Consider the following 487,587-nt stretch of genomic DNA (forward strand, 5'->3'; position numbering starts at 1 on the left):
TGCCTTTCTCCTAACATTATTACTGTGGGGCTTCAGATTTAAACAAGAATTGAGGGAATACAAACATTCAGACCAGAGCATGGCATGACCTTAAACTATCCTTGCATTCCTGAGATTCTTCCATATCACATAAAATAACATACCAGGTTAACAAAGCATGAAATTCATGTAATTAAACTTCTATTAACAGCTACTTCCATACTTAGGAACTTCACTATTTTGAGAAATAGCTTGAAGGATAATTTTAATTCTTTGTTTATGAGCACTAACTGTTTAACATGTTGGGAATGTAAGATCAAAAAATTTTAAATGTGCTATAACATTGAAGAGAGTTGTCAAAAAAAGAGAAGATTATATGCTTTTAACATCATATTTCTGCATGACTTTTGGCAAGCATCTGAGTGTATCTGTTTGCAACACTAAAGGAAATCAAATGATTAAATAGAATGAGTCAAATAAATGGTGTGAACCAAATAACTGAACGACAGGATTCTTCATTTTTTCAAAACTATTTAAATGCTTACATAGTAAAATGCATGCAAAGTCTTTGTAAGAAGGAGATTTGTATTTCTAAAATGTATTAAAATAAACTGTTCATTGTCTAAATTACAGAGCTACATTTACTAATCCCTTTAGAATTTTTCATCTATATTTGTAAAGCTAAATATAATTCCTGGTAGATATATTCAGCAAAAAACAATTGACATCCTTGAGTGTTTTATTTCATGAGAAATTTATATTGTTATTTCTCAGAGAACAATTATCACTTTGAATTATCTAATTTGAATTATCTAATTTATCTGTACAGAACCATTGAAACAACAGTTTAGTAACTCTGGTTATAAGATCTGAATTCTTGAACAAAATGTATATCTATTTGGTAAGCCCCAAACATATTTATCTCTGACTTTAAAAGGCTCTATACATTTCCCTCAACTTTTTGTTTTGAAAATTAAACATACAGACAGTAAAGCTTAAAGATCAGTACAATGAACACATATGCTGCTAACCAAACTATAAACATCATGTCACATCTTCTTTGCTTTTCCTCTAATTTTTGTGATGAACTATTTGAGAGAAAGTTGCAAACACTGTGACACATAAACTCTCTACTTCAGCATAATATTCTATGACTGTGACAGTCACCTATGTTTTTCTATTAAGAAAATCAATATTAATGCAGTTCTATCTAAAATACAGTCTCTGACTTATGATGCTTCCAGTCAATCATTTTCCAACTTTATGATACTGCAAAAATTATATGCTTTCACAGTGGAAACTGTATTTTGAATTTTGGTCTTTTCCAAAGCAAGTGACATGTGATAACAATAATCTTTCCCTATGCTGGGCAACAGTGGCAAACTATAGCCCCCAATCAACCAGGGATCATGAAGGAAAAGATCAAATATTCTATAGTTTACTGTGTTGCCAATGTTTTTAGGACACTGGATTTTGGTTTCCTTATCCCGCCATGCCTACTAAATGTTTATCTGTGTGTATTCTTGTGATATTCAATATTTTATTAAAAAATAAGCATCATTTTAGATAATTTTGCCCAACCATAGGCTATTATAATTGTTCTGAGCATGAATAGGTACATTAGGTTAAGCTATAATGTTTAGCAGTTTAGGTGTATTAAATGCATGTTTTGCATATAATGTTTTCAGTTTATGATAGATTTAGTAGGATGTAATTCCTGGAATGCCCTACATTCTGGATTTATCTGCTTGTTTACTCATGATTAAATTCAGTTTACACATTTTGACACAAATATTACAGAAAGGATGTTCCATGCTCTTTGTTGCATCAATCAAGAAGCATTTTCAGTGGGGACGCTAAATTTGACTACTTGAAGTTCTGATCTTAAACATGTGTGTGTGTTTCATATTTAGTAAGTTATCTGTTGGATGATACTTTAGTGTCATACCAATATCTTGTACTTCAAAAGTATTTCACAACATATTGTTAATATTCATTGGTAATCATCTCCTGAATCAATTACTACAGACATTACCCATTTTGGTACAATAAAATACTTTTTAATATCCAAGAACAATCTATATGCTATGTATATTGCTATATTCTTTATATATCCTCTTCATGCTTTGTAATAAATCATCACATGATAAAACCCAAAACGTACCATATCAGCATCATAAACAACAGAAGCTTTAAAATATTTTGTTATTTTTTATTTGACATTATTATAAATTTCCTTATGAATTTCTTTAGTTCAAAGTGAGCTAGGTACAAATTCTTTTGACATGCTAATAATGAATTCTTTCAAACTGTGGCACAGAAAAAATAGTACACCCTTTTGCCTTTCTAAGTGCATCTCCCACCTAGGAGAAGCCATTTTCCCCTTTCTATTTCAGTAGCTTCATCCAGAACATCATTGTTTACATGACTATTTAATTAAACCAATTATCACAAAGTGATCCCAATTTCTTCATTAAAGTCCTTTCCTTTACTTAGTAGTACTCAGAATTTACATCCACTTGACAATTAGAGCTCCAAAACAGTTACTAAAGCCTTTTATATCTGGTTTTCATTAGTTCATATTAAACGATTCATTGGCTTGATTTTCACTTCAGTGAGCCCTCTCATAAAATCTGGTTAGACATCTTGGTGATATAGCATGTGAAAGGAAATGAATTAATACATCAGCAAAAACACTGCCAAGATGACTATCCTAACACATTTTATTATCCCATGGATAAACTCGTCACTCACATGAGAGATATATCAAAATGAGAAGAGTGAGGGCTTCCAGCAGTTTTAAAGGTAGAGGGACAAAAATGAAGAACAGGTTCAGCCTTCATTTATGCAGGTAGGTGTGTAGTCAGCAAGTCTCTCTGGAGAGGTATTATTCAGTGGGCAGTCTCCCAATATTACAGCAGTTCCCATTAATGTCCTTGCAATTAAGGTTTTTATGACATTTTACTTTTTGAAGTCATAATTTAAGATTGGTACATAGATGGTATGTGTTTGTGTGTGAGGGAAGGAGAGAGATTTATTTTGACTTGCAGAAATGCTGAGTGAAAATTCAGCTTTACTGTGGAATAAGATTATGTCTATATGCACATTTTGAGTGCTCACATATGTGTGCTTATGTGTATATATTGGAAACATGCCTTTTATATCTGAAAGTATAAATATAAACATTTTAAAATTTAGTTATATAAAGATATATTTTCTTAAGTGTTATTCATGGGAACTTAGAGAATGTACAAAAACCATATATTTTTTTTAATTTAAAGAAGATGGGAAGATAGAATGCATGCCTTTCTAGAACTAAGTAAATCATTTCTTAAAAATAAAGGCAGTCTATTATAAATATGATTTAAAAGCCTTTGCTGATAATTGGCTGTGTCTGACAATATGTCTGGGTGTAACAGGAAGCAGTGAGACCATAGAAACTCAGACCCAAAAAAACATCACTCCAATACTGTGGCCACATCCATTCTTCTCTGGATTTAAAAAGAAAAAGAAAAAAAAAAAAAGAATCTGCTCTGGGACAGGTAGGTCTCTGAGTTATCAAAAATACACTTAGGCAAAATTTACATGTCCTGAGAGCGAATATGTTTTCACAAACACCAAAAAACTATGAACATTTATAAGAATGCGGATACAAAGAATTATGCACTAACTCACCAAAGGTAAATTGCTTTCACATTTTATGGAACCAGACTGGATGAACATCAAAAGATGCAGGGATAAAGAAAGTGTGGATATATACACAAGAAAGTTTTAGTTAGCCCCAAGGAAGAATGAAATTATGGCATTTGCTGGTAAATGTATAGAACTGGAGAATATTAAACTAAGTGAAATAAGCTGGACCCAGAAAGTCAAGGGTCAAGTGTTTTCTCTCATATGCAGAAGCAATACCAAAATAAGGCGGGGGGAAAGAAGTGGGGAAATCCTGTGAAAACAGAAGAGAGCTAAATGGAGTAGAGGAAGAGGATTCAGGAGGGAGAGAGGAGGAGCAGGAAAAGGGAGGAACAGTAGAATGAAACAGACCAAACTTTCTTGTACACATATGTGAATATTCCACAGTGAATTTCACCCTTATGTATATCCATAGTGCACTAATTTTAAAAAATTATAAATAAATAGAAGAAAGATCAAAAGAGTACAGAGGAAAGGGACCAGGACAAAGCAGGAGAGGGAAAGGGGAAGTACTGAGAACTGAAATGGAGCAAATTATATTCCATACTTGCATAATTATGACAAAACGAATCCCAATATTATGTGTAACTATAATGCACTAATAAAAACTAAATAAAAAAATACATGAGCACAGGGGTACATGCCTGTAATCCCAGCAGCATGGGAACTGAGGCAGGAGGATCCTGAGTTCAAAAGCCTGGCTTAGCAAAAGCTAGGTGCTAAGCAACAGAGTGAGACCCTGTCTCTAAATAAAAATAGTGCTGGGGATGAGGCTCATTAGACAAGTGCCCCTAAGTTCGACCTTCAGGACCCTCCCAAAATAAATAAGAAAATAAATAACCCAGAATAACAGTTTTTATGTCTGTAACTAAATATGGCCTAACAGCAAAAATAACAGAAAAAAACTTCATTATATTGTGATGTGAAAGAATCTAACTCTCTTCCTAAGACTAAATATAAATTCATAGTCAGAAGCACTTGATACAAAACCAATCTTTTCACTCATAAATGTTAAAATCTTTACTACTGTTTGATTATCATCTCTAGAATATAAGATTTTTGTGTTTTTTTTTACATGATCACCAGGCTAGTCAAATGGTTAAGTATTTAATAAATATTTGTTGAATTAACATTTGTTGTTTTTTTTTCTTATTATTGAAAATCTATTTTGTTCCTTGAACATTGAGCAAGAACATTCATCAGACTTCTCTAGATGCTCTTCACTCCCTCTAATCTCTCCTCATTAATACTCCCATGAACTCCAAATTCTCTATAGTTGTGGGTTTAAAAATGCATCTTCAACCTTAAATACTTCCATCAGTTCCGATTTCCCCCTTAGTTAGCTGAATTCTAACTAACACAGAATACCTCTCTGTTTTTCATAAATTTAAAATTTGATATAACCATAAAGAGCTCTTAACTTAGAATCAGAAAATTTAATATCAAGTTCTGCTTTACTGGCTACAAATTATGTTATCTGAATCTCTGACCTTTTGTTTCTTAATCTGTAAAGTGGAGATAAAAAAATAATTAACTCTCTAAATTTATTTTTCAACTAATTTATTTTTATTGGTGTATTATAATTATGCATAGTAGTGGGATCTATTCACATATGCATATAACATAATTTGATCAATCTCATTCCCTCCTATCTTGTTTTCCCTCTTCTTCTCCCTTCTTCTGATCTGTTTGCTCTACTCTACTGACCTTCCTTTTATGATCACTATTATTTTAATTAGTGTTTTATATGAATATATAGGATGTATTGTGGTATATTTGTACTTGAAAATAACATAATTTGGTAGATATTCCCCAGTACTTCTCTAGGCCTTCCCATCCTTCCTCTTTCTTGATTCCCTTCCTCTACTCTATTGGTGTTCTATTTAGTGAGAGCCCCTTTATAAAAAAAAAAAAAAAATCCCCCTCCCCCTCTATAGTTTTCACATATGAAAGAAGACATTGAGCCTTTGACTTTTTGGGTCTATTCATTTAGCATGATTTCCACCAGTTCTATTCATTCAACAGCAAGTGATATAATGACATTCTTTTTTATGGCTGAGTAAAGCTCCATTGTGTATATATGCCACATTTTCTTTATCCATTCTTCTGTTGATGGGCACCAAGGCTAGTTCCATAATTTGGGTATTGTTAATTCCACTGCAATAAACATTGGCATGTATGTATACCTATGTATGTATGTATGTTAAATTTACATCTTTTGGATAAATATCAAGGGTGAGATAGATGGTTAATATTGTAGTTCCATTCCTAGTCTTTTGAAGAAACTTGAGGTATAATAACAAAAACAGCATGGTTATGACATAAAAACAGACATAAAGACCAATAGAATAAAATAAAAGATACAGAGACAAACCCATGTAGATACGGTCATCTGATCCTTGACAAAGGTCCCAAACATATACATTGGAGAAAAGATAGCCTTTTCCACAAATGTTGCCAGAAAACTGGATATCCATATGTACAAGAATGAGATTGTATCCCTATCTCTCACCTTGCACAAAAATCAACTCAAAGTGGACCAAAGATCTAGGAATTACACCTGAAACAATGCACCTGCTAGAAGAAAACATAGGAACAACATTCCAACATATTGCCACATCCCAACATCCTTAATAGGACTACTACAGTTCAAAAAATAAAACCAAGAATCAATAAGTGGGATGGTATCGAACTGAAAAGTTTCTGCACAGCAAAGAAGATAATTAAGAACATGAAGAGAAAACCTATAGAACGGAAGAAGATCTTTGATATTTACTCTTCTAACAGGAAAATTAATATCAAAAAAAGAAACTACCAAACAAATATCCAATCAAATCAGGGGCAAATGATTTAAACAGACATTTCTCAAAAGAAGAAATACAAATGGCTAAAAAATGTACGAAAAAGTGTTCAACATCCTTAGCCATCAGGGAAATGCAAATCAAATCTACATCTCACCACAGTTGGAATGGTGATCTTCAGGAATGCAGGTAACACTAATTTCTGACAAAGATATGGGGGGAAAGTTACACTTATACATTGCCAATGGGACTGCGAATTAATATGACCACTTTGGAAAGCAGTGAGAATGTAACTCCCTAAATTTATAACAAACAAGAAATTGAAACCATGTGAAAAGCTTATCATATACCCTAAAGCATTGTATAAACATAAAGATTGTCATTGTCATCATTATTCCTTATGCCAAACCTGTGCCACTTTCCCCATTGATTCACAAGATCAGACTTCTTGCTTGGCTTTCTTGAGAATAGTTGGAAGATATTTTGGGGGGTACCAGAGATTGAACTCAGGGGCACCCAACCACTGAGCCACATCCCCAGACTTATTTTGTATTTTATTTAGAGACAGGGTCTCACTGAGTTGTTTAGCACCTCACTTTTGCTGAAGCTAGCTTTCAACTCGTGATCCTCCTGCCTCAGACTCCCAAGTCACTGGGGATGTGCCACCATGCCTAGCTGGGAGACCTTTAATAGTCTCCTAATTTATACTTTGCCCTCATTTTCTCTTTAATCCAGAGAGTTGCTTGTCACTTTTCCCAAAGCACAACTCAAATTATGTTACTCCTTTATGCAGAATCCTTTTATGTCACCCCTTTATTCCATTGTCCAAACTACCTTGTCTTGAATTTAAAACTACAGTTCACTTTTCTTATATCATTCCTTTGCTCCTTCTTCATATTCATTATTCTCTTGTTAACTTTTGTATATAAACAAACTTTCTTTTTCAAATCCCTTTGCACATTGTTTCTCTCACCTCAAATGCTATCCCTCCTCAAGGTATTCAAGTCCCATTTTTCAAAGCCCAATATGCTTGATGTGTTAATTCTGTTCCCCTGAGAAACAAATGCCAAGATAGAATAAACTACAGAAGAGATATTTTTGGCAGGAAACACAAAAGAAGCAAAACAAGTAAAAACTAAAGATAATGAAGAAGACAAGGACAGAATTCTGAAGACAGGAAACAGAGAAGGAAGGAGGATCAGGTTAAATATCATATTGCAGCAGAATTTAGTGAAAGTTTCAACCAGGCCAATGTGAATCACCAATTTCAAGTCCCCTAATTTGAATATCTCCAAAGAATTTGCCCAAATTAGTTGAATCCTTACTGTTAAAATCTGAATACATGCCCTCCCTTTCATATCTTGAAATCCTAACTCCAAAGAAGATGGTATTAGGAAGTGGAAACTGCTGATTAGGTAACTCCACCCTAACAAATGGGATTAGTGCTTTCAAAATAGAAGCTGGAGAGAGCAACTCCATTCTATGTGAAGACTCAACTAGAAGATGTGGCCTTTGATCTAGAATGTAGGTCCTTGTCAGTCTCCAAATCTGTTGGCACCTTGATCCTGGACTTTCCATCCTCCAGAACTGTGAGAAATAAATGCTGTCACTTGAAAATCACCAGTATGTAGTATTTATTAAGGCCCTACGTATGGACTAAGACACATACTGTCATTGGCAGTTTCAAGTTGATGGGAAGGATGGTCTTAATTGCAAAACAGTTGTGAACCCAGAGGATCCATTGCTGGGACTCTGAGTCAACTATTCTCTCCTCAACCAGAAATCCAAGTGGTATATTTTCATGGCCTCCCTACTTGGCAACCTCCATGATGCTTTCGCTTCTCTTGCTACTCAATCGTTATAGTATATTACCTTGAAGCTCTCAAGAAACTTTGTACTTTCAACCTCATATTTAGTTACATATGCAATAGTTTTCTCCTAGATTACAAACTCTTTGGGGAGATAATTTCTTTTTAATTTCAATTTTTTCTAATGTATAGAGTGTGCTTTTAAACACAGCGGTGGGCTGAGTAGTCATGAGGGAGATGCTTTGAGGAACTAATATTGCTGTGGAAAGAAAATAGGGAAGATCGTATTTTGGTTTTCTATTGGTGTGTAACAAACTTCTCTGAAAGATATGACTAGAATAAAAGAAACTGATAATCATGATTCTGTTTGTTGGTGGATTGACGATATGTCCCCTTTCTTCATGTGACATCAGATAGTCTCCTTAGTAGAATAAGTGATCCAAGTGGTTTCATTTAGTTGGTTGTTACCTGAGGCTGTCAGTCAGAAATTCTTTTCTATTCATGTGGACCATTCCCTCCTGGTTGCCTGGCCTTCCATCATTTCACGGTAGTTGGGATCCAAGAAGGAAGTGCAAAGAGAACAGATTCATGTCTGGTGTTGATGTTGCTTTGGTTCAAAGCTAGTCCCATGGCTATGTCCAGAACTGACATGGGAGTGAATGCAGCACATGGGCATGTGGAAGGTTCAGCCTCCCACACAATATTTAGATAATATATGGGAACGTGGTTCATCAGAATTAGATTTCTGTAATAATAGTAGTAATATTATACAGAAAAAAAGAAAAAAAGGTTTTGAAATTTTTTGAAAGAGGTTAGATAATATTATCTTGAAAGCTACTACTTTTTAAAATTATATTAACATTTTTTTCATTATATGACTAATTTTACAGAGCATTGACATAAGTCTCAGTCAAATGAGATTAAGCAAACTGTATTTGAGAGGTATCCGGAGTTGACATGTAGCTTGGCAAATTCCCAAAACACACATGGTTTGCTACTTTAGAATCTAATACTTAAATAAAAGTGTGCACAAAAACTCTTATTTGGGCTGATTTTATTGAAAATTTGAGAAATAGAAATCATTTTTTTAAAATGACAAGTAGGAAGAGAAAATATAAAAGAGGTATTAACACTAGCAATTTTTGGGTTGTAGTGCCTTAGCTTCATTTTATTTCTCTAAGAGCACTCAGTCAAATACAGCAACTGTATAATTAACCAAATACCAAAAGTTTATCTTGATAATAGATAATTGATAATAGATCAAGATAAACTTTTGAGAAATTATCCAAGTATTTAATATCAGCAGAGTTTTAAGCTACAGGGAATTGCCCTAGGGGGATTCACTGTACCCTCAGGTCGTCTGGAGTTAGTAATGAAGGGCCCTTGGGCTATTTTCTAAATTTGGAAACATAAGACACATAAATTGAACAGATAAAGTAAATCATCTAGATATTTTTCTTTTGCCTGGAGTTATATCATTCCCGTTTAATAGTTTGGTTCTCAGTTAGGAATTTGCTTATGTCTTCAATTACTATGAAATGGGAAATATTTTGACGTCCAAATAGAGACTGTGCCCTCACAGCAAAGAGTAGCTTTTAATTTATAGCAAACAATCAGTAGTAATTGTTTAATAAACAAATGAGTGCAAATTAATCTGGTTATTTGGTACAAAAGATATCTCCAAACACGTGATTCATGAGGGGAAAAATACAACTGAAGTCTCTTACTGACAACATAGAGATTCCCTTATCATCTAGATACTACAATACTCCAACCAATATCACTGGAAAGGTGACTAAACATCAGTAAAATGTATGATTAAATAGCATTCTTCAACATTTCTAAAGGATGACATTCCTTATATACCCCCAAAGAAGTGACTTTATGCCCACTGATGGACCCTAAATCCTAATTTGGGTACCACTAGAAAATGGAGAGATATAGTTCTTATAGTAGACATGATTTTATAAATCACGTTTCATGTACTGTTATTGTAGAAGTTGAGATAAACTATTTCTCACACTGTTACTTTTGCATTAATTATGGCCTATGTTATCTCTCCCAATTATCGCTACTAACACAGAATTGTACCCCTGCTACCTCTACATATGATGATTTGACTGTTGAAAATATTTTAGAAATGAGAATATGCTTATTTTTCCTCAAGAACATTGTTATCAATATAATTCCTTATATTTTAAAATATCCATTTCTAAGACATTGATAGTGATTTTGAGGTAATATTTCATATTACCCCTGCAAAAGAGGTCACAAACCAGTGCTGATATAACCTAAAGAAGTAGTCTGATGAGTAGTCCATAAGTCATTTATAGAGCTGAATAAGGAACAACACTGCTGTTCCTAATTCTATACTGATTCATAAATTCCAGAGATTTAATGTACTTTAAAACATCACACCTGTTTATTTATTTTACAGATTTTAACTAATGTATTAATTCAAAATATATACATTAGAAGTATTATATCACACACTAATAACAAAATCAAAAATCTATAGCCAGTAAATACCACTGTGAAATCAAAAGGTGCTTTACTGAACTCATAAATTTTAATTCTGAGATGATTTACAATATACATAATATATGTTTTCCTCAAGTGAACTGTATCTGCATAGAAAAATTTAACCAAAACATTCCTTCTGATATCTAAAAGGAAAATAAAATATTTAATTATTTAAATGCATTTTTATGTTTATCCTGTATGGACTAAGAGCCTCAAACAACTTTCAGCAACATAATATACAGCAATATATTTTAAAACCATAATTATGTACATTTTTAAGAGCTGACAGCCATGTATAAAGTACATTTCAAAAGACAGCATAATAATATATTTTGTCTTAAATGTATGAGAATATACTACTCATTTTATAATTTTATGTGCAATTTTTCAAGATTCACAAAAAATAATTAAAATTCAGAAGTACTTCATTGACATATCTTGAAATACATTAGCCATTTTTGCAAAAATCAGTGTGAAAGTGTTTGTAGGATGAGGTATAAACTCATCTCATAAACAAATCCGTCCATTCAATGTGTAATAGTAACTCTAATGGAACATGGTCAAATATAATTAGATCCTCTTAACAGCATAATCCCTGAATAATCCTTCTTTGCCATTTCTTTCAAATTATTAAAGCTTTTGAAAGATTACATATTATAATGGATTACTTTCAAGTTCTGAGTCTTATCTTTGATATTAAGACTTTAAATATTATTAGAAAGGAAAACTAAATGAAAATCGTTTCTTATCTCAGAAGGATAGTTATCAACTAGATAAGATAGAGTTTTACAATGAAGGATAATTGTTTTTATGTCAACTAGGATTCTATAACTTGATTAGCTGCTAGAGTACAGCACAGTTTAAAATAAATATGCATATTGAAAGGAAAGACAGTATTTGTGAATATGAATATATTTGTGAATTACTACAAACTGATTTAATGGAACCACTAATAACATCAAAAGAAGTAAATTTCATTTGAACAAGAGGAACTCCAGGTCCAAATGTAATGGCATAAACTCCTTTTACCTTAGTCTTTCCCCTAAGTGCAAGTAAAACTCCGGATAAAATACAACAATCCACCAAAGTAGAGTAGGAATGTGGAAAGAAGGCAGACCCTGAGATGTGAGGAATGTCACAGCAGTGAATTCATATCTTTTTGCTTCTAATATATTCCAGAATAGGGGTTAGAGAAGTCAAGAACTCAGAAATGCCAATTAGCACAGACAAAAAGACCCAAGACAGAACAGCTCTCTTTAACCAAAGAACTAGGAATAGCATGGCCTAGAAGAATAGAATCTTTCCTCAGCTAGTACTACTCAGCTAGCACCACCACCTTCCTCCTCCTAGAAAGATTACTGAATAACCTACATGAGAAATTAACCAAATTTAAATGGCAGAAGGTTTGAGAGCTGAGTTAGTGTGTGGAACACTACCAGGTTTTCAGATGACTACCATACAAAGAAGAGCAGAATTGCAATGAAAAGACTATGAAAACTAAATTAGTTACCACAAAAGTAGGCCAGAACTTGTATGCTCATGCTAAACAAAGATAACACAGAAGATTCATATAGGAATACAGACTCTAATAACCAAAATACCAAAAATACCCAGGGTATATTTGAAAATCACTTGTCAAATCAATAATCAAGACAATCACAACTAGAATTTTTTAAAAAGATGATTAATAGTCACCAATCCCAAAGTTAATCAGTTCTTAGATTTACCTAACAAGGATTTCAGTGCCACCATCTAAAATATTTTAATAAGCAATTATAAGCAATGCTGAAATAAGGGAGAAAATAGAAAATTTCAAAATCAAAAAAGTAGCAATTTATTAGTTCTAGAAATTTTCTAATGGAGTTTTTTGGATCCCCTAAATATAGAATCATATCATTGGCAAATAGTGACAGCTTGAGTTCTTCTTTTCCTATTTGTATCATTTAATTTCTTTGGTCTCTCTAATTGCTCTGGCTAGTGTTTCAAGGATGATGTTGAATAGAAGTGGTGAAAGAGAGCATCCCTGCCTTGTTCCAGTTTTTAAAGGGAATGTTTTTAGTTTTTCTCCATTTAGAATGATGTTGGCCATGGACTTAGAATAGATAGCCTTTACAATGTTGAGGTATGTTCCTACTATCCCTATTTTTTCTAGTGTTTTAAGCATGTAGGGGTGCTAAATTTTATCAAATGCTTTCTCAGTATCTATTGAAATAATCATATAATTCTTAACTTTAAATCTATTGATGTGATGAATTACATATATTGATTTCTGGATGTTGAACCAACCTTGCATCCCTGGGATAAACCCCACTTGATCATGTTGCACTATTTTTTTAATGTTTTTGTATGTGATTTAAATGAGTCCAGCAAAGTAGCAGGATATAAAATCAATATGCATAAATATAATGCATTTCTATTCATAAGTGATGACTCCTCTGAAAGGGAAATTTGGAAAACTACTCCATTCACAATAGTCTCAAAAAAAAAAAAAAAATACTTGGGACTTAATCTAACAAAAGAGGTGAAAGACCTCTACAATAAAAACTACAAAATACTAAAGAAATAAACTGAAGAAAACCTTGGAAGATGGAAAGATCTCCCATGTTCTTGGATAGACACAATTAATATTGCCAAAATGGCCATACTTCCAAAGGGCACTATACAGATTCAATGCAATTCCAATTAAAAACCCAATGACATTCTTCATAGAAATAGAGAAAGCAATCATGAACTTCATCTGGAAGAATAAGAGATCTCAAATAGCCAAAACAATCCTGAGCAGAAAAAGTGAAGCAGCAGTTATCACAATCCAGAACTTAAACTATACTACAGAGCAATAATAACAAAAACAGCATGGTATTGGCACCAAAATAGACAGGCAGACCAATGGTACAGAATAGAACACACAGAGACAAAACCAGATAAATACAGATACCTCATACTAGCAAAAGGAGCCAAAAACATACAATGGAGAAAAGATAACTGTTATGGGGCACAACTTAGAATAGACCAATCACCACCACTGAGAAGTCCAAATTTGAGAGTCTTTATTAAGCCAGCTGGTTGACTGTCTCACACAATGCCCCAAAATATCTCTATTGGGAGAACAGCCCCAACCACAGGGTTGTAGGGGTACTTATACCAAAAATTACATTAATCATAATTGTCTGTTGCTATGATTCAAAATTACACATTAACATCATGAGATCATCAACAGAGGGGGAAGTGGGTCAAAATGACCCTTACCTAGATACAAACTAAAGAATGGTTACTAATATCCACACAATCATGGTTCACATGGTATATTGTTTAGGAGCAAGAGGAATCAAAAGAGAACAATTCTTTACTACATAGGAGTTGCCATTGTAAATTATTAAACATGTCACACCAAGTAACTTATGATGGGCACAGAGGTGGGGTGTTCCCATGGGAGAAGCTTATTTCCTACATAACACAGAGTCTCAGAGCAAAATGGAGTCTGTTTAGTCATTTCCCTTAGAGTCTGGCCTATAACATTCTCATGGAGTCACATCTGTCAGTCCATCACAATAACCTGTTCAACAAATAGTGCTGGGAAAACTGGAAATCCACATGCAGTAAAATGAAATTAAACCTCTATCTCTCACCCTGCACAAAACTCAACTCAAAATGGATCAAGGACTTAGGAATTAGACCAGAAACCCTGCACCAAATAGAAGACAAAGTAGGCCCAACTCTTCATCATGTTGGCTTAGGATCAGACTTCCTTAAAAAGACTCCCAAAGCACAAGAAATCAAAGCAAGAATCAATAAATGGGATGGACTCAAACTAAAAAACTTTTTCTCATCAAAGGATTTAATCAAGAATGTGAAGAGAGCCTACAGAGTGGGAGGAAATCTTTTCTACATGCACTTCAGGTAGAGCACTTATCTCCAAAATTTATAAAGATCTTAGAAAACTTTACACCAAAAATACAAAGAACCCAATCAATAAATGGGACAAGGAACTGAACAGACACTTTACAGAAGAAGACATACAGGCAATTAATAAATATATGAAAAAGTGTTCAACATCTCTAGTAATTAGAGAAATTCAAATTAAAACAACTCTAAGATTTCATCTTACTCCATTTAGAATGGCTATTATCAAGAACACAATAATAGAAGTTGGCATGGATGTGGGGAAAAAGGCACATTTTACGTTGCTGGTGGAGTTGCAAATTAGTACAGCCACTCTGGAAAGTAGTGTGGAGAATCCTCAGAAAACTTGAAATGGACCCACCTTTTGACCCAGTTATACCACTCTTCAGTTTATACCCAAAGAACTTAAAATCAGCATACTATAGTCACATCAATGTTTATAGCAGCTCAATTCACAGTAGCTAGATTGTGGAACCAATCTAGATGCCCTTTCAACAGATGAATGGATAAAGAAACTGTGGTATATATACACAATGGAATATTCTTCAGTCATAAAGAAGAAGAATATTATGGCACTTGCAGATAAATAGATGTAATTAGACAATATCATGCTAAGTGAAATAAGCCAATCCCAAAATATCAAAGACTGAATGTTTTCCCTGATAAGTGGATGATATATAATGCAGCAGGGTGAGAGAGAAATGGAGGAACTTTAGATTGCATAGAAGGAAATAGGAGGGAGTGGGGGTATGAAAAATGGTGGAATGAGACAGACATCATTATCCTATGTACATGTATGCTTACACGAACAGTGTGAATCTACATAATGCATAACCATAGAAATGAAAAGATGTACCCCATTTGTGTACAATGAATCAAAATGCAATCTGTAAAAATAAAAAGCAATTTAAAAAATAAATTAATTAAAATTATTGTTAAAAGTAGAAATTAATAAAAAATGAACTAAATGAAAATTATACAATGGAAAAACACAAAACTAACATAAAATTCTTACTTGATATGCTCAGTGGCAGAAAAGAGATAAAGGTCAAAAGAATTAATACATCTGAAGACTAATCAATAAAAATCACTCCATCGGAAGAGCAGAAAGAAAATACAATGAAAATAAAATATGATCAAGCCTCAAGTATAAGTAGACAACACAAAAATCTACATTGTATGTCACTGGAGTCCCAGGAAGACAGGAGAAAAAGTGTCAAACTACAAAAAAAAAAAAATTCAACGAAGTGATAGTCAAAAATTTCTCACCGGGCATGGTAGCATATGCTTATAATCACAGCAGCCCTGAAGGCTGAGACCAGAGAATCCACAAGTTTAAAGTCAGCCTCTGCAAATTAGCAAGGCCCTAAGCAACTTAGCAAGACCCTCTCTCAAAACAAAAATAAAAAGAACCAGGGACGTGACTCAGTGGTTCAGTGGTTAAGCGCCCTTGGATTCAATCCCTGGTACAAAAATAAAAATAAAACTCTCAAATTTGTCAAGAAAAATCAATGTATATATTAAGAAGATTAATAAATCTCAAACTCAATAAACTCTAAGGAATCCTCATAGTATTCATTAGGTTTTTTTGTTTTGTTTTGTTTTGTTTTGTTTTTGGTGCTGGGGATTGAACCCAGGGCCTTATGCTTGCAAGCATGCTACCTGCTGTGCTATATCCCCAGCCCCTCATTAGGTTTTTATTACTGTAACAAAAATGTCTGACCAGAACAACTATCTGAGGAAAAGTTTATTTTGGACTCACATTTTCAGAGGTTTAGTCCATGATGGAGAATTCCATCGCTCTGGGCCTGAGGTGAGGTAGAATATTATGGCAGAAAGGCATGGACAGCTGCTCACCTCTTGGTAGCAAAGAAGTAGAGAGGAGTAGGAGCCAGGGGGACAAGATACAATATAATCTCCAAGAAAACAGTTACAGTGACCTACTTCTTCCAGCCACACCATTCCTGCCTACAGTTGCCAAACACTACAGCAGTACTTTCAAATTATTAATCCATCAAATGGATTAACCTACTGATTAGGCTACCATGAGGTGATTTCATGCGTCAACACAGGAACTTTTCTGGGATACATCGTATCCAAACCATAACATTCTGCCCCTGGCCTCCAAAAGTTTATTTTCATCTCCCAATGCAAAATGCATTTAGCCCATCTCTAAGAGTTCCCAGTTTCCAGCATTGCCCAAAAGTCCAAGTTCAATATCTCATCTGAGACTCGAGGAAAACTTGGCAGTGAGCCTCCGTAAAAAAGTCAAGAAATGCACTCCACACTTACGATACATAATAGTACAGAGTAAGTCTTTCTACAGGTGACAAATATGGGGATAGGATGAAAAGATGGGACCAAAACAAGGCCAAAACCGAGGTATGGAAACAAGTCCTAAAGGTCCATGTCCAGCATCTGGTGGTGATATGTATCGTCAAAGGTCTTCTATAATCCCTCCCCTATCACTTTGCCATTTGCAGCCCACATGCTTCTTTCTTAGGCTGGCCCTGTCCACAGCCAGTCACTTTTCACAGCCCACATTCCAAGTTACTGACATCACTTAAGTATGGAGGTCTTCTCTGCAGCTCTTTTTTCCTTCTCACATCTTCATGCACTACTCTCTCAGGTACTTCCCACAGATACTCTTACCTTGCTACACTTTGCTGAAGTTTTTTGGATTCCTCTGAAATCCATGATTCTCTAACTCTAAAATCCTGCATTCCTACTGAACTAGCAGTACATGGATAGTCTTCTGCCAGCTCAAGCAGTAGCTGAGCCTTTTTGGACTACTGCAGAAACCTCTGAGTGCCTGGGTGTTTAAGAATCATGAAACAAACTGTAGGGAAACAACTTCCTAGGTACCCTTGAGTGAGCCCGGTTCTCCCATGATATTGTCATAAAGAACTTTTTACACTGTTACACCTTGAGTCTTCAATGGATGTAGTCCTGCTAATCCCTGAGATGCTGTGGAGGCATCTTCCCTATTATCTCTATACAATGTACTTAGCTTCTCTTTAGTGGTGGTAATTTCTTCAACGATTACATCTTCCTTGGCCACAATTTTATGTGTGCTTCTTCTCTATTCAAACTGCAAATCCTTCCTCTCTGCTTTTTCCTTCTGATTCTTATAGTAAACCTGGCTAAACCTTACCAGCAATATGCATGCCACATCCTGAATGCTGTGTTGCCTTAAAATTTTCTGTACCAGATTTATTAGCCATTACCTTTAAATTCAGCCTCATGGAAATTCTCAGTATGTGGGGAAAATGTAGACAAGTTTATTTTCAGAATGTAACATGAATGCCTTCTAGTTCAGCTTCCAATAGAGTCCTTGTACCCCCATGAAACCTTATAAGCACAGTCTTCACTGTCCACAATTCTATCAGCATTTCTGGTCTTCTGAACTCTCACCAAAATCACCCACTAAACTTTACTTAGAACATTAAAAGTCTTTTCAAGCCTGTATCTCCAAACTTTGCCAAAGTCCTCCCATAAACCAATTCCAAAGGCTTCAGAATCACACAATCAGATTAATCACAGCAATGACCCTACTCTCAGATCTAATTTCTGTGTTCATCAATTTTTTGTTGCTGTGACCAAAATACCTGATTAAGAAAATTTATATAAGGAAAAGTTTATTTTGGCTCATAGTTTCAGAGATAAATTCTACGTTTGGCTAATTCCATTACACTAGACCTAAAGGGCATGATGGAGGAACACTGATCCACTCACAGTAACCAAGAAAGAGAGAGGGGGAAAATGCTTCAGAGAAGATGATACCTTACCTGCTTACCTATTTCTGCATTAACACAGGATCACTGGGGAGATACATCAGTATGAGATAGTTTGTATGAGATATCTCCTATCACTATGAGATAGTATGGTAGTATGGTAGTTTTTTTAAATTATTCATATATCAAATGTATTAATACACTGATTAAATTGTGACTATCATAATCTAATCCTGTATTGACATTGGAGATTTAGGGGGACCCATCATCTCAAGTTCATAACACTCACCAGGAAAAATCATAATCAAACTTTGAGAACTAAAGACAAAGGAACAATCTTGAAAACAATTACAGCAATATGACAAATTATCAAGAAAGGAACAGTGGTTCATATGAGAGTGGACATTTTGTCTAAAACCATGGAAGTTAGAAGAAATTGGTAAATCACTGATTGGAAAGAACTTCCACACAGAACAAATAAATTTTTGCATACCTTAGGAAAGAAGGGTAAATAAGACATTTTCAGAGGAAGGAAAACTAAATAATTTATGGTCAGAAGACCAATTGTTGAAGAATGACTAATGGAAGGCCTCTAATAAAAAAGAAAATGAAAACAGAAGAGAAACAGGCAGCAAGAACAAAACATGAGTTAAAATAAGGATAAGTATAAGAGACAAGTTTCAGTTGGGTGAAATGCTGCAAATCTGTATCCCAGTATATATGGAGGGTGAGACAGGAGGATCACAAGTTTGAAGCCAGCCTCAGCCACAACTTAGTGAGACTCTCAGCAAATTTGAAAGACATGTTTCAAAATAAAAAGTGTGTTAAAGCACTCCAGTAAAAATTAATTAATTAGTTAATTAATTAATAGTTTCATGGTTAGTTTTTAAAATTAAAAACTATACCTGAACTTCCCAGGAGACTATCCAATATTGAAATGTGACTGCTGAACATTTTAAATGTGACTACTTTGAATGGAGTTGTACTTTAAGTTTAAAATATACACTCCTTCACGATTTAGTACAAAAATGTAAAGCACCTCATTAACAGCTTTGTGGATTATATTTTGAGATGATAATATGTTGAACATATCATCTTAAATAAAATATGGATTGGAAATGAAAATTCCCTTCATCTATTTCTTTTTCCATTTTTTAGTGTGAATATGAAATACTTTCCATGTGGCTTCCTTTTGTGGCTTGCATTATATGTCTATTGGGCAGTGCTAACATAGAGGAGAGGATTCCACATTCACATTCTTTTATGACAATTTATTAGAAGATGATTTGCATTAAAAAAACATAAAACTTTGGATCAAGTTTAATATTAACTTTTGTTAAAATATTTTTTTGTATTTAAATAACTTGATACTAAATTTTAGAAGTTTAGTTTTAGGAGGGCATGCTAGGAGACAATTCACAAGGCAGGAGAGTCATCCTAATTACATGTTTTATTCAGAAGAAGAAGTTACCAACTAAATAGAGACCATACATTGTTTGTTTGTTTCACCTTTTGGTAAACATTCAGTATTTAAAATGTTAGGAAACGTTTAAAAGAATGGGACTTCAATCTATAGCTTTTAGTCATTAAAGGAAAAAAGGTGTGAAAATCAGAAAGTTGTTTCAAACCAAGAGAAAGGAAAAAGATATAGACAAATGGAAAAAGGGCAACAAACAAATTATAAAATGATATGTTAAATATAAATTATACAAATAATGGGGAAAACCCATCTTTTAAAAGAGCATATCAAATAGGACAAATGAACAATAATCGTGAAAAAACATTTCTCTGTCACTTAAATAAATACAAATACACAGATTAATGATGCATTATTTTTATCTATTAAATTGAAAAATGCATGTTCGAGGCTATCAAAAGTGGATTTAAACAGTACTGTTAAATGGAAAAACTTAGACAACCTTAAATTTAACTGAGTTTATTTGAGTAAAAATAAATAAAGTTTTTTTCACAAATCAGGCAGCATACAGAACAGAACACACTCAAAAAGTTCTCTGCCTGCTTTGGTCAAGCAGTACTTTTGGACAGGAGAAGAAAAGAAGGAAGGAAGGAAGGAAGGAAAGGAGAGCGGGAGGGAGGGAGGAAGAAAGAATGAAAAACCTATTATTCACTAAAGTTCAGTTGCTATAACTGCCTAAAACTCAGCTATTTATTACATGAATATATTCATAAGTTAGTTTGTATTTAGGATGAATAACTCCATATTGTTTTGGCCTTCTGGGCCCAGTATGGGAACCCAATGCAAATCAAAAGTCTCCTGTAAATTTTATTTACTAATACTCTTGAGAATATGAATTGTTGCACACCTTTAGAAAGGAAATTTGATACAAATATGTTCCTAACAATGTGGTGAATAGTACTTAAAAATTATAATCTATATGGATGCCCAACAATAGAAAATGATTAAGTAATTGATAGTACATCTATATTATTGAATGTTATATAGAAATTAAAATCATGTTTTCAGAAAATATATAGTAAGAAGGAAAGTGCTGAGAATTTAATAATTGAATAAATTGTGATACATAATTGAATCATAAAATTGCTAAGAAAACTACATATTATATCAATTTGGGTAAGTAGTGTTTGTTTTTAAAGCTAATGTAATAAAATGCTACAACAGAAATATTTTATTATAGTTTCTGCTGAAGATAGAAAAATAGATGCTACATTCCAAAATGAAGGATAACACCATTGTTACGGGCCAGGCTGTATGGGCAATGACCAAACAGACTCCCTTTCACCCTGAGATTCCATATTATGCAAGAAATGCTTCTCCCCTGAGAAAACTTCTCCTCTGCCATCCTGATCTTGCTTAGCACATCTTGATTAGAAATGCAAATGTTTCTGTTCTTCTTATACAATGTAAAATTGTTCTCTTTTTGGTTTCCATTTGTCTTGGACAATGTATCCTGTCAGAGAATGATTGTGTAGACATTAGTAACCATTACTTAACTTGTACTCAAGTAGGATCATTTTGACCCACTTCCCCTTCTGCTTATGATTTTAGATCTCATGATGTTTGTTTGTGGTTTTAAATTATAATAACAGCCACTCATAATTAATGTACTGACATGCTTTACTAATGGTGTAAAAGGCATACTCTAACCTTGGAGGGGGTCGAAGGGTGTGTAGACTTGCAGTCTGCCCCTGTGTCCTGCCAGCTGGTAAATCCAGACCACCAGCTGGTGAACAAAGATGGTTCTATCTCCTGCTTTAAGTTCAACTCAGTGATTTATTGCAATCTCGCCATAACACCATCATGTAGAATTCACAAAAGGAGGTTATGAATAATCTTTGTTTTTACCCCTCTTATCAGCATCAAGAGGAGAAGTAGAGGATCAGAAGAGATTTTTGATGAGTCTTTGGTGGGCTGGTGAGCAAAAATTCCACCATTCTCCATAAGGAAGAATGAATGAACTTCTCCCTACTCCTCAACTAAAGAGAGGACAATATAAGGAAGCTATTCAGGGAGCTCCATTTGTGTCATCTGCAGTTGGTGCACAAAGTGAGCCAGTGTCACAATGAGCTTGATGAGTCTGCTTCTGGAATCAGACTGTCTCAGGATCATCCAGACAAAGGATATGGGAATTTTATAGGTGAGAAGACATGAATCTCATGTGAAAGACAGCCTGATGAATTTGCATTATCTCTTATCCAGGAGTTCTGCTCAGAGATGCAAAGGAATGCCAGTAGTGAAAGGTTCTGTACAAACAGAGCACTGAGAATCAAGGAAAGAAAGATTGCAAGAAGGTGAGGCCATTACCTGCCCAAGGGAATAGCAGGTGAAGACTCCCATCGGGAATAGGGTCAGGCAGATCAGACTCCAAAGAACCTATGAGAGTATTCCATGAGGGAAAAGTTAGCTTTAAATACCCAGCTTCTCAAATAACACATTCCAGCTCTAAACTGTGTCAGGCAAATATCTAACTCCTTTCCCCCTCCCCTTTTCCTCTCTCCTTAGGGGTTAGACTCTATGATTGACAAGATGAAGAAGAACAAAGATACAGGTCAGAGAAAAACCAGAAAACACCCCTCTTTCCCACTGCAGCTGGCTATCCTACAACAGACACAGTTGGGAAATACGGGTGTATCTTGTGCTTTGAATGAGGTTAAAATGTTGAATATTACAGAGGAATGAAAATATTAATGACTGCTTTGGAGAAGATTTTATGTGAAAGTGACTAGATAAGCCTGGGGACTTGCCCTAAATTTCTTCCAGGGAAAGAACTAGGACTAGAGAAAGAATTAGTCAACAGAATAAATGGAAAGAGACAGGAGGAAACAAGAATAAATAGACTTTGTGATTATATCCCACAAGACATGCTCCATCACATGATGACTATATTGGGAACAAAGAGGAGAGAATTGAAGTCAATCCATCCTTAAGGATTACTAGTGAATTTTATTTTTCTTTTCTCTCTTTTTGATTTTTATAAAAGCAGTGAGATTTCATTTTTTAGTCACTTAACCAAAATTTCTTAGGGTCTTCCATCATATGAAATGCCTCATTTTAGTTAAATATGCAAACCTCTCTAGCAAAGATTAAACAGTTCTTATTTAAAAACTATTGCATTACTAGAAAAGTAATGAGAAGCATTTGCAAGTAATTGTTTCTTAACACCCCAATATGATACATTAAAGACCATTTTTAATTGTTATATTTTTGAAAAATTTTAAGTTCCATTTAACCACAAATTGATAATTTACAATGGATTAATAGGGTATATAATTGATTTGAGAATTTTAGAGCTGGGCACTGGAGAAGAGAGGTTACCAGCACATGTACAGAGCTAATACTTCATGAATGTTCTCATTCATGTTTTCTAACTTAAAGATTATTTCTACATACAATGTTTTACATATTCCTTGCTTCTTTTGACTTATAAAATTATCACATATTATACTATACTATAGTACTATAGAAATATGTATCATTTATAATATCATCTACTGTCTTTCAGAGAAATTTTTTCAGTACATTTTCCTATAGGAAATCTTTAAAACCTTTTGTTGTCCTTACATATATTTGAGTGCATGTGGTTGATAATAAGAATGACTTAATTCAAGACTTTAACTGTAATTTTTCTCCTTTGTAAAAATGTCCAATCTCCTTCAAAGAAGTGTTGAGATTTAATTAATCACTTGACTCTTTGAGGATTTAAATGCTAGATCAGTGTGAAGATTTTTCTGTTACAGTTTCTCCTGTCACCAGAAATACAGAACAGGGAATTAACTTTTACTTTGCCCTCACAGATAAAGAAAAAACCTTTTAAATGTAAATAAATATTAAGAGAGATAATCTGAAATGTTGGTGACAATAATTATGTGATTTTGGTGATGCAGATATGCAATCAAATGTCATAAGAGAAAAGGTGCAGAGAAATTATCTTCTTTATGCCATTTTCATGAATCAGATGTAATCTGGTAGTTAAGACAGAGAATTATTATAAACAAACTAGCAAAAAACTTGACTTATATTATAAGCTGATATGTGTCATATCAGATATATAAGACATAAGTATGTAAGACATATATTACAAGTTGATATGTATTATGTGCAGATACATGTGTGTGCATTTGTGTGCATGTGTACATACATGGGGCAGGGAGGACCTAGAATGTAGTGATAAGAATTCCCAGATGATTCTAAGACTCTCATCCCTTGTATTCAAGTTATGTATATATTCCTCTTGAACGAGGGCAAGACCTCTGAGTATGATGGAATGTCCCTTCTTTAATTTGGTTACATTACCTAAAACATTGCCATGGCAGACTGAAAAGACAGAGTCTTCACTGACTCTAAATAAGTGAGTTGTCACGTTATGAGAAGGCCAAGCAGCTAGGATGGGAGGACAGTCTCCAGGATCAGAGTGGCCCCAGAGCTTCATTCCTGCAAGTTCTAGGTAAGTGCATTTCCTTGTTGTTGTCATTGTTGTTTTCCCTGTTTCTAGAGGTCACTCACATTCTTTGGCTAACAGTCCTTTTCTTTATCTTCAAAGCTAACAAGTGTAGATCAAGTCCTTCTGACATTAAATCACTCACCTCATCTGACAACCTCCTCTATATTTAAAAACCCTTGTTACTGCACTGGAGCCAATCCAATAATCCAAGGAAACCTCACTATTTTGAGGTCAGATGATTAGCAACTTTAGTTCCACCTGCTACTTTAATTTCTCTTTGCTATGTAATATCACATATTCATAAATGCCAGAGATTAGGGTTTGGTGTCCTTGGGGAGCCACTATTCTGGCTAGCAAACAAAAATAGATATAAGGATAACAAAAAAAAAATGGTAACACAGACATTTCAATTTTAGAGGTTTATTCTATTTTTTTTTCTTTTTTTTCTTTTTATTTATTTATTTTTTTTATTGGGGATTCAACCCAGGGGCATTTTCACACTAAGCCATATCCCAGTTCATTTCATTTTTTTATTTTGAGACAAGGTCTTGCTTATTTGCGTAGGGCCTCACAAATTTGCAATCCTCCTGCCCCAGCCCCATGAGTTGCTGGGATTACTAGCATGCAGCATCACACCCAACCTATTCTAAAAACATAATTAAACTGCCAGGATGAATATTTAGAAAATTTTCTAAGCATTGAAACATTATAAAACTATACTTTCTTCATTCTTTTCTCTGTCATTTCTGCCATGTTGCATAATTTTTCAAAATAAGGAATTCAATATCATAATTAAAAATATTGCTATATTTTTAAAAAGCATCAAATATATTCAAAATTCAAAGAGTAATTCATAACATTCCTTTAATTGTTGTATACCTTATGAATAGAACCAAAAGCCTCTCCTTATTACTCAAGATAATCAGGTATATTGGCAGGTTCATATTTTATTAAAACCTTCCTTTCTTTTCATTGAAAATTGATCAGTGTTATAATGATATAACAAGATTATCACTTAGCTGACTGAATGAAAAGTCAAATATAATATTAATGTGGATCCTTTGAGATAAAATATTTATGAGTAAAGAGAAGGAATAAAGTGTATTATCTTGCTTTATTTTTCCAAGCACCCCTTCCAATTAGAAAGAAATGCAGGTAAATCCTACATAAAATTAACACTAATGATATTCATTATTTACCACACTATAAATCCATTGTTTGCAGAATTTGGAGGAAATTCTGCTTTATTTAATATTATTGAATACATTTTCATTGTCTCCTGGAAAAATTGTTTTGTTCGTCTGTTTACCAGTTTATGCTCACAGTATATTATTCTCTACCTCAGAGAATGTTCCATAATAAACATGTTCATGAATTAAGCAGAGAAATTCCTTTATGAAAATAACTTGTTTGGGAACTTTTAGCTTTAAATAAGGAAAAATGAATATTATCTCAAGGAAAAAAAAAAAACATACTATCAGTTCACCTAATTCATGTGTTCTCAGGCACAGGCAAACAAGATGCATCAGTCTTTGGTGGATATTTAATGCATAATATCTAAAATATTTTAGACAAATGAAATTGACTTAAGATTGTATTCGCCAAACTTGGTGAAGAGGGGGAGAAAAACTTATATGAGATTCATTCATTATAATTTAAAATATATACATACTATCTTAGGGGAAGACAAATATATACTCTAAGACTGATGTCATCATTATACTCAATGTTCTATTTTGACATCTCTGAAAAATGTGACATTTTTAGTTAGTTTGCATATTTAATCTCTTTTATGTTTATTTTTAATACAATATGTCTTTTGTTATAATAATGCATATTTGGAATTCAAAACTACCTAACAGACTACATACATCAAAGGGCCTTAAATCTATAGTATGGCCAGACTAAATAATGTTATGGAGTTATAGTTCTCAGAGAAATTATAGTCATAGCCTCTGTTTTGTTCAACAATTACCAGGTTTCGAATAGCATATTGAGGAAGGCAAAGTCGGTAAGCAAGATTGCTACAGATATTCCCCCATCAGTGTGGATGAATTTATCAGTGCAGTAAGGGACAAATATTCTTTCAATATTCTCCTGATACAATCAACATACAAATATTAGTATCATTTCTATATGCTGATAATGAACTATCTGAAAAAGAAATCAAGAAAGCAATCCAATTTGCAATAGTATATTTTAAAAAATACTGTTTGGGAGTAAGTATAACCATAGAAGTAAAGGATCTGCAAACAGATAAGTCACAAAACATAGACAAACAAAATTGAAGAAGGTACAAATACATGGGAAAAAAAATCCATGTTCATGGATTAATATTGCAAACAGGTTCACACCTCCCATAGCAATCTTATATATTCAATGCAATCCCTATCAAATTTCCAATGATATTTTTCACAAAATTAGTTCTATAATTCATGTGGAACCATAAAAGACCTCAAATAACTGAGCAAAAAGAACAAAGCTTGAAGCATCCCATTACTTGATCTCAAAATCTACCTCAAAGTTATAGTTATCAAGAGTATAATAATAGCCTAAAAAAAAGGACATGGACCAATAGAACAGAATAGAGATCCCCCAAAAAATTCAAACACATACAGAAAACTAAATTTGATAAGAACACTAATAACATATCATAAAAAGAGAAAGTTTCTTCAACAAAATTGTGTTGGGAATAATGAATAACCACATGTAAAAGGAAGAAATTGAACCTTTTGTATGTGTGTGTACTAGGGATTGAACCCAGAGCCTTGTGCATGCAAGGTAAGCACTCTCCCAACTGAGCTACATCTCTAACTGAAATTGAACCTTTTTAATGATCATACAAAAAACTAACTCAAAATGGAATTGACAAAAGACTGGAAATTATAAAACTCTTGGGAGAAAATATAGGGGAAAACTCCTTAACATTGCTATTGGCAATGATTTGTTGGATAGAATACCAAAAATAGAGTCAACAAAAGCTAAACTAAGCAAGTACAAATAAATAAAATTTTAAAACTTCTGTATAGCAAAGGAAATATATAGCAAGATGGAAAGACAGCCTATGGATTGGGAAAAATATTTTTGAACCATATATCTGACAAGATGTTAATATCCAAAATATATAAGGAACTCACATAGCTTAACAGGAAAAAAAAAAAAAAAAAAAACCTCAATTAAAAAAATACACACACACACACAAAAAACCCAGAATGAACATTTCTTCAAAGAAGATAGTTAGGTTACTTCCTAGGTCTATAATCATATTGGTGTTTATAAAGATCGGCCACAATTTGTGCAATACAGAGAGACAACTCAATCTCAACCATATATATATCTGCAGCAAAATGAGCATGGAGAGAGAAGCACTGGGTAGGGTAGAAAACATCATTTATTGACCAAAACAACAAATATTTCTTGTGTAATTCTTAGATGCCATTGACTATTATAGAACTGAGCTATTCAATACTGTAGCCATGAGTCAAGTCCTGTTAAATTTAAATTTACTTAAAATGAAACAAATAAAGATTTACTTTCTCTGTAGTACTCTTTGTGTTTAAAGAGTTAAATACTTGTATGTAGCTTGGTTGTGAGCTGTAGAAGATCCTGAGATTAAATAGTACAAAGTGTGAGAAAATCTACATGTTCTCAATAAATCTAAGTTCAGGGGCTAATACAGGGTCACATTAAGGACACATAATTGGAAGCCACCTGTTTGCTAAATAAAGTTCTACTAAAGTTATATACAATCAGAGCACACTTTGATTCAGAGGGTGTTGCTAGGCATGGTAGCAAGCACCTGTAATCCTCAGCAATCCGGGAGGTTGGGACAAGAGGATTCCAAGTTCAAGGCCAACTTCAGCAATTTAGTGAGAACCTGTCCCAAATTTTAAAAACTGAAAGAACTGAGGATGCAGCTCTGTATTAAAGCACCCCTGGGTTTAATCCCTAGTACTCACCACCCCCTGCTCCCACGTGCGTGCGCACACACACACACACACACACACACACACACACACATACAAAAGAGAAGGGGTTATAGTTTATATCCAGAATTTCTCCCCAAATTTTCACATATTGAAAGCTTGGTCGCCTTCCAGCAATGTTCAGAGGTGGGGGATTGGGGAAGTGATTGGATTATGAGGGTGCTAAACTTATCAATGGATTTGTCCATTGGTGAGTTCATTGCTAAATAGACGATTGTGAGGTGATATAAACTATAGGAGGTGGGACCTAGCTGAAGGGAGTGGGTCCTTGGGGTTGTGCCCTTGGGAATGTATCTTATCCTAGGCCCCAATCTCTATTTGCCTTCTGTCTGCCATGATGTGAGCAGCTTTCCTTCACCACACCCTTCCTGACATGATGGTTTGTCTTACCACAGGCCCAGAACCACATGTACCAAGGGACCATGGACTAAAACCTCTGAAACCGTGAACCAAAATAAATATTGTCATTTTCTCAGATATTCTGTCACAGTGACAAAAAAAAAAAAAAAAAAAAAAAAAAAAAAACTAAGAAAATTGGTACCAAGTAAGGCATCATTTCTATGACTATCCCTGACTGTGGTTCAGATGCCTTAGGAACAGGTTGAGTAAAGGATTTGGAAAGGTTCGGAGATGCAGACTGGAGAAGCACTAAGATATTTGTAAGCTTAATGAACAATTACATGAGCAAAGAAGACCAGAATGCTGACAGGAATATGAAGAATAAAGCCTGTGCTGATCAAGTTTCAGGTGGGAATGAGGACTCTATTGGGAATTGGGCTAGAGTCCACACAGGTTACATTCTGGAAAAGATCTCATCTACAAATTATCCATGTTCTGAGACTTTCTGTGAGGCTGAAATTAAAGGGATGGACTAATTTATCTGGAGAAAGAATTTTAGGGCAGCACAGCATTTAGGTAGTGACCTGTATATTACTGGCAGCTCTTAGCCAGACTTACCATGAAAACAAGAAGCAAAAAGCAGAACAGAAAGATGTGGAACACCCACAGTTTGACCAGAAAAAAACATGTAAAATTAAGGCCAAGGAAGCATGCATTAGTGCCACTAAAAGGAAACCAAGTCCTTTATACCTCAACCACAGAAAACAAGCCTTAATGGCATCTCAGGAATTGGCTAGACCCTACCCATCACAGGTTCAAGGATAAAGAGGCATAACTTTGTTTGAAAGACTTTGAGAAGAGAAGGTGGCACAGGGCCACCTATGAGTTTGTTTCCCCAGGAATCATTTTCCTATGTTCACCTATCTGGGTGCTCATAGGACTCTGAAGATATGCATTAAGGGGATCCCTGGCTACTCTTTGAGCTGGTGGTAGACATTAGGATCATCTACAAAAATGCCGGTTTTGCAAGCATGTAGAATGCAGGAGTTACAGGGTTACAGAGGCTTCACGAAGATTTCAAAGGGTGACCAGGTAATGTGTGGCAGGTCAAAATCCTCGTAGCGTGAAAAGACAATGTCTGAAACTATGAGTGAAGCCAAAACCCGCAATGGAGACCCCAGGAAGTTAGAGAGGTTAGGAATATGGAACATCCGCCAGGGAAAGTTGCAGGCAGTGAGCACAGCCAACTCAAGAGATTGGCCACCTGGGCTGCTACCAGCAAAATCACATGAATGTGGCTTCCTAAGCCCGTTGGAGTTAACATCTTGCCACCACATGCCCTTGATGCTGGATGTAGAACTACAGGACATAATGTCTGCCCTGCTGGATTTCCATCTTGCATTGGTCCTATCCCTTCTCTATATACTCCTGTATATACTGTGCCCTTGTATGTTGGAAACATGCTTTTATTATTTTTGCAGGAGCTCACAGCTAAATGTTTTCTTGGTCTGAGAGGAGACTTTGGGCTTGGACTTTTGGGCAGTGTTGGGACTACAGAGACTTTGGGGACTCTTGGAGATGAACTGAATCCATTTTGCATTGTGAGATGGACATGAGCCTTTGGGGGCCAGGGGTGGAATATGGAATATTATGATTTATATCTGAAATGTTCCCACAAATGCTCATGTGTTAAAAACTCGGACCCTTCCAGCAATGTTCAGGGATGGGAAAGTGATTGTATAATGAGGATGCTAACCTCATCAATAGATCAATCTGCTGATGAGTTCATAGATGAATCCACTATTGACAGGTGAAGGAAACTGTTGGAGATAGGATTTAATTGAATGGAGTGGCATGTGCCCTTAGGGACTACATCTTGTCCCTGTCCCCGCCCCCTCTCTGCCTATCTTTCTTTCATTCTTTGCCTCTCTGCTTTCCATCACCATGAGATGAGCAGCTCTATTCCACCATACTCTCTCATCCATGATGCCTCACCATAGACCCACAGCAAAGGAGTAAGCCAACAATGGACTGAAATCTTTCCTCTTTTAATTTTTTTCTCAGGTATTTTGTCATAGTGATTAAAATGTGACTAGCACAGGAGATAAATATCAAATGGAATATTTTATGATGAAGGTTGTATTAACCATGGACCTGATTTAGTTTCCAGAAGCAGAAGAGGTCAAGGTTACTGCAGAAGCATTCAATGTTGGTGATACAAGCTCTAGATGAGCAAAAATGATATCATTCTTTCAAGTGTTTGGACAGTGATCTGAAGTACTTACCCTCAAAGCCTATTTCTCTGATCCACCCACAGATTCTGTGAGCTACTTAAAATATTTTATGATGTCACGATTATTCGTGAGTCACCTAGACTTGATTTCTATTGTCTTTAATAAAGATTTTTGACTGACATTGTGCATTTTTACAGGTAGAGGATCCAGCAGTTCCAGTGATGCTAAACAAGGTCATTAATTGAAAAAATGGGAAGAGCTACAATTTGAAGAACAGCCCTTTTGAGAAAATCACGGTTGCAATTTTCTTCCAATTATATTAGGTTTTAAATTTTTGAATGGGAAACATTTAGGAAAAGGGCCTGTAGAGACATAACAGCAAATTATAATGAAAAGATTAATACGGGTATGTCATCTTAATTTTTTTATCAAATGACTTTATTCTTTAATCATGAAGCATATTAAAAATGTGAATAATTTTATTTTATACTCACATTCTTATTCATCATGAAGCTCTTGCCTATGTTGTATAATTAACACTTTGTCTTAGATTTGAACCTAAGCAGAGTTCAGAATCCAATGAACAGTAGCAACATGAGTTACCAATACATTCAACATTTTATATATAATTACAGGAAAATGAAATAAATTCTTGATCTTTACATCTCTGGTCATTTATACGTGAGTTTGAATCAGATGATGATACCTTTGTCTAAGGAGCTACAGGAACTTGACAGGCATTATCTAATTCATTTTCTCACTTATCTTGGTGTGATATTACCTTCCTCATTTTAACATTGGTGTAACCATAGAAAAGGAAAATTAAACATTAATTCTAAGTCTTTCTCTAACTATCTATCACACACACACACACACACACACACACAGAGACACACACACAAAGTCAGAAATCATGTCTACTTCTTTTAAATCTGAGCTCATGAGGAAAAGAACAAATAATAAAATGAAGCGCTTCATCAGCATGATCCTCCTCTAGTATAAGTATAAATGATGGTTGGAATGAAAACTGTCTGCTCTGAAAAACCTGAATTTCATTCTGCTAGATTGTTAATTTGCTGAATACTATTAGTGTGACAGTCAATCTGACCAGACTAGATGATGCTTAACTAAAATATCTAGTAAAAGCATTACACTGGGAACGTCTGTGAGGGCATTAATGGAAAACATTAGAATTTTAATGCTTAGATTAAGGATGGTCACTTTCCCCAAATTAGAAAGACATCATCATATCTGTTGAGGACCTCAATAGAACAAAAGGTAAATTTTCTCTTTTCCTGAGGCGGGACAGCCATCTTCTCCTACCTTTGACTCCCTGGTCCACAGGCCTTTGTACTTAAAGGAAATTACACCACCAGTTTTCCTGGTTCTCCACATTTCAGATGGTATATCATGGGACTTAGCCTCCATAATCACAAGACACAATTTCAATAATAGTTCCCCCCCATCTCTGTCTCTGAGTAGATGATGATGATAGATGATAGCGACAGACAGATATAGATATAGACAGATGCCAGATAGATGTTTGATAGATAGATAGATAGATAAGTAGATAGTTAGATGCTAGATAGAAAGAAAGATAGATGATAGATAGATCCTGCTAGTACTGTTTCTCTGGAGAAACTTAATACAATGAGACTTCAGAATATGTTTATTTCCCAGTTAATTTGAAACTCTTGTTGTCATAAATTGCTATTGAGTTTACTCATTGTTGTGGCCTATAATTTCTCTTTCCATCCATCCATGAAGAAAACAATTCAATATAGAGTTCAACAAGGTTAGACAGGTATGGTTTCCTGTCTTCTTGCTTATACTAATAGAAGAGATAGCTAATACAAAATTTAAAGTCTTTTTAAGAATGTATGAAAGTACATGGGAACTGAACTGTACTCAGGAACTGGGATGCAATTAGTTCTTCCTTCTTTAAATCTACATGCGATTCTAAGCAAGTAGCAGTTCATTTTTGTTTTCCCTTGGATTATCACAGATAAAAAGCTAAAGCTACCCTACCCAGCATTATATTGGGATAAAAATAAGATAGGAAAATGTGTTTGTTTGTTTACATTTTTCTGGCTATGATGTTTCAGTTAAAATTAATGTGGAAAATTTAGCATGAAATTTCAGGAAGGTGATGTGCGTGATTAAAGAAATTGGACTGCAGAAAGAAAAGTGAAGGGCAAGACGTGGAGGGGTTGATGGTAGAAACTGATGATTTCAGCAATTTTAGTCTGACCTCAAGGGGGAGCAAAGAGAGCTGCCTAGTGTCCAGAATTGGGCTGAAGTTCTTCAGTGTCTACTAAATGACAGCCAGGCAAATCCCCTGCATCAAAAGGAGGCAAACACAACAGACCAGAAATAAAGCCTCAGACCCCAGGGTTTGGGGGTCATGCACAGTACCTTGTTGGCAGGGAGTGTAGAAAAGGGAGGAACAGAATAGCAGACATCAAAAACTTGTTTGCAGTAAGTGGAGTTCAAAGATGTTTTATTCTTAATTCTTCTTTTTCTCTATTTACAACATGGATAAAATTCTACATGATTGACAATACTAAGAAAGAAATGTGTGAATTAATCCTTTAAAAATTTCACATAGTTATTTTTTGAAATATTAGTATTTTTCTTTTCTTTTTCAGAGATGGTCAATATGTAATACTGAGAAGTCTACTGTGAAAAAATTAAATTGAGATACACAGATGACCCCAGAACTTTAAGGAATGGCAGTGAATGTACTCCTTTTAAGGAGATAAAGGTCATGTCAATTAAGTATTTTAAAGACCCTTTTACCATGCAACTCTCTGTCTCCTGATGCAGTTTAGTTTCCTAACTATTTCAAATAGCCTCTGGGTTCCACTGAACATCAACAGAAGGATCTCATTTATCACATCCTAATCCAAATCATAATTCATGTTTTCAGTCTTATAACCTCTTCTCCAGCTCATCTTCATGGACAAAGGATTTCTCCCCTTGAGGCTATTCCATCTAGTGATCACTCTCCACCACTTATGACTCTCCACCATCAATCATACCAATAATGGAGGGCAACTAGTCACTAAGCACTTTGTTTCTACTCATGATTGTTCATGGAAGCTTCATGCCTATTCTAAAGTTTTACAGGTCAGCATCAATGATTTGCTCTTTACAAGGCCCAATAACCATTTTGAGATGGTAAAATCTGGCAATGTTTGCCCAAAGAACTACATCTTAGTAATTAAACATACAGATATTCATCTTTTTGGGTAGAGGGCAGGTACTGTGGATTTCATCCAGGAATAATTTACCACTTAGATACATGCCCAGTCCTTTTAATTATTTTATTTCATTCATTTCATTTTGAGACAGGGTTTCATTAAGTTGTTAGGTCCTATATAAGTTGCTGAGACTGGCCCCAAACTTGTGATCTTCCTGTCTTAGCCTCCCAAACTCTTGGGATTATGGGTGTGTACCACCACACCCAGCAAAGATCCATCCTGATACAAGATCAGTCTTCTATTTTTCATTCACTCTCTTTTTTTCTGACACAGATGCCTATATTTATCTGCATAGACATAATCAGAGCAGTAAGATGAGGATGAACACTTTCCTACTCATTCAGTGAAGTGTTTCCATGATAGGAAACCCAGGCAACAAATGAAAACAAACAAACAAAAATTACGTAAAAGCAATATCCCCTATAAAAACAGACAGAATAATATTCAACAAAATATTGGAAAACAAATCCTGAATCACAAAAATGAATTATGTCAATGACCAAGTGGAATTTGAAATTCCAGAAATGCGTGGTTGGTTTAACACAAAGAATCAATCAATATAATATGTTATATTAATAGACAAAAAGAGCAACCTGTATGATAATCTCAGTAGACAGAGGATATGTGTTATTAAAAATTATAAACAATAATCATACTTTTTCATGATTAAAATATTCAACAAACTACAAAGAACTGTATAAATGTAATAAGATGTATGAAAACTCCAAAGCTATTATCACATAATAGGAAATGATTAAATACTTTTCTAGTAAGATCAGGAAAAATAAACCTGATCTTACCACTTCCGTTCTATATTGTCCTAAAATTTCTAGCCATGACAATTGGGTATATAAAAGTTATAAAAAAAACATACATATTGGAAAGGATGAAGTAAGACTATATCTATTTACAGATGACATGGTCTTGTATATAGAAAATTGAAAAATTCCTAAAGAATTTACTTAAAAAATTCATTAGAATAAATGAGTTTAACAAAGTTGCAGGAGGACCCAAAATTAACATACAAAAAGTAATAAGGATTATGAAAATAAAATTAAGAAACAATTTCATTTATAAAATATCAAAATAGAATAAAATACTTGAGAACAAGTTTTTTTCCTCCAAATTATGTACAATCACAAGAGTGGAATCCTAATTGGAATGGGCTGTACTCCATGTATGTATAACACAAAATTTTAAAAAAAGAAATAGGAAAAAAAGAATACGTTTTTCCTTAAAGTGTAAGACTTGTATACTTAAATCCACAAACATGGTTAAAATTAGAAAAAGAAAGAATATTTAAATATAAAAGAAATTTCATGTTGATGGATCAGAATATTTTATGTTGTTAAGACGGTAATACTTCCCAAATTAATACAAAAATATAACAAAATATGTATTGAATTTTTAGTGAACTTTTTGGAAAAATTGACAAGTTCGTGCTCAAATATACATGGAAATGCATAATAGCCAAAATAATATTGAATTAGTAAAACCAATATAGAGGACTCACACATTTTAATTTCAAGTCTTACGGCAAAACTACAGTAATTAAGACAGGCGGATACATAGATCATACATATAAATATATACCAAGATAACAAAATAGAGTCTAGAAATAAACCCTTACATTTATGATAAATTGACTTTTGAGAAGGGTGATAACATAATTCTTTGGGGGAAAGATAAACTATTTAATAAATAGTGTTAAGAACCATTATGTATCCCAGTGTAAAAGAATAAAGTTGGAATCCTCTTTTACACACACACACACACAAAATGAAGTAGAAAATGCATCATCTACCTAAATGTGAGCACTAAAACTGTGTCACTCTTAGAAGAAAGGAGTGAATATTGGTGACCCTGGATTAAGGAAACCCTTTTATCTGACAATTGAAAGCGTAGGTGATAGAAAAATAAATAAATAAATTGGACTTCATGAAAATTAGCCCGGCACAGTGGCACAAACCTGTAATCCTAATGTCTCAGGAGGCTGAGGCAGGAGGATTGCAAGTTCAAAGATAGCCTCGGCAATTTAGTTAGGCCCTAACCAACTTAATGAGACCTTGTTCCAAAATTAAAATTTCTTTTAAAAGGGCTGGAATGTGGCTCAGTGGTGAAACAACCCTGGATTCAATCCCTGATACAAACAAATTAAAAAATGAAAAAAAATTCTAAAAATTAAAACTTAAAAATGTCTGGGCTTCAAAGGTCACTATCAAGGGAGTGAAAATACTGACTACAAAATGAGAGGAGACATTTGCAAATAATTTTTTTGATAATAGACTTGTTTTCAGAATACATATTAACACAACTGGCAACTCAAAAATAAAAAGACAACTCATGGGTCGCAGTCGCAGAGCGATCTCGCGGGTGAGCCAGGCCACCTACATTGCAGAGGTAGGCATCAGGCAGCTACCCTGCCCAGCCAGCAGGCCAAGGACAGTCATCATAACTGAACGACCCCGCCTGACTCCTGCACCTAGTTGGTGCCATTACTGGTTGGTCACAGTCGCAGAGCGAGCTGACGGGCGAGTCAGGCCGCTTGCATCACGGAAGTAGCAGGCCGGCACCCAACCCACCTGCCTTGCAGAACAGGGAGGCAGGTAGCCAACTCACCCAACCACCAGGCCAAAGACAGACGCCATCACTGAACAATCCCGCCCTAATACCACGCCAGAGGTTTGTCGCCATCACAGAGTTAGCCAGAGGCTTCTTTACAGGTTGGTGCAGGCATTTTGGATTATTCCTGAGGGTGCGGCCCCTCAGGAATCATCATCATCATCAACTCCCTTCCTGAGACACCTACAGGAGGCTAGAGGACATTTGACAAGACCCAGGAGCCAAGAAGAGGAGGTATTGAGAAACTTGGGATCAGCTCAGAGTCACTGGGAATATACTCCACCTGAAGGCCACCACCCCTAGAAGGCCAGCTTCCTAGTGGAGCACCACATAATCAAGTTCCTCCAAGACTTCAGGCTACTGAAAACTAAGAGGTGAGTTATTGGAAATCTACAGAGACAATATTAGTCAATAGAGAAAATCTGCAAAATCCCAGAATTTCACTATTAGAGAGGTAGATACCTGAATGATATGAGAAAAAAAGGGAAGAAAATGTCCCAAACAAACCTAGATGGTATAGCAATAAAATCCAATGACAGCATGGCAGAAGAAATGTCAGAAAAGGAGTTCAGAATGACATAATCAAAACAATCAGGGAAGCAAATGAGGAGATGAAAGAGCAAATGCAGGCATTGAAGGATGAGATGAAAGGGCAAATGCAGGCATTGAATGATCACACCAATTGACAGTTAAAAGAGCAAATACAGGAAGCAAAAGGTCATTACAATAAAGAGTTAGAGATATTGAAGAAAAAAACCAAACAGAAATCCTTGAAATGAAGGAAACAATAAACCAAATTAAGAACTCCATAAAAAGCATAACCAATAGGATAGAACACCTGCAAGACAGAACCTCAGATATCGAAGAAAAAATATTTAATCTTGAAAACAAGGTAGACTAAATAGAGAAGACAGTAAGAAATCATAAACAGAATCTACAAGAATTATGGGATATCATGAAAAGGCCAAATTTAAGAATTATTGGGATTGTGGAAGGCTTAGAGAAACAAACCAAAGAAACGAACAATCTAGTCAATGAAATAATATCAGAAAATTTCCCAAATCTGAAGAATGAAATGGAAAAACAAGTACAAGAGGCTTATAGGACTCCAAACACAAATTTACAATAGACCCACACCAAGGCACATTATAATGAAAATACCTAACATACAAAATAAAGACAGAATTTTAAAGGCTGCAAGAGAAAAGAATCAAATTACATTCAGGGGGAAAACAATAAGAATATCAGCAGATTTTTCAACCCAGACCCTAAAAGCTAGAAGGGCCTGCAACATTTTTCAAGCTCTGAAAGAAAATGGATGCCAACCAAAAATCTTATACCCAGCAAAACTTACCTTCAGATTTGACAACAAAATAAAATCCTTCCATGATAAACAAAAGCTAAAAGAATTTATGAAAAGAAAGCCAGCATTACAGAACATTCTCAGCAAAATATTCCATGAGGAAGAGATGAAAAACAGTGATGTAAATCAGCAAAGGGAGGAACTACTCTAAAGAAACAACCAAATAAAGAAGAAATTAAGTCGTGTCAAAAAAAAAAAAAAAAAAAAAAAAGAGCCAAATGACTGGGAAAACAAATCATATCTCAATAATAACCCTGAATATTAATGGCCTGATCTTATCATCAATCAAATACATAGACTGGCAGATTGGATTAAAAAGAAAGATCCAACAATTTGCTGCCTGCAAGAGACTCATCTCATAGAAAGAGATACCCACAGACTAAAGGTGAAAGGATGGGGAAAAACATACCATGCACATGGACACAGAAAAAAGCCAGAGTATCCATCCTCCTATCAGATAATGTGGACTTCAAGCCAAAGTTACTCAGAAGGAATAAAGAAGGACATTTCATACTGCTTAAGGGAAGCATAAATCAGCAAGACATAACAATCATAAATATCTATGTCCCAAACAGTGACTCATCCATGTCCGTCAAACAAATCCTTCTCAACTCCAGAAATCAAATAGACCACAACACAATAATACTAGGTGATTTTAACACACCTCTCTCACCACTGAACAGATCCTCCAAACAAAAATTGAACAAAGAAACTATAGATCTCAAAAACATAATCAATAATTTAGACTTAACAGACATTTATAGAAAATACCATCCAACCAAGAGCACTTTCTTCTCAGCAGTGCATGGATCCTTCTCTAAAATAGACCATATATTATGCCACAAAGCTAATGTTAGCAAGTACAAGAAGATAGAGATACTACCTTGTATTCTATCAGATCATAATGGATCGAAATTAGAAATAAATGACAGAGTAAAAAACAGAAACTAACACCTGGAGATTAAATAATACACTATTTTAAGATGAATGGATAACAGAAGATATCAGGAAGGAAATTTAAAAATTCTAGGAGGTAAATGAGAACAAAGTAACAACATATCAAAATCTCTGGGACACTATGAAAGCAGTTCTTGGAGAAAAATTTATTTCATGGAGCGCATTCAATGAAAGAAGAAAAAATCAACACATAAACAACCTAACACTATGGCTCAAAGCCCTAGAAAAAGAAGAACAGAGCATCACCAAAAGTAGTAGAAGACAGGAAATAGTTAAAATCAGAGCTGAAATCAATGAAATTGAAACAAAAGAAACAATCAAAAAAAATTGACAAAGTAAATAGTTGGTTCTTCGAAAAAATAAACAAAATTGATAAACCCTTAGCCACACTAACAAAGAGAAGAAGAGAGAAAATGCAAATTACTAAAATTTGAATTGAACAAGGAAATATCACAACAGACACGATTTAAATACAAAACATAATTAGAAGCTATTTTGAAAATCTATACTCCAAAAAAATAGAAAATCTCGAAGCCATCAACAGGTTTCTAGAGATATATGAATTACCTAAACTGAACGAGGAGGACATACACAATTTAAATAAATCAATTGCAAGTAATGAAATAGAAGAAGTCATCAAAAGCCTACCAACAAAGAAAAATCCGGGACCAGATGGGTTCTCAGCCTAGCTTTACAAAATCTTTAAAGAAGAACTCATTCCAATACTTCTCAAACTATTCCATGAAATAGAAAAGGAGGGATCCCTCTCAAACTCATTCTATGAAACCAATCACCCTGATACCTAAACCAGACAGAGACACATCGAGGAAAGAAAATTTCAGACCAATATCCTTAATGAACATTGATGCAAAAATTCTCAACAAAATCTTAGCAAATCACATACAAAAATATATTTAAAAGATAGTGCACCACAATCAAGTGGGTTTTATCCCAGGAATGCAAGGTTGGTTCAACATCCGGAAATCAACAAATGTCATTCACCATATCAATAGACTTAAAGTCAAGAATCACATGATTATTTTGATAGATGCAGAAAAAGCATTTGATAAAATACAGCATCCCTTCATGCTCAAAACACTGGAAAAAATAGGGATAATGAGAACATTTCTTAACATTGTAAAGGCCATCTATGCTAAGCCCATGATCAATATCATTCTAAATGGTGAAAAACTGAAAGCATTCCCCCTAAAAACTGGAACAAGGCAGAGATGCCCTCTTTCACCACTTCTATTCAACATTGCCCTTGAAACTCTAACCAGAGCAATTAGACAGACCAAGGAAATTAAAGGGATACGAATAGGAAAAGAAGAACTCAAACTATCCCTATTTGCTGATGACATGATTAAATATTTAGAGGAACCAGAAAATTCCACCAGAAAACTTTTAGAATTCATAGTTGAATTCAGTAAAGTAGCAGGATATAAGATTAAATCCAATGCATTTTTATACATAAGTGATGAATCTTCAGAAAGAGAAGTTAGGAAAGCTACCCCATTCACAATAGCTTCGAACAAAATAAAATACTTGGAATCAATCTAACGAAAGAGGTGAAAGAACTCTACAATGAGAACTACAGAACACTGAAGAAAGAAATTAAAGAAAACCTTAGAAGATGGAAAGATCTCCCATGTTCTTGGATAGGAAGAATTAATATTGTCAAAATGGCCATACTACCAAAAGTGCTATACAGATTCAATGCAATTCCAATTAAAATCCCAATGATGTACCTTACAGAAATAGAACAAGCAATCATGAAATTCATCTGGAAGAATAAGAAACCCAGAATAGCTAAAGCAATCCTTAGCAGGAAGAGTGAAGCAGGAGTATCACAATACCAGATCTTCAACTATACTACAAAGCAATAGTAACAAAAACGGTATGGTATTGGCACCAAAATAGACAGGTAGATCAATGGTACAGAATAGAGGACGTGGACACAAACCCAAATAAATACAATTTTCTCATACTAGATAAAGGTACCAAAAATATGCAATGGAGAAAAGATAGCCTCTTCAACAAATGGTGCTGGGAAAACTGGAAAACCATATGCAACAGAATGAAACTAAACTCCTATCTCTCACCTTGCACAAAAATCAACTCACAATGGATCAAGGACCTCGGAATCAGACCAGAGACCCTTCATCTTATAGAAGAAAAAGTAGATCCAAATCTTCAACTTGTTGGCTTAGGATCAGACTTCCTTAACAGGACTCCCATAGCACAAGAAATAAAAGCAAGAATCAATACTGGGATAGATTCAAACTAAATAACTTTCTCTCAGCAAAGGAAACTATCAGCAATGTGAAGAGAGAGCCTACAGAGTGGGTGAAAATCTTTGCCACTCATACTTCAGATAGAGCACTAATTTCCAGAATATATAGAGAACTCAAAAAACTCTACACAAAGAATACAAATAACCCAATCAACAAATGGGCTAAGGATATGAACAGACACTTCACAGAAGAAGATCTACAAGCAATCAACAAACATATGAAAAAAGTTCACCATCTTTAGTAATAAGAGAAATGCAAATCAAAACTAATCTAAGATTCTATCTCACCACAATTAGAATGGTGATTATCAAGAATACAAGCAACGATAGGTGTTGGCAAGAATGTGGGGAAAAAGGTACACTCATACATTGCTGGTGGGGTTGCAAATTAGTGCAGCCACTCTGGAAAGCAGTGTGGAAATTCCTTAGAAAACTTGGAATGGAACCACCATTTGACCCAACTGTCCCACTCCTTGACCTATACCCAAAGGACTTAAAATCAGCGTACTACAGAGATACAGCCACATCAATGTTCATAGCTGCTTAATTCAATAGCCACATTGTGGAACCAATCTAGATGCCCCTCAATTGATGAATGAATAAAGAAACTGTGGTATATACATACCATGGAATATTACTCAGCCATAAAGAATAATAAAATTATGGCATTTACAGGCAAATGGATGCAGTTAGAGGATATCATGCTAAGTGAGATAAGCCAATCTCAAAAAGCGAAAGGACTAATGATCTCACTGATAAGCGGATGATGACACATATAGGGGGTGGGAAGGGGGCAAGAATAGAGGAAGGAGGGACCTCTATAGAGGGATAAGAGGGGTGGGAAGGGTGGGGGGGAGAAAAAAAATAAAAGAATGAATCAAAAACTATTACCCTAGGTAAATGTATGATTACACAAATGGTATGTCTCTACTCCATGTACAAACAGAGAAACAAGATGTATCCCATTTGTTTACAATAAAAATGAATTTAAAAAAAAGACAACTCATTGGACTGGGGTTGTGGCTCAGTTGTAGAGCACTTGCCTAGCACATATGAGGCACTGCATTCTATTCTCAGCACCACATGTAAATAAATGAATAAAATAAAGGTATATCAACATCTAAAAAATATTTTCAAAAAGACAATTCACTGGATAAATTTGCAAAGGATTTAAAAGACCTTTCTCTAAGTAAGTCAAACAAATGACCAATAAAACATAACATGTCCAACATAATTAACCATTGCAAAATGCAAATATAAACCACATAAATTTTGTTTCACAGTCCTTGTGATAACTATAATGAAAAAAGATAATAACAAATATTGGCAAAGATATGGAAAGATTAAAACCCTGCATCACTAGTGTATATGTTAAATATATGTATCATAGTCACTTTTGAAACTTTTTCAAGGCCCTTAAAACTATGACCCAGCAATTTCACTTTATTATACAGCCAAGTGGACTAAAAATGTATATCCAAACAAAAATGTGTAATATTCATAACAGCAGTATCCATAATATCCCAGTAGTGGAAACAAGCTAAATGTCCATCAGCTGATAAGTATATGTCCTGTGAGATCAAAGTCAGTCTTGGCAAAAGTGAGGCACTAAGTAACTCAGTGAGACCAGTCTCTAAATAAAATACAAAATAGGTCTGGGGATATGGCTCAGTGGTCAAGTGTCCCTGAGTTCAATCCCTGTAACAAAACCCCCCTGCAAAAAAAGTGATGTATCCATACAATGGAATATTATTAAGCAAAAAAAAAAAAAAGAAGACTTGAGACAGGTTACATGGATAAGCCTTAAAAACTTTATACCAAATGAAAGAAGCCAATCAGAAAATAACTGATCTTATATCATTCAATTTATATGATATTTCTAGAAAAGACAAATCTATAGAAAGGAGATTAGCCATTGCCTAGGTCTGAGAGAGGAGCTGGCAGTAGGAATGAAATTTTTGAACCTTGATTACTAATTGGCTTCTTTCTGGGGTGATGAAAATATTCCAGAATTGATAGTGATGTTGGTTATACAACTTTAAAATCCAATAAGTCGTATACCTTAAGTGAGTGAGTTGTATATGTGGTATGGGAAACAAAGCTACTAAAAAGGAAAAAAAAAAAAAAAAAATCACAGGAGCTTTTACAGCAAGATTAATGATATATAACAGAATATCCACAGAATGAAAAAAAAAGGGTGGTACTAATTGCAACTGTCAAAAGATACTTGAGGTAGCAGCAACCATGTAAGAAAACACAAAAAGAAGGCAGAGAACTTTCCAATGGCCTGTAGTGTCAGAGACTCCTTGAAATAAATTGTTATCAAGTACTCATGCCCAGATAAAGAAGCCTTCAATCTGCATGTCAAGATTCATACAACTGAGACTGAAAGAGGCCATATTCTCTCCAACTCATAGGCAAAGGAGACTTTGGACAGTGTGGTTAGTCCACAGCAGTCTGTGCATTGTAAACTGTAAATACAAACCAACTGGCTTCCAGGACTTAGTCATTCTGAAAAGAAACCACTGGAATGAGAAACTAAATTGAAACGGAAGGAAGGAATGCAGCAAAGTAAAAAGAAATTCCAAGCAGAAGTAGAGAGAGGCTCAGATGACACAGATCTCAAGAGTGCACAAGCCCATATTATTGGATATCTAGTATTAATAACAGAGGAAGAAGCCCTGGAGATGTGAAGGTCAGAAAACATGCTGTGAGTCATATATACCCTTCTACAAGACAGAAAACACTATGGTTGTGTAGTTATTTACCTAGTATCCCTCAGTTCTTTTTTACTCTGCTCTATGAGTTGGGGCTGGGACTCTGAAAACTATTTGTCAGTTGGCATCATGTTAGCTTCTGTCAAAAGTAGAAGGTATTAAAATAGAATTTTAAGTCACAACCAAAGAACTAGAGAGCTTCTGTTCTATGGCAGACCTGAAGGAATCACTTATTCCTTATAGCTGCAGAGTCTATCCTGCTAAAGTTAAGACCCAACATTTAATTGTGCAGCTTAAAGAAGTATGATGTAAGTTTAACTTAAAGATTCACAAACAAAATGTGTGAGCATTAATTAGGAAAGATTGGGATCCAGAGATTTGGATTGAAAACCATTTAAAAATAATCCCTCCTGGTTTTCTCAGGCATCTTCTTTGCCAGAAAAGGCTTCTCCTCTTACAATGTCTCAATAAATTAGCCCTCCTCTGTTTGAAGACTATATAATAAACTTATCTGAGGCCACAATATATTTAAAGAGATGTTATATACCTAACGACCAACCTAAACCACCCAATGTTATCTCTAGATAGACCTATATTAATGTCAGATCTTAGCAGGTTTGAAGGAAGTTGATTTACAGTCCAAAATAATTGCAATGTTTTGTTAATTTATATTGCCAGAAATTTTGGGAAATATATGTGAGGGTGAATTCTAGGATGTTGAACCACAGAAGACAGAATATAATTTTTGATCATGCCAAATGATTGGCACAGATGTATTTTTTAGACTCTGGACTTAATGTGGTGGCTCCTATAACTACAAATAACTCAAATAGTTGACTTTAAACCAACACATGGACTTAAAAATGGCCTATATTTGCTGGATGTGGTGGCACATACCTGTAATCTCAGTGGCTCCAGAGGCTGAGGCAGGAGGACACAAGTTCTAAGCCAGCCTCAGCAACTTAGTAAGGCCCTAAGCAACTTAGTGAGATCCTGTCTCAAAATAAAACAATAAAAAGGGCTGGCAATGAAGCTCAGTGTTCAGGTATGCCTGGGTTCAATCCCTAGTACCTCCCCTCCTCCCAAAAGTGGCCTTTATTTAATATGGTTGATATACTAGATTTTCTTCAGTGAAATGTAGAGGGAGAGAGCTGAAGGTTTAGGAAGGCACAGGTATAGAAGTAGATTTATTATATGCAATTTACATATTTAATGCTCAATTCTTTGAAAAGACCCTGAGGACAAATCTTTCAATGGTGTATTAAGAAATATATTAGCCATGGTGGAGGTTTCCCCAGAGTAAGCAGTACAAAAAAAAACAAGGCTAAGCCACATGTCTTTTATGACTTATCCTCAGAAGTCACATATCATCCCTTCCACAGTATGTTATTGGTAATACTGATTAACCTAATTTAGTACAAGGAAGAAATGTACCAGGGAATGAACACCAAGAAGCAAAGATCTTTGTGGGTATAAAAATTTTTTAAAGACTTTGGAAATTAATTACTATATCTTCCTTGTGAATTTGATTTTCAAAAAGTAAAAACACTCTAAATAACCATGATAAAAATTTCTGTCATCAAAATGTCTTAGAATATGAAACTACAAGTTTTAATACTTACATATTCCAATTTGTTATTGAATCCTAACGTAACAAATGAGAGAAACTATTTAAATTAAATACAAATTTGACTGTGTATACCTAGTTTAATATACCCTAAACACAAAAAGAACTGAAAAAGCAATTTAAAAATATTTTTAATGTGGTAGTGATGTTAGTGCTGGTAGCATTTTCCTGAAATGGTTATGTGTTTATTATATTTAGAAAAGAAGCAAATGAGTAATTATACTATGCCATTGGGATTTTCAGCATTGTTGACAAGAGATACAGATGTAAGATCAATGAAGTCATATTACAATTCTAATTCAATTAACTCTACATTTGAATTCAAGGAATCCACATGAACTCTTTAAGTATTATAAATACATGCCTGAGCTCTTCCATGGATAAAACTCAGAAATTACAAATGAGCCTAGTTGCATGACTAGTCTCCAAATGTCAGTTTCCACACAAAGAAACAAGGGACCCCTCAAAGAGTGACTGAATGCAGTTCTGGGCAAGATGAATCTGGAACATCCTGTCAACCAGAAAGTAAAAGAATCTAGCAAAAACTTCTGGGGTTTATTCAGAAAGACTCAGTAGCCAATGAAATAAAAGGCATGAAATATTAACTCTTTGGACTCTTAAGATTCTTTTTAAAAACAGAAAGAAACAGAGGAGGAGAAAAAGAAAGAAGAATTAAAAAACCTCCTCCTCATTTGGAAGGTGTAATTCATTATTCATTATTTTGCAAATTGGTTAATAGGGAAAAGAATTATGCATGTATTCATCTTTTCCTATACCAACTGCATCCCAGAGGAATCAAATATTTCTTGAAAAGTGTCTATTGTTAATCATGTTCTAGCTAACACGTGTAAGAGATATAATTATAGCACCACTATTTTGCAGTTCTTAGTGAATTAATAGGTTTAGTTAACACACTTGGAAAAATAAGCACCCATGCTTCCTGATAGTGATACACAAAATTGCATCTAAAGTATTTTTTTGACAAAGAATCTAACTAGAATATGATCAAGTTGATTGATCTAACTTCCATGTTTCTGGAAATAAAAGAATCAGAGGAACATGTTCTAAAATTCCACAACAAAATTAAAATTGTCATGCAATCTAAACACAAGGGGCTCATTTTCTTCAAAAAATAAATTTCAGGGGGAAAAGAGAAAAAGGATTAATTTCTTAAATTAATTGACTTAACATCAGTCAATTCCTATGCATAAATTTTTTTTGCTCTTGATTCAAACACTTTTATGAGGCAACAAGCACTCTTTGAACATGAACCATAGGATTTACCAGGGTTAAGAAGTAACACTTTAGTGTAATAATGGAATCACAGAATAAAGTTCTATGTTTTTAAAAAAGATTTCACCTTTTAGATGTATTTATTGAATAGTCACAGACAAAATAATTTGAGGACTGGGAATTGCTTCAAAATGAAGTTGAGGAGGGAAAGCATGGACATAAATGAAATAAAATTGGCCCTGAGTTGATAATTGTTAAGTTTGAGTTAACAGATATGTGACACTGAATTATATTTTTTTCTTTACTTTTATGTGTATCTGGAGTGTTTAATAATAAAAATTTTAATTAAAATACGAAGCACACATATTTTAGATTTTTGCTAAAGGTCATTAGAAGTGTGACTGTTAACACACTGATGGTGATATTATCATGACGTAGATAGTCTCACATTAGTATATATTTTAGACTTGGCAATTCTTATGATTAGAGTACCTTCTACTTGATCTGTTTGGTTCCTGGCACTTTGGACACCAGTGATCTTATAGATTAGCACATGGCTTTGTGCCCAGACTCTAAGACATGACGCTAGAGCTAACAATAAAAATAATGACTAAGCACTGTCTATTATTTACTTTTAGTTAGATGCTCAAAGGTTTTGAATTCTACAATTAACCAAATTACATTTGGCTGCAGATAGTCACTTAATTTTATAGCCTATTGACTTTGATAGTCATAAGAGAGCATGGATTGTTGTGAGGAGGTTTGGCATACATTGGGATAAAGTGATTAGGTTAGTGGCTTATTATCCCAGTTCTCCGCATAGGGCCTGGCACACAGCAAGTAATGAATAAATTTCAATTTATTTTTAAAGAAAGGAAGAGGGAAAGTCACTGAGGGAGAAAGATAAGGAAAGGGAAGGAGAGAAATGAAATGAAACTACAATAATGTGTGTAGAAAGAACCACAAAACTTTGTGGCATATAGGCTTTGATGCTCAAGCAACTACAATACTTTCTAGGTAGATCTGCTAAACTTTGCTGCACTTTCTGGCATTGGGTTTATCGAGGCAGGTCTCAAATGAGACAAGTGGAGTAAACAGGCTCTGCTGCTTGTCTCTCACAGGCAAACATGCTATACCAAGCATGCCCTCATGGTAATGGCAGCAGCAGAAGACAGAGGGTTGGCCCCATGGTTCAAGCTCCTTCCAGGTTCTGATTGGTTGTGCTTGCTGCATCCTACTGACCCAGGCAAGCCACATGGGCAATCCCAAAACATTGCTCAATTATATTACAACATATAAAGAGTGGGAAAAATTTGAGGCCAAATTTTGCCATCTACACAAAAGAAAAAAATTATTTTGAATATATGGCAGGGCAATAGAAGCTCTGAATATTGCTTTTCTCTCTCTTTTTCCAACTCCTATAAAGCCTATTGGAATGATACTGCCAGTTAGCTGAATCAACACTTGGCTTTGATTTTTAAGTTCAGTTGGAGCTTTTGTATTATCCTTTCACTAATTCAAATACTTATTGAACTCCACCTTGTTGTAAACGTCTGTAGAAAGCATTTCCATTTGCACATGGAAACTACTTGAAAAATAGTAACATAGAAATTATGGTTACAACATCTCTAGTAATTAGAGAAATGCAAATTAAAACAACTTTAAGATTTCAACTTACTCCAATTAGAATGGCTATTATCAAGAACACAAATAATAATAGATGTTGCGTAGATGTGGGGAAAAAGGCACATTTTACATTGCTGGTGGAGTTGCAAATTGGTGCAGCCACTCCGGAAAGCAGTGTGGAAAATCCTCAGAAAACTTGGAATGGACCCACCTTTTGATCCTGTTATTCCACTCCTCAGTTTATACCCAAAGGACTTAAAATCAGCATACTACAGTAACACAGTCACATCAATGTTTATAGCAGCAGCTCAATTCACAATAGCTAGATTGTGGAACCAACCTAGATGCCCTTCAATGGATGAATAGATAAAGAAACTGGTATAGATACACAATGGAATATTACTCAGTCATAAAGAAGAATAATATTATGGTATTTTCAGGTAAATGGGTGGAGTTGGAGAATATTATGCTAAGTGAAATAAGCCAATTCCAAAAAACCAAAGGTTGAATGTTTTCCCTGATAAGTGGATGATGATATATAATGGGGGTGGGAGGTAGGAAATGAGAGAAGAATGGAGGAACATTAGATTATGTAGAAGGAAATGAGAGGGAGGGGGTATGAAAAATGGTGGAATGAGACAGACATCATTACCCAATGTACATGTATGATTACACAAATGGTATGAGTCTACATCGTGTACAACCATAGAAACAAAATGATGCATCCCCATTTGTGTACCTTGAATCAAAATGCAGCCTGTAAAAAGTTAAAAAATCAATAAATAATAAAAAAAGAAATATGGTTACAGAATCGTTGTCTACCTAACACTATTCCTTATTTGTCTCATTATTCATATACAAGAGTTGTACTGGGCAAAATAGTAACCTATTTCTCCACTCTTGATGTTTTCTAGATGGTGAAAGGGGCCCAATGGCTTCTCTATCCACATTCTGACATTATGTCAGGTAGAATGATGTTTTTAACTAAGCATGAAAAGAAAACCTGTGCATGTGCAATGTTATCCCTCTGTTTCTCTTTCTCATGGGATAAAAAGACTTAAACCAAGAACATTGTGCTGTACTGAGTCTCTAGGAAGTTCCTGTCACTGTGGGAAGAATCCCACCTAATTTGGGGTCGAATATTAAGAAACCCACTTGTCTTTGGATATAAACCACCAATAGTCACTGGGTCAGTAAAAGAAGTTTGGTTTCTATCGACTTGGTTCTGGTTCAGAAGTTGTATGTGGACAGTGGAAAAAATTTGGCTCCCTGCTTCGAAAACGCCTCCTATAAGCTGTTTTATTATTCTCCAGTGACATATTGTACTTGTTAATAGTGTTAATGGTCATATGAATTTGATGCAATTCAAAGACAATATGGGGTGGGAGGGGTTAGTGTTAGGGTTAGAGTTAGGGTTAGGGAGGGGGGCAAGAATGGAGGAAGGAAGGACTGTATAGAGGGAAAAGAGGGGTGGGAGGGGTGGCGGAAAGGGAAAAAATAACAGAATGAACCAAACAACATTACCCTATGTAAATTTATGATTACACAAATGGTACGCCTTTATTCCATGTACAAACAGAGAAACAACATGTATCCCATTTGTTTACAATAAAAAAAAATACAATATGTAACCTACACTACTCACTCTGAGGCTTCATCAAAAGTTTTTCCAGGATAGCAATGTATACACAATGCTAAACACTTTACTAAAAGTGAAAAATAAGATCAATTGTCTGATCTATAAAATTATTAACATCCAGAACCTTGAATTATGTAAAGGATTACTTTTCTTATATTTCTCCTTCAATGACAAGCTTTGTCTGTGGAGTTTAATTCAAAGTGACTTTCAAACTGAAATTTTCAATAACCTCCACTTCCAATAATGTGCTTCTTTTTATTTCCCAAATGATCTACTAACTTTAGTTTTGTATAATGTATTTTATACAACTATTTTCCCAATCCAGTTGCATAATATGTAAAAAATTCAAAGATGGCTAGCTGATCTTGCAAATAAAGATGCTAAATATGAAAATATAAGCAGTATTAGCCCTGCCCCATACTTGAACATAACCAATAATTTGTAGAATTCAATATTATTTACTCTTATTTACTAACAATTGATATTTAAATTCATTTTCAACCATAGGAAAAGTGTTTGGGGGCTGGGGATGTAGCACAGTGATAGAGTGCTTGCCTAATATGTGTGAGGTCCTGGGGTTCAATCCCTAGCACAGCAAAGCACAGAAAAAAGAAACATATTTCCTTGCGTGGATTATAAAGATTTTGTTTGGGGGTAATAAAACTATCATAATTGGGTCAAAAGATTAATTATTTGCTTTCATACAAGTGATAATGTGAATTAAACATTATTTATAAGTAAAACTTTACCTCTTCATGACCTTATTGAAACTTTCATGGTAAACAAGGGCACATGAAAGATAAGAAAGATCTAGCAATGTTATGCTTCACAAACTATCTCCATAGAAATACAGAGTTCATTTCTTCTTGTTTAGAAAGTGTTTGGATAGGGTTTGCTACTGATTTGAAATTTAAATAAAATTTTGCTCATGAATGAGAGGATTTTGTTAGTCATGCATGTATTGTTTTTCTTTTTTTTTTTCTAATATGACCTCTATTTCCAAATGAAAGACTCCTTCTTCTTCAAAAGCAGATGGACTCCATGAGGGGGAAAAAACTTCTATAGCTTTGAAAGACAACCATTTGCCTTCAGTGCTTATTTCAATAATTTTTGATGCAAAAGCCAAGATGCCTCAAAAACAATTTTCCTGGTTTTATTTGTATCAAGTTCACCATTTTGGAAATGTGCTAGGTATATGAATTTACTGCAAGGATTGTGGCTTTTCATGCAATCCTAAACATGGCTCTTAATTTAAACATACTGAAAGATGTGAAAGTGTAGATAAAAGTAAAGTAAAAGTAATATAATAGTCTATGGTTGTGCCACATGACCGAGTAGCAAAACAAATATCTATATAGTACTTTTATTCTTTTCATATTATCTCCTTTATAGTAAGAACTTTATTGATGCCTTTGATTAGCCTCACTTCAGCATAAAATGAGACATAGCTTATTTTACTCTATCTGAAAAAAATTTTCAAAGGCCAACTCAAATCCAGTATGTAAATAGCTGTTACTTAGGCACTAGAGATGCTTTTCGTTGTCATCAAAATTAAAACCTTCATATAGCACAAGGAAATAGACTCATTCATTTTGTAAAATTACACTCTTTCACTTTGCCTAGCAAGCCTGGAGGTTAGCAATAATAACTGTGGATTTGATGTTAACATTTGTTTTTGTTCATTGAAAATTATATTTATGCAGCAAAGATTTAACATTTTAATCAGTGGTGTTTTTAGATTGCTTTCTTCTTCAATTCACGGTTATTATTGTACTCAGATATTTTTTATAGCTCAGATAAATCAAAAGATAAGCATAATATAAAAAGCTTAGTTGAGTTTTACCATAAAACAAATATAAGTATACACATACATGTGTATATAGAGTTTGTGCACAATAGGTAAAACGGTAAAACAAAAATCACTTCCTAAAATATTTTATTGTTCTTTTAATCAATCATTGAACATACATTAAGTGCCAACTCATTAAGTGCTAGCTATAGGAGTAAGTCTATGAGAAGCAAAACAAAAATATAAAGGCATATCTTGAACATCTTACAGGTTTGGTTCCAGACCACTGCCCTAAAGCAAATATCACAGTAAAGAAAGTCACAAAAATTTTGGGGTTTCCCAGTATGTATAAAAATTGCTTTTATTATATTGTAGTATACTAAGTGTGTAGTATCCTTTTGCCTAAAAAATGTCTATAGCTCAGCTTTAAAATACTTTACTGCTAAAATATGCTATAAATTATATGATATTTTAATGATTCATAACTTTTTGTTGGTAAAGAATCTTACCTCGAGGTTGATGGTTACTGATCAGGATGATATATGCAGAAGGTTGGGGTGGCTGTGTCAATTTGCTAAAATAATGCAACAAAGAAGTTTGTGACTAACTCTTCCTTTCACGAAAGATTCCCCTGTAGCATGCAGTGCTGCTTGATAGCACTTTATCACAGTACAAATTCCTTCCTATTTGGAGTTAATTGTTTCAAACCCCACAACTGCTTTATCAGCTAAGTTTAGGTAATATGGTAAATTTGTTGTTATCATTTAAACATTGTTCACAGCATCTTTACCAGGAGTAGATTCCATCTCTAGAGGACACTTTCTTTGCTCATCCATTAGAAAGAACTCATCCATTAAAATTCCATCATGAGACTGCAACAAATCAGTCAATTCTCCAGGTTCTAGTTCAATTGCAGGTCTCTTGTTATTTCCACCATATCTGCAGTAATTTCCTCCACTGATTTGTCAAATTCATACATGAGATTTGGAATCAACATTTTCTGAACTTCTGTTAATGTTGACATTTTTACCTCCTGCCAAGAATTACAAATGTTTCTAATGGCATCTAGAATGGTGAGTCCTTTCCTGAAGGTGTTCAATTTCCTTTGTCCAGACCCATCAGAGAAATCAGTACGGTAGCAATAACCTTACAAAATGCCGTCTTCATTAACCCCTAGCAAGAGAATCAGCCTTTGAAAACAGGCCTTGACTTCTCTCTAGCTACAAAAGTCTTCTAAGGTAAGGCCCTTTTCATCGACAATGAAAATCTGTTATGAAGTGTGACCACCCTCATCAATTATCTTAACTAAATCCTCTGGATAACTTGTTACAGACTCTATATCAGCCCTTGCTTCTTCACCTTGTACCTTGATATTATGAAGACGGCTTTTTTTCTTAAACTTCATAAGCCAACCTCTGTGAGATTCAAACTTTTCTTCTGAAACTTTGTCACTTCTCTTGGTCTTCAAAGAGTTGAAGGGAGTTAGAGACTTGCTCTGAATTAGCTTTGGTTTAAGGGACTGTTGTAGCTGGTTTGATGTTCTAACCCGATCACTAAAACTATCTCCATCTCAGCAAGAAGACTATTTTGCTTTCTTATCTTTCTTGTGTTCACCACACTGATTGGACTTTTAATTTCTTGCAAGAACATTTTCTTCGCATTCCAAATTTGGTCACTGCTTGGCACAAGAGGCCTAGTTTGGGGTCTGTATCTGCTTTCAACATGCTTACTTCACTAAGTTTGATTTCTCTAGCTTTTGATTTAAAGCGAGAGACATGTAACTTCCTTTTACTTGAACACATACAGGCTGTCGTAGGGTTCTTAAATGACATAATTTGAATATCATTGTGTCTCAGGGAGTAGGGAGGCCTGAGGAGACAGACAGAAATGGAGGCTCAATCAGTCCATGAGTCTGTCAGAACATACACAACATTAATCAATTCGGTTCACTGGCTTACATGTTTTGTGACACCCCAAAAACAATTTCTATATGAATATCAAATATCACTGATTTAGAGTTCACCATAACATATAATAATAAAAAGCTTTGAAATATGGGGAGAACATGACATAGAGACAAGGAATGAGCACATACTGTTGGTAAAGTGGCATCAATAGACTTGCTGGATGAGGGATTGTACAAAACTTCAATTTGTAAAAACTGCAATATCTGAAAAGCACAATAAAAATGATGTATGTCTGTACTAGTGTTATGGTATAGACATGAGGTATCCCCCCGCCCCCCAGAAGCTCATGTGTGAGAAAATGCAAGAAAATTTAGAGGTGAAATGATTGGGTTATGACAACTTTAAGCTAATTGTTGCATTAATTCACAGATACTGATTAACTGGGCCATAATTATAGGCAGGTGGGGAGTGGCTAGAGGAGGTGGATCACTGGACGTGTGCCCCTAGGGTTTATATGTGAGCAGAGCTCTCTCTGTTTCCTGATCCTCATGCCCTGAGGTGCTTTCCTCCTCCACACCTTTCTGCCATCACGTTCTACCTCACCTCTGGCCCAGAGCAATGGAACCTGCTGTCCTTGTACTGAGACCTCTGAAACCGTGAGGACCAAATAAATTTTTCCACCTCTAAAATTGTTCTTGTGAGGTCTTTAATCACAGCAGTCAAAAAAACTGACTAACACAACCATCGTACTTGAACTTTGTAATTATTTTCAGACACAGATATATGTACTATTATTACAATTTTACAGGTGAACATACTAATGTTCAGCATTGTTGAGAAATTTTCCCAGGTAATACAAATGAAAAGTGACAGAATACATCTGGACTCATGTTTTTTGACATTTATCATGGATGCCTCTTTTTTCACTTGGTGGTTTATTTGGAGGAGTTTATTAGCTCCTCCACTGGACTCTTTATCTCCTTGAGTTATGGGATTGTGTTTATACATTTTTATCACCCTTACATTATCTGGAACTCACTAGGTGTGTACTCCCAATAATATGTGAGTAGTCTTAGCTAAAAAGTCAGTAGGTCTTTCCAGACAATTCTATTTAAAATTGTAACTCCACCAGACCCCACCTCAGTTTTCCTGATTTTCAATCCTGCTTACTTTACTCATGCTACTTATGAAGATTTGACTCACAAATATTTTACTGGTTTACTATTGTCTTTCTTCCTATGCTAAAACCCTATGAAATAAAGTATTTTGTCTGCTTTATCACAGCTGAGACAAAATAGTGCCTGGAACATAATAGACATTTAGTAATAATTTATTGAATGAGTGAATTAATAAATAATCTACTAATGGAATGCAAAATATATATCACATAAAAAACTACTTGGAAGATATTGTACAAATCCAGATGTGTAGTATTATGACTAAGATGCTGATAGTATAAAAAGAGAGTAGATAATGAATCTAAGAAATACATAAAGGATAATCAAGGTAGGCCTTGCTTACCAAATAGATAAGCATTAGATGGCCTCTTTTACATGTGCAAAGACTCATATCACTTCAACTGTGTTCCTAGTAACTTATCATTAGAAAAAATTAGATTCCAAGTTCATCTCACTTTATCCCAAGGAGAAAACTGATTTGGAGGTAGAGAGCAGTAAATAAATTTATAATGTATCCACTGCAATTTTTTTCCATTGCAACATTTTAAAGGTAAAATTTAATGGAAAACTTTGGTTAATTTTGGTTTGCACCAAATCAATTGCAAACTAATAGCTCCTCCTGATTAGATTTTATAATACACAAGCCATTCAACAACTCCTCTCTAATCTAATATCAATATGTTGTATGTAGAACTATAGAACAGCAAAGTTTAACCTTGAACAATATTGTTGCTGGGTAATGAGAAAATAAAATGATAAACTATAAAATACAGTTAAATTCCATATCAAGGGTTGATGAGCTTCTGCCTTTTGTACTTACAATACATCTATTAAATGTTAAAGATTGATCTTTAGAGCTAGCGTAGTATAAAGGTTTTTCTAGTACTTAAGAATGTTACAAGGGGAAAAAGCTCATTTTAGCATGATTGTAAATGAAATACAAAGGTCATATAAGACTACAAATTTGAAATATAACATAGTAGAACACTAACTTTTAAGATTTTCCTCTTATTCATAAAATTTGACTTGAAGGAGTAGCTAACACATTACTATTCCAATTCTCAGTGTTATGCTATAAGCAAATAGCCATGAAAGAAATATGTCTCCAAAAATATTTGTAGATAAAGTTAAGCATACATTTAATTTCTATAGCCTTGTCTTAAGAAAATAAACAAATAAATCAATTATCAACAATGAAATGGTGATATGTGATTTTCATAATTTTGCAAAACCCTTGGGCAATTATTAACACAAATAACTGTAAAACCAACTAAAAATAAAGTTGAGTGCTAAGATATTACTTTTTTACCCAAATTCTTTTGGATCTCAGATTTTTGTTGCTTTATTAAAATAGCACAGGAAAAATGAGGCTTGGCATTTCATCAATTACTTATAACTTAAATATTTTTCCCTACATTTACCACAGCCCTATTGACTAACTTCCAGGTCTTGGTACCATTAGAGAATGAACAATCATCCCAGAGCCAAGGTGTCACTTCATTCCAAGGCCTTTCAAAATAGGCACAGCTATGATTTTTGTGCTGTTAAATAAGAGCACGAGTTGATATATAAGTGTCAGTGTTTTCTAGCCCAAGTCTAGTTCATTCTGTGACTTCTTTCACTTGAACCTGAAGCTTCGTGGTGGTATGATGCACCTTTGAGCTTCTGTTCTACCTACACTGCACCCATGATACAGCACCACAACATCTACACTTATCCTTATCCCTGATCTGGCTGCCAGCTGCCAACCTGGTTGTTGCCAACTTCACATTTATTCCACGATCCTCTTCAAGTCTTGGCTCTTATTTCACTGAGAAAATAGAAGCAACATAGGGTTTCTACCTACTTGTACCATGACAGTTCTTACTCCAGTTCTATGTCTCCTTTGATGAAGGATGAGTTCCCCATGTGCCCCACAAAGGCCATTCCCTCTAATCTTCTGGATGCCAGGCTCTCAAAATACAGCATTCCAGTCATTTTCTTCTTTCTCTTCTGCTTTTTAAAATTATTCCTTCACTCCTCATTCCCATCAGCATACAAATATGCTAAAATCTCTCCCTTTAAAAATAGTCCCCTTGAAATTATGCATTTTCAAGTTATTATCCAATTTCTTTTATGTCTTCTATACCATAATATTGCTCTTTAAAGTGATTTACCCAAGAGAATATTTACTTACATACTGTCTCCTCCTATTCTCTGTTGAACCCATTCCACCCCCAACTTCCCCACCAAAGGTCACTGATGGACACTACATTGCTAAATGCAATATGCATTTTACCACACATCAGCAGCATTTTTTGAAACTGGTCATGTCTTCTTGATACCTTCTCTTCACTTGGTTTCTAACACTATGTCTCCCTTAGTTCCCCCAGTACTTTACTAGATGTTCACTCTCAGTGTCCCTGGCTTATTCTACCACTTTTTCTACACCTGGCACCCACAGCTCAGATGTTAGGCATCTTTTTTAAGCACACTAACTCCCTAGGGGGGATCATTTCATTGCATGCCTTTAAATACAATCTATAAAACAACTCCAAACATGTACTTGCAGCCCAAGACTTCCCTCTGACTTATATGTTCATCCCTCTCTTCTACATCTCCACTGGGATATCTAATAGTTATCTCAAAATTAACAAGTCTAGAAGCCAACTTCCTGCTTATGCTCACCAAACCTTACCTCTTATAATTTTCTCCATCTCAGCAAATGTCAACTTCATTGTTCCATTAGTTCCAGAAAAAACTCTGAAGTCATTTCTGACCCTCCCTTTCTCTCACACCTTGTATGCAATCCAGCATCAAAACATTCAAGTGATAGCTTCAAAATAAAATATGTTCTTAAAATAACCATGTCTAACTGCCTCTACTGCTACTGCCCTCATCCTGACTATCACCATTTCTAAGGTTGTTGAAATGGTCTTCTAACTGAAATCTCAGTGTTTATCCTTACACCTCCAACCTACTCTCCACATAGATAAATCATAACAATCTTTTAAAATCTGAGTTATCTAATTGCAATCCTATACTAAAAGACAATGTCTTCAATGTCCTAGAAATCTAGGACCTTCAGCCTCTCTGCCTCACCTTCTCCACTCTCTGCTCACTTGCACTGACATTCTAGCCATCTTTGAATGGACCAAGTTTGACCCTTTAAACCCTGGCTTCTGCAATTTTTTCTGCCTGAAATGTTCTTGTCCCAATATCCAGTTTCATGCTAGCTTCCTAGCTCTAGTTATTTCATCAGCCAGACTTTCCTTAAATCCCATGTAACTTAGCAACATAACCATTTTGACTCTTCCCAGTTCCCTTACTCCATTACACTTACTGCCACAGCATTTACACCACCTACCATACAACATCACTCACACTAGAGAGATGGGTCCAGGTGGAAACATTATTTTGTGTATTGTTTCATCGTCATACCCACAACAGGACCTGGGTCAAGTGTTAGATTCTCAAGACGTGGCAAATAGTAAATGTTCAATGAATGTTTGCTGAATGGTTATTGCTCTTCACAGCCAAAAAGACAGTTCTATACTTGTTAAATGCAGTTAACTTTTTCTTTTTTTCAGGCATGTTAATCAAAACAACAGAAAATTCAGTGGAGGACCACACAGTTCTTTGTTTCTGGTAAACGTGCCTTTGCTAATTGCTTACTTGGTTTTTATCCCCTTCCCTTCACACTTTGGCTGACTTGTCTCATGTTTGCCAACATGAATTTAGAAACTGTCCATTACATTAGTAATCTTCTATAAGTTTCAGAGTAAATTGTTGCAAATAATTGCCACCAGGACCTTAGATGCCAAAACCATCATAACAAACATTTCATCCTTAAGTCCAAAGGAGGCCTTCAACTCTGCTCTGATTAAAAGAGAAGATAAAATACAAAGTCGTGTCTGCTGACTATTTAAAAGTCACAAGTGAAACTTCATACCTTGACTTATGCAAGTCACCTTGAAAAGTTTAAATTCCCAGTACAGAGGCCAAGCACAGTAGAGCTTATTTCACCTACACTTAGGTAAGTAGTCTCTTCAGAATTTAGTTCACCATTTTAATGCACCCTTCTGGCTGCTAACAAATGAATCAGTAGGCATTGGCAACATGGAGATTGGATGGATGTATCCAGGAGCAGGGTTCAGCAATCTTTTCCTACAAAGAGCTGGATAGTAAATACTTCAGACTTATTGCTGCCTACTATCTCAACCATATATTCTTTAAAAAAAAAAAAAAAAAAAAAACTTTTAAAAATGTGAAAAGCTCCAGGACTGTACAAAAGCAGGCACATACCAGATTTGTCCCATTGACCATAATTGCCAACCCCCATTTTAGAGTTCAGCAACTTTTAGAACAAGTGAAATAGGTCAAATGTAACATTTCTAGAACCCAAGAGAGGAAAGTCCTATAAAGATGGTGTATTTAGTAAGATAAGAAAAATTAACAAGCCAGTGAAGAATGTCTTAGGCAACTAGCAATCAGTATCAGACAGCATGAATAGAAATTATACACATAGAACACAGTAAGTGACATAGAATTTTATTTCAAGCATTCTTATAAGAGGTAGTGTAGGGGGCTGGGGATATAACTCAGTTGGTAGAGTGCTTGCCTCACATGTACAAGGCCCTGGGTTCAATCCCCAACACCACCAAAAAAAAAAAAGAGATAGTGTATGAATTTCTGGTGGGTGGAATATGGACATGATACAATTCAGAAAAATAAAGAAGACATGAGAACTAGCTTTATAAGACTGAATCTTATTGCTATCCTTGGCACACACAGATTTTCTTGCTGAGAAGAACTCAAATTAAGTAGTTTACCAGGTTTGTAGCTATTGTTTACTTGGTGTTTATATTTTTTAATCAAAGAGCTGGTACATGGCAGCTACTCTTCTATATACTGTAGGTGTAGCAAAAGACAGAGTCAAGAAGGTTCCTAGAATCATGGAACTTTAATTCAAATCAGGAAATGGAGATAGTAAACAAGATCAAAAAAGTAAACACAATAATTTCAAACAGCAATCATGTATAGATGTTGTAACTTTATGAATAACTAAATTGAAAGTAACAATCAAGTCTTTACTCACTAGCTTCCAATAGTGCAAGAGACTAAAAGAAGCCTGTTCATCTGTGTTCCATTTCCCCCTCTGATTGGCACACAGATGGATGGAATGCACATGAGAGAATCATCTCTCAAGACCTAAACACAAGGCTCCTGTCTCTTAATGGATACACAGGCTGGAGCAAGGGAGAAGGGAAGGCTAGGATAGAAACTTACTGAGTCAAAGCATATGAGGTCAGCCAAGGTCCCTGATAGATAAGCAGGCCTCCAAATGAAGGAGCCTGGCTCAGGCATACAGATATGCATATGTGAACAGGGGCTTGGTTGACTCAGGGAGGTGGTGGGGAGATGGTGATGAATCCTTGACTAATGTTCCCCCAAAAGACCTGTAATGTACTAGTTGTGGAATAAGAAAACACTCCCCACACCCTTCTACCCCAAAACCCCCACACACAACTCACAGACAAGACCTGTCAGGCATAACTTTGCAGTTGTGCCTGAAGATCACTCACAGGATTTGGACCTAGAACGGGACTCTCACTTGGCATGACTATATGCATATGTAACTGGGAAGGTTTCACAGAAAAGGTAGCCTGCTGAGCTGGCACCCGAATTACAAGAGGAAGGTTGCCACACAGTTGTAGGACTAGCATTCCAGCCAAAAGAAGGGCAACTGTGAAAGGAAGCAGCAAGAAGCTTGAGAGAGGAAGAGAGGGAAGGTCTGTGTGTCTGGAGCATCATAAACAAGGACAGGCTGTTATGAGCTGAGGCATCTCATCTCCTAAGCCCCTGCTGTGTTCCAGGCACTTTGCTGGGAGCAAGAGATATTGCCTGAAATAAAACATAGTCTCTGCCAGCACTGCACACCCATTCAGACTCAGGTAGAGTCATTGCAATTATAAACAGAAGACAATAAAGAACAAACATTTATTGAGCTCCACTATATCAGAGACTGTGGCAGGAGCATTATAATATTGAGTCCTCAAAGCAACCTTGTGGATTAGGATTTATAATGCATGTTTTCTACCTATAGAGCACATAAGTTTCAGATAATTTCAGTGTGAGAAAATTGTCAAGTACAGGTTGAGTGTCCTTAACCAAAATTCTTAGGCCTGGAAGTATTTTGGATTGGGGAGTTTTTCAGATTTTGGAAGAGTTGTGTATACATAATGAGATATCTTGGGGATGGGACCCAAGTCTAAACATGAAATTAATTCCTGTTTCACATGCACCATAGACACACCAACTGGAGGTAATTTTATATAGTTATTTAATAATTTTGTGCATGAAACAAAATCCCATGGTGTGTGTGTTAGTCAGTTTTCCATCACTGTGACCAAAGATGTAACATAAACAACTTAAAGCAGGAGAAGTTTATTTTGGCTCACAACTTTAGAGGTTTGATTCCATGGTCAACTGGTGCCATTGCTTTGGGCCAGAGTTGAAGCAAAACATCATGGCAGAGGCGGATGGTGGAGAAAAGCTGCTCAGCTCATGGAAGCCACGAAGAAGAGAGAGTGAGGAAGTTACCAAGGACAAGATACTATCACCAAGAGCACACCCCTACATTCTCCAAACATGCCCCACCACCTGCCTACAGTTTCTACCTCCTCCCAGTAATACATTCAAATTATTAATACATCAAATGGATTAAGCCACTGCTGAGATCCTCAAAATCCAATCATTTCCCAAAAGCCCACCCCCCCTGCACATATTGGGGACCAAGTATAGCCTATGTTTTCCCTTCTATACCATAAGTGACTGGAGACCTAATGACTGTTACACGAATCAGGGCTCAAGACTAGAGAAGTCCCAGTGCTGGCAGCTGCTGAGAAGGTCAACAAGCAGAGCATTATTCCAACACAACTCACAACATCCCAGAAACTGCCTCAGCTCCTGACGCCTGACCCATATAACTGGGCCATATGCCTTAAGCTTTGCCTCAATTCAATTTTATGTCCACATGGTTTTAGAAACACCACTCTAGTTATATCTTGAATTAGAACACAGTCCTTTTGAAAAATTGATAGCTCATTAAAAAGCAAAAGCAATAGAACTTGACAGAATGAGCAAAAACCCGAGTTAAGAGCTCTAAGGAAGAGCTATGTCTTCCTCAGAGATTTATTTCATCTTCTCTTTAATTTTGGTACTAATTGATTATGACTATGAATGTGTTGAGTTACAGCAAAAAGAAACATGAGTCTTAGTATTCCTATCTTTGAAATGGGGCTAATACTTATCCATGTTATAAAGTCTGGGTAGAAGAAAGACTTGTGTCTTGTATAACTACAGAGGAGTCTAATGTACAGTAACTACAGTCTTTTTCACTGTCTGAATATTTTGCTCATTGTGCAAAACATTTCCCAAGGCTCAAATGGAATGTCCCTATTATATCCTACATTTGTTATAACATTTTCTCACTTACATATTATCTTCCAGGTCTACAAAGAGAGTGATTAATATTTTAAAGCAGGAGAACCATACTGATGTTATAGACTGTCATTCCAAGCAGGGAATTTTAATGCAATTGTGCATTGTGGAGTGGAGACCTCGGGTTAATGTCTACTGTCTTTCACTTTCAATTTAAACAGTAGATTAAGGATGATTTGCTCTTTTTGAACATGACAGAGACCTTTTGAGATGAAATGTCTTTAAGCCAATTTGATTGCTAAAGTTGTTGGGCCAAAATCCCTCAGGGTAAACATTATGGTGACTGCTGAGAAATACCTCTCAAGTTCTGAGAAATGACTGCTTTTCAACTGCAGCAGTGACAAATAGGAATACCAAAACAAAGCTCAGCACATTCCCATCCTTTACCAATGTAGCTCTGCACACCAAGAGAATGTTTTCCTTAGCGAAGGAGATTAGAGTGTCTCTCCATTCACTATAGATATTTCTTTTATTCATGGGTGCATCCATGATTCCTTTTTCTTTCCTGAAAATGTCCTTATACATCCTTATCCACTGCAGTTTTTATGGCTGCACCATCCAACACAGTCTGTCCTCAACTCAATTCAATGCTGCCACCGCTGTCAAGCATTTCTCCTGCAAGTGTAGGCAATTAACCCGTCTTTTGTATTATGTTCTTCCCAATTCTGTCAGCAGGGTGAACCCATATAAACCCCAGGAAAAAAAATAAATAAAGACCAGATGTTATGAAGTGAACATATTTTTTGTGCTAGAAAACCACAGGAAAAAAAAATCTAGCCATTCATATGCAGATTTGTTGTCACCGTTTCAGAACTTTGCATATGCTAAGTGCTCAAAATATGATTTTTTAATATTTTGTTTGGTTTTAAAGGAGTATGGATGAGTGATACGTTTCTATCAAAGTTTCTTCCTGGATAAGTTTTAATAAATCAAAGCAAACACATTTGCTAGAAAGATCCATGGGGTTTTAGTTATTATAAGCATAATATGTTCAGTAACTAAATCATGTACATTTCATAATCTAAAATCCTTTAGGAGCCTCAAGTTTCAGCACATTCCCACTATAGAAGAGTCTTCAAACAAAAATATTGACAATGTTTAAAACAGCAGAAAAGAGAAAACATTAGAGGGAATACTCTAAAGACATTATAACGAAGTGGGAGAAAGCTAAGTTCACATACTCTCTAAAGTAGGATGATCTCATCTAATCTTTTTCAACTTGGTCAGTGAGAAGTGGGAAAGTTCCACAGAACTTGATTACAAAAGAAGTAGTAAGAAAAAACAAAACCATGTCATGAATTTGTGTCCCATCTTAATTTCCTTCTTAGAGTAAGTTTAATATATTGTGTTCATTGAAACATGAACATAACAAAATGAAGTAAGTTTTATAACTGCTCTTATATCTGTTTAATTTTAAGGGATAATTCATTTTAAAGAAACGTAGATGAAGAGCTCTTGTTAGAGGAAAACTGGGTTTTAAAAAATAGGCAATGGACTGGCCCAGCAGTTTGCTAGGCTGAGGCAGGAGGATCTCAAGTTTGAAGCCAGTCTTGGCAAAATTGAGGCACTAAGCAACTCAGTGAGACCCTGTCTCTAAATAAAATATAAAATAGGACTGGGGATGTGACTCAGTGGTCAAGTGCCCCTGAGTTTAATTCCCAATAAATCCCCCCCAATAGGCAATGGTTTCAAAGCAACAGATGACATTATTTCTCTTAATTCAAGTGCATAGGCAGGTGAACATCTTTTGCTCCTCCTGCTTCTAGTCACAGAAGCATTAACTGTGTTACAAACAAGCTAGGGTGTTAAGCAATGCAGCTTGTAACTGGAGAATGCACGAAGGGTTACTTCTTGGCCACCTCTGCCTGGACTCTCTTCCTACTGGCTTACTACTGTATCTCCTCAGAGTGACCTTTTTTCATCCCAGTTTCTTTTGATGAGAAAAGTAGATAATTCAGAGCAACAATGGCTGACACTCAAAATCTCACACTTAACTTAATCTTAAAGAGGATTTTTATTTGAAAAACTGACAATAATTTACATTACAATACCATATATCATCTTGCATATCACAACACTTCAAAGTCAGAAAAAAATCTCTAAATTGTCTTTGCTACAAATCTCTGCATTCATTTTCTCTTTCCCTCCTATCCTTAACCCCTAACTTGATGACTGAATTCCTGAAGGATGCAGAAGGCACACACAGCTGGGCCTAAGAAAGTTGTATGCATATATGGGTTGTGTGTTAAACTGTTTACTCTGGTGTGTGGGAAGAAGAGGGAGATTTTGTTGCTCGATAAAGAGCAAGGATAACAGAGAAATAGGAATTGAGAATAATAAACGTTAAAGGCCTCAACAGCTGACATTTAAAATGTTTACAAACCACAAAATTTCCATTAACATAAGCAGTGTTATTATAAAGCAATAAGACACAACATAAAGAGACACACATACACAAATAAACTCTCTGTACTTCCTGTATCAGAATAAATGACATTAGATGACCTCTAAGATTCTTATAGAAAAATTTTATTTAAGTTTTAGTTCTTACACACTGTGGATATTGGTAGAGCTCAGAAAATGCATAAAGCATGAGCACATTTTCCTTTTAAATTACAACTAATTTCTTCCACAGAACATTCTGTTCCAATGTTTCCTAATAGCATAGTCGACCCCTATAAAATATCTATTTATATTAAAATATTAAGCTCTAATAATATGTTTAAACTTTTTTCTTAGTTCTCAACAAAATACATTAGTTCAATGCAGACTCCTTGATTTTTCTAATCACGTTTGCTAATCTGCAAAATTCAGTAATTTGCAATGGATCTCCCAGTCATTAGTGTCAATTAGGGAGGCTCTCCCTTGTACCAGATGGCACTGAGGGAACAGAACAAGAGAGTGGGAATAAAATGTGTTTTCTAAAATCTTCCTACACACCACTTTAAACAAAAACTGTGTGGTTTTTAAAGAAAAAATATTGCAAGAGTTGAGAACATAACATCTTGTACTTAGGAGCCATTGTAAGCCCAGGGAACCACAATGAAAAAATTCACTAGAGGCTGGGTATAGAGAGCTCAGATAGTATAGTATTGATTTCCCTTTGTATATGAAACAAAATGGCAGCCCATGCAGGCAAGAGCCACCCTGCCTCAACATAGCCTATGCTTAATTCTAAAACCTTATCTTTTACAAATAAGAATTCTCCTTTCCCATCCTATCAATTTGGAATCTGCTTCCTAAAACAGCAAGAAAATATTTTTGAAATAGTCTTAGTTTTTAAAAGGTCTGCTATTTCACTAACTGTGAGATCTCAATAACCAAGCATTATTAACCATCATTAAACTGTCTATCACAGTTATGGGTACATTGCAGGCTATCAGTAGATGATAAATGAATGAATGAACAGCATCTGTCTTCCTAGCCACAGTGCTTCTAAATCCTATCGACCCCATCTTAGGTTAGGTTTCCTCTAGAAAAAAAGGTGAAGATAATGATTTGAATGTAATAGTTTATTTGGGAAATAATCCCAGGAAGCATAAGTACTGGAGTGAAGAAGTGAGATGGGAAAGAACGCTTATGTGAAGTATGTCACTAAGTAGATTGCCACGGTGCAATGTGCAGCTAGGGCTCAGTCTTGCTAGGAGCTAATAGAAATCTCCACAAGGCAAGCCACTTACTTGTCCAACCAAGGGAGCAAGAAAGCTAGATATTTATCTGCCAAATGCTGTCGATGATTGGTTAGTCTGCTCTTGAAATTGTTACCGAGATATTTCCAAGTTGCCTCACAAAAAAAAAAGATCTGAGGAAGACAACCATAGAAACATAAGTTAGAAACCATTGATGTTTACAGACAGAATGGGAAGTGCTAAGGAGATATGGGTAAAGTATCCACAGTAACAGTACCCTCTCACATATCAACAGAAGTTGTAGCTTCCACACTACTATGACAAAAATGACATAGACCTAAATTGTGCCAGACCAAGCCAGTTACTATTATTTTGGAACAAATTACCTATAGATGCAAATCTGCTTGCAAGTACATACAGCATCGTTTTGTGGCTTAATAAGCAAAACTTAAATTCATAGCTTCTTAATTTGTTTCCCATTAAAACCAGTTGAATCAAGTCAATGTATAAATATCAAAACAGGTCAAAATATTTAAAAGATCTTTCATTATCATAATCTTCTGGTAAAAATCTGTGGAACCAATGCGAAAACAGGCCACCTCACAGCAACTCTTACAGGAACATCACATTCATTGACTAATCTATCTGATACTGGTAACCCTTTCGTAGCTCTTTTTAATCACACCACATCAGATACTCTCAGCCAATTCTTAGGACCCATTCCCCCAACAGACTTAGGTAGAATTGAGTTTGTTAGTATTCAAAAGTGAGAAATCAACTCCACCTAACGTCATATAACTGACTTTCCGTTCTCATCAAAATCATTTATTAGTACATCACTGTAATAACTTGATTTTCCTCCAGAATTATCTCATATATCTTCATACTTCTTCTTCCTGTTGAGAAAGTTTAGCACTCTCAGTATGAAATGACTTATGTGCCATGGTTTGAAAGAGGAACATGCACCAAGTAGGAGGTTTTGGAAGAAAGAAATAATCTGAGACGGTTCCTTAGTACATGACTACACTTGAAGTCCACCAGACCCATATGGCCCCAGCAATCTGTGCCTCTGCCCACATAGGAACTCCTGATGTGCTTCTGACTGTAGTTGAATGTTTCCTGAAAAACACATATTTTAGGAGATTTGTTAAAGTCTAAATAGTAAGAACAATCACAGGAGGGCCTATTAGCATAATCACCAATGGACAGAACATTATGAAGGATGCTGATGAACTTGAAATCTGACCAAAATCCATGTCACTACTTTGCAAGTCACTCACTTTGCTAATTGCCATCACGGTTATCTTACGAATGTTCATTTTAAAGACTTTTCTAGTCTTCACCCATTAGTCAAGGTAAATTTTGAAATTATTCTTTTCTTACTTTCTCTGGCTCTATTCTCAATTTAAAAGTTCATTTTGTCAGGGAAAAAAATGAAGTCTTAAAAAGGTTAACAAGTTTTCCTAAGACAGAACCAGGATGCCCACTCATGCCAAACTCTGGAGCTTAAGCCATTGTCACTTGTGGTGTGTTTGCAGTGGCAAGTTGAAAATGCCTAATATAGATAAAGCAGGAGGTTTGTGATGGAAGTGATAAGCAACTAGAGAGAAACTCATCCATAACTGGGAAAAAAGGAAGGATCACAGGAGAAAAAAACAGAAAAATAAGGGAGGAGTTAGTGAGTTGTGTAATAAATTTATATTTATATGATAATACTTTTATCTTAATTCTATCAATGCATTTTACATGTGTAAATTATCCAACACTCATTACCAGTATTTGTAGACACTGACTATATTACAGGTACTATTATAAGTACCATATATAGCAAAATAAAGCCCTGGGCTTCACAGGTTTTTCCATTATAGTGAGGCAAAGTAACAATAAGCAAAGGAATAAAGAGCTAATATAAAATTATGTGATGAAGAAATGATCATGGTCAGGAGTGAATTATTAAGTTAGTGCACCTACTTCATTGTCCTGGTTCTAGTTCAAGCACTTAGTTCATTGTTGAATTAATGAACTAGATGCTATTTCAGATAGACAGGCTCACTGAAGAAATAACATTTGAATATCACTTGGTTATTATTGTTCTTCCAAACACTGCTTCTGGGAGACAGAAAGAAAAGAGGGCATTCTCATTTTCCAAAGAGGAATTAAAGTCCCAGCTCAGTGAAATGACTTGCCTACTTGTGTCATTATAAAACCTGGGATGAAGTAGAGAACTCCAGAGATTCAATTAGCTGTTACTAATAATGGTGTTCATTTATTTGTTTGTTTTATATCCATGATCTCATTTGCCCTTATTAGCTAGACAGGACTTATATCATCATCTCATTTTTGTAACTGACAAGTAAACAGGAGAAAAGTTAAGAAACTTACCTTAAAGTCAGAGTAACAGAGTTCAGTCTTCAAACCTTTGGTCCTATGTTCTTACCACACACTCCAGTACCTTCCAACAAGTCAATAGGCTTCTAGAAAATATTGATTACACTTTCTCCTATAGTAATTTAAAGTAGTGGTTATATTTCAACAAGTGTCATATACCATCTACTCAGGTTTCTTAAAAAACAAAGGCATTGCTATATTTCAAATGAATATATGAACAAATTTCTTACTCCTTTGTTGTGTTCATCATTCATGAATATTTATTGATTTTTCTATAGTCTTAGGTTTTTAGAAATTATGGATCCATGTAAGAATCTGAAGGAGTGCCCATGAACAGTCTCCCTAAATAAACACATAAAATTTCAGTATGTTCACAGCCACTCTGATACATATTTTTTAATTCAGGAGGGTCTGTGGATGTCTAATTTATGAACTTTTGATAAGAGTTAATGCAATTGTTGACCCACATCCCCCAAGAAAGCAAATAAGTCATGTCTCCTTAGATACATCTTCTGAGTTCTTAAATGAATGAAATGTCTGTCAGAAGATTAATGGAAAGGGGACAGAGTGCACATAATCAAAAGTGGAGTGACACAAGACCTGAGTCACACAGATCTGTCTTTATTTAGTGAGCTTTATGCCCTTGAACTTGATGCTTAATGTGTTTGACTTAGTTTCCTCATCAATGAAATCTAGAAATAATCACCCTTCATTTTAAATTAGATAACATATGTTAAGTATTAAGGACACCATCCATACCTCTGTAAATACTTCCTCACTGATCATTATTTTGCTTATTGTTATTGTTGCCATGGTTCTATTACTATAAATGGGCAATTGATTTATACTTATTTTATCATGTGATAGAATTTTGACAACAGCTCCTGTTTGAGATGAGAAGTTATTATCAACAGAAACTTCCAAATTTGACCGGAAGGAAAACTAAAGAAATGATTAGGAGATGAACCACTATATGTTATACAAGATGTTTTGCAAGAACAGAATGTTATTTGATTGAAATAAGGTATAATTAAACACAAAATAGTAGCTGATGTTTCAGAATCTTTATTTAATAGTTTAAAATTTCATTCTGTGAGCAAAACACACTTATAAGGATGAGATTTTAATTGGACATATTTAACATTAGCAGTATTATGTCTCTGTATTTTAAACTACTATACAATGATAAAAAGATTAGCAGAAAGAACACCCCCAAATGCTTTCCACTGCTTCTGGGAATAGGCTCGACAACATCTGAACAAAGATAGCTGAGTTTTTACCACCTCATTGATATGTTTGGATTTATCTGCAAGAAAGATGAGACAGTCAGTGTTTATACATTTGGATATGTTTGTTTTAAATATTTACATTATGCAAACTGCTTAAGCATTTTGGAGATGTTTTGCGAATTCCTCATAAAGTTTTAGTTCAAGTGAAATTTGTTGAACATATCAGCATAAGTGAAACCATTTGTTGACCGGACCGAACCTTATGTTATCAGGATGATGGGAAGAAGTGTGTGGGTACAGACACTTGTTCTGGCTGCCTTCATTTTTTTCACCAGTGAAATGAGATGTAGTGGTGCTCTTCTAATCAGAACTGCCCTCTCAGTACTTCTGAAGAGAAGCCCATACTCATTCCAGTCCCTTTGAATCTCATGGTCACCGTGTTAGACACTGAATTGTCCAAATACACACTAATTCTCTCCATTTTAATAATGGAGCCCTGGTTGTAGCTGGGAAGCCCTTTGTGAAACTAGATATATCCACTCAATGTTTGGCTGATAAGACATAAAGAGAAGTCTTTATGGAACTTCTAGAAAATCACCTTACAGAAAGGGTGTACTTGCCTCCTATGCCATTTTTCTTCTGCCTGGGATATGGATCTGTGGGGAGAATTTGTATGGCCATCTCATTGGTTCAGATAGGGACATACGAGGGAAATCAGGGCAGTAAAATATATGGAACCTAGGGCTCTGATGAGTATGGAGCTTCTGCACCAGTTTAAACTTCCTACCCCAAGATACAAAAGAACTAAATCTTAATCTTGTGCTGTTCTATAATTTACAACTGAAAAAATCCCAACTCCTATTTTTACTAGCCTGTTTTTAAACAAATTTTCTTGCCTCAAACATGAAACCTGGTTTTCATATCCCTGCTTGCTACTCTTTTATTCACTTATTCAAAAGAAACCTTATGTATGTGCTGGTTACTGAACTAGCTTCTGGAGATTGATCAAGAAACAGAAGAGATGTGATTATGGAGGGTATAGTCTAGCAGAGGAGACAAGCATTAAGCAAAAAAATGTGTAATTAGAAATCTTAGTGTAAAACACAAAGTGATATGATGAAAGTCTTAATTTGGATAGAGGTTCAAATCAGAACATTCTAGAAATGATATTAATTGAAACCACAGGATGCACAAAGTTACCAAAAGAGAGTTGGAGGAGAAGAACATGTGAAAATAACATCAGCCAGACAAGAGTTTAATTCATTGCAGCAACTGGAAAAGAGTCTGTATGACTGGAGGTTAGAAGGTAGGATAAGGAGAGTCAAGAGATGCTACGATCAGGGCTACCTTGGAATACAGTATTTCCTATACCATCTTCAACACCTGCTGATACTTCTCTATTTCTTCTAACATCTAGTTATCACTACTCACCTTTCCTGATCTCTCTAGTTGAGTGTTTCCACTCTGTATCCGTCTTATCCTTATTTGAGGTCTACTACAGAATTAAAGTTTTCCTTGTGCAACTTTTCATACAATCTCCAAGGAAAACATGATGTTGTCTCATGCTAACACAAGCCCAAGAAATTTGTTGAGATTGCCTCAAGTCCTCTGATTCTTTCCTGGAGGTACATGTACTCTTGACACTCATTTCCCAGATGTCCCCTTTCTATTAGGATCTTTCAAGAGGCTGCCAACTCCTGGGTTACAACTAAAAAAACAAAAACAAAAAAACAAAAAAACAAAAAAACAAAAACAAAAACAAAAAAACCTTCAGACACCTTCACTACTCTCCAAATCCCTGGAAGGGTTATTGGAGGTTTTATTGCTTGGTGCCACCACTTCCTAGGTTTTTAGCCCAGAAGAGTCATCATAGACCCATATTCTAGGACCCTACCTTACTTGCTTTCTGTGTCTTCTTCACTGTGCCACTTCTTTCTGTGCCTAGGCTACTCTAATTTCCAAGTGAAGTTAGACATGCTCTCCATGTTTGCCCTTTAAAACACCACACACTTTTGTTTCAATACGTCTGGGTGCCCAATCATTTAAAATTCAAAAATATCACAAATCTTGGCTCAATAGGCTAATTGACTTCCCTATGAGTTTAAAAATCAACTTAGTTATTCAAAGGGATAAAATTTGAATCATTATTCCCTGTATTCTGTGAAATCATTCCCCTGAAGCAATATTTGACTCTTGGGGAACAGGAGCATCTCCTGGGAATAAATGAATTGAATGAGGAAATGACCAGATTTATAATAACTCAAATTTTAATCTCACCACAAATCTTCTTTAAAAAACAATCATTCTACTTATGTTATCATTCACTCTTTCTAAATGTGTCCACACTTTGAGAGAGGTAGTCTTTTGATATGGTTAGAGGCCTACAGCTTTTGTATTTCAGCCAGCCTGCATTTAAGTCTCAGCTCTCCCACTTACCAGCTGAGAGTTTCTGGGCATATTAATTAGCTTCAATAAACTCCAGTGTCTTTATATGTGATATTAATTGTACCAAAATTCAAAGGATTGTTGTGGGATTAAATTATGTAATCCATATTAAGCACTTATAATAGCACTTTGAAATGTAACTTGGAAGAGATCAAACCAGTTTAATTATTATTAGCCAAAATAATATTCTTAGGGTTTCAGAGCAAATGAGACCACATGGATGATCTAATCCAACACTGTCAATTTGTAGAGGAAAATAACAGTTTTCCAATGAACATACAGAGCCAGGCCTCTCTCATTCTCCTGGCTCTAGTAGTTGGTTCTCCTGCTTTCAACTACACCACACCAATGCCTCACATAGTTGATAATTATGAAGTCTGATTCTATTTGAGTGATTACACTTATTAGTAACAAGCACTACTTAAATATGTGTAAAAGGATCATTTTGATTTTGAACATTGATGTTGGAAAAATGCAAGAAATGACTAGACTAAAATACTCAGGTCTTTGAGCCCTCTTTTTCTATATCCATAGGAAGATGAACTTAAAAGATACTGAGGGCAAATAAATAAATGATTGCCATTGCATTTCTCACTGAGGTTTTGGAATTAATTCCCTCTCTATTTAAATGAAAATGTTTCTCAAACTCTATTTTTATATCATCAGGAATCTAGGAATTCTTTGAATTTCAAAAATACTTTTGTTTTGATGATAGTCTAAGAATTAATACAAGTATGCTCTGGGTTAATCTTATAATGAAATAGGACTTGCCTTTAGAATTTGTACATATAAGGAACTCAAATAAATGAACACCAAAAAAAAACCAATTAAAAAATGAACTTAAGAACTAAACAGAAACTTATCAAAAGAACACATACAAGTGGTCAACAAATACATGAAAAATGACTTGCTATCATTTATCATCTGAGAAATGCAATTCAAAAATCACAATGTAATTATCACCTCCACCTAATTAGAATGGCCATCATCAAAAAATAAGAAATAATAATGCTGGTGAGAGTGCAGAGGAAAGGAACTTAGACACTGCTGGGAATGTAAGTTAGTATGGTCATTATGGAAAACAGTATGGAGATTCTAAAAATACAACTACCATATGACCAAGCAGTTCCATTACCAGGTGTATATTAAAAGAAGTTAAAATCTTTATTCCAAAAATATGCTTGCACTTCCTTGTTTATTGCAGCACTATTCATAAGAGTAAAAATATGGAACCAAACCAGATGCCCTTCAGCAGATGAATATATAAAGAAAACATGGCATATTTACACAGTGAGATACTATTCAGCCATAAAAAGAATGAAATTCTGCCATTTGCAGTAATATGGATGAAAGTGAAGAACATTATATTCAACGAAACAAGTCAGATGTTGAAAGACAAATACCACACGTTTTTCACTCATTTTAGGAGTCCAATAAGTCAATCTTGTAGAAGTACGAACAGAATAGTGGACACTAGATATGGGGAATGGCAAGAGGGAAGGAGTTCAGAAAGAGATTAAAAGAAATTTTTAGGTAGTTGAAAGGGTTTGGGGGAGGTCGAATGTAGAAGAAAGGTTGGTAACACAATAAATGCACTATGTATGCATGTATAGAATTATCACAGTGAATCTCATCAATTTAAACAAATCATATGTGTTAATCATTATACTTTAAAATAAAGAATACAATAGAGTTTAAAAAAGAATTTTAAATTCTGCTTATCTAAGAGCATGGGAGGTCTTTCCATCTTCTAAGGTCTTCTTCAGTTTCTTTCTTTAGCGTTCTGTAGTTTTTATGGTAGAGGTCTTTCACCTCTTGTTAGATTGATTTCCAAGGTTTTTTTTTTTTTTGAGGCTACTATGAATGGGGTAGTTTTCTTAATTTGTTTTTCAGTGGATTCATTACTGATATATAAGAACACATTTGATTGGTGGGTATTGATTTTATATACTTCTACTTGCTGAATTCATTCACTAGTTCTAAAATTTTGGGGGGAAAATTTTTTTTGGATCTTCTAAATATAGAATCATGTCATTAGCAAATAGTGATAGTTTGAGTTCTTCCTTATGTATTGGTATACTTTTAACTTCTTTCTTCTAATTGCTCTAGCTAGAGTTTCAAGGAGTATGTTGAATAAAAGTGGTGAAAGAGAGCATCCTTGTCTTGTTCCATCTTTTAGAGGGAATGCTTTCACTTTTTCTCCATATAGAATTATTTAAGCTTTGGGTTTAGAATATATGGTTTTTATGATGTTGAGGTATGTTCCTACTATCTCTAGATTTTCTAGTGTTTTGAATATGAAGGGGTACCGTATTTTGTCAAATGCTTTTTCTGCATCTATTGAGATGATCATATGAGTCTTGTTTTTAAGCCTATTGATATGATGAATTCCATTTGATATGATGTATTTCCATACGTTAAACCAACTCTGCATCCCTGGGATGAACCCCACTAGATCATGGTGAACTAACTTTTTAATATGTTTTTGTATGCAAATTGCAAGAATTATTGAGAATTTTTGTGTCAGTGTTCATAAGGGATATTGGTCTGCAGTTTTCTTTCCTTGATGTGTCTTTGTATGGTTTTGGTATCAGGATGATATTAACCTCATAGAATGATTTTGGATGGGTTCCCTCCTTTTATGTTTCATGGAATAATTTGTGTTAATTCTTCTTTGAAGGTCTTGTAGAACTTGGCTGAGAATCCATCTTGTTCTGGGCTTTTCTTAACTGGTAGGTTTTTGATGGAGTTTTCTATTTCATTACTTGAAATTATTCTGCTTAAATCATGCATGGCCTCCTGATTCAGTTTAGGTAAGTCATATGTCTCTAGAAATTTGTTGATGTCTTCAATATTTTCTATTTTATTAGAGCATAAATTTTCAAAATAGTTTCTAATTATATCCTGTATTTTAGTTGTGTCCATTGTGATATTTCCTTTTTCATCATGTATTTTAGTAATTTGGGTTGTCTCCCGTGCTCCTGGATAGGCAGAATTAACATTGTTAAAATGGTCATACTACCAAAAGTGTTATACAAATTTAATGCAATTTCTATTACAAGTCCAATGACATCCTTCATAGAACTAGAAAAAGTAATCATGAAATTCATTTGGAAAAGTGAGAGACCCAGAATAGCCAAAGCAAACCTTATCAAGAAAAGTGAAGCAAGAGGCATCACATTACCAGAACTCAAGTTATACTACAGAGCTATAGTAATAAAAATAGCATGGTATTGGTACCCAAACAGACACATAGACCAACAGTACAAAATAGAAGACACAGTCAAACCCACATCAATACAGTTGTCTTATACTAGACAAAGGCACCAAAAACACTCACTGGAGATAAGAAATGGTGCTAGGAAAAATGGAAAGACAAATGTAACAAAATGAAATTAAACCTTTACCTCTCACCCTGCACAAAACTCAAAGTGGATCGGAAGACTTAGGCACTAGGATAGAGACCCTGAGACTACTAGAAGAAAAAGTAGGCCCAAATCATCACCAGGTCAACCTAAGATCTGACTTCCTTAACAAGACCCCTGAAGCACAAGAAGTTAAATCAAGAATCAATAAATGGGATGATTTCTTCGCAGCAAAAGAAACAATCAATAATGTGAAGAGAGAACCTACAGATTGAGAGAAAATCCTTACCACATGCACATTAGATAAAACATTAATCTCCAGGATATATAAGGAACTCAAAAAGTTAACACCAAAAAAAAAAAAAAAAAAAAAAATCAATAAATGAGCTAAGGAACTGAACAGACATTTTACAGAAGAAATACAATTGATCAACAAATATATGAAAAAGTGTTCAACATCTTTAGCAATTAGAGAAATGCAAATCGAAACTACTCTAAGATTTCATTTCACTCTAATCAGAATGGCAATTATCAAGAATACAAGCAACAATAAATGTTGGTGAGAATGTGGGGGGAAAGGTATACATTTCTGATGGAAATGCAAACTGGTGCAACCATGTGGAAAGCAGTGTGGAGATTCCTCAGAAAACTTGGAATGGAACTACCATTTGACCCAGTTATCCCACTCCTCGGTTTATATTCAAAGGATTTAAAATCAGCATACTACAGTGATGTAACCATACCAATGTTTAAACACCTCAACTCACAATAGCTAAACTATAGAACCAACCTGGGTGTCCTTCAACAGATGAATGGATAAAGTAAATGTGGTATATAGATATGACGGAATATTACTCAACTTTAAAGAAGAATGGCATTTGCTGGTAAATGAATGGAGTTGGAAAATATCATGCTAAGCAAAATAAGCCAAACCCAAAAAAACCAAAGGATAAATGTTCTCTCTGATATGCCGATGCTAACTCACAATGGAGAAGTGGCACTAGGGAAGAATACGGTTACTTTATATTAGATAGAGGGGAGTGAAGAAAGGGGAAGGGGTATAGGAGTAGGAAGGATAGTTGAGTGAAAAATATACTATTATCTCATGTATGTATATGACCGATGTGATCCTATAACATGTACAATCAGAAAAAATGAGAAATTATACTCCATTTACGTATGACTTATCAAAATGCATAAATGCATTCTACTGTCATGTATAACTAATTAGAACAAATAAAAAGAATTTTTAAAAGAATTTTTATATGTAATTCATAGGAAAAGGTTGATGCCAAGAAACCACACTGACACTGTTAATGCATATATTTTGATTACGTATTTAATTTTAATATGCCTGTCAGAAGTAAAATTTGAATGACTGAAAAATTATAACAATCATCCTTCATTCATTGTGTATATTTTGTTTGTATCAAATGGAAAATATTGTATTATGTTTGTATGCTAATGGGAATTATTCCTTAATAGGAAAAATTTGATGAAATGGAAAAGAGATGATTTATTTTCAGGAGCAAAAGTTTTTGAATAGAGGAAAATGAGTGAGACTAAGTGCATAATATGATGCCTTGTTTAGGAATATTAGGTGCCTGGTAACAGGAGGGAAGATAAAGTATTTTGATACATATATGTGGATTTGGAAAATCTGGTGACAGAAAAGTAAACAAGTTTTCCTCTCATTGCTTGACTATTTTCAGTGAAATAAAAAAGCAATGCCATTAGCCTATTCCACTTTGATACTGTGAGAATGAATTGACTAGAAAATAGAGAACAAAGTTTGACCATATTCACAAAAATATTTCCATAATAGGTAGAAGAACTTACTGATGGAAAAGAAAAAGTATATGAATAAAAATACAACCAGGCTGTCAGCATTGAAATGTAAAATGTTTGTAAATGTGATAGTTTAAAATAATATTGAAATAAAGGATGGGTGTAGAACAACAAAAACACCCAAATGGACACTAGTCTTACAAAGATTCTCTGTTGCAAGTTGATGATGTACTTGAGGAAGTGGGGAACAGTAAAGTAATCCACTAAATACTCAGACAACTGACAGTATAGGAAGTGGCAGAAAAGCTAAGCCAGGAAATATAGACAAATGCCTCTAGACATACACAAGGCATAAGAAGAAAATTGATGTTTGAAATGGTTGGCAGCAAGTGAAGGTCCTGATGTAATTGATATCCACGAGATGTTTACTCAGTTTCAGAACAGAGAATACCAAAACAGTTAAACGTTTGTTGGGTGGAAACGAAAAGTATGGCTCTAACCATGTAAAGAAAATTTTAGAAAAATAAAGCACATAAGATAAGAGTAAACATTTGGGCACTTCCAGGGACTACTGGCCTTGTGGATACAGTTTGTGATAAAAGGTTTCTTTAAATAAATTTAAACCTGGAATCACTGGAGCCACTTTTTGATAGTATATTCATGCTCAAGAATGACGAGAAAATAGCAAAACCTATGTACACTTTATTTTGGAGCTTATTTACAAAATTTTATAGAGGATGCCAATTCCAAGTTATCCTAGTAGATGAGTAAAAAGTAAAAGAGAATAGAGACTGGTTGCTTTACTTTATTTGATAAACTAGATGTAAGTAAAGCATAAAAACTGAATTTCCTGCCAAACTTTTGAGAAAACCATAAGTATAAATTGTATAAACCATAAGTAATGTACATGTCCATGCTTATACAAACAGCTACTTTCAGAAAACCAGAGAGTGTTTGCCATGAAGTACCCTGACCCTCAGAAATTTTCCAGAAAAAGCAATAGAGCACATGCAATTAAATTAGCCTTACTTCCATGGCAGGAAAGTTATAGGCATAATGCTATTTTCAGAAATGCAGTCTTTTGAGATCAAGACAACATTAGCTCTCACTAATCTACTAGAGTTCTTTGGGAAGGACAAATAAATGGTTAGACAAGGAAGAACTAGTGGCTAATTATTTTTGACAGGAGAAATTTTCAAGATGTTATTAAGTCTCTATAATAGGATCAAATTTTGTTAGCAAGGCAAGCAATGAAGTGTATTTAAAAAAAAAAATTCTGTATAAAGTAGGCAGTTGAATCCAGATTCTAATTTGTTTCACCCTACCTCCAACTCATCCAGATCCCAGAAAAATTTATCAATACATTTTAAAAACAGGAAGGCTCACATGAAAATATTATTAGGTACTACTTACATCCAAAAAAATTAAAGAGAAAGAACCAACATATGTAACGCAATTAGATCTAAACCATCTTGTGATTCCTTTGCTTGGGAATGCAAGGAAGCAAATAATGGAGATTCTGAGCCCTCTGGCTTGAAAACATAAGAACTGCATTGAGAGAAGGGCATAGTGCAATTTGGATCCACCCCTCTCCATTCACAGTTCCCATTGACATTCTGCAGGGTGTGCTGTACAGGCAAGGCATACACCGTCTCAGCAAGGGAAGGCCATTAAGTCCAGAGCAAGCAGTACTTCCACATGACATATGAGTGAAGCCAACATCAGTAAGGACGCCAGATACCATCATGCCACACATTTGTAAAAGAGAAAAGAAAGGGGAAGGGGGAGACCAGGCCAGGCAAAGAAGAAGAGTAGAGGTCTTTGATCTTTCAGCAAAAATTCACTCAACATGAAGTCTCCTGAAATGACACATGCAGACTGAGCTCTCTTCCTACTGTGGTCTGACTCCAAGATCTCAACTAGTAACACAAGCTTACATCAATCAACTCCCCAGACTCTCCCCAGTCCAGAATTTTAAAACTTAAGAAAACAAATAAAAAGAGTAAATTTAATAAACATACATGCCAAAAATAAAGCACAAATAAAGCATAAAATGTACAGGTGACAATCGGTGACTCATATTCAAGAGTGACCTAGATGGAAAAGCAGGTCTAGGAATAACATCCACAGAACTGACTTGGGGTATGTGGAGTTTCAAGTGCCTATAACACACTGGAAGGAAGTGTGCATGTGGTGGGCTGCCTCTGTGATGTCCCTTGTGTTACCTCTCCTGGTTCATGCCTGTATAATCACCTCATCTGGGGGGCACAGAATCCATGACTCACTTCTAATGAATAGGATACAGTCAAAGCAATGGCTGGACACCTCTAAGATTAGGTTATAGCAAGACTATGACTGTCTTTTCATTTGCTCTTCTCTTATCCTCTCAGATAGAAGCCAGCAGCTTTATTGTGAGCTCCCCAGCAGAGAGGCCTATAGGGCAAGAAACTAAGTCTGTGCCTGGCAAGTTGCAGATCCCTACGAACAGTGATGGAAACTCTCAGAAGCAAGTCCTCCAACGGTTGAGCCTTAAACAGACTGCAGTCAAGAACTAAACTCTAAACTACATTTCCTTTTTTATTTTTTATTTTGAAACAAGGTCTCACTAGGTTGTCCTGGCTGGTCTTGAACTTGCCATCCTCCAGTCTTGGTCTCCAAAATAGCTGGGGATTACAGGTGTGTACCACAGCCTTATTTGTAGTTTTAAGTCATTAAGTTTGGGGGTAATTTGATACACAGCAATAGATTAGTAATGTAATAAAGTAATTGGATCTGTAGTTTGGAGTTTAATATAGAGCCCTGTTTGGAGCCTTATTTGGAATTTTAAGCATATCAATGAGTAAGTGATAGTTTAAGTCATGGTTAAGAAAGATAACTCAGGAAAAAGCAAAGAATTAGAAAAGGATCAAACAAGAGAACTCTTGTGTTAAGTATATCAACTTACCTGCTAATAGCTTTCAAAAAAAACCCCAAAAACCTTTATCTTTCTAAGATGCTCTTGTTTTGAAATCAATTTGCCCCTTATATGAATACACAGTGATAATCTTTTAAAGCCATGTCAATTCCACATAATTAGGGACTCTCTTGGATTGAAAATGTACTTATTCATATGTGCATAATGAACACAATATACTAGTTTTGCTTTGCAGACCAACTCTAAAATGGAAAATTGCTAACTTATTGAGACAGCTTTATTCAAGGTCACAGTGTTCCCCAAAAGCCTCTGAGTTGTTTGTAGCTGAGGCTGCTTTCTGAGAAAAGACCAAATGTCAGCAACAGACAGTTAAACAAAGAGTTTTGCTTGTTTTGTTTCATTTTGTGTTTTCAGATCATGTATCATGCTGTTTTTGGAAAACAATAAAGAATAATTGGAGAAACAAATTGAAGCTAAAATTAAATCATTTGATTTTTTTTCTTAAGTCATGTAGGAACAGTAAACCTCACACTATGATAGGATTTTAGAGATCAACATTTCCATCATTTCCACGCTGGCATCAGCAGTCTATGTCTGCCTATACCTCTTGACATTTAAATTCCAGAAATACCATAGAAACCACCTCTATGGAAAGATAAATGCTATTCATATAATTTGTTTACATTATTATGTCAATATGACTGACTACATTGTAACAATAATTTGAGAAAAATCTTAGGTAATGCTGATTGTCTAAATGTTTTTGGCAACTTTTAAATTTCCTGGACTATTTGTTTTTTTCAGATTAGAAAAGAGACTTTATTTTGGGAAAATTGATAAATAATTGGAATTACAAAGACAGCTAGATTGGATAGTCATAAATAGCAAGCACTAAGTTTAAAAGCAGTGACCCATAGGGTCAAAAATAGGGTATAATATTCCTATGAATGAAATAGAGATATAAATTATATGTTATAATCTTATAAAACCTAGAGTTTGTTGATAAGTTTAAACTATTAAAGCTAAGATGTTATTACTCCTTTTGCTCTCTGATTTTAGGGATGTTCTTGGGTTACCAAGAAGTGAAAATGAGAAACAATGCACAAAATTACAATCAGATTCAAATTATCCCAGACAAACATCCTATAATTTCCACAGACAATTTCCAATGGCTCCTCCTTTGCTTCCTAATCAACATGCACATGGATGTGCTGCTTCCCTCCATTTAACTCCTCATGTCAACTCTCTGCCACTCTGTTCTGCTCTGTGCACAAGGAGGACAAGATTCAAGTGCTGCTTAAATGACATTGCCTTTTCTTCCAGCTTGTTTTTTGGTCTGGCCAACCACAAGCAGGAGACTGGAGAACAAGAACAGACAGAGGTCAAGGAATCTATTCCTCTAGCTACTTCCTCATCAGCATACAGGTTGGTACTGATGGGTTTCCTCTATCAAAGGCACCTTTTCTAGAGCCTCAACTTTCTTCAGATGTCTCCTTCCTATTTCTCCTCTTCCCTTTTCCAGCCCTGGATGGTGGTGCTATGTACCCACAATTTTTATAAAGTCATTTCATTAAATTCTCATTATTTCTGAGGGTGCTGTTTTTAGAGACATTACATATTTATATAAAATCACCAAAAGAGCCAATCATATTATTTAATTAAATGAATAAATATATTTACTATATTCATATTTAATGTGAATATATAAGTAAAAATATTGATTTTTTTCTCATGTACTTTCTTTCTTGCTCTATAAGTTCAAGAAATAAAAAATTAGGAGGAAGAAAAGGTCTTCCTGCTCAGGGAACTCAAACTTATCTTCCAGAACTTATTGCCAGTCGCCAATCCATTTTAGTAGCAGCATGAGATAAAATCACATTCTCTTTCTTCCCCCAAAAATGTACTCTAGAAAGGCAACATCCCAATTTTATCTGTCAATTGATATGCAATCTACATTTAAAATATTTGCATCTGCAACAGAATAACTCCATTCTTCACAATTTACCAAGATAATACAAACATTGCTATTTCCTAGGGTATCTGTTTGATTCCTGCCCATTGCCTGATGTTCCAGGTGGTCATGGAAACAGAGCATAAAGGGAGTACAGATCCACCCCTTCTCTCTTCTTATACTACCCCATGCTTTCTCCTGTGAGTCTATTAACACAGGAGCCAGAACTCTATGTTCTCCATCAAATAAAATCTTCATTCTTCACAGCAACTTCTAAAACTTCTGCACAATGTCAAATTTGAAAGTTGGTCTTTTTTTCAGAAAGGTCTCTTTTCTACATCTCTAGTTGGCATTTAAGAACCTCAAACTATGCTACGAACTGCAATGTAAAAGCTTTTTCCTACAAAATGTAAAATGCCAAAGTGATATTTACAGAACTGTAAATATCTTCTTCATTGAATTTAGAACTATCATATGTAAGGGCAAGAAGTCACTCTGTGGAAGTACTAAAGAAAGTTAGAACAAAGTCAGATGGGTAAATTTTCAGTCACAGTTCATCGTCACCACTGCAGGTATCTCTGCTATGAAAAGTCAAATAAGAAACAGGGGTGCCATGGCAAGAACTAAGTAATTTTTCTTCCTTTACTACATGGACACTTGGCCTTGAGATCAAAGTTTATCAGAATTTTGTGACAGTGCATTTCAAAAAAAAGGTGTAATCCCAGTTACTCTGGAGGGTGAGCTGAGAGAATCACTTGAGATCAGCCTAGGCAACATTGAGACTGTCTCAAAACAAAGAAAGTACAATTCAAAACATGAAGGATTATAAGACTTCTCTGGGTCTCCTTATCTGTAAAATGAAGATAATGTTATCCTATACAGCTCCTGAGAAGATACTCTGCCTTCTCCAAAGGATAACTCATTAAGTGTTGGTTCTCTTCTCCACCACAATTTAATAAAAGAGATGAGACTTATACACAAAGCAAATTAGGTGGACTCTACTGAATTAGATAAAAGGTTGATAAATTCCTATGGAAAATGAGGTAATTATGTCAAATGCCATGTTTGGGTAGTGCTAGGTAATGGGAATAAAAGGTAGGAAAGCAGAATTAGACAATTATGTCACATATTTGAAAGAGAGCAAGATATATTTAAGAAATGAAAATAGTATTTTTCCAGCAGAGTAGACTACTTTAAGAGATTGTAAGACAAAAGCCTAGACATTGGTTTATAATAAGTTACAAACAGTCTTACAGTTTTAAGAGCCTGTAAAAATACTGAACCAGCTTTGCTCAATGGCAATACTAAAGCCAATGAGGATTAACTAAGGCACAATTATTACTAAGGGTTGCTTTGTTTGTTTGTTCATTTGTTCGTTTTCTTTCATCTGAAAGATTAGAGATGGGTTTTGGAAAAACTTCCTCTGGAGATTGTGTACAGGTTGGATTAGGAGAAGGGCAGCTAGGGAAAGGCGATCAGGGGAGTGCTGAGGACTATACAGGTGAGACATGAGCCAGAATGATTACCAAAGAACTAGAAAATGGAGATGAAATGGGAGAAACACATCAGAGGTATAAAGGAAAGCTCACAACTGGCTGAATGGTAATCTCAAAAAAGAACCAGTAAAAGATTTTTTTTAGATCTCACACTGAAATAACTAGGAGAATACCGATATTGTCACAAAAGAAAGGAATACTTTTGAGAAAAGATGCTGAGTTTCGGTTCTCACAGAGTTCAAAGTGTGACAATATCATAGTGGTCAAATATAGTAGGTAGAATTTAAAAAATGAATCTGAAATACAGGAGATCCCTGAAACTGAAAAATACAAAGAATGAAGAAAGGTGAAGATATGACATTAGATGAGATCATAAGTTAATGAGAAAGATGTCTGATGGCACGGACTTTAGAAACACCTATATTTAGTGGGTAAGTAAAGCTATTTGAAAAGATAACTAAAAAGCTCACAAGAAGAGAAAGGATATCAGGACTGTGAGAAAGTATTGCACAGCATTAAAGAAATCAAATAGACTCAGCTTCTGATCCTGTCTCTGCTTCCTCATCTAAATAAAGGGAATAATATTGGTACATATCCCATAAATTTGTGTGAGATTAAATCCAATAATGATAAATAATATGCTTTGGAAAAAGTTACTGTTCAATAAATTTGGTAATAAAATAAGCATAAATGAATAAGGGGTTTTTTTTCCAAAAAAAAGTGAAAGTGATGTTATTATTATACTCCCCATTTTACAGACCTGAAAAAGCCAGGAATGTTAAACACGTTACTCAAAGAGGCAAAAAAGATGGCTCCAGGCTCTGTCTAACCGTAGATTGCTTACTACCTGGTAATTACTGGTCTTTAGTAAAGCAATTTGAACTCAAATTCCTTGGAAATAATTCTTATTTAAGGTCTATTCAAGAGTATATATTCCAACTTGCTTTAGGAAATTTTTGTTTGCTTACTCAAAGTGGCTTTTGCTCAAAAACCTGGAAATTGTATCTTAAAATACCATCTATCAAACATAAGTTCATATTATTAATGAATTAATTTATTAATATTAACACACACTTGGTGTCTAAAATGTTGTCTATACTCACACATTTTACTTTTAAACTTATTTCATGATATGTTCCAGGGTTCATATGAAAGTGGAAAAAATTGTGTTGCTTTCAGTTTGAGAAACATTTATATTCAGGACTTCCATTATGAGATTACATTGGGAAATGAATTAACCTAATTCCATTGGCTCTCTCTCTTGATTAGACACTTACTTTGCTGAGATGTAAAAATATTCCCAACAAAGCAAATACATCAACCATCCAAAAGAATAAACTTTCTTGATTATGTTGAGTATTACCCCCAAAAGTCAAATAGGGAAAAAGAATACTATATTAGTCAGGGTTCCCTAGAGAAAGAGAACCAATAGACTGTACCTATATGAGGGGATTTATCAGGTCGGCTTACATGATCAGAGGTTGAATAGTCTCACAATAGCCATGTATAGGCAGAAGAGCTGGGGAAATCAGTAGCTGCTCATTCCAAGAAGCTGGACAGCTCAGGACAAGAGGGACCAATAATGCAACCCCAGTCTGAGGCTGAAGGACTGGAAGCTTCAAGGAGTCACTAATGTGAGTCCATATTCAGTAACCGAAAACTTGAAATCTGATATCCATAGACAATGGCAGCCACAAAAACACACCAGCTCCTGAAGAATAGAGCTTCCTTTCAGTACAACTTTGCCCTTCTTCCTCTTTTTCTTCAATCCAGACCCCCACTCTACTGGACAGTGCTGCCCACATTCAGGACAGGTCACCACACTTCAGTTCCTTGACTCACATGCCAATCATCTCTGGAAACACCCTCCCAGACACACCTAGCAGTGTGCTTTACCAATTTTCTAGACTTCTCTAAATCCAGTCAAGTTGACAAAGAAGATTAACCATCAAAAATACTGAAGATGAATGTATGTAAATCCACACATCCATATGTATCCACCTATAAATTGATTAAGTTACTATTCTTAAATTCTCTAAGAATAATATGTTCTTCAAAATCTAATAAATACTAGCCAATATGTTTTGTTACAAAAGACACAACTAAATCATAAGTGAAGGTACAGAAAAAGATCTAGCAGCAAGTATTAGGATAAAGTTGATATCAAATAAAAGAGGCTTTAAGGCAAAAAGAACTTCAAGAAGTATTGATCACTACATAAAAATAGTAGTTTCACATTACTAGGAATCAAGCCATTCTAGATGCATATCCTTAGTAGCAGCTTCAAAATTAAAAATTTAACTATTAAAAGTGAAGATTTTAGTACATTTCTCCCAGTGACTGATAGATTAAGCAAACACCAACAACAAAATACGATGAAATTAAAGTCATTTGCATCAACTTGAATGAATTTCAGATGCATAATGAGAAGTAAAAAGCACATTATACAGAATGTAGACTCCTGATTAATAGCACTGAAGAGGAAGAGGATGAATGCTAATGAGATGGGGTTGGGGTCCTGGCAGTTAAAGCATTTTAAAATTAGATTTGTTGATGATTGCATAACTTGTGAATAACCTAAAAACCACAGAATTGCAGACTTTGAATGGGTGAGTTTTATATGTGAATTATATCTCAATAAAGCAGTTTTGAAAAAAATGTTACCATGACTGTGCAGATTGTGATATCATTTCTATACATTCAAAAATGTACTGTTGATGGCAGTAAAAACATGCACAATATAATAATAAATGCGAGGTCCAACTCATACTGCCATCATCCCTGGGTATAAACCAAGAGAGTTTTGTGGAAACAGGGCACATAGGTAGATGTCACAGTAATGCTCTATTTTTCTGGTTGGGTGCTTCCATAACTTTATTATTACACTTTAAAACTTTGTATTTGTTACATTTCTCCCATGTGTATAGACTATTTCATAATTTTAAAACACTGGAAACATAAACTGGTTTCAGATCAATTCTAATCATTTGCCTATTGAACTTTAGTCTAAATATAGTTAATGTTAATATTTCTCAACACAACTTCCCATGTTATTTCACTTTATCCTCACAGCTATGTTGTGGTTCTAATACTATCTCTTTTTACAAATGAGGAAGTAAAAGAAAACAAAAGAAATGTATATTTCTTTGTACAGTCATTGAATGAACCTATACATTTCTGTTGCAGGCAGAACTAATACCCATTCAAGTGCATTTTTCAATACAACCAACAACTCATGCTTTGTCTTGTTTGTTTCTTTAATTTTCCCTTCTAGTAAAACTCTGTGGCGATACTAAAAATAATTAACAAAAGCAACCACTAACTGAAACCATGCTTGGAACCAAGATATCTACTTCTATTATCTCATTCAATCCTTAAATAACTCTGTAACATAAGTAACTGATACCCTGCTTTTACAGGTAAGGAAATGGATTTAAAAAGGAAATGTTTACCTATTTGAAGTCATAAACCTACTAACTAATGGAGAGTTTATTCTAAAACACAGGGTTTTTATGGCATCAAAATCAATATTTTCCACTGACATAATAATATACAAAAATATTGCAATTAGGATGATATAAGAAGTTACATAATTTCTATAAATACATTATATGCATGTAATCAACCTTACCTAACAATAATAGTTTATTTTTTTAATTTGTTCTTTTTAGATACACATGACAGTAGAGTGTATTTTGACATATTATATATACATAGATTATAACTTATTCTAATTAGGATCCCATTCTGTGGTTGTACACGATGTGGAGTTTCACTGGTCATGTATTCATACACAAACGTAGGAAAGTTATGACATCTGCTAGTAAATGGATGGAACTGGAGACTATCATGCCAAGTGAAATAAGCCAGTCTCAAAAACCAAAGGCCAAATATTCTGATATGCGGATGCTAACACACAATGTGGGAGGGGGATGAGAATAGAAGATAAGTGGATTAGACAAAGGGGTTGAGAGGAGGATGAGTATAGGAAAGACAGTAGAATTAACTGAACATAACTTTCCAAATACTGTTTCTTTAGAATTCTGTCTCCTATTTCCTGCCTTCAAGCAAATATAAATTAGGCACTAAAAAGAACACTGCCCATATCCAATATTTCCTGATAGGAAAGAATATAGTTTCTAAATTTTTAATTTTATAGGTTTTTTTTTTTTTTTTTTTTTTTTTTTTTGGCAGTGCTGGGGATTGAACCCAGGGCCTTATACTTGTGAGGCAAACACTCTACCAACTGAGCTATATCCCCAGTCCCCTAAATTTCACTTTTAATCTCCAATTCCTAGAACAAATGTGTCTCCACTTGGGATTAAATTAATTCATTTTAAGTTGTGGACAAATTACTGTCCTCAAGGAAATGTCACTAATTAGAATATGAGATGTGGGGGCTAGAAAAGGAACAGGTGATAGACTTCCACAATAAGATAGAACTATTTGGTCCAGGTCACCAAAGTGAACCAAGGCTCGACTTAAGTCACAGAATTTAGAAATCAACTTTTTAAAAATTTGTTTTATTTTGAGCCACAAAGGTATACTTTTTGATATTTGGCTGCTTCCTAGCATTTACTACTATAATGAGAGAATTTGTTACCTAACCTTTCTAAGAACCATTAATATTTATCACATTGCTGAATATAAAGTTCAAGCCTGGACAAATCAAATTTGAATGTTTAAGATTTCAATAGCTTTTTGCTAAATTGTTCTTTTCAAATTGGTGAGGTAAAACATATGTGCTTTTCAAAAATATGTGGAGGTATGGATGAATAGAGAATGGGTGGATTGTTTTCAAAGAACACATTCTCCCACCTTCTTAAGTTCTCTTGTGCCCCAACCAGGAATTTTGGCTGTTCCTTTCCATATTGAGAACAAAGTGATGTATTATGGCCTATTACATGTATGGTTTGTATTCAACAAAACTTTGAGTCTCAGATTTTGCAATTATCCTGAGATTTTATGCTGATTTCAGAATCATTGAACTTATTTAATCATTCTGATATAATCAAATGATAAAGAAAATATATGACTACATGAAAATTCAAATACTTTTTTCAGAAATTAAAAAAAAAAAACTCCAAATGGAATTTTGGTATATTCTGGTCTATTATATTCACAAAGATGTTAAATTTGGGGGGGGGGGATTTTATTCCATTAATATCTACCTTATACAAAAAAATAACTACTTTGGTAAAATGCCCAGAAAGCATTTATGTGTATTTGATCTATTATAAAGTGTATATCCTCAGTTTCATATTGTTTTTTCCAAATATATTTAATCTTTTTATAATTAAATACATTTTAGTTATATTTGAGTAGCTTAGAATATGAAATGTAGACATATTAAAGGATTAATAATGAATAGGTATTAATCTTAGAGTTCATTATATTAGGAAAGATAAAATGTACAAATTTGAAAACAAATTATATTAAGTCCTTTCAAATACATTCATTTATATTTGTAGAAAATAAATACCTTTATGAAAACTAATTGTTGGACTAGAAGAGAAAAGGACCAGGCTGCTGACATGAGGCAAGACTTAAGGATAAACCTGTAGGATTGTCTGAGACAGAAAGAAAGGACACCATCACGTGACAAGCTTTTGTCATTTGATCATACTCCCTGCCAGGACTTATTGACAGAGACCTGGAGAAAAGACTCATTTGTACAGAAAAATTCAAAGATTTTTTGCACACATTTTCTTGAATTGGATACTTGAGTACCAGAGAATCCTATTTACTTCCATTACCCCCATGATGTGCAGTAAAAAGAACAGAGGAGTTTATTGATTTGATTTGACCTGAAAGGCTGCATGATGTACAAGCTAAAGCAGAGAAGATCATTGGCCCTGAAGATATGCAAATGTAATCTCAAGTTTTTATAAATTTAGGAGTAGACTTTTCACTCTTTTGCAAAGTGAGAAGGAACTTGGAGTTCCTAGTGAATCCTTAAATTTTTCTATTCTACCAAAGGCCAGTGCTGGAGGAAATATAACTCTGCAGGAGGTTTTCACAGGTTTTGACTCCTGAAACAAACTGATCAATTGCAATGGAGTTTCTTGAGGAAGATATAAATTTGGGTTCATATGTACTGAGTGGATTGCAAGGTAAACTTTAGAACTGTGAAAACCTCAAATGTGTCATATGCTGCTTTGGAAAAGGAATCAATGAAAGGCAGCTGGAAGATCAAAATGAAGGACATCTTGAAAGACATCTACCTTTGGTTACATCATGGAAGTGTGAAGAAATTTAACCCTCTGAGAGAGATATAAAACTCAAAAATGGTAAGAGTTTGGTGGAGAGATGACGGTTGCGAAAGAAAAGAAAGAAGTCAAATCAAAGCCAGGGAAAAGATTTTTAAAAGATTATAGGATCTTAAAATTAAATCTACTAAACACTGAAGTACCTCATTGCATTAATGTGACCCATAGAATCATGCATCCTTCCTTTGGAATTTAAGAGCTCTTAACCAACAAAACTTGCAGAGACTAGGAATCAAAAACTTCCATGCTCAGGTTATGAGGTATAATAATGAGAACTGTTCTCCTATGTACCCCTGCTCCCCAAGACACTTATCCCTTAAGGAACAGAATGGATTGGTCACTGATTTAAGTATAAACTGTATGTACTCTACAGAATTTAACTGTGTTGTTTCAGAATACTCTCTCCCATTTGGTGTAATCAAGTATTATTGAGAAAACATCTTATACAACTGATACTTTTTGACATTTTATGTTTACTTGAGTATTCATTTTTGGTGAAAAATGTATTTAATTAGTACTCTTTCAATGTAATTATACCTGATTCTTAAAGTCTTTATATCCTTATGATTGATTGCAACTCCAGATCATGATAGAAAAAGAAAACACAAATATGGAGCTTGAAAAAGATTGATGCTGAAAAGGAAAAAAAAAAAAAGAAAATCTTCCCAGAGTTGTTCTTTTAGATTGTGAAAATGCCAACATTAAATAAAATTAAATAGAATTCTGCCAAAGATAATATATAAAATCCACAAATGAGATATAAATATTTAATGATGCTTTAGTTAGTAATTAAAAGAATACACATTAACATTATATGATTATCATCTAATTCTCATATGAAAAAGTCAGTTGAAATGAATGATATAATTACTGATCAAAGCATTAAAAAAAGAGAGATTTCACATATCAAATCCAGAATTCAGGACCAACACAAGCAACTCTGAATTGCCTATTACAATGTGAAGAAAATTTTGCTCATAAAGTTAGTGAATTACCGAAGAAAAACAAAGATCATTGGCTATATTTATTGGATGATAATTCTGGAAAATGGTAATCATCATTTTGAGAACAGAGAATATTTCTAAAAAACATAATTTGAATTTGATGCTTCTTTTTTTTTTAAGATATCTTTATCAGGAAAACAAGAATATAATTAATGAAATAAGTCAGTACTATTTACCATGGTTAATGAAAACATAGTGCTTGATACTACATATTAATTAAATTTGGCTTTAAAAGAGAAATTTAAAATTTGGAATGGAAGGTTGTATATTAAAATAAATTACTGTTAAACCAAATTGTATAAACCAAAATGTCTTTGAAATTAATATTTTTAAGTAATAGAAATTCAACAGTCTTAAGAAATTATTTTCTTAGGATGAGAAATTAATGTTTCAAGTATTTTATTTTTCTTCCATCCTTTAGAGGGTCCAATTAATAGGGTTTTGTGAAAAGTTCTTATCTATATTTGTAAGTACCTTTTATGATAGAAACTTTGAAGAATAAAATACTTAATAATCCTAGCTATTTGTGTTAATTGCATATAGCCAATTTTACTATATATATAACCAATTATATGTAGTCAATTTAATTGCATGTAAATCTTTTGAATATTATTTTTCAGAAACTTGGTTTTAATTTTTACAACATGTTATAGTCTTCTATTTTATCAGATGAAAAAAAAACTTTAGGCACTTACATATTACACCTAATAGTCTAAATGCTAGTATCTTGGTTGTCTATGAAAACATAGAGAATAGAGAAATTTTAGACCTTCTTTTATTAAACAAATTACAAATAAGACTAATGTTTAAATATATTATTGTTAAGAGAATCTTATATTTTCATATTTATTACGATGTTCCAATTGACTATTTTTTAACATTCCATTCTTGTAAATCTCAAAATAAAAGCTTATGTATTTAATTTTATTCACCTCAAATTAAATTTATTTATTCTTTTTTTATTTTCTATTTTTTTTATTATTATTATTGTATACAAATGGGATACATGTTGTTTCTCTATTTGTACATGGAGTCAAGGCATACCATTTGTGTAATCATACGCTTACATAAGGCAATGATGTTTGATTCATTATTTTTTTGTCCCTCCCCCCCACCCCTCCTACCCCTCTTTTCCCTCTATACAGTCCTTCTTTCCTTCAATCTTACCACACTCCTTATCCCTAACCCTAAACCTAACCCTAAACCTAATGTTTACACCTCCCACCCCCCATTATATGTCCTCATCCGCTTATCAGCGAGATCATTCGTCCTTTAGTTTTTTGACATTGGCTTATCTCACTTAGCATGATATTCTCCAATTTCATCCATTTGCCTGTAAATGCCATAATTTTATCATTCTTCATTGCAGAGTAATATTCCATTGTATATATATGCCACAGTTTCTTTATCTATTCATCAACTGAAGGGCATCTAGGTTGGTTCCACAATCTGGCTTTGGTGAATTGAGCAGCAATGAACATTGATGTGGCTGTATCTCTGTAGTATGCTGATTTTAAGTCATTTGGGTATAGGCCAAGGAGTGGGATAGCTGGGTCAAATGGTGGTTCCATTCCAAGCTTTCTGGGGAATCTCCATACTGCTTTCCAGAGTGGCTGCTCTAATTTGCAACCCCACCAGCAATGTATGAGTGTTCCTTTTTACCACATCCTCTCCAACACCTATTGTTGCTTATGTTCTTGATAATCGCCATTCTAATTGGGGTGAGATGAAATCTTAGGGTAGTTTTGATTTGCATTTCCCTTATTACTAGGGATGTTGAACATTTTTTCATATATCTGTTGATTGCTTGTACATCTTCATCTTTGAAGTGTCTGTTCATTTCCTTAGCCCATTTGTTGATTGGATTATTTGTATTCTTGGTGTAGAGTTTTTTGAGTTCTTTATAGATTCTGGAAATTAGCTCTCTATCTGAAGTATGGTTGGCAAAGATATTCTCCCACTCTGTAGGCTCTCTCTTCACATTGCTGATAGTTTCCTTTGCTGAGAGAAAGCTTTTTAGTTTGAATCTATCCCAGTTATTGATTCTTGCTTTTATTTCTTGTGCTATGGGAGTCCTGTTAAGGAAGTCTGATCCTAAGCCAACAAGTTGAAGATTTGGACCTACTTTTTCTTCTATAAGATGCAGGGTCTCTGGTCTGATTCCGAGGTCCTTGATCCATTTTGAGTTGAGTTTTGTGTAGGGTGAGAGATAGGGGTTTAATTTCATTCTGTTGCATATGAATTTCCACTTTTCCCAGCACCATTTGTTGAAGAGGCTATCTTTTCTCCATTGCATATTTTTGGCCCCTTTGTCTAGAATGAGAAAATTGTATTTATTTGGGTTTGTGTCCATGTCCTCTATTCTGTACCATTGATCTACCTGTCTATTTTGGTACCAATACCATGCGGTTTTTGTTACTATTGCTTTGTAGTAGAGTTGAAGATCTGGTATTGCAATACCCCCTGCTTCGTTCTTGCTACTTAGGATTGCTTTAGCTATTCTAGGTTTTTTATTCTTCCAGATGAATTTCATAATTGCTTGCTCTATTTCTGCAAGGTACATCATTGGGATTTTAATTGGAATTGAATTGAATCTGTATAGCACTTTTGGTAGTATGGCCATTTTGACAATATTAATTCTGCCTATTCAAGAACATGGGAAATCTTTCCATCTTCTAAGGTTTTCTTTAATTTCTTTCTTTAGTGTTCTGTAGTTCTCATTGTAGAGGTCTTTCACCTCTTTTGTGAGATTGATTCCCAAGTATTTTATTTTTTTCGATGCTATTGTGAATGGGGTAGTTTTCCTAATTTCTCTTTCTGAAGATTCATCACTTATGTATAAAAATGCATTGGATTTATGAGCATTGATCTTGTAACCTGCTACTTTACTGAATTCACTTATGAGTTCTAAAAGTTTTCTGGTGGATTTTCCAGGTTCCTCTAAATATATAATCATGTCATCAGCGAACAGGGATAGTTTGAGTTCTTTTTTCCAATTCGTATCCACTTAATTTCTTTGGTTTGTCTAATTGCTCTGGCTAGAGTCTCAAGGACGATGTTGAATAGAAGTGGTGAAAGAGGGCATCCCTGCCTTGTTCCAGTTTTTAGGGGGAACGCTTTCAGTTTTTCACCATTTAGAATGATACTGGCCACGGGCTTAGCGTAGATGGCCTTTATAATGTTAAGGAATGTTCCCACTACCCCAATTTTTTTCTAGTGTTTTGAGCATGAAGGGGTGCTGTATTTTATTGAATGCTTTTTCTGCATCTATTGAAATAATCATGTGATTCTTAACTTTAAGTCTGTTGATATGGTGAATGACATTTATTGATTTCCGAATGTTGAACCAACCTTGCATCCCTGGGATAAAACCCACTTGATCGTGGTGCACTATCTTTTTAATATATATTTGTATGCGATTTGCTAAAATTTTGTTGAGAATTTTTGCGTCGGTGTTCATTAAGGATATTTGTCTGAAATTTTCTTTCCTCGATGTGTCTCTGTCTGGTTTAGGTATCAGGGTGATATTGGCTTCATAGAACGAGTTTGGGAGGGTTCCCTCCTCTTCTATTTCATGGAATACTTTGAGGAGTATTGGAATGAGCTCTTCTTTAAAGGTTTTGTAGAACTCGGCTGAGAACCCATCTGGTCCCAGACTTTTCTTTGTTGGTAGGCTTTTGATGACCTCTTCTATTTCATTACTTGAAATTGGTTTATTTAAGTTGTGAATGTCCTCCTCGTTCAGTTTAGGTAATTCATATGTCTCTAGAAATTTGTTGATGTCTTCGAGGTTTTCTGTTTTGTTGGAGTATAGATTTTCAAAATAGCTTCTAATTATGTTTTGTATTTCATTCGTGTCTGTTGTGATGTTTCCTTGTTCATTCCGAATTTTAGTAATTTGAGTTTTCTCCCTCTTTCTCTTTGTTAGTGTGGTAAGGGTTTATCAATTTTATTTATTTTTTCAAAGAACCAACTGTTTATTTTGTTAATTTTTCCAATTGTTTCTTTTGTTTCAATTTCATTGATTTCGGCTCTGATTTTAACTATTTCCTGTCTTCTACTACTTTTGGTATTGGTCTGCTCTTCTTTTTCTAGGGCTTTGAGCTGTAGTGTTAAGTCATTTATTTGTTGATTTCTACTTCTTTTGTTGAATGCGCCCCATGAAATAAATCTTCCTCTAAGTACTGCTTTCATAGTGTCCCAGAGATTTTGTTTGATGTGTCTTTGTTCTCGTTTACTTCTAAGAATTTTTTTATTTCCCTCCTGATGTCTTCTGTTATCCATTCATCATATAATAGTGTATTATTTAATCTCCAGGTATTGGAGAAATTTCTGTTTTTTATTCTGTCATTTATTTCTAATTTCAATCCATTATGATCTGATAGAGTACAAGGTAGTATCTCTATCTTCTTGTATTTGCTAACAGTAGCTTTGTGGCATAAAATATGGCCTATTTTAGAGAAGGATCCATGTGCTGCTGAGAAGAAAGTGTATTCGTTCTTTGTTGGATGGTATATTCTATATATGTCGGTTAAGTCTAAATTGTTGATTGTGTTATTGAGATCTATGGTTTCTTTATTCAATTTTTGTTTGGACGATCTATCCAGTGGTGAGAGAGGTGTGTTAAAATCGCCTAGTATTATTGTGTTGTGGTCTATTTGATTTCTGGAATTGAGAAGGATTTGTTTGACGTACATGGATGAGCCAATGTTCGGGGCATAGATATTTATGATTGTTATGTCTTGCTGATTTATGCTTCCCTTAAGCAGCTTGTAATGTCCTTCTTTATCCCTTCTGACCAGTTTTAGTTATCTGAAATGAGGATGGATACTCCAGCTTTCTTGCTGTGTCCGTGTGCATGGTATGTTTTTCCCCATCCTTTCACCTTTAGTCTATGGCTATCTCTTTCTATGAGATGAGTCTCTTGCAGGCAGCATATTGTTGGATTTTTCTTTTTAATCCAATCTTCCAGTCTATGTCTTTTGATTGATGAGTTCAGGCCATTAACATTCAGGGTTATTATTGTGATATGATTTGTATTCCCAGTCATTTGACTCATTTTTGTTTTTTGACATGATTTGGTTTCTCCTTTATTTGGCTATTCCTCTAGGCCAGTGCCTCCTGTTGCTGATCTGCATCGTTGTTTTTCATCTCTTCCTCATGGAATATTTTGCTGAGAATGTTCTGTAATGCTGGCTTTCTTTTTGTAAATTCCTTTAGCTTTTGTTTATCATGGAAGGATCTTATTTCATCGTCAAATTTGAAGGTAAGTTTTGCTGGGTATAAGATTCTTGGTTGGCATCCATTTTCTTTCAGGGCTTGGTAAATGTTGTTCCAGGCCCTTCTAGCTTTTAGGGTCTGGATTGAAAAATCTGCTGATATTCTTATTGGTTTCCCTCTGAATGTAATTTGATTCTTTTCTCTCGTAGCCTTTAAAATTCTGTCTTTATTTTGTATGTTAGGTATTTTCATTATAATGTGCCTTGGTGTGGATCTGTTGTAATTTTGTATATTTGGAGTCCTATAAGCCTCTTGTACTTGGTTTTCCATTTCATTCTTCAGATTTGGGAATTTTTCTGATATTATTTCATTGAATAGATTGTTCATTCCTTTGGTTTGTTTCTCTAAGCCTTCCTCAATCCCAATAATTCTTAAATTTGGCCTTTTCGTGATATCCCATAATTCTTGTAGATTCTGTTCATGATTTCTTACCATCTTCTCTGTTTGTCCAACTTTGTTTTCAAGATTAAATAATTTGTCTTCAATGTCTGAGGTTCTGTCTTCCAGGTGTTCTATCCTATTGGTTATGCTTTCTATGGAGTTTTTAACTTGGTTTATTGTTTCCTTCATGTCATGTATTTCAGTTTGTTTTTTTTCAGTATCTCTAACTCTTTATTGAAATGATCTCTTGTTTCCCGTATTTGGTCTTTTAACTGTTGATTGGTCATTTAATGCCTGCATTTGCTCTTTCATCTCCTCCTTCAATGCCTGCATTTGCTCTTTCATCTCCTCATTTGCTTCCCTGATTGTTTTAATTATGTACATTCTGAACTCCCTTTCTGACATTTCTTCTGCTGTGCTGTCATTGGGTTTTATTGATGTAGTATCTAGGTTTGTTTGGGACATTTTCTTCCCTTGTTTTCTCATATTGGTCAGATGTCAGTGGGAATCTGAGATATTGCAGATTTCCTCTATTGGCTTATAGTGTCGCGGTAGATTTCCAGTGTATCACCTCACAGCCTTCAGTAGCCTGAAGTCTTGGAGGAACTTGATAATGCAGTGCTTCCGAAGAAAGCTGCCCCTAGCCCCCTACTGGTTCCAGGGCTTGGAGCTGGCTCTGTGCGGAAAGGCTCTCACTGGGGGCCTGCACCGTGCAGCTGGCCATGTGGGGGGAGCCCACCGCCGGAGTGTGGAAGGCTACCTTGGGAAGACTCTAGCTGCCCTACCCTGCTCTGATAAGCCACCCCTATCTGTGCCTGCCGCCCAGGCCAAGTTTCGCCCAGTGGGGGAGACTCACCCCGTGACTCTATTTTTGTCCAAGTCTCTCAATGCCTCCCCTTTTTAAGTCCTGGGTTCTGGAGCGACTGGAGATGCAGTCACCCTCTAGGCCGCCATCTTGGATCGCCCCGTAGAAAGAGCCTGCGGCCGGAGTGGGCAGAGCCGCCTGAAGAGGTCTCTGGCTGCCCTGCCCTGATCCCAGAGGCTGCTTGCAGATTGAAGCTCTCCATTGGCTCGGGGACTTGTGGCTGGCTCTATGTAGAAAGGCTCTCAGTGGGCGGTCTGTTCCGAGAAGCTAGCCTTGAACGGTGCCTCCCACCGCAGGGGGCCAGGCTGCTTGGGTAAGTCTCTGGCTGCCCTGTCCTGGTCCCTGAAGCCGTTTGCGGGCCGGAGTCTGAATTTGATGTTTCAAATTTATTATTATAATTTTCCTTTCTACTTTTCTGGCAGAATATTTATATTTATATTATTTATATTTTATGCCAAAATTCTTTCAGACACTAAATTATCAAAAGGGACTTTTTAAAAATGTGGCAAATACACATAACCTAAAATTTACCATTTTATCAACTTTTAAGTGTATAGTTCAGTGGCATTAAGTAAATACAACCACCACCAGTATCTGTCTACTTTTAGAATTTTTTCACCATCCCAAACTGAAACTCTGTAGTCATTAAGTAATAACTGCCTTTTTCCCCTTCACATGAAGAAATCAGCTTTTATACTCCAAATTCAAGAGCAAAGTATTCTGTTTCTCAATTGCATTTTTCACAACCAACCTTCAGTCAATTTTAGACATTGTGTTTAGAAATACATAAATTTGCAAATAAAAATATAAAACAGGAAATATCACTTGCACCAAAACACACACATACACACACACACTCTAACTAGAATCAGGCAGGAGAGAGCAAATAAAGAACAAGACATCACAAAAAGGCAGGGGAGGTAGTACTTCGGATTAGACAAAGGGAATTAAGAGAAGAGAGGGTGAATGGAAATAGGAAAGACAATAGAATGAATTGGACATAACTTTCCAATGTTCATTTGTGAATACACTACCATTGTAACTCCACATCATGTACAACCACAAGAATAGAAAGTTATACTCCATGCATGTATAATATGTTAAAATACATTCTACTGTCCTGTATAACTATACAGAACAAAATTTTTAAAAGGAAAAAAAAAGAATAAGACATCAATATTATTTAATACCCTCTAGTAAATACCAATATACAACATGTGTCTTATGAAACAAGAATTTACTGAGGAATAAACAGTTACCAGTTTCCAGGTTTCATTGCTATATCTGGGTACTTACATCAGTGCCAAATTAAGATTTTATATCCAAGTCATATTTTGAAAACTACGTGTATTTAATCCTTGTAAAAACTGTTTCATCAGGACAAAATTCTCTACAAAATAGTCTCTACAGCTTTAAAAGGCATTAAGGAGAACATTCAATATTCAGAAACTAGAGTGAAAAAAATAAAAAGTCATTTTCATTTGGAAACAGGGAATTCTCTTGTTCAAATTATGAAAGCCCCTCTCCTAAGAGCCTGCAGTTGTGAGCAGTATGGGGTCTGGCAGGCCTAGCAGTCTCACCCACGTGGACTGCATCCTCCATTTTCTCCTTTCCCTTGGGCAGAGGACATGCCTTCAACAATTAAATATTATATCTGCTAGTTAAAAATCCCCCAACTCAAGGATTCTTGGTATTTACATTTGCTGTAAAAATAACTGATCTTTGAATAATAAACCAGAGTTATTCATTGTTAGTTGTTTTCGTTTTTGCATTTTAGGGACAATTCCTCCTATCTGGGAGAAGGTTTTTTTGTTTTTTTGTTTGTTTGTTTTTTTGTTTTTTGTTTTTTTATATTTAGGCCTTTGTTCCCTTTTGTGAAGAGTGAGAAAAGGGATTTCTTTTAACTTATAAGTAAAAAATGTAACCAGCATTATTTGGATTGTGTGTTTTTTTTCTTTTCCTTTTGCTTTTTAGAAGTCATTTCCATTTCAATTTTGTGGAAGAAAGTTAACATAAAATGCAGACAGTAGTGACCCAGTGAGGTAGGATGTCAACCACAGATAAAAAGGCAAATATATTTAAAAGGCTATATGCCCACCTCAATGAGTTAATAGGTGAAGGATTTGAGATCTTGGGTTTTTTTTCTCCTGAGAACATTGTTTGTTACTCTAAAAGAAAAGAAAAATGATACCCCAATTTTCCTTTTTGTAGAGAATGCAAAGTATAAAGTTGGTTTTGAAATGCATTGTATTATTAAAGGTTGCAAAAATATGTGGCATGAAGAACTACCAGTCCTTAGTCCAGAGATTTTTTTACCTCAGGTAAGGTTTTCTGAGGTGAAGATGTGAATCAGCTCTAAGGTAACATGTAACCAATACTGAACATTGAATTTGAGATAAGTAATGTGGCTTTTATACTTCAAGAAAAAGAAAAAGTTGTTTATTTGTACTATTGATGTTTGTCCTCAAGCAATTCACTCTGAACATCTACCAGATAAAGAAGGAAAAATTTATATGCAAGAACCTTTATTCAGAGCTCTTTTTAATAGGATTATAATTTTGTAATGCAAATGTACAGTGTAATTAAGACTTTGGCAATTTGATTTTTGTAGAACTGGGTGACATTTAAAGGCTTATATGGAAATTGTTTCATGAACATTTTCTGGATAAGAATTTTAATGTTGTAACACTGGACACATTTTTTTCCCCAGAGATTCTTAGTATGACTTCAGTTTTATTCTCTAAGTACCTCTAAGAAACTGAGGTTAGGTCCAGGTTTAATTGGAAAGACTTTAATAGCTTAGAGACCTGACACTCACCTGGCAAAATTATCTTAATTTTGTATAAAACAGAGTTTTCTTAAGACCTGCTTTGACTAGTAATATTTGATGCTTAGACATGAGTAGGTAACCTTTTGTTCCTGTGTTTCAATAGCCAAACTACAGACCTTTTCACTATTTAAGGAAAAAAGACAGGAACAACCAAAAGAAATATCATAAGGATGTCACCAGGGGAAAGGAATAGTGTCATGGTGATGCTAAAATATTCAGGTTTTCAAGATGGAAAATAAGCATCTCTAGATAAGGACAACTATTGCCATGCACAGAATAGCTCACAAGGAAAGAGTATGGTTCAATTGGCCATCTGAGCTGTGTGACCTTATGTTTGGGAACAAGGTTAGGAACTTCCTTTTCTTTTCATATATCTGGAACTTGACTTCACTGGGGTTGACAGGGAAGACCATGAGGACCTGCACTATTCTGGGCCACTTTCCAGATTCATAACCCATGGTCAAGAAGAAGGGAAAAGGAACAAGAAAAAGGGAAAAAGCACTTTCACCACACTATTCCCATGAAGGTTCTACTCATCTATTTTATTTCTAAATCACATTAATCCTCACAAAGCCAATAAAAGGTTGAATAATGCACAAGAAATGCTCCTTTATGGCATAAGTAAAGGATGCCTCAAACTCTGGGCAGCACCGTAATTTACATACACACACACATACACACACACACACACACACACACATACACACACACTGTGGATCCTCTTCCAGCACTGAAATGTTAGCTTTAGCAGGATAACTTACATGTGTGTGATGCCTTAATTGACCAACCATACTGAAGCAATAATTTTAAAAAAGAGTTTTCTCCAGCTGATTTGTAAATATCAAAACAAGTTCAAGTTCATCACTTAAGGAATTTTCCTTTTTTTTTTTTTTTTTTTTTTTTTAACAGTCTACCAACACAGCCTAAGAGTAGCAGGTCTCTGTGGCCTCACCCAGTCACCAGCAAAATTCACATCTGAAGAGACCAGCCATGTCCAGGTTTTGTTTCACCTACACCTTGACTTTACAGTCCTGCACTATCCTCCCTTAAATTATACCACTTTTTCTATGTGAGCTTTTGAAACCAGATTTGCAGTATCATAAAAGAGCAAGAAAAAGGTAGAACATTTTTCCTATCTCAGATAGAAATAGGAAAAATGAGACTATTTTGTTATGTATGGATGTGAGGTGCTCCCCAAATGCAAGAAAGTTTGGAGGAGAAAAGATTGGATTATAGCTTTAACCTAATCAGTGAATTAATCCCTGATGGGATTAACTGGGTGGTAACAGGCAGGCAGGGTGAGGCTGGAGGAAGTGGTTCATTGGGGCGTGGCTATGGGGCATATATTTTTTATCTGAAGCATGGAGTACCACTCCTTCTCCCTCCTCCTCCCCCTCTCCTCCCCCACCCCCTGGAGCCCTGAGGAATGGAGCCTGCTGTTTATGAATTGAGACCTCTGAAACTGTGAGCTCCTAAATAACCTTTACTCCTGTACAGTTGTTCTGGTTGGGTTTTTCAGTTGCAGCAATGAAAAAACTGACTAAAACATATATAAAACTAAGAATCCAGGTTTTAGAGTAACTCCTCTAGCAAAGGAGCGATATATTGAACATTAGAAAATAAAAGCACAGTAATGTTAATTCTATAACATGCAGAAATTGTTATATGATCATTATGGTAGTTATTTGGAATATATTGAGTCTATCCAAAGCTGTGAATGTGTGTGTGTGTGTGTGTGTGTGTGCATGTGTGTGCATGTGTGTACATGATATATATGCTTGCATGTGTGTATGTATTTTCTGGAACATATATATTATATACATGATATATATGTAATATGTATAAATAATTTCTAATGTTTTTATTCAAAAGTTTATGTTAGAATAAAATATAACTGTTCAATAAATGTTATTTTTTCCTGCCAAATGTAAGGCACTGTTCTATTGGCAATATAGCAGTGTACAGGAAGACATAAAATCACTGTCCCTATCAAATTAGCATTCTATTATAGGTTTTAGTCTGTAATTTCAATCAATGTTTATCCTCTAAATTATGAATGGTAAATAGAAGTAGAAGAGAAAACAATTCAGGGGTGTGTTTAAAACTTTTGTGGTATCATCTCTTCATTTTAAATTGGGGAGTACAAATGCACAAATATCAGGACATACGAGAAACATCTCATATTGAAGGCACTCAACTCAGCCTGGTTCAGAGCACTAATCAGCTGCAGATCATTGTCAATACCCAAGTCTCTTAAGTTTAAAGTTTTGGGGACAATAGCCCCTAGCAAGGCTCTTCAGAAAGCTTTTCAGAGTCGATTTTGACTCAGTGTACATGTTCACCTCTAATGCTCTCAAGCAGCTTTCTACTAACCTCACGACAGCTGTCACTCTTTATAATCAGGCCTCAATTTTATGTATATGAAAAGACAACCACCAAAGGAGGAAATTCAATTTTTTAACCAAGATACAAGCTAGATCTCACTTTAGAGAACTAAACAAAATCCCACTAAAATCAATTCTGGGTGTTGGCCATAGACAAGGGAACTGAGGTTCTCATTTGCCACTAAATCTGTATATGTCAACCCTGCAGCTCTTCACCTCCCTGCCTTGGTTACCACTGGGAGCAAAGGTGGGACTTCATGATAATCATTTGGGGGTTTCCTCATTTTTTTTTAAAAAAGGAGGCAATGAAACATGGACTTTATGATAACCCCTTGATTTCAAGTAGGGATTAGGTACTCACCACAGGTGAATCTGAAGATGCCATTTCAAGTGACTTTCACCATTGACTTTGTGAGCTTTGGAGTTTTGTTACTACTCTTTGGCTCCTGCAGTGAAAGGACATCCCAAGGTGGAGTGAAGACAAGAAATCCAGGAATTTGCAAAGGTCAAAGCCTTCAATAACACACTTTCATGAATTTAGGAAGCCCCCAGGCTTTCCAAAGTCAAGCTTTGTGGGACAGATGTTTTATGCTGCAGGTATGAGCTGGTAACAACAGCAAAGTTAGTGAAATTAGAGCCACAAAATAATATGACAGGTCACACTGACTGAATTTTATTTAAACCCAGTCAGCTACAAATTCTATTTTCAGTGATACACATAGAGTATTTTTCAGAATATCCTGATTTAATATTTAATATTAGTCTTACCTTTAATTTTTTTGTTTCACTTTCTTTAGAAAGGATGAAATTGATCACTACACATTCACATACACACTCACACATACAGAAAACTTACAAAATGAAAATAATGTCACTGCTGAGCCATTTTTCCCCTAAATCAAATATACCCAATATCTTTTCCTCAAGCTCTTTCAAATATTTTATTACTCAAATATTTTCAACAAGTGACTCTTTAAAATTTCTATTTGGAAATACTCTGACAGTAGAAATTGTCTACAGAGAAATACATTTCATAGATGAGTTAGAATCTGCTGTTTGCTCAAATGTTATAAAAACTGAATATCCTCCATTTTACCTTAATTTTTACTCCTTGTTAATTCTGCATAATATTGATAGCACTCCTCTTCTACCTGTCACTCAGACTGAGACTTCAGGGATTTCAGGGTGGGGTCTAGCTTCTTTCTCCTCTCTTCTTTCCATTTTCCCCAAACTTCCATTTGTATCCTATTAATGAATAGTATGTAAAATCTCCTGCCTCCACTCTGCATTCCTTCCCAGACTTCATCCTGCCCCCAGCTCCGTGGAATTCTACAGACTGATTTACAATCATTTCTCATCCTCTTGTCTCTGCGCTATTCCCTCTGCTTGTTACTGAGGGAGAACTTAGTCCTTTAATCCAAACAGCTTATCCTTTTTTAGCAGCAAAATTCCTGGTTAATTCCTCTACATTTTTTATCTCGAAGATAGGTTTCGGGTCCTCTGACTCAGGAGTTAAATGGGAAGTCTTGGGGCTTCACCTTCAACTGACTTGACAATGGCACCAGTGTCTGCTTCTTAATGTGCTGTAGTTTGGACGCAGAATTTCTTCACAGGTTAATGTGCTGGTGGCTTGGTCCCCAATGCAACAAAGTTCAGAGGTAGGGCTCTGAAGAAGATTGGATAATGAGAGCTTTGACCTCATCAATAGACTAATCCATGTATGGATTTATAACTGAATGAACTATTGGGAAGTGATGGAAACTGTGAAAGGTGGTACCTATTGAAGGGAATGGGTCTTTCGGGACATGCCCTTGGAACTATATCTTGTCCCTGGTCATTTTCCCTTTTTCTTTGTTCCCTGGCTGCTCTGAGGTAAGTAACTGTTCCACCACAAGCTTCCCACTATAATGCTTTACCTCACTGCAAGAAATGGGGCCAAGCAACTTAGGACTAAAACCTCTGAAACCATGTGCCAAAATAATTTTTTCCTCCTTTAACTTGTTTTCCTTCAGTATTTTGTCACAGCAATGAAAATATGACTAACAAAATATTAAGTCATAATCCAGTCCACCCTCCCAATGATAACTCACCCCCATCCTGACATGAGCTAAGTGCATCTCTGGAGGCTCCTTATGTTCTGGAACCAGACTGTCTGGGATTGAAATCGTGGATTTTGATTCGTGGATTAGCTGCTCCCTAGATATGAGACCCTAGGCAAGATTATCTGCATCTCTCTGCCTCAGTTTCCTTATATTTAAAAAGGAAAAAAGAAGAGAACCTTCCAAATATAATGGTGAGCACTCAGCTAACATAACTGAGCTAACTTTGCCTATCATCTAGAATACACTAAACAAACATCAGTTATTATTTATTTGAAAGAGAAATGAATTAGAAACCCCTCAAGATTTTATTTCAGTCCAATCCTTCAGTTCCTCTTTAATGCAGTGAGACATTGTTTAGCTTCCAGCTTCTATGGAACACCCCTAAACTCAAATATTATCCATCACTTCCGCATATTGCAATGTTCCTGCTCTCAGAAATCCTCTGTATATTTCCAATCTCTCTCTCTTAATACTTAGTCCTCATTTAGGAATACATATTCCAAAATATATATATATGTATGTATTACATATATATGTAAATATAAATGTAAATATACATAATATGTACATATATATAAAATCCCTCTAACATATTATAATTGTCCTAAAATTGCCCTTACATTGATCATTTGTCTGCTCAATTAGATTTCAAACTCTCTATTCACTCATCTTTACTAGCTAGTGCAGGGTTCTATTTCTAACACTAATATAATAATCCATTTTAAAAACCCTTCCTTACTACCTACAAATCTCCACAATGACACATAAGGTGAATATCAGTACCTTTGTACTGATGAACAAACAGAAACACTGAAATAATTCACACAAACAGGACTTAAATCTGAGATTTCTAGGCCCTCACTTATTTCCTCTCCTGCAGAGAATTTACCACAGTACTTAGGAAGCACTTCTAGAGTAAAGGAGTGATTAATCTGAATGCTGTCATAAAGTAACATGATTTTCTCTCGGACAAGTCTGGAGAATTAAATTTTAAAAGTTTTTGTGCTTGTAGGAGTATAAGTTTTAAACTCTAACTGACTTGAGGTCAGTTCGTGGCTCCAACAATTACTGATGCATGAGCTTGGGCAAGTAATCTAATCTGTTTAAAGCTCAGTTTCCTCTGTTATAAAAAAGGATTCTATCAATCTCAGAATAATTTTTAGGGATTAATCGAATGAACATATATAAAGCATACAAACTGGTGCTCAACTCTCTAAAGGAACTCAAGGAATATATGAAAAAGAATTCATGGGAGATTGACAGGTGGACTTCTGTTTGAGTTGAATAATAAAACAAAAATAAGAAGTCCTAAAGGGACAGGAATGGGACAGTGTGGAGGGCAGGGAGTGTGGGAGAATTTGACATAATCAAATCCCAGTTTTGCTTTTGTATTAAAAATTTTTTAACAAAATTTAGCATTTATTTCAATATTTTTAAGCATATAAAGTTTAACAAAACCTAATGATTCATTATACATTTTTGGTTCTGTAGAGTTGTCATAGCAAAATACTATTTTGTTTATCTTATTTATTTATATATTCATCCTTTCAGTATCCTCAGACAGCTTGTCTCCAAAAGGCAACCAGTTTCACGTCACAGTTCAGACCAACAGGTCTCATCTCACTTCCTGAAAGTACAGGATATGGAGATTTGGTTTCAGTATGACTAGTTATTCTGAAGAAAGGAAACCAAAACAACAAATTAAAAGTCACAGGAAAACAAATACTAATCTCCTAAGCAAATATAAACTTACTTCTGTGTATCCTCTAATGACATTTTTCTGTACTGGATTCATTCTAACATTATGAGTCACTAACTTGGTAAAATACTAGAAAACAAATTTCAAAGTCACATAATCTCATAATGTTTCCCTGCCAGACTCACATTTTATTTCTTAATTATTTCTGTGTACAATATACACTGGAGAAATGATGGCAGGACTAGATAATCAGAAGAATGAATGCTCTGGTGTCTTCTGTGGCTTCCTATGCAATGAGGCAAGTGGACTTTTGCATGCATACCATGAAAAGGACTTCATATCTGAGCAACCATCACAGTGAACTGACAGGTATAGATAACTTTTAACATGTTTTATTTCAATTGCTAGAAATGTTATTACTTAGATATCTTTCACTATGTAGAGCTTGGGCCTCACACACTTGGGTGAACAGTTCTATGCATCTTCACTTTTGCAAGTGTCCTAAAGCATCTCTAAATTGGAAAAGAAATTACCTTCTACAAGAGCAATATGCCACTCAAAAAGGCATAATATTTGATACAAGTTGTTGGTCATCTAAAATTTCATATTAAATCTTGCTCTTATCTGAATGTTAATACTGCTTCACCAAACAAACATGGACTTACTACCCATAAAGGGAAATTTCTTTTTCATTTTTTTTTTCCAATGTACTATAGCAACCCTGCTATTCTGAGGACTGAGCTCAAATTTATAATATAATATTCTTATCTACTTTCATCGTACTGCAATATATCTTTTCATGTGGATAAGACTTATAGGAATATAAAGTCTCTCTCTTTGTTGTAATATTTAGAAAAAGGTATTTGGATAGCTTTCTCTATTCTAAAAGTTTAATGCAAGTGTCAAATTTAATTAAAGTAAGTATGCACAAGTAAAAGTCGTAGAAAATCAAGCTGAAAATATATTGAGCTCAGATCTTATATTAGAAATGTTATCTTCAGTGCTTGCTTCTGCAGCACATATACTAAAATTGGAATGATACAAAGAAGATTAACATGACCCCTGCACAGGCATGACTTGCAAATTTGTGAAGTTTTCTGTATTTTTGTGTATGTAGAAAGTATCAATCAAAAATGAATAAACAGGAGCTGGAATTGTGGCTCAGTGGTAGAGCACTTGTCTAGCATGGGTTCAATTCTCAGCATGGCATATAAATAAATAAAATAAAAGTTCATTGACAACTAAAATATATTTTTTAAAAAAATTTATGAACAGGGGCTGGGGTTGTGGCTCAGTGGTAGAGCGCTTACCTAGCATATGTGAGGCACTGGGTTCAATCCTCAGCACCACATAAAATAAATAAGTAAATAAAGTTATCGTGTCCATCTACAACTAAAAAAAATTTCTTTTAAGTGAATTAAAATGTGAAAGGAAGATCAGTAGAGTAGAGGAAGGACAATAGGGGGAAAGAAAAGCAAAAGGAAAGAGTGGAACCAGGACAAAATGGAGTAAATCAGATTCCGCACATGTATGATTTTTGTCAAAATGAACCCAACTACTATGTAAACTCTAATGCTCTAATAAAAAAAAAGTTATCTTCAACTTAAGACAGAGGTCCTGAAAACAATTTTTCTGTACTTTTTAAAAAAATTTTTACAGGCTGCATTTTGATTCATGGGGTACAACTTTTCATTTCTATGGTTGTACACGATGTAGATTCATGGTGGAATGAGACAGACATCATTACCCTATGTACATGTATGATTACACAAATGGTGTGAATCTACATCATGTACAATTTTTAATAACTACTTGTTTTCCTGTGATTTTCTTTTTAAAAGTGTAATATTGACAAAAAATCAGATCAGATCAACTGAGTATATTTGTCAATTAATGTGTAGATATGCACATAGGTATATATGTATGTATTTGACAAGCATCATATATTTACTTCTAATACACTACCTGACATATAGGAGAGTTTCAATAATATTAAATAATTGAATATTAATAATATTAAATAATTCAATAATATTAAATAATATTAATAATATTAAATAATATTAAATAATTGAAGTAATTAGAATTAGATCATTAGAATGTGGGAATATCCACATGCTAATAGCAATGCTTTTATTAAATAAAAACATTCAATTATAAAGATAAATTGGGTCCTTAAAAATGTCCTAAAAATTCTACCTTAGTGAACACAAATATTTTTTAGAATTATTTTAAGTGGAAAATATGCAATTCAAATATTCAGACAAACCCATAGAGTGAAGCCTAAATAACTAAACATAACCTGGTGAATATTTTATGTAATGTACAATGCATGCTTTTTTATCTTAATATTATTGCTTCTTTTAAATTGTTCTAACCTAGCCAATTCCTATGTGGAAAAATATTAATAATCCAGGAAATGGTCTGTTGTGAGTAGCATGATTTTTAAAAGCCTAACATTTACATGTAAGAATTTTTTGTTTTTTACTTAGACATTTTGGTGTTATTTAAACATAATTTAATGGTTAATGAAAATAAAATGTGCATTTATTTAGTATAAGGTTTCTTCTCACAGATTAATGCTCTTAGACACTTATCTACTTTCATCCCTTCTAGGACATTATTAGTAGTCAGATTTCACAATCTCACACTACTCTTTATCCACCAAACCTCTGTCAGTGCTGCTACTTCATTGCCATGTTCTAAGCCATACCATTGTCTTTTTTTGTTACAAAAAGCAGAATGAACTACTTCAAATCAATATATTCCCCAAAGTTACTTTCTATAATTCCTTTATTACCTTTGTTGTTGTTATTAAATCAACCAGGATACTTCATTTAATTGACATATTGTGAATGACTTCTAAAAATGGTTCTATTATTGGGCATGTATTTGAATGGGCTCTTTTTCTTTTCATAGAGTCATTGAAATAACTAGGAACAAAAATCATAAATTTGATATATTGGTTCACTGGAGATTTAATTTTCTGTGGATCCCTGCATTTACATTTGATTAAGGTTTAAGAGCTCAAAGTATTATTCTTGACAACATGTTAAATGTTTGAGGTATGGATGTATAATGGAATAATGCAATAAATGTCTTGTGTCCATATTGATTTTTTAGATGAATCTGCTTTGAAACTTCTGGCACCCAGCAGCCCAATATCATTTAACTATGGTAACCTCTGAGGTTTTTAGGAGAGTGTGGCACTTTCCCAATCAGGTGCAATCCCCAGTAGACCTGTAGTGGCTGAGGAGAATTGATCCTTATCCTCTCATGCTGTAAGATCATTTTAAGGTATCAAGCTCTTAAGGGCTGCACTTCCTGAATAGCCAGGCAATGCCAACAAGTGGAGACAGTTCTAAAATGTCTGGTAATACTTTCAGAAAAGCACTTGGAAGTGCTCCTCAAGAATTAGAAAATGGCTAGGCCATGTAACTCCAAAACATAATAAATAGCAAGCAGATTTCACACCTTTTCATTAGATTTATTAATATGATGTTGCTATGATATTCCTTAGAGAGTTGGACAATCTAATAAAACAATGAAGGGATTCTCTGTTCAATGAAGATAACTGTAGGATCAAGAAAATGTGAAGAACCAAGGATGTATTTATTGTGCCCAGGAGATGCTGCAGGATTAGTATAAAAACATGATGATAGCACAAATGGGCTGTAAAGAGCATGGCAGCTGACAGGAGATAAGGGAGTGGTATCTTTCAGGATCACCTTCATTTCCAAATCCCTCTACTTTCCTTGCCCACCTTAATATCGGTTAAAGGAGAAGCTCCTTCAATATCCCTCAGATCTGTCCATCTCAAATCAGATTCTTGAATCTTTCTGGATAGCTTCCAGGTACCTATGGATAGAGAGAAAGAATATAAAGAAGAGTGGGTAAAGAGAGAAAGGAAGGAAGGAAAAAAAAATGAGTGAATGAACAAACAAAGGAGTCTTCAATGAGTAATTCTGGTGACAGAACTAAGACCAAATCTATTATAATGGAGTTTTGCTCTGCATTCACCCTCTTTTTATTTCTGTCATCTCTGGATCACTTTTCTATCAAGGAGCAATTCTCTCAAATAAAAATTAACAAACATCTGTGGTGAGGACCTTTTTATTTCTCTTTATTCCTTTGATTTAGGATACATAGGTGATTTTAAATTCCTCTTGAGAGCATGTTTTCATTTTTCCACTACTTTTTTGCCTTAGAGATAATGGTAGAAAATTATCGGGAAGAAGTAGAACATTTTTCATTTACATACACTGCAAATGTATTCATGTCAGTTTGGCAAAACTCTAGTTTCATCATCCTGAATTGGATTTCACTGACATTCCATCCAGAATGCTTTCACATTGTGACTCATATATTGCTGTTTTACCTTCATTTTCTTATTAAAGAGCTTCATCCAAATACTCAGGTCTCTGGTGTGTCCCCACTTGTCCAGGTCCTAGAACCACAGTAATGAGCCAGGAAACCCTGCTCTTGGGTACTTAAGAGATCATTCAGTGACATAGAGTGATCCAAAATATAAATATCCACTTCATAGAAAGTCTTCTCAATAAAACACCTAAATCAAGAATCATTTAATTACATATTTCTGCTTTTTTTTTTTTTTTAGCACCATAAATAAGCAATGGAGAAAAATAATCCTGGTTCATTTTCCTGAAATAAGGGAAATTATTTTTATAAACTTCTAAACTTTGTTTCTAATACAAATACACTTTTGTTTGTTTGCTTCTAATTTTACAGCTGGTGAAAGATCTGTAATGTTAATTGGGTTATTTGTCAATTGTCAGCATTTCATTTTTTTAAATTTAAATTTGGTTCTCAGCATTCATTTTTCATATCATTTAATAATACAGAGTGCACCCTTTTAAACTATGTGCCCTACATACAAAACCATCTAGCATAAATAATATCTGAAACCTGGAGTAATGTTAAATTCTTCAACTAATAGGATTGAACTCTGTGAAAACAATCTGTTGGCCAACAAAAATGAGTTTGTTTTGGACAATCGTGAACCAAATAAAGAACTTTTAAGAGTACAAACTTTATCTGTATGATCAGCAATGGAAATCAATAGTAACTTTTAAAATTCATATTTGCCCTTGGCCTAAATTTTATTGGATCAAGTGGCATTTTAGAAGGAAAATATATTCTATATCCCTTTCACACCACTTTGCAACTGCTAACAGATTTTAAAGTATCAAGTGACCCAAAGAAAAAGCATTACACCTATGAGGGACTCAAAAGCAATTTAGTAAAATGTTATTGAAGTCTCTGAGGCTGTTAAAGACCAAACCCATGGAAGTTTATTTTCCATTTTTACTGACCGTAGTTTTACACAGAACAATGGTCCTTTTATTTCGTGGTATTTTCTCAATCCATTGCTCTAAATTCTGGGCTCAGCACAAGCAAGCTGAGGGAGAAAAGCAGAGCTACAATTATCACCTGTGATCCTTTCTGTCACAGCCACTTTCCTAGCTGCCATCATGGCTCACACTGGCATTGACCTCTTCCTCATCTCTGGGAGCTGCAGAGAGCAAAGAAGAAATTTTCCCTAAACTGCTCTTTTTCTCCTAAGATCCATAACTTGTGAAGCCTTCAAACCTAGGTGTCCTGATCATAAAAGAGCTCAATCACAATCTAGGGCCCACAGAAGTTTCCTGGAGCTTCTGTGTTGCTGCTCTTCTGTTTTTCAGAGGAGTACAAAACACTAGCTAGCAGTTGTTTCATACTAGAAATCATAGTCTAGCTAGTGAATTTTATCTGATGTAACATAAATTCATAGCTATGCTGTTTATATCTTGCTGAATAAGGAACTATATTGAAAATAATTGGGGTGAGGAAAAGTTTTCTTGTTTTCTTCTTTTATGTTCACTTTTTACTATACTTTGCTATACTTTGTAGATATACAGCCTCGTATTGTTTCATTTATGTTGTCTCTCTAGGTGCATTATAATTCCTTAGACCAGAGAAGATATTTCCTAATTTACAAAAGCCTCCCTCATGCCAAACACTGAATAAAATGTGACAAAGTCTTCCTGAAATAAGTAACTTATTAATTAATTAATGATCACTCTCTTGGAAAGATACAAATTCTATCCTATAAATTCATAAATTTACTTCAAAACTATCAAGACAAATTTTAAATAAATACACAGTTTTCAATGTGAAATAGGAGTTGAATTATTCTGCAATAGAAAAACATATCCTACATTTATAGTATCATACATAAGCATACACTGCATGTATATAACATACATCAAAAACACATATGCAATTACCCTGGAATGCTGTCAACCAAGTTATGAAGTCATGTGGCTTAAAATGAACTCAATCCTCTGTAAATTGTCAATGAAGTGTTATAACTTAGAACTAGAATATCCCTCAAAGTCTCCTGTGTTAAAGGTCTGGTCCCCAGTGTAGAAATATTCAGAGGAGGGGACTTGGGGAAGTGACTGGATCGGGAGGACTCTGACCCCATCAGTTGATTAATCAGGGTACTTGAATGGATTAGTGGGAGATGATAGAAACTGTAGGCAGGTAAGGCATGGTTGAAGAAAATAAGTCACCAGGGACGTGGCTTTGGTGACTGTATCTTGTCCTTGGTCCCTTCCTCACTCACTCTCTCTGCTTCCTGGATGCCATGAGCCGAGCCCCTTTCCTCCACACCCTTCTGCCATGATGTTCTGCTTCACCACAGGACCAAAGCAATGGCACTGACTGACCCTGGACAGACACCTCTGAAACTGTGAGCCAAAAGGAAGCCTTCCTCCTTCAATTTATTTCTGTAAGGTAGTTTGGTTACATGGATGAAAAGCTGACTAACACAAGCAGTGTTTTTTAAAAAAAGAACATTTTTACATAGTCTTCTATCTAATCTTACATTCCTAAGCAGTATTTAAAAACTTAGCATTAAAGTCTCTAAGAATATAGTTATATATCCAATGTGTTATGGTTCAGATGTGTGTGAGGTGTCCTCCAAAAGCTTGTGACACAATGCAAGAAAGTTTAGATGTGAAATGATTGGATTATGAGAGCCTTAACCTAATCAGTGAAATAATCCTTTGGTAGGGTTTAAATGGTAACTGTAGGCAGGTAGGGTTTGACTGGAAGAGGTGGGTCCCTGGGAGTTGTTTTGAGGGTATATGTTTTGTCTTTGTGGAGCAGAGCTCTCTCTCTCTCTCTCTCTCTCTCTCCTTCCTGGCACCATGCTCCCAGTTACTTTCCTCTGTCACACTTCCACCATGATATTCTGCCTCGTGTCAGACTCCAAGAAATGGAAAGATTGAGACCTCTGAAACTGCGAGTCCCCAGATAAACATTTCCTCCTCTAATTGTTCTTGTCATGTCTTTTGGTCAGAGAAATGAAAAAGCTGACTAAAACGCAATGAAATTGACTATTTAATCTAATCCTTAGAGATGATGGCATAACTCTCCAGGTAAAATATAAACTAGCAGGAGTCTTTATTTATTTTCACTTAGGAGGGGGAAAACAAGTCTTTCTGTTTTGTTTGCTATGTAATCCAAACACCTGGAATAATGCTTGATATTAATAACACCTCAATAAATATTTGTCAAGTAAATGAGTGAATAACTTACAATCATGTTAAAAAAGGCAATGTATATTTGATGGAATAATCTAGGTGAAGGGAGAAGGGATAAGGAGTATAGCAGGAAGAGAGAACAGGATGTGCACAGCCCTATTGCAGAAGATGAGTGTTGTCTCGATCCTGAAAATCCTGACTGACTAAATACAGAAAATGGGTGAAAGAGATAGCTTTGGAGATATAAATGGACATATTATAAAAATTTTTCCAGGCCACTTTAAGAATGTGGTCTTTATCCTTAAAAGAATGAGAAGAATTTTAGGCAGGGTGCAAGAATAAGCTGATTTGGGGAAAATTATACTTGTTCAGCTGAGAAAGTTTTGAAGTACAGCATAAGTGGATACAAAAAGCCCAGTTCACAGGCTCTGTGGTTCTCCAGGTGAGAGATTGTGTGGGCTGGACAAAGTGGTAATGATGTTTACTATAAAACTAACAAAATTTATAACTTGGATATATAGTCACAAAGTGTACTGTACCTTCTCCATGTCAATTTTTAAGTTTGCAATTGCTCATTTGTTTAAATGACTATTGAATGATGTCTGTCCCTACTACTAATCTATGACCACCATGAAAGTGACACCTTGGGTAACTTGGCTGCCCATTCTACATCAGGGTTTAATACTGCACCTGAGACATACTAAACACTTCAAAAGCTCTTGACTGCAAGTGCCTTCAAAATTAGCTGTCTTATCATTATAAATAAAAGAGGGATTTGCTAAATAATCTATGTCCAAATATTGAATTTTAAAAGAAATTCAGAAGTTCTATAAAAAACAATAAAGTAAAATTACAGGAAACTTAGAGTTTAATAAGTTTTACAGTATTTCTAAAAGATAGTTGATTTAAGTAGCCCTACCATAAGTAGTCCACTATCTTATAATGTAATTTATCCCATTGCCAAAAAACTGGGTTTAAAAGCAATTCTGACAATAAGACAAAATCTGTGTTATTTTCACTTCCACTATTCATTTAAAGTCTGGAACAATATAGAAGAAATATAATGCCTTTATTATTTTAAAGCTATTTGAATATTTAAAGATGGTTCTCCTAGATCTACTCTTTCAAGGCTAAATTATTTCAGTTCTTCTATATGACACTCTTTCCCTAGTATGCCTTCCTCTAGCTGCTTTCTAGTTTTCAAATGTTCCTAAAATGTGTACCTGTATTTGGGAAGCACTACACAATGCCACACTTGTGTGTGTGTGTAAGACAAAGGTTCTTACATGCTACAATTGTGATTTGATTTGTTTTGTGTGCAATGGATATATTGCTTCCCAAGATCTGAGTATCAGTTTTAAACAGAATAAATCTGAAACTGACCCAGGGTAAGTCACAAACTTAAGTTGGGGACCTCCTGATTCACATCCATGCTTTCTACTTGCACGATTATGTGAAATGCAATATTTTCACAGTAAAAACATGATGATCAGAAAAATAAATGATCCTTGCCATAATATATTTCCATTGCTAAAAATCAATTATGGGTCCATATATGCCTAATTTCTAGATAAGATTGCAAAGCATTTAAGTGCAAATAACTTATTTTTTAAATGAGTCTGGTTTCCACAGAGAAACACAGATAATGTTGCCATTGCAACTCAAGTTCTCTTTATAAAATATGACTCATCCAGGAAATGCACATCTGTTTTCTGAAAAACAATTTCAAATTAAGAACCTTGTCAATTTTAATTAGGATAATAACACAAACCACACTGGTATGGTTATTTTCTCTTATCTAATAAACTCTTCAGTAAAGATCTAAAAATGTATTTAAAACACATAAAACAAAATCATATCCAATTATTAAGGGCAGCTGCTATTTTCATCTGCTTACAATTTTCAACCCAGATATAAACAATTTGTTTTAGCTATTATATCTGATGTACTGAAGTCTAATTACTATAGGATAATTGAGTAGGTTGTTAATTGTGGAACCTAAATGAATCCAACTCCATTATAAGCTATAAGATGTATTATTAAATGATAATTACTGCTATAGACATTATAGTAGCATAATAAAATAATTTGAGAAAATGTTTAAAAATCTCAAATTTTGACATGTGTTACTTTACATTCCATGTTGTTGGATCTTCTAATAATAGATAAAATATTGCCTACATGAGTTATTAAAAATAACTGATATGGATAAATACAGAAAAATGAATTTGTATGAGAAAAATACATGCCATAATATATCATAAAACTAACATTTATTTTATAATTAACATTTTTATTGAGTACCTAATATAGATAAGTAATACATTATCCTACGAAGGAATTTAAGTTGGAAACAATTTGTTTGTAATATACATCTTTATAACAATAACTTTTAATTATATACATATACTGTATTTTAAAATAGTATATAATGTATGTTAATAACTTTTAATAACCTACATATACAATATTTTAAAATAGTATATATATCTATATATCTGTTCATGTGTGTAAACACTTTTTGAACTGGAACACATTTAGATAACTATATTTTCAGTTTTCTATAGGCTGAGCAGTTATTAACTTTTCAATAGATAAACATTGAATGTAATTAAATTCAGATTCCTATTCACTGCAGACTTTTTTGCCCCATAACAATTCCATGTGTCGAAACAACAATTATTAGTTTATATAGTAAATAAGTCTCAGCTAAAATTCTAGAAAAAAATGTCATCTGGACAGCCACCTAAAAATGGGACCAAAAGGTCACGTGAGGTTCCCTATATTTACATTAAAATTCATTTCTGTTCTAATTTTTATTAGTTGAATAAATTTCCTTCTAATGTGGATAAGAGGCATTCTATGACTATACCAGAGCTAGTTCAATGCTCTTTAAAGTTGTGCTTTGATACCCTCAAACAAATTTTGAAGACTGTAAACCCTTCACAGAATTTTTAGTTGGCATCTAATTTTTCATAAATCTGTATTGCAAATTATGTAATTTCTAATATCTTATAATTATTGATGTTTTAAAATAAAAATCTTACATCATTTAAAAATGTAGTCAGTGGAATTTACGGATGAATGATAGCAATTTTATACTTGTCTTTATCCATGTAAAAACATGCAGGAAAATCTCTTCAACAGTTAGAAACTTAACATTATGACTTTTCTTCTCAAATTTACACATCCATTTCACTCATGTAGACAGTTTTATTCAGATATAATAAATTATTAGGTCTTCATCTTTTAGTGATCCCCCATCATATTTTCTGCAATATAATATGCAAGTAGATTGAAATTTAATTTTTAAAAAAATGTTCCTCTGATTACAAGGCTCTTAAGTGCTAAAAATTTCTCTCAACTGAGATATAATTACAACGATTAGTTGTAAAAACTTGAGTAAAACAACAGGAATATATTACATGTTTTGTAATAATTACTGTAAAGAACAAATTTTTATTAGAAATGCATCTCTTAATGAGATAGATGCAGTCTTATTCCCCCAATTAGTTTGTGTATCCAGGGATGAATATTATTTATTGCCAGAATAAGATAGGGTTCACCATCAATTTTATTCCATTTGATCTATCATCAAATAGCAAATCAATTAGATACTCCTTCAATTTTGTTGAAAGCAAAGGATTAGAAACCATCTGACTTGCAAATGGATTTGGTATTGTTATTAGATTCATTTACTTCCTCACAACAGGCCCTTACATTTGGAGTTGTCATTTTTTTGTGTGTGCTGAAAATAGCACTTCTACTCCAAGACAATTCAACAATGACTGCAACACAGTAGAAGGGAAGGGAAGTGTGTCTTTCTTCAGTGAAGTAAGAGAAGGACAATTATAAAAGGTAAGTGGGAAAGGAAACCGGTCTTAATTTTTCAGGTATGCTTCCTCAGGTTTATGGGCACTGTTTTTTATTACTTAGGGAAATTAGAGGACCTCTGATGTAGTCCAGTGTTCCATTAGCAAAATAGTCCATTTCTAAAACAACCTTGAAAGATACTGAGAGCGATTGCTAGTCTTCCATGTCCACATTAGTCAAAGCCAAGTTTCATTGTTATCTGAGATTCTCTCAGCTTGAAGAAGAGGCAAGGTGTGGAGAAAGGGATTCTTTTATCACTCCTTAAGACCCAGACCTTCCACAGAGCTATTCTGAATTTCCAACTTCTCATTGTTCTAGAAAGTGTAAGACTGAACATAATATGAATATATGTGGCACCATCTCGAAGACTTTCTGCCTCAAATGATTTAACCAGACCTTCATTCTAGAGAAGTATTCTATACTTCTAAGGCAGGATATAAGGATTCCACCCACCTCTTCCCCACCACTCTCCCCAAACACAAATATTTATTATTATTCAATGTCAGGAGTATCTATTTCTGCAGTCACTGGAGATTTAAATTCATTGGTTGGATTTATTTTGTTTTACTTGAAACATTGATAATAGTTGTGATATTTATTTATATGGGTCGCTTTTTAACATTTTGTCCTCACTTACCTAGGGAAAAACTGACCCTATATCTATGACATTCCCTTGACATAATCTACATAACAATTGTCCAAAAAAAATTGGTGTTACTTTGATAAAAGTTTTCTTAAAGATTCATGCTTGTTTCCTAGTGAATTATAACTTACATTAAATCTCACAAATCCTCTTACCTAGAAGTTTTCCATAGATTGGTGTAAGATTAGCAAAATGAAATGTATAGGATTTACCCATTTTTCTTTCTGGAAAATATCATCAATTTTCCAGTCTTATATCATCTTGACCTAGAATTTATATTTTTATCCACCAGGTATTAAAATACTTCATATATTTTATTGGTATATATATATTCTTCTTTCCTGGGGTTTAATTTGTCTTTGCATAGACATTGCTAATGTAAGACATCAAGATGTTCTTATCATCTGACTTGTTTTTAATATTTTAAAATAAGTAACTGTTCTACCCTCTGCATTTTAAAAACATTTTTGACACAAAAATGAGTAAGCAAAACATTCATTTTCTTAAATTAATCAATATGTGTTGCATTTCTATACTAATTACAATATTAGAACTTTTTGTTTTCAAAAATATATATATGAATATGGCATTTTAAATATTGAACATCATCCACTTAAGCAGACTCTCAAGCATGGATGATTAATGTGTGGCCTATAACACTCCATTCATATGAGCATTTAAATCACTAGTGTCTGTTCTCCTCAAGGTATTCCATTGAGGTTGCTATTATCTGAGTATGTAATTTCCCTTAGGGTAGGCTTTACCCTCTAATATGGTCTTTATCATAATGATATTAGAATTTTTTTCTTAGTCTCAATATTTATATGTATTGTTAAGATTCAAACAACATCCTAAAATGTTCTTTTCTGAATGAGATTTTTTTATAGTAGCACTCACAAAGTGAATATTTCACTCCAATAATTTCCATTATATAGAAATAGCAAATTATTTCCAACATTCTATTTAACAATTCCAAATATTTAATAATTCACGAAAAACTACCTAATAATGAATTAAGAATTTACTCTGATATTTTTAAAATGATTTCATTTTCATTTAGTCATTCAAGTAGTTAGTAGGTGCCTACTATATGTCAGGCACAATAAAAAGCACTGGGGAATCAGTGGAGAATAAGAAAGACCCCTGCTTTCATGGAACTTACTTATTTAGTGAGAAGACAGAGAATTCTAGTACTAGTATCATAAAAGGAAAAAAAAAAAAAAAGCAGGAAAATATGGTGAAAAGTAGAGATGAGGGTGGGAGCTCCTGTAGGGAGATGATCATGGAAGACCTCTTCAGAACGCTGGGACCAAGAAGTCATGGTGAATGAAAGCACTGCCAAGCTGGGCGTGGTGGTGCACACCTGTAATCCCAGTGGCCTGGGAGGCTGAGGCTGGAGGATTGCAAGTTCAAAGTCAGTCTCAGTAAAAAGCGGGGTGCTAAGCAATTCAGTGAGACCCAGTCTCTAAATAAAATATGAAATAGACTAGGGATATGACTCACTGGTCAAGTGCCCCTGAGTTCAATTCCCAGTACCCACCCCAAAAAAGAAATAGAAAGAAAGAAAGTACTGTCAAGTTGAAACATCTTTGATCTACAGAACTGCCATCCTTTCAAATACCTTAGTTTAATTTTTACAAATTGTCCTGCCCTGCACTTCTTGAGGAGGATACAAACCATTTCTTCTCCATTTTTTTCTTATCTACCCCCTTTCTTCAACCAGATCTTCAATTTTATCCTAGAATTGTGCATTCTATATGCACAATTGTAGCTTTATATATTAATATTTATCTTGGGAGATTATAAATATGACAAAAAAATGACAAAAGTCAGTATCAATAATTAAGCTAACATTGCCTACCTAGTCGCTGGATATGGAAATGCTCCCTAGTAAAAGAAAGGTCCAAAAAAAGAACTGTCCCTTTCACAATAAAGATGCATGAAATATAAAGGGCCAAAATTAACACTAGGTCCAAGTGATCTGAAAAGCAGATCTATACAAATAGGGTGAGTTGGGGGATATTAACCTTCTCTTCCTATGTGTGAGTCTCAATTTGATGGATGTCAGGATTCATATACAGATGGCTTCCTGGTTTGACTAATTTATTTTTACTTTATGATGATATAAAAGCAATACATATTCAATATAAGCTATAGAATACCCATACAACCATTCTATTTTTCACTTTCAGTGCAGTTGTTATTAAATTACATGAGACATTCAGTACTTTATTATAAAATAATCTTTACACTAGATGATTTTGGCCAATGTGAGTGAATTAATCTACTTGCTCAGTAGATTAAGTGAATTCAGTGCATTTTTTACTTAAAACAATTTCAACTTACAATGGATTTCTTGGTCCATAACACTATCATAAGTCTAGGAGTGCCTGTATTTCCAAGTTATCACTCAAAACAAGTGCTGTTGCTTTTGTGGAAGGACCCTACTCTGAGAGAAACTGTGCCTAGCACCTGAGAATATGAAGTTCAAAAGCCATGGAAACTATTCTCCAAGTCTTTATGCTAAAGATGTGGGTGCCTGCAGGCAGTCACATGCACAGGCCAGGGTGCGAGCCTCTTTCCCTCTTGGAGGTCTCAGTGATTACTTCATAGACAACAACTAAGCCAATTTGGCAGGATTTTGTAAAAGGAGGACGTTTAACAAGTGGACATTAACAAATTTTCTGAAGTTCATGTGAGATAAAAAGGTGTCTTAAGTAGTAAATCAGTAAACTGTCTAGGACTGAGAGGAACAGATAACCTAAAGAAGAGAGAATGGGGTCAACTACTGCTTCAGCCCTCACAGTAGGACCATTGATTGTGGAAGACACAGTTTTGCAACTGGAGATTTGTAAAGAAGATACAAATTTGGCTTAAAGTCCTTTGCACCTAAACTTCAAGTAAAGGAAATGCCCCAGGTGTTCCTATGTGTGTCAGGAGCAAAGATGACATCAAATGAAACCATCCAAGACCCAGAAGGGCATGCAGTCAAGTGAGTTGTCTTCAAAGTCAAAGCAGCACCACTCAGAAGAAGTAGATTCTTGTAACTTCAAAGCATAACTATTTAGCTGCTGTTTATATTATATTTTGTACTTCCTTATGATGTTACAAAGCTACTTTTGAAAATGTCATGTTGTCTCAGCAGCTTCGAGGAAAACTGGCTGGGGTCCACACCTAGATGAGTATATTAAACCTGGGAGACAGTATAGACAGCAAAATGAGGAAAGACCTGGAAAGGAAGTAGTTTGGCTGTATGTGGGGGCTGGGAGTAAGGAGTGGGAAGTTCAGGACTAGGTATTAAGAAGTGGTCCCAAATTGTCACCCTGCCCTCTGCTCATTAGTGAGAGCGTCATTATGGAGAATTATTAAACCTTGGTATCTTGACCCTTCTTCTATGAGGTAAACAGAATCAAGAGAGAACTGGATTTAAGATGGCACGAAAAGAGCCTACTGTTTCAAGATCCTACACAGCAGGCCAGCAAGTGTGTGACCAGGCATACACACTGTTTCCAGCCCAGAGGCTCTGGCTCTTGGCCCTTTTCAGTCAGGAAAGCAAGGATTTACATATTTACCCAATCATTAATTTTTTATTCATTTTATATTCATGGGCCACCTTCTAAGCTGGTGCTACATGGCAATGGCCAGAGACCACTGAGTTGCTGTGATGATGGTATAGGCAAAGGTCAAGTCCTGTGGGGAGTTCCACTCCTACCTCTAGCAGGAAGGGGAGCCTCAGCAGCTCTGGGCTACTTCAGCATGCAGATGTGAGGCCTACCAGCAGAGAACCCTTCAATAGGAAAACTTCAGACAAAGTAGGTTGGACAGGAAATGCTCTATCACTCAAGATGCTGTTAACAGATTTTGAAAACACTTCTTCAACCACTGAAGTCTGAGTATAGACACTTAAAGTTAAAACTTGGCACAAGAGAAAAGAGTAAACTAAAAGGGAGATTGCAAGGTGATTGATAACATAAAAGAACTATTAGTAGGAAGATCCCATTTAATTTACACTTACTATATTCCATGCACCCTGTTAGGTCATTTTATGTCCATCAACAGTGATGCTTTGAAACAACTCTATTTATTCACATTTATTATTCCCTTCCTAAAGGTAAGTAAATGATGTAAGGTATTGGTTCCAGGAGCCTCCACGAATACTAAAATTCACTGATGCTCAAGGCATTTCTCTCAAACAGCTTAGTACTCACATGGAGCCTATGTACATCTCTAGATTACTTATAATACCTGATACAATGTAAATGCTACAGAAATGGCTGTTAGACTCTTATTATTTAGGGAATAGTGAAAGAATATCTTCACATGACTTTAATACAGATGCTTCTTTCATTCAAATGTTTTCAATCTGTGGCTAGTTGGATTCATGGATGAAGAATCAGAGGGGGCTGACTGTGTGTTATGTACAAATTGTGTGTGTTTGTGTGTGTGTGTGTGTTGCATGCATGTATGCATGTACCATCTACTCCAGAATTGCCTGAAAAATACTAGAAAACTAGTCACAGAGAAGTATTGGTTTGAATTCCAAAGGAGTTTGTTAGCGTTCTTTTATTCTCATTCTCTCTCCCTCCCTCTCCCTCCCTCTCTCTCACGGTGCTCTTTCTCTTACTCTCTCTCCTCCTCCTCCCTCTCCCTAAACAAACACACACCCCACATTCTACCACACATGTATTAATCTTAGAAATCAGAGCAGGTTGTCTTATAAGGAAAACACAAAATGCAGACACTATTGTTAGCTAAGTGACATTTGGTCTGGTGACTTGGTGTACCTGTGGCAATAAACTAGGTTTTACCATCCCCAGGATTGTCATTGAATTCCAGCAGGATTCTCACTTGCTTACTGCTTTTCTCCCTTCACATTTCCCTCTAGGAAACGCTTGAGTTCAGAATTGGGCTGGAAGGACTCTGACATCCACTATCATATCAAAGCAGAACATAAAACACAATCTTTTTGTGTACAGAAAATGTATTTAATTCTGACAACTTCCTCTTTTTAGAGATCCCAAATCCATCTGATTATAGCACTATTTAAATAAAGCAAATGGAATTGTTTGCCCACCCTCCCAAGGATGGAAATCTTGAGTGCTTTCGGGGAAACACAACTAACTTCATTTTAGTGTGGTAAAGTTTATTTACTGCCCAGGGGAAACCAAGGTAACTTCCTGGCACTTCTGCCTGGAATCCCTCACTTCTTGGAATTAAATATTACCTGAAATTCATACTGGATTATTCAGACATCTGCAAATAAATTTTTTCCTCTCTTTCTTTAGGTTAACAAGAGGATCTTAAATTTTATCATGCATAAGAATCACTGGAAAAGTTTATATGCACAAAACACAGAGTGTTCTTCATGGTTAATTTAAAGGATTTTCAAAGGTAATTTCAGTTGTAATTGTTTTAATTGTTCTGACACACATTCACATAGCATTATAATTTTAGCAACCACATTCACATGTAATATGTGTAGTATATATGTGTGTGTATATTTATATATAGAAATAAAAATTATCTTTGAATGACCACGTGGGACCTGTAAGTCAGTGTCACTACAACAAATGAAAATAATGTAGTATTTGAACTAATCAAAAGGTTTTAAATGAGTCAACTTTAAGATATTATTGGGATGTTCAGGCTTTTAAAATTATGCTACAAAATGCAAAGAAATGTAATCAGACAAGTTTCTACCAGGCAAAGAGCTCATTTTTTACTCTGCAGCTCGAATCAGCGTCTACATGACATTTATATATCTTTAAGCTCTAAATCAGTGCTGCACAGTGGGGGCGAAGCGAGAGGATATCAGAATCACCCAGGAAGCCTTTTCAAACTACACCAGCCCTCCTCTAACCGTGGTCCCTCCTCCCCCTGCGATCCTGCCTAAGATGTGTCTCTGAACTTGAGGAACACCATCTGTTCACTTACAAATAGGCATTTTTATCTCCAAAAGGGCAGGTTTCTGCACATGAGCCTCTCACATGTATGGTGGGGGGAGGGGAAACCCTGAAACACACATCAGTGACATCATCTTTCAACTGAATGCTGACATGTTAAAAAATGGATATGTCTATAATATTTTGAGTGATATATTCAGTTGGTTAGCCCCTGGTTCTAATGAAGTATAAATTGCTACTTTAAATACTCATATAGGTCAAAAAGCTTCATTCTGGGGTTTTCTGCATATTCACGCTTCATTCTGGGAGATTTTCATAAATAGAAGCTTTTGTAGAATTAAGCAAAAGGGACTTAGCTCCAACCAAATACTGCTATTAGAAAAGCATGGGGAGAGCATCATAAGGAACACTGAGAGTCGGCACTTATGATCCTAGGACCACCATGTCACACTGCCTTTAGAGCTTTCCCCTTTCAAAAATATTGTTCTATTTTTCACAGAACTGACCTCCTAGGCTTCCTTTACTATAAGTGTTATCTTGAATTTGTGAACATAAGGTATAAACATAAATACACATGCTGCTCACATTTTATGTTATAATCACATAATTGTATCATTTTATTCTAGCATGCCTTTGCCAATTTATTTGGAATATTGAATACATTGAGTATTTTTAAATTAAATTTTCATAAATTACTCTCATTTTTGGAAAATAAAAATATTTGTATAAGTGGATGTGACACATTAAATTGGTGGGATTAAAATATGAAAATGATACTAATATTTGATATAACAAGCATTTACATCTGTAAGAGATTTCTGAACAGTTTTTTATAGATACTTCTGAACTCTAATAATATTAACATTTTAAGTAGTTAATATTTCTTAATGTTTACTTTATCCCAAGCATGATTATCCATACATTGTATAAATGAATTTGTTTGCCTCATATAAAAACATTACCATTCCAATTTACATACAGGAAAAGAGTATGAACAGCTTGTGAAAGTTTCTACACAGAGCAGGAATTAGAACCCAGGCACTTTTGTTTCAGAATCCAAGTTCAGAAACACCTGGTGAGAGTCAGGGTGCATTGGTGTTCTATGGTCCATTCTCATGTGGAGTCCTGTGTGCTCAAAAGAACACGATTCTCACCACAAACACTTGACTTCTGCCCAGTGGTATCATGGAAGTTAGCGTGATGTCCAAATCCCCCTTGTATCTTTTTGCATTAACCACATTGTGTGTATCTCTCTGATGCAAAGTTTCCATCAAAGATTTAGAATGCTGAATAGCCCTTCATTCTAATTTTTTTTCCCCCCATGGAAGTCCATCATCATGTAATCTTGCTATCTCCTCTTCTTAACCTATAAAATTTCCCTTAACTTGGCTGGAAGTTTTCATACTCTTCTCTCACTTAAGTGCACTACAAACTGCTTGTTCACTCTTGCTTTCTTAAGTGCTTTTCAACCCACTAGCTGGAGTCAGAGTGAGATTTGGATATAGAGGGTTTTCACTTTTCCATATTACATTCTTTAAATCAGCAAGTTTAATGGACTGAGTCTTAAATGTAAGAAGCATCTTCTCTATACTCTGGAAACTAATATGTAAACCCATTGTTAGAGTGCATAAAAATTCTATCCTGGAATTCAGAAAGTAAACGTGAAGTATTTCCATTATACATTTCTCTTCTAATCAAAGATATGCCCCATTTCCTGGGCCTTTCCCTCTTCCCCAGGCAGATAAATGGGAGGACTATTCTGTTCAGGCAAAGGCAAAACAAAAGAGCTTATTAGCACATTTTTATCCATTTACTATGTGTAGATACATGTGTTAGTTTTTGTTGAAGAAAGAGTCCAAGGTATCTGAGACCCAGACTCAAATTATACATGCCATATAAAAGAACAGAAGGAAATTATTGAATTTGTAGAGATATCAATAGAAGGTGCTATAAAAGCATGAGAACCTCAAAAGAGACCAGAGCACCAGCAGCTGGGAGACTCAAGGAAATCTTATACATGGACTAGCATTGGAAACTGGATTTTGAAGAATGGCTGGACTACTTATGAGAAAAGAAATTTCTGGTAAAGTAGGAATCATGAGCAGAGGCAAAGAGACTTGAAGTTTTCAATGTCCCAGGCAACCAACTAAAATTTGAGTCCTAGGAGAATGAAAGTTAGTTGGCTATGATGAGAACCTGGAGGCAGAGGTCAGTTCAATGTGTCTCCGTACTCCTAAAATAACTCATTTTACTTATTCTTGGGAAGATTTAGCTTCCTCAGTTATTCGAACAGGTTTTCTTTACATTATTGGACCTTGACTCCTATAATCATAAATGCACTCAACAGATCTCCTCTAATCTATAACCAGTGTAACCTATAGATTGAATGAACAGTCAGCTAGGTGAAGGGTAAACTGCTACCTTAAATGGTCCCCTTGGACTTTTCAAAGTGGCACATCAGCAAAGAAAAGTAATAAATGTTGAAGTTCTCTGACCTCACCAGTAATAGAAGAGCAAGGCAAAATTTACCTCTGAGAATAATAATGATCGAAAGGTTTTCCTGGTCCTAACAAATAAAATTGCAAAGAACATTAAAAAATAGCATTGATTAAATTAAAATGCACATCATTTGATTATAAAATTTACTCATTTATTTATTATGCAACCACTCTTAGGATTTTCTGTTAGTCACTGGAGTAGACAATGATGATGAGTCAAATTTAGTGTAGTGTAGCAAAATTCTCTGAGCAACCAAATAACGGTTTGGTTTGACTTCACCATTAAAATATCCAACTTGTAAGATTCTCACTGATGTTTGGTTGCACACTGAATCATGCTCACCAGGCTGTTCTTGGCCAGTAGGGCCATCTGGTGGACAGGTGGGTGGTTATCTGGACAACAGTTTCCTCAATATTTAACTTCATCTCTTTCTTTTTGTCTGTTGTGTCACATGATTCAGTTTAAAACAGCTTTGGGAAATTTTCACTTGAATTGCTTTACTTTTTCTTTCTTTCCTTATATTTTCATTTGTTCAATCTTACAAGAAAAATTTATTTCCTTTTTTTTAACTTTCTTCTTTCCTCTTGATTTAATTTTTTAACCTCCTACAAACAAAAACACAACTAAGATCAACATAAGGCTACTTAGCACTAGTATTGTACTTATGTTAAAGATAATAAAATCTATTTCCAGTTGAGATTGGATTAAAAAATCAAAGAATTGTTTCATTGTTGAGAGCTGTTGGAAATATCATAAAATGAACTTGAAAATCTCTATAAAATCTTACATTTTCTTCCTCATTCTTCATTATTTATACCATAAACACAGGGATCACATGTTGCCTTTTATTTCATTTAATTATAAGTTGTGTTTTGATTGGATTATATGCACTGTAATAGCATTGTTTTCCATATAATGACACATGATTAGTAGGATTGTGTGGGATGAATTCCAGAACATAATTTATGGCATGTTTCTGTAAGATAAAACAGAACACATTTCTAACAGTGAACTCACAAATAAACTTAGGGGAAAATTTGAAAGTAAAAGATTTCTAACACATATAACTGATTTAGTCTATATATTTTAGAAGTTTCTCAAAAATTAAATGCCTGTTTATTTTTCAAATATATATTATTTTTCTGTACCAGGCAGTGTTAAGGACTATAAAAACCAAATAGTATAGGTAATATATGTTGGTGAATCATTACAGCATTGTGTGAATAAACTATTTCAAGTCTCAATGAACACAAGTAGTCTTAAGAAAATGTTGTGTTCCTCTTTACCCTTTGACTCTTATTTTTAATTCTTTAAAGCCTTTAATTAAGATGAGGGTACTTTACTGTTGCAAATAGCTTCTCAGTGTTACCTAGCTTATTTTTAATTATAACATGAATATTTAATAATAAAAATTTTCATCCTGAGTTCTGGAAGTAGTAACCACCATCCCTGCTGGACATCTTGCATATATCCTGTGCTGGGAACTGAACCCAGGCCCTTCAGCATGCTGGGAAAGTACTCTATCACCCAGCTATACCCCCAGCCTTCCCTTCATTCATTTTCTGCTTACTATTACTTATACACCTTCAGATTCTCACTGCTTCTCATTTGGATTATTAGCATATACTTCTAAATGCAAACTATGTGATTTTTCTTCCCACTTTAATCCATCCTTCAATGTGCTACAACATGGTTATGCACCACTTCCTCTTCCATATATCTTTGGTGACTTTCCAATGTATGCATCATGCAAGACCAACTGCAGAGCGAGCCTGGAAGCATCATGAAATGTCTCATTGTACATGCTTACATCTAGGTACATTCAAGTTCAGATCCCAATACAATACTAATTTAATGTAGGCAATTTACTTAACTCCTCTCTGCCTCAATTTCCTTGTGCTTAAAATGAGGATGATAATGAATCCACCTCTTATGTAGTATTATTGTGTGTATTAAATGAACATGTATATATATAGAGAAAGAATATACACATACATTTAACAGGTGTTTGAATGTTCAAAAATGTTAACTCTAAACAATTCTTAAAATTATAATATTAAAATATTAAGATTAATATTAATGTTCTTATAGTATTAAGTGTAATGCTTTCTGGGTTCCAAATGCAGTCAGTATTTTCCATGCATGTCTTCCTTTTCTTTCCCACCTTCACTGCCATTGTTTCTTCAGGCTGGAATGCTTTCTTCTCCAACTCAGCAGATACAAGTTCTATTTGTTCTTCAAGGCCCAGACACAAAGTGCTCTCATTTAAAACTCTATTGATCCTTAATTTGAAGTATGTGCACTTTCCTCTCACCTCCCTGAATGTGTATCCATCCCTCTCTCACTGGGCTTCTCAGAGTCAGGCTAGTTAGTTCTGTAGTCTTATTTTCTACTAGCTTATTAGCATTGCCAGAAAGATTATTATCTGATTTTCCTTGAACTTAATTTGAGGACATGGTTTCTCACACTAAACATATTAGACACTTGCTATAACAATGTTGCTTAAAAAAATCACCTCAGAATTCAGTAGCTGAACATGAGAATTTGTTTTTCTGTTGTTTGTATGTCATTGGGTCTGAGGCAATTGGATTAAGCTGGCCCAGTCTCAGGTTCTGGGCTCCAGATGACAGGTACCAGGTTCCAGGTCTCATGTCTTTCCATGTGACTCTTGAACTGGTGGCTCCCCAAAGTAAGTGCTAAAGTCCCACAACTAATGGCAGGGGCATGTGAAAATCAGCAGAGGTTTTCAGTGGGAGCAACTTGACAGAAAGCATGTCTTCTGGCTAAGGCACCATACATGAAGCAGGGAAGTTCATCCCCCCGAGAGTGCAGTGGAAGAGATTGCAGAGGCAAAAGGTAAAGGGTGTGACTGGGTAATTCTATTAATAAGGAAGGAGTAAAGAAGCAGAAATGGTGCTATTTGCCACATTAGTTCATGCTAGACCCCTTTTGTAAGGATAGGACGTCCCTGTAATGAACTTTGGGAAAAAAGGTCTGTAACAATGAGGAATCAGTGAATAGGATTTGAGGACTGTAAAATGACACACTTTGCATTTTAGAAGATCATTCTGGAAATTGTGGATAGATGAATTAAAACATAAAGGCAGACCAGGTACTGAGGAAGCAATGACAAAACCACATGAACGTGCAAATACATTGTGGCTGTGGGACTGGAGATGATGAGAGAGGCTCTACAGCCCTTGCTAAGTAATAAAATTGGATGGATTCAGTAATCAATCAAGCGATACAAAGTAGAGACAGAGCTACCGAGAATAGTTCCAAAGTTTACACTAGTGTGGTCTCGTTCATGTATAGAAATTCAAGTCAATAATACTGTTCTTCAGATAATTATGTAAATTAAATACAGTAGGCAACATAGAACATCCTACAATAATTTCTGAAGTATGGACACATCACAAAGCACTTTCACACACATTTCATCTTCATAGCAATTTTATATTTCATACTGTCACTGTTTCTTATAATAAAGATATTAAAGTGCAAAGAAGAGGAATTTCTGAGCAAATAAGGTAGATAAATGGAAACCTATATCCATGTTTCCTGATCCAGGGTCTTCCCACCATTCCATTAAGTATCTTATTTCTTCAATCGATAAAACAAGAAAAGCAACCATGGTCCAATTTGCCAGATAAATTTAAAGTAAAAGAAGCATTCGAAAAATTCTAGTAGGCAATGACCTATCCCCAGAAATTTTCTGATAAACTATGTTCTATGGTTCTTTTTATTTTTGTTGAGATTTTTAGTGCTTTGCCCTTCTTATACCAAGCATGTTACACAAATGCAAAAAATCACACTGGCTTTTACTTATCTCTTCATTTATTTTTATTCATTCTTTCTTTTTTCTTCCCCTCCCTTTTTTTTTTTTTTTTTTTTTTTTTTTGATACCAGGGATTGAACCCAGGGTTGCTTATCCTCTGAGCTCATCCCCAGTCCTTTTTATATTTTATTTTGAGAAAAGGTCTCACTAAGTTACTTGGGGCCTCACTAAGTTGCTGAGGCTGGCTTTGAACTTGCAATCCTCCTGCCTTAGCCTCTCAAGCAGCTGGGACTATAAGCATGAGCCACCATACCTGGCTTTATTCTTTCTTCTTTTCCTTTTGTCTTCCTTCCTTATTTGTATCCTTACTTCTTCTCTCCTTCTTTCCTTTCTCCCTCCCCAGGCTTGCCTGTCATCTTTCCTATTTTTTTCCTTTGTGTCTTTCATATAAATATTATCTCTATGATTCAATTCTAAACTCCCTGAAGCCCTACCTCAATGCTATACACTTTCCCAAAGTTCAAATAACTACATTCTAGTGGACATAATAATGGCATCCTTTCCATCTTTTTATTTCCAGATTTCATATAAAAACACACCCATCCTTTTTGCTCAACCAATTATAGAATGATTTCCCATCTAAATACACAATAATGACTTTGATATCTCTCTGTGCCTTCCCTTTGTTCCTCCATTCCAGTGGAGTTGTGTCCAACATAGATTATCCAGCCAGCATTCACAGTATTCTTCATTATTTACCACTTGTGACTGGTCAGAGGTGGTGCTTTGAAAGAGCATCAAGAAAATGGGAACCGCTTTAGCTGCATGCTTCCAGAAAAGCAGTTTGGAAGGTGCCTAAGCTGGCTGCATCCCCATAGACCTGCTCCTTCTTCTTCCTGCACGGAAAGTGGACTTTTTGCCTAGAGGTGGAAAAGCCATTAACAACTGCAAGAACAAAAGTCACACATTGTGGATGGAACACTGAGCCAAGCCATTAAAAAAGCACAACTAAATTCTCATAGTGGCCTTGGACTGCCTACTCTCAGATTTCTTACCGTTAGAGATAAATGCTCTCATTGTCAGAGCATAGCATTACCAATATATTTGTTTAAGTCTTACGTTTAGATATTTTTCTTCCCATACTTCTTTAGTGGAAATTTTCTCATATTCTTATATTTTCACAGCATTTTTGTCTTTATTTAGAATCCTTTTGTTTATTCTGCTATATTACCTGTTAGATTTTAATCTCTTGGTACACAAGGACCATTACTCATGAGTATTCTTTTTCAGGCATCTTAGAACCAAGCCTCACTGTAGTAAGGAGAAAGTGAAAGTTCTAAATTGAATTGAATTGGACTCTATTCTGCCAGTCAATTAATGGAAAATGCAATATACAAGGGGCTGGCTGTTCATCAACCCTTTTTAAGTAGTACTCTTGATTTGCTACAGTGATATGCTATGGTACAATGCTAAACCTTAGAGAACTTTGCCCCACACATCACAGAATAGGGATCTGTTGTTTTGCTGGCCTTATCTCCATTCTCTTGGCAGTTATTCTTCCTTCTCAGTATGCTGATTTTCTTTGGAGGGAACCCCTTCTCCCCACTCTCAATCCAAGTTTTCAGTTGCCAAAATTAGCACATGCCATTCAGTATATTCCAACCATCTGGTGATGGCCTCAGTTGTGGGTATGTGACCTGTGATATGCCAGGAACGTACTTCTGGGATTTCATTGACCATTTGAGAACAGAAGTGCTATTTGTGCTGACATCCTTAATGGTAAAGACAATGTAAACCCAGAGCCTCTAGAAATCCCAGCCTTGAGATCACTAGTCTGTGGATGAAATCCAAACAAGAAGAAGGCATAATCAGGATGGGGGTGGCAGGGACCAAGTCCTGTAAGTTGCATTTAAGTTCCTGGGTCTAGAACATGATCCCTGAAATTAGACTGGCACTAATAAATGCTGTGCGTGAACTTTGGCAAAGTTACTTAACTACTTGGCTGCCTCATGTAGAGAGGGGAAAATAATCATTGGGTTTGAATGTGTCCACCAAAGTTCATGGTTGGAAATTTGGTTTCTAATGCTGTAGTATCAGGAAATGGGAGCCCAATGGGAGGTGTGTGGGTCCTTGGGGTACTGCTCTTGTAAGTGGATTAATGCCATTATCATAGGAGTGGATTCATTATTGCAGAAGTGGGTTCTTATTAAAGGGTTAAGAGGTCAGTGTCCCTTGCTTTCTCTCACCTTCTCTTTCACCAATGGAAGACAAAGTAAGAAGGTATTCACAAGTTGCCAGCAACTCAATCTTAAACTTTCTAGTCTCTTGAACTGTGAGAAAATAATTTCTTCTTTTATAAATTACTCATTCTCTGGTATTCTATTATAACAGTATGAATGGACTAAGGCAATAATGGTACTTTAATTTGATACTTAATGTGAAGACCAAATGAGACAGCCATATAAAAGAGCTTAGAACAGTACCTTTCACATAGTGATTGATCAATAAATGTTAGTCATAATTAATGCAGACAATGTTTATCCATGCCTTTTGACTTTTTATACAGTAATAAAGTCTCTTTTTGCTCAAATTCATTTGAGTTGTGTTTCTTTCACTTTCAACCAAATGAGTCTTATTTAATACAATTAATAGAAAACATAATGCTCCAGTGTATATAGGTTTATGACAGATCAAGTCTCTCTCTGGGCTGAGGCAGAGAAGAAGGATTGAATCAGTTGAATCTGGACCATCTGGCTCTCTTTAGTTGACGTCTATCAGCAATGTTATTTGAGGTCTCTGGTCCCCCAATTCCTAGTTAGGAAAAGAGTTTCCCTCACTACCATGCCTATTTATTTACTAAAATCCTCCTTATTCTATGGTGCCAGTTAATAATATCACTGCTATGAATAATTATTTTTTAAAAATATAAAATATAAGGAAGGAGTCAAACACAAACATAAGGACAGAGATAAAAACGAAGGAAAATATTTCTGTAATTAAAATAAACGTTCAGTTCCTTTTTATTTAAGCCTTAAACTGGAAACTTTTTCCATACCAGTTTAGAGTAAATACTATTATTACTAAGCAGCCCACATGCTAAATAGCATACTTTTCTTGGTGTAGATTTCTGGAGGGATATGCAGGGGATTTGCATGCTTAATTCCCATTAGCACCTGTCACTGGGATTTATTATCCCAGAGTTAATTCTCCACTCACTGCAGCCAAGAAAAAGGAAGCCCTTGTATGGATTTAAATAAAGCTTTTTAGTTTTCAAAATGAGATGAATTTCACGTCAGTTCCTTAAACATCTGCAGTATCCCAACCCTAAAAATTCATATTCAGATAAAATTTTAGTGGAAATTTATCCAAACTTTATTTTATTCAACAGTCAAAAAAAAAAAAAAAAGAGTCTACTCATAATTTGAAAACATATTGGAGGTTTGTAGTAATCAAGGACTTAGCTCAGTTTTAAAATCCACTGACTCTTACTCATGTATTCAATATTCAATAAATGTTTATTGACCATCTATTATGTGCTAGGCTATGTTCTAGATTTCTGGGTACAGACTGCTGAACATACTAGAAAAAAATCCCTCCCCTTAAGAAGCATATAGTCTACTGGAGAATATTCATACATATACCTGTAAGATCACATGCATGTATAAAGGCACATACATATGTAGAGATATAAATGCTATATGGAAAATCAAAGCAGGTGAATGCAATTGAGATGATGTGTTGTTTCTATTTAAGGTAAATGGATCAGAGAAGGACTCCCTAGGCAGTGATGTCTGACTCTAGATCTGAGTGATTTTAACAAGTCTATGCTCAGGAACCTATAAAATAGTACTTTATCTCTTTCATGAAAAAAAAAAAAAACATGACAGACAACAAAAACTAGGTAGACTGTTGATACTCAGGCAAGTCCCATCTGTAACCACCAAGAGCAGGAAACTTGCCTGCTTGTGGATTTGCTCTGTTGGCTGGTGACTCCCCTCTCCTTATTCTTGTGCTTCGGTCTGCCCTGGCTTTTCTACCTCTTCTCAACATATTATACCCAAGCCATTCTCCTGCCCTCTTTAGGCTGAATTTCAGAACTGTTTTCCTTTCTTTTCTCTTACTCATTCTTTCAAGGAATTAACTTCATGCATTTGCCATTGATCCCTGTAATGCCCCAAACCAGAGTATGTGATAATTCAACCTTTTTAAACTAGACTTTGAGGATTCTTTCCCATTGAGTCTTTTTGACAACCAATTAACAACTATCCACTGAATAACAATTATACATCAGATTCTGCATTAGGAACTGGAGATAAAATTATGAACAAGATGAAGTGCCTGCTTTAAAAGAGTTAACTCTTTTACATGAAAGTTGTAAATAAAAATAAATAATTTAAAATCTTTTGGATGTTGTTAATATGGTAGTAAGTATGCATAAGAATTTATTCCATACTCTTTAAAATATTAACCTTCTTGGAAAAATTGGTAAAGGAATAAAGGAAATATAATTGTACTACATTTTCTTAATGTAATTTTCAAAACAATTGACAGGTTATTAATGGCCTAGCTGTGCCATCCAACATGGTAGGCACAGTCTACATGTGGCTATTTATTTTTTATGTGGTGCTGAGTATAGAATCCATTTGCCAGAGTTAGGCAAATGCTCTACCACTAGCTACAACTCCAGCTACATGTGGCTGTTTAAATTTAAATGAATTAATTGGATAAAAGTTAAAATTCCCATCCACACTAGCCACATTATAAGGGCTCAATAACCATATATGTTTCATGGCTATTACTTGGAGAACATAGATATGCACATGATCCTTCTTCCAGAAAGTTCTCTTGAACAGTACTGGTCTAGGTAGCATGAGGTTGGTGGGATTCTTCCATCCATGATAATAGTAGTTAACAATAATTTTATGTGTGAGACATTTTACATATGTTTGACTCATTTAATCCCCACAAAACTCTACAAATACTGCTACCAGACCCATTTTACAGATTAGGAAAAAGAAACACCTAATCTTATCGCCCAATATCATTCAGGCAGCAAAACACTAAGAATCCAACACACAGTCTGGCAGCAGAGCCTACCCTCTTAGCAAAGTAAGTCTTGGTGTGGGACACTACAGAGAATGAAAAAGAGATTTTACTGTGACAGGCAGAACCTCTATAGAAATACGAAGTGGATATTTTTGTCAACGGCTTTGGCAAGTATGAGCTTTTCATGTCTATCAGATTTATCCAAAATAGGTCTTAGGGACTAGAGATTTAGATGGAGTTGGGCATGCAGAATCACAGAGCGTTAGAACTGAAAAGAGCTGACATATTAGAGGGGTGAAGAAACCAAGGCATGCAAAGATTACCTGACCTGCCCAGGATAACAGTTAGGACCACAGTGAAAATTAGAACTCAAGTTTCCTGTGTGTGCATGTATAAATACATGGTCCCCACTGGCATCCAGAACTTAACATTTCCTTGTATAGTATTTATTAACTTAAAAATGAACTAATCTTGGGAAGACGTTTTCTTCTTCCCAGAATATTGCCTACCCCAATGTAATCGATTTTTTAAACCATTCACTTTGCTTTTGTCCAACCTCTCCTTATTTTACCCACTTATTCTTTCATTCCTCCTTCACCCTTAAAACAGGAATTCACAACCTAACTACTCAATTCTTTCTGAATCATAGCAGTTTTAGTCCTTACACATGCTGTTAGGAATTTGGAAAATATGTCATAGGTTCCAACATCGCTTTAAGTGAGTATCCACAAATTTGGTTCTGCATTTTTTTTTTTTTTCTGGGAGAGTTCCTCCCGACGTTGCTTCACCACCTTTTACAAACTCCACCTTGCCAACCACCAAGATGCACGTAAAGAAAGCATTATTGAACGAGTTTTTGTTGCGCTTTTAGTTTCTGTTCCACTGTAAAAAGGTCGTAAGCTTTCAGAGCATAAAACAATCTGAGTGGCGCTGACAACCAAAAGGTGGGCTAGGACACTGCAAAAGCTTCTTGCCTTCTTCCCCATCGCGAAGGACAAGTTCGAGCCGGCAGCTGGCCTAATCAACCGTAAGACCCGAAGTGCTAGGGCGAGTCCAGTCCCGGGAAGTCTGGCTCAGGCTTTGCCGGCCTGGTGGAGAAGCTGGCAGGCGGCAGACTGAGCTCCACTGGCCACAGCCAAGTGACCCGGGGCGCGCTGCTGCGCTCTCAGAGTCGAGTCTGGCGCACCGCGGGAGGCAGGCGCGCTCCCTCTAACCGCGGCCGCTTCTGCCCCCAGGTGTCTCTTGCCCCGGCTCCACTGAGTAAACCAACAGCGGTCTCCGCCTTTCCAACTAAGCGTGCATCTCTCCTTCCATCCTTGCTTACATAAGGCGGGCGGGCGCGCTCCCGCCGCAGCTCACCCCCAGCAGAGTTGGGCTGTGCCCTCTACGCCTCCTCGGCTCGGCAAGCGCCTCTGAGTACCCGTGCGCCCCACTCTAGGAGGTGACTCCTTGGCCACCCAGCACCGGCAATCGGGTCGTCTCGTCTCCTGCAGGAGACCACTGAGATTGGAGACGGGAGCGCCTCACCGTGCCCAAGCTTCTTCCGTCCGCTCCCTTCTCCTCCCACTTTCCCCACCTCCCCCCACCCTCTGGTGCCTGTGTGTGTTCCTCACAGGCTAGGGGACCGGGAGAGCAGTCCACACTCGGCGCACGGCGGAGCTGCGGCTGCTTCTGCTGCCGAGGGGAGCCGCGAAGGTGGCGGTCTTGCGCCTCCCTGGACTTCCCAAGTGGGGGCAGAGCTGTCGCTCGTGGGAGACGTCAGTTGGAAAGGCACAGGGAAAGAGGAACCTTCAAACTCCTCCTCGGCGTCTCCTCTCCACCCCCTTTTGGCCCCTGCCCTTGGAGAAAGTGGAGTGTGGCGTTTGGTTGTCGTTATTTCTTTGGACTGCTTCGCGGTGCACGGATTCAGCGGCTGCCCAGTGGGGCTCTCTGCTGTTTGCGCGTCTCGGTGTTGTTCCCTCCGGCACACCTCTATCGACGATGAGGAAAGGTCTGCGGGCGACAGCGGCCCGCTGCGGACTGGGACTAGGATACGTGCTGCAAATGCTGGTGCTACCTGCCCTGGCCCTGCTCAGCGCCAGCGGCACCGGCTCGGCCGCTCAAGGTAAGGGGGTCCGCCAGGCTACGCAGCCACCTCCCTTCGCTTCTTCCTTCCCTCCTTCTTCCACTCCTCCTCCCTAGTTCTGGCTTCCTCAGTCTACCTCGTTAAGAGGAGACCACGTTAAATTCCACTTTCCCAACTAGTCAAGAAGCTTTGATTATTACGATTTTTAATCGGTCTTCCGAAACGGGAAAGGATGGACCAGGGACGCACGGGGTGTGGACAACGCGTCCGTCTCTGTGCATGTGAGAGCCAGGGGTGTCTTGCACTTTCAGCTCCGCACGCGCACGTTGTTGCATAGTGTACACACAGAGGTTTGAAGAGACTCTCGGTGCAGGTGGCCCTGTGGTATACCACAGATGCACCCCGATGCGAATGGTGGGCAGAGGCTCCCCGCGCTGTGCGGTGACTGGGGTTGCACAGTCTTCACTGCTTCTCAGTTAAGGAAATGTGTCCATTACCGCTGAGGACCCGAAAGCGCTGGTGCCCCTCGGCTGCTGCTTGGGGCGCTGTGGAGAAACACAGCCCCACCGGACTCGGTGTTCCCGGTCGGAGGCAAGCCACTAGTGTGCATGCCTCTGCACTCTTAGCCTTCGTATCTCCTTTCCACCAAGCGGCGGAGAAACTTAAAACCCCTGAGCTTTGGGGAAATAGGCTGGTTGTTCAATCCAAATCTGCAACTCCTCGGGGTAGCCAACCAGATCGTAACTCTGACATTTTAATTTAACGCGTGTGAGATTTAAAATAAGTGTCCGGAGCCTTGGGTAAAGCCAGGCTGGAAGGACAGCGTTTGGGAGTTGGGGGTGGGTAAGGGTGGAGTGGAGACCCCGGGGACCTGCTCCCTTCTTGTTCCTGGAGTTTGGAGTGGTGCCCTCTGGGCCCAGGAAGATGACTAGAAGAGAAGGGGAAGAAAGAGCCCAAGTTGCCTTCTCCAAAGTCTCTCAGGTCATCTGGACCCTTAACCTTCTCTCCAACCTAGTCCACCTAGATCTTTTCGACCGGTTGGGTGATGATAATTGGCTTTGGAGAAGCAGAGCAGCTTTTTCTGAAAGCGGGTGTTGGTGGTGTGGAAGGAAGCCTATGCAGCATTCAGAGGCAATTCAGGGATCTCCCCTACACACACGCACACACACAATCTTGGTTACACTTCTTTCCAAATTTGGAGCGCTGGGGAGGCAAGGAAGTAGCCCCAACTCCCCGAGTGATGCTCAGACACTGGCTTTTCCCGACTGCATTCCCTCTAATCTGGGAGAAGCAAGAGACTCTGGGGGCAAGGGAGGGGGAAGGCAGTGGTGGAGCGGAGTGCAGAGGCAAGGCGAGTGTGGTCCGGGTGGGGAGGTAAGTGATTAGCAAGGCTTTGTGAATTAGCGATAGCTACTTCGGGTGTAAATTTTCCTGCTGCCCTGCTAAGTGGCCACGCTCATAAATCCTTCCTTCCTTTTCTCGCCAGATGCCTCCCATCCCCGAGGTTCTGCTCTGGTTTTCTTATGCATACCTCCAGAGCTCATCTATCTATTTTACAAAGGAATCTCCATTGGGACTCATATGATTCTTGTTATAGATTTTTTGAAATTGGTAAGAAGTTCTCAGGGCGGTAGCCCAGGATACTTAGAGGAAGGTATTTGAAAGCTTAAGTGAGCAACCTGATGAATAGACGTGGAATCAACCGCGTGACTCCCTGTGGAATTCGCCTGCTGTTATTGGGCATACAAAAGACTGAGCCATGGGGGTGGCCGGGAACTGGACATGGTGAGAGAACTATTTGGGAAAAGGACAAGTTAAAGTCTCCAAAGATGCCAAAAGGAGATAGGATGCCTGCTGAGAGCTTACAACAGCCCAATTAAAAAGACTGGGAAGAAAAGGGATCAATAAAGATAATGAAACAGGACATAGTAAATGGATTGATATTAAAAGAAGAAGGGAGAAGAAATTAAAACACAGTCAAGATAGACTTGAGTGTTTTCCTCTTGTACTTTTCTTCTTATAGACCAGGCAATTCAGGAGTGATTCTGATCTTAACTGGAAAAAAAGTGTATTCTGTTGGGTGTATCTATTTCGGTGCACAGTTCTTCTCCATGTACTCGACTTAGTTCTTTCAGTTTCTGGTGATGTTTTTTTTCTTAAATCATGTGGTCTGCAAAATGCTTCCACCACCACTTTTATGATTGTTATTCTCCATGTTCCAGGACACCAGCTCTGCCTGTGCTCTGTTAGGTATCAAAGGAAGTAGAAAGCACCAAACTCTACCATCAGCTACTGTCACCATCACTGCTATCTGTTACCCCCTAACCAATTTACTGTTGAACCACTATTAACACTTTCATCTCAGAATCACATATTTTACAATGGGCTAGCGGTCAGACATCCATTTCCTTCAATATTTCTCCGGTCTACTCATTTTGCACTAGAACACTAGCCCATACTCTCAAGGTGATTTCCTTGTTCTTTTGAGTTAAAGACCAGAGTAGACTATTTTCACAAATGTACAGTTAAAATAGAAGAGTTCATTTAAGCACTTTACAATATGAAATTTTTGGTCTATTGTTGGAAAAGTGCCAGAGAAATCAGAAGCTTTTGAAAAACATCTCTCTTTGGAGATAGCCAAGTAAAAAACAGATCTTTAAGAGCAAACAGAATGGATATTATTTGTGAGTGTACTGAGTTTTGTAACTGTGGTTTAAAGACAGACAGCAGTCATTTTAAACAGGTCCTTGGGAAATTCTCTAGGCTTTAGGCAACAACTTTCTTCTTTCCTGCTATGCTCTAATTGTTTCATTCAGGATTGCTGGGAACTCCTAGCTCCAGGGAATTTGTGGTGCTTCTGACTTCCAAGAATGAAAGATTTTACTAGTAAAGGCAACCCAGTGAGTGAGAGTATGGGTATGAGTGTGGTGTGCACGCGTAATCCCTATAATTCTGAATTAGTGCTCTCCTGTTGGATAAATGCATTTTATCTAGACTACACAGTATTGATGTGCTGCTTATCTAGCACCAACTAGTGTTCTGAGTGTTAACACCTCCAAACTGAATTACTAAAGTCTCTGACCAAATTGGAATGATTCCCTATTATCTTAAGTTAATTTATGGTGTTTTTAAAAATCCACAAATAACACACTTCTTCCAATGAAAGAGTACTTTCATGTTTTATGCATATTGGTGTGGAACAAATTGACAACTGGTATTAAAAACAACTGAATTTCATTATAATTCTACCATGTATTTTTCCATTCTAGGGGCAGATTCATGAATTCACTTTGGAAATTTGCAATGAGAGAAATTACATTAGTTTACCTTTGTTTAGAAAAATTAATTTGTGTATTATATCTAGAAAATGCTTACAAAGCTTCAGGGAACACACTTTTAAAGCATTTGCAATAAATGAGGAATAACTAGATCATAATAGACAGTTACTGATGCTCTGGACTGCAGTTTTCTGGGATATTGAGGGTTCAAGCTAAGCAAGACAGGTTCTTTGGTGTATCTACCACTGTACTTTGGGAACTGGTTATAATCAGAATTCATACTGATCTATTTTAGCAAACCCCTAATGATAGGGAGAAGGCATCAGCTCTACTAAGCAAACTCTGTTAGCTTATTTAGAATTATTGTTGAGACTTAAATATAACTGTTCTCTAATGTATGCTAGATCTCCAATTAGTGCAAACAGCAAGAGTACGTATGCTCTATTAGGCCTTCACTGCATTTAGCACTTTTCTGATTCAGGTCATGGCTTTGCTGGAGCAGCAGAGGGAGTCACTCTCAGAAGAAGCATTAACATTACAGACTGCAACCACTTCCGGAGGAGAGTGGGGGAAAGGGTGGGGGTGGAGACTGAGCCAGTGCTCCTCCTGCCTTGCAGTTTGGGCCTACATCTTTTTTTAGTTTGACTTTTGTACATGTAGCAGTTAAAAACAAACCCGCTTACGTGTACCTGCAAATGAAAACCTTATTAGCTTATTTGACTAGAGTATAATATTGGAGGTACATCTCATAACAAACAGTTTTCTCCCAGTGTGCTGTTCCCTAGGCACATAGAGTTGAATGAGACCTCAAGAAGACGGGCTTACAAATATATAGTACAATTCAGTTGCAAGAATAATTCAGTTTCTGAAATATAACAGTGGTCACTGGATTCAGACATCTGAGATAGTAAACATAGGTCAACCAGGATTCTGATTTGAGTAGTGGTAGAGATTCCAAAGTTTCTACTATGAGAAACTTAAGGAGGGTGATTTAGTTGGAAGTAGAATTTCCTTGAAGTTAAGTTTGAATCTTAGCAGTATGTTGCAGTATATTGTCCTGCTTCAGGGAGACACAGGCTAAGGGTTATATGTAGTATATACTCATTTTATCAGCGCAGTGGTTACCAATGCCTTATAATCCTGCTTCCATCGCTTCCTAGCTGTGTGACTATGGATCAGATATTTAGCTTCTCTGTGCTTCAGTTTTTTCCTCACTTGTAGAATGAGAATGATGTATCCTATAAGTCATACTAGGATTTAATGAATTAATACATATAAAGCAGCTAAAACTGTGTTTAGTACACAGAAAATAAATATGATTCCTTGGCTTCCCATTCTCTAAAACACCAGCAAAGCCCAATATGTTAAAGGAACTAAGGACCAAAAATTTGAAACTCAGAATGAGAATAGCTGTAGGAGCTACTTTTCCAAAAGTAAGAAATGGCTGGTTGAGGAGACATGCCAAATAGATCAATGTAGACTCCTGGACAGGATCAAATTCTTTGGACAACCTATGGGAGTCTCACTTCATTTCTTAGATTTTTTTTCTTCCTTTCTGTTGTCTCTGGGAAAATGAATCTACTAGTAGTTCTAAACAAGCACATGTCAAGTCACTGCCAGTTAAGTCCTGGCAACAGCCTCTTCCCTTGACTTTATATCTTTACAAGAAATATTTAAGATGAGTCTTCAAAAATCTTTAGAAAGACTGCTACAGACAAAAAAAAAAAAAAAAAAAAAAAAAGCCACAGACTTTCTGATAAGGGTTCCTAGAAAATGAGACCTTTAAGCAAATGTCAACAGTTTTTCTTTCAAAGAAAATGGATATAAGTATACAGTCTGAGAACATAGTCAACAACATGTTGAAATGATACAAATAAACACATGAAAGTAGATTGACATGAAAGCAAGGAAAATTCACCTGAACTTTCATTTATTCAAACTCTATTTGCAATAGAAAATTTGGTAGAATTTATGACAGCAGAGATAACATAATATATGCAACATATGTTTTGGAATTTGTGTTTAATTACTCATAATTGTATTAAATATAAACAATGAATAGCCATTGCTATTTCTCTGGCAAATTTTTAAAGTAAAACTAGAGATTTGCACACTTTCAATGTTACTTAGGATTATTAAGGCAGATTTTTCTTATGCAAAATTATCATTCTGCTTTAAATTATTGATAGTCTGGTTCTGCACTTAGTCCTAAATCTTCTCTCCTCATTTCTCTTCTCTGCTCCACTCTCCTCCCCTTTCTCTTTCTCTCCTTCTTCCTCTCCCTTTCTCTTTCTCCCTCCCTCTTACTTCTTAAATCTATGTATGGACTCTTTGATTTCATTACTTATTTGTATTTGTTATTGCTTATGTATTTGTGTTGGAGGGTTACATGAATCTAAGACTTTGAATATTGTTCCAGTATTACTAAGTTCAAGAAAATATTCACAGAAACTCAGTGCTATTTTTTATGGTACTTCTTTGAAGTAGAGTAAATTTGCCTTGAGCAATATCAAAACACTTTTTTCCACTTCTTAAAAAGAAATCCAGTAACTGGGTAATTTATTGTTTTTATTGTTGTAGATATTCACTTCAAAATTTATATATTTTAATTAATAACATTTTATAGTACTACTTTTATAATAAGATCAGGAATCATAAACTTTAAAAAAATCTCCTTTACCTTTTTGGAGCTACCAGAATAAGTTTTGCCTTTTCCCAAAAATCTAAAATATATTGTGCTGCAAGTTTTTGGACACTTATAAACAAAATATCACAAAACATTGAGGTACAATTTGAGAATTAAAGAAAAAAGTTTTGGACCAAAGTTGTTATATTGATTCTCATTTTGAACATTGCCATCTCTCATAAACTTTCTCCTTCAGGACTATGTAATGACATTTTCAAATACACAGAAAAATGTAACAGATTTTATAGGTACTTAAAAGACATCTAGCCTTCTGCACAGAGTCCATAGTACTAAAGTTACTGTGACATTACTTAAACTGAAGTCATAATTTAGAAGGTGAGCTAAAGCTTCAGAAGTGCCAAATATGCAGCTACTTGTGCTTACATCAGTGCACCTTTTATTAGCAGTGAGCAGTGACTCAAAGTGCGTTATGTTGCAAAAGTGAAGTATAACATCTGAAATCTCCTATGTGTGGGGAGTGCCCTCTTTAAATTAAATAACCAACTGCATCCCATTACCACCATGGCAGAGAGATGGGAGAGTGAGGAGAACCCAATGAAACTGCATTATATTGTCAAGCCTGTTAGAGTTCTCATTTTAAATATCATTGCTCAAAATAATCATGTTAACAGATGATATTGATAAATCAAATTTAACTCCAGAGTTACCAATCCTATTTATTTAAAAATGTTGTGTGGATTAGGAGGCTTTACCTTCATTAATCATTTTGTCATGTGAATTCTGTGGCCAGTTTCATTTCTCAGCAATTATGAGAGCTATAAAATGCCTCATGTAAATGAACACATATTATGATCTGTTCTAACTAAGGATGTTAAACAACAGAAGCTCTGCAACAGCTTAACGAGTTTATTGATGAGTGCTAACATTGCTCATTTTTAGTCAATATCTTAATTGATTATTTAATCATGAACTACCTCAACTCAAGTATAATTTATTGTCTTTTTTCACTATTTAGAAGAAAAACCTTATATAGAAATATTCCTTTCCAATAAAAACAGATTAGTGCTTACTTATTAAAATGTATCTGCAGTCCAACTATAAGGTCAAATATATCCATGAATAAAAATGTAGTTTTCCCCAAAAAAACTCAAGAAAATTAGTATATGTAATATGTAATAACATAGAAGTTCATCATAGAAGTATACCAAACTAACTGCTATACTTCTATAATTGCGTAGAAAACTAATTCTTTTAAATTAATTATAATAAACATTCTCTTAGATAAGTTTACTGCACTATATTAGGGTGTATGGTGTAATAATAAACACATAATTATAGCAAAGAAAAATCACATATGGGATTAAATTTAAAGGGAGCAATTTTGGACCATTCTATTCCACATGAATTTTTTTTTTACTTGTATGTAAATTTGATACTTGTATTTAAATTCTTTTAAGAGTCTAAAAATATCCTTTAAGTACAAGATCAAAAAATACTCCTTAACAGATGGTATTCTCTAATGTTACAGATACTAAAAATGATAGTCAGTGACAACAGCATTGTTGTTTTATTATGTATGATTTCCAGAGACCTGTGTTATCTCTAATTAAAACCAAACAAATAAAAAATTACTACCTCTATCACAACAAAAACTTTATGATTGGAAAGCAAAGTAAATAAAGGCAATTTCACTTTTGTGTAATATATGTTAACATTGATATTTAGCTTTGGGTAAAATGAAAATGATATATTGTATCTTCATTGAATAAAAAGCTTCCCCAAATATACACATTGTAGCCACCCAGTGGAAGTATTCAAGTTTAGCAAGCAGCAATCTTGAAATCATTCTAAATAAAACAGTAATTATGTTGTCTGTCATTTTCTTTAGCAACTTTCCTTTTTCACTCTGGATCTCCATGAAATGATGAAACTATAATAAACTTAAAAATGTGTTAGGGATCAAATTTAAGAATTGAAGAAAGCTAAGACTTCTCTCCCAGCCTCTCAAGACATCACCCACAGAGCATGCAGAGTGGTGGAAAACAGCTCAGAATGTGAGGGAAAACAGGCATGTTCAAATGATTCATTATTTGTGCTCTCCAGGACAAAGATTTAAGATCAGTTCTTCATCATAATATTATTTGACATGCCCTCTGACTTATCTAAATAGAGTCTTGATTTGCATTTTTTTCAATTAACATAGCAAAATAACTTGGAAAGCATTTTAAATGGCATCTACGTGTAAGAAGTTATGTTTGGAATCAATCTGACAGGACATACTTGTTTGAAACATCTAGAATGAAATTCATGGCATACTGATATCCTTCAGTGGTCTTTATAAAGTACATTGCTGCTTGCTGAGCTACTCTCAAACATTGTCTTAATAACAATGCTAATGTTATTTCTTAAATCTCACCTGTTCATAAGAAATTAAATAACATTTTCTTAAGATTACATGGAAGTTCTTAGGGGCATTCATCCCCCCAAAAGAATTTGCTTAAGTAGCGTTTATCTTTAATAGAATTACAATACATTTTTTAACAGTATTTCTGTCTATCCTTATATATTGATTCAAATATATATTTAATTATTTTTGTTTATAATTTAACATGCAGATATAGCTACATAGATTTAAAAGGACCACAGTGAAATGTTTTATAGTTTGCTTATATGAAAAAGAGTATAGGGATTATTGGGAAAAGTTTTAACAATGTGTATGTTTTCCCAACGGAAAGAAGGGGTCATTTTGCTGGATTTACTAAATATGACTTACATTTCATTTTGAAATGAATTAAATAAGTAGAAATTTTGCTCTAGGTTGGTATTTTTAAGCCATGTCTTAGTGAAGCATAGAATTTCAAGAGTAATTCCCTATGAGCAGATATGATTGTGCCAATTTGTGTGTGTGTGTGTGTGTGTGTGTGTGTGTGTGTGTTTTGTTTTGTTTTAGGAGAGTCCATTTTCAAGCAGATTTTGCAATATCCTCAAAATACAAAATGAACCTATCAAACAGATGAAAAAAATATTTTTAAACTTATAAAACAAATTTATGAATAGGAAACCAGAATTAATAACTGATTTCCAAATTAAAAATTATATCTTATGTTTCTGCAAAAACTCACCTTACTCTTGGCAAATTGCTAAGTCATTTTCCTGATGTACAATAGGGATGCCTCTGCCTCATAAGTGAAGTGTCTTATATGACAGAAACAAGTTTTCTCCTGTCATCCAAGTGATCTTCACTTCTACTGTCTTGTTTCAAACATGTGAAGAAATTCTGTTGTTTTATGATAGTCCTATGGTGGACTATATAACTCATTGACCAAAGGAAAATGTCCACTTTCATGCATGCAGGGAGTAAAATCCTTTTTTCACTTCATGACTCTCTCTCTTTCCCTTTCTGGATGCTCCCTAGGAGGGACAGCATTCTCCTGGTAAGCACCCTATGTGAAATGACCTTCTGTGTGGGCTGATCGAAGGAGAGGTCAGCTGTGTTATTCTTCCCCAACCAGAATCCAGTGATGGTTGGTTTTAACCTCTTAATCAAATGGAGTTATGTTTGATTTTTTTGGGAGCTCCCTCAGTTGCCCTATTGGTGGTTTTATTTCCAGGATTATCCATTATGTACATTTAAAAGCCCTATTTAAATGGATGAAGAAAGTTAATTGAAAAGGGAGGGGGAAAGGTTGTTACTAATGAAAGAATATGCAGAATTTCTTTCAGGATATGGTGATGATATGCTTCCTTGCTTATATTCAATATTATAATATTAATATACAAATATTTACATGATATATCAATTTATATAGAGACATAGTTTCTATTGTCATGTTTTCACATCACTTGGCATTTTTGAATTAGGAGTTTTAAAGCATACTCATAAATCCTCAGATTCAGAAAATATTTTAGATATTCCTTATCATACTCATGTAACATAGGAATTTCATAGCAAAATATATAGTCTACAGTTAAGAACAGCAAAGTAAATAATAATTCCTCTCAAAGTTTTGTGACTGCAAGTCTAAATGTTATTGAGAGAAGTTGCCTGTTTAATGCTGAATTGCAAGGTTAAAAAGAGGGTCTTAAAGATAACAGTGGACTCCAGAGTATTTGAGTTTGTTTTGCATTCAGTGACAGTCACTAAATTAGGGAAAGGAATGTTCAAACAACACACTTGAGGAAAAGTGATTTTTATAGAAAGGAGCCATTTCTGCTAATAGCCAGTAACTGCACATAACCCCACTGACATTAAAAGTCCATTAGCTAAGCCCAGTTTAAATAGCAGCTGATGCAGTGTCAGCTAAATGTACATTGGAATTTTTTCATATAATGCAGTAATAGCAGTTCTGCAATTTTTTTTCTAAAACTATGTACATTAAGTAAAACAAATGTCATCTGATAGTAGTAGCAGAGCTGCTAATAAACAGGCAGAGGTTTGTGATGAAACAAAAGTAACAGTCTATATAACAAGAAGATAATAAATGGCATGATGATTTTAAAAGGGAGCCTTTGAGAAAAATCATCTGGAGAAGCTTAAACTGACATTCAAAAAGAGTTGTTTCCATAGAAGCACATAAGGTACTTTGAGATATTCATATAAAGTTAAGTGATTTTTTTTTTTTTGCTAATAGCTGCAGTAGTTTTCCCATGTATTGTGAAACTGCAGGAGGCCTCCTCCTTAGACACTATTATGTGTGTAAATGAAAGACAGGGTGAGGAGATAGAAAAAGGAGCAAATTAAAACATAGGTATAACTTAATATGTACTAATATTTTATGGTGATTATCATGATAATATTTTTGAAAGCAATATGATGTATTGGTGCTGTCCCAAATGAAATTGAAGGTTGAAATGTCCCTATTATCCCCCCAAAGAGTTTCCTAAATTTGTGTTTTTTCCGTCTTTGTAAATTTTACAATCAACATTTCAATCATCTAAAAGACAAGTGTTACTGAGAATTATATTAGAATCTAAAATCTTTTAGAATGTCTTTAAAGTATTCCCTCAGCCAGTGTTCTATGACTATAAAACAATTGTAGAGATGAACGGGGCTGCTCAGTAGTCTCATGTGTGAGTTGAGAACAGGGCAGTAATTAATCAGTGGCTGTCTCACACTCACCACTATGAAGTATTAGGAGAACCTCCAGGCCCACCTCCCCCTCCCCTATTATCAGGCCATTAGTGAAACCCAGTACAAGTAACCACCACAGTGGAGCCCTGCATGAGCATATGACCCCAGTAGCTTCTGCATAAGCTTTGTGAACATTTTCACAATGATCACTTGAATTTTCATCACACTTTATAACACTCAGAATAATTTATTCAATTCTCAAACTACAGACATTACATCTTTTATTTATATATTTAAATATAATTTAAAATGATTTCTTAGCACAATAAAAATAATCATATAACCCTGCATTTTTTGAAAAGGATATTTTAAAAAAATAAAGGAAGAGAGAAAGGGGTGGGGGGAAAACTTACCTTTTACCTATTATGGGGTAGCAGAGATTTTCATTTTATGTTAATAAATTTTCATACAAGCACTTCCTAATAAAATAAAGAAATACTCCTTGGTGATGTTAACTGTTTTAATTCATCTCAGACCACTGTGAATGCTCATTTTAAATGAATTGGGAGCTTACATGGATAGAGTTTTTGCAATTAAATTACTAACCAAAATCCCATTTACTAACATATTACATAAGGGACTTGATGAACAATCTCGTCTTTAGTATGTAACTCAAACATTAATAACAGATGGAAATATGTCTCAGTTCAACCATTGAGCTTTGATTTTTAATTCTAAACCTACTTCATTTTTTCAGACCAAAGCTTCTTTTAAAAATGACTATTTTCCATATGTTTTTCCTTTTGTGTTGCATAAACATTAATTCTATTGCAATATGAAAAAAGAATGCCCTTGTATTTGGTCACATAATGAATTTGTACACATCTATGAACTAGTATTATGATATTGAATTATGTTGAAAATAACAAGATTATGCAAGATTGATTTAAATAGGACGATTATTACATTAGAGTTTTATAATAGTTTTAGAAAAAATAGTAGGATTAATATACCGTTACTTTTTAAATAGCTTTAACCGTGTGTCCTTTTTTGTATGAATTACCTTTTTAAAAAATTCAAGTAAATACAACATAGATTTTTTTTTTTTGTCACTTGAATTTATTCATTTCTGCTTGGAAATTTTTTCTTAAAATAGTCTTTAAGAATGTCTACTCTTTAGTAATGTTTCATTTTTTTAATAGTGTATCAACTATTCAAATGAACTAAGAGTTTTCGATCTGTCTTCTTTCTTTTTCATTTTTTTTCTTTCCTCCCCCGTCTATTCTTTGACTACTAGGGAAATAAAAATGTATTGAGTATATGCGTGTGTGTGTGTGTGTGTGTGTGTGTGTGTGTATTTGGACCTGATAATTTCCTAATACAGGAAATTTATTGAAATTCATTGAAAAAATATTAATGGGTATGACCAGGAGTAATCCTGTGACAACTAGTCATGGGCAAATGATAATGCTAGCTTGTCACTAAATTCCTTGGTAAAGGTGAACAGACTGCTAACTCTTTGCTTGCTAATTTCATACAAGTTAAAATCTCTTTGTTTCATTTCATACTGGAGAGTAGAAGACCAGAGTAATCACAGTATTTATGCCATAGAACTGTGAGGATTAATAGGGTGACCAAAAGAGAAGACCTGGAGCAGTTCCTGGCACCAGATAAGCACTGAATGCATATTAGTATTTGTTGCTCCTCTTACTATTTTATTCTTGTTATAGAATTCTATACTGTATGGTAATTTTTATTTTAATTTGGCATTATTATAAAAATAATTAGATGTATCAAAAGAATGAGAGAATTATATTCATTTGGGGTATATCAGGTGGAAGAATGTCAGTTGGACCAGCAAAGACATATTGTCAGAGGTCAAATTTTTAAAAGAAAAAGTTACTCTTACTATACTCACTTAAGTCATGAGATTTTTAATTTTACATTAAAATCGTTTGGAAAATTACATGTTTGCTTCAGTTTTAGGGACAAGAAAACGTGTTTTTTTTCCCCCTATACTAGGTTCTGAATCTAGAATGCAGTACAGTAAAACCAGTACCTGATAAACTTCAGCATGAAATCTAGTTTATACAGTTTCCACTATACATTTGCTGTTATTTGTAAAATATAATTTAAAGATTAAGAAAAAAATTATCAAATTCTTTACTTTTTTACTAGTAGTTAAACTTCTAGAGAAATCAAAACAATTAACCTTCTTCACTCATGTCAGAAATTTTAACACAACAGAGCATTTAATAATATGATAAAAGCAAAAATTAATTAAACTAAAATTTCTAAGCAAGGCCAAAGTTCTACATGTGACAAGGGGGCATATTATAATAAAAGCAAAGGAGATATTAATTAGACACCCAGTATAACTAGTTCACTTAATGAAATATATTTTTGGATGGGATTATTTAATGCACAGATTCGCTGATATCTGTAGTTTTTTATAGGCATATTTGTATTATATTTGTGATGTACAAGAGTGGAAAGACTTTCCAAAGACATCATTGTGTTTGGAAAAAAAAGTTTATGGTGTATACAGATAAGCAGAAGGAATATGGGAGATAAGTAACAACTTTTTTTTTTAAATCTGAGCAAAGAAAAATCCCTTAGCTACAAAGACTATTCAGAGTTAAATATGTACGCATATATATACATATATATGTATGTGTGTATGTATATGTGCATATATATTATATATACATATATATTTGATATTTGTTTCACTCTGACATTAATAATTCCTTTTTTTCTATTGTTTTATGTTCTTCAAGATGAGTCATTATAAAATTTAAATAAGATAAAACATACAAATTATTTTTTTCAAAATACATCAATTTTATGGGAAGAACATATCCAACCCAAAATATTTATAACCCAAATTAATGCAATATGGACCTTAAGGCAATAACAATAGATGCATTAACTAACAAAATGAGTAAAGACAGTTCATTTACCACATCAAAATAATACCAATTTAGGAATCGCTTTAAATAGCTTCATGAAACACCGATTCATTTGTAATTTTCTTTGTCCAAAAGTCAAAGTTCAGTACTCTTTTATTTCTTAAATTCTAACATCCTCCTCCCCCAATTCTCCAAGTGCTCTGCTATAAGGTACATTCCATCTTTTAAAGGGAAAATTAGTAGGAACTAAGTAATCAACAGTGTGGTTTACTACCTACATAATTATAAAAATCTTATCTTTATAGGATCTTACTCCTTTCACAGAGCCAACAAAAACAACCTAGAATGCTTTTAATGATTGAGTAAACTGCTTAATTGGGGTTTATGCTGCTCATAGCATTTAGTTTGTAGTAGGTTTTTTTTGGATAATTTCCAAGGGCAAAAAATCCCTACAATGACTAAGAAGATGAGATGGTAGGTAGTTTTGATCACTTCTAGGATATATCTGTTTTGTTTTGTTTTGTTTCTAACAGACACTCAAACTTCTCAAAATATTGATGTTCTAAAAATTAAACTGTCTTAAGAAATACTGTGTGGACTTTGGAGAATTTATTTTGGTTTGTTTTTATGTTTTGTTTTGTTTTGTTGCAGCATCTAGGATAAGGACTGAATTCTGGGGCACTCTGCCATTGATTCTCAGCCCCAGCTCGCCCTTTGTTTTTTTGTTTTTGTTTTGTTTTTTTGACACAGGGCCTTGCTAAGTTGCTGAGGTTGCCCCTGAACTTGGTGATGCTCCTACGTCAATCTCCTAAGTCACCGTGATTATAGACACGTGCCACTGAGCCTGGCCTTTGTTTTAAATGGATTGGACAATATCTAGTTTTTCTAGAATACATGAGTATTTGCTATTATATGAGGAGATAGGAGAGCAATTAAAAAAGTCCAGTTGTTCAAACAAAGAAATTGAAAAAAAATTATTTCCTGTGTTCTTATATATTTATATATTTGGAAAAAGTAAAAGATATTCAAGCCTTTCATGATGTTATATTAGAAAAGATGATGTATGTTATATACATGTTTCACAAATATGTCAATTTCTCTGAATTGACACACGGAAGAATTTCTTTCTGCTCCCTTCCCCACCTTCTTCCTCCACACTAAAGTCAGGAAAATCTAACAAAGTCCATCAGTAGAGCTCTTTTTCTAAAGCTATGCCCTTAATACAAGATCTAAAATTCTTAACGTGACCAACAAGGCTATTTGTGTTTATCCCTATAACTTCATTCCTGGATACTCCTCTCTGGTTATAGTCTTCTAAGACTTTGCACCTCCCCAGTTCTGGCTCAGACTGTTCCAGCAGCTCTAATAGGTGAAATACTTCAGGGTTTTCTAGTAAGCTACCAGGCTCATTCATCACCAGATTTCACTTGTGCTTATTCCTTTCCAGGAAAATGTATATGTTCTCCTGTTCCACACCTTCCTCCTGGCTGAACCCTAGCATCTTTACACCAGTTTAGATGTGCATTCCTTCATAAAGTTACTTTTCTCATTAACTTCATCACTCTTCTTTATCTGTGTCCCCATCCCACATGTCAACATGATGAATACAGGAACCCTGTCACCTTGTTGTCTCCAGCATGTAGCACAGCATTTAGCACACAGTCAGCATCTAATAGACATCCTTTGAATGGTGTTGGATGAGTGCAAATTTTGTTCAAATATAAATGACACATCTTACAGGGGCTTTTTGTGATGACCCATGGTGGTAGAGTTAGTAGAAACCTTCCAGATTTTCCTCATCACCTGATTTGAGGGTTCCTGGATGTAGGGTGGTGAATGTGAAGTTGTAGGTCAAAATCAAGACTGTATCAGGAGTGACTTTTTACCATCTCTTTTCTACTATGTGCTATAGTTTAAATTTGAAATGTCCCTCAAAAGATCATAGCTTCGTGTCCAGCCCATGTGCTATCAGGAGGTGTTGGAACCTTTAGGAGATGTGACTGAATAGAAGGAAATTATATCATTGGGGGTGTATCCTTGAAGGATATAGGAACCCTGGCTCCTTCCTCTCTCTCTTTAACTTCCTGGCCACCATGTGGTGAGCAGTGTTGCTCCAATATGGCACCCTCCACCATGGTGTCCTCCTCTCACTGTAGGCCCAAAAGCAACATGGTCGGTTGACCATGGACTGAAACTTCTGAAACTATAAGCAACAATGAATTTTTTCCTTCTTTTGACTTCATTGCTCAAGTATTTTATCACAGTGGAAGAAAACTCAAACACTAACTAAAAGGGCAATCTCCTTAGCTTCGGAAATTCACTCCTAACTTCTGATTTTCTATCCTGTAATTTAAGGCTATTAAGTAATGAAGAAACCCTAAATATTGGATGGTTAAGCAGTGTGAGCACAATTGGGCTCTAACTAATTTGGTCATTTTGCTTAAACACAGAATTAGGAGTTTTGGAGGTGTTCAAGTCAAGGAATACCCAGTATTCCCACAAAAGTATTCCAGTTATTCAGTTATAGAATTCTATCATATGGGATATTAATAATATAAATTGACCTTCCAAATGGATGATGAAATTTTCTTTTATATTGGGATTATTGCTGTCCCAAATACTATAGACTATTTCTTCTTATTTCCACAATAAATTAAATAAGTCTTTTACAGGTTATGATAGTATGGTATGAGGTGGTTGTAGAAATGTAGCTATAGGGATGGAGGCAGAATGGCCCAAGGTCATGAACAATAAAACTGTTTTGGACTAGGTATTACACCCAGTTGTTTCCTTGTAATTGACTATTGTCTGAAAGGGTTATTTTGTTTTTGTTTTTGTTATTTTTATAGGACCACAGTCTATTATCTTTGGGCAGGATATTTTGATTTTTAGACTAGGAAATAGTATAGTGAAATGTATCATTATAAAACTTTATTAAATCAAATGTTCTCATAAACACTTTTAAGGTGACCAAAATATGTTATGGATTATGCTACACTGCTAGCAAAGAGGAAATTACAACAAGTAACTGCTCTTTTTTCTTAAGACTTCAGTAAACACAGCCCTAACTCGCCCTGAATAATTACCACAGAGAGCTATGCAGTGGTCTTTAACTGGGAGTTGTTTGTAATCAAGCAGCCTGAATCTTGCCTTGACATAAAGCAGAGGAAGTGGTTAGGAGACAGACCTGTAATTATCAGCAGCAGGTGCCCATAATGGAATGCCAGAGAGACCTTTAAAAGAGGCAAATATTACTTTAGAAAAGACTTCAACACTGTCAATTTAGACCAAAAGGCATTTAAAGTAAAAACTGGCTTGAGAGCTGTATTAGAAGAATACTTCTTTGGAAACAAAAGAAAATGTAATAAATTCCTTTAATGTAAATTAACCTCTTCATCTACACACTGACATATGATCAAGATATGAAGTATAAAACAAAACTGATGCCACATTCAGAAAAGGATGATGTATCATTTAAATTTTTTTATTTATTAAAGTATTACTTATGATGTAAACAAAAGCATTGCTGTTTATTTTAATAAGCACCCTATGAATAAATTGGACAAATAGCATTAATTTTTTAACCGACTTTTCATGGCTTCAAAGGACACCAAATCTTAATTTCATCACAAATAACCAAAAATTTTTGTTAATTGCTGCACAAAATTACACTTTTCAGTGGTATCATTTTTTATTTCATCTTTTTTTCTAAAAAAAAAAAAAAAAATTAACCTTTCTAAGAGGTCCTGAAGAATAATGAGTCATATAATAAGGTATTATTTGATAAAACTTGCAGTCTAAGTGTAAAAGAAATATTCAATATCAGTTGATGATACCAGCACTACTTTTAGAAATGTACTTAGGCCAATTATTTTGTTTTATGCAATATATTCCAATATTTCATTTTATCTTAAACTATATACTACTATGGTTTATATTACAGGAAATTCTATTACATGAGGCGTATATAAATAGGAAACCAACAAAACTTACTTGCCTTGGTAGTTTTCTGCATTTTTACATGGAGAACTTTCTTTTCTTTCTCTCTCTCTTCTCTCTCTCTTTCTTCCTCCCTCCCTCCCTCCCTCCCTCCCTCCCTCCCTTCCTTCCTTCCTTCCTTCCTTCCTTCCTTCCTTCCTTCCTTCCTCTCCCATTCTCCAAGTAAGGATAAACTGTGGTTGTTTTTATGTTGTGTGGGTAAAGGAAGCTCATGGAACTGAACACCTTCTAAAAGAGAAAGGAGTGATGATAAGTCTGTATGACCCCATTCATTCTCAAATGTGTTTAGCACATATTTTTGGGAATATTTGTTTTCCTGCCTAATGCTAACTGTGTATTTATCACTATGAAAACAGTGGAGAAGTCAATCATTCACTGTACTTGCCAGAAATGCCTTCAGCTCCCACAGTAGTTGTATGTCAAAATCTAGCCCTACTTAAAAGGAAGACATAAAATTTATTCTGGAAATTTACCAGAACAGACCAGCCCTCAAAAATGTGAAGGAAAAGATCTTTGCAGCTAAATTAAAATAAACTTAAGTCACACTTGACGCATTATTCTTAAGATAACTCCATCTAAAAATATATGTTTCAGAGGGTCTTAGTCTTGTTCAAAGTGAATACCAAATAAGGAAGATTCAAGAATCACCTATAAAAACAGATGGAGAAAATTCAGAAGGAAATAATATTTTTATTATTTGTAATTTATCTGCATACTTATTTGGGATTCTTTTTCTTCAGATTGTCAAGTAATTAAACTAAGCCAGACAGTAGAACCATAGTTTAAATAGGTGTAAAGACACAGCCAAGTAATTGTCTTAATTCCTAATAGCTGCATTTTAAATTTACACAAGGATAAAGACATGACTAGAACTAAAGATGTGGATGTTAGACTATATCCTTGTATTTTAATATGTTGTATATTCTTAGTCCATGGTGCAATTAAACATTTTGCTTATGGAGGAAAAAATTCAGTACAGCTGAGATTAATTTAACTCAGGAAGTATTAATTACTATATCATATAGATATAAATGATATAGAATAATAAAACATATCTTTTAAGAAACTTGTTAGAAAGATAAAATATTACAGGTAAAATTTATTAAACCACAAGATAGTGGATTAGCATGACAAAATAATCAAAATATTTTAGAGGAGATGAAAAGATAGATAAATGTGGTTTGGTGCTAAACTTTCTGCTGGAATAAACTCAGCTGATTTTGAGAAAGGATTGAAGCAAAACTGTTCATTGCCTTTAATAATGAGTAACTTCTCACTTACCATACCATAGAGAGGCTACTGGAAATGTTTTGTACAACTGTGAAGGACTATATCCTCTCTTGACCTCTTTCCATTTTCTTCCCCTTTCAATTTTGAGAGCAATTCTTCCTTCGGGCTTCTATTAACAGCTCTTGTCTTTTTGTTGAACAGAGGAGTCACACAGAGGCCTGGTCTCTAATTTCTAGAGCTGCTCTCTGCCTTTACTCTCCCGGGGTTGCATTCCATTTCTGCAGAGTAAAATGAGTCTCCAATCCAAATTTAGCTGTTTTATTACACACGTTGTAGCTAACTCACTTAGGCCAGACATGACCGCATCTCTCAGCAACAGAGTTTGAGTTTGTCAAGTTGTACAGGTTTGTCGTCTCCTTTTAAATACAGTTTTATATCTTTTAATACTTGTTTAGATTTTGAGTAATGGTCTCCTTGGTGCTCTCATATTTATAAAATGATGTCAGAGCTTGAAGGTAGAGGAAGACTTTTTAGATATTTCTCCTTCTCATTAAAGGGAGGGGACCTAGCACATGAATCTCCAAGGGTGAGAAAATTGATAGAATTAAGCATAAGCCACCTGTAGAACTACTTCAAAGTCAGTTGTAGACACTTTTATAATTAGTAAAATTCTTCAGGGAACTTTAAATTGAAAGGGCCAGAGGGATATATGAATGACTGAAATTTAGATTTTAAATTCAAAACATAAGACTATTTTTGCCTAACAGTTTCAAAATACAATTAATAGATACTAATTTTAAATTTGATCACATAATAATTAATAATTTTTTAGAGTTATAATTTCCTTACTCTGTAGTCATTCCTTTATTAAAGGCTTTTTAACTTTCATTTTTTTTTAGTATTGCTAGAGTAAACAATATACAATGCCAATGAATATTTCTAAGACTGGTATTTTTCTAGAGCTGCTATTTTCCAGTTTTAGAAAAGTGAAGTTAAAAACAAAAATGTGGGAAGAATGTGGGAGAAGAGTGTAAAGTGATTTTGCAGTATAGTGGCACAGCTATGCATGTGGTAGGCTCAAATAAAAGCTTTCCAATTCATTGGATTAAAAATGCCTATAAAAGAGCTTCATATTTAGGTTAAAAACAAAATCAGCCTGCAGTCTCTCAAATAAAGCTTGCATAATTCTTAAATTCTATTCTTATTTGGAACACTATAATTCTAAAAATAAGCAATTCATTTTTCCTAAAATATATGAAAATAGCAATTGTGAAAATAATTCTGAGATTCTATGTTAAACACATATATACAAAAAATTCATTGGCATCTCTATAGGATACCAACTTGAAGTCCATGAAGAAAGATATAGAGGCTGAGAGCTACTCCACTCTTAAAAAAAAAAAAAAAAAAAAAAAAAAAAAACTAGTTTAACCACATAAGAATTGAGAATCTCTTTATTATGAAATCAAGATTTTTTTTTAGCAACACATACAACACACACACACACACATACACAATCAACTTGGATATATTTTGTCCCCTTTTCTCTCATCTTGTCATTCCATAACCTGGGAATTATCAAATGACCTTTACCTGTAAGTAGCTACACTATTGAACAACAGAATACAAAATCTTGACAGTAACCTCTGTAAATTGATTTACTTGTCTTAGTTGATTTCTACTTCAGAATATATTGAAATTCAACTGAAGGAGCCAAAATGGATTTTTGGACCAAGAGAAGTAATGCTTTCAAACAGGTATCATGGACATAGGCAATATATTACCTATGCAATCATGCATTGCATAATGACATTTGAGTCAATGACAGACTGCATATATAGTGATGGTCCCAACAAGACTGTATTCTAGTGACTTCGGAAGTCTTAATTCATCAGATACACTCTGCGTATTGACAAAATAGCCTAATGATTCACTTTTGAATACTCATCCCTTTGTCGAAGAGCATATGAGTGTAATATGCCTTTGTTTTTAGAAACAGCTTTATCATATGGATATGAGAATTTCATGTGGTGATTTTTTTTATAATCTTTTTGAAAAGTTTGGTGATGCATTTTGAGTTATACATGCTTCACATCCTTTTATCTTGTGGAATTTACAAAAGTCATTTGATTAAAAATTTCTGTAAGGGAACCCACAAGAAAAAATAATGATTGAATGAAAAGAATAATGATTAAACACTCGTAAGTTACAAAAAGTAGTTAGGCAAAATTATAAGACGATTGGAATTTTGCTCAAGAATTATAAAGCAGATCTAATTTATGCTAGTACTTGAGACTTCACATGTATTTTGGAAAGAATAAACTGGGGGGAACAATTAGTTCTCTTTACTCAGTTAGAACTAATGCATAAGGCCAGGAACTCAGGAAAGGGCATCCTCAAAATTACTACTCAAGTGCATGTTAAACCTCTTTCTGGCATTTAAGCTTCCAAATGTATTCCATCAACTTTGTGTGCAATGTGTCTTTTTTTGACAGGGGCCTGTGGAGGGAGAGTGTTCTCTAATTCAGCCAGGCTTTAGTGACCCTCTAATTTGGCATCATTTTTTAAAAAGAACATGTAAGAAACTGAAACCCAGATGGGGAACAGACTTGTCTTGTGTTCAGAAACTTGACCTATCCAGAATATATATTTTACAGATGAGGAAACAGACCCCCATAGTGCTCAGAGTTCACACAGGTGCTAATGTAGACCTAGGACAACAACTCATGTCCTATGGCTCCTACTTCCAGCTGATTTCCACCGTGCTGTACTGCATCCTCAACTGTTCCCATGCAGACTTATATCCCATGCCTTAAAGCCTTTGTCTTCGTTGGCAAAATCCTGTGGTCACAAGCTCCAGTGTCCACTGGGGTCCATGAGTAAGTGGGCCGAGTGTAGGATGACAGATACAGCTGGGAACCATGGTAAACCGAAGACCATACATCCTGTTTAACACAGATGCTTCAGGTCCTCCTTGCAGGAATATAGACACAATATGGTGGCAGCATCTAGTTTTTTAGGAAAAGCCAGATCTCAGTTTTTGTTTGAAATTTCTTGTGCAGAGTAGGCCAAAAAACACATGCATACAGGTGGACATTTGCCAGCACTGCCACTTAACTGCATGTGTCTCGTCTCTCTAACAGTAGCAATAATAATAGCCCCCCGTTGATTAAAACATGCAAAGCAAAACTTATGCATCATCTCTATTCATCCTTACAACCCAGGAAGTGTTAAAGATGAGGAAACTAGTGCTGTGCAGTTTGAAGTAATTTGCCAAAGTCCAACAACCAAACACAGGTCTAGGATTGAAGGATCCTGTCCTAACCCACAGCTTTTAATCTTACACTAACACCTTTTAGCTTCTGTGATGATTCAGTCATCACTGGTTGACTTAGAGCTACTGGGGAACCTAGAGTCTTTCCAAAGTCCATTTCAGTTCACCTTTCAAGGGTTTTCAAACATATTGAATCGCCACCATGTAAAAGTATTGTTATACTCTGAAGATGAAGGGTGACATTGTATAAAGCATGATATTTGACTTGGTGAACAAGCCAGGCATATAAACTAATAATTATTTTAAGCATGGACTGTAATACTTTGGAGAATTTAAATCACATCTCTGGTGTAATAAAATTCTAATTGCTTATTTAGTTGGCTTCTCGTTGGCCTGACATATTTCCTCTTATGTTTCTTCTGGAAAGAGAATCAATAAATTATTTGTACACCTTTAATAGAGATGAAATTAAAGCTTTTAAAAACCATATTAGGGGACTGATACTTCTGTCGTTTATTCTTAAGGGTAACATTGGTTCAATTTGATTTATTATGTACTTAGAAATTGGAACTCTAATGACTTTAAGTTTACATGTTATTAAATAGTATGTTGTTTTAACTGTAATTACAAAAATTTTGTTATCTTGTTCTTTTAATTTACAATTTTGAATATAACATCATTGTTGGTTTAGAGAGACCAGTCGAATAATTTTTGAAAATTAACTTCTAATACTTTATTAATTTTGTCTCTCTGGTTCTACAGAGCAGACATGCATTCTTTCATAAACTATACCCCTAAACACACAGCCACGCTTGATTCCATCTGCTTTCATGATGTTTCATCTGTCCTAACGTCTGTTTCTGCTACATGCAGAGATGATCAGTTTCGTCAAAAGAAAGGTGATGGGAAATCTCTAAGGAATGGATACCACAGTGGAAACTGTTGCTTCTCTGTCTTGATCTCCTTTGCTGGCCCAATGCACGCATCCCCCAGCTGCTGTGATGTTGGCGGACTAAAGACTCACAGCTGCCCACTTCTCCTTTCTCCAAAGAATTGCCTTTGGCTGAACCTGGAGCAGCCATGCTGATTGGTTTCCTCAAGGTGAGAACAATTCTATGGGGCAATTCATGTTTCAGAGCTCCCTATTAATGAGGTCACCACTTAACTCTGGCTGCCACCACCTTTATATTTGGCTCTTCCTCTACCCTACCCTGAACCCCTCACTCCCTTTTCCTGGAGGCTGTGCCTCAACTAGTCCCCTGCACAGAATCCCTCTCTTGAGCTCTTCTTTTAGGGAACTCAGGCAATGATAGACATAGGTTATCCACTGGTGTTGCTGAAACACACGGTCATTTGTTGGAGAATGTGCCTACATGTGAGGAGCCCTTTCATTTCCTGTTCTTCACTCTGTTCTCTGGTATTGTGTAAAACCAAAAACCATGAAAGACTATGGGGTCTTTGAATAGAACAATTACGAGAACATATGCTCTGGAATACAGGCTATTCTCCCCTGCCCCCTGTTGCTAATATAGATAAAAATTCACTAATAGGAGAAAAAGAAAGAGGTTGAGATTGAAATACTGTAATGATTTCACTAATTCTGCTGGGGATTACAATAGCCCTTTGTGTTGAAGGTTAATGGTGATAGCAGAATATACTGTGATTTTGGAGGTTAACTTTCAACTCTGAACCTTTAAAGACTAATTGAAAATGCAGAACACTTTCTTTTCTCTAAAGATTAAAAACAAATCACAATAGTTTTTGGCGGATTGTTTTTCAAGTTAACTTCTTCATAAAGATTTAATTGTTAGAATTTTAACAAAGCCTCTCATTCTGTCTCCCCTCTCTCTTCCTCTCTCCCTCCCTCTGATCTCTCTCACATGAGATACCTTTTCTCTCATACCTTCTTCAGAATGGCTTTTGTACTGTGAAGATGAAGAGTGACATTTATAAGTCATATTTGGCTTGGTGAACAAGTCAGGCATATAAACTAATAATTATTTTAGGCACAGACTATAATAATTTCTAGAATTTAAATCACATCTTTGGTGATTTAGTCTGTTTTTGAAAGACACATTAGCATTACACTTTAGAATGATTATAGCTCCTGGCCATTTTTAAGGTACTCATACATGACCTATTGAGAGTTTTTTATTCTTTATTCTCTTAAAGAAAGGGTATTTTCAAAACATCCTTTTACATATATTTATTAATTCAAAACATTGTTTTAATTATATTGAAAATCAAATATATAAAATATATACAATGTTTAAATAATGTCCTTTTTTCACATGCAGCTGTTCCATCAGAGACTAATTTGTAGAGGTTCTTAGAAAATTGAATATGATATAGTATATACAATTAAATTAATCCAGAAATAAATTACTGAAGGAAATTTGGTCATTTTTTTCCTTCAGGAAGAAACTGTACATTTCTGACATTTATTTTCAGTTTGATATTCATTAAGTTGAATTACAAGATTTGTAACTGCCAGTTTTCTCATTCACCAAGCCAAGACCAAATCGAATGACAAAATTAAATAGAAAATTATGTTTATTTTTCAGTTTTACCCATTTTATTTTCCCCTGCATTTTTTGATATGTAAAAATGAGTATAAACTTTTAAAAATATATGATTATTTCTTTCTGGAGTTCACATTCTTTAGCAGGTAGTTTGGGAAGTTGATAAAGATTTATGTACCTTTCTCACAGTTTTCCCATGATATTCATCATGGGCTGAATGTACCCCCCCACAAATTCATATGCTGAAATTCTAATATTCAGTGTGATGGGATGTGCAGGTAGGTTGTAGGAGAGGTAGCTGGGATCAGATCAAATCATGGCATCCTCATGATGAGATCAATACCCTTATAGAGAGAGGAAAAGGAAGACAACACCAAGTAAAGCCCATTTGAGGACATAACCAGGCAGAGGGCCTTCATCAAGGGTCCAGTCATGCTATTCTCCTGATCATAAATTTAGCCTCCTGGAGAAAGAAGTAGTTGTCACTTAAGCCACCTTGTGTGGAATAATTTGTTATAGCAGCCCAAACTGATGAAACAGTTTCTATGAGGGGTGCTAAGACAGAGGGGAATCATCCCTTTTCAAGACTACATAGGAATAGGAGATATACCCAGATTATGAATAAAGATCATATACTTGAGATTTTTTTCTGGAGAAATTATAAATGTAGCTTCCTGGTGGCCCACAGAATCTTGGTATCATGTTCTATTTTTGGTCGTTCATTCAAAGTAATAATGAGTATCTCTTTATATGATGTTATTTATATCAGAGTTCAGATGTAAACTTTTATCATATTAGTACCACTGTGCATTTTGGAACTTGTTCAGTAAATAAAATAACCTGAACACACAAAGATTAAATCAAAGAAAAATAAAATAGTAAGTCTTGAATTTTACTCTTGACTTAATGTTTAAATCTTTCTTGAGACAATGCTCATCTTTTAAAATTGATTGGATTTTCTTGGAAAAACACCCATACACCTATAGATATATTTCTGTATGTGGGGTTAGTGTGATCTGTGAAAAATGTAGAAATCTCTGACAAGGTTGGGTATCAAGAGACTTGAAGTTATTTTATTTCTTTAAGTCCCCAATTTCTTCATTCGACTCAAAGATTTCGGAGGGTTGATAGACATTCCTGTGTATGTCAGTCTATCCAAAAAAATAAGAATCCATCTTACACAGACTGATTCTGTATAATTTCCAGTGGTTCAGGCACTGGTGATGTCTGGGTTAATGACTCTTCTGGGAGAAGAGCTTCTTCATTATGAAGTCAGCATGTTCCAAAACCTCTTTGTAAATCATCTCTGTTAAAGATGCAGGCATTTGCAGTTATGCAAGACAAAAATACCTTCAGCTATGTTTGCAATTTAGGTTTGAAGGTAAATAGGACAGACAGTGGAAGAAATGGGAAATCCATAAAAAGTTTCCTTTCTCTGTTCCCTTATGTATTCTGGACAATTAAAACAGTTAATAAATATTTCTCCAATTCATTCTATCACTTCTATTGACATAGAAAAGTGTTTGCTGGGAAGCAATTAGACAAGGGGTTGATTTTAGTTTAGTGCAAGGAGTTCTAGTCAAAATGTTTCTCCAATCAGTATTTGAAGAATTCATTTTTTTTAAAGAAAAAAGTGTGTGTAGATCTGAGAATGGATATGTACATGTTTATATTTGCTTTTCTGTTGTATTTTTTTGAGTTTGTAAGTGAAGCAATATTTGGACCATTGAGCTTGAGTAATGGTGATGATAGTGATGATGAAATAATCTATGGTCTATAAAGGAAGAAAATCATTTAATCACACTGGAAAGGTCAAGGTGGTGTGCTAGCCTAAAGGGAGATCTCTGGTTTCTTCCTCCAATGGTTGCCTTCTCTTCTGGGAGGTTCAACCCATGCTGGCCTTCTCTAACCAACAGGCACCCAGGCCCACAGCTGAAGGGCTTACTCTTATAGAATGTGTTATTTCTTAACCAGCTGCTTGAAGTTTAGTAGCCTACCCAAGAATCATCATAAATTCTCTTAACTCCTTTTTCTCTGTGTCCTGAAGCAGCATTTCTCAAATGGTGATTTAACCTTGAAGAGAAGTTTCACAAGATTAGTCCCAAAAGATACTACAAAATTATCAATATAAATTTCTCTGCCTCTCTTTTACTCAGTTTCAGAAAAATGGACACTTTTGGAAATATTACTTGAAACCAATCCCTCCAATTCTCTTATACCAACACACCCAATTTGGTGGATTTTTAACTAGAACCTCCTTTTTCAAAAGAAAATATTGTGCAAGCTTATTTAAGACTTAAATTTTAGGAAAGCAACCTCTTAATCAAAGGACTGTTAATATTTTATTTAATTATATTTTGAACTCAAACTCCAAAGTTTGATTGCTTATTTGATGACTTTTCTATAAGTGAAATAAAAATACAATGACTAATATTAAATTTCTGGAAAACACTTCTCTTGCATATAATGATATATAAATCTTTCCAAGTTGAGCTACTGCACTTACAGTTGATTTCCTGGGCCCTACATATTTATATGCCTTATATTAGGTTATCATATAGTTTTCTCTAAAGATATGCATACATAAAATCAAATATTAAAATATTTTTACTCAATTTTAGAGCATAATTGCCAAAAGAGGTTTTAACCAAATATGTTATAGCTTTACAGAGTTTGAATCTTATCATTGTATTTGGAGTCTTGTCTTTAAAGACCTGTTTAGATTTCTAAATTCACAGATGAATGGAGTGTTGCCAGAAGAAAGGGAACAAGGACAGGCTCCTTGTTAAATGTAAATATTGTGTGCTGGGTAGCCTGTGATTTATTTGGAGTGAGAAAGTGGGCCTTGTTTTCTCAGGCACTGTCACCAGTGACACATTGGTCAAACATAAAGGAGATTGTGTAGCTCTAGTTCTGGAAATCTGGCAGGGCAAGGCCTTCTTTCTGGTGCTTTATCAGTTCTTGGACAAGAACTGCAGGGTTATGTTGAGTAACACATTCACTATCTTAGTCTCTCCTCCTCATTAAGGAAAAAAAGTTCTGCCATAATGTGATCTACCATTAGAGTTAATGCAGTCTCTTAACATCTCCCAGATGTTTTAACGTCACTCACGTCACTTGCAGAGTTTAGAAATGTGATTTGTCTACTGGTTTATTCTTTTGTGGAGCAAACATTATCTTTCTGCTTGAGGAAAAAAAAAAAACTAAATCAGAGACTCAATGAGTTACTTAACATAATTTACAGTATGTTTAGAAACAGTGCTAAAATGCAGAGTATGTAATCAATGGCACAGTCTCATAAAGTATGTATTTGTGCTCCGTAACAGAAATGTGATCATGCCAAAATGACCAGATGTCTCTTTTTAATGGTATGCTTTTTTTTTTTTTTAAATTTGGTGCCTCAGTTCCAACTTTTCGTGACCACAAAATGTTTTCCTTTTCCAGTGAAGGGTTGAAAATAGCATAATCTTGACCTGTTAAGGGTTTATCTTTGTAGGTTTGGGTTTACTAGTTTAATCCTCAGAATCATTACTTTATCATGATATTTTTAGGAGTGCTTCAATCTGATTATCTGATTACTCTTTTTTTGTTTTCTTTTTTCTTTCAAGTTTCTGCACTTTTTTTTCAATTTTAGTTTGTGTATATATGTTTATGAGATAGCTGGAATACTCTTTTTCCTTTTGATTGTGTGTGAGGCACCCTGCCTCTGGGTGTGAGATATTTATGCATGGTAAGCATAATTCCAACATAAGGTCACTAGGACTTGGAAATTCTCTAATTCATAGGTTAAAACAGAAAAGAACAACAAGATGAAGAAGATGTAAGTTTTAAAGAAGTAAGAACCGTATTTGCAGAAAGCATGAGTTTTCTGAATTGTATTTAAGGAATGAGATAACAATATCTTGAATTTGTTTAACATTAATGTTTTATCATTATCATCATTAATAATGGCTGTTTGCATCTAGTTTTATGGTTTATAAAGCAAGGTGCATATGTTATGACATTAGTCCTTGTAATTGGTCTTTGAAGAAAGAGAAGTAGATACTGAAATTATCCTCCAGTTGCTAGAGGAGTAAACAGATCTGTGAGTGGCTGAGCCATGAACACATCCTTCCGCTCCTGAGCTCTTTTATGACGTGTTGCTGCCTATAAGCTCTATCCTGGGGACTTCAGTTCTCTTTTTGTAGTGTTCTCCTGTGTGTGTGCTGCAGGAAACAGTCACTTGGCACTCACAATAGGTCCTTTAGGGCACACAGGAAGTGCCATTCCAAGAAGAGATTTTAAAATGCGTGGTTGAAATGGAGCCTTCTGTTGCTTGGCTCTCCAAGATGATAAACACCAGATGCAGACATTGATGTGACAATGATTATCCAGGCTGATGAGCATGTTACTTTGATTAGAAGAGCAGTGGACTTAGGGGCAGTGCTTGGGAAAGCTTTGGGAGCAGCGGGAGATTTGCAAATCCATTACTCCTTCCCCTCCAAAGGCTAGTGTGCCCACTCCTAAGAGGGCAGCTGACCACCACTGGGTATTCACACACACATATACTCATCCCCACGCTTTCACCATGCGCCAGCCAAATGTCTGGGAGAACAAGGCATTTGGTTTTCATAATCTAAAAATTCAGTCTAGCTTCCAGTAGTTTTGCTGTAAGTGAGGGTCATGTGTGTGTTTACTTTTCATCTGATACCCAGTGCTTATATGTTTTGGTTCAGTGAAGGAATGATATTCCAAACCACAGAATATTCCATCACAGTGAATACCATTTTCATTTGTTTAACATTTAGAGTTAAACATTTCATTTAACTCTATATTTGAGAATTTTCAGCAAGGATCCATATATTGGGTCAATTCAAGATATCGTATTTTATTCATATATCAAATATGTGCTAAATAGCATATTATTTTTATTCAAATAAGATAATTGGTTATAATGGAATTAAAATTTAAGGATTCACTTTGAAAATATAAGTAAATATTGCTGCTACCATAGTATTGAGGGGGGAAAAAATGAAGATTTTCCTGCATGAGTGATCTTGTCCAAAAACATACAGTTAATTAACTTTACTTGACTTGAACTATGTAGGCACAATTTATAAGTTTAAATGTGAAATTTAATATGTGTTTACATATATAAACATATAGAATTAATAGATGTATACATACACAATACCATATCACTTAGTGATTGTTTTGGCTAATGTTTACAAAAATTTTACAATATATATATCTACTGTTAAAGATTGCCATATTTCACTTTGGCTGAAGCTACTATATTACCCTAGAATAGGAAAATGTGATGATCGCTATAAGTAAGAAATGCTAAAAATCATTTGTGTGTGTGTGTGTCAAAGTTGATCTTTGTTTTAAGATGCATTATTTCAAATAAAATCTGTTAGAAGTGTTAGGTGTTTGTTCCCTTAGATTTGTGTTGAACATCTGTTGACTATTGGCTATGCATCGTAGATGATTGCAGCTATTTAATTGCATTATTCATGCTTAACATTCACTTCTTTCTCTACCATAAAGGAAAATTATAAATGCTTTCATTATCCATTTTACTCAGCAGAAACTTCAACTCACTAAGGAAAACCTGATATATTAGGCATAAATACCTTATTTTAGAGGGAAAGCTATTGGATATTCTTTAAGAATTCTGTCATTATGATTTTATTCAGACTGTAGAACTTTACAGATTCAATTCTGTCAGTAGTACCTACTGGGTGTCCAAATTTAGGCAGAACCCTTAATACTTTGAACCTCAGTTTGTCCATCTGTAGAATTGAGACAGCAGCACCTCTCCCAGAGACTCTCATGAAAATTTCTTGAGAGGACATATCTGAAAGTAATATGTTCTATTAATACCCTAGAATTAAGAATTGGATTACAATACATAAATCAATTACATATAGTAGTATAAGCATGAATTGTTTAAGAAGTAAGATATTCTTGATGGAATTTCTGTATCATTGTTTTCTATGTTACAAGCAATTGTCTTCTCTCTTATTATGTGTTATAAATAACTTTCTAGTCTTACTATGCAGATTTGGCATATTAGCCCACAGTTACAGAAATGGAGAAATATCGAAGAATAAATATCATTCATATATTTATTGGTGTTTGCCAGGCACCTTTCTTGTATCTAAAAATTCAGTGTAAATAAATCAAATGTGTGATTTCTGTCCACGTGGAACACACAGCAGGCTAGTTTAAGAAAGAAACAGTGAAAAGTGATATAAAGAATTACTTAGTTGAAATTATGATAAGTGCCTTGAAGGGAAGGAACAGTAAATTTTAGAAGTATATTATAACTTGTAGATATTGCCAAGGAAGGCTTCTCAAAGGAGATGATTTGACCTCTAGAATATTCATAAGAATTAACCCAGCATAAAGATAATTCCAATCCACTGCTGAGAGCTAATAGGACCCTAAAGTTTTGTTAAATGCTAAGATCACACATATTTTTTAAATATCTGAGTTTATTTCATGTTTGTACTTAATAAGGAGCAGGAAGTTTTTCTGACCCTCCCTTAATTTAGATTACACAAATTGACTATACGTATTTAGATATAAATAAAAATTTTGCTAGCTGAGTTATTCTTTAGTCAAGTTTTTCTAGAACAGATTTAGCCCTGGGTTATTATATTCAATTGATAGTTTTCAAATTCTTATCTGGTAACAAACACATTTGGGAAAACATCTTGGAAAATGAGAAAAGTATTACTAGGAAAACTTATATTCTCAGAAAGTTGCTTTGAGAAACGGGTTTATTTGTAGCTACATTAGCAAATTTGATATTTTGAAGTATACCACCTGCCTAGAACATATATTTTATATAACCCCAAATTATTCAAGTTACATGTTTTAAAGTTCAAAGCTCAGATAAAGAATTTTGAGTTCTAAAATCAAAATCCATGTATTTGCAATACAAATAAACTGTCCAAAGAAGTTAGGCACACACTGAAGATACTTGTCATGATGACTGGCACTATACAAACATTGGAGAAAAATATACTTAAGTTCAAATTTTTAAACTTCCAGAATATTCAAAAGGCATTTGCCCTAAATGCCTACCCCACTGAATTATTTCTCTCTCAAATTTTGTGTATCTATCTATCTACCTGTATTCAATGATAGAAATAAAATAATTGAGATGTACATTTTAATATGCTCTGGTCCTGTGTCTTCATAGTATCTATTAAACTTGGTCTTTGTGAGGAAATTCAAATTTCAACAGGCTTTGTCTATGAGGGTAAAGGAAAAGTCATGTCTAGACTACTAATATTGGCAGATCTTTAAATTTCGGAAAGATTTTAGTCTATATTATGAGACAGAGTAAGAGAAAGGGAAGTTTATGAGAGAAAATTGCTCCCAACTCAGCGGGATTTTAATGTATTTGTTTCTCTAACCATTACCTTCTTATCACGTTATGAATGGAGGCACCACTTAGCACACTGGGCGGGAGGGTGCCTGGCAAGCTGAACCTTAATCTAGCTAATGCCCCCATTGCAAGATGTAAATAGATTACAAAGAAAAATTCAATATCTTCTCCCCTCTCCTACCAGAGCAACCCACATTAGTTGTTTCCTGCCATATAATTGCATTACATGCCGGGATGTGATCCACGGTTAATGGCAGTCACAGTCAACTGTCACTTTGCTTTTAGCCTCGGTCATTCAGTGTAATTTACATATTTAGCACCATGACAAGAACTAGGTTTGTCAAACCACTTGTGGAGGTTGCCATGCTAACCTCTGTCAAAATAGTAATTGTTGTGTTTTTCCTTTCCTTTCCTTTTGTTTTTTTTTTTACCTTCAGAGAGATATCTTTGCCAAGGGGAAAAACACATAAAAAACACAGCATGTGTAGGACAAATGTATTAATTCGTAAGGGATTTTTTTTTTCCTTAAAAATGTCAACTATATTACTGAGTCAACACTTATGAGAAATTATTTTTTGTACTTGAAAATGAACTTGTTTTAACATTTTACCCATTAATCTCACATTAAACAAAATATTTACTTTTAATGAGTGGTAGCAAATATGTAAGCTAACTTCCATGAACCTGGCAAGAACACTTGAAAATTTAATTTATCAGAGTAATTAACAAAATACATAATTTCATAGAATCTTTGAACCCTATTGAAAGGTGAACAGTGGTCATTTTTAAGAGATTCAATTCTACATAGAGAGAACAATTTATACTTAAATCGTTCAGTTATTTATTGGAACTTTTCTCCCTCAGATGACTTGAATGCCCTAGGATTACAGGAGTGAAAAGTGAAGTCCTCTCGTTGCTTTATTTATACAGCAACACTCTTTTCAGAACCACGCCCAGTTTCCGATAGTACATTGTTCTGGGAGAAGAGGATTAAGTAATTGTTAGTCATACATGAGAAACTTTCCCTATTGTTTGGTCAAAAATAGTTCATCCAGTTTCTCTGTCAATATCCTGATCTGTATGTAAGTGTAAGAATACTTGCTTAACTTCAATCCATTTTTCATGCCTTCATCAGTGTCAATGTATGTGTGTGCACGTGTGTCAAATGCAAAATTCTTTTTCATTTTTTTCTGCCTTCTTCTCCAGCCCCATGTTTATTTCCATATTCTGCTTTACAGACCACTTGGTGCCATGTGCCCGACATGCTATTTCCTCCTCATCTAACAAGTATTCTTCACTATTCCTTCAACTTTCGTTCAAAACAAGATGATATTGACACAGCGACTTTCTTCTCTTGCATATTCTTTCAAATAATGCTCAGCATGTACCCCCTTCTCTCAACTTCTCATTGGTACATTTCTATTTTTATTGACTTTCCTATTGCATGGTTCTGAATTCCTATGTCTTTTCCCCACATTTAAGGGGAAACCCTCCAAGAAGGAACTGTTGATCAGTTCTTCATGCATCTAGCAGGGAAACATCACTGGGAAGGAAGTTAAAAGAGAGCAGATCTGGTTCTGTTGTGTCCATGGAGTCCAAATGGGAGCTCTGCAAACCTCTTCTGAATGAATTTATCAGTTTAACTAAGGGAAGAAACCATTGACTAAAACGACGTAGGTCATTGCCTGTATCAGTTCCTATATCTTGGTAGACTTTTTTTGTTCTATGTAATTTGATTATTTGGAACATTTAACATAGCACTAGGGCTGTGTGTCTTATTTTGGACACATGGAGGAGTCGGCTTCTGTATTCCTTAATCATTTGGCTGAGCATTTCTGGTGTATCTAATATGCCTTAAAGTATTGAAGTTAGAAAATGCTTTGAGTGTGAGATTAACAAGGATTTAAAGCAATCTCTTTTTTAGAGAAATGCACCCCCACTGCCCCACTATGCACACACATACAAATATGGCTTGAAATAGTATTTTCAACTTTAAAGATAACTTAGATATTGTTGAAGTTGTATGTGTCAAGGTAAAATACTTGAAAAATAACATTCACAAATTCCATTAGGATAACAATATTAAAAGTGACCATTATTGAGTCCATAAAAAAAAATATATGTGGGTGTTGCTAAACTGTCCTTCCTGGTGTTTGGGTTTGACTTCAACCATGGTGTTATTAGCTCCTGCTAATTTGACAAGGTCAGCAGCCACACTATCTGCCTTGCAATTATCAAAGGTTGTAGGGTGTTTCTCTTGGATGAATCACAAAATCATTATCTTCTCCATCACTGAAAGAGCTGCCTAGCCATTCTTTCTGTCTTTTCGAATCAATATCCCCAGGGTATCAGTGTCCTTTTCTATTCAACAGAAATTATGAAATCATTCCACCCCTTTCTGGGGCACTGGCTAATGGGGACCTGAAGAAGACTTTGATTGTCTCTGACAACAACTCAACCACTTTTATCTTTGTATGTCAGTGCTTGTTCGCCTAGTAAAACAAATAGGACAAACCAAGTAAGGAAAACGCTGAGGAAAACTTTGGACAATGTCGTAGAACATTCCACAGGCTTTTATTAAAATCCCATTCTATAGGATTTTATTTATTAATATATTTTATGCCTTGATTTTCAGTGTTAGAGATGTCCACGTTATTCGACTACAACTTGTCTGGTTAATTCTGGGTGCCTAATTTTACTGCAGCACACTCTACTTATGATGAAATTTTAAAGATGAATTTTGAAAGATTAAAAACCATTGAAGGAACGTGTTAAAACTATTTTTCTAATATATATGCATGTGTATATGTAGAGAGATCCAAGGCTAAAGACTGACTCTAATTCTGTATTCACATGACTGGCACACACTGGGCACTGAAAAAATAGTTTTGAGTGAAGCAATAAAGAAAGGAAGGAAGGAAAGAATGAGTACTAAATAGAACTACTGGTTTAAGGAGCTCTATCCATTCACTTATTTATAACTGAGCTCAGTGTCGCTTGCCCTCTAGTGGTCTGTTTTAATGAACTTTAATCCTCGCTTTTGAAAGATGAGTACTTACTTATAGTATTTACAGTAAAATATTTACAAACAGATAGTAAAGGAATTTTCACTTTTAACAAATATGTGTCTAATAAAGTTTTCTTTTGCCCATGTTAAAACTTTTGTAGTGAAAGATATCAAGGAGAACTAGGGAAAACAAAAAAATAAAAACTTAAAAGACTTTTCCATTCAATCAAATGAAACTATTTTGTGTGCCATTGTAAGTCTGATAGTATTATATTTTAGTTATATTTCCATTTTTTGTGCTTTGAATAAAACAAAGAAGTTTAAATTGTTTTTCCTGTCTTCTAAACATCAAGTGTTTCACAGATAAAAAATAAAATCTGTCTAACAGCATTGTGATTGTAGACATCAAAGAAAAGCATACTCTACTGCTGGAATATTCCAATTATAACTACTTAGAAAACTACTGACAATTTTAATGGTATGGTTGATTAATATTTAGGTTTTCTTTTATTGTTCCTTTTGTTGATGTTTGGGTATTATGCAAACAATTATTTGGATTAAAATGACCTGCAACTTTATCATCTCGTATAATATAGATTGTTATACTTGAGAATAAATTTAAATGAACTTACATAAAACTTATATTTCAAGGAGTATGTTTTGTGGAGTTGTGGAGAGTCACAACTCACTAATTATGTAATTGTCTTCAGTCTGTACAGTTGCAATTATTTTTTAATTGAAATAATAGTGGTACAGACATTTTACATGCTATTTTAAACAGCAGTGGTACAGTTATTTAAAAGACTCCATGTCAATCTTCAGATTTTTAATTAAATTTCTTCCTCTTATTTGTTCTGATATTTCAGCATGTCATCTTCTTTCTTTGTTTCAGTTTATAGTTTAATAGAACTAAAGATGGAATTTTTCTAGCTGTAAGTCAAGGCCTATATATTAGGAATGGAAGGCTGAAATATGGTGGGGGGAAGCACAGAATTAGACTGAGTCAGTAAAAAAAAATCAATCCACAGGCAAGGAAATTTTAAATAAAGCTTTAATCAGCATTGGGTTATACTTCTTTGACTTATTGCCATTAGATACAACATCAATAAGTACATTGAAAAATATGGGGAATAACTGCAAAAGTTTTATAGTTAATACAATAAAAACTATTACAAAGTCTTTCTATGGTCTTTCAGAGTTTTTAGTGTCTATAGTGACATTAATCAAGAGTAAACAATTATATTTCTGTTATTCTACTTTTATCATATGTTGAACTTATTAATCGATAGAAATCTCACTTTTTCACACATTTCTCCAATATTGAACTCACTTTCAAAATTTAAAATTACAGTAGGAAGTTGTGACTATAGCATGGTTTCAAAATTGAAACATTTTCAGTTCGACTCTCACCTCTGGAATATTTGTGCCCAGATTTCTAGTAGTTTCTAAAGGAAAATAAAGTGTTTCATCTTCAAGGAAATTTGGGACACTAGGTTAAATTCTTGACTGTAGGACATTTCAAAGTTCATTAAATATTAATGTGCAACACTAATCTCCAAGATTGGTTATAATAGGCAGCTCTTTACAAGTTTGAGGAACACTTTTTCTAAAAACTTTGGACCACATGAAATGTTGATCTGGTATTTCCTCTTCAGGAACAAACAAGACTTGAGTAACTCATTAAAATAAGTCAAAAATAAGTAGTATGATAAATTTAGAGAGAAAAGAAAACACATAGAGGAAGAGAGGAACATGATGAGTCACAGCAAGAATGAAAACATCATTTCAAAGTGTATTTGTTTTAGTTCTCTCTGCCTGGAGCATAGAACTCATATATTAGCAAATACCATTCATTGAATCTGGGTCATTTACATGGAACCAGACTGTATTGAGCCTAATTGCCAGGTTAAGGGATTGAGCTTCATCCTATAGTGTACAGAAAGCTGTTAGTAGTATTTAATGAAGAAGAAGATAATGATCACAACAATGACCATCATTTATTGAGTACTTGCCTGAGAATTTTCTCTGAGTGTTTTTACATGTATTAACACATCTATTTTTCTAAACAACCCTGTGTAGTAAGCAGGGATTAAGGCAACAAAATGAGAAATAACTTTTCTAAGACCAGTGAATGTTGGAGTTGGTATACATGTATTCGCAAGCAGTGCGATTCCAGAATCTTGGCCCTGAAACCCTTACTATGTTATAAAGAAAATTTTGGTTAAGAATATTAATCTGGAACCATGTGAAAAATGAATCCAAGAGGAAATAGACTGGTTGGTGAGAAGGCTCTTGCAATAAACCAACTTTGAGATCCTAAACTAGATCATGTGATGGCAGAGGAATGGGAAGGAAAGGGTGAAGCTTAGAGATTCTAAGAAGGAAACATTATGGCTAACCTTTGACTTAACCAATGACTCCACATTGATCCAGGGAAGTGGAGTGCCCTGTGTCAGTTATAGCTGATGGTGGGCATTTTGAACAAGATGATGGAGAAATTATGATGTTATTGACAAAGTTGAGGAACTCATATAGAAGAGTCAGTCACAGAACAAGATGATGAGTCTGAATTTTAAAGACTGCCATTTGGAAATGATGTCAGCATTTTAGAATTATGTGACTGTGTATTGGGAGGAAGGAATGGTGGTTGACCAAGTTAGTGTCATCATCAGGAGAGAATATGATTTTTTAAGGCTGACAATGACATAGGAAAAATGGAGGCTAGAGAACTGGTTGTAAGATATACCCAGTGTTATAATAGGTAGGTGGAGGAAGGAAAATCAGAGACGTGAACTAAGAGGCTTTAGAAAAAAGAAATTGCAATGTTGCCAAGCCTATGTAGAGAACCGTATTTAAAGTGGTGACACCCAACACTGGTAAAGAGGACAAAAGTAAAGAACACCAAGGAGAGGATGTGGTAGTTCTGCTATTTCATGGGACTTGGGACTGTTCAGTCATCATTAGAAAGAACTGGGTAAATCATTCCAGAGATACCCGCTGTCATTTATCTATCTCAGTTATCTAATAGTGCATCATGAGCTCATTTTTTCTGGTAAGTTTAAACAGATAATCACTTTCCTTTGTATCTGTCAATTACTTTACTCAGTATGATATTATATTAGAGAAGAAATGAAAATGATTATTCTCTAATCTTATAAAGAAGTATGTCTAATAGTCTCAAATTCATGAGAGTAAAAACTTTGAAAACTGAAAAATGCACCACATTTATTTTCTCCAAGTTTTTATTGAGTTCCTATTCTGCCTCAAAAATAAAATAGCAATAATTTTCAGATGTCTTGAAGGACAATTTCTAATCATGTAACATATGTGTGTTTTTGTGTAAACATATATACAGCCACAATATTTATTTCCTATCACTCATACCTTGCTTGTATTGTATTTATTAATATATTTACCTTCAAAATCAAATTGTGAAGGTATTTAGAACACAATAACTGAGGAAGAAAAATCAGATATATCCTGGACATTATTATTGCCTTATACCTGAGAAAGCATTTTATCTTTCTTAATACAATATAGCTATATACTTACAATTCTAGTTTGCTGAGGAAGTTACTGATTGATTTTTTTCCAGATATACTATCTTTCCTGGCCAACTATATAGTCATTTTGCTAGGTCTTTTTTCCCTCTGTAGTAATTAGTCTTACTTAATATATTTGAATTTCTTAAAATGTAAAGGTGACATGTAATATATTATTACAGTTAATACTATTCAAAACAGCAACTTTAAAATGTATGAGTGTCAGGGTAAATTACTACAGAGTATTATGCTTGACATCATTATCACCTAGGGCCAAAAACCATCATGTAAGTTGGTGTTTGGTGACATATTTTGACTGGAATGTGACTACTGGGCATCAGTCAAATGTGGTAATTTATGATAACTATTCACCTGAGCCAAATAAAAACAACATCCGAAATAAAAATACTGTCATGGCACTATTGTTCTAAACCTACTATGGGAGAGTTGAATATGTTGCAACTACCTAGTGATTTTACTTCCAAATTACTTTCTATCATTGTCATATAGCATGGAATCTTGTCTATTTTGTTAACACCCAAGAAAAATGTGCTTTAGAGTTAATCTTCACTTTTGAAAAGATTTCAGTCTTGTGTTCTTTGGATCTGTTCTTGGACTTTTTCAGAAATAACAAAATCAAAATTGTATCCTTATTGGCATTCTTTCCAGAATACAGAGTTGCTCACTTCTGGCCATTACTGTAGTATTTGCCATTTCAACACCTCCTGTTTTTAAAATGGAGGATTAGTACTGTCACTGTTAGATATAAGGCTGTAAATATACCCATTTTTTTTCTCAGTCTGTAGCAAGCGATAAATTCATTAGGAGATCATTAGAGTTTCTAGAACAAAAATGCAATGTGTTCCCCAAATCTAAATCTGACAAATGTTGAGGAAGAAATTTTCAAAATAATGATCAGGCCAATTTGCTTTACTGGCTTAAAATATTATGTCACCCAGTGACAGAACAAAAAAAGTGTGTTTATAAGCCATACTGCATAATTAGGAAGTAAATTCCTAAGATATATGGTTAATGGGTTTGAATAGCACCATTCCTACAGCTGAATCGTGTTCTTTGATGAGAGTGGGGTACAACAATGCAGGCTTTGAGAGCCTTGCAAAATCTCAATTAAGTTGCTGAAATGTTTCCACAGTTTATTTTTCTAGGATCTTTTCCATGACTGCTTGCTCATAAAGACCTGGCTGTGGAAGGAAATTGGGCAGGAACTTTTGAATTGGCCTCTTGTTCGCCTAGTTGTATTGACCTGTACCAGGGTGGTTACACGTTGGGGTCCGTAAGTTGCTCATTTGCTACTGTTTTTAATCAAGACATTGTGCTCCATTAATGAACAATTAAGATCAAATTTTGACAATAAACCAGTTAAAGTAGGAAACAAAATTCTGAAGTTAAGAAGTGAATGCCTGTTGATTTCTCTCTGATTCCCAGTCATATCTAACATTATCATTTTCATTTTTGAGAGGAATATTTGGACAAATAAGCTAAGCCTCTGACATTTACATTGGTTGAATTTGAAAAATTAAAAAATATATAGAAATCCTTTATTAAAGTAATTGCATGAAATATGACAATTAGGTAATATCATAAGAAAAGATCATAAAAATTATAAAACAGACCACCCATAAATTTAAACTGGACTATGTGACATCATAAGGAAAAGACATTAATCAATCATTCATATTAGTAAGGATATATACACATACATGCACATGTAATCTTTTTTTAAAAATCCTTTCTAAAAGGACTCTTAATATGATTTAGGCTTAAGGGTTAATTTTTCACTACCCCTTCTAATGTGGCAAGATTTTTTTGAAACCACAGTTTAATTTTGTTGTTATGTTATAGAATTGAAGTGATATGTGCTTTTTCTCAAATTTTAAAAAATTTTCTATTTGCCTTTAAAACTGGACAAAGTCAGCAGTGAAATATTCCCAAACTTATTTAATAGTATGATCATGATTATAACTCAAACTAAAGTTGTTTTTTCATAGAGTGCTATTAAGAATGCTTTACAAAGATATGATTCATTTGACAAGTGTGTAGGTTTTCATGTTTGCCACAGACGTGGGTCAACAGGAAATGAGAGATGCCCCAAATGGACAACTAGGGATTTGAAGACTGAAGGTTAAAGAAATGCTTAGTGTCCAGAATATTTTCTAGCTGTTAGAACTAGTGGTAGGTAAACTTGTCCAAAGGGGAGTGCTATTTGCAGGAAAGAAGAGGAAGAGTCCAGTGTGTTCAAGGAAGAGAGAAATGTGAAGCCTTTCCCAAGGACCAGAGGACCAGATAGTGCCATCTTATATTACTGTCTTTGAATGTTCATTTTTTTTCCCAGAAAGCATCAGTGAGGTTTCCAGAACAGAAGTCATGTTTTAGTGTATAATATAAAGATAATTGTAGGAAATAGGTTTTCAGGATTGTTAGTGATATTAGATAGTGGTGATTGATTAATGACATAAATTTGAAGTTCCTCTTAGGTTGATGTGAAGTGATAATTAGGGACTCTGATGAAAGAGAAGAAAATGACATAGGTTTCGGGAACTAAATTTGCTTTGTTGCATTAAGGACACTAGTGAAAACTGACCACAGAGTCTAAGCTAAATGGGGTGGTAGAGGGTGGAAACAATGTTAAAAAATAAGTGACAACAATAAAGAATTTGGTGGAATGGAAAGAGGTCTTGCCATTTGATGTTCTTCTAAAGAGTCCATTAGATGATTTTGCATATTCTTCAAGGAAAAGGACATAAATCCTGTGGTTACTTTGTTTAGGCACCTCTTTAAAAAGTTGTTCGATTTAAAAATTTCATTTAGAGGAATGAAACTGAATTTGTTGCATTGGAATAAATATGTCAAATGACTCTAATGGACAATAAATTACAATAAAATAAAATGAGGGTCAACCTATTAATGTTACAAGAGGAAAAGAATTAGCTATATTGTCTAATAATCACAAATTCGAAGAAAATGGGAAAAATATGAGCCAAACATTTTTGCTGAATAGGAAGATATGGAATACACTTACTGAATATAAATAAAATCAGAATAGCAATGGTTTTAATGAAAGAATGAATGTAAGGCTTGCTGTATCCAGAATAATATCATTCAAAAATTCTGATATAAGATGTGTGGGTATCTTTGCAGGACAGAAATTTTGAAGATTTTGATAATAATTACTGTCATTAAAATGTTCAGAATAACCTGAAATAAAATCTATGTTTTTTCCTAAGAGGCAGTTTTGGAGGATGATTTTATAAAGTTTTCCATACAATGGAAATGTCCATTCTCATTGTTAATAAAGATAAACATGGTAGCCAATATATATGGAACACTTTTTAGGTACAGTGTCAGTCCTGTGCTAAGTATCACACATTGCCACTTAAGTGTTCTGATTGAACACAAGTCTAGCACCAAATGTTAGTAATTATGCATGTCTAAAGATGTTTATATGAAAATTATTATTTTTACACTTCTAATAAAAGTCTCTAATCCAGTACTAACAAGGTGATCAGTGCTGAGTCCAAGCAATTTTAGTGAAACAACCAGTCAAACCAGGAGAAATAACATCCTTCATTAAAAGATCAAGTATAAATGCTCATTTCTGCTTCTGTCAAAACTAGAAAGAAAGAGGTATAAACACACTATCATGACAAGAAAGTGAAAACATAAATATTCCTCAACTAATGACCCATATACCTTGAAGAAATCAAACAGTGGCCACTTCTAAGTGTTCTGATTTGTCAACATAATATTAAGGGAAAATAATTTTTTTACTGTTACTGCATCACAACAACCTTCCAATCAAAAATAAATATTTCTAACCAAACAGAAAAGGAAGAAGAAGCTTTAATAAACACACACACACACACACACACACACACACACACACACACGCGTGCGCACACTCCACATATATATATATATATATATATTTGTAAATATGTCTATTTCTAAATTTATAAATAGACATATTTACACACACACACAGTTTCACGTGGAAGAGGTCATTCATGAATGTGAGAATATTTTCAAAGGTGGTATCAGATATGAAATTCAAAATTGCCTTGAAGCCGAATCCTAAAAAAGGAACTTTAATAAACAATCCTTGGTCCTATTCTTGTACCTAGGAATCTATGATTTGCCTTTATAATATTCGTACAAGCTATAGTTTGTTATTTTTAAAGCTATTTTACTTCAAAATTAATATACTTTGGCATCTGATTCATACATATGTATTAACAAGAGTGAAATAACTCATTAATTTAACAACAGTGATTGAAATTTCTGGACTCATTAGCATGTGATAATACTAATATTTGTTAGATGGAAAATGACCTTTGTTCTGTGAAAGGGTTTCTTAAACTAATTAGTTACAAAAGATACATTGCAAATGGGAATGGTTAGTGTTCTTAGAACACAGACTCCTTTTAACTTTCTTAATTAAATAGTAAAATTATATGTCAATTTAGTGTTTATAAAATGATCCTTTTTGCTGACAATAAAAGCCCTAAATCATGGTCTGTCTTTCAGAGTTCTGAGCCATTGACACTACACCTAAAAAGCACTCAGTCTATGTTGGTTACCATTTTATCATTATTAACAATAAAAATAAATATTTTCATTGTACAAAAAACAACGTAATTATAGTCTGATTTTCAGAATTCTGAGCCAGCTTGTCTTTCTTTTAAAGCACAAGCCTGCACAGACCAGAGGACTAGCTGCATAGATAATGGCTAAAAAGTAAAATCCGATTTGCTCTACCATCTGTTTCAATATTATAACCATAAAACATCTTCCAAAAACTAAACTAAGGACATTAAGTTATACCTCTGTTTCAATGCAAATTAGAACTGCAACTTTACCAGTGCTCATGAGTATGATATGGGAACTCCCTAAATACCTAAATTCTACAAATACTTATTAACGCATAGGAAATAGTTTTATTTGCAGAATTTTTCCACTAATGGTTATATAATACTATTTAAAGTAACTATTGAAGTTAGGAACTGAAACATTTATTTTTCCATGTTATAGCATATGCTTTACCCAAGGGAAAGAATATACCATAATTGTACATAAACCCAATCAAGGTGATATCGTAAGACTGAATTTTTCATCCTTATGTAACCAGTAAATGAAAATTGCTCTCTAGTATTTCAAAAAAGAACATACTAAAAACTATTAGCTAAAAGAGCTTTCTGCCTGACTGCATTAATTTCCTATTCACTTCATTATAGGGAAAGTTTTGATAGGGCTTATAAATTACAGCATGTTCCTAGCAGACTAATAGCTTTAGGAAGAACATATAATGGCTCTGCTTAATCAAAATAAGAGCAAGTTGTTGTTTATCCAGCTGAGAAACTTTGGATCAAGGGTTCTCATTTTATTATTTCTATGCCAAATCAAGGGGGGGAAAATAACTAATGAAATACCCATAGAATGTTTAGGAAAACACCTCGTTAGTGTAGCTCTGTTAGGCAGAATTGCTTGGGAACCCATTCATTCATTAACCAGCCTTTTATTTGGGGCTAAATTTGGTTTAGTCATTGTGCTGTAAGCAGAAGGTCCATCCTGGTGAGCAGAACACTGGTCCTTGTTTTCAGGGAGTGCGTTGTCTAGAGAACACTGATTGATTAGAGTTAGTCTTGTAGGACTCAACTCCTTAGAAACGGGAGGACTTCTCACTAATATTCTTTTTGGCATGACAAGGTGCCAAGAATGAAACCAAGATGAAAATTAATTTTTTATTAAATAGTCAATCCAACAGTAATTCTGTGAACTAGGTGTAAAAGGACTGGGTGCTCTCAAAACAAACCAAACTCAGAGTTTATGTCATTTCTATTTAGTTTTCATGTTAACTAGGTTAGAGACTACCTTTAATCCATCTACTATTATGCCAGACACTAAAGGCATGTTAAGTGTTTAAGGGATGGAGAGATTCATCCTCATGTGCCTTCTGTTTTTGGAAATTCAGAACTGCACTTAACGATCTAGGACATAGTCAGTTAACCTTTCTGAAACAGGGCTCTCTCTCTCTCTCTCTCTCTCTCATTATTTATTTATTTTTAAATTTTTTACAGACTGTATTTTGATTCATTGTACACAAATGGGGTACATCATTTTGTTTCTGTGGTTGTGCATGATGTAGATTCATACCACTCATGTAATCATACATGTACATAGGGTAATGATGTCTGTCTCATTCCACCATTTTTCATACCCCGCCATTTCCTTCATGTTAATCTCCTCAGCAAAAAGTGTCCATTTACTCTTGTTGTGAATTCCCCAATGCCCTCACCTTCCTTGTGTGCACACACATCCCACCCACTTCTAATTGGACATCACCATACACTTACCTTAATAGCTTTGGTTGATGTCTGTGACTGAGGTGAGGAAGCTTATTATGGTGTTGTTTAGTTTCTTTAGAAGAGGTAATAGGGTTTAGGTTTCCTGACTGACTTTTCTGCTCCTCCCTTCATCTCCACACAACATCACTTCTCTGGCCAGATCAATATCGGTAGTTAGTGAATCAGTTATTTGAAGCTGTGCATTGACTTTTTCTTCATGATTGATTGCATGAAAAGTACACAAGAATGAGGTTTCCAGAGAAAAGAATAGTTCTGCCACCTGTCCTGGCCTCTGCTCCCTGTCAGTCACTGGAGTTTCCCACAGAGGTAGAGGTTACTTATACCAGAGCAGGTCCTGAGAACACACTCAAATAACCATCATAAAGCAGAAAATCATATGGAGGCCTCCTCTGTAGCCTGTGAGAATTATTTATAAGGACAAGACAGCAGTTAACTAGTCTATTGCCCTTCAAAATATTTCTGAAAGGGGCAGTGACCAGGTCCTTATTGTCTAAAGGTATTAAGCCAAGTTTTCACCCTCTACCTTCCATTATCTCTCCTGCCTTAGACTCTGAGAATTCCAAGGATTTGTTGTTGTTTTTTTTTTTTTCTTTCAAATTGGAAATAACATAATCAATGAGATCTGTCTTGGAATAAGAAGTGTATTTTAAACCATGCCTTAAAATATTTCTTTGAGTCTGCATTTTCCAGGTTCTTGAAAAAATTTCCTCTGTTTCCACATGTACAAAGAGTTTTAGTTACAAAACGACTCTAGCAATAGGGAATATTAATACCTTGTTTTCTCTTGTTGCTCTCTAAGTGGTACATTTTTATTTGACTAAGAAAACAGATTTTCTTCAGCAAAAGAGAGCCAAGAGTCAGCAGTTGTGGTGATTCTGTGTGGCTTGCCCAACCTTACAGTCCTCATGGAGTTTGACGTGTCAATTGATATAAGTCATCTCCAAATAAAATGTTTAAGGGAAAAATCTGAATTCAGTTATAATGTCACAGGACCCTTTCCATTCTGAAAATAGTTTCAAAGAAATAATATGTTAACGGAAAGGGGTTCACTTTGTTAAATTCACAAATACGTAAAGATTGGCTCAAAGTTTAGGATACAATAAGTGAAAGAAAGAATCCCACAGTTATGTATTACCATCAGCTAATATTTGTATTCACTTTTCAATTTTTAAATACTTTGACAAGTAATACCTGATGTTTTATGAGAAAAGGGAATGTTTTGTCTTATGTTTCATTGTCAACTAGTCAGGGGAAATGTTTTTAAGTACATTATCTTGCTATCGTTTGCCTGTGGCTTACCTTTTCTTTTTGCCAACATAATCAATACAATATATTTCTGATTTAAGTTGTAAAATAAAGGATCATTATGAATTGTAGGCAAAGTTGTGGGTGAAGTTGAATGAAATAATCCAAATAAATAACTATTTCAAGTATTGTAATTGAATTCCAGAACATTCTGGGAATTATAACCAACAGCTGTTGATTCTTAATTCTAAGTTTCAGAGTCTGTGATAGGTGCTTCATAAATAAATCAATAATCTGATGCTTGAACATCCTGAAAGTATTTATTATTGTTATCCCCAGTGTGCAGATGAGAAAATAGAGCCATGAAAGAGTAAAATAATTGTCTAAATCTAAACGCAGGTCTCAGATTTAGAACCTTGTGACCTTTTCATTATGCCATTATATCTGCTCACTATATGGGATGTTTGTAGCTTATCAAAGAACTCTATAGGATTGGAAGTAAATGCAAACTGAAGTCGCAATAAAATGTATACATTAAAAGACTGTATAAAACAGGAAAGATGAAAATGCTTTTAGTATTGCTTTGTTCTCTTGGCTGCATTTGAACTTTCTTTAATAATATGATTATATTGCTAATAAATACCTGTTTTAAATAACAAATGAATCAAGTGATTGAGTAGTAAATGCATAGATGGAAAATATCAATTATTTGTTTGACCTGTGTGCCTTTCAACCATGAGTGTTCCACTTATGACATTGTCTTACCATTTCTGTATACTCCCAGGAAACCACTACTGAGCTCCACATGAGTGTGGCCCATGTCCTCTATATCTGTAGACCTCCGTACAGCACAATGATTGACCCATCTACTCACTGAGTAAACCCAGGTGAAGAATCGTTGAATGAACAAAGGTCCTTCCATAGCTTATTAATAATAAATAATTTACCAAGTAAGCAGAGAATAAATTAATTCCTCTTGAATGGCTTACATTACATTTACCAATAAGAATCTGTATTTTAAAAATAAATATACATATCAATTTTTTGTTTTACTTGTCTTTATTGCTGTTGTCATTTAGTGTCCAGTATTTATGTCATTTGGTCAACTTAGGTCTCTTCAATACAAATAATGTATTGTTTTGAACCTAAGATGAACTAAAAGGATTCTTTCTTTCTTTATTTCTTTGGGTGCTAGGGACTGAACACAGGGCCTCAAGCATTCTAAGCATGCATGGTCCCACTGAGTTGCTCAGTCTCACTGAGTTATACTCCCCAACCCTAAGGTGATTCTAGTGATTCTTTTGTTAGTAGCATACCTTTTCTTTTTTTCTTTTTTCTTGGTATCAGGGATTGAACCCAGGGGTGCTTAACTACTGAATCACATCCCCAACCCATTTTTAATTTTTTAAATTTTTACTTTGAGACAGGGACTCACTAAGTTGCTTAGGGCCTCACCAAATTGCTAAGGTTGGTTTTGAACTTTTGACCTCCTGCCTCAGCCTCCTGAGCTGTTGGGATTATAGGCATGTGCCACCATACCCAGCTAATAGCATACTTTAAAATATTTTAAGATTAAAGTTTACCAATGATTAAGGATGGTCGGTTCACAATTTCTTAATTAAAAGATTAACAACCTACAGTTATGTCCCCTTCTGTATTCTTGAGATAAATAACACCACAGATTTAGGTATGGTTGTAGTTTTAAATACATAGGTTTTATAAATCAGATATTAATATACCTCTTTTTGACCAATCTGAGTCATTCAGTAGTTTAAAAATGAAAAATACTTATGTGACACTTTTGGTTAAATCCTAATTTTTGAGGCTGAGAAAAAGTCTGTTTTGAAAATCTGTAGAGAACTTAAATAAATAGCATATACACTGTCAGCAGAGGATACCCTTCCCACTGGCTAAGTTAGTGAATAAGAGTATATGCAAATTTCTATATAGAAAGGCTAATATTGTTTTTTTTGAGAATAAAATAAAGTCCTTAGATGCTCAGTTTTCCAATTGTAGTAGTTCTGCTGTTAAAAATAATTTAACATTTATTTAGTTGCTCCTATGTGCAATGAAAATGGGATAATGCATGTAAAATGCCTTGAATATTGCAAAGTGTGTATAAATGAAGTGTTGCTATTAATATTAATTTGTGTTCCTGAATAATTTCTAATTTCTCCATATGAAAATAATGTTACTTAAACATTTGGATCCTTTGTCATTCATTAAAATTTAGTAAATCTTTGAAGTTACCTATCCTTTTTCATCCTTTAAATTGTTGTTGCTCTCTGGTTGAAACAGAGATTTCCATAAATTCATAAATTAAAAATTAGATTGTATGAGTTGACCTCTAAAAGAACATGAGCTCCAGAAGCAGAAAAATGATTTTAAACTCTAGATCTGCCTTCAAATAGCTGCTCATCAAATTTGGGTAACCATTTAACTTGCTAGAGCCTTAACTCTCTGTCCATAAAATATGGATTTTAACACATGTCCTAATTTACTTACTAAGATTGTTGTGAAGGTCCAGAGAGCTAGTCTATGTGAGCTAATGTGATCTCTATGATGTTAATTAAGTACACATCAATTATTATCTTTTTATTAAGATATTTGCTACCCAATTCCAAATGTCACTATTTTCTTCAGGAGTTTCATGACTGCAGAAAAGGGATAAGTGCTTAATCTGGTCTTTTAATTCATACATTCTTCCCCTCTGGCTTTGGAGGTACTGGTTTTGTCAATTTCAACATAACCTGACCTCAGGACTGGGTATAACTGTCTGACAACAGATAATGACAGGAGTATCCTATTACTAAGAACATTCCCAAGAGAAATGAGAGGAGAAGATGTAGTCTCCTTTTGACTTAAATTAAAAAAAAAAAAAAAAAAAGATTATGTAGGAAAAGAAAAACAGAGAGGGTAAAGAGGGCCTGGGGATGCAGCTTAATGGTAGATTGTTTGCCTAGTGTGTCCTAGGCCCCAGGTTCAATGACAAGCAATAAAAAGAAAAAAAAAAATAAGAAAGAAAGAAAGAAAAGAAAAAATAGAGAACAATAATTTCCCCTTTGAAATAAGAAAAATGAAAATGAATAAGGGACACTGGAGGAAAATAGACTCTTCCCAACTTAATGACTAGTTGACGTTCAGAAAAATAATTAGAAATGCTTGTATGATTAGCATTAACAACTGCACATCGCTTTGGCTACATTTGCAGAAACATCACATATATCTCATTTCCAAATATTCTCTATATATGGTGGCCATAAATATTAACATGAAATACGACATCAGTTTTTCTCCAGTTAATTTTTTCAGTCAAATTTAAAGAAAGGCAGTAATACGATTACTTCTGGATAGTAAGATTAATGAAGACTTTCACAATAAATATTGACTTTCAGAATTTTGCATCAATTCTTAACTTTGAAAGCATACAAATACATTATGTGAACATCTTCATTTTAAATCTTATTTAAAAAATTAGTTTAATTTTAGCATTGCCTCTTAGAAACAGAAGACATCTCTCCTTTCTCCATTAAGTTTGTTTTTTCTCACCTCAATTTCACTTCTCCAATTTTGGAACTCTGTTTAATGTGGGAAGGCCTGCTAAACAGACATGACCTTGAGATACATTCCATGCACCTTCTTTCAATAACAGCCTTGAATTCTGTTAGCTCTGCTAAGTGGGTGGGGAGGACAACAAAATCTAAAGAAAGATCTCTAGTGCCCTAAACAAGTTCTGGGAACTCCTTGGTTTAATTTTCTTCCAGCAAAAACCTTTGCAGATTTTATCAGTAGTATTTTTTAAAAAGGTTCTGACATCTTTGAATCATGAGTTGTTATTATTATCATGCCAGCTGAATGACAGAACATAACTAACCCACCTGGACACTGTTACTAAATTATAAAAGGCTTGTTCTTCTCTCAAATATAAATAGATTTAAATTGCCTTTGATTCACACCTTTCATCTACCAAATAGCACCTCTCCTCAAGACTGTTGTAGATTAAGTTATATTCAGCTAGTCATATTTTCTTTTTACTTACTGATCGTGTGAGTGATTTTTCTTTCTTGCCCTTCTCAATCTGGGAACATTTTTTAAGAACCTTAGCATGAGTTAAGATAACTGACTCCTGAAGTTTTAATATTTCTTTATTGAATTTTGATATCGTAGTTTTTATTTAATCATGACATGTACCATATATTTGGCATCTTTGGCAGATTCAATTTTTTAAAACTAAAAAGATGGCATTATAATTGAAATAGAATATTAGCTGGAAATAGTAGTAGAGATTTCCTATCTATCATTTGCCTTCAGATTGTTTATTAATAACAGGCTTGGCTGTTAGATCAGAATATTGTTGAGCAACAAAGTATCTATAACTTTGAGTTAGCAAATTAATGATTGTCTGCAAAGCTTTGTGAAACAAGTAGGAGTGTGCAGCAAACTTTTGGCAGGAGTTTTTAAGTTCCTGACCTGGTTATTGGGTGCCTTAAAAACCTATACCACTTTTGCCCCATAGTATATAGTTGGAACTGAATACTTAGGCACAATTTGAAAATTAAAAAGGATGATTTATTGAGAAACATATAGTGTGCTTATTTTTCACCTTTTGAAGTACTATCGATTTTTTTCTTCCAGGTTAAAAAAATTGTTCATGTTTAATGAAACTCACCATCTATTGTTTCCATCCACTGACTAAAAAGTGCATTGTTGGATGAAGATATTAGAAAACTCTCTTTGAAAACAGAATGCACACAATAAAACCTCATTTTAGTTTTTGAAATTCAGTGTTTAATAGTCTGTTCCAAATCTATACTTTCTACTGTCTTTCCAACCATGAATTCTGCCTTATAAATAGATTATTGTGTCCCTACTTTTCCAAAGATGTCTTTTAATTCCTGCTTCAAAACTATATCCTTCTCTTTGCATGGAATTCCTTATACCTTTCGTCCATTCCAATATGGTTTCAGATTCCAGTTCCTGGAACATTTCATTTCTAATACACTCAGTCCTGAACTTGTTATTTTATTTATTAGCTTTATTCTAATTTGGGATAAAACCTACTTTACCTTCTAATAATGTTGATTATCTGTCTTAAATTCATCTTATGTTCTTTAAGTTTTCTACACCAGGTGTCCCATCATACAATGGCTGTTTAATAGTTTGAGCTATTCTATAATTGAAGAAAGTAGTCTGAATAAGTCAAAATTAGAATTATATATTTTAACCTGACAAGAGTGGTTATTTACTAATAAATATGTCTAGCTGTCAAATATTAACAATCAGGAGTCCTTGAACAACTGCCGTAATTAATACATAGATGAGTGTGAGATAAAATAAACCTAAAAATCAGATCTAAATTAGCTGAAAAGTTTGTTCTATTGAGTTAAACACTACATTTGTAAGAATTTACTCAGATGACCTCATTAGGTAATAAATTTGTCTTAGAGTAATAGTAACTTCAGAACAAGAGTCTCCACTAATAATTTAATCTCTGTTAAAGGTGAAGTTGAGACTCTTTTTTTGAAATTACATGGATTAACAATTAAATTTTACTATTTTTGCCTTGAGTGAAAAAGTTCATGTTCATGCATAAGGTAACAAAGACAAAACCTTTAAGCTTTTTGGTGTATATTTTAAAAGTGGTTATCATAAAAACAAAGGACCTATAATAATTTAAGTTTCTAATGATGAAAGAGAGCAGTCTACTAAGTCAGAATGGTTTCTGTTAAGTCGATTCCATATTAATTTTAACAGAAAGCAGAAACATTTTTGAAAATTACACAACAAAGTATTGCAAAATGGTTATTCCAATTTTTAAATCAATAATTACATGATAGAAGAAACATGATAGACACAAAAATACAGAGTCATGAGCCATCATAATCTTGGCTACTCAGATAGTACAAAGAAACTATAAAGGTAGTATAAAAGTACAATCCCTCCACCAAACTACATTCCTATTTAAATAGCATAAGAAATATATCCCATTGTACAATAGAAATTTATTTCTATCACCCACCTTTCATTTTTCTCTCATGACTACATGCTTTCCCTCATACATGGACACAAGCAAACTTTCTTATAAATTTTTACACCACCGATAGTAATGAAATAATATTAGACAATTTTTAAAATTTAATAATAGACATATGGATATCTATAACTAATATACCACATTGTATACTACATATTTAATATATATTACAAATGCATATATAACTAATATACATCTCAAGACCTTCAGATTATTTCCTTTATTTTACACTTTACTTTTTGACATAAACCAGAATTTTCTGGCTAACCTTGATGTTAGCCAAACAATGTCAGTTACAATGACCTTACAGTGTTTGCACACATTTAAGTATTCAAATGGCAATTTGTCTTTGAGAATAGAACAGATCAGTAAATGTCTTGGTAATGCCTTAGTTAAAATAATAATAATAATAATAATAATAATAACAAAATAAAAAAATAAAATCATTATTTGGAACAGAACACATTTCAATATTGATTTAAAATTTTTATAGTAATTTTGAATTATCTCATTTGATCTGTGGATCTTATATGGTAATTATTATATCTAAGCCTAAACAGGTTTGCTCATGAGTGAATGAATCAGAATTTTGGTTCACTTGGTTTGTTTGTTTGTTTGTTTGTTTGTTTTCAGCACTGGGGATCCAGCCCAGGGCCTTGCACTTTATAGTCAAACACTACCTCTAAGCTACACCTTCAGCCCCTTTTGTATATCATATTGAGACAGTCTCACTAAGGTTCCCAGGTGAGACTCAAACTTGCTATCCCTCCTGCCTTAGCCTCCTGAGTAGGTAGGATTACTGCCCAGTGGTCTCTTCGTGATATAATCTCTGTACAGTAAACTGAATGAAGTATTCCAGAAAATGCAATGACTGTTTTGTTGACTTGTCTGTTTACAGATAGGAAGTTGTTGTTTTTTTTCCACATAGACGTCTTTAAAATGTTCATTAAAATAACGTATTTTGCCTCTTTGCTTAACACCAAGTGTTTCTTATCCTAAATTCTGCATTTTTTTTGCCAAAAGTGTGTGAATATAATAACCATGGTAAAGTACTGTACCTTTTTCATCTTTAAAATAGCAGTACAGTACTAGACTGGAGAGATTTTCCATTTGTGCTTATGATTCTTTTTGCCACTCACCAGTTAAATAATTTACTGCTCATTTGCTTCCTAATTTCATGTAAATTATTAACATGCATCTGCTTTTATGACCAGTCATTGAAAAATATTTTAATTGAATTAATTTGAATTTTGGAAAGGGGCAATTGTGTGTATTTCCTCTATCTTTTTGTACCACCACCTTTCCAATTCATTTGCTCATTCAGCAAATTTGTATTATGTTTCTAGTCTATTCCATGTGGCATTAGGTAATTAGGTAAACTTAGACCCTGCCATACAGATTCTTTCATCTAATAGAAAAAGAGGTACTATATAAAAATCAAATAAATAAGTTACATTCTATACTTAATCTAGTATAGTGAAATGAGATATGCTTGGATATACAATTCAAGAGTAGTTCAATTTAAAGCATTATATTTGCAGCATATTTTCCAGTGTAAAGCATCTTGCTATAAATCCTTTAGCACCAATCAAAAACTTCAGAGACTTAACAGATTGAGAGGTTCTCTGAGTCAATATGACTAAATGACTAAATGTAGTGAGAAACAAAATTTTCTCCTTTGCTATGGTGTGATAACTACTCAATGGTATTTTTCTTTTGCATTTATATTTGTGGTTATGTTGATGTTCCAATAAGGTTTTGTTGAAGCAATAAGGTCATTCATTAAAGCGAAGATGAATCTATATTTATTTCATAGATATATAGGCATGTAGAATCTGAGTCATAACCAAGATGTTAATTATTTTATAACAATGAGAATAAATTAATAAAGGAACTCTTTTGTACATTAATTAAAAGTTCACAGTGATTTTTTTTATTTTATATAGCAATGAACTTTAGTTTTATCTGTGAAAATATTTTGAAAAATTCAAACACTTTAGAGAGGTTATGCTTTAATGCCTGTTTTCTTTTTAGTTATTTCTTTAAAGACTTGGGATAACTTGCCCAATTTGAATTTGACCAATGCATCCCTTCCATCATGAGTGCCATGATATCCCATTCTGGTTTCCTTCTGCTTTTCAGGTCTATCTTTCTCAGTTTCCATTTCTGGCATTTTATCTTCTCCACAACTTTTAAGTGCCAGAGTCTTAGAACTCTGTTCTGGGTCCCCTTTTCTTCTCTGGGCATGCAAACATGTGTTTCAGCTGTGTTCCATGGCTTTGATTATCTTTGTAGGTAATCTCATTTAGTTTCATGGATTGAAATTTTATCTGTATTCTGTTGACTCCTAAATTCACAATGCCAGCCTTGACTTCCTACTGAAATCCTGGATCATCAAATTAAATGTATATTCAATCTCTTCACCTGGAATAAGCTTCTTACATGCAATTTTTTCGTAAGAGAATTCTTGATTTATCCCCTTAGTTCCCTCATCCCCAAACCCCTCTTTCACTTCCCATCCCCATTCCTCGTTTTCTCACTGTGTACTTCAGTCATCAGCGCGGCCTGAGACTGATTCCTTAATGTATTTTGAATCTGGCTACTTGCAGTCTACTACACATACCCCTCCATGTCTTCTCTGCTCCCTTCCTGTGTAAAACGCTAACCTAAAGGAGATAGTATTTTACTCCTGCTTCAACTTTTGTCCCTCCAGAAAGCATTCTGCACAAAGATTCCAGATTGACTCTTAAAATCCATACCAGGTCAGTGACTTCCTTTCATGCGATTTTCCAATGCTTCCTCCCTACACACAGAATAGAATAATCATCACTTATTGTGGTCCAGGAAGCCCTTGACATCTGGCTTCTCTGTACCACTCAGGTCACATCTTCTGCCACACTCATCCGGGTTCCACTGCCCTTTGTGCTGTCTCTTAATATACCAGTGTCCTTTCCACTGCTCTTTGGTTCCTCTGCTGAAAGTGCTACATCTCAGAAGGTGAACAACCTATGCTTTCTTACAAACATTTGCATTGTATCACCCCGCCATAACCTTTTCCATCTTGAGAAGTGCATTTCTTATTTTTCCTTCCTTCCCTCCTTTCTTTGCTTCTTTTTACTTTTCTAAATTCTTTCATTTTATTACATCATTATAACTTCACCCCATGGTGTTTAATACAATTTAACATAGCAAAGAAAAAATATGTGCCAAATTGCATGGCTTAGTCACATTATAATTTTTTGAACTGGTGTTTTCTGGGGATACCTTCAAATCTGGGGAGCATGCGTGGCCATGTGAGAGTGAGCTGCTGCTTTATCTGACGTTATCTTTATCTAAAGTTATCTAAATATTTGAAATATTCTGTACTAGCAACTTTGCCTGCTCCTGAGACTGTGAATAGAATTATTTCCAGATGGCCCTGAAGTTTCAGCATATTGCTACAGTTAACAAAAAAGCTTTTGTAAATGTTATATTAACCACTAAGGGGCATGTGCTACCATTAATTTGTGTTATGAGTTCCTGTTGTTAATGGTAGAATTTGCCTGAGTGTGCCTTTTCTTCTTAAATCATATACAATAATTAGAGTACTGGTTTCTAAAAATCACAGATACAAAAGAACTGACATGAAACTTGTTAGGTGTGCCTCTTAACAAATAACTAATTTTCAGAAGCTGTAAAGAATTGTTCTGTTTGATCTTCAGGATTTTTTTTTTTTTTTAATCTGCTAAAGCAAAACTAGGGAGAATTGAATTATTGTTGCCAGGGAGTATATAAATGTGTGACTCATTTGTCTTTTTCTTTTCTTGCATTTATATCAAGTAAATTAATGTAAAAATCTCTTTAAAGCATTGTATTTCTGTGTAATTGTTATGAGGAAGAAGTGGGAATATATTTCCTAAATAGCACTTTATTTTTCAAAGTTATTTATGATCACAAAAATTAAATAAATAATTTTAACATCAAAATTCCATTGACTTAATGGTTGTTTCCAGAACATTTCCAAGATAAGAGATATTTAAAAGGTCATTTCAGCTTACTGTAGTTTGAAGGAGGCTGGATTCCTTTATTGATTAGACCAGATATTAACCAAAGAAAGCAGAAATGTTATCACTATTAGTCCAAATATCAACAAAATTCTGAAGAAAATAGGATGGGATTTACTAACATTCTATTCAACCTACATGTAAACGTTAATTTAAATGAAAAGGACAAACCTAAAATTATAATCACATAGCCCAGGAAAAAGGGAGTTAACCAATAACAAATTCAAGGTCATAAAATATACTTCCTGTTTCTTTATGAGAACCTAAGGCTATGGTTTCTCTTACTGCTTGCCAACTTATATATGGTTACCAGGGTAACTTCCTGTTCTAAATTATGCTGTGTGAAACATACATATATTCTCTTTAGTTAGAACCAAATTTAGATTCCACTTACAATAAGGAGGATGGGTAGGAGGGAATTCTTTAATAACATTTGTAGTTTCTTACTTGAAACAAAAAACTTTTTGGTGGCATGTAAGTATTTATAGTAGTGTAAGTCAATACATGGCACCTCTAACCAGCTCATAAATCTAACCAGACTGGTTTCTTTGTCTAAATAAATTAAGCAAAAAACAATGTTTTACCTTGAGTGACAATTTTATGTATGAATATTAAAAAGTATAATGTAGAGTTTAGTGTTTATATAGCAATGTCCTTTTATATATTTTGTGGAAAAATATATGTTAGAGATTTATTGGCATATATTCAAGTGGGAATAAATATTTATAGGGTTGTAGAGAATGTGCTGTCAGTCATTTAATAAAACCTTGCATTCAGGTATGAGAGAGAGCTATTCATCAGTCCTCAGCTTATTCATGAGCATGTACTTTTCACTACTAGGTACAAAGCAATGTGTGAAATAACAAGGATCCCAACTCAAATGTTTTTGCTTACTCTCAAGGAGCCTAAAGGGAAAGATGGCAATATATAGATCATCACAGTACATTGCCATAAGTTCTATAAAAGAGAAATGTTCTGGGTGCCAGGGACTTGGAGGGACATCTAAATCAGATGATGGATCCAGGATGTATTTCTGGATGAAGAAATACATTAAAGATGTTTTAAGCTGAGGGGTAACTCAAGTGATTGGATTTGCATTTGGAAATGATAATTCTGGTAGCAGTTTGGAGGCTGGTGGGAATGAATCCAGACTGGAAATGAAAACACCATATACTTGGAAGACCACTGTGCCTCCAAGTATGAGATAAGAGCCTGAATTAAGGCAGTGATAGGAAGAATGTCAAGGAGGGATAACAGAGTATTAATATAGCAAGAGTTTGGAGTCAAAGAATATTTGAGACAAAGGAGTGTTGATAGTGAATGCCTGTTTTATAGGTTGAGAAACAAAAACCCAGATAATGATGCTTACATACTATCTAAAATTTAGACAAAGGGACTACAAAGACTTTCATATTGTCAGTGGTGAGTCCAGAGTTATTTCAGAAACATTTTATACTTTAAGGTCAATATAATAAAACTTCTGTAATGGTTATAAATTCTGAAAATATACATTTTATGGTATGTATATTTGACATTTCAAACTTGAACAAATCAGAAACTAAAAAGATAAGCCTGCTAATATTTTTTTAAAAAATCAAAGCTGATTGAATCAGATAAAAGTATTTCAGCAAAAGGTTGCCCCTTAGATAATCCAATATTTTTTAAAAAAATAGTTTTTATAGTTCTTTCCCAATGTGAATTTCCAAAGTTATTGTATACTATGTAACATTTTCTTGCATATCACAATTTTCTCAATTCTTAATGGAAAGATTAAGGTTGTATAATTAAATGCGTGGTTAGACCTGTGGATGGTATGTTACTAGTAATACTAATAAAGTGACCATCTGGTACAGCATAAATGTAGTTTACAGAACCCTACCTGCCAGTCTTGACCCTTTTAAAATCAGAGCCAGGGTTTAATGGCAAAGGAAATTATAGGAAAAAATGACAAGTCTTGTTCAAAATGATATTTCATTTCCTTTCCCCTTTAAAAATGACAACTGAGTATCAAAATAGATCACACATCTGTCCTGCATTCATTTAGGGCAACATTATTTCATCAATATAATAATTATTCAATTTTCAATTGCTTATGTTATAAGATAAATGAAACAAAAATGAAGTATTCCACAAATTTGGGAGGAGGGGGATATCTTATATATTATAACTGGTAAATCCCTTTGGTTCCACCAGAATGTCTTTATATACCTTGTTCTTAAAAACACTATGAAGTGCTTCACTTAGGGCATTGACCCTAGAAGATCAATAATTTCTTTATGTGATCATGTCTCAAGGGCTTACCACGAGTTCTCACATATAATTTTTTTCCTTCCTACATGTTTGCTAAATAATAGCTTATGATATTTAACTTTAGGCATAACTTCAATTCATTTAGTATAACTAAAATACTGGAGGCTGTCACATTCTGCCTTAGTATAAGATACCCAGGGCTGGAGTTGTGGCTCAGTGGTGAAGCACTTGCCTCACAAGTGTGAGGAGCTGGGTTGGATTCTCAGCACCACATACAAATAAATAAATAAAATAAAAATCCATTGAAAACTAAAAAATATTTTTTAAAAAGATATCCAGTAATTTCCAGGGCAGTTTAGTGCAATGAGTTTTTAAAAATTATAAGTCTTATTGTTGGAAATCGTTGTCAGAACATGTAATTAATGTGATATGAATTTTCACTAAATGGAAATTTACATTTTTCAAATGAATTATCACACTAAAGAAAAGCAAAATATAAATGTCAGCTATTCACCATTGTATTTGTTTCTGAGACCCCTTATAGTAATTATGTTAAATCAGCCCCATGACATTGTAGAAACTTGAATGGATTATATTCTTAATTGTTAAATATTTTTTAACCAAGGAAAAAACTTTAGAAGGTGTTTTCATGTTTAAAAATAACTTATTTTTAAAATAACAGGAATTGGTTAAATGGTTTGAATTTACCTTCAAAATTTATGCAGAATCTTACCTCTGTTGCTTTAACCTTGGTATGAACCACTGTCATCTCTGAATTGAGCTACTGTAATTGCCTCATGACTGGGTGATTTTGTCAACAGACTAGAATTCAGCAACAATAACTATGAACCCTCTAAACCTCAGTGACTTACCATCAAAAAAAACCCCGATATATATATATGTAAATATATGTATATATATATATGTAAATATATGTATAAATATCTACATTTTATGTATGTTTTTATATATGTTTTTATATATAAAATGACAGTTTAGTTCAACATTTAAACCCCAGGGCCTAGAATGGTGCCTGCTATATTAGAATGTGAAGGAACACAAATGTTCTAAAATTTGTGTTGAGATCTCATATATATATAATGTTAATGAAAATCTACATTAACTTGCAAAGAGTGAGGGGCTTCTTATGGTCATCTCAGGGATCCAGGCTAACAGAAGCTACATGGTTCACAAAATTAACAGTTGAAGCAGTAGAGGAAGGAAGAGACTAGGGGATCCTGAATCATCCACATAAAAGTGACACATGCTACTATTGCCCATATTTCATTGCCCAACACCAGTCCAGTGACTCCCACCTAACTGAAAAGGTGCTGGGAAATGCACCCTTTTGTCCAGGACAAAGGGGATTGAATGTTGCTGAGGACTGTGTCCTGCATACTGGTTTGCAAGATCCACTCCATTCCTTGCTACAAGACAGTCTCAACAGAGCAGCCAAAAATTATCATTTCAGTGTATCAGATTCTATCACTCCCATGTTTGAAATCATTGAATGGCTTCATATTTCATTTTAAGGAAAAACCAATGGTATTACTATGAAGCACAAAGTCAAATGTACACCTGCCTGTGTGGCTTATTCCCTGTCTTCCTTTGGTCTCAGTAGATGGGGCCCGTCTTCATTACCCTGTTTTGTTTTTCTCCATAGCACTTGATACTCTAGCACATATTTTTGGTTTTGTCTGTTTATTGACTGTCTCTTCTTGCTAGAATGTAAGCCACAACAGAGCAAGGACACCATTTAGTCCACCCTCTAACCCCAGTGCCTAGCATGGTGTCTGATGTATTAGAAAGTGGATGAATGAATGAATGATTAAAATGCTCTAAGAACTGTGTTGAGATCTCATTTTCTCTATATAGTTAGCTTGTTTGTCATATTCTATTTTGCAAGAACTGTGTCTTTTTAACCCCTTTCTTGAGGGTACTCTAAAATGAGTCAAGCAAGGACGTGTTGCATGCTTAATGGGCTCTATATTGAAAATCAAAAAAATGAGAGATCACAGCCCAACTTGGGACATAGCTAGTCTACTGAGAAATTATATCTAGGAGTGGGAACCCTGAAAGTCAGCAGAGGCCTGATTGAGGGGATTATTTAGGATGGTTCCTGTAAATTAAATTCATGAAAACAGAATCATAAATGGGTCTGTTTCTTAGTTTAATTATTTGTATTTGGTATCTGAAATGAGTAAAACTTATCAAGCTACCATTTTAGGGACTCAAGTCATAGTCTACCAACTTAAAATTATAATGCATGTATGATTTCTGGTGGGCAGTTGTCTTAGTATGACAAGTAGAGAAAAACTCACATATATATTCATATACATATATACATGTGTATTGGTAGAGTTAAAGAGTACACATTTATAAAATAGAAAGTTAAAGATAATGTGAAAAGTGCTGACTTGACTGTAACAGTTGCAAAATAAAGAACATTAATATCCTTTTTAGTTCACTTGACAGGAGATGAACTGTCAAAGGGAAGACAGAAGGGAGTCTGAGTGAGTTATTTGCTAGTGTGAGACTGATGATTTATTATGCCCGAATGGAACTTGAGTTCCTGGCCAGTGGACAGTCTAATATACCAGAACCAAAACCCAGGCATTTACTATTAGCAGGAGGTCTTGAAAACAAGGTAGTGATGGGCTGGTGCTTATAAAAGCCTGACTTGTGGGAACTGCTAGAACCCCTGCTGCTGTTCCTGTGAATTCTATTGTTGTCATTTTAACATGCCCCCCTTCTTTTCCCATCCCAAGCATAATAAGTAGGCTGTGTACAATGGCAGAAAAATGACAGTTGGTGGTCTTTGGGAAAATTCTCAACCAGTTTCCATCATATATACATGCAAATGATAGCGTTTATTACTCATGTCTGAGAACATAGCAACTAGTGTTTTAGGCAACTGATTCCTAAAGTAATAAGTATTTCAGAAGTAATAAACTACAATCCTATTGTATCAGTCTCATATCTCCCAAGAAAGATAATAGGACACACACACATGCACACACACGCACACACACATGCATATTTATATTTGCGTGCGTGTGTGCATGTTATAAAGAGATTTATTATAAGGAATTGGCTCACATGATCATAATGATTCAGCCTAAGTGGACTGAATGTTGCTGAGGACTCACAGTGTCTCTCATACTGGTTTGAAAGATCCACTCCCTTCCTGTTGTGACCCTGTTGATACATAAGATTAACCATTATATCCATAAAAACGTAATTACATTTTTAGGAAGAAGATGGTTTTCTGGGTGCAAAATACAGTAACTTTTACAAGTGTCTTATGAAACTAAGCTATTCTTTGAGAACTTTTGTCTCTGCTAAAGATAGTTCACTTGCCATTTTGGGTCTTCCATTGGGCATTGATTAGGTTCAGAACCTCCCTCTTGTTACAAATGTTCATTTAGGTAGCCAAGTGGAAATATTGTCCACTCACATGAGAACATCCAGCTTCTATCCTCCAATGTAATTTATTCTATAAGATCTCAGTTATGACTGTATGTTAGCATCATCCAGGGAAGCACATTTCTTGCTTCTGGCACAATCTTCGATCTTGCATCTAGGGACCTATCTAGTTGTCTAAATTAGACATCATCTAAGCCCACATGGGAGCAGTGATTACAGTTTTGTTCTTTTTAAGTTAAAAATGGACACATGACAAGGAAATGTACATATAAAGGTAATGGAAGAGACTATCAAAAATCAAGAATTACCTGAAAAGTAAAATTTCTTGTAGGTTTCCATATAAATCACCCTAAAAGAGCAAGACTGATACCACGATTCCTAAAGGTAGAAGTTCAAAGCAACTTTATATTTCCTTGGATTTTGGCCATAAGAGTTCATGTGTTTACTATTGATTGACAGAATTAGATAATAAAATGATAAAACACACACTGGAAAAAGAGCCATGATTACAAATTTAGGCTAACTAAACTGCTTTTGGAGGAACATATACATCAGTGTAATTTGCAACAAGGGCATAGAATAAAAATGACCACTCAGATATTAGAAGAATCTTGAGTATCAATACTATTGTTCCTAAAGCTGACAGGAGGGATATATGGTGGAATTGAAGCAATCCTGACCCATTGAAATAGGTGTGAGTGTGTAGAATCTCATTAGCTGATTAAGGAAAGGAGATGTTAGGTAGTGAAAATATCAGAAGAGGAAAGGTTGTTGAGTGATCTTACAGAAAGTGGTAGTAGGAAACAATGAACCTATTTAATTTCCATATCTACCTATAAAGTAGGGATTATTATTGGCCCCAGAGGGAGACTACATAACATGGTCAGAGCCCCATGACTATTAAAAACTAGAATTGTAATTCCAACCCAGGTCATTCCAGCTCCAAAGCTCTTATGCACAAGTTTGGGCTCCTAAATATGTCAACTAAAGGCATCTGTGTCTAAATGGGTATTGATGAAAATCATTCTTTCTACAAGGATAATATTATTCTAGATTTAGGAAAGTTAAAAAAGCTATCAGGTATTTGGTGACAAAAAGACTTGTATACTGTCTCCCAAGTGACCCCCAGGGAAAGAGTCTTCTAGGGAATATGGGTTTTGGAGGCATCCAGCTCTGGCATTCTGCCTTCTCTGTCTCATGTGGGAATAAAGCTGTTTGAGTATTACCATGAGCAGTGCTTACAATCGTTCCACCAACTTCACTGTCTCAGAACTTTCCCTTTTATTTTTTTTCTTTGATATGTTAATATCATCAATATCAAAGACTTATGTCTTTGGCCTGAGAATCAGGAATATTTTTGTGCTAATGTCATGATTTGTCTTTCCTTTAATATATAGAAATGACCACTCAGATATGAGAAGGATCATCAGTACTAGGACTATTGTCCCTAAAGCTAACAGGAGGGATATATAGTGAATTGGAAGCAATCCTAAACCATTTAAAGAGGTGTGACAGTATCTAGGATTTCATTAGCAGATTAAGGAAAGCAGATGTCAGGTAGCATAAATATTAAAAGAGGAAAGGTTATTAAGTGATCTTGCAGAAAGTGGTAGTGATTTCAGTTTACCTCTCATTAATGCAAACTTATTTCCAAATTTGTGGTCCATGTATATGACACAAAAAGAACAAGAAAATCACTTAATTAAAGGGAAGCAAGAAGGAACCTAATATATGTCACAGTCTGTAGACAAAATTGCTCTCCAGGGTCTTAGAATTCAGCTCCATGCATCCTTACACATATATGCTTACACATCCCTACGTATATCTGCTCCTTCCCAAAATACATGATCAGTCTTACTTATTCTAAAAGTTGACTTTAGACATTTTTATTCCAGTTAAATTGGCATTCTATTTCTCTTGTTGTCTCATTCACATACGTGCCGGTTGTATGTTCATGGGTCACAAACTGTCATAATTCATACTCCAGATACATCCAAATAAATGAATTGAGAATGAGATTGCTTTTCCCTGTAAGAGAAAAGAGGCAGTCAGATGGGGCTGAAAGTCATAGGTGATCCCAAAGAGTTTTTATTCTCTACTAGCCTCTGCTTTCTTATTTGTCAGCTAGGAATAAGAATAGTACATACCTCAGAGGGTTATAATTCAATGAGAAAATACAGAAAGAGTCTTACTGCAACTATGATTTAGTTTGCACCTTCCTTCAAAACAACATTTTTCCCCCCAAAGATTATTTGGGCCCTATATCAGGATAATTTTAACAAAGCACACTACCATCTGGGCTCTGATGTGATCTAAACAAGATGTCATCTCACACCATTATGTACACAGAGTTTGTTTCCATAGACAGAGTTCTGAGAGTTTTAAGGTCCTGATTTGGTAACAAATGGTAGTTTACGTTCATTATATGCTTAATCTATGTCATGTTACCTAAGTTAATACATATAATGCACAGTTAGTTAAGCCATCACTAACTCTTAATAACAAATTATAATTCAGTTCCTACTATTTTTGTTCTGTGAATGAGGAAACCATCTCTCAGAGAACATGAGAAACTTTCCCAAGTGCCCAAAGCCAGCAAATTCTGTGGACTTGGAACTCTGGCCCAGCTTTGAAGTCCTAACCCAGACAGTGTTCAGCCTGAGAAATTTTCATTTTATATAGGATTTTGGGGGGATTAATGGTTAGTGTGAGATGTATAATTCTTCATATAATATGAAGAAATTATTATATTTTGAAAACATAGCCAAATGTAAATTTGAGTTTTTGAATTTAGGAATGGTAAAAGAGATAAAGGAAATAGTCTCTAGAAAAACTAAGGGATACCCCTGTTCTAAAATATATTTTATTTATTATGTGAAATTTTATGTACTTTATGTAATTTTCCCCCTGTAATCTACCATCACCTTCTGGGGAACAGAAAGTAGTTCATTGTTGTCCCCAAACTGTGATGTTCCTTTTAGGACTACAAAGTATCTTGTGATACCAAGCTTTTTAGTATTTACAGAACTTCTTCAAGACAGAAATGTTTACTAAAAAGATAATCCATTGGTCAGAGATGGAAGAGAGTATGACCAACAACTGAAACTAGGGCTCATTGCTGGGTCCCTGTGTCAGTTAGCTTTTTGTTACTGTGATGGAAATACCTAACAAGATCTACTTAGAGTAAGAGAAGTTTATTTTGGCTCATGGTTTCAGAGGCTTAATCTATGGTGGGCTGGCTCCACTGCTGTGGGCCGGAGATAACACAGAACATCATGGTGCAAGTACATGGTAAAGGAGTGCTGTTCCTTTCACAGCAGCCAGGAAGCAGAGAGAGAAAGGGGAAGGAGTCACAGGGAAGATGCACCCTTCCAGGGCATGCCCCCATTGACCTACCTCCTCCAGCCACACCCCACCAGTTATTCCATTCAAACAAGGATGAACTGATTAGGTTATGGCTCTCACAATCCAATCATTTCACCTCTGAACATTACTGCGTTAACAAAGAAGTTTTGCGGGGGACACCTCATATCCAAACTATAGCCTTATTGCTTTTCAGAAAGGACTGGTTTCAAAGGAAAGACCAAGAAATGAACTTAGATCAGAGTTGAATAAATTGATATAAGTGATTGCATAGCAATAAAAATGAATAAAATAGGTTGCCTTGATAATTTATTATAATGCATTATGTTTTCTGCATTCAGGAGTATTTACTTACTTGAATAGGAATGTGGGCCAGTACTTTATAGTATATCCTGGTTATCCTAAAGATCTTAGGCAATGATGAGTTGGTAATGGTTTTGATTCAGGATAAAGCAAGAAAAATTAATGAGGCAAAGATAAGAAAGCAGATGTAAGACAGCTAATAGTTCAGTGCTATGGTCTCCCAAGGTGGGTAGCTGTTTGTTTTAGTATGGAAGAACTTTTAAATTCCTTTCGTGAGTTTAAAGGGATAGTAAATTTTAATTGCCCCAATCATGCAAAATGTATTTTATTCAGGTTCTTTTCTCATATTAATATATCATATTCTGAATATCCCATAACACAGAACCTATCAACTAAATATTCATTAGTACCAGTTGTTTTTAGTATATGCCATCATTTAGTTCACTCAGCAACACTTCAGATAAGTTATTACTATTACCTCCTCTTTATAAATTGTGAGACTGAAGCATAAGTGAGGCAGGGAAAGGGTTAATCAAGATTTCATTGCATGTGTATAACATTGGGGATAGAACCTTGGGCTTCATTCATGTTGGGTCAACACTCTACCCCATCCTCTTATATTGAGGCAGGGTCTCACTAAGTTGCCCAGGCTGACCTCAAACTTGTAAATTTGAAATCCTCCTACCTCACCCTCCCGAGCAGCTGGGATTCCAGGCATGCACCACTGCACCCTGCTCACAATGGGTATTAGATTCGGATTTCACGTTCTCATGTCATAACTTCTATCACATGGATCCTTCATGGGGTCCTGAAACTTCATGTCATCCTTAAGAGAGGATATAAAGATATGTCTCAATTTAAGACTAGATTATACCTTCATCACAGGAAAAGTGGGATATTTGACCTAAACTGAACATGAGTAGAGCAGAGAAAGAACCCTAGGATCCATAGAACCATAGGTGGAGCTGATAAATGTGCCTGATGATATTTAACACCAAGGCACCATGGAGCAAACATAAAATGTTCAAAACCTGGGACAAGTAAACCATGGTGGTAGAAGTTAGAGGAGTGGTTTTGCCTGGGGTGGTGAATGGTGCCTGCAAGAGAGCACGAGGAGGGTTGGGTAAGTATGTGCCATTTGTGAAATGTACTGGGCTCCACATTACAACCCTGGTATCTCAGATTTTTCTTTTATCCTCCATTATGTTTCAGTCAGCTTTTTCTCTGCTGAGACTCGAAGACCCAACAAGAACAATTTTAGAGAAGGAAAAGTTTATTTGGCACTCACAGTTTCAGAGATCTCAATCCATAGACAGCTGACTCCATTGTTCTGTGCCTGAAATGAGGCAGAACATTGGGACAGAAAGGCATGCTGGAGCAAAGCAGCTCAGGACATGACAATCCAGAACAGCTTCACTCACCAGGAACAAAATACAAACCCCAAAGGCACGCCCCTAAAGACCCACCTCCTCCAGCCACACCTCACCTGCCTGCGGTTACCACCCAGTTCATCCCTACCAGGGACGATTAGGTTAAGGCGCTCATAACCCAATCATTTCACCTCTGAACCTCCTTGCATTGTCTCACACATGAGCTTTTGGGGGACACCTCACATCTAAATCATACCAATGTTTATCTTACACTTTTGTTTTTGCTTAAATTATATTTTTGTTTCTATATTGTCTGGTCCTTAAGATGTTGGTTTCTCTCTTGTTCAATATCTTTTTAACTACATATATGACAATGTATAAAAACATAAACACTCATGCTATTAGTCATTCTTCAGGGTCTGTGGGGGATTAACTCCAAAACCCTTCAAGGATTCCAAAATCTACAGACACCTTAGTTTCTTTTAAAAAGTAGCCTAATGTTTGCACTTAGCGTCCTTGCATCCTCTCATATACTTTAATCACTAAATTGCTCTTAATATCTAATTCAATATAGAAGTTATATAAATAGTTGTTATATATATAGGGAGTAATGACAAGAAAAAAGTCTGTACCTGTTTAGTACAGATGAGAATATTTTTTCAAACATTTTTAATCAACAATTGGCTGAGTCCATAAAAACAGAATCCTAGTATGGAGGGCCAATTGTGTATATCCAGCCCAGTTTGACTCTCCCTCAACTCCATGGCAGTGGACAAACATGGAAGGCAAATCCAGTCTGAGAAATGGAATCAATTTTTTTTTTACAATATAAAAAATTGGGGATAAATGACTGCATAATGATTTCTGGATGAAAGAAAAATATCAAGTACAGAACATCGAAGGAAGACTTTATCAGTGAAAGTTGAGGTGACATGAGCAAGGAATTTGATTATATGAAATATCACTATCTTCAATGCAGGGAAAATTGAAGGGTGAAGAAAGATGCATTTTGTGATTGCAAACTAGCAGAGTTGAAAAACCCTGTGCTCTATTTCAGGAAGTGGGACCTTGAAAAAAAAAATTGTCAGGTGGGAACTATTATCTTAACAAACACTTGGCTTCCAAAATTCTGTCAGTCTGAGATTTTTGGTGACCTCATGCTCTAATTAAGTCATTGACATCTACTGTCTTCCCTCATGTAGAAGCTTTCACTTGCAAGTGACGTTAAACTTGGAGAATGGCACTCAGGAGTGGAGATTTTTAATGTTTCTTGGGTAATTCAGCATAGGTCACTGTCTTTGACAATCTGCCTATATGTGACCATTTCTATCTAATAAGACTTTATAATTTGTTAGATTTCTTGAAAAATGAGCACTCAGGAACAGGTCACCTTAATTTTACATGAGTTATACCAGTATCAGGAGAATGTGAAGGAAAATTAAACCATTGTAAAAAATGAATTCTAAATGCAATTTGCTCCTATCACAAAATCTGAAGGGAGATAGAACACAAATAAACAACAAGCTTTCAAAATACAGGATTGAAATATAGTGTCAAACTATAGAATGAGAGCTTCAGCTTACCAATTATAGATATAAAAATAAGACTAGCCTCCATGATACCATGAATTGAAATATGGTAGGAACCTTAAGGCAGTGTATCTTTATTAAAATCAGATTGCAAGTATTCAGTACAGCCATCCCTGATCACATGTTTCAACAGGAAGTTTTGACACAATTTGTGAGTAGAAAATCAAAACATAAAAGAAGAGGAATTGGCATGAATGACCACTGGGTGAGTCTATCATCAGATTAAATTTTGAGGAACACATGAAGGAGTTAAATTCTAAATGCTCTGTACTGTTGGCAGCAATATATAAGATATTTGAGTAACAGTTTCATTATTAACCAACTTATGATCCTTTCATTTCAAAGGAGTATATAAAAGACATGATAAAAAATTGCTACAAATAACAACAGCTTTGTTAAACAGGAACATTTTTTTTTTTTTAGATTTTTTACAACAATAGAATGGGCCAAATATCCTTGTAAATTACATTAATGAGATAGATTGCTACTTTTAATGGAAGCTCTGTGCTCTACGTTAGGCCTTATGCAGATTTGCTAGTTAATAAGCCTGAACAGTGTTTCTGTTCGTGGAAAATGAATCTGAAACGATTGTCAGATTATCTGTTTGGCATGCCTGGCTGGTGACTGGAATGGCACTTTGCTAATGTGCTATTACTCAGTGTCATTAACCCACACAAATGATTGAAAGGTGAATTTATATTTGTACCATGGGGCTTAGCACAGGGAACAGGCTGCAGTGAAATGATGCTGCAAAGGATAAAATGAACCATTCATTTTGGATTTCCATACTTTGGTCTTTATGTGCTCACTTTAAAGATGTATGGTATTTAAATATATGGAAAATAATGAGACGTCACTACTACCCCAAAAAACACAACTCTGCATCTCATTAATGGCTTAAAAGTTAAAGAGTTAAAAAATGAACCATCGTCTACCCCCTCCTGATATCCATACCTAGGGAATCTTGACCAAAAAAAAAAGCAGATAAATTAAATACTTTGAAACCTATTTCATATAAAAATATTTTGGAAACTTTAATTAGAAATGTAGAACTCATGATGGAAATGTGAAATGGAAGGCTTCTCAATATTTCATGAGAAGAATTTAATTTATACTTGCGTAGATTAATTAAAATATTTTAAAATGGAAAGTTTACCTTTTTTCTTTAATAATACATTTAAGATAGATTCTTATAGGAAAGCCATCAAGTGGAAGTTATGAAATATTTTCCATTTTGGTCTTTTTCATAAAATGTGTTTGCTATTTCTTCATCAGATTTTTTTTTGTTGGTACATAATAATTATAAATAATAGTGGGATTTACTGTTACATATTAGTAATGCACATAACATAATCTGGTCAATTTTTAATGCATATATATGCTTTCAAAGATCAAGGACTTTGGAAATTTTGAAAAATTTTGTAAATGAATCGTTGTACACTAGTCAAAGGAAGAGAAAATGTGCTCTGAATGCAATTCCTACTTTCTGCAGAGCTAGATCTATTTTCAGACTTAACAGAGACACTTGGGGCCTTAAATATCTTTAACCTACCTGATTTTAGTCTGGTTTTTAAGGCTATTTGCAATTTAAGAGGAAAAAAATCAGACTTTTTTCTTTTTATTTCTTTTTTTTATTTTGGTACTAGTAATTGAACCCAGGAGCACTTTACCCCTGAGCCATATTGCCAACCTATTAATCTTTTATCTTGAGACAGGGTCTCACTGAGTTGCTGAGGGTCCTGCTAAATTGCTGAGGCTGGCCTTGAATTTGTAATCCTTTTGTCTCAGCCCCCCAAGTCCCTGGGATTCCAGGCATGTGCCACCACATCCAACTAGACTTTTTGCTTTTCAGTTTTTAACTAAACTCCACACAAGGTAAAACTTTTTAGCGGTGCATGGTATTCATTTTCACATAGAGTGCTCCTAGGATCTATAAAGAAAATTAACAAGGACTTTCCCCGCAACAGGCATTAAGATGAGGCATGCAAAAATACCTGTGCATGAAAGGAGATTTGACATAAAAATCTAGAAAATAAAATGGTATTATAGGGAAAACATCTCTTCCAGTAAAGTGCATGGTAGTACCCAATCTGAGGGTCATATTTATAGGCAGTGTATCTTGGGTGAGGGTTTGCCTGTCAGTAGGCCACAAGCTACCAGGAATAATTTCTTGTCTCTAATAAACCATGTTCAGTGGCTAATTTCCTCTTCTGTGACACTACTTTCTTATCAAGGTAATTTCTTCATTAAAACACTTCATAATTTTTAATATTTTTGAGTACTTCATCTTTCCATGCCTTGTAGATTGCAAGGTGTTATAGAGGTACATCGCCCATGAAATCTTATCCACATATATCATTATTATATTTATAATGTAATTTATACATATTATTTTTATTCATTCAATTTTAAAGTAAAACCAACATTTCCAAGGAAAATCCTTTTCTCTACTTTTAATTCCAGCCTCCTCACTACCGGCTTACCACCCTCTCCCCTCCCGCATAGAAATTTTAAGTTACAGCCAATCTTCCTGTACTTAAGTTTAAAAAGTTGCATAAAGGATATTTTCAAATTCCCTAATTTAGATACATTTTTCTTGTATATCCAAAGGTCTCCATTTATTGGATCTTTTCTTTGATAAGGATAAAAAAAGTTAAAAAGTATTTCCTGACATTCACCATACCTAGAACTTTTTCAGCACCATTAATCTGTCTTGTTGAAAGATCAGATATTTCATACTTTTCTTTTAAGCAAAGCAGGCCATTGCAATTTAAAAAGAATAATTAGCAGTTTCTGCTTAGCTAAGCAAACAGACTATAAGGGTAATTTGGATTTGCCAGAAATGGGTGTTCTTTATCACCTTCTTAAAATATTTATCAAACCAGAATGTTGCTTATTTTCCTGCTCTAGTTATGTTTGTTAAGCATAAAATTTGATAAATATCTGACCCATCTCAAAACCTATCATGAAATGACCTTACTTTGGATACTCATTTTGTTTAGTCTTGTAATTTATTGCCATGATGTATTGCAGGGACTTTTTTTTTTTTCCTGACCCTTCTCTGCCCTTTGTTATCCACCACCTGCCCCTCACCTCCTACACTAGAGCCACCATGGTGGCCTTCCCCTTCCAACATGGTATCTCATTCAAAAACACACCACTCAATTCTTTCCCAGATGCTGCAGAATATTCATGGTGGGGTCTGTCCTCTTGAGTAGGCAATCCAAGTTAAACTGATGTACAGATCCATGTTGCTTTGCTTATTTATACTCTTTAAAATATTGACCCTTCCTAAGAGGCTCTCCTTGAAACAGTACTTTCATGCAGTGAATATACCAACCCAAGGGACTCGTACCACTTTCACAAAATTTCGTGGCTCTTCAAAATTAATCTTTAAAATCCGCGTAGCAATTTTGCTTAACTATGGGAAATGTTGTTCTAGAATGATGATTCTAAATTCTAGAGACAATCTAAAATAAAAAAGTATGTGAGTACTGCAAGGGTTCTTGTCCGCCTCCCAAGCTATTGGTTCATCTTTACATATTCCTTCCTCTTCATCTACACACACAGTGATTGCATTGCCTGTTATCTTGTTACTTATCTACCCCCGCCCCCCAAAAATTGCATTCATTACCTATTGCTGCATAATGTTAATTACCCCCAAATATAGCAAATTAAAACAAAAAAAAAAACCTGATTATATTTATGTGAAACCTGAGGGTCAGGAATCTGGGAATTGCATTCTTCTGAGGTAGCAGTCAAGCTATCATCAGTGACCAGAGTCATCTGCAACCTTGAGTAGAACTGCACTCACTGCCAACTTGGCTCACTCATATGACTGCTGGCAGGAAGCCTCAGTTCTCAGGAGGTCTGAGTATTCCCTAAATGACAGCTGACTTCAACAGAGCATATGATCTAATGGAGAACAAGGTGATAAGTAGGGAACTGCAGTACCTTTTATGACCGACTCCCTAAACTTGCACACCATCACTTCCTCTTTATTCTGTTCATTTGAAGTGAGTCATTGAACGAGACCATGCACAGTGGGAATAGACTGTGGCTCCATCTCTTGAAGTAAACAATATCAAAGAATTTGTGGGACTATTTTTAAAATGTTATCCTTACTAAGAAAGAAAATATCCAGTCAATATAGTACCACTATAATGAGATTTATGAATGACTCTAAAAATATAACAGTATGAGTTTGTTTTGAGGGCTATTTTTTTTTTCTTAGCTATTTGTTTTTTCTTATGCATGCTTGTATCCATAGCTCAACTCAAGGATAGAATCTTGGAAGAAAGTAGCTGGTACAGAGTAACTATAAAATTAATTAATTAGTGTCTCCAAATACTGGGATGTGTTTTCTAAACATTTGAAAAAAATTTTTGCTGGTTCTTTTTAGTTATACATGACAGTAGACTTCATTTGGACAAAATTATAAAAGCATGGAATGTATGTTATTCTAATTCAGTCTCCAGTACCTCTCTTTTCCCTTCCCTCCTCCTACCCCAGTTAGAGTTTTATTGCCACCATTTTTTTCTCTTGCTCTGCTTCCAGTAATTGGGAATTGGGAGGAAATGAAATTAAGCATGTTTATTCCTTTGAATTTTAAAGATTAGTTTTAAAAGTTGTAAGAATCCCAATTTATCTCATTACTGTCCAACATATATATGTAGTTTATTATATGCTAATTACCTGCTACTATACATCTTGTTTATTTTCTGTTAATGTCATCACTAGATTTTTAGGCTCCATAAAGGTCATTCATTTTGTCTATCTTGTGCAAAGCAGCATCCTGGATTAGGACATTGTCTCACATAGCATAGGCATTCTGTAGATGTTTATTAAAAGAATATGCAGGACAGAGAGGGGCAAGTGGTGCCCAGGGACTGACTCAGGCTCAGGTAGGGTGTTCTTTGCAGGGAATTAGGTCAGGGATAGACTCATCTCTGGAGCTAGAATCCTCATATGTGCTTCCCACTTTTTCTTTGTACATAAAACATTGTTCTTAAGTGAGCTGATTTTTATACCTTTTGGTTTCTTTGTTGCTTCTTGAAAAATAAAAGTTCTAAAGTGTTTTAAAAAATAGAATTAATTTTTCACTAAGCTAAACAAATCAGAACCTTAAATTGTGATCTACAGGAATTTCACTTAAACAGTTATGTATGGTTAAATCTATTAAGTGATCATCAAAATACCTAATCTTTCTGGGCTCAAGTTTTCAGTGTTTATTTATTTATTTATTTATTTATTTATTTATTTATTTTGCATTGATAGGGATTTAACCCAGGGCCTTGTGTTTGTGAGGCAAGCACTCAACTGAGCTATATCCTCAGCCTAAGATATCATTATTAAAGGATTGATTTGACTTGGCATGGTGGCACATGCCTATAATACCAGTGGTTCAGAAGGCTGAGGCAGGAGGATTATGAGTTCAAAGCCAGCCTAGCAACTTAGTGAGGCCCTAAAAATTTCAGCAAGACTCTGTCTCTAAATAAAATATAAAAAAGGGCTGGGGATGTAGTTCAGTGGTTAAGTGCCTGGGATTCAATACCCTATACAAAAACAAAAAGCTTAATTTTTAAAAGCCCATTATTGAAGCATATACTTTCTGGTATTGCCAAGAAACAACTCCACCAGAATGACCAACAGTGTTTAGTCTATTTGCACCTTGGAATGTGTAGGGTGAGAAATGGGGCAGTGAAGTTACATAGTCAAAGTATAGCAAAGAAAAGCCCTGAATACTGAAGCTAGAAAGCATGTCCCAGGACCTGATCTAGAGTATAAAAATGAGGAAGATCATGGGGGAAATTGCTTATTTGTAATTTTGGTTCTGAAATTAGAAATGAAATAACATGTGCAAATCTAAATTCTTTTTTGAAAACCTGGATACTTCATATCCATTTATATATGTTTTTGCCACCATTAGGTTTTCTAATTTCTAGAATGTATATTGCTATAGATCCTAAAATAAACTACTGAATATTCTTTATTCATCCCACATGTTACCCAAAATGATGGTACAGATCCACCTTAAAGAACCACCAAGTCTGTTCAGAAAGGAAGGCTTTGAGAGAAAGATTATTTGGCTTTCTTCCTACAAGGGAGAAAAGAAAATAGATATGGAGGAGCTAGAACTTTTTTTGGGAATCCCATGCAATAGTGTATAGTGTAACACAATGATTCAAATAATTGCAGAATTTGAAGTAAGACTTTGAGACTATGTATTTTAATCTCCTTTTATAACATTAGATAATTTAGATAATTTCCCACCTCAGTGTGTTAATATAACAGTTTCAAAATTGAACCTCTTTGTTCCTACTTTAAAGATGTAAGTTACTGGCTGCAATATGACTTGAGAGTCTATCCCCTGACAAGGATGGATAATGTAAAGAGTGTCTTCAAAACAACTCATCTACTTCCCTTCCTGAGTGTTCCTAAGTCTTTTGGGCTGCTTGTTTTAAATTTTTTATTGTTTACTTAACATAGCCTGCAAGTGACCCGTACAATTTTCATTTGGAACTATGTGCCTTAGTAAGGTTTTTATGACACCCTGAAGATGTCAGGCAGCAATCACTCGGTTTTCACCATCTCTGGGGACAAACATTCAGCCCAGATCATCTCTCTTTGTAAAGCTCCAAAAGAATTTCTTTTTTTCATTATTTAATACCCAATTGTGGTTTTTTGTTTTTGGGGGTTTGGGGGGGATTTTTTTTTGTTTTTGTATTTGAGCACTTCAGGTTACTATTTGGTCCAAAATTGAAACACAGCACTTAACCCCATTATGAAAATTAGTACATGTTCTAAATTTTGAATATGAAAAACAATTTAAGTATTTTTTTCCATTTTCAGAACTTGCATGAGGGACAACTGGCAAGATACCCTCAAAAGACTTAGGTTGAAACAATAGCCTATTAGAAATTTTTTTTATGTTCATGTAAGAAAGACAATGATTTGTAAAATAAATTTATATAAATGATTCTCATAAATCATTGCAATTACAAAATGATATGAGTTTACTTGTAATTAAGAAATGCATTCATGACATTTGGAAATATCATTAGTAAAATGTAACCCTCAAATTACACATTCTTGTCCATAATGCATAAGCATATGTGATTATGTTCATAAGTTAAAGAATTTAAAGCAGCAGTGTTTTAGATTCTCTTACTTTTCTGGCTTCAGAAAGCCTTTCATATAACACACAAGGATGCTGTCAAATAACAATTCCTAAGGCTTTCAAACTTCTCTAATCAGATTCTTCTTAATGATGCTGTGTTCGATACTTGTCCTCTTTAACTGTCTTTGACTAATTCTCATGTCTTAAAGAAAGATGGAATAGCTCTCAAATGCTAAGATTAAAATGCCAGATGCAGCACATGAATCAATGGTAAATGACAAAAACGAACAGTAACAATTTTATTTCTGCAGGAACCAATTCATTATTATGCAGTCTGCCAATGATGCCCGTTGTTCTGACTCCTCCCTGCAAGCCAACTCAGTCTTCTCCAAATATTTTTCCTTTAAAAGTAAACCAATGCAGAGCTTTTTAGATAAACCTTATGATATGTCTCAGTATCAATAGTTTCCAAATAGATTTTTATTAGATCAATAAAACGAGATGTTTCCCTCTATCCACATGTCTAAGATTGTTCTGAGATGTGATAATCTTGGTACCTTGTGAATAATAAAGTGTGCAGTTCTCAACATAAGCACACACTTTCGGCTTATAGAAAAGCATTTATGCTGTTGAATTTCATCTTGCATTTCCTGAGAAAGCTGGTTTACAGTAAGGATTAGCAATCATTTTATGACAATGCTTTGTTTCAGCTGAATACTAATAATTTAATAATTTATAATGGAGCTTAATAATATGTTGTGTTAACGTATCTCTTGTCCTCTCCAGACCATCCCCATGGCAGGATCTGCTTCTTATTCACCTTTGTAGTTGAAGGACCCACTAGGGTGGTTTGTAATTAAGAAGTTGACTGTGGATCTGTTAAGTAAATGGTTAAATAAATGTAAATGTTCCCATAAGGCACATGCTGAGGTTTGCAAGGTCTTGTGATCTACGGTAATCTGTGAATCCTGCTATCCCACTGTCTTCAAAACTCCATGTTCCTCTCTCCCTCCCTGTTGTGTCACAAGCCACATAACTGAGGTTACTGCTCCATTTTACCAGGAAGACTTTTCCATTTCTCCCAGCTCTGGCCTCTGCTCCAGGCTTCACTTCCTGTTTTCAATGGGTTGGTCGTCTGCCTCAAGGTTTGTCCCCTAGTCCTCTGCTTGTGCTTCATTCTACATTCAACACTGTGGCATGACTAGGCTTCTTGCCCTTTAAATTAGAGAGCCTGGTGTTTTTCTAAACTGAGACCTTTCCTGGCCAGACTTCTTCCTGAGCACCCTTCCTCCCATGGCAGAAGCCGCCTTGTTCTCCCTTGTTATGAATGCTTCCACACATTTCTCTGCTCTGCAGGTCCTGGGGCCACTTGTCTCCATGTGTGTGTTGCGGCTGGGTACTGCAGCCTGCCTGCCACTCCAATCACTGGCCTTATTCATCAGCCCTTTCTTTAGCTCTCTATGTGGCTGGAAGCCTGGTTTTTCTCCAACATAAAAGCCTGGGGTTTAGCCAGTGGGGGAGAGCACAGCATGTTTGCTGGTGGCAGCTGGAGGACCACCTTCCCCACCAGAAACAGATCAAATGATCATCTGAGATATTTCCAGGTTTCCTTGTTTAAAAGGCACACAGATCAAAGACACTGTCACCCTCAAAGATTTGAAGACTAGCAGAGCAGCCACAAGGCCATCACCCCTTCGTGACCCCTAACTGCTCAGGGTGTTTGTGGTGACTTTGCACTATGTGATTTGACTGTCTGCCTTAATCAAAGAATCTGGAAAATCAAATACCGCGTCAAGATGCCTTCTTGAATATCAACAAGAATAGGGGCATTCGTTAATTATTTGAATATCTTAGGAGAAATTCCTCTGCATCAATTGTTTTAAATTTTGCCACATAAACTCAGGGTACGTGCTAATGATGGTTGTGGTTATTTTTAAAACTTTTTTAGGAAAGGTCTAAGACATTACAGGGGTTAACTCTCACTTATTCCACACAGAAAGCTTTCTCTGACTCTTAGACTGAATTACCTCCTGTGTGTTGCCTTATTACAAGAACTTACCCTTGAACTAGGAATTACTCCTGAGGATTTCATTTTTATAGTAGGGTTAACTTGACTATATTCTGTACTAGAATGCTTTTAGGCTGATAAGAGCCTTTATGGGCATGGAATGGGTCTTGTTTATGATTTTATCCCTAAAGCCTAATATGGCACTTGGAACATGTTTATCACTCAATAAATATTTTTTGAATTTATAAATAAAACCATATTGTACACTGAGCCATTACCCTGTTACTGGCTTGAATGTTCCAGTTTTTGTCACCATACATTTACAACAATGTATTTGCTATGCATCCACTTAAGTATGATCTGCATATGTCAAACAGAAGGTTATATGGAGCTAGGGAGAGAAAGTGAGTATTGAGGAAATATTTTGCCCATGCAATAACAGTTAAAAGGCAACAATTGCTACTTTCAAATGTGGTTATTTTTATGGTATTTCAGCATATAATTTTCTTTCTACTCACTCACCTAAAAACCCCAAGGCTCTATCAAGTTGATTGAGGAAAGGACTGTGGGAATCAGTAAACAAATAAAAGGTCAATAAATAGTTTCAATGCCCAATCACACAACCACAAGATAAAAATAAGAAATTTAAAAGAAGCAAACATGTTTCCTCTTATTTGGTGAAACTTCCGCATTTAAAAGGATATTTTGGGTTAGCTGGGAAAGCAATCTGACTTTACCAACAGAGAGCATTGCAAGGATCTGAAAATCATTGCCAGGTGTCAGTTCTGATTGACACCCTCCCTCATGACAGGTACAGGGTTAGGCAAGGAATTGGAAAGCACAGGAATTGATCTGTGTGCCCACATGCTGACAGTGGACTTGCCAAATTAAAGACTAAGATTGTTATCCTTGGTGTTGCTTCATAGAAAAAGACTGAGGGTAATGTATGACAGAAAACAATTTAACCAGCCAGAAAACAGAGAAAATGTATAGTTTCTAACCACTCTCGTTAATACTATTTATCAGCTTGATATAATGTTTTCAAAGTAAAATTAAAGTGGTACTTAGATTAACCCAAGTGCTTCTCTTATTTAGATTATGAATATTTTGAATGAGTCAACACTAATTTATAGTTTTACCCAGGGCAGTATTTGTCTACTTATATTTGATTAGAATATGTTCATAATACAGTATTTTATTTATAGAGAGTGACAACTTCTTTCTCTAGTTTCTCTTTTCTGAAATCTATTCAATTCATTTCTGCTTTCTGCTTCATTCTGGAAAAGACTGCATCACATCTTGGTCTTATGGAAAGAATCAATCTATCATTAATTGAATTATAAATCCCTCGAAGGAAAAAGATATCTCACATTAAAAAGTCTTCAACTTGCAGTCTTTCTGAAATAATAAACAGAAGCTCTGTTTATCACAGTACTGAGCTAACGGAATTGTTATTGTGAATGCCGTAACTTAAAATTAGGATTTATGAATATTTTCTATAACAATAAAAGGTGGATTTGTAGAATATGTAACACGCCAAAATATCAGAAAATATCTGATATATCTTAAGCCATCCACTGTGCCTATGTAGAAAATACTATGCTATTTATAATTTTGCAAATAATAATCCTCTTGTCTACATGTTTGGTAAGTAGCTCAATGACTACTTCTCCCTGATGGACACACCTGAGGAAATCTCTCCCATGAAGTGGTGGACCCACAAACGGTGATGGCACATCTCTCCGGAGTATATGTTATATTGTTTGGCAAAGGAGACTTGGTAGATGTAATTGAGGTCCCTAAACAGTTGACACTGTGCTAAACAAAAGGGAGATAAGCACTTCACTAACTATTTAAATTATTCCACAGGAAAAAGTTATTATAATGATTTATTAGATTTAATATTTACAGATCTGTGAGTAAAAATGGATGGACCTCTTGAAAAAGTAAGTTATGCGGAAACATGTAAAATACCAAAAATAAATTTTGAATTTTGATCCATCCATGTGGGCAGTTCATTTATGGACAGGCTTGTAAAGCAAAACTACCCAGAGATGGTTTTAATGGAAGACCCTCTGAAAACTTCTTACTCTTACTCATTTTTTAAAAAAATGTACTTTTCTTATGGTTGAGCCAAAGAAAAATTAATTTTTTGGAAGAAATAAATGGAATCTGAATTAAGGTCCTGTCAAAGGATTATTTGATTTATTGATTCATAAGAACAACCCCGGTTACCATTTAAGATAATGGGTAATGTGTCTAATATTATAAGAATTATAATTCATGCAATTCCTAAAACATGAATAGGTAATAAATATGTGGCATAATTGGAAAATTATAAAAAAGATATTTGTTTCAAACACTGTAATGATGGGAACCCAAAGACTGCTATTTGATAATTAGGGTCCTTTAGAGAAATTTTTTAGGTCCTTCTGGAATCACATGTTCAATCACTGTTTCAACGTGGAAGGAGTTAGAGCCACATTCAAGTCTCACTTCTGAAGAAGTTAGAACACACACTAACTGCTCTGGTTCTAACTATATTTCCCTTGATAAAACTGTGGGCAGAATCATTCACAAGGTTGTTAGAATATTTATAACTTATAAGGAAGTTTATTAAATCTGATTTATTGAGCTGGCTTGTAATTATAATGTATTTCTATACATTTATTGCATTTTTTCCATTTAAAATGTGACTTATGGGTCTGATACATTCTCAATTAACATGTGCACAATCGTTATTGAACCAAAATAGACAATGTCAGGTCTGGAGCCTGTATAGTCTGATGCCTTAATGGGCATTTAGTTTAATACACTGATTACTAGAACAATACAACATCAATATTCTGAAGGATTTTGTAAAATTATATTTTTTTTTTCTTAAATTCTTATATTCTGGTAATGGGAATTGAATCCAGGGACACTGTACCATTGAACTACATTCTCAGAACTTTTTATTTTTTATTTTGAGATAGGGTCTCACTACATTTTCCAGGCTGGTCTCAAACTTGGTGATCCTCCTACCCCAACCTTCCAAGTAACTGGGATTATATATGCACCACAATACTCAGCTTATTTGTTTATGTATAGATATGTATATACATATTTAATTATATATTAAATATGAATATATACATATATGTTATATTTAAATATATTTCTGTATATTATAAATATATTTTTAAATATACATATATATTTTTGGTTATTGATGGACCTTTATTTTCTTTATTTATTTATATGCAATGCTGAGAATTGAACCCAGTGCCTCACACATGCTAGGAAAGCTCTCTACCACTGAGCCAAATCCCCAGCCCAATATATATTTATATATATCATATCTTTATATACATATTTACATATTTTTATTTATATTTTACTCTCTAGGTACAGACCAAAGTCAGATTTTTTATCTTAAAGACACAATGCAATGTGAAGGGACTTGAATTCCAGATTTATTTTACTATGGCCAATGTAGGAAAGGAATAGGGATCTGAAGAAAAATGTAAGAGTTGGTTCAACTTTGAACCATTGTTATACTTTTCCCACTAATTAAATAAAATTTAAAATAGTACTCAAGTTGTTTTAAATTTTGTTCTTTCTTAAAATACTTTTAGTGAGCAAATAACCCAGAAAATTCATAGGAGAGAAGTGCCTAGATATGAATGAAAAGGTGGTAGCAATATCCACCTAATAAAATTTTATTCAGCACAAAATCCTGTTGTAATCCTGTCTGAAATTGCGAGAGAAACCAGAAATCTTTTTAAAGCAGTCAAAGGAAGTTATAATTTTAGAATCCATTTATCATTTATATATTAATGGATAAAATATTATGATAAAATTTAAATTGATGGATATAAATTCCTGCCATAACATCTGAATTTGGGGATCATTGAGGACTTCTTTATTTCATTAAATGTTGGTAATAATATTAGCCATGCATTGGATTATTATGGGGATTAAAGGAGTTAGCATATGAAACTACAGAATATACTTGATACAATTTAATCATTATTGTTCATTTATTCCTTTAAACCTGATTTTCATTAATACCTATTATCTGACAGAGATATATTTTAATAATCAACCCACCCTGGAAAAATGAATTTTAATCTTGAAAGACCTTAGAAGAGATCTCACTGAAGTTCTTCCTTTCTTCAGTTAGCTCTAGTAAGGGTCTACAAATTTTGTGGTTCAAAGAAAAGAAGTAAGAAAAAGAATTTGTAGTTTCAGAAAGCAAAAGGAAGAAACTACAAATTTGTCAGCTTCTAAGAAAAGAGAAACATCTATAGGGGAGAATAGAAAATTGTTTTCATTTTTCAATCATTTTTACATGATGAAAAAATTTTATTCAGCACAAAATCCTGTTGTAGAAAGATGTGATGTAGACATCCCTGAACCACATTTTTATCTCAATAACCCCTATTTTCCAGTCAAAACATGAGTACAAATGTAATACTGGAAGGTACAGTTCTGCTCTTTCCAACAGGAGGTACCACTCTGGTTCACTAGAAACTTCTAAACTCCTATGAAAATTCTGGCCCTTTGTTTTTAGTGGGTCCCTCAGAAGCTCATTTCCTTTAAAGCTGCATTAAAGCAATGTAATAAGAAAACTATAAGTGTGAAAGGTGGGATGGACATACACACATAAACACACACAAAACCATATATGTCCAAACAGAAATGAAAACAAAGGAAATGTTGATAAAAACACAGCTATCTCTGTAACATGTATCAGGTGCTACATCAAATATTATATGCTATTTAGCTTTTTACTCCCATTCCTTATGAAGTGACCAAACCTACTTAGGTTGGAAACTTTGAACTTGCTTTTAAGAATAGATTGATTCTCCCAGTCAATGACTCAATTGAGTCTCCTAGTCAACTGTTCACATTTTAGAGTTCCACAGGAGAAGAACCAAGGCATAGATTAACTGGGCTCTCTGCTGAGTCTCCTCTGTCTGAAATCAAGGTGTGGGCAGGGGGTTGCCATTTCATCTGAGTGCAGATCCTCCTCCAAGTCCTCTGTCACTGACAGAATTCAGTCCATTTTGTTTGCAAGATTGAGGTCTCTGTTTCCTTGTTGTCTTGTTGTTTGTCAGTTCTTAAAAAGTGAAATCAATCTGTTCCTCTACATATACCTCTATTATCTCTGGTTCTAGTTGTAACTCTTTTTCTCCAGTCTATGACTGAGGTTTTATAATTAAATAGTTAAAAACTTCAGTTGAACCCTACAGCTGCTAAAATATTAACAGCATTAAATGAAGGCAAATAGGTAATGTGGGGTAGACCAGAAGACTCTCAGCTGTGCTCTCTTGTTTTAGTTACTTGGAGAAGAGTTTCTTGTGCCTTTCTCAGACAAATGAAAAGTGACAAGGATGACAAGAGTATTTGAATCTGTCACCACAATGCTTTGACAGTGAAATTTGGCAGATGGATAGAGAAGACAGGGAAAGTGTTCTTGTTCATATTTGTTCTTCAAGAAACATTTTTTATTAAAACTCTGGACAAATCCCTATTCTATATGAAAAATGATTCCCTTTTCCACTTTCTAAAGAATATTTCTTTGCAATCAGTATACATAAAAAGTCTCAAAGAGGGGAAGAATAATAGATGTATTCCTGATGCTTCTCCATTAAAATGAACTATAAAAAGCAATATTGAAAAGTGTGATATGAAATATTTCTTAAATATATGTATAAGTATTAGATAAAGGCATTGGTGGAAAAATTTCTAATTAACTTTTAATTTGGTCATTTAAAATCATGTCAATTGATTTATAATTAATTTAAGAATAGCTATTAAAGAACTGAAAATGCATAGAATTTTCTGGGAACATTGAAGATAGAGATGAACAAAATATTTGTTGTTCATGTTATTCATAATATTAAAAGTCAATCATTTCTTTGACTTGAAGAAGTTGTAGTCTTCGAAAGTACTCCCATTTGCTTTTAATTTTCTTAACAAATCTCTACTTCTATTTGCATAGGAAACAATCTTTGAGTGGTATTTAAGTCTCATGAATTTATTCTAAACATTTCATGTGGCATAATATTTAATTATATATTTTTAAAATTTTATATTTGCTCACAGATTTATGGTTTCAACTTACAAGACATTTAAAATATCTACAGTTTGGACGCATCCTTAAATATTTTTAATTTGCTTAATTTCTCTGGTTCCAGATATTTTCTTTTGTAAAACCAGGAAATATCTGTACCTAAAAGTCAAATCTAAAGATGGTTATTTACTTCATTTTTAGGATTTATGAATATTGAAAGCAAATTATTCTCTTGCATCCAAACATGAAGAAAATTCAAATAACACAATCATTAAAATGTACACAATTCCGACAATTGAATTTACCACAATGTTACTCCATTTCTATTCCTAGTATGGCTAAATTCCTTCAATTCCATGAGCTCTCCATCCACAACCCCATGTCCTACAACTTGTATATCCTCCTCACATTTGGAGGATTTACACATGAAATTAACTTACTCTTTTGCTTGATTTTTCTCAGTTTTTAAAATTTTAATCTCTTTTAGATATTTAATGGTCTATTTCTTTATAATAGGCATTCATTGCCTTATTATGCTCTTTGCCATTGCATACACAGCAGTTAAAATTAAGGAAATAGAGTACTACATGCAGCCACTCAGCAATATGGAGTGTTGTGTGTTTCTCACCCAAGCCAAATCCCAGCTCTTACCCATAGACCTCACTGGGTAGCAGTCATTGCCTTAGAAAATTAGCTCCCACCTAGATAGTTCTCAGACTTGTAGTTTCAGTCACTGGTGGATGCAATCCTACTTCATGGGTAACTGATATATCAAAACAAAATTCTAATTTAAAATTTTAAAAAACATAATTGTTATATAGAATGTAGTACCTTAGTGATTATGGTGGACGTAATCTAAAAGTAGAATCATATAAAACGTCAAGTTATTCACTTACAGTAAGATCTAGCAGCTCTAGGACAAGAATATTAAGGTCTGTGTGAACAAAATATTTTCTCTTGGTAGGTAGATGCACTTGGACACATAGGTAATAAATGTTGCTCACTAAGATCCAGATAAATCATGGTTAGTGACTTTGGGCCATTTCAGATAGACACCAAAGGCAGAAGAGAAGGTTTTGTTAACAGAAGGGCATAATACAATCCCTTGCACTTATTTCTGGCTTAAACATGACTTTGCCAAGGGAAAGAATTATTGACGTTTATTGCCCAAAGTTCACACTCTCCTGAGAAATACTTAAAATGTACTTTGGATGTTGATTTCTGTGATTCCCTTTTTAATATGATTTCACATGATCCATAGTCTTCTGCCTCCTCCAGGGATTAGGACACTATTTTAATATATATCTACATCTTTATACTCCTCTCTTGCTCCATTGTGTTTCCTACAATTTAATATTTAAGAACAATATAATTTCTTGATATTTTCAAGTTTCTAAAGGATCTCTCATTCTTGGCTGCAAGTATTAATAAGTTATATTTTTATTTATTTAAAGTCAATACATTTTTATATAAGGAATTCCACATGTGATTCCTTCCACTGCAATCAAGGTTACTTTTGTTCCTCTAAAGTTTGAGTAATGATGTATCCTCAGGAGAGCTTTGTTGCATTTTTTTCTTTGAGTTTCTTTTATTTCTATTTAAATTATGGACATACTGATGACAATTCAAGATTTCCCATCTAGGATATTTGGAATCTCATGTCTTCAATAAGTTTACTTTAGGGTTAGTTGTAGAGTATTTGGATCTGCTAGGCTCTCAATTGCTGATGCTCTCTCTAATCATAAACGAGTTCAGATCATATTTGTTCCTAATATATCACATTCAAAAATATATAGAGATCTGTGGATTATGCCAATACCATCAACTCTAGACATCATGTTGCCAAGATAAATCTTTTAAAGAAAACAAGGCCTTGTTGGATGTGTCATGTCAACGTGAAAATTGTAGTACTAAATCAGTATGGCTAAGATCTCCATCATATCCTCTGCTTTTTAATTGTCAAATCTTCTATCCTAGAACCAGCCTAGGTTGTGATTATCAGTACCACATCACTTTACACTGTCTTTGCATCATAATAATCCTTCTTTGTTTTGTTTTGTTTTGTTTTGTTGGTGTGGTACTGGGAATTGAAACTAGGGCCTCATACGTTTTAGGCAAGCACTCCACAACTGAGCTACATCCCTGTCCCACAATATTCCTTTTTATATGAATCAAAACTCATTCTAAACAATGGGATGTGGGATGTGAAAGAGGATTTAGTTTTTGCACCTTTCTCTAAGTCTTCATCCACAAGTTAAAAAAAAATACACAGATGCTGTAAGTGTATATTTCTTAATGTCCTTCCCATATACTTAATTGTATAATTAGAAATGTTCAGGTGGTTAGATATTGATATAACTCAATCACTAAAAAATGAGTTTTATAGACATAGACATTTTAAAAATATATGCATATGTATGCTATTAACCAGACTTGCAGCCAGAAAATGACTACTTCTATTGCCTCCTTCTACCCTTCAGAATGCCTAGTGAAGAACACTCTTCAACTTGCCAGCTTGAAGAGTGAATCAACTCTACCTGCAGCTAATTATACAGTACTTCTAATTCACCTCTTCTTCAGTGTATCATTTCCCCTCCTCCACAATTCCCACTTGCTTGTTTTCTTGCAAAGCTGCCAAGAAACTGTGAACAAATTTAATGTCTGAATAACTGATTGCTTGCTCGATGACCTTGAAAAATTACTTGCATCATTAAAAATTCATAGAAAATAAAGTTTTTGAAAATCCTGGCATATTCTGTCATATAGCACCTCCTATTATGCTACTGTACAATCTTGTGAACTTTAAAGATTCTCTCAAAGGCGTTAACCTTGCTCTGGTTATCCAATTATATCAAACATTTCTGATTTTTTACATAGCATCACAATTTTCTGCATATAGAGTAAGAAAAAGAGAAACAGAAGAGACTGATTCATTCTCCTAATTTCTGTGATTTTTCAGAATTAATAGTTCAAATGGCCACAAAATATCAAAAATGTTTCAATGATATTTTCAGTCAAGCTTCAAAATAATACATAAACAGCAATTTTAAAGTGTGAAGTTCAGGGCTATTCAGTATATTGACAGTGTTGTGCAACTACCACCTCTGTCTGCTTTCAAACTTTTATAATCACCCAGAAAAACATCCCCAACCTTTAAATAATCTCTCCCCATTTCTGCCTCCTCTTTTTCCTTGAGTATCTCTGTGGACTTGCCTTTTTTCTGGATTTCAAATGTTGTCATTGAAAACATATGTATAAAGTACAAATTCTGTGTATGCATTGATTTAATTCCCCATTTTTGTTGGTTAATAGAAGTGGAGGATAAGGATGTAAAACCCTAAGTTCTGGAAACTCTGACAAGATGGTGAAGTGTTATCCAAAGCAGTCTTCTGTTAGATCCCAGAGCAAAGATCATGCTGTATTACAATTATGTGCTTCCTTGTCCTTCTTCCTTTAGGACCCTCATCACTGGTGGACATATTTCCCCTTTCACCCTTGTGCTTACTTATCACAGCTTGGGTGCTTTGTGTTTGCGGAAGGAATTGGAAATGGGAGAGAAGGAGAAGAACTCATTGATAATATTTGATCCTAAATTAATAGAGAAATGATTTTACTTCTTTCTTCATTTTTTTTCCTTTCTAACTTTCCTAAAATTACCTTGAAAAATACAAAATTGTTCCCAAGGTATATTTATGGAGTTAAAATTGATCTTACTTTTGTCTTATTTAACTTTATTAGCATATTAAGCAATGATGACATATTATTAGTATTATTATCTAACGTGTAAAAGAACTACATTTAATTACTTGGGCAACACAATCTGATTTTATTCTGCCTCTTTTCCTTCTCTAGGTATTCCTTGCTCATATACACCCTTGTCTTCTGACCCACTCTCAGCCTCACCCCAGAGTATTAGTACTCATTCTGGTGTTTTGGTCAGTGAACACTCAGCCAGTGTTATAGTGGACAACTACCATGAGTGCCTGTAGAAAAGTCAATCTAGTTTTAAATCTCTTCCTGCTTCCTATATATTTCCCTAATGCCTGATTATTTTACACAGAATATTGGAAAACATCATTTGGAAACCCAGTGTCAACTCTATCCAATATTCTACAAAAGACCTTGCTTCTGGTACACACGAAGTACCTACCACAAAGAGTGGTGAGCATTCACTTCAGCAATGAATAAGAAAAACATTCTTCTTTACCTTTTCCCCCACCTCTCTCTCTCTCTCTCTCTCTCTCTCTCTCTCTCTCTCTCTCTCTCTCTCTCTCTCTTCTTTTCTTTTTTACTTTATGTTGGAAGATCTTTCTACTAATGCTGGCAGATCTGTGCAATATGTCTGAAAAAACAATGGGAAATAACAGCCTTATCTATAATTCTTTAAACTTCAGTGTCCATGAAGCCTCATTCCGTGTTAGCTTAGGGAGACAATTCTGTCACAGGTGGGGCATTAGGAATGTGTTTTAATCTTTTTCAAGGTTCTAGAAAGATGGTGCTACATATTGGATTTGTAGGGATGAACAGGTCTTTGTTTTTACTGAATTTCTAGGAAAATTGTTTTCTGCTCATTTTGTCTTTCCTCTGGGTAACACATCACATTATCCTGTGTGGTAGTGTCTGCTGCTTGCTGCTCAGTGCCATTAACATACATCTGGGCCACCCTTTGTGTGGAACTGTCCCCCGGTGAAAGCCTCAGTGGTCTGGAATGGAGAAAGACTGCAATTTACAGAGTCCATTATCACCTCTGGACGTGTAGAATGATAATGGAAGTGACAGAGGTGCAGCTGAAAATTGGCTCTTAATATTTTATGTGTTCGAGCAAAGAATTGGAAATCTCATGCTGCTCTTTAGGGAAAAATGAAGTATGTGGGATTTTTTTTTTTCTATTGGAAAGTTATATGCAAAGGGTTGACTGCAGGGCTTCAGAGAAAGTATTATAGCATATTCATTTTGTGTTAACCAATACTTCTCACTAGAGGTTTAAAGGAAAAAAAAAAACACTCCTGTGTGAAAAATTGATATGTGAAAACAAGGTAAATCCAGCACTGAAGCAAAGTTTTAGAACAGACAGTTTAAAAATAATGTACCATATGGATTATCACTTTCTTTTAATTGATGTGCTATGTCTATGGAATCACACATATTTGCTTTAAAAAGATTATCTTCCCTTTTTTTTTTTTTTTTGGTTATGTGTGTGTGTGTTTTAATTTTACCACCATCATATTTTTTTCTGGCTTACAACTTATAATAATGTATCCAGAGCTAAAAATGCCACATTGATTTTGAAAACAAAAATTCACTCTTGGAGTTTTAAAAATATATAGGGTAAGAGAGAAAACAAATACAGCTTCTTAAATAGTTATATTAATAATTTAGCTTTTATCTCAATATATTGTAATGGCTATAATTGAACTAAAGAGATCCTTGTCAAAAGAATTCTCTCTTGAAGAATATAGGTGCTTTCTGGTTTGACTAAGATGTGAAATAATACAGTGCCCTTTTCCTAAGTATTTTATTACTTTTCATCAATCTTATCTCAGACAAAATAGTAAGGTAATATTCTTTCTTAGTAATACAAGACTAAATATGATTTGAAGTGTAGCAAATGTTAAGGTCTGTCTGCATTTCCATAATGTATATTTATGACAGGAATTTCTAATTTATCTACTTTACCAAAGAGTAAACTGTAGTGACATTACTATATCACTGTAGTCTGATGATTAACATGTCTACATGTTACATTTGGAGGCATTTGGAGATGAAGGAATAAACCATGTGGTGTTTTTCTCAGTAACGACAGCCTCCTTTCTCTTATATGTTTCTGTCAGTGTTTCTTTTCTGGAAATGAACACCATTTTACTAAGCTGTGAGTAGGAAAAGTTTCCAGTTGCTATGGTGGACTTCAAACCTCATTTAAATCAGCAATGCCTGCCATTTGGAATAAAGTCTCTGTAGATCAGTTTATTTAGATGTGTCATTTGATTCAGCTGCCACTGACAAGGTCGGAGTAACAAGACTTCCAGGCTGAGACTTCAAGAGAATTCTAAATACAACGAACACCCTGCCAGTGATGATCAAATAATTGCTCCCTAAATTATATATTTCTCACTTTTTTATGACACAAATATCATCCTTATATTGTATGGAATCAATATTAATATCATTAGTTTTCATCACAGACTCTCTTATTGACTCTCTCATGTGTCAAGCAAAATTTTAGGCACTTTTACATATATTCTCTGTACTTAATTAGCCTTTTAGGGCTTCGAAGTTTATGATGAAAAGATAATTATCTTGGTCATTGTTAGCCCCAGGCCTTACCCAGTTCCTGGAAATTGATAGTAACTTGGTAAATATTTGAGGCATTATTTTAAATAAAGACATGATAACTAGAATAGCCATGTACACATTTTAATTTATCTCTTTCAAATAAGCATCTTAGAAAATAAAATATATACTGTAGTTGAGTAGTTGACTTTTTTTAGATTACTGTAAGGCATGCACTATAGTATATGGAAGCACATGACAATATAAACTCATGGTTATTTAAGTAGCACTGTAGAAAATAGGTAATTAAAAAATACATTTCTCTAACTGAGGGAAACAAAGATTGAGAAAGGAACCTAAAGGAATGTTATCACCAAATACTTTTTCACATTGGGATTTAACAACATCAGATCATTGATTTGAAGAGTACCACCTTCCAGCTTAAATAATGCCAAATCAACCACAATGATCTGGGCAATGCTCACAAAGCAGAAAGAGCAGATATATTATCTATTTTGTCCAATTTAAATGTATAGATTGAAACAGATTCTTATAAAATCAAAATCTCCTTGCTTCTGAAAAAAAATCAAAAGAAGTAAATAAAATGTGAATAGTTAAGGGTTGTTCGTGTCAGATGAAAGCAAGAGACTTGGGTATAGGCCGAATTCTTCATTGCAATCTGAAGGCCTTGATACAATGAGAGGCACGTCTCCAGAGTTTGACAAACACTTGTGACTTTAAACACTAGAACCTAGAATTTTCACCAGAATGAAAAATATAACTAAAATTTCAATGACTTACTGTTTCCATAAACATCAGCTTAAAATTATTAATAAAGGCCTTAGTATACATTTTAGTTCACACTTTTACTAAAACAGTTTCTGTACAGGATTCATGAGTGAATCTGTTCAGTTACAGGCTTGAAGCATTGCAGAATATTGCATTTAATTCTTCATACACATTTCTTTCTAAGAACAAGAACCCCTTCCTTAGATGTCTTCACATTTTCCATATTTCTATTGTGGACCCAAGGAGTTGGCATTCTTCTGGGAAACAGTTTTAAATGAGAAAAGAAAACAATTTCTATTATTTCATGAGCAGGAGGAAATCAACTGGGTTGAGATGTGGATGATACATACCACCATACAGCATGTACAAATGTAAGTATTCATGATGACAAATGTAGAAATTTTCTTACTTATGAATCTCATATAATTAAAAATGAAGTGTTTAATCCAAGTGTCAGTAATTATTTTTATATGGTCTGGTTTCCTGAAAGACCTGGCAGTCTGCCCTTGATAACAAGGTGATGGTCCTCTCTTTGCTTTTGGGCATCTAAAACATAAATAAGTAGAATTTGAGAGAGGAAACACTGTATTGAGTTGAGTGCTTAATTTACCACTTGTGAATTTTCCTGTTGTTTCCAGATATCGATGGGCCCTCTGAGTCTTGCCAGTCTTGAACATAATGTCAATATTTAATGTGTATTTTTTTTACGTAATTTGATTTTGTTTACTAGGAGTAAGATTGCACAAATAGCACTGAGAACTGGGAGGTGGGTAGGAGGAAAGGGAACAATGGATATTGGGCCTGATCTGGCCTGTCCATGAATCAAATGTCCCCATAACCTAAATAGAGGACCTCTCCAAAGGGTTATCTAGAACAGTAGGAAACTAGCTAGGTTCATCAACTATCACATGAAAACATTTTAGTATCCAAATACAATGAATCATAAAATGATATTAATGTGCATCTCAAAAGATAGTATATCTGTTACTGGCTACCTTTCTGTACAAAAATATATTTCCCAGGTGCCATAACATTAGCACATACTTTTGTGTTAAAAATCTGCAGGCATTATTGGTAGTTATCATTTAATTTACCAAAGGAAGATATGTAGAAAATGTCATCACTTCATATGTTCTCACAGAACAGAACATTATGAGAACTTGTAACTTGTCTTCATTCATTGCCACCATTTTCTTTCAGCCCCATCCTGAGTTAGAGCAGCTATGTGTATTGTATGTCAGGGAAAATCCAGGCCAAGAAAGCAGATATGGAGTTCTTGGATTTTTATTTGTTTGTTTGTTTTTGTTTTTTTGGGTTTTTGTTTTGTTTTGCTTTGCTGTTTGTCTTTCTTTAAATTGTTCCATTATGTGCTATCACTGGAATTTGAAGTGTATATCATATAATTTAATTTGATCCTTGCAATAATTCTAAGGGGTAGACAGGGTGGGTCACGTTGTTATTGAACTTTCTCAGATGAGGAACCTGAGGCCCAGCTAGGATGTATGACTCCCCCCTCCCCCCATGGTAAGATGTTCATGTTCAAGTGTTCATATGGGGATAGACCATCCTTTGTTCTACCCACATAAGTTATAACCCAGTTTCTACAATCAAGTTTAGGTCTCTCTCTCTCTCTCTCTCTCTCTCTCTCTCTCTCTCTCTCTCTCTTATGAGTGAACAGAAGGTAGCAGAAATCATACTCTCAACTGGACATTAACTAAAAAAGCATTGGCAGGGAAATGGTTGTTTCCTCTGTAAGCAAAGACCGTCTCACCTTATTCTGTGGAAGTTTTCTCCATTCTATGATGCCAGCCCCAGCCCCATATTCCTGGAAGAAAATCTCTTTTCTTAACAGATCCCTTTACCTCTATTATATCCTTCACAGTCTGCTTGTGGTTAACTTAATACAATGTTTCTCTCATTGTATCACAGTAAATCTAGGATTAGACAGGTTTGAATTTTAATTCCCAAACTGCCACTTTAATTAGCTATGTGTATCATTGGGCAAGTTGTTAAACTTTTCTAGTGTAACTTTTCTTGTCTGTAAATAAGAATCTTACTTCCTAGTGGTGAGGTTTAGAAATCTAAAACATATTTATAGTACAGACTCAGTGCTCAAAAATGGAAGTTATTATTTTTTGGTTTTGTGGATCTCACTAGTTTAATCCAAATATTCACTTTCCTATGAATCTAGTATAGTAATTGGCTATTGAATTTTATTTTGTATTCATATCTAAATCTATATCTAATCTCCAAGTATTCAACAATGATTTCACAAAATTCAGATCTAAGCAAATGTATCTAGGTAAAATACAACATTATTCATATGTTACAAAGGAACTCTATCTTGATTGCATGATCTGAGATGTTATGAAAGTATAAGAAATAATTTTTATATATAGTCAATCTTATTTAGGACAAATAGAGAAAGAATGTAAGCACACATAATGGTAACCCTGCCAAGATACTAGGCTGTGAGGAGGGAATAGTAGAGAAATGCAGTGAGGACCATCCATGGATAGCCAAGATATGACAGATTCTAGGCATTCTCAGTCAAGAGACATATTTCATGCTCTACCACCAGATGATCACAGAAAATGAGCTGGTCTTTTAAATGGAGTTATAATTTAGGTAGAGTAAAATTCACCATTTTAGTGTACAGTTCTGAGTATTGAAACACATTCAGTTGTATGACCATCACAATTGTATAACCAACAAAATCAGGCCCTTTTTGTTTAGGTACAAAAGATTAAGCCCAGGGGTGTTTAGCCACTAAGACACATCCCCAGCCCTTTTTTTATTTTTAATTTTTTTTTTAATTTTGGAACAGTGTTTTGCTAACTTGCTTAGGGCCTTGCTAACTTGCTGAAACTGGCTTTGAACTTGCACTCCTCCTACCTCAGCTTCTCTAGACACTGGGATTACAGGTAGGCACTGCCATGTGCCACCAATCTGCCACTTTCAGTAACTACATGCCATTGGTTTCACTCCTGGAATGTTTCCATGTCCGCTGTCAGTCCCTACCCTTGCTCCCATTTTCTCTTTCCTTTCCTATAGATTCTCTTTCCAGAATGTCATATAACTGTAATCACATAACATGGATCCTTTTTCTCTGGTATTTTTTCATTTACAGTTATTGAGATTCAACCATGTTTTGCATATATCCATAGATAATTACTTTTCATTCCTTTGCATGGTTGTTCTATGCTTTGTTTATCTATCCACAAGTTGAAGGACATTTGAGTTGATTATAGTTTTCAGTAATGTGAATAGATCCAAAATAAGCATTTGTGCACAGGCTTGTGTGTGAACATAAGTTCTCATTTCTTTGGGGTAAATAGGAATGGAATTTTGGGTAATATGATAAGTGCTTTGTATTTCTTAGAGGGATGTTATTTAAAAGAAACAAGTTTTCTCACGCTGATTTTATAATTGAATAGTTCTAGATTTACTCTGACTTAATATATTAAGTATCATGTAAGACTCCTAAATAGTCATTATTACAAGCACAGTTTATTGAGAATTGAGTAATGACTGCAAGAATCTGAATTATTATACTGAGTGGCCCTTCAGAAGGTATTATCCTACAGAGTACTAATTTTTCCTAAATGGATTCACACAACTGCTTTCGAATTCTTCTGTTTTATTGAATCATGTTTTCCTTCTGTCTTTCCAACTTACTTTCAGTTTGTCCTCTGGTCACTTGCTATGCTTTCCTTATTCTTTATTGCTAGCAGATTAAATAACTTGCAGATGTGTTGTTTACTTAAGAACAGCAAGGTTCTGAATGACAGCCTGTCTCTTTTAGACACTCTCTTAAAAAGAAATGTCCTTATTTCACTCTAGGCATTTTATAAAATCTACTTTTAGGAAAAAACACTTCCTTTTGTTATTGGGCAGCTAATCTAGGGACACTACCTAGATTCCCTTTGATCAGATTTAGCTGCGCATCCACATAAGAAATCAGCAAACAAAGCATAAAGAAAAAATGAATTTAATACTGTTTGATCAAAATGGGGAGAAGCAGGTGGATTGAATCATATGTTTCTCCATCAGTCCTACAGAAGAGATTACAATTCATAGAAACAAAAGCTGGAAGATGTACATATGTAGATTTAGCTAAGCCATACTAGATAGAGAACATGTCACAATTCAACTTGCTTCAGTCCCCTTATGGAAGGTAGTTTTTAGTTTCCATTTTCAGCTTGAGGAAGTTCTGGAGATGAAACAATTCAGAACTTTGCATTCCAAAAGAATTTCTTGTCACTTTGCAGGTTCTTGTTATCTTCCAGAATCTTGATAAGTAACTTCAAGAAGTTACTTGATAAGTGACTTCTGGTTACTTTTACTATCTTGATAATAACAAGGAGCCACATCCCAGGCTGCCCTTCTCCTCCACTCCAGAAGTGAACACCTGTCCTTCCCTGTTTAGCTTAAGACTTGCTTCTCAACAACTTCAGTTGACCAAGATTTCTGGGACTCACATTGCTCAGAAAACTCATTCATTGCTTTATTACATACTCACCATTTTATAGTAATGTTAGGCTTACCTTGGCAACAAAATAGTGAAGAATTTACTCCTCCTTCCCCAAACTGCTTCCTTTCATACTATATTAGAGATAAATATTTATGAATTGATTGCTTGATTAGATGGCACAAAGCAACATTACTATCAGCAGCAGTGTCTTACAAATTTAGTGTACTTCAAGTTGCTGATTATATCACAAAGTGAAAGAAAGAAAGAAAGAGAGAGAGAGAAAGAAAGAAAGAAAGAGAGAAAGAGAGGGAGAGAAAGAAAGAAAGAAAGAAAGAAAGAAAGAAAGAAAGAAAGAAAGAAAGGAAGGAAGGAAGGAAGAGAAAGAAAGAATGAAAGAGAGAGAAAGAAAGAGAGGGAAGGTGTTTTAATTTACCAAGCATATTTGATAGGTGAATTGTCTCTACACTCTCTCCTTTGCAAAAAATAGAAGAGCAAAATGCAACTAATAATGAAAATGAGTGAGGTGACAGCTTTGTCATTTTTTTAATTGGATTCACCCTCTCCTTCCCTTCCCGAATGACGCACTCAGACTGAGCCTCCACAGCTGTCAATTTAGTCAACTCCAACATTATTAAACCCTGCAATAAAGGCACCAGTAGAACAAATCTACCAGGAATGGCTATTTATATGCTTCTCTGTACATTTCTAAATATAATTAAAAACCATTTCAATATAATATTCCAGTTAATTTTTTAATGGAAGCAGAGTCTTGGATGTGCATAGTGGTAGGGATCCCCCCTCACACGTGAATGTCAGCCATACTAGGGACTTTGATGCCAACAGTCAGTGGAGGGAAAAATTATTGATCCACAGCTCCAGCTTTGAGGATTATTCTCCTTATAGCTAGGGTACATTTAATGACCCCTGGCTAATCATACAGGTTCCTAAAGCACTTCAAAAGGCAGTGTGTTCTGCTGTCTATTTGTTCGACAAGTATCCCCATTTGATCAGTGGGATTACTGAGGCCCATGGTGAACTTCCAAAAGAAGTGCATAAAAGAAGAGGAAGCTAATGAGAAGCAGGTTTCCATCTACACTGTTGTTCTTCTTTCAGAATCCCATGTTAACAGGGGAACCATGATCCTCTTCTCTATCTGTCCACTTCCAGTATGGAGAAAGTTTTATGCTCTCAAAGGATATACAGTCATCTATCAGTACATATGGAAATAGGTTATTTTAATAACTATCTGTGTGATAGAAGACTAAGGAATTCATTCTATCAGTATTAAAAAAGGGCAAGAGAGTCTTCCTGTATTAATATGTGATTATGTATATAAAATAAAATATTCATCACCCAGTTTAAAATATTTGTAAACTTAGCTTGATTTTTATATTTAGTGAGCAATGTTTGCATCATACAGGAAGGGACAAATCTTACCAGTACTTAGACATAAAATTTAGTAACCTCACAGAAACTTAATAAAGAACAAAAATTAAAAGAGACAACAATTATATAGGTCAAATAAACTTTGCTTATACCCTTTACTATGGGTAAAATTTTATCTAGAAACATTAATTTTCATGTGGTATCTCTAAAAAAGTACAAATTGAAAATAAGATGATAAAATAATAAAAGGGAAGTATTATTTAAAATCATTGGTGAGTTCCAAATGGAGGAATTTTTATCTCTAGATTCCTCTGAGTTACTAATGGAGGCACAGATGACTGGCAAATTACTTTAATTATTCATATAAACCAAAGTATGTTTAGGGTAACAGATACCATTAGGTCATCCAAAGGAACCTTTTAAAAATTCTAAAGTATTAAAGAAATAGTATTTAAAATACTAATGCATACTGTGAGTAGTAAAAATAAGTAGCTTGTTGTGTTCCAGTGACTTCCAATTTGCTGGAAAACTAACAACAAAAACAAAGATCTCAAGATCCTCCCTGGGACTGGGGAGATAGCTCAGTTGGTAGAGTGCTTTCTTTGTAAGCACAAGGCTCTGGGTTCGATCCCCAGCACCCAAAAAAAAAAAAAAAAAAAAAAAAAGATCCTCCCTGATCTTTCCAGGTAGCCTCTGCCTGGCCATGTCCCCTCTGATCTGGTCATATACATCTGATCACATTCTCTTCTCTATGTCACATCAACCTCCTAGGCACCTTTCCTGGCCTATTCAAGCAACTTGCCAGTTCAAGCTTTGTACAATAGCAGTTCCCTCTCCTTAAGATGTGCTCCTAGCAGATTGTGTATCATATCTGTATTCCTATTGTTATGGTTTGGATGTGTGGTATCTCCCAAAAGCTCACACATGAGACAATGAAAGCAGGTTAGGAGGAGAAATGATTGCATTATAGCCTTAACCTAATCAGTTGACTAATCCCTGATGGGATTCACTGAGTGGTGATTGGAGGCAGATGGGGTGTGGACTATAGGAAGTAGTTCATTAGGGGCATGGCTATGGGGTATATATTTGTATCTGGTAAGTGGAGTTTTTCTCTCTTTCTGCTTTCTGATCACCATGTGAGCTGCTTCCCTCTGCCACACTGTTCCACCTTGATGTCCCGCCTCACTGGAGCCCAGAGGAATGGAGCCTACTGTCTATGAATTCAGGCCTCTGAAACTGTGAGCCCTTAAATAAACTTTTCCTCCTCTACAATTGTTCTGTTTGGGTCCTTTAGTTGCAGGACTGAGAAAAACCAACCAAATCACCTATTATCCAGTCCTTTCCCAGTCAAGTGGACTAAAATATCCCTAGCTTTCTACAAACTCTTTACTTTTATGTTCCCTCAACTGGAATGCAAATTCTTTAAGGGCAAAGACAGATTCCTGATGATGCCTCCAAACTTAAGAACACCTGCCTGAGTTATTAGCATGATAAGCGATACAGGAAGAATCATAGTGTATGATTTGTACATATTTGTAGGCATTTATGCATGTGTGTGTACATATGTTTGTGCACACATGAAACTTCTAAGAAAAATTGAAACTTCTAAGAAAAAATGAAACATCTGCACACTACTAATTATTTAGCATACAATGCTAATTGTATGCTAATTACAATAACATACATGACTTAATTGATTCTATGTAAGACAACTATTATTCTACCTCTCCAAATTATTCCAGCTGTAAATAGTAGAAATAGAAGAGAATAGTTTTAGTTAAAACAGTAAGTGCCCTAAAAATTTTGATATTCAACTCTCTCCACCCCTGTTATACTATTAAAGTAGAAGAGATTCCCAAAATTTGTCATAGTACACAGGGTCATGTGTTGAATAGACAGACTATACAGGTCTACTAGTAGAATAAGAAATTAATTAGGCTCCTGAATGGAAACCATGCTTCCTTTATGTTAGTCTTGGTAGTTTCACTCTGCTGTTTATTTTCATGTAAACAACTTATTCTGAAGAGCACTTAAGACCTCAGACTCTTGAAAGACTCTCCTGACTACACCATTCACTAGCTATAACACCTTGGTTATGTAAGTTATATCACTAGACCTCCCCTAATTCATCTGTAAAACAGTGACAGCAATACCCATCTTTTGCTATGAGGTTTAAGAAATTTATGTAATTATTTATATTACATATAACTAAACATGTACACACATACATCACCATATGTATGTATGTTGTACATAAATACAAAGAACTGATTAACTAAACCTATTTTTAAACACTAAATCTAAAACACTGATTCATAGAGTTACTCAGGATGAACAGAAATTGAGAACTGATCTATATTAAACAAATACACCTGGTCAAATTAATTTACCAATTTCTTTTTTAATCAAATTTTGATTTAAATACTCTAGGCAGATTTTTCATCACTAATCATTGTGTACTCCTTCACTCTTAATTATTTGTAAAGTAAGGTCAATATTATCTTCAGAAACATACAATTTTGACATTTTAATTTACCACAGAGAGAGTAACAAATTCATCTGAAGTCCATTCTGGGTGATGTTTGTACCGCATCTTGCATTAGCAATGCCAGCGCTCCTTTTCATTAAGCAAGACCCTGAGGAGATGGCCATGCTTGACTAATCAGGAAGTAAATCAAACCAAGATTTGAAGTGGGAGTCTGGTGGCTCTAAACTGAAATTAGTCCTTACATTAAATTTTTAAATCAGTTTCTTAAATAGTTTTGAATTTAAGTAACCTCCACGTAGGAACACTTTCAAATAGAATCAAATCTAGAAATCAGAAATTCTCAGTTCTAATGGTATATCAAATCTGTTTTCCATTGCCTGACGGGATTTCGTTTCCCTTTTCCTTTTGAAAATCAATTGAGTATGCCTTAAATTTAATATTTGTGAAGTCCTGCTGGATTCTTCAAATGAGCAACTATAAATTATAAAAATTACTTAACATTTAGAAAGTACCTTGAAGATGGACAATATGATGTAAGTACTAAGTGCTAAGTTTTATTTATTGACAAAAATCATGTTGGAGCACATTTGCTGATGAATGCTTCTTAAATTTCATTTCACTGAGCTCCTTCCAGAAGTTCACTGGGGCATAGCCAAATGTTATTCAAGCACTACTGGAATCTTCTCTTCTTTGGGGAGGTTTTGTTTTCCTTGTGACAGATCTTAGGAATTCTATTTTTTCCCCTCTTAATCATCACCATTATTATCACCTAAAAACCTATAACTCCTTAAAATTGTATGCAAGTAAGATTAGTTATGTATGCATTTTTAACCATAAAATGGGATTTTTTTTAACCATAAAGAAATCAGCAGTCTTCTCCTCATACTTTATTAATTAAAAGTCATTCCAAAATTTGAAATAATTATGAGAGTATTGAATTTGAGAGAAGCTAACATCCTCTTAATGGTAAATTATATGAATTATTACTACTAAATTACTATTAATGAAGGTTATGAAAAAATGGTCAATTTTAGTTGAATTTCTCATATTTAGAGAGCAAAATGTTTTTTAAGATGTGGCCAAACTGATCTAGGCTGCCTCTTTTTTCACTACCTCTTTAACCTTAATTTATGGGGAAACACACAAAACAACCAGCAAACACAAATCACTTCACATTGAAAATAACCTGGTGTCTCCCTTTATCCATTATATATACTTCTGGCATCTCCATCCATGCAGAGCAACAGTGAGCCTACCTATGATATTACCATCGCCATGGAAGAACAGCAATGAAGGTTGCCAGGATAGCTGCGTTGTCAGACAGAAGACAGAAAGGGCAGCACTGCTGACGGAAAGCGGAAATAGCAACAGTTGGCTGAGTCTACGTAAAAGATAGGAGAAAAATGTTTCCTAGTAAATAAGGGGAAAGGACCCAATAACAGTATCAGGTGCATAAGGCCTTAGCTTTTCTCTCTTCCAGCCCCTTCTCCCCCTTCGGTCTCTTTCTAACATTTCAACCTGGTAGGGATTCGGTAAAGGAATAGTACCATAAAATTACAAGAGAAATATTAATATTCCATTTCTTTTCCTTTTTTCTTTTGTTTTCTTTTCTTTTTTTTTTTTTTTACTAGAGCTTTACAGTTATACATAGTAGTTGGGTACATCCTGACAAACTCACACATGGTTAGAACTCAGTTTCCCTCCCACTTTTCCCTGCTGTCCTCCCCTCTCCCATTGTTCTTCCTCTACTCTATTAGAGGAAGATTAATTTATATTTGATTGGTTCTTACTGTCTATGCATAAAGGTGAAGTTCCCTGCATTGTATAGACACACACACAATATGACTTTTAAAGAATTCATTCTGCATTGCCTCCTCTTACCCATCCCTCCACTCTACCTCTTAATCTCCTTTTTCTACTCTACTGATGTTCCCTTTATCTTTATGTAATTCTATCCTCTCCTCCCCCTTTCCTGTATTTTACTCTAGCTTCCACATATGAGAGAAAACATCCAACCTCTGAGGTTGATTTATTTCACTTAGCATGATATTCTCCATTTCCATTCATTTACTGGCATATGCCATAATTTCATTCATTTCAATGAGTACAACTCCATTGTGTGTGTGTGTGTGTGTGTGTGTGTGTGTGTGTGTATCACAATTTCTTAATCCATTAATCTATTGACTGGCATCAGAATTGGTTTCATAGTTTAGTTATTGTGAATTATGCTGCTATGAACATTGAGTTGGCTATAACACTGCAGTATTCTGATTTTTGGATCTTTTAGGAAAATACCAAGGAGTGGGATAGCTGGGTCATTATGGTGCTTCCATACAGAGTTTTGAGGAATCTCCACACTGCTTTCCAGAATGGTTGTACTGGTCTGCAGTCCCACCAACAATGTACACATATTCTTTTCTCACCAGAATTTATTGTTTCTGTATATATGTGTATTTGGGGGGAATACTGGGAATTGAACTCAGAGCCATCCCACCACTGAGCCACATCCCAGCCCTTTGTTTTTATTGTATTTAGACACAAGGTCTCATTAGCTTAGCACCTCACTTTTGCAGAGGCTGACTTTGAACTCATGATCCTCCAGCCTCAGCCTCCCAAACTGCTGGGATTATAGGCATGCACCGTCGCTCCTGGCTATTGTTTATATTCTTCATTACCATTCTGACTGAAGTGAGATGAATTCTTAGTGTAATTTCAATTTGCATTTTGACTGTTAGAGATGTTGAATATTTTTTCATATATTCATTGACTGTTTATGTCTCTTCTTTTGAGAAGTTTCTCTTAGGTCTTTCACCCATTTGTTAGTTGGGTTATTTGGGTTTTTTGATGTTTTTTGACCTTTTTGTATATTCTATTAATTCTCTATTGGAGTGTAGTTGGCGAAGATTTTTTCCCATTCTGTAGGCTCCCTCTTTATACTCTTAATTATTTCCTTTGCTTTGACCTTCCATTTCTTAGTGTTTGTGGGGTCACAACACCCCCTTACTTGTGGGTTTATGTTTCCCATCCAATTAGCCAGCCTAAATGGGAGTGTTCATTGTTTTAAACAAAATCAAGTTGACATAAATATCTCCTAAATTCATTTGACCTCAGAATGTTTTTTTTCCCCAAAACACCATTAACATCTTGCTTCTAAAACTAGTGTTCCATAGAATGCACTTTCAGGAATGATGTTTTAAATAATCAAAAAAGTTTCAATTACAAATTCAACATATCACATTAACAAGGAAGTCTGTGATATGTTTTGGGTTCCTTTCAAAAAACAGTTCAATTAAAAATTGCTTTGTTTCTGGGAGCATTTCTCTTTCATTGATCAGAAGTCTGTCTATGGGCCTAACCATATCCTATAAATAAGGGAATACTTAACGTGTTGTGTTAAATAAACTGTTTTTAAACACAAAAACAAGAGGCAAAAAAGAAACAAAAACTCAATAACACTCTTTTTTTTGCTAAATGATTCCAATTTTTACTCCTGAGAGTATGCTCAAATGACCTCTGAACCCTTCTTCATCTGGTTCATGCCAGCCCTGTTTATAAATCTTTTACATTTTAGAAGATCGCAGTGTTTTATTATTTATCTGTATTTGTTGAATGTGCTGAAGAGGACTGTTTATGATGAACTGCTTATTGCAAGGGCCTATCAAAGAAAAATCAGTTGAACTTGGCCTATGAACTTGGATAGGCACCAGGGGTGTAAATATTCTTGCTACATGACAGAACAGACAGAGACTGAATATCCCTGATAAGAGTTTTTAGAGATTTAGGGATTAAAAACAAAGTGACCTTGTGTATCTTCACTTGGAGGGAAGGAAAGATGCTTAACCTTTAGGAATGGTCTGGTACCATCTAGTGGATCTCAGTTTATTGCTGAGTTTCCTCACTGGTTATGAACAACAGGAGGAAAAGCAGTATCTCATGACTCATTTCTGGAAAACTAAATATCTTCAGAGATCAGTGCTTCTCACAAATTTCACAAATACATTAATCAATAAAAGCAGCTATGTAGAAAACTACACATATGGTAAGTATTTTATATTTCAGTACTTCTCAGATAATGTGTACTTAGATTCTTCACAACAGAATGTGGATAAAAAGAATATACCATATCTCTTAAGGATGGTTAAGTGATAACTATATTCTTGTTATTATTTATCAGTGAAAAGTTAAAATCATCTTCACAAATTATATTCCTTTTTTTTTAGTAATATGTGTTTGCCTCATGCTGTATTTCTTAATGTGTTTTGGGATTATTTCATTTATAGAATATTTTCAAAAGGACATTGTCACATGGTTGAATTATCAAATAAGAAAGTTCCCATTCCCAGGCATTCATTTTGGGTCCCAAGGCACCAGAATTCATTCTTGTAATCCATACTTCTAAATATTCATATATGGTTATTTGAGAGCTTTGTTTTAATGGAATAGAAGAATTTTTTTTTTCATTTTTTTCAGGTGTTTAATTTTCTCTGGTATTTTTTCACTTCTGCTTTAATGTGCTTATGAAATGTGCAGATTCAGGTCCAGAACCTCAGTGTCTTTTTGAGAAATGTCTTGTCCAAACTAGAGTGAGACCTGGGAATGTAGCTCTGTGGTAGAGCACTTGCCTACTATACACAAGGCTCTTGCTTCAATATCCAGCACTGCAAAGAAATTCAAATAAAATAAAGCTAGACTGATTCCTGGCAGAAGAAAGAAATCATTTCTTAGTTATGTCCATCAACTCTCTAAAACACTGATCTAGTAGTGTTTTACCAATATATGTAGATGGAGTTCCTGTGAAGCACAGTTTCTTTTACCATTGGTTTTGTTACAGTGATGGAAAAGAAAATCCATACAGATCACTAATGAATTTTGAAGTATTAATGTGCAAAGGTTTTTCTGTGGCCCTGCCATTATCTCTACCAACAGCTAATGTAGAATTAATCATTCCGAAGTTCTGTGCTTTGATGAGCATCCCCCATGCTATTTTATTTCTCTTGATGCCACAAAAATATAAAGTATTCTTAGTTGGGCTTGCTCTTATTACAGAATCATAAGGTCAGTGCCTTATCATTACAATGAAACTTTATTCCAGTGATAAGTTCCAGTTTATTCAACTTCTTTTTTGTTTTTGTTTTATTGGTAACAGGCATTAAATCCAGAGGTACTTAAACACATCCCCAGTCCATTATATTTTTTAGTTTGAGACAGATCTTGCTAAGTTTCTTAGGGCCTCACTAAGTGGTTGAGGCTAGCCTTGAACTTGAAGTCCTTCTGCCTCCATCTCCTGAGCTGCTGGGTTTACAGGTGTGCACTACCATGCTCAGCTCTGGCTTATTCAAATTCCTTGCACAATTGTAGAGCTGAAGGAAAATTATAGTTCTGCCTAGCACTTACCTTAGTATCTACTCTACCTAATGCAAAATATGGGCGAACTATGATAACCAAAAGTTTTTGGTAGCTTAAAGGCTATTTCCTTTTTTTTACTGAAGATTTTTGACCATATGTTATATAATTCTGTATGTTTTTCCTAGTCCTCAGTTTCTTATACAATATGCCACAAAAACAAAGAATCTTATTCAAATGATACTATGATTTATGAATCTTCAATCAATGAAAATGTTGATCTCAATTTAAAATCATATGCATTTTTTTAATCCTTGAAATTTTAGGTATTATATGCAAAAAGAACTATGGTAGTATAACAACATTAATTCAAGTATGCAGGGCTGTCTAAATATGAATTTTTAATAATATTTTTAATAAAATATAATGAATATATTAGAATTGACACGATACACTTATGTAAATCTCACAATTAGAGCTGCATAATTTATTCACATCAATATTAGACCTATATTTGATGTTCAGCTATGCTTTTATTCACTTTAAAATGGTTTCTGTTCTGCCTAATTGGTTTGGATTTGCTCTGTCAGGGTTTTTTTTCCCCCTTTATTTCCTTAGTGAGAAAGTTGCAGACCTGCTGTTTTATATTAGTTCTCTCTTTTCTTTTACAAGAAAGAAAAAGGCAAGCAAAAATCTAAGTCCAGCAAAAAGCAGTTTATTCAGAGTTTAAGAGTACTTCAAAAAATGTTTCTTGCCTTCATTAAAGCATTATGGAAATCTCATGACACATTTGTCATAGAAAATAGACACAAGTAAATGTGTAAATCATAAAATTTGGTTAAAGATTATTTCTAAAATAATAACACTGCCAATGTTCTAGAAAAATAAAACAATGTCATGAGAACACCTCCCCCACACCCTTCGTCAACTTATTCTGTATTTCTATTAACTATTGGTCAATTATTACTGGCTAATAGTAGCTAATATAGCACTACTGTAGGCTAGTAGCTCAGTACTAATAGAGGCTTAATAGTATTAATTTAACTTTGAATTATTCCTAGAGTTAATTAATGGAAACAACCTTGGGTCCTTTGTCATGAGTGACTAGGCTTCACATTTTTAGCAAGACAACTGCCTCAAAAAATGATAAAGCAAGAATTAGACTATTCATCCATAGATCTTTTCTGTAATTAATTGTACAGTATATATTTGAACTATTCACAATGTAATAGTTGGACAATCACCATGGTAACATTTTGTCTTTAATTTAATAATTGTAGTTTCTTTCATTCTTTCTCATACTGAGGAGTCTTTTCTAGCCCCAAACAAGATGGAGAATCCACTTTCAAAAAAATAAGTCATGGAAGATACTATCATTGTAACTTGAGGGGCATTTCCTCCCCCAGGAATAGGGGAGGCTACAGACTATCAATTGTGGATTATTGTTTTTAGTCTACCTATTACTGGTTGCTCCTATAAATATTCCTTTTCGATTCCTTCTTTCATCAGAAAAATGTATAATTTTTATCTCCCCAGTTATTAATAACACTGCAGATGGATAATCTTAAGAAATTTTTGGAATAAAATTTGTCTTATGTTTGCATCAACAGTATAGGACACTTATAAATTGTAGAGAAGAATTTAATAAAAATCACGTATATAGAAAAGGAAAATTGTACACTAAGTTCTGCTATAACATGACACATATGTTTTAAAAATCCATCTCACTGTGCAAATCATGAAACAAAAATTGCAAGAGCTTATGGAGAAAATGAGACTGGAGCATAACAAAAATAATTTGAATTAGACACACACAGAAACTTTATAAGAACAGTAAACTAGTTTTACACATGTAAATGATTAAGAAATAAATACTGGAGGCTGGATATATAGCTTAGAGGTAGAATGCTTGCAGAGTGTGAGTGAGGTTCTGTGAACACCACAAAAAAAAAAAGTTTATAAAAAGAGAAATACTGCAGTTAACATGGACTTACCTTGAAAGAGACCTTATATTTGCTTATGAAAGAAGATATCAAAAGAGCTGTAGTTCAAGAGTAATTGTGAAGATGTGGAAGGAAGGTTATTGGAAACCTGACAGTAAATTGTAATGCCAGATGATTGTGTTTCCTAATGCATGTGGCAAAAGATCATGGATACAAGTTTAAGGGTATGTGAGCACATTTGGTGTATTCCTACATAGTTCGGTTCTGTGGGTGTAGTTTCTGAGGTCATTTATTGTTTATCGCAATAAAGGTAACACATAATTAAATGAAAAATTTGTGTCATGTTCAAACTATTCCCTATTGGCAATTTGCATTTTCAAAACAAGAATCATAGCAAATTGATTGTAAGTTTGAAAGATGGGCACTCTAACTTTCTAATTGATGTTGACGAGTGTCACCTGATCAAAAAAGATGACTATTTAATGTTGCTACCAACATCATTACCCTTTATTGACCACATTTTGATTTTTCCATCTTCTGTTATGTAAATCTAACTTCTATCTCCCTGTCCAACTTGATTCACTCATTCAGACTGGGTTATGCTGTGAGAAATAACAAGGGATGTGAGAATGTGAAATGAGTAATCCTGTAACATTTAAAAATCACTTATTTGTCTGCTTTCTTGTATTCTATCTCTGGAACATGTACTTACCATGCAGCAAGTATAAGTGACAATGGGACTCTCTGCACCTTCCAAGAATGAATGAATTTAAAAGAGAAGGTGAAAGGGTGGGATATGCAGAATTTATTCATCCTATCCTATTTCTCTTTGTACCTCTTTTTCTGCAAGACCAAAAATCTCCTGTGATGTGTTTCTGTACTCTGAGAGAAGTTAACAAATATTGGTAGGAAACGGACTTTGACAGGCTTCAGTGCTTCTGTGGTCCTTGCGCTGTTATACTTTCATATTCTGGAGCAAGTCTCCACTGCACAGAGTAGAAAAATAATAAGTTCTTTGAGCTGAAACTTCATAGTCACTGTGGGGTATTCAAGAAGGAGACCAATGGGGAGAAAGATAATATAGTCATAGCTTTGAACTTTTCGTGGATTTTACTTGCTAGAAACCAAGTGAGAGTCATTCTGACACCTTATTATTACCGCTTCTTTCTCCATGTAGGGAAAAGTGCTCCACAGTCCATACTGATAAAAGTGGAAGGGAGTTCACACATGAGAGGGAAGGTGGTCTGAATTAATGTGTAAAGGAAGTAGAGTAAGGCTAAGATCTACTCCAAACCTCAGTTTGGAGACCACTTTCAATGGCAAGTCTTTCCTATGCCTCTGATCACAACTAGGTACCCTTTTTGCATTTCCAAAGGCTGTCTCATATTTATCTGTCTGTGGGGTATTGAGGACAGAAACGTTTCCATCTTAAATCTCCTGTATTTAGTTAACTGTCTGGTGCAGAGTACTTTATTTAAAAAGATGCATGAAAGAGTAAATAAGATTTGGAACTCAAAAACTTAACCATTCACAGAAAGAGATAATATATCCAAATTGGTTAAGAAATAATACAATGAAATACTGCAGAGTGAACAAGTAATGTTCAGGGAAGAAGAACTCAAGAGGACTATATTGTATTCCATGGATGGTCTTCTGCAGTCTGCCTCTGTGTTGCACTATTAGAGGAACTAGCAAATTAGAAAATATATAGTCTCTACAATCATGGAACTTCTAGTCTAGCCAAGTACCCAGACATTGAGTAAAGAAAACATAAACCAATGTATAACTCAAGTTTGATAAGAACAATTACAGAGCATAACTGAGTAGTTATGATCCACATGGGCAGACAATGAAGATATTTTTAGGGAGATGATGCTTAAAAGTGGATGATTGAAAATGAGGAGTGGCAGAAATAAGAAATGACCCATGCACAGGCTATGAAGAGATCAGGAGCTCAGACTGTGGGAGAAAAGGAACGAAACTGGTAGAACTGGAGGTGAGCCAGCCAGGCTTGAGGGACTAGAGTTGTGAGTAGAGAAAGGACTGGAGCCTGATCAAGCTTCATAGAAGGGATGGATTTTAATCAAGACTGTCATCGTCAAAACCTAGTGAGTTTAAACTTAACATTTGTGAATTCTATTCTGTCTAAATATTACATTAAAAAACTAAACAAATATTTAACTCTGGTTAATGCCATCAGTTCCAAGTTTTCAATTCTGTGAATTTTTCAATGAAACTGACACAGGTACAATAAAATAGGTTGAAGATCATAGATCTTGTTATATAATTTATTATCATTACTAATATTATCACTAATCATTCACATTATTTTTCTTGATAGAACTTTAAAAATAAATATATTTTAGGATTAAGCTAAGTGGTATATTTGTTGCTTGAATTACATTTTTTGAGTGTTCCATAAATGAGAGGGTAGGACATAATGGGTTAATGTTATACAAGTTTAAATATTTAGGGGGAAAAGGTCCTGGGGTCGGTATTTAGCTTCGAATTGTATCAAAAAATAAGATTGATAGAATAATGGATCAGATGTATAAAATGTGATAAAACAAATATAGCACAGTTACCAAAAAAAAACTAGGCATTAGATTTCATTTTTTAATGTAATATTTAGACAGAATAGAATTCCAGATGTTCACAGTAAAATTCCTTTGAATTTGTTGTATGTTTGAAGACATGCATAACAAAATATTGGGAAAAAAGAAATGCTTGGAAATGAAAATCAGAAAAGATATGATAATCATGAGAAAATCCCACAACCAAAAGAAAAATTATTCTAGCATACCATTAGATTGTTTTTCTGTGATTTTTTTTATTCTTATGGCATGGATACCTGTATTTACAAGGATATCCTATAACTTCAAAAATTATGTCAAACTATTTGTATCATTTCATGTCATTTAAACTATCAAATCTTTTGGTGAGCTATTTCTTGGAGTAAGTATAAAGATAAATCTGTTAGACTAGAGCTCATCAATCCTGCACTGTCCACCCAATGCCTGTCAGAGTAGCAGCAAGGAAGAGACAGGAACACCCTGAAGTCTAGTGTGAATCAGAAGATTCTACTTTAATTTTTTTTTTCAGGTTTGTGGTAGATTTTAATGACATAAAAGAGAGAACCATTGTTTCTTTGAAAGTTAGCTACATATACCCAAGAGCCTCCATGTACTCAGTAGTTTAGCTTCTAACCTGTCTCTGTAAAAATGTAAGCATCCTCGTGTGAAGCCTGCAGAACAGACCGTGCTTTCCCTTGATGAGCTGTTACCCACCCTGAGCATTTCACCGATAAATGAGAGCATCACAGAATCACCACGTCAGAAACCTCATGCTTGATCTCCCCATGTTTTCAGTGAAAACATTTCCCTTTTATTGATGTTTGTTCTTGTTGACCCTCTGAGGTCAGAAGACAGGGTTTCTTTATTAAATCTGTAAATCAGGGATATTTAATTGGCTCTAGAAACTTCTCAGTGGTCTTAGCCTATTCCAGCCCCAAACAGGGTTCTGACCAACCACTGTGAATTCTGCTTTTCTAAGAAGGTAGGGGGTGAGAGATTATAACAGGCTGTGTGTAAGGAGACAGTCCCTTATTGCCTTCAAAGCCCTGATTTTCTTGGTGTAGGCAAAATGCCAAAATCAATGTTTTTGACTCACATAGAGAAATAGTTCAGCATTTATAAAACTATATGACTATCCCACTTTTTCTGAAAAGGCATCAGATATTTTAGAAATAAAATATGTCTTAGGTTTTTACAGAGGAATTTATTTTTATTCTCCAGGTTATATAGAAAATAATTAGATGATTGTTGGCATTAGCAACTGTGCTAAGATCAATGATACTACAGGAACGATGAAAGCAGACTTTCATAATGAGAGCGAATGGCCCGGAGTCTATGAGAAATTGCTGGGAATCCAGTTAGGGTGGCATCATTGCTAATTAAAACCTGAGAATCAAGACCAGAATTGTTCAGGAAACATGACTGCCGATTGCTGAACCAACCTGGAGGGTTATTTTGACTGTCTTATTTGGAATTTTATTTTTTTAATGTTTTCAGAGCTGTTTCACCCTCAGTTATATTCATTTCCTTTTACATCTCTTTCATTTGGTTCCCCTGGTTTCTGTTCTTGTGTTTGACATCATTATTACTTGATATGGGGCGTTGAGAAATGAAGGAAGCAAGTTGTTCAGAAATCCTGCCTGTGGCAAGTATTGCTAGACTGGAGAATGTAGCCTCATTTATCATCATCATTATCACTAAAAAGCTATAGGTCAGGAATGTCTTAAGTCCCCTGTGTTTCAGCATTGTCTACTAAATTGGGGTTAATTAAAATGTCTCCTTTAAAAGTACTTCTCTTGCGCATGCATGCACACGCGCACTCGCGCACACACGCACACACATTTTCCTTTTATCTTTTTTAGAGGAATCGTTCTTTTTCTTGCAGGGAGGAATGAAATGAATATGTGTATGGTATGCTTTCATTTTTTTAGGCTAGAAAAGGAATTCTAGAGAATTGGGGCTTTCTGATAAACATGGTTCTACTCCCTTGTCAAAACCCTCATATTTTGGGGTCCTTTCCCCTTATTCTCTTGAGTTAGTGGATTTTTGTTGTTGTTGTTGTTTATTTTTGGCTTTTTTGTTTGTTTCTTTGGTACTGGGGATTGAACATAGATGTGCCTTGCTACTGGACTTATCCTCAGCCCTTTCTTTTTTTTTTTTTTGAGATAGATTCTTAGTTGCTGAAGCTAGCCCCTAACTTACAATCCTCCTGCCTCAGCCTCCCAAATAGCTAGATTACAGGTGTGCACCACTGTGCCCAACTTCTCTTGGTATTTAAGGGAAGCAAAAGTAGATGTAATCTGTATTTCTACCGCTCCAAAGAATAAATTTTCATCTCTCATGGTTCTGAAGCTATGACACACACATATTACATGGGATGCTTTGTCCCTGGATATTTAGATTCAATTAAGACCATCGTGGGACCCAAAAATCTGTTTTCACAAGCCTTTGAGGTGATTTCAATGAATGGTCCTTGGGTACATTTTGAACACTCCCTTTCTTATACTATTACTGTAGGGTTTTATAGGGGCAAGTACAGGGTGCTATGAACCTACATAGTACAGGAACCTAAACTGACAAGGTAGTAAAGTCCACAAATAGATATGTCTAGATGAAGAGAGACAAGCAAGCGAAAAATATTTTATTTGAAGATAACTGCAACCTAACCACTCAAACTGCTCTCTTCATTGAGTCTAAACATTGGCAAGAGAACAATGGCACCAGGGTGAAACAATGTGAAGATAAAAGGGGACAACTGGACTAGCATTCTACCATGTAGGTCATGAGGCCTGTATTTTTAAGTATCTTTCTTCTAGGTAGCAGAAGGTAAACCAGTCATTTTTAATCATTTATTTTTAATATATTTTATTTAAAATTCAAATAAGTAAATATCCCTACTCCATCCCACAAATTAATATTAGGATATACATTAAAACATCCTAATATTAAGAAATGAAATTAAAATTTTTTCAAAGGCTTTATTTCTTGTGGAGCAGTTTTTGTTTCACACCAAAATTTAGAGGAAAGCCAAGACTTCCTATTTGCCACTGTCCCCACACATGCAGAGTCTCCCCCAATATCATCATCCCACATCAAAAGGGTACATTTGTCACCCAAAATCGAAAGTGTCCACTCTTGGTATTGTATGTTCTATGAGTTTTCAAAAATGTACAATGACGTATAGGCATTATTATAATATCATACAGAGTATTGTCACTACCCTCAAATTCCTCTGTGTTCTGCTTCACCCCTCCCTCCAAACCCTGGCAACCATTGAACTTTAAATTGCACTCATGGTATGGCCTTTTCCATAGTATCATGTGGTAGTAACCTTTTCCCATTAGCTTCTTTCACTTAGTAATATACATCTAAGTTTCTTCCACATCTTTTCAAAGTCTGATAGCTCATTTGCCACTAATTTTTCAGTAAGTTCCCTTTACTAGTTTTCTTTTCCTGGTTAAGAATATGTGTATGTTCAAATGTGTTAAGTGTCAAGAATTTGCAAGTTAAGCTGGGTGGCAGTGGCACTCGGCTGTACTCCTAGTGACTCAGGAGGCTGAGGCAGGAAGTTAACAAGTTTGAGATCAACTTGTGCAATTTAGCAAGACCCGATTTGAAAATAAAAAATAGCAAAAGACTGGGGATATAGCTTAGTGGCAAAGCACCTTGGGTTCAAATCCCAGTGCCAAAAAAAAAAAAAAAAAATGCCAGTTAAGAAATGGCAAGAAAATGTATGCTGAAATGTGAGAAATGCAAAAAGCAGCTAACCTGAGTTTAACTTTGATGTGTTGACTGCACTGCTGCTGGCGGCTCGGTTCTTTGGCCTACTCTGACTCACAGGGGTGTACAAACACCTTTAAGAGGAAAGCTTACAGCCTGCTAGGAGGAGATTTCTTTATTCCTCTTCTTTTTCTTCATTTAACTTTGAAAGTGGGAGGATTTGATTTTTTGACCTGCCAAGTAGCTGTCAACTTAGAACAACTAGATTTTATTTCCTTGCATTTGATTTCTTGATCTGGATTAAGGCCTGAACAAGAAAGTGGAAACCACTCTAAACAGGAATTGGGGTAAGAAAAACCTTTGACTCCAGGAGGGCTTGGTAGCACAGACACAATCTGTGGTCTGGAACATTAGTTCATAAACTCTGAGTTGTTTTCCTAAAGAATCGCTAACTGTTATTTAAAGGGAAGATGTAAAATGCTCCAGCAAGTAGAAATCAAATCCTGAAGATAGTCTTTAAAAACAGTTTTAGGCATCACAACTGAAAGCTACTTTTAAAGTGCTACCTAATGAACTAGAAGAGGTCTTGATTAGCAAATTTGCTTGCATTTGGTCTCCTGAGTAGCGCAAAGCTTGTTTAGGGTGAGTTCTGCTTTCTCAAATTGCCCTCCTTAAACAAACAGAGCAAGGGGAGAAAGCTTTTAGATGTATAACATGAAGCCATTACAAGAAGCTGAAAGTCAGCCCATGAAAGAAAGGAGCTGTTTAGTGGGTTTCCAGTTAAGGATCTGGGTGGTGCTGGAAACAGAATGGTAGATAATAGACTCCTAGTGATGGCTGTCAGGAGACTGAAAACTGTAGCAGCTTTGTGGGAAAACAGAATTGCTGGGTTTGCCCACTTGACCTTTACTCTGAATAGATGGGCTTAAGAAGATCACAAAGGGCTTTGCAAAAAAAGTGGTCTGCTCAGTTCTTTTGGTGCCTGAAACTCCTTTTTTATTCTGGGGAGTTCTATGTTTGTTTCTTGGTATTCTTCAGGGGAAATACCTATTATCATTCCGTAGGTACGTGTTTTAAAGGAAGGTGTTGCTCGCTATATGGCCATCATGTGTCCTGGGCAGCAGTGAAACTAAGTGTTTATGAGAAAGGATTACTGAACAGGGCCTCTAGCATCTGTACACTCCACATTATCACTCCTATCAAAGGCATTCATTGAGCCCCCTTCTATGTTTCTGGGTAATTGTATAATCTTATTTAAATAAGAAACACAATCACCATTGGAAGGCAAAATGCGCATCAAAAGCATATATGCTGCTATGTAGATGAAAGGCTTGCAGATTAATTGCCAGCATTTTCAGAAAATAGAGCTTGACAGCAATGGTTCATGTGAAAAAGATCTGGGAGATTTTAGTTAAGTACAAGTTGAATATGTGCCAAGGTTATGATGTGGTGGCCAACAACCCAATTTAATCTTAGTTGCATTTATAGAATTATGATTTTCTGCCCTAGGATGCATGGATGCCAATTATACTTTTTAAAAATTGTATCCAGTTGTGAATATCACACCTCTGGATGAAATTGGCAAATTTGAGAACATATGAAGGAAACTACTTTTTAAGCCCCTCAAGGGGGAAAAAAAAAAAACTTTAAAGGAATTAGTTATGTTGAACATAGAGAAGATAAGACTGGTGATTTGAATAGAAGATAAATGAAAGACATGACATGTCAGATATCTGAAGGACAATTATAAAGAAGAATACCCTTTGTGAAATTTCAGGCAAGTTATACTTCCTCCAACCATATGTCAGAATAAATTGCAGATGGATTAAAGAGATAGATATGTAAAAATATGAGGAAATCATAAAAATTACAAAAGAAAACAGAGGCAGTGTACCACACCCGAGCTACACCTCAGCTCCACAGTTTAACCTTGAAAGTTAAATATATGTAATAAATATTAAGAAATCACTTTTAATTAATCTCTTTGAGGCTTGAATTAATTATTATTTTTTATTTTTTTGCATTTGTATTTGCATTTGTATTTTTCAAAACTTTACAAATTGATCTTACTTTCTTTGTAGAAATTTATATAAATAAAGGATAAAGTGAATAAATTATTGAGAATGTATGACTAGATAAAGTTAACAAAAATTATTTCTATCAGTTTTATTTTTAGCAATGTCTTGTAACCTTTGAGCTATTTCCTTTACTGGAAGAATTAAGGCAGAAAAATCACTGTAAAGCAGATTTATTATAGATTAGATTCCTTACTAAAGAGAGGGAGCCTGGATCTGGGAATCTCAAATCTCTTTCAACACTAAATGCCAGCAGGGAAAGGAAAGAAAGCAATTTACAACGGGAAACATGATGGAGATTGGAGCTGAAAGAGATATGGAGTTCCACAACCTCCGGTTAGGCATTTTTGAAATGAAAAAATGGAGTTCTAGAATCATAATAGTAGGCAAGAATGCTGCTGACTCACACCTCCTGAATGAGGCCAGTTCTCTCCCCTCCTGTAGAGAAAGAATAATTCCGTGCTTAAAAATGCCTAAGTTTGGACTCTAGTTATTTATCCTTTCTGGACATCTGTGTGCCTCAGTTTCTTCATCTATAAAAGAAAATATCTGAAGGCCTATTATGTAGAAAAATTTCATTAGTAAAAGGGTTGTCTCACTTGGAGGTTGCTGAGAGCACTGAGCACTTTAAAGCATTCTCAGCAATTAGCACATTTGTGGCATCAGTACTGTCTACTCTTCTATAGATAGGGGTGCATATAGGGAGGGGAATGTCAAGAGTGAGTTCTCTTCCTTTTTTCAAAAATATATTTTTAGATGTTGCTAGACCTTTGTGTTTATTCATTTATTTATGTGATGCTGAGAATTGAACCCAGTGCCTCACACATGCTAGGCAAGCACTCTACCACTGAGCCACAACCCCAGCCCCAAGAGTGACTCCGCTTTTAGTGATACCTTTATACCTGCAGAAGTCACTCACCCATTTTCTCATCTTTCAATATGATTTACTAAAAATTTCATTAGAGAAAGAAAAAGTATATAGCCCCTCACAGTTTTCCCATCATTTAAAAGATGCCACCTTTTATTTGTGAGTTAATATTAGCCTTTTTATTTAGTATTTCACATTTGTGGACACTGGTTATTTTGTTATATAGTTATCCATGTTAAGACCTTCTAGTTCAGATTCTAAGCATATTTATATTAGTTCTAGAACTAATAACTGTACTAAAATGCTTGATTCACTGTTGTTTGTATCCTTGACTTTACAAGATCATTGAGGTGTTAAAGAATAGTCACTTTAATGTTACTGGGGTCTGGCTCTTAGTCACATTGATACAAATGCTTACAGGTGCAAGAACTTCTGACCTGTGGATGTATTTTATTATGACAACTTTTTGACATCTTTTAGTGGTCCGTGCAAAGAACCCCTTACATGCAATTTCATGGTCTCATAATTCCACCATGTTAGTTACAGTTATTTAAATCTCTAAAATATAGTTGCATGGGGAAAGGTGAGTCTGGAGCAGGCAACTTGCTCTCTGCTGCCAGACAAAAGGGCCCAATGGGAAAAGCTGCCAGGGAGCACAGGTGGAGAAGGACCTATGTATTTCAGGTAGCATTGCTAGACCACTGTTGTCCTTAAATTCAAAGAGGTCCACAGTGCAGTTTTGTTTCCTCCATCTCTCAGAAAGAATTTCCTTTTAGGCTACACATGATTTTTGGCTTAGGGAATTCTCTCTGGAGAAGTTATGATTCTTTCAAATACAAAGTGTCATCTTTGGGGCTTGTTGAGGGATTTGTCTGCATTAATAAAGGTACTCCCTGTGGTGATAAGGAAAAGTGTCATTGTTGAACAGAAGCCCCCACCACTTTATGTATATTTAATAATGATGTCATTCCAGAGCTTTCAAAAATCAACACATTTAAAATTCTGAAATTGTGATTGGTACTTATGTTATATGTATTACACTTATCATTCTCTTTGGTATTCCATTTTTAAGAATGTTGCTCTCAATAGCCTTCCTTTTTTTTCTGTATCTGAGAGAGGAAAGACACATAGCCACACATGTGTACACACACACACATACAAATACAGCAGAATTATCCACTGGCGGCCATAACTGGAAAACTAATTAAAGAGAAGAGCGTATTAACACACACACTGTAAAGCAAACTCCATTCCCTCTAGAGTATTCTCTCATTGAAATACAAGGACTTTATCTTTGGCACAGTGGGTCTGAACTAATTGAGATGTCATAAAAAAGAAGTCGGTTAAGAAGGTTAGGGGAGAAGGATGTTGTTGCAAAATTGTCAATTTGCAAGAAGACTTTCTTTAGTAAAAACACAGCCCCCAAATGCAGATGCAATCAGTGGTGTGTCAGGGGAGGTGGGGGAGAGGACAGAGAGGAATAAAATGTCTCTACGAGAAAAAAAGAGCAAGACCCTAATTGAAATGGGAAGCATTCTCATTTTAGAAAATGTTTTCTTAACAGATTGCTCTAGCCCTCTGCCTCCAGGTTTTTGATTAAATTAATGATGGTAGTGATAAGCTCCATTAGTGTTGCTGTTTCCAGAGGGAAATTTTCTACAGCCTCCTCTTTTCCTTCCTTTCCCAAATCTCAGGTATGACAATAGAATTGCTAATTGAGGCCAGAACAAGCCAAGAAGATGAACTTATTATTACTATGCAAATGCAGACAATCCAGGAAATTAATATTTCATGTGTGCCTACCTAAACGAGTAATGTTTCCATTATGGGCTTGGTGTCACTCAGCTGGGAAGCTGTTGCTGCAGCTTGTTGTCGTCAGAGAGGTCTTGAACTTGGCTTTTTTGTTTCATGTTGCCTGCTGTCTTGGGACCAGTCAGCACATCTGACATGTTGTGCTCAGTTGGTCCTTGCTATTGCCACAGATCTTTCACCAGTGCAAATAGATGAACTTGTTATGATCCATAGGACATTATCAACTTGATTTCCTGTCTTAGTAGTAAAGTATTGGAGGAAAAAAAGCAGCCAAGTCCTATATAATGAAGAAGAAGAAAAAGTATTTCAGCAAAATGAACCATAAAATCCATAATAGAAGATGTGATGGGGACTCTGCCATGCAGCACAATTAGCTGACTGAGAGCTTTGGAAAACACAGTACAAAGAGTGTTACTTTGGGGACCTGAAATAGTTCCATTAAATTATTCATAAACATTTGTTTGCCAAACATGATTGTATTTCATAGTCTGATAAAAACTATTATGTTAACAATTAACACATTATATGTGTGGGTGTGCATGTCTATAGAGAAGAGTGTGTAAGGAAAGTGAGCGTGAAGAAATTTTGGTTTTAACTCTGACTCTTGTTTTGGATCAAATATCAAACAATAGAACAGAACAGAAACACCAAGAAATCATTTTGTTTTTAAATCTCCCACAGCACTTGAAATAGCACAAAGCATTCAAAGAGATGTGCAATAAAATGTCAAATTTATTTTTACTTTTCTAATCTTGTTAAAACATAGATGAATTTCAGAAATGGGGGTGGGGCAGAGATAAGGGGCAAGGAAAGGTGGGATCATGGGGACCCCCACTAATTCTCTCTCATGCTATCTGTCTACATGGTCATTGGTTCTGATAACATACTATATTATTTAGCAGGTCTTTCTTGACCTTTATAGGGAATAAACTACAGTTATAAAATACTACTCAAAAGTAAAGAGATTTTTAGGCTTATAGGAGTCGGGAAAGTCTGTTTGGAAAAGATCTCATGCAGGTGATTTTGATATAAAGTTCTGAGGATGAAAAGTAATCTGTTTAGATATAAATGAGTGGAGAGAGGTTTTAGGTGGAAGACATATGTCTGATAAATAAAAGTGTTGCTCATTTTTGCACAGATGGAATGAAAGGCTAAGCTAGACTATTATAGGGATGGAAGACAGATCTCTCAGAGAACTGGCCCCAAATCTTAACATATAATAATAGGTGGCAGATCTGGAATTAAACTCCAGCATGGTCTTGGTGTTAGATTTCCTAATCTCAAATGCTAATCACATGATTTTTTTAGAATTTGATCAAAGTAGTTTTTGTCTTCTTCACTGGAGAATTTTCTTCCTTAAATGAAGCTCTTTTTAAAGTGTAACTTGGATTATTTACATTTCCCTTTTCTGGTCCTCTTTGAGTCTCTTGTATCTTTTCCATGTCACCCACAGTGACAGTGTATTCAGCTACAGATGCCTCCTGTAAAGATAAGAGAATGCTTTTTACCTTGTTTTGAAGCCAATGTTCTGTTGAAATTTTAGATGATTACAGCTCATTGTAGTAAAATCTAAAAGGGAATCCCATTGTAAATAAAGGACAACAAGATGAGCAAATGAATGCGTTCCTCATGTACATATATGACTGCATGACCAATGTAATCCTACAATATATACGATCAGAAAAATAAGAAACTATACTCCATTTATATATGATTTATCAAAATGTATAAATACATTCAACTGTCATGTACCACTAATTAGAATAAATAAAAAAATTTAAAAGTGTTTTATGTATTTTAGCATACACATTAATAAAAGAGTCATATACAGTTTTATCAGGATATAGTTATCAATCCCCTTTTAAAAAAATAAAAAAGTGCAAGTGCTAATAGGCAGAACAAATTAGATTTGTTGAATCTTTAGACTTATGAAAATATTGATTTTTTTTGTTATATGTCCCCGTTGACACAAATATATCTGACATTCTCAATGAAACTGCTTACAAAGTAGACTAAACCTCCCTGGATTATTTATCAGACATCGCAGTGATTATAACAATGAAGAACAGCAAAAAATGGAACCTAAAGATTCCAACTTGGTACTTTTTAAATGAGTTTTCAGCATATTTTGGAGGGTGCAAGTTCATAATATCTTTTAATAAGCTTCATTATTTAACCTAATGTTTTTATTTTTAGACACACAGTAAATGCATAATAAATTAACCCAAACAATGAATGCTTACTAATGCTTTGTTTTCACATCTGATTATTGATATTTATACTTAGGTCCTCTCACATGATTACTGACATTTTTACTTAGGACTTCTCTCAAAGGGAAATATGGAAAACATCATCTCTACATAAAAAGGCAGACCATCAAAAGAATGGATATATTATTGCAACCAAGTCTTCTTTATATATTAGCTCATATAAGCAAGATCCGTGTTACCTGTTTCTATAAGATCATTTGAGCTATCGTGAACTTGTATTGTAGGAGTTAAGCTGTAGAAGGCAATGATTCTTTGTTTTGGGGTATTTTATAGTATTTGGTTTATCAGCATGGCATCAAGAATAATTGGTACTTTATAAATGTTCAAAATGAACCAGAAAAGCACTCTGGGAATGAATTCCCTGATGCAGAACTCTGAAGAAGTTTGAGGGTCTGTAGGTTAGTGAGGCAGTGACTGCATTACTTCTACGCTTCTGTCCTATGTATGGTGGCGCTCAATAAATATCCGTTTACTTTAATTGAGTGGGCATAAATAGCATTTACCAGAAATCCTTTGCTGGCAGCCGGTTGCATTAGGTTGCTGAGAACCATAGCATATTCTCCCTGGAGCTAGAAAGAAGGCAGCTTCTTTTCAGTATCCACTTTCATTCAAAGAAGAGAGTCAAGCTATAAGATCAATTATAATCTCTTATCTCTTGCAAAATGGTGTAACAGAAAACAAATTTTATATCATAAAGAACCTATGAACAAAAAAGCAAATGGAGCAAAATACTCTGTTTTCTAACAACTGTTACGGAGTTCTCAATGGTTCTCATCTTCTTAAAGAAATTAATAATTACTTTCTCTATGTATATGTAATGGAGGAATTACCTAGGCATCTTAATTTTCCTGATATAAAACTGAGTGAGCCTGAGGGTATATTTAGAAATCAACCAAAGAACCACTTTGGATATAATCTTTCTCCATCTCCATCAATCATTTTCACAAATTTGATATCATAATGTTCCAGCTGTTGGAATATTGACTTTAGTGAATACAAGGAAGTCTGTATTTTTGTTTTTATTGTCTCAATTTCAAATATCTGTCTACAGGGAAAACAAGAGATGTACAAAATATTAAGATTATTGTGTCTCACTTAATGAGATTGATCTTCCAGAAACAAACTAAAGGCGGTGATAAAGAAAGTGAGCAGCAAAACGTCATTCCGAAGCCATGGGGGGCAGGAGCGGGCCCATGGGCCAGGGGAGAGGGAGGGGGAGACAGGGGATGAGGAGGAGGTGGCAGATGTGGCGGAACAGAGTTGGTTTCACAAATTCCTCTGTACATGTGCTATGAGAAATTCTTGTTGGCCTCTGATCATGATGAAGAATGGGGTCTGTTCTGTAACTGTTTCTTTTTATCCTTCTAAAGAAGGTTCTATTTTCTTTTTGTTGCCTCTGAAAGCTTTGCTTTTCTCCTAATGGCTAGAAGTATTTGAAAATACCTTTCCTTTTTATAAATGATCAGGAGTCAGAGAGCCATGGCAGCTGGTGCTTGTTCAGTAAATGATATTCAAGTTTTTATAGTAAAAGACAGGTCTCGTGTTACTATGAATACTTCCCATCCACCAGCAAGGTACCCCTATTTAAATGTGTATTTTGGATCACAGCTTGATTGCTGATAACACATTTTTTCCTTCATCGTTTCTTCCTTAGTTTTGTTTCTTAAAATTCCTAACCATGTTTACTCAAAATTTGCCTAAAAGGTAACATGAAACTCTCATTGGGTTCCCAAAACTATCATCAATCTGAGTGAAAATCCCTTGTCATGGTATTTCAAATCAGACTTGAATAGTTTTAGAATTGAATATTGAAAATAGAACAGTAACTGCAGACTGATATTTCAAAGGAGGATGCAATTGTTTTTACAAAATTATTCAGTACAATGAATAAAGCTATACAACTATCACCGTCTAAAAACATGGGGCAGCAGGCTGGGTCCTCACTGGCTCCTCACTGAGGTGGAAGAGGAGTCCTTGAAGATGTAATCCATTCTAGACCACCCTAGGCTACCTCTACTTACTGCTAAAAAAGGGAATCATGAAGTTTCTAATCCTTTTACAAGGCCAACAATTTATCAGCAAGTCATTTTCTTTGAGAGAAAAAGCAACAAGGGATTACCTGTTGCTCATAGGGATAAGAATTAAGATACAAAAAAAATGCAGAAAGACAAATTCCAGTTGCCTAAACCTTCTACAAGAACTGACCCCAGAGCAAGCAAATAAATCCATTTTGCCAGGTCTCAAAATTTGGAAATATTCTGGGGAGTAGGGAGGAAATGCTCTTTGGTCAAATAACATGAAATACTAGATTCAACAAAAGATTATGACTGTCTTGAGACAAAACTTAAAATGTAAACAGACCCATAAAGTGTTCAGCTAAATCCGTGAAAAACCATCATTATTTATTTGAAGAATATTTAGATGCATATCTGTAATCTTTTGCAGTTGGTATTAGGAGAGAAAGAAAAGTACTGCTTTTCTCAAAGTGCCAATCGTATACACACAAAATTTCTTTCTCTCTCCTTCTTTCTCATTTGCTTTGCATTTCCTGTGTTCATCTATAGTTGTTTAGATTGTGTTAGAATACAAATCAGGAGGGAGGAAAGAATCAGTGTGATTATGACAAAACATCAAATAGCAACCACATTTTCATTTGGACTTGGCCTGCCGCCAGAAGCGTACACTCAGTCCTGTGTGTGCACATTCACCTCCTCATTCCCTTTGTGCTTGCCCACATTTCCTTCCTGCTTTGGCTGCACTTCATGAATAATCATCATATGAATGATGAAATGCAACTACGAAATGTTATGTCAATTACAGAGACTTTATATGAGGCTAATTAGCTTAGGAACTGAAGATACTTGCCTCCTTTTTTACTCTTAATTAGTTTTAATCAATCTGAACAACATCCCAAGGAAACATTTTGAGGGAGAATTACAAAATGGTCATCAAGAGGATGATTTTTCCTGTTCACCAAATGTGAAAATCACTATGCAACAAGTGCATGATGTCAAACACTGGAAGTTTATTAATAATGAAAATAACAGAACAGAGGTCAAAGAGCTTCGCGCGTGGGGAGACACATTTAAAACAAATGATTAAACTTAATGCACATTCAGGACTTGCGGTGCTAATTTATGTAAAAAGATTTATGAAGTCTCCACCAGGCAAAATCATCTCCATCTGCGATTCATTTTTCTGTGTGCCATAGGTTCTTTCTCCTGCACTGGTCCTAATGGTGCTCTTTCTGAAATGTATGAAGAAAAACATGTCAGGAAAGAAGTGTATGGAGGTCACTTGGCCCAGGTGGGATAGTGGGGAAGTGCGTGGTTTTTGATATTAAAGCAGAACACTTGTCTAAATCTTGTTTCTGGCACTTCCCTTGGGCAAGTTCTGTGCCCTGTTTCATATCAGTAAGAGTATTGTCATAGAATCTACTGCATAAGGCTATTCTAAGGAATAAATGAGACAATAGACAATGTTCTTAAAGTTCCTGGAACAGAAGTGTGAGCTATCAAAAGTGTTCATCTAGTTCTAATCTCTGCATTCCAAACATTTTTATTGAGTTTTTCCTCTGTAGCAGGATGGACATCCTGCTAGCTGATGGGTCCTCTCAGATAGCTTTACATTGTACACATTATTAAATGCTTATATTTCCAAGAAGTATAAGTTATTTAATTATGTTAGATAGTTTATTCTGTTGCCTTGTGATTTGAATATGGCAGATGAACATTTTCTTATTGACACCCAGACGTTTTGAAAGTGAATGCACATTTTTATAACACTGATAAAGGCATACTTAAGTGAACTGGTCTTAACTGTCTTAATTGCCAGAAAATGTCAATTTAGGTTGAATCAAATTATACCTATTTTTAACTTTCAAGCATTCATATTCTTTCTATGCCCTAGTCAGAGAATTTGAGTGGGACTTATGTGTGATGTCATAGAATTGTCATCATACCCATACCCTTGTCCCTTCTTTTCTTTTTTTTTTTTTTTTTTTTTTTTTTTTTGGTGGGGGTGGGAGGAAGGGAACTTAATCATGATGATCACTGTCTCCAAGATATACTCTAATCACTGGTTTTCCTCTCAATTCTTAGAGGCAAACACAGCTGCTCACAGGTGAACTGAGGAATGAAACTTCCTTAAACTGAACTTTGTAGTTCTTTGGGGAAGCTGCAGTGTATATCACCATTTCAGACTTTCTCATTATAAGAATTAATATTCAGCCAGTAATCTTTCTAAATCCCTTCACTCTGTTGACAAGTCAGTCTGTCCCATGAAATAGGTGCCTGAAGTTTATTTACCGAAACCTATCTTCCATTTATTAGCTCTATGTCTGCCTATGGAAAAATACATTTGTTCTCAACATCCCTTTTCCTCGCTTATTTTCTCTGATTTTATTCTTAGCATGTTCATTTCCATATGTATTTGTATGTAATCTGATTTGGTTTGAAGTGGGGGATGAGGAAACAGACACTATTATCTCTCAGTGCTGGAGTAAAGAAAGTCAAATTTTCAAAGTGACTGGTTTACTCTTGGAGTTGGTTTTAACACCCATGCTTCCTGCCCATTTATTTATTCCTCACTTTATAATTCCTCATCATAGACTCCTATTAGAATTCCTTGGAAAATGAGTTCTGATACATATAATAAACTTTATTTTACAGTTGCCTTAATGAAAATGAGTCATCAAACTTATTAAACCAGACAATTCACCTCATGAACAGTGTGTCCATCATGCTCAGGGACTAGAAAAGTGACCAAAGCATAAAAAACACTCAATACACACCAACTCAAACAAAAAATGATTACCTGAGCATAGGAATTCTATTTTCATCTACTTGATTCTTGGCTTTGTTGGTTTTTTAAGAAATTTGTGTTTTGGGGGGAAAAGCTCAGAGTGTTTGCTATGAAGCCTCTGTTTTCCCAGGCCCCTCCTCTGAGATCTGGTTTCACAAAGTCAAGTTAGGGCCAGGAAGCTGTACATGTTGATGGTTTCTTTCACCTAGTAATTTGAGGATCATTGTTCTAATGTTTTTGGAAACTTTGAAGTAAAAAATGTGACTACTGTTAAAGAGAAAAGTGTTCAATGACATGTGTTAAAGCACTGGATAGAAGATTTTGTTCATTTCTTTGAGATGGGTTTAGGGACCACTGCAATAGGGATTGGGCTTAACTTTCAATACAGCAGGGACAAGTGGGAATTTATAACCAAGGAGCAGGTGGGAGTAAATGGATTGAAAATTACTAAGAGGAAACCTCAGGGGTAAAGGGGATGCTGGTCAAACCAACCTAGCACTATTTTCACTGAAGACAGGCCAGGGTGCTCAGTTATCCCCTGGGGATGATAGAGGATAAGGGTGATCAGATATTGAGGGCCAGAGATTCTAGCTAAAATGAGTTAGCAGGATCCTCTGCTAAAAATTGGATTTTACAAAGAAGTACACAGGAGGGTCTAGCAGAAAATCCAGGAGCACAACTAAAGTTTGAAAAAGCAAAGGATTTTTGTCAACAGAAGAAAGTAGTGTAACATCAAATGTAGTCTAGGTTGGGACAAAAATTAATGGTTAATGAAATTTTGGATGCCTAGTACATTGTAAAATAATTTACTTGGTTCTTTTACATTAATGACTCTGGCACTTCCTTTAAGAGTTAAAAGGTCTGTGACAACTCAGGCTAGCTAAAGTATCAACAAGATAAGAAAAGAAAGAAATTCTTGGCTATGATGGCCTGGCCTCAGACAGATTTATAATCAAGGGAGAGGCTTAAGGTTATATGAATTTAATATGATGAGTAAATATTATTGTACTGAAGATTTGGACTTTATCTTATTTCCCACTTGTAAAAGAAAGGTCACAATAATCTCCAAAATTCTTTTCTATATCTTTTCAGCATAATTATTCAGATCAATTTTTTTCCTTCACAGCACTGTATAACCTACTTGAAGAAATTGTGTTTAAGTTCAAAGGCAGTTTATTGAACCTGAATAAATTACCTCAAAATACTAGGTTATGGGGTTCTGCCTGCCCATTTACATTATGTGGATAAAGTCATGTGCATTAATATCCTCATTGAGAAGGGGAATTTACTTTGTCTTTTGCATGTACATGTATATTTTATTAGAAGAGAATGTAATGCATAGAGAAAGTGAAATCACAAAAATGTTCATAAGCATGTGGTCACACAGTGATAAACTCTCCCCAAAAGCTTTTTTATTTAACATGAGGTACCTTAGTTGCTAGGTGTTTTCTTTAAGTTCTTTATCAGTTATCATCTGCCAATAGCTTCAGGTTAGACCTCTTATTGCCTAACAGAATGCAAATCTGCACTGACAATCTTCATTGTGAAGCCAATTGAGTTCTATGCTCAGCTGTGTCTCAGGGAATGCTTCAAAAACCAGGGAAGAGGACCAGGGCAATCTTTATAGGTAGGGTGGACTTTTGCACACTTGCATAATTTCTTTGTCTCCATCTTCTTTTAGCTTATCTGACCCTTTCTTGGTAGCTTTCTCTATGAGACCCATATTCTGGAGGGAAGAAAGAAGATGGAAAGTGAAGCATAGGGAATTTGAGGAGATTCTGAAGAACCGATTAAAGAATCTTTAATTCTAGAACTTTTTACCAACCATTTGACTTGTTCAGTGAATGCACTTGGTGTACGATTTCAGATGATACATAAAAGAAATTGGTATTGGTCTGATGTGCCTCCACTATTTAAAAAGGCACGGAAAATTTGGAGCTGGCCTTTGGGTCTGAGTGCAAATTAGGAAACAGCTTTTCTTTGCAGATGAGGGCTCATTCTTCCCATTTGCAGACTGTGTCTCTCGTTTTAAAAGGACAACCAGGGAGCCATTCTGTAGCTAATTTAACACCTGTACATTTGCAGGGTTTGCAGTGGGGAGCTGTGTAGCCTGATGACTCAGGTAGCTATTACAGGAAATTTATGATCTTCAGCTTCTTTGGCTGTTGCATGGGCTCATAAATAGGCTATGTGGAAAAGTTCTCAACTTTTTGGGAAAAACCTGTTTTTAATGAATAGTATTATTATTGTTATAAAAGGAACAAAAATGAGGTGTGTAACAGTGCTGGAAAACAATTTCCCCAATCTATGTGGCTTTTCAACCTTCATTCCCACCATTGGGAGAATGAATTCAGTTGATTGTTCTGAATTGTTTTATCTTCAATGAAGTGCAAAGGTAATAAGACCCTCCACATAAATGTGGTATAATCAGAATAATTAGATGTTAGGTCAGATCTGAATGATGAGGTTGATGAATGACAATTTTGGAAAGGGGCCTTCTGTGGAAAAATGTGGGAAGCCAGGCCCCACCTGGGTGGGCCTTGAGAGGCAGGGCTGAGCAGGCAGCAGGCCAATACCAGTGAACATTTTTGCAAGTCTCTCCAGAGAGCAAAAAAGCCTGCTGGGGTTGCAATAATGATGTTATGAGAGATATTGGAAGCAGAGGAGAAGACACCATTGCAAAAAAATTAAGCAGGATTATTAAAAAGCAAGAAAACTATAGAAAACTGTAGCTTTCTAGAAAGCAAAGAAACTGTAAGACCAGGAATATGGCAAGGGCATTGGAATTGGGTTTGGAGAATTGAGTGTAGGAAATAGGGAAGGTGGTCTTATCAGAGTCACATGGCATTTCTTCATTCTTTGTTGACTAAGATTGGTTGCATCTGTGAAAAAAAAAAAAAAACTGCCCTGTTAAACTTCATTCAATTCCCATAAGTGAAAGAAATTGGAGAGATCCTGTGTATGTAGATGGAGAGCAAGAGCTGGTGCTAGGAACAATTCAGAAGCTGATAAATACTTTTATTCTCCTCTTTTGCCTGTGCACTTCACTCCCACCCTCTTGATACCTGCCCTTTCTTTTACCTCCTCTGTCTTATAGTCCTGTGTGTTCTGTTCTCTCCAGTGACAGTGAAATCAGGTGGTGATGACTCATTTTGCTAATTCTCAAAAGAGTATTTATATTTTAACAGTCTCCCAGGACAAAGGCAATTAAATCATTTATGGAATAAATCATGAATGGCAGATTTTGAGACATTAGCATATTCTGGGGTGCAGGGAGACATTTAACTTTTCACTGTTTCTCATCAGATACCAAATAGGGTGACTTGTAAATCAATGCATCTATTCATTCATCCCATAAAACATGGCTCAAAAGGGCCCCTAATTTGTGCCTGGCATGACTCTCAATACAGGGCAAAGGTCCATTCCTTCAAGGAGCTTCCAGTCTAGAAAAGGGAAAGGAGGAGTTCACATCAGATTACAGCGAAGTGCTAGAGAAGAAAAGCAAGTCCAGTGTGAACCCATGATGGAACAGCTATGACACACAGACTGTGTTCAGGGAAGCATTGATGGAAAACATAATGTGGCCAAGAGGACTGGGGAGAGCAGTTGTAAGAAGAGAGAGAAGTATATATGAACATAATGAAGGTTCTAGCTGTATCCTGTGGTGCACGTCCATAATCCCAGCAGCGCAGGAGGCTGAAGCAGGAGGATAGAGAGATCAAAGCCAGCCTCAGCAACTTAGCGAGGCCCTAAGCAACTCAGTGAGATCCTGTCTCTAAATAAAATACAAAAAAAAAAAAGAACTGGGGATGTGGTTTAGTGATTAAGTGCTCCTGAGTTCAATCCCCAGTACCAATAAATAAATAAATAAAATGAGGCAATAGCATGATAATAATTGTACTTAGAAAATAAAAAACTCCACATCATTATGGAGAACTGTTGGGAGGGAGTGAAGAGACCAGGGGAAGCAAGTTAGGAAACTCTTGGAGTTGTTAGGCAAGAAATGGCAAGGACCTTAATGAAGGTAGCAGTAGTGGATGCAGGCAGGAGGGGACCAATTGGAGGGAAAGTAATGACTAGTCTCTAATTGCCCTGCTGAAAACCATCAGAAGCTCCAAGTTAATAACCAGCTAACCAGCTGAATTCTCCCAGACATTGCCTAGCCAACTGTGAGGATCTGAAGCCTACAAATACATAGAAGAGACTGAAATCCAATTTAATTGTGAATTTTTAGTGTACCTAATTTCCTCCAGTGCAACATGAGTTCATACTGCAATATGTGAATTATTTAAAATATATGCACTTTTCCTGTAGTGTACAGATTTATGGTTGGATACAAGAGAGCCTGATGCTAAACATATGTGCACATTCATTCTTGAAAATCAGGAAACTAGAGAGTTACTATTTCCTGCAGGAACTTCTAACAGAAACCGAAAAGTAATATCATGTGCCAGAAAGCACAAGGGAATGAATAAAAGTAAATTGCAAGGAAGGGAAACCTCGGCCACCCCAAAGAAGATAACTTTCTCTTTAAAATTCCACCACATGTGCCCCTAATCAGTCAGACTGAGTGACTGCCAGGGAACCCTTTATGGACGTCCAAGTGTCTTTTGCCCCCTAGACCAAAAACATAAATCTTATTTCTCTAATAAAGGCATTTAAGGCAGAAAGTTATGATAGTATACTCAATATCTTAAAGTTAGATGTGCCAAGACATTGGAAGACATCCATCTTCCCTGTCCCAGTGATTCTCTGGTTTGTCCCTTGGGGCTGTGGCATGTGTTTTCCTTGAAATTTTCAATAAAAGATAAGAAAATAATTTCTTTTGGATCATCAGCTTTCCCCACTGAACTCCTGCTAGGTTGACTGGTAGAGACAATTAAACCAAGCATTTGCTCAGTTTAGGTGGACATTGTTATTGCAGCATTTGTCCCTTTCCTGACAAATTGCATTATTCCTCTGCCCTCTGAACCATTAGAAGGTCCAAAGGGAGCCAGGTGGTGATGAGGAGGGGCTGATCTCACATTTGTCAACCCTGAGGCAGAGCCAGGCTGAGCTTAGAACACCCTTTGATTCTGTGCACTGGCTGAAGGGGTGGGGGCTGGACTCGGGTGGGATACATATTTGAATACTGTCATTTGCTTCTGAGCAGAAGGCCATCATCTCTAGTGTTTGGAGTAAATGTGATGCCCCCAGATCCGTTCAATAATTGCCCTGATTTCTGCCTGAGGCTTGACTTTCTTCTAGCTAAACCTTGCATCCCCTAACACCCTCTCCCATTACTAACAAAGTGGCTCTTTCATTCTGCCCTGGGTGGCAGCAGCATCGTTCAGCCTGTGCTTCAGCTCTGAGGCTGATTCAGGATCACAGACTTCCCTTTGTGAACATCTTGCTACTTCTCCCTCTTCTTTCCCCTCCTCCTGGAGTTGAAAAATAATGGAGTGGGGGTTGGTTAATGTTGAAACATCTGTTGAATGCTAAAGAAGGAATAGAGACTAACGAATGCACAGAAGTGAGAGAAGACAGGTAGCATTTTGGATAGTACCTGTTGGTCTTCTCTTTTTTCTTAACAATACCTGACCTAGTAGGAGGTATCATGCATTTGGAATGTTACAGGGACAATATGTCTCAGTGGATTAAGACGGTGTTTAGGAGCATGCAGATGTAGTTCAGAGGTACACCAGCTCAGGCTCAGTTCTTTGAAAATCTGTTTTTCCATCTACCATCCTCACCTTAAGGCCAGTGTGCAAATACAGTACATATAAGAGATACATAGATGGTTCATGCTAAGCACCCTAAACCATTAGAGGCACCATTGTCAGCTTTGACGTAGTTGTTTTTCTGATTACATGGTGATCATCTGCCCTGAGAGGGTAGAGACATGAACCAGCTAGGAGATTGGGTATGGAAATGTGTTCACTATTAAGTCAGCCTAGCTGACTTTTTACCAAGCCGTTCTTTGGTGCAAACAGTGGACAAAACACTGCCCTCTAGTGGCAGTTGAGGGATGGGGCAAAGCAGACCCCAAAGAAGTAAAAAAATTAAATAGAATACTTGGGCATGTGGAAAGTGCTATGAACAGAAAAGGGGCCTGGGATAGAGAATAACTGTTTGCATCCAACAGGATGGGAATCACTGATACAGTGGAAAGAAGATTAGACAAGGTAAAAAGGAGCTCTGAGCCCTATTTTCTTCTTTTTCAAAAACTAAACAGAAAACAAAGATGGCACTTAACTTTTATGAGTCTGTTTTCTCATTATTGGAATGAAGATAGTAATGTCTGTTATTTAGTTAGACTCCTAATGACTGTCTGAGGTTGAACTAATCTGGCAGAAGGAAAGTTTTTGCAAAGCATTTAGAACTACAGAAAGTGTTAACAGTGGCTCTAAATAAAGAATCCCAGTAATATAGAATACAATTCAGATGTTTAAAAAATCTAATTTGTCATGCTGTTTACTTCACCTGCTTCTTCCTAGATTAGGATCATGAGAATCAGATCTACAGACATCAGCTACCTAAGCCTTTTCCATTGTCTAGATGTTGTGAGTGTGAGCCGCTCATAGGCTCTACCGTAAAAAGGGGCACTTATCCTCAGCTCTCTAATCTTCAAGGAGGTTACCCTATGAAGACTTCTGAAATCTTCATATTTGAAGAATTGGAAATATCTTTTTTTTTTCATTTCCTCGTATATATTTTCTGCTCCCTTGTGTGTAATGTAATCTCAGACATCTGTGCACAATTTTTGGTATTAGAAATATCTCAGTGCCCTAAGCATTAATATTTTACTGTGTTAAATAGCCAAATCTGATTCCCCTTCTTGTTAAGCAGTCTGGTGTTCAGTTAGTATATTTCAAATAATATTATCTCTGCAGCTTTTTATATTTGCTAACAAATGCTTTGCTATTGAGAGGCAAGATTTCCATTTAGAAATCTAACTTACAGAAGATCAGCAATTCAAAACAGATTCTATAGTTCATCGTATCTTTTAATATTTTTAGTTGAGAGTGAGTCATTCCAAAGGCAAAAGTACTAATTTAAAACTGGTTGAAGGCATTTATGCGATAAAGGACAGAAAAGAAAGGTTGCAAGTGGAAATCCTTGGTACTTACAAGATAGATTTTAGAATTTCAGCTAACCAACCAGAAGTATTTTCATTCTATGGAAGCCTCCAAAATGGTTTGAACATTTAAAACACCTAACAGATTAAAAGAATATGCATATTCCGTGGCAATGAAATATTCTTGCTACATTTTGTATCCAATGTTATAAAAATCTGCTTTGAGGTATTTATGGAAAATGTTTAACAATTTATTTTAAAAGTAAATGTATTTAACAATACTTCACCAATGTAGAAGCGTTTATTTTAATTCACAGATTAATTAAATATGTAATACATTTTTACCATAATAGTAAAACATGACATGTTTAAAAGTCAAATAATTCCTTACTCACTGCTCTCTAACCCCTGAGTCAACCACTTTCAATTCTAATTATTTCTTCTAGTTTTTACCTATTAACTTCTAATTGAGCTGCTTTTTCCTGTTATTCTTAACATTTTTAGTCATCCATGATTGACTTTTAACTATTGCAAATTGCAATTTAGCTCTGTTATTATTTCCATTTCCACTCCACATGTTCCCTTCCCATTCCCTCAATACAGTAATATAACACATTTTGAGTCAATTAGTATTTAGTGTTTACAGCCTTGTGATTCTGTAAATATTATTCAAAGGTGAATCATCACATGAATTTGCTTTTGTGTGCAACTCTTTGTTTTAAGTTCATAATTTGCCTCTCTGCAACTCTGTTTCCCTCACCCTTTCCAAATGCTTCCACAGATTCTAAAACTACTCCCCAAAAAGTCAAACACGTCATGTAATCTCTCTCTCTTATTCTTTGGGTCCAATCTCTTTGGAGCTTTGTGCTTTTCATTCCCCTCCAGCTTTACTGGTTCCCCTCTGGGTTTCCTGCACAGTGAGGTGTCTCCCTAAGCATTTTCTGTCCACTTTTCTGAAAATAAATATCTGTTGCCCTTCACTTTCGCTAGACCCTGCCTCTTGAAATACCTACGTACCATTGGATGTTTTACCTCCCAGTGTTGGTAGAACATTCTAATATCTTCCACAGAATGCATTATTGTGGAAGGTAAAATTTTAGTGCCCTTGTTTATCAGAAAATACCTTTAGTCTCTTCATATAGTCAACTGATACTGTGCTTTCATATAAAATCCTAGAATGAACTTTATTATCTAAACCTTAGCTTTTAATTATTCATTGTCTTTTTTGCATATTTAGTTTTTTGACAACTTTTATCTGCTATTGTCTACTCTCCGATTCTCTTTGTTCTAGTGTGGTTATTTTTTTTTTTCTATTTCTTGGCTGGAATTAAGGATTTCAGAAACAAGGTACTGTCATTTGTATATAGTTGGTAAGTTATACCTCCTTCATAAAAGCTTTAAAATATATTATGTCTGTTAAACTTACCATCTATCACCATTGAATTGATTTAAAAGGCAATGTTTGCATTTTTAAATGGGTATATTTTTAAATAATGAAATTGTTGAAAATATTGTTTGAAGCAAACCAGCTTTGGGGAAAATATAAATTGCATTTACTTATAAAATCCTTAAGATTTTAATTTTTCTTGATTTCTCTCAAAACACATAATGCACTTTATTTCTCAGTTGCCATATAAATTATATTCAGAAATCTAAGCATAGAAACAGGGAATGAATAACAGTTGTTAATGAACTGGAGTGGCTTTAAGAAACTGACAGTAAAAAAATCAGGGGTTATGACCTATTTTTGTTACATAACCTATTTTTGCCACATTCTGATAAATTTGGACTATGAATCAAGTCTGCCCTAGTTGCATCACATATAAGCCATGCCTAAACTAGAGTTGTCAGGTTTCATTTTGGAGAAATGAGTTCAGGGCTGGCCCTAATGGAATCAAACAATAACTTTTCTGATAATCTCAAGGTCTTTGAAAATCGTACTGCAGTATCTGTGGATCATGCACTATCTCCAAGAAGTCCATGTTATATAATACAGCATGTGAACTTGAGGCAGGGGAAGCTTCTCACTCATCCTAACACTAGTACAGATGAAGTTCCCACAGACCAGAAGCAAAGCAGGGAAGGCAGGGGAGGGGGAAATGAAACTATTAAACTATTTTTCCATGCAAAGGTAGAGTTAAAGGTGAAGATATTAAGTCAAGATATATTGGAATCACAACTTGATCTAGCATGAAAGTAGAGTTTCTTTGTTTTTCAATCCTCATTAAATGAAGGCAATGGCCTCCACTTTTTTTGCTAGCATAATTGACATTTCCCAACATTTTCTAATCTTCATTTTTGAAGGGAGTCAGCCTTAGTCCTCAGGCCTCCCTCCCATGATTAAAAGAATCTAAGTAAATGATGAAGCATTGTTTTGTGTTCATTTTATTTATTTTGATAACCTATTGATGGGAGTTGATACTCATTTCCATTTACTATGATATTTGCCCTATAATAAATATATTTCAGAAAAATCACAAATTAAAATATTCTTAAGTAATAGTAAAGGTGGTAAGGAAACTTATCAAAATATAAAGAGGGTTCACGTACAGCTTTTGGGAAACTCAGGCTTGAGGCAACAAGATAAGAGGCCTGAACTTTGGTTCTTTCTGTGGCAAATGTATGACATGGACTGTCATTTGACTTTTCTTTGCTCTACCTCCTTACCTAATATAGAGTTGGACCAAATCCCCCAATGATCTGTTTTTATTTCTAAAAATTTGTGATTTCAGGATCTTTAATAGACACATGCACTTGTTATATAGGGATATATTTTTTTGTTTCTGTTTTTTTGGTTTGATATAATTGGGGATGTTGCAGAGGTGATTAAAGTGGCTGATGGGGACCATCCATAACATCCTACTGAGGGACAGGGGGTGATGGAAGAAAAGACTCGGTGTTTCATGGAGTTTTAGAGTTGACACCAACCCTACAGTTCATGAAGACTAACTCTCCCTGCCAACACTCATTTAATAAATGAGAAAATGAAAGTGTCCCAGAAAACTTATATGTCTCATTATCATACAATCAAATTGAGACAAAGAATTACTTAGAGCCTGGGTCTTTGGCCTAGATCTCTGAATCCACTTTGGTCCTCTTCATATTGTATCATTATGGTCTTATGATAGAAAATTCTATCATAATAAAGATCTGACTTTACTATGCTTTTAAGAAGTAGTGAGGGTCACAACTAGATGCAGAAATGTCTTGCATCCAACACATTCAGAAATGAACTAAGGCTCAATCATGTGGACTGTCAAATAATCACATAGCTACTTTCATCAATACCAGAGCTAACAGAAATAACCTGAGACTACTACTTTTTGTGTGCAGACTTTGAATAGTTTTGTCCAAACATTTTCTATTTCTATTTGGTGATTAGAGCTAACCAAAATGTAGAGTATAACCAAACCCCCTCCCAGAGAACATTATGAAGATTTGCAAACATTGTAAATTACTTCAGAACTGGACATAGTTGCATTATTAATTTCTATTTTTCCTCTTGGTGAAATAAAGTAATTCTTAAAGAAAAATGAAGGAGGAAATTGTTTATGCACTTTTTGCCTCTTTCCTTCTAGTCCTTTAGAGTCCATTGACTTTTCATCAATTTAATTATTGTGTTATAGATGTCTAATGTACTTGCCACACAGGAGGCTAAGTAGTTTCCTTCCCCCAAGGTAGTTTTCTATTGCTGGAGAGCGATCCATCTGTGAGCCACGCTGGCCTCTTTGGAAATATCTTCCTATTGATTACTAGGAAGAACTTTAAAAGATGATTCAAGAAACATAACATACCAGTGTTTCTTCTTTCATTATGACCTAAGGCAAGTCCTTGAAACAGGGATTTGAAAAAGATTCACAGAGCACATCAGAATAGCTGGATGGGTGGTATAGGGATGAGGTAAACTGGGAGGAGAGGCAGCTTAGATCAGAACAGGTGTACTCATGAAATCTTGATCAGTCTGCAGCTAACAGAATATGAAAAGTATCTATTTTATTTCCATAATAAAGACATTATGTTTAAAATGTTTTTTTCACTGGCTCCCAAAAGGGAACAAAGTTTCGTTTTTTTTTTTTTTTTTTTTGGTAGTAGAAATAAAATTAAAATATCACCAAATATTTATTGAATACTATTGACTTCCTTGCCCAGAAACTTTCCATGGCTTCCTGCTGTTTGTCAAATTAAGTACCTTCTGTTCACCTCCACTCTTAGCTGATTCCCTTGTGTGAATCCTAGCCCTGAACCACATCTGGGTTCCAGCTAATCTGACTTCTACAAGACCATGTTCAAGGCTGTTCTTCCGAAATGTTTTCTCAAGCTGTTTCCTCAAATATTCTTTCCTCAGATTCCCCCAGCCTCTGACTTTTCAAATGTCAATAATACTAACAATCTTACCTTAAGTCCTTACTTGGAGAAACCCTACCTGATTCACACAACCATAACTGTTCTTTAAAATAGTTTGTTTTTTTTTTTTGTTTTTTTTTTTTTTTTTTTTTTTTTGTACTAGGGATTGGACCTAGGGGCAATTTACCCCTGAGCTATATCCCCAGCACTTTTTTTTTTTTTTTTTTTTTTTTTTTTTTTTTTGAGACAGGGGCTTACTAAGTTGCTGAGGCTAGCCTCAAACTAGCAATCCTCCTGTGTGAACCTCACAGTAGGCACTGGAAATTTTAAAAAGGAGCCAGGAATGCACCATTGAGCCTAGCTCCTTTTTAAAATTTTCAGTGCCTACTGTGCTTACTCCTGTGTTCTATTTAGTAATTATTGGTACACATCTTATTCTCTCTTTTTTCCCTTCAGGACTATGATGTTCTTGACACCTTCTGAAACATAAAAGTAATTTACACTTATCAAATTTTAAAAAAATTTAAATAACTTACAATGTTTTTTTTAAAGAATTGGTATCTAATACATGAAAAAGCAAATCACCAAAACTTCAAATTGCCCTTAGGACTACAGGACAAATATTTCAAAGAGATGTTACTTTAGTTTCTCAACTTAGAAAAAAAGAAAAATCTCTTTTGACAAAGAGAATCTAAAGACATTGCTTCCAAGGAACCAGGATTTCAAGGTTTTAAAAAGATTTAGTTAAGTGAACATAATTTAAGAAGTTACATGAACCACCCTGAAAGTATAGGGTACAGTCAAGGGGGAAATGGCAAATATTTGTCATGGAATATTTATATATTCCTAGAGGGTTTGTATAGCTTGAAAATTATTTTTGAATGCACTATGTTTGTCCTCAAACACCACCCTGTATCACTTGGATATTATAATCATGCAAGGCTTCTGGGATTATCTGTTTATTCTTCACTATTTGTGTGATCAGAAACAGGGGGAATCATGCTTTAATTCCTCTCAACGCCAAACATTTTCTAAAAAAATAAGCAAATGGGAGAATGATTATATCTATTATACAAACTAAGTCCCTGAGAGAAGTATGCTTGATCACAGAGCTCAGACTTACACAGAGAGCTTCTTTTGTCTAGATCCAGAGCTCATTTTTCCACATTAAAGCTTCCAGCATGCCAGGAACATGGGCCCAGGCCAAAGAGAGAAACCTGGAAATTCTCCTCTGATGGATGCTACACACTGGCAGGGCCATTTAAAGATTAGAGCCAGCAGAGTGGAACATAGGTGATATATCTAAGTTGTGAAATAGCATTGATTAGATGGTAATATTCTTAAAACTTCAAGTAGTTAGAAGTAGAATTAAATGAAGATAATGACTGAGGAGCATTACATTTCACAAAATGAATGAAACTACAGATGATGGCTCTTTAGAAATAGATTTCAGGGAAAAAGCTAGATAAATTGTATGTGAAATTGCATGAAGATAGGAGAAACAACAATTCTCCAGTCTCTCCACCAATGACCATGTACACTTCTTCAGGTAAGACACCACTTTCAAGAAGGTACCCTTGACATAAACCATTTCTCTCTGATGTCTCTTGAGCTTTCAATTAAAAAAAATCAATGTTTTTAATATCAACTGTGCAACTATGGAATACACAGGGGAGTGAAATATTGCTCCTGGCCTCCTATGAGAGGGGAGAATGTCAGATAACTCTGTGTGTGGATCCACCTAGACTCACTCCTTCAGGCCCTCTGCCACTTGTTCTGTTCCCAAGCCCAACAGGGGCTTTACCTCAACCTCCATGCAATGAGGGCTAGAATCAAAGTGTCATGAAGAGGAGCTGAATATCTGCGTTGAGTCATTGGACTACATGTTTTGCTCAACAGCTCTAATAACCCCTAAAAGTGCACCCAACTCTTGCATTCTGGTAGGTACTCCATTCCAAACAATTTAGAGCCCTCAAATTGGAAAATATATTGAAAAGAAAAATGCATCTAATATTATATCTCAAAGAAGAAAATATTTTTTTAGTGAGAAAATCATCTACAAAAGAAGGAAAGTAAAACACCCTACCATCCAAAAACTCAGTTGTTAAAATAACAGAAAATAAAGTTAGAATATGAAATAAGAAAGAAGGCATTTAGTGGCAATTTCACTTTGGATGTGATTCAGTTTGGCAGTTGAACTCGTTTCCTACTGCTTCATTAACAATTACCACAAAACTAGCAGCTTAAAACAGCACTCATTTATTATCTCATAGTCCCCATGGGGTAGGAGTCCAGGCAGGGCTTACATGGGTTCTCTGCTAAGGGTCTCACCAAGCTGCAATGCAGGTGTCAGCCAGGGTCTCATTCTCACTGGAACCTTGACCTGGGAGGAAAGACATCATTCTACTTCTAGGCCACCTCATGTGTTGGCAGACTCCATCTCCTTGTGGCTGTTGGACCGGGGCCATGTTTTCTCGCTAGCAATTGGAAGGTCTGTTCTCAACTCCACAGGCTGCCCATAGTTGCTGGCTGTTGCCCCTTCTCTGAACATGGCAGCTTACTTGTTCAAAGCCAATAAGAGAAGTCTGTCTGCAAAAACAGAGTCAAATATAATGGAACCCAATCATGGGAAAGATACTCCATCATGTTTGCCATCTTCTGTTAGAGGCAAGTCACGGTTCATCGTGTGCTCACAGGGGATCATATAACACATTGGAATCAACTCAATACGTGTCCACCACAATAGTTTTGTCTGGTATGGTCTACAGAAATGGTGAGAACCAAGTCCAATGAATGTGAAGTTAACCTGTATTTTAAGAAATGCATTTGTAAACATACTCAAACATTGTGCTCATTTAGGGGTAAACAAAGGAGACACCGTCCTTATAGCTGTGGATTGCATAATCTAATGGGCAAGACTCACATTATAGACAAACAAAAATCCTACTCCCATGTATAATCAGTTCATAATAAGCGCTGAGAAGGAAAAGAACAGGGTTCTAACAAAAAGATTAACTTGGGTGCTGTGAGAGAGAATGAGTAAGAAAAAATATTCTGAATTTAGCAATTGGGGCGTGTTTCCCTAAAGAAGTTTCTGACCACCTAAAGAATGCTCAAAGTTATTCAACAGGAAGGAACTTTTAGGTAGCAAGAACACAAAGACCCAGAGACAGGAAATGTTGCAACTATCTAAGAGACTGGAAGAAGACCAAGGTCACTGGAAGAGATACATTGTGGAGAGATAAAGGTGAGGAAGTAGGAAGGGGCTACAGACCATGATGAGGATTTTACATTGATCTTAAGTGCAGAGGGAATCTATTGAAGGGGTTTCAGCAAGGAAGGGACATGACCCAGTTTGAAAAATACTATAGGAGAAAAATATTTTGCATTTTTAAAAATCTTCATTAACTTGAAAGGATTCCTGCCTGTTGTGTGTAACAGGATGGTTTTTTGTGGCATTGTTGACAAGATTTCCTAGGTAGTCTCCAGGGAAGGCCCTGCTTAAATTAAAGTAATTGGTACTTAATCATGTCTGAGTTAACATTTTTTGGAAAGCTGCTTTTGGCATGATAATTCCTGTGTCTCTTTTTTCTTTCTTTCTTATTTTATTGTGATCGCATTTTTATTTTAGGGACACAGACATCGCAGGCAACATAGTTCTGTTCATATTTGTTATCCCAATTTTGTCCAAGATCTTACAAAGACCTCAGTGATATAAATAGCATGCTTAAAGTAAATTGACCTTATTCTGAAAGATTTCAGTTGAGAAACCTGGAACCTAAATTCTGCTTATTTCCTCTATTGTTCAAGGAATTCATGGAGCAAAATAATGTTTCCAAGTTGCCTCTCAAGTAATAAACAATATTTTTTTCCTATGATTTTTATCTAATTAGTTCTAAGACAGCATTTCTATCCGAAGGTCCTCTGCAGGAACTTTGTTCCCACATAGAATTCACTGTTGGCAGAAAAAGGACATGCTGCTGAAGTTTTTTGCTACCAATTAAATAGCAAAAACCATCCCACTGAGAAAGCACAGACTAAACTTTATCTCATTAAGACAAAGTCCAGATGCCTTGTTTACTTGTGGTTGAAAATCAGTGCCCTGTTGTCTTCTAGAAATATATAATTTGCAACCAAAACAAGAAACAGGAGGTATATCTTCATCACTTTGTCAAAGCAAGTAATTAAAATGCAGGTTTTTATTTTCAAATGGTTAGTATTAACAAGTCACAATGGTTTAGAATGATTCAAATACTTATCGTGCACTGAATTAGACAAAGGGGAATAAAGGGAAGGGAGGGGAGATAGGAATAGGAAAGACAGTGGAATGAATCTGACTAACTTTCCATGTACATATATGAATGCACCATAGTGAATCTCAACATGATGCATACATCCCCAAGACTGGAGGTCCTAATTAGAATACAATATACTCCATGTTTGTATAAATATGTCAAAATAAACTCTACTGTCATGTATAACTAAGAAGAAGAAATAAAAATTTAGAAAACATGTAGAATTGTCTTCTATGGGTAGAACTTTAGTTATTGTTTGTGCTTAGTAGATTCTCAGTTGTTGAATGAATGAATAACATGTTATTAGATGAGGTAAGACTGGTGAATTATAGCTGTGTCTCACTAGTTTGGTAGAGAGTTTGCAGAATCCGGTCACCTGAGTTATTAGGCAGGACTAGGTCACAATCAGGGTTAATGATTTCTTGGTTGTAACTTTGGTAAAGTGAAAAAAATATATTCAATTAATAAACAGTAGAGAATACTCTTCCATAACATTCCGGAGAGATAGTTTTATTTGATGACCAAAGTAACTTTGAGGACTCAGTAAATGGTTTTGATTTTAAGCCTAGGATCCTTTGTTTTAATTTGCTTATGGTTAGTGATATAATTTTTTCCCTTCTCTTTCAGGAGCAAGGATGCATACTATTGAATGTAACATTTACATAGGTAGCACACACACAAGAAAAAACTGCATTTAGCTGGTTCCTGGGAAATTGTATCCCAAGGGTACAATAAACATGCCAGTTTTATGGAACAGATGTATAACTGGACACATTGAATTATGAAGATGGAACAGAATGCAGATGATTAATAATGCTACTGATCTAAAATATAGATGAGAGTCTTAAAGAAATGTTTTTGATAGTTGTCTCAATATTGTACACTAACATGATCTATACTGTTTTGCAGTTAATTTAGATGTGCTTTATTCCAGGAAATGGGTGTCAAACATTTGAACAGCACTAAAACTCAAGACATTTTTTTTTGAGTATATGGACATTTGTCCAAAGGACAGAACTTTAAGGATGCTACTGCCTACATCATGTACATTATTGTGCTAGGCCCCACATGACACAAATATACAAAATCCATGAGACAGGTTATGTAATTTTCTATTGCAGTTTATTCTGTTCAATATACTTTTTCTATTTTGGAAAAATATGATCAGTATATTTTTGAAAATGTTTAGTGTAATATCTAATGGGAAATTAGGAAGTTAAAATATAAAGAAATGTTTATTTACCTAAATAAATCCTTTTGGTGCCACAAATTTTCTAACTTTTCTCTAATGTTAGTTTTTAAAATTCATGAGTAGAATGATATCAGCTGAGTATTAAATGTGAGTTCTCTTATCCATAGTTGTTTATTTGAAAATATAACAGATTAGTACAGATGTAAATGTATCAATTTATTAACCTTGGAATTTGTTAGATTTTCTTGCTTTGTATAAACTGTAGTACTGTATTTCTCAAAACCATGAGTTGAAACTATTTTAGGATCTTCAGGAAACCAGATAATCAGCTCAGGAATATGCAACCTTCCTCCTCCAGCCTAGTCTCTGTGACTGACCTCCTGGTTTGTGGGACCTTGAATGCACTGAACATAGAGACTCTGCCATAGACCTGAGAATGTTCTATTGCCTTAAAAAATGTCAGTATCCCTAAGCTTTTTAGGCTTGATTCCCTTACATGTAAAGTAGGTATAAGGATAATACCTACCTCTTTAAGTATTTATGAAATATTAAATGAGCTAAATGTGAACTAAATTAGTTCAGTTTTAATGTAAAGCATTTAAGAAATCTTGGCACATAGCATCATCTTCATTTTCATTATTATTATCCTTTTACAAAATTAAATGCCTATTAAACATAAAGATGTTTCCCTCTTTGAGAAAAGAAAATGCAGTCATTTCTTTTTCTTCTGATCTCATGACCCTTAATCAAGATTCCACAGACCTTGAATAATATATCCAACATCTTTTCTTTATAAGTGAGAAAAAGGAGGTCTGGGGAGTTGAGATATCTTACCTCAGTTCACAGCTGGTTAAAGAGTAACAGATCCTGAATCTAATTTTTCTGATACCTATGGGGTTAGTGCATGGTTTTTACATAGTAGAATCTTTCCCTTCCCCTGTAGCTACCCAAATTATTAGACAACAAGTCCCCCATGTAGTATGCTGTGGGTTTATCCTAAGCTGAAACTCTGTCTCTAATCATCAGTTATCTGTTTATAATAGCCTGCAAGTTGTTTCAGTGGACTCTTAACACAAAAGCTGAGTCAGCGAAATACAGAAGTTGCTTTATGATGAAGACAGGTGGGGTGTATGGCTTGGGACCTGAAGGGTCCTAGAATTCACAAAGGCCTCATGCATGGTTCAGTACCCTGCCACTCTGATTTAAAATTCTAAACGATTTTGAACAAGGATTCTCACATTATCATTTTTCTTTGGATTCCTGCAAATTATTTGACCAGTTCTGCATAGAAGTGTTGGATCTTTGTGATAAATCCCTGGATACTCAGGGAACTTCAGATCTGATTTTGTATGGTAGAAACTACTATGCTTTTAATAGCAAAGCTTAGGACTGTAAAGTCCCAATTAATAGTATAAATAAAAGCAATATTTTCATTAGAGCAGCATGATGCATTTTATCTAAGAAGGGGGCTTGTTAACTGTGATATGACAGTAAAAGGAAAAAGACCTGCCATGAGACAGCTTTACCCTGAGCTCTTAGAGGAGGACACTAAGATTGGGAATTCTATAGGTTTATTCTGGACTAATGCCTCTCAAGCAGCTTGAAGGGACTTTGTCCTAATTTTTTTTTTTTTTTTTAATAAGGAGTAAAGTTAATCAAGCTTTGTTAGACCATGTACAAAAGAAAAATAGCTCCAATGTAATGATGAGCAGCATCTTGATCATACAGTTAGCTAATGGCTCTGTTGGAAAAGCAAGATGGCAACTTAAAGTGACAGAAGTACATTACTAGACAACTTCGGATTCAATTAGCAGTTCTAGCACTTCAACCTATACAAGTAGGCAGAGTTAAACTCATACTACACAGGACACAGGCCCACATTTTTACTGATATAAAGAGAGGCATGGTCAAGTGATCTACCTACTAGTGAGGGTACCTCCAACATAGACCTCCTGGACAAAGTGGGGGGCTGTGAAGCAGACTGGTGAGAATGGGGAGCTCACTCTGCATCTTTGCCCTTTGAATTAATTCTAGTTGACCTATTTGAGCAATGATTGAAGAATTTTTGATTCAGTTTGCCCCAATCTATCCCCTGGTGAGCAGGGGCTTGTTATTTTTTAATGAAACCATTTTCGCAGTCTGTTGTTTTCAGTGTCAGGAGCAGAGGAGAGTGAGGTTATTTTTCTTGGTTCTTATTCTGATTTCTTTTTCATCAATCCTTCTAGCACAGCTTGTGCTGCTGAATTGCTTTTAACCAGCGTCTTGCGGTAGAGCGTACTTTCTGGCAAACAGCAGGATAACACTGACAAAGGATAAAAATAATCCCAGATAATCACAAATGAGAAAAAATTACATATAGCAAATGCCTTCAAAGCAGATGCCAGAATAGTGGTTACATTTTTTATCATTCAGATTTATACAGTAATTGAGGTTAGGAGGTATTTGTCCCAACATTAAATTTTGTAGCCCAACATCTACCCTATACCTAGAAATCACTGTGAAAATGTTTATAATGTTGCTATTAAAGTGAATGTTGTTTATTTCTTCCAGTTTTCTTCCTTTGTTAGTAAGGATAGAGAGAAATCCATCCTTGTTCTCCCAAGATGAGTTTTCCAATTAAAACACTTTTCATATTGTGAAAAGGTCTAACTACATGAGGAGCTGCCCTAGTCTATGAGATTCTGTCTCCTCCTTTCAAAAAATGACTTTAGTGGGATTCATGTTTTTGCAAGTTACTCATAAAGTTTTAGAGTGAACAAAAGTCTCAGATGTTTAGAAAACAGCTGTTTATGGAATTCAAACAGCTAACTTTAATGGAGAATGGAGCATCAATACCACAGAAAAGAGAAGATTTCACAGAATCAATGTGAGCTTTTAAAGAACTTCTAACAGCAGTGCATTACAATTTAGAGTGTAGGTTGACACATTAGAGTCCTTAGCCACCCAGCAACACATCTTCTTTTATTTTTCTATATCTTAATGAAACTGTTAGTAGTTTTTCCCCAACTAAGTGTCAGTACCATAACTTTCATCTTGCTTAAATTCAAAATTGTTATCTGGGGTCGGGGCCTCAAGATGAGACTTATAGTTATTTATTTTTAAAAAGTAGATTGTGTAGACATTAATATTTGAATTCTCTTCTGTTTGTAAAAAAAAATCAACCCTAATTTTTGGAACAGTTGGCTACAAGAAAACGTCTGAAAAATTATCAATTTAGATTTTTAATTTCAAATGAATAAATGCTCACAGGAAGAAAATATCAGCATGCTAAAAATATTCTCCACATAGAGCTAGTAAAATTACACACATGTCCATAATTCAGGGATGGGGTGGATAATTAGCCTTCAGAAATAATATCCTCATTCAATATTTAGAAGCCACAAAAATTAAGTATTTGGAAATGTTAATGGTTCTCAGTGGAACTTCCTAATCAAGTCCAGAGTGCTAATTGGAATTACTGTAGCTTAAAAAATACTCCAGAAGAACCTTAAAATATAGCAAGTGTCCCATGGAATTATCACTCCATCTCACATATTATGCGTGTTTTAAACATCTTAAAGGAAAAGTTCTGTCTTCCTTCCTTGACAATTCCCCTTCTTTTCTCTGATAGTGCCTTACTGTCAACTAGAATGATTGTGTCCTGGAAGTTCCCTCTTAGAAAACTCAAATTATTTATATTCATTCAACATTTTATACTTCATTATTTGATGTCTGTAAAACAATAATTTCTAATATATTGGAGAGGGGAGTAAAATTGCAACCAACAGGCATGACATTTGGACTCTTTCTGAGCTACCTAACTCTTCCATCTGTCCTAACTCCCACCTTGCATTTTATCATGAAGTGACACATACTAGAAGAGCATTCTAATAAATCTAGGCCACTGACTTACTCTGCTTTCCCCAGGGTAGAAATCCCTTCTGTATCTTTTCTCTTTTGTTTCCAGGTTAAAGGGTGCATTTGTGGACATCCAATACTGTGCATGCTGATCTGAAGGAATTTCCCTGGGGGAATGTGAGACGTATATATCTTATTTATAGCCTCATGGGAGATTTTTACTTTCAGATACTCACAGTTAAATCAATACAATCTCAGTCCCTCCAAACTAATAATGTATGTTTAGTTTACTGAATTGGCTTATAAAATATATGATAAATTAAAATTCTCTTTTTTTTTCCTCAGATGTTTTTAAGCACCATGCAGTGGTAATATTTCTATATTGGAATAGACTATTGCAAAAGTGTTTAGATAATTCAGTCTCTGAAAAATTGTTCTGCCAAGTGTTTATAGCAAAAATGTATGCCATTGCTAAACTAATTAATGACTAATGGTTTGAACTCTAATGTTTTCTCTTAGCCTAAAAATGGTCTCGGTTACATAAGTATTTTCTATTGACTCACAGAATATCTTAGAAGTAACTATATAATTAGAAAATAATGAACCAGGATCAGGAAAAGAGTATCATATTTGGTTGAAAATTTGGTAATTTTTTAGGGCTCAAAGATACATGTCTGTAAAGAGGGTTCATTTATTTTTCAAACTATCATGAGTTTATTTTTTGATTTCTGGTTTTTGTTTTAGTTTTTGTTTTTGTTTGGTACTGGGCATCAAACCCAGGGGCACTTAACCACTGACCAACATCCCCAGCACTTTTTTGTATTTTATTTAGAGACAGGGTCTCACCAAATTGCTTGGGACCTGGTTAAGTTGCTGAGGCTGGCTTTGAACTTGCGATTTTTCTGCCTTAGCCTCCTCAGCCACTGGGATTATAAGCATGCACCATGAGTAACTTTTTAGAGGTACTTTCTTTTCCATGAAAAAGAACATGACTTGCTTCATAGTTTGTATAACATGATAGTTGAAACAAGTTAAGAATTTATCAACATTAAAAGGGATAAGATACTATCTGCCAAATTGCTTATATCTAAATTTAATAGATAAAAATAAACACTGAGTTCTAAGAGTTTATGTGTAAAAACAAGTGCAATTGACAGTGGAAGAAAATGGAAAGAGTACAAGATATATTAGAAAGAAATTATACTGGTAACTGATTGTCTAGCCCATCTCCTGTCAATGATTTAGTATGTGAAAATTGCTCAGCATAATTTTTGTGATTGTCATAAAATGACAATCAATATAATATACTAGAAAATGATTTAGATTCACTGCAATCCCAGGCTCCTCAGGTTCTAAAAGTATGTCAATGGGAGGACATTTAGCTCTTGGAGTCTCAGATTTCTCTTCTGGACAGAGAGGGTTAAGAAGCCTGTCATTAGGAATTAGGATTGTAAAAGTGCAATGGATAATGTAAAGTGATATTTTAGAACGAACTTAGAATTCACTGAGAGGCACCAATACAGCAGAATATGCCTTTAGAGGTAGAGAGCCGCCCTGATTCCATTTTGAAAATAAGGGAAAAGGCCCAGAAAGACCATAACAATTGCAGTACTTGAAACTCAGATCAGACCTCTGAGCACACTGAGCCTTGTCCTTTATTCACCTGTTTATCATTTCTGGGCTTGTTTTATTTTTATTTTATTTTATTTATTTATTTATTCTTAACTTTTGAATATAGCCTAAAAGTTAGAGCCTGCCTGGGATATTTAAGAATCATAAAATAGTAATGTGTAATCCCTTTGAAAAATGTGGAAGTCAAGAATGAGAATGCTACAGAAATTTCTTCCCTATTTAGAAGTGCTGGGGAGTGTGCTTGATTTTGAACATGTTGGAAATGTAGTTTGTGTAGGTCCTCTGTCTCCTTTCAAGCTAAGCAAGTATTTTACCAGATCCTGGATTTAACATCAGTGGTATCAGCAGTAAGGAATAAGTTAGATATTACATGGATCCTTGCAGCTTCCCTAAATAAATTGGAGTTATTTATTTCTGAGTCTCCATAATAATGAATCAGAAGCAAACTTTTTCACTATAACAACTAGAATGAGACTATGATTGAGAAGTAATGTCATTTCAGCAAGTTTGGGGGCCCACTAGTAAATAATTTTCAAGACAAGTAATGAATTTACAGTCTTACTTTCTAGAACTGTGTTGTCCAATGGAACTATAATGGGCACTACGTATGTAATTTTCAATTTTCAAGTAGTTACACTAAAAAGTCAAAAGAAGAAGTCAAAATTATCTCAATAATATTGTTTCAAATCAACATATCTAAAATATTTTAATGTGTAATCAATATTTTAAAACAATTAATAAAATATTTTATATTTCCTTTAACACTAACATCTTTGAAATCGTGTGTTTTTATTCTCACCAATTCAGATGCCAAATTTCCATTAGAAATTCATGATCTGTATTTGATTTTATAAAATTTGCATTTGAAAAAGTAAATTTGCATAGCCAAGTTGTTCTGAACATACTTAAAATTATTCCCATAATTGAATTATCAGTCATTAATTTAAAATTTAATTAATGTAAAGTTAAAACTTTAGCTCACCAGTTACATTTAGCCACATTTCATTTACTCAATAGCTGCATGTAGCCATTGGCCATCATAAAAAATAACACAGTTCTAGAAGATATGCAATGCAGTGTTCCCATTTTAGCATATTCCTACATATTTGAGAAGAAAAAGGGACAAAAATCCATCTTTCCATATATTCTATCTTATTTCATTTACTAATGCTTTCTTTCATAATGCAAACATCTCCCACATACTTTCTGTAGCACTTAGGTTTTTTTTTTTTCTTTTTATACTAAGTAGTCTAAGTCCTGATGGGAAGCTAAAGTTGGGAAGTGGTCTTAACTGTGGTGGGTAGTACTGGAATCAATCAGATTTCCTTAACAAAGGCTTGTGGGTTTGTATAACCATGTGCCCTGCTTTCTAAATGCTTTCAGGGTAACCTGCTTTGTTTCACTTGATTGCTCTAGTATGGTAAGGACAAGTGTTTTTTAAATAATAACAGGCCTGTCCAATTGTCATGGAGAGTTACAGGGAATATGTGTAGAGCAGCTTTTTGCAATACTTGTATCTGGCAAAGAATTTTTGGGAAAAAAAAAAAAAAAGTTCAATAGCATCATGGATTCTTAACTGGCAGACTCCAGGAAACATTTCAATCTAGAATATATGGGGTTATAATTGCCATTACCGTTAGTCAGTTTTGTGTTACTATAACAATTCCCTGAGAAAAACGACTTAAAGGAGGAAAGATTTTTTTGATTTACAGTGTCCAAGGTGTTAGTCCATGGTCAGCTGGCTCCATTGCTTTGGGCCTAAGAAGAGACAGAATATCATGTAAGAAGGATTTGGCAGAGGAAAGCTGCTCAGCTTTTGTCGGCCAGGAAGGGAGGGGCAGTCAGTGCTAGGAAAGAGATCTAGTCCACAAGGGTGCGCCCACAAGGACTAACTCCTTCATCTAGGTCCCACTCCCACAGTTTCCATCACCTCCCCACACTGCCATCAAATTATTAATTCATCAATAAGGTCAAAACCCTCATGATCCGATCACTTCCCAAAGTCCCACCTATGAACATTGCTGCATTGAAGACGGAGTCTTCAAGACATGAGCCTTGGGGGAACATTCCAGATCGAAACTATAACAATTACCTTTTTAAAAATTAGTCTTCTGGGGCCATGGGAAGTGACAGTATAGAAACTGAAAGCTTGGCTCTGGAATTGAGGGGCTGTGTTTTTATCACAATGCCACCATTTGTAAGTGTCATGAATTTGTTCCCTTTTCCAAGTTTCAGTCCTTCATTCTAGAATAACACATAGAACTAGGATCTACTTAATAGGATTTTTAGAGAATTAATTGAGAATAAGTTCTTTTTCGTATATCTGGCACAGAATAAGTACTCAGAATATGAATTATTACTCTACAGATTGCTTAAGCTGCCATTATGGTCACACTTTGAACCCGTCTCCAAACAGGATGAGTCAATTGTTGTTCATAAAATGAACAACAAGTGCATAAACCCTGAAAAGGAAGTGTTAGACACACTTCATCTCCAATTTCTTTGATATTTGTTGTTTTTAATTAGTGTGCAAGGTCTTTTTGTCAAGAACCCCCAAGAGGAATTGATCAGCCGTTTAACACTGAGACTTACTTTTCCTATCTGTTCCAAGCCGGCCAGTTTGCATCTGTTTTGAAACAAGAATTTATGAACAAATTCTCTAAAATCAGTCTATGAATAATAGATCAGACTTTTAATCAAGGTACAGTTTTATGTTCTGAAAATTATAGCAAAGATAAACATCATGTAGTACATTTGCCATTTTATTTAGTGCCAGATTGGTAAATTACTGTACTTTTCAGCTGTCCTATTATTGTTGTTGTTGGTTGTTTTTTTAATTTACATCATCCTTCCTGTTCTTGGACTCCTATTTCTCAGGACCCTTTTCTGTATTATTTTTATTAATGTGCCATGTTTAATGTTTATAGTGTTTGCATAAAAATAGATCATTTCTGGTAGGTAGTTTTCAGTGTTAAAGCAAATGTGCTTACTCATTGAATATGAAAAATATCCCTCTGGAACAAATGTAGAACTATCCATCTCTCGAACAGAATTCTTATGGGTTTTACTTATCTGCCTAACTGCCTTGAAAACATAGCTTGGAAATCATCCCCTTGCTTTTGGGGAGCAGTCAATCATTTAGACAGTTTCCGCTGAACAGCAAACTCCTTGAAATAATCAGGTTATTACAAGTAAAAATATTTTAGGAAGGGGATCTCTGCCAGCTAACATGAAAAACTACATTGAACTGATGCTTCAGATGCATTATCAGAGGCAAAAATAAATAAAAATGCTTTCTTCTTTGACAGGGTTAGCTACAACAGTTCATAGATGAGACAGCAATGGCAGAAACACAGGGTTTAGAGTATTGGGCAATATTTTTAAATCCTTTAATATCAAACAGTTAGCTTTGCACGTGGGTGGAGTTTCTGAGCACTTGTTTTTATATTTTAAAAGTGGAACTAGGGCAGAAAGTGGCACAGAATTAGAAATGTTGGGATTTTTTGAGGTATGGCTATTTATTCTAAAATATATTGAATTCAAATGAATAGGGTACAAGCCTTTGAAACATGAATGTGTTTTTATAATATTATTTCCTGATGAGTAGAATTTAAATCACTATTCTTTCAATCTCACTTTTTATTTATATGAAGAGTGAAAGGGGAGTGTCTCTTCAAGGCCAACCTCTACATTAGTTTAAACACTGCAGTAAATATCTAAGTCTTTACATATACCCTGTGTTTTGTTGATATCTTATATATGTTTCCAATCTCGTAACTCATATGAACATCCATTAAGATCCACAAGAAGATCCTCAGGGATTAAAAAAAAAAAAAAAAAAAAAAAAAAAAAAAAAAAAAAAAGACTTTGCCACATTAAATTAAGCATGAGAGAAGCATAAGACTAGGGCCTCTTGGGTGAGATGTGAGAACAGCTCCTGCATCCTCCCTTCCGAACATGGCCACATTGTCTCCTGCTGTCAACCTTCTTGCCTCAGAGAGAGTTAGCAAGTCATTACCCCTTCACAAGTTTGTCCATACTGGCTAGGGAGAACATCACAGAGCCTGAGAGACCATCTGCATCTCAAAGGAGCACACTAGCATTAGACAGAGAAGAGCAGAGAGCTTCTGATAGAGACAGCAGTGTGATCAAAGCCATTCCTGTCCAAACTTTGCAACTAGGCTAAGAGTGCTCAGAAGGAAGAAACATTTGTGTGGATCAAAAGATGAGTGCTCCCGGGGATAAAAAAAAAAAAAAAAAGGAGATAAAATTGGAAAAATGTGATGTGGAGCCAAAAGCAAATGCAGAAAGTGTATCTGGGCATAAAAGTAGTGTCAGAAGGATGTTAGGAATTGGTGGCAGTAATACAAAGGTGAGTTGGAGAGACTGGAGAAGGAGATGGGAAAAACATTAAAAAAAAAATTACAGGGAGAGACACTGTAGGTGATGATGGCTAATCAGAAATGGATCAACACAAGTGTCAGGGTAGGAATTGCAGTACCTTAACAGACACCGGGTACAGAGAACATTAGGAGAAAGTGGTTTGGAAGGACAGAGAATTCTGATGCTTCGACTTGGACAAACCTGATTCAACTCCTGAGTAATTTTTATTTTATGACTTATGCAACGATTGTCATGCTAAACCAGAGCCTCATTTTTCTTAGGTCATTACTAAAATATGACCAAAGAGAAGAATTCTGGAATTATTAGAACTAAAAAGATATTCAGTAAAAAACAAGTCTGGGGAGGTGTATTCTTACTCATGTGTAATTTGAGGTTCCAGGAGGATAGCCGGGTAGACTGTTGACTAGAGGCCTCTCCGTGGGACTGGAGCTTTAGCCGTGGTAAGTATTAGAGAGAAAAGTTAGGATAATCATCAGCAAAAACAATAATTTTTATTTAAGAGTTTATATTCTTAAATCTTTATAAATTTAAGGGTCCTCTCATGATAGTTTATAAGCACTTTTTGTTTTCTCTTTCTAAGGTAAGTATCATCTACTTGATAGCAATGGAGACTTCTGACATTTTAAACTGTGGATCCTTAGAATATTACACCATGTTACTAAATTTCTCTTTCTACATTCTATAGTTTTAGGAAGCATCACTGAAAACCATTTGACTTTAGTTCTTCCTTGTTTAGTGATGAAAACAGTGAATTCAGGCCAGATGCCGTGGCACACGCCTATAATCCCAGCAGCTCAGGAGGCTAAGGCAGGAGGATTGCAAGTTCAAAGCCAACCTCAGCAAAAGTGAGGCACTAAGCAATTCACTGAGACCCTGTCTCTAAATAAAACACAAAATAGGGCTAGGGATGTGGCTCAGTGGTCAAGTGCCCCTGAGTTCAATCCCCAGTATCAAAAAAAAAAAAAAAGGTTGAATGAAACCATAAATTCTTTCAAGAACCACATGTAATTGAACAGTATAACATTTCACATTCTTCCATCTTTCTGCAAATACTAATCTGACATTTTTTATAGGTTATGATCTATCCAATACGTCTATACAATAGGAGAAAATCATACATAATGCAGCTGTGTTCTCTGAGCATGTTTGAAATTAAAGGAAGTTTATGAACAAAAATATTTTGATTTTTTTCCTCTTTAATTCCAAGTCTGTAAAGCACTGGGGTTGACTAGTATGAACAAGGAGCCCATAATTGCTCCAGTGATTGAGAACACCTCATCTAACTCTGGAAGATTTCCCACTTCCACTTCCAAATTAGCTTCAGTCCTCCCTCTGGGCACAAATGCAAGGTGACACAACTCAGATCCCTCTCACCCTTTCAAAGTCTATTTTTTTTTTTTTTTTTTTTTTTTTTTTGCGGTACTAGGGATCGAACTCAGGGCCTTGTGCTTGCAAGGCAAGCACTCTACCAGCTGAGCTATCTCCCCAGCCCTCAAAGTCTATTCTTAACATTCTCCCTCTAATTTATTTGTATTACAAGATTGCCAAGCTGGCTGTTTCATTCTTTTTCATCGTTGTTGTTCTACATGACAGTAGAACGCCTTGACACATCATACATAAATGGAGTACAGCGTCTCACTCTTCTGGTTGTACATGATGTAGAATCACACCAGTTGTGTAATCATATATGCACACAGGGTAATAACATCTGAATCATTCTACTATCCTTCCTACCCCCATACCCCCTCCCCTCCCTTCACTCCTCTTTAACTTTAAGTAAACTTATTCTTCCCTAGCCCCCACCCCCTTATTGTGAATTAACATCCACATATCACATATCACATATCACATATCAGCCTTTGATTTTTTGGGATTGACTTATTTTGCTTAGCAGGATATTCTCCAGCTCCATTTATTTACTGGCAAATGCCATCAGTTCATTCCTCTTTAGGCTGAGTAATATTCCATTACATATATATACCACATTTCTTTATTCACTCATCTGTTGATGAAAATCTATGTTGATTCCATAGTTTGACTATTGTGAGTGGAGCTGCTATAAACATTGATGCAGCTATGTAACTATAGTACACTTCATTCTTATCTTTTCCCTTCAGTGACTATAACCAACCAAAGATCTGACCTTTTAAATTCCGCTTTTAAGTATCTTTTTAATTTTCTTCTCCATTTTCTCCAGAGTTACTATTTTATATATTATTTCCTTTTTGCAGGGTTGGAGATCAAACCCAGGGACCATACACAAGGCAAGTGCTCTACTACTGAATCACATCCCCTAGAACTACTGTTTTGGTAGAAGCCTCCAGAGTCCCTCACTGGCTATGAAACGTTCTTATGCCTACTCATTCCCATGCCTCAAATTTCTCTTCCACATAGCCACCAGGGTCATCATTTTAAAATGGAACTCTGGATGTGTCCCTCTCCCTTGAAAAACTCCTTAATGGCCTCCTTCCAGGATGCCATTCAGATTTCCCAGTTCACCGTACCAGGCCTTTATACCTGCTCTCCAGTCTTTATCCACATGCGTGCAGATACAGCCCACATTCTAGCTCCACCAGACTCCCTGTGTTTCTTCACTCCTGCTCTGCTTGGCCCCACCCTGTTACATGGAGACCCAAGTAACTGGGTCATCTTTCAAGATTCTGCGAAAACATTATCTTCTCCAATCTCATCCCCTGCAGGCCCAATCTAGTCCCTTTGCTTTATACTTATGTCTCCTATTCCTGAATTTGTAATCATTTTTCAACCTCTCGCTCTTCTCTCTCCATTATGAGCTCTTTAACCCATTTTGTCCCATCATTCCAGATGTGGACCATCTATAAAAAACTTGAATGGAGCAACAAATAAACTACTCTGGTCACAATGAGTATCATTTTAGAGTTCTAATCTTGAAAGAAAAGTAATAGGTGAATGATTAGAACATTTGAAAACTACATATACTTTCATACACATATGAAAATTTTTAGATTTATGTAAAGGACACATGAGCACTAGATTATGACTTTCAACCCATTTTGATGCACCTAGGTCAGTTTTGTTGAAATAGTCACAGAATTGCAAACTTGGGACTTAATGTGCTAAGGAAAGAGACTATTCATAAGCACTTGTATTTGCAAGACCAAACACAGAACCTAGCACATAATAGTTACTCAAGAAATATTTCTGCCCTGTGCGGTGACACACACCTGTAATACCAGTGGCTCAGAGGACTGAGACAGGAGGATTCCAAGTTCAAAGCCAGCCTCAGCAAAAGAGAGGCACTAAGCAACTCAGTGAGACCTTGTCTCTACATAAAATACAGAATTGGGCTCAGGATGTGGCTCAGTGGCTAAGTGTCCCTGAGTTCAATCCCAGTTTACCCCACCCCCCAAAAATGAAATATTTCTCGCATGAAGTTCAGTTAAGAAAGTAGGCAGAGATGGGCTTAATGCTGACATAATGTTTGGTTCTCACCTTTATGATGCCCACTGGCAAGTTTTTATATATATCCTGTTGAAATATATATTATGTATATATATGGGAGATGTATATACATCTACATATATATGTTTATATATAATAAAATATGTGGAAGTAAGTCACCATGGTACACACCTGGAATCCCAGTTACTTGGAAGACAGAGAGGAAGATTGCAAGATTTAGGTCCACTTGGGCAACTTAGGGACACTCTGCCTCAAAATAAAAAGTCCTGGAGCTACACCTCAATGGAAGAACACCCCTAAATTCAATCCCCAGCACCCCAAAATAGAAATAAATAATGTAAAATATGTGGATTTGGAACATATTTTTCTAGTTATTATTTTGTAAGAGTAAATCAGTTTTGAAAACTTCTGTGAATTTAATGCAAGGCTCTTTATGAAATACATTAGTTAATTCTGTTTGCAAGTGGTTAGTATACTGAAGTCAAGTACCATTTCCAAAGAACCTGGTCTTGAGCAACCTGATGTGAAGCAGAAACCAGCATGTCTTATTGGGAATGAAGGTAGAGAGGTCGCATGTATATTTACTCTAAGGGGTTCAATGTAGTGTAGTGAGGAAGGCCCTGTCTCCACATGTTAGAAATAGGGAAGTTTATGTTAAAACAGGTTGTCATGCTTCAATTAAGTTAGCAAACGTGGCATCAGTAGTATTATTAATGCAGTATTAGAACTAATGTTTGGTCCTATCTTCAGTGTAATGATTCAATTAAGTCTAGTATTCTACTCCCTCATACTGAATGAAGAGTGAACAGCCTGCTATTTTCCTTGTCATGGAAAACTCCTTGGAATGCTGCCGTAGGGTATTTATATCAATAGCCAGGTAGAATAAGGTAAACAGATTCATCATTAAGTTGTTATACTGAATCGTATATAATTGAGTCTTAACATACCAAAATAGATATCTTAAGAATGGCTATTATGGGAAGAGTTTGGAAAAAGAAGAAAACATTCAATCAATAGAAGAGATGTTTTTAAACTTTCGTTTCTATGCATTTAACAACAATAATAAACAAACCCCACACACACATAATGTTTGGAATGTTTATTCCTTTACAACTAACTGTTCACATCAGTTTGGAAAAAATAACTGACTAAAAATAAAATGTGTGTGTGTTACTGTGTGCCTTTGTGTATATGTGTATATTACATATATATATATACACACATGAAACATATTCCTGTATAAACATATATGTATTTGTGTGTGCATGTGTGTGGTATGTTTACATGTCCTTTGACAGAAGAAGAAACAAGAGAAAAAGTGTCGACAATTCAGTTTCTTTTCCCTCTCTTTTCCATTCATTCTGTCCATGCTTATCCTTGGCTTTGATATTGCATTAGGCTTTGGTTTCACTGCATACTGTTTATTCCAGGGGTGCTTCCTGTACAGAACCTCTGTTATCATATCTTGCTAACAATGTCATAAATGGAAATTTGGCAAAAGCAACAGTAGAAGCTGCTGTGTATCTGCAGTAAGTTAATCAGATTCAGATACCCCAAAACTAACACGGCCCACAAGACTGATAGCCCAATACTGCTGTAAATTGTTTCTTAGCAGGAAATCTACAGTAGCAGTGTAATTTGGACAATGGAGCATTTGACAGCTAACCCATCAAAAGCAGCACACCCTGAGGAAGTTTCTCACTTCTGGCTTTATATTCAGCCAAGCATTGATAAAGCAATGGCTAAATAGGAAATCAATTTAGAATCAAAAAATGGCCAGGTTATTTATCCCATTGCCAAAAGAAGACACAGGTAAATTGTAGCTTACTCTACCTGAGGATGCTATGAATTTACCCAAAGGAGGGGATAGGTCACTTATAACTTCTGGTTCCTCTTGAGCACCGGTTTGCTCATCTATTAATAATCATGATTAAAAGCTAAGCTGTAATCTGGTCCCAACAGATTGATTTATGCAAAGTGACACAAGATAGTTCTACTTGTCTCTTATGCAGGGCACTAGAGGTAATAAAAATATGCAAGATGATATTCAAGACATCAAAGAAAACTAGAGCTTTAGAGAATATGTACAGATGTTTCCATATGGAAAACTCGTATGAATGGCTAGAAAGTATTTTAAAAATTGAAAGGCAATGAAGACATTTCCAACTCTCAAACTAGAAGAGCAATTCTTTGAATATGAGTTTTTAGGGTTCTTTTCACATTAACCAAAATACACAGAGATATTTCACTTGCCCCACAGCTATGCCAATGGACAATATGGAAGGACCATTAAGAAAAGATTTCTAATCCTAGACGAGTAGCCACACTTGTGATTCTTTACCTGCTATTTTTTATCAATAAAAAAAAAAAAATTTCAGGTTCAAGATCCCCACTCCATTCTACCCTCCAACTTTCTGTGAGGAAAGACCAGAGAAACTGTGGTGGTGGAGTCAGGAGACATAGCACAGCTGTAACAGGGAGAACCCAGTGACACCATGAAACCAAAAGCATTGTCATGTCTGCTAGTCAGTATGAGAGAGAAAACAAATTTGCTGTAATAAGTGTACCAGCCAGACCAGTGTTGGCATGCCATCAAAAGTGGAACAAATGTCTGTGCTTAGGAGTAAAAGCCAGTAGGAAACAGCACTGAAAAATGCTTCAAAAACCAACATGACAATGGACTGCAAGCTTGAAATTAGAGAATGTTATTATCAAGAAAGTGAGAGCAGTCAGATTAACATTTATTGAACTTGAAATCTTTGTCACAGTGGACACAAAACAAATGCAAGAAGAAAAAACACTATAGGAGTATGCCAAGCAGTTAAGGAAAAATTGTTATTTTTCTGAATTTTGTGGTATTTGTCACTTTTTTACATTCATTCTTTTTTTCATTCTAAATAAAGCATTCAAGGTATCTAAATATATAGATCTGCTTATTTAAACATGACTTTGAATTATTCTCAATAAAGATTCCGAAATGTGTTGAGCTTCAGATCCCACAAAACTTGGATATATTCTTAAAGTCAGAGATAATGATCCTGGTAAAAAGGATTTTATGTTCGCAAGTGCTTGTACTGGACTGGAAACAGACCACACTTGATGTGAACACAGCAGCACCAGTTGCAGTCTGGCTGGGAAGCTGGGAGAGCAGATGCACACTCAGCTTTGTCTAGGGCTCTTGAGATTGAAGGTAGATGCTTTAGTAACCCTAGATTTGGGGGTTTCCTCTTTTCTTCTACTAAGACCTATAACAACCAGCTGCCCCCGCCCCACACACACTTTGCCCACATTCCAGGGTCACTGTCAACAGCCAATCACTCTTAAACAGATACGATACCAACGTGAGTCCCATTATCTTAATATCTCAATAGCCAGGAGGATCTGTGGTTCTGATTTAATGGTTTAGCAAGTCTGCTTTTTTTGTTTTGGGATGTACACACACACACTTATGTTGCCATTTAGTTAGTTGGTGAATGGATGTGAAATTCTTTCTGCTCTATTTCCAGAGTGTTTCTACAGTTGAAACACTCAACTGTAGAAGTAAATCTATCACATAACTAAGCTGTATAATTTAATGTGGTTATTCTAGCATCTGAGCCTAGATGTAGTCTTCAAATTTTAATTAATTTGTTGTTAAAGTTAATACTACTCAAGATTACTATCTCATAGGCTGAAGTATATGGGGAGTGGTATTGGTGGAGGTGATGATCAAGTGTGTTTTCTTTGAGGAAAAGCTAGAAATGTCATGTTTATTTGAAAAAAATAAAATAAGACATAAGGACATAAGAATAGTAATAGTTGCTCCTCCCACTTCCGTTTTTTTCCCTAGCAGCGTGACACCCACCCCCACGCACACATATACACATTTTCCTTTCACAGCAGATCTGCCATGAAATTCAAGCCATTTAGCACCTTCATGAATAATTTCACAGAAATCTACAATCAACACATCCAGCTCCATGATGTAGTTCTTCAAAGTGGCTCTCTTAGATGCACTATGGATGTTCAGTAATGATGGGTGTTCACACTTAGAAGCAAAGCATACAGCTCATTCAGCACCCTAAGAAATTCAAGTTGTTTCTTAATGTTTGATGATAGAGTAGTAAAATATTTTTACACATGATTCCAATATCAAAACTCATTAAGAATTTATTTATAAATAATAATAAAATTAGGTATTTGAATTTAAAATATTTAACTCCTATCTCTGCTGTTTCCTTTTCCTGGATGCTGAGTAAAATTCTTTAAATTATATACTTAACAGACATTCATTATAATTGAATTTTTAAATTGGAGTGATAAAATCCAACAAAATACAAACTTTCCCTTTGCACTTGTCCTGTGGTTCTTAAAAGAGAGGCTTTCTTTAATGGAGTTCATTTAAGGAGGTTCACTGTTACTTTCTACATGTAAAATCTGAAGCTAAATCATAGAAATTAGAGATCGTTTAATGAATTCTGAATAAACAGTGTGATTTTACTCTAGAATGGTCACAAAATGCAGCTGTCACAAAGAAAGGTGAGAAAATAGCGTTATAGAAAACTCAAGATTTAGTTTGTAGGAATTTTTGGGGGGGTAAGATATCAACTGACAACCTCCATTTTTTAAGTACATTTAAATTTTCTATATTATTTTAAGCAGTAAACTGGAAAAAAATTTAAATGCATTTGAAGTACATGATGAGAACCTAGCTAAAACAAAAATTAGAGCATGAGAAAATGGGACAAAATGTGATTGATTTCCATCAAAGTAAGCAAAGAAGTCAAGTCAACATAGAGGACATGAAAATAAAGGAAGCATAAAGGGAATTTTCAAAGCAGAAACTTTAAAGAAGATGCTTCAGAAAGCTTCTAGTGGAGAGGGAGCAAAGTGATAAATGAAACAGCTATAGTAGTGTCATTTTACGTCCTCCAGTCACTTGTCTTTCAGTGACCTTTCATGGTTTTTATCCCATCCACAAGCCAAATCTCACAATCCATTCCTAGGAGTCACAGAACCAAGAGGCATGTGGCCCTGCCATCTTGCCACTGCCACGCCGTACCCCGGGGCCAGTGCTCTCTGAGATTCCTCAGGGCGCCTCAGAAGTGCCAAGGCCCTGTTACTCTGATGGCTGCCAAGCACCAGTCACACCCTGTGAAACTAAATCATGTGAAACTAAACCCAAAATTCCACAAGGAATGGGGTCAACCTATCAGTGAAAATAATAGCCCATTTGAGCGCTTCTTCTTTCTCTGACCGGAAGGCAAGCTCTCCAGAGTCCCCTGGGGATATTTCCTAAAAACACTCTGAAAGCTCACACATGTGTGCTGTGATTTTTAGAGAGCAGGATACTCCGCTTGGGGAATAGGACAAGCTCTGCAGCAATGAAGAATGGTAGAAGTGGGAAAGATTCATGAGCGTGTTCAGAGAGGTTTTTGCATAATTTAATGTTGTTTCTGTTTTCTAAAGCTTAGATAATTGCTTGTTAAAGATTTCAGCAAGTTTATAGAAATAGTGTTTGCTGCACGGTAGTCGCTGTATGGTCTAAACGTACTTTAGCAAATTTTCCAATAGTGCACAACATGCATCTGTGACTGAGACAAAAATCAATGCTTATAGATTTAGCAGTGTAATCCTATCACTTGTTTTGTGAGATATGATTTGAAATGTAAAGTACGTTAAGACTTAAGTGAACTTGGAGGCATGGCGTCTCTGGAGTGTTTCTTAGTATCCTATTTATTATTGATCAGACTTTTTCTTTATTGTTTCTGTACTTGCCCCAGTTATCCCTCCTCTCCTGCACCAATAGTCTTTAAATTATATGTATCAGAACTAATAAACTGTCTCCATTTGGGCATTTAGTTCCTACTTTCAAAACAAGTAATAATTGCATCATTCTCAAAGCAAAAATAACCATGTGGTCAATCCCATGAGGTCCTGAAACAAAATACTAGTAACATATTAGCTGAAGTTTCTAAGCTTTATGAAGAAAACTTAGTGATTTCTCCAGTCACATAACTCAGAATCAGTAAGCCAACTACTTCTAAGCAACCTTAAAATAACCCTAAATCATTGTATTTAGTATCATCAGGAAGCAACTAGTGTAAATGTTTTTAATTTTTAAGTTTTAATCTAATTTTATCAAGATTTGAAAATCACATGCTTGCTCTGCTCTCAAATTTATAAGGAAAGAACACTTAAATGAAGTTCGAAATAGTTATAACTACCCAAAGTTTTTCATTCATTCATTAAATAAATATCAATTAGGGACTTAAGATGTGTCAGGAACTGGGACAGAGTACTCAATTCTTACAATACTTCTATTCTAGTGGCACATCATAAACTTTATGGAAAGGTCTTAATTAGAATTTCCATAAGCCATGCTTGTTTGCAAATTCCCAAAGTTTGGCTTTATTTATTTATTTTTGCTTCTGAAAATCCCTCAGTCATAACAGCCTTAGTATATCATAAAAATAGCTACAATTACACAGGCTTTCAAAAGTACTTTAATCTAGCCTGATTTGAGATAATATTCTGTCCAGTTTAGTAAATTTGCTTCCCATTAACAGATTAAACTTATTTGAGAATCTGATTTTTAGTCCTTATTTTGAACATCAGTTGCATTGTACATTTACTGTATACTTTTGAGATAGGCGATTTCAAGTGCAAACTCAGCTGGTTTGTTAAAACTATAATTCCCATTCCATCAACCTACTTTGGGGGAAAGAGCATGATCTACCACTGAAAGTTGGACCAATCTCTACATAAACTGCTGAACCCTGGGTTTCTATTAATCAGGGGGGCTTTTAGTTATTTGCGAAAGTAGTGAGAAAAAAAAAATACAGTCTTCTAAGGTAAGGCATGAAAGGAAGTCTTTCAAAGCATTTCTATCCAGATTCTGGGTGTGAAAATAATCACTGGAAGGAGAGGCAAGGAGGGAACCTGTTCCTATTGGTGGGAGCTCCTCTTGCTCAGAGGCCTGTGAATCCATTCAGAGCAAGGAATAATATGAACATTATGGATTGTATCTGCTTATACATGCAGTCTGAGTCTTTTCAAAGTTATTTTGTCTTTAAAGAACAAATCCACGGAATGACCTTCAGCTACTATTAATCCATCTAAATGTAGGGCGTGAATACAGAACACATCTGCCATCTGTCAGCTGAGAATTCCCCTGCTACCACCCGACCCCACTCCCTGCAAAGTCCTCTTGGGGCTAAGATAACTTAGGGAGAGGTCTTTCTTTGCTAGCAAGGAGCAAGTGCATTTAGACTAATCATTAAAACCCATTACCTAACAAAGTGCATGTTCTTAAGGAACACAGTGATACTCGCCAATGAATTAATCAGTAAAATAAGACTATGAGAAGGTGAGATTAGCAGTCTTAGAAAAAGATCAGAATGCTTGGAGATGCCAAAGCCGTTTCAGTTGCCATAAATCTTCACCCAATTAGAGGGATTTCTGTTAACATTTCAGAATTCTATCTGGATTTGGTGTCTTTGTTGTTCTATGCTGTGTTAAAGCTGGGACTGGAACAACCACCTAGGTTTTCCTGAAGCTTGATAGGGAGAATCATTTATTTGAATAATTGATCATTCAATTACTAAAGCAAATGTTGAACAGTTGGACAGCTCTTTTTATCAGTGTTGAATGGAAGTAATTGGCTGTAGTTCATTATAAAATGGAAAATTGAAAAGTGTGAATTTAAAATAATATTAAATACAGCTTCTGCTACCAAATAAGACAGCTTACCTGCTCTTTTTGTCATTATTTGAATTTCTTTTCCTTCAGTGCTATTATATCCCAAAACATAATCAAACCACCTATTACATTTTGTGAGTATTATCGAATAATGATTTGCTTATGCAAGTTGTGTTAAAGGTTCAGTAATTCTGCAGAATTGAGGCCTATAGGTAGAGATTATTAGCATTTCATTTGTCTAAAAAAAAAATAAAACAGAAGAGGCAGACCAAGAACAGTTGTTAAGGGACCCGGGAGAAAACTCATGGAATGTGCTATCTTCGTGTAATTTATAAGAATTTATAAGAAGAAAATTGCTTACATTTTAAATGGTCATATTTGAACTTTTAGGAACAAAGTACAGGATGGATGTAGACTGCACTACAAATAATATTGGTGCTTCATTTTAAAAATAATTTGAAAATATTTAATCAAGAAAGAGCTCTATAATATAGTCTATTCTTACTTCAAGGTAAGTTCAACCTCATGTAAAAGACTATATTTTTATTCAAAATGATATACTCATAAATCACTTCTTATAACAAAATATTTTGCAGAAGCACTTGAACATTTCAGAAAGTTCCCTTATAAACTAGAAGAAAACAATTTAAACCCTACTTCATAGAAAAGAAAAGAAACTCGTTAAGAGCTAAGCTGATTACTGGTTCTCGAGCTTATCCTGTTATAAACCAACATAAATATTGATATACCAGCACAGCACTTATATTTCTACTACTTCACATAGAATATGAAAGCAATTTTAATATTTAAAAGGATTCTATTTTCTTTTAATTTCTAATATTACATGACTTGTTTTTCAAAGTAGAAACTATAGATAACCTTATAATGGAGAAGTATAGAATGTAGAATAAATGTATTTCACTAAAAATAGATATTTGTATTTATGCATACATACACATATGTATATATGCACTCATATTTATATCCAAGCATATAGATATATGTATATGTCTCTCTATAGTTATAGAATCTCAACAATGAAATTTAAATATGTATTAATGATTCAAACATCTGTTGTATAGATGTTCACCTACAGTTTATTTCCTATCTTTTAAAAATATTTTGGGGACAGTAAGGATATAGCTCAGTGGTAGAGTGCTTGCCTAGCACACATGAAGCCCTGGGTTTGATTCCACACTGCCAAAAAATAATAATGATAGCGAAAACATTTGGGGGAACCTGGAGATATAACTCAGTAGTATGCACAAGGACCTGAGTTTGATTCCCAGCCTCAAAAAAAAAAAAAAGAGAGAAATAATTTGAGAAATTTGAGAAAAAAAATGAGAAATAATTTCCCCAAAAATATTAAACAGTGAGCATGCTTATTTTATTCCTGCATTTAAAGAGACTTTCTCATGAATCTTTAATATTGTTTTTTAATTTTACAATAGGTACTTTGCTCTTAGAAAATTCTTCTCGTCTTGTAGTCAGTGGTTTTATTAAGCAGGAGTGTTCAATGTTATCAAATACCTTTTTGCCTTTAATTATATGCTGTTTGGTTTTTCAGATGAACATTTTTATTAACATTTTCTTTATCACAATCATCTTTGCGATTCCTACTTTTGTTTCTTCTTTGGTGTAGAAGGAACGTTGGCATATTTCTTGAAAATGATTTCTTTTAAAATGATCCATTGTTGTATTTTCACCTTGTTTGAAAGTATGGAAAGTATATTTTCCTATGAAATTAAAGAATCTTTAGAGACTGTACTTTGATATTCTTCCTTGTTCATTTTACCTGGTTCTTAAAATACTTTCTTCAATTATGCCCTTCCTAAGCAATTTACTGCATTTTTATGGTGACTCAAAACTAGTACTTATTCTTTTTCTTTAATCACATCTTAATTTAGTTTTTTATCTGTTCCTCTTCCTCAACTATTTATTGAGCATGTGGTACATGACAAGCCACTGGGCATGGGGGATGAAGAAAAGATGAATATAACAAAATGCCCACTTCCCATGCTCAGCATGTGCTACCCTGTTGTTTTCTACATCAATTCAACTATTGAATGCTTAGCATGCTTACTTAAATATTCAGTATTCAATTCAACCTATTATATTATACTCATTGAGCAACTATGATATTTTAAACTTATGGAAAATTAATAATAAAGTTTTTCCTAAGTTCTGTATTTACTTACATATGTACTATATGAAATTTTCAATATTTTTATGCTTCCTTTGTCTCCTCTTATGACGGAGACTAACTGCACCAGTCGAGGGATGAAGGACCTGCTGTCCTGGGCCTCCTACCCTAAACTGACCCCACATACCCCTCCTCACCTGCTTCCTGTTTTTAATTATACTGTGAGTAACCTAGAATTCTCTGTTCAATTGGTTCTAACTTGCTTTCAAGTCCTCCATTAGCCATTTCCTTATGTCTGTCCTCCCAAAGATAAATCTTGCTGTGCAGCATATAAATAAATCCCTAGGTCTGAGGAGTAACCAAGAAAACTCTTTGTATATTTGTCAAAATTGGAGGATAACAAGTATTTTACTTAGTAGTTTGTTAGCTTGATTTATGTCATTGATATAATTAGGAATAGTTTACAGGCTTCTATGTACAGTCTTGTTCTGAACCCTGAAAATTACTGGGGAGATATCTGGGTTGAAATATTAATTTCCTTTGCTTTCTTGAATTATTTTCCTAATACATTTGGAAGTGGTCCTTGAGGGATGCAGCTTTGACATACCCTTCCTGTTTTCTTAATGTCAGAATGCACAATTTTGAGTTTGGTGTTGGGTTATAAACCTGATTATAAAGTACTTGAAGGGCGCTTTCAGATCCATTCTTCAAATTCAAAGGAAGAATGCCATTTGGAAACCAACTGGAGATCAGGTCTCATGTCTAGTGATTCAGTTAGAGGTTGTCATCAAAACACTGCTTTATATTTAAAATTGCTTAACAACTAAGGTGAAGCAACATGTTTACTCTTACCTTCTTATCTTGAAGCCAAACAGTTTAACAGAAGGGATGTTCAAGTAAGCATGCCCTTTCCACATTCATAAAAAGAATCCGTGTGTTTCATTCTCTATCCCATATTCAAACAGCCAACTAGTCAAATCCTATAAACTAGAGGTTATTTCACTTATTCAGTGACTATTTATGAGTGCCTACTTTATGCCAGGCATTGTGCTAGTGCTGAGGAATAACAGCAAAACAAACTTTTAGAGCATATGAGAGGAATCAGAAAAAAATCATATTTTTTTAAATTTAGCTTTTAATTTTTAACAGACTGCATTTTGAATCATTGTACACAAATGGGGTACATAATTTTGTTTCTATGGTTGTACACAATGTAGATTCACACCATTCGTGTAATCATACATGTACATAGGGTAATGATGTCTGTCTCATTCCACCATTTTTCATACCTCTCTCCCTCTCATTTCCTTCTACATATTCTAAAGTTCCCCCATTTGGTAGAGTGCTTGCCTTGCAAGCACAAGGCCCTGGTTCAATCCCCGGCACCGCAGAAAAAAAAAAGAAAAAATCATATTAACAAATCAATATGTGTCATGATTTCAGGCAAAAGTAAAGTCCACAAAGAAGCATAAAGCATTAAGAAAGGAGGAAGGGGATGGTCAGGGAGTACTCTTTGGACAAGTGAAGGTAAAGAGGGTTCTTGGATGAGTGGAGACAGCAAATAGCCAGAAGAAGGGTGTTGCAATTCACAAGGAGGTCATTTGGCAGGTATAAGAATACCAAGAACATGCAAATGGCCTGAACAGAGTAGTCCAGAAAGAGAATGGTAGGAGATGGGATTTGAAGGTAGCAGCTCATATAGATCTAGGCAGTCTGGACCATGGCAAAATGAAGCAGAGAGAGAGAGAGAGAGAGAGAGAGAGAGAGAGAGTTTGGCATGTGTTTATTTATGTGTATATAAAACATGGCTCTGGGGGCTGGGGTTGTGGCTCAGTGGTAGGGCACTTGCCTAGCTTGTGTGAGGCACTGGGTTCAATTCTCAGCATCCCATATAAATAAATAAAATAAAGGTCCATGAACTACTAAAATTTTTCTTCAAAAATTACTAAATGCAAATGGATACTTTAAAAAAATAAAATAAAATCTGGTTTTGGTTGTTGAGGGTTAGTCATGTTTAGGGGTTTTATGTCTGAGCAGGAAGGCATGGAGGAGGCTATTACAATAATCCAAGACAAGAGCTCACTGTGGGTTTACTCTGTGGGTAGCAGAGGACTCCATAGGATGTGATTGATTTGGGGGTAAATTTGGTCCTGCAGAACTGGTCAATTCCTAAATCTAAGTGCAAAGAGCGCTGGTCGAATCTGCTCCTCAATTTCCTCTCATGTGAGAGAGTAGCTGCTGGGGAATTATTTTTGATCAGAGTCAGGAGTCTGGTTCCACTTCTTACACCCAACTTTTTAGAAATTTAGATTATATTCTTTTGTTATAGTTGCATCCACTAAGCACTCAAGGATGATTTCTTTTCTTTCTTTTTTGATTCATTGTACAAAAATGGGGTACAACTTTTTGATTCTGTGGTTGTGCAGGATGTAGATTCACACCATTCGTGTAATCATACATGTGCATAGGGTAATGATGTTTGTCTCATTCCATCATTTTTCATACCTCCTCCCTCTCATTTCCTTCTACATAATCTAAAGTTCCTCCATTCTTCTCTCACCCCCCACCCGCATTATGTATCATCATCCACTTAAGACTTTTATATATTTTGTTTAGAAGCAGAGCTAGAAAATCTCTCCTGTATTCACAAACCACCAAGCACATGTTAGCTGGGGCTTTATTTTATGTAATTTTATTTAATATTTACTATATTTTATATCCATTTCTATTGTAAGATGCTTCTGATCTAATTTGAATGTGAAATACAGATTTCTAATAAAAATGCGATATTAGCCAAACCGGGCTAAAGAAACTAAAAATCAAGATGTTAATTCTTATAAAATATTTTTTACTTTCTTAATTTCGTAGGATAAGAAAGCAAGAGGAAAAATTAAGAAATCTCTTTGGAATCAGTGATATCCAGTAAAGCAACTCTTTCCTGTTTGAAAATTGCTTTCCTGTATGCAGGGTGAAGGGATAGATTCTAGAAACAGCAGCTGAATTATCATGGAAACCATTATGTCTGCTCTGGTGCCAGTGGGTTCACCTAATTTAGGTCTTGAATACATAGATGCCAAACACTTAGAAAGCAGCTGTTCTTCTAAATGTATTAAGCAATTTACTTTAGGTAATGTAGCCTATAAAATTTTAATTTTGGATTAAATAAGCCATATCCTTCAGCATGCCTATTGCACCTTGATATTCAAAAGATGAAATATGGGGATATTTAGAGAATTTCTTCTCAGGATGCTCCACTGGAGAAGGGTCAATAGTTTCCTAATGAAAGTAGTCAATAGCAATTCCTCTTAGGAAACTCAAAGAAATTAGCATTAAACAACAGACATGGGTGTCTTGGGTTTTACACAATTATGTGATAGGATTGTTACATGTTTTAGCAAATGGTTTCAGGAGGCATTGCATTGAAGAGGTAATTGATAAAAAACAGTGTAATTGTCCTGGCTCTTGCGCTAGTTGCAATTATAATCTAGAAAACCAGAAAGATGCATGATTTGAAAACCTTTACTAAAATGCAGAATATGGTCTTTATAAATAAATTGCCAAAAGCTAGTAAGGATTATTACATTTTAATGTTATGATTTGGGAGAGAACAGATGTTTTACTGGGTGAAAATTTGAATTAAATACTTGTCTGATTTATGGCTTCTCAAGTGTTCTCTATACTATATGCTGTGAGGTTTTGAGCCCATTTCCTTTTGGGAAAGGCTATTCATTGAACAAACACATCTATCTCTGGGATTCCTAGTGCTTTACACCACGTATTAACTCATGTCATCTACATAACAATACTTTGAAGTACATAATCAATCATCACTATTTCTTAAACGAATAAAGGAGACACAGAGAAGTTAGAACCAACTCACACAACTACTCAATGGCGAATTTATGTGATGTTTGGAGATGCTGAGTCTTGGCTCTGAACAAATATGATGTTGCATCATCCTTACGTTTAGAGTAACCAAAGGCCTTGGTCTTTTCCAATTCTAATCACAATCCCATTTGATTTCACCAAAAGACAAAAAACATCTTCCTTATTATAATCATAGGTTCCACAGATGCTTAAGTGCAATGACAGGTCCAGTTTTCTGCAAAATAGGTATTCATGATATTTTTAAAAGCAGTATGAGCTTCCCTCAACTTTTACATTTCTTTGTTATTTGATGACACTGTTTCTGTCAAAATTTAACTTATGGGAAATTGTTACTAAACATCATTATGGTGAGGAGCCTATTTTAGCTGGAGAAAAGCTGCCCAACTGAAGCGTTACTGAAAACAGACAGGCTTTCGATCCATGTTTAAGGGCACTTCCCATTTAAAAGAAGGAAATTGGTCATAAATATTGAGCCAAGAAAGTTTATCTGTTTCCTTTATAGCATTTTAATAAATAAAAAGTGAAAAGAAAATCAATGCTTGCCTATTTTCTAATGCCAACTCTGGTTTATTTCATTGTCTAATTAACATTTGACATACTGTGTAGTGTCTCCGAGCACACAGAATTCACCAGTGGCCTGAAGCAATTCCACTGCTGTGATTTTTCTTAGATCTTTTAAACTAAGCTGTGTTAGACAAAGTGAGCTGCAAAAACATCAAGGACTATTCTAACATTCTCACATTTTTATTTTCATAGATTGTATTTGTCCATTTATGAATCTACAAAAGTAATAGTGTCAGCCAAATGATAATAAATGAGTGTCCAAAGTTCCTGTTATTGACTTAACACAGCCAGTTCACTCTTTCCTACTCCTTTTTGCATGAAGAGTTTATATACATTTAAGAAATTATACATTGTCTCTCATTGTGCTTGTTTTTATCTATAATAGTAGCCTTATGATTCCATTTAATAAATTCACTTTCTATTTCCCTCAATTTTTCTCCCATCTTGAAGCTCTGTTTAGGCAAACTGTTTACTGAACATGTCTCTAACATCCTACTATGTGCAAGACGACATATTGATCTCAGATTGATAATGAAGTCTACAAACCGTATTCTGAGACTGGTTTAAGTGTGTGGAAGCATGGAATGAGAATTGATCAATGTCACCTAAGAAATGAAACAAACCCTCAGAAAGAAGCAAGTTTATATGTAAGAGTTTAAGGATAGGTGATATTTCTTTCCACTTAGAAAATGGGGAGCAGACAAAAGATGAGGGTGCTTTGGAAACAAGATATAGGGAATGACATCGCTCAAGGGTTTTTCTCATTCCCTCAACAGATATTTATTGAACAGATACTATGTTTTAGAAAGTCATTTGTCATAATAACCCCTTTGAGGAGGAAAACAGACTGAAGTTCTGTTCTGGCAGAGACTGAATTCTAGTAAGTTAGAACTGACAATGAATAATAGAGAAATAAGTGAATTGTCAGTAGGTTAGAAGCTTACAGATGCTGTGGGGGAAAAATGTACGCAGAGTAAGATGAAATGGGAGTGGTAGGTTGGGGAGAGATAGTTGCAATTTTCTTAAGTTGGATGAAGATTAAAGATGAGAATAAAAAGCCAAGAATTAACAATAAAGGTCAACAATTAGGTTAAGGCCCCAAATCAAAGTTCTATATGATCAGAGTGGGTTCGTCAGCTCAAAAATTGCACCTGGGCCATATTATAAAAAGGATTTTGAATACAAGTAAAAGTTGAGTGACTTTAAAACCAGAGACAACTGGGAAACCTTAAAGAATTTTGGAGAAAGATGATAATGTAATTAGATTGCATTTTAGAAAAACGAAGACATAGATTGTGGTTTTCCATTCTAGACAAGAACAGGTAGTAATTCAGGTAAGGCAGATAGATAGATAGATAGATAGATAGATAGATAGATAGATAGATAGATGAAAGAAAGAAAAAACTGGTAGTTAAACTTAGTTAAAGAAGTAAGGTCAGTAGAAACTTAAATTAGTCTTGGAATCATGTTTGTGATTCTTCATCTTGTAGATGCTGGAAAGGATGATTGAGACAAAGGTACTTTTGTCTATCATCAGAATGTTAGGGATAACTCCACTTCTTTTCCTGTCAATCTCTACTGACACTTGTTAAATTTTGATTAAAAAATTATATCAAAACCCCATTGCCTTTGAACAGTCTGTTCCCAAGGATATGCCTCTTCTCTTTATAATTGAGATTTCAGGCAAATAATTCTGAGAGAAAAAGGCAGATCTTCTGCAATTAATATCCCAGCTTGACTCTTTTCAGAAATTTACCTAATAAATAAATTAGTAATTATAAAAACAACTATTGATTAAAATAACTATTTTTTAAAACTAGAGAATATATTGTTATAGGCATTTGAAACACACAGAGATACCCACATGGGGTGCTAAAGTCAGAGTTTACATAAACTGCCCATCAACATCTTGTCTTCAGCAAGTTTAACCTTTGAAAAGGTGAGTTATAGCAGCTATTTTCTGTTTCAGACATTCAGGCAACCTTATCAACCCTTTCAAAGAAAGTATTGGAGTTGATGGACCTCCAGCAAGCAATCATTCTGTATAGCTTTGTCCTTTTATGTTTCCTGTTGAAAGGCAGTGCTTGTAAATGGTGTTATTAAATGGTGTATTTTTAATGAGGTTTGACTATTTCATATTCCAAGGGCTGCCTTCGTGGGATCCTTAGAGGCACATTACCACAGTGTTACAAGGCAGAATAGAAATCTGCTCCTTGTTATCTGGGCCATGCAAGAGTGTGTCACATTAGAGTCCCAGAAGTACAGGCAAAATTCCTTCAAGAGCCAAACAAAAGTTTGCAGTACAGAAGCAAACTTTTTGTGTCCCTGATAGTGCTGGGAAACTTTAGGAAGGTCCATTAGCCTTCAACAGTTGTTGGCACCTCAGCAGAATGAGCCATATACCCTCTGTGTCATTTTGAGGGATTGGTTACAGCATCGTGCACTAAAACTGAGTGCTGAGACCAAATACAATTGACTCACTTGTACAGAGAAGGTCCCCAAAGACCTGATGCAATAATACCACTTTGTAAGTTCTCCACACTGAAGTTTCTAGATGCCCCATCAATATATGCACTGACAATATATGCAATTCAGTTTCATAATCATCTAGCATTTGTTGGTACATCACTGTGAATGCTATTATTTTCCTTTCTCCCTGCCCAACAAGGGTGTAGCAGAGCCGGAAGCATGAGTAATTCAACATCCTTTCAGCTTGTCTAACCACCTCAGGACCACACTATGTCTATGATAACCAGACAGACAGTGTAAAGACAGAGGCTTAAATAAAACCATAGCTTTCCTTCTACAGACTGCTTGCCTGTTAAGAAAATGAATGACCACTTAGACCTGCATATTCTTTTGAATTACATACTCTTTTGTACAACCCAGTGATTATTTTATTCTTACGATCATTCATGTAGTGTTTTTTTGTTTTGTTTTGTTTTGTTTCTGTGCCTTTGTCTTACTGTGATAAAATGTAAAACTGCATGCCATAATTGCCTGGAGTCACCCACAATGGGTGGTTGCAGTTTGCTACTTTGGCAACTCCTGAAGAATGAAAAGCACAAATCAAGCTGCCAAATATAAGTGAGCAAAAGAAGGTTAACAGAACAAAACAGCAATTAGCTGAAAATGAGTACAAATAAACCTTCCTTTCCATGGAGGCCCTGGAGTATACCCTAACTTGGCTTACGAAAGCCAGCAATGGGAAACCAGGTCATAAGTCTCCACTGTGGCTAGGAACGTGCAACCTTTGTTTGGTAGCACATTGGTGAAGAAGAGTCCTGTGAATATCAAAAATCAAAAGTCCAGCCAGGTGTGGTGGCACACATCTGTAATCCCAGCCGCTCAGGAAGTTAAGGCTGGCAGGTGGAAAATTCAAAGCCAGCCTCAGCAATTTAGCGAGGTCCTACGCAACTTATGGAGACCCTATCTCAAAATAAAAATAATAAATAAATAAAGGGGCCTGAACATGTGGCTCAGTGGTTAAGCACCCCTGGGTCAATCCTTGGTACCCCCCCAAAAATACTAAATAAATAAATCCACACATAAGGACAGTGCAGCCTCAGGTATCAGCTCTGTAACAGAAGCACATGCAAGCTTCCTCTCCAGTGATGACAGAAATATAAAATACCCACGTGGGAAATTTTAAATTTTCTTGTAGCTGCAATTAAAAAAAAGAAGTAGAATTAATTTCAGTTATATAACCGTAGAATCCAACATATTAAAAATATTATAATTTTAACATGCATCTAATATTAAAATATTATATTGCTAATAATAATATTACTGTGTGCTAAATCTTTGAAAATATTATCATTTTAACATGCATTTAATATTAAAATATTAATTATTATTAATAACAATATTATTAACTGTGTGCTAAATCTTTGAAATTTCATATATATTTTGTATTTACAACACTTCTGAATTTGGACTAGCCATTTTTCCCTTGCCCAGTAGGCACATGTGGCCAGTTGTTAATGTACTGGAGTCCCAGCTGTAGAGCAAACTTCTTGTTGAGAAGTTCCTTTCTAGTCCTAAAGCTGTGTCCTATGTTCTCTTGTAGATGGTGAATTAATAGGTGGCAAAGTTATTCTAAAGCCCACAAAATGAAAGAATAATCTTGGAATTTTTTAATATAATCATATTTAACAAAAGCAGCCTTCTCCACACTTGTGATTTCAACTACTTGTCTTCCTGTGGAATGTCTTTCTTTTCATTTCCTGGTATTTCACCTGATGTTGTAGTTGAAACTTTTTGTGTCATTTAATTTTGTTTAGATCTGTGTCCTCTAATTTGTTAAACCTAGCTGGCTATCCACACTGGATCATTGAGGAATTCAAACACAGCAAGTATGACTGAGGACTTGTTACTTTTATTTAATTTTTATTAAATTTAAACCTGATACTGAATTCAATTATCGATATGTTTCTAAATACATTTGGAACATTAAGATAGGAGGATCTACCTTTCAAATTACAAAATTTTTGAAAACCAATTTCAAATTAGGCCCTTCCAGCAAACATTTATAACACCCGAATTCAGATTGCTAAATAAATATGTGCATGTATATGTGTTTTTGTGTGTGTGTGTATATGTATGTGTGTGTGTACACATACATATATATAGTGATTTCATACTGTATACTGGATTTTGCACACTTAATGCAAGTAGAATAATGTAAAATATCTCATAAATGTTTATGCTGAATGCATGTTGTGATAACAAATTTTAGATTATTTAGTTAAAATGTCATTAAAATAATTTCATGTGTTTCTTCTTTTTAATGTGGTGATTAGAAAATTTTAAAACATGTATGTTGTTTGCATTGCATTTATGTTATATTGTTCTGGCTTAGGTCCTTACTGTCACCTGGGTTTTGGGAATGTTTCAAACTCAGTTTAGAGAGTAATGGCAGAGAGTAGAACACATTCCTAAAATCTGTAAACTGTAACTAGTTTACTGGAGGTCCCTTGATAGTGAGAGTTTAATGAAGGACATCATAAATAAACAAGAGTCCTCAGAGCTAGTCTTTTTTCTTTGTTTGTTTGTTTGTGGCTTTTGTTTTCTTTTATTTACATTTAAAAGTGAATTCATATTTTTTCCCAATACCACAGTGGGACCCGAAACGTAGCAGTAATCCTATAATTGGTAGCATTTTGAAATTAATAGTTTTAAAAAGTTATTTTTAAAACATCAGGTATTTCACTTAAATTCTATGGGTAGAGGGAATAACTTAGACATATTAGCTTATTGAATTTGCTCTTCTAAGTACCTCAGTGTTCAGTTGAACTGCTCATTCATGATATATTATAATTTCATACATCACAGATAACCAGACTTAATGTTATTTTAGACGTCCAAATGTTTTTAAATCCTGAAAGGGGTATTCATATGCTATGCTAACAGGCTGTCAGCACACCAGAGGCTAATTTAGACTGTCTGGGTTATGCTCACAGCCTGAAATGCCTCTGTGAAAGCATCTATTCACTGCACCTATCTGTCTTTCATCAGAAGGAATTTGTCAGCCATTGCTAGAAGAGATAATGTAAAATAATTTCCCAAAGATACTATTATTATTCCATTGCTAACACAATCTATAAACTCCTTAGAAGCTGATCAATTCACAAAGAGATTTCTAAGCACCTACGATGGGCTAAGGGGTACACAATGTTATCCACTTCCTTGAAACAATGAAAATTTACAGGAATCATGCAAATTAATCTACATAAAAATGATAAATAATAATATCCCTAAGTCTGGATCCACTATTCTTAGTGTATTCCTGTTTTCTGGGAGACCAATAATGTTTGAGAGAAGAAATGATCACACTTTGGAGGCTAAGTACAGAATATTTAATATGCAGAATCTTTAGAATATCCACAAAAAGTGGCAACAAAACCTAGTATAAAAAAGGACTGGAGAAAAAAGTAAGACTGAGATTCTAGATCTGGACCCATCATTGACAGTGGTAGGATTTGGAGATATGTTATTAAGTCTTCTGGGTCTTGATCTCATTATACATAAACTGGGGATTAATCAATCCTGCTCTGCCTGATCTTCGAGTGAAGATGAAATGAGATAGGGCTGTGAGGGTTTTTCTGAACTTCAAATGACTAGTCAACTTCAGTTATTATAAATCTAACTCTCTAATTCCTTTTAAGGCTTATAATGTCCCTCTGCTTTCATTAGCTGCTTCTAGATTTCATATTGCAAATTACATTTGGGCACAAATAGAAAGATTTTTGTGGTATAAACTCCCTCCACAAAGGACAGAGCGATGTTATTTTAAAATAACAGCCTCGATATTTAGCTCTGTGTTTTTTGTTTAAATGGGACAAAAAGCATATTAACAATTTAAAAAGAGATAAAATACAAAGTTAGGTTTGATTTGACTTAATCAAAAGATCTCTAATGGCTGTAACCTTGAAACACTGCCTTTGAAAGTTATTTTGCACTTAGGTTTTCTACTTACATTTTAAGTTAAAGTTTCTATCAGTGAGCTTATTGAAATTTAATTTTATTGGTGCTGGGGATCCAACCCAGGGTCTCTTGCATATTACCCAACCAGGCTGGTTTTGCCTTGCCCCACAGTATGCCAATCACTGAAACAAGTTTTGCAAAAGAGTTTATTTGCAAGGCAGCAAAGGATACAGGGAGGTGTCCCAAGTCTCAAGACTGCCTCCCTGTGGATAGGGGTTTGGAGGTATTTAAGGAGAACAGGGTAACTAAGGTGTGGGGAAAGATAATTGGAATTGCAGTATCGGTGGTCCCTTCAGGCATCATGGAACCTCATGGAAGTTCATGGGACATGTGGAGATAATAGTGTGGTCTGAGGGTAGAGTTTTCAACCTCCTGATATCCAAAGGTTATCTATAGGATGCCTGAATAGGCCCAAATCTAGAGTGATGGTCTCATCAAAAACAGCCTTGAACCAGGTACAGTGGCACATCCCCATAATCCCCGCAACTCCAGAGGCTGAGGCAGGAGATCACAACTTTGAAGTCAGGTGCAGCAACTTGTCAAGGCCGTAAGCAACTTAACAATACCTTCTCTCCAAACAAAAAATAAAAAGGGTTGGGAATGTAACCCAGTGATATGGTACCCCTGGGTTCAATCCCTAGTACCACAAAACATAAAAAAAAAATTAATTTAAAAAACACAGTCTTGAAGTCTCTGAAAAGTAATGTAGGCATCAGTTGTAGGCAGGTCTTGGACACTTAAGGTCTTCTTCTTTTGATGGCTCTTGTGTCTGGAGAGATGCTTCTGAGCTGCAAAAAATACGTATTTGCAATTGTAAACCTCTCTGTTGGTAAATGCCAGCAGATGGATTATAGCAAGAGGATTAAGAGCTAGATGTGTACACACATGCTAAGCACCAACTCTAACACTGGGAAACATCTTGTTACATCATGAACTTTTTGACTAGATTTGATTTTTTATTCTAGTAAGAGGTTTTGGCATGTGAAACAATTTCTCAAGTCTTAAGAAGAGTTCAAGAAAGCAAGTGGGACTTTAATTTTGTTGTCTTTGTTATTGTTGGATATAAGAGGTAGAGTTCCTAGAGAAGTTTAGGCTAAAGGTTATAGTGACTCATCTCAGAATAAATTTTGGATAAGACATAATTTGTGAGTTAGTGGTTTCAAAATAAGAGACATTTTATTAATAGAAAATAATGCTTACCCTAACTTTATTTCCTAAAATGTCCTATACTTGTACCTTTCTCCCTTGAAAAGTAACTCCAGGACTTTGTGACATGTCCTGATAGTGAATTGGTAGTACCTTCACTCCAGGATATTCCACAAACCAAATTTAATTTTCACTTTAAATGGAAAAAAACACATTTGATCTTATGATTTTGATTTTTTTTTTCTTTTTTTTTATTGTAAACAAATGGGATACATTTTGATTCTCTGTACATGGAGTAAAGGCATACCATTTGTGTAATCATAAATTTACACAGGGCAATGTTGTTTGATTCACTCTGCCATTTTTTCCCCCTTTCTCCACACCCCACCCACCCCTCTTTTCCCTCTATACAGTCCTTCCTTCCTCCATACTTGCCCCTCTCCCTAACCCTAACCCTAAACTTAACCCTAACCCTAATGCTAACCCCTCTCACCCCCCATTATATGTCATCATCTACTTATCAGCAAGATCATTCGTCCTTTGGTTTTTTGAGATTGGCTTATCTCACTTAGTATGATATTCTCCAATTTCATCCATTTGCCTGCAAATGCCATAATTTTATCATTCTTTATGGCGGAGTAATATTTCATTGTATATATATGCCACAGTTTCTTTATCCATCAATTGAAGGACATCTAGGTTGGTTCCACAATCTGGCTATGGTGAATTGAGCAGCAATGAACATTGATGTGGCTGTATCTCTGTAGTATGCTGATTTTAAGTCCTTTGGGTATAGGCCAAGGAGTGGGATAGCTGGGTCAAATGGTGGTTCCATTCCAAGCTTTCTGAGGAATCTCCATACTGCTTTCCAGAGTGGTTGCACTAATTTGCAACCCCACCAGCAATGTATGAGTGTACCTTTTTCCCCACATCCTCGCCAACACCTATTGTTGCTTGTGTTCTTGATAAATGCCATTCTAACTGGGGTGAGATGGAATCTTAGGTTAGTTTTGATTTGCATTTCTCTTATTACTAGAGATGTTGAACATTTTTTCATATATCTGTTGATTGCTTGTACATCTTCTTCTGTGAAGTGTCTGTTCATTTCCTTAGCCCATTTGTTGATTGGATTATTTGTATTCTTGGTGTAGAGTTTTTTGAGTTCTTTATATATTCTGGAAATTAGTGCTGTATCTGAAGTATGAGTGGCAAAGATTTTCTCCCACTCTGTAGGCTCTCTCTTCACATTACTGATAGTTTCCTTTGCTGAGAGAAAGCTTTTAAGTTTGAATCTATCCCAGTTGTTGATTCTTGCTTTTATTTCTTGTGCTATGGGAGTCCTGTTAAGGAAGTCTGATCCTAAGCCAACAAGTTGAAGATTTGGACCTACTTTTTCTTCTATAAGATGCAGGGTCTCTGGTCTGATTCCGAGGTCCTTGATCCATTGTGAGTTGATTTTTGTGCAGGGTGAGAGATATGGTTTAATTTCATTCTGTTGCATATGGTTTTCCAGTTTTCCCAGCACCATTTGTTGAAGAGGCTATCTTTTCCCCATTGCATATTTGTGGCACCTTTGTCTAGTATGAGAAAATTGTATTTCATTGGGTTTGTGTCCATGTCCTCTATTCTGTACCACTGATCTACCTATTTTGGTACCAATACCATGCTGTTTTTGTTATTATTGCTTTGTAGTAGAGTTGAAGATCTGGTATTGCGATACCACCTGCTTTGCTCTTTCTGCTGAGGATTGCTTTAGCTATTCTTATTCTTCCAGATGAATTTCATAATTGCTTGCTCTATTTCTGTAAGTTACGTCATTGGGATTTTAAGTGGAATTGCATTGAATCTGTATAGCACTTTTGGTTGTATGGTCATTTTGACAATATTAATTCTGCCTATCCAAGAACATGGGAGATCTTTCCATCTTCTAAGGTTTTCTTGAATTTCTTTCTTTAGTGTTCTGTAGTTCTCATTGTAGAGGTCTTTCACCTCTTTTGTGAGATTGATTCCTAAGTATTTTATTTTTTTTGAGGCTATTGTGAATGGGGTAGTTTTCCTAACTTCTCTTTCTGAAGATTCATCACTTATGTATAAAAATGCATTGGATTTATGAGCATTGATCTTGTAACCTGCTACTTTACTGAATTCACTTATGAGTTCTAAAAGTTTCCTGGTGGAATTTCTAGGTTCCTCTAAATATATAATCATGTCTTCAGCGAACAGGGATAGTTTGAGTTCTTCTTTTCCTATTCGTATCCCTTTAATTTCTTTGGTTTGTCTAATTGCTCTGGCTAGAGTTTCAAGGACGATGTTGAATGGAAGTGGTGAAAGGGGGCATCCCTGCCTTGTTCTAGTTTTTAGGGGGAAAGCTTTCAGTTTTTCACCATTTAGAATGGTGAAACAAAACAAAACAAAAACAAAACAAAAAAACAAAACAAACCAAAAAAACTTGCTTCTCAGGAAATTCTTTAGAGCAGAAAAATCTTTGGGTACAAGTTTCTTGGTACAGGGCAGCTAACCCATAGATAATAAGCAAAATACTGCCTCATAGATAAACGCCTGTGCTCAGATCTATGAAAATGATCATCATTCAGATAGCCCAGGTATTGTGACATACTTATCTTTTATGTTGTTTATGCTCAGTAATTTTTCAAATGTATTGGTATACAGGGCATGTCTAGTTTTAACTCTATGTATATTAGAATTGATCTGGGTTAGAAGAGAGAAATATTAAGCCATTGACATCTTAGCACACATTTGAGTGTTGAAAACAACACTTTTGAAAAGGGATAATCCAATAGAAATAGCATTATGAAATACAATTTTTAACGAAGATGTGTTTATCAGAGCAAAGGGAGTTACTATCATTGTTTAGAAAATTTAGAATAATGTATTACTTAAAATGTTTTGTTTCACTTATGTTTTGTCTATGCCATAGTGTGCTTGATAAAGAATTTGAGAATGCTTAGAAAATTAAACACGCACACATATATACATACACTGAATAAGAAAAATCATTGAGGAATCTGGCAGGACAGGATACTCACCAAGGCACTGAAGAGAATTAATGAATGATATCATGACTAGTGTATTCACAGTGTGCTCCATGCCAGTGGGTCTAGGAATTAGTGAGATGGGTGATCTTGAATATGTATTCAAGTGGCAAGTTTTACTATTTGGTAAATATGCATGTAAGGTGTGTCAGTTTGCCATCACAGCACTGCATTAAAGAACTTGCCCAAAGTGGTCCAAATACTATATATTACAATTGCTTCCCCAAAAAGTGCGATTCCACATGGAAGTATATTAAGTCAATCAGCCCAAGCCCAGGGCTAAAGCTGCTTTATCTTTTGAAGGAGAGGTGACCTGTTCTAAATTTGCCTCCTCAAGGGAGGCCAGAGGTGAGTGTCCCTCACACATCACAGGGAGCTGTGGCTTTTACTCCACCAGAGAAGAGCAGTAGTCTAGTACTTTTTTGTAACTAAAGATACCTTGGCACTGTTTCAGAAGGGGCATTATCTCCAAGAAATTTTTTTTTTCCTCTGTTTTGTGAAGGAACAAAAGAGAAGCAAATCCTCTTTTATATAGTACATATTAATCACAATCAAAACACACAGATGCTGGCTTAATTTGGACATTAATTTATTTATAGTTTGAGTTTGCCACTTAAAATGAAGTATTGTCACTGAGGCAACAATGTCAAAGTATGTTGTTATAAATGACCTTTAGTTGTAAAAACTCTACTTGTTTTGCCAAATCATTAATCTGATTTTCAGTGAATATCCTACTGCCAAAATATATCTGTAATCCTCAGATGCAGCCTTTTGTGCTTGCAGATACTTGATTTAATGGTGCCTTTACCCATTGATCACTAACAAATGATACTATAACCAAGCAAGACCCGTGTGATTTGAGTCAGTTTTGTGTCATGGTAAACCCGTGGTGCCAGCTGTCTGCCAGAAACTCCCCCTGAAAACTCGAATACAACAGGCAATAATCAGTTCATTAAAAAATAAAACAGCCAAGAACCATTATGGTGATTGAAAACACTTACTAGGGCAAGTGTTTCACTGCCTCTCTTACCAGCTGGCAGAGTTGTAGCGGGACTAAAGTTTTCCTATGTGACATTTACATAAGCTACAGTATGAATGATGCCCCCTAGAGTTGTGTTAGCTGATAGCTCCACATTTTGTATAGTCCACACTTTTTACTCTTTGCAGCATATCCTATCACTATTTAATACATGTTCCTGGCCCTACTTGCCATTAACCTCTGTCATCACTTGATTTATTTTCTTGATTTTGATGTTCTCAAGATCTGGAAGGGCCTATGGCATAGGAAGAGTATTTTTTAAATTTCCTCATTGACTTAAATACAAAAGCAAATGTATTTTCAAAGTCAAAGATTTTATGTTTTATGTTTAAAGAAGTAAAAACCTTCCAAAATTATACATATCAGTAGGTCAGCTTAGTCTTTGTATTGTAATAGTTAGAAATCTTCTGGATACAAGAAGCATAAATCAAATAGATTTAAGTCAAAAGAAAAGAATGCATTTATTGGTTCAGATAATGGAAAATTTTAGCGTTAGACCCATTTGGCTTCAGTCACAGTCAGATCCATTGCCCTGAATGATGACCTCAACAACAGAGAACTCTGTACAGCCTCCTTGCATTGCTTCCTGCAACTGCTCATTCCATTCCACATCAAGATGGCCCCTGGCACACCCACTAGCAGGAGTCCTTCCAGCGGTCATCTTCTTTCCATGACAACAACATGCCAGAGTTCATTTTAATTACACTACCATGTGCTCATCTTGAACCAGTAATTGTGGTCATAGGCTGGGAATGCTACCATGTGTGGAGGGGAAGTGAGTGGGGACCTGAACCTCTTGGCCTAAGATTCTGGGAGATGTTTCTGTTGCAAAACAAGAAATACATGATGGGAAGAGTAAAACGATCCCTGCCTATTCCATTATGCCCCATTTAACTGGTGTTAAACCTGATAGACTTCTCAGAGAAGATGTGTGTCATGATGACGTGGGTCTCTGACACTGAATCCAGTGTGAGTTTCTTTCTGTTCCCTCTCATTCATTCCTGGGTGGTATCAGTTTGTAGGTAATTAGCAATATAAAGTTTTGTTGATTGGTTTGTTTTAGGCCAAATAACGTAGTCCTCTGAGCACACTGAAGGACCAGAGCAGCACACAGATAAATTGAAATGAGAAGCATGAGATTTTTTTGAGTCTTTGGTTTAGTAGGATTCGGCGTGATTTTCTAATTTATGAAAAATGGGAACTGATTTTTCCTGACAGTTCTTACAGGTAGGTCTTCCGGAAGGTTTGGCAGTGATTTTAACAGCAACAACCGAATTCCAATAACTGCTTTGTTTCTCTGCTCTCCTAACTATTGAGAGGATTTTCTTTGCTTTGCTTTGTGGTTCTGGTTTTGGTGAGAGTAAAGTGGCACTTCGACTTGATGGACTGGGTGTGTTTTAGAGAGTCACAGCATTCAATCTGCCAGCAGCCCACGCTGCACAGGAGACATTTTGATAAATGCTGCCTGATTCTGCGTCCACATCTGTACAGAGCACCATGGCCTTAATGACCATGTTTTACTTAGTTTTGTTTACTCTGTAATTCATTTTTTGTGGCAGTCCATCCTGAAGGTTTGAAAGGATAATGATTTCATGAGAACTTGAGTTGAACCCAAGCAGAGGAAGAGGGAGTTAGGGGACCTGCCCTGGAATCAACCTGTTTATTGAAGTAGATTTGAAGGAAAACAGAGCATGAAAACAACAAATCAGCCTGACTTATCTAAGAGGAATGGATAAAATAGTCCCTGCAGGAGGAAACGTGTAACCAAATCCAGTAGTTTATCACATCTTCATGAAACCTTGAAATAGCTCTATGAATTTATATTGTTTCCGAAAGACATGTGAGCCATGCTGTCTCATCCTGCCCCACCGTGAACCTTGAAATCAATCCATTGCTCTCAAACTTTGGGAAAATGATATGCTGCTAATGTCAATGAACTAGCTGCACTCACAGAAAGTGTTTTCACTCCTCAAGTTCACTGAAGTGGAAGACAGAAAGGATAAGCCTCCCCGAAAATAACCACATATGCTCAAAGACCTGTATTATCTAGATACAAGCACATTTCTGATAGAAGACCTCCTTAACATGAGGAAGTTGTGTTACTCTTCTTTTTCACAAATCATTTGCTTCTTTGTATTTGCGAAGATGGCCAACTCCTATTTCTTTCTTGGTGGTTGAATAAAACAGGTAAAGGACAATAGATGGCATTCCAAGAAATCTACCTCCTCTAACACAAGAAACCACAGTTGTAACCTCAGTGGCCCCATCTTGCCGCACAAATCACCCGCCTCTGCCTCAGTTCACATTAGTTTAGAACCATTGCTTTGTATTAAAGATCTTTTGAAAAAGTACATTATAGGTGAAAAAAATGCAAGTAAAAACTTCTAGCCTATAAGTGACAGTGAAAGAAGATTAAATATTACAGATGAATTGCCCTGCTTAATTTAATTTTTTTCCTTCTACATTTTTGCAAACTGTCTCTGTGTGCTATTGTTTATTTGACAATAATTTTAACAATGCTCATACCCTACTCTGTGGAGCAGTAAACGATGTCCAGATTGGTTTTTCTGTGCTATTTGTGTTTCATTGTTCCTCTCTTTAGTTGGACAATGATTCGCTAAGTCTTTTGCTTTTAACTAACAAAATTGCTTTAATAAGCAATCGAAAGCAATTTTTATAAATATGTTGGTTGAATCAGAAAGTAATGCAAACAAACAAGAAATAAGAACATATTGTAGAGATCTCTGAAGAGACCAGTAAATATAGTATGTAGAGGCTCAGGGTATGACTCAGTGGTCAAGTGCATGCTTAATCTATAGAAGGTCCTGGGTGCAATTTCCTCAACAAAAAATAAATAATTAAAAAAATACTATGAATAAACTTATATATTGAAAAACTAGTGTTTGTGTATATCTCATTTTGACCTAGATAGCAAATAGATGTTAATATCTCCGTGAGAATCTCCACATGTTTCTCCAAGTCTATGTTTTGAACAATAGTCAAAGGAATTTTCTGTTTTATTAGCTCTGTAAACTTCAGCAAGTTAAGTGACTTTTCTGTGCCAGTTTTTTTCATCTTTAGAATAGAGGTAATGATATTACCTATGGTGCTGTTATGAGAATTAAATGAAGGAATATATCTAAAGTCCTTAGGGGAGTACCTGACAATTTGTATTATTCTTTTTGTTTTGATATTGTTGCTAAACATAGCACTATAAGAGAATTGGCTTCTTAAATAAAAGTTCAGACTGTAGGAGACAATGCCCCGTTATATCTAAAGAAGTCATGCTCGCAAAGCCAAGAGGCTATAGATTCCTTTTCTAGCTCTTCGATTAAACACATGGATAATCTTGGGAAACATGCACACTTTCAAAACCTGAGTTTTCATCTATGAAAAACAAATAACTTTAGAAAGTCACATCCTATAGTAGCTGAAAAATGAGGAGATGGGATGATTAAATAAACAGAAAAAAAATCTCCATAAAGAAAACTACTGCCAGGTGCGGAGGCACACACCTATAATCCCAGCAGTTTGGGAGCCTGAAGCAGGAAGATCACGAGTTCAAAGCCACCCTCAGTAACTTAGCAAGATCCTAAGCAACTCAGTGAGACCCTGTCTCTAAATAGAATACAGAAAAGGGCTGGGGATGTGGCTCAGTGGTTAAGTGCCCCTGGGTTCAATTCCTGGTACCCCCCCCCAAAAAAAAGAAAGAAAGAAAGAAAAGGAAAGAAAGAAAAAGGAAAGATAAAAAGAAAAAGAAAACTACTCTCACATTTAAACAGTGTATGTAGCACTGACTAAACTGAGCAAGCATATTTCTGGCTTTAGCAAGGCATGCAGGAGACTATCACTAAATCTTATTCCATGTTTTATCTCGGAGCTGAAGATCCTAGACCAACAAAAGAAGTTTCATACCTTTACACTTTTAAACAAATAAAAACACTATTTTCCTTTTATTTGTAAAATGTGGAAGTATATATAAAGCAATTGACAACTTAGCACGTTTTCATTTTATCTCAACTGACAAATACTTCATCAGTACCATCTTCTCAGAATTAATTCCTTATTTCCTTCAATCTACATTTCTGTCTTTTCAACATAACAACGTTAAAAATGTTGCTTAATTTTGAGGTCCAGTACGATTTCTCAAACACAGTTACTGGGGAACAATTTAACTGTACCGGTTAGTTCTTTTTTCATTTTTTGAAGTAGAATTTAATTAGAACCCAAATAAAACTATCTTTAATTATTAAATCTTAAAGGTTTAACTGCCTTTAAGTGAAACCAGAGTCCTTGGAACTTTTTGTTTACCTACAAACTTCTAGAAATAACAGTTTCATGGGTGCCAAAGCATTTGTTCTATTTCAAAACCTTATTACTTATCTGAAGCATCAAAGGTAGATTTAAGTCTCGAAGGATTTTTTTATCTTATAAAAATAACTCACCTCTTTCAACTTCATGTAAAGATGGCAGGCTAGGCTGAAGTGACGAAGAATGCCTAGAGGGGAACTTTGAATGAATAACTTTGAAGGAAACTATTTTCACCAAAGACTTGTCCAGATTTAATTAGTTATGGGGGTTAAAGGGAAGGAGAAAAGGCCAGGAGCCTGAAGGGGTTTCAGGAATAAAGTGTCAAGGAGAAGCGAGGCCTCACGTGGAGAAGGAAGTGTTGCTGCTTGAAGCTTTAATAATTTTGTGACCTAATGTCAAGCGTCCTGATTTCCAGTGGCAGGGGAGGCGAAAATGTGAAACATTAACTAGCCCTGCCCTTTGCTGGAGGGGATCCATACCCTTAACATCCTCCTCAGTATATTGGGTAAGCTAACCTTCACAACAATACATTTTGGAAAAATGTCATTTGTTCCATGGAGAAGGATAAGATGTGAAGGTATTGGTTCATCTCCACATCCTCGCTCAATCCCCAGAATTAATCCTCCTCACAGAGACATGAAATATGAATTTATATCACATGGCACATGGAAACCATGATTTTAAAACACACATAGATCCACAATTCAACTATTAGAGGTAAAGATAACAATGACATTAGTAAAGGTTGCAATGCTGTTAAATTTTATTATAAAACATCTGAGGAAATTTCTGTCATGTAACAATTACCAAAACCATGAATGTGTACTGTTGCTTTCTTTTAAATATTAGATGATGTAAATTTATACCAAACTTTGTAGGACAGTGCTTAGTATCTATCAGATTGATGAGAGCAGCAACTTGCTTATTAGGTGATGATTCCAGGAAGGCAGAGAATGTGCCATAAAAGCAATAGCCAAAGCATAAGTAACATGCTCAGTATGATCCCTCATATATTGGTAATGCTATGTGTGTATTCACACATATTTATACACATGCTTGAACTCGTTTTTTAAATTTATTTTTATTTTCACAGACTGCATTTTGAGTCATTGTACACAAATGGGGTACAGCTTTTTGTTTCTATGGTTGTACACAATGTAGATTCATATCATTCATATAATCATACGTGTACATCGGGTAATGATGTCTGTCTCATTCCACCATCTTTCATATTCCTGCTCCCTCCCGGGAGAGGGAAATGAACTTCTTATTGTAGATATTTAGGTACTGAAATATCTTAGTGTTACAATTTTAAACAAAGAAAAAGTAATAGTATTAAAGAAAGCAATAGTTCATAGGTTAGTTCAAAATTAAGGAAGGCAGCAAATAAACTATCAGGTAGATTGGAAGCAGGGATTGGGGGTACAATGATATGCAAGTTTCCAATGAGAGATGAGTTGTAATGCTGAGATGATAATGCTGACAAGCTTGATTTGTCTTCTAGGAAGGTGGAGCTATAAGAATTTAAACAGCGTAATCTAAGATCTTGCCTTTAGACAGGAGGCAAAGAACAACAGTTATGACACTTTAAAGATGTTCTGGCAGAAAAAACAAAAACAACAACAAAAACAAAAACAAGCAAAAAAAAAAAAAAACAGTGGTGGCAGTAGAATCAGAAACAGCAAAAGAGAAATCTAAGGGCTATGCCTATTCTTTAATGAATAGTTCTTGCTGGGGGTTTTTTGTTTTTAAATGTTGGAAGTGAGAGAGAGGAAAGAACCAGAGATAATTCTTAGATTTTTAGTTTGGGACAATCCTATGAGAGTCCAAGATTTTGCAATTTTGAACTTTCCTGTGTTCATAAACTTTAATCTGTACTTACAGATTATTGTATTTTCAGGTATATTCGGGAATGCTGATACTAGAGGTGTGGTACAGGTGGAATTGAGAGAAGGAAGTCTAGGGCAACTCAAATCACTCTCAAGACTCTTAAAATTGAAATAAAAATGATAAGGACCTCATTTAGACTGTAAGAACCATCTTATAGTCAGAATGGGAAGCCAGTTAAAACTTGAATTTTAGAGGGAGGATGAGTGTCTGATTGAGGCTGAGGTTACAGCGCTGAACAAAATGGACAGACTGATACCATCATACTTGAAAGAAAATACACAACTAACTTAGTAAGGAACTCACCTGAGCTGATGATAAAAGATAAGAAGAAATCAAAAAGGGTGATGAGTTCTTGGAAGGAGGTATTGACCTAAGATTGGAGGGTGAAGGATCTCTTTTTTCCAGGAGACACCTTGAGTTGAAACCCAGATGGCAAGAAGGAAAGGGAATAACTTTCCTAGAGAATGAAGGGCAAGTGCAAATGCCCCCAGGCTGAGACTGAGTTTAGAATGTATAAAGATGCAAATAGCAGGCTGGCTGTCTCCAGCAAAATGATACAAGGACAGGAGGATCAGAAAAGAGACCTAGGGGCTGGCAGAAATATCAAATCAGGCAGGTCCTTATTGGCTTTGGAAAAAGGTCTTATTTCACTCTCAGTCAATGCAAAGGCATCCAAGAGTTTTCAGAAGCAGGGGAATGGAGTGGAAGACCGTGTGTGTGACATGATCTGATAATTGAAGCCACCGTTGTGATGAGATGCCCAAGGGAGAGACTGAAGGACAAACCTTGGAACATATCAGACTGTATTCAGGCAGCAAAGAAGAAAGAGAAAGGTCGAAGAGGTAGGATAGGAAGCAATATAGAGCTAATCATAGTCCCCAAGAGAGGAGGAAGTTTCCAAAAGAAGAGAGTGGTGCAATGAAGTCAGGTGTCAGATGAAGCCAAAAGGTTGAAGAAACACTATGATCATGGGTATTGTATTATTTGCTACTCAGTTAACTTTAGATTCAACTTTGATTATTTAGCGAGGGAATACATTTAGCCTGAGACTGTGCACATCTCATGATAGGTGGCGTTAAAACTTGCATAGAAAATAGGTATAATTTTTTTAATGTTAGAACTGGATCCATCCTTAGAAACACTAAAGATGTACAACAGAATATACATATTTCTGTTCTATTTTGTACAAAGATCAGTTAATTGAGTAATTCCTGTGCACTTCTATTTCATTCTATGAAACTACTTTAGAAACAATACAAATTAGGAGGAAAATTAAATACTTTGAAGTTAATGCCAGAGAGTGGACTAGATAATGGTTGTGCTCAACTGAATAAGTTAAGCACTACCCTTCACCCTTGAACTTGCCATCTAATAGAGAATAAATGTGAACAGGAAAGAGCAGCAAGCAGTGGGAAAAGAGAGCGAAGCTTAGGTCCAGGACGGTCTTCACAGGACAGCTGTTTAAAACCTTATCTGAAGAATAAGTCAGTTACTAAGGAGGAGCAGGGTGAACGTGGGGGAGAGGCTGCTGATGTCACCTGGTCAGGCTACAGTTGCCAGTAGCTCATTCAAATCGTAATCCAGGTTATAATTTCTCAGGGAAGCTTCATTTCTTATTTTGAGGGTTTTCAACTGATTGAAGGAAGAACACACATGTTGTCTGGGGTAATCTCCCTTACTTAAGGTCACTAATTATGGTTTTAATCACAGTCACAAATACCCTTCAGAGCACTACCTGGATTAATGTTTTATTGAATACCTGGGAACTGTAGCCTGGCCAGGTTGACACATAGTATTGTCTATCATGTGAATATATTATAATATTGAATGTTAAAAATTTTATTAGACTCTTCTATCTATCATTCTTACTAACTCGAAAGGGTCAGCAATAAGTTGATAATGTATAATTTATCTGAAGTAATTATTTATTTTTTATAATATTATTTCATGTGCTTTTTATTTATTCTTTTACTTTCTGAGGTTCATAATAATAGTATAGGATTTGTAACTGTAGCCATTAATAAGGAATAATAAAATGGCAGAACTTTTCCATAATTCACTATGTAAGTCTTTAAACGTATTAGCAAACCTTTCTGATTTCTTAAAATTAAGTGCTTAAAAATGAAAGTCAAGTACTAATGGATTATAAATTAATTATAAGCTTGATATTTATATAACACACAAATTTATATTATAAATTCAGATTTTCATTAATTTATTATCTTCTGTGGCATGATTTCTTTTTGTAAGTAAAAGACTTATTTCATTAAAAGATAAAGTATAACTTCAGCCACAACAGCTGAGACAGTCCTAGCATACAGAAGGTGATCAACAAATATTGATGTTTGAACAAAGTGTGGAGAGTAAACTATGTTAGCTCAAGGTCAGAGGTCTCAGAAATGAGGAAATTAGGACAATGGGAAATGAAAGAAAAAAGAGATAAATCCAGGCAGAATTAAATAAAAGCTATATATTTGCAAGTAACTTGGGCTGTTAAACACAGCTTTCATAGAGACATGGAGACATTGAATAATGTTTAATGCAGTCGGTATTATTGATTTTGGAAGACTGAATTTAGTGAAGAAACCTATAGTGGTTGTTATAGGCTGAAACATTGGTTGCACATGGGAATTATTTTATTTCTCTCTTAATTTGAATAAAATCTCAAAAATACATTTAAAAGCATAAATCATCTACAATGTAGGATTTTAAAAAAAAATCTTCAAATAAAAGGTAAAATAATAACCCCTAATTCTTCTCCCCAGAAGGGATGACAACTAATATTTGTATGTATCACCTTCAGCACTTCACTCTCCATATCCTGTGATTTGTTGGTAGTCACCCATGCACACACACATTCTCTGTGTGTGTCATTCTTTCTTAATAAAAAAGACATAATTATATCAAAAGTGGCCCCAAACCTGCTTTATTTACTTAGTAAATAATGGAGGTTCTTTGAGATCAAGACATACAAATCTGCCTCCTTCAGATTGTTTAAACATCCTTAGGTGATGCACACCTATAATCCCAGCAACTCAGGAGGCTGAGGCAGGAGGATCGTGAGTTCAAAACCAGCCTTAGCAATTTAGTGAGTCCCTGAGCAACTCAGAAAGACTCTGTCTCTAAATAAAATATAAAAAAGGGTGGGGAATGTGGCTCAGTGTTTAAGTGCCCCTGGGTTCAATCCCTGGTACCAAAAGAAAAAAATTACTTAACCATTCCTTGTTGAAGATCAATTGCCTCTGTCTCATTCAAATAATTTCTTCTGCCTTTTGTTGTAATGTATCATGTGTTTTTCAATAAGTAAAGTTGTAGTGAACATCTTTGTACCTATATGTTTGATGTAATGTCATTTTGTCTATAATGTGGATTCTAAGAAGTAAGACAGCCAGTTGGGAAATATGCAGAAATTTAATTATTACTTAAATTGTCAGTTTCTCTCTACTAGTATACCCATTTATATTCTATCCAGCATATGCAAAAGCACATTTTCTTATCATCCAATATTTTAAGTTAATCTGTTATGGAAAAGAAACTTATCATCTTGTTTTACATTACATTTACTAATTTATTTGAAAAAAAAACTGAAGTGTTTTTGAAAATTTTCTCTAAGAACATAGTACTACTATGTGACAGAAGTAAAGATGGTAGTCAGGAGAACAGGAGGATTCTATATTAGTAAAAGTCAGAGGTCATGGGGGCCTAGGGATATATAGTTCAGTGGTAGAGTGTCTGGGGAACACACATGAAGCCCTGTGTTCCATGCTCAGTACAGGAAAAGAAAAAAAAGAAGATGTCTATTCCAGAGCAACATGTTAACTTTATATCACTAGATTATAAATAGTGGTAATGGATAATATATGGGCATGATGTGGCAAATATTCCTTTAAAAGCAAAAAATAAAGATTTTTTCCTTTGAAGCTAAAAATCATTCAGTACTTCAAAATTTTGCAATACATTTAAGAAGGCATTATATATTCAACTACTTGAATTTAAATGATGAATTTAGTAATATGTTTCTTGAAATATAGACCATAGTCTTTGTCTTCCAAAGGATATTTTAATCAAAATATTAAAAATAAGCTGAGTCTCATTCAGATAGTTAATTCCAGCTGCCTTTTGTGGTAATATATCATGAATTATCTCTCTGATGGATGGGTAGCCAAATGCAGATAAAATTAGCTTTGCAGTCATTCATTTTAAATTGCTCTTGAATCATTTGGAAGTAAATTCCATTTCAGAAGAATACGCTTCAAGTCTCAGACAAAGAGATAATGGTCCTATATTTTATGATATAAGCAATAATAGTTTAAGTCTTATGATTCAGAAATATAGAAACTTATGTATTAAGTTGATGAAAATTAAAGCTTGATATATAGCAATAAAACCAGCAACCTAAAGCTTCCTAGATTGATGTTCGTAGCATAATATTTTCCTGTCAAGAATTAGGTGGAATGAAAGTCTATAAAATAATACATGGTGCAAAGCTTTCTCTTCTTGTATATAAATGAAAAATCAAATGCCCGTATGAGATAACAGAAAAGGAAATACTGGGATTTACTGATATCAAGATAAGAATGGCACTACTGTTGCACTGTCATTATTAAGTAATAGTGGAAAGTGAAAAAATAAGTCAAATGGTAGAGGATATCAAAATGCATAATAATGTGACATCTCCATCAAAGAAAAAAGGAAATTATAGCACTGAGTTGATACTGAATTCAATGTACAGAAAGACCAAAGCAACTTTGGAGATTTTCCTTTGTTAGTTTGAATGAACTACATGTAGAAGACTTTCTAGCAAAAATTGAAATCATTTTGCCCAAATAGAGCAAAGCAATCAATATCAGCAGCAGAGATACACATTTTTATAAAATAAAATAATTTAGGGTAACTGTAATATGTCACTAGAAATAAGTTCACAGTCTGAAGTTGCTGTTTGCAAATTGAGTTCCTATTGTCACGCTGATATCCCTTCTTCAGATATTTATATTAAGAAATAAAGTGGTAAGAAGATTCACTCACTGATCTCCCTGTGGAGAAAATCAAAATTGTTCTTTTATAGCTTCAAATTTTGCAGCATGACCTTAATAGTTTCAGAAAGCTGGTTTGCTTGTATAGTAAAATGAATTGCTAGGAACTGATCTCAGTAAATAGTCTATCAGCTCTAGGTAGAAATTCAAACGTTCTGAGTGCCATGTATTTAATAGCCCTCTAGTGGCCCTGGAAGAGTCAGCCTCAGCATGGAAGGGATTTTACTTGTTTTGGATCATGTCCATGGTTAAGCACTGGAGTACATCCACAGGAGAAGGCCAGGAGTGGATCAAATCACACACCTTCATCTGTAGCCTGTTGCAAATAACTTGCTCAGAGAACTGATTGGAGCTTGAGCTTCTCCATCTGTAAAACCGTGTCTTCTACAAAATAACTAATTACCATAAAAAACTTGGAAACACAAAATAAGTTCCAAAATGAGTATTCACAATAGCCTGTGAGTCCATTTGTATTTTGTCTATTTATCCCACTATCCATATCTACTAACTCACTGTCTTGAATATTCTTTACTAATGTTATTCCTATAACTGAAATTGAGTACTATAAGTGACATGCCATATTGCCTAATGTGACTTAATCCAAGGCTGAAGTTTATTGTATAAATTTTATAGGAAATGTTAATAGACTATCATGCTATTACTGGCTAAAGCAGCTCTCTACAGCAACATTAAGAGATGGGTTCTGCCGAAACTTGAATAATATATATAAAAAATTTGATTTGTCCCCTGAAGACAAATCATTTCTAATGATAAAAAAATCATTTTTAATAACTTTTAAGTGTTAAAAAGTGTTTTGGAAAATCAGTACTGTGTGAAGCCTCAAACCAAGTCATGGATTTATTTTTCTTTGTTACAATCATCTTACCTTAAAACTAAAATTAAGAAAATGCAAAGTTAGTTGATCGTATTTTTATAATTTTATTATTGAATCTTTACTTTTTCCCATCACCTTTAACAGAGCCTCTTTTTACTTGAAAATATATGTGTGACTTTTTATCTTCATTAGTCTTCTCAGTAACTTAAAATAAAATAAAATAAAAAGATACAAGTTTTAACAGGGGAAGGTTATTAATTTTTAGTGTCTTTATAAAGTCTATAGAATGTGAACATATAAATACTTTGCTATATTATTGAATAAAGTAATGTAACGTATGATCATCTTGTATCTTGTAATTCCTTTTAAAGGAATAAGTCTCATTTAAAACCACGGTCGAAAGTCTTTTTATAGTTTGCATACTTACATGAAGATATAATGCTTAAATGCTTTCACATGTTTTGTATATACAAATATATATTAACAGTAAAAAATGGATAAAGTCTAGTTTGCCATTTTCCTTCATGAATAATAATTAAAAACAATAGTCAACCTGCAGAATTTGAGTCTTATATTTTGTGGAACTTTATTGATTATCAGCCCTGTCAGTCATCATGCACAACAGTAAGTACTTCAGCTGAAGAAAAAGCCTGGATAGGGCCTTGAGGACCACGGTTTGTGGTGACGGAATCGTCAATAACTCAGTACCTCATCCCTTTGCCTTTCTGAGCTGTGTTTATTTAAGCAGTCTTGAGTGTTCCTGCATATTGACTAAAGGAGCTTGAATAGATAGAAACAAGGTTATTCTTTAGTAAGCTGACAGTTTGGGTCCTTGTTGTTCAACAATGGAAAAACAGGAAATGATGCCCTGCCAGAAGAAAGACAATTAAGGAGGTAAAGTAAGAAAGAAAGTGAGCTACAGGAAACATCTTTAAATGCCAGAGTCAGGAACTAACAATTATATAACTGCTTGGAAAACTAGTTTTGCCCATGGTGCAAGTGGAGTCAATTTTTACTACAAAACAGATTGGTAGACACGGATGTCCTTACTCTTTGACAGCCATCCCATGATCTAGATGAAAAATGTCCCCAGCCAGGTTTCTTAGTAGACAGATGTCCACTTCACCAATGGCCATATCCCAAAATGGGGCAACAACTGAAAGGGGAGAAAAAAAATAAAAGAGTCTCAAGGAAATATCTAAGCAACCAGTCTTTAAGTACTATAAGTATATTCTGTCTTTGCTACTGAATATATGCAGTGTTAAGGAACTTGTAAACTTTAAATTTTTGATCTGAGAGTTTTGTCTCTCTATAGATTAGCATGTTTAGGAAACTAAAAATAGTTTCACATTCTTCTCTATTTCTTATTAAGAAAAAAAAAACAATTATCAAGCTTTATTAATTATAGTGTATTGAAAAAATTCCTTTTACCTTGACTTTTGTGAAATGTGATAGATTTTATAAAAAGTCACATGATTTTTTATTTAGAATCATGCAGAATCCAAGTTAAAATAAAAAACCTCAAAGTGAATAAATCTCAAGTGGTTTTTAAGTTGTGTTTATTCAGGTTGTTGGAACATCAGGGCAGGAGCAATCTGTTTGATAATTTTCAATGCTATAAAAATGAGTGTTATTCTTCATAAAAATGCTCAGTAATCCAATGAGACTAGGTTTTCCCAGTTACATAACACCATATAAGTTCTGAAGCGTAATTTAAAAATAAGACCAAAAAGCATTTCTAGACTCTAGGCTGTTACTGTTTGGCTCTACTGTTACTGAGGTGATGTTATCATTGATATTTCCAATTTCACACAATTCTGACTTCAATAAATCTATTTTGACTGAATAAAGTTTTACACTATGGAATTTTTTGAAAACAGTGATAGACTTAAGTCTGAATTTAAGATCCTTAATTCATGTTTCTAGTAAGTCTACCCAGCTCCTTGCAAATGGTTTAAGGTTTATATCTGAGCCTTATGCTTTGCAAACAAATTTTTTCTAATGAAGTTGCTTTAGCTTTTTTCAGTTCTCATTGAGAGTAATACTGTGAACTGGGAAGTGCAGTAATATATTGGGAAGATTATAGTGTTTGTGTAAGACAACCCTGAATCCCAATTCCAGTTCCACTTGTTACTGTCTGCTAGTTACTGTCTGTGTCTGTGGGGAAACATGTTTATTCTCACTGATGTTGTGTTTTGCCATGAGAATAATAATCCAGCTCCTTAATTGAGCATCTAGTCAATAGACCTAACATGCTGCCTGGCACTTAGTAGACAATCAAATCATGTAATTATTTATAAGTCACTATTTAAAAATGAATAGCAAGTAAAAGACAGGTTATCTAAATGTTTTGATTATTTTCCACTTTCTTTCTATCAGACGACGACTTTTTTCATGAACTCCCAGAAACGTTTCCATCTGATCCACCTGAGCCTCTGCCACATTTCCTCATTGAGCCAGAAGAAGCTTATATTGTGAAGAATAAGCCTGTGAACCTGTATTGCAAGGCCAGCCCTGCCACCCAGATCTACTTCAAGTGCAATAGTGAGTGGGTTCACCAGAAGGATCACATAGTAGACGAGAGAGTGGACGAAACCTCTGGTGAGTGTTCACTGGCATTCGGACAGCAGTTCAAGATCCTACATTGGTCTGTTGTCATACCATTATTTCTGTTAGTGAAACAAAATAAAATAAGTTATTATTCTTTGGAAGAGGTTTTGAGTCATTTTGGTTAAGATTTGATGATCTTATTCCAAGTATTACAAAGTAAAATGTGACGAATATATCTTGACTTGAATCCTGTTGGACTATATGAAATTACAGCATGAGTCACACTTGAGGAGATAAGTAATGTGAATAAATAGACTCAATTAATGTGGATGCCCTAGTAAAGGATGTCTTTCAATTCCACTTTTGTGGTAGTCAATCTAAAGGGCCTGAGTTCTAGGATCGTGTTTAAGAATAAATTGTAGTTCCTGTTATCATTGAAAGCGTTAATCCATATGCAATGTCCACTTATATCTTTAAAGGAATCTGTAAATGTTGTAAAATCAAAATATCTTGTATCCATAACTTACATGAATGTATCCTGACACCCTAACTCTTACCTGAAGTTGATTGGGGGTGACAGAACAGGACAATGAGAGATCCTGGAGCAGGAGCCACTTTCTGGGTGGGTCTTGATCAGAGGAACCTGGATCCTGGCATGATTAAAACTCCTGAGTTTTCTGTTTTGATATTACCCATAAGGATAAAATATTAAAAGTATAGAAAGGAAAAAGTTGATTTTAATAACTTGTGGGGTTTACACTGGCTATAAAGGAAACTTTCTTAATAGGAGACTTTTTTACTCCACCATGGGTAACTTAGGATAGTTTTAGAATCTCCTAGAGTTCTTAAATTGAAAAGATATATATCTTTCCTCTGTGGTCTAGAGTGTTTTTGCTCTCCAGGGATAATATAACTTTGAATTTCAGATCCCTTCGATTTCTAGGATTGTGTAGTACTAAGACACACACTTCAAGTATTAAGACTTCATTCACCAACATTTCTAAGCTAAATAGTTACCTTTATGATAAAAAATGAAAGCATTTAAATATCATCTTATCCTTCATAGGCATCTCCACACCAAAATGGATTCATGTTTTCAAAATCTTGTGCCTGAAAGTTGGAGTAACCAAAGCAAATACTGATCAGTGCATGAAGGGGATCTACATTCAATATCACTAACAACATAAGTAGTGTATTGATGCAATACATTGATGCAATGGGACATAAAGAAAAAAATTACCATAAGAGAATTAAGAAAAGGCAACTTATATGGAACATATACTCATATAACATAAGTGGTCTTAGGAAATCATGTGGCAACTCTACATAATTGCTTGTCTATTTGTGAATCAATATGTTCACTGTATGCAAGCTGCTGACTGCAGGAATAGCCAGGTATCCAATTGTAGGGTAGCTTACTTCAGGGAATTGCCCCACCTCTTGGTCTAATTACTCAGAAAATAACTCCACCAGATGTCTTCAAATTCTCCAGTGGATTGAGTTTTATTTGTTTCAGCTCATTTATTTGTAAAGATTTTGGATACATAAGCTTTTAATGATAGGAGAAAGATAAGATATCACAAAAACTAAAATGAGGCTCACAACATACTTTATAGGCTTGTCTTTGCCAAATTAATGAAAATGCCCATATAAGAAGATTAAAAATAAAATAAAACTCTGATATTCAGCACTTCTGCCAACTTTGTGCTCTGTAGGACACACACACAAAGCATACAAAGGGTTTCTTTCTATAAAATCTTTGTTTCCTATGTTTCTACACTAAAGTTGTTGGTACTACACACATCAATGATTGAAACTACCTTTTAAAGTTACTATAAAATAACTGACATGTTTTTATTCAAATTCAGGATGGATAGATGAGAAGGGAAGATTTGGGAGCTTTGATACTTGCACAGTTTTCTGAAGATGGCAAGGGCGAAGTCAAATACAATATCGTTTTCTGTTGGGTTTCATTTTCATTTGAAATGCTCTAAGAAAGTCAGCATCCATCTAAAGTTTATATGCTTGACACGTCCTAGATCTAAAATTAAGGAAAAGACAAAGATGTCTGCAGATGCCTATGTTATTTGGTATTTTTCTAACTTACTAACCAGTTATTAGACAACACGAGTAATTAAGGAGTCTAAAAATTATTTTAAAAGTGGGAAATTATCTTGTGTGACAAGTGGTATGATTTCCTATATCTAGAAAAGTTGTCCAGTTTCAAAGGAAAACTGGAAAAACATCAAGAATACAGAAAAGCAGCTGATCAAAAATGTGCATAACCATTCATTTTTCTACATACAGAAAGCCAATTCAAATTAAAATGTAATAAAAAATATCCCTTGGAATATCACTGTAACACAAAATATGTAGGTATAAATGTAAGAAATTTGCTGAATTTTGGAAAGGAAAAAGTTTGGTACCAAACCTAGGAACTCACACAAGGTAAGCAAGTATTCTAATACAGATCTACATCCCTGGGCATAAAAAGTAATCTTTCTTCTCAAAGACCAAAAAGCAAAAAAAAAAATTTTTTTTAAATTCATGACTCTGATAAATAGACATACATTGTACTTGAGTAGAACACATAAATGTTTTTAAAATGTCTTCTATTTATAATCTGTAAGGTCACCAGCACTGTATGAAAGATAATTTACAAAAATAGCTTGGAGAATTCTGAAATAGTAATCAGTGTACCCCAGCTCTTTATAAATATAAATATGAAGAGGTTAAATGAGTTTGATCTTAGCAGAAGACAAAACACATATGTTAATTGCTTAAACTCAATTATATAAAATTCTCAAATGCCTTAGACCTTTCAGAATGTGACCAGGATACGTTTGCAACCACTCAGCAAAAGAGTTTATTCAATGCTTAGGTGAAACAAGGTGGGAAGTCACAAAGCAGAAAAATAAATAAATAAATAAATCAAGCAAGCAAGCAAGCTAGCTAGCTTGCATTCTATCTTATTCTTTACAATAAGTTCGCGATGTTAGGACTTAAAGTCATCATTGTCATCAGCATCATCAGCATCATCACCATCACTGTCATAACTAGGAGAAATTTTGGCTATTTATTGATTGGTCAGTTGGTTTCAGTGATTGTTTTAATCAATTTTTCATCACTGTGACCAAAATATCTGACAAGAACAACTTAAAGGAGGAAAAGTTTATTTTGTTTCCTGGTTTCAGGGATTCAATCCATGGTTGACCAAATCCATAGTTCTGGGCCCAAGGTGAGGCAGAAACAACATTGTAGCAGAAGAGCAAGGCAGAGGAAGACAGCTCAGCACATGAGAGCCAGGAAGTAAAATGAGAGGTTTTTTTCCACTTTCCAGAGACAAAATATAAACTCCAAACGTACCTGCAATGACCACCTCCTCCAGTGACCGTTTCCTACCTGACTACAGTTACCGCCCAGTTAACTCATATCAGTGGATTAATCCACTGATTAGATCACCCCTCTCATAATCTAATCATTTCACCTCTGAAAATTCTTGCATTATTTCACCCATGAGTTTTTGGATGATATCTCATATCTAAATCATAACAGTGGGAGTCCAAGTCTTTTTCACTGAGACACAAAATCTAGAAGTCTTTAAGGAAAGCATTACTTAACTTGAATATCTAAAGCAAGAATACTGCAAGCAAAACCAAGGTTCAGGTTTAGAAAACACTGTTATTAATATCTGTGGATGTATATTAGTCAAAGGGCTAATTTAATTAACATATAACTATTTTTTAAACTATAAGAAAAACACCAGAAACCCAAGGGAAGATTCAGCAGAACTTGAACACCAAGATACAGTAACAGAAACGCCAATGGCAACTAAGCATATGAAGAGATGTTATCAAGATCAAAACATTTGTTAGTATACAGAGTTGATTAAAGGCATACTTTGTTGATGGGGGAGTTAATTGATAAAATCGTTTCAAAAGCCAATTTAAAGATACCTCTAATATTGAAATACATAGATACCATTTCACTGAGTAATTTCCAGTCTAGGAACCTTCTAAAAATAAAATTCCAATTTGTACAAAGACTTGTCCTTGCAAGTTGTCCACTGTACACGTTGTAGTAGCATATGAGGTACTATTTTTCCCTAGGCTGGAATGCTGTGAGGCTTGTTGAAACACTGAAATTTGCCCCACATGTGAAGCTGTGGAAAAATTCTCAGATAAAATTTTGCAGGAAAACCAAAGCACAGAAGCATTGTATGTGACATGCTTCCATTGTGTAAAGAAAGAAGATGCACATGTATTTATACATGCATTGAAATTTTCTAGAGAAATGTGCAAACAGTTGACAGCTTAGAATCTTGGTGATAAAGAGAGACTTACTGTTTGATTTTGTTTTTCAATCCTGAGAATGTATTATTTTCAGAATAAATAATGAAACCTGAAAAAAAGATCCCACACCATATTATTGCATCTCTTTGCCTGCTCTCATCAATCTCAAATGTGGACAAATATTGTAGGGAAATTTGTAGGTCTCCAGTATGAAAGTTCTTTGCTTTCCTGTGAAATCAGAAACATTGTGAATAGAATCTAAATAGAATCATTTGTTTTTGTTTTTGCATAAAACCAAATTCACCTACAACTTTGATTCCCAGCTCTCCACTTAGCACTGTCTGTAGTATTATTGGGACCTTGGGGGTTTTAATATTAAGAAATATTAGAATACATTCAGTCTTGAAATATATTGTAAAGCAGAGAAATTTTTCTTGGCATTTAAAAATCAAGTTTGTTCTCAGATGATAGGACAGATGGAAGATACAAGTTCATTTTTATGGATACCTCTGCCCTTAGAATACCACTTGAAAGCATATTTAGTGTCAATCAGGGACATTGCCCTGTGATGAAGAAAAATCACGTACATTCACTAAAATCTCTATCAAGCATACCTTTACACTGAAAAAAATCACAAAACTGAAAAAGCAAAACCAAAAATGTCTTCTTTAAAAAATTCTTCCTTTCAAATCATGAAGCCATTAAATAGGCTCTCTGACTCTGAAGTATGAAACAATTAGTTATTTGTACTAAACAAAGTTCTACCATTGATCATAATGAAATGCACTGATTAAAGAGCATTCATTATGGTTACTGTTTGCCTTTCCATCATTTAAACTGCACTTGCATTTCTTGCATGTGCATAATATAAGAAATAGTAAGGGGAAAGCAGCATTTATTAGGTGGTATAGAAATGTTCAATAGGCAGAAGCTCTTGATTTTGTAATAGAGTAATACATACCTCTGTGGCCTTCAAAATCCCATACAAATCTTGATCTGCTCAAAATTTTATGGTTATATTTTTAAGAAAAACTCAGGCTCAGCAGCTTGCTTTCTATTTACTTGAAGTCTTTTCAACTCTTGTTTCCATGGCACCTAAGATCCCCCATCTAAAAGCAAATATTTTTTCCTCTGTGAAGAAGCAAGGGAGTTTGGAAAGCCACAGTTGTTTTGAAATTTTAATAATCCCTGAGAGTTTCTCCTTTCATCTTTAATTATTCTCAAATTAGCAGAAAATGTCAGTAAGACCAACACAACAATGATGAAAAGAGTTCCGAGAGATACACGGAACGCCCTACATGTATGATGTCCTTCAGGCATCGCAAAAATCCTATGAGATGATTTTTGGGATTCTCATTAAAAACTGAGAAAACTGAGGCTCAACAGGATAAAGAAACTAACTTTCTCCAAATCACATACAAAGGAGGTGACAGTACCAGGATAGGAACCCAAGGTTCCCTGTTTCCAAAGCCTTTGCTGTTGACCTTGTGTCTAGTGTCTCCCTAACTTCTGCCACAATTACTAAACGCAGAACAGTTAATCTAAAAAAAGATAATTATCTTTTTCTCAGGAATAGAAAGTCTGGTTCAAAATGCCAGCTAACTGGATCTTTACTGCTTTTATATCCCTTCTTTGCCTTGTGTTAGTTTTCTACACGTAGGCCTTTTTGATTCCTGAATATAACCAGTGCCTAAAATTTGATTCCTTTTGTTCTTGAAAGTCTTTAATATTTTCCCTTTTAGCAAAAGATGGGCCTTAGCAGGAAAAAAAAAAAAAAAAAAAAAAAAAAAAAAAAGTTGATGATGAAGAGAAACTAATTGGGCATAAATTTAAGTGAATGACTTCTACTCAAAACCTCACCCTGGAGCCTTCACAGATACATTGTCCCTCAAATTCTCAATTTTTGCAGGTGCGGAACAATTAAATTCATTCTCATTTTGTATTCCTACCTCGTCTTTCCATTCCAATACCAAAAAGTAGACACTTCACCTTAATCCTTCACTCAGCCAACCAGTGATTATCATATGCCACCAATACCTTCTCAACCCTTTGTTTTTTATTCTTACATCTATTCCCCCAGTCTAGGTCTTTACTAGACTAAGGAGCCCCATATGCATTCTTGGTCTTGGCCTTTCTCTCGGTTTTCCATTCTTCAGGTATTTATAGTCCTTAGGCACAGCTCCAAGTGGTTGTCATTCTACTTCTTAAAATTCTAGGATGATCACCCCTTGTCCCTGGAATAAAGAACCTTCTTTCTAGAAGACTTTAAAGTCTTCAGTATCATTATTTCCTCATCAAACTTTCTAGATTGTTCTCATAGTTTCTCTACCACGTGCTATATATAATAGACCAAATGGATTTTTCCTCTTATCTGTGTTCAATGAGTTATTGATTTCTTTTAAGTTCTTATTAGATGTTACTTTGGAAAACAAGCAAACAAAAACTTTGTGGTCAAATAATTTATAAAACACTGCAATAATTATATTTCCCTTTTGGAGTAAAGTATGAAGATGTCTTAGTCCATTTAGACTGGCTTTAGCAAAATATATTAGACTGCATAACTTATAACAGCAGAAATTTATTTCTCATAGATCAAGGTGCCACAACATTAGATGTCTGGTGAGGGCCTGCTCCTCTGGCAGTGGCCTTCTCACTGTGTCCTTGTAGAGTAGAAAGGGAAAGAGGTTGTCTCTTGCCTCATTTATAAAGGCACTAATACCATTCATGAGGGCAACCGCCACAACCTAATTACTTAAAGGCCCCACCTCCTAACACCATCACCTAGACAGTAAGAGCTTTAACTGGGTTTACGATGATTATATTACAAGAAGAGTAAGGATTGGTATCATGCATATCCTGAATGTGGAAAATAATTCTTCTTATAGAAGATTAAACTATTCACGAAATACTCCAAATGAACACATCTTTGGTACTTCTCACTAAATTTCAGTCACTCCAATTTAGAAAGTAAGGATTTCAACATGTCAATTTGAGGGGACATAAATATACAGGCCATAGCAAATGTGTACTAGCATGCGGAAGTCTTAGGAAAGTTCTGCTATAGAACAGTCATTTTACTATTAAGTAACTGAACTCTTTTTCACAGAACCTCTACTAAAATATGACACTGTCACACCAGGAGATGATTTAGAAATGATGTTTGTACATTTTCAAGGGAAATATGGGAGGATTTGTATAAGTTTTATTAATCAATGCATATACTCTTATCTTTACACTTTTGTGTCTAAGAAGCATAGAAATTTTAACTTACGAGAATTATGACAATCATTTAAGTTAAACTAAATGAATTGTTGGCATGCTTTTCAGTAAATTGAGTGTAACCACGTTTTCATTATCTTGACTTTATGAACCTAATTATGTCATAAAGTTGTTTACAAAAAAGTCTGGTCACATGCTATCATCTTATTAATCTTTAATACTTAAAAGAGACAATTATCATATCTCCTTTCCCAATTTATCTCTCCTCTTCAGTTTAAACACTGTAAATTGAAAAGTAAGCACCAGAAGATCAGCAGTTATGTCTGTCTTTTTTCCCATTCCAGTTCCATGCTTAACTTGGTGTTGCATGCAGTAGGTGTTCAACAAATACATATTGAATAAATTATCCTTCATGCCATACTTTCCTCCATCCTGCCTCTGTTAAAGTCCTACTCATTCTTAAAGAAGTATCTTAAATGCAATGTCATAGAGGAATCTTTCTATAAATTATTATTATTTCTCTTACTTGAACTCCCATTTTCATTACATTCAAATATATTAATCATATGTATATTTTATGTTATTCATCTGAAAGTCTCAACATTCAATAATTCTAGGTGCACAACCATAATTTCTTCTAAATTTATATTTGTCATGTCATTTATGAAAGTTACAGCCATCTATACACAAATCTATTCATAAAAATGTACATACTCCACACATTATATATAATCTCTGTATCTTCAGCAAGATTAAAATGACATGGTATGGCTCATACTGTGTAAAGCATTGTCTTATTTGAAATTTATAACACAAGGCACTAAGCACAGGGAATGATCAATGAACGTTTGTTTTGTGAGATTACAGCTACTCATCCTACTAAATTTGAGTAACTGAAATTTAGTGATATGTACCAATGATGTGTTTATTTGGAATATTTCATGAATAGGTAATTTGAGGAATACATAAAGATAACTTAATCTTCTGTAAGAAGAGTTATATTCCACATTCAGTATACATATCATACCATTCATTTTTCTCTGTGTAATATAATCATCTTAAACTCAGCTCTCTTTAGCAGAGTGAACATGTTCCAAAGGAAGTTACGTGGGTTTTGTTTAAATTTGAGTAAATGATGCATAAAATGTAGGAACTGTGTTTGAACTTCATTCCATATTTTTTTATTTAAGTCAGTAGGCGTATCGACTTTGTAAAAATGGAGGTTTATATCTGTAATATAGTTGTCTGCCAATGAAGATAAATGGTTCTGGAATATAAATCAATTATTTATTTGATTTCCCCTTCTCAGAGGTACTCATTTCAATACCAGAAACTAACAATTTTTCTCTTCGATATAAGATTGATCTCAGGGCTGAGTAAATAAAAATAGAAAATTGATAAGGATCCATGCAGTACCCAAAGGCTTTTCCACTGAGTCAATCTGATAACTTCACAAGAGAGTAGCTGCCATATAGTTCATCACAACAGAGCATCAGTTATCCTGAACCACACACTCTTATTCTTCATTGCATAGTGTTCACAGTGGACTCATCCTCATTTCACAGTGATGCTGTCTTGAAACCCATGGGCTGACATGGCTGCCATGACCTCAGCTGCAATTAGGCATCACAGTGGAGGCAGAGTTCTAGAACTTGAACTTACAGTGCTTTTACCTCTGTCCTAACAGGAAGATGGGTCTCTGCTAGTTGAGGATTTGGGTTCATTTATTGTGTACAAACCTGATTTTTAAAATTTCCATTTATCTCCTAACTTACAAACAAAAGTGAGTTCTTGAAATGTTTTAGGCTACACACTTGAGTTTCTTTGGTTTCCAATCTACTATGTTGTGAATATTTGTTTTTGCCATGAGGTCATTTTTGGTATTCCCAATATTTGTAAATATCAATATTATAGTCCTAGCATGTATGCCTAAATAACCAAATTACATTGTATTTGCAGAACACCATAATTTTAATTTAATTATATCTCCTGGGGATTTTGTTGTTGTTATTGTTGTTACCAGGGATTGAATTCAGGAGTACTTAACTACTGAGTCACATCCCAAGCCCCTTTTTTATTTTCATTTTAAGACAGGATCTCACTAAGTCTCTTAGGGCCTTGCTAAGTTGCTGAGGCTGGCTTTGAACTTGTGATCCTCCTGCCTCAGCCTCCTGAGTCACTGGGATTTTAGGTAGGAACCACCATAGCCAGCTTCATGGGGAATATTTTTTATGTTTAAATTGCATATGCTATAGAAAATTTTAATAGCATGTACTTATTGAACAGATATGGCCTAGAACATGAATGCAAAGTAAAGACAAGAAAATGTTACACTGTTCAGTGCTATTTTAGCAAGCCATGTTTTATTTGGGGCAATAGAAATTTTCTAAAATTACATATAGCTAGAGTTTTAGCATAATGTACACAAAAGAACACTCCCCTTTCAATTAACACTTAGGGAAAGGTTATTTGTAATGTATTACTTCTCCTTTTGCCACAACTAAGATGAAAGCATTGATTAATACAATTTAGTCAAGAATATGCATATGAGTAAATATGTAAGTATGTGTGTGTGTGTGTGTGTGTGTGTGTGTGTGTGTGTGTGTGTCCCCAAATTCAGAAAAAGAGAAAATCAAGTCCTACCACCTCAGGCCAATACAGAGACTACAATAAGAAGCAGGTGTCCAAGGACATTCTTCATCTAGATTACTTGCTGCCCAAACAGGGCATTTCAGAGCAACACTAGTGATTGTGTTGCTATGGCAATTATGCAGTGTGCCCAGCAACCGTGCATATGCTGTGGCTTAGAGTTTTAAAGTGCCCACTTCAAAGTGAGAATAGCACAATTGTTAAAAGCCATGGTGTATTTTTTAAATCTAACCTTTGGAAAAATATGTGAAGGATTTAAGAAGGATATGTTTTACTTTATTTTCATAGGGGAAAAAAAATATTTAACAGAGTTTTGAATTATATGTGAAACAGATTGAGCGTCATGTTTAAAGAAGTTGTTTTATGAAACAGCTTCCACTTAAATGGCAGGTCAGCTTCCTAAAGAGCATAGTTTTTGTCCTCAACTTATTTTTTTTAGGTGTCTGAAACTATTGTGTTATGCATAAACAAACTTGGTAGATAATGATGAGATAATGACTGTTATCTGGCTCTGAACAAAATACCTAAAAAGAACAACAAAATTTATTTAGGGTTCATGGTTTCAGAGGTCTCAGTCCATAGATGGTGGACTTCATCGCTCTGGGCCCAAGATGAGGCAGCACATCACAGTGGAAGATCCCTGAGGAACAAAGATGCTCATGGCAGGGTCAGAAACAGAGAAAGAGGAGAAGGGGATGCAGGAATAACAACCCATTCAGGCACATTGTGAGAAATTCACCTCCCGTGTCATGTCACACCTGCCTACAGTTACCACTCAGTTGGTCCATTCAAACAAGGATGGACTGATTAGGTTACAGCTCTCATAATCATTTTCCTCTGAATATCCCTGCATTAACAGGAGGCTTTGGGTAACACCTCATATCCAAAGCGCAACATAGACTGTTGTTCCTTTTTATTCTGTGATGACACAAATTCTTATCTATTCAGTTCAATTTTCTGTATCACTAAATCCTAATACCCATTTTTCTATCAATAATTTGCTCAAAATCCTGATACTATTTTCTCTCTCCTCACTCCAAGATATTTTCACATCTTTAAAGACACAATAAAGTATTGTTTGAGTTTTAAAACCCTACAATCCATGAATTATATAGTATTAAAACTTGAGGGGAGAGAACTTGACTAGTCCTTATCCTTTCATCTTCTTTTCAACATACCATCAATCCTGAGTCATCCCTTAGCCAGTGATTCTCAGAGCCCTCTGGGGATGCCTGTTGAAATATTCACTCTTGCCAGACTCTCTGAGAAGCACATTTGGAGACACAAAACCAACATCTATTACGTGAGCACTGCAATTTGCCAAATATCAGGGTATTTGGCAAAAAAATATAAGCACAGCACATAGGAAGTATAACATCTAGCAATGAAAAACAGTTCAGAGTAGAGAAGTTTTGGACTCGTTCCTAATTTTGTTGAGGTTTAACCTGATTATAAAATTCTGTTCTGGAAGAAATTTCCCAGCACATGAAGGCAAGAGCAAGAAACTATTAGGGCAGGAACTGTCAACCCTGGCTGCACTTGACAATCACCAGGGGAGAGGTTTGCAAACACCTATGCCCTGGCTCCAACCCTAAAGGTAATGATTTAATTGGGAACAGAGCATAGCTTTTCCTTTGTCGATTTGTTTGTTTGTTTTAAGTTCTCTACTAATGCTAAGGTACAACCAGGCTTGACAAACAGGACATGAGAGAGACACTGTGTTGTAAAAGCAGGGTACAGGGAGGATGTAGACATTGTGTTTAAAAACCATGACCCGGACACTAGGCTTGGTGTTTTTAAGTAGAGACATCACCAAGATCTGAGGACTGCACTACAGGAGATCGCCATCTAGAGGGAGCAAAAGAAGCCAAGGAGAATTAGAGGGGAAAGGCATGCTTTACCATTTGCTTGATTTTCCTCTTATTCTGAGAATAAACAAGTTCATGAGCCCCCCTGGAAGTTCTGTGGTGTGGAGTTATATGGTATGGAGCCCATGCTTTCCCTTGACTCTGCCTATTAAACTGCTCAGACTGAGGAATCACAGCCTTCTGAGGGAAGTGGGGGTACCTCTGAGGCTTCAGTGAGTTAAAATAAAGCTGGAAAAACCCAGGGAATGTTCTGTACAAGGCAAGTCCAGGGATGGCAGGGACTGAATGGCAAGCCTCTTTTTATAGCTCCAGCCCGGATGATCCTGGACAATGAAGCCCTCTGTATGAAGTGATGTTAGTCTCCACACCCATTCTAGGGGCATTCATGAAACCAGAAAAACACTGCATGGCAGACAGCTTTTCCTCACCTTTTTGCTCTGTCGGATTCTTGAAGCCACTCTTTGAATGTGGAGACAGACAGTAATTGCCCTTAGTCACTGTATTTGTTCCTAGGCCTGCCACAATAAATTAGCACAGACATGGTGGCTTAAAACAATGGAAATATATTTTCTCACAGTTCTGAGGACCAGAAGTCTGAAGTTCAGTGACTTCAGAGAAAAACCCATTCCTTGTCTTTTTCTGATTCTGATGGCTGCCCATCTCTCTGCCTCCATCTTCACATCATCCCATACTCCATGTTTGTCTTCTTTGTGGGTCTTTTACAAGAACATTTACTGTTAGGCTTAGGGCTCACCTGGATCTTACAGGATAGTCTTCATATCCCAAGTTAAAATCCTTAACTTGATGACTACTGCAAAGACCTTTTTACCAAACAAGGTAATATTGGCAGATCTGAAGGATTCAAATGTGGAAGTGTCTTTTAGGGGACACCATTTGGCTCACTTCTGTCACTAAGCACCTATCAAGAAAAGGTTACTTAGCCAAGTGTGGTGGTGGTGGCACCCATCTGTAATTCCTGTGACTTGGGAGGCTAAGACAGGTGGATCACAAGTTCAAGGCTGACCTCAGCAACTTAGCAAGGCCCTCAACAATTTAGCATGACCTCATCTCAAAATAAAATATGAGAAGGGGCTGGGCACTTGGCTCAGTGGTAGAGCACTCCTGGGTTCAATCCCCAGTACCAAAAAGGAAAAGAAAAGAAGAAAAGAAAAGGAAAGGAAAGGAAAGGAAAGGAAAGGAAAGGAAAGGAAAGGAAAGAAAGGAAAGGAAAGGAAAGGAAAGGAAAGGAAAGGAAAGGAAAGGAAAGGAAAGGAAAGGAAAGAAAGGAAAGGAAAGAAAAGGAGAGGAGAGGAGAGAAAAGAAAAAAAGAAAAGAAGAGACTCCTTAATGTGACAGGGTAAAAGAGATAAGATGGCAAAGACAGTAGGAGTGGTGAGAGTTAAAATTAAAATTGTTTACCTGGCTGCTTTTCCTCATTTGTTCAGTATTTCTAAGCTAAAGTATAAATGTAGCAGGCAATGAAAGCATTCCCTGGTGTTCTTTACCAGCTTTCTGAAGCTTCCCCCAATCTGCTGTGTTGCACTCTGAGCCAGAGACAGGAAAAGAACTGCTCAGCCAGGTTCTGTGTATAGCTCATTTTCCTCATGCCCACAGTGTCCTTGCCAACCTCTGCACTGTAACCGTCATCCCGTCTCGTGGAGACCTGAAAACTCTCAGGGCCACGTTTCTCATACAAATTCTTTCCCCATGTAGTTGCCAGAGTCAAAGCAGAAAAGCTGACACAATCAAAGGGCTGCACTTCATGATGATTTTCTCTGTGAGCATACACACACACACACACACACACACACTCACACACACTTATTTTTGCTTGGCCTAGCAACACAATGGGAATGTAAACACGTTGTTAATGCAGTCGCTCTCAGTTGGCTTCCCAGATGGCCTAAGTTCAATAGATTTTTCCCCCTGATTTCCTCAGCTTCTCCTAGCAAGTGCTAAACAGCCATTATGCCTTTTCCTGCACATTGAGATTCATCTGCAGCTACTAAACTGCCTCCAAAGTGCTTCAATTTTGCATGAGTGCTAAGCTGGGGACTGGGAGACATTACCCAGTACTGAAGGCCCAGATCATTAGAAAGAGCATGTAAATCCTCTGAACCAGAAATAAGAAGTGCAGAGATTTCCTTTGTGAAGTCCCAACTGCAGCTTTATGTAAAACACGGACCTTTGGCAAGACTTTATGTGGCCCCTTTTACCTCTTAAATTTTATTTGTGCTTTTTTTTTCATTTTTACTTCAGCACATGTGTTCTAATATTTATTTTTAAAACAGTAAGCTTTCTATCAGAAACCTATGAAATAATAGCCATTCTTTCTCATTATTTCTCAAGACCCCAGATCCCTCTTCACTTATAGTAGATGATACTTTAAGGTATTGCTAAAGGATCACCTGCATGGTAGATTTTTAAAATAAACTTGAAAACCTACTGCATGGCAAGAAGTTTTGAGAGGTGATGGACTGACATTTGTAAATATATGCAAGGTATATAAATCACATTATTTAAGATAAAGTATTTTAGATGTAGAATTTGTACAAATACTGGATTATGGAAAAATTTGAAATAAAATATAAAGGGAATGTGAAAATTACCAAGAAAGAAGCAATAATATGCTTCTCATCTTTCAATATTCACTCATTTTTCAATAAATCCCTATATATACATTGTTACCTAAAAGTCTTGTTTGTATTTTTCAAGGTGAATATATTTTTGTCAACATTTGATCTGCATTTTCACCTCTACCATATTCACGGTCTGCTCTCAGACCATCTTACCGCAAATTATAAATGTGCCCATGGTCAGCTCCAGCACTAACTGTGAAAAGGTGGCCCAGAAGGGCTGGAGTCCTGAGTCCTGCAGCTTTACAGCCCTTGAGTTGTTATAAAAGGCACTTATTATGGACAGGTTCACTCTATCCATTCAAAAGTAAAGACCAGTCTCCTTTCACATGATTGCTCTGTAATTACTTCTCTTTATTTTTTCCATGTATGTACATAATAGGTGAGACTGTCTTTCTCTTTAGGATTCTGAGAGTAAAAATGTGTATTTGATGTACATTTATGGTTAGATATAGCTGTTCATTATTTATCTCAAGACACATTTCCAAGAACATTTATTAACCACTGATTTATTTATTCAACAGTGCATAAGTGGAATCTGACAGAAATGTGACTAAAAAGGGTTATAATAGGATATGAACTGGAGTGCATTCCAACTTGTAGGTACAAAGAAAATACTAGATGAATAACATGCATAAAAATGTACACAGAGATGTTAGGGGCATGAGTATAGTATGTAATATATCCACATTATGCAGATACCCAATTTTGTCTGTCAGCATGTTGTATGTATCATTTAGACTGAATAGTCCTATCCATAATTTCCCTTTACTAAAAACGTAGTTAATCATGAAAATGTCACAATCTTTATTAGTGTTAGTATCATTGCAAAATATTGTTTACTATGATTCCACACCTCATGATTCCAACTCCACATGTTAAATAGTTGACTTTCGTGTTCTCCCCATGAAAGTTGTTTATCCACTAACATATGTTATCTTTGGAAGGGAATACATCTCATATAAAAAGGAAGAATGACAAAACTTTGCCTGGAGATATGAACAGACATATGAAGGAAGCTGTTTGTTCAGTTAGCGATATTATACAGGTACATAAATATCTTGGGGAATTGGAGTCATGGTGAGAAACAATCATTTTTCTTTGTGATGCTAGAAAAGAATGGACATGAAGACATTACCAATTACAAACAATATTCAGCATCAGGTATCATTCTTCTATCATTTTAGTTTTAAGCTTATTTATCTCTTGTAAAAACATCAAAATTTATTTGGCTGCAAAAAAGTGATAATAATAATTAAACACTATGACCTATGACCTAGTATTTCACATTAATTTGTTCAACATTTATGTTGGAAATGATATTTTGAAAGTATTGCACACATAATATTTTGAAAGTAATTTTACATGATAAATTCCTCTAAATTTTAAAACATCTTAGGCATAATATCAAAATCAAACATTTAGATATTTGAAAACACTTAGATTTAATACAATTTTTTGTCTATGTATTAAAGATGGTATCAATTTAAAAAAATATTAATTTGGAGCTCAGCAGTGCATCATGGTCAAGAAATATCACAAGAATATTATGGGATTTATAAGTATTCTCTTCATCCATTTATCCAATAGGCACAAATTGAAAACTACTATATGCCTTTCATATTATTTGTATCATTTTAGTCAGTACTGTATGAAGCTGTAGTAACCTTTAGACCCCCCTGCCCAAGACAGAATGGCTCAAGCATGATGCAATGATATACCTGTTTATATAAGAGTCCTAGGGAGGTGAACTTGTTTGGTGCAGCACTACCTCCCTTATTCTGGCATGGACTTAGACTCCTCCCAACTGTCTCTCGACCATCCTCTGAGGTCTTATTTTTGTTTTGCATCTAGCTGGCAGCAGCATGGGAAATACAGTAAGACCCAGCAGCTTCTCAAAAGCCTCGCCTATAAAAGGTACATATGCCTTCTGCTCACATTCTATTGACCAGCATTGCTTTGTGGCCACATCTGAAACTAAGCAAGCTAGAAAATATGGTCAAGTTGTGTCCATGGGAAGATGTAAGGAGTTGGCAGTCTTTGCCACACGATCTGTCTATAAAAGTAGTCCCTTTTCAAGATTTCTTGTGATCTCACTGCAGATCTGTGAAGTGCACTGAAGAAAAAAAATCATCTATTTTTATCAATTTAAAGTTTAAGGAACTGAAAGCTTTAGTGCCCTGCCCAAATTTACTTATGCCTTAGCCAACCCAGGATCAAAAATCAGGTTTTCTTCCTTTTATTCTAATGTCCTATTTTTTCCACATTTAGTTTTCTCTGTCATTACAGATTTCATTCTACAGAAAACCATAATCCAAATTTCATTTTGATTTTATGACTATTAGTATTTCAATGTCATTGTGATTTCTTAGAAATTATATTCCTTCTTTTTCCTAAGTAGCTTTTTTCCCAATTACATTGTGATAAGACCTCTGCTGCCAGGGCACATAGGAATACTCTAAGTTTCAGCCTCCCCTCCTTGAAGTTCACCTAGGTGGAGTGATCATTTGTTGCCAATGACTGCAATTGACAGTTATGCTGCTACTTCCCAGCTAAGACACTTAAGAGCAAGTGTGAGTTCTCTATTCTCTCTTAGAGACTCCAAAATCATCTGTGGGAGGGCAGATCACCCAGAAATCTCATGTAGGCCAGCTTCCCTGGAGACTTTTTGTGATGCTGAAAATTTAGGGGAGTTATGTATCCTTTGAAGGGAATATGTTTCTTTTAAAAAAGGAAGTAGAACCAAACTTCGCCTGGAGACATGAACAGGCATATGATATATTAGGCATATACCCTGATGAAAAAGACATGACTGGTTTTGGAAGACTTTTTGTGATGTTGAAAAATTAGGGGAGGACAGAGAATAAAAATTAGGACACAGGATAGCATAAACTACTCCAGCTTCTAAAATCATATTAGCTAACTCATATGCCGGGCTTATCCTGCTAAGAATTTTACATGCATTACATGAATCCTTACAACAACCCTTTGAGTTAGGAACCTTAATTCCTTTGTTCTGTTGAAGAATGTCAAAATAAATGAAGTAAAGAAGTTTTTCCAAGATCATATATTTAGTTAAAGGAAGAACCAGAATTTCAACCAGATCATTTTCCAAAGATCATATTCTTAATTAAATCAACTACCAAGGAGTAATTTAAAATAAGGTTTTACAGGCATAAATGTAGCAGTCTAGAATTCTGTATAAAACCTTATGCTTATCAAAAACTAAGTACATAGGGAAAAAAGTAAGTATATGTAACAGAATCAGAAGAATAACAAAGGGATTTTCTTTATTAAAAAGGTAATAAAAATTTAGAAAATGCATTATACCTGGTCATATTGTTTTTATTAAATCATTTCTTCTTCTAGAGTGATAAAAGAATGATTTGATGTAAGAATTTCAGGAATATATAGAAATATTTTGGAAATATGAAAATACATAATTATTTATCAGTCCTTATACAAAACTAAAATTTGAAAATTGGTGTTTCAACAGAAGTTCAAAATACAGGCTCCTATTATGAAAACATGAAATGGTAACATTTTCATCTCACTTGGAATTTCACAAGTTAAAATTTTCCTTCTTGTTGTACATTAGTGAGTCATTTTTGTATATTATAATGCTTTTAAGAAAGGAAAATAAAAAGAAATCTTTTCATTGGTACGTGATCTGTATTCACTCGACTATTATAGATAATTTTGGAAGATCTAAAAAGCATGGAAACTTCAATTTTTCCCCTATTTTCAGTGTGAATGCCCAACATGCTTAAATTTTAGTCAAAGATGTTTTTATGATGTCTTTTTGACTACAGTAGAAGATAAAATTGCTCTCATGACTGAAGTTCCTTTCCTCTATATTATGAATACACATAATCACATATCTTTTAAATAAGTGTATAATAGTGTTCTAGGAAAATATTCTTTGATTCATTCCACAAACATTTGTTGTATGCCTGAAATATGTGGTGGGCATGATTCTAGGCCTTGGCAAGAACACATCACAGTCAACCATCTTCATCCTGACGTAGTTCATATTCTAGTTGGAAAGTGAAAAGACCCAAGAGGGCATGATCATACACATCCATGTTATATCTTCACTTAAATATTGACATCTGCTTATCCTGTTCAAAATTAGTCTACTTGGTGATTTCCATCCAGTTGCTGAATGTCCCAGTCTTACCTGTTACCATTGAATAGGGGCATCAGGAATGCTAAATAAAGGAGCTACAGAAAGATTCTGTTGCTAGTATAATTAGATTTACCCACTGCCATCCACCATGTCAGGGTAGCTCCAATCTGTTTACACTGCAACATGTTGTAGAGATCTGGGGGATTAGTAAAATCCCAGATGATTTGGCTAACAGGCCAAAAACTAAAAGCAAATCTCTCAAACTCATTCTGGTATTCAAACACCATTTCTAACTATCCTAGCTTCATCAGCATGATCCTGAACAATGGAAGTCCCCACCTGACCCAGCTCACCTAACTCCACTGAAAATTTCCAAAACCAACCCTCACATATTTCTCATTGTAGCATATACCTAAGATAATTTCTAACCCATGGCACTCCTCTCACCTCCTAAATCTATTCAGTTCCTCAAATGATATATACTTTACTCTCAAATAGTAACAGTACACATAAAGGGAATTTTACAGATTTAAAGTACCTTTATAACTGTTCCTCCGTTTCTTTTCTCACAAACATCAAAGTGTCCCCCAACCACCAAAACAACAACAACAACATCAACAAAATAACAACAACAAAAAAAAACCACTTCATTTTAAAGTTGGGAAATGAAAGTTTGATGAATTTAAGACTTGCCAAAAGTCAAATAAAAATACGGAGCAGGAATTTTTTTCCTATCTGAATAAATCACTAGGTTGCTCTATGTTAGATGAATACTTTTTCCATCCACTAGTTGTAATTATAACTTTCCTGGATGAGTTCAACTTGTTAAAATATAAACCTTTGTATGTTGATTTGAAAAATCTCACTAAGAATTTGGCACTTACTATTTTTAAGAGAAACAAATAACTGTTCCCAATAGACAACACTGTGTGTGAATTATTTAAGTGGACTTCATTCAGAAGTGATTCTGTTAATGCTTGTTTTCAAATTATTTGGAGTAAGTTCAGAAAGAAGACAAACTGTGTAAGTAATTATTACTCTGAATACATGTACCTTGCTGCCATTGTCAGACAGTGTTTTCAGATCACCAAAAATATTGTTCTTAACACTTGTGATTAATGACTTGATAAAAAGAACATAGCTCTGAAACAATTTTGTAATAACAATTAAAATTAAAATTATTAGAATTCTAAGTCAAATTAGCCTTGATTACTAGTAGAGACAGATTAATCTTCCTATTGTATACATCATTTTTTTAAAAAATGTCATTTCACCAACTTACAATTTTCATAGTCTTCCCGCTCTATAGAACAAATGTTAGTAGTTGCCATTCAAGGTTCTCCATGAATCTCTCTTCACATTCAACAGTTTTCTTTCTTTATTTGATTTATGTAAACTATTCTTCCTTGCAGTATTACATGGTGGTTGTTTAATCTCTGCTCTTTGACTTCATGCTATTCTTTCTTCATGAAGTGTCTTTGATTCCCCTGTCACTCTTTAAACCCAAACTATGGATCTGTGTCAATCTCAAATCCTCTACTTGCCCAAGTTTACCCTGATCTCTCTGTGTTAAACTGTGTCACTATAGCTTTCATCATGGGGTTTCCAGGATTTTCCAAACTGTGGATTATTTTGATTGAACAGACCATTATAAAGAATGCCAACCAAAACTACATCAAAAGTCATGGTGAGATGGGGGGACTGTGTCTGTGTTGTCTGAAGTTCTGTGGTTTAATAAATTTGGGGGAAATGGTGCTAATTCACATTACACAGACTTTGATGGCAGAATTTCAGACCAATGTCTACTATTTACTGATGGGCATTCTGAGTTCCTTAAAGGAAGGTGTATTATATAGAAATCTTGAAGATGTTTAACTAATGGAACCCTTTTTTTGAGGAACAGTTTGACAAATATTGAAGTAGCGGAAAGAATAAGAATATCGAATTCAGATAAATGTTTATTTGATTCCTTATTCAGTACACATTGGCTGTATGACCATTGTTTAAATTCTCACTTCTGCTCCTTCACTGTATGACAAGTATAATAACACTAATCCATAATCATTGATATGAAGATTAACTGAGACACATGGTAGATATTAGTTATCTTTCAAAATTTTTTATCGGTACATGATAACTATTCATAGCAGTGGGATTCATTGTGCCATATTTGTACACGTACATAACCTAAACTGACCAATCACATTCCCTGGTACGTTGCTTTTCCCTCCTCTCCTCCCTCCCCCTGATCTGCTTGCTTTGCTCTACTGATCTCCCTTCTATTGTTAGAATCAGTATTTTAATTAGTGTGTTATAATCATATATAAAAGCAGCATTCATAGTGGTATCATCATACATGAATATAGAATAATTTGGTATGTTTCATTCCCCAGGATTCTAATTATCTTTACTCTTCTGAGCTACAATTAAATTAATAACTGGGATTAAACATTTTCCTTTGTATTATAGCTGTCTATATACAAACCATTCCTTTAACATACATTAACTGGACAAATATTTTTGCAAATTACTCTACAGATTAAAATCAAATGCTTATAACTGAGTTCCTATGCTCAATGCACACCTATTTTCATCTCTAGTCTTTTGACTAAAGTATCCATAAGTGATTCATCTTCATGACTTCCTAGGACACAACCACCATGCACAAAACACATGCTCAGGAATTATCTCCATGATGGAACATAATGCACAGGACCAGACTCTCTGCAATCTTTATCAATGTGTCCTGAGCACACAGAAGAGTCCTTGGCACATAGTAGAGTCTCAATAAATGCCTACTGAAGATAGCAAGAGGAAGTAGAAGACCTATAATTCATACCAGTAGTGTTAACTAGATTTCCAGGAACTCATTACCTACCCTATTAATTTTATTTTATTAAAATTAATGAAATGCATAAAACAAGGAAGCCAAGAAATACATGTAGTCAGATTTAGGTCATAATAAGAAAACTGTCAAAGAGAAGTGGTGGAGTATATATTCAAATACAGTGATAGGTTTGATGTTTTAGGAAAGATATATAGAAGAATATCCTATTTGCTAACTCAGGAGAACATGTCTTGTACCCTTATAAAGTAAAGAAATTGCCATCACGTTTTTATAAAATTGCTTCTTTGAATTCCAAAGAATATTGACTCAAAAGGCTGAGGTTAGAGAAAGCATTTTAGTTTCCAGTTTGGACTCAGAAAAGTTTTTTGGCACAGATTCAATAGATTGTTTTTGTCACCAAAGTTAAAAATAAGAATTAAATGATGGTCAATGCTGGTAGTATTGATTTCTATTGACTCATGACAACCCTGAATGCAAGACAGAAATATTTTCAGACCCATCACTCCTATTATCCTTCAGACCTACCCCTCAAAGTGTGATCTAATTGAAAATTCAAATACAAACCAGGAGGACTGGTTCTCCTGTGCACCCACAAAAAAAAAAAAAAAAAAAAAAAAAGGAGAAACAGTGTTGTTATTGCTGGAGCAAGAATCATTTGTCACTCTATTTACTAATGTAACTAAAATGTTAAGTTTCAAGAGGGGAAATAGTGCATTGGGCCATACTTGGCATGGAACTTTCCAGAGGCACTAGGAATCCTTCAAACCAGAGTCACAATCCAATGAATATTCTTTTGAATTTTAGACAAAACAAAAGTAACAAAACACAGGTCTTTGTTCGACACATTTGGTACAACTTGACAGAAAGAAATGACTATAAAACTATAAACTATAACCAAAAAAGAAATCAAGTCAATGACAGGTATTAAATGCTTCTAAGCAAATTGCTTGCACCTTTCAGTCCCAGTCATATTTATTGTTAAACCTTTGAGTAAATTCATCCCTTTAAAATTCTTAATTGTCAAATAAAAATTGGGTAAGTTTATGATATGCAACATGATATTTTCGAATATGCATGTCATAGGGTGGTAAAACCAAGCTAATTAGCATATGCATTACCTCTCAGGTTTTTCTATGCGTGTGGCAACAACACTCAAATTCTTTTCTCTTAGCTATTTTCAAGAATACAATACATTGTAATTAAACTATAGTCACTACTTTGTACAACAGTTATCTTGCAGTTATTCTTTCTGTCTTCCTAAAATTTTCTATCCTCTGTCCTGTAACTCCCCAGTCAGCCCTTAGCTCAGTGCTTGGTAGCCACCACTCTACTATCTGCTTCTATGAGTTTGATTCCACATGTAAGTGAGATGGTACAGTATTTGTGTTTCTGTGCCTGGCTCATTTCGCTTCATTACTATCCTTCAAGTTAACCATGTTGTCACAAATAAAAAAAAAAAAATTCTTCTTTTTAAAAAAACGTTCATTTTTATTTCTGATTAATACATAGTAGTTGAACATACATATGAGGTACAGTGTGACATTTCAATACATGTATTTGATGTGTCAAGGTAATTAGCATATTGACTATCTCAGGCATACACTATTTCTTTGTGTTCGTAACACTCAAAATCTTCTCTGCTAGCTATTTTGAAATAGTCAATAAATGGTTATCCACTATAATTATTCTGCTGTTCTATAGAACATTAGAAGTTCTTCCCCCTATCCAGTTGCACCCCTAGATCTATTAACTGTCCTCTTTCCATCCTTCCCTCTCCCAGACACTCTTCAGGGTCTGGTAACCACTATTCTATTCTCTAGTTCTTTAACATCAGCTTTTCACCATCTACATATAAGAAAGAACATGTGATATTTGTCTTTCTATGAATAAATAATATCCCATGGCGTGTGTGTGTAAGTGTGTGTGTGTGTGACATTTTCTTTATGCATTCATCCATTGATGGTCACTTAGGTTGATTCCATATTTTGGCTGTTAAGAATAGTGTTACAACAAATATGGGAGTGCAGGTGTCTCTTTGACATATTAATTTTATTTCCTTTGGATATACCTACTAGTGGGATTGCTAGATCATATGGTAGATCTATTTTTTAAATTTGGAGTAGCCTCCACACTGTTTCCCATAATGGTTGTGATGAGTTACATTTCCACCAATAGAGTGCATACCCTTGCCAACACTTTTAATCCTTTGCCTTTTGGGATTTTTTTTACTTGTTCGTTTATTTATTTTTGGTACTGGGGATTAAGATCGGAGATGCTTATTACTGAACCATATTCCCAGCCCCCGTTCTTAAAATGTGTTCTCATTAGTTATACATGATAGTAGAATGCATTCTGATACATCATACATATGGAGTATAACTTTTCTTTCTTCTGGTTGTACATGATATAGGAACACACTGGTCGAGTAGTCATATGAGTTGTCACATATGCACAAATATCCTTTGTCTTTTTGATAATGGTCATTCTAACAGGTATGAGGTGATGTTTCTTTGTGATTTTACTATGTGTATCATTTAACATAATTAGTGATGTAGAGCACTTCTAAATATACTTGACCATTTGTATGTCTTTAATTTTTTTCTTTAGAAATGTTTATTCAGGTCCTTTGCTCATTTTTTAATCAGGTTGTTTTCTTGCTATTGAGTTGCTTGAGATCCTTATTAGTGTATTTTGCAAGTGTTTTCCCCCATTCTGTTGTGAAAGTGGACATCCTGTCTTGTTCCAAACCTTACAGGAAAAACTTTCAACTTTTCACTTTTATTAGGTTAGCTGTGGACTTCTCATATATACTCTCTATTATATTGAGATGCAGTCATTCTACACCTAACTTGAGAGTATTTATCATGAAGGAATGTTGAATAGTATCAAATGCCTCTTCTGTATCTACTGAGACGATCATATGTTTTTTGTCTTTTATTCTGTTAATGTGATGAATCGTGTTGTTCCATATATTGAACTACCCTTTCATCTCAGGGATAAGTCCCACTTGACCATGGTGGGACTTTAATATGCTGTCAAATTCAGTTTGCTTGTATTTTGTTGAGAATTTTTTCATCTGAATTCATCAGGATTATTGGCCTCTATTTTTTTGTATAATGTCTTTGTATGGTTTTAATGTGAGGATAATGCTAGTTTGATTTTTTTGGAAGAATTTGAGAAGGATTGTTCTTGGTTCTTACTTAAGTGTTTGGTAGAATTTAATAGTGAAAGCATCAAGTCCTGGGCTTTCTTTTATAAGAAACTTTTTATTACTGATTAAATTTCTTTATTCTATCATTTGTTCAGATTTTCTATTTCTTTATGATTCAGTCTTTGTAGGCACTGTTTCTTAAATTCATCTTGATTACAAATATAGTAATGTAACTTTAACAAAATTATATTAACAATAAAACTAATACACCACTAAGTCTCAATTTCAAATTGCACAGTGTAATTTTAGTGTTGGTAGCCTATTCATATATTAAAAATTACATTAAAAATTCAAGAAAAAACATTGCAGAGCAGAATTGGTAAATTATGTGTTTACAGTATCTTTCTTTCCTGCTGGAAAGATTGTCAAATGACCTTGTATAACATAACCTAGCATCCTGATTATAGGCTTCTGCCTTTCGAGTTATCATATTTTGATTATTATAGTCAGAGTTATAGGTTGCTAAAATAATTATCAGTTTTATGGTATGACATCCTTTTAAATGATGGCAGGGTATTTTGTGATTTAATTTAGATTAAGACATCTAGAACTGATGTGTTTCATATTTTAGATCATATAAATGAAGACTAAAAGGATTAGGCTCCAAATGAAAGCTTAAGAAAGAGACCACACAAATTAAATAAAATGTTGTAATATATTCCAGAACATCCCTACCTGCAACTTTGTGCATTTCCCACTAACTCCTGTCCTAACTGTGAATGTCCTATAATGAGATTTGGCAGAGCTCTGCAGCTCTTCTCCATTACAGAGATGGCTGGCGGGGAGGCAAATTGCTGGGCCTGTGTAATGTGATGTCTCAGAAGCTCCCTTTGCCATAGGGAAGATGAAGTGGTTGGGAGGCATGAGAAATACACACATAACACCCGAGTCTAATGTTGGCTTAGGGTGGGGGTTAGTTAAACACTCATGGATTATCAGAAGGTGCAGATTGGCGACCACATTTTTAAAGAAGTATTAGGATGGTACATAATTTTTAAGTATCACCTAATAAATAAGATACTTCTATTCAGTAAATAAATAGCGGAAGGCTGAATAACATTGGATCCATTTTTATATTTCTGCACTTAATATAGTATCTGACATTAATGATTTTTAATAAGTACTTATTTGAGAGCACTACAAATTCGATTTCTATGGGAATACAAATATTGTCTTGAATAATTATTCAAGGGAATTCATCATGTATTGGTGATTAGTTTAAAGTAGTATGCTAGGAAAATGCTATTTGTGGGTGCCTGATCACTATTATGAAATTAAAGTATACTAAAGATAAGTAATCAATGTCATTTAGCAGGTTTATTGCCATATTCATTCACAAGATCCAATCAGAAGGTTGCGTTTACATCTGGATTTCTACATTCATTTGAAACTCCCTGTTAACAAGTGCATGCTCAGACTCATTATAAGACTTGTTGGTATAACATGCTAATTACTTTCCTGCACTCTAGCTCCCAAACCACAATGAATCGTATTATGAAAGCAAATCACTGCAAACTTCAAACAGCATGCATCTTTGAGATGCCACTATTAAAGGAAGCATAATGATGGGGAATCTTTGATGTTATCAAATGTGATGGAAACTACACATTTGTATTTGTGTAAATTCTGTAGAGTGAAGCATTTCCCCTACCCTTAAATAACCTGAAACCAATTTCAAGTTCCCAAATGCTCTTCAAAGCAGCCTGCCTTGGAAGTAATGCTGATGGCATTTCGTATTTCAAGGAAGCTAGCTTTTTCCATCTCAGGACTTCAAGTAGATTTTAAATTTTACTTTCAAAGAGAAAAGATATTACCTGCTTTTACCCAAACCACTAGCTCTGGTTTGATGAGCAAAATGTCATAGGTAATGAACTTATCTATGATAATGAAACTATGGTATATAACCTTGTAGCTCAGAGTCTGAATAATGCAACTGATTCTAGGGAATTCTGAACTGTGTTTAGATACTTCATGGTGCAGTTCTTTCTTGTTCTCGTGTTGTTGACCAAAAGTTGGAATGTAAATTTTGGAACATGTGACAGAATAACTGTACACAACTGTAATTAGTCTGCCTCCTCCTGAATGGGGTGTCTGTGGAGCTGAAGACAAAAATTGGTGTGTGCTTGACTCCAGTGCCCACAGGGAGCCCAGGCCACACAATTCAGAACATTCATACTATGAATAGCTTCTGTAGCAGGAGGGTCGGTCTGTGGCTTCTTAAAAGGCTTCAGATTTGTGGTCAGTAGAAACATCCATGAGCCTATTTGGGCTAAAGGATACAATGGACCTAGTGAAGTTCCACTAGCATTTAATTATGTTTCCTGTAATGCTTTAAGTAACAGTGGGGAATGAAACCTGAGGTATCGTCTTGGGACACAAAATATTTGTATGTGGTTTTAATATCCTGAGCCCATTTGTTGGGGCTCTGAATTTTAGAAAGAGTCATTATAGTTTGAAGGAAATACACACTGCAGGTTTATCAGCCCTTTGGTAACTGTAAATTTCCTGCAACAACCTTAAAGGAAGAGTTGTGTTTCCAGTAACTGAATTTCTGCAGGAGGAGGAAATGTATAAACAAGTAAAACAGGCAAAAGCATTAAACAGCTGAGTGAAGGAAAAGAAAATGAGGAGATGGGATTGGAAGAGAGGCTGCATTCCATCTTTTTAAAGACACAGATTTCTAGATATTAGAATAATGAGAAAAATTACAGTTAGGTCAGAAAAATAGGAAACCTGAGCAGAACCAAGAAAGAGGGAGGAAAGTAATGCTATTCACTGATATTTTGGGATTTTGCTGTGAAGAGTGTTCTATCAGTTGGACATTGGCTAAAATAATATACTAATCTCCTTTTCATACAGGCCAAAGTGTTACATTACAGCAGTTACTTGAATATTCTTTTTAAATTGGTCATCATATAAACATGAAAAGATTACTAATTTTAAAAACTTTAAAATAATTTTAAGTATACTTAGTAAACTTTTGACAACAGAGTTGACCCTTCAAGATCTTGTCCTTTCTTATCATTATAAAACCCACTTTCCTGGGCTTCCATTCAATTGAGAGGATATTTGGTGGATGTAAGGATTTACTAGTTTCTATGATTCAAACCCTATCAACTCTTAATACAAAATATTATTCACTCTTCTGGGGGACAGTACCTGCTTTCATTGGGTGGTTGTTAATTTCCTGAGTACTCTCATCCACTGAATATTCCTTAGGTGTTACAGGCAACCTTCTGGAATGCCTTTTGGGGGTGTTTCAGAAGGCATACTCTCTCCTGTCACCTATGATCAAACATTTCAAAAAATTATAACATTTTGGAACTTGTTAAACTCCAAGGAATTGAATAAATACATATATACTTACCTACATATGCACATATGCACATATACACATGCATATATACAGACACATATTTATATCCTATATGTATCATATATGATCTATAATCCTCTCTGATCATGACATCTACATCAGTGATTTCCATGGTTCTTAGAAAGAAATCCAAAATTTTAAGCACTGTGTACACACAGAATGATTCCCAAACACTGCATGCATCAGAATTACTTGGTAAGCTATTAAAAGTTCACTGATTGCTGGGTCTCACTCCCAAAGTTTCCTATTCACTGAGTCTGGAGTAAGGCCTGAAAATTTGCATTTCTTACAGGACCCCAGGTGATGCTGATGAAACTGTCACAGGAGCCACTTTTTGAAAACCATCAGACCACAAGACTATCTGAAATAGAACCTTTTTTTTCTCTAGTTTCATGACCTATTATTCTCCACATGCAGTGCTTACAGTGCTCAGAGGACTATTGGGTTCTCAGTCTCTGAATTCAGTCATTTATGTTCTGTCTCTCTCACTATATAATTTTATTTTATTTTTGAATTTTTATTTATTTTTTTTATTTTGGTCCTGGGAATTGAACCCAGGGGTGCTTTAACCCCTGACTACATCCCCAGCCCTGTTTGTTTGTTTGTTTGTTTGTTTATATAGTTATTGAGATAGGGTCTGATTAAGTTGCTAACTCTGGCAACAAACTTGTGATCCTCCTCCCTCCACCTCCTGAGTTTCTGGGATTACAGGTTTGTGCTTCCACCCTGGACTCTCACCATATAATAAAACCAAGATAGAAACATATTGGTTCAATCTTTCATGCTAGATTGAATTCTTTCTTACTTCCTCTCATCCCTATGGATCTTCTTTGCAGCATTTAACAATTATTTTTCATTTGTTCTAATTAGTTATACATGACAGCAGAATCCATTTTGACACATCATACATAAATGAAGTATAACTTCTCATTCTTCTGGGTATACATGATATAGGATCACACCAGTAGTGTGGTCATATAAGTACATAGAGTAATAATGTCTGATTCATTCTACTCTCCTTCCTACTGCTATACTCCCTCCCTTCTTTCACTCCCCTCTGCCTAATCCAAAGTACCTCTATTTTTCCCTAGCCCCCACCCCTTATTGGGAATTAGCATCCGCATATTAGAGAAAACATTTGCCTTTGGTTTTTGGGGGATTATCTTATTTCTTTTAGCATGATATTCTCCAGCTCCATTCATTTACCTATCATTGCCATAATTTCATTCTTCTTTAAGGTTGAGTAATATTCCAGTGTGTGTGTGTGTGTGTGTGTGTGTGTGTGTGTTTATCCATTTATCTGTTGAAGGGCATCTATGTTAGTTTCATAGTTTGACTATTGTGAATTGAGCTTCTATAAACATTGATGTGACTGTGTCACTATAGTATGCTGATTTTAAGCCCTTTGGGTATAAACCAAGGAGTGCAGTAGCTGGATCTAATGGTGGTTCCATTCCAAGGTTTCTGAGGAATCCCCATACTGCTTTACAAAATGGTTGCACCAATTTTCAGTCCCACCAACTATGTATGAGTGTTCCTTTTCCCCCACATCCTTGCCAACATTATTGTTGCTTGTATTCTTTTTTTTAATCTTTCAATTTTTTACAGAGTGCATTTTGATTCATTGTACACAAACAGGGTACATCATTTCGTTTCTGATTGTACACAATGTAGATTCATAACATTCGTGTAAACATACATGTACATAGGGTAATGATGTCTGTCTCATTCCATCATTTTTCATACCCCCCTCCCTCTCATTTCCTTCTATACAATCTAAAGTTCCCTCATTCTTCTCTCTCTCCCAATCCCCCAACCCCCATTAGATATCATTCTCCACTGTTTTCCAGGGAAAACATTTGTCCTTTGGTTTTTTGGGCTTGGCTTATTTCACTTAGCATAATATTCTCCAATTCCATCCATTTATTTGCAAATGCCATAATATGATTCTTCTTTGTGGTTGAATAGTATTCCATTGTGTGTATGTACACCAGGATTTCTTTATCCATTCATCTGTTGAAGGGCATCTAGGTTGGTTCCACAATCCGGCTATAGTGAACTGAGCTGCTATAAACATTGATGTGACTATGTTACTGTAGTTTACTGATTTTAAGTCCTTTAAAAGCCCTTGGTATAAACCAAGGAGTGGGATAACTGGGTCAAAAGGTGGGTCCATTCCAAGTTTTCTGAGGATTCTCCATACTGCTTTCCAGAGTGGCTGCACCAATTTGCAACTCCACCAGCAATGTAAAAGTGTGCCATTTTCCCCACATCTATGCCAACATCTATTATTGTTTGTGTTCTTGATAATAGCCATTGTAATTAGAGTAAGAACCCAATCAATAAATGGGCCAAGGAACTGGACAGACACCTTACAGAAGAAGACACATAGGCAATTAATAAATACATAAAAAAGTGTTCAACATCTCTAGTAATTAGAGAAATGTTGCTTGTATTCTTGATAATTGTCATTCTGACTACAGTGAGATAAAATTTTAAAGTAGTTTTGATTTGCATTTCTGTAATTGCTAGAGATACTGAATATTTTTTTCCTATATTTCTTGATGGATTGTTTTACTTCTTCTGTGAAGTGTCTTTTCAGTTCCTTAGTCCATTTATTGATTGGGTTATTCAGGTTTTTGTGTTGAGTTTTTTGAGTTCTTTATACACCCTGGAGATTAATGTTCTGAGTTGCATGTGGTAAATATTTTCTCCCATTCTGTAGGCTCTTTCTTCACATTATTGATTGTTTCTTTTGCTGAGAAGAAGCATTTTAGTTTGAATCTATCACATTTAAACACAATTATTCTTAAATAATTAATAGTAGATCCCATTGTTAATACGAGCCCTCTTCACAATAAGTTCATTGAGGGGGATGACTATCTTAGTAATTAGAATCTCAAAAGTGCTTAGTACAGTATCTTTACATAACTGAAAATATATAGACAATGAATGAATGAATATAAAGTAAATAGTGCAAAGCAATTCATTTAATCATTCTTACTGTTCCCTTACGTGGCTCATAGCAAATTCTCTTACTCCCTGGGTGCTCTGCTAGTTATCTCAATGGACACTCCACTCTGAAAATGTGTGTATTCCATCTCCAGGAGAACTGACAGTCCCCCACATACATTGTTCAGATAATCCCTTTTACTCACTGCAAAAGAGGAGCATCGCAGAATGATTTTCTGTAACAACCTTGATACTGCAAGATAAATATCCCTCGAATGATAATCCCAGATTCTTAGTTCAATTTTTGTTATTAAGGATTATATAAGTCTGAGAAATAAAATGCAATTATTTCAGTATTTTGGCTGAAGGGCCTTTGACAGGATTTTGGTTACATTGAAATTACAGAGCTTCAGTTGGACTTTCAAAATATTGTGCATGAAAAGTCATATATTCTTTGAATAGGATACCAGAGGTATGTTAACTGAAACATTTCTTTCACAAAATAATGTGCCATTATAACTGAAAGACAACTATTAAAGTAATTGAATTGTTAAATTATCATTACAATGATTATAAATTTAGATTGTTCTCTCATTTCTTGTGAGGAGTTGGAAAGTTGTTTACAGCACCTGGGTGTCCTAACCACAACCATTTTAATTGAGGTAAAGTCCTTAGATGTGAAATGTGAGTTCACTACTGAGTATACAGATGGCTATAACTTGGTGGGAGATGAATTTTAGCAAGCTATATAGGGAAATCCATTATTTCGTGGAGTGAAGGATCCACTCCACTTTCATCTTCAGATGAATCCAAAAGATTTGAAATAGCAATTAAGAGAATGAAAAAATGGTTAAGTAAAGCAACCGGAGCCAGCTGAAAATCAGAGATGAAAGACAGTATCTGGCTGTTGACCTATGGCATCAAGAAGGATTAAGCAGGGGATGTATGTGTTTCCTATTTCATTGGTACAGGTCTTCTCTTGACTTGAACCTCCCTGTCTCTTCTCAGGTCTCATCGTCCGGGAAGTGAGCATTGAGATTTCACGACAGCAAGTGGAAGAACTCTTTGGGCCTGAAGACTACTGGTGCCAGTGTGTGGCCTGGAGCTCAGCGGGCACCACGAAGAGTCGGAAGGCTTATGTGCGCATCGCATGTGAGTGACTACACACCCACACCTTGGGTTTCAGAAATCGTTGGATATATCAGATGGTTTAGCCTGTGACTGATCTGAAAATCCCTGATCAAAATCCCTGGTGAAAAATTGCTCCAGATTTCTTCATTTGAACTACCATCCCTCTTAAGTCCTTGGATATCATTTTATTTTATTTTTTTCTTTCAGGGGACTGGGTAGTTTTCTTTTAGAGATGTGAAAGAATTCTTGCTACTTTCAAAAGATCCTTTTTTTTTTTTTTAATCTGGGAATAATTAGGTTATGGGAAAACCAAGTACATTCCTTTTATTAATTGATTTTGCCCATTAAAGACAATATGGAACTAAATAGAAGGTACCCAGATCAAGTTTCTCTGTTTATCTAGGAACTATTCTAGAGCTTGGAACACAGCATTGTTTTCCAAATGGTGTTAAGTTCTGGAATATTCACGTCAGGAAGAGTGCCTCAGAAAAAAGAGTTCCATAATCAAATAAAGTGAAAAATAAATTCTTTGACAAAGTTAAAGTGGTTTCTTCACTGTAAAATTTCTCCGATTCTTTGATGTGCTAACATGCATATTGTCACCCATAGAGACCAAGCCCCTGAAGCCTCTCTCACTGAGTACCTACTTCTGGAGCAAGCGTGAGCGTGACTAGGTCCTGTCTTAAGGTTCCATATATGGGAAACTCCACTGAAATTCATGTTTTATTTTCTGAACCTTTTTAAATGTCTGCAGTTTACTGAATTCTCTTTTGTGGCAGATGTCAGTAATACATCTGATGTGTCAGTTAGTCACATCTGTACTGATTCAGATATGCTCCCAGGTATATGCTCATCTTTTGCTTCCTTCAACTTGATCAGGATCTAGACCGTTGCAAACACTTCCTCCTTAGCCTCCACGTTAAATCTTTTCTCTGTTCTAGTCCTTCTTCCTTGTTACCACAACGCAGTCTTCCTTAAACTCAGGCTTCATCTCACTTCTACCCTTGCTTCAAATGTTTCAGGGGCATTTCAAGTCAAAATTTCTTATCAAAATATCAGAGACCAGTGTCTTAAAAAACAGAAATTGACTTTCTCACAATTCTGGAGATCAAAGTGTCGGCAGGTTTGCTTTCTCCTGAGGCTTCTCTATGGTTTCCACCTTCTCACTGAGTCCTCGCATGGTGTTCTCTCTCTCTCTCTCTCTCTCTCTCTCTCTCTCTCTCTCTCTCTCTCTCTCTCTCTCTCTCTCCCTCTCACATGTGTGTGTGTATTTGTGTCTCTCTGAGTGTCCAAATTTCTTTTTCTTATAAGCATAATAATCAGATTAGATTCAGGTCCAGTGTAACTGTCTCCTTTTAAATAGCTCACCTCTTTAAAGACCTTATTTCCAAATTTGATCTGAGATTCTAAAATATTGAGGATTAGGGATTCAACATAAGAATTGGAAATAGGGGGACAGTTCACCTTATAATCACCACATTTCATGATTTCCATATCCACACTACGTTTCACAACCGTAGGATTTCTAAACTTCAGTCACACCAGATTAGAAATAGTTTGATCTCAGTGCCTTTCGATTGTTGCTCGTGCCTAAAAGTTTCACCCTTGTCTTAGTTCCCTTTACAGTTTTTTAAAATTAATGTATTTGACAAACATTCAGGGAGGATTTACAATTCATGGACAATTGTAGGTATGAGGGATGGTGGAGGAAACAAAACTTATAATCATGGTTGCCTCATGGTATGTGTTCTGCTGAGAAAAGGTAAACTGAGGAGAAAATAAATAATGATCAGTTATGGAGCAGACAGTATGTGCTGTAAAGGAAAATAAAGTAGGAAAAGGAAAGCTGTAGTGGGGGCAGAGGTCAGGGAAAGTTTCCGGAAGAAGCTGATGGCTGAGTCAATCTGCCAGAAGGAGTGGGCCAGAGGATAAGCAAGGGATGCCAATACAAACCCCTGAGGCAAGCGCATGCTCAGGGTTCTGGCAGTGGGTGAGGCCAGAGAAGCCAGAACAGAGTGCGTGAGGAAAGAGTCCTGAGGCCTGAGAAAAGTAAGACCTGAGGGTAAGGACATAAAGGGGTGTGAGGAGATGTGGGACTCGGTAGGTATGGTGACATCTTGATTTTTAGTATAAGATGTTTAGAATATATTCTGCAGAGGAACTGCACCTGAGGACTGATGGGAAGAGACCTGGAGGGGCAAGGGTAGAAGCAGGAAGAGGGCTGCAGGGACAGGGTGCTGGGAACAAGATTCTAGATACATTTCATGTAGAGGGAAGAGTTTGGGTTGAGAGTTGGGAAATGGGTTGTGAGAAGAGAGGAAAGGATCATTCAAGAGGCCTGAGCCTTCTGAAGGATTTCTAGCACATGTTCCTGGTGAAACCATACCTTTACCACGCATGGAAGACAGACATCCCTCTCTATTTATTTTCAGAGCAGTTTATCATACTTTTAATATAGAGCTTTCCACATTTGAATTATATTCATTTGTTGTAATGTTTGTGTTTCATTCCAATGAATTCCTTGAGATCAAGTCTTCTATTTTACTTAACTTTATGTCTTCAAGGCTGAGAACAATGCCTTAAAAACCCTAGATGCTTAACAAATATTTTTGAAATAAAACCACTATAAACCATAAGGAATTCCCTAGGAAGTTTATTAAAATGCTGTACATTAATCTTCCCTCTTTGAATATGTCTAAAGAGATTTACTCTTTGTCTCAAGTGGATTCTCCATGAAATAGACTGTGAGGTGGAGACATATTTGCAGAAAATATATTGAAGAGCACTCTTAGGAACAATAGCCTAAGGATATCAGGATGTTAAGTGGAGGGATGAAGGCAATAGGATTGGGCAGAGGGAGAAATTGAGCTTTAGTGCAAATCCAACAATGGCTAACCTATAGGGAGATGTGGAGCACCAATAGCCATGTGGATTTGGCCCACCTGGAGGCAAAGGGGATGAGCAGGCCTCAGATAGACTAGTCAGTGGATATGGGCTCCTCTTGTACTCTCTGCCCCACCAGCGAGCATGATGTGGGACCAAGCAACCTTCTTTCCAGAGAGAGGCAGAGGGCTGGCCACACCAACATTGCCAACAGGGAGGGGAAAGGCCTGAAAGGGAATCTAGGGGGCATATCACCACATCCCCTATAATCTTTTGCCACAAATCCCTGAAGAATCAGTGTTATTATTATCAGAAAGAAATATGCCTTTAATCATTTTTAAAAAGAAACAAAAAACTCATTGTTTTGGGTAAAGATTTAAATGCATTCAAAATCAGCTTTGAATTATAATCAAAAGAGGCACAATGATAAAAAGAAGTTTACCTTTATCTTTCATTTCTATGTATATCAAGCACAATAAATATTCAAAATTGGACTCTATTCTCTATACTAAATTATTGACTTGCCTAAAGCTGAAATTTGAGGGATGCATAATTCCAAATGATGGATTTCTATTTAATAGCTTTCAATTTTATTTGATTTTTAGAGAAGATTGTGGTGCCCATTTTACATATATATGTAAATATTATATGTATACATATCCTTATTTTTCCATATAAAAATTAGATATATAACTACAACCCTCCCCCCAATCTCTCTTTACAACATATTCTGTAAACTTGGTTACTTAATTCATGGTTTTTAATTGTTATCTGACATTTTCCAGTTATAAGAAACCAAACTCTAGAAAGAGATTAATTGATTCACAGCACTTTTTCCCTCCTGTAATAATACTTAATAGTGGTTTACCTATAAATTCATAATTAACTGACCTACTGTGTGTGGCCAGGGAACACCATCCAAGATGTAATGATTTGTTCATATAGATACAACATCATGTGAAAAACAAAACAAGTGAAGTTACAGATTCTCTATGTTAAGGCTGCTCCCTACCAAGCAGGCCTCACTAATCCATGCATGTTAATTTTCTAGTCTTCATTGCCTCAAATGAGCCATGTGCTTTGCCTAGTAACACTTGACAAATGGCCATCACATAAACTGCAATTAAAGTTTAAATTTAATTCGCAGGTGAAGATAGCCACAATGCTAAGGTTAAATAAGTACAATGACTTCTCACCTAATTAGATTTATGCTCATGAGGTATACCATAATGGGTCCATTGTTCTTTCATGAAAAACTTCTATTGTCAGAAGTTGATTGAGCAGAAATGAATATTGACTCGTAGTATTTGTTTGCCAAGAATATTCCATACCATCAAACTATATAAGAACAAAAAATAAGTTTATGGGACAATCAGGGCAGTGGAAAATTATGAAAATTTGAACATTGGAATTCAGCCGAATGTCAGCTGAGAATATAGTGGGACTGCTTGCTGTACATGCTCTCCCAGATTTCCCAGGAGGGTGCTCTGGCTTCCCTGGCAGAGAGAGGTTTCTGCTGAGAAAGCTCAAGTGGATGCTCCAGTCACTGAGTAGAGCTCTTCTGGCAACACTACTGTGAGTGTGGAGGGTCTGTTTCTTCAAGTGTTTCTTGCTAAGGGCCAATGAGAGGATCTCAAGGTGTGAGGCAGGAAAATGGAATAGGCAACATGTGAGCAAATACTTTAAGAAAGGTTGTGGTTTCAATATTGCTGCTGCTGTGGATGCCACTGGTGCTGATGAAGCAGTGGTGGTGGTCTTCTGGGGAGGGAGAGGGGAGGTGATAAAAGCAGCCAAGTAGAATCAGTTAAGCACATTAGCCTCAGGCTGGGTTGACTCATGTTCAGATCCTACTTCCATCACTAACTGGTGAAATGCCGATCAAGTTACTTAACCTCTCTGAGCCTTAGTTTCATCAACCATGAAATGAAAATGATAAGACTATTTTAAGATTTAATGAGATAAACTTGTACAGCATATGGCAGAGTGCCAGGACACAAAAGCAAGCACTCAGTGAATGATAACAGGTGTTCATGACAACGGACGTAACAATTTAAATGACCTTATATTTTGAAACTTTTTTATACTAAACAAGCTTGAAAAACTAAAACTCTTTTCTTCCTCTACCCCTTCATGTCCTGGACCTGTGCTGTCAATCCTAGAGGTGAAAATTCTCTTCTGATTCATACAATATTAGGATATAATTTTTCCCCATGCCTGAGGATGGAAGAACAGGTCCTATGGTCACCTTTCTAACAATTCATGAGTGAAAGTGGGATTTATGTGCACTGAGAATCTGTCTTCCTGGGAACGGTGGGAAAGGTCCTCAGGATTCCTATTTATCATGTGTGCAAACCAATAAATCACAACCAGCATCACAAAGGCCACTGACTACAGAGGGCAGTCAGAAAGCTCCTGGAAAGAATTAAGGGTGGTGAGGTGGCCCTTTCTGCCCTCCTCTCACAGCTCATGCTGCCTTTTCTCTGTGATCAGAACCACCTGTGTGCCACCTGGGTTGGGATCAGCCTTGATTATATTTCTGAATCCATAGTGTTTAGCACACTGTTCACAATAACAGTGTCTAGTAGAAATAAGATGCCAGCCACATGTAGCCTAAAATCTTGTAATAGTCACGCTTCAAAAAGTAAAACAAGTGAAATGAATTTTAATAATGTACTTCATTTAGTCTATTATCTAAACTAGCATTATAACCAACCAATATAAATAAGCACTAATGAAATAGCTGACATTGTTTTTTTTCATACCAGTCTTTGAGATCTGGTATGTGTACACTTACAGGACTTCTCAGTTCAGATGATTCTCAGGTTGGGTGCTCAAAGTTGCATATGGCTCGTGTTGAACAGAAGGGCTCTAGAATATAAGAATGACAATGGAAGTCCTGTTCCAGTCGCTTCTTAAGTGTGAGCTCATCCAGTGCTTGCAAGAACGCTGTGTGATGGATGCTTTTCTTATCCCATTCTGTAGATGAGGATGTTGAAACAAGTGGAGATGAAAATACCTGCTTGAGGTTAAAGGACTGGAATACAGAGAAGTGAGTCAGTCCAGGAGCCAGGTCCATGCTTTTAACCAAAGACAGGAGGAGGTGACAAGAATACTGGCCTAAGTCTCTGAATGTGACTTATGACATTATAAAAAGTTTCATGATACATTTCTAAGAGTGGATAAGAAGGAAAATGAGTTCATGAAGTAACATGAAGTACTGCTATTTACAATATAGAAGGACAAGGGGGTATTGGCTTCCTGCTTCTCTCCTTTTGCTTGATCTGCCCTAAACACTCCATGTCCTTGTTTCCAGAAAGCAATGAACTCTTTTCAGATATAGGGGATTTGCAAGAGCCATTCTCTTATCTGGAACATTCTTCTCCAACACCACACCTGGGGTTCTCTTCCTCCTTTCATTCAGATATCAGCTGAGTTATCACATCTTCAGAGGGATTGACCCCCACCCGTCACTGCCCTAATCCCCAAACTGCTTTACTTTTCTTGTCATTATTTGTTTAGTTTCTCATTGACCATCTGCCTTACTAGAATACAAGCCTCCCAAGGACAAGGCCTGTTATTTTCTTCATCATTATATCCCCATGGCCTAAAAATAATGCCTTGCAAGTGACTGGTGCTAAATTAATAAAGACAGTGAATAAAGAAAACCGAAAGCAAATGATGGGGCAAAGGAATGATACTACACAATCACAATCATTTGTTTGGTAAAAATGGTTCCTTTTCCAAGGAATTCAAGAACATCAGCTCATGAAATTGCCTCTGTGCTCCCCTCCTCAAGCCCCCTTTCCCCTCTTATACATATTCATACACACCATGGCCTTTATCAATGTCTAAGCTTCTATCCATTTACATATTTATCATGTTCATGGTTTGTATTCTCTCCTCACCCCCTTAGACGCTAAGTTCCATATGGACAAAGATGTCTGATTTGTTCATGATGAATTAACAATGTTTAGAATGATGCTTGGCATAGTGTAGGTGCTCAATACACATCTCAAAGGAGTAGGTGAATTAACACTTCTATATTCAGGTATCGCCATTAAATGTGTGTGTGTGTGTGTGTATGTGTGTGTGTGTGAGTGTGTATGGTGAATTATTGCAATTTATATATACAGAAGTCATAGTCATGACCTTTATGTTAGTTTTCCATTTCATACCTGTCTAAAATACTTGGCATAAAACAAAATTAATTATACAATTTAGCCAAATAATCTATTTCTTTATGATAAAGTTCATGCCGTGAACAGTGTCTAGTTGCTGGGAATATGTAGTGTCTTATTATAACTCAGCAGATTTCTTGACACCAGAATTAGTCACCTGTTTACTAAGGTGATTTCTGAGTTGAGTCTAATCCCTTATGCAACTGTTAAGTCCCCAGTAATTTCATTTTAAATAATAGAGGCCAAATTTTGGAATCAGATGAAATTAATTAACAATTGACATTTTTAGATAAGGGAGAAAATTTTAACAGTAAGTTTCTGCTTGTTTTGCATAGATCTCAATAGTTGTATAGTATTAAGAAATTTGTAATGATATTTCTATTTCAAGATTAAAAACTGTAGTAAATACCTGATTGTGTCAGTCCATATTTTTCCAAACTTATTTGCTTTTATATATTGAGCAAAGCTCCTGAGTTCCATGAAGGACCCAAAGATCCATGGGTATTTATAACCCATATTTATTTTGGGATGCAGGGGACTATCTGATAGAACTCTGTCTCATAAAGTTATATTTTGGAGGAAATCATCTATCAATATGTTATAGGCAGGGCTGATAACACACTGAACTAAAATGTGGCATAAAGTATGCTTTATGCCATATGAAAAAGGAAGTTTATGGCTAAAATGCTTATTTGCAAAAATCTTGTCTGCAGTCATTTCATTCTTTTTTTGTACTCAGCAAAAAAAGCCTTAACTTTTTGGTATGTCAGGTTCCTCATCCATAAAGTTGGCATGTTTCTTATTATTTATCCCTAAGACATACCTTAAAAATATTGTGATGACACATAATCATTTTTTTCTGAAAATAAGGATGCAGGGTGAATGTAAAAGAGTGACTTATATGGGGTTTTTTCTTTCTCCCTTTTCTCTGTAATGGATGTCATTTAGAGTTCTAGCTCTAAAATATTTATTTTTTAAGAAACCCTTTAGCAAGACTATCTGAATACAAATGCATTTATCCTGTAAATGCCCCAAAGACAAGAGATAAAGAAGAATGACTGAAACTGTTCTCCCCTCTTGCAGGGACTGTGTTCACTTGAGATTTTTGAGTTTAAATGATCTCAGTGCAGTGAGGGATGGATGGACCTGGGCTCAGTTGAGGATGTTGCCAACATGATCCTCCTGCCAACATGCTGGCCTCTGTTCTTGGATGTAACTTATGACATTATGAAAGGTTTTGTGGTACATTTCTAAGAGTGGACAAAAACTTCAGCTATTACAGAAGAGAAATGAGGTCATGAAGTAATAGGGAAAACAAAAATCTATCATCTTCTTCCTTTCTTCTTAAAAAGCTCTGGGTCCTGGTAGCCAGCATTTTGGCTTGCTCACTGCGTGCCTGACTGGTGATCCTGTTGTACATTAGCTGTTGTGATTCTCCTAACAGTCCTGTGAGGTGGGCACTGTTATTACCCTTATTGGTTAAATAACAAAGCAGAATCATGAAAATATTAGGTAACTTGCCTAAGTCATCACTGAGAAGTGGTAATTCTGAATGTTAAGCAAATCTTTCTGTCTGCAGTCTAGTTCATTGTATGGAATGGCAGAAACTACTCAATTTTCCACAACTCCTAACTTTTCTGTCTAACCAGAAAAATTGCATGAAGTTCATTTTGTTTTTTTGGTTGGTTTTTATTTTATTACTCATAATATTTGAGAGTAAAAGACAAAAAAAAAAAGAAAATCCATCTAATTTTTATGACATTGTATCTCTTGCATTTAAGAATACAATAAAAATTGCTTAATATCATAATATTTTGTGATTAATTAATTCCAGAAAAAGTCAGATATACTCTTCCTGGAAAAGAAGACCATGACAAAATTTTTAAGGTTCTATGGCATTAAGTCAGGTATTTTTCACTTTTAATAAGTACCCAAAGCTCTGAAGACTAATCTAGTTCTCTCAAAATGTACAGTACGGGTTGGTTCACAGCAGTTATTTCCTATTAACAGCTAAATTGGGTTATTTAAGCATAAATTCTACTCTACTATGACAACATAATTAGTCCTTTCCATCATTATTGGAGAAAAGGTACTTTTTTTTTTCACTTTAAGAACATAGGTACTCATGTTTTATCTGACCATGGAATTATTTTATTCACTAGAGGAACACTTTCAAAATACATTAAAACTTTTTTAAAAATTAAAAAAGTACTCTGTACCTCTGTTTATTGAACATGTAAAAATTTAATTGAAAAGTAATTTGAAAGTATGAAACTGTGAATCATACATAGTAAAGCAACTGTATTTGCTTAGCGCAAGGTCAGGCCTGTGTCAGAAAGTAGGAAAGATGGCCAGCAGCAGATAGCTATAACAGATCTCTTCTGAGCACACAATTCCCCTAAATCTAGCACCATTTTAGAAAGACAAGCTCAAATTTTGGAGGCAAGAAGCCTAATTCTGATACTTGAGTTTGCCTTCTTAAGTCAAAATTTAATAAGTAAATAAATGTCAGTTCACCATGAACTCAGGGAATACTTGACAGCTATACTGAATTTGGTGACAGGACAGAGTGTGTAGTTAGAGAGGATTTTTTTAATGTAACTACACTGTCTTAAGCGTTTTAAGTTTGTTATTTAGTCTTCACAATAACATTCTGTGATAAGTGTTACCATTATCATTTTGTGTACCCAGAGGTGAAAGCCCAGAAACCGCACTAAGCACTGAATCAGACTAAACCCAAGGCAGGATGGACCCAAACTCCATGCTTGTATTAACTGTAATATGCTGAATTGTGGCCACAGTGTACAGGGAGGGCCCTGACCTCTGGAATAGTAAATGTTACCTTGTATGGAAAAAGGATGTTTGCAGATGTGATTAAGATAAAGAGATTATCCTGAATTATCCAGAGGGGCTCTAAATGCCACCAAGAGTGTTTTACAAGAGAAAAGCAGAGGGGAATTTGACACAGAAGTGAAGGAAATATAACCATGGAGGCAAGATGGGAGGGATGCAGCCACCAAGAGTCTATAGCTAACAAATGGTATCTCTCTGAAAATCTTCAGAGCAGGCACTCCACTGCTGTCCATGATTATGACCCAGTGAAACATTTCAAAGTTATTGCCTCTAGAACAGTGAGAGAATATACTTCTGTTGTTTTAAGCCAGGAAATTTGTGGTCATTTCCACAGGACATGAATACAACCACAAAGCAACACTCATTCCCCAACAAATCCACATCAAGGAGTCACCTGTTGTAAATGGGTGGGGAGCTTGAACAAGTGAGTTAACTTCTCTGAGGCCTGCTTGTATAATCTGTAAAGTGAGGGGACTGGACTATCCAAGTTGGAAGATTTCTTATAGTTCTACTTCATAAGAGAATTTGTTCCCAGAACTTCATTAAAGAAGAGTGTCAGATTATTTTGGAAAGAGAATTCAATATGAACAATGCATGAAGACATATTTGTCCTTAAATTTATCATATTTTCAATTTGTTCTCAAATTTAAGAATTTAGCATTCAAGCCAGGCACAGCAACACAGGCCTATAATCCCAGTGACTTGGGACAGGAGGATCGCAAGTTCGAGACCAGCTTCTGCAACTTAGCAGGACTATTCCTCAAAATAAAAAAAGGGCTGGAGATGTAGCTCAGTGGGAAAGCACCTCTGGTTTCAATCCGCAGTACCAAAAAAAAAAGAAAACAAAACAAACTTTAGCATTCAATTAGTTGGTTATATATCTGATAAAAAAATGGCAGTAATGCGCCCACACGCTCCATACCAAGAAGTTTTGTGCAGTGGACTATAGGTTGGGGATACAAAAGCATCACATGTTAACTGCAAACTCCTGTTTAGTTTTGGCCTCCTGGAATCCAGTGTTGAGGATGATTCTGAGGCTAGGGTCAATCTGTGCCGTAAAGAGTGTGTGATTGATTAATTATGGACATGTGAGCTGGAAGTGAATGCAGGAGTCACATATTTGCTATTTCTACTGTGAAGAGCAAGAGTTAAGCACAGATCAGAATCACTTTTGGCAATTTCCTGCTGTACCTGCAAGAGCTTTAGGTTTTTGTACATAGCAACCAAGGAAATTATGTTGGTTCAAAAAAGAATGTAGGGGCCCTTTTATCCTATATATTCTTCAAGAATTAGAGAAATAATGACTTGTCTTTTTAGCCATCAAAAAACTTTTTGTTTTCCTAACTACGTTTATTTAAAATGTCACTAATCTTCTGAAGTTCATACTTGGATTGCCTGACATTCTTTCTGAAAGTTAGTAAGGGAATATAAATTAATAATTATAAAATACTAATTCAGAAAATATTATGTATGCAATCCTATTAATGACCAACCTTGCCCACCAAAATCTCTTGGCCATCTTTTTGTGGTGTGTGTCTAAAATTTAAAACCAGGGAAGTCATGGGGAGAAGTCTTGGGGAATTTTTCAAAGAGGAAAGAAAGGCCATAAGAAATATTAACTTTCATTACTTTGAACTCGCTAGACCAACAGTCTCAAAATAGCTGTCCACAGGCCCAATATGGTCCACAAATTTCAGTTTAGTTCTCAAAATATTGCCCAAAGATTTTGATAAATTCTTGAGTAGTTGGTAACATATATGGTTAGAAAAGTTACATAAAAATTCACATTACCAACTTCTGTTAACTATTAAATAGTGTGTCCGTGGTCACAGAGACTGCATTCTTCTGGGCAGCATGCAACCAGACCTGAGTAGAAAGAGTAAAGTGGAAATGGATTGGATTTTTTTTTTAACCCACATCCTATTTAAATTTAGAAACCAATAGACAACTCAGGTGAGCATTCTAGGAAAAAAAATTCTTATGCCTAACTTTGTACCATTTATGTTACCTTCATGTGAAGATACATGTGAAGTTCAAGTCCTGTGATAGACAAAGTCAACTCTCCATCAGTAGGAAAGTGAGCTCTGCCAAAGCTGTGTAATTAATACCGGGACTGAGGATAAACCAAGTGGTTAGAGCCACAGTGTGAACAGGTCTCCTTGGTTCCCCACAGCTTCCTGTGCTTCCTGCAGTGTTCAGCAGTGCCTTGCACATCATGGTGGTCCACAATCAATCAAGTAATCGATCCATCCATCAGTGGTTCTCAGATTTTAATGCTGTGCATGAAACCTGTGGGGCTTGTTAAAACTACAGATTCTCAGGGCCCAACCTGAGTATGAAGTTTGCATTACTATCCAGCACAGCATGGTTTTCCCTGAATTTCTCTTTGTAAAACCTCACCTTCAATCATCAGTCCTCCCATACTGTAGTTGTTCTGTCTCACTCAGTTGTGTTTGACCAACAAATAGTAAAGATAAGGCTAAATGTTTGTATGCCATAGTGAAATTCACTAGTATTATGGGAAAATATGAGGTGGGAATTAATATCATTGTGTGCTCATTGTGCCAACCATGCCAAGAATTTTATAGGTGCTCCTTCCTTTGTGGCCCTGTGGAATACATACTTATTACTAAACACATTTTTAGCTGAAGAAACTAAAGCAAGGAGAGGTTAAGTAATGTGCTCAAGGACACACAAATGTCAAGTGGTAGAGTCAAAAACTGAACCCAGGTTTGTCGGCACTAAACCCTGCTCTTAGCCACAATGTTATCCTTCTTCCCAGGGTCTTTTCCTACAGAGACTTAGAACAAAAACTAAATTTTTTTATATAATGATCCATTGGACAAGATACCCATCTCCTCACACACAAATGCATGTGAATACACATGCACACACTTATACACGTACATAATATGTATGGTATATCTTAATAATTTCTGTTTATTCAGTTTCAGGTTTTTTAATACCAGCTTTTAATTCACTAAATTTAATAGCCCTCTAAAGGGTCATGACAGTTTGAAAAACAGCAATAAACCTGAAATTCCATAAAAGCAATAAGGAATACTAAATACTATAGTTCATAGATCATATGGTCAAAATTTGTATGAGAGGGACATGTTGAAAATTTACACAGGAGTATACATGTCCTTCATTTCAAAACTGTTTGAGTAATAATAAATATAGTTGCAATAGTTTATATTACTTGTGCTTTGTGCTTTACAATCTTCTGCACACTTTTTGAATTCGATATGTATCTTAATATGCATAATACCCTTAGATATCTAAAAGCAAAACCAATGTTAATAATGTAATATTTCATTCACACCTTATCATTTTGTAGAATTTAAAGATTTTCATTTCTACTAGAATAGTCTATTGAAGAATAAACTATTGGAGAATTTTTTGACTTTTGTAGTATCAGTCTGTTACATTGCCAAGATTTTGTTCTCTAAAACATTTTATTGTAGTAAATCTTTCTGCATAACGATGTAGCATCACTGAGGGAATGAAAATTTTTATGAATGTAAATCATTGTTTTTAAATCTTGGGGCAAGAACATGTTTATCTTTTGCAAAAATGATAGTATTAGCAACATGCTTGTTTAAATATCAGGTGAGGAATCTTTTTGCCAATATTTTCTTCTTGTCTCCTTCCCAAATCAGCAAGACTCACAGATGCATGGATGGTGGTGTGCCCAATTTTCCTCAAAGTTGTGACCTGTTCTGCCTCAATTTTCCTATAAGAGATCACGTTCACCCTTTCTAGATTATTAGGCAAAGCTGTTCAAGGTTATCACTGGGGAAGAGGCACCATGTTCTGCCTCTTTTGTAAATATGCATATTGGCATGAGGGGTTTTCTTGCATGTTATTTGAGTAAGCATTTTCTTTTTCTCTCCTCTCTATCTGATGAAGACTGAAAAATTAGTTTTGTCAAAGATATTTTCAGTGCAGAAAAAAGAGCTTTAATTTTCACTTGACTTTGTAGAGTATATTACATGACTCTAAAATTTGTACAGAATTTGCTAATATTTCTAACACTGGATCTTCTGGAAACCAACCTTCTCCCCAGTTTCTAATTCTTACCCATAACTGTACATTGAAGTATTGAAAAGGTTCATGAAAGTTGTGCCAAGGAGAATATTATAGGGTGTTCTCTTCTAAGATGTGTCAGCTCTGACACTTTGCAAAATAATTTTTTGTATTATTTCTCTTGAACACTGCTAATCAACCAAGAACTATATTATCACACAAAGGATAGGATATTTTTCCTAAAATGAATTTTTAAAATATTCAGTCATAGGCCCTTATAGCAAAAATGTCCTTCAACAGTTCTTTATTTTCATTTTAAAAATGAAGAAAACGAAAGATCAGAAAGTCTTCCATACCCCAGTTAACCTTCTTTTCCGTTAACAACATTGTCAAAAAGCAGAGCTACTGCTTGCAGAATGCCATCAATTAAAGTATTCTACATTATGGGTAATTTTCTACCACAGTATTATAATCATGCAAAATAATAATTAAAAGCCTCACAACTCTACAATGAAATATGAGACCATGTGCACACAAGTCTATGTTCAAAAGGCATTCTATGATTATGTATATATATGGTCAATAGAAATTCATATCATTTCAAGTCTGACTTGACATCCGTTAATTGGATTTCAGTGTATGGATTTAGTAAGCCAATATTCATGTTCTTGAGTAAACATCTCTGAATGCATGCACATGACAGAGCTGATTTTTCTTTTAATTGGTAGAATCAATAGCTAAAATCAGAGTCAGGCCAAGTTGACTTTGCAAAAGTAATCTAAGTTATAATGCTACATATTTTAGGCAACCTTAGAATTAATGGAAAGAAAACAGAAACCTAGAATCCTAAAGGTCTTCCAAGGGCAAAAATTCATCTCTCTTTTTCTGACAGGAAGGCCCACATTATTCTGAACCATTCTGTTTTACATCTAATTCCTAGCTGACAAGTGTCCGTTTTTCATGCTTATTCATTCGTCACCCTTGCGTTCCCTCTGCCTGCGAGGCATCCGGCCTGCCTTCTATCACATCTCTACAAATGATAAAGGATATGCTGAAAATGTTCCCACCCTCCCCCTGCAGAGTAACGTGGAGGCTGCAGTGAGCAGCTGCTGCGCTGCTCAGCCACAATATATTCTGCACTCATTACACAGCCCGAAAGCTGGAGGAGAGGTTTTATGGCAGGAATTAAAAGCGTTTCTCAGGAAGAAGTATTGCCTTGTGTGGGGTTAAATGTGAGATCATTTTAGGAATTAGATAAAATTTATATAGAGTTGAAAACCAAACCATTAAAACAAAACAACGATGTGGCATGCAATGATGATTGAGCTACACCTGCTCTTTAAGTAGGTGCCTCTGGCTGTCCCCATTCTCAATTGGGAAGTGAGGACTACCTAAGATGTACCTTCATGGTGCAGGAATTTGAAAAGGGAGTCAAAAACTACACCACATCCTAACAACCATGATAGCATGCTACACTCAAATCCATTGCCCTTTAGTGGTGTCGCTGACTTCTGTCACCATAAAATTTTGGAAAAGGATAGTAGGTGCGCTTAGCAGTCATTCCCCCAATTCCCATGCACTCCTTCCTCAACACAGCTTGGCTTCAACTGCCCCTCACTCCTAAATTCCCAAACCAATAACTTCTCCCCTTTGTTTATGCTGAATTTGTCATGTCAATCTCCATATTTCTTCATTGTTTTTTCTTCCTGGTTCCTCTGACACAACTCTTTGGGTTTTCTCCGACCTGTTGGTTCACTCTGTCAGTTTTGCTGGCAATCTTTCTTCTTAAATGTTGGAACCCACTTGTCCTTTTGCTTCATTCTCTCCCCTGGTGATGTCATCTATCTCTAGTGGCTTCAGCCATTGCCTAGACAAGGAAGCCCAAGAAGTCCTACCAGGACTCCTTTTTCAAACTCTAGGCTGTTGTTTCTCAGTGGAGGGAGGGAGAGTTTTTTCTCTTAGAGGACATTTGTTGTCAGATGGCAATAATTTTGTCAAGGATACAAGGGGTTCTTCTTCTGACATCTAGGTGAATAGAAACCAGAGATGTTACTAAGCATCCTACAGTGGAAAGGACAACCTCACAACAAGTAAACTTCTCTAATTCACAAAACTAATAGTGTGGAGGTTCAGAATCCATGAACTGGACCTACTGGGGTTTTCCATTTGAGTATCCTACAGATACACTAAACTGAACACATATCAACATAAAGTTATCTTTCTCCCCACTTCTCTGCCCAGTTGGGTGCCATTTTATTTAGCATTAGTACCAACTTAACACAGTAGCTTAAAGTATAGCAATATTCTTGCCTCCTGGCACTCTCCAAATACCTAGGTCTTCCTGAAAGTCTTATCTACTTACTTTTAAAATTTGCTTTCTCTTCTTCCTGTCCACCATCACTAGCTGAGGTCAGGACCCCATCATCCTTCCTGGTCCATCCAAATGGGCCCCTAATGACCTCTCTCTCCTCACTGTCACTTCAATCCATCTGTCACTCTAGGGGCAATGTGACATCTGATCTCCCTCCTTTGTTTAGTAGTCTTTGAGGGTTTGGCATTCCTTACCATGGCAGGAAGGACTTTTATAAACAGACCTCAGCTTACCTCTCTAGTTTTAATTCTGCATCTTTCACAGCTTCATCCTACGTACCTAATAAAATGTCTACCATAAGAAGAAAATAAATATTGATGACTCTTTAGATACATACATGCCTCACTTTTTCTTGTTCTTCACCTCATTTTGTGGGCTCCTGATTAATTTGAGAGTGAGTCAGTATGCTATTTAATTTGAGAACTAATTCCAGTCATTATGTTTTCACTCTACTTCACACAGGATGGGAGCTCTTTGGTGTCATTTTCTGCCAACAAGATATACCTTATATATATAACAATTATTCCATAGAAGTTATTCATTGCTAGTCTTTTTATTATTATCTGGTGTTTGGCAGAAGTTTTATCTCAATGCAGATCAAAAACAAACAGAAACTACTATATTAGAAGAGAACATTTTTAATATTTCTGCCGGGAGGGTGTAGATTAACCAAAGGGATGTTAGAGGGATGCATGGAAAGGCAACTTGTGTAAACTCAGAGGTCAACAGGTTCAAATACAGCATCAGGTATTTTGCAGTGATATTTTGGGCAATTTGGTAAACATTTTCTTCATATGCAAAACAAGGACATAGTTTAGATACCATCCAAGTTATGGTAACTGTGGATTCTAAATATTCATTTCCATCTTAAAATTGATAACTAAAATTTCTTGATAACTAAATTAGAAGTTCCCTGCTGGTAGAAATTTTTAGAACCACTACAGCATTGGAGATTTTCTTCTGCCAAGAAATTCAACAAAGGGGCAAATACGTAACAATGGATATTTTTTCTTCAATGCATTTTTCTAAATGGTGTTTTCTGGAAGGGACATTAGGGGCATGTCTCTAAAGTTTTGGGGTTTCTAAAAGCACCCAGCAACTACTTCGGACACAGGAACTCACACAAGAGATTTTATTAAGCAAACAGGCAGTGTCTCCCTGCAGGATGAGAGAGAGAAAATGAGAGGAAAAAAAGAGAGAGAGAGAGAGAGCCCTCATGCAAGACAGAGAGTGAAAGTCAGGAGGAGAGAGCATGAAAGCAAGGAGGAGAGAGAGAGAAAATGGCAGAGGAGTCATTCTTAAATAGTTTGCAGGCTAGTAACAGACCAATGACTGATGAGAATGTTCACAGGCTGATAAGCAGACCAATAGCTGGCTGCAATGTTCACAGACTGACAATCTGTGTTGTAAAATGGTGTGGGGGAGGGAGAATAATAGCAGGTATGGTGCCTAAAGTTTCCACCTATTAATTCAATAGGATGTAATGGTGCTTCTGATTCTTCTATCTTTACAGGGGCATGGGATGGAAGGACAGAGGCAATAATTTTTATTGAAATCTATTGGATAAAATTCCAGTAACTTTATTGGAAAGAAATGAAGTGTAGGTGTACAAAATAAAAATTTGTGCCACGCATGGTGGTGTATGCCTGTAATCCCAACAACTTGGGAGGCTGAGACAGGAGGATCACAAATTCAAAGCCAGACTCAGCAACTTAGTGAAGGCCCTGAGGAACTTCGTGAGCCTGTCTCAAAAAAAAAAAAAAAAAAAAAAAAAAAAATTAAAAAAGGGTTAGGGATGTTGCTCAGTGGTTCAGCACTCTGGGTTCAATCCATGGTACCAAAATAAAATAAAAATTTGTGAGCTTTTTTTTTAACAAAACTGCTTTTAAAACTTTCTGACTGACTACATTCTCAACTTTAGAAATTAGATAAAACTTATTTAGAGCATAAACCAATGCATTAAAATAAAATAATCATATGACATTCAGTAATGGCTAGTTAAACCTGTCTCCTGAAGTATGTACCTCTGATATGCTTCAATAACAAGCTGGTTTCTAATATTTTTGTATCGTATAATAACACTTTCTAAAACTCTGCTGAAAATTGCTATAACTATAACTATATAAGCACATAATTAGGTACTTGGTATGTTTAAGCAGAAAAGACTATTTAATCTTCTAATTGAAGAATGGCCTCATAATTAGATATGGAGTTATTTCTGGATTCTTCTTAATATTTGCTCTCTTCCCTGCCTCATATTTGAGACATTTCAAGAAGTTGTATTCTTTCTTTGAAGACTACAGCATTCTAGTTTCCACCCTGCACAGAAGCTTGTTTTTGATTTATTGATCAAAAGATTCCAGAGTTACTACAACTTTAATAGTATATTGTGAGAAAAGAGGAAAATATTTATGTACACAAGGGACTTTATATGAATAAGAATCATGAGAATGGGGTTCTTTTGATTAAAAATGTGATCACCATAGTTGAATATCAAGAAGTACTAAAGAAGTGCAATTAATGAATTTTACTAAGGGTTAAAATGAGGATCCCCAGAGGTTCTGTTGAAATTTAAAGTAGAGATAATTCATAGCCTTTGAATTTCATAATTTCCACCATAGGGAATATAAGCACCAAGATTATGGCACAGTATTGACATGTGACTGAAAAATTACAAAGATATAAAATGCTAAAACTTTTTTGTACTTTCTGTAAAATACGTAATTTAGTTTTGACATGTATTTTATCGCTTGTACCTTCTAGATCTGCGGAAGACATTTGAGCAGGAACCCCTGGGAAAGGAAGTGTCCCTGGAACAGGAAGTCTTACTCCAATGTCGACCACCTGAGGGGATCCCAGTGGCTGAGGTAACAAAAATTCTTAGCATTTAGCGATTGGCACTTAGTTATTCTATCAGAGGCCTAATCCATAGCTAATGGTGCGGTGAATTAGGGCATGGCATGATGAATGGCTGGTAATGGAGTCCTAACTGCCTGCTGCTGGCAAAATAGATTGATTGGGAACTGATTAATGACTTGGGAGTCAATTAGAATGCCCCACTGGACAAAGCCACAGGCAGCTTGGTTTAATTTTGTCATTCTCTTTCAAGGAATCAGAAATACTGTTTTATCTGGCACTTATAGAGGGAGATGGTACGACTTAATGTGACACTTGATAATATGCAAAAAATTGTTTGTGTAAGAAGGATATGTGTGAATCTGTATCTGTCCATGAGTCTGTACACTCTACATGTGTATTTCCTATTCTATGATATAATCATGGACATCCCTAAAAGCCATATCCACATGCCTTGAACATGTTTCAGTAATATTGTGTCAATTAGTTACATTCTATAAGTTTTCCATTAAACTCTTCATTTTCGTGTCGGCTAAAAGAAAGCCTATTGATTGTTAATAAAGTATTATGATTCAGATTTATATCATGACTTTTCATCAGCACCAAACTATACAATGTCCTTTGGAAATGCCTGTGTCCAGGGAATAGGCCTGCATGACTCCCAGGAGATGGCATGCTCTCCTGAGGACAATGATCTAAGGGCATCCTGTTGAGGAATTCTAATACTGTGACTTTCGTTCATTAACAGGTAATCCCAAATTCTAAAAAATGTATACCTTTTACAGGATCATTAGGAGACATCCTGATATGCATCCAACATGATTATTTTAGTGGCCCAGTCCTATAGACCCAGGCACATTTTAATTTGACAAGTGACATAGGTGCTTATTTGTGGTTTTGTTGGCCTCCATGCTACATTTGAGTCATTCAGAAGTTTTAGATGTGCTAAAAGGTTGATGTCAGGTGTTGCTATTGGGACCTATTGTTATTCGATGTATAAGATTTAGTGGATGTTTCATAATATGAAAACTTGAAATTTTTGCTATCAATGACATTTAAAACAATGTTCAAAAAGTGTTTAATAATTAGAAAATAATTCATAATTATTTGATTAATAATTTGATCTCTCACATTTTTTCAATCTTTTAGAGATTTCAGCCAAGGTGGGAATCCACTTAGTTAGCTGGTCCCATGATAACAAAATCAAACCTGATTTCTTTTTTCAAGCTAATAGTAATAAATCAATTAAAAATTTAGTTAGGGCCTAAATGACTCCATTTTTCTGTTATAGTCATTCATATGTCTAAGAGGCAATGTAAATATCTCACAGGAAATTTTAACAAAATTTCCTTTTTCACTTTGACAGAAGAGAGCAATTTTTTGCCTTATAGTTGACATCCATGGCATTTTCTAGCACTGAATTAGAGACTGCTTGATTGTAGCTATTTCATTCAAAATCATATCCTTATCTTCCAGCACCAAGACACAGTATGATTTACTTTGACCAAAAAAAAGAAAACTCTTCTCTATGAAATATTTCATTTCAGTGATTATAGTAGTGTATGTGTCTGCTTAATTATAGTTCTTAAATTCTAATGCAAATTTCTATCATCAAACCCCCTTAAAGACCAAAACATATCATGAGTAACATGGCTCTCCTAGCCTCATTTGCACTCAAAATTTCTTAAAGGTAGCTGATTCCTGCAAAGACTTTCAGTGAGGAGATTCTGGTGTTCTTCATTTTTTTCAGTCTCCTCAACAAAGTAGTTCACTTTGTCAAGGAGTAAAGATTCATGACTGCAAACTAATTGGCTGTGAATTTTATTTGTATCATCACTGGGGAAGAGACCAATTAACACTTGGCAAGCTCAAAAATCATATACCCATTTGACATTCAAAGAACTATATTTAACGCATATTACTTTTTCATTTTTTTTGAAGTCTGAAGAAAGATCAAACACACGCTCAAGAGCAGGTTAATAAACTCCAGTGTAGATTCTTTTCAGCACTATTAAAATCACCAAGATCAGAAAGCTAATGAACACCTTAACATGACACCTTACAACTGCCATTTGCTCATGAGGGACAGATAAATAAAAAAAGGAAGGAATGAAAAGTAACTTAGGGAGTTAAGGGATTATACAATCATTTTAGTTTAAATATAAGTGCATTGATTTTTTAATTTTCATTTGTTTGTTTAAGGAGATTTAAAGCATAAAAATAGTATAAAATGAAATCTTGATTTTAAAAGGGAACCAGCAGGTAAAACTCATAGGTTTTACAATAATTAGATCAATTCCTAGAGGATGGACCTGGCTGGATATGTACAGCTTTGTTATTTAAGGCAAATGATTCTGAAAGAGAGTCAGATATTAAATATTCAAAGAACATGTGGCTGATCAATTCAAATGATTCTTGTTTTATCAGCATATGTCTAGCTTCATTGAGGGAGTAGTCAGAAGCTTTCTTTGCAAAATATCAGGATGCAATATTTTTTTCCTTTCCTATCCAAATTAGTTTTTGAAGAACTCTAATCTTAATTATGATAGCACTGTATTTGATGCAAATAATGGCAAAGGCACTACTGAGGTAACATTTAATTTCTGTACTTTGACCTTCTTTAGTCTACTCTGTAGAATGTTGAGCCTGATTTCCTTATAGAACTCATGGTTTAAACCCAACCATTATCATTTCTAGCTCTTTGACTTAGGACAAAATACTTAAATTCTTTGCATCTAAGTTTCCTCCATTATAAAAGGTACATAATAAGGCACCCCCAGGTAGTGAGATTTAAATGAGATGATATATGACTATCACTTAGAAAATATCTAAAATAATCAAGAAATATGACACATTATTAGTACTATGATGATATTATCACAGAAAACTGAACTTGGCTCTTGAATTCAAAATAGATGTTGAGAACATTGCCCCTGCTCAGCACCTTGAGTATGAGGAGGAAAAACTTCTATTCTATGAAGAAGCATCAGGATGCTGTCATGTACACTTTTAGCCATGTGCTTTGGTTTGGAGTTCACAAGTGCTACGAAGAAGATAGCATTGTGAGTTTTAAAACAAAGAAATGCCCTTTCAATAATGCCATCAAATGACTTATCCCTGTAAATAGCTACAAGAAGTCATGAAGTGCTTCTCTACTTTTTTATCATTAAAGTTACTTTCATTCATTTGGTTCTCCTGGTCCCAAGATATTGGACCAGCCCTCATGATTTCTCCCAAAGGGTAAATTTGGCAGAAATTACTGTTGGTGGATCTCCTGTTCAGAGCCCAAGGAAAGAAAATAACAAAGAAAGTCTCAACGGAAGAAGAGGCCAACCCAGGATTCCTTATACACCATCTCTCCATGTGGTGACAGTTTTGACTCAGAACTCCTCCCAATACTTATTGGTTAAGAAAAACTAAGTCATGGGGACCATAGGGATAAAGAACAAGAGTTTCAGAGGTCTAGACTTGGCTACTTTCTTCTCTAGTCTCCCTACATCCTTCCTTTTTATCTAGGGATATTATGAAAAATATTTAATAACTGCACAGTGTCCTTAGCATAGGAATGGAGTTCTGATAGCTTTGTGTTTTATCTGATATAATCCCTTCAGCATCTGAACCATAGGGCAGTCCAGGAATCCCAGGGAGCCAGAAAGGGTATGGGGTATGGGGTACTCTGTTATTTAGCAACACATTCAGAACTATTTAAGTATTTAACACCTGGTATAGATGAATCAGTGTGACTGACCAACTGGCAGCCTTGATAGTCACAGTTTTATACAGTCACCACTTGTAGTGAAATGTTATCTGATTCCTCTTCTGCCTGTCTGACTAGATCATGACAAATAAGGAGCAAAAGATTCTTTTGTTCATGTTTTATCTCTAACACCAACAGATTATGGGTCTATAAGTAGGTTCTTATAGTTGACCAAATGAGAGAAAAGGATATTTTTCACTCTGAAGACACAACCCTGTTGAGAGAACTCAGTATAGGGGAGGAGGGAGAATCCATCAACCTGAACCTGAGAGCAAGGTTCCAATTCACTAGGACCAGGAATAAAAGGCCACTGAGACATACTTAAGTTCAAGGATTATAGGGGAGGTTACTAATAATCATATTCAAATTTCAAGGTAGACTGGGTAAAATAAAGAAAAACCCATTGTAGACATAGTGTCAAAGCATATTGCTCAGTATTTTTACAACACTTTTGCTAGGATCAAGCCGAAAATAAAATTCCTTCCTTCCATTTCAAATACTGCATTTGTCTCCATTTCAGCAGACAAACCTCCTTCCCATCTCCCTGAAGAAACAAGAAAATTAATACACCCATGGATAGGTGCTGGGTTGCTCCAGTGGCATAATAGCAGCACTCTATGAAATTAATCCCTTTTTGCTCATTTTAGTTTATGCCTAGAAAATGTAACTATCACATGGTGAGTCAGAAATACACTCAGAGATGCTTTATTTCATCAGATTATCCCTTTTGGAGACCACTGGGATCAAAACATCAATGGATACAAGATTAGTTGGCATGGAAAAAGGAGCAAAACTGAATTTTTCACTAAAACTTGTGATTTGTTTCACCTTTAACAAGGGGATAATTGCTTCCCTAATTATAATTGAGCTGTTTCTCATAGGAGTGTAATTGGAGGAACAGGGCACAATGTTCAACTTATTGACCCAGTTGTACTTAAAAACAGTCATCTTATTTATCAACATTTGCATCTCTAATTAGCAAGTGGGAAAATATGGAGTGAAGTGCAGAAGAATAGATTATTTTGCTGAGTTTAGTCATGATAAATAGGGAACAGATTTTTTTTTTTAAGCTGATGCTGTCAAGGCATAAAGCCACGGGCAGCTGGAGGTGCCACCACATGTGCAGCATCAGGTGGCTCTCCATCTAATTGATTATTAATATGGTCACGTAACAGCGTTTCATGAGAGCGGTTCCTGTTTCACTGTCATTTTCTCATTATTGGAACTTCATGTCAGTGAATTTCCATGCAGGTACATTGTCTACCAAGCTGTGCTTTATATTCTTTGCAGGCAAAAGAAGTTCTGAGAGAAAAGAAGAGTTTGAATACTAATTTGAAGGGAGACATTGCTTTCAGTGCCCAGTAATATCGGCTGGAATTTTCTCCTAGCATGTGTGTAGAACAAGAAGGGGTTTGGATTATGAGATGATTATCAGCCTTGAAAACAGGTTTTCACAAGTATGTTTTCTTGACTAGTAGTTTTTAAGTTTTGCAGTAGTCTAATCAACATCTACCATCACCTCTTTTGTGTGATCACTCCCACACATTTTTCTTCTGAACTACCTCTAATACATACAGAGCTCACCCAAGCCCATATAATCATCTGAATTAAAAGTTATAGTAAGAAAGCTGAGTACAGTGGCAGACACCTGTGATCCCAGTGGCTGGGGAGGCTGACACAGGAAAATCGAGAGTTCAAAAAGTCTCAGCAACTTAGTAAGACCCTGTCTCTAAATAAAATATTTTTTAAAAAGGGCTGGGACTGGGGCTCAGAACTTAAATGCCCCTGGGTTCAATTTCTGGAACAACAACAAAAGAAAATTATAATAAAATTAACAACATGAACATCAATTTTAAAACAAAAGATAAAACAATAAATCCTGTCTGACTTATTATAGATTTAGAACTTGTTTTCTACATATACATAGTGGTTGCTTCAAGTCTATAGTATAAAATTTGGATTTTATTTTTTATCCTCAATTTATTTAAGAACTATATAGTAGAATGACTCTCTGCCACATATTTTTGTGGTTACTGGAAATACAAGTCAAAAGTTCCCAGAAGAGAAAAACAACAAGCAAGAATGGTCAATATATATATATACATATATATGTATATGTATATATATATTTTTTTTTCCAGATGACTATAAGTTAAAGGATGGAAGACATGGTCATGTGAGAAGAAGGGGTGGTTGTTCAGGTGGGAGTCCTTTAGAGTTGAAGGAACATCTATCCAAAGAGGTAAATGTTCAGATAAGATCTGAATGATAGGAAGAAGCCAGTCTTGAAAAGATCTGGGTCAGAAAACTCCCAAGACTGGGAGCAGGAGAAAGAATATCCTCAGAAGGAGCTGACATGGCTGTAGGAGCACAAGGGAGGTCCCTTGTCTGAGACCCAGTGAGCAATGAAGAGCAGGGCAGTGGAGGAGGAAGGTGAAGGGTGGCGATTTACAGATATGGCAAATGGTTTGGAATCACCTCTAAATGTATGAAAAGCCACTGGAGATTTTAAGTATGGAATTGTCAGGACCTGATATATGTCTTTAAAAGATCATTCTGGCTACTGCATGGAAAATAGGTTTTAGAAAATCAAGAACAGAAGCAGGGACACCATTTAGGGAATCTTGCCACCACCCAGGGAAAAGAAGATGGTTGCTTGTCCTTGGGTGAAAATAGAAGAGAGAGAAAAGTGGAGAAATACAGAACATATTTTAATTTTCATAGAAATCAAAGACCCTAAATGTGGCATTTAAATTTGATTGTACTAACTATAGAAGATACTTGTTCTTTCAGAAGAAAGTGAGATCTTCCATGCTAAAGTTCAGCAGATCCATAGCCTGATCTTTTCTTAGATGACCTAAAATCAGTGGCCAGTAAACCTAAGCTATTTCAAATACAGTCTCTATTATAATGGTGCTTCAACAGCAGGCAAAGACCTGGCCAATGCCCATAGTCATAGAGCAGGAGGGTCTTTTATTTTGAGGTCCTTGTTTGTTCAGAAAAGTTTATCTTGTTTTTAATGAGTTCTCTTACTTTGGAATTTCTTTTAACTGTTCTCTACGTACCTACAAACATCATTTATCATAAGTTCATTGTGGATGGGAAATGGCAGTCATGGAGAGCAGAACCTGGTTTTTCTAAAGATTTAGCTGTAGTCCAAAACAGGTTTCACCTGTAAATAAGAAGAAAGTCAGGGAGATACTTATCCTGAAAAGCAAGTAAATAAAGTTGCTTAAGAACTAGCCGTGGACTTGCTAATTTTTATTTATTATACCCTGAAAACTTTAGCCTTTTAAAGACATGTCAGTGCTGTCTTGTTCCCTTGGAAGATGCTCTTATATATAGTCATTCTTCTGTGGTTTTAAGGGTTTTAAGTTTGGTTTAGTTAGTGGTTTATGTATCGTATTTTGTTGCTATTAGTTCATTTATCTGCACGCTTTTATATCTTCATGTTTTAACTTAGATTTTAGAAGTTTTCAGATTTCAAGAAAGTTTTTCTCCATGATATGGTCTATGTATGTTGAACTCTCAAAAGCAATGAGTCAGGCATATGTGCAATTAAGGAGTGTTTCCACAGCAGGAAAACACATTCTCCTTCTTGCAAATTCCTTTTTGCAGAAGTTAAAACTGAGCAAAATGTCACGACAGCTTCCATTTGTTTTTTTCATTCCTTTCTCTATTTTTAACAATTGTCTAAATACATAATTTCAACTTGCTCGAAGACCAACATTACTTCAAAGCATAAAAATATGCATACTTTCACAAACCTTCTGAAAGTTGCAAAGTATATTGTATAAAGGTCAACAGAGAAGGGAATGGATATTTATTTTATTCCAAATCTGAGAAGCAAGTAGCTGCATAGCCAAAGGGCCTTCCATTCTTGGCAAGAGAGAGCATCTAGCACAGTTCCCCACAGCAGAATACTTTTTTTGGTGATTTAAAGCCCCAACAAGGGACATTGAGGCACTTGTTGTCATTGTGAGAAGCAAAAAATATACTGGGTATTTCAACTTCAGGAGCAGCTGGAGCCAAACCCTATCTATGAAAGTATAAAGAAGATGTATTAGCTACAGATAATTTTAGAACTTTCAAGCCCTTCCTATTCAGGCTGTGTCACATAGATTATCCACATTTCCATGATCTGGAAGCTTCTCAGGCAGAATCTCAGGCATCACCATCAACCACTTAATCAGAATCTACATTTTAGCAAGATCATCAGAACCAGCCTGCAGTACTGGTTCTTACATTTGAAGGTTTACTGAAATCCCCTGGGACTGGTTAGAAAATACTGCCCCTTTTGTTCCACCCTAGAGATACTGATTTGGTTGGTATGCAGTGCAACCTGATTACTAAGCTTTTTAAAAGCTGCCCAGATGATTCTAAAATGCAGCAAGTGTTCAGAAGTACTGGTCTAAAAGGCAAGATTATGATTAACAAATATACAAAAACTTCAAACTTGTCATTTCTAAACCAGTTGGTAAACTTGGCAGATTCCCAGAGTATAGCTAATGCTCCTTGGAGAAGCTTAGCTTGGCTGAGTGTGCTTCCGATAATTGCCCCATAATTGCTTTTCCCATTTGTTTGATTAATGTACCTGTATACAATGATTCCAGGCTGAATCTCCATTCTCACAGGTGTGCACACACTTCAAGTCTGTGTGTCATTTTCAACCCAGCATCTGACTTGATGGGTCCCAGTTTAAGATTAACAAAGTAACCTTTCTGATAGATGTGGATTTTTCTAGCAGACCGTTGCAGGACTCACTCTTCATCTTGGGTGGCATGTGGCAGTTTTCCTTGGTTAATTAGGACAAATGTGCCAATTATGTTAATGTTTCTCCCGATACCAATCAGTGAATAATTAGACACAACACATCTGTCTTTCACAGGGGAGTAGAATAGGAAAGAAAACTGCAAGGTGCTTTGCTCTTTATTATTGACATGTATGATTAGACAATTCCTTAACCAATCCCAGGGTTAACAAGTTCATGTATCAAAAGGGCAAGGAGTGCCAATAGCTACTTGGGGGCTGTGTACCTCTCATTGTCAGCGTGATCCTGACCAAAAACAAACTAGTGCAGAAATAGCTCTGCAAAGAATCTAAGTGATCTTTTTCTTCTTGTTAACAACAAAAAAATGACATGGCCTTACTGGTAAAAAGCAGGTATAATATTTACTTTGCACTTCAGAAATAAACAAATTCTCATGTAGAAATATTTAAATCTCTCAAAAAGAACTCAGCTTTATGGATATAAAAGATTACAATGAAAGAAATCACAAAATCCAGGCTGTAGGATCACAGTGAACATTATACACATATGAATCACTTTGTTATGGTTTCTGTTGCTGTTTCTATGTATCTGAACTGTAGAGTCTTCTGATTAATAAAAAATTGATTTTATTTCTATTGTTATTTTATTGGCATTTGCAGTACTTATTTGGCAGGGTGTTAGAGGTGGAGTTGTAGCCAGATTATTTCATGATACAAGTAGTGCCTCCTCCCTGTGTTGATTCAAATAGTGGAAAGACTCATGAAATCAATCTGAGAGTCTTCTCTAGGTTATCAAAGTATGTCATCAGAAAAAGCTTTGTGTTTTGTTTGGAATTTAAAGGATGTACTTGTTACCAAATGTGGCTCCCATTTAGAACATTTGCTATTAAACTGTATACTTTATCATCTAAAGTTTCTACATCATCATTTGTTATTATGATATCTCCATTATTATTTGAAGCCATAATATCATTATTATTGTTTCAAATATAGCATCCTTTTTGTTTTGTTAGGAACTATTGTTCAGAATTTAAGACAGAATGTCAGAATAGAAATTATTTTCTTTTAATTTTTGTAAATTTTTTTTGTTTGTTTTGTTTTGTTGGTACCAGGGATTAAACTCAAGGGTACTTAATCACTGAGCCACATCCCCAGTTATATTTTGTATTTTATTTAGAGACAGGGTCTCACTAAGTTGCTTAGCACTTCACTTTTTCTGAGGTTGGTTTTGAACTCGTGATCCTCCTACCTCAGCCTCTAGAACCACTGGGATCACAGGTGTGTGCCACCATGCCCTGCTTTTATTTGTTTTAATTAGTTATATATGACAATAGAATGCACTTTGATACATCATATATAATTTAGTATAATTTCTCATTCTTCTGGTTCTACACGAAGTAGAATTCCACCCATTTTATAGTTATATGTGTATCTAGGGTAATAATGTCTGACTCATTCTACTATCCTTCCTTCCATAACCCCTCCCTTCACTTCACTCACCTCTACCTAATCTAAACTAATTCTGTTCCTCCCTAGTCCACCCCTCATTATGAATTAGCATCCACATATCAGAGAAAACATTTGGCTTTCAATTTCAGGGGATTGGTTTATCTCACTTAGCATGATAATATTCTCCAGCTCTTACTATGACACTAATTTGCTTTTCTTTTAAAGTAACTCAGAGAATACATTTGATGTATTTAAACATAGTTATGGTTGCTAATCCTGGTGCCTGTTTTTCCTAGGAAGGCCCTGATATATGAACCCTGGAATATATTCCTTTTGCCTAGAGAATTGGAAAGGATGAAGAATCAAGGAGGCCCTGGTTATTGACTTTTTAAAAACTTTATCACTCTGTCCTAAATATTTGTCTTTCAGTTTTTAGTAGTAAAGCATAAACATAGTTATATGTCAAATTTTTAATAGTGAATTGTAAAAAAAAAAAAAAAGACTGGAAATAAATGACAATTAAAAAGGTAACTATCTAAATGGACCCTCACTTTATAAACTCTTAAATATGAGAACACAATTGGAAATTTGGGACAATGTCTTAGGTAGCCTAGCTTTTATGATGTTTAATTAGAAAGATGGAGGGGAGTGAATGAAGGTGAGAGAATGACTATGGAAAATCAAGATTAAATTGAGAATTATAATTTATCCCATATTTAATTATGAGCTATAAATGAACAACCCATTGGGGATGTTAATACATTTTTCTCTTTGCTGATAGTATAAATCAAAAAGGGAATTTAAACTGAAGGAAAAAGCATTTAGGGAAGAGAAATAGAGATTTTTTTGAAATATAAAGGTTGTTGAATGCTGGAGTAGCCACTCAAAAGAAGTTATGGAAGCTTGAATCATTGAAAAATGATCCCCATGCTTTGCTACAAAACTTCTCTTTCCCTGACAGAACTTACACAGCCAATAGTTCTGACTTTTATAAAATGCCAGTAACAGTGAAACTATAAAACCATGCATCTCGGTGCCATAAAAAAGTTGTTCCTTAAATCACACCACACACTAGTAGAGATGGCAGTTTTACACACCTTTTCTGGAAACACACAATATGGGTTCAATATACTTCGATTCTGAAACTCGTAATCGAATTGGGAATCCATGATTTTCATTAATAAAATCTTGTTAGTTTTTCGAGAACACTGTGCCAGACCGAAGGCTCAATAGAACGGGGTGACCTCACCGTTGGAGGGATTTCTAAACATCTTATCCTCCAACTGCCAGAGCTGGAAACCAGTGCTCACACAGGGAGGCTAGAAATGTGCCCTCTCCTCCTGTGCCTACCCAGGAAGGAATGGTCGCTGTAACCATGGGAAACTTTTGTCACCATGAGTTGTCTGAATGAAGATTTCTAAACCACCACCTATAGTCCTTGCAGCAGTAAACTGAAAGTCAGATTTCTCCCAGGTGTTTGTTTCTTTGTTTTTTTTCCTAATTGGTATTATGAATTTAAAGATAATGTACTTCTTAATGGAGACACCGAGGGGTACTGAATGTGTTTAAGACACATTTATGTTGATAAAACTCTTGAGTTACGGTTAAGTACTAGGGAAGAGGCAATTAAATTTACTGACTATCTCCTAATTCCACGTTCTCTCCCTTCCATATCTCATTAAAACTTCCTACAGCCCCTGGAGGTCTGATCTTTCCCATCATACAGGTAAAGATTATGATTCTGGGAGATTGCAGTCTACTTAAGGCTGTGAACTCAATTAGGGATCGGGCTGAATACAGAGCCAAGCAGGCCTGGCTCCAAAGCCATTTTTTCCTTTGTAACCAAAAAGAGTTTTATCAACTATACATCTTTGAACTTTGTTCCATTAAAATGACCCAGATTGGGGGGGCATATTTGATTGATTTTATAAGCTAATCAGATGATATCCAGACAAAAGTATCTTTTGGGAAAAGTCATTTAATTTATTTAAAAAGTGATACATCATCTCATCAATTTTTTGAAAGTAGAATAAGCATATGATTTTGTGTTGTGTGTTGTTATCTTAGGCACATACTTCATGAAATAATGAAAAGTTTAGAATTTTAGAACATAAAAGAGAAATTAAACTCAACTTCAGGGTCTATTCCTGACTCCATTAAGAAGAAGACTAGGAGAGCCAAGTTTATGGAGAAATCAATGTGAAGATATATTGTGATCGATTCAGCACTTGTTATGCTTTTCATATTTGTTGAGCATCTAGATGAAATTATCTAGAAAGTAATTGGAAATATGGATGGAGCTTAACAAAAATTGGAAATGAAGTTAATGATTTTTGAGTTATCGGCCATGAGAGTGAACAAGATCACCCAGGCGATGCTCATAAGACTCTTGTTCTCAAACCTGGTTGCATACGAACATCATCTAGGGAGGTTTTAAAAATCCTGCTGCCTGGGCCTTTGATCAGACCAATTAAGCCAAAACCTCTACAGGTAGGGGCTGGACAGGAGAAGGTCTTGAAAGCTCCCTGAAGATTCTGATGTAAAAAGTTAAGAAAAACTGGCATAAAATGCAAAGGAGAAATAATGAAAGATCTTCAAGAAGGACCATAAGAAAATGGTGGCTGAAAGAAAGGGACCAATGAAAACTTTGCAAAAGCACAGATAATATGGTGGCCAAAAAAAAAAAAAAAAAGAGAAGAAGAGGGAAGGTTTTCAAAGAGACATTTGTAGGAAGGTCAATGAAGAGGAGATGGCTTTGGGCTTGGCAATTAGGAGGCCACTGGTCCCCCTTGAAAGTAAAGCTTGAGTAAAGTGATGACCATGAATTCAGACAGTGGTCAGTTGAAGGCTGAGTGTACAGGTGAACAGATGGAGGTGGAAAATATTCTGCTATGGGAAAGAGAAGACTAAAGTCTAACTGGAGAGATGAGTGATAACTTCATTGTGGACTTGCTGTTGAGATGGAGGAGACAGGTATGTGTGGCAGTTTCCTGAGATGCAAAAGAAAGTAAGAACTTTGGGAGGAGTTTTCTATCTTTTGACTTATTTGATCTGTTGAAAAAAAGAGGGGCATACCTCATCTGCTTGGATTAACAAAACTTAAGTTGTTGGAGACCTACGGTCTTACAATGTCCAAGAAGTGGAAGAATAAGAAGTCAGTAACAAGTGACATTTCGGAAAGCAAGATTCAGCAAGGCAGTTGTGAATGTTGAGAGAAGAAGTTTGTAAACCTTCAGTTTTTTGTCTTCTAGATTAACTCTCTCTTTTTAACCTGCTGACACTTTCAGCTAGAACTTCATTTTTGTTTGATTTTTCTTGATGGAATGTTGAACAAGGACCCCCAACGTGAAGATTGCTCCTTATAGAACTATGTCTTGTTACACAGCATCCTTGCCATAGAGCATGTCACCTAAAAAAATAGCAAACCACAGAATTGCCAGTTAGATTAAAATGGTGATTTATAGCATCTGGATACATATAAATAGTTAATGTCAGCTGGACACAGTGGCACTTGCCTATAATCCCAGAGGCTCAGGAAGCAGAGGAAGGAGGACCACAAGTTCAAAGCCAGCCTCAGCAACTTAGTGAGGCCCTAATCAACTAAGTGAGACCCTATCTCTAAATTTAAAAAATTTCAAAAGGGCTGGGGATGTGGATCAGTGAAGAAACACCTCTGGGTTTAATCCCTGGTACCAAAGCAAACAACAACAGCACCAAAAAGAATTAAAAAAAAAAAAAAAACAGCTAATATATTTAGAACAGATTTTAATGAGATGTCTTTGGATAAAATATGCACACACCAAAAATATTTTAAAGATCTTTCATTTTGTGCTAGATATCTATATCACTCTTCCCTATTTATTAAACTTAAGTCTTAATTTATGAAAGTCATTTAGAGTACTAGATACTGGCTTAAGACCCTAGAATGGGTTATTTACTCTGTAGAGAAATATTCATAATAACACTTCAGCTTAAAACTGCACAGTAGTCATCAAAAGTGCTTTCATATGTATTATAGTTTTTACACTTCATGAGAACTCTATGAGGAAGGTAGGCTATGCTTGTTTTAGAGATATTCAAATAAAGTTTAATGATGTTGTTTGACTTGCTTTAGAGCATAGAATCAGGGAATGACACAGTTGCGTCTTAGATTTTGACAAGATCTCATTGGCCTTCCATAAAAGTAAAGTGATTTAAAGAACTGCAGAAAGATCCAGGAGAAATACATAGGGGGTTCTATTCACTAGTCACCAATTCCCACTTTTACCAAGCTCTTCTTTGGTCTTCTTGGTTCTTAGCCTTCCTCATTCTCCCCTGGTAAAATTCCCTTTTTGGTATCAAAGTCACTATCCTCCTTTGAACATTTGTCTTCAAACTTTTTTCTTGACTCTCCCTCAAAGACTTAAAAATTATATAACCTTCCACATCTGTAATCTTAGCAGCTGGGGAGGTTAAGGAAGGAGAATCGCAAGTTCAAAGCCAGCATCAGCAGTTTAGCAAGACCGTAAGCAACTTAGTGAGACCCTGTCTCAAAATTTAAAAATAAAAATAAAAAGGGCTTGGGATGTGGCTCAGTGGGGTTCAATCCCCAGTATCAAACAAACAAAAAAAGTATATATCCCCTTACATATTTTAAAGTAAGTACCTAAAAATTTTAATCACAAAATCAAATACTGGGAAAAGATGTTAGGTCTACATGTACTATAAATATTTTATATCTTTTTAAAGACTGTTAGATGATTTAAAGTTATTCAATGAAATGCCAACATCATAATGACTTCTTGCCCAATATCATCAATTAATAAAATTTGAGAATAAACTGTTCTTGAATAATAGGGAGATTAATCATGTTCCCTTTTCTATTTTAACTTGTATCTCAAACAACTTCTTCCATAGATTTTTACCCTAATAGAAAACATTTTAGGTATAAAATTTTATCATTGATCACCATACCATACTCCTCTATAATAACAATGTGCACTTAAATTTTATTTTCTATGACCGTAAAAATTCAAGTGTTAAAATTTCTCCTAGAACCCCAATTTACTACAGATTTCAGTAAATAATTATTTATAATAAACTCTGAAATGTTATTGTAGAAAATACACTTAATAGGAGAAATGGGGTTATCCTCTTCCCCCAGTTAGCTTAGTCAGTTATATTTTTATTTTATTATGACTAAAATGAGACAGGATAAAATCATTTTTATTTCTTTCTGTCATTTATAATAGATTCAAATTCTGAGAATCTTCTCATATATAAGTGAGAATACATCATTATATTGTTAACATGTCCCTCAATTCTTTGTACAACTTCTAACTTACATGCCATAAATCACAAAACTCATCAAAATTTATGTCCGGCATTCCACCAACTGGCATCCTAGTACCTCTTCCAAGTTTGATGAAAGTTAAGGATTATAAAACACCTGACCTGTAGAAGGATTGGTTAACCTGTTATTATAGCCCCATTGTGTTCTCAAGTACCCACACTCATATTCCCAATTTCTCCTGGCATGCTGGAGGTTTCTGTCCTGTCATGCAGTGTATTATGGGACAATTTCGATGTAAGAGATGCCATTCTTTTGAAAAAGTAGAAGCAAGTTGTTAGAGATTAGTTTTGAAGGACTACATGTAGAAGTTAAAGATACACTGATTCCCTTCAAAATGTTTTTGTCTGTGTATTCCTTAGAATTTTTGCACAATGTTGAATGTGCTTGAATTCTAGTTTTGAAATCCTCCTTTGAAATCTCACTTGAATCTGTTCTGAAATCCTAGTACCTTCAAACTCCTCTTAATCTAAATCACAGGAGTTCCATTAGCATTTATATTCCATGTTTATAGAATTTTGTATGGCTTAGTTGATGTTATTTCTTCAGGTCATTTGCACGTGAAGAGAAATGATGGAATTAAAAACTTGGGCTTGTCCCTCTTAAAGACATTTCAAGTCACTGCCAAAAATTTGGGAGGTAATTTTGGAGAGTGAGGAGGCTTTTCTGACAGCCTTCAAATAAAAGCACACCCAGTCCTGATGCCTGTCCTGAAAGTAAACCTCACTGGTCATGTGAGTGGTCAGGGTCATGGTGGTAACAGAAGGCACATCCAGTACCTCTCCTCAAGACCTCTCTGCTTTCCTGGGGACACCAGCCACAGGACCGCTCAAGTCCTGGATAAGTACAATGTGTCTTAGTGTCCTGCTTCTTCAGCCACTACCTGGAGTTCACTCAGCCAAGGCTCCAGCCCAGATCGCTACAGTCACCCCCTCTGAATTCTGTGCTTAGAAGACAGAGAAGAACCTGGAGGTCTGGCAGTCCTGAATTCAAGTCTGTGCTCCTGTACAGACTTCATAAACCTGAACAAGTTCTCTCTGAACCTCATCTTTTCATGAGAATAGGATGGGTGCGTAGATACCTTCTTCAGAGTGCTGTGGTGAAGACTAGAGATTAAGTACACAAAGGACCTCACTGGGTGCCTGCAACTGTCAAGATGATATCCTGCTTTCCTCTCCCTCACGCTTTGGCCAAACTCTTCATTCCTCTCACCTCCCTCTCTGCCCTCTCAATTTCAGCATAGAGAAAATGTTCTGCTTTTAAACACTCTTTCTCCCTTAATCCAAGTCACTATTCTCATGATTCACACTAGGGAATACAGAATCCCTTTTCTCCTCTAGGTCACACTCCCTGCTTCCCCCACCCCCAAAATGATAATTCTTTTTTTTCTTTTTTTATTTATATATTTTTTTATTTTTACAGACTGCATTTTGATTCATGGTTCACAAATGGGATACAACATTTTGTTTCTATGGTTCTGCATGATGTAGATTCATACCATTGTGAAATCATACTCGTACATAGGGTAATGATGTCTGTCTCATTCCACCATCTTTCATACCCCCACCCCCTCTTCCCTCTCATTTCCCAATACATAATATAAAGTTCCTCCATTCTTCTCTCACTTCCAACCCCCACCCCCATTATGTATTATCACCCACTTACCAGGGAAAACATCCGAACTTTGGTTTTTTTGGGCTTGGTTTATTTCACTTAGCATGATATTCTCCAACTCCATTCACTTATCTGCAAATGCCATAGTATTATTCTTATTTATGGCTGAATAATATTCCATTGTGTATATAATCCACAGTTTCTTTATCCATTCATTTGTTGAAGGGCATCTAGGTTGGTTCCACAATCTAGCCATTGTGAACTGAGTTGCTATAAACATTGATGCGGCTGTGTTACTATAGTACGCTAATTTTAAGTCCTTTGGGTATAAACCGAGGAGTGGGATAACTGGGTCAAAAGGTGGGTCCATTCCAAGTTTTCTGAGGATTCTCCACACTGCTTTCCAGTGTGGCTACACCAATTTGCAACTCCACCAGCAATGTAAAAGTGTGCCTTTTTCCCTACATCCATGCCAACATCTATTATTGCTTATGTTCTTGATAATAGCCATTCTAATTGGAGTAAGATGAAATATTAGAGTTGTTTTAGTTTGCATTTCTCTAATTACTAGAGATGTTGAACACTTTTTCATGTATTTGTTAATCACCTGTATATTTTCTTCTGTAAAGTGTCCATTCGGTTCCTTGGCCCATTTATTGATTGGGTTCTTTGTATTTTTGATATAAAGTTTTGTAAGTTCTTTACAAATTTTGGAGATTAGTGCTCTATCTGAAGTGCATGTGGAAAAGATTTTCTCCTACTCTGTAGGGATAATTATTCAATAACCACAAGGTGTGTCCCAGAAATCCTACCTCTTCTTTCCCATTAGATCAGCCCAACTGCCCCTAGAATCCTTGTTACCAGGAGAAAAAAGCAAAGGAGAGAACTGGGAACAATCACACCTGAATTTAGGGACTTTGGGGAGAGCAAAGGTGACTAGAAGGAAATTTCCATCTCCTGATATCTGGATAAAGTGTTAAAGCTAATGAGATTTGTGCCATGGGATGGGTGTGAGGTGGGTATAGTCGCTTGCCATTAAAAGAAGGGGTGAGAAGGATTAAAGTACCAGGAAAAAAAACCTGAAAAACTCACAAATTTTACAGGAATATAAATACCAGAAAATGCAGATGGTTTAGATTATATAAAAGTAATACTAATATATAAATTGCTTATAGCTTGCTTTATTACCAAAGACAATTGTATTTCTCAGATTAAGTCTAATAAAATATCTTTGATTAAAAATTTATTCTACTTGGACTTTTAAAACATTGATGTAGGAATGATTTCTTATAGTGGAATTAGAAAATAATATTTATTCAGATTCATTAAATTGTATGGTTTAATATCTACTTAACAAATGAATGCTAATTTTATCTGCAGAATTCAAATTCACAGAGTATCAGTAGAAATACATATGCAGGTTAGCATTCAAACTAGATTAGTCAATTGAATACTGTCCATTTTTAGTACAGTCTTTGAGTTGTAATATAATGGTGAATGGTGTGGACTTTGATATGTGTCAATGAAGGCTAAAATTGTTAAAATATTTTTAGTTTTAGATTATCACTATTTCTTCTTGTTCTTTAGAGTTGTGTGGGTTTTTCCACCTTCTTGAATATATCTTTCATTAAATGTTAATAAGTCTAGAATATTTATTGCACACCAGATCTGTTAGGTATTTAACTTGTTTGGTCCCTACAAACCTTATGAAATAAGCTCTAGTCATTCTCATTTTATAAATAGGAATTCTGAAGCATATAGGAGATAAGAAACCTACCCAAGAGAGGCCCCAAGTAACCCCAAAATGACAGTTCAACTTTTGCACACCGGCAGTCAAGAGCAGCCTTCTTAGCTGAGACTTTGAAGAAAGACTTCTTGAAGTAAGACACTCAGGGACACAATGGGACTGATCAATATCAAACAAAACAACAGAATGCGAAGTAGGTCATCCTGATATTGCCTTATAACTATTTTTATTACCTCTTAATAAAATCACATAGCTTTTGAAACACTTGAGAAAATTACTTCAAATACAGTCCAAATTGCTGAAGAGGCTGCGGTTTCTGGGCCACAAGGATAGGCGCTGAACACCAGCTTGCATCGCTGGTTGCAGCCGTGGCGACCACTCATGTTTTATAGTTGAAGTCTTTTATTGTTTTCTGAACTTCAACCTAGTTTTCTTTTTTCTTGAATGTTTTATACAGAGCTAAAAATAACTTCTAACTCACAAAGATTTTTCTCTCATATAAATCAGCTTGCTATGTGGGAAAGATAGGGAGATTTGAAGGTGAAACCAAAGGAAAGTGTGGAAATGACCAAAATATGAATAGTTTTAGAGGTCAGAACGAGTACTCCTGACTAAACAAGACTGAATTCTAAATAAATGGCTGCAACCATCGAACTACTTACTACAGTGTATGCAAGGAGACTCACTGTGGAATTACTTCGGACGAAAGAGTGTCACTTTTTTTGGTTGTGTTGGCTCTGGAAATATTGCGTGACAAATGATTTTTTTTTAATTATATGCTATGGCTCTTTCATACTGATTTCTCCTGATGATTCAGTCTTTAACATGGTAAACAGAATTATTCTCACATATCTTTCTTTTCCATACATTTCTAAATGTTCATTAGTGTGCTTCATTATTTTTGTCTGGGCCAAAATAGTAATTAAATATTATATCAACCCACTTTTGCCTGCAACTACCTTTTTTATCAATACCCAATTTAAGTTCTTAATGCTAAGACAAAGCTGACTCTAGAGAAGCAAAAAATCTTTGGAGTTGGTTTGTTTTCAGAACTTAAAGAGAAAAGCACCACTCTTTTAATAGAAATAATGGGAATTCTGAGCAACTTAGCCATAGCCAAAATCGTGCTTTGTTACCTGGATTCCTTGTAAAATCAGGTCAGTCTGAACTTGAAATCAGCCCTCTGCCTCCTCTATCCCTGCTCCACACTGTCCTGAGCCAGAAAGTGCAGGAAATTCCCTTTTATAACCCCTTTCCACATACAATCAACTCATAAGCCCTGTCCTTTGTTCCTTCAAATTATTTTCTGAAGCCATTGAGTCTCCTTTCCCACTGTCTCAATTCACTCTTCATGGTCTTTTGCCTGGTCTGTAGTGTCTATTAACTGCTCTCCTGCTTCCAAATTGCCCCCTTCTAATTCACCCTAAAACACCTTTCTTAAATCAAAATGTCATTATGCCCCTTTGCCTCTTAACCCTTCCTTGGATTGCAGGAACTACGGGTAGGGGCCAAACATGTGAGCACTGCATCAGAGTCCTTGTGTGATTTCCCGAAAGCCAGCTTCTCCATCCTTCCTGCACTCCACCTGACTGTTCACTTAATACTTAGCTGTCCAGTGCTCAGACTCAAGTGGCTTAGCAGCAGAAACCCAGGCACCTGCTGTCCTCTTTCTGAAGTGTCCTCCTCACCCCCATGTCCTTCCTTTGTCTTCCTAATAAGTTGAACTCTATCCTCAGAACAGAATTCAGATATTTCCTTCTCACATGTCCTCCCTGACATAATCCAGTCTCAGTTTACCTCCTTCTTAATACAGATCTGTACAGCAATTATGTGGATACAGGTTTGCCTTCCTATCCATAGAGTTCTACAAGCACACACTGACTTACCTATGGCCCTGCCCCAGTGCCTGGCACATGGTAGGTATTCAGGGTTTGCAGAATTGAACAGAAATCACAGAATGTCTACCTCTTTGCATATTAAACATTAAAATTCTTAAACTGTACTTCAGGAGAAGGTCTACTATGATCATCTAGCTTCTCTGTTTCCTAGATGAAAGTTTACGATAATTATCCAAACACATTTTTTTTTAATTCTGCAGCAGTTATCTAGGAATAACATGGGCAGCTGGACATACTGACCACAGGATGCTATAGACTCATACTTAAATAGCAGTGAAACACTGGGACTCTGCCAGCATAATTCAGAAGGCCTCTTATGTCTCATGATTTCACCAAAGCATCTTATCCTCAAAGGCAAGGGAATTTCTATTCTTAATCCCCAACAGAACAACAGTCATAGATAAATGAAATTAATTACATGAGACATTCAAAATGGCCCTCACTAAATACTTTGAATATTAATCTTAATAGTCAAAGCATGAACCTTAGAGTTCATGAACCTTAGAGGCCTAACTGTATAAACAATAGATTTGACTCCACTACATATCTCAAACATATGAGCAAATACTAACTAAGCATCTACTAAAAACCAGTTCCAAGTCCTGAGAATATAAAAATGAGTAAAAGAAAAAGACCAAACAGTCATAGAACTTACATTCTGGAGAAAATTAATAACTAATGTAATTAATGCCCGGGACAGTGGCACACACCTGTAATCCCAACGACTCAGGAGGCTGAGGCAGGAGGACAGCAAGTTGAAGGCCAGGCTAAGCAGTTTAGCAAGACTCTGACTCAAAATAAAATAAAAAAGGAGTGGGAGATAATTCAGTGATACAGCATCAGTGAGGCCCTGGTTTCAATCCCCAGAACTCAAAAAAGAAAGTATAGAGTAAATGAGATAGTAAAAAACTCCATGGAGAAAATGAAAGAAAAGAAGGTAGCAGGTTGGGATGTAGGCAGAGGGAGAGGGTGCAGTTTTAAAGGAGAACCAGGAAATGACAGAATGTGACACTTGAACAAAGGTCTGAAGGAAGTGGAGGAGCAAACAGGTGTCCAGGGAAGGATTGTTTCCAGCAGGTACACCAGCAGATTCCAAATTCTCAAGGCAGGAGACCACCCGTAATGTTGATAAGGATGAGCCAAGGGGTCAGCACACTAAATGATAAAGAAGTGGAGAGTGAAGAGGTGGATTCAGGGAGGTCGGGGGTCTGAGTGGTGCAGTTTTGGGGATCAGGAGTTAAAATGACTTTGGTTTTGACACTAAGGAGTCATTGAAGGGTTTGAGATGTGGTGTAGCATGCTGTGACTTGGGGATTATGGGCTAGCCTAACTGTGTGTTGAGAATGGAGTGTTGAGGATAAGGCAGAAAGTTCTTGTAGCAGCACAGTAGAATAATGGTTGTGACTCGAACTTGGAAGGAGACTGTAGTGAGGGTATAAGAAGTAGTCAGACTCTTGAATGGGCAAAGAGAGCAGAAGAAAGGAGGGAACACTAAATCTGAGGTTTTTGTCTGAGTAACTGGAGACTGGAGGTGGCCTCAACTAAGCTGGCTAAGGGCGAGGGAGGAGCAGGTTTGGAAAGGCTGCTGGGGAGGTCACTATTAGATAACATGTAGAGTCACAAGAAGGCTGTCGGATATATGAGTCTAGAGTTCAGGGGTGGAATCTGAACTAGAGATAAATTTAGAAGTCATGTTCATGAGACTGAATGAGCTCACCAAGAAAATGAATATGGAGAAAATAGAAGAAATCCAAAGACCAAGTCACAGGGGCACACACACTAGCCCAGGGGAGCTGGGATTGGGGGTGAAGTGAGGTAGGACAGGAGCCAGGAAAGTGAGAAGGCAAGTGAGGAGAAGGGAGGGAGGAATCAGGTCAAGTGATTCTATTGGGTCAAGTGCAATGAGCACTAAGTTCTCAGCAGGGCATTTAACAAAATAACTGAGTTCTGGAGAGGGCAGTCATGGACATGGGTTGGGAGGAAAGGCAGATCTGAATAGGTGAGTGATGAAGAGGATGGGACTTGAGGAGAGTGAGTGAAAACAGCTCTTCTAAAGAGTCTTATAAAGCAAACAGAGGAAGGTGCAGGTAAATAGGAGCAGAAATGGTCAGGGAGGATTTTGTTTTAAGTCATGGGGAAAAAGTATGTCTGGATGCTTATGAAAATTATTCTGAATTGAGTCAAAATTGAATGATTTGGGAGAAAGGGAATTGCTGGGACTTGTCCATGAATAACAGCATGAGAATGAAAGACAGAGGTGACATACGGGAGCCCAGGGAGCTCCCCCAGGGCCAAAAGACAGGGTGTATAATAGGGGTGGGTAGGCAGGCAATGGGGGCTTTGGAAGGTCTCACCTGATTGTCAGTTTTCTCAGTTACGTATTCCTGTTGGTCATCATCTGAAAGTGAGGAGAGAGGGGGAGGTAGTGTTTAAAGAGAGAGGACAACGTGTGAAACATTTGTCTAGGAGAATGGGAGAGTGAGCAGATGATGAAAATACAGTATGACTTTTTGGCAGAATCAAAAGCCCATTTGTGTTCTGTTTTTCATGAATTTAGGATGAGCGCATCCAATATGGCTGTTTCCAGCCATGTTTCCCTTTAAGGATTCAGAGGTGATGGAAGGGAACAGTGGCCAGTGAGTTCCTGGAAGTGAGAGAAGGATGAGGGAGTTAAGGGTACAATGCAAGGATTATTTATAAAATTAGACATCAAATTATGCTTAGGGAAGAGGGAAGAGTAAGAAATGAAACTGGTAAGTAAGTAACTTTTAAGTTTTGGTGAAAGGTTGTAGAGATAAGGATTCTAAGGAAAGTGAGCAGGAAAGACAGAAAATGGTAAAATGCATGTTTGAAATTGAGTTTACAGAGAGGTCATAATTAACGGTAAGGATAAGAGCCAAACCAATACATCTCAAACTTTAATGGGTATGTAAAATGGGTATGTGTTAGGAGATACATTTTGTGTCAGTAAGTCCAGGTGAGCAGCGCCTGAGTTCTGCATTTCTGTCAAGCTCCCAGGGTAATGCCAGTACTGTTGGTCTAGGGGTCTCATTTTGAAAGGCAACAATCTAGCAGTAAATTACAGCCCCTTGGGGAGATTAAAATATACTGATTCTAGACCTCTTCAGAACAAAGAATCAGAATTTCTGCGAGTTGGCAGTTTCTCTGGATTGAGTTTAGAACTTACACAGTACAAATGCTCTCTAAATTATTCTGTCATAAAACCAGGGTTGAAAACCTTTGGCCTAGAACATATGATCTTCATAACAGGATTGTTCTGGGAGGGAGGGTCATGGAACCAAGGGTCAAGACATTAAAAGTGTCATCTTTGAAGCTGTTAAAATAATCAGAAATTTTGCTGAATAGAGTGACTATAAGCCCAGAAGTCTGTAGATGACTATAGGAAAAAAATGTAGAAATTAGGTGATATCTTTTGGCATTGTCACTAGCTCATGGGTTCTGTGCTCCCTCCTGAAAGAATCAGGCAGAGGCACAGTGTAACAGGAACAAGGCTCTGTTGGGGGAGGGGTTCTGCATGAGGAAGAAGGAAGGGCACTGACCCCATTTCAGGCAGGCTCATGCAAAGGCTTTTATGGCATCTATGGGACAGGCAAGAATCCAGTCTCTTGATGTTGTCACATGTAGAGGTGGTGTTGTGGTTGTGCATGTACTCTTCTGCATTATGCTAAAATTCATATGCCCCACATCTCATTACCATCTTAAGTCTCCACCTAGAGCTGTACATTTTACTATGCTACTAAGGTAAAGGTGACCTTGGGTTACTTTAGTAACTATTCATCACATGAGTTTGTCTCTCACCACCTGGAGCTACTCCTTATCTGAGAAAGTTCCTAACATTATTTTCAGAACCAGGCAGATTGTTGTTCTGTCTCAGTGGCCTTGACATGGTGATTTTGCTTTGTCTGGCTCCAGCTTCTTGGCATTTCTGATGACTACATAATCTCAGAGGGCTGAGCTGACTTCTCAGCCTCCTGTCTCCTGGCTTGTTCATAGCCCTGAAGACAAGCTCACTTTTTAACTCCTAATTTTCCTAGATGGCTGTTCATAACTTAAGACTGAGAGCTAGTTTGCCTGTCCCATCCTGCCCTGAGAGACTTTAATCCCTTAATCCTAAAAGGTTCTGCTTTTCATCTCAGAGCAAAACAGAGAGAATGGTCTGAAATAGACAGTGTGGAACAAGGACACCTACCTGATTACCAGCCCAGGGTTAGTTGGATTTTGGAAATCAAACATTCACCATTGAGAGGTGAAAGAAGAAACATCAAAAAAGAGCTGGGCTTAGGTAGGAAAAAGATGAAGTAAGCCATCTAAAATGAGGTTGAAACTCGGGAGGGTTTTGGGGATGGATTTCAAGCCAGCATGGAAGGGTTTCAGGACTTTGGGCAATGGAGATGTGTAGTACAATCAGGGATTATGGTGCAGGAGATGAGGGATGACCTGCAGCCCTGAGCTGAGCCTCCCCTGGAGGTGATGGTTTCAAAGCAGAGAGCCATGGCACAGTTGTTGTACAGGATTGTGGGGGTCTGGGGGAACTTGCCAGAAGCTGGGGGAGCCCTTGTCTCTCCTTTTTGTTCTTACAGCCATTTCCTAACCTTAGAATCCTATTTCTTCCAACAAAGGTATGTAAGCCAACCAAATGTGGAAAAGAAAAAGCAGAGCTTCTGAATTAAAGTGGTCATTACAGAGGAGGGCAGTGCCCTGTACAGGACCCTGGGGCCTCCATAGCATTGCAGGGTATGGGGGATTTTTCAGGGGTCCCAGAGGCTAAGGACATAATCACTAATCCAACATGGTGAGACAACCAAGTAAAATGTGGCATTAGGTATGAAAACATAAAGATCATATGCAAGTACGTGTGTTTCTTTAAGTCTTTTGTCAACCATACAAACTGAACTCTTTCTTCCATGTAATAAACTCTTCAAATAAACACGTAGTTTGTAATATCCCTCGAGATATCTGTGTGTCAGTTGTGATTAGGATAACTTAACTGTTGTTAAACTGATCTCAATTTACATAAAGAAACCAGAGTTTTGGACAATTGTGACTTAGCTGAACTCTCCAAAACGAAACCAAGAGCCAATCATTTAACTGCAAGTAGATTTTTAAGGAAGTACTCGCAGTAGAACTCATGAAATGGGCAGAGCAAGTAGGAGATAAGAGGCGAAGGTAAGTCATAGGATAAATTTAGTCAAGATCTCAAGGATACAGCCTTCTAACTGTGGGAACTCTGGAGAGCTTAGACTCAGTACTGACCCAGTTGGACAGTAGGCATATTTCTGCACCCATTGGTCAATGGCTAGCAGGTAACCTGTGGGGAGATGCTTGTGAACCTCAGGCACTTCTAGGCAAGGTGAATTCACGAGTCTGAGAGATGTCTCTGGAAGAACAGGAGGTGTGGACCCTTGAGAAATAAGCAAGCTGAACACAAAAAGTAGGGATCCAAGACCAATGGAAGTAGGGTCCAGTAGGGCCTTCTGTGAGTGGAAAGCTTTCTTTAGGATAGTAGCACAGATAACCCAGTTAAAGGCTAGATTCCCAAAACACGAATGTCTACTTTCAACTATCCTCAAGTAGATTTCATGCTGGATACATTTTGCTGCTCTCTCCTGTGTATTTACAGCAAGATACTGTACTCAGCTACATTCAGGGCCAAACTTTGAGAAAATCCGCCCAGGTCCAGAGAGAATGAGTATATATATATCAGATACATCCAAGCATGCCTGAGTGTATTCTGTATTTGAAAACAAAATACGCACTTTAAAAATACTGGTTTAGATGGATTCCATTCTCTTTCTCACTACCATTAGAGCAAATGTCAAGAATGTTTAACTATTCCAAAATTTACATTATTACAAATAGTTGCTGTAATCTACATCCCCATCCATCTCTATATTTCAGGATTGTGGTTGGCTTTTGTTTTCCCCTTCAAAACGTTGGCTCCTCTTGTAAGGATTAGAGGAGTATTATTTGAGACTCCCTGCATTAGATGTAACTTAGAACTGTGCTGTGTCAAGCCCACTGACAGATTTAGAGATTAATTTCTAGACCTCTTGCAGTGCCAGAGAAGCTCTTTAAGATTTTGAAAATGGCAACAATATTGACTCCCTACCACTAAAGGTTACTTGTATCCATATCTACTCTAATGCTAAAGGAAATTTTAAGTGTGGTAAATATCAATGTTGTTTTTGCTTTATGGAAAAACCTGCACATAGTTTAAAAAGCCAGAATAAGAAATAGCTTACCCTCAGGAAAGACAGCCTGTACAGGTTTATTTCCCTCCTTTTATTCAGCAAGGATAACATCACTGTTGCTAAATTGATATCATTTGCATAAAAAAAACCATAGTTCAATAGTACAGAAGTACAGTCATGTCTTAGATCAGTTTCCCCATAAGCAAACCATGAGTGAAAGATTTGAATACTACAGAGAGAAAAAGAGAAATTTGAGTATGACTTATGAGCTATTTTGATTATATTGAGGGTTGGTAGAAAAACTTTTTTTTTCCCAAATATTTTGGCTTAGATGCATCTCCAAATATGTGTTTTGCTCCATTTTAAAGTCTGAGCATTTTCAGGGAAATTTAATCCATATGTTGCTGTGAGGCTACACGTAAATCATCCAAATGTTATTTTGTTAGAGCTACATGATGTCTAAAATGCCTTTTTTATAGTCCTTATATTCTTTTCTGAAAAGCAGCAGGTAAGTTTGCCAAGAGTAAACAAATCAAATAGCAAAAGGTTTGAGTTCAGTTGGAAATGTTTAGCCTATTATTTTTGATTGGGTTCTGAACTTGGCAGTGCACATTCCAGGTTCCTGCCTGCAGGGCAAAGTGAAAACAATTTGAACACTGTATTTCCCAATTGGTTCATTGACATTTGAGAATAATGTAGTACAGACAGAATCAGCATGTTTGGCAGGTGAGTGATACTTAACATGACCTCAGAAAGTTACTTCCCCCTGGTTTGCAGAAGTTCATAGCATGGAACAATGTTGTACATATTATAAACACAGATTAAGATAGGCAGCCATCAAGGGATCCACACTAGGAATTTATCTGTTCTTTTTTTTTTTTTTTTTTTTTTTTTTTGGTTTTTTGTTTTTTGCATCTTTAGGTGGAATGGTTGAAAAATGAAGACATAATTGATCCCGTTGAAGATCGGAATTTTTATATTACTATCGATCACAACCTCATCATAAAGCAGGCCCGTCTCTCAGATACTGCAAATTATACCTGTGTCGCCAAAAACATTGTTGCCAAGAGGAAAAGCACAACCGCCACTGTCATAGTCTATGGTGAGCATCATATTTTGGGGGACTCAACCTAGCTCATGCTAAACCACAGTTTCTCATTGTTATTTTAGAGTCTGGAGCTAAAGGCCACTTCTCAGTCCCTTTTGTTGCTCAATCGCATCTCCCAAAACTGCTTCCCTGATTTTCTTAAGAAAAACTGGGTTTGGCCATTGCTAGTCCTTTATCAGCCAGCGCATAGACAGGTAAAGTATATCTGTGAGTGCACACTGCTTCCCTAAGCCCTCACCCTCCATGACCTGCACCACCAAGGTCTAGATTGAGTCTAGAGGCGGAGATGCTTAAGCAGCCCAGTGGTACTTCTGTGGTCCTAGGCTCAGTCCCTCAAGAAAACTCAAGAAAGCTGGAGCTGACCTGTTGCCCAAACACACAAAACAACTTGACCTACACAGAACTTGCTTTGCTCCCTCCATCGGAGACACAGAGAGCAAAGATAAAGGCAGATTGAGTGACGTCCTCATGACTTGGCGAAGTCTCACATGAGGACTTTTTCAGGAAACCTCTCCACAGTCTAATCCATCTCATCTTTAAACCTATCATTTCTCCTCCAGTACCAACCAATTTCACAGTACATTTTAATGTGGCATATCTGCTTTTATCTCCCTGTGCATTTTAGTTCTCAGTTGTCTTCTAGTCATTTCTCAAGTGGTTTAAGCTTCCCAGCTAAGCTTTTAGCTCTTTCGAGACTGGGCTGTATATTTACATACTTCTCACCATGTTAGACTTACAATAAGTCCTCATAGCATTGAGGTTTTATTTTCTTAGAAAGAACTGAACATCCCTGGGAAATATTTTGAGTATTTGCTTCCTCTTGCATGACATGTCCAAATCTAACCCCACTAAGAGCATAACAAAGTTGCATCCCTGCCTCCATAATAAATGACATTCAGGGACCTGTGTCTGAGGGACTGAAGGAGGAACAGACACTGGCAAGTATATGGCTCATGGTACTTATTTTATGGTGCTCAAGTAGTTAAGAATATAGTACCCCAAAATATGCCATTCTGAATTATTAAAACCTTTTTTAAATTAAAGTTACTTGAAAAATAGTAGGTACAGGAAGATCACTCTAATCTTCCTTCTTTTTCTTAAAATCAGGAAATTAATTTCTCATGTAAAAGGAGTCTTCCATATCCTACAAGGAAAATAACATTCTTACCATTAGAGATAGGAATTGGAGACTGAGATAATTCTATACTGATCTTATTAAAATAACACTAAATCTTTTAACCTCACCACATAATTTAGTTACAGTTTCAAAATTTACCACTCTTTGTCCAATCCAGTATACGAGTGTTTAATTCTAATGCCATTTTAGGGTATCTATTTCTTTATAAGACTCCTATGTATTGTATTAAGTAAATATGTATGCTTTTCTCCTGTTTTATCTCTTATGTTAGTTTACTTATCAGGTCCAGATGAAAAAACAAACCTAGAAATATCAAGATTAGAATTTTGTCTCTCCTGTCATCCTAATGGATATGTGGTTATGATGTAAGGAGTTATGAGAACAGAAACATTATGATATTCCAAAGGCTGAATGTAATGATGCTTTAAAACTGTCACTTTAATTACAGGACAGATGCATACAATTTTTTTAATCCTCTGATTACTCTAAGGTTTAATTTCCTAGTCCAGATAATGACTATGTTGAATCATAAGCAGTTGTGCTTCTTAAATCACAATAAAATGTTTCCTAGTTTTTATCTTTGTCTAAGCTGCCTGAAAGACTTGATTAACAGCATTTGAAATGCAAAGTAGAAGTGGGGTCCAATCACTGCATGTACCAATCATAAATAACTAATGAAGACAGACTATATATAGACATATTATATAGATATTGAATACACATGCAAATCTCTTCCTATGCATACATCCTTTCAATACCCATAAATGCAATGAATATATTGTCTTAGGAAGGAACAAACACTAGTAACTTAAGCATTTTGAGATAAGGTCAGGACTAAGGTCAGAAATCATGTATTCTAGGACTGGATGCTCTATTAACCGTCCTTTTTAAAATCAGGATTCTCTGAGCCCTTGTCTCCTTTTCTGTAAAACGAAGGGTTGAGCCTAGGATCTGCGAAGATGTTTCTGTCTCTAAAGTTTCAGATTATTTATTTCTCATTAAGATTTGAGCAGAGTAGTACATGTATCCTGTAGCTCCAAACATTAGCTTGCCAGTAGGCTAGTAAGCAATTTATACAGACAATTCCATGGCATGGGGACTGTTGCAAAGTCCAGCAGGTTCAGTTGCTCTTTAGAACACATCCTTTTCATGGCTTCATAAAATAAGTAGTCCAAGGCTCAGAGGTTGGAATCACCAGAAGTGCATAGAAAAATATACATCTAACCAGTATTTCTTATTTTGAGTCTGTTTTATATATACTTTTTATTAGTATTATTTTTAGATGACAAATATATATCTAGTAGAAGAAATTCAAAAAACAGAAAAGGTCAAAGAGGAAAATATTTATAATCTGTCATTCTATCATCCTAAGAAAATCTTTTGTTAAAAAATATGTAATTTTTACCACAAATATTTTCTGTGCATAGATTATATTTTTACTTAAGGGATATTTATATATTATCTTTGCTTAAAACATAACATTCCAATATTCACATATCTTAATATATGAATAGCCTTCTTCAGCATCATTTTTAATAGCTACCTAGGAGTCTTGTCACATGAGCATAGTATAGTTATCACTTTCCTGTTTTTGAATATTATAAATGTTTCTAATTTTTATCTTTATGTATTAAAACAAAACTCTACTATGAAAAATACCTTTGTTTGTAAATACAATATACTCATGCTTATTCCTATTTAATAGGTTTCCAGCAAATAAGAAGTTGAACAAATGATACACATATACTGTTTGTGTTACTTTGATGACTAACACCTTTCTTTACTATTAGAAGACAAATATATATGCTGGTTGCATCATGTTTGATCTACCAGCAAGTAAGTTTTCTGGTAAAAATTATTTTTGTGGTAAAATACGGACTCACATAATCGAAATATTTTTAAACTATCAGTATTTTCTAGGAGGAGATCTCTGGAGGTGAATACAGTGCAGAGGGTTAAGGTATAGGTTTTGTAATCACATAAGTACTGACAGCTCCATCAAACACCATAAGTAGGTTTTCTACACAAAATAAGTATCTGTTTCAATTACATCAACTAATTACCAATTCAATCAAATTGCCAATTTAAAACTTCAACGCTATAAGATTTTATTTTTTAACTAGGTTTACTTTTTAGTTTGTGAAACTTAGATTCTTTTAAAAGGTTATAAAATTTGCAAACGCTAAAGAAAATTAACCAATCATCATGTTTGTTGTTTTTAAAAGGCTGAGTGATTTTTTTTTTCCAGTTCCCATGCTATAGATCTACTTGTGGCATTGTATAAAGATATAAACATTTATTATTTGAGAAAGCAGTCAAAAGTCATTTTTTGGAGCTTGATTATGTAAGGGGATATATTTGATTTTTTAGAGAATATTAACCAAGGAAAAGAGAGCACATTACAATTTAGTTTTTTGTGTGAGGAAATCAAGGTAAATAATTTCATGTTTTAGATGTGTTTAGATTCTTCAGTTATGCAATAAAGCTTTGAAGTGATGCCTAGGATCTCATCTACCTTTGAAATTTTAGATTGTTTTCAATGGTCCCTTGGGAGATGACTTTTCTGTTTGTGTGTTGTATGTGGTTTGTGAGTCTGTGTGTACATAACATGTTTAATCCATTTTTTATTGTTGCCTCCTTTCAGTTAATGGTGGCTGGTCTACCTGGACAGAGTGGTCTGTGTGTAATAGCCGCTGTGGACGAGGGTATCAGAAACGCACAAGGACCTGTACCAACCCAGCACCACTCAATGGCGGTGCCTTCTGTGAGGGGCAAAGTGTGCAGAAAATAGCTTGTACTACATTGTGCCCAGGTAAGCAAATGAGTCCTCTCATTCCAATTGTCTCCACCACTCTAGAAATATGTTTTAGGAATGGATACAAAGACCTTATTCTTGAACTAAATATGTGATAAACATTGTTTGAATCTATTCTATATTCATTGTTTATATTGCAGAGAAATCAAGTATCTTCCTCAAAAAGAATAACTTTGTTATCTCACATACAAAATATTATAAAACAGGAGATGAAACATGTAAACATAATCTCTTTATATCAATGAAACTGCTGGTAGGCTCTGAAATTCAAGGAATTTAAACAGCATTGAAAAACCACAAGAATAACAACACTTGATCTTCAGAAAACCATGAAAATGAATTGAAATTGCAATTTAGAAAATATTTTATATTGAAATATTTTTTGTCTGTGCAAGGTGTCAGTTTCTGGGTAAAGGCAAATAAAATATTTGGGATAAATTAAAAAAGGAAGTCAAAGCTTTGTGACATATGAGATGATGGAGTTTGAAAATGCATGCAGTCATCTCTTTATTATCTGTACATATTGGTCATTTATTTTGTGAGTTATTTTCAGTGGTACCTGTACAAGACTGCATCCCTCTGCCGCTTAGCATCTTTTAATACTATTTCATATTGCTATCAGCCATTACCCACAGTTAAATCGAAGTTAGTATTTGCCAAAGCCAAAATATATTAAAGTGCCTCTTTATACAATGTATCCCAAAGTTAAGCTAAAATTATTTTGAAATAATCCATAAATTTAGTATGTTCATTAGGGTAGTTAGTTTGTTGACAGTTTTATTATTTAGATACATAACCTCCTTACTTCTGTTTACTTTCCCTAATTTTGTTCTGTCCATCCTCTAATAGACTCCTTGTCAAAAACTGGATGGAGAAATAAATAGGAGTGAAAAAATCCACACGTTACATTCCCATGCATTGATTTCCAAGTATCAAAATAGTTTTCCACACTGAAACTTTTGAGAGCTTTTATTTATGGAACAAATTTTGACACTTGGCTTAGTAGTTCAGATTTTATCTTGCACCCTCCTATATTGTATCTAGGTGCTGACTCTCACGATTAAAAATGCACAGATCAATTTGAGTTAAAATAGAAGTGTTGGGGGGACATGTGTGTACACACGCGCACACATGTGTGTGAGTGTTTCAGTATATCAGGATCAGGATACTGTAGGTCAAAGCAAATGTCTTTGCTCCAGAAGTTGGGAGTTGCTTTTGTAGCCAACTCTATGTGGTGGAAATATTAATGCTATACTCATTTGTTTCCTGCAAGTGTGTTTATATCTTCATGCACAGTATGTATATATACATAGCAATTAGACCATGGAATCATATGTATTTCCCAAACTATGTAGATTATTAACATTTATCTAATTCTTTATCAGTATGCAGATTTTAGAGGTTTAGATGTTCAATAAATAATGTTTGACATGAAAACCTAGCTAATCATAATTAATCATGTTTCGCAGAAATCAAACATTTTAAAACTCATAGTTCAGTATTTTTAACCTACTTCTGTGAAGAAACTAACGGATTCATTTTAAAATATGCCAGTTAAATTTATTATGTATTTTTTTTCAAATTGGGACTAAAGTAGAGTGTTTTTAAAAAAGACACCTCTGTTCATTATCATTGAAATTGTTCACAAGTCAGCCACCAAAATTAGGAAGAAAGTGGGCCAATTCTAAATGATGAAATCACAGCAAAAATTAGGAACTTGCTTAAATATCATTTTAAAAATAAATAGAAATGGATACATCATCAAATAATGGAATCATCAAATAATAGCCTTTTCAAAAAGGCATAGCAGAAGATTTCAGATGAATCAAGCAGCCTGAATGAAGAAAGGAAAATTTTAAAAGTATATAAGATATAGATGGAGGGAAGCTGATCCACTGGATGGATGGATGAATGGATAGATGGACCGACAGACAGAGCAAGCATGAGAGATGGATAAATGGATGGATGGATTTCTTCCCCATTGTACCAACCTTTTCTCTTAACTCACTCATAAGTTTACTTTCACTGTCCACATGATACTATAACCATGAAACTTGGATCCCCAAAGAGATTCTTAATCTCAGTACAAAATCCAGAAACTTCCCCCTAATAGAAAAAAGGGTGGCACCATAAAATGCATTTAGGTAGCTCCGGGTGACAACTTTGGTTTCTGTGTTCCAGTGAGCGTCCCTTGGCTTGTCTGTGAGAAAACAGTCACATGCCCTTCAAAAGTGTTCACAGAACTCAGACTGTGTACAGTATGACCCACTTTCTAGTGCTTGAAATTAATGTGAAAACTTCTTGGTGGGGCATTTTCCTCCATTTTGTGTTTTGATACATCATACTTGAGATCTGCTCCCTCGGCCCTTGGACTCGCTGCTTCTCCCATTGACCTGATGCTGGTTTTCTCATGGCAGTGGATGGCAGATGGACCTCATGGAGCAAGTGGTCTACTTGTGGGACTGAATGCACCCACTGGCGCAGGAGGGAGTGCACAGCACCAGCCCCCAAGAATGGGGGCAAGGACTGCGATGGCCTGGTCTTGCAATCCAAGAACTGCACGGATGGGCTTTGCATGCAGAGTAAGTGGATTTGAGCAAAGTACAGATGCTAAGGGACCTGGGATTAAACCATTTAGATGTCTTTAAAGGAAATATTAGAAATTAAGAACTCTTTGAACAACAATAAAAAATGCAATAATGGAGCAGTATTCTAGTTCTCTCTTAAAATTGGAAAATGCTAATCTCCCAGGAACCAGAATGAATAAAAACTGTGTCTAGTGAACAAATGACATGCAGCATTGCTTTCCCATGAGCAAGGAGTGAGTGAGTCATTTCTGTGGAGGGCCTGTCATCGTTCCACACCAAGGAACCGTTACTCAGTTTTATTAGCATGCACAAAAGGGCACCCTAAACTCGCTCCTCATAGAATCAAGACATCACTTCCAAAAAGTGAGCAATTTATTCATAACTCATGCCTAGCACCAAATCAATGTCTATGAAGTATAAAATATATAAGGATGGTGAATGTTTCTGCAGGTAGATTTACCAATTCATGATAACCCGTTTAGTAAGAACATCTTCATAACCCCTTGAAACAGTCAAGGTTATGTAAAAAATTATAATGTGGGTATGACTTAATATATTTAAAGGACATAGTGTTAATAAAACAAATTTTAAAAATGAATGCGTAAGATTGGTATAGCTGCAGCTGGGTGCAGTGGCACACACCTGTACTCTCAGCTGCTTGGGAGGCTGAGGCAGGAGGATCACGAGTTCAAAGCCAGCCTCAGCAAAAGCAAGGTGCTAAGCAACTCAGTGAGACCCTGTCTCTAAATAAAATACAAAATAAGACTGGGGGTGTAGCTCAGTGGTCAAGTGCCTCTGAGTTCAATCCCCAGTACCTGACTCCATAAAAAAGATTGACATAACTGTGTAATGGGTAATGTAATGAACTAAATAGTCTCCATTTTTATATCTTTGTTTCTTAGATTATTTTTGTTTTCTTAAGATTTTCTTAATGACATGGTAGTTTGATTTCCATACTTATAAACTCTTACCCCTTTACTGAGAACTCTTAGATGTTCACAGTTTACCATCTCTTTTTGTGACCATGAATGAAGGTGCTAAGAATTGTACTGAAATTGCACCTGTTCAGATGATTGGATCAAAGTGTTGCATTTGGATCTGAACTAATGGTGGGCAAAAGTTGACATTTCTCATAATGCATTACAAATTGCTTGCAGAATTCAAGCAATCAAATATATTTGTGTAGAGCAATTTGTATTTATTATTTAGGAAAAAGTATTTTGTTTTCACCACACATATGAAATTCTGTTTACCCTTCAGAATCTATACACCCAAGGAACTTTAAAAAGAAATCTCACTTAAAATGCAAATAAATAATTATGTTGCTCACACAGTAAAAATCCAATCGGCCTCTATTTTTATGTTCCCCACACATTGCATTCTTTGAGAACAGGCTGCTGAGTGCAGCGTACAGCCTCTGATTATGATTGGAACCTGCTTCCGTGGTTCTCACTAAGTTTGTATCAGAAATGCAAGAATGAGAACAAAACAGCTTTTACCGACCATTTATCCAGAGATACAAGGTTTCCTCCCCTAGGCTGGAGTTTAAACTGAGAAATAAAATAAAAACATAATATGCACAAGTTATTTTGTTTAACATTTTTATTCTGTGGGATTCTTCCTTTACTATAGAACAAACTGCAATAGCAATATTTAGAGTTTTTCTGTATTCTTCTTACACATTTCTCCCTCTCTCAATATATTATTTCAACCTTGAATAATTTAATATTTACTGCCTCCTCTATGCATATTTAAAAATCCTCACAGCAACCTATTTAATAAGGAGTACCATGCCATAAGTTGGAACATTGGATCTTTTCTGGTTATATGAAATGATGCTTTCTAAATTATGACATTAATCAAACCCAAAGATGAAATAATCAAACTAAGACTTTCATGACCTAGAACTCCTTAACATCTAGATCATTCCAGATTGCACTCACAGAATTTTTTCCTTGTGGCTGGATATGTGCCAATAATGATGACCTGGACTTTGTGTATAAATAAGGAAAAGACAAGAGACTACAAGAGGGATTTGGGTTTTGTTCATTTGTTTTGCTTACTTTTTATCAAATCTTTTGTTAGACTGAAACATTTTGATGTTTGGATTAAAATCATTCAGTTAAAAAGCTATTTCCTTGGGCAGCTCTGATTTGCTATCGTAGCACTCCCTACTAAGTCAATAAACCCTTTCATCTACCCTCTTATATCTACTGTTGTCCAACAGAGAATTGTAGTCTGTTCTACTATTGATTTCCTCAGTGATAAAAACCACAGAGATATTGCTGTGCTGTGTAATTACAGTATTTTACAGTGAAAGCTATAGTTTCTGTTTACCAATAAGCCTGGTGTTTCTGGCAGAGTATTGCTGCCAAAGTCTTGCAAAGAAATAATGTTACTTTGGCCCTTACTTTGGAAAACAAAAGGTTTTCTTAACAATGAAACTACATGGTTTGCAAGAGGGATAAGGTTTACAGTAGGAAAAAGAACAAAAGTAGAAAAGACAGGCAGAAAATTGCAATTATAAATTAGGAATTATCATTTAATATTTTACTTTTGGAGAATTAGTGTCTTAAATGTATTAACAAATAGTTCCTCCGATACTATAGTAAATCTCAAAATAAAGTTAGCCTACTTGCCATTGAACCAGATATAAAATATAATGTCTGAATCTATTCAAATATATATAGAAATAATTCTAACAAATGTGGATATACTGTTGAATACAAGAAATTCAGAGTTCATAGTGGATGTGAGTAGGACTAAGTTACCTAGATATGGATGGTAGTGTAGTATTTTTTTAACAAGCTAAATTGGACTGGAAAATATTGCAATGTGAAATATATAGAAAATGTTATTGTCTATTATTTTGTTCAAAGCAACAAAATTCAGACACATTTCTTCCTTAACCACCTACCTTAATCTAAATAACTTTGGTTCAAAATAGTGGAAATATTGGATTTCTACATACACACAGTACATAGAAAGGAAGGGAGAGAGGGAAATCTGCAAGTTCCAGAAATGCAATTGCAACTCAAAGGGAGAGGTGAGTGTGGGCCAGCAGGATAGCCAACAGAGGCAGTCAACATGGAAGTGTGTCTCATGGGTCAGGAGTTAGGGGTTTAGTTTAGGCAGAGAAGCAGAGCTTTGGCCTTGTGAAAGCAAAGTTTTGAGAGTTGAAAACACGAAGTTTGAATAAAATTGAACTCATAAATGACTAGGATATTTTCACCAACTAGCCCAAGAAAGCCACAGGAAAATTCATGGTAGGAAAGAGGAAAACAAAGTCTTCCCTTAAATAAAACGTATAGTAAAACCACAGTGGTACACCCAACTCTGGCCTGCTCTGGTATGGATATAATGCAGGCAGCAAAAACAAAAGATGTGTAATTAACATATTGACTAAAACTTCTGGGGCACTAGCAGAACAAACAGCAAGCCACTCATCTGGATTCCTTGTGCAAACTAAGTGCATTGGTCTATGACAAAAAATAGCTCACCCCTGAAAATAAACTTACAATACTAAGTTTCAAATCATCTAAGAAAACAGTCCACTGTAAGGGAGAGTCTGAAACATAAAGTTAGCATTTTAATGACATACTCATCCAGCAATCTGATCAAGACCATATACAAAGTAAAAATGAAAAGAAAGACTACATGTTGAAAGGGAACATAAATACAGTCATAGAAGATAATATTGTTAAAAGAACAGATGTATTTGGAGGAAAATCAAATGAAATGTCCAGACATTTAAGCATAATGACAAATATAAAATGTAATGGCAGATTGGAAATCAGGCATAGCTATAGAAACAGTTGAAGAGAAAATTACTGAACTGGAATGTAGACCTCATGAAATTTCCTATAATACAGGGAAGAAAGATGTAAAGAACAATTATGTAAAAGAAATGTTAAGACACATGAATGACAGAATAAAAAAGTTGAAGATTTATTACATGAGAGAGCAAAATTTAAAAGATTTTCAGATAATTGTATAAGAGAGTATTCGCCACTCACAAACTCTCATTGAATAAACTGCAAAAAATATAAAAATAAGAACTGGCTTTTTAAAGTACATTCAACTGTGCACACACACATGGGAAGGTCTCAATTAAGAATTTTCCAGTTTTCACATACTATTCAGGAAAAGAATAGTATTGTTATTTGCACTAAATTTTAATGATTCAAGTGTTTCAGTTAAAATGTTAAGACAAATGTAAAAGTTGAATGTATAAGTTCAAAATTAAAATTTTAAGGAGAAAAAAAGGAGGAGGAGGAGGAGGAGGAGGAGAACAGTAAATAAGATGCTAAAAATAAATCTACATATATTTGGGACCACAGTATAGATGAGTTAAACTCACCTGTACAGGAAATCAAAAGTTATAGAGAAAAATCCAATTTTATACTAAGTGTGTGTAGTGTACTTAAATCATAAGTGCAAAGAAAGGTTAAAAGTTAGGAAATAGAGCTTAACAATATTTATCTTTAAATTTTTAGTTAATGGCCTTAACTATCTAATTGGACCATTCTTTATTTAATTCTCTTTCCCATTGTGACTAAGTAACATATATTAGATATTGTTTTTGCTCATAGTTCTAGTTCACAGAATTATTTTTCTTAGATGCTAAGAATAATAATAGTTTTTAGAATGTTTAATTTTCAACTGAATAAAAATTTTTGAAATTATTTGCCAGCCTATTGATGTTCAAGACATCTTGAAATCCATGCATTTCCTCAAATAAAATAATTGAAAATTTTCATCAACATCCTTGAAAATCACTTATAGTATTATTTAACATTTTAAATACATAATAGTGGAAAATGTTGAAGTGTAGTTAGATGGAAACTCTTGTTCTTCACTGATAGGAATATAACTTTCTATAATTATTTGGAGAGGCAATTTGACAATGTAAATCAAGAGTTTTAAAATTGGTAAATGGTACCCTTTGACCCAGTAATCCTACTTGAATGACCACACTTTAAAGAAATTAATATGAATACCTAAGAATATACATTCCAAATATTTCTATTGTATTTGTTTCCTATTCCTATAAAAGTTTAAACCCAAAGTTCAATATTAAGGTAATAGTTAAGTAATACATGATAATCCCATAAAATATAACATTATATTGCCACTAAAATATTTGTATTTCACATAGAAAAGCAGAATATGGATGTATATAATATTTTTGTCATAACTGCATAGAAGGAAACTTAGGGAAAAGATCCATAAAATTTATGCATTTCTGGACTTATCAGAGTACAATTAATGTTTTCTATATAAAAATCTATATTCTATACATTCTTTATATTCAGTATTCCATTATGTTTACAATTATAAATAATATTTTTAAAAAGACATGTGGACAATAGACTAGAGCAACAGTATGCTCTTAGAAGCAGGGGTCTCTGAATTTGATGCAGAGCAATATCACTGATTTATTCTGAGAATTTGGTCACAATGGTTTAGATTACCAAGAACAGTATTTATAAAATACTTGCAGAAAACCCTTGTATAAAACCCTAGGTGGCAAGAGCTACTTATAGCCAGTAAATAAGTATTTTAAAGACATGGGGATTTGGAATTGAATTATAGTTTCACAATATTTCCTTGTTGCCTGTCATATGCATATCACTATGTCCTTGCAACCCTCTTACTTTCAGACTGTTTGATAAATCAGATTCATTGCATGATGCTGTGTAATTTCACTTATAAAACAAGATCATAATCTTTAAGCAATTTCAGAAGTTCCACTAAATTTTTTGACCATTCATACACATATCACTTTGTATTTTATATAGTTTTTATACACACACACACACATACACACACACACACACACTGGATATAGTCTTTTTGGCCTAAAAAAGTAGTTTCCATATTAGTGCCTTTAAATTATGAACTTCCAAAAATTGGTAGTATTTAATTAAAGGATATTATTAAAAGGTAATTAGAAACCTTCAGTCATTAATGTCCCAGAAAGAAGTTGGGCATTTTTGGTTTATGGGCACATAGTTAATTTTTAAAAGAAAGTAAACATTTTTTTAAAACCAAAGTCTTTTGGAACATCAAATGGCAAGGATTGCATTGAACAAGAAAGAGCAATGACTGGAGTGTTTGATATTATTGAAAATAATAAAACACATGTCTGATCACTCTGGTATGACAAAGAAAATATTAACCGCAAATTTCACTGTTTTTATTTAATAGTACTACAGAATAGTGTATCTCATTCAGAAGGCAGTATTAGAAAGTCCACTGGACTGTCTGTCCATTAAAATATTTGGATTTATTTATTATTATCCCTAAAAATGATATGAAATAACCCCCCAAAATTTTGCAGTTTTTTTTAAAAAATAGGATTACATGAAATAGTTCTAATGAGAGACAGAGAGAGAGTGAGAGAGAGAGAGAGAGAGAGAGAGGGAGAGAGGGTTAGAGAGGGAATGCATGAATGAATGAATGAATAGGACATAGAAAGGGATACAGGGGAATAAGATAACCCTTAAGAAACCTTCAAAAATGCTAAGCCAACAAATACATTTAGGGTTTATGTTCAAATAACATAAAATTGTTTTATGAAGATCTGATAACTTTTAACTTTGATAATCTTTGTAATGAATTTGTTGTAAGACCTACTTTGTCATGGTTGGATGTAATAGTTTAACCCATGCTTACCTTTTCCTTTTGAAAATAGCAACCCAAAGACCATATATGTGGGTTGGTTCAGAAATAGGGATTTATCTATATTTATGAATGTTCTAGATTATTACATTCCTACAACTATTCATAAGGAATTTAGCTTTTAATCCCATATTAGGTTTGAAGATTCACATAGGCATATGTAAGCGTTCAAATCTGAATTTAGAATTACTCCCTTCTTGCTGAAAAGGGCTTATGCCACAGAAGACAAATTAAAAATTGCAATTTACAAACAAGAACTGCCTAGAATTGTGTCTGCATCAGTGAACTCCCTGACTTTGGGAAATTAAAATGTTATGCATTCTGCAAATTTAGCACTTTCTACTCATTAAAACATTTCCATGTCACACAGATCTTCCATTAATTCTCACCAGAGGAAGTAGCAGAACTCTCCATGTGTAAATTTCAGTGTGGACACGCTGCATACTAGGGTCCCCAGAATCTCAGGTGCATTTACTGTGGGGAAATAATTAACCTTACAAACCGTCATGTCCCAACTTCAGAATGATGTGTTTATAACCGCCCATGGTAAGCATTTGAGAAGGTGCTAGTCAGTTTCCAGTGAAATTCTTGTCAGCACAGCAGTTTGATAGGAAAGCATAATTGTGAGTGTTAGACAGTGAGTGCTTTTATCTGTAGTTTGGAAGAAGCTGATGTCATCGCAGTGTTTGTGTAGTTCTTGATACACATAGTGTCCCAGCTGGCAAATAAATATTCTGTACATGGACTGCCTGCCCCACACAGTGCTTGACAGTCTCCGGTATAATCAGTGTGGTTTGCTTTTTTCCTTTCTGCTAAAACATTTTCCTGCTTTTGAAAGCAGGGATGTGGTTAGAAACTTTAGCCCACAGGAACCTGATGAACGCCTGTGGAACCCCAGATAGGTTAGTGTGAGGAGACAAAAGCAAGGTCTTCAGAGTTCTGAGGGGACCAAGAAAGGTCACCATGAAAGCAACAGAGCAAAGCAGGAGTGTCTCCGGTAGCACATGTGGGCAGGACAAGGGTGTGAGCTGCATTTACCTTTTTGCCTACAAGTTCAACAGATAGATGGATGTATTCTGGGATTCATCCACCTTACTTTAGGCTTCTCCATTATTTTACTTTTTCTATCAGATAGTTTCCCTGCCATGGAGGGATATGAATACCATCACTTTCAGATTTAATAATGTATTGTCCTTTTTTTAAGAGCATTGATGGGGATGGAGTCTACTACATGAAAACACTTGAAGAGCTGATGTATGAGTGTGATTTTTCTGAACTGATGGGTTTCAGACATTTATGCTGTACATACTATGAGTCATGAGATAAGATTTTTACATACTGGGATGTTAATTATATATTATTCATTTTCATAAGAGTGTGACTGGTTACTATCAGGAATACGACTACGAAGCCTCTTAGTACAGCATAGCCAACTCTCTTCCAAAGGCCAGGGCAGCAGATTAACTACGGCAAACTTAGACTACTGACAACAGTGATAAGCAAATGTTCTTTTCAGTGTGCACCATAATGTCCTAGAATTTATGTATTCATTTATTTGGAGTTCCTTAAGCCCCATCAATACTAAGCCCCCAGAAGAGTGGTAAATTATAATAAACGACCCTGGGTGTCTTTGACAGACTTGACCTTTGACATCATTAGTGCAGCCCTGTTGGGTCTGCAAGATAAGAACTGACCTGAAAGGAAAAAAGAGAACCTGGACATGTTTATTTTGAATGGCCCTTGAGGTTTTAGTAAGAACATTTGCATCAGAAGAAATTGTAATTGGGGTAAGAAAAATACCACATTGTAGCTTAGCGTAAAATCGCCAGTAAAACGAAAGACAAAGCCAACAGGTCAAGGAGAGGGTGGAATCCATTGGGAATGAAAAGCTTTCTAATGATAGGTTCATAAAGCAAGGTAAAGTCTTATGAGGTTGTCTAGTGAAGTATTTAAATAGGGCTACAACTAGCTCAATATTTGGTGATTTTAAAACATAAATTTTTATAGAAAACAGTTAATGTACATATAAACTAGAGTTATATCATATCCATAACCTGAATATTCATCCCTGTATAAAATATGAATTAGAGCATATTTAAAATTTTTTTAATCCTTACTGCATCTTAAAATAATATGTATTAAGGTCATAGAAGCAGCTTTATATTGAAATACAACAAGTAAACTTTGAAGGCAAGATGGAACACCTTATAAAACTTCACTTCTCTCCACTTTGACTGGGGATTTGATACCTATATATATAACAACCGGAAGTTTTAATTCCCAGACATCTTTGTATAAACTTTCCTTTTAGGTATTCCATAAGTTTAGGTCAGTGGTTCTCAAATTTTGGATAGCACAGAAAATTACTGTATCTTACATTTTGTAGTTAAAGAAATTTCAGATTCAACTTCAATCCTATTCCCTGTGTACCTTAATGCACTGATGTCAGGCTTTGCCAAGTGGCTTTTCTAGTCTTCTGTTTGTCATGGCCACTGAGACAAAATCGACTTTGAGTTAAATTTAATTAACACCCAGAAGAGAGAAAAAAATAAGTTTACAAAGTTTTTGATAAACCCCTAATAATCGTTCTGCTAAGGAAGAAACTGAGGCATAGAACTGAAACAACCTACCCAGGGCCCACAAGAAGGTGCCACAGTCGACATGTGACCCTAAATCTGTATCATGTTTAACCTATTCTCATGCAGGCTCTGGAATGCCAGATGCAAGTGGCTGCCAGATTTTATTGCTTTAAAATGAGATTTCCTATGATGTGTAGTCTTTCTAGTTATTGATATTTATTCCTTTTTCCCGATGGTATCATTCTTGAAAGAAATGATTCTCCTTTAAATATTTCCTTACTGGAAATGATGTTTCTCCTTTAAATTTTTCCTTACCATAGGATTTTCTGACAAATACAACATGATTATCATGCATCTACAGTGACATAGTTTCAGCAAGTTTCCCCTGTTATCCTGGGCCAAGAGGTTTGATGCACCTGTTTGCTTGTCCCACACTTGAGACAAAAGATACTATTAGGATGTTGTGTCATTTGAGGAAGAAAATCTGTTTTACCTGCCTAAATTTCAAGAATATCAATGACAATGTTTCAAATGGAGAGGTATTTTTCAGTCTAAATCATTAACATTACCTCATTTAAACAATGAATTTCAAATGAAGGCAGGAACATATCAAGCCTTTTGTATAATTTCCTTACCTCTCCTGATTAAATCTACTAATGAATGCTTACATAATCCAGTACTCACATAGTCCAGGGCTAGAGCCCAAAGGCTGAGATCTGACCCTTGCTCTGCTGCTTCACCAGCTTTGTGATGTTAGACAAGTCCCTTTACCACTCTTTGTTTAAAAGGGTTAAAACAGGAAGTTCTAGTCAATGATCTGTGATAACTCCAAGATCATAGAGGCCTAGACTTGACCTCAGATTTAAGCCTGGCTGGTGATGCCTAGAAGTTATAACATTTCTCACATTGGCATATTTGCTTGATAATCTTTTTCTACAAACATATCACTCATGGCTTAAAAAGTTTGTATTATCTTTTTTAAACCTTTAATCATAAAACCATGATTAATTTTGGTTATCAACTACTATATATGCCACGTTTAAAAAAAAAACTTTTTAAAGACTAGAAAAATAAAAGTACTAGCTGTTTAATGGGAAAATAGAGATTTACACTTAGTTTCTGGTATTCTTCCTGATTATTTCCCATATATAAACCCACTAAACAGGCTACTCCAAGCATATTACTAACAGTTACTAGCTATTAGCATACATAAAGGAAATGTGTTGTTACTTACTGTGATATAAAACCAGAGCAAGTTTTCTTACCTTTTAAAGATAATTGGACATGAGCTTTGATCTTTTAAAATAGTTAGACACTAGCTGAAAAATATAGGCAGTGCTGCCCCTAGTCTCATAGATGGATGTCCTAGTACAAATTAGAAAAAGTCCTTCCTCAAGTCACCTTAACACCATCAGATAGAAAATGACCATGTGTGGATGAAGGGCACCATCCCAGTATGGGGCACTGCAAAACTTGCAGGTGGTCAGCACTACCGATGAGATGATTGAAACCGATTTAAGTTGGTTGAATTTTAACTTTGTGCAACTTTGAAAATATCACTTCTCACCTTTGGGATTCAGTCTCCTCATCTGAAAAAGATCGAAACAAGATCATCTCTTGAAATGAGGTTTTGAGCAATTTTAAGCTCGCTTTAAAGCAAAAGGATTGCTACACTAACTGTTGTAGATGACCGCTTTTATTTTCCAATTGTTTGTGTCTTCGCTTACATCACATTTCTCTCCACAATCAAACTTACAGCCCCTAGGCCTCCAGGTAAGGAAAATCTCCTCTTTAAAAAACAAATTTTCCAATAGAGCACAGCTCTGGGTTGGCTCCCTCTTCTCCCACCTGATGGGGCCAAAGTGCCCTTCCCCTAGCCATGGGCCTGTGTTTCTCCTATCAGTCCAAGACAGCTGACCAAACGTTCTCATCCATGGAGGTGCATTCTGTCCCCAGAAGTTTTTCCATGGCAACACTCCCATATCTCTGGGAGGACATATCGTCGGCCCTCCTCACTAAATACCCCTAGACTTTATTGCAATCCAAATAACAGGGTCCCTGCCCCTTCTCAAACACCTCTTGGAAAAGTGGTATCTCCTGGTTGAGATAACCTGTTAGAATCAATTTTTACTCTGACTGTGGAAATTTGCTCTTGAACCATATCACTATACCTTTCCCAGAAGTGACAAAGGCCAGGTACAAACCTCCTTGAACAGAAAGGGTATAAGAGTACACAGGACTTAAGAAATTATATTGCTCCTTTTCTCTGTAATAACTAGGGAAACTAAAATTCAAAAACTTCCTAAAGTTACTCATTAAATAATAGTCTACCTTAACTCTACAAATAATATCTCTTAAGAATCCTTCTTCTTGGTGTAGCTTAGTAGTGTATATCATAATGATATAGATATAACTGGTTGGCATTTGTCGATTGCCTGCAATGTACCAACACCTTACAAATCTCATTTATCCATTCCACAGCAATGGAAGCAAGTATTCATAGCTCCTTACACAGATCAGAAAACTGATGCTCAGAGAAGGGAATTAGTTTAAGTGCTCACAGGTAAAGAACTGGCAGAACTAGGATTCAAACTGAAGTTCACAAGACTAACAAACTCAAGTTCACGAGTGTTCTACTACCTTGGCCTATGGTACTAGTGCTTTTTCAGTCTGCCTTACTTTCAAGTAGCAGGAAAGTTAACTGAAATTCCTAACTTAGGAATCTGCCTGTCAGAGAGACGCTAACAATTATTTTGCACTGTGTTCTCCCAGAGATGTTATTTTTCATTATTGCTAGGACTACTCTCAGCAGGTGCACTTCATTAGCTGAAGAAAATGTTCCCTGTTGTTCTGAGACGTGCGGATCAGATGGACAAGCATAAAAACAAACTCTGGAAAGTGATTCTGTGTTCCCCTGGTTTAGGAGATGGAACAGTAATCCCTTTCTTCTCTGATTTCTTGTCTCCTAAGTGATGTTTTACTTCTCTAGTTGCAGAAATGTTTTGAAAGAAATGGAAAAAGTTTTATAGGGTTGCCTTCCAAACCCTTTATCAGTGTTTCCATAACAGAGTAAATTGGGGTGTTGAGCTGTTTGTGAGCACACTTAATACTGGTCTGTTTTTAATTTTCTCATGTTGGAAAAGAGCAGTTTGGCTAGATTGATCCTAACTGGTTATGAGAAATAACTAGTTGTGGGTGAGATTTTTTTAATGTATTTTTATTTTAGAACAACCTGAAATGTAAATACTTCATCAAATATATTGATACACCTATTGATGTACATCTCCCAAGTCACACATGACAGAAATTGTTCATAAAATTATGTCACTTTGCTCCTTTTGTAATTTGTTTTCTGTATAGACACCAAAGTGATAATTTTCAAAATTAGATTCAATCACAGGATTTGCATTTCATTGGAATAAAATTGAAACTTCCTCATGAGCCACTAGGCCTACATGATCTCAAACCATATTCCTCCTTTCCCACCTTGCTCCCTACCCTCTAACCACTTTCTTTCTCTGTGAGGACGTTTGCACTGACCCTCACTCTCCTGGAAGCTTATTGCCTCCAGATCTTTACCTGGCTGATTCCTCATCATCACTTAAGCTGCAGTTCAAATTTCATCTGAATAAGAAAATTTTGTTTTCCTGTTCTCCAAGTTGGCCATCCCTTTATTTCTAATTAAATTATAATCTTGTGCTTTATTTTTAAAAGTACTTTTTCAATATGCAAAATGATTATGTCCATTATTTTCCTTGTGTATTTCCTATCAAACTAGAACATAAGTTCCATGAATACAAGAAAAGTATCTCTGGTACCTAGAATAGAACCCAGAATATAATAGGGTTCAAGAGCATTTTTTGAATGAATGAATGAGTTAATTCTAAGTCTTCTGTACCTGGCATTAAATATGTCTCATAAAAAATGTCATAAGGCACAAAGAGTGATCCAAACCTAAATAAATATGAGAAAGTGGAAGTTAAAATCAAAATTATAAAATTTTTTATATTATTCTTTGATCTGCCTGTTAATAACAGTAATTCTGTTGGGGAAAAAACAATATAAGCAGGGAAAACAGAACTGCTTGCTGGGGGCAGAAGTTTCAGGCCATATGATTTATCTCTGGACATAGACTTTTCCTCTTATAAGAGTCACTCTTCTGCTTTCTCAGGTATGTCCCCATGGGTCCTTATCAAAATTTTCCAGGTGAGCATTAGAACATTTTTAAATGTCCTATTTCATGCTCATGACTTTGCCCTCTCACCTGTAAAAAGCAAGCCTTTTGATTTCCTTCTGTTTAGCAGCATCATTTCCAAGTCTATGGCATGGTTATCTGGTCTCCCCCTCTTGCAGTGAACTTGTTTTGGCATAAGTCTTTGGGTTTCTAAAATAAAGCCTCTATCTATCCCAGATGTCCTTTTATTGAGTTCATAGAATACAAATGGAAAAAGGTTATTACCAGGCAAAGATGTTTAAAAATGAAAATCAAACCTAATACATGGACTCAGACAACTAGAATAAGGAATATAATATTTATAAAACTGAGTAGGAGGTTGCAATCATTGCTCTAAAATAAAGCATTAAAAATTAATTCATAGCAAACCTATCTGTGCTACAGCAAGCCTTCCTTTCATTAAAGTAGCGCTGCATGTTTCTCCAGAATTAGTTCCCAAATAGGTAAATAGCTCGCAGGAGCAGAGTGTTCTGCAAACTGTAGAGGGGCTACCTGAGGCATGATTTAGACTTGCTTTTAGTATTAAAGCTTTACAGACCTTTCATTTTGAACCAATTAATTGTGATTCTTGAAGTTTTCCTATATTTTTTGCCCTTGAGTATTACTAGGAATATTTAATTTGCATGCTTCCTGTTCATCTTCATTTGATTAATCCAAATGGTGCTATGTTATTTGATTAATTCATGTGCTGCAGAACATTGAATCTTGGAGAACTGTGGGTACCAGTTGTAAATTATACTTAAAAATTTTCCACAGTTTTAATTTCAGAAACTTTGTGTTGCGCTTTTTTTTTTCCTGTTTTCTCCCTGTTTTCCACCACTTCCCATTATTATCATTTTAAGTATTGTTATTAGAATTATTGGTTTCCTACTTTATAATACATTACAAAGAAAACCTTACAGTACTATTTCTGCATTTTCAATTGATATGAGGTTATTTTCCCCAATTTACAATATTATTTTGAAACCCTAAAATAAATAACCTTATAACCTCTAGGCCCTATCGATTTTCAAATGATTTCAAATAAAAAACATCCAGTTTCCATTGTACTGACAAACTGCTCAATCCCTAATGGATTCCTAGTAAATGAAAGGGACAGGAAACAACGGAAAATCCAGAAATTGAATTTGAGGTGGTGGGGAGAGGTGGTCATAGCTCAGCTCAGTAAATGGGTACTTAACCTTTGACCAATGACGACAGGTCTCCTTGAGTTCTATTAGACCAACAGTGAGCTGTTATGATTAAATAAAACAGAAGAAAAAAAAACTGTTTAGAGCCTTACTGACTATGTCCTGGGAATTAAAACATATGGCAGGGATAAGGAAAAAAGATTTTCCTTATGCTAATGACCCTTGATGTCTGAAATAAATTAGATCCATTAGAGTTTATGCTCAATAAAAGAAAGATTTTAAGCACTCCAAAGTTAGTGACTCGAGACCAGTTTTTGCTCTGAAATTCAATCTGCCTACTTATTAATTCTTAGTGAGGCTCCAGAGCAGACAGGGGATGCAAAATCATAATTCTGTACTGAACCAGAATTTTAAAGGACCACAGGTTTCTTTTCCTTTTCTTTTAATTAAACCATTTTTCATGCTTCCCATTTTGTTTCCTTCATTAATTTGATTTTGTTCCCATTTCTGTTTCATTTTTTTTTCTTTTCAAGGTTTCATTTATCCTATTTCAACTGAACAGAGAACCCAGAATGAATATGGATTTTCTTGTAAGTTTGATGTTTGGATTTTATGTTGCTGAATAATCATTTAACATTATTGCCCCCAGTTCAAATTTGCCTTTCTTTGGATCACAGATGTGCACACAGGAAATAGGAGCCTAATATATTCTAACATGAAAAACAAATTAGATTTTTGATGCAGAAGAGAAGAAAGGGTCATTTCAAGTCTCTGCCTGATTTAAAAATCTGTCAGTCTACCATCCAAGCTTGAGTCTGGTAACTGAGAAAACATATCATGTACCATGCTGATATAAATAAAGGGCAGGGTTCAAATACTAAAAGGGAAAAGGTTGAGAAAATGCAGACCTATTGTGCTAGAAATCATGAATGTTGAGTAAGTAATTATGGCCTGGTAAAATAAAACATTAAAGATTTCAACATAATATTCTGACTGGAGTTCAGAATCCTCCTGCAAAGCTTCAGATAAAACCCAGCAGCAAAGAGGTGTCAGCACTTTTGAGAGCAGTGTTCACATAGTCAGGAGTATTTAGGATGTCACTGGTTTTCTGGAAAAAAAAAATATGTCAATGCTGATTGATTGACAGGACAGTAAGTATTCTGCAAACTTTAGAATGAACAATATTTTTTAGAAGAAACATAATCTTCCACAGTACATTTACATATGAAATGCTAAAAGTGATGAAGCAATTTCCAACAGCAAATTCATTTGTACTCCCAACATATGAAAAATACCACGACAGGAGAGTGTGGGTTATCGCATGAGCCACTGGCCAATGAAAGGATGAGTTATGTCCTCCATATAAACCATGTGGCTGTGAGTCTTAGGAAAGAGTAGTGTCTCCTCAAATTTTAGGAGACCACAGGACCTACAAATTGGAAAATTCTCTCTCCCCAAAAATACATGTATGTAAAACTGACCATAAAATTTGAGCTGGGTTCTGACCACCTGAAGTATCAATTGAACCAACTCTTTTGTAATGAGCAGAGCAGCAGCTTTAGCTAGCTTTGCTGAGCATTTCTTATGAGTCACGAAAACTAAAACCAGAGACTTAACAATGTCAAAGTAGTTCAACAAAGATTTAATTTTGTTTTAATTATCAGTTTTTATCATCTTTTCCAGTTGGATCAAACATGTCCCAAGTCACCAAGGAACATGCAAAATTTATAGGAGTCCTGTTCTTGCTTCTCTCAAATAAAGGCCCCCAGGGACTGTACCTTGTGTTGCTCAGATGCTTACTTGCCTACTGAGGTACTCTGGCCTTTCTGATCACTGAGCCAGGCCTTTATCTAATTTAGTGCACTGTAGAGCTTTATTTTATTCCTGTAATGTCAAACTCAAATGTAAATCTCTGACAGAGCCCCATGAGAAGATCAGGGTTCTCAGAAATAATACTGTATCTGTATCAAAAGCCTGGACTTTGAGAAGGTCACCAGCATTAACCTCTGGTCCCCAAGTCTGGGCCTTCTAAAAACACATCCTTCAATCCGGTATGTTTTTTCCTAATATTTGCTTTTCTTTGTTATCCACTGCTCCATTGATTTAGGAAAAAGTAAGAAGAATGCTATGGAAAGTAATTTTATGACTAGGAATGATTCTTAGAAAAATATTCTGGTTCAATAAATATACAGATTCAAAACACACCAGGTATTTATAACAGTGTTTTTTAAAGAACTATCAGTGAATTAAAAAAAAACCCTTCCAAACTTTTTAACCTGAAAGGAATAATAAACTTCCCCCCCTCTCCATGGATTAGAATGGTTTTAGCTCCAGTTTCTTTATATACCTATAATAAATGGTCTGTTATCCTGCCCAATTATAAGATAGATTAGTGGGTGGATTGATGCAGAGAGAAAAAGAAAAAGAAATCAGAGATAATTTCCCACTGAAAGGCCAGTCATTTTATATAGCTTTTGAAATTAACCTATAAAAAAGGCAATAAATGTCTGAAAAAGTTATAGCGATACATATGTGTACTGTGAGAAATTTGTCTAAGCAGTTGGTCTAGCATTGCATCTTTCCCTCTAGCTGCTCCTGATTCGGATGATGTCGCTCTCTACGTTGGGATTGTCATCGCGGTGATTGTTTGCCTGGCAATCTCTGTTGTGGTCGCCCTGTTCGTGTATCGGAAGAACCATCGTGACTTTGAGTCTGATATCATCGACTCTTCAGCACTCAATGGGGGCTTTCAGCCCGTGAACATCAAGGCAGCCAGACAAGGTCGGTGGATGTTGCATCTCATGCCCTATTCCTCATGCATGTACAGTTTTCTGAGGGGGTTTCAAGATCAGTGACGTTTAGGTCTTCTAGTTCAGCTGGAATGTAAGCTCCATGAGGACAGTGACTTTATCAGTTTCATTCATTGCTGGATTGATGTCATTCCACAAGACATATTAAGAGTTGACAAGGTTCACGAGTCATTTTTTTTTTCCTGACACGCTGCTGTCATACTTTTAACTTCTGTTTGAAAAAAAAAGTACACTGATTTGTGGACTGACTTTCTAGTCTCTTTCTTTTCCTTCTTTGACAAGATATCTTGTATTACTGTGAATACAGTGGTTTACAGATGAACCCAAATCCAAAAGAGAAAAGAGAAACTGTTACCTCACGGGAACCTCATGGGGCATACTGTTCAACCCAGTCTGTTGGAACAGCCAGGTTCTTTGGGTATAATGAGTAAAACTCAAAGTAAAATATAGAATGAGCCAGTAACAAGATGGATGCTAGTTATCCGCTTGCCCTGCTTTCAGCAGAACCTGAGAGTCTGTCCATCTCTAATATTAGCTGAGTTGCTTTGCTTTTGGCTCAGAAAGTGTGAGGGGGAGTCTAACTAATGTAGGCTGGCCTGAATGGAGAATGCCAATGGAATTCTCTTTTCTCTGACTCAGATCTTCTGGCGGTGCCCCCAGACCTCACTTCAGCTGCAGCCATGTACAGGGGACCAGTCTACGCCCTGCATGATGTCTCAGACAAAATCCCAATGACCAATTCTCCAATTCTGGATCCACTGCCCAACCTGAAAATCAAAGTGTACAACACCTCAGGTGCTGTCACTCCCCAAGATGACCTCTCTGAGTTTACATCCAAGCTGTCCCCCCAGATGACCCAGTCCTTACTGGAGAACGAGGCCCTCAACCTGAAGAATCAGAGTCTCGCCAGGCAGACTGATCCATCTTGTACAGCGTTTGGCACCTTCAACTCCCTTGGGGGTCACCTGATTGTCCCCAATTCAGGTAATTCCTAAAGGTTTAGATCGCAAACATTTTTGTCCCAAAATCTCTGTTTTCTTATTAACTTGAAGTTAACTGCCAATGTAACACAAATCTACTTTTAGCATAAATCAAATATTACCTCAGACCAAATCAGCAAGGCAATTTATCTTCCCTCAACCAAATCTGAAAAAACTTCCTCTAAAAATATTTGACTCCCAACTTTCTGCTGAGATAAAATTTAGAACTGGCATTGACCTTCTTTTTAATAAGAGCTTCAGGAGGCAGCAGTAAGCTAGAAGCCCTCACACTTGCCACTGTATTATAAAAAGATAAATTAATTAGAAAACATGTCAGTTGATTCAGTGCCAGCTTACTAAAGAAAGAGATGATTCAGAACACTAATTTCTGGATGATGAGAGACATCATAATAGACATCAATTTCCTCCTTTATTAACTAAACTCTTCAATCCATAGTCTTCAACCATAAAGTATTTATAAGGTGCTAAGACTGACCTCTGATATATCTATCTATAATCTCAACCTAGAGAAAAAGCCTCAGAAGGACTGCCATGATGACCTTGAGTTAGTGACCAACAGTGTTGGATTAGAAATTGGTATTCATTAGTAGTAGTAATGGGTTTGGAACCATACATCAGAGAAGGGCTAGTGACTTCCTCTTTGAATCCACCTTTGGAAAAAAGTTGTGAATAGTTTTAAATATAGTAATAAAAAGCAACTTCATTGACCTAATGTGTTAATGTCACATGAAAAATGGAATTAATACTCATACCTGTAGATCTCTAGACCTGCATACGAAATTGTCTTTGATTCTTATTCCCCCATTTCAGTGCCTTGGTAACTTTTCACCCCATACCTTTAAAGGAATGTTTTAATATAGTTGAAATAGTTAATAGGATATCATTTTGCCTTTATACATTTTTCATAGCAGAGAGGTTTTATTTAAAGTGCTTTTTTTACCTTTTTCTCAATTTCATGCTATTTGTGTGTGCTCTTTAAAATCATGATATTTAAGTATATTTATATTAGTGTATCAGGTAACTCCAAGGAAACATCTTCTATTGTTCTCTCATTGTTTTAATATTATGATTATTTCTAAGACTATTATTTTCCCCATGGTATTTATTGGATTCTGCTTTTCCTTCCCATTGCTATACCTGCCACTTATTCATATATGAATTATATAAAGGCTTCTAAGTAGAAGGGAGGGAACCAGTTTGTTTTAAATACTTGATATGTATGAGGAAAGGATCAAAAACATATCATTTCGTTTAATAGAGTAACAGTCACGTGTGTCGGGCCTTATTGTTTTTAACTTACATGTATAATTTTTTTCATTCCCATAACAAAGACAAAGGTACATTTTATGATTTTCATTGGGAAAAGAATGCTGAGTCTTGACGGCTTAATGTGTTCTTCCTGCTCCCTCTCTGTGCCCTCCACAACCATTCTATCAGCCTGACATTGACCTTCCTGCCCTACCAGAGCTCCCACATTACTCCCCATTACAAGAAGACCCTGACTCAGCATCCTCAACCAGTTATGCAAAGGCCTTTTTATCCCTGTTCCCCTTTGACTCTCCATTCTTTAGTCTTGAGCTGTTCCAACACAATCAGGCAAGTTTTCTTTTTGCATCAGGCTCATTTGACATATGCCATTTCCTTTTTAACTATATGTTACTCCAGAACAAGAATACTACCTTTTCCTTCTTGGCATTCACAATGGTGCCAAACACTTTTCTCACAAGGATACTCTCTAAATCATCACTGAGCTGAATTGAAGTACATTTCATGGGAATGAAATGATGGAGCCAAACACCCTCACAATGCTGACCGCCCTGAGTCACTCCATGATGATGATCAGTAGTGCCGTTCAGCAGTTCTTACAGACCACCATCATAGGCAAGATCTGACAACTCTTTAGAATCTCCCACCCCACCCCAACATTTTCAATCAAGAAACTCTGTAGTAAGGTCCCCTAATCTGTGGTCTAACAAGCCCTCCAGGTGATCTTGATGCAAACTCAAATGGCAAACGATTGCTGCGTGCACAGTTAACTTAGAGCACAGTTCAGTCCTGTAGCCCTCCTATAGGACGCCAATTAGCAGCTAAGTAGAAATGTTTTCACTGGCTGTAACTAAGCTCACAGTTGACTTTCTAGAGTTATGTATAACAAAAGTACCTCAACAATTTTTATTCCATTATAGAATACATTGATGCTCACCAGATATTTCAGAAATAAATCTTTTTTGATATGGCTGAGGTTGTCATTTACCTGACTTTGAATCTTGTGGGGATTTTTTTTTTTTTAATTAGAAACAATGCATCATTACCGCTATTTGAAAGTTTATAGCAGTTTTTGGTTTTCCTCTTGTTTTACAAGGAAAACAACAGTGGAACCATCTGTGTCTTCCTTAAATAAAACCAGAGTTTAAAAAATTGCATCATTTCTCTAAGTAATTCAATAACAGTTCTGAGGGAACTGTGGTAACAACTGAGGCCAATAAGGAAGGAAAGCCGGGCAGCTATGAGTACTTAACATGTCTTTGGGCTGCATGATCACAGAATTTCCTCATTACCTTTTGCTTGCTGCAAAGGCATTTCTTTCTAGAAGTTTCCTTTTGATTCACAGGTCTTATACGACTTCTTTTTTCTTTTGCTACTCAGGAGTAAGCTTGCTGATTCCCGCTGGGGCCATTCCCCAAGGAAGAGTCTATGAAATGTATGTGACTGTACACAGGAAAGAAAATATGAGGTAAATATGCTTTTTTTCTCTGATGCACTTGACTTTACCAGTCTATTGGAGGAGAATGGTACAAAAGAAAGGATAAACACAACGTATTTTTGTCTTAAGTGACATATACTTTTCTCTAGACCTGCAAAAGGTCAAGTTATACTTCTTTTTATCTTTGAAGCTTCTGACACTTTTGCAGATCTTGAAGACAGGTGGAATGCCAAAAATCTTTTTTTCTAAGTGGACATGTGGCCATATTAACAGGAAAAAAGTGGCTAAAATATGATCCCTGAATTGTCCAGAGACATGTGTGAGTTGACACAGAAACATTGACTTCATGTGTCCCTATTCAGGAATCTAGCCTGTTCCCATTATAGGGTTAAAAGTTGCAAAGGATTGGACACCCATAACCCCTGCCCCACCCCTCCTACTCAGTCTAGCACAGATTTTACCCAGAGTGTTTGTGACTCTCTTCCAATGTGTTATCAGCCCCTTTCTTATGTTTAACACTTATAAATTCCAAACCCAGGTCTTCCTAAGTGGGTCAAGGGTTGGTTAAAACTAGATGGAGTCAAAACGTTGCATTTAGAATGGGTCATAATCACTAAGATAAAATTATTTTGAGTAAAACTAACACAAGGTGTTTAAAAGTTCTAAGTTCAGTTTTCAGCTTGGTGTCTAACAAATCATAGATGGTCTTTCTCAATCTGTTCCCACATAAAGTGTGTGTTGAATAGTCCTTTGGAAGCCTGACTGATGCTTCTGAGAAACACGGAGATCTTCAAATAAAAGATGCTGTTAAAATGAAGACCCTCATCATGTAATGACCATTGTTCATCCCAAGGGGAAAGGCGTGGGCTCCCCAACCCTGAGCTCAGAGTACAAAGAGTGAGTGACAAATGTAGAAGTAGGTTATCATTATCACGCATTAAGCCTTTTCTCTAACCCGTTCTCATCCTCAGAAAAACATCCATTTTTAGTCTTGTTCTTCAGTAGCTGAAAAGCTCCTTTATTATGCACTCAGGTGGAGAGATAGGTATTTATAATCGGTATGACCCAGAACATTTTTTTCCTCAGGTGGTGTACTTTCACCTACACAAACAATAACCAGAGTAAGAGAATAATAAAATTCCTTGAGCATTATTCATGCCTTAAATTTGAGCAACAGAAGGTCACTTAAGGCTTGTATTTACCTACATCAAATATTCAATTTTTTCATTCCCAGTGCAAAGCAACATTCACAGGCCCTCAGAACCCCTTCTTTTGCAACAGAAGAAAGAAAATTAGCAAACTCTAAGATCTCTTTATTTTACTCATTTTTTTTTCTCTGTGCAGAGTTAAAGTTAGCATGAAATATGTCCATTCATTAATGCCTTTGCCAACATGGACAATTGTTTAAGTAGAAATGAGAATTGACTTGTGCTTTTGGAGAAACCATGAGGTGCTGATGGCCTCCTACGGTCATCTGATTACCATTATCTGCAGCTGAAGATCAGACCTTAAGGGGCTATTGCAGGTGCAGGCTGAAGCTGAAAGATGTGTAACTCCTCTGGTTTTCCTTCCCAAAGTTTAGTTGGCATTCTAACCAGGATAGTTGTGCATTTAAATGAAGGAAAGTGAAAGCAGAAAATTGATAATGATTGCTTTTAGGTTCCATTGTCTTTAACTATAAAGAAAAGAAAATAATAAATCACTCCTTGCTCTGCCTAACACCTAAAGTTAGATGCATAGGGATTTACTCCACTGAATTTGGTGTGCATCAAAGAAGTCCTGTTAATAAAGATGATGCTGACAAAGCTCAAGATCTCAAAAGAAAATGTGCACCAGAGACCACGAAACAAGGAACAAACACAAGAAGATGACCGTCTCAGATAAATAAGAAGTCCTCTTTCCACTAATGTTCCATTGTGAACTAGATGCATTTTTCTTGTAAAAAAAAAAAAAAAAAAACCACAATGGCAAGAACATGCTTTAGAATATAGTAATAATGCAAAGCATTGCTGCCATTTCTTCAGCATACTCTGCATTTATTCCCCAGTGCAGCTCTGCAGGTGATGAAGAGCTTCACTTTAAACAAAGAAACCATGGCTCAGGGAAATTAAGTCATGTAGTCAAGATTTTCCAGTTAGTAACTGAGGGTAGCAGAATTCAAACCCAGGATCTTCTGACCTCCTGTATAGCACCAGCACTCAGCAAGCCTCTGCTTTCTTATGATCCTGCATTATGGACATGCTGACTGTTGCTCACCAAAGACTCTTCCATTCTCACATGATATGAGATGGAACTTCTCTGGAGGAAGGTATGCTGAGGATCAGGAGACCTGGGTGTCATTTCTAAGCATGTGTAGGAAAATTCTGAACATTTGTCTCCATTCTCCCTCTTTCTGCATCTAAAAATGGGTGTGTTTCCAGCTGGATGGTATCCAGCTGGTCATCTGCTGATGTGAATTGTCTGACAAGAGGCGTGAACTTAATTGCATTTGGCATAGTGAATGTGACAAGAGGGGTCTTATCATTACTGAATATGCTCTAAGAGACAGTGCAGGCTGGTGCATGAATAGACTGAAAGAGACAGAGATGGGACAAGCCATCTCTGACCAAGGAGGGTGCAGAGTCCCAAGGCTGCACAGAGCATTTCTTCCTCTCCTGCTTTACAGATCTGGAGAGGCTACAAAGCCTCTTTCCCCTGTGGATACAATTTCCATGACTAATGTACTCATGTGGCCCTTTTTGCCTTGTTTCTAGTAACAATTTTAAAAATTAGTCTAAGATTGAAACTTTGTCCTTTGTCAGCCCTTATGGCAAAGCAATTTGAGGGTAGAGTGCTTGCTTAGCATACCTGAGGCCCTGGGTTCAATCCCCAGCACTGCAAAAAAAATATATAAAAGTTAATTTCCCCTTTCCTTTGTCTTCTCCCAGTGGTTTTATCAAAAGGCAAGCAAAAAGAAAAGAAAATCAATTTAGAATTTCCAAATATAAAAGTAAATAGAAAAATAGAACTCTTTTTTGTAAACTGTAGGGAGCCACAGAAGGCTTCTGAGCAGCCAAGTGACACAGGAATAGTGGTGCTTTTTAAAGATTGATCTGGAGACAGTGTGATCAAATAGATAGAGGAAACAGAAAGATACTTCCTGAAGACTGGGTGCTGGGTTCTGCTGTGGCATCAATCTAGGTGTGAGGAGAGAGGAGAGAGTGAGGTAGGCCTAAGTCTGAGAGGATAGAAACTGAAATGTATTGCAGAAGGGAAGGAATTTCGCCACTGACCAGCAGTGTTGAGAATTAGTGCACAAAATCCATTGAGGATGCAAGTCCAGGGCACTGTGACAATGTGCAGAGCAACAGAAGAAAGTGGTCAGAAGCAGCAAGCATGGCCTACAAACAAGAGGTGTTCAGGATTTAAGTGACAAGGAATCCACTAGAGACACACATGGGAAGTCGTGGCAGTGGATGAGTCTGTGACAGAGAAAATGTAGGGACGGAGAGAAGAAAACTGGGGAAAGAACTTTGGGAAATGTTCCCATTCAGGTTTGGGTGTGAAGAGAGAAAGGAAATTGAACTTGTAAGGATAAGAAACTAGATAAGGAGTTTGCATATAGCACTGCATGTAACATTAAGGGGCTCCTCAGTGAATATTTCTGAATGAAAGAATGAATATTTGTATAAGGTATATGTAAATTAACTACAGTATAAGGGGATCTCAAAAAAACAAAGGGAAAGAGCTTCAAAATGGAGGAGGTGGTGACGCTAAAACAAAATGTTAAGAAAGAGGAAGAACAATGAAAAATACACATTTTATATATGTATTTGTGTGTGTGTGTCTCTGTGTGTGTGTGTGTGTGTGTGTGTGTGTGTGTGTGTGAATAGTTAGGTAGATAAATATAGTTTGTCACCTATACAAGTGACATTGGTAACCATTAGAATTTTTTTTTTTTTTGCAACATTTCTGTAGAAATCACTTCAGAATGATTTAAGGTGAATTAGAGAAGGCCACCAAACCTATCATATATATCTACTAAATATAAACAGTAAAGTGTGTGTTAGGATAAAGTAGAAGGTCAAAATTCTCTTAGGTAAGTAATCATGCAGAAGATCCTTTTGTTTTTTTGAACATGTTACAGTTTGGAATTTTGTAAAATAGTAGTTGACATTTCTCAGTGACACAGAATCATTTCTCCTTTTTGATAAAGAGAATCTTTCTCATTCATGAGTCCCAAGTTCCTGCGTTTGAAGGAATAACTGTAAAAAGACTAAAGGGTGGAGGCAGTGGAGGCCAGGTATATGTAAATGTCATTCTCTCCTGATTTTGAACAGTGTTTATATATTGAAATCCACTTACAAAGAAATGCTGCAAGGTGGTTTATAAAAACACATTCTTTCATATTTGTCTCAATGGAAGGGAAGAACTTAAAGAAGTAAATGAAAAAACAGATAAGAAAATGGGGAAAATAAGGTTATTAAAGATAAGATAAAGTCAGGTGAGCAGCTGGAATATAATAGATTTGATGTAATTCCCTGCACATTCCCTGGTAATAGATTGTGAATTGACTATTTCCAAGCTTTCAAAAGGGAAATGTGAAATATACCCAGAAGCTCAATTATCATTCTCTGTTTCTTCAAAAACAAGACATTTTGACAACCAATAGCATTCTGAAAATAAAAATAGCAATGAGTTTCAAGGTCTGCTTCTATTAGTGTCCCTCAATGGAAATGGATTGTCTAAGGTCCAAGCACACATTCAGTAAAAGAATCCCACAAAACGCAACCATTCCATCCGGAGAACAGTGATCGGTTGTTCTGGCTTCATCCAGGGATAGATTCTGCCTGTCTGGGGAAATGGTGGCATGCCCTTCATAGTGACTTCCATAAATATTTTTTTTGCTCAATTGAGTTTCTGATAGCAAGTGAGTTAGATATTGCCTGTCAGGTACCTAGAGTGCAAATATTTCAAGTTGCCAGTTATGTGGGAAGGCGTGTGCTTGAAAAGGCAGCTGAGCCTAGGGTGGGACTGTCATCCCAAGAGACCTAACAAAGGAGATGTGCATTCACAAAAGGCATCTCATGTCCACACAGACGTCGATAGAGACTGATTCTTTCCAAGGAGTTTTGCTCTAACAAAACTGACAATAAAGTCCTACACCCATTGTAAACAACCCAAAATACACCACTGTGTGAAAGAAACAAAATGACTTGTATTTGAAATCTGGCTTTTTTGATGCCTAGCTCTGTGTCCTTAGGCAAGCATGTTAACAGCACTGGATTTCAGTTTCCTCTACTGGAAAAAAAAAAAAAAAACTAATATAAATACTTTACCTTACAGGTGAGCTATGAGCAACAAATGCAATTGCTCACATGGAAGTTTTGTAAATTATCACTTCTGTGTTGAAGTTTCCTCACTGATAATAGCAAGCAAAAACTGAAAAATCTTTCTTAGAAGAAACAAACTCTTGTGGACTTTGTCCTAGAGGTCTCAGGACACAGTCAGCATTTACCATGATATTGTTCTTGTTAGTCTTTGAAAGACCTCTAAAATTTTAATCATTGTTCATTGCTGAATTTCTACTTAATTGCTATTTCTGCAGCTAATTTTTTCTCTGTGTTCATCTCCATATCATCTGCAATTAATATTACAGATTGTTTGCTTAAATAGCTTAGATAACACATGAGACTTGATGGAGTGAGGCCCTTCTCTACAAAACATGAATGAGAGTTACATTTAATTTCTACTGTTTTATGTATGCTTAATATCTTACCTTTATATAAATAAAGGAAAAGTGAATATAGATACTCTGACCTTTAGTTTCACAAAGTTAAGCCTTATCTTAGTTTATGCTCAGAAATGGTTCCAATTCCAAACTGATTTCTTTCATCTTGAAAGCATTTGAGTGTCTTATTATTTCGTCTTTGTTTTTCATCCCGTTATGAATTCCACTTCACCACTTCCCTATTCATTACATTCTCCCACCTCAGTGGGTTAATAAATTCTTTTGACACCCATTGTCCCTCCTTCCTCCCCCTTCCCTTGCTATCCCTCCTGCAAGAGCAGTGCCCATCAATATTGCATGCCAGTGGTGTGCTTGGAGAATACCAGTCTGACAGCTCCCCAACCCAGCAGGGAATCTTCTGCTCCCTTCTGTTCCAACTCAATGACAAGAAGAACCCCTGCCTCCTATCCTTTCTGCCTTCAAGCACTGGCTGCTGACACCAGACTGAGAGACAGATGTTTCCAATCTCCAGCTATATTGCAAGGGCCACTTGAAATGGATTCCACTTTAGGCTCCTTCCTCAAAAGTTTAATACTCATTTCTCTAGGTACACTTGTAACTAAAAGGTAAGAGTAGTGCTCAGGAAAATGCAATCATTGAAGATTTTTTTCTCCTCGGAAGGAAAAATAGAATTAAGCAATAATAAAGTCACTGCCTAAGGCAGATAGTGTAATATTAACTATGACAAAATGAAAGCAAAACTTCAGTCATGTAAGAGAATGAATTTCAGACTGGAAAGAAGGAGGACAAACTGGGTTAAGAGAAAATGAAAATCAAAGTGGGAAAAGGGATAGTAATGAGGTCTCAAGCTGCTGCTGATAACCTTATGATTTGAAATATGAGTACATTTCCTAGTACCTAGAAACCTTTAGATTGAATAGAGAAAACTTCGTTGTTATTCACAGAGAATGGAGATGATATTAAAAGAATAAAAGTAGGTAAAGCTTGTTTGGGGTTTCTAAATAGGAAGAGAGAAAAGACATAGCTTGGTGGATCCTAGTGCAATTTTAGAGTTAGGGAGGAAGGAGTGATAACCAAAAGAATAATAAATGCCAAATTTTAGTTCATTTTTTGGAACCGGTAATAATTGTCAACTGTGATCACTCCAAGATTTGACATTGTTTGGGAAGTATGAGGTCAGCTACTTTGGTTTTGTGGCTACTGATAAAAGATACAAGACTCTTGGGTCAGAGACAAAGGAGAGCTTTATTAGTCACAGCACTCATGTTATCCAGAATATTATCTTTATGTGCCAGTTTCTTGAGCCCAAGTTCTCAAAGGGTGATACAAAGAGCATCAGATGACATCTACACACTTAAGAGTTGTATTCCACTAAAGAACCTCTGAGCTTAAGGAACCTGAGGCTGTTATGAGAAGGAAACCTGCCTGCCATTTGCTCCAAAGCAGACACTACCTTTATATTCCAAGGCCACAAGCATCCTTGAAAAGACATTTAAGAATGCACAGTAACATGAGAAACCCATGGAGAATTGTTTTCCAACAATATTAAAAAAATAAATAATAGCTACTATCATTCATTGAGTGTTAAATGAGGGTAAGCCAGATAAACTAACTTTTACATGCTGTAATAAATAATATATAAACTATAGATAAAGAATAGAGAAAAATCAATTTCAAGTGGCCATTGCAATTATAAGGAATTTGATATGCCCTTTTTAATTTCTATGTGAATAAGATGAAGGGGATGTCAACGGACAATGTACATTTTAATGGGTTTATATTTGGTTGTACTCAATAACTCAAAGGTATTGATGTTAGATGGGAGAGAGTTTTCAAGTGGTGTCCTTGAAAAGATTCCTGTCCTTGCCTTATTCTTGTGTTACAATGTTATCAGTGATTGTGATGAAAGCACAATTGGAAGGTATATGAGATTTATGAAGGATGAAAGACTGGCAGATAAAACCAATATTTGGAAGAAGGACATAACATTAAGAAATTACTGTGAGACTATTAAGGTAAAATCAAAAAGCTTCATATAAATGGCTGTACCTAGATTCAAAAGCCATTACTACCAACACATAACAATATAAACGAAGCCTAGCATCTTTCATATTAGGAATACTTAGAGTGGTTAGATATAACAAATTACTTAACCTCCTTGGGCCTTTATTACCTCATTTTATAAAGGGGATATTTAGCCATGCTATCTGCATCTTCCTCTCTAACTGGAGCCTGCTCAATAATATTTATAAGTAATTACTTGATTACCAATAATCTAAGGCAACAATTTATGATAAATGAATGTAATTATACATTCCAAATCAAAGATATAGTAGTACCCCATAGTATTGGAATATTGAGTTCACTTCAAGATGCCTCAACTAATGTGGACCCTGAAACACTGAAAAAATTCCATGTCAAAAGGAAGAAATTTGGAGACCATGGTTTTCCAAGTGATGTTGAAAAAAATGAGGATGTTTGGTCTGAAACAAAGAAGATTTTGGAGATATAACAATCTCCAAATATGTGAAACAAAGTGGGCTAGAAAACAGGTCGAAGATACGTGGAGAAACACTTTAGGAAACCAGATTGTGTTTATCCCAGCTAAGAATCTTTTTTAAAATTTGAGTGTATAATAAACAAGGTGACCATTTGTTAGCAGTGGACTGTCATTGTGGATGTGTCTAAAGCATTAGCCACACATCAGCCATGTTGTCAGAGGTTCTTGCTTTGCACAGAAGGTGGGTGCTCAGTGACTTCCTGAGGGATCGTGAAATTCTGCGGTTCCACATTTTCTAAAGCTAGTCTACTCGGACAGTGGCTTGGGCATTGTTGTTAGGAAGGCATGAGTTTTAGTCCCAGCGCTAATCAGTACTTATGAGCTGCGAGACAGTGCAATCCACTCAACACCTTTGGTATGGCTTCTCACCTACGACTTGATAGGTAGGTTAACTTATCCATTTGATTATTGGTTAAAATCTTGTTGAGGAAAGGATATAAGTCAGTTTTAAAAAATAAGAAAATAAAGAATTTAGATCTTTGAGGTTCTTTCTGCCCAGATCTGAGTATAAAATATATAAATAAAGAAATCTTATTTTAATTTCTATAGAAATACAGCGCTATAGTCTCTCTGGTCATATTTTGAAAGAATGAATGTGCCATACTAGCCTGAATTATTCCTGAAAGTCATTTGGACTAAGTTTAGCTCCAGGGTGTCCTCATTCTGAAGTGATTTTTTTTTTTTTGAAGTATTTTTCAAGTTAGGTCCTAAAAACACAAAAGTATTTAAAACCCTGTGAGACCAATGGCAAGTATTATCAGAAAAGCTGGTTATATAACTTCATAAGGACTCTGTTCTTTCTCATTCCATCCTGAAAAGTATCAGTACATGAATTCAGAGGAAGCTACCAAAGGTAACCAGTGTCTGAGGGAGGGGATCAAAGAGATGATGGCAAATTCCCTGTTATCATAGAGACCTTCAGTCTTGGAACTTGAAAGCCTTGGTATAAAGAATATGTCTTCATATTTATTTCTGCCTCACCCCCTACCCACCAAAAAAACTCCAAGAGAAAACTATTTGAACTGTTTGTACAACTTTACATCTCAGATCTCAACAAGTACACAGTACATAATTACTATGAAATGTCACTGACACAGTTCTCTGCTCTCCTACCAGGCCACCCATGGAAGACTCTCAGACGCTCTTGACCCCTGTGGTGAGCTGTGGGCCCCCAGGAGCTCTGCTGACCCGCCCTGTCATCCTGACTCTGCATCACTGTGCAGATCCCAATACGGAGGACTGGAAGATCCAGCTCAAAAACCAGACAGCACAGGGACAGTGGGAGGTGAGGAGACTTCTTTCAGAATAAAGATGGGGTCCATGCACATCAGTAGGAGTAATTATGGGCAGTCTTCATTTCTAAAGCAAAGTATGGGGGAGAAATTTAGATTATACTGAAAAGGAGAGCATTCTTGAGTAGTTTATCTTCTGATTGATAGTTATAAAGAAAATTATGGTAAAGTATTAGCTAACTCATAGAGGAAGAATACTCAAAACTTAGACAAACCCCTTTTGGAATATAGATAGTATATATTGATATATATACATATATGTATATGCACATATGCATACACATACACACATACATACACACATATTTTTAAAATTTATTTAAATTTGGAGGTGGAGAGTCATTGCACATTGCACCTTGGTCAGATCATGTTGGGTACTTAATTGCAGACAAGTATTTTAGATATAGTCTTATGGACTTAACCTGGGAAAACAAAAAGGATATGTCTCCAAAGCTCTACTTGAACAAAGAGAATCTGGGCTATCTTGTCCCTCTATGGCTATTGCCATCATAACTTCAGGACCTTCAGGGCCTTCAGTGGGCCCCACTCCTTACATCGAAACCTACTGTCACTTAACACCTGTGTCTAACAAATGCACTTATCAAATAATGCCAATTATAGAAATTATAATATGAATTTTATAAAATTAGAAAATATGAAGTTGTAATATACAAAGCATGTTATACTATACACATGTATACATAAGTAATATACATGTATAATATGCAAAGTATGTATTTTATATTTTGTGATTAAATATGATACTTTTCATTTAGGAAAGAAATTTTTAAAGATATGAATTTTAAACTCCTAGCATTTTAGGAAAAGAGAATTAGCAGAGTAGTGAGGTATCCTGAGATTAACCAGATTTTTCTTTCTATGGATATCTGCTACTCTCAGCCATATGAGGAGATCATGCTGTTGTGTGTGTGTGTGTGTGTGTGTGTGTGTGTGTGTGTTTGAAAGAGAGAGAAAGAGAGAGAGAGAGAGAGAGACACTGGTGATCTGGTGATCTACATACCAATTCCCAGTCTGGTTTGTTTGTTTGTTTATCGAGACCAGGTCTTGCTAAGTTTCTAAGACTGGCCTCGAACTTGGAGATCCTCCTGCCTCAGCTTCCCAAGTTGCTGGGATTACTACCCTGTGCACCACTGCACTCAGCAGAGAAAAGTATATATTAAAGACATGAAGCCTGCCAAATCTTGCCTCCCATACAATGTGGCAAGCAAGGTTATTTAAGAAAAGCAGTGTACTGCTTTGGGAAGTAAAGTTGGCAGGTGAATTTTGAAAGAATGCAGTTGAATGGTGTTGCATAATTCCTTAGTTTTTCTAATTTTTTGCAAGTGTGTGGATTTTAGGGGAAAACTTCTATGCTATAATGACATTGCAAAAGTTATACTTTTAGATTAAATAAGAAATCATATTAAATCAGTTCTTAGAAACATATAATAAACTAAGTTATACTGAAGTCAAAAGGGCAACTTATGAATGTCTTCTGGATTTTCATACAGATTCCAGTAATACAGATTCTAAGAAAATCAAAAAATACTATGTCAGCTGGGCACGGTGGCACACACCTGTAATCCCAGAACTCAGGAGGCTGAGGATGGAGGATTGCGAGTTCAAAGCCACCCTCAGCAACTTAGCAAGGCCATAAGCGACTCAGTGAGAACCTGTCTCTTAACTAAAACATAAAAAGGGCTAGGGATATGGCTCAGTGGTTCAGCTCCTCTGGATTCAATCTCCCATACTAAAAAAAAAAAAAAAAAAATTGTGTCAAAGACTTCTACATAAAAAACATTATCAGTATATAGGAAGCATAGGAAAAGGTAGGAAGGGAGATAACTATTGAGAATGGAAGTAGAGGGCTGGGCTGTAGCTCAGTGGTAAAGCACTTGCCTAGTACATGTAAGGCACTGGGTTTGATCCTCAGCACTAGGTAAAAATACATAAATAAAATAAAGGTATTGTGTCCATCTACAACTAAAAAAAGTGTTTTTTTGTTCTTTTTTTAAAAAAAGAATAAAATCAGAGGGATCAAAAGACCTGAGAAAGGAATAGGGCAGGATAAAGAATAATGAGCACTCAGGAGAAGACTGCACTCTATGCACCACCACCCATAGCAACCAACATAACATCCTCAGTGGCTTAGACACAACCCTGTCCCTTGTCTCCCCCAGGATGTAGTGGTGGTTGGAGAGGAAAACTTCACCACCCCCTGCTACATTCAGCTGGACGCAGAGGCCTGCCACATCCTCACAGAGAACCTCAGTACCTATGCCCTGGTTGGGCGATCCACCACCAAAGCTGCAGCAAAGCGCCTGAAGTTAGCCATCTTTGGGCCCCTCTGCTGTTCCTCCCTGGAGTACAGCATCCGGGTCTACTGTTTGGATGACACCCAAGATGCCCTGAAGGTAAGTAGCTCCTGCCTGACCTTCTTCTTCACTGCACTCCACTTGTAAGCCAAGGTTTGGCAGGGCCTCGCACACCTGGAGATGTGTATGTGCACATGCACCCAGGTGTGTGAACATGTGCATTTGGCCCCAAAGGGTTCAGTTAAAGAAACAGACAAAACTCTGAGGCCATGCTGATGTATGAGCTGTTTCCTTGATGCTGATTCCTCCCAAGGGCTACTTTTGTTTACCTTCCTTGATTTCTTTTAATGAAAAATGTAGAAGAGTTTGGCAAGGATACCCGTGGATGGTAAATAATCTGCTTCCATGTTTATCTCAGCTGTGTTCTTCCTATAAAAGAAATTGGCATAATTGCTCACACTGTATGTTCCTCTTGTGTGCTACTTCATTTATATGCTTTCCCATTCTTTTTACGAGGGCTGTGAGGGAGAGGGTTAGCATTTGACAACAGGCTGCTGTTTTGCAGAATAAATGAGCTTAATTCCTGGTGCGATTATTGCCATTCATTTTATCCCATTTGAAGCTTTAAGGGATATAATAAGTGCTTTTGAAAAAGTTATGATCTAGAAGGAGGAATAAAAGAAGAATGGCAAGGAGATAAGTCAGAATGTGATGAATGCCCCAGCCAAGATGCAAAGTTCACGCAAGTTTAAGAGACAGAGGCGTCATGTTATTTTGAGGAAAGATGGAAAGAAGCTAACATTGGAAATTGACCAAAGTGGAAGGTAGGGTTTTGACTAAAAATTTAAGATTTCTAGGTGGAGAAAACAGCATGGAGAAATAGAGTAATGACGTCTCTATGCAGGCATATTATTCCAGGAAGTCTAGAGTGACAGGTTCCTACCATTAAGATGGATCTTGACTGTCAGTGAGAGGAGCTGAGGTTCAATCTATTGAGTTCATGAAGATAGAAAGTTTTAAAAAGAAGAAAGACATGATCAGAAATACACATTAGAAATATTAGTTGACTTCAGTGAGAAGAGAGAGTCAAGTGATAAGAAGAACAGGATGGAGCTGGGGTGATAACAGAGGAGTGAGATAAAGAGAACAGGGGCCAAGTTCCCTGAAGTAGTCTTTATAGGGCCTGGTCACTAACCTCAGTGAGTAGGTTAGAATATCAAACTTGTGTCTCTAAGAAAATGGTAGCAAAATCTGGGAACAGGTAGCGTTGAGGTTATGGCCTTAGTTCAGGCTGCTATAACACAGTACCCAGGACTGGGGGGCTTACACAACAGCCTTTCTCACAGTTCTGGAGGCTTTGGAGGCTGGAGATCTGACATCAGGGTGCCAACATGACTGGGCTTGGTAAGAGCCTCTTCCTGGTTGCAGACTTCTGACTTCTCACTGTGTTCTCACATGATAGAGAGATAATTAGAGTTTTCTCTAGGGTCTCTTTTATAAGGACACTTATCCCATTCATAAGAGCTCCACACTAATCACCCCACTACCTCAAAGGCCCTACCTCTTAATACCATCACATAAGGGGTTAGGATCACAAAATAGGAATTTTGGAGGACACAACCATTCAGTCTATAACAGTGTTTATTCTTTTAGAATACTGAGTTAGAAGTATAAATTGGGCATCCAGACAGAGGTGCCCAAAGCACAATTAGAAATACAGGTGTGACCTTGTACCTTTGACCAATCTCTTGCAACCTCCACCCTGCTCCTCTCTGGTAGTTACTTGCCCACTCTCTACTCCTATAACATCAACTTCTTTAGCTTCCACATATGAGTGAACTTATGCAGTGTTTGACTTTCTGTGCCTGACATCACACTGTACCCCATAAATTTGTATAATTATTATGTGTCAATTAAGGCAACGTTTAAAAAGTCATACATAAGTATTTTTTTAAAGGAATATGGGTGTGGATTTCTGTACAGAGCGATGGTCTGAGATAGAGATTCAGGAACCAGCCATATTGATATTTGTCATCCAAGGTGACCAGGGAAAATATCAAAAGAGAATAGAGGGAAATAATAATAATAATAACAACAATGATAGTAATATATTACTGAGAGCTTCCTTATGTGCCAGGAAAAATTCTAAATATTTTGTATTAATTCATTTAATCCCTATAGCAACTCTGTATCATATCATTACCTCCACTTGACTGAGGTGCTATCCACAGTTGCTTTAGATCACACAGCTATGAAGTGGAGAAAGCAGGCTTTGTGGCTGCATCTTTGTGTCAAGTGGAGCTGCTTGAAGAGTCATACCCTGGATGACAGGGATTAAGGAGGAGAAAGTTAAAGAAAGATGAGCACCCAGAGGAGGAAGAGAAGGGGAAAATCAAGTCAAGGAAGCCAAGGGAAGAAATTTTTCCTTATGGAGTTTCCATCTAGAGAGTAGTTCTGGGGTTATGAACACTGAAAATAGAATGTGAGGGACACAAATGGAGGCAGAGAGACAAGCGAGGAGCCAATTACAATCATCTGTCCTCATTGTGGATCTGACCAGCCTGGTCCCCAGGGGAGGGGATGAGACCTGGTCAGTTGCTGGATGTATTTTTGATGATCAGCTTTGCAGGATTTTATGATGTGGAAAAAATTATGTGAAAACACAGCTCTAGTGTAAACCTTCAGGTTATTTCTTTTAGACCCCTTGCAAATGCAATACTTCCAAGATGCTGTCAGGGTAGAAATCATGCAAGGCTTAAATTCTTAGGGAAAGTTATATTTGTACAGTGATCCTGGGATCTGATTAAGACAAATCTTTTTGAAGAATTCCAGGAAAATCATTGCAAAAGTATACCATAGAAGACCTATATCTTATCTGAAGTGTTTGGTACACATAGTTCATATTCACTCAGAAACTCCTGACCTGTCTCCCCAACAGATACACACAGATTTATTTAAAAATGTAATATTATATAAAACACATTTGATTATGTTGATTAGAAATCCATGCAAATGGTCAACACTGAGACAGACCAATGAACAGCTATTTTCAGTGAAACAACCCAAGAGTAGTTTGTTTGTGGTCAATGCTTTCCAAATAGATATTTATAAATTCTCAGCATCTGGGGATCCAGCTCTTAGCCTGAAACAAACATGAATAATGGATGAGGTATTCTTATACCTCATTGACTTTTAATGGTGCAAAAATATCAAAATTCTAGTTATAGGTAAAGTGTCTGTCCAACATACCAAGGACATAGTTTAGTCCTATAGTTGAATTGGAATCGAAGGGTGGATTAGCTGGAAAAGGCCCTTCAATGCTTAAACTTTGCCTTTTTGGCACCCTGCTTACTAATGTCCCCTACTAGTCTCTCTCATGTCCCTGCCTCTTTCATGGCTCTAACCCATAGTACATCACCCCTCCCAAGACCTTCCTCCTCCTTCAGAGCTACCCCACTCCTGTTTCATGTTCTTCCTAAACCACTAGTTCTTTTTCTCAACACATACAGGAATCAGTGAGGGAGCTTTTGAAAGATTCACTCCAGGGTTCCACCCCAAAGGCTCTGATCTAACTGGCCTGGGTAGTGAAGGCTTTTCTTAATGCTGCCTGTGCTATTCTCTTGTGCAGTCATCCTAAATATTTTTTTTTTTCTCTTTTTGGAACTTTGGTTCTATTAAGGACAAATTTCCTATACCCTCAAACCATTCTTTCCCCCATTTCATTACCTGGCCACATTAACTGCCACTAGATATTCCAGGTCAACAATACCTGCAGTAAAGTCTACACCCTTGAGCTCACTGCAAGGCCAAAAGAAAAATTCTTTTTTGGAGGGTGGGGGTGATACTAGAGATTGAACCCAGGGGCACTTTACCACTGAGCTACATTCCTCAATCCTTTTTATTTTATTTTTTAATTTTTAGACAGGGTCTCACTGAGTTGCTTGAACTTGTAATGCTCTTGCCTTGACCTTTCAAGTTGCTGGGATTACAGGTGGACACCCAGCTAGGATGAAAATTCGAATCATTCTTATACTTCATGACTGCTTCTCTGGCCTCTTTCCAATTCACAGGCTGGATCTTTCTTTATTGCTCATTACCTGTCTCAATTCCCTTAGCACAGACCACATCTCTATCCTAGCAAGATCTACCTTCATCATTTTTTCTACCCATTTTATTCCAGCAATTCTCCAAAATTCAGTGTTACGCTTAAATCACAATCCATTGGCCCAGAGGTATTCTATTCCACCATTCGATCATCCCACACTATGTACCTACCAGTATAAATGTTCTATAGCTTCCATTCTCAGAGGTATTCTATTCCACCATTTGATCATCCCACACTATGTACCTACCAGTATAAAGGTTCTATAGCTTCCATTCTCAGAGGTATTCTATTCCACCATTTGATCATCCCACACTATGTACCTACCAGTATAAAGGTTCTATAGCTTCCATTCTCAGTAGCAACTACTCCATTGCCAAGACCTCCAATGGTGACTGCCTTAATTGATAACAACAACCATCTGACCTTCCCTTGCTGTCACTGATGGTGCACACAGAAGCTGCCTCTGGTTATTAAGGAGAAACTCCCTTAACATTTCCTGGTCTCCTTGTCTATAAAATGACTATAAAAAATTCTTCTGTTCTTACCCATATCTACAGGGAACTCACTCCCCTCCTAAAATCACCTGTCATTTTGAACTGCAGCAGGCTTTACTAATTGCCATAGCAATGATGACCTCAAATGGACATGTGCTCCACTAGAACTTTCAGTTCTAGTCTACTGTGCTGCTATGATAAAAAAAAAAATCATACAGTTCTGATTGGGTTAAGCAATGCCTCACCTGCTCCTCCACATATTTTTATTTCTCTCTTCTGGATTCTTGGATTTCACACAGCATTTCTTCCAAGTATCTTCCACTCCCCTAAAATCTTCTGTAGTCCTGCAAGTCCTTCCATATGCAGGAATGACCTTACCTCCCAGTGGATGCATCCTTTCTACCTCCAAATCCTTAACTTCAACCTCTTCCTGTATAATCTGGACTCTGATGAAAAAAAGCTCTACTTCCTTGTTTGTGTGTTAACCCAACTCCTTTGGCATAGCAAGTGATGCCCAAAAGTCCTCCCAGGACTTGATAATTTCTTGAAGTTACGGCTGTATGCTGGGGATTCTTATGAATTATAGAAAAACTCACAGAAACATAATAATAGGATACATATGGAGCCCCCATGGAGCAGTCACTCTCTGGGGACATAACTGCACAGTCGTTGACAGTTATTAGAAAAAGATGGTGGCCTACTGTCTAGAGCTGAGTGTGTCAAGATTATTATCACTTTTTATCATCTCTGGTTATATTATCATATTTATGGATGGAGAAAAAAAGAAAGTTTCCATATCAGTCATTCTCAAGCAACCCTGGTACATTTTTCCATCTCACATACACTTCTTTGAATTTGGCAGTTCTTGTAACAAATTTTCCTGTATTCTGTTTAAGCCTTGGGGCAAAATGGTCACCTGAAACTTAAAAGCCACACTTAGCATTTTGAAGCATTGGTATAGAATCAGAATGCCAGCAGTGACTGACAGGGTAGAAGTCAAGGCTTGTGGGAGACAGTGGAATTCTTTGATACACCTTTCAGGAGGGCTTTTTCTTATGCATGTGTTTGAAGGACCAATGGGAGCAATGATCAGGTTAAGTTTTCATAAGGAGATAAAGATGCTAAGAATTTTGAGAATAGTTTGGAGTCAACTCAAATAAAGAGGTCAAGTTTATTGAAAAGATAGTGTTTTGTGTATCAGAGCTTTTCTTTTTCCTTCCTTGTCAGGTGATTAAAGTAATAAAAATGATGTTTTCCTTTCATTATTTGTAAAGACTTAAATCCTAGAATAAACAGACCAGAAATTAACAGAGAACAAGGTTATATTTGGAATAAGTTTAAAAACACCCAAGGAGAAATGTACATCTACATAAAAATCAGTAATTTCTGCCCCACTATATGAAGGGTAAAATATCTGAGACTCCTTTCATAATAAAGGGGCTTATATAAATCCAGAAATTCAGAACATAAAACAGGAGTTATTTGCATCAAGTGTGGATACTATGAGATTTTTGTTGAATTTCTGACAAATATATTTATGATATGAACCAAATAATGTGTATTAACATAATATGGCTTTATGGAATCATCTGGAATGTTAAAGAATCTTTGTTGGATTAATTCAATTTTCACAAACCCTAAACTAGGCTCTAATATACTAGAATAACTCTGTGTAAAATAATATGTTAAAAAAAATAGAAACACTTAAAAGTGGAGGAAAAAAAATCTACTGGATGAAGCCTAGTTGAGAATTGTTTGCTACCTTCTTTGGTCCTGTTGGAGACAGTCACAGGCAGCTGGTTAAGTAGGGAGGTGGTTTTATTTTCATCCTGCCACCTGTCACCTCCTTCACTGGTGTCTTTCTGCTGCTTCTTCCATGCCCACCTGCGGTCTTACTGAACCCAGGGTTCCCCAGTCTGCTTCATATAGGCCTTCAAAGGCTGCCTTCAATGGAACGGGCCCCATTAGCCAGAGCTTTCCTTTCCATGCTCTCACATAGACCTTAAAACTAGCCTAACCTGTGTTTTATACTTTCACAATCTTGCTTTGGGGAATTAAATTAATAAATTCATACATATGACACATGTGTTACATAACAATAAGAAAAATGTGTTAAAGTTTCCTAATGATTTTGTCTGCCTCAGGGATCCCTTGAAGATTCAAGGAGATCAAGGTTATTAAATCTCCTGGAACAAAATAGGACCTAGACAGGATCTTTTAATCATCCCACAGAGGGCATTTTGACTATTATGACATTTTTAAAGATAATGGCTCAATGAAAATGTTACATTTAATTGTGATGTAATTGTGGGATGAGTTTCAGGTTTGATGGCAGTCTGATCATTCAGCTATATAGTCCCAAGGATCTTTTTTGGTACCTTAAAATTACCCCTTCTTTATCATCTTCTCAGAAAACTTGGCCTTGGCCCTGGTCAATCCTATAGCTTGGAAATGACCTGCCATGTTGAATTTACTTGAGAGACAGAGGGAGAATTAAAGTTGTGGTAGATTGAATAATGTCTCCCAAGATACCTACACATTTGTAGTCAGAATATGTGAACATGTATTACACAGCAAAAATTTGATTTCACTATCATGGACTAGCTGAGATCTGCTTTGCCCTAACCTGGATGGTCTGAGTGGGTCTAATCTAAATATGTGCTTTCTTCAAAGTAGAGTCCTGTTCCCAGCTGTAGTTAGAGAGAGGCATGATCACGGAAGGAGAAGTAGAAATATGTGCTATTGCTGGGCTTGAAGATGAAGGAAGGAAACCGTGAGCCAAGGGATGTGAGAAACCTCCAGAAAGTGGAAAAGACAAAAAAAAAAAAAAAATCAAATTCTTACCGTAAGCTCAAGAAAGGAAGACAGTTAGACCTTGACTTTAGACAGTCAGGCCTGTGCTGGACTGCTGACCTCTACAACTATAAGATTGTTACAGACTGTAAGTAAGTTTGTGTTATTTTAAGTCATATGTTTGTAAGTATTTCTCATTTCAAGAATAGGAAAGTAATACAGAAGTTCAATAATAACATGATAAAGGGCAAAAGAAATGCAATGTTAGTCCAAAAGTCCTTAAACAACCTAGTCCCAATACACAGATGTGAAAAATCATCATAGGGGTATTCCCTGGGGAAGACAAGTGGCATGGCCACTTCCCTGAATGTTACCCCTTGGCACTTTGCTTTGAAAGTGTCACAAACTTCCCTGACTTGGCAGGCTGGAAGTGGCATCTCAGACCAAGCATCCATGGCAGCAACAGCTGTGGGAACAGCAGGCAGAGCCCTGGAAATGAAGTGACTTGATGTGGAAATGTTTGCACATGGTCACTGGAGTCCAGCCTTGTTATTATTAGGGATGAAGCAAGCAGACAAACGCTGGGGGGGGAGAAAGCACCCCAGCGTGAACACAGGAAGGGAAAGTAGCAACTCGAGGCCGGGGGTGCCAGTGAGGATGACCTGAACAGGTGGAAGAGGCCAAGCTGACAGTCAGATGTTTCCCACTGCCTGGCTCAGCAGCCTGAGGCCCGAAGGCCAGAGGAGGAGACAGCACATGCAGGGCAGAGAGCAGTCTTGCTGAAAAACTGGCAGGGAACAGGAGAGAAGGATGGTCACTCTTTTTGGCCTCTGCTTTGGTGGAGTGCAGGCACACAGCTGTGACAGAGACAGTGGCGACAGCCACAGTAGCAAAGAGAGAAATTTCTCATCTTCAATGACCAGGGCAGGTTTCAACACAGGATTAAAGAATGAATAGAAGCAATAGAAGCAGGTTCCACTAAATCTAATGGCAGATGTGATTCTTTTCAACACCAGTCAGCACAATCATTGAAGGTTAGTCTTTTGAGGTTAACCCGTGTGACATGCTGAGCTGTTCCCGGTGTTTTCCCTGTTGCAGAAGCTGGGTGAAAGTGAGGTTTGCAGACAGCGGCACTACTGGTCCCCCAGGGTTTGGCCAGCACCATGGACAGAGCATGGTGGGGAGGGGTTCCATGGAACACAACCAGAACAGTTTCCAATGTAAGACTGGATGCTGCTTCATTGTAGTCTCTGTGCAGGACCTGAGTCTTCCCCACAGGGTCCCTCTACTGCTCTTGGTCCTGGTGCCATTCCCCAGCTTCTTTGCAACAAGAGGCACAGCCAATCCATGGTTCTGTTTCTTTTGAGAATAAAGGGTTCTGGGAAAATAACATCCAGAAATGGTACCAAGAACAAAGCAAGACAAAGTAAAACCATCATTTAACCTCCTTCCAACCTTCCCTTCGGTGGGTTATATGAGACTTAAATTATCATCTGTTTCACCCTTTCTCTGATGGATGAGGTTTCTATTAAGAAAAGGAAAAGAATGATAGGAAAGTAATTGGGGAGAAATTGAGAGAAGAAGAGAGGGAGATAAATACACACTAAAGGCTGTATAATCTGCCAAAAGAATAAACAGCCCTTGAGAACCTGGAAGCTAAAAGAGATGCCTCCATGGATGAACGTGATGAGTTTGGAGCAGTGAAGCACAGAGGGAGCAAGTTCTTGTGCAGGGCAATGGTGAGCAGAGAACTGGGAGGAGGAGGGCAAGGAGAGGGCCTGAGGAGAAAGGCCCTCACCAGTAGCACTGGGCCACCAGAACTGCTCAGGAGCCCCTGCCCCTCAAAATTCTTGGCCAAAGTCACCAATATTCCCTTTCCCATAACCAGCTTCAACCTAGACCCTGTGACGCTTGTGGTTTTTTGGTTTTGTTTGTTTTTTGGTTCTGAACCCAGAGGCACTCTATAATGAGGTACATCCCCAGACTTTTTATTTTTTGAGACAGGGTCTTGCTAAGTTGCTGAGGCTGACCTCAAACTTGGGATCCTCCGACCTCAGCCTCCTGAGTCATTGGGATTATAGGTATGCATCACTGCACCAGTCTCAGAAACTTACATTCTTAAAGATGATCCTCCAGCATCTATGAGTATGCCACTCTGTGGCCCCAGAAGGCTAAGGGGGAATTCCAGTAAGCAATACCTGTGAGACTGTCACTGAAGGGAATTTGACCATGCTTGGAAAAACCAGGAAGAAAAAGAAGGACAAGTGAAGCAGAGGATGCAGATGCAATTTCACCCTAACTGTCATGAAGTGACACGTTATGGGATTAGAAAAATGGGGAATAGGAGTCATAGGGCTTCCAGGAATATCCCCTTCTTGTCTCTTTGTCAGGTCCAATGCAGCACATCCTATCCTCTAGGAGCCTGGGAGCATTTTGGGCCCTGGCCAGAGCTACTCCCTTTTACGTACACAGGCCTTTAAAAGAGCTTGGATTTATTAGGGCTCTTAAGTGGCCCAGGCTAATGGCTTGGCATGGATAATGTCTTGGTTTAATTGGTTATTGTGCAAGCTGCTTGTTTCTGCTGTGGAATCCCCTGTTGCCGCCTTTGGAGCAATCCCTCGCAGCTTCTGGAATCTATTCAGCCCTCACTCAGGCTTGTGCTGGAGGCAGCCACTACACTGGGATAAGGCCCATCCCTCAGAATTGCTTGGTTCCCCAGGGACACCAGAGTCCTGGTGACACTCCCATTGGGGTTTCCATGTGTAGATATGCATGTTGCCATAGAGGGTGGGCTAGAGGCTCCTCTATGGATAACTGACTCTGTGAGTGTCTTTTCAAGGTAAAGTAAGAGGGGCAGAGACAGAAGCATGCAAGGACCCCCTTCTCACATAGCACAGCATGCTCGGCAGAGCACCAGTGGATTGCCCAGAGTCTGAATGAGCAGCTGGGGTGGGGGATGCTACCAAGTGAGAGGACAGCTTCTACAGAAGAAGGTGATATTTATATTTCTAAAAGCAGAACCTAGATGGCATTTCTTTCCAAGGTCACGATATTTTTCTTAAGTCTTCCTAAATCTTTTGACCTTAAATATATTTGGCACTTGTTCTCTTTTAAGGTATGGAGAAGAGCCTAACCTTCGTGATCCAGAATCAGTCTGTCTAGGAGCTGCTTTAGAGCTGAGCCCATGACAGTGCGTATATTGTCATGCTCACATGTCAACCTTCCCCGTGGCCCAGGAGCAGTTGGAGGCTAGAGTGAAACCCCCTTGCCTGAATGCTCCAGAGCCCAACGTGGCTCCTACTAGGCCTTGCACCTCTCATTGATGTTAAATAAATGTTCCCAGGAAGATAAAAGAGAGGAAAACATTTAACTGTAAAGCCTCAGTTTATTGATTTTTGTGTTTGCTACTTTTATGTCCTCTTGCATATCTGTATCTCATATGTATTAGCCAAGGTGATTTCATGCAGAAAGAATCCAGAAAATCAGGGTTTTTTTGAAGTACAAGTTACAGTGTGTTTTTAAGTGGAACTGTTATAGCATATCTGAAATTTTTATGCTTAACACTGTAGCAATATGGAACCAAAGCCTGCTTAGCCTGCCATGTGGCTGGCTTCTATCCTCTAACAAAACTCACGCATGGGATTTGTTGTATGTGATAAGTCATCTTTGACTCATGTGTGGTTTCAGTTTCCAAGGAGTTTTATTTATTGATTGAGGTATCTTTAATTTATCTTTGAATATCTTTAATGCTTTGGTTCTTCTAGTGTATTTGATGTTTTCTTCAAGTTGAGTATTCTGAATATAATGATAACTGTTACTACTTTTCAGGAAAATGTGTTAAATTTAAGTTTGGTAAAGATTCTGTTTACTGAATCATTTACTCCTGGGCTGATTTTCTCCCAAGGTACAAGTGAGAGGACAGTTCCAGAATGCAATTCTGGAGTCTCCAGAAGCAATTCACAAACTCTAGCCCATGAACTATTGGAGCAAAAAAGAGCAATATTAGTACTTCTGTGTTTATTTATCTTAGCTCATAGTTTTAACTCTGTATATTTTATACTGTAACATACTGATGAACTGATGAATTAATATAGGTCTATAATTTTTAAAGAAAATAACAAAATGCACACTCAATTTTATGACTGGTAGAGGTATGCAAGCAAATATGTTTAGAGACTTCTGCTCTTAGTATAGATACATCCAGATAGGCAGTTTTCTTTTACCAGAGTTCATGTCCAAATGAAGGAAAGAGAAAAGTCAGGCTCTTCCCAGCTGTGTGCAGTAGCTTTATGTCCCTCCTGGTTGAAGGAGAGAGAGAGCTTAGGAATATGGAGAGTGTGTTCTCTGACTCCACTGTCACTAAATTTGATACTTTGTCACTTTATTTAGTTCTTTTCTCCAAAAAGGGCTCTCCAAGCCAGGCTAGAGTCTCCTCACTAGAAAGAAACCTTTACCATGACTTCTGAATTATGGCTGAAGAAAGGGAAGGCGCCTTATTCTTGGCTGACTTCAACTCATACTTTGCACTCAAAATGTGGTGGTATTAGATTGCTTGACTACAAGGTCATGGCCAATAGGCAGTTAAGGGTTTTCTTCAGTGGTCCTCCCTTATAAGAAAACCGATAATTCTCTAGTATCCTTTGGCAGTCTATGTTGATTATAGGGATAGGGTGTGGATTATACATTGTTGGGTACAATTACCTCCCAGAATACAATGCATCTTCTTTTAGACATCCCAGGGAGATAATTTGGATGTAATGAAGATCTATAGTAATCAGATAATTACTATCGATTGCTCTTTAGACGTCTTGATGAGGTAATTAGGGCATACTGGAAAGAAGCTAGAACTGATTGATTGGCATGACTGTAATCTCAAAGATTTCTAATTATGTTTCTTTTCTTCTAATGGCTTATAAACAAACATCATTTTAGCTTTAGAATTTGTCAGGTGCCAGGTTCACTGGGAACATCAGCTTTCTCTATTATGCTAACTAGACACCAAACATGATCAACATAAGCTCATTATGCCTTCCTGCTGAAGCAGAAGAAACTGCAATTAACTCTCACTTTTCTTCTTCTTCTTCTCCATTTCCACATAGCCAGATTCTTGTCAAGGAATGGAGTGTGCAGTGTCGTGAAGGGCATTCTGGTTGGTCATGTGTGACTCTGAGCTGGGTGAATCTGTGTGGCCCACTGGGTACCCTTGAGGCTTGCCGGTGCAGACGCAGAAGAGTCAGGGCACAATGGCACAACATATGTGTCAGGGTGGCCGGCTGACTGCTCAGTCTCCTGTCACAAGTAATAGCTACTCATCTTATCACCGGACACAGTAAAGAGCAGGTCAATACTGTCAGGCAGCTGGACTACGCACGTCTCAACATGAGGGTGCTGTTGCCTCATCGCTTCTGTTGAACACTAATTAGAGGACTCCCTTTCGGAGACCCCATTCCACATTACCCTAGCGTTCCATACTCCATGGGACCCTCAGCAGCTTGCTTTGTGCAGAATAGTGACCTGCTCCCAAGATAATGGAGGGTTACACCACAAAGCAGCTGTTTGAATGAGCTGTTTGCATCTCATGTTGGTAAGCGCTGCACTCACTGGTCCAGTGTGTGGGTTACCATTTATTCAGCAACTGCAAAGCACATGTGCTTCTGCTGTCATAGTCTGGTTCCCTTACTGGAACTTCTACTGTCACCCATCTGATACACTTGGTACCCTGATAGGTTCCAGTACATGCAGGTGGTATTCTCAGTGAACACATGTGTGCTTGAACTTTTTTATTAAAATATCATTGAAAAAAATCATATTTTGATTTTTCATAAAATCCATTATTTTCCTTGATCCTGAATTTTTTAAGAAAAGGACTCAAATTATTCATTTTTTGTCACTAAAACTTTTAAGATATAAAAGCAGTAAAGTCCAGGGGGACGGTTTGGTCAGGAAGAGAGAATCCAATGTTTTGTTCAGGATAACTTATGGCATGGTGCTGTGTGGATAATTGCAGCTGTAGTTGGAAATGCTTCATTAACTTCCATTAACAAGCTTGAGAAATGGAAGTATATATAGAATTTGTCTTCCTCTTATATCTTTATACCATAAAGTAAACTATGGAGCAAATTTTTTCATCAGCACAATTCTTAAGAAATGAGTTGTTCTTTATAAACTTTAGTCTGAGTAATAGTTTAGTTATTTTAAAACCTCACTAATTCGTATAAAAAATTTCCCCAAATAGAACATAACATAAATATATTCTATTTACTTTTGATAATTGGTAATTATGCAGTGAATCATTTTAAGCAAAAATGTTTTGATTTCTGTACATAAAGAAGAATGAAGGAAGAAAAAGATGTCATGAAAGTAGAAGGTAGATGGGAGGGTGGGGGCAGAAGGGAGGGGAGTGTAAGAGGAGGTATCAGGGAGTGAAGTTGATTAAACTGTCCTGTGCATGTATGGCTACACCACAATGAAGCTACTATTCTGTGTAATTAATACGCATCAATAAAGAAAAGAAGGGATCAAACTAAATGTCTAAAACACATTCCAAATTTTTTTTGGCTCATTGATTTTATCAATCCAATATATGGATTTTTCTCTTAACTATTTTCCCATTTCCCTAAAAGTTAATTGAAAATCTACTTTTTGGATCTACTTATCTATATTTTCTATGTATTTTTCCTTTTATTTATTTAGTTAAATAATCCATTTGCTGGTTGTTAAGGACAGACTGAACTACATTTGTTTCCCAGCAGTGTGACATAAATTGCAGAGACATCTTGTCTGTAGGACCCAGTCCCATACAAAATGGCAGGGAGGTCTGTGTGAGGGTCTCGGCTGCAAAAGTAGCTGCTCATGGTATTGCTTAAACCAGGGATGCTGCTCAGGAGGCACAGAGAAGAAACACACACTTTTGATAAGAGGGCTGATGAAAGTGAGACAATTGAATAATGTGACTTGTTTTGGGGAATGTCATTGTAGGAAGTTTTACAACTTGAGAGACAGATGGGAGGACAGCTCCTGGAGGAACCTAAGACCCTTCATTTTAAAGGCAGCACCCATAATTTGCGCCTGTCCATTCATGACGTTGCCCATTCCCTCTGGAAGAGCAAATTGCTGGCTAAATATCAGGTAGGTACACCAAGCTGTACTAAAGGTTTGGAGACAGCTCCAAGAAAGAACACTAAAGTTATATAAACATAACCAATCCCCTTTCTTGAAAATACTTTTATGTTAGTCCTTGATTTATCAAGAGTTTGGGATCATTCAAGATTTTCATAAAATACCTGATAAACATATTTGAAGGACTGCTTTCTAAACATTATCCTTATAATTGTATTACTTTTGTTATATTTTTAATAAATAAGAGAGCTCTGATTTTATTTCAATTAATTTTCATAGTGAATTAATTTAATCGAAACAGCTTCAAATGCCCTCATAGGAAAAATAGGACATTGTACCCCTTGAGACACAAGTTTGTCCTCAGCCTTGCTAGGACAGTACTCTTACATTGAAAATTTCAAAGGAAACCCAATTTGGGAATTGAAAAGGCATGTAAAGTAAAACTCAGTCTGAATTTTATTAAATCACAGACATAAAGGCATCTCATCGGCAATACCTGTGGAAAAATGGCAGGACTCTGAGGGTCTCACCTCCTTCTCTGTCAGTCAGGCTGTGCTCTCTGAGACTGGATGTCCTGGTGGACCACAGACCTCAACCCTGCCCATGAGATGCAGACGCAGTCAGAAAAGCTGCGAATCCACATCTGTACACATGCAAATCCAGCCAACCCCAGAATTGCTGCTGATCTGCTAGCTAGTTCTCAGAATAAGTCAATGAACATAACTAGAAGGACTGAAGTGTCCTTTTGATCTCCATTCTTACTCTTGTATGTCAAGTATTTACACATAGTTTAAGAGAAGCAAATCTACTCCTTTGTTAACAATTGGGAAGGTGGATGAGGGTTGCAGACTGCACCCTTGCCATTGCTCAACCCTGTTAGATAAGGATTTGATTTTCCATAACATCTCTTCTTTTGCTCGCTTTCTTCTTTCTCAAAGTTCCACAATTCTTCCCTTTCATAAACAATTTCCTTTGTATAATCATAATTGAAAATAATAAACTATTTTAATAAATATGATCTTAAAACTAATGCTCTCTAAATGCTTACCATTCTGCAAACACTCTCTTATGCACTTGGTTTATTTCAGTGAACCCAACAGGTTCATAACTTAAGTATTACACGGCCCACTCTTTTACAGATGAGGAAACTGGGGCATGCAAAGGTTAAGTAAATGGCTCCAAATTATCAAGTAGACAAGGGCAGGATATTGTCAATCACACTGGATTTGGCACCAGAGCCTCTTCCCTTAACCACCATGTTCTCCAGTTTTTAATGTATCATTCTTTACTTTGTTGAAACAAGATTCTAAGATGGGTTCTTTAGGGCACTCTAACTTTTTGAAAATTAATACTTGTTATACATTTGGTGCTTTTTAGGCCAGCTACTTTTTTGGGACAGTTAAATAAGTCTACAGTTTTGAACTGTAGGGAGTTTTGGCTTCCCCCTGTCCTGTGCAGAGGGAGGACAGAGGCATGAAAGAGAACAGAGTCAGCACGTTCTCCTTTGGGCTGTCTTTGCATTTCTCCAGAATGTCACGGCAGGGATTCCTTTTAATGAACATTGATGGTGTGTGTAGGTTTTATTTTGGGAATGTTTTAAAGTTAAAAAAATATCATTTACAATGGCTTTATATTTTTGTAAATGAGAGACTTGTGGCAGACTAGTTAGGTATGTGAATTCTGAAGGCTGACTCCCTGGGTTCAAATCTCAATTCTACCACTTACTCTTTGTGTGACCATGGGTGAGTTATTTGACCTCTCTGGGCCTCGGTTTCTTCATGTGAAAGGGGGACAGGATGTAGCCGCAGAAAGGGCTATTACAAGGATTAAGTGAGGGTCTCTGTGTAATACTAGAAGAGCACCTGCCTGCAGAGTGTCTGATAGATACTCTTAGTTCCTCATTTGTGGTCAACACTTTCCTATCCTTTAGGAAATTCCTTTTTACCATATCTGGAGTGGGTCTCAAAGAAACCTCCACTGCACCTTCACTCTGGAAAGATTTAGCTTGAACACGGTGGAGCTGGTCTGCAAACTCTGTGTACGACAGGTGGAAGGAGAAGGACAGATCTTCCAGCTAAACTGCACGGTAGCAGAGGTAAGAAGCTCCTGTCAAACTCATAAATTGGGGGAGAAAAGGACCCGTGGGGTGGGGTGGGCAGAAACGTGTCTCAGTGTCGGCCTGTCCAGCTGGCCTTGCTCCCTGTGTCCTGTTTGAAGACAGTCTTCCTCAGCACACCAAGGGACAGGGATGGGGAGCGGCCCAGCACACTCCATCCACCTTTCCACAGCCTGCCCCGGAGCTGTGATCCTTCCCTCCTGTAGTCCTCAGAAGCTTTCTACTTGTTGAAAAGATAACATTTTCAATGCATGTGGGGAGCTAGATCCATAAAAAGGATATAACGGGGAATTTTTTTCAAAAATAAGTCCTATTTCTTGTGACATGAATTTAAGAATCTTGTTCTAACTTTTAAAATCAGATCTGAATTTCAAGTGCAAGGAGTGTGCACATTTAACTCTTCCTCAAGTGTCCTGTGTCCTCCATCTGTCTCTCCTCCCTTTCTGCCTCTTTTTCAGGGACCACTCCCCACCAAATGCACACCTTTGCTTTTATGTCCCATTAAGTGGAAGGAAGAGAGTGAGGCCTCTCGCTCCCATTTTTTCCTTGTTTCCTCAAGTCATAAAGAGAAATCTCTCATAACCTCATTCCCCAAGTATCAAAAGAGATGTCCTTTTCCCCAGGGGAGGAAAATGGTTCAGAAATAGGAGTCCCATCTACATATCTCCCCCCGTGGCCGTCACTTTTGCCTTTCTTTGCTCTGATTTTCACACACTTCAGTTGGGCATCTTTATACAACCATATTATAGCTATAACAATGATCACTGCTATTTAAAACTTCTCTGTAAGGAAAGAGGAGGTGCCCGTGACCTTATCTGTTCCCTTGGATCCAAAGGCGATAGTTTGAAAACTGGTAACCCTTCATGCTGGAGGAACAAAGGAAAAAGAATAAGGGAAGCGGTCAGGAGGCAGCCTCTCAGGGGCCTCTGAGAGATGAGTCCATGCTGCTCGCTCAGCCACAAAGCACGGGACTGTTGTATTTCAAATCTTCAGCAGGCCAGTATGTGATTTAAAATACTACTTCTCTCTCACTGTCTCGTGCATAGTGACGAATGAAATGTCAGCCTGTTCAGCTCGCCTTGCTCCACAGGTCCTATTTAAAGACCATCTTCCTTAGCAAACCAGAGGCGGGGGAGCACGTGGGCTCCAGCACACTCCATCCTTCTTTCCCACAGCCAGCCCGCCCCGGTGCGGTCATCATTTCCTCCTGTAGTTCTATAAGACTTTTGACTCATAAACAACTTTAGTCACAGACCCCAGTGACATTCATAAGGAATGATCTCGGTGTCAGGGTGCCATGGCAACCGACTGAGCCTTTGGATGCACAACCCTATCTCCCAGGCACACTGCACCACCCCTGCTGGCTCCAGAGGGTGTTTTCACTTTCCAGGCCCAGCAGGTCTGCAAAGTTCAATAACCACCCAGCTCCAGTGACAACAAAGACTGAGGAATTTTGGAGGGGGGCGAGGAGGTCTAGTCCTTTGATGCTTGCTTTCTGTTCGGCATGAACGTTTGCTGTGGGCTGAAAAGGTGGATCAGATGCAGCCACAAATGAAAGAGAGCTGCTCAGCACTCTCCCCTGCTAGGGCCGCCATCTCCTCTCAGAGAAAGGACAGTTTTGCATAGTGTGATCACAATTTAAGGACTTTCTTTCTTGTGCCAACATAGAGGAAAGATTATTTTTTTTGCAACCAAGTTGGTGTCAGTTAGCTCAGAGGCCAGCCCTGCAGTCTGGTCTGAGGCATTTACCCACGTGAGACAGACAAGCACATGTAACTGAGGAGGAAAGAAGGGACCAGAGTGGAGATGACTTTGGGGATTAAGAGGCACTCTGTTGACTTTACTTCTGGGTCACCGAGTTCCACCATGTGGTTAGCATTTGAATGCTGGTTAGGACATACAGAGGAGGGTGTGAGATCTAGTACTGAGGTTGGAGCCTGAGGCCCCCATGCTGCTGAACAATGGACTCTGCGGAGTCCTGAACCAGGGGTCCTCATCAAAAACTGTGAGAAGGGGTCCAGTGTGACTGACAAACCATTAACAAATAGCGAAAAGGCTCCAATTGCATTTTTCTTCTGAACTCTGTTCCTGACTAAGGTAACAGGGCAAGGTAGCAGGTGGACTGGGGTTCCAATTCCAATGTCCTGTCTTCCAAGAATGAGTTGACTTGTCAGGAATATGTTGCCCAGCCCCCCAGCCCCCAGTCTCACTGGTGGGTGGATGACCTGTTGCATACTACAGCCACCAGCCTGTGGGTGACATACAGCATGAACATTTCTGGTTCCTGCACGAGATTCCTGACTCTAATTATATAGAGATGAAGTTTAAGAATGAAAATGTCTGCAAGTCTGAAAGATTTGGCATGAATGAATGTCAGAATGTAAATGGTCATAATTGTTTTTTTTAATTTTAGACAGATGTGTGATGAATAATAGCCAGAACACCATCAAGGCAATAAATGGTATACAGAAGAAAGAAACTTAACAGTTTCTTTCTTTTTTTTTTTTTTCCCAGGCCTTTACTCAGTTTTAGCTATAGACAAAGACCCATTGTAGTGAATTCCCAGGTGGACAGCTCTATAGGAATATGGGCATTTACCACTTCTGGCCTCAGTTTCCTAATGCTTTAAATGGGTATAGTAATATATGTTGGGCATGTTGTGAAAATTAGGTGAATGGGTGTTAATAAATGCTGTGGATAAAAGTTGACCCAGAACCCATGTTTAAGGTATGTTCACCATCCTTACTGTTGTTAGGGGAACTGGGTTCTCAGGTAAACTCTGCCACCCAAATCTGTGGAATCTGTCATCAACTTTAGCTTCAGATTCCCTTTCTATGAGACCCAGTTTCTACATAGTACAAAGTAAATACAAGCAAATGCAAATTAGCTCTCAGAGAAAAGAAGATGGCATGTTTCCAAGTTTGTTTATCTCAAGGTTACTTAGCTCATGGCTCTGGACCATGGAAAAGGTATCATTTTGAGCTGTTAATCATCTAACAACAGCTTTCCAGATAAATTTGTTAGATCTTACAACCTTTATGAATAGCTGATCCAGAGCACTTTCATATATTCAAGAATATTAAAAATGTTCAATGTAATATTACTCTGCCACAGCCATTCTATTTAAATCTCTTTTCTATAACCTCCTCAAAATCAGGAAAATTTAGTTTTTCTAAGTTATTTAAGAAAGAGAAGCCAGGCATACTGCACATAACTACAGTCCTAACTACCTGGGAGGCTGAAGCAGGCGGGTCACCTGGGTCTAGGAAATTCAAAGTCTGGCTGGGGTGGAGTTCAGTGGTACAGTATATGCTTGGAATATGTGGGGCCCTGAAATATGTACCATCACCCACAGCAGCTGTTTGGTTAATGTTGGAAAATCATATGTTTAAGAGAATCATAACATCAAAGACAGATGGTACCAATACCATAAACAATTATTGTAATAAGCATTCTGTGAGAGTGATCTCTACTTTTACCTGGAAGTAAAGGAAAAACTAACAGTAAAGGAAATTACTGGATGAAATTTGAATGTAAATGTACATATCTTTTTTAATCTCCAAGGCTATTGTCAACCATCTGGTAAGAGAGATAAGAAATTATGCCCTATAGAGCTTGTTTTGTCTACACAGAAAGAAATAGGCAGAGTAGCCAGGATTAGCGAGCTCAGGATGTTAACACCTACATAAATGGTGATGGATTTTTACTCACTAAAAAAAGGGGGGCAACATGAATATTTAAGCAGACTTTCCTGAGATGTAGGCCTATTTTTAACTGGCCTTTAACTTCAGGATCTAAAAATGAAAAAGAATCAACCCACTAGTCACATTTATTTGGAAGAAAGTTTAACACACTACTCCATGAGTGAAATTCTATGTCCTATAGAGGAAAAAATATTTTCTCTCATTTCAACAAATATTGAGTAGGTTCCATGTTCAGGACAACAGTGCTAGGTATCATAGGGGTCCTAAGGATGACAAAAATACTTTTACCTCCACAAAATTTGAGAAATCAAAGAAGTCACACATAAGTTCAACCAAAATGCACAGAGCAAAATGGGAGGAATGTAAAAGAGCTGTGAAAGGGCTCTAGGAAGCCTCCAAAGAGGAGGATGCCTTTTGAACCATGCCTTGAGGTGTGTGCCAGAGAGAGGTGAAAGGGCAGAATTATCAGAGGGCACCCATAGAAATGGTGCTAGGAAGAGTGAGTGGTCCAGTCCGAGGAGAGTATGAGTCATGTTAAGTCACAACAAGGATGAGGCAACCTGAAAAAGTTGTGAAACACTGTGAAATTGTGAAAGCTCTTACTCTGTGTTGAACTTAGGCTCTTCACCTTGCATGCACTTGGAAACTCTGAGGTCTAATAAGAGCCAATGAGACAGGTCATGCAAATATCTCTCACGGCTTAATGAAGAGTTGGGACTAAACTTCTAAGGAAGGACTAATGCCATTTCTTCTCAAATCATTCCACATAATTAACAGGAAGATACCCTTCCAAACACATTCTATAGCACCCAAAGTGATCTACCAATTCAATGCAATCAAAAATACCTTCAAAATACCAATTACCTTCTTCACAGAACTTGGAAGACTATCTTAAAATTCATATGGAAACACAAAGACCCCCAAATAGTCAAAGAAATTTTAATTAAAAACAGAAAAACTAATTCTTTCTTTGGTAACATATATACTAAAACTGGAACAATACAGAGAAGATTGGCATGGCCTCTGTGTAGGTATGACACACATTATTCATGAAGCATTCCATATTTTCAAAGATATTGAGTTGAATGAAATACCAAGTAATTCAGAAGTCTGACATAAAAATGATCAATGAATTCAAGGGGGCTAAGAATAAAGAGCTGAAAGAATTAAGGAAGAGAATGCAGGATACGAAAGAACAATTTCATAAAGAAATATGGATTCTAGCCAGGTGCAGTGGTACACCTGTAATCCTAGTGGCTCAGGAGGTTGAGGCAGGAGGATTTTGAGTTTAAAGCCAGCCTCAGCAAAAGCAAGGTGCTAAGCAACTCACTGAGACCCTGTCTCTAAATAAAATACAAAATATTTTATTTTGGGGATTGCCTCTGAGTTCAATCCCCGGTACCCACCCCCAAAAAAGAAATATGGATTCTGAAAAGAGACCAAACAAATTTTAGAAAAGTCAAATACAAAATTATTTTGAAAGCCTTATCCCTTATCGTGAGTAGCTCAAGCATTAAGAAAGAATATCCAGGCTTGAAGATAAAGTTGACATATTATCACATTCAAATGGTAATGAAGAAAAATATAAGAATAAACAAAACACACAGTACTTATGGGACATGATTATAAGACAAACCCTGCAAATCATAGGTGTAGACAAAGGAGAGAGATGTAGGCTAAAGGCATAGAAAACCTATTTGGTGAAATAATAGCAGAAAAATCATCATATCTTGGGAATGATATGGACATCGAGGTACAGGATACATTTAGAACCCCAAACACAATCAGAAAAGAACTCTTCATGTCATAATACAGCTAAACTACCAAAAGTACAGAATGAAGAAAGGATACTGAAATCTGTAAGAGAGAAGTGAAAAGTCACTTATAAACTCAACCCATAAGAACACCATAAGACTTCTTAGGAGAAACTCTAAATATCAGGAAGGCATGGAATGATAAATTTCAAGTCCTAAAAGAAACAAACTGCCAAACTACATTATCCTTCATATTCTAAGAAGAAATAAAGGTCTTCCAAGATAAGTATAAACTGAAGGAACTCATGACAACTAAACAAGCCTTACAGAGATTCTTAAAGAACCGTACACACAGAAGAGAAAGCAAGATGAACACAGTCACAAGAGTAGAGTATGGGAAAGAATAAATATCACTAGAAGAGAAATTAAACAAATGATAATTAGGAACAAATCAAACATTATTAATTCCACAAACTACCAAACCTTTAAGATGTATAAAGGAGAAAGACATGAATATAGATTATTCTAAACAACCAGAAGAGAAACAAGAAAATGAAAATAACTAATACATATAGATGGTTTCGTTTTTCCAATTAAAAGATACAGTCTGACTGATTGGATTAAAAATCAAGACCCACAATCTATTACCTGCAAGAAACTCATCTCACTGACAAAGACATAAATGGACTGAAAGTGAAAGGATAGAAAACTATGTTTCAAGCAAATGGAATCTGAAAGCAAGCAGGGTTAGCTATACTCATATCTCACAAAATAGACTTCAATCTGAAGGTAGTCAAAGGAGACAAAGAAGAGCTGTGCATACTGAAAAAGGGAACACTTCATCAAGAAGATATATTATGTATGACCCAAATGTTGCAAACACAATTGGACATAAAAGTACAGAGCAACCCCAAAACAGCAGAGAAACACAAAGTTTAATTATATTACAGATTTAATAGACTTAATAGATATCTACATAATATTCTATCCAGTATTTATAGAATATACATTCTTTTCATCAGCTCATGGAACTTTTTCCAAATATACCATATTTTAGGCCATAAAACAAATCTCAACTCATGAACATTGAAGTAATTTCTTGCACTTCATCAGACTGTAATGGAATTGAACTAGACATCAATAGCAAGAGAAACTACACAAATGCATGGAAAACATTCAATACACTTTTGAACCAACAGGTCATTGAAGAAATCAGGAGGAGAATTTTTAAATTCCTAGAAGAAATGAAAATGGAAACAAAACATATCAGAATATGTGGGGTACATTGAGAATAGTACTAAGAGGGAAGTTTATAGATATAAGTATTTACATTATAAAAAGACAGACCTTAGATAACATAATGATTTATCTCAAGGTCCTAAGAAAACAAGAACAAAGCAACCAAAATCAATAGAGGAAAGAAAAATAAAGATCAGAGCTGAACTGAATGAAATAGAGACTAAAAGAACTCTACAAAAAAAAATCAATGAAACAAAGATTTTGCTCTTTGAAAAGTTAAGACTGACAAATCCTTAGCCAAACTAATGAAAAGAAAGAAAGAATATCCAAATAAATAAAATTTGAAACAAAAAGGGAATATTACAAAAAAAGGAATATTACAACAGCTATCACTGAAATCCAGATGATCATGAGAGACTCTTTTGAAAGATTACATTCCAACAAAATGGAAAATTTAGAAAATATGAACAAATTTCTAGACACATGTAACCTACCAAAATCAAATCAAGGGAATATTGAAACCTAAACAGGTCAATAATAAGTAATGAGATTAAACCATTTAATAAAGAGTTTTGTAAAAAAGCAAAGTCCAGGATTGCACAGGTTCACTGCTGACTTTTACGAGACTCTTAAAGAAGAACCAACACCAATGTTCCTCAAACTATTCTATAAAATAGAAAGGGACATAACTTTTTCAAACTTATTCTATGAAGCCAGTATTACTTAGTCACAAAAACCTAATAAGGACACAACAATAACAACACAAAGAAAGTTCAGACTAATGTCCTTGATGAACACAGATGCAAAATTCTTCAATAAAACACTTGCAAATCAAATTTGATGACACATTAAAAATACACCACAATCAAGTTGGTTGCATTCTAGGTATGCAAGACTGGGTCAACCTACAAAAAAAATCATACACGTGAAACAGCACATAAATAGAATCAAAAACAAAAATCACAAGATCATCTCAATAGATGTAAGAAAAGCCTTTGATAAAATTCAGTATCCCTTTGTGATAAAATTTCTTAAGTAACTAGATATTGAAAGACTGTACCTCAACATGATAAAAGTTATATATGACAATCCTATAACCAACATCACACTAAATGGGAAAACACTGAAAGTGTTTTCTCTAAAATCAGGAAGGAGACAAGGGTGTCCACTTTCATCACTTTTATTCAATGTAGTACTACAAATGTTAACCAGAGCAATTGACCAAGAAAAAGAAATAGAAGTGATATACATAGAAAAGGAAGAAGTCAAATTATCCCTGTTTGCAGATGATATGAATCGAAACTTAGAAGGCTCTAAAGACTCTACCAAACAACTCTTAGAACTGATAATTTAGCAAAGTAGTATGATACAAATCAACATACAAAATCCAGTGACTTTTCTATACACTAATAATGAACTCACTGGAAAAGAAATCAGGAAAACAATCCTGTTCACAAAGACCTCAAAATAAAATGCCCAGGAATAAACCTAGCCAGGTGGAAATGATAAAACACTAAAAAAAGAAATCAAAGAAGATACTAGAAGATGGGAAGACCTCTCATGTTCATGTATAGAAAGATCACACTGAACCCTGTTAATATGTGCAATTAATACTTACTAATAAAAAATTGTAAGAGTTGGAACGTATGCAATAGGAGGAGTATTTAACACTTCTTAATGAGAGAAGAAGAGAAAAGAGAGAGAAATAGTGGTGCCCGTCAATGGGGCACTGAAGGCAGACGTGCAGGATGACTCATGGTAAACAGTAGGAAGTTTCTGTGTCTGACAGTAATAAGGAGACTCTCTAGGGACGCAAGCTAGAGCTTCAAAAGTCTGACTCTTCTCTTTGCAGTCTAATCTCTACTGCCACCCAGGGACAATCAGGTGGTGGTGTATTAGCGAGTATGGTAGATTTCCCTTTAGGCCCTGTTGTTATTGTCCAGAAAAGAAGGAAGCAGAACTCTACGCAGGTGATAGCACAATGTCGTAGGAATAGCATGGGACTTCTCTTTGTTTCCACTCCCCAATCCATCCATCCATACATCCTTCCATGTTCAATATAAGCCCTGGGACATGGGTTCAGCCATCACAAACAAACCCATGCATACTGGGATCACTCTTCTGGTTCCCTTTCTTTCAACTCTATACCCTAGAGGTCAGGAACGCTCTCTCTCCTCCTGTTCTTTGGAAAGAGCTCTGTGCCTGAGGGGAGAAGAGAAGCAGGTTGTGGTATTCATTCAGGGACTTCAACTCCCATTGGATGCTTCTGTGTTTCACACCACAGTCCTGTAAATCCTGGTATGTGCTGGAGCTAACACAAAGGAGCCAAGGGAATCTGTTTGCCAAGCTTTGGATTTTGAGGCCAAACACTGTGATTGCAGCCAACACCACTGTGCACATTATGGCAAAAAATTTTTTTAAATTACTTTTGCTCCAACAATGCCCTCCAAGTTCCTGGATGGTCCCTGTATGGTGGGAATTCACAAGACTAGAAGTCAGCAGCCAATCTGACTAGAAGTCAGATCCCAGAATACAGAACTCACTGCCAGTCACACTGGGACAAAGACAGCTGAGACCCCGCCAACCTGCAACAGTGCCAGCACTCGCACATCTGTAGAGACCACTGAAGCAGTGTAGAGCAGGCTCGGGGGCTCTGGGAAACTATGGCAAGGTGACTGAGCACTCTGTAGGACATCAGAAACTTCATGATGGCTGAAACTACGTGGCTGGTTTATCCTCCAGCAACTAATCATGCATACCAAAAAGTAACCTGCCTTAAAAAGAGAGAGAGAGACAGAGAGAGAGAGACAGAGAGAGAGAGAGAGAGAGAGAGAGATGACATTTAATGTAGATTAAGTAGATTTTATTTTATTGCTTTAATAGTTCCCAGGCAACATTTGCTTTTGCTTTTCCAACCAACAGAAGTGATCAGAAAATGATTAGAGTTTCACTTGCAGATGAAATTCAGATTTTTGCATTTGTACTGTTTTATGAACTGAAACTATTTTAAGAGCCAATTTATAGTTTTCTCTGCTAAAATTAGATTTTTTTTAAGGATATTCAGCAATTGGAGGATGCCATTAGCATTTTGCCCTAAGGCAATATACTGTGTTAATCATTTTCTATAAAAAAAAAGTTTGTCTTAATTTGGTATCATTTAGACTTGTTCCATTTCACCCAGCAAAAGAAGAAAGAAGCAAGGTACCTTCTGCAGGGTTAGAGGGAGGGTTAACTAGGGCATTAGTCCAAGGCATTCCCCGCAGGGTCAGCTGTTTTCAGAAGCTTTCTAATCTCAGATATGCTCATTCTCAAAGAACTTCCCTTTTGAGCATTTTCCCTTCTTGAATTCTCAAACTTTAGCAGTACTGATATTCCCTGTCTTCTCTCCTGCTAGAGAATCCCAAGAAAAATCATGATTGAATCACGCCAGAGCTTTCCATCTACCCAATTCTTACCATAGATCTAGACTGCAGGCTATGAAAACTAGCTCAAAATGTACTTCTGTCCACCTCTGGGTCAAGTTACCTAGAGTGAGGCCCAACTTTCAGGCCTACAAGAAGTCATTCTTACTGAGGAGAATAACAATACCCATTCTCTTCTTATCACTCAAACCAAGGCATTATGCTGGTGAGTTCAATAGTGATGGCTTTTGTCCAAAAATAATGCTGTGCTGTTCCTACAGGAACCTACAGGCATAGATTTGCCCTTGCTGGATCCTGCCAGCACCATCACCACTGTCACAGGACCGAGTGCTTTCAGCATCCCTCTCCCCATCCGACAGAAGCTCTGCAGCAGCCTGGATGCCCCACAGACAAGGGGCCATGACTGGAGGATGCTGGCCCATAAGCTAAATCTGGACAGGTGGGTGTGGCCAGGCTCCAAGACCAGTTTCTTTCTGTTAGACACAGGTCTCCAGGGACTGATGACTGTTAGACATAGGGCAGCATTCATTTTTTTTTTCCCCATCTATACATCAATTTACATTTTCATTCTACAAATCTGTATTAAACTTCTTCTTTACATCTTGCAGCACCAACTTACAAACAGAATTCAAAAAGATATGCTTGGTTTGTTTGACATTTGTAAGCATCAAGTTTTGTGACCTACTTTGCCAAGTTGATGAGCTAAATGCTCCTAAATATTATATTCGTTCACTAAATTATTGTTCCTCGTCTCCAGCGGAGCAGGACCTAATGCTTGGTGAATAATTAACATGCTAACATAGTACTGATATTAAGTTATAAAGAGACCCCGGGAACCTCCTCTTTGTAGAATGTTGCCATCAGCACCAGGCAAAGGATGTGGCATGACCTGTCAAAGATCCTGGGCTGGAAAGAAAACATAAGTCTCTTGATTTCCTGTTTAGGATCTGACCCCTAGACATCTTGTCTCTTAAATTATCTTACTCAGAGTTGAGGTTAACAAAGTTAAACATCATGTCTCCTGTTTGGGGCTGATCTAATTAAGTATGGGCTAGTCATTTAGGATGGCTCACTGGAAACCGCAGTGGGACCGAGATACTTCAAGACAGATGGAGAGACAGAAAAGTTTAGCCCTGTGAAAACAGAAGGGAAAATAGATCTATAAATCTTGCCTTTCAGCACATTTTCCCGTTCCCAATTACAGGTACTTGAATTACTTTGCCACCAAATCAAGCCCCACTGGTGTAATCCTGGATCTCTGGGAGGCACAGAACTTCCCAGATGGAAACCTGAGCACGCTGGCAGCTGTTTTGGAAGAAATGGGAAGACATGAAACAGTAGTGTCTTTAGCAGCAGAAGGGCAGTATTGACCACACTGGAAATGAAAATGAAGGAAGAAAATGCACAGGGAGTCTGTGGCCGTCCAGGGAAAACACAGCTGAGGAGGAAATCCAAACTAGACCAATGAGCTTCATAGGCAAGATGGCAGCAGGAGAAAGAAGGAGAACAGATACAACTACCAATGTACATGCCCACTTTACTTGGACAGTATCACAGGAGTTAAGAAAAATTGTGTAAATTTGTACCTTGAATTTAGAAATCAATCTAACTTTCCTCTTAGTTGGGCTGTATGCTGTATGGTACAGGATCTTACAGTTTCCTAGGAAACGCTTTTTATTGCTATCCAGATATATGGATAAACTTTCTTAACAAACCCAATTTCTACAAATGTTGTTTACATCAAATTGGACAGGGATGCAGACACTGTCCATGGCGCATTCTATTTTTGTTCAGATCATTTGAAGTTGAAGCTGTGGACGGTTTGTTGTGTCTATTTCAGATTAGTAATTTACAGAGAAGTCAGATTTTTGCTACAAATCTCGTACATCCAGTGTCTCAGATAATCCTCCCAATCAGTGTTCTGTTTCTAGAACTTGTAGAACCAGTGTTACTGTTTGTATCAGGGAAGGGGAGAATCTAAATGTAAAGGAGAAATGACTAAGATTCCTTATGCCTTGGGGGTGCCTTCCTGGTGCCCTTTAGGAGTAAAGCTGTCGCACTGCGGGGAAGATAGTGATTCATGTTCAAACACTCAAAACATTTCTTCTCGGCATGTTTGTAATATGAAATTTAAAGATTTTTTTAAAAAAAGGTAACATTATTATTGATGAGTATCTACAAGTATTTTAGTAAAAGTTTTCTTTTAACTTCTGTTTTTGTTAGTAGTACTGTTAGTATTTGGTATTGACTAGACCTGCCTCACTTCCTCACATAAGAGGTGGGTGTGGTGACCAGTTTAGTCCAACAGGCATTGCTTCCTTGACCTTTGACCATATTCACCATCCTACCCTGGAAAGGTAGTCAACGCTCACTGACATATCAATCAGTTCTTTTGGCTTGCTCAGGCAGGGTCTTTCTCCTTGGTGTCTTATTGTGAGAAGTGTTCCCCCTGAATTTCACTTAGTAGTGTGGTTGTGTGGCACCACACTAACTGCCCCCATAGCACTCTGAGCACTCTGTCTGCCTTAGGGGCAGTGTGGTTGGGGAAACAGCTTCTGAACTGGAAATCAGGAAACCAGTTCTGTTTAGCTGTACTGCCTAAACAGTATAGCTTGGGGAAGACATTAAAACTCATTGGACTTCACTTTCCTTACCTGTAACATAAGGGGTGGGATTAGATCATCTCAAGATTCTACAATGCTGGACTTCCATTGTTATGCCTCCAGTCTCATTCATCTGTCTGAAGATGACAATGGACTCTGACTGGGATCATTCAGTCAGCTAGCCTTTTCCCTGGGCTACATCATGCCTTTCAAATAATTTTGACATGGCAGAGAATTATTCTAACCTGCAATGTATTGGTTCAGCTTTAAAGTCCTGTTTTTGTATCATTGCATTATGCTGTTTCCTGCTCGCTGAGAGACGACATCCCCGTAGTATCACTTTCTTGTCTTCTCATGGAACCCCCCAGGTTTCTTGCCTTTCTGACTAGTGGTAGATTCTGCTTTATTATTGTCTTGTTCTCTTAATAGCAAATCATTCCTACAGATTCATCTTGTAGTAGGAGCTTGATGTGTTTTATTCCCTCTCGATCTTTGCTTTAATAATATTCAGTAACATTTACAAAGGCTATTTAATTAGCCTTTTTTTCCCCTCTGTAAAATGTTAGTCAACAAACTACTTTGTGTCAACAAGGAAGTTTCCTTGGGACCATCACAGGCTTTTTATTTAACACAGAGAGTCAATTCATTCAGCTGGTGGGGAACAGAGTCAACAGCCAGAAGCCAAACCCACTGAGTGTACTTAAATAAGAACCTTCTAAACATGATTGTGGTTTACCTTGAGGCTGGAGGTGTCCAGGACACTGGCTGGATTTGAATTAGAAATCATTTTATACATTTTATCCCATCTTTCCACATGTATTTCCTCTCCCATTTTGGTTATTTCTTGATATTCTCAGACTTCTCCAACCCCATCATTGAGGAACAGTTGGTACCTTGTTATGGAGCCTCTTTTATGCTATTTATTTATCTTCTGTTTTAGATACATATTCTATAATCTCTCTCTGGCAAAACCTGTACATTCGCATTTCCATATATAAAAATATTTGTTCCATTGATCATGAAGGAGGAGATTTCAATAATACACAGATTCAGTGGATAATGTCTATACCAATGAGATTTTACTAAGTTAAAAACTTTAGATATTTTTTAAAAGAGGAGGAGTTATTGTCCATAGTTGCATCTTAAAATAAACTCGTCAAGATTGTTTTTTAGTACTTGGTGTTGCAGAATCATCTATAGGAATCAAGAAATCTGAACTGGATACTCAAAGGAACTTTTGTGCCTCATAAAAAGTAGAGGGGAGCAAATATGTAATTATACAAATGAAATCAATTCCAAAACTTTTGCTAAAAGTTTTGATTAAAAAAATCACCAACAAACACTACGCAAGCAGGAATGGTATTATTAAAGCCATTGAGGGCCCTGGGGGTTCACTTCAGAGGCTTGTTTTTTGGTCCAACCTCCCACGACTAGAAGAAGGAAGAATGATTGACTCCTGGAGAGTTACAGGAGTAACTCATTTATCACAGAGCTCATGTTTCCTATCAGAGGAAGAACAACTTCCTTCCATACAACATACCATGTCAATTTTCACTAAGAATTCTGCTTTCCTTCTCTTTTGGAGTAAAGTAATAGCTGTTCGATTGCTTTCTAACTTAGAAGATCTGAACATAACAGTTCATTTCATAGGGAGCTACTTCATCAGCCATCCAATGTGCCATGTCCTGCTTACACACAGCTTGAGGAAGGCCAGCTTCCTTCGTTTGTATGGAGGAGGGGAACTATCATTTGTGCATGGTGCCATCTAGTGGTGTGCGATGCAATCTACCCTGAGTCTAATAAAACACAAGTTTGACCAAGGGGATGAGTACCTGTAGAACTCAACAGGAACTTTATAACAAATAGATGTGGGGAAATTATCACTTCAAATTGTGTAATTTTCTTATTCTCACAGTTTCACTTAAATCACCCTTCTCAAAATTACATGTCATTCTGAGCCTAGTACATCATCAAGTCATTCATACACAACACATCTTAAGTTGATTTCTTGTAACAGAAATACATAAAATCTGTATAAAAGTCTTTGGAAGTTGTCATTTTTAACATTTATGGTTTTCATTTGGACTTTGTATATTTTAAATCTCCTTTCCTAATATTTATCTTTGAAAATGTAAGAGTATCTGCTTAGAAAGAAATAAGTCTTATATATGCAAATGGGAACACTATGTCTAAAGGAAGAGAAATTGTGACTGTTGATCAAGAAGTTTTTCATCTGAATTTGGGAATCTAATGGCAGAGGTTTCATCCTGTTTTCGTTTTCTTCTCACAACCGTAGTTCAGATTTCCTTAAAGTGGGTCTGGAAGGAATAAAGTTGGATTCAGAATTGATAACTGGGCAGACGGTGATGCGAGTATGTGTGACACCAAAGAACACACAGCTAACAGCCCTTCACAGACATCTTCCAAAGTGGACGCTCCCCTGTGACACAGGAACCCCTCCTCACATGAGGGGTCCAAGCTCTTGGAGGGCAGGGCACTGTGGGTGAAGTGTCCAACATGAAAATGCACCATCATTATCCATTTTCATATTTGACCATGAAAGAACAGAGCCATTCCTTAGGGAAAAGTCATGGGGACACTCCAGAAGCCAGGCAAGCAGTAATGGGTCTCTAAGGGCATTTTCCTAAAAGTAAGGTATCTTTATAAACCATCATTCAGAGGGTAGACTCCAGACTTTTCACTTCTTCTGGAGAAGAGCAAACAAGGCTCTTGCCCTAGGTTTCCTCCAGTGTGTCTCTGTCGGGGACACAGCAGCTGTGCTCTTGGGTCATTCATACTCTGTAACCCACACAGCAAGAGGGGAGCTGGTGAGGTGCTCGCATCTCACCAGAATCCACAGGCCTTTGCTTTGGTAAGGCCTGGCCCCAGGGCCAAACATAAACCTGTGTAAGAACCTGCAAGTGTGGGTAATAAAGGTGGACAGGTTTACTTGTTGAGTCTCAGTCTTGGAGCTGAATGTGAGTTTCAGCTTTTCTTGAGCAGTTGTTCTGGACAAGGGCATCAGTTTCACATGGAGACCTCAGTGCAAGTCCAAGGCCAGTGAATGAAGGGAGTGTCACAGAAACAACTGAAGTGACATGAGGCTCCAGCCATCTTCTTTGAGAACAGAGAAGCCTTTGTAAATCAGAATGCCATTGCTCAAAACCAATTATTTGTAAAGATGACTGTGGCCAATGACCATTAGATTTTATAGATCCAATAAGGAATATTTTTATTATTATCTCAAGCTAATAATTTTTTTAACCTTTCGAGTGCCTCATAGGACCAACTATTATACTTTGTTTTTGTATTATTTTTATATTTTTTAAATGTACTGAGCTGATGTTGACTGAAATCCTTGCAACTTTTCCTCTGTGCAATGAAATACTGTTTCTCTACCCTAAGAGATCTATTTGTATAATCTCTGGCTTTAATGATCACTTTGAAAGACTTCCTTTGCATCCCTAATGATTTTTTTAATGAAATAAGGAATATGGGAAATAAGTATATTGTAACCAATGTTATTTGAAGCTTGTGTCCATATAGGATAAGTAAGCCAAATGAAGTCATAATTGTCTCCAGAATTCTGGCCTGAAAACCTATTTTTGAAAAATAGGGAGATACTCTTGTATGTCATGGGTGGATTTTTCTCTACGGACTAGGTCTTAACAATGAACTTCCTTCCTGGTTCCTTCATCTTACTGGCCATGTGGCTGCTCATGTTTTCAGAAATCCTACTGTTGTCAGAAGAGTTCATGGCTCCTAGGTTTTCCAGTGGGCTTGGCCACTCACTGCTTGTATTGATCTGTGGTGGGACATAAATGGACTCATTCAACTAAGTGTATTGTGTGCCTCAGGCCTGTTTTAGTGTGGTTGGGGAGGCATTACCAGAACAAACCCACAGGGCTCCATAAATGTATGAGCACACAAAACCAAGCAATTCTAAGAGGCTGTTCCCCAGTCTTCTGTATACTCAGATGCTGGCATACTCAACGGATCTTTCTAGAGATCCTCAGACACCTAAACTGGAAATGGCGGTAGAACATCATGGCGGCCATGGCCCACTACTTGAGTAGAAAACGAGAAGCTGCCCTGAGATAAAATCAGCTGCCCAACAGCCATTTTGTTACCACACAACAGCATTTTATAATACCACTTCAGATTTGTGCTTCAGCAAGATTAAGTGCAGGTCATAACACTTCAAGGTCCTTTACAAATCAGCCCAAATCCTGTGTCATCCTTGAGGCCTCCTGGAAGAGGCACTGTCAGGCCTGCTGGGGAGCCAGATGCCACTGTCAAGGGTGGAGCACTCCCTGTTCTGCATTTTGGAATCTGAACCGTGTGCAGCTTTTACTGATCTGCACTGTAGCGGTTGATCAGCTCTTGACCTTGGATCCTCAGCACTATGGTAAGGCAACATCAAAAAATCACGTCTCAAGCATGTTCTAGATATTAAAACAAACCCGCTTTAAAGTAGAATAAAAAAAATCTACAGCCAGTGGGAAATGCCTTTTCCCTTTTGTATTCCTTAAGTCCTTAATGACACCTGTAAGTGTAGGGGTGTGACCTCAGATGTATAGTCCTCCAGGTCTTGCAAAAGAAAAAGAGCAAGAATCAGGACAAGTTCAACAGGTGACTTGCCTTCTTTCCTTCAGTCTTACCTAGACCTGCTGTTGGCAGTGAAGCCTCGCCCAGACAGAAGGCATTGAGCCCAGATGCAGGGAATATCATCACTGTGTGTGTGTTGGATGTCACAGTGTCGTCTGTGTTGAATGTTGAGCTGTAGCATGGTGACTTCCTCTTTGCTCTTTCTAAAGATGACAACCAGGGTTTGTCAGAGAACAACTGGCAGCACTCTGGGTTGGAGCGGCTGGCTTGTCCTCCTGTTGTCTTCTTTGGAACAGTTCAACTGCAGAAATGTCAGATTGAGGTTTTGTGCTTTGTCATTTTTCTTTTTTAAGCAAAACAACACAACCTTGGCTTCTCAGATATGGAACACCTCTTTTGTTGTTGTGAAGTTCCCTCTTGCTGTATCTTCTATGCAATTCCTTTTCTAAAAAATTCCCTGGTGGTGGAGGAGAGCTCCATGGGCACTCCATCCGTCACCCTGCTGTGTGGCAGAGGTGAGGGACACCAGCTCTGGGTGTGCCCCTTTCCTCTCCCTTACTGCCTCTCCTGACTTTTCCTGCAGCCCCCTTGGTTTGTAAATTGCCTGCATTTATTCCATCAGCCAACATGTACAAAATGTAAGAAAGAATTTTTAAACAGGTAATAAATTATATTTATAAGCAACAGAGTGCCTGCCTCCCTGGTTTCTTCATGACCAAGTACTCCTTCACGTCATGGGTTCTTCAGTAGGACCAAAGACCTCTGGATCCTGCACGGATGGTAGTCACAACCTCCCTCAGTGACAGGATAAAATTCTAAGACAATGCTTCTTCAACATTGCTGTACACTGGCATCACCTGAGACTTAAAAACTTACCTGGAGAGAGTCTGGTTTAGTTGCTCTGGCTGCAGCCTGAGCAGTGAGTTAGAAAAATTCCCAGGTGATACTAGGGAGCAGTTAAGAATGAGAACCAGTGTCTTAGACCATCTGTGTCCAAATTTTCCT

The 487,587-nt window shown here is 35.8% G+C and overlaps 1 protein-coding gene and 3 non-coding genes across 5 annotated transcripts; 3 read left to right on the forward strand and 1 right to left on the reverse strand.

Annotated features, from left to right (window-relative positions):
- Window positions 1-107,630: 107,630 nt before the first annotated feature.
- LOC124995209 (U6 spliceosomal RNA) lies at window positions 107,631-107,737 on the forward strand. The gene has a single exon (XR_007110677.1). It is a non-coding gene; the product is annotated as a U6 spliceosomal RNA (small nuclear RNA).
- Window positions 107,738-137,538: 29,801 nt separating this feature from the next.
- On the forward strand, window positions 137,539-487,259 carry Unc5c (unc-5 netrin receptor C). Of its 2 annotated transcripts, XM_047567130.1 has the most exons (17): window positions 137,539-138,026; window positions 333,509-333,730; window positions 365,868-366,011; window positions 385,068-385,171; window positions 412,858-413,038; window positions 416,827-416,994; window positions 419,415-419,579; window positions 434,746-434,802; window positions 436,802-436,993; window positions 437,662-438,006; window positions 440,670-440,757; window positions 450,135-450,303; window positions 452,491-452,724; window positions 466,996-467,145; window positions 469,067-469,231; window positions 479,632-479,810; window positions 480,576-487,259. In XM_047567130.1, the coding sequence occupies exons 1-17, from the start codon at window positions 137,903-137,905 to the stop codon at window positions 480,739-480,741; spliced, it is 2,853 nt and encodes a 950-aa protein (XP_047423086.1). In that variant the 5' UTR covers window positions 137,539-137,902; the 3' UTR covers window positions 480,742-487,259. The 2 variants fall into 2 exon arrangements, with proteins under 2 accessions (XP_047423086.1, XP_047423087.1); XM_047567131.1 differs by lacking the exon at window positions 434,746-434,802.
- LOC124995170 (small nucleolar RNA SNORA40) lies at window positions 224,197-224,322 on the reverse strand. The gene has a single exon (XR_007110645.1). It is a non-coding gene; the product is annotated as a small nucleolar RNA SNORA40 (small nucleolar RNA).
- On the forward strand, window positions 473,919-474,025 carry LOC124995216 (U6 spliceosomal RNA). Its single transcript, XR_007110683.1, has one exon. It is a non-coding gene; the product is annotated as a U6 spliceosomal RNA (small nuclear RNA).
- Window positions 487,260-487,587: the final 328 nt, after the last annotated feature.

Source organism: Sciurus carolinensis, chromosome 10, assembly GCF_902686445.1.
Source record: "Sciurus carolinensis chromosome 10, mSciCar1.2, whole genome shotgun sequence".
Classification (NCBI taxonomy): domain Eukaryota; kingdom Metazoa; phylum Chordata; class Mammalia; order Rodentia; family Sciuridae; genus Sciurus; species Sciurus carolinensis.

Excerpts from the sequence above, each read along its gene's own strand:
- Unc5c (XM_047567130.1), top strand. The coding sequence starts at position 137,903 with ATGAGGAAAGGTCTGCGGGCGACAGCGGCCCGCTGCGGACTGGGACTA. Across the intron at positions 413,039-416,826 it reads CGCCACTGTCATAGTCTATG|TTAATGGTGGCTGGTCTACC; the intron begins GTGAGCATCATA and ends GCCTCCTTTCAG. Across the intron at positions 434,803-436,801 it reads GAATGAATATGGATTTTCTT|CTGCTCCTGATTCGGATGAT; the intron begins GTAAGTTTGATG and ends CTTTCCCTCTAG.